A 486,835-nucleotide genomic window follows, 5' to 3' on the forward strand; every position below is an offset into this window, starting at 1 on the left:
TCTGCAGTGGGCTTTCAAGGCCTCCATTATGGTCTCGCCCTGGATCTGGGCTTTGTTCTCTCCTGCTCTGACTCACCTGATCTCTCAACTTTAGATTTTGGTAGAGCCCCAACCACCTTCAGCTCCCTCCACCCATCATGCTGCCTGTGCCCCAGATCTCCTATGGAGCCACCTTCAAGAAGCAGCCTCCCCCTTAATCGTCTCTGGCATCTTGCAGCAAATAAAGGCAATGATCTGGTTCAAGCCCCAGCCTGATTCACCAGGTTTGGTTCCCACTTGTGGAACCAGAACTCTACCAGAGCTGGGTGGGGCTGTCTCTGGGCCTTGTGGGAGCCATAAATCAGGATCTGGGGTGAAGTTGGGGGTCTTCCAACAGGGCTGGGCTGAGAGGTAGTTACTAAGCCAAAGAGGCCTGCCCCAGCTCGGGCCGCTTTCACATACAAAGGTTAGAGTATAGATGCCACAGTCCATAAGCCTCTGTGTTTGAAGGTGATAAATCAAGCTAACAAAAAGTGAAATTTTAAAAAAAGTGAAATAAAATATGACCTATCTGCCTATCTTGACAAATATACCTTTGTAACAAGATGGAGTGCCAGGCTCAGCTTTAGAATATTTACACTCCTCAAAGTTCTAAGTCCAAAAATGGGGCACGGCCCCTAACGCCCCGACCTGTATGTGGCCCTGCCCCATTTTCTTGTCAATCTTAGCTCTGTCTCACACCATGAGGGAGCCTTAAGGTGAACGCAGCTCCACACCCAAGCCCCACGTATGAGAAACCCCACCCCCCGCCGACACAAGGGGCTTCCTTCAGCCCTCTCTTAGCCAGAGGGAAGCACAGCAGCTATACCATCTGAAAAATTGCAGTTAGGCTTGGAGACCCTTGGGCAGGGAATGGGGGCTCCCTGGTACCCTGAGAGTGGTCTTACAGGGAGGCACAGGTGGCTGGGAGCACAGCCACTTGCCCCGGTGAACTTCTCACCCCATAGGGAAGGGCAGGGCTGGAGGAGGTCTAGAGTAAGCCCCATAAAGTGGAAGGCCCAGGGCGAGTGCCCTCTTCCCCTGGTCACAGGGCAGTCTCACCACAAGCCCACAGCTGAGTAAGCAGGCCTGGGAGGGTCTTAGAAAATGGAGCCTTGAGAGCTAGCCCCAGGCATGAAGAGGAATGTGAAAGTTTGCTTAGAGGGTGCTAGGGACAGAGCTGCTAAAGCTTCAGAGGCAAATCCAGCTCATTTCTGGCTGTTTCCGAAAACCTGCTCTTAAAAGATTTTGCTCTTATTGAGGATCTGAAAAAGAATTCCCTACAAGTAGTTTCAGAATTCTAGTATGTTGGTGGAAAATAAGTTTTGTTGCTTGATGGTTTCACCATTCATAAAATATTCTATCCCTTCCATTTAAAGATCAGAGCAGGGTATTTAAAACTCTTCCAATAAACACAGGAAAGAACAATGAAACTTGAATTGTTGTTAATATTGTTTTTTTTTTAACTGAAGTATAGTTGATTTACAGTGTTTCAGGTATATGTCAAAGTGATTCAGTTATGCATATATATGCACATACTCTTTTTCATATTTTTTCCATTATGGTTTGTTACAGGATATTGAATGTAGTTCCCTGTGCTATACAGTAGGTCCTTGTTTATCTATTCTATATAGAGTAGTGTGTATCTGTTAATCCCAAGCTCCCAGATTATCCCTCTCTCCTTCCCTTTTGGTAACCCTGTTTGTTTTCTATGTCTATGAGTCTATTTCTGCATTGTTGTTAATCTTATTTTTAAATTATGACCAGTTGAAGGGAGAACTATCAAGGGAAATGGGAATAAAAAAGTAATTAAAAAAAATAAGTGGGATAAATACAGCAAGAAACAGATGTATGCACAGACCATGAAAAAAAGAGCACAAAAGACCTGTATACACAGATGAATATTCTTATACTGGTGACTTTTAACACACTGTTGCTAAAAATTTCAAAACCATATAGCATTTTTATGACAAGAGGCACCAAGAGCCATATCATCTCTCATCTATAAGTATTGATACTTGCCCTGTGCGTTGTATGAGCTTATTGTGTGACGGGTTTCTCAACCCTTTTTAGAACTGTCTGGACATGATCCTGTAGCCCCAGATGGTGGAGGCGGCTCCTCTTATTTCATAGTCACATAAAAGCATTAAGCAATTGGTAGGAGTCAGGCATCTGAATCAGCAGGACTCTCCCCTAGAGTAATCTTTCATCCACAGTAACTAATTTTTAGGTAGGACGGTAACTAATTTAAATGTAATTAATTTATGTAGATATTTTTGGCTGCACTGGGTCTTCATTGCTACGCTCAGGCTTTCCCTACTTGTGGCAAGTGGGGGCTACTCTCTAGTTGCGTTGCGCAGGCTTCTCATTGCGGTGGCTTCTCTTGTCATGGAGCACAGGTTCTAGGTGTGCAGGCTTCCGTCTCAGAGTCGCAGCACGTGAACTTGGTGGTTGTGGCACATGGACTGAGTTTCTCTGTGGCATGCGGTATCTTCCCAGACCAGGGATCGAAACTATGTCTTCTGCATTGCAAGCTGGACTCTTAACCACTGGACCACCAGGGAAACCCTAAGACTGGAACCTTTTAACACATGAAATGCAACCTGCTCCAGCCTGGAGTTTTTCCAGTACTCTTTGTACTGGATCATTTTCCAGTACTCTTGCCTGGAAAATCTCATGGACGGAGGAGCCTGGTAGGCTACAGTCCATGGGGTCGCAGAGAGTCGGACACGACTGAGTGACTTCACTCATTCTGTTTCTAGTGGTCCGCCCTATAGCCCTGCAGATAAACTGAAGAGGAGAAAAGTGAAGCTGCTTGCCTGGGGTCTGAGAGCAAGTTAGTTACTGGCAGGGCGAGGACAGGACCAGGGAGCTCGTGTCTCCGGAGCTCTGTCTCCTAGTGCTGTGGGCTCACTGCTTTGCCTGACACACTCTTTCCGCATTCCCCACCTTCCCCTACCTGTCATCAGTGGAGAAGAGCTCAGGGCATCCTTGTTCCTAAGAGCCATGTGACTCGGGCGTGGCTGCCAGACAGTGACCACTGGGAGGCATCATTCTGGGCTCTTTTGGTGAGGAAGTGTGGGTGGAACCGTTTGTACGTGGCAGGGGAGGACCCAAGAGGTAGCTCTTCTGTTTCCAAGAAGCAGAGGTAAAAAAAATGGTTCCAATGATGCTTTGAAATTAAACACATGACATCCAGGTGGGCCAAATATGGAAACAAAATAATAGCCGTGCTTTAGGAAATCACCATCCTCACCATGTCTGAAGACACTGACCCAGATTAAAAGGGAAAGAGGGAGGGAAGGGACACACCAAGGAGGCCAAGCTATGGCTCTGAGTCAGGATTGCCCCTGAGGAGAGGCGCCAGGCTACTGTTCTTAGCTGTGGCCAACCATGCCTGCTCGATGAGCCACAAGTAACTCAAGAGGTGGCCTCAAGAGTCAGAGCTGAATGCATACATGTTGGAAGAATGACAGCTGGATGGCCCATTGGATCTAGGGCGGGACCAGAATGAAAGCATCAGTGCTGTGCATCCATGTTTCTGCAGGCAGAGGGCTCGGGCTGCATTTGCTCAACTATATTTCTGGAACTGCTTTTCAGGTTGCGATATTGGATTCTGCCTCTAACCATTTTTTTTTTTTAATTTTTATTTTTAAATTGAAATGGGAATTTAATAAGAGCAGCTGAAAATCCAGTGAAGAAAGTCCCTCACTACAGCTGGATGGAGGAATTCAGCTGCCCTTCTGAACTCTCCTACCTTAGGGCAACTCAGAAAGAGCTCAGACTGTTCCCATGAGTCTTCTTTGGGGAAATTTATCATCCCCCTGAAGTTATTTTTACAGAACCATTGTCACCTGGCAGGTCACGTCTGCCTTGGCAGCTCTGGAAAGCTACAAACATTGGGCTGGGGAACCACTCAAAAGCCACATTGAAACCTTTGCTTGATTTTATCTAGTCTTGACAAGAATTTACAATAACACTGACCTCTGATTTGAGTGTCATGACCCCCCCCCCCTTGTTGTTTAGTTTTAAGGTACTTTTGCCCATACGGCAGAGAAAGAGCACTGGTTTGGGGGGTCAGAAAACCTGGACTCTGTTCCAGGTGAGATAGTTCATCCATTTGAATCTGAATTTCCTTACTCATAAAATGATATGATTCTCTGCCTGTCCCAGCGTGTTTAGGAACCAAATGCAAATCAGATAACCCATCTGAGCATTCTCTTCAAATGTAAAACTGCTAGTTGTAAGAATATTTATTGAATGCTTTCTTGATGCCAGGCACTGTTCCAAGAGCTTTACATGAATCAGCTCATTTAATCTTTATAACCTCACTGTGAAGCAGAGGAGGGGCAAGGGAGGAACACTCATTATCCTCATTTCTTTTTCTTAAATTTTTATTTATTTATTTGACTGTGCTGGTTCTTCGTTGCTGCTTGGCCTTTTCTCTAGTTGTGGAGAGTGGGGGCTACTCTCTAGCTGTGTTGCTTGGGCTTCTCACTTCAGTGACTTCTCCTGTTGTGGAGCATGAGCTCTAGGGCTCCCGGGCTTCTGTAGTTGCAGTGCATGGACTCAGCAGTTGCAGTTTCTGGATTCTCTAGCGCAGGCTCCGTAACTGTGGTGCACAGGCTTTCAAAGTCTGGCATCTGAAATCCCAGACCAGGGATTGAACCCATGTCTCTTGCATTGGCCGGCAGATTCTTTACCACTAAGCCACCAAGGAAGCCCTGCCCTCATTTCTAGAAAAGGGAACTGGGATACCAGCCCAAGATCACTCAGCCAGGAATTGGAAGCCTTCAGGTACGAATCAAATAGTGGGGCTACAGAGCCTGCCCTGCACATACTACACGTGTGCATATGAGCATCACTGCCATCACTGTTTGACTATAACTTAGTCAAGTCTGTTGGTGTAGGAGGGCGTGCTTGGGTGACATTAGCACTGACATCACCACCAAAGGCTGATTCCAAAGCCCATCATTATTGCTTGTATTTGTATTTGCTGAAACCATTTATAGAGATGTTTCTGTAGGTTGATGGCCCATGAAGTTGTCACAGAAAAGGAAACTGAGGCCCAAAGAGGTGAAGAGCCTTAGACTACAATCACCTGGCCAGGAAACAGCATGGACAGGAATCAAACCAAGTCTCAGAACCCCTGCATTTGCCCTCGCACCAGGCCACCTCTTGTCTGTGCATCCCACTTAGATTCTGCACCCAGGAAGGCTGGACACTGGAACACTTTCCTCCTGTTACTGGGGTGCTACATGAATACAAAGCAATAGTTTGATGAGACAGCTATGGTGAGGCGAAGAGGTGTGCTCATTTGGGAGCACAGGGCATTGTCTGGGAGAGGAAGACACAGACAGACGGGACTCAACAGTGGGGCCAGGGTAGTAGGAGCTGTGCAATGATGAGAGGGAAGCACAGAACACCAGAGGCTAACCCTCCCTATTCTGCACGCTTCTTCAGGCCAGCCTGGTATTGAGAAGAGGTTTGAAATGGACATGTTTACCCCACCACGGCCCTGCCTTGTGGTTCCTCTCCCCAAAGGAGTATGTTCCTGGTACACACAGCACATGTGGTTCCTTAGGTAGGATCTGGTGAGCCTGGCCTCACCTTGGTATGTCGACACGTTCCATCTTCTCTGCTTTGAAAAGCTAGAAATGAACTTTTCTTTGAATGGGCAAGTCCCACCCACACAATTTAAAAATAAGAGAGGGCAAAAACAGCAAACTGGGATCCTAAACAGTGTTTTCCATCCTGGGCCCCAAATCCAGGGGGATGGTTTCCAAAAGCTCTTTCAGTTGCCTAAACACAGTGTCCACCTCAGACCAGCCAAAGATGTTGTTCATAATTGCCCCAGACAGGAGCCCAGGGTGGTTTGAGCAACTCAGGAGCTCAACTGAGTCACAGCTTTGACTTTTTTTAGGTCAAGACTGTTCACTTAAATAAGGCACAAGAGAAGCTGGTGTTTTAAGCCATTGGAACAAGCTGAAAATAGCTCCCCACCCTCCCTCTCCTTCACTCTTCTACCTCTGACACCTGACACACAAGTCCGCGGGCCCTAGGCCAGAGCTCTGTGATCCAACCTGTGGCAAAGGAAACGCCCGCCAAGGAGGCTGTCCTGTTGGCTTTGGAGCCGCAAGTGGGGACAGGCCCAGGGCGCCTGGGCTCTGTGTGGCCCACAGATTGCAAGCATCTGAGAGGTGAGAGATGGCAGGTGCCGAGCTCTGATTACCCTCATGTGAGGGCACCAGTTGGCCAAACTGAATGACATGCCATCAGCCAGGGGCTTGGAGGAGACCTGTGTTTGCCCGATGAGCAGAAGTAGCTGCCTTTTCTGGAGCTTATGCATAGACACATTGCTAAGGTGACATTGGAAAGCGCAGCCACCCTGAGCAGAGGAACAAATTGGAGATGGAGAGTGACTGTGCTCATCAGCTCCATTAACTGTGGGCTCCATGGGGACAACACCACGTCCACTGCATTCACTGTCCTTCCCAACACCCAGTGCCTGGCCTGTAGTAGTAAATAGTGAATAAACTGTACATAGTTTCTGAGTGGACTCAATCTCTCCTCTTTTAACTACGGAATCAGTGTGCTTTCTTGGAAATAGCAGAGATTTCAGACCTAGCTCTGTTGAGTACCTTTAGCCCACAGTTTCTTTATCTGTAAAATGGGTATAAGGCTCCCTTGCCTTTCTTCTAAGGTTACTGCATTGAATATGGGAAATGCTTTGAACACTAAAGCATATTATACATGTTAGGGTTATAACTATTGTTGATGGTGGGTCTCTTCCCCTGAGTTCTATTGTGCCTGACTTAAAAAAAAAAAGTTTGTTTATTTTCGGCTGTGCTGGGTCTTCACTGCTGAGCAGGCTTTCTTTCGTTGCAGCCAGGCTTCTCATTGCAGTGGCTTCTCTTGTTGTGGAGCTTGGGCTGTAGCGCACATAGTTGTGGTTCCCAAGCTCTAGAGCACAGGCTCAAAAGTTGTGGCTCTCAAAAAAAAAAAAAAAAAAAAAAGTTGTGGCTCTCGGGCTTAGTTGCTCCAAGGCTAGTGAGATCTTCCCAGATCAGGAATCAAGCCTGTGTCTCCTGCATTGGGAGGCAGGTTCTTTACCACGGAGCCCCCAGGGAAGCCCTGTGCCTGACTTTAAAAGCAGTCAGAACCTGAAAGTACATCAAACATGTGAATTCTTTCTTTCGATCATGAAAGATGGTGTCTTTAAAGATTTTTACAGTTTCCGATTTCTATTATAATACTGAAACGTTAGGCTTCCCAGGTGACACAGTGGTAAAGAACCTGACTGCCAAATGCAGAAGATGCAAGAGATGTGGGTTTGATCCCTAGGTAGGGAAGATACCCTGGAGTAGGAAATGGCAACCTTCTCCAGTATTCTTGCCTGGAAAATTCCACGGATAGAGAAGCCTGGCGGGCTAAGTGCATGGGGTCACAAAGAGTTGGACACCACTAAGCGACTGAGCACACATTCCCAACACACATTCACACACAAACATACACTCGCGCATGCACACACACACATTAAAATGTTAGGGTAATGTTGCATCAACATCCACCAGAGGATCATTACCATCATAAGTTACTGTGAGCTAAGTATTCCTGAAAGTGAAGACCTGGAAATTCTTCACCTTCCTTATGCACATTAAAATACAAGGTATAAATTATCATCTTTAAAAACAAACTTTTTTGAGTCTTTTTTCTTTATAATGAAGGGTCTGACCAGTCAGCAAATTCAAACATTAGCTACTATTTAGTGGGAGGGCACTGGGCCAGGAGTTTAACCAACATAATTTCATTCACTCCTTCCTCCAGTGCTGTGAGGTCAGTATTATTCCCATTTTACAGATAGGAGTAATGCCCATGAGTCTGGTAATCTTGGAAAAGTTATTTAGTGTTTCTGAGCTTCAAAGCCACTTTCTCAAGATCACCAACAACATCTGGATTTTTCCAGCAGCAACAAAGAAGAGACAGAGAGAGCAACCTTAGGACCAACCAGTGGAATGATGGCAAGACACTTTGTTTTGTTACAGGCTGTTTCTTTCTTCCTTTTCCACCTCAAATTTGTGTAACAGGCTGAAGCTGTCTGTAAGCTACCATCTAGGATATAAAGCGCAGTTCTTGGTCTGACTGCATCTAAATCAAGTCAGAGCAGTGAAATGAACTTAGGTATGCCCCACTGTCAGGGGTTAACTGGACCAACAAGGTGCTTAAGGATGTATGTTTATGTTAGTCCCTCAGTTGTGTCCAGCTCTTTGTGACCCCATGGACTGTAGCTCGCCAAGCCCCTCTGTCCATGGAATTCCCCAGGCAAGAATACTGGAGTGGGTAGCCTTTTCCTTCTCCAGGGAATTTTCGCGACCCAGGGATCGAACCTGAGTCTCCTGCATTACAGATGGATTCTTTACTGTCTGAGCCACCCGGGAAGCCTGTGCTTAAGGATTGTTTGGAGCAATCACGTGGGAGCTTAGCTATCCAGACCCCTGCTGTCCTTTCCAAACGTTGCCTGGGAGACTCTTCTAATTCCACCAGGGGGTCATAACCAGCCACATTGGAACTGGAACCACCTGGGGAGATTTAACTACTGATGTGGTTGACCTCCAGAGGTTCTGATTGAATTATGCAGGCGGGGCCAGAGCAAGGGGGAGGTTTTCAAATCTCACCAGGTCTAACAAGCAGGGGTTGAGAATCACTGTTCCAAGCCTTTGGGGAACTCTTCCTATAGAAATGCCTTCAAAGTCTATGACACTTCCCATGAATCTTGTCAATAAGATTCTTATTTTAAAGACAGACTGGATTTTAAAAAAAGAAATAGCTTTAAGTTGTTTAGAACTGAATCTGTCGAATAGAATTGAAATACTGGTCTTTGTCCTCAAGAGGAGGAGAAACCTCAGAAACACACCTGGGATCCTCATGAGGCTCCCCAGGTGGTTTCAAAAGTAACCGTTCACTGAGCACAAGCCGGAGCTCTGCTGGAGCCAAAGCTCTCAAGCAGATCAGAGCTGGTTCTCCAGGCGACTGGGGGCCAGCACCCAGGTCCTGAATTCTCCTGCCACTGGGACTTCCTCACACTGGCATCTATTTGAGGGGCTTTGCTAAATGCCCTGGCCCGCTCCTGCCACATGGAGTTGTGCCCTCAAAATGTTCCTGGTTTTCAAGGTAAAGGTGTTCTCTGTTGTTCTTGCTTTGTGACCAGCATCTCTCCAGGCTGCACTGAAGCCCAAGCTGTGGCCTGGGGTTGAGGGTAAGTGATCTCCTGTCCCCTCCTTCATGCCTGCCCACTTAGCCTCATCTCTTGATGAAGGGGATCCCAGAAGTAGGTTCTTGAAAAGCAATCAAAGTGTCAGACAGGAATGAGATTCTGGGGTAAACTGACAAGGGGAAAGGGATTGCGTGACTTAATTTCTTGTGATATTTTGTTCTGACCACTGATTTCACATTGTAACCTTAGTGGGTGTCTAAATAGCTCTAGACCTTGATTTCCCCAATTGTAAATAAAGGAGATTTAAATGGGTAATTTTTCTTTCTTTTTGGTTTTGTTTTGTTCCTTTTTTAAATTGAAATGTAGTTGATTTATAATGCTGTGTTCGTTTCAGGTGTTCCCTGCACTCTACAGTAGGCCCTTGTTTTTTATCTATGCTATACATAGTAATGTAGATTTGTTAATTCCATACTCCTAATTTTTTCCTCCCCTTCCCTTTTCCCTTTGGTAACCATAGTTTGTTTTCCATGTCTGTGTGTCTGTTTCTGTTTTCTAAATAAGTTCATTTGTATCATTTTTTTAGATTCTATTTAGAAGTGATATCATATGATATTTGTCTCTGACTTCACTTAGTACGATAATGTCTAGGTTCATCCATGTTGCTGTAAATGGCATTATTTCATTTTTATGGCTGAATAATATTCCATATATATATATGTATATGTATATATTAGGTTGCTTCCATGTCTTGACTATTTAAATAGTGCTGCAGTGAACACTGGGATGCATATATTCTTTCAAACCATGTTTTTCTGTAGATAAATGCTGGATCGTATGGTAGCTCTATTTTTGGTTTTTAAAGGAACCTTCATACTGTTGTTCATAGTAGCTGCACCAATTTACATTTCCACCAACAGTGTAGGAGGGTTTCATTTTCTCTACACCCTCCCCAGCCTTTGTTATTTGTAGACTTTAATGAAACCATTCTCACTGTGTGAGGTGATAACTTATTGTAGTTTTGATTTGCTTTTCTCTAATAGTAAGACATATTGAACATGTTTTCATGTGCCTAGTGGCCATATGTTTGTCTTCTTTGGAGAAATGTCTATTTAGGTCTTCTGCCCATTTTTTGATTGGGTTGTTTGTTTTACTGTGGGCTTTCGTGGTGGCTGAGACAGTGAAGAATCTGTGTGCAATGCAAGAGACCCAGGTTCGATCCCAGAGTCAGGAAGATCCCCTGGAAATGGAAATGGCAAGCACTCCAGTATTGTTTTATTGTTGAGTTGTATGAGCTGTTTGTATGTTTTGGGAATTAAGTCCTGTCAGTCGCATCGTTCACGAACATCTTCTCCCAGTCCATAAGTTGTCTTTTCATTTTGTTTATGATTTCCTTTGCTATGCATGAACTTTTAAGTTCAGTCAGGTCCCATTTGTTTATTTTTGCTTTTATTTCTTTTACCTTCTGAGATTGATCTAGGAAAGTGTTGCTGCAATTTATGTCAGAGAATGTTTTGCCTATGTTCTCTTCTAGGAGTTTTATGGTGTCATGTCTTATATTTAAGTCTTTAAGCCATTTTGAGTTTGTTTCTGTGTATGGTATGAAAGAGTATTCTAACTTCGTTGATTTACATGCAGCTGTCCAGCTTTCCCAACACCACTTGCTAAAGAGACTGTCTTTTTTCCATTGTATATTTTTGCCTCCTTTGTTGAAGACTGATTGATTGTGAGTGTGTGGGTTTATTTCTGGGTTCTCTATTCTGTTTAATTGGGTAATCTTTAGCATCCTTTCCAACTTTAAAATTCTGTGAATGTAAGATTCTATGAGCCAGAATTTTTAAAACCAAGACTAGATTTTAAGATAAACTCCTTACAACTTTGGCATCTGCTGACCAGGGGAACCAGGAATGGACGGAAACAAAAGTAGAGTGTGCATGCAGAGCGTGAAAGCCAGAGCCGGTCTTGATGGCCTGTGGTATGTTCTCAATGTATCCACACAATGAGTTTCCAAAGAAGGCTGTGAAGTGCCCTGAGGGCAGAGTGAGAGAAATGCTTTCCTTGCTGCCTGCTATGTAATTATTGTCACATCTGCATGGTGGTGGTCACAGAGGTAAGAGGAAATCTTCCTGAAAGGAGGGCAGGACTTCTACAAGCACAATCTCTCAGCTTGATGGTTTTGTGGAGAGGTAAGACTCGTTCATTGGAAGGACTGATGCTGAAGCTGAAACTCCAGTACTTTGGCCACTTCATGTGAAGAGTTGACTCATTGGAAAAGACCCTGATGCTGGGAGGGATTGGGGGCAGGAAGAGAAGAGGACAACAGAGGATGAGATGGCTGGATGGCCTCACCGACTCGATGGGCGTGAGTTTGAGTAGACTTCAGGAGTTGGTGATGGACAGGGAGGCCTGGCGTGCTGTGATTCATGGGGTCGCAAAGAGTTGGACACGACTGAGCAACTAAACTGAACTGAAGACTTGTTCATGGATCTTATCCTCCTCCAGCCAGAGGAGGTGGTAGAGCTGATAATTTGGGCCTCATGGAATGATATAGTTTAATGTTGAGAGTGGCATCTGTCAGTCAGCCCTGGTTTCCAGTCTTGCTGCTTACTAGCTGTGTAACTTTGGGGAACTTATTTCACTTCTCGGGGCCTTGCTCTTATTATTGGAGAATAAGTAGGGATGATGTCTATCCTGCAGGGTATAGAGCCAGTGAGACACAAGAGTGCACTCGAACCACCAGGCACATAGTAGGTAGTCAGCGCACAGTAACTGAAAGTGCCACAACCTCCAGATTTCTGTCACCTGGACAGTTTGAGAGCTACCTTCACCATTTATCCCATGATTTACCCAGCTGGCCTCACTGCAGGCAAAACCAGGCATTCACCTCCAGAAACCAAAGACATCTGCTCAAGGGAGAAGCGAGGAACTTTAATAACCAAGACTCTTGGATCTTGCTCTGGCTGTTTCCACCACCCTTTTGACAAAGTCATGGGACGCTGCCCCCTGTCTTTGAGGGCAGAGGCACTCAGTATAGCCACTCCAAAAAATGCACTACAAGAACATAAACCCAAAGCTTCATTGTAATTCCCAAACACAAATTATTCAAATGTGGGCCAGGCTCCAGCCCAGCATGGAAGGGCATGACTGGGGGGCACCCATGTGGTCTTCTAGAAGCCTCTGCCTGACAGCACAACATGTGGTCAAGATGACAAGTCTCTGGCTAACCCCAGATTACACGCATAATGTGCTTATTATACATATAAGTGTACTGTTGATGTTTTGAGCAGGCAATGTCAACATCATTTTGATATCACTATCATTACGGAGAGTTTTTAAAAGAAAGAGCCTTTGTACTTGGGGAGAGGGGGAAGTACATCAACACGGTGCTGCAAGCAGACGTTTCTAGCTTTCAAATAATGTCACTGAAGTTCAACTGAAATACACTTAGGAAAGAGGTAGCCCCCGTGCATGGGTGCTAGTGTTTGAGGAGATCTGAAAGGCTTGAAAATGCCTTCTTCACCACTTGCCCCAGACCTAGCATTGCCATCGTTAGCTACCCTTTTCGGCCATGGTCCCAAAGGAAGAGAAGGGACAGCAAGAGTTATATTTATTAGCTCACTTAACATTGGAGTCACAGGGGGAGCTTTAAAAATTAGTGATGCCTAGACTGACCACCTAAAGATTCTATTATAATTGGCCTCTGGTGCATCCTGGGAGCTGGGAGTTTTTAAAAGTTCTCCATGTTATTCTAATGTACAGCCATGATTGAGAATCACTTTCTCATGCCCTCTTGCCCCAATGTTCAACCCTCACTCCCTTCTACCTCCCATGGCAGCCCTGGTTAATCCAGGAAGCCCTGTGGCTCAGCAGACACCCAGAAACAAACTACAAAGTAAGGTATTGTTATCCCATTTTACAGATGAAGAAACTGAGACCCAGAGAGGCTAAGTGACTTTGCCCAAGGCCACACAAACAATTAATGGTAGATTGGATCTCTCTGGCTTCAAAGTGATTCCCATTTCTTCAGGCTGCCTTGTTAACTTGGGAACATTAACTCATGGAGCTATTAACACACCAAAGGATTTCGTTTACAGTAATAACAGCTCCTCACATCTTTATGGAGGTTTTAGGGTTTGCAAAACATTTCCATTTTAGTTTATGATATTATAGATGACTCCTGCCTTTTTTTTTTTTTTTTTTTTTTAGTCCCTCCCCGACTCCTGCCTTTTAAGGATAAGGAAACTGAGGCCCAAAATCATTAACTTGCTCATGGACACACAGGTAGAGGAACCAGAGTTTGAGTCCAAACCCTTTTCTTCTATTTCCAAAGAATGGAATATGTTGGAAAATGGTAGGAGCGGGGTAAATTTTGGGGGTATAGGGAAGGTTGGAAAGTTCCAGAGCAGGACAAGCTCTCAAGTTCACCAAAGATGGGAACCCAGGAGGCAGCAAAAGAAGGTAGGAGGCCACAAAGAATATTCCATCACTTCTGTGTTTGGGCCTCTCTCATCCAGCTTGTCTCAGGGAAGCAAGTGTGGTGAGTGAAAGATGTTCATGTCGGAGGTCCTGCCAGGTAGAGACAAGAAAGACAGGAGAAGGCTTTTGTCCCTCTGCAGCTGCCCCTACACGACCTGCCTTTCATTTGGTTTTCCTATTGATAAAATACATTCTCTACCAGACCCAGCACCTAAAATCTTGGTTTCTAAAAACCATTCTCCTCTAAAAGGAGCAAGCATTCCTTGGGAAAATGGTTGATTCCAGGACTAGGACAAGGAAATACCAGGTGAGGCTGGAACATCTTGTGGGGCCAGAAAATAAGGGAGTTAAAGTTTTTAAGTCATAGAAAATACCCTAGTCAATTAAAAAAAAAAAGCAACCCACAGACGCCACTGTGAAAAAGTTATTATTGGAAAAACCAGGGACATTTTGGGTATCAGCATAAATAATAAATGTAAAAGATTATAATATATCCTATTCAAAGAATCTATTAGCCCATACTGACACTTATAAATACGAACATATACACAGATAGGTAAGTAATTATGGGATAGGAAATGGTATGTGAACGGAGAGCTCATCATCACATCAGATAGTAAGTGTAGAAGAAATAAGTAAGAAAATCACTATTTTGAAACTATTATACTAATAGAGGATTAGTATAATTAGTATAGAGGGCAAAAAAAATAAATCCTCAATGGATGCTAAAATTCAGTTCAGTTCAGTTGCTCAGGCATCTCCAACTCTTTGCAACCCCATGGACTGCAGCATGCCAGGATTCCGTTGTCCTTCACCATCTCCTGAAGCTTGCTGAAACTCATGTCCATTGAGCTGGTGATGCCATCCAACCATCTCATCCTCTGTCATCCCCTTCTCCTCCTGCCTTCAATCTTTCCCAGCATCAGGGTCTTTTCCAGTCAGTCAGCTCTTCACATCAGGGGGCCAGAGTATTGGAGCTTCAGCCTCAGTCCTTGCAATGACTATTCAGGACTGATTTCCTTTAGGATGGACTGGTTGATCTCCTGGCAATTCAATGCTAAAATTATTGGGTGAGAATTTATTGGGAAGCAAGATATTTACACAGTCTTAAATCTTTCCCCAAATTATTTATTAGTTGCAAAGAGGAAAGTGTTTCTTGTCAGTGGAGAGATGTGGAAATACAACCTTAACCAAAAGATCAAAGTTAACAACACCAATAATGAGACGACCAACTCACATGCCTCCTGTACATGCACTGCACGGGGCACAGTGTTTCTGTAGTATTTCTGCCCAGAGTCATTCAGTTCAGTTCAGTTCAGTCGCTCAGTCATGTCCGACTCTTTGCAACCCCATGAATCGCAGCACGCCAGGCCTCCCTGTGCATCACCAACTCCCGGAGTTTACTCAAACTCATGTCCATCGAGTTGGTGATGCCATCCAGCCATCTCATCCTCTGTCGTCCCCTTCTCCTCTTGCCCCCAATCCCTCCCAGCATCAGGGTCTTTTCCAGTGAGTCAGCTCTTTGCATGAGGTGGTCAAAGTATTGGAGTTTCAGCTTCAGCGTCAGTCCTTCCAGTAAACACCCAGGACTGATCTCCTTTAGGATGGACTGGTTGGATCTCCTTGCAGTCCAACAGACTCTCCAACACTACAGTTCAAAAGTATCAATTTTTTGGCGCTCAGCTTTCTTCACAGTCCAACTCTCACATCCATACATGACCACTGGAAAAACCATAGCCTTGACTTGACAGACATTTGTTGGCAAAGTAATGTCTCTGATTTTTAATATGCTATCTAGGTTGGTCATAACTTTCCTTCCAAGGAGTAAGCGTCTTTTAATTTCATGGCTGCAGTCACCATCTGCAGTGATTTTGGAGCCCCCCAAAATAAAGTCTGATACTGTTTCCACTGTTTCCCCATCTATTTCCCATGAAGTGATGGGACCAGATGCCATGATCTTAGTTTTCTGAATGTTAAGCTTTAAGCCAACTTTTTCACTCTCCTCTTTCACTTTCATCAAGAAGCTCTTTAGTTCCTCTTCCCTCTCTGCCATAAGGGTGGTGTCATCTGCATATCTGAGGTTATTGATATTTCTCCTGGCAATCTTGATTCCAGCTTGTGCTTCTTCCAGCCCAATGTTTCTCATGATGTATTCTGCATATAAGTTAAATAAGAAGGGTGACAATATACAGCCTTGACATACTCCTTTTCCTATTTAGAACTAGTCTTTTGTTCCATGTCCAGTTCTTTTTTTTTTTTGCATTTTTTTTCCCATTTATTTTTATTAGTTGGAGGCTAATTACTTTACAATATTGTAGTGGTTTTTGCCATACATTGACATGAATCAGCCATGGATTTACATGTGTTCCCCTTCCCGATCCCCCCTCCTGCCTCCCTCTCCATCCCATCCCTCTGGGTCTTCCCAGTGCACCAGCCCTGAGCACTTGTCTCATGCATCCAACCTGGGCTGGTGATCTGTTTCATCCTTGATAGTATACTTGTTTCAATGCTGTTCTCTCAGAACATCCCACCCTTGCCTTCTCCCACAGAGTCCCAAAGTCTGTTCTGTACATCTGTGTCTCTTTTTCTGTTTTGCATATAGGGTTATTGTTACCATCTTTTAAAATTCCATATATATGCGTTAGTGTAATGTATTGGTCTTTATCTTTCTGGCTTACTTCACTCTGTATAATGGGCTCCAGTTTCATCCATCTCAGTAGAACTGATTCAAATGAATTCTTTTTAATGGCTGAGTAATATTCCATTCCATGTCCAGTTCTAACTGTTGCTTCCTGACCTGCATACAAGTTTCTCAAGAAACAGGTCAGATGGTCTGGTATTCCCATGTCTTTAAGAATTTTCCACAGTTTATTGTGATCCACACAGTCAAAGGCTTTGGCATAGTCAATAAAGCAGAAATAGATGTTTTTCTGGAACTCTCTTGCTTTTTCGATGATCCAGCAGATGTTGGCAATTTGACCTCTGGTTCCTCTGACTTTTCTAAAACCAGCTTGAACATCTGGAAGTTCACGGTTCACATATTGCTGAAGTCATTAAGTGTCCGGAGTCATTAAGTGGGTCTAATCATGAGAAAAATCAGACACATCCAAGTCGAGGAACATGTGACAGAACATCTGGCCCCATAAACTTAAAACATGTCAATGTCATGAAAAACACAAAAGCGTAAGGAACACTTCCAGATTAAAGTGGATCAAAGAGAATGAAAAGTACATAAGATGAGTGATCTTGAATTGGATACTGGATTGGGGAAAAAACATGCTTTAAAGGATATTATTGGGAATAATTGAAGTTTGATTAAAGAATGTGCATGACTGTATTGAGGTTGAATTTCCCAAATTTGATTATTGTGATTATATAAAAGAATCTCCTTGTGCTTATAAGTTACTTGCTAAAGTATTTAGGGTGAAAAGTTATGGTATCTGCAGCTTACTCTCAAGTGGCTCAGAAGCAAAAAGGGAAATGCTAGGTGAGGCTGGACTGTGTGTGTGTGTGTGTGTGTGTATGTGTGTGTGCTTTTGAATATGTGTAGAGGTAAAATGTTAACACCCAGTGAATCGCATTGAAGGGTATATAGGCATTTGTTGTAATATCTTCACAACTTTTCTGCAGATTTGAGGGTTTTTTTAATTTGATTTTTTTAAAAATCAAAAGTGAAAATAAAGGGATGGAAGTATAGGTAGTTTTAGAAATACTCAAACAATATTCAAGGTGAATTTGAACTGGGAACGATCAGGGAAAGTATTTTGATTCTGAAACTTGGCTACTGTTTCTAAGAGCATAAAATTTACTGAATGATTTGCCTGTGTCACTGCAGAAGTAGGAAAATATTGTATGCCCAGAAAGCACAGGTACATGTCAGTAGTTGCTGGGTCAAGTTCTTCCCACCAAAAGTTTTTTTTTTTAATTGAAAATGAAAAGAAAGGAAAAGGGAGAAATGAAAATAAAAATAGTAAGCATTAGTCTATAGTCTTGGTAGGTTTGCTCAAACTTAACAATTATTTAGCAGGGCTTATAATTCAAGAGAAATGAAAATATATACTATGTTGCTATATGAAAATAGCTACCCATAGAATGGATCTACTTTTAATTATTGGTTATATAAATAAAACCCCACAGAAATTTTTGTTCTGGGATATTGATGTGCACCCTGTGACTTTAAAAACATGTTAGAAGTGGAAACTTTTATAAAACATATAATTCATTGTAAGAGTCCTGATCATAATGAGACAATATACAAAAAAGTTAAACACATCCTGTGATGTTACTCTCCTACTTAAAGACTCTCAGAGTGTCCCATTAAGCCAACAGAAGCCCGTGCTCCTTACCTAGGCACTCAAGCCCTCACAGCTGGCTGCAACCCATTTTCCAGAATCATCTCCCTCCCCCAGCCCCAGCCACTCCACAGTCCAGCCAGGCAGGCACTCCCGACTCTTTCCCAGACAGGCCCTGCCTTTCAGGGCAGACTCTCCCTAACATTCTTCCCCAATTGGGAAGCCCCTCCCCTCTCTCCAGACATGACTTCCTTCTTCAAGTCCCAGCCCAACCTCAGCCCTACCCCACTTCACCTCTGCCAAGGAGAGGTGCCCTGCCCCCTTCCTGCTGTAAACGTCGCTGGTATAGCAGCTGCCTCACTGGATTTTAGTAATACATCATGATAGGAGGATCTTCCCTTTATTCCAGTTTGCCTCTGAGAGCCCACAGCTGGAAACTTCTTGCATTTTTAGAGCAACTCTACCTGTGGGCCCACCTAGCCCCTGTAAAACCTTTCTGAAAGGCAAAACATGTCTACAGAAACTGCACCCCATTTCTCCCGCCGAACACCATCACTCCACCCCCCATCTCTGCAAGATGCATTGGGGTGGGGTTGATGATGAACCTTTATGTAAAGTAAGATCATTTTTTGCAATCTCCCCATTGTGAGGGGGCCACTTGATGGGTCCCATGCCTTAAAACCAACAGTGAGAACCAAGATAATGACCCCAAGACAATCTCGTGTTGAGCCACAAAGCTTGCTTGCCTGATCAGAATTTGGAGGAAGGGGAGAGGGGGCTTGGGCCTTAGGATGAGATGAAGAGAAGGATCAAGGCCACCTCCTTTTCTTTTTTTTTTATTGGAGAATAATTGCTTTCCAATGTTATGTTGGTTCCCACTGTACAGCAATGTGAATCAGCTGTAAGTATAGATATATCCAGGGCTTCCCTGATGGCTCAGTGGTAAAGAATCTGCCTGCCAATGCAGGTTCAATCCCTGGGTTGGGAAGATCCCCTGGAGAGAGAAATGGCAACCCACTCCAGTATTCTTGCCTGGGAAATCCCATGGACAGAGGAGCCTGGTGGGCTACAGTCCATGGGGTCACAAAATAGTCCAACACGACTTAGCAACTCAGCAACAATGACAACAACATACATATGTCCCCTCCCTCTTAAGCCTCCCTCCCATGCCATCCCACCCCTCTAGGTCATCACAGAGCACCAGGCTCCCTGTGTAAGGCCACCTCCTTTAATCATAGTTCTTGAAAATTACAGCTGGGCTGGGGGCCCTAGAATTAGGGACCTTAAGGTTAAAGACACTGGGATAGCATGGTAGAGGTGGGGTGCTACCCATTAGGGATGGAATAAGGCAGCTGAAAAGATGAGGTCAGATCCCTCATGGGCCAGCCAATGTCAAGGGGGCTGCTGGAGTCCTGCACCACTGGGGCCTCCGTCCACCTGTTCAGAACCTCCTGACAGTTGAGACAGCTCAGGGTGCCAGTCCCCGGATCATCCTGGAGATCAGCAAACTAGAGTGACAAGGAGGAACAGCTGCAGTCAGTCATGGGACAGGACCATTTCTTCTCAAGCCCAGAAGAGCAGGACCAGGAAGTGTAGGGGGGACTGGGAAAGGGCACAGCCCCGGGAATCAACAGAGGGCGCTGTGGAGCTGGGGGAGGGTGACCGCAGCCTGTGAGAGAGAAAATGTGAGTTTGCTGCAAAACTGCACATTTCTAGATATTTACATTGAATAGTTTAAAAGCAATTTAAAGCCTACATGTATTTCCAAAGTATGCCCGTGTATATTTTGGTTGGCTTTATTGTGAGAAAATGTTGAACACATAACTTCAATGCACAAATTCTTTCTTTTGACGGGTGCATCAGCTCCAGATGAAGGTATCTAAATTTATTTTTTTAATTTATCAAAGTGTAGTTGGTACACAATGTCATGTGGATTTCTGCTATATAGCAAAATGATTCAGATATATTCCTTTTCATTATGGTTTATTGCAGAATATTGAATATAGTTCTCTGTGCTATATGGTAGAAACTTACAGTTTATACATTCTATATATACTAGTTTGTCTCTGCTAATCCTGAACTCCGAATTCATCCCTCCCCCACCCCTCTCCCCCTTGGTAACCGCAAGTCTATTTTCTATGTCTGTGAGTCTGTTTCTGTTTTGTAGGTAAGTTCATTTGTGCCATATTTTAGATTCCACATGTAAGTGATATCATATGGTATTTGTCTTTCTCCTTCTGACTTACTTCACTTAGTATGATAATCTTAGGTCTGTCCATTTTGCTGAAAATGGCATGATTTCATTCTTTTTATGGCTAAGTAGTATTCCATTGTGTATGTATACCACATCTTTACTCATTCATCTGTCAGTGGATATTCAGCTTGTTTCCACATCTTGGCTATTGTAAATAGTGCTGCTCTGAACATAAGGGTGAATGTATTTCTTGAATCATGGTTTTGTCCAGATATATGTCCAGGAGTGGGATTATGGGCTTCCTTGGTGGCACTAGTGGTAAAGAATCTGCCTGCCAATGCAGGATACGCAAGAGTTGCACATTTGATCCCTGGGTTAGGAAGATCCCCTGGAGTAGGAAATGGCAACCCACTCCAGTATTCTTGCCTATGGAAAATTCCATGGACAGAGAAGCCTGGTGGATTCCAGTCTATGTGGCCGCAAAGAGTCAGACACGACTGAGTGAGCACACAGTTTTTTAAGGAAACTCCATATAGTTCTCCATAGTAACTGCATCAATTTACATTCCCATTTACCAACAGGGTAGGAAGGCTCCCTTTTCTCCACAACCTCTTCAGCATTTGTTATTTGTAGGGTTTTTAATGATGGTCATTCTGACTGATTGAGGTGTTACCTCATTGTAGTTTTGATTTGCATTTTGACTTGCATTTCTGTAATAATTAGTGCACAAATTCTTTACCTATTAGGTGCTCATGCATTTTTATAGGAACTTCTGTTTTATGACTGGTCATGAAACAGCTATATGCTGAATTGCAGTGGTATTAAAATTGTTATAGTTATTTCAAAGTTGCATTTATTTTATACAATGGGTTTTCTCCTGATGTCATAATACTTACTTTAGAGTATGTGAATTTCCCCTATTCATGTGTCTGTGTTGTCATATATTATTTAAACAATGTGTAAAATGCTCACAACTTTGCTCTAAGTTTGAATTATGTAAAAATAAAACATTACCCCCAAAAAGTCATTATAAAGGCCATGGTAACTATTGTTAGTGTTTGGAAGTGGCTGATCATACATGGATCCCTTTTATTAATGCATTTGAAATTATTTAGCTATCAGATCACCTTTTCAAAAACTTAAATGGAAATGGACAAAGACAATTTGTTAATGGAAATAATAGCTGGTTCTATTTTTTTAACAACTTTATTGAGATATAATTCACATACCATATAATTCATCCATTTAAAGTATGTAACTTAAGGCTTTCAGATATTAATTTTTTAAATTGCAGCAAAATATATATGTAACATAAAATTTGCCATTTTAACCATTTTAAGTGTACAATTCAGGGCATTACATTAATACTCCCTGTCATCACTCTATTTTTCTTAATAGAAAAAATTGATTTTTCAAGTTAAATGCCTTTAATTCTCAGCAAAGGGAATGAAATCTTTGTATTTTGATAGATATATAGTTTATGTGAAAGATGAGGAACAAATTAGGAGAGGCCTGAAAGCAAATTTAAAAGCATTCAGATCTCTTTCTCACTAGCCCTATGGCTTATGACTGTTTTTTAGAAAATCAATTATTCATAGTTTCTACTTAATATGAAAATACGTACTTTGAAAATATTTCCTTCCTCGAGAAAAAAATGTACTTTTTAAAGGAGAAAAATCCCTTTTACTGTAAGAAAAGTCAACTGTGTTAGCAGATATGTCCATGTAGTAACGTGCTGATACAGTATAAATTGATAAATTTTCACCTCCCAAGGGAAAAAAAGGTGATCCACACCACACTGCATACACACACACATTCAGAAAGTGAAAGTGAAAGTCGCTCAGTCGTGTCAGACTCTTTGTGACCCCATGGTCTATACAGTCCAGGGAATTCTCCAGGCCAGAATACTGGAGTGGGTAGCTGTTCCCTTCTCCAAGGGATCTTCCCAACCCAGGGATTGAACCCAGGTCTCCCGCATTGCAGGCGGATTCTTTACCAGCTGAGCCGCCAGGTAAGCCCATTTATACATTCAGAAGTAAAATGCGAATGTAGTTGCGTTTTTATAAAGGTCCTCAATATCTTAACCCAAAGAGACAGCTAAGCAGTGGGAATCTGAGTTACGGCGGCAGACCGGAAGGAGGACACGGTTAACAAGGGAGCATGAAGCATAGACAACCTGAACCTGAATCCAGATGCAACTGGACCTGGGAGCCTTTCTGGAGTCTACCAGCTCTGCAAGCCTGGTAGCTCATCTGCCACCTTAGGCTTCAATATGCTCTTGTTTATAAGAGGGAGTGTGTCAATGAAGATGCTTTTGGCTGCAGAAAACCCAACTGGAAACAGCTGATACAATAAGGAGTCTTATTATAACATAATGAGAAGGGGGAGGGAGGGCAGACAGACTTGGCTTTATTGGCTCAGTGCTGTTGCCCAAGGCCCAGGTTCCTTCCATCTTTGTGCTCTGCGGGTCTCTGCTCCACCTCCAGACTGCGTCCTCAGACACAACATAGTTCAGCAGGAAAAGAACAGGACAGCAGCTCTGCAAAGAGCCAGGAAACCATACCTCCAAGTCTCTCAACAGCTCTGCTCCAGCATGCCATTAGTTAGAATCATGTCGGGGAGTTAATGTGGAGATTAGCAAGGAAGGGTCCCGCCACAATCGTCTCCTGGAGCTGGGAATGGGGCTGCCCTCTTCTGAGTCTCAGAAATGGCGGAGAGGAGCAGAGTAGCGTTGTCATCGTCACCAGCAAGAAGAGGCAGACCGGGACCTGCTGGAGTAACTGGTGAGTGGGCGTCCAACTGTGTCTGCTGCCCGTGGTTAAAAATAACACTTCTAAAGTCTCAAGAAACAAAGATGAAATGATATACACGTAAACCATGTGTAACATTTAAGACACTGGACCCATGTTAATTACTAAAAAGACAAAGCGTTAAGTAAGCACATGAAAGAGTAATTTTTGCTTTTCATGTGATAAATTAGATTATTAGCTGAAAACCAGAACTTTCCTTTCTCCACCCCCACCCCACCCCCATTCTTCCTTCTTTCCTTCCTCTCTTCTTTCCTCCCTCTCTCACTTCCTTCCCATCTTCAACAAACAGTACCGGGAACTCTGCTAAGTAAGTGAAATAAAGTAAGGTTCGTTAAGCTCACATCTCCTCATTGCTCCCAGTCTTCTGGGAAGAGTTTAGAATCTGTCTTATCACATAAGAACTATAAGGTGGGAAAGAAAAAGCACCAGAGGGCGCAGTGCCCAACTGTGCTTGAGTGGTAACGAGTGAGTGGGGTTGCCAGATGAAACACAGTGTGCTTACGTTTGAATTTTTATTTTAAAACACTGCAAACTTATTTCAAATTTCAATTTGAATATAGCATGGATCATATACTAAAACTTTGGCTCAATGATCTAAAATTCAAATTTAACTGGACGTCGTGAATTTTTATTGTTATTAAATGTCAACTCTGTGGATGGAGACATGTTAGAATTGAACTATAGCAAATTAAGTTGCTTTGACCAGTTTGAAAAACTTCGAGGATTGGGGGAGGGTGAACTAGGGAGATTGAATTGGGTTAACTTAAATAGAAAGGAATGGAATTTTTAATTAAAGAAAAAATTATTGATGTATAGTTGATTTACAATGTTGTGTTAATTTCTGCTGTACGGTAAAGTGATTTAGTTATATGTATACACACACACACATATTCTTTTTCATTATGGTTTATCACAGGATATTCCCTGTGCTATAGTGTAGGACCTTGTTTATCCATTAATAGTCTGCATCTGTTAATCCCAAACTCCCGACCCTTCCCTCCACCACTCTCCTCCCCTTTGGCAACCACAACTGTGTTCTCTATGGGAAAGAACTGGAGCTTAATTGGTTGGGAGGGGAATAAAATACAGTGAAGTTGGCTGAGTTAAAAGTTGGGTTGTAGGCCCAATTCTTGCTCCTAGTAAACGTTTATTGAGCTCCTGAAGTGTTCCGGGCACTGGGAACACTTTATCTCCTCGCACCTCCTCAGAGCAAGGACAAAGGTGGGCCAGCGAGGTGCTCAGGATGCAAAACTTAAGGAGACACTTGTGCTCAGGGTCATGCAAGTGTGTGCTCTTCCCAGCCCACGTCCCTTCACTAGCCCACAGGCCCATTTCACAGATAAGGAAGCTGAGGCTTAGGATGGCTTAGCAGTCCATTCTGCTCCACTGAATGACTTAGCAGTGGAGTCGGGTTGCAAGGCCAGAAGGTCTGTGTCCATAGCCTTCCTTTATATACTGCCTCTCTTGACAGCGAGTGGTAGGGCCAAGAAATTCACCAGCCTTCTTCCAGCCCACATCTCCTACCTGTGACTCGATTTATGTGGAAAGGCATTCACACGACGTTTTAAATTCAGAGTGAGCAAAACCTCTAGGACGGAGTGGCTAGAACTCACCAATGGAAGTAGGGTAGGGGGATCTATTCAAATTCTTGAACTTAGTATGGCAGTTTGCCACCCTGGCCATTCATGAGAATGCCTGGGAAACTTTAAAAGTCCTAGCTCACCTCAGGTCTCTAGGGATGAGGCCCCAGCATCACTATTTTAAAATCTCCCCAACTTGAAACCTTCTAGGTTTGAAAGTCACACTCACTGTTATGTTCTTGAACACCTAACTGATGAATTAAAGGACATATGTTCCAAACCAGAAGGGATGGTTTCTGCCTTCCCACCACACCCTGTCCCCCACCCCCCACCCCTGCACGCCTCCAAAGGCCTGAGAAATTTCAGGGGACAAATCAGGCCAAGAGATGTTGGGTGAAGGGAGCCTGGTTACCAGCTAAAACTGGCAACCTGCAGCCTTTCTGCTGTCCTGTAAACAGCCGGGGCAAGAAGATAGCGTGATGGGTGTTTGGATCCCAAACACGCTTGCTTTAGTGTCGGCAAGACTGTGACATTTTTCAGTCCTCAACTGTGGGATGGTGCCAAAGAGAAGAGTGTGACTAGAACGGGCTCTGTTAGCTTGCACGTCTGAGGGTAACTTTGCTTGGGGTTCTCTAGCTTGCCTCCTTATCCCCAGAGCTTCTGTGTTTCTACACCCAGGACCGAAGGAAGATCTGAAGTTGCAGAGAATCCTCTGTCATGTCATGATTAGCAGGAGGGCACAGGACCCAGCTGCAGAGAGGAGCAGTCTTTCATGTGCCAGACTCAGCCAGGGACTGTCTGAGTGGCCTTAACAGATTACTTAACCTGCTTGAGCCTCGTGTGTGTGTGTGTGAGTGTGAGTGACAGAGGACGGTTATTCTGCTCTGCCTTCCTCCTAGATTTGGTCTGAGTAGATTAAAGGAGTATTAGATGCAAGTTGTACTTGGACAATGCTAAAACACTTGATGAAACTCTTAATTTTTATGGTTCAAATTAAAATATCATGTGTCAACCCTGGTCCCTCATGGAAAGCTGTAAATATGTCTGTGAGGACCTAAAAGTCTTTGTAAAAATCTTTGGTGTATTTCAGTAAAGAAACCCCGTATCCATTAGCAGTTACTTTCCGTTCTCCTCACTCCAACGCCTCTTGAAACCATTAATTTACTCTCTGCTTCTGTGGAATTGCCTGTTCTGGACATCTCATGTAAATGGAATTATACAACATGTGGTCTTTGATGACTGTCTTCTTTCACTTAGCATATATTTTAAAGTATTCATTTCTTTATTTTTGGCTGTGCTGGTTACTCGTTGCTGCGCTCAGGATTTCTCTATTTGCAGTGTGCGTGCTTCTCATTACAGTGGCTTCTTTTGTTGCAGAGCACAGGCTCCAGGGTGCCTGACTTTCAATAGTCGTGGCCTTCAGTCTCAATAGTTGCGGTGCATAGGCTTAGTTGTGCCATGGTACATGGAATCTTCCCAGACCAGGGATTGAACCAATGTCCCCTGCATTAGCAGGCAGATTCTTAACCACTGGACCACCATGGAATTCCAGCATATATTTTAAAGGTTCATCCATGTTTAGCACTTAACAGCCCTTCATTCCTTTTTATTTCCATGTAACATGCCATTGTATGTATATAGCTCCTTAAAAATTTTTTTGTTGAAGTATAGCTGCTATACAATGTGAGTTACAGGTGTACAATATATTTGATTCACAATTTTTAAAGGTTATACTCCATTTATAGTTATTAAGAAATGTTGGCTGTATTTCCCACGTTGTACAATGTATCCTTGTAGCTTATTTTATACCTAACAGTTTGTGCCTCTTACTCCCCTACCCCTCTCTCACCCCTTCCCACTTCCCTCTCCTCACTGGTAACCGCTGGTTTGTTCTCCACATCTGTAGCACATTTTGTTTATCCACTCACAGGCTGATGATGGATGTTTCGGTTGTTTCTACTTTTTGGTCATATGGATATTGCTGCCATGAACAATGGTTTACAAGTTTTGTGTGGACACAGGCATTCAGTTCCCTTGGGTTCATACCTTGGAAGGGAATTTGCTGGGTAACACTACGTTTAACTTTTTGAGAAACTTCCTGGCTGTTCTCAAAGAATATTTTCACCATTTTCATACTGCATTAGACTTAAACAAGATCAGAATTTAGTTGAAGAAACCTGTACTATATATATATATATTATGCATGAGTGCGTGCATGCATGCTCACTCAGTCATGTCTGACTCTCTGCAAACCCCATAAACTAAAGCCCACCAGGTTCCTCTGTCCATGGGATTTCCCAGGCAAGAATATTAGATTGGGTTGCCATTTACTTCTCCAGGGGCTCTTCCCAACCCAGGGATGGAACCCATGTCTCTTGAGTCTCCTGCCTTGGCAGGCGGGTTCTTTACTGCCATACCACCAGGGAGCCATGAAAACTAAACATACAAGAATAGACACCATTCCATGAACTGTAACCCAAAATACATCTGACTGTGTAGGTATGAGTAGACAAAAAACAAATCTGACCAAAACCCAGGAAAGACAGTTGTCCAAGAGCCTGTGACTTGATAACAGAGCCCAGGACCTTGAATCCATGGGCCCGAGTCCCTACTTGCCCTAATTCACTGTGTGACCTTGGGCAAGAGTCTTCTTTCTGGCCTCAGTTTTCTCAATGATAAAGTGAGAATTTGCATCTGAATGTGCTCTCGATGGCTACAGCTCTGTGTTGGTCCTTGGCATTCCCAGGACGCTGTAGCATGTGCTCAGGGAGATCACATGCGTTTTCTGGGCCCCTGATGCCTCAGGGAATTGCTGGAATTACAAGTACACCCGAGGACCTTTCAGCAATGATGACAATATGATGCTTTCCCAGTCCTGTGCTCAGTGCAGGCAGAGTCAAACACCACAGAGGCAGAGGGTGGTCTGCCACCGTGACCTGCATCACGTGGGCAGCCAGGTCCTGGATCCTGTGAAACAGGACCGAGTTCGCCTGCTTGGGAACCACAGTGGGCAACCACTGTGCCAAACTCCACATTTAAGCTTTGCTTTTGGAAAAGAGCATTTATTACATATTCAGTATGAAGCAAAATGTGCTCATTATAGAAAAAAGTAACGAGGAAAACAAGAAATCAAGTATAATACTACCATCCAGAAATAACCACAGTTTACAGTTTGATGTTGGTTCTTCATATTTGCAGTTATTAACTTGGTATTATACTCTATATACAATTTTTTTCACTTATTCCATGTCGTTAATGAGTATTCAGAAACTTGATTTTAATGATTACGGGCTTTTCCATTATATAGATACACTGGTTTATTTAATCATTCATTATTAGATATTTATAGGGGGAGGGGTTCCCTGAGCTTTAACTCTAAAAATAAGTGATGTTTATCTTTGTTTTGGGAATCCCAAACACCCTGGCATTCAAAGCCCTTCACAATTTAACTCTAGTCTGTCTGTCTTTCCATCCTCAGCTGCCTCTCTTCAATATGAGGCAGATGTTTAGCCTTTGTGCTCAGATGGAGCTGTCCTGTTGTTAAAATTCTAAAATACCTCAGCAGGGGGGTTAAACTTCTAGGAAGCACCTCTGGCTGCTGTCCTGAGCACCCCCACCTCAACCTCCTCCTCTCAAGTCGGACTACTGAGACTCACGTGACCAGGAACCATTAGGACTGGTCAGGGCCTGGTCTTATCTGTGTTAGCTCTGGGCTTTCACACCTTCTCTGTGCGACCCTTTGTTTACTGTGCTTCCTGTTTTCCTGGGAAACAGTTCTCCTTCCTCAGAATCTTGCCACTCCTTCAAAACCTAATTTAGATCCCACCTTGTCCTTGAAATTTTATCCAGCAACTCCAGCTCAGTCTGATCTCTTGGTCCTGTGAACTCCTATATCTTGATTATATTTTAGTTATTGCTGTCTTCAGAATACCGTTGACATAGCATTTGCAGTTGAATTTCTTAATCAACTCTTCCTACAGGCCCCTCTTTACACCCATGCTGCAGTCCATGGGGTCACAAAGAGTCGGACACAACTGAGCGACTGAACTGAACTGAACTGACATGCCCCTCTTTCTCCCCAGCTACATCCTAAAGGCTGCTGAGACAGGAGCATCTTAAACTTTTTGTCTGTGGTAGAAACCATACTGGGCTTCACCAGTTTGCTGCCTCTTTCCTAACACGCAGGCAAACAACTTGCTGTTAGGTTGGGGCCATCTGAGTTCTAACCACGACAGTGTACACCGAAGGGATGTGGCCCTTAAAAGACCTCATTCAAGCCTACAACCCTCTCTTCTTTCACAGTTAACGGGGGTGGCATAGATGGTGGCCTCATAGAGGGAGGTGGTCTGGGTCCTGAGTCACTGCATAAAGGACAGTAGGAAACTCACCAACCTGCTCTGGATGGTGAAGTGACCCAGAACAAACCTTTAACGTGACAACTTAGACTGGGAGTTTGTCAGTGCAATGTAGATTAACACACAGACCCCCAACCTGGTTTTATATGGGCTACAAGCTGAGAAAGGCTTTGAAAGGCATACAAATAAACAAACAGCATGCAACAGAGAGATATGTAGCCCACAAAGCCTGAAATACTATCTGGTCCTTTACAGAAAATGTTTTAGTGATGCTTAAACTAACCTATAACTCTAGCCTGACTCTGCCCAATTGCTGCATAGTCCAAGACCCTGGAACACCTCATCCTTCAGTATTCGTTTAGTACATGTGTCACGTGCTTGCATGCTTCCTTCATCACTGTGCCCTTTGTGGTATTCAGGAAATACTTGTAGAATTAGTGGATGAATAAGGATGTGCCTACATATACACAGATGTGCTCAGTGCTAGCTGTCCTGGGAAGCAGAGCTCGCATAAACACAGGAAAAGTGAAAAGTGTACCAGATTCAGCTTATATACCCCGTGATCCATGTGGCCCACCTACCTTCCACATCCCAGGCCGCAGGCCTCACCCTGCTTCTTGGCCAGAGCGGTCCTGGTGGTAGCTTACACTCTCCTGAAGTCATGAAGCCAGCGATCAGATGGTGGAGGTGAAAAGGCAAGGCAAAATTGAATACAAACAGGCAAAGTTATGAGGCCTTAAACTTATGTTTTATACCTTTTGTGGCCCCTAAGTGTTTTTATCCTTTGGGAAGCCTGCAGTTAACAGCAGTTACAATGCTGCAGAGGTTTGGGGTACATCTAAGTTTATTTTTTGCTGCACTGGATCTTCATTGTGGCGCATGGGCTTTCTCTAGTTTAGGTGAGTGGGGAGCTACTCTCTCGTTGTGGTGTGCAGGCTTCTCATTGCAGTGGCTTCCCTTGTCGCAGAGCACAGGCTCTAGAGCACATGGGCTTCAGTAGTTGCAGCACGCAAGCTCAAGTACTTGTGGTACACAATCTTAGTTGCCCCGCAGCATGTGGGGTCTTCCCAGAGCAGGGATTAAAAATATGTCTTCTGCATTGGCAAGTGGATTCTTAACTCCTAGACCACCATGGAAGTCCTGGGGTAAGCTTAAACCATAGCAGCATCTGCCCTGGTAAGAGATTATTGCCAAGGGGCCCCAAGAAGACAATATGGAGTCAAGAAGATTCCAAGGAAGGAAGAGAGCAGGAGGAGGGGAGGGCAGATTTGAGAGCAGGACTAGCTAGGAAGCTTCTGTGTGGTTCCTTCAAAAACGAGAAGTCTGGCCTTGTCAGCTCAGTGTGAGGCTGGGTGAGGGCTGGGGGCAGCTACCCAGAGAGAGGTCAGAGCATCCTTGGCAGAAGCTGGGCACCATCTCTGAGGCAGGGCAGGCTGCAGGGAGCTGGATGCCTGGTGTGAAGGCGCCCCCTAGAGGTCTGAGGCTGTTGGAGAGGGAAGGACACATGGGGCCTTTGAGAGCTGAGCTTGGCAGCGCCAACCAGCCCGCTCTGTGAATGGAGTCTTTCTCTTGGCATTTGTCAGAACTCAATGCCCTCTGTGCTGAGAGGAGGCCCAGTGGACTGGAAATAACCTCAGGCTTCCAGAAACATTTTATGGAAATATTCAGGAGCTTGAAAGAGAGAACAGTCCCAAGAAAGACATTTGGAATTTTTAGAGAAGACAATACAGATTATCTTTCTTACTTCAGGTTAAAAATAATAATAATAATAATAATAATAATAATTTTTTAACAAGACAATACATAAAGTGAAAGGAAAAGACAAAAGAAAAGATTGCAGTTGACTTCACTAAAACTAAGAACTTCTATTCACCAAAAGAAAAAGAAAAAAAAGGTACAGAGCATAAGATAAGCTGAAGGCTGGGAGAAAATAACACATTTAACTGTCAAAGAATTAGCATCCAGCATCTATAAAGAGCTACTAAAAATCAATAAGATGAGTAAACAACTTCTTTTTTTTAAATGGGCAGAAGACATGAACAGGCACTTCAGAGATAAATACTAAAAGGACCATAGGCATGTGAAAAGCTGCTCAGCCTCCTTAGTAATAAGGGAAAAACAAGCTAAAACCAAATTGAGATACAATTCCACAGCTATTAGGTTAGCAAAAATTTAGAAGACCATATCAAGCAGTGGCAAGGATGTAGAACAGTGTGAATTCTCATATACTGTTCATGAGGATGTTAATTGGTACAGCCACTGGGAACAGTTTGGCTTTATATTACAAAATTAAAGATATATGTACTTCCCAGGGTTATAGTATATGGCATAAGCAATATAGTCAATAATATTGTAATAGCTTTGTATGGGAACAGATGGTTACTAGACATTGTGGTGATCATTTTGTAACGTATACTAATATCAAATCATTATGTAGTAACCTGAAACATAACATTGTACATCAACTGTACTTCATTGAAAATTTTTCAATAAAAAAATTGAAAGACATACATTCCATACAACCCAGCACTTCTGGATGTATATAAATTCTTTCTTTGATAGTTTTTTTAGGTTTAAATACAGTTGATTTACAATATTGTGTTAGTTTCAGATGAACAGCATGGCGATTCAGTTGTACATACATACACACACACACACACACACACACACACACACATATACTTATATTCAGTCCTTTTCAGATTCTTTTTCCTTATAGATAATTATAAAATATTGAGTATAGTTCCCTGTGCTATATAAAGTAGATCCTCGTTGGTTATCTGTTTTATATATAGTAGTGTGATATGTATATGTTAATCTTAACCTCTTAATTTATCCCTCCTCCCACCCCCATATTTCCCCTTTGGTAGCCAGAGGTTTGTTTTCTATGTTTGTGAGCTTATATCTGTTTTGTAAATAAGTTATTTGTATAAGTTTTTTAGATTACACATATAAGTGATATCATATGACATTTGTTTTTCTCTGACTGGCTTATTTCACTTAGTATGATAATGTCTAGCTGCAACTTGTCTACCCATGTTGCTGCAAATGGCATTATTTCATTCTTTTCTATGGTGAGTAGTATTCAATTGTATATACGTACCACATCTTCTTTATCCATTCATCTGTTGATGGATGTTAAGGTTGTTTTCATGTCTTGGCTATTGTGAATAGTGCTGCAGTGAACATTTGGGGGCATGCACCTTTTCAAATTATGGTTTTCTCTGGATATATGTGCATGAGTGGGATTGCAGGATCATATGGTAGCTCTATTTTTAGCTTTCTTTCTTTTTTTTTTTTTTTTGCAGTCAATAAGAAATTTACTTGTTTTAAAAAAATCCAAATGCTGGAATTGTCCAGAAAAATTTAACAGGTTTATTTATAATTGTTTTAAAGTTGAACTGCTGAAACTTGTTCCCTGAAACATTTTGACTTTCATTAATGCTTTATGTCCCTGCATTTATATTAAAAATTCACACACAAATGAAAATGGAAAAACTGCCAATACCTGATTTCTGTCCCCTATTTTTTACTTGCAATCATATACTTAGGTACCTTTTGACCCCATGGGAAAAAAATATCTAACGTTCAGAACTACCAATAACAGGAAGAAGAGAATTTTTTTTTTTTTTTTAAAGAATGAAATGTCTCCCATCATAGTGGATTCTTAAGCACGTTCTCCACGTATGCGGCGTGCTAGCTGGATGTCTTTTGGCATAATTGTTACACGTTTGGCGTGGCTAGCACACAGGTTGGTGTCTTCAAAAAGCCCAACCAGATAGGCCTCACTTGCCTCCTGCAAAGCACCAATAGCTGCGCTCTGGAAGCGCAGATCTGTTTTGAAGTCCTGAGAAATTTCCCACACCAGACGCTGGAAGGGAAGTTTGCGAATCAGAAATTCAGTGGACTTCTGATAACGTCTAATTTCACGGAGTGCCACAGTACCAGGCCTGTAGCGATGAGGTTGCTTCACCCCTCCAGTAGAGGGCGCACTCTTGTGAGCGGCTTTTGTAGCGAGTTGCTTCCTCGGTGCTTTACCACTGGTCAATTTGCAGGCAGTCTGCCTTGTACGAGCCACGGTATAGAGACCTCCTTACTTACCCCCCTTCTCCTTCGGCTGGAGCTCGGCGAGCTAGAGGCAGCGCTGGCACTGGAGAGCGACGGCTGCGCGGCGGCGGCTGCGAACACCTATTTTTAGCTTTCTAAGGAACTGCCATATGATTCTCCATAGTGGTTGTACAAATTTACATTCCTACCAACAGTAGAGGGTTCCTTTATCTTTACATCTTCCCCAACATTTATTATTTGGTCATTCTGCCTGGTGTGAGGTGATGTCTCATGGTAGGTTTGATTTACATTTCTTTAATAATTAGTGATGTTGAGCCCCGTTTCATGTGCTTTTTGGCCATCTATATGTTTTCTTTGGAGAAATGTATATGTGGATCTTCTGCCCATTTTTGGTTGGGTTGTTTGTGGGGTTTTTTTATGTTGAGTTGTATGAGCTATTTGTGTATTTTGGAGATTAATCCCTTGTCTGTTGCATCATTTGCAAATATTTCCCCCCATTCTGTAAGTTGTCTATTGATTTTGTTTATGGTTTCCTTTTCTGTGCAAAAGCTTTTAAGTTCCCACTTGTTTATTTTTGCTCTTGTTTCCATTACTCTAGGAGATGAATCCACAAAGATATTGCTATGATTTATGTGAAAGAGTGTCCTTTTCATATTTTCCTCTAGGAGTTTTATACTATCAAGTCTTACATTTAGGTCTTTGGTTAATCTTTAGTTTATTTCTGCATGGTATTGGAAATGTTCTAATTTAATTTTTTTATATGTAGCTGTCCAGTTCCCAGCACCACTTATTGAAGAGTATCTTTTCTTCATTGTATATTCTTGCCTCTTCTGTCATAGATTAATTGGCCATAGGTATGTGAATTTATTTCTGGGCTTCCTATCCTGTTCCATTGATCTATATTTTTGTTTTTAATGCTAGTACCATACTGTTTGATTACTGTGGCTTTGTAGTATAGTCAGCTTCAGCTCCATTCCTCCAACTCCACTTTTCTTTCTCAAGATTGCTTGGGTATTAGGTTCTTTGTGTTTCCATACAAATTAAATTGTTTCGTTGTTGTTCTAGTTCTGTGGAAAATGCCACTGGTAATTTAATAGGAATTACATTGAATCTGTAGTTGCCTTCAGTAAGGAGTCATTTTGACAATATTGATTATTCCAATCCAAGAACACAGTATGTCTTCCCATTTACTTGTGTCATCTGACCTCTTTTATTAGCATTTTGCAGTTTTCAGAGTACTGGTCTTTTACCTCTTTAGCTAGATTTATTCCTATGTATTTTATTCTTTTTGATATGGCAAGTGGGATTTATATAAACTCTTATACATATGAAGCAGGAGATATATACAAGTATTGTTTATAATATCTCCAAACTGGAAGAAACTCAACTGTCTATTCACTTTGGGACAGATATATAAATTATGGTATATTCCCACAGTGGAGTGCTATACAGTAATGAAAATGAATGGACTACACCTGCATCTGTCCACACAGGGAAATCACTGATGTGAAAAGCAAGTTATAGAAGAATACTTATAATATGATCACCTTTATAAAAAGTTCAGAGACATGAAAAACTAAATGATACTGCTTAGGGATAGTATGTATGTGATACAAGTATTTTTTAAAAGCAAAAGAAAGATGAACACAAATGAGGAAATGAATGTGCAGTGAAGAGAATATGTCAGGGAAGGATGGTGGGAGCATCACACTTACTATGCAGTTTGTTTTATTATTCTTTAAATTGTACTTTCATGTTATATATACTTTTATATAAATGAACTTTTCACACACAAAAAAACACCCAAACCTCTTTTTTTAAGAACAATAGCTGGGTTTTTTAAAGGCCAATCAGACTGTTATCAGAGTATCTTCTACATAGTAGAAAGTCATGCTAGTTGGGCTAAAGGTCCAACAAGATCAGGAGACAGTAACGTAGGAAGCCTTCCCTGTGCCAGACTTTACTACAGAGGATCTCAACAAACATCAAATGCTGCCAATAAAATAGAGCTGAGAACAAATTAAGGGGCTGAAATTCTGAGTGACAATGAATTAGAACTCTTTTGTACAGCGTTTCATAATTTATAAAACACTTTGATACAAGTTAACTCCTTCAGTTTCCATAATCCCCTGAGAGGTAGCCAGAGAAGGTTATTTTTATGCCTATTGTGAAGAAAAAGACACAGAGAGGTGATGTGACTTGCCTGAAGTCACACAGCCAGGACTAGGTCTTAGAATTCTTGGTCAAGTGCTTCCCTCCCCTCAGCTGCTGCCTCTCTGTTCTGAGTGTGCTAGACAGAGATTCTGCCACAAGGAGCTCCCAAGTCTTGTGCCAAACCCCCTTCCCCCACCACATATTTCCTGGAAACTGGTCAGCCTGCCCTGGGCCCTGTCCTCTTGCACCCTTCTTCCAAGACTGCTCTCTTCTCTGGTCTCGAGTTATATTCCCCTGTGTCCCAATCATTAGGGTTCTTCTACTCATCTCTAAGGGATTTTTCCAGATGCTTATTTTCCTTGTCTTTGTTAAAGCCCCTCTACATGGATTTCTATATCCTGCCTATTACAGTTGACCCTCAGTATCTTCAGGGGATTGGTTCTAGAACCACCCCGCGCCCCCCGCCAGAATACCAAAATCTGTGGATGCTCAAGTCCCTCATAGAAAATTGCAAAGCAGTCAGCTGTCTATATCAGTGGATGTGGGACCCGCCAGTACAGTGAGCCGACTACAGTACGTCACCAGTTTGCTGACACCTGTCTAGAGTAGAACATCCATGGAATGGCACCCTGGGCAGACAAATCCTACACATGGCCCTGTAGGGTGCAGTGATTCTCAATGGGAAGCATACATGCGTAGTTTGAAAAAGCTCCCATGTGGTTCTGATTCCTTTCCTCAGTGAGGATCAGTTAGATAGTGACATCTTAGCTCTGGGAGCTGGTCAACTTAGTAACCTAACCTCTCTGAGCCTCCATTTCTGAATCTCTTACTCCATAGTTGTTTTTAAGAAATGAAATGAGATAGTGCCTACTATAGGTATGTGTTAATCAAATGTCATTTCCCATCATCTAATCAGGCCAGAAAAAAAGCAGTGAGGTGTTAAACCAAAAAACCTTACTGATTTAGTCAGAACCCCTCACCCTCACACAGGTCCCATTTCTAACATTTGTCATCTTTCAGAAGAAGGACTTGTGCTTGGAAAAGTATTTTAGTTACTGCTCAGAACCATGTATGGTGCAAGACTTTGAGTTCCCAGAGAGGAAAGGCCCGGGGTTCTTGTTGGAAGCTATGTGGGAAAGGAAACCAACTCCCATCTCAGAACGTGTTCCCAGAGCTGTGTTCCAGAGATCATCCAGGCTAGGAGGAGGCCACGCTGCGTGAGGGGAGGGCGGCCCCAAGAAGGAGACAATCACAGGTTCGTTCACATTCACATTCAGGACACTGGAAAGATGCAAAGGAGGTTCAGAGCTGGGGGTCTAGTTTGCTGTGTGAGTTTAGGTGAGTCACTTCACTTCTCTGGGCCAGGGGGTTAAACCATGGACCCTTACAACACTCAAGGGCACTCTATTTCTTCAGTCACTAGGAAGCAAATTAACTCTCCAGTCACGTAATTTTCATTTGCATTATTGTAACTTAGGCTGATGTCCAGCTCTTTTTCATGAACAGGGGGAACTTATGTCATTTCCACTCTTGACTTCAGCACAGCCAAGGGTGTTACAGAATCACTTTTCTCACTTAGTATTAATAGCTCTGGGTAGCAGAAGAGACTTGCACTTAAGATTCTGCAACAGCTGAGCTTTCTTAGGAAGATTCCAGAAGGAGTTATTAACCCAATTATTAAAGCCCTAAGTGCCATTCTCACATCCTGGGCTGCAGTGCTGCAGTCCTCTATTGCTTTTCTCTAGTCTAAGAGAAGACCTCAAACTAGGCACTCATTCAAAATTTTAATCACAATACAAAGGCATTTCACACAAGCAGTTATAGTCATGCGCAAAAAAGAGCCTGCCTACTGGCATTAGAGAAATGCAGATTAAAGCAGATTTAGGACCTCATTTAAAAATGTTAATTGTCAAAATGTGTAAAAGCAACTATGTGCCTGATGTTGCAGCAAAAGTAACTCATAGATATAATATTGGTGGCACTGTAAGTTAGTAACAGTTCTCTAGAGAAGCAATATGGCAACACACAGGATGAATCATCTTCATGATCATTGAGAAGTAATGCAGTAAAAATCTGCATGAAGAAGTTAACATCAGCAATATCTACTCTAGCTAGAAAATAAAAGGAAAAAAACAATTATGAGTCTAAGCTTAGGGGTCTTCTTACATAGATTTTGATACAGCCACATGTTTGCCTCTTCTAGAGCTATAAGGATAATTATGAAGATTAAGTAGTAACATAGAGAAGTGTTTATTGTGAGTGAAATGTACCTAACTTCAGAATACCATACTTTATGATTATCAGTTATGTTCAGTCACTCAGTCATGTCCAACTCTTTGTGACCCCATGGGCTGCAGCACACCAGGCTTCCCTGTCCATCACCAACTCCCAGAGTTTACTCAAGCTCATGTCCATTGAGTCAGTGATGCCATCCAATCATCTCATCTTCTGTTGTCCCCTTCTCCTGCTTTCAATCTTTCCCAGCATCAGGGTCTTTTCAAATAAGTCAGTTCTTCACATCAGGTGACCAAAGTATTGGAGTTTCAGCTTCAGCATCAGTCCTTCCAATGAATATTCAGGACTGATTTCCTTTAGGATGGACTGGCTTGATCTCCTTGCCGTCCAAGGGACTCTCAAGAGTCTTCTCCAACACCTCAGTTCAAAAGCGTCAATTTTTTGGCACTCAGGTTTCTTTATAGTCCAACTTTCACATCCATGCCTGACTATTGGGAAAACCATAGCTTTGACTAGACAGACCTTTGTCGGCAAAGTAATGTCTCTGCTTTTTAATATGCTATCTAGGTTTGTCATAGCTTTTCTTCCATGGAGCAAGTATCTTTTAATTTCACGGTTGCAGTCACTATCTGCAGTGATTTTGGAGCCTAAGAAAATAAAGTCTGTCACTGTTTCCATTGTTTCCCCATCTATTTGCCATGAAGTGATAGGACTGGATGCCATGATCTTAGTTTTTTGAATGTTGGATTTTATTATTATAGCTCTGTAAAAATGTGCACACAAGTGTACAAGAACTGGAAGGTGTTGAAATAAAAATAACTACTGTGTTTAGAAGGTGAAATACTGTGTTTTAAATTTTTCTCCTTAGATCTCACTTAGTCTTCAATTAAATAAATGGAAGAAAGTATATCAGTTAAAAAAGAATCTTGTCCCTAAACTTCCCTACTAGACAAGGAGTCCAGGGACCCTGCCGGTCTTATTCAAGACTGTTTATCAAAGCATGTGTCTGGCAGGTGATAAGTGCTCTGTAAATATTTGTGGACTGATTGATTGACCACTGCTGTCAGCCTCTCGAAACAAGGTTTAATAAACCACTGATGAAAAACTTCGTGCTTTTGCAAAGATGCCTTTACCTGCCCCTTCACAGTCTCCAAAAGCAAAAACAACTTCCTTTATAGGCAACTTTAAAAACCCTGCATTATCTGTCCCCCAGAGTTGCACTGGCAGAAGGAGGACATTATCTTAAAGCCACACCTCAAATACTAGGGCCATTCTAGGCAGAAAGACTTCCCGCAACTTGCTTTAGCAACTTGACCCTTGGGGCAGATCCTCACAGGGACACAAGGGGGAGCAGTTTGATCCCCAAAGTCATCTGGACACTAACTCTTTACACCAGAAGGTGGCAATCTATGCGCTTCCTTAAGGTGCAGAACTGGCACTTTCCAGGGCACTTTGATAGTTTATCATTCAAAGAAGGACCATGGTGGGAGTGTGACAAAGGTGACCAGGCCTCAGGACAGGGTCAGAAACAGATGGAGGCCATCAGTGCCCGCTGCTGTGAGAGATGGTATTTCCTCCCCCATCTTACACTTAGGTAAACCAGGGTCCCGACAGGCTAAGAGACTGCCAAGACCCCGGCCTCTAGTGGAGTAACATTGCCCAGATCTGAACCCAGCTCTCCTTATACCAGTGCTCACCCTCTTTCCAGTTCCCAAGCAACAGTAGTCTGTGAAAAAGCACGCAAGGATGTTTCTAAATATTTGGTTAGGGATTCTCTGGGTGGCTCAGTGGTAAAGAATCCACTTGTCAGTGGAGGAAACACAACTTGGACCCCTGGTCTGAGAAGATCCCACATTCCACAGAACAGCGAAGCCTGTGCACCACAATTATTGAGGCTGTGCTCTGGACCCTGGGAGCTACAGCTTCTGAGCCCACATGCTGCAACTACTGAAGTCTGCGCGCCCTAGAGCCCGTGCTCTGCAACAAAAGAAGCAATCGCGGTGAGAAGCCCAAACACTGCAATGAAGAGTAGTCCCTGCTCGCCACAATTCAAGAAAGCCTTTAGAGCACAGAAGACCCAGCGCGGCCAAAAATAAAATATGTAAAAAATATTATATGTCCCTCATCTCCCTCATTTGCCCAGGTTCATGTCCTCTGCATCAGTGATGCCATCCAGCCATCTCACCCTCTGATCCTCTCTTCTCCTCCTGCCTTCAGTCTTTCCCAGCATCAGGGACGTTTCCAGTAGGTTGGCTCTTTGCATCAGATGACCAAAATACTGGGGCTTCAGCTTCAGCATCAGTCCTTCCAATGAGTATTCAGGATTGATATCCCTTCCCTTGAGATTGACTGGTTTGATCTCCTTGCTGTCCAAGGGACTTTCAGAATCTTCTCCAGCACCACAGTTCAAAAGCATCAATTCTTTGGCACTATGCCTTCTTTACAGCTCTCACAACCATACGTGATCACTGGGAATACCATAGCCTTGACTACATGGACCTTTGTCGGCAGAGTAATGTCTCTGCTTTTCAACACACTGTCTAGGTTTGTTATAGCTTTCCTGCCAAGAAGCAGTCGTCTTCTGATTTCATGGCTGCAGTCACCATCTGCAGTGATTTTAGAGCTCAAGTAGAGGAAATCTGTTACTACTTCCACCTTTTCCCCTTCTATTTGCCATGAAGTAATGGGAAGTAATGCCATTTTGTTAGTTTTTTTTTTTTTAAATATTTAGTTTTAAGCTGACTCTTTCACTCTCCTCCCCCACCCTCATCAAGAAGCTCTTTAGTTCCTCTTTGCTTTCTGCCATTGGAGTGGTATCATCTGCATATCTGAAATTGTTGATGTTTCTCCCACCTATTCTGATCCCAGCTTGTAACTCATCCAGCCCGGCGTTTCTCATGATGTGCTCAGCGTGTAGGTTAAACAAACAGGGTGACAGCAGACAGCCCTGTTGTACTCCTTTCTCTGTCTTGAACCAATGAGTTGTTCCATACAGGGTTCTAACTGTTGCTTCTTGACCTGCATACAGGTTTCTTAGGAGAAAAGTAAAATGGTCTGGTATTCCCATCTTTTTAAGAGCTTTCCACAGTTTGTTATGATCCACACAAAGGCTTTAGGGTACTCAATGAAACAGAGGTAGATGTTTTTCTGGAATTCCCCAGTTTTCTGTATGATCCAGTGAATGTTGGCAATTTGATCTCTGGTTCCTCTTCCTTTTCTAAACCCAGCTTGGACATCTGGAAGTTGTTGGTTTGCACAGTGATGAAGCCTAGCAGGCAAGATTTTAAGCATGACCTTAGTAGCATGAGAGATGAGTGCAATTGTCCGATGATTAGCACATTCTTTAGTACTACCCTTCTTGGGAAATGGAATGAGGATTGACCATTTCCAGTCCTGTGACCACTGCTGGATCTTCCAGATTTGCTGACATATTGAATGCAAAGCCTTGATGGCATCATCCTTTAGGGTTCTGAATAGTTCTACTGGAATTCTTTCACATCCACTAGTTTTATTAACAGCAATGCTTCCTAAGGCCCACCTGACTTCACAATCCAGACTGTCTGGCTCTGGGTGACTGACCACGCCACTGTAGTAATCCAGTTCATAAAGATTTTTTTTTTCAGTTCCTCCGTGTATTCTTTCCATCTCATCTTGATCTCTTTAGCATCTACTAGATCTCTACTGTTTCTGTCCTTTATTGTGCCCATCTTTGGGTAAAATATTCCCCTGATATTTCCAGTTTTCCTGAAGAGATCTCTAGCCTTTCCCCTTCTGTTGTTTTCTTCTAGTTTTATGCACTGTTCATTGAAGAAGGCCTTCTTGTCTCTCCATGCTATTCTTTGGGACTCTGCACTTAGTTGGGTGTACTTTTCCCTTTCTCCCTTCCTTTTCACTTTTCTTCTTTCTTCAGCTATTTGTAAAGCCTCCTCAGATAACCATTTTGCCTTCTTGCATTTCCTTTTCTCTGGGATAGTTTTGTTAGCTGCCTCCTGTACAATATTACGGACCTCCATCCATGGTTCTTTCTCAAGGTACACTGTTAACTAGGTCTAATCCCTTGAATCTATTTGTTACCTCCACTACATATTCATAGGGGATGTGATTTAATTTGTTCCTGGCTGGCCTAGTGGTTTTCCCTGCTTTCTTTAGTTTAAGCCTGAATTTTGCTATGAGAAGCTGATGATCTGAGCCACAGTCAGCTCCAGGTTTTGTTTTTGCTGACTGTATACAGCTCTTTTGTTGATTATGAGGGCTACTCCATTTCTTCTATGGGGTTCTTGCCCACAATAGTAGATATAATGGTCATCTCAATTAAATTCGCCCACTCCCATCCATTTTAGTTCACTGATTCCTAAGATGTTGATGTTTATTCTTACCATCTCCTGCTTGACCATGTCCAATGTACCTTGATGCCTGGACCTAACATTTGAGGTTCCTATGCAATATTGTTCTTTGCAGCATGGAATTTTCATCACCAAATATGTCCACAACTGAGCATCATTTCCACTTTGGCCCAGCCATTTCATTCTTTTTGGGGCTATTGTTAGTTCTCCTCCACTCTTCCCTAGTAGCATACTGGACACCTTCCAACCTGGGAGACTCATCTTTCGATGTCATATCTTTTTGTCCTTTTATATAACTCATGAGGTTCTCATGTAAAGTATACTGAGGTGGTTTGGCATTCCCTCCTCCAGCAGAGCATGTTTTGTCAGAACTCCCCACTGTGACCCGCCCATCTTGGATGGCCCTATGCATGACTCATCACTTCATTGAGTTACACAAGCCCCTTCGCCATGACAAGGCAGTGATCCAAGGAGATGATGATGTCTAATGATTATTAATTTCCACCAGTTATAGTTGTAAGGAGTAACCAACAAATAGGCTTTAGTTTTTTGAAGTTTTGTGAACAAATCTACAATGTAATTTCTTCCAGCTTAAGTGGTTTTTAAATCACTAAGTCGAATGACCAAATTGATCATACCATTTGACCTTGAAACACCACTTTGGGAAATGGGTTCCAAGGAAACAAAAATATGAGATACATATTTATAAATATATACATTTTATGTATTGTGAAATATAAAAAATAAAATTGCATATGCAGATGTTTAGAACTGAGCTTCATATTGTAGTTAAAACTGGAAGCAGCCCAAATGCCTGACCGTGGGCGAACACTGGGAGGATCATGCTGTAGTCACAGCACCGACAATGGGAATGGCCACTGTGAAGATTGGAGCTGATGTCCAGTTCCTCACAAGGGCACCATCATGCTAGTTGTTAAAATGCTGAAATAGCAAAAGCAATAAAAGCCAAAATAAATAAGTGGGACTATATAAAACTGAAATGCTTCTATGCAGCAAAGGAAACCATCAAGAAAGTGAAAGGCAACCTACTGAATGGCAGAAAATATTTGCAAATCACATATCTGATAGAGCGTTAGTATCCAAAATATTTAAAGAACTCATACAGCTCAATGGCAAAAAGGCAAACAATTTGATTTTAAAATGGGCCTATCTGAAAAGACATTTTTCCAAAGAAGGCATATGGATGGCCAATGAAAGGATGTTCCACATCAGTCATCATCAGGGAAATGCAAATCAAAATCACAATGAGATCACGTCATACCTACTAGAATGGCTGTTATTGGAAAGACAAGAAATAAGTCTTGGCAAGGATGTGGAGAAAAGGGAGCCATGTACACTGTTGGTGGGAATTAAATTGGTGCAACCTCTGTGGAAAAGAGTATGGTGGTTCCTCAAAAAATTAAAAATAGAACTTCCATATGATCCAACAATTTCACTTCTGGGTATATATCCAAAGAAAATGAAAATACTAACTTGATATCTGCACCCCATGTTTATTGTATTACTTATGATAGTCAGGACATGGAAATAAGACAAATATCCATTGATGGGTAAGTGAATAAAGAAGATATAAGATGTATATACATATATATATGTGTGTGTGTGTGTATCTCAAATATATAACAGAATGTTAGTCATAACAATTAATGAAATCTTGGCATTTAGGACAACACAGATGGACCTTGAGGACATTATGTGAAATCAGAGACAGAGAAAGACAAATATGACATGGTCTCATATGTGGAATCTAAAAAACAATAAAACACCCAAGCTCATAGACACAACTTTTTCTCATAGAAGAAGTTGGTAGTTATCAGCGATGAGAGTTGGGGCAGGGTGGTGGTGGGGAATAAGCAAAATGAGTGAAGGGGGTCAAAAGGTACAAGCTTTCAGCTGTAAAATAAGTCCCCAGGATGTGATATTCAGCATGATGACTGTAGTTGATAATACTGTATTGCATTCTTGAAAGTTGCCAAGAGAGTAAATCTTAAAACTTCTCATCACAAGAGAAAAAAAAAAAATACTAGTAACTAAGGGGACGTGTGTTAACTAGACTTATTATGGTGATCATTTCACAGTGTATACAAATATTGAAACATTATATTGTACACCTGAAACTAATATTAATGGATCAATTAGACCTCAATAAAAATAAGTTTTAAAAAATACTTAAGTAATTCCATATCATTGGAAATAGTAGGGGCTGAGTGTCCCCCTGGATCCTCCCTGACCCCTCCACTAGGATCTTCCCGGATCTCCTATCTAGCAACTAAATGTGAGTGCCTGGTCCAGCAGGACTCTCCAGGATCCCACCATGTACTAACCAGGCTGTGCTGTGGTCAGTACACATCCTAGAACCAGTTATTATTAATAAATATTTTTAAACCTCCCCTGGCTAAGATTCTGTACCTTTACAAAATTTGCCTTATTTTGGAATGAGACAAGAGATACAGGGACAAAGAGAGAGACATTTTATGACTTAGTAAGAAAAACGGAGTAGAACTTGATGTAATGAATGCAGTTGACCCTCCCTATCTGTGGGTTCTGAATTCATTTTATTTAAGAGACTTGAGCATCCTCAGATTTCGATATCCATGGGGATCTTGGAACCAATAACCTCTGGATCATGAGAGAGGATTCTTTGGGAATAGCAATGACACAAACTTATATTTGCATAACCAAGAGTCTATAAATATTCAGTAAATTAGGGAATAGGAGATTTGAAAATATTGTCAGGTGTGCACTCAACATTCTTTCCCCCTCTTTGCTGCTTTTTTTTTTTTTTTAGACTTCCTTTACCTGGACCATTTTTAAAGTCTTTATTGAATTTGTTACAATATCGCTTCTGTTTCATGGTTTGGTTTTTTGGACCCAAGGCATGTAGGGTCTTAGCTCCCTGACTAGGGATCAAACCCACACCCCTGGCTTGGAAGGCAAACTCTTAACCACTGGACCACCAGGGAAGTCCAGTCCTCTCGGCTTCTTTAAAGCAAAGTCCTCTTTGTTTCTTTAAAGAAAACTGTAATTTTTATTCACTCCCTTCTTACTCTTCTGGTAACAAAGTGGTTTGGGGAAGGCTGAGCCTGGAGACGGTGTGGTAGGGGTGCAATCTAGAATTCCTGAGCCTGGAGTGGCAGCCCATTACTCTGGCCATATGGTGAATTGGTATAGGCTAGTGACATAGTTTCAGAGAAGGCAATGGCACCCATTCCAGTACTCTTGCCTGGAAAATCCCATGGGCGGAGGAGCCTGGTAGGCTGCAATCCATGGGGTCACGAAGAGTTGGACACGACTGAGCGACTTCACTTTCACTTTTCACTTTCATGCATTGGAGAAGGAAATTGCAACCCACTCCAATGTTCTTGCCTGGAGAATCCCAGGGACGGCAGAGCCTGGTCGGCTGCCGTCTATGGGGTCACACAGAGTTGGACACGACTGAAGCGACTTAGCAGCAGCAGCGGTGACAGAGTCTGGCTAGGGAGGTGGAAAGAAAGTTGGCTAGGAAAATTCTAACAAGACTTTCTTTTCCCATCTAAAAAGAGACCATGACAGGAATATCCCCTTTATTTCCTTTGAGGATATATTGCTCAAACCTAAGGCAAACATCTTGCATCCCCAAAGGGAAAGCTAAGAGAATTTCAGAGAACACAGATCTGAGCCAGGACGTCTTTGAGCTGCTAAATTAATCAACCCTGGATCAGCTCTATTATTAGCCTTTGTGTTACTCTTTAAGCACTTTAGCTGGATTTGCTGGTATTTGCAGAGTCCCACTAGAATGTATGTTATTTGTTCACTACTGTATCTCTGTGATCTGTGACACTGCCTGGTACACAGCAGACTCATCATAAATATTTGTTGAAGGGATGAATGAATAAAAAACATCCTCACTGATGTAGGAGGGTGTTAAGTTTTTCAGTGGTCCTGGCGTTAGATTTGTTTGTTTTAAGCATCCAGTCATCGTTGTTGGCTGTCCATTTTCTCCAGTGCTTCAGTGTTATGAAAAGTGACAGGCCTGGATTTGAATCTGGATCTGCTACTTACCGGTCAAGTATCCTTAGGCAGATTATTCGTCTGCACTGAGAACACCTGTAAAATGAGCACAACCACCGCTAAATTATAAGGTTGCTGTGAGGCTTGGATGAGAAGTGGCCACAGAGAGACCATGGGAGAGGATCATCAGTTGGTTTTGTCCCTCACTTCCCTGTATCTCTGTATCGCAGGTACCAGATCCCAGGAAGGCCAAGAGTCGCTTAACATCCCCAGGAATGAGACAGAGTGACATTATATACCTCCCGATATGATACCCTGAGATGAACCCAGCATCGCCTTTGGGGTACCCCAGCCAAGACTGTACAGCATAAATCATCATGAGGAAACATCAGACAAACCTGAAATGGGGTACATTTTACACAATACCTGGCCTACATACTTAAAAAATGCCCATTGTTAGGAAAGACAAGGGGAAAAAAAAAAAAGACCAGAGAAGTGTTATAGATTAAAGAATACTAAAGGGACATAGCAACTAAATGCAATGATGATCTGGGAATTTTCCTTGCTATAAAGGGCTTTATTGGATAATTTTAAAGGATAATTTGTAAAATCTGAATAAGGTCTGTATATTAGATAATAATTGGTATAAAAATTAATTTCATAACTTTGATAATTAGTCTCTAGTTATGTAAGAGAATGTCCTTGGTTTTAGAAAACATACACATTGAAGGAACAGAGGAGTATAATGTCTGCAAGTAACTCATAAGCTATTCAGAAAAAAATAAAATCACACAAACACATAGCGAGGAAGAGATCTAGAAGGTTAAATAAAGCAAATGTAGGAAAACGTTAATATTTTCCTTCACCCGGGGATCCGGGGATCCCGGTGAAAAATGTGCTAGAATTCTTTGTCCTAGGTTTGCAACTTTGTTTTAAGTTTGAAACTATGTAAAAAAAGTTAACAAAAATTTTAAAGCAATACTAGAGCCATGTCCTGAAGAATATTAGGAATTTGTGGTTGGAAAAGGAGACTTCTAGGCTGAGTGAAAACTTGGGAAAGTATTCAGGAAGATGCTTGGGTGCTAGCAGGCCCATTTCACAGAAAGCTACATTTGAGCAGGTTTCAGAAAGAGGTATCCGAGTCCTCCAGGTGGGCCACAGGAGGAAAGGCCTTCTAGTCAGCAGCCAGTGATATGAAAGAGCAGGGTGCTGGCAGGCAGGAGTTAGATGTGGATGAGGCCTGGCTGTGAGCAGCAAAGCTGGACATTTAGGTTGGGGACAAATTGCAAAGTATGAATAACCTGCTAAGACACTGGGACTTTATTCTGTGAGCAGGGAGTGGATGAAAAGATCCATGTTGGACGCAGTTGGGGAGGATACATGGAGCAGTGGGTGGGGGGAGCCAGGCCACAGACGAAAATTGTACCCTGTCTGCGGAGTGAAACAAGATGCCAAGGGCCCAATGGATAGCATCTTGGCCAGAACGAGGAGGATAAAGTATACATCCTCCTACCTCCAACCCATAGGGAAGCAGATGGGCTCACCAGTCTTGGTGCTCTGATTCCAGTTCACTCTGCCTTGCAGAGGCCACAGGACACTGGACCTTCCAGCAGGCTTAGTGGGTGGACCAGACGCTGACATGGAGTGCTAGGGGTGGAGGACCATGAGCCATCTCACGGTGAAAGGCCTTCGTTAAATTAAAAAACGCCACCTCCATTCCCGGTCCTGGCCAGAGTGGTCTCTTCCTGTCCTCTTAGTGTCTGCCTTCCCAGGATCCCACCGTGCTATCCACCTGGCTGCTCTGGCCAGCGCTGCCCTAGCTCCACCCCAGGAGGCTAAAGGCCTCGCCACAAATGGTTCCTTTTATTGCATAACAGTTGGGCATTTTCAAATCCAATTGAGCCAGCCTATTCAGTCACCATTTGACAAATATTTGCCTGGTGCTACTGTGTGCTTAAGAGACTTATCTGAGAGGAAAGGGGAAGTAGGTGGGGCAGGAACATGGCTGGGTTGTATTGTAGCAAAAGTGGTTTTTCTCCTTGGCGTTTCGTTTGCTATATCTAAATTAGATATTTGTTTGTCATCAAATGTGAAAGGAATTGTTATCTTTTTTAAGTCGTTCCTGGCTTAATGAGGGTGCAGCCAGGCAACCAGTGGCATCAAGAGGCATTCTGAGCAGCTTATTAAACACTCATAGATCCAGATGATCCCCACATGGTCTGGTGATAATCCTTAATGTATCTCCACTTCTTACTCATCCAGGGGCCTCTTCACAGTCAGGGTGGTCATGATAGTGATGATGAGGATGTGCAGTTACTATGTGTTAAGCACTCAGCTAAATGCTTTCTGCACATTCTCTCCAACCTTAACCAGTTAATCCTGCAAGGCAGATATTTTATGCTTGAGGAAATCAGGGTTCAGAGAGGTTGATGGGTTTGCCAAAGGCCACACAGCCATTTAGAAGCAGAGTCTATGTCTGAACTCAGGTCTTCTGGTCTCGAAAGGTTATGACCATTCCAGTGTCATGCCACCTCCTACCACTTCAAAGTGGGAAGGAAATTTTGGGTAAGTGAATCAAAACTTTCTGCAAGATGATGGTTCTCAAAACGAGCAAGAATCAGCATTACCCAGAGGGTTTATTAGAATACAGATGGCTGGGTCTGTATATTGATGTGGGCTTCCCAGGTGGCTCAGTGGTAAAGACCTCACCTGCCAATGCAGGAGATGTGGGTTTGATCCCTGAGTTGGGAAGATCCCCTGGAGAAGGAAATGGCAACCCACTCCAGTGTTCTTGCCTGGGAAATCCCATGGACAGAGGAGTCTGTTGGGCTACAGTCCATGAGGTTGCAAAGAGTTGGAGATGACTTAGCAACTAGACAACAGCAAATATATTGAAGTGTCTGAGGCAGGTGCTGCTGATCAGCATTTCTGACAAACCCAGGTGATGCTGAGGCCACCCTGGTCCAGGGACCACTCTCAGGACCACTGCCCTGTGGGAGAACAGTGAGTTGACTCTGGCTCACCCAACCCTGACCCTGCTGTTCTGTTCAGTTAGGAATCTCCCAAATCTCCCCATTTCCTGGATCTGAAAAGGAAACCGAAGCAAGTGCCTCCTCCCTTCTTCCCTCTGTCTTCTTGGGAGTCTGTGTGAGGCTGCAGGGGCACAGAGGGTCCCTGGCTGAGCTCTTTGCTCTCAGTGGTGTAGTCTCGTCCACTCTCGGGTCACTGCCCTCTCTTTCTCTCTGACCCCATGGTCATTCCCAGGTCTCCCCAGCTTTTGCTCACTTGTTGATTCTCTGTGGACTGACCCTGCCTTCATCTCCGTGCTCAGGTGTGATGTGTGAGGTCTATCACCTTCAGCACCCTCTCCTGATCTGCGGGGACCCAGAGCTTGTCTCTGTCGCCTGAGATCCTTGTTCCTCTGGGAAGATCCACTTTCTAGCAGTTTGGTAACCTTCCCAAGTTATAGTTTAACATGGGGACGTGTGTTTCGAAGGCTCGTAGGCTTTTGGACTTGGAAGAGACTTAGCTGGAAGGAGGAAAGGAAGGAAGTGAGCCGTTTTTGAGAATCTGCCATGTGTCTACACACAGCCAGGAGCTTAGTATGTGTCAGTGTTTACTCTTCACAGTAACCCTATGAGTTCAGGCCTGAGTGTGTGTGTTTTATAATCTCCATGAACAGTGGAGAAAACAGATATTCTAGGAAGATATGATCAGACAGCTAGGCGCTGAGCCACAATATGACCCCAGGTCTGTCCCTGCTCTTTCCACCACCGCTGACCCATCAGTTCACATCACTGATGTTCTCTCTAACTCAGAGATGAATTTATTGAGCTGGGCCCACACACGAGGCCCAAAGGCTGACCTTCTAAGACAAGCCCTGGGTCAGTCATGCAGTGGTCAGTACTGGGGAGCTGCCAGGCAGTGGCGGGAGGAGCTGGGGAGCAAGGCCGTTGTCAAGTGCTGAGTGAGCAGGGGAAAGGTGCCAGGACTCTGGAAGGGTTGGCAGAAGAGCTGCTGGGAGCAGGTGAAGGCAAACAGGATCTCAGGGGTTTCTGAGGAAGAAGCCGCCGCCAGCCGGGCCCTCAGCTTAGGCCCAGCTAGTTGCTGTGCTGCTTTGAAGAGCAAGGTGCCAGCCTTCCTGGCCAGGTTGTGGGCTTGGGGAAAGGCAGCTTTGGCCTGGCACATCAAGTGCCTACTGTTATGCCCAGCATTATGAGGTATTGAGGCTACGCTTTAAAAGAAAAAAATTGTCTCAAAATTTATTATCTCAAATTTTATTAATACAATTTATTATCTCAAAGAGCTAACAGTTCAGGGGTAGGTACAAGCTTCTAACAAAACCCAGCCAGATAAATATGGTTTTTTGAATAATTAATTTGGCCACACTGGGTCTTAGTTAGGGCATGCGGAGACTTTTAGTTGAGGCATGTGGGATCTAGTTCCCTGACCAGGGATCCAACCTGGGCCCCCTGCATTGAGAGAGTGACGTCTTAGCCACTGGGCCACCAGGGATGTCCCTATATGATTTTTAATATGGTGGCTTAGAACATATGCAATATGACATCCAGGGATCCTCCAAGGGGCACAGCCGCAGGGGAGTGAGGAGGGGCCCTCTCTTGATGGTTCTACCCTTCCACACCCAGTGCTTCATGGATCCTTGGTGCACCCCCTGGGGTGCACAGAGGAGGGAATCCTGACTGCCCCTTGGTGGGTGGGTGAGGCTCCCCAGAAGTGTGGTAGTTAGTTGGACTTGGGGGAATAGATAGGAGTTCTTTATGCAGAAAAGAGGAAGAGGAGATTACTGCATTGCGTATCTTGTACCTTGATTTTGGTGTCATAAGCGCTTTTAGCCTTAGCTGCCAGGAGCAGGGCGTGGGACGGGCCTCTCGGCCTCTTCCATTCCAATCTGAAAAGCCCCTGCTCTTTGTATATGTGTCTTCCTGTGACAGTTTCCTTCAGAAGAGCCAGAAGGTCTGAAGTGCTGGCATCTCAGGGTCTGGTGGGTGTGCTCTACAGTTGACTCAGGCTGTCTTGGGGACAACAGTTAAGATCGATTTCCTTTTTTCCCCTCTCAGCCATTTTTCTTCAGTGGCTATCTTCCTAGAGTCCACCATGTAATGACTGGCAGACCAGGGACAAATGAGGAAGGGGCCATCAACCATGCCTGTCATCTGTCCTTGTTAAATCACTGAAAGAAAATGTTAGCTGTGAGTCAGTGAAAAATGGAACATGAAGCCAGAGGGGGAGGACATTTAAATGCGCCTCTTAATGAGTGGCGAGTGAAAAAGCGAGTTCTGGACTGGAATTCAGCAGGGTGACTTCACCCTAGGTAGCTGGGGTGAACAGGAGCTAGGAAGACACAGGGAAGGACTCTCAGAAGGATGTTAGACATCAGTTGGGTGATGGTGGCAGGGAAGCGGAGAGCCTCAGGCTGCCAGGTGGTCATCCAGCCGAGCTAGCACTGAGAAGAGCTTTGGAGTGAGGGACAACTAGTCCTCCACCCCCAACGGCCCCTCTCTGGGGTCCTCCGTGTCTGAACGCTGCTGGAGGAAAGCTTAGTACAGCACCCATGGGGAGACCGCCTCTTTTGGTACAGTCCTGACTGAAGCAGGTGAAGAACCTGGCCCTCCTGCTCTCAGCCACACCCAGATGAGGCCATGGCCAGGAGCCAGACGGTGATGACTCAGGCGAGGGAAGCCCCAGCACAGTTACTGCAAACCAGTTATGCAACCTCCTACTGTGATCAACCACCCAGCCCGCCTTCCTCGCCCTCACCCAGTGGAGCATAGGCGTACTCTGTGTGGGGGAGGAATGATACTGAAATCATAAACTGCACAGTGACTGAGCTTTTAATAACCAGGTTGAACTGCAAGCCTGGACAACGTTAAGGGGACCCAGATAAGTTGCTGGCTCTGAGGCAATGGAGAGATCCCGGGCCAAGAAGGGCTAATGCAAGTATGGGAAGAAAGCTAGTTTCGTGTTGGCCCACATAAGGGTGATTATGAAAACAAACCCACCAGACTCTTGGGTTATTTTCTTTTTTTGTCTTTTAATTGAGGTGAAATTCACATAACATGGGATTAAGTATTATAATTGTGTACACTTCAGTGGCATTTAGTACATTCACTAGGTTGTGCAACCATCACCTTTAGCAGGTTCCAAAGCACAAAGAATTTTCATCACTCCTTGGGGTTTTGTTTTCTAATTGGCTGCAGTGGGTCTTTGTTGCTGCATTTGGGCTTTCTCTAGTTGTGGCAAGCAGGGGCTTCTCTCTAGTTTCCGTGCGTGGACTTCTCATTGTGGTGGCTTCTCTTGTTTCAGAGCACATGGTGCGTGGGCTTAGTTGCCCCACAGTACACGGAATCTTCCTAGACCAGGGATTGAACCCACATCCCCTGCATTGGCAGGTGGATTCTTTATCATTGGTCAACTAGGGAAGTCCTTTGGGGTTGTTTTTATGCCCTTGTTATAGAAGTGATGTTAAGGCTCAGGAAAGTGAAGTGAGTGATCTAAGTTCATCAAGGCTGGTAGAGACCAGACTTGAACCCAGTCCTCTAATTCCCCTGGAAGGAGAGAACCTTGTTTTCAGACTTTGGTTAATAGCCTCTTAACTGACTCCCTGTCCTCTAGTCTCCCCTGCCTCCTGTAGTCTTATACATAATTAGTAGATTCATCTCTTACAGCCAGGTTTCCCATCTCAACCTCCCAGTGGGTCCTCATTAGCATCGAAATAAAGTTTGAACTCCTTTATCCACTGTAACCTTTATGTTGATGCAATCACCAAGCAACTTGTTTCTCTGCAGTGTGTGGTTGGTCCATGGGAAATGCTCTTGCATCCTCACCTGGCAACCCTGGGACTAGAGGCCGATCTGAGCACAGCCCCTCTCCTTTATCCTGTCCATCAACTGCCAACCACCTTGCATTTGCCCTTTAGACTTCTTAGGCAAGATCTGACACCAATGCCTGCTCCAAAAACTGTAAGAAATATGTATCGGGTTCTCTGAGTATTGCTCCTGGAGCCCCCTCTCACTTGACTCAAGGGGAAGGACAGGAACCACCCCCCATCTATTTACCTTATTATTATTAACTAAATTATTTTATAGTCAAATAGTGGATGCAATGCAGATATTAAAATGATTGATGCCAGTGTATACATGTTAATTGAAAAGATATTCATGGTGTGTTGAGAGATGCCAAAAGGTAAAATCCTATATATAGTGTATAATTCTGTCTCAGAAAAGTATCTATAAATAGAGCATATATATGTTTTGAACCCATGCATATATTTGTATAAGAAAAAGTCTGAAAAGATAAACTCCAAAATGTTAATGACAATCCTCTCTAGGTGGTATAATATAGAGTGGCCTTAATTTTTTCCTTTTGCTTATTATTTGCTCAGGTTTTTGTTTTTTTTTTTCCTATAAAAACATGGCCTGTATAAGGAAGAGAATACTGAAGAGGAAAGGGTTCCTGAAGTCGTTGGCTCACACTCCTCGATGTGGCTTATGTTACAGCTAATTGTGTGTATGCATCTGCTTTTCCTTCACCCTGGGGATATGGATGTCGTCCTGTTCGTTTTGTCTTCTCCATGACATCTCCATGACAAGCTTGAGTTATTAGCCAGCTAATGAGTAGACCTCGGCCCTTCTGTCTCTAACCCCTCTTGAATGATCAGGCTGATGTAGGTCCTGATCCCAGCCCCTCAGGCACCCTCCAGGAGGTTGCCCTCTGGATCTGTGCCAGTCCTGGGTTTCCAAAGTTTCCTCCCAGGCAGTGGTGCCAATGAGTAAAAGCCGTACACAGCTACCTTACCTGTTTCCCGCCTTCCCTAGGCCAAAGTCAGAGGGAGAAACAGCAAGTCTGTAGACCTGGAAACGCTCCTGTGCTTGTGGGTTTCTTCTCAATATTACTTCATTCTTGTAAGGTGATGTTCCATTGCCAGGGCAACCAGGAGGGCTCTGCACATAGCAGCCGCTGCCTCGACCTTAACTCTATTTTCTTCAACTCCCACTGGCTTCTGAGCTGACTTCACACTTGTGGTCACAAGAATGTAAACATTCTTCGGTTCTGCTGGGATTTTTCCTTCATCTTGTTTTGTTTCCCTTCCTAAGGTCTGGCTGCCAGGTATAGTTTCTCCTGCAAAGTACTAGCTGAAATAATTTTATTTTTACCAGCTAAACTTGGTATCTTTTACTCTTCCCATACTGTCTTGAGGCTCAGTCAAATTAGATGAGTATGTATTTTCCATGTATGAGCCAAAATGTCAGAACTGGACATATACAGTTGGGAGAATGCTGGTTGGAACAGCTTTAACTGTTTGTTTTTCCCCCTTGCTTTATATTTTTCCCCTTGGTTTTCCTTTTCCAGCTCCATCATGGCAGAAACACACGTTTCTAAACTACTTTGTAGGAGCAACTCTCTGTGATGCTGAAACTGGGCAGGACCCTGCGGGGCCCTCCTGGGAACAAAAGCGCCTCGGCGTGCCCTGTTTCTTGCTTGTAGGAAAGGTTTTAGTCTCCCAGGCCTTGCCTGAGCTTCAGAGAGCAAACTCATGCAGTTGCTAAGTAGGAAAGAGAGGGAATGCAGAAACAAACAAAAAAAGCAGTTGAAGGAGGAAAGCAACGATAATAGCTCAATAATAGAACAGAGTCCTGATTCCTCCTCAAGGGATATACATCATCTGATACACATCTTTGATTTGTTCTGTAGGAACTAAGACATTCATCCCCCAACCCAGGTGGAAGGTGGCAACTACATACCGAGGAAAAGCACTTAGATCCCAGACTAGTTGGAACCACAAGGCTGATGATTGAGACTCCTGAAATATCCTCCTCACCACCAACCAATCAGAAGAAAATCATGCACCCTACAGCCATCACCCCAAACATTGCATTTAAAAAGCCTTCCCTGAAGGGACACATAGTTTTTGAGAGGCAGGAGCCTGCTTTATCCTCCTTTGCCTGCCACAGCAATAAAGATATTCAAATACTTCACCAAAAACTCTGAGGGGAAAAAAAAACCTTTACCTGAAAGCTATGGCAGAGTTTAGGTCTTTTGAGCATGCGATGCCTGTTCTCTTTGCTTGGTGCCTGCAATTAACAATGTACTTTTCCTTCACCACAACCTAGTCTGGGTAAATTGGATTTGCCGCATGAGGGATGAGCAGACCCAAGTTGGGTTCTACAGCAGCACAGCCTATTTGGGGTAAGACATGAGTGAATTCTGCCTCTCCCTGGTGAGGCTCAATGGTCTTATTATAGAACTGAACTTAGTTAGGTCCAAGCAAAGGAGTGTGAGCCGCTCATGATCAAATGACCTAACTCCCCCATAGATTTCAGGGAAGGGTTTTCAAAGGCAAAATTTAGGGTGAGGGATACAGGGTGTGTGACTCTTTTCTGATGAGTTGGTGATAAAGTAGCAGGGCAATGTTTCAGGAATTTCCATCATCAGCCTTCTGGTTCCAACCAGTCTGGGGCCTATGTGATTGTGTTCACTGTGTAGTAGTCAACATCCATGTGGGTTGGTGACTTGGTGGGGAGCGGGGGAGGAGTCTTAGTTCCTGCAGAACTGCTCAGAGATGCATATCAGATTGCTCTGTGTATCCCTTGTGGAGGAACTGGGACTAGGTATAATAGTTTTATTGCTGAACTATTATCATTACTTTCCTTGTTTAACTGCTTTCCTTTGTTTCTGCATTCCCTCTCTTTTCTACTTAGTAACTGCCTGAGTCTGCTCTTTGGACCTCAGGGAAGGCCTAGGAGACAAACTCTTTTCTCTGAACAATAAAGGGGAGCCTGAAGGGGCTGTTGTACCCAGGAGTGTCCCACAGGGTTCTACTCAGATTCAGTCCCCTCTTTTCATTGATACTCCTCAACCCCAAGGGGAACAGATGTGGGACAAGACAGGGACCAAGGTTTTGGATAGAGAAGTTAACCATAAACTCAACAGAGGAACTCGATTTCAGGGGGACTCAGTGTGACAGGCAAGAGAACTAGACCCCTCAATAATAATAAAACTCACAGAGCCTCCAATTCCCTCTCATTCCATCTCTTGTCTTTAAAATATCTGTGAATCAAACTCCATTTCTGAAATTAATTCTGTAATGAAGTTGTTTTCTAAGGAGCCAAGTTTCAGCAGGCTAAACACACTAGCCTTGCCCAGCATCTGGCACTTAACTGTTGAAAGGAATTAAATCTAATTAAATAGAATCAAAGCAAATGGAATTGGCAGATGACTAACCAGCCTTGCAAATAAGGGCCACTGGCCCTTTAAATGCAACCCTGATGAAGCGTGTCTAAGAGGAGGCAAGCACAGGGCTGGGGCCCCTTCCATAGTCTGTGGGGCGGGGATTCGCTTTGCTCTGTGAGCCCACTGTGGTTTCTCATAGTCGCTGCCTGTGGTCAGTAACTGGCTTTGAATCAAGTCAAAAGTGAAAGTCTCTGATGACAGCTGGATATGAGTTGGGCCTGGGTGTGAAAGAGGGTGAATAGAGGGAGCTGAGGGAAAGAGGGAGGTGGGCTCCCCTAAAGTCAGTGAAGCAAACACTGTAACTATCAGAAACACCCCTGGTGGCTCAGTCAGTACAGAATTCACCTGCAATGCAATGCAGGAGACCCAGGGTTCGATTCCTGGGTCAGGAAGATCCCCTGGAGAAGGGAACCATAAACTCCACTCCAACCTGCTCCAGTGTTCTTGCCTGGGAAATTCCATAAACAGAGAAGCCTGGTGGGCTACAGTCTATGGGGTCACAAAGAATCAGTCACAACTTAGTGACTAAATCAGGAACCACCTTCAGAAACATGAGGTCATTAATGATATAAAATGAGCAGTGGAACTCATGTTCCAGCCCTCTCTGGACAGATCCCTGTCTTGATAGTAGCTGAGCATAGCCAGACCCAGAGAGGTATAGACAGGCAACCTCAGGGTGTGGCCTGACCCTGCACCTGGGGCTGGAAGGGAAGCGAAGGAGGAGAGTCAGTCACTGTGCTAGGTTATGCAATTAGTTTCCATGATGAATCTGAGACATAGACATTATTCCCATTTTATAGAAGGGGAAACTGAGGCCCAGAAGGATAAAGCAATGTAATAGAAGGGATACCACCTTGAGAGGCATACAGAACTGGGCTCTAGTATCTTGGGTGCCATCCCCTACCACCTGCATGACTTTGGGTAACTCCTTACCTGCCCTGCCCCATCAGACTCCTCATCTGTGAACAGGAGATATTAGCGTCTACCTCGCAGAGTTGTCATGAGGATGAAACACAAAAAAATGATGCACAGAAATGACCCTGACACGTGGGAGGCAGATTTTCTTGCCCAAACTCAAGAAGCTGGCAGGCTACCAGGTCATAGACTCAGGTCACCTGGTAGGTCACTCAGACTCACCCTCTGGGGGGGGGGGCGGTGAAGTGGGGACTCGGCTTTAGGGCACAACCCCTGTGCCTCCTCCTGGGTCTCCCTGTGCCTGCCCAGGAAGCAGCAGCTAGAAGGATTCTCCTTCACCTGGGGAGGAGACAGAGTGGGAGGGGTCCCACACACATACCCCTCTTTCCCAACCCTGCCTACTCGCCCAGCCTTGTGACCCCTCCCTGTTAAACTCACCTTCAGGTAACGTATCCATAGTGTCCGGAGAAGCCAGTCGTGTCCTGTGAGGATCACAGAAGCCCAGCTCCGCCCTCAGCCTGCTGACCAGTCTTGCTACTTCAACCTCTGTGTTAGTGCTCACCATTTCCCCACTGCTGGCCCAGACCCCACCCCATTTCTTGTGGAGGCAAAATGTTTGTGGCCTCCTCTGGGAAGCTTTCCATCACGTTGTTAGCTGCAAAAAACAAACAAAGAAAAACCTCTGCCTTGCCCGGCTCACCTGCTCTTGGCCCTCTCACAGCATCTGTCACCTCCTGCTCAGCATCCTGGTGGTTTGGGTGCGCCTTGTCCAGGGGACTCCGCTCCGCTCTCCGGGAAGGGGGCCCCCCTTCTCCTGTTCCCTTCAGTGGTTTCTCCTGCCTCGTCCTCTACCAAGAAGGTCCTGCCACTCCGGAAGGGCTCAGCAAGTTACCTCCAGTCTGCATGTGACCACCTGGATCAAGTGAGAAGGGAGGAGAAACCATTTGGTCTCTACTTTCTCAGATCTAGCTTTACCAACAATAGAGCTGATGCTTTTAGCCCTGGATCAGCTTCTCAGTTGGTTGAAACCCCACAGGGGTGAGGAGTTTGACCTAAGGAGCAGAGTAGAAGCCCTGTGAGGACAGAAACTGATTCTTATTTTTATTTTTAGTAAATAAAAAAATTATATAAATCTTTAATATATATAAAAGACAAATGCAGAATATTTGTAAGTTATAAACCACAATAATAGACCTTGAGCCTAAGAACTAATCAGTGGGGGGGAGGAGCGAGGCAGGAGGAGATAAATTAGGGGTTTGGGATTAGCAGATACAAAATACTATATATAAAATAGATAAACAACAAAGTACTACTGTTTAGCACAAGGAACTATATATAATATTTTGCAATAAACTATAATGAAAAAGAATTTTTAAAAAGAACAAATCCAATCAGCTTCCTCCCAGCTATCCACTTGCCTTCTCACAAAAGGTAGTCTAGCATTTTGAGCCTAACATTGGCCTCCCTTGTTTGTTTTCAGTTTTAGCAAAGATGCATGCATTTCTGAGCTATAGATGCTTTAATTTTCTTGATTTTGGGGGAGTCAGGTTCTATATAAATAATATCAAGCAAAATTTAATGTTTGGTGATTATGAGTTTTATCATTTTAAGCTGGATATGTACCTACCCTGCAACTCTTCAGTTCCATTCTTAGGTGTGTACCCTAGGGCACTGGCTCTCAAGCTTTTTTTATCCTCCTAAAAAGTATTGGAGATCCCATGCCAAAGAACTTTTGTTTATGTGGGTGACATCTCTCATATTTACTATTTTAGAAATTGGAACATTTAAAAATATTAATTTAAAAATAAGCACAGTATGTTTTTTTTAATTGAAATATGGTTGATTTATAATGTCTTGCTATCTGCTGTACAGCAAAGCAATTCAGTTTTATATATATACATTTTAATATTATTTTCCATTATGATTTATCATAGAATTTTGAATATAGTTCTCTGTGCTATGCAGTAGGATTTTGTTGTTTATCCATTCTAATAGCTCACAGTTGCCAATCCCGACCTCCCAATCCATCCTTCCCCCAACCTACCCCTTCTTGGCAGCCACAAGTCTGTCCTTTATGTCTGTGAGTCTGTTTCTGTTTCATATTTAGGTTTATTTGTGTCATATTTTAGATTCCACATATGAGTAATATCATATGGTATTTGTCTTTCTCATTCTGACTAACTTCACTTAGTATGATAATCTCTAGTTGCATTCATGTTGCTGCAAATGGCATTTTTCCTTCTTTCTTATGGCTGAGTAGTATTCCATTGTATATATGTACCTCATCTTCTTTATCCATTTATCTGTTGATGGATATTAAGGTTGTTTCTATGTCTTGGCTATTGTGAACAGTGCTGCTGTGAACACTGAGGTGCGTGTATCTTTTTGCATTAGAGTTTTGTCTGGATATAGGCCCAGGAGTGGGATTGCTGAATTATATGGTAATTCTATTTTTAACTTTCTGAGGAGCCTCCATACTGTCTTCCACAGTGGCTGCACCAAATTACATTCCCACCAACAGTGTAGGAGAGTTCCCTTTACTCCACAACCTCTCCAGCATTTGCTATTTGTAGAGTTTTTAATGATGGCCATTCTGACCAGTGTGAGGTGGTACCTCACTGTAGTTTTGATTTACATTTCTCTAATAATTAGCGATGTTGAGCATCTTTTCATGTGTCTATTGGTCATTTGTATTTCTTCTCTAGAGAAATGTCTATTTAGGTCTTTTGCCCATTTTTCAATTGAAACCCAGTACATGTTAATACATTTTATGAAAAAGAATTATGTATACTTTATTTGGTTTTTTTGTTTGTTGGTAGGCAATGCTGTGTGGCATGTAGGATCTTAATTCCCTGACCAGAGGATGAACCTGTGCCCCCGAAATGGAAGCATGGAGTTTTAACCACTGGCAAGGGAAGTCCCTATGTATACTTTAAAATTTAAGGAGATGAGTAGCATTGTTTACATTTTGCAAATCTCTTTATTGACTGGCTTTAACAGAAGACTGCATCATACAAATCTATAATCGGAAATGGTAGGAACATTTCAATAGACTTTTTGGATAATTGTGTATTTAACACACAGCCTCTGAAAAACTCATCAGTGTGTGCCTAACAGAATGAAAGTGAAAATTATTATGAAAATAGTCTTGACCTCATGGACCCCCTAAAAGGGCTTCAGGGACCCCTACGGGTTCTTGGACCACACTTTGAGAACTGTTGCCTTTGTGAAACTTGTACATGTGCACCAGGAAGGATGTGCCAGGTTATTCATTACAGCATTGCTTGTAAAACAACAACAACACTGGAAACAACCCAGATATTATCCATCAGCAAGAGAATTAGTAAATGAATTATGGTTCATTCACACAATGGTCTATTTTATAGCAGTTAGAATAGGGCCTTTTTTCCTATCTTTGTACATGGGAAGTTCATGTATTAATGGAGTTCTTGCATTTTGACTGAGTAGTTCATTTGACTGGTATAGACCAGAGTGTTAAATGAGGCCATGTGCAAAACAGGGATGTGAGAGATGGGCAAACAATGAACAAACCCAAAGACTGAACAAGAGGCAAAACCAGAGTCACCTACCTTCCTGTTGTGACTTTTGTCATGTTAAATTCTCAGGCTGAAGCCTTTCTATTTTCTGAAACACTTGACTTCAGCCTAATGATTTAAAAGCTAACTTCCTGTTTTAAAATGATGTGTAGATCATGGCAAAATAGTTTGCAAACAGTGGGAGTTAATAAACACAAACTCACGGAATTCAGCAAATTTAGAAAAGACCTTCCTTTTGGAAGTTTGAGAGCACAGGTCTAATACAAGTACATTCTGTGTTTAAAACTGAGCCTTCTTGCTAGAATAGAAACATTTCAAAGCAAAATCTTCCCACACATCTGATCCTGTTAAAAGGGAAGGAGAAACAACTGAGAGCTTTATAGCGGCCACACAGCCCACTGAAACGATCCTCAACAACACAAAATCCTAAAGGTTGTAAGGAAGTAGACTGGGATTCCTGGAATGGAATTGTTTGCCAAAGAGCTCCCCACTCCCCCACCATCCCATCCCCTCAACACACACACACACACACACACACACACACACACACACACACACACACACACACACACACACACACACACACACACACACACACACACACACACACACACACACACACACACACACACACACAGTCTCAGTAGTGTGTACTCTTTCAGATAAGTGGTAACATTACAGTGGCCAGAGGCGAATGAACTTAGTGTAGTAAAGGATACATGCTGTATTTGAGCTTCCAATGCACGCTTGTGTTAGCGGTTCTTAGTACAGGGACACCCCATGTTTTCAGAGGCCCTCACCCAGCACACTTACTGGTCTTGAACATGAATTTTTCACATAGTAGTACTTTTTATTTTTTTTGAGATATCAAACATCAGATTTTCCCCACCAGATTTTCCCAGTTTGTAGTGTTCCTATGTTGCCCACCAGTTTCTTCCCTAGCTTGACTCGCAAGGAGCAGGCAGCCAGATATGGACCCACCGCAGGAGACTGGAGGTTTCTTCCCGGGTGAAGCTTGTCCAAGGGAAAGGGTTTGAGAGATGGACAGCTGAAGGTTACCTCAATATACAAGGAGTTCTCTGCCTAGTTATCCTGCCTGAAGCCTTTTAATCAATAACTCTATTATCTCTCTCTCACACACACACACACTCACACACACAGATTTTCCAATCAATTTTCTCATGCTTCACTCTTCAGTTCAGTTCCATTCAGTCGCTCAGTCGTGTCCAACTCTTTGCGACCCCATGAACCACAGCACACCAGTCTTAAATAAGGCCAAAAATCATACAATTGAGGGAAAAGTCTCTAAAGGCTAGCAGCTAACATAGACAGAACAATGAACTCAAAGAAAATAGAGACATACAGAAAAGAGGAGGAAAAAAGATGTATTTATGGTTAATCCTCAGGAAGAGAAAATAAGTATCCATGAAAAGACTTTTTTTTTAAAAAAGAGTCATTTGGAATACAATAAAAGCCCATGGAATTAAAAATATGATAGCAGAGATGACAGCTCAGTAAAAGTATTGGAAGATAAAATTTAGGAACTCTCTAAGAAAGTAAACAAACAAAAACCCCCTAATTTTTTATTAAAATCTGGCATTTAAATGCACTTGCTTTATCAATTAAAAAATATTCAAGAAGCCTTGGTTTAGAAAATCAGTTTTCAGTATTTCCTCCTCCATCAACATCTGGCTTCTCTGACATGAAGGGACTAGACCCTACCTTTTCTGTGTCTCAACTTCTAAGAGTTACTTGAAAGGTAGAGATACTTACATGGATGAGTCCATAATATCAAATACTAGTTTCTGGCTAATAAGTAAAGTATTACTGACTGAGAAATAGATAAGCCAATTTTAAAAGGCCAGAAGTAGACTGTGAATGTAATACTTGATAAAATTGGCATTTCAAATCAAAGGAGAAAGGAAGGGCTATTCAATAAATGATATTGAGACAGTTAAGTAAAAAAACATTTTCCACTTGGGAAAGCCATTTAAATTATATTGCCACCTCACTCCTTAGTCCAAAATAAGTTCAGGATGAATGAAAAAACTCAATGTAAAACATGAAATAATAGTAGAGGAAGGAAATTTAGGTGAATATGTTTATCATCTTAGAATGAAGGCCTAAGTATGCCATGAAATCCAGACACTGTAAAGGGAAATACTGATAAGTCTAAGTGCATAAAATTTTTAAATTTCTGTACAAGAACAAGCATACTTAAAAGGTAAAACAAACTGATGAATAATTTCAACATGAATGGTAGATGATTGGTTAGCTGTACAAAGTTGCTAGATAGATGTTAGATAGATGTACAAAGAGTTCTCACAAATTAATAAGGAGAAAAAACCACCCAAATGTATTAGTCAAGATCCAGTCAGAAAAACAGAAACCATGCGAGGTAATTCAAACAGGGAAAATTAATTCTTCTGGTTATATGAATGTTGGAGGGTCAAAAGACAATTGGGTAATAGATTCATAATTCATACCATAGAGAGCAAATACTGTTAATTTATAAAGAGCATCTACAAACCAAAAGGAAAAAGATGACAGCTTCACAAAAAAATGGGCAAAGTATATGAAAAGAAAATTCAAAGTTAAGGAAAATGAGTGGATCTCGACACATGAAAAGATGCTTAATCTCATTCATAAGAAAATAAATAAAAATCAAAATTGTCATGAGATAGTATGCTTCACTTACCATTTTGGAAAGATCAAAAGCCATTAAAAAGAACAAGTACTGACTTAGAACCATCCAAAATAACTGAAGTGGAAAAAGCAAGCTGCAGAATGGTGTAAGACTCTGTGTCCTAAAAAAAGGGAGAAAAAGAATGCATACTTACAGCATATATAATATAAGCACATGTATAATAATATGAACACTACGGATAGAAGCACACATACATACATACAATAATCATCTCTGGAAGAGTAAAGAAGGGAGAGTGCTGACTGTTGTTTTTGTCTCCAGGAAGGGGACCTGGAGAAAGGGGAACTTCCTTTTTATAGAATGCTCTTTATTTGTATTGTGGTAAAATATATAATACACAATTTAACATTTTAAATATTTTAGAGTGTACAGTTCAGCGACATTTAGTCCATTGCACAGCTACCACCATTTCTAGCTACAGAACATTTCCATCACCCCAACAAGGAGACCCCATACTCATTAGCAGTCTCTTCCCATTTGCCCTTTCCCCCAGACCCTGGCAACTACTACCCTGCAGGTAAGAGCATCTCTATAGATTTACCTCTTCTGGATATTTCATATAAATGGAATAAAATGACACGTGGCCTTTTGTATCTGGCTTCTTTCAGTTAGCATAACATTTCAACATCCATCCAAATAGTAGCACATTTCAGTACTCTGTTCCTTTTTATCACTGAATGATATTCCATTGTATAGATATATTAATACTGCATTTCGTTAATCTAGTGTCAGTTGATGACATTTCGATTGTTTCCGATTTTTGGCTATTGTGAAAAGTGCTGCTATGAATATTTGCATGTAAGTTTTTGTTTGAATGTCTGTTTTCAATTTTGGGGGATATAGACCAGGGAGTAGAATTTCTGGGTCATGTAATTACTGAAAACTCTATAGTGACTTTTGAATGTTGTACCCCATGCATATATTGCCTAATGAAAAGTTGACTATTACAATAAAAATAACTAAGTAGAGACAAATACATTGTTTTATTATCACAGTTTGGCAGCTCTGCAAAATCACCACTGGAACAGTAAGTGGCCTCAAAAGGCCTAAAAGAAACTGAGGAGTAGAAAGTAAAATATTGGGCTGGCCAAAAAGTTCATTCAGGCTTTTCCATAAACTCTGATGGAAAAATCCAAATGAACTTTTTGGACAACCCAATAGAATCTAATTTTAAAATATGACTCATAGAACCAGTAGGTCTTCAGGCTACAAATGCTCCCCATCATTAAATGTTCCAGTAGCATTGCCCTGGTGAGCGTGGGAAGGGCTGTGAGAATGTTTTCTAAATCCATTTTTTAAAAAGGTAAAGCAGTAATTAAACTTGACTTGGACCATGTGATTGTACTCTGAGTGGGAGCCCTGGCTCCCGCAACACCACCGATGTCCTCTAGGGGGCAGTCCCCAGAGACCCGTGTCCCTGGTATTGCTCTGCGCTGGTGACCAGGGAATATTCATCCTGCAGAGCTTTCACAATGGTGGGAGAGGGAGCACTGTGACAAAGAACTCAGCGCTGGAAGGACACTTGAAAACATACTTCTCAAGCCCTTTATTTCTAAGCAAGCAAACTGAGACCCAGAGTGCTTGCAAATGATCATACAGACTTGAAACACCAAGTCTCTGCTATGTTGTGAAGTGTGGATAGCATGGCTTTCCAAGTCTAATAGAGCTGAGTTCGGATCCCTTCTTCCTGCTTTGGTCTTCTCCCCACTCCCCCCAGTTCCCAAAGCTTATCTATGTAACGTAGGCCCAGTTAACTTTTCTGAGTCTGTGTTGTTACCTGTATGATGGGGATAATAATGTGAAGAAAGAAACGATGAAGGAAGGGAGAAATGATGTCATGTATGTATGTTGTTGTTATTGTTGTTTAGTGGCTAAGTCGTGTCCGACTCCTTTGCAACCCCATGAATTGCAGCCCTCCAGGCTCCTCTGTCCATGGGATTTCCCAGGCGAGAATACCAGAGTAGGTTGCCATTTCCTTCTCCAGGGGACCTTCCTGACCCAGGGATCAAACCCGGTGTCTCCTACATGGGCAGGCAGATTCTTTACCACTTAGTCGCTAGGGAAGCCCCATCATGTATGTATGCTGCTGCTGCTGCTGTGGTCGCTCAGTCATGTCCCACTTTGTGACCCGTGGACTGTAGCCCACCAGGCACCTCTGTCCATGGAGATTCCCCAGGCAAGAATACTGCGGTGGGTTGCCATGCCCTCCTCCAGGGATCTTCCCAACCCAGGCATTGAATCCAGGTCTCCCTCATTGCAGGCGGATTCCTTACTGTCTGAACCACCAGGGAAGCCTATGAATACTGAAGTGGGTAGCCTATCCCTTCTCCAGGGGATCTTCCCAACCCAGGAATTGAACCGTGGGTCTCCTGCATTGCAGGCAGCTTCTTTACCAGCTGAGTTACAAGGGAAGCCCTCATATATGTATAGGACCTTGCTTATGCTTAGTACATAGTAGGTCCTCAATAAATATCTGTATGTGAATAAACATGTCCCCCCTCTAGCCCTCTAAAGGCACTAGTTCTGCTGCCCAAATAAATTTTTATTGATGACATTTTAGGCATTATCCTTATGGGCTTTCTCACATCTGGAAAGCTGACCCTGGGAGGAAGAGGAGAGTTTGGGGTGGTAGCACCACTCCTGTCAGTGTGAAAAGCTCCTCTGTGAAGCCTGAGAGGCCCCAGTTACTGCTATACTCTGCTGCCAGCTCTTGGAGGCCTGCACATCTGCCAGCCAGAGGCCCTGACAGTCTCTGCAGAAAAGTGAGGTCCCCATTGAGGACAAGAGAGTCACATCCCCCTGGCCTGGTTTCTGCCTCCTCTTCCCTGGCACTCTGACAGAAAGCCCAGTTTGGCCTTTTCAAGTAATGCTAATCAAAATGTTTTATGGGAGCTGTTGTTTATGTCTGGCTATAAATGATCATGCCTATCAGCAAACACATCAGAATAATGTGATAAATTTTGTTTGGTCGCATTATATAATTCAGGTCATGTTTTCAGAGCCTTCATAATTTATATGGCACAAAAACATTTTTTTAAAATTAGGTAATAAGTTATAATTCTCACAGATTTGTAGGGGGAGGGAGCAGGGTAGAGATCAGCTAAAAGTTTTCTTCATTATAAAAAAATGTTGCTGCCATATACAAAATGAGGGAAATAGGGAAAAGAAAGTCTCCCATAATTCCATCATTCAACCACTTCTTGTGTTTTTCAGTAGATTTTTTAAACATTTTAAAATGCACTTTTTACTGAGTTGTAACCTAGCTAATACTTCTTTCCCTTGGCAGTGAAAGAGTGGAGTCCTACCCACTGGACCACCAGGGAACTCCCCAGGCTAATATTTCTGATTCGAAAAAGTAGTCTTCCTCAGTGCCTAGCAGTGATATTCATTCATTCATCAAACATTTCCCAAGTACCTACTATGTGCCCAGCACTGGGGTACAGAGATCAATTAGACCTGGTCCTTACTAGGATAGTGTTCCTTCTCCTATGACAGCTTCTTTAGTTTGTTTACATATCTGCTAAAAGATGTCCTTTATTGGGGGGAATCCCTCAAAAGAAGAGGACACTGATGTATTAGAGGCAGAGTTGGGGATGTGTCTGGTGGAGGCAAGGAACAGTGAAGAGCCTGGCATGGTAAGAGAACTTTGTGCTCAGCAAGTCCTTGATGCGTGAATGAATTATCCCAGCATGCAGTGCAGACAGTTTGGTTTAGTCCTTAGAGTTCCAAAGAAGTTCTCAAATTGCATCCTCTCTCTGTCTCCTTTCTTTCAGTTTTTTAAAAATGTTACCTGTGCCGATGTTATCTCTTGAAATCTCTGGCCAGCTTTTAAAGATCTCATTCCTTTCATGGTCCTCCTCTAACCTCACTTTCCATTTAACTGAGGAACTGTCCATGACTGAATTTGAGTGACCCTCTTCTGGGTCACATGCATGGGTCTCTGCATCCTTCTTGATTTGATTTGCCCAGTGCATAGAACTATACCTGATTTAATTAAGTGATCAGTGAAAGAGTTCTTGAATGAGTGACTGTGTTTCCCCTTGTGGTTTCATCAGTCCTTTTGACGTCCCCCTTTAGGCTTCATTTACTTGTGCTTTTCTTGAATTCACATGAGTTACTGTCCATTTTTCACTCAGTCTGTTTCTTTGCCTGCAAGAGGGGCCATGTACTACCTCCCCAGAGTGTCTCCTTGCCTACAAGCCTCATTTGGACTGAAAGAGGATGGAGATCTTTTAAGGAAGGGAGGAGAGAATGCCTACCTGCCACCCAGCACTCAAGAGTGGGCTGATCAAGACCTAACTATCACGCCATGGACCTTCCCCATCTCCACCCCAAAAGTCCCTCAGAGTGTGAATCTAGAAACTATTTACACAAGTTCCCCATGAGAATAAGAAACTCAAGAAGCCAGGCAAGGAGTAGGTTGGGGCTCTAATTTAAGATTAGAATACATAAGATTCACATGTTGTAGTCAAATCCAGATTTATATTTAAAAAATCCAGATTTATCATTTTCAACCATGCGGTGACGCCTGCATCACACCATACCACACCAAAATGTCTCTGTGGGGCTATCATAGAGAGACAAGATAGAAACCCCGGACTGGGAGGAGGAGACCTTGTTCTCTTTCTGGCTTAGCTTCTTTTTTGTTAATTGTCATTTATTTTTCAAGTTTCTTAAGGTGTAATTAACAATTATGTAAGGTAGTTAAAGTGTCCCTGGTGGCGATTTGATAGCATATACATTGAGATCAGTCCTGGGTGTTCACTGGAAGGACTGATGCTGAAGCTGAAACTCCAATACTTTGGCCACCTCATGCAAAAAGTTGACTTATTGGAAAAGACCCTGATGCTGGGAGGGATTGGGGGCAGGAGGAGAAGGGAACGACAGAGGATGAGATGGCTGGATGGCATCACTGACTCGATGGACATGGGTTTGAGTAAACTCCGGGAGTTGGTGATGGACAGGGAGGCCTGGCATGCTGTGATTCTTGGGGTCGCAAAGAGTCAGACACGACTGAGCGACTGAACTGAACTGAACTGACGTTGTGAACTGGTGTGTCCTCCAGGTGCTGGTTTCCTCACAGGTAACAGGGTGACTGGGCTCCATGATTTCCAGAAGTTCATTCAAGTGCCAAGGTCCTAGTCCAGGACCCCATCTCCAAGGGAAAGGTTGCTACATGGCAACGCTGGAATCTAGTGTCACCCCCACCCCTGGTCACACAACACTGCCCCATCACAGGGAACTCGAGTTTGAACAGGTTACTGGTGCACAGAAGGAAGTAGCAGATTGGTTTATTCAGGGAACTCAGTTCCTGTGAAGAGTTGATGGTCCCACCCAGTCTCAGGAGACTAAAATGTATCAAAGCCCCCTTTTAATAATGTGTACTGAGAAACACAGTTGCCACCACACAGAGGACCCTGCTCTGTTCCCACCCCACCCCTCTCTGCCCCACACTGTACCCTGTCCCCTTCATCTTTTCCAGGATGGCTGCTCCTGGAAACCAAGGTGTGATCAGGAGGCTGTTTGGCAAGTATGCGTGTCTCCATGACAGGCAGGGCTCCCTGGTCCTCTAGAGTCCTGCCCTCTGAGCCTCTGTTCCCCCCGCCCACCCTCGCAGCCAGACACGCACTGGTCAAGTTCCTTTGGAAATTCCCTTTCTTCGTGCTCCTAGCTGCCTCTCCTATCTCTGATTACTCAGGTTCCTGTTAGAGTCTGGCCATGGCTTTGGGGAAGTTCTCTAGTAGATGCTAAATGAGATTGGAGGAGCTGATTTCCTGGAAAGTGTCTGACTAGGTTAGTTGGGAAGGGTGTGGCCCATCTCCTAGGGTGCCTAGGGCTGCCAGCTTTTGCCAACCCCGTCCCCACGCCTCAGAATCCTTTCAGTCTTTGCCATCCCCTCTGGCCTCCTTGCAAGGAGGCCCAGGTTGTAAGGAGGTCATTTTTGTCTTCCAGTGGGAATATTCTAGCAGCCTTCTCCCCAGATATCCATTCTAGGGGGTCCAAGGCAAAACTAAGAGCTTCAAAAGCATGTATCAGGTGAAGCTGGTGACCTGTGTTTATTAGGAACCTGCTTTATGAATGGCAAGAGTTGTATGCTCTACCCACATTATCTCAACCTTTCTTTACTGCTCTATGGGATAGGCACTGTTATAACCCCCATTTTACAGCTTTTGGACCTAAGAGGTTCAGAGAGAGTGTATTGCTTGTCTAAGATCACAAAGTTGTTTTGTTGTTGTTGTTGTTTTAACTTATTTTTGGCTGCACCACTTGGCATTTGGGATTTTTGTTACCTGACCAAGGATCAAACCTGCAGCCCCTGCAGTGGAACACAGAATCTTAACCACTGGACAGCCAGGGAAATCTTCACGCAGTTATTAACGGGTAGAAGGACACTCAGACTCAGTTCCATCCATTGCCAAAGCCAAGACTCTATCCATCAGGTCACTGTCTTCAAGGACACAACATATCTTGAGAACCTACTAAATGTAAAACCCTGGGACCAGTACTTTGATAAATATCCAGTTGAATGAAGGTGGGTAGCTTTTGCATTCTAGGCAGACAGTTTCTTACTGAGAGGTGGTATAAACATGAGGGATTCTATTCCAAAGCAGACTGAAATAAGTGCTATCTGTAAGGACAAGCAGAGTCCCACAGGAACACAGATGAAGAAGGGAGATCAATCCATGCTGTGTGTGAGAGAGAGGGAGAGAGAGGGGAGGAAAGAAGAGGGGAAGAGGAGAAGGAGGGAGACAGAAAATGTGAATGAGATGGGTGCTGTGCAGAATTTTTCTCTTTTTTTTTAATGTTATTAGTTTACCACATTTGCTTAATCTATATGGGTGTGTGCATCTTTTTCCTTTTGGCTGCGCTGCACAATTTGTGGGATCTTAGTTCCCTGATGAGGAATCAAACCTGGGCCCTGAGCAGTGAAAGCTCAGAGTTCTAACCACTGGACTGCCAGAGAATTCTGCAGAATTTTTCTAAAGATGGGCTTCCCTGGTGGCTCAGATGGTAAAGAATCTACCTGCAGGGCAGGAGACCCAGGTTCCATCTCTGGGTCGGGACGATCCCCTGGGGAAGGGAATGGCTACCCACTCCAGCGTTCTTGCCTGGCAAATTCCATAGACAGAGGAGCCTGGCCGGCTACAGTCCATGGGGTTGCAGAGAGTCAGCTATCCCTTTCACTTACACAGTTTTCTAAAGATGGGCTTTGTCTTGTACCTCAGTAGGTGGGAGGACTTTCACAGGCTGGAGTGAAAGAGGCAGAGGAGAGCTTGTGCAAGAAGCCAGGGTGAGAGCATTGAGGATCTGCCCAGCAGTCAGGCCTGTGTGGGGGTGTGGAGAGAAACAAGGCTGGCAGGTGGGTCAAGAGCCTTAAGGTCATGGAAGGGTCTAGGCTTGCTCCTGGGAGCAGTGGGCAGCTGCCGACAGCTTCCAGTGGAGCATAGGCAGGAAGCGGTGATGCAAGTTTGCAGTGAGATCTGGCAGTGGGAGGTGGGGATGTGGCCTTTGTGTGGTTCCTCCCTTCTTTGGCCAAGACCAACTGCAGGCTGGCCACTCAGCAGGGGACATTTAGAGGACCGGCTCCAGCCATGGAAGCTCCAAGTCTTAGCACAGGCTGAGCGTGAGGCCCCTTCAAGGCTTGTGGCAAGGGTTCAGAGAAGGGAGTATCCTGATTTTGTGTGTTTCTGGCTGGATGCCGGGGAGGTATGGTCCAGTAGGAAACACTGAGGGTCCTGGGATGGGAGGGGGTAGCGGGCACGGGCAGGGGAAATGGAAAGGAAATGTACTCTTAGATATGGGAAGGAAGAGTCTTTGCATCTCAACCAAGGCACAGTAAGTGCCCCCTGCCTGTTACAGACTCAGGCTCATTTCTGACTTTGAAAGTCTTGTTTAAGGAAGTACAGATGAAGTTGTCTTTCAAGTGCTGTAAAAACTCAATGAAACTGAGAACCCGATTGCCTGGGCATTCAATTCACCATAGTTGGTTTTTTGATTCAGTGATAAGAAAAAGAGGTAAATGACTATAACCAAGTTAATATCAGGATGTCAACAATAAAAATACCCACTATGGACAACCACAGGCAGAATTAGCTATGCATGTAGAAGGTGAGCACCTGGGACAATTTGGGGGGTGTGGGGGAAGCAAGTCTGCCTCTGCGCGTGTGTGCATGTTAAGTCACTTCAGTTGTGTCTGACTCTGTGTCCCCATGGACTATAGCCCACCAAGCTCCTGAGTCTGTGGGATTCTCCAGGCAAGAATACTAGAGTGGGTTGCCATGCCCTCATCCAGGAGATCTTCCCGACCCAGGGATCGAACCTGCGTTTCTGTGTCTCCTTCATTGACAGGCAGATTCTTTACTGCTACCACCACCCGAAAAGCCCAAGCCTGCCTCTGTAGTCATCTCTTTCTCCATTGGAATCAGCTTGTGCATCCTACACACACAGGAAAAGTCAAATGAGATGCATGAAAAATCTCTTTTTCAACTTTGCTTTGCACAGACTCTGGCAAGCAAAGAGCGCTCTGGTGTCTGGAGTTGCCCAGAGGAGACTCTTACTGGACAAGTGTGTCACCTCTCTAGGACCAGTCTCTTCCTCTGTGAAACTTCTGGCCCTTCCAGTTCTCTAATCATTCTGTCGTAAGGCTCTCAGGGTAGTTTTCCATGAAGTCTTGTTGCTTCTGATCTCCATTTCCAGCCTGAAAGCACCAGCAGCTACACAGGGAACTGAGAAAGGCTGAATGGGCTCTAAGGCCCTTTCTTTTCCATCATTGTTCTCTGGATGAAAAAAAGATGAAATACTTTTTTTTTTTTCCTCTGTTGCTGCCAATTTATAACTGGGTCAACCACAGCAGAGCTTTCTAGATGACAGAATAATAAAATATGCTTATAACCTTTGGTGTGACTACATAAATGCATAAATTATGGGTATTGGTGACCTCAGAAAATGGTTCTGACCATGATACATGGACCCCTGCTCTCTGTCTCCAAACATTAAGTATTTGGCTAAGGGAGGGATTTCCCTGGTGGTCCAGTGGCTGAGACTCTGTGCTCTTGATGCAGGGGGCATGGGTTCAATCCCTGGTCAGGGAACTAGATCCCACGTGCCGCAACTAAAGATCCCGCCTGCCACAACAAAGATTGAAGATCCCATGTGCTGCAACTAAGACATGGCACAGCCAGATAAATAAATAAATGAATGAATATATTTTTTAAAGTATTTGGCTAAGGGAGACAGAGCAGGAAAATCACCATTTTGCGAGCAGGTATTATTGTTCCCATTTTATAGATGGAGGCTCCAGAGAGGTCAGGGCGCTGGCCCAAGGTCACACAGCAGGCTAGTGGTAGAAGCAGGACCCCAACCTGAGCAGACCCAAAGCCCCACATCTTTACAGTGCCTCAGGCACCTCATGGGAGGGTCTGGGACTATGAAAACGGATGATCTGGATATGTGAGAGTTTCATTTTCTGGTTAGCAGGTTACTCCAGATAGCTGAATTGTCAGATTAGATAAGGTTCAGATAGAGGTTCAGGTTAGATTAGGCAGAGGTAGAGGTTCTCTAAGTCTAGGATTCTTCTCTCCACCCAAATCCTACTTCTTAAAGCGTATGAGCCTCTCCCTCCCAGGGGTTTGTAGGCTCCCAGAGGACACAGTGTCAGGGATCAAATCGTGATTACTGTGGGGGGGGAGTCACATCTGCATTCTAATCTATCCTATTTGGCTCTACCTAGGTGTGCGCTGTGGTTTTCATTTGCATTTCTCGGATGACTAATGCAGGTGAACATCTTACAGGTTGTTAGTGGTTCTTTTCTTTCCTCTGTCTCATCACTGCATCTCGGCACCCTTATACCCTCTCCCAAGACCTGGCAAAGTGCAACCTCTGACAGATTCCTGAATCCTGGGGACCTAGATTTCTCTACCATGGCAATTCTCTGCTACAGAGAGTCAGTAGCCCTTTACCGTCTTTCCGTCTTCCTTGCTGACCTCACCTCCCAGCTTTCTACCTCCTTGCGCACAACTCTCCAGCCAGACTGGCAGTCTCAGACTCTCTCTGAGTCTCTGAACCTTTGCAGGTACAGTTCCCTCTGCATGCGATGCTATGTCCCCCTCCCCCACCCTACCTGGTTAACATCCGTGTATCATTCACGGCTCAGGTCATATGTTACTTCCCCCAGGAAGTCTTGCCTGATGCTTCCCCCACCCCCACCCACCCGCCTGGGTGGGTTGCCCCTTGTTTGTGGCTAGGCAACATCCTGTAGTTCCCGTCATAGCATTTACCATGCTGGGTTGCAATTACCTCTTTGCTTGTTTGTTTCTCTTGCTCCTTTCCTTGTCCCTTTGAGGATGAGACTTAGTGTTGTTTCAGTTTTATATTCTGTGAATCTTGAGCATCAGTGATATTTATTGAATAAATAATCTGACCTGGGTTCCTTTAAAAAGGATAAAAATCTACCCTTCTGGGCTAACATCCAGTGATTTCAGGCTAACATCCTCCATCTCCCACATCAACCCTCCTACTAGACAAGGTCTCAAGGAAATGGACATTCACTGAGGGTCTACTGTATACCAAGCACCAAGCCAGGCCCTTTAAGTGTGAAGTCGTTTTCACAGTTTTAAGGCTTAAGACTCCATGTCTAGACAGCACTTTAAAATTCAGAGGATCTGATGTCCAGTCAGTCAATGAAGAAGCAAGGGGAAAGGAGTGATATTACACTTTTCATCTTGATAGTGGCAAAGAGATGTCAACGAGGAGGCCCCCACATAGCTCAGAGCTCTAAGTGTTTGTACTTTCAGTGCCCGGCGTGTGGTGGGAGTACAGACAGTATTTGTTGAATAAATGAACAAATGGTTGAAGAGAAACAGAAAGAGCAGACTTTCTTTCTTCTGAAGCCTAGAAGACCCAACATTTCTTCCTGGACCTGACCTAATATATTTCCTCCACGTATTGATATGCAAAACTCGACACTGAAGTATTTTTGTCATGGGCAGCTGTCCACAGTGTCAGCCAGTGATTTTTGCTCAGTCTATTGAATAAAAATGACTACCCCCAGCTATAAGGGAAGCTGATAAATGTCTTTTCCGAACCTAGGAGGAAAAAACAAACAAACAGATTTGAGGAACTTCCCTGGTGGGCCAGTGGCTAAGAATCCATCTGCCAATGCAGGGGACACAGGTTCGATTCCTGGTCCAAGAGGTTTCCACATGCCCTGGGGCAACTGAGTCCGTGCACCACAGCTACGGAGCTTGCGCTCTAGAGCCTGAGAGCTGCAACTACTAAAGGCCGTGTGCTCTAGAACCCGTGCTCCAACCAAGAGAAGCTACCGCAATGAGAAGCTCACAGACTGCAACTAGCGAGTAGCCCCTGCTCGCCACCACTAGAGAAAGCCCTTGCGCAGCAATGAAGACACAGCAGAGCTAAATAAGTAAATAATTAATTTTAAAAAGAGTCAATCTTAAAAAGATTTAGGGTGAACAGTTAGCAGTCACTGCCGAAGGATACAAGGATGGTCTTACTTCTGCCAATGTCACTGGCTGGCCATGAGCTATCACAGGATCAATGGATGTCCACTCTAGAATGGTCTTTGGGGATCATCAAGGCCCAGGGGGTTCAACTCCCTGATTTTACAAATGGGAGACTGGGGCCCAGAGAGAAAAGTGATTGCTTCACTTATTAGAGTTATTTGGTGCTGGAGCCATTTGGTTTTGCATAGTTGGTTGGTGCTTTAGCTGCAAAGTGGGTCTTTAAACAAGAAAACCTCATCTCCTTCATAAAACTGCCTTGAAGTTCACATTTCAATGACAAAGAGGAAAAGCATTAAAAGGAATACAAATTTAGATGCTGATTATACAATGATTATGAACATAAATTCTTTAGTTACTCAGGCTTTTTTTGTGCCCTGTGGTCCCTAAGAATCTTCTTCATTGTTAGGAACTTCAGCTATGCCCAGAAAACACTGCAAAATTATTTATCTGACCATGTGTGTGAGGGGTGAAAACCACTTTTGATGAAAGAGCAATTACTTATTGTGTGTACTTGTGCAATTATTTAAACCTTCTTTGAGCTTTAGGTCTTTCATTAGTAAAAAGGAAAGGATTATACCTGTATCTAAGATATTTGCTATAGGGATTTAAGAAGAAATGAAAATCACTTGATAGAGTATCTGGCAGTACTTGGGACCAGAAATGAGTTGAAGACCTTTCAGTGAATCCCTAGGGGAATATTACACACAATGATTGATATAATCACTCTTGAAGGGGGCACTTCCAACATTTAATCAATAATCTTTTTCTTATATCTTCAGTTGCAGAACTCGTTGCCTAGGCTCCACAATTGAAAAGAAAAGCATCTGCTCCCAAAGGAGATTGAAACATAAACAGAAAAACCTAGCACCATGTGCAGGCCGCAGGAATGGAATGAGTGATGGTGTGAGGGGGAAGACTTAGTCTTGAGTGAATGATGGAGGGCTTCTCTGAGGAGGCTATATGCTTCATGGGAGAGGAGTCAGCTGGCCAAGCAGAAGGGAAAGTGGGGGAGGACACAAAGTGTGAGGAAGCACATTTTCTATAATAAGGGAGCTATTTTAGATATTGGGGCTTCCTTGGTGGCTCACTGGTGAAGAATCTGCCTGCCAATGCAAGAGACTCAGGGAAGATCCCTGTGCGGGGCAGGGGGAGAGGGGGAGATCCCCTGGAGAAGAAAGTGGCAGCCCATTCCAGTATTCTTGCCTGGGAAATCCCACGAACAGAGGAGCCTGGAGGGCTACAGTCCATGGGGTCACAAAGAGTTGGACCTGACTTAGTGACTAAACAACAACGTTTTAAATATTGCTGGCATAGTTTTGTTTTGTTTTTTTAAAGCTTTAACAAAAGAGAAGGGATGAGTGACTGTGATGGCAGTGGGTTTCCAATTTTATCTTGCCACACATGGGGAGTCACTGAAGAATCTGGGGCAGGGAGATAATAGAGAGGGGTAAATGAAAAGAACTGAGAGAATGGCAGCCAGTGATGGCTAGCTGGCTGAAGCTCACACCCAGCCCCATCATTGATTTAATCATTCAAGAAATAGTTACTGAGGACCTGCCTGCCATGCACCAGGCTGAATTCCAGGAGCTGGAAATCAGGCATTGAACAGGATTAGCAAGGTCTCTGTTCTCCTCGAGGAGACTGACAATAGATAAACAAGTAAACAAGCAAGGAAGTATCAGATAAGTGCCTCTTGGAAAATTAAACAAGCTAATAAAAGTGTCTCTGAGTGGCTGCTCCTCACCCTCTTCCCCTCCTTCCGAATACCCGCCAAAACTCCTCATGAGTTTTCTAAGGAGATTTTTGCTCCTAGGAAAATCTCTAAGGTAAATCATTAACCTAGCTCTCTCGGTGTTTTCAATAAGGCATCTTCCCCAGGGCCCGGTCAGCTTGTTATCCTTGCTTCGGGACCACCGACTCTGCCAGAAGCTTGAAGTCTAAAAATTAGATGAGGATGGTCTTGACAACCTTGAGAAGGGGCCTGATCGTGGTTCCCTCGGCAACGTATACCCCGCTCCCCAGCCGCCCCCTTCCCGCTCCAGGCTCAGCCCCTTCTCCTCCCACCCCGTTTATATAGATATCACCTCTAAAAGAAAGACATTTGATAATACGGTTGAAATTGTTCATTCCTCTCCTCTGAAAAATGCAGACTTTTAAAACCCGTCCGCTTCTGCTGGTAAGAGCTGTCCTCTCCTCCTATTTCTAACCCCTCTCCCTGACCGCCCCCGTGGGGACTCCCGGAGGCTGCGCGTTCTGGGCACCGGTCATGGAGGCTGGCTCAGCACCACCGGGCTCACCCTCCTGTAAGTCAGAGTTCCCCAGCGCCAGAAGAATGCAGGCCAAGAATCAAAAAGCGAACATTGGAATAAACGCAACTGAAGAAACGAGAGACTAAAAAGGCAGATTCCCCAGTATGCCCCGTTGTCTTCTCCCTTTGACACATTTATTCACCACGAGGATTAAAAAAAAAATTTTTTTTTAACAGTATGAAAACTTTCAGAGACACAGTAAAGTTTTAGGTAAACCAGGCAAACGTCCCAGGAAGGCCTTCTGATTTTTCGCAGCTTTTCTGAACTGCCTGATAGTCATAGTTCGCCTTCTGTGGTCCATAGAAGTCAGGGATGATTAAGTTAGGACCCCTGCTTGGAGAGGTTTCTATTCTAGTTAGAGACAGAAGACTAATAAAACTTTTCCTTTCCCCCTGGCCACCCCCCTCCCCCCCCAGTTTGCACCTTACAAGGTATATTCACATTCTTGATACTGTTAAAATCATAAACTCAAAGCTGAAGGGAAATTTAGAGATTAAGAGAGGTTAAGCAGGACAATTACGTGGCATATACTGGGCCACTTCCTAACCATCTGCCCATGGTAGACATTGCTAATCGATCACTCATTCATGATCTAACTCTCACTGGATACCCTCCATGTTCCACTCCTAGGAGTACAGCAGGAAACCAGACGGACTTGTTTGCTACCCTTATGGACCTTCAAGGGGAAGACAGACATTAAATAAATACACACCTGAAGAGCGTTTTAAAAGGAGGAATATGGGGGCAGACAAGGGCATCGCACACCTGGAGGGAACCAGGATGTGGAGTAGGGTCAGGAAAGGCCCCCTTGAGGAAGTGATGTTTAAGCTGAGATCTAGATGACAAGGAAACTGAGTCTTTGTGAGGGTGAAAAAGGAAACATTACATGCTAGATGAAAGACCAGCATGAGTTCAGGGCATGTTTCAGGGTTAAATGAGGGGGCATGAATGACAAATGGGGGTAGGTGTCCAGAGGGAAATAGAGCTTGATCCAGCCAGTCCTTGAATAAGAATCGGTTGATAGGAGGAGAAGGTTGGGACAGCCTGAGCTGAGGTCACATTTATTGTTTATTCTCCCCCTTCTTATGAATTATTTTCTCACCTGCTGCCATTTTTAAAACTATAATTTTAAAACATTTTCAATGTAAAAAGTTTTAATTTCGTTATTGGTTTAGCTGAGTTTATTCAAGCATTATTTGCAGCATTGGAAAGCTATAAATTATTGACTACAAACTATAGGGGTGGCAATTCTCATGACTTCTCACATCTTTCTTGTGAGACAAGTATTATCTTCCCAGTTTTAGAGATGGAAGAAAAAAAAGGCTTGGGAGGACTAGAGATACTTGCTAAAGTTGGTCATCAAGTAGGCAGCTCAGCTAGGATTTGAGCAGCTGCAATTTCCACAGCTCTGTCACTGTCATAAAACCTCCAAATGGTTTGCTCTAAAGCAGTCAAGTAAAACTTGGGAAGCAACCAAAGAGCGTTGACTGAGGAGTTGGAAATACTAGGGGGATATGGGGTGGGGGAGGAGGGGGAAAGTGTCCGTAGAGATGCTGCAGGTGAGTGTACACCTAGGCAGAGGAGCGCGCGGCAGAAGCAGAGTGGCGGCGGGTGGTGCGGGGGATGGCGAGGCGTGAGAGGTGACTCAGGGCATCCCTCGACTGCTCCAGGACTGACTACGGGGAGGTGCCCCGCTCTAACCTCTACCCGGCCCGGCCCGGTTAATCATTTCCTGACCCTCCTTCCTCCTCTCTCCCAGCCCGCAGGATTGCCACATCAACCTCCCCCCTCCCCGCCTCCTGGCCTGTTGCTCCTTCGCCGGGTTTTACAAGGAGCCCCAACTTTGAGGCAAAGTTTGTAACAGCCCCGGACGCCCTCAAGGCTGTTCCCCGGAGAGGTCGCAGGCTCGCTTGGGTGTAGCGCTTGCCCTAGCGGCCTCTTGAGCCTTGCCCTTTGCTTTTTTTTTGGACTGAGAGGTCAGAGAGGCGGGGATCCAATCCCGGCGCGGATTAACTAATTAAAGGCTCGGTTTCCCCTGCGGTAAAAAGGGAGGATGGTAACAGTAGCTGGCGGGGTGGTGCGCGGTTGAAATAAGGTGTGTTAAGTGCCTGGCTAGGAGACAGCAGTGGGTGTTTAACAAACGTTAGATCCCTTCCGTTTTTATCACCTGATCACCGGGACCGCCCGCGCAGCAAACCTAGGTTACAGCTATCTCGCTTAAACTTAAACTGGACGTTGGGCTCTGAATGTCCGATCATATGCTCGAGGTAATGCCAACGGTGATTCATAGTGACAGGGTTTGAACCCAGGTTCACGATCGCCCCCGCCATCTCGCACCTAAGTGGCTGGCTAAGGCCACATGTCCAGAACCTAGTCCAGAACTAGAACCCGGTCAATATGGTACCTACCGCAGGGAGCAGACCACTAAACCAGTACTGCTCTGGGACCCATGCAGCCCACTGGGCCACCGGGGGCCAGGCCTTTAACCTCTCTGAATCTGAGCCACAGTGTGTAAAATGGGGGCTCTCTGTCTGCCCGTGTGGTTTTTCTTTTCTTCTTCACACTTTCTTATGTGACCAGATTTTCTACCCCGGTGTAGTCAGACCATCTCATAACGCAGGATCAGTGTTTTCTGACTGCGAGAGCTCGCCCAGGCCGGGGTAAAAGCAGCGGACCGGCCTGGCGAGCCCCGGCTTGGCGCCCCACCCTTCTCGGGGCCGGGGGAAGCCGCGGCTGCTCGGGGCAGCGGAGTTGGGAAAGTCACTTCCGAGCGCAGTCTGACTCTGGGCCACCCGCCTGCGAGCGCGCGGACCCCACCCAGCTGGAGAAGACGGGGGCGGGGCCAGGCCTGAAGGCGGGGCCTGCCCAGGGGCGGGGCGGGGCCGGCCTGGGAAGACGGAAGCCCCCAACCTAGGGGTGGCTGCAGAACCCGGATCCCGGAGCACCACGTTTTCCGGAGCCGGACATCTGGAGACGGCGGGCGAGAAAACCCGGCGCCCGGAAGCTTTTGCTTTCTTTGACGCAAGGGCTCGGGACGCAGCCGCCGTCGGCCGAGCGCCCGGCGAGGAGCGACCCCAGACGGAGTCTTCGGAGTTCCTCCGCCCCCGCCTCGCCGGGTCCCGGAGCCTCAGTCCTCTTCGCAGCTCTCCTGGTGGCCATGGAGTGTCCGCACCTGAGCTCCAGCGTCTGCATCGCTCCGGACTCAGCCAAGTTCCCCAACGGCTCCCCGTCGTCCTGGTGCTGCAGTGGTGAGTGCGGCCCCAGGCGGCCCTGCAGCGCACCCGAGGCCCCGGCTCCGCCGGGCCTGCCGTCTAGGGGCCGCGGGCGGCGGACGCGCGGACTCGGGAAGCGGTGCGGGCGAGCCGGGCCCGGTGGCTGGGGAGGGTACGCGGTGAGGCGGGCGGAGCGGCGGCTGGCGGAGCGGCGGCGGCGGCTCCTTTGTTTCCCGTGGCCCGACGGTCCGGCCGGCGAAGCAGAGGCCCGCGAGGGATGCGAGCCCGCGGGGGCCACTAGCGCGTGGGGACGGCGGCGACCCGGGACCCTGGCCTGCGGCTCGCGCCCCCGCGCCGCCCGGCAATGCCCGGGGGCTGTGCTGGCCGGTGTCGCCTGGTCGGGGGGCTGCGGGAGTGGGTGTCCGGCCCCCACAAGGCGGTCGCACGTGTGGCGGGGCCCGAGTTGTGTCCCCTCCTCGACCGGACGGGAAAAGCGCCACTCTCGGGGGCAGCTTTGTCTGAACTGCTGGGCGCCCTGGGGCCCTTCGCTACCTGTTCCGGCGCCGCTTCCTTTCGCTTCCCCCTGTGTTCCAGCGACCCGATCCACGCCCGGTGGGCGGGAGCCGCGACCCCGAGAGGTGCTCAGAACTCGGGAGGCCGAGGTCAGAGGCTTTCATCAGCCCGGGAGGGGGGAGTTTGGAAACAGGCTGCGGGCTAAAAAGCTCAGAAGGCTGATGGAGCAGCTGCTTTGGAGGGGCGGCTCTTGTTGGCTTTCAGGTCTTCTTGGTGGGTTAAAACCGCTTTGGGATTTCCGAGTCCATGTGCTGGAGGACAGTTATTAGGTTTATGTAATGCTTTTGCATTGCTTAAGCATCTTAACTCCTCTGCCGGGCCCCTTGGAAGCCCCAGTGCCCTCTTATTGTCTGCTCTAGCGACTTAGGATCGCACCGGCCACACTGCTTTGATTACTTCCTGGTAGGGCCCTGGTGCAGCCGATAGAGTCTTTGTTTATTAGCTTTGAGATAATCGGTGGCAGCTTGGGTTGGAGTGTAGAATGTAAATTGTGCATTTCAGAAATCTTAAGTTCATTTGAAGAAATAAAGAGAAGAAAAGAGCAGTGGTACGGTTTAGCTCTGTGACGTTTCTCATTATGGGCCGGAGCTAGGAAGATAGTTTAGAGAATGCCTTAACACTTTTGACAGGTTACTTCTTAAATGGTGATTATTATGTCCTTGGAGAAAAACACAGGCAACAGCCACAAAGAAAAATGTACCCTGGGATAAAGAGTCGAGATAACGGTGGCTTCCTTGAGCTCTGAGAGGTTTGATGCTTTGATTGCCTTTGGAAAGTCAGATTGTCTTTTTCTGCACGAAGACCATAAAGATTATAACAGGTTAATTGATTTTGCAGTGCAGTGTTGCAGTTCTTTTATGAGTATGCAGAAAACTTACCTAGGAATGTTTCTTCCACAGTGAATGTTGAGTATGAAACAACAAGTAAGGTGTGTCAAGTTGCTTTACAAATTAGTTGATGTTGCATTAGCTATAATTGTAGCTGTGGTGCTGCGATTGTGGTAAGTTATTTCTTTCTTTTTTTATTTTTTTCAAGAGATTTGGAGGAAGAAATGACCAAAGTAAACACTAGGAAAAGCATACCTCATGAGGAATGATGAAATTCCTTTCTCTGTGGTAAACTACAGGGATACAAAGCAGACAGCTCCCTTACGGCTTTTTCTAGGTAAACTCACATCAAATTTTAAAATGGCCTCACTGGGCACATGCGTCTAGAAAAAGGAAAAGAGTTTATGCAAGAGACAGATATCCTGTTATGAGTCAGCCTTGCCTTTGTCAGTCAGGGCGTCCACTTGACTGTGGGAAAGAGGTGCAGAAGATCGAACATCTCTTGAGGAACTTCAGTTAAAATGGAACGTAACTTAGAGGCTTGTGCTGATACAAAGAACAAATTAGTATGGCTAGCTCTAAGGGAGGGGTTATATCTGTCCAAGGGCTAGGATGGCATCTTTGCATCTTGCAGCAAAGTTTGTCTCTGACATTGCTTTGGGAGGGTGATTTTAGTCATATGCTTTCATTTGTAGAACCGATAAAGCTAGTTTCGCAACTTTATGTGGATTTTTTCCTTCTGCTCAAGTTCTGTGAATTGAACCTATTTCACGCGGGCCTCCCACTAACCTATTGGCATCCATTCATTGATATAATCTCATATTTTTTTATTGAGCTTGATCTTGTTCTTGCCTGCCTGTTGTTTCAGTGATTAAATGATTATTAACTATGAGTCTTTGGCTAATTCATCATCTTGGAGGGTTATCTTTTCTGGTATTTATTCTCCAACACTCTTGAATTTCTTCTTTCCTTTCATTCTTTCCTTTTCTTTTTGGTAGGGCACCAAAAGAGTAGCCAGCGTGTGGAATAATGCGGTGACCGAGTGTTGAGTCTGATTACGTTCTTTTTAGGGAGGGGAAAATCCCTGTCTTGGCACTGGGACAGTAAAAGTAATGCCCTTGCCCTGTTTTCTTTGGGAGCTTGCAGTTACATCACAGTGAAACAGCCTTAAGGCAGCCAAGCATATTGCAAAAGACCAGCATCCTAGGCTCTTCTGGGTAGCAACACATCCTTGGAAAGTAGTTCTGTTTCCTTTGAGCATAAGTCTTATGGTATCATTTGTAAAAAATGGGTAATACTTCACATTTACTTCACAGGTGGTGGTTAGTATGCACAAGGTAATTTTTGTGCAAACTTTGAGAGATTCCAAACACTATTCAAGTAATAGGTGGTTTTATAGGTCAGAACATCTTTATAAAAAGGACTCTGAATACTTAAGTACCTAAAGCCCCTTAAATAGGGACTTGGACAGACTGGCTTTATGCTGAATTATGCTTTGCAAGGAGATCTATTACTCAACAAGATTAGGGGGTGTAAGAAGTAATTATACTTTGGAATTAACTTGAGCTTCTTATCTGTGGAAAGCCCTTGGTACATATTATTGTATATGTTATGTAATTGTGTACCACAGCGGTTCTCAAACTTTTTGTTTTCAGGCCTCTTTTACCCTCTTAAAATTATTGAGAACCCAAAGAGCCTTTGTTCGTATGACTTATAGCTATTGATATTTGTTGTACTGAAAATTATATTTATTTATATATAAGATAATATATATTTATTATATCCTTTACAATTAATAATTAATAAATCCATTACCTGTTAACAGATAGTAATTTACATAAATTTTCAAAACAAAAATTTGGTGAGAAGATTGGCATTATTTTAATTTTTGTAACTGTCTTTGTTGTTTGGTTTAATAGAAGACAGCTGGAGTTTTACATCTGCCTTTGCCCTCGGTCTCTTGAGATATCACACATTGGGAAGCCTCTGGAAAACTCCACTGCATGTTTGTGAGAGAGTAAGGGTAGAGGATAAATAGTTTGACCTCATGTACCCCTGAGGGGTGTTGGAAACCCTCAGGGGCTCAGGATCACACTCTGAGAACCCACTTGTATACAACAATAGTAACAGTTAAGGACACCTTCTCTTATCAAAAGAGCTTTCAAATATTAAGGAATTCCTTAAGGTCTTAAAACTAGCAGCATTTATGTCTGTGTGGAGATTCACAGAATTTAAAATATATAAGCTGGGACGATGGAGTCCAGTAGTCAGTCCCTTGCTCTCAAAAAAGTTGCAGTCTAATCTAGTTGGGGAGAGACAGGAAACTAACTGGTTAGAAGTTAAATCCATGTTGTGGCTTAAGGTAAGTGTTGAAAATAGTAATCTCCTAATAAGGTAAAAGTTGATTTATGTCTAATTTTGTTAAATTCATTCTTGTTTTTAAATGAAAATGTTTTAAATAAAAATGAGGTCATTCTTTCAAGGTTTTTGTTAAGTGCACATACCAGATGTTATTTTCAGAAGCTAGAGACTTGGGCATTTCACTTGTGTATGTGTGTGTGGGTAAAAGGGTTGAACCAGTGGCAAAATACTGGGGAGAAAACCCAGATTGGTTAAAAAGATGCCCTAAACACAACTGTTTTCATAACTAAGGTGAGTCAAAGACTTTAAGGGTTTGGGTTAAATAGCCAGTTAAATTGTAGATATTTTAATAGCATAGGCATGAAAATTTTTTCCCTGATTAATTCTTTAAAGAGTTGAGAAGTCCTTTTATAGTTTCTAGTACACACTTGCCCTCACATTACCTAAGAAAAGTAAGTGTAGATTAAGTAAATATTTTGCAGTTTGGGATGGTTATTGGAGATTAATCTTTTTTTGAAGATACATTTAGTTGGATAGAGTTCTGATTATTGATCCCATCTCAGTGGTAATAAACTTGTCATTTGTGATAAAGCTTGAGCTAAAAATTAGATATCACTTTGATGGGGTGATGGGTTATTTTGTACCAGATTTCTCTCACAACCTACATCTAAAGAAGACTCTTATATGCCCAGTAGACTAAATTTTCTAGGTGGGATCAGTCATTTGTTCATTTGTAAGGTCAAATGCATTTACTGCTCTCTAGTAGTAACCCTGTGTGAAATTAAGTGCCTAGCATGTAATAAGACCCTCAGTAAATATTGGCTTAATGAATGAAGGAACTTTCTTCCTTTTGATGGTGGCTGGATTGGCCTTAAACTTATTTAAAATAAATGGAAAGCATAGTAAGTGAGCTTCTCCCCAGAATGCTTTCACCAGTCCCCACTCCTGGCTTTTAGTCTGTAAAGTAAACTTTGGATTGTGAGGAACTGATCATCTGCAGTCTTGTTACCATGATGAATTTGTATTCTTTTGACATTCTGTGTTTATAGGTGGGCAGATATGACATTTTAGTAGTAAATGTGGATGGGACAGTTAAAAATCAGTGGGCTTGTGATACTTTTGAAGATTAATATTTAAATTTCATACACTTTTCTGAAGAATTTTAACATTTTCGATAAGCTTTGTAAGCTTAAGTCAAACGCAGTTGTCTTTCTAGTTTTTCTGGCAGTGTCCCACCTGGAATCCCAGCCCCTAGAACTTTAAAGCAGCCTAAGCTTATTTCCAAAGTCTCTGAATAATTGGTAGTAGATGTGAAGAAGCTGGGATTTAGAATGTGCTCCATGTGTTCGTTTGAAGAGACTGCAGTCTAGGGACTGAGCCTAACAATTTGCTGTTGTGAAGAAGTTTTGACACACGGATCCATAGTTATTCTCTGAATAGTATTCTTAGCAGTGTACAAAGAGTATCCTTCATGGCCTAAAAGCAGGGGAAAGGATGGGGTTGAGGGGTGAATTTGAACTGTTTGTTTCAGTTTCTTGTTATTCATTTATTCTCAAAATAACTCATTCTCATCATTCTTTGCTTTTATAGCATTAGCCTTAGGCTCTTATAACATCCTACTTTTTCCACTTTGAAATGTAAGCGATTTCCTTCTTTACTGGAATATGATAGATTAATTTTGAATCCTTTAAACCTAATTTAGAAATATTTATGTTTTTCTACTGTTTGTCGCTCAGTGGGCAGAACAGTGAGTAACTTAGTTTGTAGCTCATTGAGTAATTTAAATTCCTGTTTTAAAATTTAATTGAGTCCCTCTTCCATCAGGGAGTAATTTACAAGGGCATTTTCCCTAACCTGTGTTGTTTTCTTCTTTTGCAGTTTTTTCCCACTTCTTGAGCTATATTAGGTACTTTCCTTCTTTGAAAGAAAATGCTAGTGTCCTTTGATTGTGTGCAGACCGTGGGTTTTGTGTTTAACCTAAGCATCCACGTAGAGTTGGATAGTAGCTTGTCAGTGTTTGAAGTGGGAACTATATATTGCTAATGTATGTTAGTGTTTTATGTTTATTCATAGCTCATTTAAACGAAAGGGCCACTTCATTCTAGGTGTTTTAGTAGAGCTTTCCTGGACAGATGGCTTAGAAGGAAGTACTTAGATTCTCAGCAGGGGCTGGTACTTTTTGGAGGGTTTATTTGTGATGAAGCTTACCTTGATTGACAGCTTAGAATGCTGAGAATACCATTAGCAGCAGCAACAGCTTGTTCATCTTACCTAGAATTGTTTCGCCCCAATACCTCTCAAGATGCCCTGTGATTTCTAATAGTCTGTTTTGAGAATGTAGGTAAGAGAAGGTATCTCACAATGAAAGGAAATTTACCTAAAAATTGTTTATTGCAATTGTATCTTAAAATCTTTCTGGGTTGTTGAATGATCTTTGGCTTAGAAACTTGTAAACAGAGGTCATCTTTTAACTGCTGTGAGTCTGCAGATGTTAGTGTATATAGTAATTCCAGATGTTTTCTCATCTACTAGTTTTACTGAGTAGGAGGAGAACTGAGAACAACATAAAGGAACTTCAAAGCAGTTGGCCAGCATTTAATCCTGACTAATTTAATTAACTACCCATCCTTGTAGTTTTTCCTGTTTTCCTAGATTGTGAAACTGAGACAAAGATTAACAGAGTTGCTCAAGATGCTTGGGAATATTAGAGATAGCCCAGAGCTTAAATTCAAATACCATTCAAACCATACTTTTGGCTTGCCTTTTTAAAGCAGGGTCTTTATTTTGTCATCTAGTCACTTACTGCTTGATAATTTAAAGGATTATAAGTGTTTGGAGACATACTTGAAGTAATTCCTCTGAAGATTTTTGATGTGAAAGTGTATTTTAAAGTCTACATTTTGGAAATAATTTATTTTAAATTTCTGTATTTAATTAGCCCTTCCTCCCTCTGCTTATTGATTAAAATGCCAGCAAGGTGGAACAAGGTTGTTAATACAGTTGGAAGAACACTGTTTTTGAATGTCCAAATGTTGGTTCAGATTAAATTTTTTTTGTAGGCTGAAATGAGCTTTACTTTAGTTTAGATATCATGAACCAGCCTTCTTACCGTAGCTGTGGATAAGGATGAAATGCAGTGAGCTCTTTGTCATTTTATAAACGTGGCCCCCTCCCATTTGTTCATTTTGTTTCTGCTGGAGGAGAGTCTTCTTGGAAGTTGTTTGTTATGGGGTGGGGGAGGGAGAGAATTCTTAAGATAGGGAATTTTGCTTTTGCTGCTGGTAGCTCAGGGGTTATTTGAATCTTTGCTTTTAGGCAGTACCCTTTGTTGATTCCATTTTGTTATATTTTAAGATTTTCCAATCATATTTCTTGTAGAAGTTACTTATAGTCTTTAGGCTGCAGTGCTTAAAAGATTTCCCTCCCCCCCGCCCCCCACTTCTTAAGACATACTGAAAAACAGGTATATGTTTGCTCTTTACAGATATATAATATACAGGTAAGCTTAAGAAGGCAACTTCAGATTTTGAAAACTTTTGTTGAAACAAAACCTGCGCATTGAAAAGTGAAGTTTGTAGTTGTCTTAGTATTTGTGTTAGCTAAATGCGTCACCATTAATCACCACTAGCTAATTAAATTTTCTAAGACCCTTTTGAGGAGGGAATTGAGAGTTTGTTTTGAATATGAACCAGCTTGTGTCTTTGAAAAGATATTATAACTGACTGGATTTTATCTGGAAACTTTGTACTCTGCTTTAGGATTGAATAACTCTATCAGCGGGCTGTTTTCCATTTTGAGGAGATGTTCTTTCCTGATATTTTTTCTCTGCTCTAGCTGGGTTTAAGGCAGCCTTTGGAAATCTACTTGCCTATTTATCCATGACCTGTCCTGAAGACTCTTAATTTCATGGACTGTTCTTGAACTATCTCATCACCAGGCGGAGCAGGCTGGTGATTAGCTGTCATGTTCCTGCAGGTTTAATTTAACCAATTGTAAGATAGTACACTTGTTGATTTAACTTCTTTAAATCTTTGTTCTTACTGACCATGCTCAGGTTTTCCTTTTTAGATAACAGATCATTGTCCATTCCTTTGTTTTGGTCAGAGTTTGTGGAGATCATGCTGAAAGTTCTAGGCAGCAAATTTTCTTTTCTTTTTTTTTTTTGGTGACAGAATGTTTCCCTGGGATAATGGATAGACAAATGTTGAAAAATAGTCTATTTTTTTTTTTTTTTAAGGAACTTCTATTTAACTTAGTCTGGGGCTGAAATTTATATTATTGATTGAGTGGTTTTTAAATTTTAGTGTCACACAGTAAAACTGAGATTAACTCTAGTTTCCATCTGAATTATTTTGAATGTTAATTGTGAGCTCTTTTGGCATTAGAGAAACTGTTTGCAGCAACAGACTCAAGCTTCACCTTACATGTATGAAGTAGCTGCCAGAGCTCAACATTCATGCTGTGAGAATTTAATTCTAATTTAATTTAACTGCTTCGGTTTCATTTCAGTTATTTCAAGTGTTTTGTTTGTGTGTAGTCTTTTTAGAACCTCATTAAAAAAATATTTTTTGAGACTTTTTTTCCTTTGAATGATTAATATAGATTTTTGGGAGAATGTGGGTCAGATTTTTTTTTTTAATGTACCTATTGGTTGTAAAAAAAAAAAAAATTCCAGCTCTTGCTTTGCATCAAATAATTGATGCAAATTATTGAACAGCTTGAACAGCTAATGGAGTTTACAGGTACCTATTTTCTGTAATACTGGGTTCCTAGCCCTTTAAGCAGAATATAAGCATATGCCCAGTTTATGTTTTTTCTTTCCATTTCTTCATAAATAGTCCCATTGATTTTTAAAAGGATAGTTTCCCAGCACACCAGTAAATACAACTGTGGTAATTTCACACCCCCACCCCCAGATTTGTACTTTAGTGCTAACCTATACTGTAGAACCACAAAAAGCTAGAAAAAGGATTGTACAACATAGATATTAAACCTATCTCTGAGTAAAGTCTTTGATAATGAGGTCCCTTAACGCCTTAAATGTTTTATTGATTTATGGGCGGTAGTGCTTCCTATAAAATATGTGTGTGCATCTTTTCTTGTCTTGCATACACTTGCTTTTGTTTTGAAATAATAGTTGTGTGGTGTTTACATTTATGACTTGATTTATTTCTTTTGAAAATCCTTTTACTGTTTAACCATGGATTTGCTTACTCAGGTTGTTGGCAAAGTGTGGAATTGCATCAGATCTTGCTATATTAAATAAATGGAAATATTGGATGCCAGAATTTTTCTTAAATGATTCATGGCTTTTGTGTTCATCCTCTGTATAATCAGCTTCATAAGGAGAGTTATTTTTGAAACAATATAAGCTCCTGATAATTTTTCTGTGGTTATTTGTGTCTGGCCTTCCAAAGGCAGAAGTGGCCATTTTGACTCTGATGTAGTAATCTGCTTTGACTTGAATTGTTTTAATCCTTCTCTCCACTACCCTTTCCTCTCATTTGTAGGTAGGGGCACAGTTCCAGCATTTAGCTGAAGACTGTAGAACAGATAAAAGCATAATAGCTTCATAGGTGTCTTTTTTTTTTTTAACCAAAGTGGGTTTGAACAAGTCTGAGTCTGTGATAGAATGAATAATAAAAGATGTTTAGTACATTACAATTGAGCATATGTAGTTTCACATACATTATCTCCATATGTTGTTTTCAATTACTTGTGACGACAGATTTCAGAAATGCATTTCAAAATAGAGTAAAATGCTCGAGCGAATGAGGGGACCAGTCTTAGGGATCAGAATTTGCCTCTGTGTAGGAAATCAGCAGGACCAGATGCCCTCTCTTCTGGCTTTGTAGGTATCTGGCTCTGTTAACATACAGATGATAAATTTTGGCCAGCTTTGAAATTACATTCTCTAGTAGAGGACACATACCATTAGCTCTGGAAATTAGCCTTATAGTATACAGGGAGTTCAATAGGTGCCTGGCCCCAAATGATAAACAGCTTTTGTAATTTTTATTTCATGCAATAGGTGATAGGCAATTTTTAAGATGAAAAAAAATGGTTTAGGCAACTTCATGAATTGATATGATTGTTATATCAGTTTACCTTTTAAAGATTAGTGTTTTTGAAAAGTAGCACATTGTACAGTTATGTCATACAGTTTAGTGTCAGAAGGTTTAAAATAGAGCAGCAGGCTCCCTGCCCTCCACCGTCAGTCCTGCTGTCCACAGACGACCACTTTCAGCTCTGTTAGCTTTCTTTCTCATGTTTACCCACATACTTCAAAGTAATACACTGTTATTTTTCAGTTTATCCATTTTAGGTAGCATCTCTTGACATTTTGTGGTGGTAAATGAGGACATTAGTATTTACATTACCCTTTCCTCTGCCCCCTCTCCATTTCTCAATATGACCAGACCACAAATTTTTATTAATATTGTGAATACTTTTTTTTTTCCTGGCATTTTATTTTTCCTTTAGTTAGTAATTGCTTTTTTTTTTTAATTGCTTACTTTACTTTCTTTACATTTTCTTCCAAATGTAACCTATACTTTTGTCAAATGTCTATGAATATTATTTTCCAAGCATTTAAACACATAATCTCTTAGTAGTATTTTTCCTGAGGCTCTCCTTCCTAGAGTGCCCTCACTCCCATCTGAGCTGACTGTTCTCTAGGCCAACTGGGCAGTTTTTACCCTGTGATTCCCTTGCTGTCCTCTTGTATTAGGTCTCCCGTTCCCTGGATCCCAGGTCTTTCTCTTCCTTGGTTTATTAGACCATTGTATGCTGGAGTACCTCATCTAGCTCCCTTCTCAGGGGAGCCAAATTTTTGATCCCATCCAAGTCTGATACCTTTATTCTACCTTTATACTGGACTGCTTGGTTGACTATAGACTGTTAGTTAGAAAAGATTTTTCTCTTAGAATTTTTTTTTTGGGTGATGCAGCACAGCTTGTGGGATCTTCGTTCCCCTACTAGGGATCAAACCCATGCCCCTCCCATTGGAAGCACAGTCTTAACCTCTGGACCGCCAGGGAAGTCCCTCTCTTAGAATTTTGAAAGCAGTGTTCCTTTGTTTTTAGGCTTTCAGTGTTTTTTTAGGAAACATGATGCCTTTTTGATGACTGGTTTTTTTCATATATAGCCTTTTATTCTTTCTCCTGGAAGCTTTTAGGATATTCCTTTTATCCTTGGTGTTCTGGAATTTCAGAGTGATGTGTCTTGGCATGGCTTAGTTTTTCTTTTCTTGTGATGGGTTCTCAAGGGACTTTTCAATCTGTGCATTTGAGAGTACACTCATCTTCCCATACTTAAATCTCCTAGTTTGTACATTTTTCTTTGTACAACTCTTATTAATTGAATGTTGAGCACCGTGGGTAGAACCTGTAATTTTCTTATCTTTTTATTTCTTTGCCTTTTGGTTCTAGTTCCTGGGATATTTCCTTGTTTTTATTTTCCCTTCTACCCTTCTATTGAATTTTGATAATAATATTTCTTGTTTTCAAGAGCTTTTTGTCCTTTTTCTGATCACTGTTTTTCCATACATCCTATTGCTGTTGTTTCGCAGTATCTCCTCTCATTACTCCTGGGTTTTAGAGTTTGTTCTGAGGCTTTTCTGTGCTGTCTGCATTGTTTCTCTTGTGTCTGGGTTCCTCTTTTTCTTTTCAAAATGATTCTTTCAAACTAGAGGTTTTCTTCACAGGATCTGATTTTACCTGTCTTATTTTTTCATGAAAGGGTGGGGCACTAAAAAGCTCTGTGAGTCTTGTATACATTGGGCTTCACCGTAAAGTTGGGGCAGGCCACCTTCTTCATGGAGGAAGACAGTCAGAACGTCTGTGTGGATATTTACTTTTTTAGCACCGTTTTTTCAGTACTCCCTCTGGGAGCTGTCTGCTTGGCCGCTGATGCTCTGACATGAGGAAGCAGGAAGTTCACGCGTTCACCTTTACTTTGCTGTCTGCTGGGCCCTGTGTCCCTAAGCCCAGGACTGCCTCCCGGCTGCACTCTCCTCCACTGGCGCTTGGGCTGTAGCTTTCTTCACACTATGATGGTTGTTATGCTCCTTTGACTTCTTCCTGACTGCCAAAAGCATGCTGACGTTTGCTTGTCTCACGTGTTCTCTTTGTGAGTCACTATCAATTTAAGTTTTTATTGTCATTTTAGTGGAATGGGATGGAGAGAAGATAAGAGAGAAATTGGTCTGCCATGCTTAATTTGGTGTTTGTTTTTATTTAATTAATTAAAATTATTTGGCCACGCTCTGTAGCATGTGGGATCTTAGTTCCCTGGCCAGGGATGGAACCTGCATCTCCTGCATTGGAAGTGCAGCGTCTTAACCACTGAACCATCAGGGAATCCCAATTGGTGTTTATTTTTAAATGAAATAGTTTTAAATGCAGTTTTTAGGGCAAAAACATGCTTTGCCTTATCAGAGATGGATTTTATTAGTAATCATCCAGAGAGTTAAATCACTAAAACTGAAATTTTGCAGTACTATTTTTGAGTAAAAGTTTAAACTCCGATTTACCTTCCTTGATAAGCAGAGCAAAATACTGTTGCTATTACCAGAGTCAGCAGAGAGAGTAGATAAGCCTCTAGGTTTGGCTCTGCTTGGGAAATTGGGAGCCAGAGTTTGGATATATAAAAGAAACATAGTTGTAAGGTCATTTGGACTACTGCAATTAATCTATTATAATATTTTTACTGGATTAGTTTGTCATCCATTAATAAAGGGAAGTTACTGCCAGGTTTATAGTACTATTTGGCTCTGTACAATGGTAATTTAACCTTTTCCTTTGTGTTATAGTAATTTTCAAAAAGTATGTTTTTAGTAAGAAGCAAAGAATAAAAATTTAAAAATCTCAAAACCCTTTTTATTTTGATACACTTTCACACTTAAAGGAACATTATTAAGAATAATACAAAGAACTCCCTTGTACTCTTTACCTATTCATGAGTTAGCATTTGCCACCTTTGTGTTACATGTGTATCTTCTTTCTATATATCCCCCCCACTCCCATCACTGAATAATTTGCAGACCTAATGTTCCTTCATCCCTAAATGCTTTATTCCCCCCTTCAAGAACAAGGACTTTCTTTTCATTAAGCATGGGATATTGGTTAAAATGAAGACATTTAATAACTGATATAGTAGTAGTATTGAATGCACATTCCATTCTCAGATTTCTCCAGTTGTCTCAATAATGTCCTTTATAGCTATTTCCCAGTTGTGGCACCCCACCCATGTCCCCTACATCTCGCCCACGATCATGTGTTTCATTTTGTTGTGATAACTCTTTTAGTCTCCTTCAGTCTCTAACGGTTCCTTATGCCTTTCTTTGTCTTTCACATCTTGAGTATTTCTGTAGAGTGTACTTCAATTTGAGTTTTCCTGTTGTTTCTTTATGATTAGATTCAAGTCGTGCAGGGTTTTGATAGGAAATACAGAAGCAATCTGTCTTCTCAGGGCATTATATCAAGAGGTATATGAAATTGGTTTGTCTCATTTTGGTAATATTTATTTTATTAAGGTGATATTTGCAAGGTTCTTTGTTGTAAAGTTACTTTTTCCCCCTCTGTTATTGTAGCAGATGCTTTGAGATTTTATGTACAATTGTCTTATTCCTCATCAAACATTAATCTAGTAATTTGTCATCCACTGGTGATTCTTGATTGAATCAGTTGTTACCAGGATGGTTGCAGGATGTTGATTTTCTAACTTATTTCTTCTAAGTATATATGGGGATGCACTTTCCTTTCTCACTCACTTGTTTATTCATTTATTTTATTAACATGAACTCAGGTTTTCATTTTATTTTTTGACATCCTGTTGCTATTTATTTTGAAGATCAAGTTGTCCTAAATTTGGCTAGTGGAGACCTTCTTAGGCCATAATTTTGACATGTCCCTATTGTTCTTGGAGCCCTTACTTTTCTGGCATGGCAAGGTGCTCCCGGCTCATCTTCTACTCAGCCTGCCCCAGTCTTGGAATCAGCTATTTCCCCAAGTAGCCATCATTCCTTTTAGTGAGGAATAATGTTTATAACCTAAGATCTCTCAGCAAATAGGAATTAAGAAATATGAAAATGTATATGTGTGTATATATATATATTTGTTTATATTTATGTGTTTGTGTAACCATGAATTCATTTTGATACCTTTAATTCCAGTTCAGCACTGCAGGTCTCATCTTGCGCCTTTCTGCATTTGTAATGCCCTTCTCTAACAGTGAGAATCTGGTTCCCATTATCCTCAACACATGTACTTGTTTGCTCCATGCCATAATCAGAGAAAGTAGTTCTGAACTGCTGACCTACACCATTGCAAAGAAAACTGCTTATAACTAGAGCTTAATATTTTTAATGGTGTTTTTTGTCTGTATACTCACAAAATATAAAGTATTATGTTAAAAAATTGTTTGTGTTAGTTTTCCTTCCCTTTCCTTCTCTCTTTTAACACAGTTACTTATTTGGCATACAGTCTGCTTCATTTGTTTTTGTTTGATTTCCATTTAAAATTTTTTCGCCTTATCCTTGCTGATTTTATTTTACTTTTTTAAGTATGTAAAATGTGAGTATAGGCTTCCCTGGTAGCTCAGATAGTAAAGAATCCACCTACCAATGCAGGAGACCCAGGTTCGATCCCTGGGTTGGGAAGATCCCCTGGAGAAGGGAATGGCTACCCAGTCCAGTATTCTTGCCTATGAAATCCCATGGACAGGGGAGCCTGGTTGGCTACAGCCCATGGGATCACAAAGCGTTGGGCACGACTGAGTGACTCTCTCACACACACACACAGTTCCAAAAGTTAAAACCGTACCAAGAAGTGTTACTACCTCACTCTTCTCATTCCTATACACCCTCTATAAACAATTATTTTGATCTATCCTTGTTTCTTTCTTGTAAAACAAAAAAAATGCATGAGTGTTTTCTTTCTCTCACAAAAAGTAGCAAACTAAGTATACTCTTTTGGAATTTCTTTCATTTAATAGTATATTCTGAATGTCATTACATGTTTGTAGAAATTTTCCTTATTTTTAAACCATTCATAGTACTCTGTCGTGGTTCACAGTGAATTCGAACGTTCTCCTGTATTTAGGGTATTTAGGTTGTTTCCAGTATTTTGCAATTTCAGATAATGCTGCAGCTAAAAGCCTTGTACAAATATGTTTTTTTTTTTTTTTTGTATTATTGGATATCTTCAGAGAAGATGGAAGGTTTTAACTTTTCAATTGTGTGAGCAATATTGTGTAAGTGATTTTATAATGTTTCAAGTTACTTGTCTGCCTGCTCTTATCTTCACATCTGTGGTGACCTTACAAATGTATTCAAGGCTGTGGAAGTGAAGTACTTTATTGTAATTATATTTTTGCCTTGGAAACCTTGACATCAGAGCGCTAGAAGTGGCCTTGGAAACATTTTTAGCCTACATCCATGTTCATCTTAATCAGTTGACTTTTCCTTTCCTTTTACATACTTGTCAGTGCTGTTTTACTGCCTGAGTGCTCAGACCCAAGGGTTTCTAGTAGTTTTCTCTTTTAATTTAATTTGTGTTAGATTCCCTCATGTCATACTGTTAACTGGTTGCTCCCTTAGGTTATAGAATGGTGGTAGGATAGGACGGTTATACCTAGGACAGAAATAAGGATTTGGGCATCCATTTTCTCCAGTGGGTCTCAGCGCACTAGTGAGTAGGATAAACTCAGAGGAGCACTTTGGATTCCTAGATAATGCTGCTGGTCCTCTCAGCTTGTTGATGACTTTGTTCCAACAAGTGGGCATTGGAGTAGAAGGGGGACTTCTTCCTGCATTACTAGAAAACCTGGTTAAAAGATTGGGAAACATAGCTTTCCGTCAGAAGGGCCATAAAAAGATTACCTATGTGTTGAGATAACAGTCCCCTCAGCCTAAGGGTGGCTGGAGCCTCCAAGCAGATTACTTCTGGCCCCCACGATGACTTTTCAATTTACGTTTGTGCACCATACAGATGTTATCATTTTCCATGCATGTCCTGACATGAAAAAGGTTTGAAAAATTGGCTTGAGAACAGTCTCAAAATTAGCCTCTGAGAGCCAAGGACAGAGTCCCTTAAAGAGAACCAGGTAATCCTATTTATCCTGGATAAAAAAGAAATGAATTATTTAGAGTAGAAGTTTAAACCTACTGTCTGTAAAAATAAGCTGATCACCATATCTTTTTTTTTTAATATTTATTTTTATTTATTTATTTGGCTGTGCCAAGTCATGGCACGTGGGATCTAGTTCTCCGACTGGGGATCGAGCCAGAGCCCCTGCGTTGGGAGCACAGAGCCCTAGCCACTGGACCACCAGGAATGTCCCTGATCCCCAGATCTTAAATCTGGTGTGATTCGAAATCATTTTTATTTGCTTATTTGTTAAAACAGAAGTTAGAAATTTAAAAAATATTTTTGAAGACTTGGCCTGTAACCCCACATATTGGATATTAGAATGACCAAGGTACAATGTATTTTGATTGTTTATATTGGTGCACCATGATTTAATCTCTATTCTGAATACCTCAGAATTTAGTGTATCTCAGTATGGTTTTGACACCCAAGTTGCTCATGTACTTAAGTGTTTTATCTGAGTAGCATCTTATTCAGTTGTCTAAACCTCCTTGAAATGTTCTTCTAAAGTACCTTTGCTTCTGAAGTATTTTACATTAACTGTGTAAAGTTTAATGATTCTGACATTAAGGTATATAGTCGTTATATGAATTTTGAGATCAGCTTATTAGAATATTTTAATCTCATTCATTTGATGTTTTAAAAATAATTTAATTTCAAGTCAGATACTGGAGGAGTTTCTGAAGGATTTTTGCTGACTTATTTATTTGGAATTTTTCTGTGAAAAGGAATTGTCAGCTCCCATCCTTTTAATGCGTGTAAACTAAGGGAAAAATTTCTGAAAAATTAGCAGTCATGCTATATGTGGACATATGTTAGCTGCCTTGTGTAGAATTAACCCCAGATAGCTACGTTTTTTATTTTAATATATTCTTAAGGGAAGGGAACTGAGAGTCACTGGGGCTTTCTGTTTGTGAGGCCCCTCGTGCCCTTCATGCGCGTCGTCTCATGAAACCCTTACCATAGCCATTTGAGGCAGAGGTGGTGTTTGTCCTCTGTTACAGACGAGGAGGCAGGCTCTGAAACCAACTCCTTAAGGTCATAGAATAAAATAATGGGAGAGCTAGAAGGTGAACAGAAGACTTACGTGGGTTCTGGAGCCCATGCTTGCCTCTGACATGTTCCTTCTGAGTCTACAGAGTAATAGTCGCATTCCTAAGGGTAACCAAGTCACTTTGGTACATTTTTGTATTAAAGCAGGAAGGAATTCTTTTGGTGGGGTTAAAGGTCAAAGCCAGGGGATCAAGGCCTCTGCCTCGTTCAACCAAAATGATGTGGAGCAGAGTCCTTCCCCTACTCCCTTCCGCTGGGCTGATGGGGCAAGAGGAGGATGGGACAACTTAGGAGATGGGGATTGACACGTTTACACTACCAAGTGTGAGGTAGGCAGCGGGAAGCTGCTGTTCTGGAGCACAGGGGGCTCAGCTCGGGCTCTGTGATGACCTCGGTGGGTGGTTGGGGTGTGGGAGGGAGGAAGTGTGTATGTACATGTTCATATAGCTGATGCGCTTGGTAGTACAGCGAAAGCCAAGATGACGTTGTGAAGCAGTTGTACTGAAAACAAACCAAAACCCAAAAATCCCATACACTTTGTTGAGATCTTTAAGAGAAAAGTCGAAGTACTTCCTCAGAAATCTTGGGAGTCTGGTTAGGATGTGGACCCTCGACCCTAGCTACAAAGGCTGAGATCAGACATTGCTGATGGGTGTGATGGGAATCAGGTCAGGCTGGCTGAGGAATGTGTCAGCACTCTTAGGGTGAAGAGAGAATTGGAAACAGAAATGGAGGAGGATATTCTTGACTCATAATTATTCAATTAGGTTTTCAAATCCAACCTTAAATAAAATGTGAGTTTTCCCACAATGCTTATTAGGGAACATAATCCAGAGAGGCAAAAGGAATGAAGGATAAGGCGCTGTAGCTTTTAATGAAGAGAAAAGGAATTCCTGCAAGTGCCAATGACATTTTCTTGAGAATCTTCCTCAAGAATTTGGGGTTGCTATGGGAATAGCGGTTTTGAGATTTTTGAAGGTCATTTTTTACTATGTGATATTTCTGCTCAACAATTAGGTTGTCTTATGCTCAAGACAGCACATCTAGATTTAAAATACTGACAGGATACAGAGAGAGCCAGTCCTAAGTGATGATGGCAGCTCAGTTGATGATGGACTACAGCGTTTTACTGTCTTACCACCTCTGTTGCAGAGGGTATCATCTAGTCTTTGGATGGTTTTGATTCCTATGGCATAGAGCCTCTTGAAGGGTCTCATCCTCACCTCTACTAAACAGCAGTGTCACTCATTCCTGTAAGTCACTTGGCAGGGGTGAATGGTGGATGCTGTCATCTTAGTAGCTTAAAACAATCATTTCATTTTGCTTATGATCTTGTAGGTCAGGAATTCAAGAAGAACCTAGCTGGGGCTCCCTCAGCTGGAGTTCCTGAAGCTGGAGCATCCACTTCCGTGGTGGCTTCTTAACTCACCTGTCACAAGCCTCTGTGCTCCTGTTTCTGCACCCCTGTCCCTAACACTATGACACTAAGGTGTCATATTTTGCAAGGTCTCTCTGTGGTGTTTGGCTTTCTCATATTGTGTTTCTCACAGGGTGCTTAGGCTTCTTCCATGGTGGCCGGGCCACCCCAAGAGCAAGCATTCCAAGCAATAAAAAGGAAACTGTCAGTTTCTTAAAACTGAGACCTGCAAACTGACACCCAGTCCCTTCTGCCATATTCAGTTGGTCAGGGCACTGAAAGAGCCTGCGCAGATTCAAGGAAAGAGGACGTAGACCTGCCTCTCAGTGGGAGGAGTGTTCAAGAATTTGTGGTTATCGTCTATCATAGAGCCATTAAACAGAAGGGAAAGAATGGCTATAAGAAATACTGAACTATGACTTTACCAGAAAGCAATTTACTTATCTAATGATTGAGGAGAGATTAACTGATTGCCAGCCTTGAATAAGAATGGGACTGAGGCAAGAGAGAGCTGCAAGAGGGGGAAGGTGGAAAGGCAACCGAGATAAACTTTACTTCTTAACTGCCGTCACTGCCTTGGCCCTGAACCCGCCTCCCGTCTTCTGTGAATCTGCTCCTCTGAGCACTTTGGATTGGGTGCTCCTGCTTGCTCTCCTCCTCGTCCAGTGTTGGCTCGCTTCTTTAGCCCTGGGCGCTGCCTGTTGCTTTATCGGGGAATTCTCCTGTTCCCTGGGAACCCCGTGCCCACTCTCAGCATGGGCAGCAGTATCAGGGTGGGCGTGAGAACACAGTGATTTGGGCTGCACTCTGGCTGCTCTGGCACTTGCTTGGTGTAGCCGGATTTCTTCTTGAGGGGAATACCTTACGGCCCATTTCCTGCTTTATCCATGTGACTTTACCACTCACCTCTTCCCCCAGTAATTTCAGAGGATTCAAGTTGAAGATAGACTTCAGAAATTTTAGCAGAGAATAGGCTTGTGAGTATATGGTTCAGAGAGTGTTTATGGTATAAAGAAGATTATATGCCTTGCTCTCTGAGTGACCGAACAACAACAAAGCATCTAAAAATATATCAGTTGGAGGGTAAACTGGGTTAGTCCTGGAGTATATTTCTACTTGTATATATACTGGAATATTTATAGAACTTTTTATGATAATTCTGCCCTATCCTTCAATTTCAAGAGGAGTAACACTACTGTTGATACTTTTATGGAGTATTTGTGTGTATGTGTGTGTGTTCTGAGTAACAGCTGCAAGTGTTTTTTCATTGGTATGTTTTCAGACCCATAGAGTTGTAATATTGGGTTTTGTTTTCACTTACCACTCATGCTTAATAATTTAGAGTAAGTCTGTTTCATTAGGACAGCTTTAAAATACCAGTATATTTAAATTTAAGACATTTAAATGTAATTTTTGTTGTAAAAGAAGTAATGCTTTATGACAAAATTGAGACAGCATAGTTGAAAGTAGGGCTGTGTGGCTCCAGCCCCCCATCCCATTCTTTTTACATGACTGTTAACAGTTACTATATATCCTTCTAGATGTCAGTTTATATACAGGTATATAACACTTACAGGAGCACATAGTATGGAATCTTTTTAAAGCAAAAATAACAACCTGCTGGACTTCTGCTTTGCAGCAGTCCATGCCTTCAAACGTTGAGTTTGAGTTCCAGTTCTGCCCCTTACTAATGTAGCAAGGTATATAACTTCTTAGTTACATGCCACCGCTTCCTTATCTATAAAACAGGCCAAAGCATGGTACACACCTCTTTGGACTATAGAGGATTAAATGAAGGAATATTTATAAAGTGGCACAGTAAAGTGCAGTAATGCTTGGCACATAGTATGTGCCAGATGAATATTAAATAGGTAAAAATGAACTTGACTCTTTAAAAAAAAATAAGTAGTGAATATTTTCTTCTGAGTTGCTAATTTTTTAGAGGGGTGCACTTAAAAACTCTGTGTGTTGTTGGGTGGAGGGGGTGGTGTTCTGAGCTTTACTGTTGGAGCAGCACTTTTGTCTCCAGCGGTTTTGAACAGTGACTCCACAACAGTGACTCCGCTGTTTCTGACAGGCAATGTGCTGAGAATGTTTGCCTCTCAGGGATTGTGGAGCAGGGGGGAAAAAAAAAAAAAGCTGAAGAGCATTGATTTAGAAAATTATACTACATTAGCAGTTAATCTTTTTGTTAAGCCTTTTAAGAAAATTAGGAGAGTGGAAGAATTTTGTCTATAGGGAATGATATGATTATTTCGTCTATTTTTGGCTTTATCTTCTCTGAATAATTTTATACTTAGAGGGGACATGTTTATCACCCAGTCTTCATTTTACAGTGAAGAAACAGACCCAGCACAGTCGTGATGTTCTCAGTTCTTTAAGTAGAAATGATAGGGCCAGGACTAGAACCCTGGTCATCCTCACATTTGTGAATTCTTGAGAAGCTTAACAGCCTCTCTGCCAGTTGAAGCAACTGCTGAATAGTGGATGCACTGTAAATTGCTTGCCCGTCAGTGCTGTGTGCTTGAACTATTTTTGCATGTAGAGTCGGTGACTAAGTTGTGTCATAAGCACTAGTGCATGATGTTTTATAAAAAAAATTAGGATTCCAGGAGAATTGTTGATGGGGCTTGACTATCACATGTACTCTATCTTATTAGATTCCATGTAGTGAATACTGAGGATATTGAAAATCAGTGGGAAGAAATTTATATTCAGTGTGGATGCCATTTTGTCTTCTGATACAACCTAAAAGTATTCGTGTGTAAATAGGCCTCCTTGAGCACAGAACTCCGTAGTTTTCTGTTTTTCTTTGTCCCTTTTAAAGGAGCAGATCAGTCTTCCCTTCATAGGAACGTTGTTGTTTAGTTTCTAAGTCATGTCTGAGTCTTTTACAACCCCATAGACTGTAGCCCGCCATTCTCCTCTGTCCATGGGATTTCCCAGGCAAGAATACCAGAGTAGGTTGCCATTTCCTCTTCCAGGGGATCTTCCCAACCAGGGGTTGAACTCATGTCTCCTGCACTGGCAGGTGGAGTCTTTACTGCTGAGCCACCAGGGAAGCCCCCTTCATAGGAATAGTAGGGAGTAAAACCACTTTGGTTTGTAGATCACTTGGATGCCTTCCCACCATCAGTTGTCACTTCTGGATTTCCAGAGAGTTAAAGCTTTTGGGGGCTTTAGCAGGAATCCATGAAGATGAGCATGTTTTAGAGTCGGGGGCTCCTCTGCCTCTCTGCCTGCCCAGCCTGTGTCACAGCTTCTACCTTGTGCAGAATGGCCCTAGCTCCGGAGAGGATCCAGAGTCTCTACCCCCTTCAAAGGGGTGCTTCTGCCAACTTGCAGAGCTTGTGGCTGAGGGTGAGAACAGGACAGGGTCTTGAGGCCACAGCAACAGGAAGAGAGTGAGGGGAACTAGACAGTGTCTGTCCCCTAGGCTGAGATGCCCAGGAGCTGAGAGAGGAGACCTCGGCTCAGGGCCGCGAGAGTCTCAGCATACGGGACAGATTGCTGGAGGAGAGTAACTCTGAGGACATTTCATAACCTGAGTGAAAGAAGACCAGACTGTGTTTATGAGATCCAGTGACCCTCCTGTGGCCACGTGTAACAGTGTGAGAAATACACTGCATGGCTTCCTTGCCCTGACATCACCTTGAAGTATAATGAGGCTTAGTAAAAAGAGCCTGTATGAGTTCGCAGTTATGGCTTATCATTTTGAACTTCTATAAGTTTCCATCCTTACCACCCTGTTTCTCTCAAGTACCAGCATTTACCGTTTAAAAAATAAAAACCTTTGTTTAGTATTTTTATGTTTTGCTGAATAGTTTATAGCTTAAAAATGTTTTTATAGACTGTGTATGGTTTTATTTTATACACACACACAGTATAGTATTTCAGGCTTGTAATGGTTCTTATAGAGTTTTATAGAATAGCCTGCAAACCTCTAATGCAGTTTCCACAGGAAATGTGTTCATCCTACAGATAAATCTGAAACCCATCTGTCTGTAAACTGAGACTACCTTTTATAATAAGATATGTCCCCTTAAGATGATTAGAATGATTTTAAGATTATTTGTAGTAGTCTTTTACTCATGGTATGATCTGTTCTATTTGTAGCAATAATTGAGCGTTTAACTTAAAGCCAGCATTTTTTCTTCTATTTTATAATTTTCCTGGGCACATTAAAGGTTTCATAATTTGGATAAGGGATATATAAGCAGAGTGAATATTAACCAAAGCAGTGTAATAAATGGCTTCATAATAACCCTATTCTCTGTAGTTTCCTAGCCTTCAGATGTTCTTCTGTTGTGAAAGTATTACGCACTCAGAGAGTACTGTCCTTTAAATAGCCAAGACCGAGTGTCCTATCACACATTAAATCTTAACTTTCTTATTGTAAATATTCGTGATAGAAGAAATTTGGTTTCTTAATTTAGAAAGTGAGGTCTTTTTTTTGAGATTTAGTAATAGACACACTCACTTGTTTCTAGTGTTTTGGAATGTCAATGCTGTTTTACTTCCTTTTATTCTTTCTCCTTATCCCTGTCTTAAGCACCTATTTATTTATTTAACTGAGGTATAATTCATATAACATAAAATTAACCTTTAAAAAGATTTTTTTTTTTTTAAATTTACTTACTGCCAAGCTGTGCAGCTTGTGGGATCTTTGTTCTCCAGCCAGGGGTCAAACCTGTGCGCCTGACAGTGAAAGTGCCGAGTCCCAGCCTTTGGACCCCCGGGGAGCTCCCCAAGTGAACCATTTTGAAATGAACAACTAAATTCAGTGCATTTAGTACATCTACGGCTCTCATCTCCATCTTGTTCCAAGACTTTCCTCACCCCCAAAATAAGCCCTACACCTGTTAGGCAGTTTCTTCCCTATTCTTCCTTCCCTCAGCCTTAGGGCATATTTTCTAAAATTTAAAACTAAGGAATTAAAACTCTATGAGGTAACTGAGATTTTATAAGACCAGAGTACACTCTTCTAATTTAGTGGGCATCCCTGGTGGCTAAAGAATCTGCCTGCCAATGCAGGAGATGTGGGTTCAATCCCTGAGTTGGGAAGATCCCCTGAAGTAGGAAATGGCAACCCACTTCAGTATTCTTGCCTGGAACATTGCATGGACAGAGGAGCCTAGCAGGCTACAGTCCATGGGATCGCCAAAGAGTCAGATATGACTTAGTGACTGAGCATGCACGCATGTTCTAATTTAGTAACATGAAGAAATGCATTTACTGTACTGAGTAGAAAACTTAGATCACAATATTGTATGTATTTTTTGTCCATACACACACTGTACAACCATCGGGGTAAGGGAAGGGGATGAACACTTGGTAGGAAACACAGCAGTGATTTTGTTCTAGGTTTTCTTTTCCTCATTCAAAGGAGGGGCACAAATAATCTTCCCATAGTTACACAAAAAGTAAAACCCTCTAATGGTTAAAAACTTGGGGCCTAAGGACTTCCCTGGAGGTCCAGTGGTTACACTTTGCCTTCTAATGCAGCAAGCATGGGTTCAGTCCCTGGCTGGGGAGCTAAGATCCTACATGCCTAGTGGCCAAAAACCCCCAAAAAACATAAAACAGAAACATTGTAACAAATACAACAAAGACTTTAAAAATGGTCCATCTAAATCAAATCTTAAAAAACAGAACAACTTACTAATTACTTATTTCAGGATCATATTAAACTTTTTTTCCAGACTGAATACAATATTTCTTAGTCTTTACTAAAAGAAAAAGATTTGTGAAGGAATAAAACTAGATAATATTTGTAGTTTTTTAATCCTTCAAATTGTATCTCAGATCAGGATTATCTGTTTCAAGTAAACTGTATTCTAATTTATTTTTCTTTTTAAAAATATACTTTATAGGTGTTTCTTTTCAAACTATAAGACTGTCATGTTTTTATTGATATAAATCAGATACCACAGGGGTGTGTACACATAAAAAGCCAATAACCAAGAGTACCTCACAGTAGTCTTCTCATGTACCTGTGTTAAATAACTGTTAGCAGTTTGGCATTCTTCTTATTAGTCTTTGTCATGTGACTTATATGCACATATAACAAACTTGGACCCAACTGAGTAAAATACTAAAATGCCGTCAGGATGGCCCTTAGCAGTTGATACAATGTAATAAGGAAAGGTAAAGGTAAGGTAAAGCCCTTGGTTAACTGGAACCGGATTTTTACCACTGAAAGCTTTCTTATGGGCTTCCCAGCTGGTGTAGAGTTGAAGAATCCACTTCCCAATGCAGGAGACCCTAGTTTGATCCCTGGGTAGGAAAGACCCCCTGGAGTAGGAAATGGCAACCTACTTCAGTATTCTTGCCTAGAAAATTCCACAGACAGAGAAGCCTGGTGGGGTACAGTCCATGGGCTATGGGTGGACATTACTGAGCATGCATGCATGCACAAACTTTCTTATGCACAAATAGAACCCTGTGCTGGGCAGACAGGCAGAGCCCCTTGGGTAGTGTATGACTGTACTTCCCTATTCCTCCTTGCCCTCTCCTCCCCTCCTACACAAATATAAAATGAATGTATGTCAAAGGCTTGTTTAACTCATTAATGAAGAAACCAGTGGGATGGTGAAGCTGATTCCAAGAGCATTTGTGGGATTGTGTGAATGCAGACATTGAAGAATGAATGTTGAAGTAAATTGCTAGGTTAGATATAAAATCAATTAATGTCCTGCAGGGTAGTAAAACCATAACCCTTGGAGTATGCGGGACAGATATTATCTCTACCAAATAAAATCCTACAATTTTACCTGTAACTTCATGGAATTTGAGTCCTAATCAGTAGTAAACAGTGTTTCATTATACATTGAAAGGGCTTATAGTTCTTGAGTCACTTTATTTCCAGTGTTGGCTAATTTTTCTTAGCAATAAGAAAGGCTGATTGTGACATATTGATTAGGCAAAACCAATATAGTAGGGATCAGATCTTGGAAGAGCTTAGTATCTTGAACTAAGACATTTGAATTTCACTTCAACAAGTGTTTATTGAGCATATACTGTGTGCCAGGCTGTCGGTTTATTATAATCCTAAGTGTTGGTTGTGCTGTCCCTCTCATGCCCCTAGGAGACTGCCTAGTGGTTCTCAGGGAGTCACCGGGGAATTTACGTTTCTCAAAATAGACGTGTTCTTTTGTCCTTCTGTCCGCACCTCGATGTAGATGTCTCTGCCCAGAGAACGTGTGTATTTTGAAAAAGCTGTTTTCAGGTGATCCCTTCTCTTTTAAAATCACTGTTATGTTTATAGGGCTTAAAAAATTGAATAAGTAAACAGCAAGCAAAATTGTAATCAATATTTTAAAAGTTTTCATACCCTGTTTGCCTACCTCATCCCTGTAATAAATAGTCAAAGTAAGTAATATCCTGATTATACCCTCAGCAAGAATTACATGCAGTTATAATTATATTTATAATTATATTTAATGCAACTGAGGCATTAATTTGGGAAGAATTGGTCTTAGTCTTCCGAATCGTATCCTTAGGCCATGCCTCTCACTAAAGAAACTGAAAGAGTTGTCATTTATAGTAGCTTATGATCTGTGTGGTAAAGACATGTGATTTAAAGAATTAGACTTAAAAAATGTTTTTAATGAGACAATAGATTGTCCCTCAGTTGTCAGAGACGCTGGTAGAAAGGAGTGAGTGATGAACGAGAAGTGTGTTTAACTTGTGGTTAGGCTGTCTGAGTTGAGTCAGCGGAGCCAGCGAGCAGCCGCTGTGGACGTGTGTTCGGATTCCTCCCCGCCTAACTTTGGTTAGGCAGCCATCTTGTGTCAATGCGCTCGCAAAGCGGGCACTTGTGATCCCAGTGCACCTCAGCAGCCGTGGAATTTATAGCTTAATCACGGGACGTGGTGTTACAGATGAGGGGAGAAACTGGGGACTAACGTGATACAATTGGTATACTGTGTGTTTTTCTTTTTATTAGTGTGCCGGTCCAACAAAAGCCCCTGGGTCTGTCTGACTTGTTCAAGTGTCCACTGTGGAAGGTAGGTGACATGCTTATCATTACTTAACTACCCAACTGGCTTGTTTTCAGTTTACCTTTAAGCTTTGGTCAAAGTTCTGTTGATTTGGATTTGTTTAGCACCATTGTTTAATTACAGTGTGTACATACATCTCTGTAGGGCTTCCCTCGCCTGGTGGAACTGAGGAAAATCTAGTGGTGGGGTGGGGGGGGGAACCCCTTCCTGTCGATACTCAGAAGAATTAATTTGATGATCAAGACAATCTATTTGTAATATTTGATTGACATGTGGCCAGTTTTGTTTCACCTGTTACCTACTCATCCCTACCTTTACTGACCTTTGAATCAAATCCAAGATACCATCTCATTCTTCTGAAAACAAAACAGATAAAGGAATTCCCTTGAAAATGGTCTCACTGTGAAGTTTGTTATTAATGGTGTCTAAGACTTTCCAAATATTTCACTGTTCCATTAAAACATTTTTGCCTTCTAGGGGCTTAACACTCCCAAATCCAGTTCAAGCCTAAGCATTTCCTCCTAGTTCTTGGCTTCAAAATGATGTTACTTAAATATCAAATACTTTAGTAACTCTTTCTTCTAACACAAACTCAAATAAGTAGCAGACTTGGTGTGCCGGGTAGTAGCACATTTATTTCTGTGGCTCTTTTAGCTTAGAAAATTTGCTTTGAATTTACTTCAGAAGTTAGTAGCTTAGCAGCAAGGGGATGGGAAATCATACTAAATCCTTCAGTCTGAAATTTATATTGTATTTATTTGGGTGGCTTCCCCATTGTTATTTGTAAACACTCAATGCATGAAGAGAGCATCTTCATTCAGTTAACGTTTGATTTTTCATATTTTCAGTCCTGGAATTGAGTGTTTTTTTTCCATGTACACTTAAGAGTGCTTTTGGAAAATGTTAACTGCATATCTTAATTGTGGTTGTTGTGGTTTTGAAATCTCTAGGATTTGGGGAACCTGAAAATACTTTGTACAGATAACATTTAAAAAAAAAAAAAGAAGAAAATTAGAAGCACTTAAATTCTGCACTTGAAGAGACAGATTCCTCTCCTAGATTTTGAGAGGTGAGAATTATAATGCAATAAAATTTATATAGTTCTGTCCTCCAGTTGTCTCCTAGTGCTCTACAACCAAAATCTGGAAGGTCATATGTCAACAAAAAGACCTGACAAACTCTCAAAAATTGGAGAGATTAAGGTTCTTAATAGCAAGCAACACATAGTTCTCTAAGTAAGTATTAGAAGAATAAATGGAAAATTTTCTAGGCTCTGTAGGTAGTATGTTTCCAATTTCAATCAATCTTAGGTTTAGAAATTTGACATAGTTTCAGAGAAATATGATTAAGTAGATTACATAGATAATGAGAGTACCCTGCATTTGAATCTTCATTTTATACAGTTGACTGACTATTTTTATTTTATCATGTAATCCTGGGATTTGACTGCCAAGAATTCTGAATTTTTTAGTAATTTAGATCACTTGTCTATAGGGGAGTCTTAAATTGAATATTCTTTCAACTAGGAAACATAGTTTATCAGTAGCATATTTGGGTTATATATCTTATTGGCCATTATGGCACCATACCATTTAAGTTATTTTTCCAGTTTTCGTATTGTTAAAAACTCTGTGATGTTGTATAATGACACTCTTCCTTTTTTTGACCTAATTATCTGGTTAAAATCTAAAACTGAATGAGGGAAATGTTTATTTTTATGTTAGTTTATACATGACTGTTAACTTCTGATATGTATTTGAATATTAGCCAAGACATTGCTAATCTTAATGTCATCTTTAATACACTTCTTACTTTATCACTGAAATTTATTATAGTAACCATGAAAACATCTAGTACATTTGGAGACTGCAGTATGGTTAGTAAAGGAACTATATACTCTGTCCAGATTATCAGTTTTCAAAGACTTGAAAGTGGTAATGCCTTTATTATTGTTCCATATTGACTTTTATGGGATTCTGAGGGTACTCATAAATATTACTGTTGTTTTTCATGACACAGTACAAAAACATGTAAGCATAGGCTATTGAGCTGATTAGATAGTGAACCTATAGGGTTCCTTGGAAGTTATCTTTTAGTTAAATATTGAATGTTTTCTGATCTGTCCAGTGTGTTATCTTGAAGTATGTTTAATGTGATGACTTTCTAAGCAGTTACATTATTGAGATTCTGAATGGATAGTGATTAAGCATATAAAGGAAAATACAAGTAAAATAAAACTGACATTCATTCATTTGTTCATTCATTCATGCATGCATGCATTCTGAGCCATGGATTATAATAATAATCACCTAACAGCCCATAGGGTATAAGTACTATTATCTCAGTTTGATAGATGAGAAACAGAAGTAGAGAAGTCAAGTAACTCACCCAAACGTACCAGACCAGCATGTGACAAAGCCTATTTTTAAACCTAGGCTGTCTAATTTTTAAATTTATGCTCTTAATCATTATTTATATAAAAATTCATTTCAGTCCACTTTTGTGAACAGAAGACCCTACACACAAGTCTTCATTATGTTTATTACAGTGAAAAAAATAGGAGGAAACATGATCACATCCTGACGTTAGTAGTGCCTCTGATGCCTCTAGTTTTCCTCGGGTGGAGAGGCTGGGCTTGGAAGTCGATCCTCCCGGTGCTGTACTTAGTCACTCAGTCATGTCCGTCTCTTTGTAACCCCATGAACTATAGCCCATCAGGCTCCCCTATCCATGGGATTCTCCAAGAAGGAATACTGGAGTGGGTTGCCATGCCCTCCTCTAGGGGATCTTCCCAATCCAGAAATCAAACCCAGGTCTCCCGCACTGTAGGCAGATTGTTTACTGCCTGAGCCGCCAGGGAAGCCCGTGATCCTCCCTACTTACCAAAAACTACCCTACTTTCTCTACGGTAAGTGTTGCTCCTGTACAGTTAAGGCACCTTATGAGAAAAATGTCACCTCAACTCTCTGAGCAGATTTTGGTACTATGTAAGCAACATTTGTTTTGACTCTTCTTAGTTTACAGTTAGGCCTTACCTTCTATAAACTGGTTGTTTGCTAGGAACTGGAAAGTTTTTGCTTTATGAAGGTCTTTAAGTAGTAGCAGTTATGGCATTATATTGTACAGTGTTTAGGTGAAGGTATAGATGAAACTTTATTTAAATTTCATTTTGCTTTTTGTGATAAAATGATTTATTAAATCTGAGTTGGAAAGTGTTAGAAAATTTTTATGAGTATAGTCAACCTTTGATTATCTTTGTCCATGTAGTAAGAAATAACAGTTTATATAAGCTTAAGATGATTTGTGTTTTGTTAGGATTTCTTTTAAACAAGCCCTATTTCCATGTTAGTGGAATGATTATTCAGGCATTCAAATAAAAGATCTGAAGCCATATTGATGAGAAAGAGATGGGAGATTATCCTGTTTCCATGTCTCACTCTCATGTTTTATATTAAGCAGAAACCCAAGCAGAGCCTGTGGCCCTGTGGGCTGTGATTGAGTAATTCAGTTTACAAAGCTTGTCTTTGATAATAGCCTGAGTTGGGGGCTGGCAGCCTGAGAAAAGCTTAAAAAAGGAACAGGCTAGCAAAAGAATCAGCAAAGGAGTTGATAAGGTTTTAAAACTGATTTAAATAGATAGCGCCTTTCCTTTCCTGGCCGTAGTCTTGTGTATAATTAAAAGTTGATTGTATGTTTTCAAAAAAGGAGTATGTTTTAAGAACTCAGATTAATAAATCACCAAGTGATGAATGCTCTTATAGGACTGAATGCACTTTATTAGGAGGAATTCTTTCTCATTCTTATTTGATTACCATCTAATTTTATTATCATCTCCTGCTACTTTAACCTCCAAAGCAGTATTTAGATTAAAATATATTTTCATTTGACTTTTGGAAGGTATGTGAATGGCCATGCAAAAAAACATTATGAAGATGCACAAATACCCTTAACCAACCATAAGAAATCAGAAAAGCAAGAAAAAGCACAGCACACGGTGTGTATGGATTGCAGTAGCTACAGTACATACTGGTAAGTATTAACATTTTCTGAAAATGATATTCCTTTACTATGTGTGTACAAGTGTTTGCTTGTCTTCCTGGCTCTCTGCCCTCTAGTCTCTAAGCCAGTGGGGGGCCGCCGTCACTGCTCTCTAGACCTGTGGGCATGCACAGAGGACTGGGGCTGTCAGGAGTGCCTGTCCTTAATCATTCAGATGTAAGCTTGCATGGCCCTTTCCACTTCTTGGCTGCCTCTTCTTCCCATCCCACTAAGCTTTAGGGAAATGAAAGGTAACTGTTGTTGTTCATTATGATTTCTTTTCTTTTTCTTGTTTTGTTTTTAATTAAAGAATAACATGATAGAAATCCATGTTCCTACTATTTCAGTTTACATCTTGTTACATAATCTTAAAATTTTCACTTCTTTGTTTAAAAAATTATTTTGACAGTCTCTCCTGTTCATACACAGTTCCACTCTCCTCCACTTCTCTGTAGGTAAATGTTAAGAATTTTGCGTGTGGTCTTTCAGGCTAATTCCTTTTAAAATTATTTTTTCTTTTTATGTATTTGGCTGCATAGTTGCCCTGCAGCATGTGGAATCTTGGTTCTCCAACCAGGGATCGAACCCAAGTCCCAGCATAGGTAGGCAGATTCTTAACCCCTGGACCACCAGGGAAGTCCTTCAGGCTAATTTTTTCTTTTTTTTAAGTATCACATCCTATAAAAGGATATTGGAGGCCTTATTCTGTCTTTGTGATACACTATACATGTCTGTTTCATATAAATGACAAGAAATTGAGAATTTTTCTGACTACTTAGAACAGGTTATTTAGGTTACAAGTGATATTTTAACAATCCACATCCATTTGGTATGCTCAGAGAGTCAGTGTATTTTACAGTTTTACTTTGGTGTGAAGCAAATCTCTTTCCTTGACTTTAAGTTGTGCATAAATCTTTATTGTTTTTAATAATTTTACTGAATTTGAAAGGTTTTTGACATTGAAAGGGGCCCTTTGGTTTTTGTTTTTGCTATACAGCCGTTGAATGCTGTGTGGCAAAAACAATACATGAAGGCAATACTGGGCAGGAATGGGGATTTAAGGTCCAAATACTGCTTTTGATTCACACTTTCTACTGAAGTTGTGTGCTTTCTGTATCATTGGTTGACTATTGTATTATAGACAGGTGTCCACCAAAAGGCAGGGGAAAAGGTCAATGGCTTCCCAAGTTTACATTTTTACAAGTTTACAGTTACAATGCTGTTGCTACTGAATAAACTGTGGTAAGATTTAGTCCTCCAGATCACTACTGTTCAGTGATCCTTTGTGTGGATGATGTCCAGACCTGAGAGACAAGCTAGAGGCAGGCGAAGACATCAGTAAAAGTGAAAATCTTCTGAAGATTTTCTGAACCTAGTGCTCAGTTTATTGTTCTGTAATCTCATGAAACACTCCTTCCTACAAAAATTAAGCATTAGATAAGGTGTTAAAGTATTTTCATTAGATTTCCCCCCTTTCCCTCAGGACACTTATGTACTAGAATGACACAACTATCTAATTGACAGAACTGTGTGTTTCTATAAAGTTGTAACTATTTCTCTTTCAACAGCAGGAATTAAGATCATTCTTGAGGTATCTGTCTCATAGTCATCGTTGTAGGTTGTGTTAGTCTGTATGCACCAGATGTTGAGAACATTCATTCTTCTTGATATTTAGTTAGCAATGTGCATGAGATGCTTAATGGGGAAGTTTGGAAATACAATTGGATCTCTGTGTGCAGTGGGTTTTGTTGCTGTTGGTAAGATTATGAAGGAATAGTAACTCTTGAAGAAATTTAAAGAATTATCTTAGAATTTTCTTAATGGAGTAGAATTATATTTGTAGGTCTCTTTAAAAATAATAGACTGTGTACTTTAACATCTTTGCATATTGCATTTTGGAGGAATACCTTTATAACTTCGACTGGAATTTAATTTGCTTTCATTTGGTATAGGGTACTAAAGTACAAGTCATTTCATGGCTGAATTGGAATTAAGTGGTAGATCTTGAACCTTGGGGAATATACACCATGGCAGGGGCTTCTTGGCCAACTGCCAGTCTTTTGTGTGAGGTAATACAGAGCCGCAAGTGTGTGGACACCCAGAGCTTCTGAAATGCAGGAAGGGAGCTGCAGCTGGTCACATAACCGTCTCGTTTTTGGGTTTAGAACAAAATGCTAGGGGATCATCCTGCGGTTTTATACTGACAGCCTAAAAGGAATCTATGATAGTGGTAAGCTGGCAGAGCTGTAGTTCAACATTTCTCCCACACCTCTCAATGATTAAGAAACAAAAAAGGATTTCTTTTCCGGTATGGGGGTGTGTGTGTGTACGTGTGTGTATTTTCCAGTGTACCTTAATAATTTTGCTTCAGTTTGTAGATTTTCCTTGTATATACATTTCTTGTGGTTAGACCGATTGGTTTGCTTCAGAAATAAAATATTGGTGTATTAGATTTAACCTATTTGATTATTAGTTATTATAGTCAAAATAGCTGTAGACTGTAGCTAATGTTAAGGCTCCTTCTCCATGTGCTCTGTCCTCTGAAGAAGTTGAAACCTGCTCTGAGGTCTGCAGTTCTTCTCTCGTTTTTTTCCCCCTTTCCATGAGTCCCTGCCCTGTCCTGTTTTTGCATATCCTTTATGAACTTATCACTGAACTGGCTGCATGCCCCTCCCCCACTCCCAGGCTCCAATTGTAGCTGGATATAATCTCTCCTAAGCTCACAGTCCCTGGGATACTTGTAATTTCCTGCTGCATGTTAGTTATTTGTAAATGTCCTTGGGGACTTCAGGAACCATATGTCAGATCTTTGTATCGTCCACAGTACTCAGTGTCTGGTGCTGAGTAGGCAGTAGATGTTTGAAAGATTTGAATTTTGTTAACTATTTTCCAAAAGTGGTGAAGGTTATATCAAAACTATACTGCTGTACCCTCTCGATCCTCTTGAAGGACTGAGGAGCTGCAGGACATTTTTCCTGAAAAAGAGCCAAATCACAGTATACGTGAACTATTCCACTGACTTCCCAAGAGGGACGGTCTTGGAGAGCAGGTCCCTTCACTTCCTATGTAAACAGCACATCAAGAAGACGCACACATCAAGCAAGCAGAACAACATAAAGTGGGTCATGATTTCAAAAGAGGGAAACCAATGCCAGAAGGAGTCATTTTGGTTTGACACAAACCCATTCTTTTAGGAGACACATGAAGATTTTAATAAAAATGAAAATCTCAAGATTTTCACACAAGGGCAGGTGTTCAGATTATTGTGTGTTATATTTCCTCTCCTCTCACTCCAAATTCTCTCCCCTAGTCACTACAAATGGAACTGTATGTGGTACATATTATTGTTTCAAAAAGAAACAGAAGTTAAATTTAGGAACTTTTATTTGACTTTTTTTCCCCTTGTATTTTAGATAGAATTCATTAAGAAACCTTGTGAAATCTCCAAAATATACAAGCAGCTCGTGTAGCTCAATATCAGAAAAACAACCCAATCAAAAAATGGACAGACGACCCAAACAGACACCTCTCCAAAGAAGACATACAGATAGCCAACAAACATATGAAAAGATGCTCAACATCACTCATAACCAGCTACAGTTAATAGATTTAAAATATTGAACAAGTCATTGTTGATATCTGACTTAGTCTTGTCAACTTATCAACAAAACTGAATTTCTGAGGATTCAGAAGTATAAACGGAATAGTAAAACTAAATTACTGGAATTTTTCCTTCCTGGCAAAGTAATTAATGTTTTAAAGCACTCTTTCAAACAAAGAAATATTATGAAATGTGAGTCGATTCACTTGTCTAGAAAAAAGACTTGTATTTTAGATTTTAAACAGCCATAACAAATAGCAGGTTTAATGAAAACTTATAAAAGTAAAGCTTTTATTTATGGGCTTAAGTGGATGCTGAATCATTTTTCAAAGGCAGTTGTGATTAAAAAGATCTTTTGTTGACTATCCTTATAAACTTTTTGGACACAGGTTTTCAGTGTTGTAAAGATTAGAGAACAGGAAGAATTTTGTTTATTTAAAAACAGTATTTCGAAGTTTTATTAAAAAGAAACTTGAACACACGGTCTGAAAACAAAAGGCTCTTAATAAGCAAGTGCTTGTCTGCTTTTAACAAAGGAAATGGGTTTTCCCTGTAGGTATTCTAGCTTTCCAAAATTGGTTTAGTTGATGGCAGTACATTAGAATCGAATAAAAGAGAATTTAAAAATAAGCTTGTTTTCTGAAAGAGTTCTTTGGATTTAACTTTTCTTGGTTTGAAATACATGAAGTCATTGAAATATCAGCTTTGCTTGTTTTGTGGTTTGCTCTCTAACTATATCTGTCATTTTTAATAAAGCTGGAGGTCAAAGTTTGCTCTAGACATCACATTATGGTATCTGTTACACCAGGGATGAAAAATAATTTAAAACTTAATGATCGATTTGTCATTGCTCTTTCTTGAGGGGTACTTTTTGCATAAAAGTTTTTTATTTTCTTTGTATTAGTATTATATACAATTTACTATATAAAGATTGCTGTATAGCCACTAGATTAAAGGACTTGTTTCTTTACTGTTGCTTTAAAAAAAAAAAATCAGGTTCATTTGTATGATGACTGCCTCTTGTTTCACGAGAGTGAAGATTGGTTTGGTCTGGGAAGTTTGTTAGTATTTCAAGAATATGCTGTGGAAAAGAAAAAAAAATTAAAGAATATGCTGTGGAGCCTTGTGACTTGGGTAGCTTCAATAGCACTAACAACAGGAATGGAAAAAGCTGTAAAATTTTAAAGCTGAGAGAGAGATTTTTCTTTGTTTTGGGTGTGACATCTTTGTCGTATTATATGGTAGCAGTTGAACAATTAAAAGTGGCTGGTGGGACTGAGTTGGATGTTCTGTTTTATTTTAATGATGTTTTAATTGCAACATGTATCTGGTAGCTACTGTATCAGATAGTGCAGCCTAAAACTATTAAAATTTAACATTGAGTTTACTAATATCATGAAACTTTTAAAACCGTAAGACAGAAATCTGATAGAAAATCCAAAAAGAAAATGTCGGTTGTAAATAAGTGTAACTTAAAGCCAGTCTAACCCAGGAAGATGTGTCAAAAAGAAAAACATGTAATTACTGAGTCAATTTCACAAGTCTGCCAACACATTCATTTTTAAAGGAAATCCCAGATTATTGTACCATTAGAAGCAAAAGTACATTTATAAATAAACAATTTCTGATTCTTAAAAACTAATAACATTGAAATAAAAGGAAACTATTAAAATAGAATGGTACCCCCAAAAGAAAGCAAGCATCAAATGCAAATTGTTGAAATACTAAAGCTGTTTCCATTAACATCAGAAACAAGACAAATACTTCCAGTCATCACTTACATCATCACCACTGTTATTAAACATTGCTTTTGCAGTTCTAGTCATTGAAATAAGACAGAATAAGTAAATAATTGGTATAAATTTGGAAAAGAAGAACAGATTATTCCTGCTTTCAAATTGTTTAATGCCCAGAGAACTCAGGGAGACTTTAGTAGAAAACAAGTGGAATTAATAATTAATTTTGAAATGGTCAGTTCAGTTCAGTTCAGTCACTCAGTCATGTCCGACCCTTTGTGAACCCATGAACTGCAGCACGCCAGGCCTCCCTGTCCATCAGCAATTCCCGGAGTCCACCCACATCCATGTCCATTGAGTTGGTGATGCCATCCAACCATCTCATCCTCTGTCATCCCCTTCTCCTCCTGCCCTCAATCTTCCCAGGGTCTTTTCAAATGAGTCAGCTCTTTGCATCAGGGGGCCAAAGTATTGGAGTTTCAGCTTCAACATCAGGCCTTCCAGTGAACACCCAGGACTGATCTCCTTTGTGATACATGATAAATATACAAAAACTAACAGGTTTCTCTTCATTAGTTAAAAATGGAAATGACCAAACAAAAAAACGTTCAACATAGGACAAAAATTACAAACTAAATCTAGGAATAAGTGTATTAAAGAAAGATACCAAAGCAAAGCTATAGATCCTTTTTGAAGATTTGTCATTACAAGTAGTTCCTTTCCCCCTTAAGTTTTTGCCTTCAAAAATTTTCCCTGGGCACAGGAACTGATGAACATGATGATCCTCGAACATAATGTGAACAATATCCCGAAAAATCAGAATAGCAGATATGTTGCTTTTATTCAATAAGTAATTATTCATTGAGAACTAACCAGCTCTATGTTAGGAGTCTAGTTTTTAGTGCAGTGGTCTCTAAAACAATGTACTGAAACATATGGGAAGAAAATGTCAGAACTTCTGAAAAAATCTTTGGCAAATATTTTAATATACCTACTGCCAGAGGTCTGTGGACTAGATGGTTCTGTCATGAACTACACACAGAGTGTCCTGAATCAGCTGCATGTGTGGTGGCCTCACCCTTGTTCACTTGTATTAGCCTTTTGTAGTATGCTGCTGTGTTTTTTGTCTGCCCAGTTACATGGATTTACTTTATTTTACCAAAAATCAACCCTCATTAAGTGGATAAACATTTCAAAAGATTTTTATGAGGAAAAATCCTTCAAGATGAAAACAGTAATGATAATAACACAAATACTGGTGAAAAAGGAAAAGGCAAGTTGCCATACTATACTCCGACTTTGATCTCATCAAACACATTACAAAATAAAAATGTTGGCTACCTAAAATAAAAACACAGACTAATCAGATTTGATTAGGACTTCCCCTGTGGCTCAGTGGTTAAGAATCTGCCTGCAATGCAGGAGACTCGGGTTGATCCCTGGGTTGGGAAGATCTCCTGGAGAAGGAAATGGCAACCCACTCCAATATTCTTGCCTGGAGAATTCCATGGACAGAAGAGCCTTTCAGGCTACTGTCCATGAAGTCACAAAGAGTCGGACACAGCTGAGAGAGTTAACACTTTTCCCCTTCACTTTCAATCAGATCTGATAAATCGGACAAAAAGTTTACGAGACTCTGTGAGATACGAATTTATATCCATTATCATTAATGTCAAACCTCATCCTATGTATATATACATACAATATATACACAATATATACAATATATACACAATATATACAATATATACACAATATATATACTATATATACAATATATGCAATATATACAATATATATACGTAGGATGTATATATACATATTGTATGTATATATACATCCTATGTATATATTGTACTTTGAGATACTGGTTTAACAAAAGTATTAAAGATATGAATAGCAAGACATCTTAAAAGTTTCTTTCATCTCTAGCTCATTCTTCTAAAATTTTTGTATACTATGCATATATTAATTTAGATTTCCTTACATTTCTAATTAGGACAGCCATGTATAAGTGTGTTGTGTGTGGTAGATGCCCAGTTTTGTGGCTCATTTTTAAATCTCATTAGAAGTCATTGAAAATAATTTGGAAGATTTTGCCTTAATGGACCTGTGTTTTGCCTTTATAATTAGAGGGTGCATGAGGTGCAGGGTGAAAATAGGAAGGAAACAAGTGTTTCTAAAATTAGAATTTTTAAAAGGAGGTAAACCCATATTAAATTTTAGGATGAGAAAATGATTGAGCCATGCTGCATGTTTTAGTTTTTGGAGATTGGGGAAATAAAGTACAGATGGGGATGACCAAGTAAGGAATACTTTTTGCCATTAAACAGTGCATGGTGTGCTACATGGAAATGAGGGAGGATAAGGGGGTTGATGATGTGTGGAATGAAAGCTGAAATCTAAGCGTAAAGAAGGTAACACTGAAGTGAAAGGGAAGATTGAGAGGGAAACTTGAGAGAGAAGAAAATTTAGGTGAGGTCGACATTGCAGGACCATCAAATACTGCAGCTTAATTCAGCTACAGCTATTTATGGATTTGACTGTAATTGTACTTAGATAGGACAGGGACAAATATTATATGAAAGGCTATATATATATATATATATATATATATATATATATATATATATAGCCAAAGTATAGGATAAACTATTAGTTGAGATGGAGGAGGAAAAAGGTGGGTTTGGGAGATGTTATAGAAATAAAAATAGACAAGAATTAGGCATGATTAAATGCTAGAAATTAGAAAAAAGTAAAAATCTGAAAATGTATGCATAAGAAAGCAGTGTAATGAAGAAATTGGACAATTTTGCTATTGAGTCGTGTCCAACTCTTTGCGACCCCATGGACTGCAGCACGCCAGCCCTCCCTGTCCATCACCAACTCCCGGAGTTTACTCAAACTCATGTCCATTGAGTTGGTGATGCCATCCAACCATCTTATGCTCTGTCGTCCCCTTCTCCTCCTACCTTCAATCTTTCCCAGCATCAGGGTCTTTTCCAGTGAGTCAGTTCTTCACATCAGGTGGCCAAAGTATTGGAGTTTAAGCTTTAGCATCAGTCCTTCCAGTGAATGTTTAGGACTGATTTCCTTTAGGATGGACTTGTTGGATCTTCTTGCAATCCAAGGGACTCTCAAGAATCTTCTCCAACACCACAGCTCAAAAGCATCAATTCTTCAGTGCTCAGCTTTCTTTATAGTCCAACTCTCACATCCATACTTGGCTACTGGAAAAATCGTGGCTTTGACTAGACAGACCTTTGTTGGCAAAGTAATGTCTCTGCTTTTTAATATGCTGTTTAGGTTGGTCATAACTTTTCTTCCAAGGAGCAAGCGTCTTTTAATTTCATGGCTGCAATCACCATCTGCAGTGATTTTGGAGCCCCCAAAAATAGTCTATCACTATTTCCATTGCTTTCCCATCTATTTGCCATGAAGTGATTTTTTTTTTTTTCCGCTATTAGAGTAGCAGAATTTGAAATTAGTTATGCTATTATCCATTTTTTTAACCAAATTATTTAATAGTGTAAATAATTGGTACTTTCTATGAAAATTTACCTGCTACCTGGTGCAAGATAGTAAAATTATTTGTATATCTTCTGCTTTGAACAACAGTATGTATATAATACCCTACTCTACATTTAATCAGTTTATTAACTATTGGTTTAAAATACTTTAAAACTAGTATCATGTTTGGTTCAAGGAATTTGGGTTGAGACTAATTTTTACATAGCTGAGATGATAGTATACTTTGTCTCAAGGTGTTATAAGTAGAGAAAGATAAGAATCCTCCTTCCTTGCCTTTTTATATCTCATTTTCTTATCTAACATCTCTAACATGATTTCTTAAGTATTATTTTTTGTCTTTAGTGTCCAGTTTACTTCAATTTTCTTAAGCATTTCTTTCTTTTCAGTAAATATAGAAGTAAATGTTCTCTGTATCAGACAAATAGTCTAGTAGAGGTGTAGCCCATCTTTACTTGAAGAATCGCCTAAAATCACGAAATTTAAACTTGCTTCAGTATTGATTCAATACCCTAAAAGTTGGCTGTGTAATATAGATAGTTCCTGACTGTTGTTTGTTAGACACATAAAGTCCTATTTATATGAATGAAGAGAAGCCAAAACCTGCACCTCAGCTCCAGTTTCTCAGTAGAAAGAAGAAAAAGAGAACAACTTTTTATATTATTTCTGGGACCCAGGTGTATTTTTACCTTAAGACATTTAGCCGTATTTTTTTCCCATTTATTTTTATCATTTAGCTGTATTTTATAACAATATTTATTCAAAATGGAACATGCCTTCAAGTTTCTGATGCCCAGTCTAGAAGCTCTGGAACACAGCCTACAAGTTATGTACTCCTTTGTACTTCTTATTCTGGTGTAATCTCCTTGGAGGGAAAACCAAGAATGGTGGCTCATTTTTTTCAGGTGTTAGAGGCAAGCATAATTCTGACCTAATATCTTCAACATAATTGCAGACCAGGAAGAGATTCTTATAACTTGTTTACTTTAAATTCTTCTGTTTGTCTTGGGACTTTTTAATACCAGTATTAATGAGAGAGTTTCCAGTTGGAAAGCAGTGTCTCATCTCAAGGCTAAGGCACCAGACAGCATTTAAATTTTTATTTATTTCCTACTTTTGTTCCTTATTTTCTTTTGACCTCTGGGCCAGGGAGGAAGAAGAAATCAAAACAGAGGGGATGGGGGCAGCTAGAGAAGGGTGTGTTACAAGGCAGTCCTGGTTACACAATGGAAGGAAGCCGGCATCTACTGACCCTGTACCACATGCCAGGTGCCCCTGGAAGTTTCGACCTGTGGAAGCAGGTGCTTTCCTTTCATCATCGTCAGATAATGCTTGTATAGTGTGATGAATTCAGACAGGACGAAAGTTAGAAGCCTAGAAATAAATGTCCTTCTTAGTGACTGTAAGAATTTCTAAAATCTACTCTTGGAAATAAGGACAATTGTGAAAACCTAAAGTTTTTTAAGACAATGAGACCAAATTCAGCCAAAATCAGATTGATTTCTTCTAGTCCATTGAAGTTATACTTCTTACCTCTTTATGACAATGGTAGTATCATAGAATAGTAGAGCAGCCAGTATCTTAGATATTTTCTAGGCCAGCAGTCCTGTCCAAGAGAAATAATTCATCACGTATGTAATACAAAATTTTTTGGTAGAAAAAAGCAAAGACAAACAGGTTAATTCATTTAAATTGTATATTTTATTTAACTTGGTTATCCAAAATATTGGGTGGCCAGAAAGTTTGTCCCAGTTTTGTCATAAGGTCTTGCATATATTGACCTTCTAAGATCTTACAGAAAAACCTGAATGAAATTTTTGGCCAAACCAGTATTACCATGTCAACATGGTAATCCATGTAGAATTATTAGAGATAGTTTGTGTCTTTTTTTGAAATATGAAACCTTCAGAATCCAGTGTGATATTTTACACATACAGTGCATTTCCATTCAGATGCTAACTTTTCATCAGAAATGCTTGATCTGTATTTAGTCATAAGAGTTGCTTTGAAAATGTAGATTCCAAACACTATTAAAATTTTTTCCAATAAAGTACCCCCAAACCCCCCCATTTTCTTTAATACTTGACATGTGTATTGACAGGACTGACATCTTTTTTTTAGAATAATTGACTCTGAAGCAAAAGCATATCAGTTTCAAAACTGTATCTAAGTTAGGTAAATCCACTCACTCTTGTAACAACTCAGTATTATCAATATCAAATTCAAAGGGCCATTACATAGACTGAAAATCAGCTCTAAATTTATTCATGTCAACAAAGCATTCTTCAATTTTTCTTGTAGCTATTAGAGCCAACTTACATAGTGCTATTGCATTTAAAATCTCTTGCATATTTGTTCATGTTGAAACGTGTAAAACCATTATTAATTTATAGTATGAATAGTTTAAGTTTTAACATAAATTCTCATACCTGTCCAGCTATGTCACAAACAGGCCTTTTCTCTCTCCTTGGATCTTTACATTTAGCTCCTTCATGTGCACTGTGCTATAGGTAAAATGTAAGTCGTGGGGTGATGTTTTCTGTTATGTTGAATATTGGCAGGTGTCCTTTTGATTCAAGAAAATCTTGAATTAGAGTTAACAGTAAACCTTTGTAAAATCTGCCATGACTCAAGCAGTGAAAGTTGGCAAAGAGCATGTAGTCATTAAATTATCTTCTGTCTCTTATAACAGTTCCACTGGTGATGAGTCAGAGCATTTGTACATGTATACTGAACAATTTTAGTAACTGCATCATTTTAATAACTGCACCCATGATACAGTCCACTTCAGAGCACAAATATTTTCAGTATGTTAATGTGAAGTGGATCAAATAAGGGAATTAATTACAGTAAATCTGGGGTTTTGATCCCACATAACTGGTTCTTGTTTGTGTTGATAGAAAGTAGCTTTTTCCTATCTAGCTGAAAGTGACAAATGTAAAAGATTAAAAAATATTTGCAGCATGAGTTTGATTGCTTTTAAGGTTGCAAGTAGACAAGGACATTTCAATTTGGAAGTCATTTGAGACAAAACATACCCTAAGTATTCATTGGCCACTGAATCTTGTAAAGCTTATCTAAAGCTAAAAATAAAAGTATTTATAGTTTTCAAATGTTGAATCAGTTCTTGGTGAATCAACTGAAGATCTTTCACTTTTTGTAAAATATCCTTTGTGATCTTTCTCTCAAATTTTAAAACATAATTCCCTTAACTGAAATAATAAATTAATGTTTCATCTCTCCATCTAAAAATGGTTTTCTTTCTTGAGCAAGAATTCAGGCTGTTTTGTAGCTTGCCAGAATTATAAGCTCAAATCCCTAAAGTCAGTGAGAAATCATTTTGTTACACATTTCATTCTGATTTCATTGTGACAGAGTTCATTGATTATATTTTGACTGTAGAGAGGCAGCTTCTTGTTAAATCACTATGCATTTGCTGAAAATGACTCAACATTGTCTATTATCTTAAAACTTTTTTATATGCAGCTTATTAATTTGGCTCTGCTGTGTTAAATCATAATTGCCATTCTTAGTAGAATTACACTCGATTCTACCTCATTAGCGTGCCTTAATTTGGAAGTTAAAAAAATTTTTTCATTCTTAGTTTTTGAGCCAGAAAAATAATTTGATTGTATTATAATTAAAATAAATATTTCAATTTAACTACCAATGATGTATGTAGGTATTTATTTATGTAGGTATCACTGTAACTGCTGCTTTCTGCATAAAATATTGAAATAAGTACTTTACAGTGCTTCATTAGTGCATAGAAAAGTAACAGAAAAATAGCTGTGCCACGTTAGAACAGCTCTAGAGCCTAGAGCAACTTACTCACTTTAATGATGAACACTCAAAGAGATGAAGTAAATAGACCCAGTTAAGGCAGATTAGTTCAGAATGGAGCAAGGTCATAAATAAACTGTATTTCAATGTATGAAAATGTTCCTTTAACAAATGCTAAAGGCTGAATTCATGTCACACCAAAAAGAATTACTTTAATATGAAAAAAATCAGTTACTTCATATAATTTAAAGCAATTTGTTTCTTTAAACAAAGCAGCCATTTTTTTCCTGTGTGTGTGAAAGTTAAGGGTTCACTTTTCAATTAGGTAGACTAGCAGCATGGAAATATGTGAAAGGCCATCTAAATTTGCTCTTAGACTCATTCCCCAGATGAACAGTAGCGTTTGGAGTTGTTTTTGTTTCGAACACTGGATCATTCTTTTAGTCAAAGTGCATGTATATGTTTATGCCAATCTAAAATGAAAATGTAAGCAAGAATTAGGGTAACAATACAATTTCATGCTCTAGTGCATGCCTGGGATTCACAGAGGAACGAAGTGCCCTAATCCCAGATTTATAGAGTAGACCTTACCCTCTTAACATTTATGCTGAGAAGAAGCAAGGAACTGAAACTTTCCACGAATTTAATTGCTTTATGTATTTGTTATAAAACCAATAAAGAATTATTTTCCTCCCATTGCTGATGGTTTTGATCATAGAGAAACAGTCTGGGATGTGAATGGTAGCTTTTGCTATTAGTAGAAATGTTAAGGATTAACCATGGGAGCTTGGAGAATATTAGAGACTCTTGATTGACAGCATTAAATAGTCAGATTTTGGGGGAGGGACTTGTTAAATAATTACAAGTGTAAATTGTGGCTAAGAGACACAAGCCATGTTTTTGTGTGTGATCTTTTTTTAAACAAATTACTTTCCCCCATCCTCTTTACAATTTTTGAATAGCCTGGTTTCAGGTATTTAAGAAATAGTTTTTGGATTGTGCTAGATTTGACCTAATAATTACTAATTGCTGCCAAGTTGCTTCAATCGCGTCCGACTCTGTGCGACCCCACAGACGGCAGCCCACCAGGCTTTGCTGTCCCTGGGTTTCTCCAGGCAAGAACACTGGAGTGGGTTGCCATTTCCTTCTCCAATGCATGAAAGTGAAAAGGGAAAGTGAAGTCGCTCAGTCGTGTCCGACTCCTAGCGACCGCATGGGCTGCAGCCCACCAGGCTCCTCCGTCCATGGGATTCTCTAGGCAAGAGAACTGGAGTGGGTCGCCATTGCCTTCTCCATGCTAATTGCTAGGCATTCAAAATTTTGCTCAGAAGAATGGCATTGTTATTGTCATTATTCTTTGGTAGTTTTAATAAGTGGTTTTGTACAAAGCTGCAGTTCAAAAGAATATTTTGGTACTAGCCTGTAAGTTGTTTCAGTTAAAATTGGCCATATTCCAGGAAAAAAAATTGAATGCTAATGTACAAGTTAGAGTTTATTATGTCTGATTCCTTATATTATTTGCTTATTGGCTTGCTAACACACACACACACACACACACACACACACACACACACACACACACACACACACACACACACACACACACACACACACACAATATCAGTTCTAAAGAACACCTTAAACATCTTTCCTCAAAGTGTTTGTTTCCTGCAAGACGTAGTCACTGTTTTATACTTTTGTTTTCTAACATTGCAGAATGAAAAGATTCATTCTTCTCAGTTTAGTTTATTTAAATTAAATTATGTGTAAAAGGGGCTTTCCTGGTGGCTCAAACGGTAAAGAATCTGCCTGCAGTTCTTTAGGCAGATTGCCTGGGTAGGAGACCCAGGTTCTATCCCTGGGTCAGGAAGATCTCCTGGAGAAGGGAATGGCAACTCACTCCAGTATTCTTGGCTGAAAAATTTCATGGACAGAGGAGCTTGGCTGGCGTGTAAAATGTATAGCTTTTAGTTTTTTATTCAAATATCCCTACAGGTTAATTATCTTTTTCCTGCTTTTTTCTTACATCTCTTCTCCCCATTAATTTGAGTTGGGAGGGATCACATTAAAGCTTTAGGCTTCATGCTACATGAATAGAATTGGTGCTTTGTATTTCGTTTTCCATGTATTATGTACCACTAAAAGGAATATAACACATGTCGCAGCCTATTTCATTTTCGAAGAGGAATTGAAGAGCTTTTGAATAAAAATGTGAAAAGAAACTAGTGTTCATTGCCTACGTGGCTTTTTAAAAGGGTTCTTTAAAAACATTCCAGTGTGGATTCTAAGTCCTCTTTGAACTCACCGCTGACTGTAACTGCTTGCAGAGCCACGTGACCATCTTGGCAGCATGGTTTTAGTGATTTCATTACTGTGGTTTCCTCAAGCTCTTTACACACACTGATTAATATTTTCCTTGCAGTTATCGCTGTGATGATTTTGTGGTTAATGACACCAAGCTGGGACTGGTACAGAAAGTCAGAGAACACTTACAGAACTTGGAAAAGTAAGTAATAGACCTTGGGAAAGAAGGGATGGAATGGGGTTGAGGGGTCTTTCAGAATTTCTGAGTGGGATTTTTGTTGATGAGTTCCATAACCTCATCACACTCAATGTTTTTAGTGTGATTGAAATGTGAGCAAAATAAACTTTGGAGTTAGGTATATGAAAATTGTCAGTGATCATAACTCAGCATTTATTTCATTTAGTATCTGTCATAACTGTATCCAGGGTGTCCAGAGCCTGTTTTTTAGTTACTACCCACCATCCTATAAGTTCCTCAGTTTATTTGCAAGGGGAGTTTTGCTAGTGCAAGGGAAGGGCAGAAAATGATCCAAAATCATTATAGGGTTACCTGAAATATTAGAAAACCCTTATCAAATGTATTAATGAGGTCTTCTTAGAAGCTCTGAAATTTATGTATAAATTTTAAGGGAAAATAGGTTTAACTATATTATTGTTTACTTTGCATCTATATGACAGCAGAAGATCCTAGTTTCTTCTTTTTCTTTTTTGTTAGGACCAGTATTTATCACTTGAAAGTATAGGAAGCTGTGAAATGCTTTGTCATCATAAAGAAATTAAACTACTGTGAATAGTTCTTTTTCTTTTTTTTTTTGCTGAAGCCAAATAGGTTAGTCAGATACAATTCACTGGACCCAAAATTCAAGCAGTAAACAGAAGCCCCAGTGGCAATGTCTGGTGCTGCAGTGGATGGAAGCATGGTCCTGGAGTGATTGCTGACTCAGGTGAAATCCGTGTAAATCTCCCGATCATCAGGTGCCATCTGATTCATTTTGACAGTTGATGTATAAATGGCATTGTGAGAACATGCCAGAAGTTGGAGTCCTTTAGCAAACTTACACATAAAGCCAGCAGGGTATTTTTAAATTGTGTGGTGATAGAGAATGACCTGAGTTCTCTAAGTTAAACACTGTCTAGCTTTGGTTAACCAAAGTCTCTCTGCATGTTTCTGACTAAATATGGATTGTAAGCTGAAAAGGGAGGAAATGATTTCCTTAAAATCTAAACTAATTAGAACACTTTGGATTTAAGTACGTTTTGGCTTGTCCTGTTGGGGCACCTCACTTTTTCAAAGTGCTTCCCCGCTTCTCTTAATTTGAACAGAGCAGCAGGAGCCCTGTCTAGGATTAGAGACAGCTGTAGACACACAGATCTAGACTATTGAGTTTGGTCTGAAATTGTCACAATTAACTGTGACGTAGGAGATTCTTGCAGTAGTTTTTGTAACATCACTCTCTGGTGTGATGACATCATTGTAAAGATCTTAGTAACCTGATTCTTTGTTACAGAAGGAGGTAGCTACCAAATTATTTCTCCCTGTCACCTAGAGTTTTCTCTTAAGAAAAGACTATCATCTCAATGACAAATTCATCAGAACTAAGTCAGAGGGAGAACAGGACTTTCAAGAACCTGCATGCTTTTATATAAGCAGCTTTCAAATCTTTTATTTCCAATGACCACTTCATTAGGTAAAAGGTGTCACAGACTACCTTGTCTCCACTGAAAAACTTACCTTGCAACCCTTCTTCTGTGTTGAGAAACATTATCTAAGTTTATTTCGATGTTCTCAAACACAGCCTTTAATCTGTGCTGGAAGCTACAATGGAAGATCCATGACTGCATTTGACTTTTACTGCCAACTGTCCAGCCTATCTCTAGAGCAGCACTGTATACCAGAAACCTTGTATAATCACACTGTGTAGCCACTGGCCATGTGTGCCTGTGGAGCACTTGAAAATGAGCCAACATGACGAGGAACTGGATTCTATGTTTTATTTAAGTTGAATTAATTTAAATTTACTAGCCACATGTAGTGAGCGGCTACAGGAGTTGGTGATGGACAGGGAGGCCTGGCGTGCTGCGATTCATGGGGTTGCAAAGAGTTGGACACAAATGAGTGACTGAACTGAACTGAACCTTGTTAAATAGCATGGATCTAAAGGGTTCTGCCATTTTGAGAATCACCAATGGTAAAATTTAATAACATATTTTAGAAAGCTAAAGGCTTTATTTGTATAGGTTGAATAAAAGTTAGCTATTAGGCATTGTCACTGTGCTTGTGACTCAGCTTCTTTCCTCACAGAATTTATGAAGGAATAACTTGACATTATACTATATGTGGGCTTCCCTTATGGCTCAGCTGGTGAAGAATCCGCCTGCAACACAGGAGACCTGGGTTTGATCTCTGGGTTGGGAAGATCCCCTGGAGAAAGGAAAGGCTACCCACTCCAGTATTTTGGCCTGTAGAATTCCACAGACTGTATAGTCCATGGGGTTGCAAAGAGTCTGACATGACTGAGCTACTTTCACTTTCAAGGCACTTTCTCTTTCATACTACATAGGGGGTTGATCACTTCTTACCTTGTCATCAGTGTATGAGAGGCACATACAGTTCTGAAGACATTTTTCCTAAGAATATTTTTAGATTTGAAGCAGCTGACTGTCACTAGATCTACTGCTCTCAAGGCAGTTCATGTGGAAATTCTGGAAAGAAAAATAATTACATATTTTCTTTGGATTAGCCTGATAATTTTGGAAGATGGAAAAGGGTTGGTAGACTTAAAAGTCTGTGTTGTTTAATAATAGTAGCTTTTACTTCCTTTGGATTAGTTCCCTGATACATCATTTTAAAGTGACCCTTTGAAGATAGGAATTACTTTCTGATAAATTTCAAACAAGATCTGTCTTTCATTGTGAAAAATTTAAATAATTTTGATTCAGAATTTATGTGCTGTTCAAGATCTGTTTTACAACATGCTTTGTAGTATAGCTGAATCAAAGGAGTTGGTGTATGCCTGTGTGCCTCTAATGTATTTTCATTCCACAGACTCAGATTATGTGATCATCTGTTACAACATACAAACAAAAGAGGATACCTTTACCAAAATTAAGAAAGAAATAGAATATTTGAGAGTTGATGTTAAATGTCAGAATAACCATGTCAGACCAGGGTTTCCCTCTTTTATGTGGTGTGTATATTCTCTCGTTTGGAGATTCACCATTGGTAGACAGAGTTGGAGAGGAGAGGGACTGTCTCAGAGACCACATCTACCTGGCCAGCTTCTCTGGGAAGTGCCCGGAGGTGGCAGATTCTAGTCCCACCCTCCTGGAGGAGCAGTGGGGATTTCCAGGGGAAGTGGAACTCCTCAGTACTAGAAGGACTGGTAGGCCACAGCGGCCTCCTGGGTCCCTCCCTGGCCTGGCTACTCAGTCAGCCAGGGCTGTACCCTCAAAGCTTAGCACGGCACCTTTGCTCTCTATCCTGCTGGGTGGTATGTATGTAGGCATGTCTTTCTGACTGACTGTCTGTTTGTGTTTTAATAGCTCATCTTTCACAGCTGACAGGCATAGGAAAAGAAAACTTTTGGAAAACTCATCACTGAACAGCAAGTTACTAAAAGTAAATGTAAGTAATTAAAATTTATTCAAATACAAGAATTGGTTGAGGTCTAGTCACTGATTACAACTCTAACATTAATGTTACCCCCTTATGAAATTTTATAAACGTATGTCTTGTATTTGGAATATTTTACAAAGTGTTTGCCACTGGTACTCACGACTCTTGATGTGACTAAATACCCCGGCGAGCCTGTCAGTGCCTGTCAGGATTACTACCATGCTCCAGTACCTTAGCGAGCATTTGTTCTTAAGGCCTCCTCGTGTACCTTGTTACCCTTTTGCATAGGGTCCCAGAGATCCTTGCTTCCTTGTGCTAAAGGTCCCTACTGCAGATTCTGTGGGTCTGAAGTTATGGTACGTTTTGTTCCTTAGTTATATTTTTTCCACTTTGTAGTAGCTTTAGTAGTCTTATGAAGGTGTCAGGGCTTCCCAGGTGGCTCAGTGGTAAAGAATCCACCTGCTAATACAGGAGATTTGGGTTTGATTCCTGGGTCAGGAACATTCCCTGAAGAAGGAAATGGCAACCCACTCCATATTCTTGCCTGGAGAATCCCATGGATAGAAGAGTCTGGCAGGCTGCAGTCCATGGGTTCACAAAAGAGTCAGACATGACTTAGTGACTAAATAACAACAATAATAAAGGCATGACGTCTTAAACTTATTTCTTTTAAGGACCTTCCTGGTTTTTACATCATGTACTTCATAGTACTTATTAAAGCTGATTTCCTATTAAGTTTCCATTTAGAACAGTCCTAGGATCAGAAGCAGCCTTCTAAAAATATTCAGACACTTATACAGAGAGTAGAAAGAGAATTTGAAATATTCATTGGACTGAAAAGGATTGATTGCAACCTGGCTTGATGCTAAGAGTTTCAAATACAGGCCTTGGCTCTGTGATGTCTGAAGCAGTTGGCCTTCTCTTGGTGTTACTGAGGCCGCCTCTTGTTCCGTTTTATAGGGCAGCACCACTGCTATTTGTGCCACGGGCCTTCGGAATTTGGGGAATACGTGTTTCATGAACGCCATCCTTCAGTCACTCAGGTAATGTTACAGTCAGACCTCAACTATCTAATGTTAGTTTCTGGTGGAATGGTTAAGAGCAAAGGGTCCACGTTCAGGTTCTGTCTCTGGCCCTGACTCTAGCCTGGTAACTCAGGGCAAGTTACCTCAGTTCCCTGTGCCTTAGTGTTCTCATCAGTGAAATGGGGATAATAGTCTGCCTCATGGAGTAGCTGGGAAGATAGTGTATAATTTACATAAAGTGCTTAGAGCAGTGCCTGGCAGTAAATAACTGTTAGCAGTTATTATTTAGTTCCTGTCACTTCTTAAATAGGCTTGAGCATGGGCCAACAAACTTCTGAAAAAGGCCAGATTAAATAAATATTTTTAATCTTTGCATGCCACATCCAGGCCCTCTCACATATTTTCCTCCTCCCTTCAATACTTCCCTCCCTTTTAAACAACTCTTTAAAAATACAAAACTCACTTTAAAAATGGAAAAGCTCACTGGCGCAGGGCCAGATTTGCCCTGTGGGCCATAGTTCACAGACCCCTGGGCTGTAAAGAACCTTGTTCAGAGAACTCAGTTCAGCCATTAGTTGAGTCTTAAGTATGGTCATTAGATCAGGATCCTCAACGTGTAGGATGAGCAGTGAAAAATACAACAGGCAACACGGCTGACCTAAGTTATCTAAAAGAGATTATTTAGAAAGTTGTGTACTTTCAGATTCTAATGTGGTGTCAAAGACCAGAATAAATTATTTTCCCAGGGCCAGAAGCCACATGTGCTCTCTCCTTAAAGGGGCTGGCTCTCAGCTTTTCTTGCTTGCAGAAGAAATTCTAGTTGCTACTGAATTCTCCTTGTTACTTGTATAGTGTATTCAAACAATATGGTTGCTCTCATAGTTTGCTTCTGCTGGAGGAAATTATTGAACACCTGGAAACAAACACCCTGAAAAGAAAGAAATGGTGACAATCTCTGAATGGGAAGGGGGATTGAGGATCTTGGGAACAGAGAACTTGCTTTAAGGTCTTTCTTTATTTCTGCAAAGTCATCTACTTGTATTGTTTTCTGGGAACAAAAGAGGAATCTTAATGAAGAAACATGATGTAAGAGATTGCATTGAATACCACTTTAATGAGAAACTGACAGATCACATTTTCAAAATCCATATGTGGGTCTCATAATACTTTCTTTACAGGCCCTAGGACAGTTAAAAAATAATTTTCTTTCCTTCCTTTTAAAATAGTAACATTGAGCAGTTTTGCTGTTATTTCAAAGAGCTGCCTGCTGTGGAATTACGGAATGGGAAGACAGCAGGACGGCGAACGTACCACACCAGGAGCCAGGGGGATAACAACGTGTGAGTCTCAGAATATGTCCTTTCTGGCTTTGAGCTACAGAACAAATGACTCTTACTGGTGATTTCCATTGTGTTATGTGAGTAAATAGGCACGTGCACTTAAAAAGAAACTCTTGACAGTTGTGTTTCACTATTTAGCTGGCAATCTTAATAATTGTCGGAATTCTTTTATCTCTATTTACCTAGCAGACAGGATAAATTCAGCACTCTACTTGTGGAGTCTATGGCTTGGGGCATTCTAAAATTGACGTCTATGAATGAAGCACAGTTCTAGGTATAGAGCAGCATGAATGTCATTAGTCTTTGTGAATTAACTTGTGTGATCGGGTTAGGTAAACCTGTCTTGAATAATTAATTTGCAGTTATCAAATTCATTATGGGGCAGTACAGTCAATTATTAGTTGATGTGGGAGGAGGAAGTGACAAGTGATTATTGAGAACCAAAACAATATGTATTCAAATTCAAACCATGTTCTATTGGGGTTCAGAAGTTGTGTCATCTTATCATGCTTGTAAGAGGCATCTTAACATTATTGAAATGAGGCTATAACAATGTAATGTTTTCCCTGTCTGCCCATCCCTGCTCTCACACGCCCCATCCCCACACATTCTGAAAAGCCACACATAATCTAATACTTAACAGTCTGACACTGTTCTTCTTGCCTGGCTGAGGGAGAATAGCATAGACCGTGTTAGAATAGTGTGCAGTGTGGAATATGCAGTGTAGCCAGACATTGGTGCAGGGAGGGCATGATACCATGAGGAGTGGAGTTGTAAGAGTCTGCTTTGGCAGCAGCGTGCAGGATGAGCTAGAACATGCCTGTGTTCAAGGAGGCTTCTTCACACTTCATAGTAATTGGTTAGAGGGAATAGCAGTGAAATGAAGAGGAAAAAATACATGTGCACAAAAGGGAAGAATTAGTAGTACTTGATGCATTAGTGTGATTTAGGGTTTAGTTACAAATTACAGAAATTGCCTCTGGCCATCTTATGCAGAAAAGGAATTCACTGAAGGTCTTTGGTGAATTTACCATTAGCAGATGGGTGGAAAATCAGGTTAATGAGTCCAGGCATCCATAAAGGTGTCCTTATTAGGACCACTGTCCATGCCCTGCCTAAGTTTTCCCACTGCCAGCACTGCTGGAGTTGGTGCTGGGGGGAAGCTGCTGTTATTGCTCCTCCCATCTGCCACCCCACCGCCCCCCCACACTCAAGATGCTCGTTGCCACCTGAAATGATTTGGCACTGTCACAGCCTCGTTTCTAATTCCTGCTTCAAATAGGCATACCAAGGCCATGTACCTGAATCCTGGCTGCAAGGAGGGAGTGTGGCAAGGGCTGAGGAGCAAGTATTTAGCGTTTTCAGCTTCCATAGTGGGAGGCAGGCTTTGACTCTCACAAGACTCTTAAGATGGAGTTCCTCAAACACAGGATGAGGATTGAGGTACTAGGAAGTAAAAAACATAATTTCTATCTCAGGAACCTGTTGGATAACAGGGGTTGAGAAAGAAGGTGGTGAGAATCTCTCCGGTGTCTATGAGGATGGTAGCTGTATTGACACATATAGTCATTGCAGTTGAGGAGGTGTTTAAGTTTACCTTTGTGCATAGAAAACCAAAACTAATGATGACTTAAGCATCCCCTGGTTTATTTTCTTATGTAAAAGTTGGAGGTTATCCATCTAGCTTTGTTTCGTACAATCACTGGGCTCACCTGACGTTCTGTCCACCATCCCTGCCTGTGGCTCTCATCTACGCTGTCCACAGTGCTGCTGGGGAGTCCCTGTTTCAACCTCACTCTAGCCGGAAGGCAGAAAGGAGGAGTGAAGAAGGACCACTCTTTCTCTTTAAGGGGATTTGTCAGAAGTTGGACACGCTAGAATTTTTTATTCCATGAACTCAAATGCCAAGAAAAAAGTGGAAGCTGTATTCCTGTGGGGGGAGTGAGTGGCGACCAGGCGGTCGTAGGAGCAGGGAGCAGGTTTAGGACACACTGCGTGGGAAGAGACAAGAGGACGCCCAGGAGGAAATTCCTGCTGGACCTGGAGACACCTGAATAAAAGCAGTCATGAGAAAAATGTGGGTTTCAGATTTGGATTTGAGTGTTCTTGCCTGGAGAATCCCAGGGATGGGGTCGCACAGAGTCGGACACGACTGCAGTGACTTAGCAGCAGCAGCACAGAGGTGAATTCTGAAGCTCTGCAGTCATTACCTCTCTGCAGCAGAGATGAGCAGACAGTCCCGAACAAGTCTGAGAGGTCCTCCTAGTGAGGGGCAAGAAGGAAAGAGCCAGGAGGTGGACAAGGGATTCTGTTACTTGTTTTACATGCTTTAAAATACGCATCAGTAAGTACTTTGGTTTGTGACTTATCCATTGCTTTATCTTACAAGTATGATGGTACTTTGGCATACTCAAGAGTTCACCATACAGTTAAAAAACTAGTTTTGTCAAGTAATTACCGATTTTTGTATGGGTTTTTGAGATGCTGTTACTTAACTGTCAGATTTAGTTCAGAAGAGACCAAATTTTTTATGTTTTCATATTTTATTTGTGAATTTTAGACAATTTGGCATTGTGTACTAAAACACTAGCCTCTTGCAAATGCGGCGGGGTCTCATCATCTCTTCCTCTCTTCTAGGTCTTTGGTGGAAGAATTTAGAAAGACACTCTGTGCTTTATGGCAAGGTAGCCAGACTGCATTTAGCCCAGAGTCCTTATTTTATGTTGTTTGGAAGATTATGCCCAATTTTAGGTAAGTAATATTTAATGAAGGATATTTAAAACATTAATAGTAGTCCTTACATTGTTCCTGAAACAATTTCCAACAAGTGGTATTCTTGGTAACGAAGACTGTTTTGTTTTTTAAGGAGAGTAAGTTGGATATATCCTACTAGACAATGTATTTAAATAATAGACCTCAGAAATGTCTTTAACAAAAAGCAGGGCATTTTGTTGTTATAAAAGCAAAGACCTTATAAATAACTTATGTGCTCTAGGAAAACATACTGGGCAAAATTTCCTTGGTTCTTTTAAAATCTTATAAACAGTAATTATCATTATACACTGTCTTATTTCAGCTAAAAAAAAAAATCCAAATATAATCAGTAGAAAACCATGGTACTGTATTCCAGACTGTAGTTAAGTCCATAAGATTAATTTTTCAGACAGTAACAAAATGAACAGATCATCTCCTTACATGGCTGCAGAGTCACTGAGTTTTCCATGTTGTTTATCTAGTCTCACTTGAGAGGGAAACGCCCTGCTGTCAGAAAAGCCCCTCTTCTCCTAGGCTCATCAGCCCTGTAGCGAGCAGCAGATTTGAAGCACTGCGGGTGTTTGACAACAGTCTTTGCCACCTTCTGCTGATTTTATCTTTCTGAAGCACATCATGGTTCTTACTAGTCATGATTCTGGCATCTAATATATGCTCCTCTCCTTTTTTAAAGCCAGCACGGTGTAGTAAACCTTAGCAGTGTATCTTGCTTGATTGTCTCAGAGTGATTCAGATCTATGGGTAGTGTGGAGAAATGTCTGAAGGGTAACAGGACTGTAATTTGTTGCCTTCCTGAAGAGTGTGGCCTTGAGGGTCAGATGTAATTGACTATTGTTAACCCTGGTCTTTGTTTTGAAGGATATTTCTTTTCTATTTCATGTTATTTAAATCTCTTCTCAGGAAAGAATATCTTGTAAGAATTTTAGAATTATCTGACTCTAAATAGGAAAGGTAGAAATGATTGTTAAGTTATTGTTAATCACTGGTAGAAATTTCTATCAATCACCTAGTTAGACAACTTTATTTTCTTGGGCTCCAAAATCACTGCCAGTGGTGACTGCAGCCATGAAATTAAAAGACGCTTGTTGGAAGAAAAGCAATGATTAACCTAGATAGCATTTTAAAAAGCAGAGATGTTACTTTGCCAACAAAGGTCTGTCTAGTCAAAGCTATGGTTTTTCCAGTAGTCATGTATGGATGTGAGAGTTGGACCATAAAGAAAGCTGAGTGCTGAAGAATTGATGCTTTTGAACTTTGGTGTTGGAGAAGACTCAAGAGCCCCTTGGACTGCAAGGTGATCCAACCAGTCCATCCTAAAGGAAATAAGTCCCAAATTCATTGGAAGGACTGATGCCGAAGCTGAAGCTCCACTACTTTGGCCACCTGATGTGAAGAACTGAATCACTGGAAAAAACCCTGATGCTGGGAAAGATTAATGGCAGGAGGAGAAGGGGACGACAGGATGAGATGATTGGATGGCATCACTGACTCAATGGACATGAGTTTGAGTAAGCTCTAGGAGCTGGTGATGGACAGGGAAACCTGGCATGCTGCAGTCCACGGGGTTGCAAAGAGTCAGACATGACTGAGCGACTGAACTGATCTAGTTAGACTCTTGATAGGGATTTAATCCTTGTGTTTTGTTACCAGATAAAAAGTGCTTTTATTTGTTGAATATCTGTTATGTGCCAAGCACTTTGGGTATTTTATATCTGATCTTCGTTAAGAAACACAACAGAATTCCCATCAAGGTAGGAAGCATTGCTGTTGTTCAGTTGCTAAGTCATGTCTAACTCTCTGCAACCCCATAGACTGCAACACGCCAGGCCTCCCTGCCCTTCGTTATCTCCCATGAACTTTGCCCAAGTTCATGTTCTTTGAATCGGTAATGGACTTGATTCAGTGGACTATCCATGATTCAGTGGACTATCCATGGTTCAATCAGCTATCCAACCATCTCCTCCTCTGCCACTCTTTTCTCCTTTTTGCCTTCAATCTTTCCCAGCATCTGAGTATTTTTCCAGTGAGTTGGCTGTTCACATCAGGTGGCCAAAGTATTGAAGCTTCAGCATCAGCCCTTCCAATGAGTGAGTATTCAGGGTTGATTTCCTTTAAGATTTACTGGTTTGATCTTGTTGCTGTCCAAGGGACTCTCAAGAGCCTTCTCCAACACCACAGTTCAAAAGCATCAATTCTTTAGCACTCAGCCTTCTTTGTGGGCCAACTCACATCCATCCATGACTACTGAAAAAATCATAGCTTTGACTATTTGGACCTTTGTCGGCAAAGTGATATCTTTGCTTTTTAATACTCTGTCTAGGTTTGTCATAACTTTCTTTTCAAGGAGTAAGCATCTTCTGATTTCATGGCTGCAATTATTATCCACAGGAAGTGTTAGCCTCATTTTAAAGATGCAACTTCGACAGACGAGAGCAGTTCAGTGTTATGCATCTAGTAGGTGTTAGGACCAGAATGAGAACCCAGGTCTTTATGGCGCTGGTCACTGATAGATGTGTTCACAGTAAACTTGTAGTAACTTGTCCGCATGCCCAAGTGAGGCCCACCAGCTGTCTCTGTACTCTTCTACTTGGATTGCATGGTGACTCAGTTCCCTCTTCATTTAATAGAATTCTGCTTTTCATCTAAATCTTCCCATTACCTCTACCAGTTTGTTTATTCTAGCCGTGAGCATGAGTTAGTTTTTAGCTACCTAATTTTACACATTCTGTTATTCCTACCGATGAAAGAAAAGAACTGGAAAAGCTGACCAGGTTGAGAAATTTGGATGGCGTTGCTAAAGTGATTCCTGTAAAACATGGCCTCTTAGATCTCGCTAATGACTGAGCGAGTAAGCAGAATAACATGTCTCTGTTCTCAGCAGGGCTTTCTCTTTGTTCTGTAATAATTCATATTGTTCCCCACTTCCATGTTGTTCAGTCACCAAGTCGTGTCCTACTCTCTGTGACCTCAAGGATTGTAGCCCACCAGGCTCCTCTGTCCATGGGATTTTTCAGGCAAGAATACTGGAGTGGGTTTCTCAAAGAATAATTTTCTCTTGGTTAGACCTAGATCTTGCGACTGTATCATGGATAAAGTTTTAGTGCAGAGTCACTGCCTAACACCCAGGCGTAAGGCTGTGAGGTAGGGTTTTCTTCTTATAATTGTTACTCCTATTATATATATTGGGCTTCCCTGGTGGCTCAGTTGGTAAAGAATCCTCCTGCAGTGTAGGAGACCTGGGTTTGATCCCTGGGTCGGGAAGATCCCCTGGAGGAGGAAATGGCAACCCTCTCCAGGATGTTTGCCTGGAAAATTCCATGGAGAAGCTTGGCGGGCTGCAATCTATGGGGTCACAAAAGAGTTGAATATGACTTAGTGGCTAAACCACCACTACCTATTATGTATACAGGGTAAAGTTCTTATAACATGCCAAAGTGGAATTGAACTGAGTCTTGAATTATGTTTTTATTGTAGTTATAATCCCAAAGTAAAATTTTTTACAGTTTAGAAAGCCCATTTTCCTTGGTTAACAGATGTCAGTATCCACGGAGTTTGGTCTCTGAAAACAACTTTCATCTCATTGTATGTCTCCATCAGAGCTCATGGACAACACGTCACAGGTGTGTTGTCCTTGAGCAGTAATATTTTGAAAGAAATCTGAGAGTGTCAACAGTGTGCTTAAAATATTCAGTAAATCATGTTGTAAACAGATGTTCTACATCCAGGCCTTGTGGCTCCATTTATAGAGCATAGGCAGAGTGGATTGAGCATTATTCTTATGCCCTTAGGATTTTCAGAATGGTAAATGAGCACTGGCTTCAACTTCAAGTCTCCAGCTGCATTAGCCCCTAACAGGAGAGTCACTCTGTCCTTTGAAGCCAGACGTTGACTTCTCCTCTCTAGTCGTGAAAGTCCTAGATGACCTCTTCTTCCAGTATAAAGCTGTTTTGTCAACGTTGAAAATCTGTTAGTTAGTGTAGCCACCTTCATTGTTGATCTTAGCAGGATCTGGATATCTTGCTGCAGGTTCTACATCAGCGCTTGCCGCTTCACCTTGCACATTTATGTTAGGGAGACAGAGTCTTTCTTTAAACCTCGCTTACCAACCTCTGCTAGCTTCAAGCTTTTCTCCTGCACTTCCTCACCTCTCTCAGCCTTCCTGGAATGGAGGCGAGTTATTAAGGCCTGGCTCTAAATTAGGCTTTGGCTGAAGGAAATGTTGTGGCTGGTTTGATCTTCTGTCCAGACTGATAAATCTTTCTCCCTATCAGCAATAGGGTCTCATTTTTTAATCAATGGTGTCTTCCCTGGGGCAGCACTTTTAAGTTCCTTCAAGAACTTTTCCTTTGCTTTCACAACCTGTCTAACTGTTTGGTGCAAGAGGCCTGGCTTTTGGCCTCTGTCGGCTTTTGACATATCTTCCTCACTAAGCTTAATCCTTTCAGCTTTTGATTTAAAATGAGAGACTTGCGACTCTTCCTGTCAGTTAAACACTTAGAGGCCATCAAGAGTTGTTATTTGGCCTAGTTTGAATATCATTGTGTCTCAAGGAATACAGAGGCCCAAAGGGAGGGAGAAAGGCAGGAACAGCCTGTCGGTGGAGCCATCAGAACACACACAACATTTACTAAGCTTGCTGCCTTACATGGTTGTGGCACCCTAAAACAGTTACCAGAGTAACATCAAAGGTCACTGACCATTGATCACAGTAACAAACATAATAATAATAATAATGGAAAAATTTAAAGTATTACAGGAATTACCAAAATGTGATAAGAGACAGTGAACAAATGTTGGAAAATGGCCCCAACAGCCTTGCCTAAAACAGGGTTGCCACAGACCTTCGACTTGTAAAAACCGCAGCACCTGCAAAGCACAATAAAGCAAGGTGCAGTAAAACGAGATACACCTGTATTAATTCTAATTAGGAATTTATCTATTGTATGGGTTTTTTGTGTGTTTGTAAACAAAAACATTATTATTTTCATTTTCTTTTTTCTTTTTTTTAATTTTTATTTTCATTTTCTAGTATTTTTGTCTCAAAGAAACTCATCCTTGATTAATGTCTTACACTGGGTAGGAATAGCTAAATGTAACTGCTTTTGGTTTTGCAGATAATTTGGGCAAAATTGTAACTTATTTTAAATATGAACAGAACCTAAAACTCTTATGTGTCCTAGATATTTCAGAAGAAGCTTGTTTTAGAGTGATAAAATCTGATTCCGTAGAGGCATATCCTGTTACATGTTGGTCTTTGCCATTTTACACGTAATGCAGTGGTCCTTACTAAACAGCAAATGGTCAGTAATGCATAGGCATGTGTCACAGTTGTGCATGTTGGAGCCTTGCACAAGTGCTTGTGTGTGCCTGTATTATGTGGTGTCTTGTTTCATTTGGAATATCTGCTTTCCACTTAAACAGGCACAAAGTAACATTTTCTTCATTGGAACCTTCTTTGTTCTTAAGATGAAGAGACAGTTGCTCTGTGTTCCTGTGTGTTTCACCTCAGCAGTGTCCCTCATTCAGAACGGAGGCCTTATGATCGTCCAGGCTTTTTGTGTTTGCAGTGTGCTTTCTAAGATGATTTATCTTTGATACAGATTTTCTATAGACATTAAAGAGAAAGAGGTGATCTTTATGTAAGGTCACAAACAAGTGAGGATAAGGAACAGTGGTAAAACTGGAGCTGCCATTCTTCAGATAAGTCAATGAAAGACTTTATTTAAATGTTTAGAAATGGAATTGTAAATATCTCTTTAGTCAGAATTAAAAAAAAAAAGTCCTAGTCCTAGAAGAAACACAGACTTTTCCTTCTCTGGGTAAAGATCACAAATTGTAACAGATGCCTATAACTTAGCTTTATGAAACAGTGAGTGTTCCATGATCTCATATAGGTCACCAAATGTATTTCTAATGGTAAAGGAAACAGTAGAAAATAATGTATTTTGATATAAGGAAAGTGAATCATGGTGTGGTTGGAAATGTTCATTAATGTACATTAGATTATTTTAAGGGATGGATATGTGTTTGATGAAAATGCGAATTGACATAACTACAAGATACAGGTTTTAATGATCCATTTTAGAAAATGATGATTAGATATTAGGTTATTTTGGTCAGAGAATAAAACTTTTTTATATAGGATAGAATTTCAGATATGACCTGAGATACTGATCTTATCTTTGAGTCATGAAAAAGATGTATATTGAAAGGGTTTAAAGCATCTCCTTAGGTATATATAAAGGAACTACCAAGTTTGAATAGTTTTACTTTTAACTTAAGTTTGACATTTTATTCATAAGAGTCTTAAATACTTAAACAACATATGTATTACTATTTAGTTGCTAAATAGTTTAGAAAAAGTTACAGTGAAATACTTGCGATGTAAATTCCATTTCCATTGATTAGGCAGATCATTTCCATAATTTATTTCCAGGAAAAATTTTAGGAAAAGGGGGAAAATCTGGCTAAAAGAAATTTTGTTTGTGGAACCACTGCCTAGAAGGGCGATGAAGGTTTTGACTCCAGACCAGGTCAGAAAACTTGCCACTTAGGGCAGAGATTAAAGAGAACCTTCCATGCTGGTAAAAAATGTAGGCAGAAGTCTTTCTTATCCATAATTTTATAAATGTACTTTAGACATCACTGCTGATTTATCAACATAAACCTCTAACCCTTCTAGCTGTACCAGCTTAATTTTGTCAGATTTCATTATTCTGCACTTGTCATTGATCTGTATTAGCACAAGAATTCCATAGAATTTCCTAACTGAATAGAGTATAAGAAATAACCTCAGAATATGTGGCTATATATATTCAAGTTTTAGGCTACAGCATAACTGTATATGAGTCAATGCATTTTGAAAATTTTGTTTAAAAAAATGTCCTTTGAATCAGAGATTAGGATGATAGAATGTTACACATCTTTAGCTCTTTAGATAAAATTTTTCTTCCTTTCAGCCAGTGTTTGAAAATTATCTTCTAATCTAAAGGTTTTATTTCTTAAAACAAACTTTAATAAAACTTTAGACCTAGTTTTCTGGTGCAGGTATGATGTGGAGTTTTAACATGTGAGCGTCTCCTAGAGAGGCTACGTGGGAAATGAGGAAATTCACAGTCCATCCAGGAGACAGGGTTGTGGTCCCATCTCTGTTACTCTCCTGTTGTAGGACTTGAGGCAGGTCACACAACCCCCTTTTTGCCTCTCAGTGTTCCTCTTGGGTGAAGTCAGTTGAGGTTACTGTAAGTCCAATTAGCTCTACTAGTCCGTGTTTCCAAACTGATTTTTAAGAAGTGGAATTCTGTCTTGAAGGGAATTTTATGTGTAAGACAAGAAGGAAGTGAGGGTGAAGGACAAGGGAGCCCCCCTGTGTTCTGAGTGCAGCGTCGCGGCCCTCCCAACACCACCCTCCAGCGTGCTGGGCCGGGTAGGCAGAGCCCCTCAGTGACTGACTGCGTTTGCTTCTAGGGGCTACCAGCAGCAGGATGCCCATGAGTTCATGCGCTACCTGTTAGACCACCTGCACTTGGAACTCCAGGGTGGTTTCAACGGTATTTCCCGCTCATCAATTCTGCAAGAGAATTCTACTCTGTCTGCAAGTAACAAATGTTGCATGTAAGATTTCATTTCCATTTGTTCACTAATCACAAAGGCTTAAAATATTTTGAATGTGTATTTTCCTACAGCTTCATTTTGGACTTAACTTTTCCAAAAATAATTTTATTTTTTTAACCTGTTCTTTAATCATACCGAGGCACTGATAACTTTTCTGAATTTTGGGTTGCTTTTCCAAGTACTAATACTTGGGATCAGAATGTTTATTTTGCTAAGGGAGACATAATCGACTTTTATTTCAGCTTGGATTTTGGTTATTTGTCTCCTTGTGTTCAAATTTTGGGAAAAACTTTATACTTATCTATGCAGGAAAGGGACTTTATAAGATGAATTCCCCAAAGAATGAAAGAAAATAATATATAGGGTTGCTGTAGTATTATTGCCTGGCAGTCCATAAATCTGTAGTCTCATAGTTAATCTGATTGTATCAGAGAAGGGCAATTAATATGAATGGCCATACTTCTTAAAATGTTTGATCTTCAAGGTCCTAGGAGCTGTGTTCAAGTTAGAAATGAGGATAGAGGGGGAAGGAACTGTGACGTGGTAGAAGTGTCCCTGCTGCTAGCATCAGTTCAAACATAGGATTAGATAACAAATTCTGCTTTGTATTTTATGTGGTGGTATAGTCATACACAAAGGATGCTGAGCTGGGCTCTAAGGAGGCGAGTCCATGTGAAGTGAGGGGGCATCACATTTTGTGATAGTCACAGGTGATTCTTTTAGTAACTCCTGAGTTTTCAGTATTAATCCATATCTTTTAATGATATTTTAAATAATAGTAAATTTTAAGTTTCATTAGTGAATTAGGAACATAAAAGTGAAAGTCGCTCAGTTGTGTCCTACTCTTTGTAACCCCATAGACTATACAGTCTATGGAATTCTCCAGGCTAGAATACTGGAGTGGGTAGCTGTTCCCTTCTCAGATATTAAAAACTCAGGCTTCTTTATATTTCCTTAAATTCACTGGAGGATGCATTTCAGGATCTAAGGATGAGACTTGCTAAAACTGCAAAAAAAAAAAAAAAAATCAACAAAAAAGGTCTCCTGTATTTGTATTTATTCGTATAAACACATAAAACCCTACTGAAGATGGGGGTGAGGATTGCAGAAATAAATAGCAGGTGGGTTCTTTTTAATATACAGAAAATCGTTAGTGCAAGTATAAATCTTCTCAGCATAACAGCCTGTCCAAATAGCTAATATTTACACTTTCTTGGTGTGCAGTTATAATAAGTAGAATAGTGATTTTGAAATAATTTGTGAATCTTGTTTTAAAATAGCCAAGACTTGATTGGTATCTTTTTTTCAGAGGAAGAAATTGTAAAGGAAGAAGTACATTGTGTTTAAATGTACTGCTTTTTAATAAAGCAGTTTCCACTTTAAGGCAGCAGAATATGTGAATATCAGTATGAAAGGATCAGTCATAAACCCTTTATTTTCAGTAGATTTTTTGGGGGTATATCCTTTGTAATACTAAAGTCATGTATCTTATGAACAACTTAAAAAGTTACAGTGTATTTCTTTTACCAGTACAGAAGGAAGCCCTTTCAAAGAAAAGGAAGCACAACTTTTAAAATAATAGGTTTGCTTGGGTAGGTTTTTTCTGTCTCATCATTGCAGTAGGTTTCATTTGGAGCACTCAAAGTGTGGTTCAGTGTGTTAGGAATACTATTGACTGCAAGTGACAGAAACCACCTCAAATTACTATTAGTAAAAAAGAGCAATATACTGGCTCAGATAACTGCATAAGTGCACAAAAGTTCACATTGTTCACATTTGTGTTCACTATAGTCCTATTAATGAAAACACAATAAAATAACCTCAGTACCATTAATAATTTATTTATATTCTGATTTATCTTTATTTGTTGACAGTTTTATGTGGGTTCCTGTGGTTGCAGTGAAACCTGGAGTCATTTGGGATTTTAAATATTTTTTACCAAAGTATATATCCATCAATACTATATTGTTAAGAGAAGAAGCATAGTGTTCAGAGAAGGTGCTTAGGTCAGGCCAGCTGTGTGAACTTGGGCCAAGTTATTTAACCTTTGAACCTCAGCTTCCTTGTCTGTAAGATGGGGATAATCTTCTCTACCTCAGAGTTGTTGTGAGCATTAGTTTAGCACACGGAAAGTACTTAGAATGGAGCCTGGCATGTAAGTACATAAGTGCTTGTCAGCTGTTATTGTCCAAACTGTGGCACGCCGTGCACCTGTCAGAGCGAAGTGTACATCCAGGATACATCCTTAGGGAAGAGAAGACAAGCAGAAGGCAGGTATGACCCTGATTATTCAGATCAAAGATGCTTACAGTAGTCAACGGGCTTTCTTTTCAGCAAGCACTTGTCTAAAAAGCATTGTATGTATATTCTAATATCATCATCACCAGGCTTCTAAGGTAGATAGATGTTATTCCTGTTTTACATTTGATGAACCTGAGGCACACATAGGTTAAGTAACATTAGGACAGTTAGTGTCTTATTGTTCTTACAGTGCTGTACATATTTTTGATCTCTACAAGGGAAATATTGTTTAAGTGTTTAATTGTGAAATCATCTCTCTACCAGTGATGACTAAGTATATGTTAAATTTGTTTACCTCATTTTCCTCAAATGTGAACATCTAAAAAAAATCTTAAACTATCTTTGATGAAGGTTGTTGTTCAAAGTAACGTAATTTAGAGAGATCCCCATATGATGAGAAATCTTGCAAAGGATCTAATATAAAGGGGTTTCCTGTTTCCTGAGGGGTATATTTGAGGGAAAAGGGGTCCTCTTCCTCCGAATGCAGATATGTATGTGATCTATTAGTAATGGCAAATGTTCAGTGTTAGTAACTTTTGTATTATAGAAAGTAGTGAGATTGGGAGAGGGGTCAGAGGAAGGCCAGTGGCTTAAACCTTTTATTTGGTATACATCTATGTAGCTTTTAAGCTTTTGTGTTATTCTATAATTTAATATATATATGTCTCCCAAAGGGAGTGGGGAGTGACCTAGAGGAGCTTTTACATATATTTTACTGAGATATTTTCCTATGTGATTTTCTTTAGAAATGGAGCATCTACAGTTGTCACGGCTATATTCGGAGGCATTCTCCAAAATGAGGTTAACTGTCTCATATGTGGGACAGAATCTAGAAAGTTTGATCCATTCCTAGGTAAGACATATTTGGTATGTGATGATATGATACTGTATGAAAATAATAACTGCAATGTTTCCTTTGAAAGCTAAGACAGTAAAGAGATAAATCCATAAAAATACATCATTTTTGGAAATTATTTTTTGCATGGTTATATATTCCTTTAACAGTTCTGTTTTCCTATTTCCTTTTAAGACCTTTCATTAGATATTCCAAGTCAGTTCAGAAATAAGCGCTCTAAGAATCAAGAAAATGGACCAACTTGTTCATTACGAGGTAAAGATACTTTAATATTCTGGAGTTTTTTCCCCCACCCTGAAATAGCTGAATAGTACATTTATAAACTTCATCGGTAAGTGCTGTGTTGTTGATTGTTTTAATGAATTTGTGCTATAACTTAAGTCAACCTGAATGTCTCTTCCTGTCCAAAAAAATTGTTTAGCAAGAATACCTGCCAGAGGTATTGACCTGCTGTCAACTGTAAAGTATTTCTTACCTTTCTCTTTTTATTTTTGAACTTTTTATTTTGTATTGGTGTGAGGTCGACTAATAATGTTGTGATAGTTTCAGGTGGACAGCAGAGGGACTCAGCCATGTCTATATACATATGCATCCGTTCTGCCCCAGACTCTTCTGTCTTCTTTTTAATAATTGTAACTCTGTCACAGAACTTTCTTCTGATCTAATGAAATAGAATTTATTCTATGGCTATTCCCCTAGTACCAGAGGGAGAAAGAACCTCAGAAAAGCTTTATAAATTGTGGTGTCATTTACTCTTTTGTATGATAATTTGAAAGCTCTTGATGATAACAACTGTTGGTTAAGCCTGAGGCCTTGCTTTTAATTCGAAGATTAAAATTCACATTTGAGAGATTTTTGAATAATTTTTTCCTTCGTGTTTTAGTCAAGGCAAAAGACCTGTCCTTGATCAACCACTAAAATGACTATTCTTTTCAGTCAGAGAAAGAAGAACCTAGGATAGGGGGAAAAGAAAAAAAGAGGATCTAGTATGTATCCTGGCATTAAGGACCGCTACAGTGAAGGCAAATAACAAAATTTCTACCCTGAAGGGCATGTTCACAAAAAACAGTTTTAGATAATGTTGTCATAATGATTTATATACATATTATGTAATCTTTTCTTACAGAACAGAAGATTCTGTTGGTCTAAACATGCAACCACAAAGTCACATGTGCCTATTAAAATTTAATCGAAATTTAAAACTCAGGTGCTCAGTAGCCATATATGGCCAGTGGTCAGCACAGATGCAGAATATTTCCACTATTGCAGAAAGTGCCATCATGGACAGTGCTGCTCTAGAATCAAATTATTCAGCAAAATGTATATGAAAATACTTCGTAGATGCTTTTAGTTTGTTCTCCATCTGTCTGACAGTGTTGTCTGTCTTTTCTGAACAAGAGTATGGAATAAATTTAAGGAAGCCCCATTCATGCTGCTGCTAAGTCACATCAGTCATATCCGACTCTGTGCGACCCCATAGACCACAGCCCACCAGGCTCCCGTCCCTGGGATTCTCCAGGCAAGAGTACTTCTCCCCATGCTACTTCCCCCTAAAATATGTGGCTACAGTATGTTTCTCTAAAACTGTTTCTGGCCTGTTTGAGATTAAGAAAATATTACAGTTTACTTAATAGCAAATGTCAGCTCATCTTCCCTGTATATATATAGCATGTGAATTCAGGCTAATTTAAGCATAAAACAAACATTATTTGATCATTTAGAGAGGAAATCAATGAAAATTTTAAAGGAATTAGCCTTAAGCTATATAATCTAAATTAGACTGAATTCATCTTAAAATTTCAATAAGAACACTAATATTAATGCTATTCCTCAGTGTGTGTGTATATATTTATATACATATATATGGGTATATATCTGAATATTTCCTCATGTTAACAACACTGATTTAGTCCAGATGATTTTTGACTGCAAGACACAGAGACACTCATTTGTTCATGTTTCTTTCCTTCTCTTCCTCAGTGCTGATTCCTCCCACCCCTCCTGAATTGGTCACATACCTGGTTCTTATTGCTTTCTATAACATTTCACTTAAACTTATCCCAGAATGCTCTAATACTGAGAGATTTTTTTTCTGGAGACCATCCAGGAGACTGTATGACACACCTTACACCGGTGGTTATAAGCCGTACTTAACTACAAACAAGAAAAGTGACAAGTCGCATTTGCCTCACATCCCAAATGGTATTTTTCTTGGCATAGACTCACTGAAATCTGATGCAGGTTGGTATTAGCATCAGGGGGCCCAGAAACATGTTTCCTGTATTCTCAACTGACTTCCCTTTGAATCCTCAGACTTTTGATTTTTATTTTATTAAAAGAGCTTACTGTCAGCTTCAGAATTCCTAAATCATGCAGTATCTGTGAAACACAACAAAACGAGATTTTCAGATGATGCTGGTAATTTTTAAGAAGGTGTAAAGGATCCAGAATGCTAGAAAAATTTCAAGATGAAAAAGCACCTTATTTTAGAAACTTTCCTAAGGTAACGGAATTGCACAGTAGAGACACAGCAGCAGACAGTGGCATTATCTTTTATGAAGAACTATCAGAGACATCTGCCTGTGAGTCAGGGCTCAACTTCTGCTTAAGAATGAGAAAGAGGCAGGAGACGAGATGGTGGAGTAGGACATGAACTCACCTCCTCTCACAAAAACACCAAAATCACAACTAATTGCTGAATAGCCATTGACCAAAAAAAGACTCAAACCTACCAAAAAAGCTATTCTACACCCAAAGACAAAGAAGTCACAGTGAGATTGTAGGAATGCTTCTGTTTTATAATCAACTCCCAAATTTAGTGGGAGGGTGACCTGCAAACTGGAAAATAATCATATCACAGAGACTCTCCCATAGAAGTGAGAGTTCTGAGCCCCACATTAGGCTCCCCAGCCTGGGGGTCTGGAATCAGGAGAAAGAGCCTCCAGAGCATTTGGCTTTGAAAACCCACAGGACTGGGGGGAACAAGAGACTGCACTCTTGGAGGGTGCACACGAGGTTTCACATGCACTGGGACCCAGGGCAAAGCAGTGATTCCATAGGCACATGGGCTAGACCTACCTTTGGTTCTTAAGCAGGGGTCCTGGGGAGGCGGGGTCAGCTGTGGCTCACTGTAGGGGCAAGGACAGGGGTAGTGAACACCCCAGGGAAGGCTCATCATTGTGAGCTCTCACAGAGATGGCCATTTTGGCACCTGGCTTCACCCAACAGCCACCTATAAACACATCACTTGAGACAGCCCTGCCTATCAGAGGGACAACACCCAGCGCTACCCACCAGTGGGCAAGTACCAGTCCCTGGACGAAACTCACCCGCCAGGGGGAAGGCACCAGAACCAAGGAGAATTATAGTCCTGCAGCTTGGAAAATAGAGACCACAGAGGCACAAAATTAGATACAATGAGATGGCAGAAAAATATGTTCTAGATGAAGGAATAAGATAAAACCCAAGAAGAACAACTAAGCGAAATGAAGATAGGCAATCTCTTTGAAGAAAAATTCAGAGTAATAATAGTAAAGAAGATCCAAGATCTCAGGAAAAGAATGGAGGCATAGACTGAGGGGATACAATAAAGAGCTAGATGCTTTAAAGAACAGAGATGGACAATAACTGAATTGAAAAATACAGTAGATGGAATCAATAGTAGAATAAATGAGGCAGATGAAAAAGTGAGCTGGACACCAGATTGCTGGAAATCACTGTTTGGAACAGAATTAAGAAAAAAGAATGAAAAGAAATGTTGACAGTCCAAGAGACTTCTGGGACAACATTAAATGTACCAATGTTTGCATTAAAGGGGTCCCAGAAGGAGAAGAATGGGCCTGAGAAATATTTGAAGAGATAATAGCCAAAAAATTCCCTAAGGAAAGGAAACACACACTCAAGTTCAAGAAGTGCAGAGAGTTCCATACAGGATAAACCCAATGAGGAACACATTAAGACACACATTAATCAAATTGACAAAAATTAAAGAGAAAATATTAAAAGCAACTAGGGAATTCCTGTCTGGTTATCAGCTGATGTTTTTTAAGCAGAAACTCTGCAGGCCAGAAGGGAGTGGCATGATATATTTAATGTGATGAAAGGGAAAAACATACAAACAAGAATATCCAGCAAGGCTCTTGCTTAGCTTTTACAGAGAAATCAAAAGCTTTACAGACAAGCAAAAGCTAAAAGAACTCAGCACACCCAAATCATCTTTACAATAAGAAAGGAACTTTTCTAGACAGAAAAGTAAGGCCACAGCTAAAAATGAGAAAATTACTAATGGGAAAGTTCACTGGTAAAGGCAACCAAACAGTAAAAGTAGGAAATCAGTCACACCAAATACAATATCAAGACCAGCAATGGTGAGGAGAGTACAAATGCATTTGAAATTAAGAGACCAGCAACTTAATCTTTGTGTGTGTGTGTGTGTGTGTGTGTGTGTATATATATAGACTACTATATCAAAACCTCATGGTAATTGCAAGCCAAAAACCTATGAGAGATACATGCTCACAAAAAGAAAAAGTAATCCAAACCCAACACTAAAGATATTCATCAGATCACAAGGGAAGGGAAGAAAAAAGACCTACAAAAACAAATCCAAAACAACTGACAAAATGGCCTTAAGAACATATATATTGATAATTACCTTAAATGTAAGCAGATTAAATGCTTCATTCAGAAGACACAGATTGGTTGAATGGATATAGAAACAAGACACACACATATATATGCTGTCCTCAAGAGACCCACTTCAGATCTAAGGACACATACAAACTGAAAGGGGATGGAGAAAGGTAATCCATACAAATGAAAATCAAAGAAAGCTGGAATAGCAATACTCATATCAGGCAAAATTGACTTTAAAATAAAAAGTGTTACAAGAGACAAAAAAGGACAGTACGAAATAATCAAGTTAATCCAAGCAGATACGATGATTGTAAGTATGCACCCAGTATAGCATTTGTCTTATACATTGGGGAACTCCTAACAGTCATAAAAGGAGAAATCGACAGTAACACAGCAATAGTGGGGGACTTTAACACCCCACTTACATCGATGGATGGATGCAGACAGAAAATCAATAAAGAAACACAGGCCTTAAATGACACATTAGACCAAATGGACACCACAATACAAAACCTAGGGGACACAGAAAAAGCAATTTTAAGAAGGAAGTTTAGTAAGACAATCTTACTTCAGAAAACAAGAAAAATCTCAAGTAAACAGCCTAATCTTACAGCTAAAGCAACTAGAGAAAGAAAAACAAAACTCAGAGTTAGTAGAAGAAATCATAAAGATTGGAGCAGAAATAAATGGAGACAATGAAAACAATAGAAAAGATCAGTGAAGCTAAAAGCTGGTTCTTTGATTAACCTTTACCAGATGCACTAAGGAAAAGAAAGGGAGAGGGCTCAAATCAATAAAATTAGAAATGAAAAACTAAGTTACAGTGGACATCACAGAATATAAAGGATCATAAGAGACTACTATAAGCAACTATATGCCAATGAAATAGCTTGGGAGAAATGGACATATTCTTAGAAATGTACAACCTTCCAAGACTGAACCAGAAGAAATGTGAACAGACCTATCCTTAGTACTAAAAGTGACACTGTGATTTAAAAACTTCCAACAGACAAAAGTCTAGGATCAGATGGCCTCACAGGTGAATTCTATCAAACACTTAGAGAAGACTTAATATCTGTTCTTCTGAAACTATTACAAAATATTAAAGAGTAAGGAACCACTGCTAAACTCAATAAAAAAAGCCACAATCACTCTGATGCCAAAACCAGATAAAGATACCACAAAAAAAGAAAATTACAGGCCACTATAACTAATGAACACAGATGCAAAAATTCTCAACAGAATACTAGCAGACTGAATCCAATAATACATTAAAAGGATCACAAACCATGATCAGGTGGGATTTAGCCAGGGATACAAGGATTTTTCATTATCTGCAAATCAGTGTGATATGCCACATTAATGCACTGAAGAATAAAAACCCTATGGTCATCTCAATAGATTCAGAAAAAGCTTTTGATAAAATTTAACATCCATTTATGATTAGAAAAATAAAGCTCTCCAGAAGGTGGGCATAGAGGGAACCTACATTAACATAATAAAGGCTACATACAACAAACCCACAGCTAACATTAATTACACTCAACAGTGAAAAGCTGAAAGGATTTCCTCTAAGATCAGGAACAAGACAAGGATGTCCACTCTCACCCCTTTTATTCAACATAGTTTTGGAAGTCTTAAGCCACAGCAATCAGAAGAAAAAAAAATAAAGGGTTCCAAAAGAAGTGTCTGTTCTGAGATGATATGATATAACACCATACATAGGAAATCCTAAAGATATTACCAGAAAACTACTAGAGCTAATCAGTGAATCTGGTAAAGTTGTAAGATACAAAATTAATATGCAGAAATTTCTGGCATTTCTGTATACTAACAATGAAAGGTCAGAAAGAGAAATTAAGGAAACAATCCCATGTACCGTCACATCAAAAAGAACAAAATACCTAGGAATAAACCTGCCTAAGGAGGCCAAAGATCTGTACTCAGAAAACTATAAGATACTGATGAAAGAAATCAAAGATGACACAAAGAGATACACCATGTTCTTGTATTGTAAGAATCAATATAAAAATGACTCTACTACCCAAAGAAATGAACAGATTCAGTGCAATCCATATCAAATAACCAATAGCATTTTTCACAGAACTAGGACCAAAAAAGTTTACAGTTTGTATGCAAACAGAAAAGACTCCGGATAGCCAAAGCAGTCTTGAGAAAGGAAAAAGAGCTGGAGCAATCAGGCTCCCTGACTTTAGACTGCACCTGAACTACAGTAATCAAAATAGTATGGTACTGGCACAAAAACAGAAATATAGATCAATTGGAACAAGATAGGAAGTCCAGAGATAAACCCACAGATGTATGGTCAACTAATCGTGACAAAGTAGGCAAGACTGTACAGTGGAGCAAAGACAGTCTGTTCAATAAGTGATGCTGAGAAAACAACAGCGAGCTACATGTAAAAGAATGAAACCAGAACATTTTCTAACGTTATACACAAAAATAAAATGGATTAACGACCTAAATGTAGGATTAGATATTTAAAACTCTTAAGAGGAAAACACAGAACACTCTCTGGCATAAACTGAAACAGTATCTTTTTGGTTCCACCTCCTAGAATAATGAAAATAAAAACAAATGAGACCTAATTAAACTTAAAAGCTTTTGCATAGCAAAGGAAACCATAAACAAAACAAAACAAAAAAAACAACCCACAGAATGGGAGAAAATATTTGCAAATAAAGCCACCGACAAGGGACTAATCTCCAAAGTATATAAATAGCTCATGTAGCTCAATAACAAAACACCAAACAGCCCAATCGAAAACTTGGCAGTAAATCGAAACAGACATTTCTCCAAAACAGACATACAGATGGCCAAAATGCACATGAAAATATGCTCAACATCACTAATTATTAGAGAAATGCCAACCAAAACAATGAAGAGGTGTTACTTCACACCAGTCAGAATGGCCATCATCAAAAAAGTCTACAAACAATAAATGTTAGAGAGAGGGTGTGGAGATAAGGGGTCCCTCTTACACTGTTGGTGAGAAAGTAAATTGGTGCAGCCACTGTGGAGAAAGGTGTGGAGGGTCCTTAGACTAAAAATAGAACTGCCATATATATGAGCTAGCAGTCCCACTTCTGTACATATATCCAGAAAACCATAATTTGAAAATATATGTGCACCCCAGTGTTCACTGCAGCACTGTTTACAATAGTTAAGACATGGAAGCAACCTATATGTCCACTGATAGAAGAATGGATAAAGAAGATACACACAATGGAATACTATTAAGCCATAAAAAAGAAGGAAATAATGCTGTTTGCAGGAACATAGACGGGCCTAGAGATCATTATACTAGGTGATGTAAGTCAGAGAAAGACAGATACCATGTATCACTTATATATGGAATAAAAAAAAAATCCTAAATACAAAACAGAAGTAGAATCAAATACATAGAAGACAAACTTATGTTTACTAAAGGGGAAGGTAGGGAGAGGCATAAATGAGGAGTTTGGGATTAACAGATACACAGTATTATAGATAAAACAGATCACCACCAAGGACCTACTGTGTAGCACACTATACTCAGTATTTTGTAATAACCTATAAGGGAAAAGAATCTGAAAAAATATATATTTGTATGTATAACTGAACCACTTTGCTGTACACCTGAAACTAAGAATAATCAGCTATACTTCAATAATAAATAAATAATAACCTTACTGTTAGCTTTAAAAAATATATGATAGGGTGTGGTTCTCTTTTGGTTTGCTGTTAATATCAATTAAGGGCACTATTTTTTCTTGGATGGTTCATAGTGTGATTAGTTTTAGTTCAGTGATACACACTTGTTTATTAAATGGGAATGGAGATGTGTAAAACTATTGCTTTTACATGCTTAAAAGTCTACTTGGCTAGTATTTTGCTTTTGTGCTTTTTGGATTTGTAATTGTTGATGTTAGTCAGGCTCAGTGGTGTCCCACTCTTTGCAACCCCATGGACTGTAGCCTGCCAGACTCCTCTGTCCATGGAATTCTCCAGGCAAGAATACTGGAGTGGGTTGTCAGGTTAGTTTTCATTTAAAAAGGAACAGTGATGGTGAGAAACACGACTGACATTTGAAATCACGTAATTGAAAGGGTCTATATTATGAGAGGCTAAAATAACCTCAGATCTAAATCGTAACAAAAATATCATCCAAAAGGAAAGAAAATGTAGTTTAATATTACTAATACTGTAAATCAAAGAATCCTAAATAAAATGTTAGCAAGTAGAATCCAGGACTGTCCTAAAACAATATATATAGAGATCAAGTAGGATTTAGTCCAATAATGCAAAACTGACTTAACAGTAGAAAGTATAATTTATTGGGAGAAGAAAAAGCAAAATGCCCAAATAGGTTTTGGTAAAATTCCAGATTCATTACTGATTAAAAGCAGAAAAAGCCCTTTTATTATAGGAATAAACATGTTCTCAACCTGTTGAAGATTATCCATTGAAAGCTATCAGTGATCATCCAGTTAACAGTGAAGCACTAATGACTTTCCATTACAGTCAGGAATCAGCCAGAACTACTGCTGTGGGACAAGGCAGTAGATAAGGAAGAGAAATAAGAATAAGTAATGAAGAGGAAAGACTAAATTCTTACATACCTAGAATATTTCAAAAGAATCAGTTGGAAATTATGAAAGAATGTTTAACACTAGCTATCTCTGGAATACGGGACTGGGCAGGAGACCTGCTTTTTCTAGCACTCAACTTAGAAAAATAAGTACAAGTATTAATTAGATAAATAAGTTCTTAATCTGGAGCCAAAAAGTTTAGTAAGATGGCCAAATAGAAACAGGCAAAAAAAAATAATAATAATTAACCTTCTTATGCATAGTAAAAGATCCTATTCACAGTTGTATTAAAAAACTCTAAAGTACTTAAAGATAAATTTATTGAGAAATGTGCAAGATGAAAAAATTGTAAAACTTCATAGAAGGACAGAAAAGGCCAGAATAAACAGCTGTGTCATATTCTTGGATGGGAAGACCCAATGTGGTAGAGATGTCAGTTTCCCCCAAATTACTCACAAAATTCTGATTAGTTCAGAATTTCTTCTACAAGCAGATATTCTTAAGAAGAACTAAAAAGTTTTAAAATAAAAATAATGGAGCAGGACAGAGATAATGGAAGTAGTGTCCTAGAGGCACTAATTTAACAGATACAGGTTTAGAAAATATGTATATGGGAATTTACTATATGGCAAAGAAGACACTTCAAATTAGTGGAGAAAATAAGAAATTAGTCAATAAATTGTATAAGTGAAAATTTATTGGGAAACATTAATTTCATTCCTAACGTACATGTTTTCCCAAATTAACTTGAGGCTTAAAGATTTAGTGTGAAAAATAAAAAAGGACATCATTGGAAAATATCTCTATGATTGTATTGTAGGAAGAGAGCTTTCTAAGTATATCACCAAGGCTAGAAATTAATAAATTTAGCCGTATAATGGTAAAAGATGGCATAAGCAAAGTGGAAAAGGAGTTAATAAACTTGAAACTAATATTTGTAACATATATATGTGTATATATATATGTTTATATATATATATAAGTACTTGGGCAAATACATGAATAAGAAAGAAATGCAAGACTTTCCTGATGGTCCAGTAGTTAAAAACCTTCCTGCCAATACTTGGGACACGGGTTGGATCCCTGGTCTGGGAAGATACCACATCCCGCAGGGCAACTAAGCCTGTGTACCACAGCTACTAAGCCTGCACTCCGGAGCTTGTACCCCGCAACAAGAGAAGCCGCCACAATGAGAGGCCGGCGTGCCGCAGCTAGACAAAGCCCACACAGCAACAAAGACCCAGTGCAGTCAAAAATAAATTTCAAAAAAGAGAGAAAGAAATGCACATGGTCAGTTTAACATCTGAAAAAATACTAAGTCTCAGTTATATTCAAGAAAGCGTCAGTAAAGCAAAATTGGTCAAGATGATAAAGACTGATTACATGCATTATTAGTGAATGCTTCCTAAAGAGGGCACTCATATATTGGTGTTAGGATCAACAGCTCATCATACAGCTCGATCCTACAGTTGTGGATCCTACAACTGATCAATAGCTAGGCCACAGAAAGAAAGCTACAAAATACTGGAGAGTCAAACACTATCTATGGAAGTATGTATATAGAATTATCCCATGAATTCTTCCATTTGTAGAAGATTTTTAAAATATGTGCACTAAAATTCTAGAGCAGCATACACCTGTTCACAGTGATTATCTTAGTGGGTAGTGGGATTCAGAAAGAAATGGAACTATTTCTCATCTCTTTTATATTGTTTTTTTTAACTTATTGCATCACTTTCATATATTTGCTTTGGGGGAGTAAAAGAAAATGTGGATTATTTATGCGTACTTCCAAATTACTGCCCTGTTAGATTTATGTAGTACATAAAGTGATTCAGTAACTTTAACAAACTACTTTTATTTTTTGCTCTCTATAGGATACTATTTAACAGGTCTTTTTTTAAACATTTCTTTTTTTTTTACAAGTCTTATATTTAAATTTTTGGCTGTACCCTGCAGCATGTCAGATCTCGGTTCCTCAGCCAGGGATCAAACCTGCAGCCCCTGCATTGGACGGCAGAGTCTTAACCACTGGACCACCAGGAAAGTCCCTTTAAACAGTTTATATAATTCGTTAGACTGACACTTGTGAAATATTATGCCCTGAAACCTTTAAGAATCTTAGGAGTTTCAGAAGCCACCATGGCATACACACACACACACACACTTTTCCTCATGAAATGCAATGAAGTACAAATGAAAAGGTTAACCAGTTTCCTCAGATCCTTAGTGAAGGTAAGTAGAGAACAACAAAACTTGGCTGAGGTGTGAGGGCTGGATGCCTCGTAGACTGATCACCGACCATATGACTCACATCTATATCTGAGCTCTGAGGTGAAATTCACACTCACGCTGCTGCAAAATATTAAAATGGAGTACATTTCAGGGTCATTCAGACTTTTCATATAGTTAAGACATCAAAGCAACTGTCAAATCTGTGAATGTCAAGGAGATGTTTCAAACAAAGAAGTCTTTGTATGTTTATTGTAAAATTGGGGGGAAATTCAAAAGAGCACAAAAAAGGAAAGCAGACTTCCCTTATAAGCCTATTTCCAGAAATACCATGGTTATGAATATTTTAATTTAAAATCTCATTCAAAAACCTTTATAAAAAGGCAGCAGTTGAAACTTTAGAATGATTGTGAGTTGTCACTTTTTAACCCATAGAAACCTTGACAAACAGGCCTTAATTTTCCAGGCGCGCTAAAGAAGCTTTCTAAAATTCATAGGAAGATGACTATGGTAGTGCGGGTAGTTCTCCACAAACCCAGCGAGGATTTGTAATGGCATTTATTGAAACTCCCTGGAGGCTTCCCCCGGCACAGCAGTCTACTGACCATGGCCTGGGTTCAGCCGCAGGTGTGGGCTTCCTGTGGCGGCTCCAGGGAGAGTTGAGAGAATACGAGGAGGGCTCCTAGAAGCAGCTGGGTCACCCTTTAAAGCTGAGGGCTCCTAGAAGCAGCTGGGTCACCCTTTAAAGCTGAGGGCTCCTAAAAGCAGCTGGGTCACCCTTTAAAGCTGAGCGCAGTGCACGCCAGCCTCAGCCTGTGCTGAGTCGTCTAATGGGCGTTTCATGTCTTCTGTTCCGTTTTGGAGTGTCATGTGTGGCCTCACTGGAAATGGAGGGAACTCTGTACTATTTTATGCAGAAGTTGGCCATGAGACCACTTCCTTGTTGGTTACCCCGTAAGTTTAAGCCTCTCAAAAATTCAGGAGGAATAAAAACACAAAGGAAGAAAATGTTGGAAAGCAAAAAGATGCTGGGGGAGGTTGCAATTATGTCAGGCAGAAGGTAAGGACTGGAAGGTTGCTGGAGGGAGGGGCTCTTTTCAGAAAAGGAGCAGGTGATGAGGGCCGAGGCCAGGTGAGGTGCAGAGGAGGCTCGAGGGTGTGCGAGTGGGAAGCGGGCTCGGCCTCCCCGCGGAGGGAGGGCTGCACTGTGGCTGCGGAGGCACCCAGCAGTGCGGCAAGGAGGAAAAACCAGAGGGCAGTCCAGAAAACCAATGCATTTTACATTCTGGTCTCAAAAATGCAAATGAGTTGCTGCGAAATACTGATACATGCTTTCACTAATCTCAACATTTATAAGGGTATCAAGTTCCTGAAATTAGAGGTTCTAAATAATTATCATAAGGAGACTTTTACAGTGCCTACCTACGAAGTCACTAGTATGTCCCTCTGAACAACTGCATGCTTCTATACAGGAAAGTGGTTCAGTGCAGGTTAAATATAGGGGACAAATGCTTCCCCACCATCAAGTTGTTTTCTTTTTCAGTGTTGTGTGGTTGGGGAGACCTAGAGAATGGTGTCTTGCTAGCAAATCATAAAAGCACCTGGTTAATATGGGATAGAGAAGCTGAGTGACCAGGCATCTCAGCATCATCATTCTTGCCTAATCTCTTATTTGTTCATGAAAGTTTTAGGCAGATACTGATTTTCATTTATTTTTTTAAAAAGACTTTTTTTTTAATGCTGGTAAAATGTACATAAAATTTACCACGTTAATACTTTTTAGGTGTACAATTCAGCAGCAGCCAGTAAATTCACATTATGCAACCATCACCACTGTTTCCAGAACTTTTAAAATCACCCCAAACAGAAAATGTACCAATTAAACAATAACTCCCCATTTCTCTCTCCCAAGGCCTGGTACCTCTATTCTACTTTCCATGAATCGTACTATTATCCTTCTGTGACTGGTGTATTTCACTTGTTTTCAAGGTTGATCTTTAATGTGGCACGTATCAGAATTGCCCTCCTTTTTAAGGCTAATACTCCACTGTACATATATACGACATTTTGTTTATCCATTAATCTATTGATGTAAACTTGGGTTGCTTTTACCTTTTGGCTATTATGAAAAATGTTGCTGCAAACATAAGTGTACAAATATCTGTTTGAGTCCCTGCTTTCAGTTCTTCTGAGAGTATACCTAGGAGTAGAACGGCTAGATCATATGGTAATTCTTTAATTTTTTGAGGTACTGTCAGACTGTTTTCCACAGTGGCTGTATTATTTTACATTCCCGCCAGCAATGCATGAGGATTCTAATTCTACTAATCTTCCAAGATAATAGAAATGAAAACAAAAATAAACAAATGGGACCCAATCAAACTTACAAACTTTTGCAGAGCAAAATAAACCAGAAACAAAATGAAAAGACAGTCTACAGAATGGGAGAGGGTATTTCCAAACAGTGTGACTGACAAGGGATTAATCTCCAAAATATGCAGACAGTTTATACAACTCAACAACAAAAAACAATTCAACAGAAAAATGGGCGGACAGCGTAAACAGACATTTCTCCAAAGAAGAAATACAGATGGCCAACAGGCACATGAAAAGATACTCAACATCACTAATTATTAGAGAAATGCAAATCAAAACTACAGTGAGGTACACCACCTCACACTGGTGGTCAGAAGGGCCATTACTAGAAACTTTACAAATAATGCTGGAGAGGGTATAGAGAAGAGAGAATAACCCTCCTATACTATTGGTGGGAATTTGGTGTAGCCACTATGGAAAATAGTATGGAGTATCCTCAGAAAACTAAAAATAGAATTGCCATATGGTCCAGCAGTCCCACTCATGGACATATATCCAGACAAACCTCTAATCCAAAAAGATACATGCACCCCTATTCATAGCAGCACTGTTCACAATAGCCAAGATGTGGAAATAACCTAAATGGTTATTGAGAGATGAATGGAGAAGGAAGATGTGATACATATACACAATGGGATACCACCCAGACAGAAAAATGAATGAAATAATGCCATTTGCAGTGACATAGCTGAGATCATTTTAAGTGAAGTAAGCCAGAAAGAGAAAGACAAATGCCATATGATATTACTCATGTGGAATCTAAAATATGACACAAACAAACCTATCTATGAAATAGAAACAGACTCACAGAGAACAGACTTGGGGCTGCCAAGGGGGAGAAAGCTGTGAGAAGGATGGAGTGGGAGGTGGGGGTTATCAGATATAAAGCTATTATATACAGAATGGGTAAACAATAGGGTCCTTATGTATAGCACAGAGAACTATATATTCAATATCCTATGATAAACCATAATGGAAAAGTATTTTTTAAAAGAATATATATATATATATATATATATATATATATATATATATATAAAACTGAATCACTTTTTTATACAGCAGAAATTAATACAACATTGCAAATCAACTATACTTCAATTTAAAAGAAAAAAGAATGTATGGGGGAGGGTTCCAACTCAAGATGGTGACACAGGAAGATCCTGAGCTTACCTCCTTCCATGGATGCACAGATCTCCAGCTATGTATGGAACAATTTGCTTTGAAAAAACTCTAAAAACTAACAGAGAGACTCCTGCACGTTGGGCAAGTAAGAAAGAAACCAGATTGTAGTGGGTAGGAGAGGCTGAGACATCATCTCACCATAAGCCCTCACCCAGAGCTTCTCTCTAAGGAGGGAAGGGTTTGAAACCCACACCAGGCACCCCAACTTTTAAGACCCGCACCTGAGAGGTGAGGCCTCAAAATATCCAGCTTTGAACACTAGCAGGGTTTGTATCCACCAGACCCACGAGACTTGGAAGTGGCTCTTAAAGGGCCCGTGCACAGGCTCTCATCTCAGGGCTCCACACTGAAGCAGCCATTGGAAATGCACCAAGACTTGACTCAGGCTTATCTGCTGATCTTAAAGCATCAGCCTAAGAGGCCGGGGCCCGCTGCAATACCCGCTCGGGATGGAGGCTGGGAGCACCACCTTCATGCTCTCTGCCCTGGTAAAACCTGCAGATGCCATGTTGTGTGTGGGTTTTTTGTTTTGTTTTGGTGGGTGCCATCTTTATACTCCTTTTCTGTTTTGCTCCGGCCAGCAGGCACCATCTTCAGGCTGTTCTCTGCCACACTCCAGAGCATCACCATCTCCTGGAGGGGAACTTTTACATGTGTCAGCTCCCACCCAGGGATGCCCCCTTGATCACCTGGCATGCATTCCTGGGCCCCGTGAGACTATTAACAGTGGAGAGACAGTTCTTGGCCGACTGCCATCCCCACAGCATTGCACAGAAACAGAAACACAGGCTGAAATACACCCAGTCTTGAGACTGCTTGTGCAGGAGCCTTGGCCTGAGGGGCAGGCTTCCAATCTGGCACAGTCCTAGGGGCCAACAGAGTTGCTCTCAGGGAATGGAGGCCAGTGGACATCTCCTTTCTGCTCCCCTTCGGCCTTGCCCTAGCTCACCAGTGTCTTCCAGCCAGAGGCTTACACCCTTGTCTGGCCCTTGGATTTTTGTAGCCCCTTTCAGGGGACACCTTTATATCACCTGACTCTGGTGGCCAGCAGGGTCATGCCCACAGGTCCCACAGGACTGTAACCAATGGAGCAACAGCTCTTAAGCAGCCACCCCCCTCTAGGCACAACAAGAAGCAACAGACTGGGAGCTCAGCCTTTCTTTGAAAGAGGCCTGTTAGCACATCATCATAGCTGCAGCCTGAAGGGTAGGCTTCTAATTAAACACACATCTAAGGCTCACGATATCCTTTCCAGAAATTCTGGACAATGAGTGAGGTCTTCTCCTGCCGTGCTCCACGGCTCCAGTATCTCCTGGAGGGGAGCTTTTACACACGTCTGCTGTTCCTTTTTTTGTGGCTGCAGCCTAAGGGATGCCCCTTGACTGCCTGTCTCCAGAGGCCAGGGGAGAGGGGTTGGGTTCCTCGGTCACACAGGACTGTAACAATGTAGGCCACCAACCCCAGGGCACTGCTCAGACAGCTGACTAAAACACACCCAAGTGTTCCTGTGAAAGAGGCCAATCTCCCTCTCCTAGAGCTTTGGCCTGAGGGGCAGGGTTCTGGTTTGACATACGTCTAGGGGCTTACAGAGGCCCTCTCAGAAAACATAGGCCAGGGAGGCCATCTCATAGATCACTGGTATCTTCCAGAAAAGAAGTTTATACCCTCATATGGACCCCAGTTTTTTGGATTCTGGTGGGAGGGACACCTCCAGATCTCATAGGACTGTATACATTTGCATACTTTAAAATCTGCTGCCTGAGATTCTTCCCTTTGGGAAAATGACAGGTCTTGGCATACCTTCAACTACTAAGAGCTCTTAACAATAAAATAGGCAGCTGTTTAGACAATCAGAAAGCTTTGAGAGACAGCCAACAGCTAGAGCAAGGTTAAGCAGTAAGGTTCATCTCCTACACAAAATCCACTCCTTCAAGACTGGGGAGTTGACTCTTATATCTAATGTGCAGAGTCAAGCAAAAGGACTATGGGCCAAATGAAAGAACAAGATAAAGCCCCATTTAAAAAAAACTTAATTAGATAAATAATTGACCTGGTAGAGTTCAAAATAATTGTCATAAAGATGCTCACCTGTCTCAGGGGAAGAATGGGTGAACAAACAGTGAGGACTTCAACAAAGAGATAGAAAATATAAGTACCAAGTATCGAAGTCACAGAATATTTGCATTACAGAAGTGCCAGAAGGAGTAGAGAGAGGAAGGAGCAGAAAACTTAAATTTGAAGACAATTGCTGAAAATACCCCTAATCCGGGGAAGAAAACTGACATCCAGATCCAGGAAGCCCGGGGAGTTCCAAAAATACTGAGCCCAAAGTAATTCACCAAGACACATTATAATTAAAATGTCAAAAGTTAAAAACAAGGAGAGAATCTTAATTTTTCAGCAGACTCTTTGCAGGCCAGAAGGGAGTAACACGACATATTCAAAGTGCTGAAAGAAAAGAAATTCTATCAAAAATATTCTACCTGGCATATTTATCACTCAGAATTGAAACAAGATAGAGTTTTCCAGACAGGCAAAAGCTAAAGGAGTTCATCATCACTAAACTGACTTTATAAGAAGTGTTAAAGAAACTTCTTTAAGATGAAAATAAGGGGCACTAATTATAAAAACATACAAAAGTGTAAATCTGTCAAAGGTAAATATTTAGTAAAAGCAGTGGATTAATCACTTATAAACTAGTATGAAGGTTAAAAGACAGAAGTAGTAAAAATAACTATAATTGCAATAATTAGTTAAGGGATACACAATATAAAAGGATGTGACTTAAATAAAATGTGGGCAGGAAGAAATTTAGAATGTGTTTTAACTTACTATCAACTTAAAATAGATTGTTATAAAGTTGTAACTCTTTCCACTTTCAACAGGAGGGTATTTGTAAGCTTCCTGGTACCCACAAAGTAAAACCTATAGCAAATACACAAAAGATGAGAAAGAAATTTAAGCCTAAAGAAAGTCATCGAACCACAAAAGAAGAGAGCAAAAGGAGAACAGAGGGGAATTATAAAACAGCCAGAAAACAATTAAGAAAATAGTAATCGGCACATACCCATCAATAATTATGGTTAATTATGTTAATAATTAAATGTAAATGTACTAAGTTCTCCAGTCAAGAGACAGAGCAGCTGAGTGGGTTAAAAAAAACAGGACCCATTTATATGCTGTCTAGAAGAGACTCACTACAGATAGTAAGGACACAGAGTGAAAGGAGGAGGACAGAAAAATATATCGCATGCAAAGGAGAGCAAAGGAAAGTTAGGGCAGGCCTAACAGACAGATGGATTTTAAAACAGACTGTAAAAAGAGACAAAGATGGGTGTTACATAATGATAAAGGGGTCAACCCAAGAAGAGGATGTGACATTTGTAAATTTTAACAGACTTAATGTGAGAAATAGCAATACAATAAATAGTGGGGACTTTAATGCCCCAATTATATCAGTGCATTGACCACCCAGACAAAAAATCCATACGGAAACCCTGGCTTTAGATGATATGTTAGATCACATAAATGTAACAGACATACACACAACATTCCATACAAAAGCAGTAGAATACACATTCTTAAGTGCACAAGGAATATTCCCGAGGTAAATCACATTTTTGGTCACAAAACAAATTGGTTTTTTTTTTTTTTTTGTGCCACATCACATGGCTCGTGGGATCTTAGTTCTGGACCAGGGATCAAACCCGGGTCCTCAGAAGTGAAAGTGTGGCTTCCTAACCACTGGACCACTAGGAAGTTCACCAAACAAGTCTTAATAAATTTAATATGGCTGAAATGCTATCAAACATCTTTCACATCCATGATGGAATGAAAATAGAAGTCAACTACAAGAAGAAAATTGGAAAAGTGACAAATGTGAAGATGAAAACCACTTGCTACTGAACAACTGGTAGGTCAAAAGAGAAATCAAACAATACCTTCAGACAAATGAAAAAGGAAATATACCAAATTCATAGGATGCAGCAAAGGCAGTTATAAGAGGGACTGTGCATGTATGCTTACCCATGTCTGACTCTTTGTGACCCTGTGGACTGTACCCTGCCAGGCTTCTCTGTCCATGGGATTTCCCAGGCAAGAATACTGGAGTGGGTTGCTGTTTTCTTCTCCAGGGGATTTTCCCAACCCAGGGATTGAACCCATGTCTCCTGCATTGGTAGGCAGATTCTCTACCACTGCTCCATCTGAGAAGCTTGTTAAGGGGGAAGCTCATAGCAATAAACGCCTATCCTCAAGAAACAAGAAAAAATTTGAATAACATAGGTTTATACCTCAAGGGACTAGAAAAAGAACAAAAAATGAAGTCCAGAGTTATTAGAAGGAAGGAAATAACAAAGATCAGAGCAAAAATAAATAGAGACAAAAAAGACAATAGAAAAGATCAGTAAAACTAAATGCTGATTCTTTGAAAAGGTAAACTAAACTGCCAAACCTTTAGCTGTGATTTACCGAGCAAAAAAGACAGGACTGGGAATTCCCTGGCAGTCCAGTGGTTAGGACTCTGTGCTTCCACTACAGGGGGCATGGGCTCAATATCTAGCCAGGGAACTAAGATCCTGCATGCCATGTGGTATGATCAAGTAAATAAATAAAAGGCATTATTAAAAACAATTTAAAAAAGAGGACTCAAATAGATAAAAATCAGAAATGAAAGAGGAGACATTACAACCAATACCACAGCTATGCAAAGGATGATAAGAGACCACGATGAACAATTATATGATGACAAATTGGACAATACAGATGAAATGGATAAATTCCTAGAAACATGAAACCTACCAAGACTGAATTATGAAGAAACAGAAATCTCAACAGATCAGTTACTAGTAAGGAAACTGAATCAGTAAGCAAAACCTCCCAACAAACAGCATCCAGGATCAGACAGCTTCACTGGTGAATTCAACTAAACATTCAAAGAAGAATACACTCCTTCTCAAACTCTTCCAATAAACAGAAGAGAAGGGAACATTTCCAAACCCATTTTACAAAGCCAGCTTTACCTGATAGCCAAATCACACAAGGACATAAGAAAAGAACATTAGAGGCCAATATCCCTGATGACAAAAACACAGAAACCTCACAAAATACTAGGATACATGATTCAACAATACATTGAAAATATCATATACCATAATCATGTAGGATTTATGTCAGGGATGCAAAGATGGTTCAACATCTGCAAAGTTGATCAAAGTGATACACCACATTTACAAAATGAAGGATAAAAATGACATGATCATTTCTATAGATGAAAGAAAATTTGAGAAAATTGAACATCCATTTTTGGTAAAAACTCTTAAAGTGGGTGTAGAGGGAATATACCTCAACATAATCAAGGTCATATATATCAGGTCTGGTTTTCCCAGGTGGCGCTAGTGGTAAAGAACCTTCCTGCCCCCTCCCCTCCAAAAAAGAATCCTCCTGCCAATGCAGGAGATAGAAGATGTGGGTTCGATCCCTGGGTTGGGATGACCCCCTGGAGGAGGGCATGGCAACCCGCCCCAGTATTCTTGCCTGGAGAATCCCCACAGACAGAGGAGCCTGGCGGGCTGTAGTTCACAGGGTCGCAGAGAGTCGGACACGACTGAAGTAGCATAGCATGCATGCACACGTGCCAGGTCTACAGCTAACATACTCAGTGGTGCAAAACTGAAATCTCTTCTTCTAAGATGAGGGACAAGATAAGAATGTTCCCTTACACCACTTTTGCTCAATACAGTATTGGGAGACCTAGCCATAGCAGTTGGGCAAGAAAGAAAGGGCATTCAGATAAGAAAGGAAGATGTAAAACTGCCACTGTTTGCAGATGACATGTTATATCTACAGAAAATCCCAAAGACTCCATTAAAAAAAAAAAACAAAACCTGTTAGAATAAAGCAAATTCAGTAAAGTTGCAGGACACAAAATCAATATACAAAAATCTGTTGTAATTCCATAATATGTTAATATTGAACTCTCAGAAAGAGAAGTTAAGAAAACAATCCCGGGGCGTCCCTGGTGGCTCACTGGTAAAGACTCCATCTGCCAATGCAGGAGACCCGGGTTCCATCCCTGGTCTGGGAAGATCCCACATGCAACTAAACCTGTGGGCCACAACTATTAAGCCTATGCCCTAGAGCCCAGGAGCCAGAACTGCTGAAGCCTGTGTGCCTTAGAGTGCCTGCTCCACAAGAGAAGCCACCACAAATGAGAAGCCCATGCACTGCAACTGGAGAGTAGTCCCTGCTCGCTGCAACTAGAGAAAGTCCATGTATGGCAATGAAGACCCGGCACAGCCAAAAATATATAAATAAAATCTCTTTTTAAAAAAGAAAGCAGTCCCATTTACAGTTGGATCAAATGGAATAAAATACTTAGAAATAAATCCAACCAAAGATGTAAAAGACATGTACTTAGAAAACTATAAGACATTAACAAAAGAAAGTGAAGATGACAAAAACAAATGGAAAGATATACTGTGCTCACAGATAGGAAGAATCAATGGTTAAAATGACCGTACTACCCAAGGCAATCTATAGATTCAATGCAATTCCTGTAAAAATACCAGTAGCATCATTCACAGAACTAGAGCAAATAATTCTAAGACTTATATGGGACCACAAACAACCCCAAATAGCCAAAGCACTCTTGAGAGAAAAGAAAAAGCTGGAAGTATTATGCTTCCTGACTTCAAACTATAATTCAAAGCTACAGTCATCAAAACAGTATAGTATTCACACAAAAACAGACATATAGATCAATGGAACAGAATAGAGAACCCAGAAATAAATCATGTATACATGGGTCAGTTAATATATGACAACAGAGCCAAGAACACACAATGGAGAAAGGACGGTCTCTTCAATAAATGGTGTTTGGAAAACTGGACAGCCATATGTAAAATAATGAAACTGGACCACTAATGTACACACCAGTTAACTCAAAATGGATTAAAGAATTGAACGTTAATACCTGAACCCTAAAATCCCTGGAAGAAAACACATGCAGTCAATTCCTTGACATCAGTCCTGGTGATGATATTTTGGATCTGACTTCAAAAGCAAAGGCAACAAAATGAAAAATAAACAAGTGGGACCACATTAATATAAAAACCTTCTGTAAAGCAAAGGAAATCATCAACAAAATGAAAAGGCAACCTACTGAATTTGCATCATATATCTGATAAGGAGTTAATATCTAAAATATATTTTGAAAATTTTGCACAACTCTGTAGCAGAAAAAAACCTGATTATAGTCAACCCTTGAACAATGAGGAGGTTAGTTCATGTGTAATTTATAGTCAGCCCGTCATATACACAGTTCTGCTTTATGGGTTCAACCAACCACAGACCATATAGTATTGTAGCATTTGCTACTAAAAAGTATCTGCGTATAAGTGGAGTCAGCTGTAAGAAATGAGCAGATATAAGTAGACATTTTCCCAAAGACATACAGAGGGCCAACAGGTATATGAAAAGATGTTCAACATCATTAATGACCAGGGAAATAAAAATCAAGACCACAATGAAATACCACCTCACACCTATAAAAATGGCAGTCATCAAGAAGACAACAACTAACAAGTGTTGAGGAGGATGTGGAGAAAAGGGAACCCTCATTGTTAGTGGGATTATAAATTGGTGTAGCCACTACAGAAAACAGTATGGAGGTTCCTCAAAAAATTACAAATAGAACTACCATATGATCTAGCAACTCCACTTCTGGGTATTTGTCCAAAGAAAACAAAAGCACTAATTTCAAAAGATACATGCACCTTCATGTTCATTGCAGCAGCATTTACAATAGCCAAGATACAGTGTCCAGTGATGGACGAATGGGTAAAGAAAATGTGATAACATGCACACACACTCTCATACTCACTCACATGCACAATGGAATATAATTCAGTCATGAGAAAGAAATCTTGCCATTTGGGACAACACGGATGGATCTTGAGGGTACTATCCTACGTAAAGTAAGTCGGAGAAAAACAAATGCCATATGACCTCACTTAATGAAATTTAAAAAACAAAAATAAGTTCATAAATAAGGATAACAGATTGGTTGGTGCCAGGGTTGGGGGTGGGGTCGGTAAAATGGGTAAAGGGAGTCAAAAAGTACAATTTTGCACTTGTAAGTCATAGGGATGTAATGAATAGCATGCTAACTACAGTTAATTCTTTATTGCATATTTGGAAGTCACTAAGAATAAATCTTATAAGCTCTCATCAGAAGAAACAAATTTGTAACTTATCGTGACTAATGGTAACTAGATTTATTGTGATAATTTCACAATATATACAAATCCTGAAACATTATATTATACACTCAAAACTGATGTTATGTTATGGTTTTAAAAAGTATGCTGAAAAAAAAAAAAAGCACATGGGGCCTCTGGACATGTGTTGGTTTGTGTAGAATCTGGCCCACTCATAAACCCTGCTAGACCTTGCCCCACCAACTTCCCTGACGGGGCTCTTCCTTACACTGTCTCTAATGCCTAGGTTGACTATGACCTGAAGACTCTCGAGTACAAGGTTGCCTTTCCTTATATGCTGTTTGTGCTTGTGACCCAACCAACTTCTCAAACCAAGCATTATATTGTTGAAAGATGCATAAGGGCATTATATATGATCTAGAAAGACAAGCCAAGAAATGACTGAACAAAAGTCAGGATAGTGAGTTCTTCTAGGGTGCAGGGAGGGCTGCTTGGGAAGAGGCACCTAGGAAGCTCTGAACAGGCCTGGCCACCCTCTCCACAACTCTAGGGGATGCCATTCACATAAACTCTGGTTCCTCAAGTACTAGACAGTTCATATCCTTACCAGAGTGGTGGATACAAAAGCATTCATATTTTTCTCTAAAAAAAATAGTAAAAATAGTATATTAATTCTCACAGAACAATGCATTCATTTCATATGGACTTCTGAATACATTACTAATTGTGCCAGGATTCAGCAAACTTTTTCTTTAAAGGGCCAGATGGTAATTATTTTAGGCTTTTCAGTAAATAAAGTCTGTGCCACAGCTGCTCGGGTCTGCTGCTGTAGTGTAAAAGCAGCCAGGGAGTATATAAATGAGTAGGTGTGATTATGTTCCAGGCTTTATTTACAAAATCAGGTGGCTGGATTTGGCTTGGGGCCAAAGTTTACTAAACCCCAGGTCACACAGTTAAATCTTTGAAAGGAAAAAATATACCTATGGTTCATCTCACAGGATTTTGAGTAGAGTGTGAAACACAGGATTCACTGGAGATATTGAAGGAAGGTCCAGTGATGCAGCCTTTTGTAATTTATGTTTATTTTTGAATAAGTTCTGACTGTGAAACATTTGATCTAAATTTGACTTTTTTATGAACTTGGGTTCTGTCCTTTGTTATATAAGACATTGAGAGAAAACTGCTGTTTGAACCTTGATTTCATTAGGGAACCACTTTTGTCAGAATTATTCAGATTAATTCTTTTACTAATTATAGTAAACCCAACTACAATAATATCATCTGTCATGAACTGATCATCACCAGATGTTAGACATGATGCCAGGCACATTATTACATGCTACTTCTCTTTCTCACAACAGTTCTTCAATGTAGACTTTTTCAGGGTCTCCATTTTGCAAGAGAAAAGCTGACTCGTCTAAGGTCACACAGCTAATAAAGCTGAGATCTGAACCCGAATTGTTCACTTTCAGAGTTCATAGTTTTTTTTTTCCCTACAGTACACTTCCTCTATAAAAGGCATCCTCTTTTAATGCTGCCAAAATCAATTTGGTTTTAGATTGTCTTCGCAGTTTTACTGACTTAGAAGAACTTGATGAGACAGAGTTATATATGTGCCACAAGTGCAAGAAGAAACAAAAGTCCACTAAAAAGTTTTGGATTCAAAAACTACCCAAGGTAAGCATTGCATTTCAAATTATAATGCAGTTTTGAGGGGGAAATGCTTGATTGGTTGGAAGACAAATTATTTTTCTAACTTTATACGTATATAATCTGTTCTGCGTTTGTCTCTAGGGTTTTCAGTAAAGCTAAGCCCTTTATGAATTCATAAGTAAATATTTCCTCATCACTATTTACAGAGTGTGACGGGTGGGGTTTCCCCACCACACCACCAACATGCAGTTCTCTGACACCATGGGCGTCCTACATACAATTCAACTCCATTCTGACACTGTATACTCAGAGAGAGCATCAGATTCCACAGGGTAAAGGGGCTCAGTCCCACAAAATCGCCCTCCACATCAGACACCATCACAAGCCCAGGCTGTTACTTTGGGCTTAGGCTTCTGAAGGGACAACTACAAATTGAGGGTTCCTATGACTCCTTCCTTGGACTTCAGACACCAGTCACATGTCCCCATTGTTACTCCTACTTGTGACCGACTAGGTAGACATCCGAGGTCCCCATGACCCTTGTCCCTTCTTGGGTTCCATTAATTTGCTATAGCAGCTCACAGAACCCAGGAAACCTGTCTGCTCACCAGATTATCAATTCACAACAAAGGATGTTAAAGGATACAAATCAACAACCAGATGAAGAGATACAAAGGGCAAAGTTCTGAACAAAGGAGTTTCTGTCCTCATGGAGTTTGGGGCCTTGCATGGTGGCATGTGGAAGAGCTCTGGTTCCCCAACTGGAAGTGCGCCAAACCTTGTCCTTTGGGCTTCATTACACAGACATGACTGATTAAATCAGTGCCCATTGCTGATCGTTCAACCTCCAATCCCTCTCCCCTCTTGGGGGTCAGGGAGGTAGGACTGAAAGTTTTAACTCAATTTCTTGATTGGTTCTCTTGGCAACAAGCCCCCATACCTCACTAACATAACAAAAGATCACTCTGTGTGGCTGTCTTAGGAAATTTCAAGGCTTTTAGGATCTTGTGTCAGGAAAGGAGACAAAACTAAACACATGATTATAAATCACAGTACCATAAAAAGGTATTCATGGAAGAAACCAATATCAAGAATCAAAAGAAAAACTGATAGACTGCCTAAAATATTATCTAAGAGACATTAGTACCATCAAGTAGTTAATTTTGATTGAAAGGTAAATTAAGTGCTTGTTTATAATTTTTGTCTTTATCTCTCATCCAGGTGCTATGCTTACATTTGAAAAGATTTCATTGGACAGCATATTTAAGAAACAAAGTTGATACATATGTAGAATTTCCCCTGAGAGGCCTAGACATGAAATGCTACTTACTAGAGGTAACGTAATTACATTTGTTAGTAAAATTAAGTCTTCACAGAGAGAGGGTGGAGGTCATTGAGGTAGGGAGATGCTGATGTCATTGACCACTGCTCCTAACTCAGTCCTGGGATGCCTTCTCCCCTGATCTGTAGCCCGAGAACAGTGGCCCAGAGAACTGCCTGTACGACCTCGCTGCTGTGGTGGTGCACCATGGCTCTGGGTGAGTATGCCAGCGGGCTCTCTTGGGTTGGGAATAGGGCAGTAAAGACCTGCAATTTTGTACCACTCTCAGTAACTCTCTCCCAGCTCCCTCTACAGCAGTTCAGGTTCGTTCACTAAAATGGACAGGAATGGACAAATTTAATTCAGAGGACCATTATATCTATTACTGTGGGCAAGAATCCCGCAGAAGAAATGGAATAGCTCTCATAGTCAACAAAGAGTCCAAGATGCAGTACTTGGGTGAATCTCAAAAATGACAGAATGATCTCGGTTTGTTTCCAAGGCAAACCATTCAAATCACAGTAATCCAAGTCTATGTCCCAACCACTAATGCTGGAAAAGATGAAGTTGAACGGTTCTACGAAGACGTATAAGACCTTCTAGAACTAACACCAAAAGAAGATGTCCTTTTTATCATAGGGGACTGGAATGCAAAAGTAGAAAGTCAAGGAATACCAGGAGTAACAGGTTTGGCTCTGGAGTTCAAAATGAACCAGAACAAAGGCTAACAGTTTTGTCAAGAGAACGTTCTGGTCATAGCAAACATCCTCTTCCAACAACACAAGAGAAGACTCTACACATGGACATCACCAGATGGTCAGTCCTGAAATCAGATTGATAATATTTTTTGGAGCTGAAGACAGAGAAGCTCTAAACAGTCAGCAAAAACAAGATTGAGAGCTGACTGTGGCTCAGATCATGAGCTTCTTATTGCATAATTCAGAGTTAAACTGAAATAAGTAGGGAGAACTACTAGGCCATTCAGGTATGACCTAAATCAAATCCCTTGCAGTGGAAGTGACAAATAGATTCAAGGGATTAGATCCGGATGACAGAGTGCCTGAAGAACTGTCATTGTACAGGAGGCAGTGATCAAAACCTTCCGCAAGAAAAAGAAACGCAACAGGGCAGAATGGCTGTCTGAGGAGGCCTTACAAACAGCTGAGAAAAGGAGAGAGGCAAAGGCAAAGGAGGAAGAGAAGGATATACCTATCTGAATGTAGAATTCCAAAGAACAGCAAGGAGACAGAAGAAAGCCTTCACATGTGAGCAATGCAAAGAAATAGAGGAGAACAATAGAATGGGAAAGACTAGAGATTTCTTCAAGAAAATTAGAAATACCAAGGGAATATTTCATGCAAAGAAGGGCATAATAAAGGACAGAAATGGTATAGACCTAACAGAAGCAGAAGATTGTAAGAAGAGGTGGCAAGAATACCCAAAAGAACTGTACAAAAAAGGTATTAATGACCCGGACAACCACAATGGTGTGATGACTTACCTAGAGCCAGGCATCCTAGAGTGTGAAGTCAAGTGGGCCTTAGAAAGCATTACTAAGAACAAAGCTCGTGGAGATGATGGAATTCCAGCTGAGCTATTTCAAATCCTAAAAGATGATTCTCTGAAAGTGCTGCACTCAGTATGGCAGCAAATTTGGAAAACTCAGCAGTGGCCACAGGACTGGAAAAGGTCAGTTTTCATTCCAATCCCTAAGAAAGGCAATGCCAAAGAAGCACAAACTACCACACAGTTGTGCTCATTTCACATGGTAGGATAATGCTCAAAATCCTTCAAGCTAAGCTTCAACAATACGTGAACCAAGACTATCCAGATGTACACGCTGGATTTGGAAAAGGCAGGGGAACCAAAGATCAAATTGACATCTGTTGGATCATAGAGAAAGCAAGAGAATTCCAGAAAAACATCTCCTGCTGCTTCATTAACTACATTAAAGCCTTTGACTGTGTGGATCACAACAAACTGCGGAGAATTCTTAAAGAGATGGGAATACTAGACCACCTTACCTGCCTCCTGAGAAACCTGTATGCAGGTCAAGAAGCAACAGAACTGTATATGGAACAACTGACTGGTTCAGAATTGGGAAAGGAGGACATCAAGGCTGGTATGTTATCACCCTGTTTATTTAACTTGTATGCAGAGTACATCATGCAAAATGTCAGGCTGGATGAAGCTCAGCCTGGAATCAAGATTGCCTGGAGAAATAACAACAACCTAGGTATGCAAATGATACCACCATTATGGCAGAAAATGAAAAGGAACTAAAGCGCCTCTTGAAGGTGAAAGAGGAGAGGGAAAAAGCTGGCTTAAAACTCAACATTCAAAAAACGAAGATCATGGCATCCTGTCCCATCACTTTATGGCAGGTAGATGGGGAAAAAATGGAAACAGTGACAGACTTTATTTTCTTGGGCTCCAGAATCATTGTAGATGGTGACTGCAGCAATGAAATTTAAAGATGCTTGCTCCTTGGAAGAAAAGCTGTGATCAACCTAGACAGTGTATTAAAAAGCAGAGACGTCGCTTTGCCAACAAAGGTCTGTATAGTCAAAGCTATGGTTTTCCCAGTAGTCATGTACAGATGTGAAAGCTAGACCATAGATAAGGCTGAGCACCAAAGAATTGATGCTTTTGAACTGTGGTGCTAGAGAAGACTCTTGGGAGTCCCTTGGACAGCAGGGAAATCAAAGCAGTCAATCTTAAAGGAAATAAACCCCAAATATTCACAGGAATGACTGATGGCTGAAGCTGAAACTCCCAATATTTTGGCCACCTGATGCAAAGAACTGCCTCACTGGAAAAGACTCTGATGCTGGGAAAGATTGAGGACAAGAGGAGAAGGGGGCAACAGAGGATGAGATGGTCAGATGGCATCACTGACTTAATGGACATGAGTTTGAGCAAACTCCAGGAGATAGTGAAGGATAGGGAAGCCTGGCGTGCTGCAGTTGTTGGGGTTGCAAAGAGTTGGACATGACTGAGTGACTGGTAGAACTTTCCTTCAGTCTTGGTGGGAAAGAGTATTCCTGAAATATGTTGCAAAGCATGAAGAGAAGGCACACGAAAGCAAAATGGAGAAAGGTTCATTTGAGTCCAGCATTCACAACTAGTCTGTTGTCCACAAAATCCTGAGTAGTCATTACTCCAAAAGACTGCTGATTTCCTTGGCCAATTGATATTTAAATGGAGGGGAAACAGGTATTATTTAGAATAAACTTCATGTTCTCTACTTTACAGATACATTTCTTATTTTGTTACATAACATTCTTGATTACTTTTTTCCCTTGAAAACCTGTAATAGGGGTATATTCCTTCCTTTTTCTGGTCTGCTTGAGGATATTAGTTTTACCTTCAGACCTGTCAAGCAACTATCCATGTTGAAAATCCTCTTCCCTCTGAACTTTGTAGACATTGCTCTTTTGATTTCACCATTCATAGTTATAAATGATAAGTCCACTACACATCTGATTCTCATTTGCTTGTTTTTTCTTTGGACTTAAGAAATTACTTGAGATATATTTGTTTGGTAGTTAACAGGGATACTCTTAGTCTAGTGTCTTCAGCTCATGAAATGTTGTAAGTGTTTTTCTAGCAGTTTGTGAAGGTCTTTGTTCTGTCTACAGGCTTTCTCCTACCCAGGAGGACTGAGTCTGGGGCTCCATGTGTGAGTGGGTGGGTCATGATGAGAAAGAAAAGCCTTTGATGGTCAAACTAGGAGAGAAAGTGCTTCCCTGGAGGCAGATTTCTGTCCTGTGCTCAGGTTTCTTCTAAGACTGATGGGAAATCTGGTCCTAAGTTTTCCCTGTTTCCACAGGCTGTGACCTCTGCTTGTTAGGCTCCTTTGATGTTTAGTTTCTCTGTTAATCCAGTGCCATGTAAAGCTCTGTGTTCCTGAAAATCTTCCGTTTCTGCTCAGTCCATGGCACGCTTCCCTGTTCTCCAGTGTGACTATATTCCTTGTCATTTCGATGGGTTTCAAGAAGATAAACGTGAGCTTAATCACCTGTCTTAAATTACAAATCTCTAGAATTTATTCCATACAGTAATTATTAAAATGTATTGTCCTTCTAATAATTTATATGGTTGCACAGATTCTTGTGTGACTTCTGTAGTCTTTATCTTTGCTCATTTGACCTTTCTTCACAGGGTCGGTTCTGGACATTACACAGCATACGCAACTCACGAAGGTCGCTGGTTCCATTTCAATGACAGCACTGTAACTCTGACTGAGGAAGACACCGTGGTGAAGGCCAAGGCCTACATCCTTTTTTATGTGGAGCGCCAGGCCAAAGCTGGATCGGATAAACTTTAATACCTCCTCCAAATCATTATTCTTCAACTATACCGGACAGACATTTCCAATTTTCCATAAATACTTGATCCAAGATTTAATTTCATTATGCACTTTTCAGTTTCCTATTTTGGGTTTAGTTTTATTTTGTCAATGGTAGTGACTTATTGAACATGGGCACCAACTAATTTTTTTTTTTTTTTTTTTTAGTTCTACCAGAAAACCTCAGCAGATATTTTGATTTGCTGCTTTAGTTGTAATAATTCAGTTTTTATATGTAGTTTCAAGAACTTAGTTCTATTTGACTTTTTTATATTAATGTTCAGTTCTCACTTTGAGGCACATTTACATCAATGCTTTGTTACTCTCGTATGCTGAAAGCGAGAGGTGTTCCCCATTGTGAAGAGCGATGTAACCACCTGCTGCCTTCTCACTGATCCAACAGAGATCAGGTTGGCTCTAAAGCAAGTATCATGTGTGCACGTAAATTTGTGGCTCACGAGAGTTCAGTGACTGCTCAGTAATCATTCTTCCTGCTTGTAAAAGAGGACAGGAAGGGCGTCATTAAACAGACCAGGTGACTGCTGCTCTTAGCATCTCTCAAAGGTGCTGTTTATCAGCACTACTAAATAAATCGGTTGATTCAGTTGTACCTACATTGCAAATTCAAGAATTACTTTTAATTTTTTTTGGTTTTGGGGCACTTTCATAGATGAGATAGGGGTACTGAACAGTCCAAATAAGACCAAATACACTTAAAAGTGTTTCAAAAGTTCTGTGACTCAGCCACATGCTATCCACGTGTTATTTATCCAGTGTGCAGAAACTGTAGTGTCATGATTGCCTTTTTGAGTCAGCACCTAATTCCCCCATTGGTTGTAGCACTGGGATTAACTGCATGTCCACTCTAGTCTGTCTTACTTGGCCACCAGAGGTTGAGATGCTACCTCCCAAAGTTGATTCTGACCATCACCTAAACTTGGGGTAACACTGTGGAGTCCACAAGAGGAAACTAAAGTCTTTAAGTTTTAACAGCTCTCACTGGCCTATCCTCATAGCAGAGCAATTGAAAATACTTTCACTTTGAGTAAATAGAGTTTTTGTTGTTTAGGTTAGCAGTCTTTTAAAATTGTTTTCAAGAAAAGTAGGCACCAGCACTGCTTAGCTTTAATTAAAATTGAAATCTGGAACCAGAATCCCATCTAATGACGCTTCCTGTGCTTTCCAGAAGTGTTTTCAAGCCAGCCTGCTGATCTTGGGGTGCTGGTGCCCAACGTCCAAATTAGTGAGAGGAGGAGGGAGCTCCAGCTGGGCCTGTGGGATAGGACCATGCACATTTTCATGTTCACTCCTTGTTCCAGTTGGTATTTTCCTCCAGTCCCAATTCTTTACAAGTTGTTACAAGGGGGCAGAATGTAGTTAGTTTATGTTAAGCCAGCCAATCAGACGTTCTATTATTTTTTTCTGTTTAAAAAAAAAAAAAAAGGTCCAGATTTTAAGTGTATGGACGTAAAAGAAAGTTGGGTGGCCCTCCTCCTGGCCTGGATGTTGGAAGCTGCAGGAAAAGAGCTGCTCCATCCCCACTTCAATATTAGCTGGAAAAATTCCACATTTTCTCAGAGCAGAACACACCTGCTCAACAGTTTAGAATAACTAGGAGCAAATTATGTCTGAACGTCTACTGTCCAATACCATGGTCATTGGCCATGTATAGTTAGTTAAGTGTTGATTTTCATTAAAAACATATTGAAAACTCAGTTCTTCAGTCACGCTGGTCATGGTTCAAGTTCTCAGCAGCCACTCATGGCCCAGGACCAGCTAGGGCTGGACAGTTCCACCTGTATGCAGCGCTCTCCCAGACTGTGCTGATCTACAGTTTCACTCCAGAGAAGAAAGCTTTGCCATCAGGTATAGATCTTACAGCTTAGAAACAGAGCGCCCAGAAGATAAAATTAAGAGGAAAACATGTATTTAAAAGTTTACAATGTTAAATTACACACGCCGAGCCACAACTTTTTGAACTACAAAAATGACAGTTTCACATAATTTGATCTACTGTATCAGTACATTAACATCACATGACATTGAACTAGAAATGTGCATCTCCTCTGACCTCGCTCCTATGAATCCAGTCTCTTTTGCTTAGAAGATACACAGCTGTAACTTCTAACATTTGCACTTAGATCACTAGTCTCTGCGTGGGCAGCACTTGTAACTCCAACAAGAAAGCCTCGGGCAGTGTTGATGGAGGAAAATGGCCTTTCTACCAAATGGAACTTACAACAGACTAGACTACTTTGTTGGGGAAAGTGGTCCTCACACAGGCAACACTGTTGGCTTAAGAGATGAACACACCTCCTCTCTTGAATTTTGCAGTGTTTTTCTCTCTTCATTTTACTAAAGCAGACATGCCTGAAGGATACCATGAAGGTTCTCTGGAAAAGCGACTGGACCCATGTGAACTGTGCACTTGAACACCAGTGATGTAAATGTGCCTATTTGTATTTTGAAAATTTAACTGTGCAGCCTTACCACGCCTCTTTCGAAAGCTGACCTTCGTGCTCTTCAGGGCTGTTCCCTGGTGCCGTGTCGCCTCGAGCACGCGTGTGGCTTCCCATTCAGAGAGCAGTGCTGAGGCAGGGCCTCACGCTGAGGCACAGGGCTCCTCGGAACAAAACTCTCAGAAGTCCTCCCACACAGGTGGGTGACAGAAACAGTTTGTGGCAACACAAATCTCTCTCCATGGTGGAGAAAACCTTTGCTTATCCACTGTATTCTACTCAGTGTCTAGTGATGACAAATGTAATAGAATTAAACCAGTAAAGTGTATGGGCCCTGGTTAAGTGTTAAATGTGTATCTCACCTGTGGAACCTACTCAGCAGCTTGGTTTCTAGGGTTGGGGACATATTTATTTCTTAAAGCCAAACCTCTCCTTCATTGGTTTAGTGTGTGTACATATGTCTATTTAGATACACTTATCCCACTTCCACCTCTACCGTCCCCTGAACTCTCTCATGTTCCCTTTGTAGCTGAAGTGGCCTCTTCCTGTGAGCCCTGGAGAAGCTCCTGAGCAAAGTCTGTTTCTGCAGCCAGGAACAGATAAGAGGGGACCAGAGCGTGGCCGCAGGAGGGTGCCCACAGGGCAGGAGGGAGTGGGAGTGGGTGGCGGTGTGCTGTAGTCCAAGGTCTGTGCGTCACCTCGCTGGGTGAGGACCTTCCCCCTCAGGTCTGACTGCGACGGACTTCAGACTGCCCTCTGCGAGTGTTGGTTGTGTGAGAGGTAATCATTTCCACTGAAACCTAATCTGTATGATGCTGAGAGGATTACTTGTGCAAGTGACTGATTTAAGTTGTAATCACAGCCTTTTGCTGCTTCACCAACCTGAACTGTTTTATGGAAAGTATCATTAAAGATCTGGTCTCTTCCCTTTTGACTATTATTTCCGAACCTCTTTCAGTGGAGCAAAGTTAGTGATGATGTACTTGCTCAAGCCAAGGGCCTTTGGAATGAGTCACCAGGTAGTAGGTTTCTACGAACCCGTCACCACCTGGGGCTGCTGTGCACTTGGGCCCAGACAGAGGGACCTGGAGGGCAGGGTTGGTGGCAGGCCAGGCCGTCCAGTGCCGCATCAGGTCCCAAGGGAGCTCACCCGCACTGTGTGACTTCATCCTGTCCTTTTTTATAAGAATGAGGTCCGCTTGCCTCCGTCAGAGCCAGACTACCCTGAGGAACCAGGTTTGGGGCTCTGACCAAAGGATCAAACAGGGAAACAAGTGCCACTGTTAAAGAGTAAATACCTGCTTTACAGTAAGCTCCTGTAAGAACCACCCTGTGTCCACACCCATTGTTTTTCTGTGTTACTCATTTGCCTGTTTCTATCAGTTTTCTAAAACTGAAGATAGAGACGCCTGCGGCCCAAATGGTTTTGCCTCCAGTTCTCGAATCACACGTTTCCTTCTGGCAGCCATGCTGGTCAGAGGCTGTGAAGGAGCCGAGCTCCATGGGGCAGAAAGGGAGGAGCTTGGAGGAACAGCTGTCAGAACACCCAGCTGAGAGCCACATTCCTCCCTGCAGGCAGGCATGCCTGTGGACCCACCCTATATCCCGGGGTGCCTCCTACCACCCCACGTGAGGAGCAGCCAAGTGGCCCGGCTCTGCCCATATTTGCTGCTCAAGCAGAGCTGTGGACGTGCAGCTTGGGAGACAAGGAACAAAATGACTCTCCCCTGTGGCTGGCAGGCTTACACTACTCTGCCTTTAAGAAGGTGAAAGAACCAACTACTTCCAGGGATCAGCCTTCTAAAAACTGTTGGTTTGGAAAGGATTCAGGAGGGAAATCCTAAAGGCTTTCCAGTAAACCCACCTGTGGTGCAGCAGTACCTTTTGAATAAGTTTAACTAGAGCCCAAAGAGGGACTCTGGCTGTCAGCTGTCATTTGAACAATTGAAATGATTAGTGTGAAATATGAGCAGTTCTTAGTAACCCTTTCCTTGAGAAATACATCTTGCTTTTGGCTGTTTCTTGATGTATGCTGTTTTTAAGAAAAGTCATGCTTTCCATTTGACCTTGGCAGTGGTGGGGTAACCCAGGCACAGGGGACCCACTGACTCCTCAAAGCAAGGGAGCTGGCCACAATGGCTACTTTCTCCCTTAGGCTGCATTCTGCTTTTACAGGCAAAGCTGCACCAGGTCTGACCCAGCCGCAGTTCCAGAAGAGGGTCCTGGCATATGTGCTTCATCCACACAAGTGGAAACAGTATTCCCATTCCTTCCAATTCTAATTATGTGGGAAAAAGAACAATAGTAACCACTGAGGTGGTGTTTCCTGGTCTAGCAGAGAAAAAAATGGTTCTCATCTCACTACTGCAGCCCCCAAACCAAGCAAGACATAGGAGACACAGACCTAGGAGCTCACAGGAGGAGGAATACAGCAGGGCTGGTGAAGGACTGGGAGTGAGGCGGTACTAGAAAATGAGCCCACAAATTAAGGAATCTCAGTTTTGTGTTAGGAAGGGAGAACTCATGAATAAAACCTCCAGCAATTTACTGAGCAGCTTAACTGCCAGGAACTAAATTACACACATTCACAAGGAGGATGTGAGGCTGGTTTACAGGGCAAGAGTAAAATACTTCAACTTATAATTGCTTCAAGTAGTTTTGTGTTAAGAGTTACTTCATCCATCCTGGCACTTGGGGAAATATAGATTAGATACAGCAGGACACATAATTGGAAAAATGTAAAGCCAAGTAAATGAGTTTACACACATACACACAGAAGAACCTTGGAGAGACAGAAGCTACTTAACACAAATCTTTTATGAAAAAGCTCAGGGTAAAAACAAGGCAACTGGGAAATCCCTCTGCCTGGAGGGGAGCAGCAGGATTTGATGGTAGTTCAGCTTAGGCTGGAAACCATCACTATGGAACAAAGTAACACAGAAAAGGGGCATCGACCATGGCTTCTGCTTACACCTCCAAGCATAAAACCACAAGCTTTAGCTTTTTATAGACAGCAGGCTTCTTCCTATTGAAAGTAGAGCCAAAGACTCATATTGATGTCCCAGGAAATAAAACCAGATACTATTAACAATTAAAGTCCCTCCCAGTGAGTAGAGATTGCAAGCCTGGACAAAGATAGTCTAGCCAGTACCCCGAATGAAAATGCCAAAAGAGCTCTCTGCCTAACACCATTGTCAGCTAAAAGGAAAGAAATCCCCTTTAAGTAGGCTATTGAACTTCAACATGCTGATTTTCTGCCAGGGTTTTCAATTCCTCTAAACATAAGCCGAGCCACAGACTACCGCACGTATGTCTGGGTCTGGGCTTCCCTCCTCCTCAGAGCGCCAGCACCAGTTGTTGGCCAAAAATAAACACCATTCTTCAACCATATATGTCCACCAGCCCAGAGCTGGGGAGGAGCAGCTGGAGGTAGGTCAGGTCCCTGGGCTCCAGCCACACTCGGTGTGGCCACTGCGGACCATGCACATCACCCAGCTCAATCGGGAGTGCCTGCTGCACCTCTTCTCCTTCCTGGACAAGGACAGCAGGAAGAACCTTGCCAGGACCTGCCCCCAGCTCCAGGACGTGTTTGAGGACCCTGCACTCTGGCCCCTGCTGCACTTCCGTTCCCTCGCAGAACTCAAGAAGGACAACTTCCTCCTGAGCCCGGCGCTCCGGAGCCTCTCCATCTGCTGGCACTCCAGCCGCGTGCAGGTGTGCAGCATCGAGGACTGGCTCAAGAGCGCCCTCCAGCGGAGCATCTGCAGCCGGCACGAGAGCCTGGTCAACGACTTCCTCCTCCGCGTGTGCGACAGGTAGGCCGCCTCCTGAGGCGCGCCGGCCTCCAGGGCTCTGGGAGGCCCCTGGGTGTCTGGGAAGAGCAAATGACGAGACCAAGACGGCTCTGCTTCGGGGAGCCTCAGACTAGGCCCAAGGCAGACCCCCCCAGGCCCACCCACCGCGCAGTCTCCACAGGATGGAGAGAATTCTGGGGGGAAAGGGCGCCAATCCTTCTCTTAGCCTCACAGGTCCTGGAGCTGCTTCAGCAGAGAGGAAGGACTAGGCTTCAGCCTGTCCCTCTGCTTCTGGCAGCTGTCCTCCCTGGCAGCCATGAAGGGCTGGGTGGGTCCAGCTGGGCCTTCATTTTCAGTGTCAGGTCCCAGGAAAAGGTTTCAAGATTCAGCAATCAGCTCACGCCCCCTTGATTCTGCTCCTGACAAGCAAACCCCAAGACCTGTGGAGTGCAGCTGAAGGAGGGTTAGGCTCCTCGGCTCTGGGTTAGATGAACCAATCCAGACTCCAGCAGGGGTGCAGACAGTGGTTTCCTTATGAGAAACTTACTAATCTTCAGAGTACCTGAAGTTACTGCGAGGATCAGTACACTGAAGGGAACAGTGCTTTAGCCCAAGTTTTCAAATGAGCAAACCCAAAAGTCTGACAGGTTGTGATTTGTGCCACAGTCTAGGATTCCCAGATTTTAGCAAATAAAGATTCAAGAGGCCCAGATAAATCTGAACTTCAGATAGACGGAATAATTTTTGGCACAAGTATGTCCTAAATACATCCTGTATTTGACCTGTCGACCCCATGGTGGCTGAGCCACGGGCAAGACTCCCTTCACTGTCACAGCCTCCTGCCCAGAGCAGTCCACAAAGAACAGTCTTCCTCAGCCAGGCTCTCACTGAGGCTTTACCAGTCCTGTCCTGCCTTTGAGGAAATGATCCCCTCGTCCACTAACAAACTAGGTTCAGTCCGCTTGTTGCCACCCAGGTTTAACAGCTGCTGTATTCTGGCAGCCTAACAAGGAACAGAAGCAAACAGTGTAGTGGCCCCTCCTTTTCTTTTTTTTTTTTTTAAGGCCATAGAAGAAAATAGAAGATGGATTTGGGGTTGTCCCTAATGAGACCATGCCATTTTGATGGGTTTAACAAGACCCAGTAAACAGACAGGGAAGTGATATGTACAGGGTAAAAAGCCTGCCCTAAATTTCTTCCATTCTTAGAAGCGGGTATAACCCCCCAAACCAGCAAGGTGTGGACTGTACCTGTCCAGGCACGAGTGTCAGAAAAAAGCAAAGGGCCTGGGGCTGAGTCCCCCAGTACTGCTACTGTCTGACCATGTGACCCCCAGCCCAAATATTTAAATTAACTCAACTTCATTTCTTCCCCTGTGGACTGGGATACACTGCCTTATCTCACAGGCTAATTTCAGATTAAATGACACAGTAGCACTGGCACACAGTAGGTATTGATGCCTGTGCACCAAACCTAGATCTGGCAATCACCTGGGGACAGCTGAGGATGGCTGGTAGGGAGTCCATGGTTTCTTTTGCTGGTTTCTTCCTGCCTCAGGATTATTCTAAAGGTTCTCAAGAGGAAGGAATCATGTTAACAGCCTTGGGGCTTAAATGCCTACCTAATCCTCACCACCACCCTGAAGGTAACAGTTTCTCTCCCACTTGACAGATGAAGAGGTGGTGCAGCAAGGTTCAGATATTTGTCCTGGGTTAGACAGCAAATAAGTCACAGGCAAATCACTTGAGCTCCCCGAGCCAGTTTCCTCATTCAAGAAACTGGGGGTGGAAGGCAGATATAAAGTCTAAGGAAGATGTGCAAACTTGGAAAGATGGGGTGTTCTTGGTTTGTGGATGCAGCCATGTCCAGTCTACTTTAGTTCCTTCCTTCCTTCCTAAAGCAAATGGAGCTGAGCTGGCTCAGTCAGGTGCAGCCCAGGGGCATTGAGGGAGGCGGATGGGGAAAGGGAAACCCTTTGTGGCCTGACTCCAGCTTCCTCTGGCTATAGGAAGCCAAGGCCTGCACCCATGAGACAGGTTCTTGACTGGAAGCAGTGTGGTCCTGCCTGCTCCCAGGAAACATGGCTTAGAAGCACCTACAGAAGGCCCTGCACAGGCTCCAGACACTTCTAATCATTTAGTTCTCAGGACAACCCCACTGGTGGGCATTATTCTCTCCCAGCCAACCTCAAACATACATACCAGGTAATGAATGACAATCAAGGTCACGGCACAAAGAAACCACGTCCAACTGTGCTCAAGATCTTTTTCCCAAGCAGTTGCTGGCAAGGTTGGTGCAGAGAGACACCTCCCTCCCCCCATACTTTCTGGACAAGCTACCTTTGTCCCTGACTGTACCCACAACAGGCCTGGGTCTAGCTACTTGTGGATCTTGACTTCTGGCAGGCTGGCATCCCAGTGGAGTTGCAGCAGCTGCCTCCGTCAACTCAGCTGAAACCAGGGCTCTAGAACTTGGAACCAATACTCAGAGGGGGCCCCGATGGCCAAGAGTTGGAATGGGCCTGATTCTAAGACACTTTACAGAAAACCCTCTCTGCACTGTCCTGCCACGATCACCAGGGCCTCAGCTTGAAGCTAGACTTGAGCTGTCACCATGCACTGCTTTTCTCACCCTCCTAGAAACCAGCATCGCACAGCAGGACGGGGGTTTGGGCTCCTGAGCTAAAAGCCCACTCACAGCCAAGTATGGTGAGGTGGAGTAGCAGAAGAGCAAGGGAAGCGGGCCCCAGTTCAGATCCGGGCCATGTCACAGCAGGCAGCTTCCCAAAGAGAAACTCACTAGGTCCGATGAAAGTGAAGGTGGCTCAACAGGATCCAACTCTTTGAAACCCCATGGACTATACAGTCCATGGAATTCTCCAGGCCAGAATACTGGAGGGGGTAGTCTTTCCCTTCTCCAGGTGATCTTCCCAACCCAGGGATCGAACCCAGATCTCCCTCATTGCAGGCAGAATTCTTTACCAGCTAAGCCACAAGAGCTAGGCCCGGTACTCCTCTCTAAGATGCGGTCTCCCAGAGTTCGCACTGGGACCAACCAGCCAGGGAGCTAGGGGGCGTGACCGGGGGCGGCCGCAAGCTAGCACGCTAACCGCATCCTCCTCTCCGCAGGTGCCCCAACCTGGCAACCGTCACGCTGTCTGGCTGCGGCCACGTCACCGACGACTGCCTGGCGCGTCTGCTGGTTTCCTGCCCGCGCCTGCGCGCGCTGCACCTGGAGAACTGCGCGCGCGTCACCAACCGCACGCTGACAGCCGTGGCGGCGCACGGGCGCGCGCTGCAGACGCTGCACGTGGACTTCTGCCGCAACGTGAGCGCGGCCGGCCTCAGGCGTCTGCGCGCCGCGTGCCCGCGCTTGACGCTGCGCGCTGAACACAGCGCGGCCATGATCCCGGACCAGCTCCCGCGCGGCCCGCACGCGCCCGGCACCGCCCTCCGCAAGTTGCTTCTGCGCTAGGCGGGCAGGACGCCGGCCCCAGGTCTCCAGAGGAAGGAGCTACTTGTGTTGAACGCCAGCTCCTAGACAGCCGCAACATCCTCAGCCAAGACTCGGATACGAGCGCCTAACCCATATTACGATTTTATACATCGTCTGAGTGCGAGATTTGATGGCCGGATGCTTGGAAAACACTCGATTGTTTCTCGCTAAGCACCAGAACACTTTTCTGTTTCCCCTGCGCACCGGGTTCTCCACTTGGGGCTCTATCTCATCCTTCACGGCTGAGACTGCAGCTGCGGGGAGGGGAGGTGGTGGGGGTGTCCTAAATCACCCCCTGTGGGGAAGTGTGGCCTCCCGAGCTCCCCAGGGCTGTGTGAGGGACAGCCCTCTCCCCAACCCCTCCTTGCTGCGCCAGAGGGAGGAGGGGGTAGAACCCTGAGCCAGAGAGAGCCGTGGTTTCCACCGGGCCTTTGCTCCGTGCCAACCCCCAACTCGGCTTTGAGCGATTCTAGGAAATTCTCGTTAATGTGATTCTTTCATAAACTGCAGCTATGCTTGTTTTCTACCGTTTTCCCATCCATCATAAACGAAGAAAATCATTTGACAGTCCCAAAGTAAAGACAAACACAAAAGCAGCAGCCCTGGTTAAATCTTTGGTTGACGAAACCATTAAAAGCCAATGCAAAGTTAAATTTTTACCTGCTAGATTTGAACGTTGGGCCAACGCCTTGAGTTCAATTTCATAGCTTTAGTCACTGCTGTCCCACCTTCAGCCACCAAAGCAGAGGCTCTCAGTCAGCAGTCATCCTGCAGCCTCCTGGTTCCAGGTACATCGGGAAATTTTTGGGTAAGGGGGGAAGGCAGGGAGAATGGTGAAGTGGTGGGCGATGCTCACTCTGGCTACTCCCATCACCAGCTGAAATCAAGGCCCTTGACCCACCTGAGACCAGGTGTTTCTTTTTTGTGGAAGGGGCTCTTGATGCCTACTCACTGGTGTTGGGCTGCACCCCATAGGCCTACAAAGCCTACACTTGCCCAGCTTTAATTCTGAGAAAGAGCCCAGAGTCAGTAACAGACATCAGTGGTTTAATGGATGGAGGAAATTTACATGTCTGAAGCAAAGTCCTGGAGTGACACCCCACTCTGTGCAGCAGGCAGGACACTGGCAGTCTTTGCTTGGGAGAGGGGAGGGGAGACGACCAGTTACAGGGGAATTGATGTCAGGTGGGCTCATTCGTTACCAAGGAAACCAATGGGGGCATGCCCCTCAGGGACCCTTTGATGTGAACAATCATCAGCTGGGGCTTGGGGCAAGGATCTAGGAAGATCGGTCCTTGTGTGTGTAGGGTTTAGGTGAAACAGGCACTAGTCAGGCAGGGGACTTACAGAGAACAAGAGAATAGCTATCTTGAGGGGCCTGACCAAACATATGGGTTCCTTATTCATTGCCCAGATATTGGGGAAACAACAAGGAAAAAAAAGACATTCTGTTCTCATGGATCTTATGTTCTAGTGGGGGAAGAAACAGTGTACCAGTCAGCGTATAAGAAGATAAGTACTGGGGAAGAGGGGAAGGTATAGGGTAAAAGAAATTTGGGGACTGCTGGGACTGCTGACAGGGGCCAGGAAAGGAAAAGCAACTTAAAAGAGGTTGACAAATGTAAGCCCCCTTGAGAAGGAGGCATCTGAGAAATAAAGTGGAGGGGTGCAGCATCTGGAGGAAAATATTCCACAGAGGGAAGAGCCGCCAGCACAAAGGCTAGGAGCATGGCTGGATGTTGCAGCTGAACAGAGTGAGGTGAGAAAACAAGGTAAGCAGAAGAGATAATCAGAAAAATGAGGGATAAAGGAAGCCTCAGTGGTTATTATGAGGATGAAACGAGAGCTGGAGATCCCCACACTCAGGTTACCCCCAGCAGGCGCCAGGGCCCCAAGATGATGATGGTGAAGGCCCAGAGGTGCTGAAACTTCTAGGCAGAGTCTGTGGGCAGGCAGATAGCATTCCACCTTGCCTAAACCCCTCCAGGGACTGCTGAAGGCCTTAGTTGCTGCCCCTGGGCCCCTAGTTGGACCAGCACTTAGCCCAGAAATAAAATCCTGTTTCATTCCTCTATAGAAAAAGCCAGCCTTGCCAAGCCACCAGCTGCAGTGGAATGGGAGGCCCACCACTACGCAGGCTTCCTCCGGGTGATTTTCTAGTTTAACCACCATTGCTGTGAACACTGGAGAGAGGCTTTTTAAAGGAAATTAATTTTTCGGCCACTACTGAAAACAATGTTGAAAGCAAGTTCAGGCTTCCAGGGAGTTAAATGTTTGTTTACAATGAAGCCACTTAAACCCCATAGATTTGCTTTCATCATCTCTGATAAGCCCCAGTTCCCAGAGGTCCCATTTGCCCTGAGTTGGTGGTTTAGTCTGGGGAACAACAGGATCCTGGTTTGTAGCACTCCTCTGACCAAGCACAGGTCAGCCCTCTCCAGACCTCAGCGCTCTTACCCGTGTATTGGGACAGTGAGAAAATCTTGCTTTGCAAAGTTCTTTTCAGAATCATGGGACTGTATTTGTAAAGCAAACAAAGGTTATTGTAAGTTCAGTTGGAATGTCAGTAACCTGGAATGAAAAGTAACCATGAGGCTTCTTTTCCCACAGAAGCTCTTTTATAATGAGGGTTCGGTTCCCTTTGATGCCTACTAAACCCCCATATACCAAGACTAGTACACAGAACTGAAGCTGTGCTGACACTTGTGTCCAGCATTGTTCCTAGGGCCCCAGTTAGGCCCTGCCTCCTGCATGGGAGCTTTGGGTCTCTGAGCCCAGGCCCATCTGAGATGCTTCCAGAAGGCAGGCACTGACTGTCCACCCTGCCTTCTAACAGTCACTGTTCACAGCAAAGGCAGTGACAGAACACAGTGCCCTGCTTAATCTAAACACAGCTTTCACCGTCTTTCCTCAGATTTGCATATACTGGGGGGGGGGGGCACTGTATGCTTAATTAACCCACCAACTCATTCATCTCACAATCATTTACTGGGTACTGGCCCTGGGCTGGGCTAGGCCCTACTTCAAGGGAGTCAGTCTAGTCAGAAGACGTGCTGCTGGGTTGGGCGGGAGTTTTGAGTTCTCTCCCAGCTCTGCCATCTGTAACTTCTGACAAGTTATCCTTCTCTGAACTTCCATTTCTCTGTTTGTAAAATAGGACCAGTTCACTTTCGGTGACACTGTGACGAGATTATGTCTAACTGTGTAGTGCCTGGAAGGGGGAGGGTAGGGAGACGCAGCATCACATCCACGGTGGGGTTGTGCCTGGCAGAACCCACAAGGCCCAGGCACTGGGAAGCAGCAACACATGTTCAAAGACATGCCCTTTAAGCCAGACCTGGGACTGACTCCAGTTCCTATAAGGTTGATATCAGCAGGCACAGCTCAGAAAAGACAGGAAGCCCAGTGCATCTCCAGAGAAGGACGAGCTGGGGGAGATGTGAGCCTGACCCAGAGCCACCTGGAAATGGCCTGGGGGTTACCTGTGCCCTCAGAGCCTCCATTAGAACAGACCACAGGCTTTGCCCAGGTCCTGAACACTAACTCTTTTCACTCTCAGTTTTGGCCAAGGCAGCCAAAGTGAAAGCTGGGGGAGGGTGCAGAACCTCAGCACCAGGGCGGATGCTGCCTTCCAAGGCTTGGCTTAAGGGACACACTGGCCTGTTTCGGCACAGGCTCAGCACCTGCACGGGACTGACTGTGCTCCTTCAACTCCACCAGCAGTGTGCTGACAGGAAGCCAGGACTCCCAGCTCTCATCTCTTAAGTACCTGTGATCCAGCACTCTCCTTCTCCTGACCTCGAATTCCTGGTCTGTAAAGGGAGAGACCATCTGATGCCTTAGTTCTAGCATTCCTTCAACTCTGGGATTCAATGCCCAAGACTTGGTTTTTGCTAAAAATCGAGCTCAGCAAGTGTAGGTTTCATCTGGCTGGTAGTGCTGGGCAAAGGTCACAAAACTGGGAGAGGCCCCTTGAAAGGGCCTCTGAGGAAACCTTAAAGGTTGGGGGTAAAAGTCTCTTTAGACCATCTAAAGGTGACAAAAACTGCAAGGATTTGTTAACAAATCCAGCAAGGAGAGAAAAAGACCTAAAACTCTATGGGGGTTAAAAGTGAACTATGGAGGGAAAAACAGTTGCACTAGGCTCATTTCAGGTCCTCAGATCAGGGACTCCTGCCTTCCCCTCTCCTACAGCTTCCAAAAGTAGAGAGAATGAAACAAAATGATAAGTTTCCAGCAAAGAAATGGCATCTGTTATAAAACCAAGGTGTCTCTGTAAGCTTCCTCACAGAGTTAAGGCTCCGAAGAAGCCATCTGTTAGGCCTGACAGGTGGGAGCTGGAACCATGAGCATCAGCCTGCTGTGGGTGCCCTTTCCCCATGAGTCCAGAGCCTCATGAAGCTCAAGGCCTCATTTTGATTTAAAATAGTCTCTGAGACTACAGACGTAGCCATCAGCTCGCATACCTTCAGCCCAGCTCAGCAAGAGGGAAGAACCACTGGTTACCAGGAACCAGCCCAGAGGGCCTGGAGAGAACCCTGTGGTATGGTCCATGATCTCTGCACTCTCTTCTCTGCAGTTCCTTGTTGACCTAGAGGCCCTGACAGTGCATTCCCACTCACTGAGTGGATGCTGCAAGCACAAAGACCTTCACTGCTGCTTCTGACTGAGCTCTCAGGTCAAGTATTAAAGGCCCAGACCCTGGAAGCTATGGTCTCCTTCTGAGACACAATTCCAACTGAAGTCTCTTTTCCATAAAACTAAAATGTCATTATCCTAAATATTATTAGGCATACTCACTGGGAAACATCCATGCACCACATTATTTTGGCAAGCAAAACCACATTTTCCTTCCAATTTCTTTTTGGAACACATGCCTTTTACCTACGTTGTGGAAAACAAGTACTTGTAAAGCTCTCTGTCTGGCACCTCATTTGAGCAGGCTGTCAGCCTTGACCTTGTCCATGAAGTACACTGGAAGTATAGTGGGGCATGAACTTCTAATGGATGAGAGAGACAAGCCACCTGAAGGCTGTGCCTGCTCCCTGTCCCCACTCCCAGAGCCTTCACAGATGCTCTCCAGATGGCCCTTTCTCCCAGAACCACATGCTCATTCTGACATGCCTGAGCAAATGAGCATATAGCCCAGGGCCTTCAAGGGCTGCGTTTAAGTACCAAGGGTGTAATCCTTTCTCCAGTCCCCCGCACAACTCCCTACCGTCATTCAAGGACATAAAAACCACTCCTTAGTTCTCATGTTAACGCACAGATTCCCATGGTCACTCATTCACGTATGCGGGCGGTGGGGTGGGGGTGGTGGTGTCAGAACTGAGTAGAGCTGTCTCCTGTACCAGGTATCCTGGGCTGTTTAAGAAAGGCTCCTATGAGTGTGTCACACTTTAAGCCAGCTCTGGAGGAGGCAGCAGGGTGGTGCAAAAGTACGGGCCAAGTGGCTGACACAAGGGCCTGTGATGAGGGAACACAGTGAGAGACCGAGGATGACGGAACCAATGAATAGAAGCTTTCACCTCAGGGGCTGCTATACCCATGTGGACCTCTGCTCTGTCATTTCCAAGCAAAGTCCAGTGTGAAGGAATGTTTCTGATGAATCAAAAAGCTGTCAAAATGAAACTTGAAAGCTCACTCTCTCTTCATCAAAGCTCCAATAACAAAAGCAGCCCATGCACTGATTCCTGAATCAGCTTTATTTCTCTGCATAAGGAACCCTGCACAGGCAATTCAAATTAAAACAAAATAAATATATGAATATTCATGTAAAACTGTCCTTTCTAATGAACAATTATACACAATGTACAATTCCATGTTCACTGGGCGGGTTTACAAAAATGTACCATTCCCAACTAAAAATGCACCAAAATGGTTCCATGCAAACTTATCAAAAGTGACCAAAAGTATGGAGGGAAAAACCTGACTGAGAGCACTTTGCCTTTTTTTTTGTACAATCACAGAAAAATAAAAACATCTAATTTCTTTGTTACCTTTCGAGTAACTAAATGTGGCCACTGTTTATAACGTCGTCGCTTTATGTTCCTAAAACATCTATGTAGTTACCATAAAAGTGTATCAACATTAAACTGGAAGTGAACATTACTGAGAAGAAAGGGGTGATGGCACCCTCGGGAGTCAGTAGTCAGTGTCGGAGCCCTCAGCGTTGTCCACGTTTCGCGAGAGCATGTAGTTGTCCATGTCGATTGATCGGCAGTTGTTGATGGCGTAGCGCAGGCGCTCAGCCATGACCAGCTGGCTAGAGTAGGGGGGCAGTCTCAGCTGGAAGAAGCAGGTCTGTGAGGTAGGCAGACTGTCGTAAGGCTGTGGAGAGAGAGACCCAGAGCTGTGACTGCAGCATCAGGGTGTCATGGGGGGGTGGGGGGTGGGGAGCAGTGCTGCTCATAACCACCACCCCCCAAGTCAGGAGAGCATTTCTCCCTGCCTGCAGGTGGGCTCCGTGAACAGGACTGACTGCGTGGCCACCTGGAGAGCAAGCAGAGGCTTGGCCATGGTAGGGAGAGCGCAGGCCCTGGTGTCCTGTGGCCATCTAGCTTTTGGTAAAGACGCTTCTTTCCTCTCCTCACTCTTCGAAGGCCCTCCCGTGTGACATGAGAATGAGCCCTGACTGGTGGGGTTACTTGGGAGAACATGCTTCACACAGTGCCTGCTACAGGGCAACAGAGTTCACTCCCTTTCACCAGAGGGTGCAAACTTGAAGCTGCTATGGAGATGCGCCAACAGAGCCAGTGAAATGGAAGGAACAACTCTGAGGGAGTCACCACACTCCTCCTCCCCTCACTGTCCTCCTAGTGAGCCTTCTGCACCCTTTGCCTGCCATCCCATTACCGCTCCGATGAGGAAGGAATAGTTAATGAAATCCCATCCCACCTCTTTAACTGATGGTAATACAGTTGTTTAAAACAATAATTATGATGCTTAGTAGCATGACAGAAAAGTGCTGGGGATAGACTGTTAGGTGAATATGAATATAATTTATATAAAGTTCCAAACATGTCATGCAAAAATGTGTATGCCTAAAGAATTACACAAAAGTGAAAATGGATACCACTAGAGGGACAGGATTCCTGTCCCTCCCTGCAAACACTGTCCTGGCCTGCAAACACAACTGTTTTCCAAACTATCTATAATGATAGTAATGATATATATTGTTTTTGTAATTTAAAAAAAGTTTCAAAAAAAGATCCTGCCCTCTCTTTCTCACTGAACTCCTGGAAACCAGCCCTCCTTTTTGGAACTCAACATCAGGTGAGTGCATTTCTAAGAGGTGGGAGATGGAAGGCCCAGAAGTTTAGCTGTGCCAGAGCCAGTGACGAATGCAGAAAAACCACAACCCACAAAGATACTAAAGGGGAATGTCAACAGGTGACTCTGATCTGGAAACTGGAGAAATGGTTTAAAAGTCACAAAGGAGAGACCAATAGTGGTCAGTTTCCTGAGGCTAAAACTTTCCAGGCAGGGGTGTTTAGTGGATTAACTCCTGGGATGGCAGGGTAGCCCAGAACAGATATAAGGCAAGGCTTTTTTCCAGAACTGAATAGAAGCAAACCATTTCCTCCTCTCTGAAGCAACAAAATAGATTCACAGCTTTTAGTTTCTGGCAAGTCATGTAGAAAATTCATGGGGAGGCTCTTTTCATAGCCTTTCCTGTGTGAGGCCTCTCCAGCAAGCCCAGCCTAGGAGTGGAGCCCAGGCAGGCAGCCTCAGGAGGCAGCAGGAGAGGGCCAGCTTTGACTATAGCAACTTTCAAGGGGTGGTTACTGGAAAAACACCAGAAAGGAAAGGCCCTTGTAATGAGGTCCTATTTTCCTTGCTATTTCTGGAATAAACACTATGGGCCCAGCTCAGAGGACTGCCCAGCTTTTAGGGGGTTAAGAAGGAGAAAGAGGGGACATAGACACCTCTAACTTAATGTTGGGCTTGAGGGATGTACTAAGTGTCCAGGAGATGGACATAAGGAGATCTAAGTCTGCCCTAAGGAATAGTTAGGAGGCATAGGAAAGCATCCAGGAGGGCTTCCTGGAGGAGATGACATTGGGCTTAAAGGATGAGTAAGTGCTTGACAGGCATACATGGAAAAGGAAGAGGAAAAGAACTTTCTAAAAGCAGAGGCAAGAGCCTACACAAAGGCATGGACATTTAAAAACAGTATCCATGGGTGGTCTTGGAAGTTCTCTGGTGGCCTAGCAGTTAGGATCCTGGGCTTTCACTGTCACGGCCCAGGTTCAATCCCTGGTTGAAGAACTGACATCTCACAAGCCATGCGGCATGACCAATAACCACCCTCCCACCTCCCCAACCAACTAACCAAAAAACTGTGGGTCTATCAGGAGAAAGGCAAGCAGCCATAATAGCGAGAAATAGTTAAGTGTCAGGAGGTGATATCAGAAAGCAGGGCAGAGGCCAGACTGTGGAGGTGTTTACAGCTGCTAAGGTGGTCAGTGTTTGTCCTGGAATCAACACAAGGGGGCCCTGAACAGTGTAAAAGGAGAGTGACATGGTCAGATGGGTGCCTAAGAAAGAAAGATGACTGGCAGCAGCATGCATTTAAGGCTCTAAGCCCTTTTATTCCTGAGCCATCTGTCAAAACGGCAGCTGGGCTGGCTCTCTGCAGCAGGGGCCTTTCATGAGGCTGCAGAGAAGCTGCACTGCCTGTTCCGTGATGCACACCACACACGTAGCCGCAGAGCATGTCACTGCTGCTCCCCGTGTCGTCACGTCCCTCCTGGAGCACGTGCACCAGTTAATGGTTAGTATCTTGGTGAAAACAAATAAACAAGACCGTGTCCCAGTGCAGAAGTCACATGATGAAAAGGCATAGGAAATAGGACGCAGAGGTAACAATGATGGCCCTTCTGCCAAGCTTAGCTTTCATTCAGGAAGACACTGGGAGATTCAGAGAAGGTTGTTGTTGTTGTTTCTACATCCATGTAGGACATTTTTTTTTTAATTGAAGTTGTGAGATGTTTCTAAACAAGTTTTTCCTGCTTGATTAAAAAGAAAAAAAAAATCTGGAAATTCCAAGTATTAATCCTGAATTGGCAGGCCTACTTGAAGCCCAACATGCAAGCAACAAGGAAGCAACAAAGGCAGACATTACCAGAAAGAAAAAATACCTTACTTACCCTATCAACCTTCATGATCTGAAATCTCTGAGAAATATCAGCGGTGTTGGCTGGTAGTCGAGATCTTCCAGACACAAACCTCATGAAAAGCACACGCTCCTCGTTGGAGAACTCCTCCAGTGTGTGCCAGAACCACTGCACCAGCTGATGCTGCTCATCCACCTCCCGGTACCGTACCACTTTCTTCAAGACTTCTACGGAGATCTCGGGCATCCCACACACCATCTGCTCCAGCTGCTTTGCTGTGAGGAGGGACAACAGCGGCACAGGGACGATCCAGGACATTCCTTCTCGGACTGCAGCCACCTGCTCCCAGGAGAGGTTGTTCATTCAACATCTGTGTGCAGACTGGGCACCCATGGTGAACCCAATCGGGTCGGGCACCTCAGGTGTGCTCATCTGCTCCCAGGCCCTCTACTTGGCCCTCAGAACTGGCATGACTGCACACGGTCCAACCTTCTTGCCTCTGACCCTTTGTTAGAGTTTCTCCCTGCATGTGGGATTCATACATTCCTTCCTGTCCCAGGTCAAGTAGGTTCAGGGGCCCACCTTCCCAGCCCCACAAACTTTAGCCCACGGGGGCCCTTCTAATGCCAACCCCACTCACTCACACTCCTAACCACACATGGCCACAGGCTGTTAAAACTGCTCTGTGGAATACTTCATCTTCTCACCAGGGTAAGCAGCTTTTGGAGGATGTGTCTAGGGTTTCTACTGTCTTTGTAATTTATATTTTCTTTTGAAAATAGTTATATTCTTTTTGTAAAAATCACTTGTGCTGATTATTAAAAAAAAGTTAGAAAAGTACAAAGAAGAAAGTAAAACTGAGAAGTCCTTTCATAGGAAGGCAGTAAAAAGGATCGAGAATTTAATCAGGAGATGGGTTCTGAATCCCAGTCCCACCACTTCTTTTAAGTTTCTCATCTGAAAATATAAGGCAAATAATTGCTGCTCACATGATTATGACAGTTACTTTAAATGAGTCTGTATGATTGGGTAGTTAGCTTTTGTTAGCACAGTGCAAAGAACAGATCAGCTGAGGAGTGCCGAAGGGGTGCTGTCAGAGGCTGCCTACACAGTCTGTTTGGCGAAACCACTCCAAGGTTATACAGTAGAGCATACTCTACACGCAGACCTACCACTGTTCAAGGTTTGTTTCATAAATAACTTCTCCACTCTTGGTCAGTTTAGAATCTGCCAAACCAGAGAACCCGAAGAGAAGCCACATCTTGGGGAAGCCGTTATGATTGTGTGAGGCTGTCATGCCCAGGGCTAAGGAATGAACGGGCAATAAGGACAGTCTCTGCTGGCAGAAAACGGAATGCCCCAGCCAAAATGTGCCAAAACACAAGCTGAGGTACATGGATGGCTGCTTGAGTGGGAACAACTGGGACAGCTATAGGAAGAACACGGGGTTCTAAGAGACAAGGAAGAAGTGAAAGAGGAAGAAGGCCTTATTATCAAGAAAGGAACAGAGCCAGGGCAGAGCAGAGCACAGCTGCTGGAGAACAGGTCAATCTGGCCTTCACAGGAAAGGTCAGCACAAGAGCCTGGATACCACAGTGAAACCTGGTTTGTGATCATGGCTTTGCCTTGGGCACATTACTTCATTTCTCTGGACTCCATGCATTCATTTCTGAAATGGTGATAGTAATTTCTATCTCCCCATTGAGTAACTATGGGGAAAACTGCATATGCGGGGGGCCTGCTACCACATCTAGCATGTTGGAAGTGACCAGGGAATTTTTGGTCAGTTATTCCAGTCTATAAGGAGTAAGCATCTTTAAGCACTAGAGACAAATCCTAAGCCCTGACTGTGTAAACAACATTGCTGACAGGATCCACACTTACTAAGCTAAGGGGTATAGTTTTCTGACTAGACTTGGCCCAAAGCCAGAGTTGAAGAAGGAACCAGGAGTGAAGAGTATAGACTATATGTAATTCAAATTACTACACAGCCTCAGAGCCAGCATCCAACTCTTGAGAAAAACCCAAAATCTTCTGCAAATAAGGTATTACTGAATTGGCTATGAAGGACCATATAACCAAAATCACCACTCTGGGACACAGTATTCATTTCTAAGGTCATTTATCATACTCCCATCATTTACTAAATGCTTACTATGTATCAGCAAAGAACAGGATATATAAGTTATATATAAAAAATACACTCTTCATTCAATGTCTCACACGCTAATTGAAGAAAGACGACCTGAACTCTGCAGCCTAATCCTTAGTCTACAACTCAGAAGTATGTGATAGCGTGAGGAATTTCTAGGTGACCAAAAAGATCTGCACCGTTACAGACCTGGAGGAAAGAGGCCCTCATGTGGGATTACAAGGCCAGTCTTCAGGGATTCATTCACATGGACCCTGACTGACTGAGCTGGAGCAGGACACTGGGTTGGGGGGCAATAAGACATGAAGACAAATAAGACTGAGGAAGAGTGAGAGTGAGAAGGCAGGTTCTGAAGGACTGGCCTAGGGCTTGGCCTCCAAGCCAAACAGTGGCCAATTCAGGGCTCACCTAAGGCTTTGAGTAAAGGGCAGACCCTGAGATATGGCCTGAAAAGTCTCTGAATAGGGACTGAAATATAGATACAGATTAATCAACACTGTGAACTCATACACCAAAATTCAGTAAAAACCAGATCCTTTTGACCCCTGTTTGGAGTCAAAAGCAAACCTCTCAAACCTCTCATGTGAACCTCTCAAAATGTTTCCTCTCACCTGTCGGTCCATTTCATGAAGTCGATATTCAATGGCCCTCTCCACATATTCTTTCCTATTAGAAAACGTGAGTGGGATACTATTTCCACCAGGGATTATAGGAACCATTTTGCCATCAGCGCTTTGGCCAACAAAAGAATCAAGAGGAATCATCTATGAATAGAAGAAAAAATAATTTTTAATACATGGTAGAAATGACCACAAAGAGTATGTTACACACAAACACAGCAAAACATCAACAACATCAGAAATCTTATGAAGACAAGGCAACTGAGATAGCTGATTAGGCTACTTCAGGGGTTCCCAACTTTTAGGATCTAATGCCTGATGATCTGAGGTAAAGCTGATGTAATAATAATAGAAACAGAGTGCATAATAAATGTAATATGCTTAAATCATCCCCAAATCACCCCCTGTCTACCCCATTCATGGAAAAATTGTCTTCTATGAAATCAGTCCTTGGTGGGTAACAAAAAGGTCGGGGACTGCAGGGCTACTTGATGAGCAGGGAGTGCTGACTCATCTGGTTTTCATTAAAAATACAGTTGAATCTCTCTGTCTCCAAACCAGGTTTGATGAACTCTGGTTATCCCAGGCCTCCTGGGTTCTCTCTGTCCTTCACTCTAACAAGCAGAGAGAATGGATTAAAGGGGAAGGAACAGAAGCTGAGTGCTGGAGCTGACTCTGTTAGCAGCTATTGTAGCAATGGTATACAGTATGGGTCAGCTGGACAGCAAGGGGAAGGCTATATCTGAGTTTTACACAGGAAAATTCTCGTCAACACCAGCAGAAACATGGACCAGCCAGGATTTACCTCATGGAAACTCTCCTCAGTAATCCCACTGTCTTCAATGTGAAGAATGCTGTTGAGAGTCTGCACGTAGAGCAGATCTACCTCTTCCAGGTCTTCCAGGGTGAGTGGGACACAGCACAGCTGCTTCCACACCAGAGGGGCCAAGTGGAGGTCCAGAGGCTTCTTTGTGCGAATGGCAACCCCCATTAAGATTCCCAAGAACTTAAACTGCATTAAGTGTTCATCGAGGCAGGCAGAAGGATTAAAAAGGAACCTGCAGAATTAAAGGAAATACTTCAAACAAAGTTGTCCTCATTTCTATTAGAAACAAGTTATCAAACAGCTAAAGCATTAGTCTAGACCTGTGCTGTCCAATATGGCAGTCATTAGCCACATGCAGCTATTTAAGTTAATTAAATAAAATTTAAAATTCAGTTCTTCAGCTCCTGTAACCACATTTCAGGTGTTCAATAGTGACATATGGCCTACTGCTATTGTTCTAGACGGCACAGGGACCATGTTTTGAATTACTTTGAGGAATCATAAAAAGGGTGAGTGAATGCTCTATTAGTCCTTAAGCTACCTGCTCAAAGATGCCCTATTTCCTAAAATCATTTACAAGTCCACAAAGCAGGATCCAAAATTCAAAATTTGAAAAACATAGGAACAATAAATGATTGCAAATACTAATTGCTGCGACTGGATAGCATTTCAAAGGTTTTTAATGAATTTTAATTCACTGAGGGAAGGCCATGTGGACCTTCAGAAACACAAAAGAAGTCTGGTTTCATTTTCAAGTGACTTGTTACATCATAACAAGTCATGATGTAACTACCTCAGTTTCCTATCTGTGAAAGGAGAACAGTAACAGTTCCTACTCCTTAGAGCTATAATGAAGATTCAATGGGATAATCCATGTAAAACACTTAGAACAGTGCCTAGCATATAGTAAATGTACACTATTATTGCAGACATTCAGTAACACTTGCTGACTGCCCTTACCTGTCCCTATTGTAACCCACTTCTGCGGTAGCATTGGGAGATGGTATAAGAAGGTCCACAATACCAGTTTCAAGTTCCTGTAGAAGAATGAACAATTTTTTTAGAAATGCAGTTAAATATATCAAGAAAATGAACCAATTAACATTAAAGATCATGCTGAAAAGAGAATGTTGAGGAATTTATAATGCTATATGACAAACAGCAGTCTCTGTAATTATTTTCGTGGCTGTAACTTAAAATGAATTTAGGAATTCCCCCATGGAGAAAATGTCCTGCAGTACACAGAATAAAGATGAAAAAGCCAATCCAGGGCCTGAGCTGGGGTGTCTCTGAGCAGGGTATAGTGACATTCAAATAAACTTAATAAATGATAGCCAAGTATTATCTTAGATACAGATTTATTAGAAAAACCCTGATATGAGGCAAAGCTGGAAGGATCAGAGCTGATTTGGAAGCAAAACTGTGACTGTAGATTTTAAAATATGGACTTGTTCAAACTCTTAAGATTTGTTTTTCTAATTTCCTTGGAGCCTGGTTGTTCTTTGTTTTAAAAGCACCAGAATAAATGGGAGCACATGAGTGGTCCTGGATTTGACTGTTACAGAAGTGTACATATGTGTCATTGCTGTTTCCTCTCTCTGTTATACAGAACAACAGATGGTAAGTCATTGGTAGATGGCCAAGCACTGGCACTAACTCAGAAACATATCTTCATGAAGCACTTCACAAACCCTTGCAATAATTCACATATACATTACTAACAGCATGGCTTTATGTAAGTATCACAAATGAATTCTTGCTTAGATTTATAAAAACATGCCACAGTCATATCACTGGAAATAATAAACCGCCCACCACCTGAGTGGACAACTCAGCAGGGGACATTGCATGAATATACCTGGCACATCTCTGTGATTGTGTCATCAAACACTCCTCCGGCGTCATCCGCACCTTCGCCAACTAGCTTAACCTTCCAGGCTCGGGAGGGCAAACGGAGGTCTGAGGCATTCAGTTTAACTACTTGTCTCGCTATTTGAACAAAGATAGGCTTACACTTCCGTCCTCTTTAAAAGAAAGAGAAAACAGAATAAAATATAATACTCCCAAATCACCACAAATGTCACTTGAAGATATTCTCCCATCAGTGAAGGAACAGGCCAGCTTAACAACAGCCAGACACTGTGCTAGGCTCACTGTAATTACACTGGGTACTGACATAAAATACTATTAGCATTCCACTTTACAGACGAGGAAGCTAAGGTTCACAGAGATTAGTCAGTAGTAAGTCCATCTCAAAATATGCCAGTTAATGAAACATACATACATAATATGCTAACCTGGTTGATATCCTCTTTACAGTAATTTGAGGTCCATAGTTTTTGCCTTGAACCATGGTTTTTCCTATAGAGCGCACCATTGGGAGGGTGTAGACTCTTGGGGCTAACAAAGGCCGAAGCTGTCCCTGCACAATGCCCCATGTTCCAGCATTGTAATGAGATGTACTATTCTGTAACAGAAAGCAAGCTTAGCAGAAATGGTACAACCTAAGGCTTAAAAGAAGTAACATGTCACTTTTAGAAATGCACTTTAAAAGCATAAATCTGGGTATTAGCCCTTATTAGCAACTTTTTCAAAATATTTTTCTGATAAAGTATGATTATTAAAGTACAGAAAAGGACATACACATAAGCACACAAATAAAATCATCCCTAATATTACCATATGGAGATGGCCCCATTAACACTTTCCTCCACTTCCTTCCAGTTGCCTTCCTTTCCACATTTTCAAGATTGCACTATTTATATCCATTTTCTGTTTTTCTCACTTCACTTTATACCATAAACATTTCTCTCATTATCTGTAAACAGGATGCTAGCATTCTGTTAGTGCTGCACAGTATTCTGTTGCCAGGTTGATTATCTACTTCTAACAATGATTTCTCAAATCTCTCATACACCCGTGACTAGGTTACCAAAAGGATTTTTTTTTCCCCCATTAATTTTTATTCGTTGGAGGCTAATTACTTTACAATATTGTAGTGGTTTTTGCCATACATTGACATGAATCAGCCATGGATTTACATGTGTTCCCCATCCCGATCCCCCCTCCCGCCTCCCTCTCCATCCCATCCCTCTAGGTCTTCCCAGTGCACCAGCCCTGAGCACTTGTCTCATGCATCCAACCTGGGCTGGTGATCTGTTTCACCCTTGATAGTATACTTGTTTCAATGCTGTTCTCTCTGAATATCCCACCCCCAAAAGGATTTTTGACTAACAGTTTTACAAACTAATACACATTTTGGCAGGCATGCCTACACATTAACCAAACAAACATAGCCAGGTTGCTTTCTTTCTAAATTACTAGACTGTTCTATTAAGGACAATCAAATCAGCCAAATTTACTTTATCTCCCCACTGCCCCTCCACAGGGTATGTTCATTTGTAAGGACAGCAAGAAGTCTCCAAAGTTTCTCACACTCATTTATATAACCCCTTTGACTGAGGTATTAACACTTTTGTGTGCTTAAGTTTTAAAATCATACACTACAGTTTGTAGAAAATACATGCTTAGCCATTCATACTTCCTTGAACTTTCGACAAACCAAAACACTGAAGGAAGACCATTTTGTGTCCAGCAGCATGATAACCTGTATCTGGATCATCCTTAATCCAGCAATAAAATGAGAACAGAATTGGTGCCTTCTCTAGGCCTCCTGGGTGCTAAGAGTAAGAGCATTAGCCATGGAGGAAGTATCTGAAGGCTGAAAAAAAGGCCCAGGGACCTGGTGAGCACAGCACGGGCACCGCTTCCTAAGCCAGCGCGTTACCTGGTTGTTGGGGCTGAGGTTCAGTAGCCTCCAGGACGAGTACATGAGGTCAGAGAAATGGTAAAGCAGCCGGAGCCTGGCCCTCGCAGTGTGAATGCTCACCTCCCTCAGAGCCCCGTACTGGGGGGGCACTGTATCGGGCAGGCCCAGCTGCAGAGGCACTGACACACCTGCCCAGAACACAGATGCACACTTGTAAAGGAAAATGCATTGCTTTCATTTTTAGCATTTCGAAAATTTTCAAACACATACAGAAGTTGCAAGTATATAATGAATACCCATTCCCACCACTTATAATTAATATTTTGCTATGTACACTTTATCACTTATTTATCAATTCCTCTATCCATCAATTCATCTTAAATTTTTGATGCACTAGTGTTGGTTTGTAAAACATCTTTTTTATTTATCATTATGGAAACTTACTTTTTTCTCCTTTAATTTACTTTCCCATTTAACTATGGACTTAGTCTCTTCACACACACACACACACACACACACACACACACACACAAAACAAAACACCCAAATTTGTTCTTTCACATTCAATGACATTTCATTCCTGACATCTTCATAATAACACAAGGTGTGGACCAGGACCAGAGAGCAAGTTCTGGAAAATGGAAATGGGCAACTCGGCAGAACCCCCTCCCACACTTACTAGGGCTCTGACAGAAAGTTAACATGACAGAATGAAAGATATGAGTACATGATTCATGGAGGTTTTATACTAAAGAATAAGCTCTGTAGAAGCAAAGACTACAAGGACTGTATCCATGGGTATCCTCTTACAGAAATGCACAAAACTCTTAAGAATCAGACACTCAACTTATTTGAGTTTCCTGCAAATAAACATTTGTACAGCTCAATTCTCAGAGGTATTTTCCTATTAGTTAAAGCTAACATGGACCCCCTCTGTCCATGGGGTCGCAAAGACTCACATGACTCAGCAACTAAACAAACATTTACTGAGTACTTCTATGTGCCTGACACTGTTCTAAGAGCTTCATAAGAACTGATTCATTTACTCCTGCAGTTCTTTACAATAGGTGCTGTTATTATGCTCATTTTATAGACAAGGGAATGGAATCTCAGGGTCACTCAGCTCCTAAGTGGAGGATTCAACCCGGGCAATGTGGTTTTTGAGTCTGAACCTTTGGCCACCATGCTGTCTAGTCTCTGTCCTGAAGTGGAAGGGAAACCCTGCTGGAAGCTGAAGAAGCTCCTGAGAACCTGAAATTGTCAGTGGCCTGGCAGCACTGCTCATTCTATTAGAACATTCTTGTTTGGAATCTACTTGGCAGGCCTACCTTGCTCTCTAAGGGTATCTAAGAGAAAACAATTGGTATGGGGAGCTTTCCCCAAGGACCTGTGGCTAAGTAGGGGACTCCAAAAAGGAATGAGAAAGCAGCTCTCAGGCACAGGGTCACTTCAGGGACATTCTAGTGCTTCAGATACCAGAGAGGACTTGATAGTCTATGAAAGAGGTAGCCCAAATATGAAGAAATGCATAGGATGATAAATATCATACTTAAGGCAATGGTTACACTTGTGGAGAATGATATACATTTAATTTTCTTTTTATCTTTTGTAGATCTATAAGGTTTCATAATAAATTAAAAGCAAAACACACAAAACATAGAAATATCCTATCACTAGAGCAAAATGGTAATTTTTTCTGCTGTGCCAATGTATAGACAACACCATGTTTCAAACCACTGACTACGGTGGAGAATTCGACAAGTGGTCTCAGGGCTTTTCATCTTTATTAACAGCATGCCTTAGAAAGCTGTAATTCATCACTTTTACATATAAAAATATTTCATTACTGTTCTAAAATTATAAATTTGCTTGCCTAAGTAATATGTTTTCTTCTTTTGGGAAGCAGAGAGGGACTGCTATGTAATGAAGTCTGTAGGAGAACTGCCTGCTTTGAAAGTATCTGCAGTGCTGTAGCACAAAGAGTGCTTTGGTTGTGTGGGGGAAGGTCTGATGGCTTCAGAATGGTGCCTGGATGCAGTGTGAAGCTGGCAAGCAGACAGTGCAGCTGGGGTGAAACAGAGGTTGCCGGAGCACGGCTATTTCCTCCCTCACCTGGTGCTCTCGGCGGGACAGGTGGCGCTGTCCATGCAGCACTGTGGCAGCGGCCAGCTGAGATCTGCCGAATATTTTTCCCTTGCAGAACTGTTACCAGGGTTGGTTCTCGAACGTGGTTGGTATGACCTAAGCCAAGCTGGGAATAAATTACAAATACTCAGATATTCAATTAGAAAGAGGAAGAGAGGAAGCCAAGATGATAAAATTTTGTTTTGGATGGTAGCAGACATAAATAAGTTACTATCTGTATCAAGCAACAATATCAAAATAATGAAGTTAATTTTGATTTTCTCTATCAGAATGATCCTCATAGCTCATACTGTCTCCTATAAATTAAGCTGCAACAAGGCCATTCCAAATCTAGCAGAGGAGTCTCAATGACTGAAAACGTCTTAACTTCTAGACAGGAAATAAATTCTTGGAAAGTTAAAAAATACATATATAACAGAATGATCCCTAGAGGTTTTACTTAAAATACACTGATTTCTTGATTTTTAACATAGATTGCCTGTGTAACAGTAAATAAACAATTATAAAAATACACACAGAATAAAATTCTCATCTCCAGATCTCTGTTCTTAGGGCCTGACTAGGACAACCAGTGTTTTGGTGGCTGAGCACCTCAACATCACCAGGCAGGATAATGTCAAGGTCCACCAGGGACCTTCCAAAGGCATCCCCACATCAACTCTCTTCTCATTACGACAATGTGCAACCAGAGTGATGACCAGCTTCCCTACCTGTTAATATAATGATGAGGAGACCACAGAGCCAAAATGAGGCTACTATGAATAATACTGGACCTTGAACTTGAGGGCTGCTGGTTCTAGAGGCAGCCATAAGTAAAGCAGATTTACAGAGGAAGGGGATGTGGTTCTGCAGGTGGAGCTGAAAGCCACTGTAGCAGCAGGCATCTCAGACCTCCTCCACCAAAGTACGTCCCTCCTCCACATACAGGAAAGGCTGAACACGTCAACCTCTTGAGTCTTTTGTCAATCTCTTACAGGCTCGGTTTGTTGCTCTGCATAATGGGAGTGACAAGACCTCCTGAACAAACACAAATATACTTTGTACACTGTCATACCATAAAATATAAAAGTATTTTTGTTTTATTCTTTCCATTTTTCAGATCAACTGATGCTTCTAGTACGGAATCTCTCTTATTACTGTAGTGAAAATGATGATGATTAATGATGACAGTAGCAAATAATTATAAAATGCCGTTTACTATGTGCCAGGCACTTCTCAGTGTGTACACACACACATATATTGAGTTAATCCCCTTAACTACATTTGCTGTATTGCCAGATTTCTCTTTAAACAATGATACATTTACTAGGCCACAATCAAGAGAGATACGCACAACTGGACTCAAAGTAACCTGATGTAGAGCTCAGTGACGTGCTTGAGGCCTGGTGTAGATATTCTGAGTTTCTAGCTTATCTCTTTGCCAAATGAACAATTTTGTCAGATTTCTAGACATGAGAGAGCAGCAGAGAAGTAAATATTTACCTGCCCCTCTGAATTGCTCCCCCAGGCATACACATCTCCAGTTGAAGCCAAAGCAAGTGTGTGTTCAGCTCCAACAGCCACATCTTCGATGACCACTCCAGTCAGGACAGGGATTTGCTGTGGTCGATTGTGATTGCGAGCACGCCCTTCTGGCAAGCCTATCAAGCGATCTGAAAAAACAGCAAAAGGAAATTTATGGAGGGTACACCATAGTCCTTTTCTAATTTCTAATGAGTCATTTAATGTCTATGGTGGTATGGCAATGACATATATATCTCACTGGGGCAAAAACTGGTTTTCTGGTAAGGTATACTGGATTCTGAGTGGATAAAGTTTAAAACTGCTTCTTTGCAAAATGTCACAATCTCCTTGTCCATAAAAATAAATGAAGTTAAATTTAAAATGATTAGCTTACTTCAAACCAAGAGGTACCTCTAGCATCCTCATACTTGAGAGGACTTGTACATAAGTCATAAAGGCTCTAAAGTTCTTGCAGCCTAAGAAAACACAGCATGCAACCTTTTTTGTTCTCAAATTTCCAGCCAACTTCTCCCCTTATCTTTGCCACCAAACTTCTACAAAGTGCACACTAGTTCCTGTTGTTTCACATGCTGTTTGGCTTGGCCACCTTCTGCAGCCTAACTTCCATTCTCATCACTGCACTGAAACTACTCTCAAAAGCCATGAATAGCTCCTAACTGCCTACTGCAGTGGCCTCTTCTCCAGCTGCAGCCCACGGAGCTCTACTTTACCTTCTGATAATGTGGCCTCAGCTCCTCCTGCCCCTCAGAGACTGCACTGTCCTGGCTCACCGGCTACCTCTCTCTCTCTCTCCACTCCTTTCAAAGCCAACTCTCCTGAGTCCTCTTCCTGTGCTTACATGCCCTTTACTCACTTTCCAGAGTTTTATCCTCTTACTTTTCTATCCCATGTTCTCTCCCTGGGTTTCTTAGAGCCTATTTATATGGCTTTAACTACACCATTATCCATTAGGCAAACTAACATCTCTATAAGCAATCTCTCTGGAATTTCAGACCTAAATCCCCAGTAACTTGCCATACTTCTCCATACACGTAGCCTAGAGTACATGGCCCAAATTCAATATGACTAAAACTAAGCTCTTTGTCTCTTTCCCCAAAACCAACCCCTTGTCCTGTCAGTGGTGTCAACATTCTTCCAAGACTAGAAACTTCAATCACAGCTTACTTCTTCCTCTTCCTCACATCTGCCTCAAACACCCTTCAGTCACTACAACTTGCCAGGAAGCTCCCCTTACAAAAGTGAACATGTTTCCGGGGAATCCCACTGTGGATGCCTGGATTTGGATTTACTTAAGATTTGAATCCTGAATGCCTGTGAATTCCTAAGACCTGAACCCCCTAGTCCCTGCAAGGGCTGGGAAGTGAGGCAGGATCCAGAGGAGCTCTGGTGGTCAAGGCAGTGCTTGTGGCAGCAAGGCAAAAAGGCAGCAGAGATGAGGAAAGGAAGGCTTTGGCAGGAATTCTTCTAGCAAGAACAGAGGCTCTGGTAGGAGGGGTGATCAATGAGGAGGAGAGTTTGTCCTAACAGCAAACATCATGAAAGAGGAGCTGAAAAGTACCTGGGGAATGAGGGTAACTCATCACCCAGAATGAGAAGTGACTCAATTTAAGCATTTTCTATATAGCTGGAGGGAACATGTTTCTGTAATACATGTGTGCACAAAATAAGCAATATAATCAGTGCCTGGAAAATGCCTTACCTTGACCAAAGGTATACACATGACCATCTTTGGTTAATGCAACAGAAAACTGAGTTCCACAAGCAACCTTTTTGATTCCAATTCCACAAAGGACATCAACTTTCTGCAAAGTAAAAGGGTAAGGCACATACTTCAAAAAGAAAAGAAAAAAACTCAAATTTGCCTACTGGTATGTATAAACTGGACATGAGTTTGAGTAAACTCCGGGAGTTGGTGATGGACAGGGAGGCCTGGTGTGCTGTGATTAATGGGGTCGCAGTGTCGGACACGACCAAGTGACTGAACTGAACTGATGTATAAGCTCAAGGACTATCTTCCAGAAAAATATTAATAGTCACCCACCTATTTCCAGTCAAACCCACACTCCTAAATGTTATTTTCTCATACTGCTCTGCAGACTACCTGAATTTGGGCAAGTTCTACAGGGGGTACGGGATGTTTGACTAAAATCCCTGAGCACCCCATGTGAAGTGGAAACACTACTCTGCACAACAGAAACCAAAGAGAACTCAATAGCTGTTTAAAGAACACTAAAAGACCAGGTGAAGCCACAGGCTGCTCGCAGTCAGATTTTTTTCTGCTTTCAGAGGTAACAATAACTGCTTTATGTGTTCTTCAGAGAGGGTTTCCTTCCCTTCTGTACCTACTGCTGAATATTTACCAATCTAGCTATCAAGATGTCACAGACTACATATGATAGTGAAATCTGGAGTTGAACGTAAATTGAATACTTGTAAATCACGCTGCTTGTTAAACATATTAGAAAAATTCATATAAAAAGGACTGTATAAGAGTTCTAAAGAGTCGAAAAACCTTCTATAATGTGAATAAAGACTCTAAATTATTGTTTATGCACTCGGTTTTCCTATTACTTTTAAAAAGGCACACACCTGTATAATTCAGTGGTAAGAACAAGCTGAAATGGCAGCCAAAAGCAGAGTTACAAAAGATTGTTCACGCTTCTCTCCATAAGATATCCCGGGAATATATTTATACTTATTTCTTCTCTATATGGGAGGTAGTCCTACACTATTCAGTCCATGACAAACACAGATGCTTGTCCTTGCAGAATTTTTATATCCAGTTTAGTAATTAATGGCTTATTTAAAATAAGATCCAGAATGATGGAAATTTAAGAATAAGCATAGGAAGCTTCTATATTTCATTATGAACTACCAAAAATGTTACAAGTAAATTATTTCCAACTAAAAAGAGGTACTGACATAGAAGAAAACGATGATGTCTGCATCCCTAGATTAAAGACAATACTGACCTGTGGTGAAGATTTTGCAGTGGAATTTCCTAAACCTAGTTTTCCATAGTCCCCATCTCCAAAAGCCCACACCATGGAGCCATCTGCTGACACTGCCAACGTGTGGTTTAAGCCACAAGCCACCTGGAGAAAGAACAGGTGGTCAGTAAGGCAAATGACAACACCTAAAACACATACCCATTTCTGGGTCCCTTTCTCTTTCCTTCAGTGAAAAAGTTGGCTCTGTTTCCAGAAGATTTTTATTGGTTTCAGGGTTTTACATATGTTAACCAAAATTTGTCATGAAGAAAACATCCTGAACATTCACAAACAAAAGACAACCTTCTTTTCTTCAAAGAAAAATCTTTCAAATATCTATGGCTAACTCTGAATTAGACAGTACATAAGACAGGAAAAAAATACATATGATGAAAAAATATCCATTCACACCAGAGACAGTCTAAAGAATAACAAAAGATAGAGGAAGATAAATCTCCTCTTTTCTTATCTCCTCTTTTCATTAAGAGAGAGTCTCAACATGTATAGGTCATGGACAATTACTACTAAAGAGCAGCAGCTACCAATGTGCTACATTTCAGCCATCTACTTCCAGGATACCGAACAGGAGTTACTATATTGTATAAAGGTTTCATATTAAATTATATTATGAAGAGGAGTTTGAAATATTCACATTCTGAATTATGACTTTCATTTGTTAACCAATTACCAATTAGGCCAAACAAAATGTACATCAGGATAAGTACAACTGGTGATTCTAATCTTCCTGAAAGGACAGTATCTAAGTGCACACAGAGGAAACAAGAAACTATGATCAGATAGAACATGTTATTGACTTATTTCATGCCTGTCCAATCTGATATCCCTCCAGTGCAGTCACTCTCTCTGGAAGTTTTTTGTTAGAGGTGTTTCCCAGACCCAGACGACCATAGTCACCATTCCCAAAGGTAAACAGTTTGCCATCTGATGTTACTACTGCTGAGTGTTTGAAGCCACAAGACATCTACAAACAGAACCAACAAGAACAAAAATGTTAATAAGAGGGTATACTAAGAAAAAAATCAGTCATTTGCGTTTTTAATACAGTAATAATCTTTAAATAATCTTTAAAATAAACTTGACTGGCAACTCAGGATCTTCAATACCAGTATGTCCTATCCACCCAAGTGGCCCTCCTGCTCCTCATCATCTTCAGAAAGACCAGAATAAATAGCACACCTTGGAAGAACTGTTGCTGCTCTTCAGCTGCACAGAGATGACCTAGACTATATGAGTTAATGAATGGGGAAACTGTTTGTAAACTCTAAGGTACTATGCAATTTGACAACACTATTTTAGATCGCTAATTGATTTTCCAGAAAAAAAGTATACGAACTCAACCTCTGTAATAATAATGACAGGTTGGAAGCAAAGCTTTCCATTTAGCAGTAGATTAAGAACCGTGGGACAGGAGTTAAACCTCACCTCTTACAAAGACCTAAAGCACCCTGGCCTAGGTCAACCAGTTGATTTAGGAAAAACAGTCCATTCTAATACCAAAACCTATTTAAACCCCTGAGACACTCAAGAATGACTATGAACCACCAAAAACACTGGATCTTTTATGATGGGGTAATATGTTTTTCCTACTGTTTTTCATCACCTAATCTTGAGAACTAAACCTAGTATGTTTACATTCAAAGATAAACTTATCCATATCCTGCCCGACCTGCACCACTTCTTCTCCCTGTAAGGCCTCGATCTGCCTGGGTCGTCGCTGCCTGTCGCTGTTCCCATGGCCGAGTTTGCCATAATCACCATCTCCCCAGCTAAAGACCTCACCACTTTCAGTCAGGGCCATTGAGTGCCCATCAGAACCACAGGAAGTCACCAGCTGGGTCACCACAAAGCCTGCAACAGAGCAGAAACACAAGAGTCACTGCGTGGTAAACGTTCCCTCTTTAGTTGAAGCTGCTACAAAGTAGTCTCATAGAATAAAAAAATACCACAACAGTACTACAGAAATAAAAAAGAATATCTTTAATTATAAATCTAAATTGTAGCCATAACCTAGAAATTTGGGAGCAGTAACATAAAATGATGATCATGATAAGGAACAGAAGAAGGGTGATAGGAGCAATTCCAGTCACTAAGGACTATGTTCTAGTCACTCCTGTAAGTGTTTTACATGGATTGTTCATTTTCTATTTTCCCACAGAGCCTATGAGGCAGATATTATCATCACCACTTGTACAACTAGGGAAACTGAGTCACAAAGAGGTCTAGTAGCTGATGCAAGGCACCAGAGGCAGGATGTAATAAAACTGAACAGGAACCAAGCCCTCCCATCCCCAATGTTGTGCTCTTCACATTTAGATCTTGAAGGAAGAGAACTTAGAGCTATTCAAGAATTATGAACTTATGTTACTTAAATGCATTTACTTAAAAAACTCAATTTGCTTTGTCTATTGACTTTAGAGTCAGTAAAAGTTAACTTAAGAAACAAGCCAGAGGCCCCCTGCAGTGCTTTTTCCAGAGATATTCTTTCTCCAAGTCAGAGTACTCTGATGGAGATGCCCTTTTAAAGACTTTAGTAGGTATGCACATTTCTATGTAAATTAATGTTTAATGTTAATGAAGCACATGCCTGATTACTACTGCTATTGCATGTGTGCTCAGTTGCTCAGTCGTATCCGACTCTTTGCAACCCCATGGACTGTAGCCCGCCAGGCTCTTCTATCCATAGAATTTTCCAGGCAAGAATACTGGAGTGGGTTGCCATTTCTTCCTTCAGAGGATCTTCCTGACTCAGGGATGGAACCCATGTCTCCAGTGTCTCCTGCATTGGCAGGTGGATTCTTCACTACTGAGCCACCTGGGAAGCCCTACTACTGCTAGTAATAGTTACCAAATTACAATTTTGCAATCTTAAAGAATTTGTTTACAATCTTCAGTGAGTATTAACACAGAAATTCATATCATTGAATTCTAGCAATGATATGACAATTTGTAAAATAATACAACTTAAAATAGGAAAATTAAGGTTGTACATGCCTAAACCAGAATATAAATATAAGTGAAAACCCTACATGACTTTATTTAACAAAGGTTTGGGTGAGTTGCAATGTAATAAGCAAACATTCCTACAAACAGGCCATAGTTTCTGATCTGATTTTAACTGAGGATAATTTTACCTTGTAAGGCTGAAATGACTGTCAGCACATGAAGGTCATCTGAATTTCCTTGTCCTAATCTGCCATAACTTCCTTCCCCACAAGCCAATACCGTGCCATTGGCCTGGATGACAAAGGTACAATTTTGACCGCATATGACCTAGTATAAAAACATAAAATTAAATATAATATCTTCTATTACATAGCTTTAACATGCAAACATTTAAAATGATTCCATATATACCTAGGCTACCTTTATCAGTTCTTTCAGCCTTTCACTAAAGCGGAAGAGTTGACGTAACTATAGGATTCCTATAAGCCCTTGATTATTATAAAACTGCTTACTTAACTAAAAGATGTATGAGGCTCATCTGATGATTTAAGACAGTTTAGAAACATGTTATCTACAGACCTTTCAATCAATTGTGCAGAGTTTAAGAAGAAGATAGATAAAAAGAAGAAAAAGGAAACAGTGATGGGAAAATAGTAAAGACTGGCTGGAGGCCACCAAGAAACAGAAACTGGAGGGGATATCTGCAAGAAACAGTAGTGTATCTTGGGGCTTACTGAGGTAGAGAAGAACGGAAGTGAAAGCAGGAGCCTTAAGAAGAGTTTGGAGATTTAGTACCACAATTATTAGAAGAGGGGAGGGCTATCAGTGAGATCTGGCTGAAGATCCCAGCAAGCTTGTGACCCCAAAGAGAGAATTGATAATTAGTGATATTTTAACATCTATAAATATGTACTGGGCAGGCTTAAAGCATCATGAATGTTAATTCATTATACTTGAAAACAAGAAAAATTTGGGAATATTAACAAAACTTAAGTCTGATAAAAACTCTATAAAACTTTATTTAGAAGCTATATATCATGACTTTGTTGGGTCCCTCACAATAGATTATGCAGTGGACAAACCATCCCAAAGGAAGTTACTGAATGCAAGGGAATCAGAACTGTCAGTTCTCCAATTCTTTACCCTCCTAGTTACCTGTTGGGCCTGTGAGAATGAGGGAGCTGCTGCAGGTACCATTACGTTTCTTCCAGCTTCTGCCAGCTGTCCATGCCTGCCAGCACCCCACAAGTAGACATCACATTTACCTCCCAGGTGCCAGTCCTAGAAAACCACAAACAAATCAAAATCTGATTCGTTAATTTATTCAAACAAGCATCTGCTGGGTACTAAGTGTGTACAAGCCTCTGTGGGGGACATGAGGGTATAAACACATAAGCATTTAGAACCAGAAGATTCATTAAGAACCACCATAAAGTTATTGTCCTCTTTACTGACCTCAGGTCTGGAAGTTGCCCAAGACATAATTTGTTCATCCATGCCATTAATCCATTTACTGTTATCCTGCAAGACAGGACAAACATCAGGATTAACTTTGCTTAATCAATATTTATCTTTTTTCCTTCTTTAAAGAAGTCTTAAAAATGATCAAATTAATATTTTTCTTAAGAGATAAGGAGAAGCCCAAGATCACACGGTCGGTTACAAGCAGGAAGAAGACCAAAATGCAGGCTTCCTTTTTCCCCAGCCATTTTTTGAGAAAATCTTTTTGCAAAAGATTCATCTGTTCTTAAATAACAACTAAGTCTTCTTTCAAAAAAAAAAAAAAAGAATTTGGTAATATTATGAGAAATTGAGAGCAGTTTTACAATTGTGCTAAACTTGATTTTTACGCACTGTTAGTATTTCCCTAAAATGGACTGGAATGGGTGAATCTAACTCAGATGACCATTATACCTACTGCTGTAGGCAGGAATCCCTTAGAAGAAATGGAGTAGCCATCATAGTCAACAAGAGTCCGAAATGCAGTACTTGGATGCAATCTCAAAAATGACAGAATGATCTCTGTTCGTTTCCAAGGCAAACCATTCAATATCAAGGTAATCCAAGTCTATACCCCGACCAGTAATGCTGAAGAAGCTGAACAGTTCTATGAAGACCTACAAGACCTTTTAGAACTAACACCCAAAAAAGATGTCCTTTTCATTATAGGGGACTGGGATGCAAAAGTATTAAGTCAAGAAACACCTGGAGTAACAGGCAAATTTGGCCTTGGAGTACAGAATGAAGCAGGACAAAGGCTCACAGAGTTTTGCCAAGAGAACACACTGGTCATAGCAAACACCCTCTTCCAACAACACAAGAGAAGACTCTACACATGGACATCACCAGATGGCCAACACTGAAATCAGACTGATTATATTCTTTGTAGCCAAAGATGGAGAAGCTCTATGCAGTCGGCAAAAACAAGACTGGGAGCTGACTGTGGCTCAGGTCATGAACTTCTTATTGCCAAATTAAGACTTAAATTGAAGAAAGTGGGGAAAACCACTAGACCATTCAGGTATGACCTAATCAAATCCCTTATGACTATACAGTGGAAGTGAGAAATAGATTTAAGGGATTAGATCTGACAAACAGAGTCCCTGATGAACTATGGAGGGAGGTTTGTGACACTATATAGGAGACAGGGATCAAGATCATCCCCAAGAAAAAGAAATACAAAAAAGCTAAATGGCTGTCTGAGAAGGCCTTACAAATAGCTGTGAAAAGAAGAGAAGGGAAAAGCAAAGGAGAAAAGGAAAGATAAACCCATTTGAATGCAGAGTTCCAAAGAATAGTAAGAAGAGATAAGAAAGCCTTCCTCAGCAATCAATGCAAAGAAATAGAGGAAAACAATAGAATGGGAAAGACTAAAGATTTCTTTAAGAAAATCAGAGATACCAAGGGACATTTCATGCAAAGATGGGCTCAATAAAGGACAGAAATGGTATGGACCTAACAGAAGCAGAAGATATTAAGAAGAGGTGGCAAGAATACACAGAACTGCACAAAAAAGATATTCACGACCCAGATAATCACGATGATATGATCACTCACCAGGGCCAGACATCCTGGAATGTGAAGTCAAGTGGTCCTTAGGAAGTATCACTACCAACAAAGCTAGTGGAGGTGATGGAATCCCAGTTGAGCTATTTCAAATCCTAAAAGATGATGCTGTTAAAGTGCTGCACTTAATATGTCAACAAATTTGGAAAACTCAGCAGTGGCCACCGAACTGGAAAAGGTCAGTTTTCATTCCAATTTCAAAGAGAGGCAATGCCAAAGAATGCTCAAACTATTGCATAATTGCACTCATCTCACACGCTAGTAAAGTAATGCTCAAAATTCTCCAAGCCAGGCTTCAGCAATATGTGAACTGTGAACTTCCAGATGTTCAAGCTGGTTTTAGAAAAGACAGAGGAATCAGAGATCAAATTTCCAACATTTGCTGGATCATCAAAAAAGCAAGAGAGTTCCAGAAAAACATCTATTTCTGCTTTACTGAGTATGCCAAAGCCTTTGACTGTGTGGATCACAATAAACTGTGGAAAATTCTGAAAGAAATGGGAATACCAGACCACCTGACCTGCCTCCTGAGAAATCTGTATGCAGGTCAGGAAGCAACAGTTAGAACTGGACATAAACAACAGACTGGTTCCAAATAGGAAATGGAGTACGTCAAGGCTGTATATTGTCACCCTGCTTATTTAACTTATATGCAGAGTACATCATGAGAAACTCTGGGCTGGAGGAAGCACAAGATGGAATTAAGATTGCCAGGAGAAATAGCATAACCTCAGATAGGCAGATGACACCACCCTTATGGTAGAAAGTGAAGAAAAACTAAAGAGCCTCTTGATGAGAGTGAAAGAGGAGAGTAAAAAAGTTAGCTTAAAGCTCAACATTCAGAAAACTAAGATCATGGCATCTGGTCCCATCACTTCATGGCGAATAGATTGGGAACCAGTGTCAGACTTTATTTTTTGGGGTTCCAAAATCACTGCAGATGGTCATTGCAGCCATGAAATTAAAAGACCCTTGCTCCTTGGAAGGAAAGTTATGACCAACCTAGACAGCATATTTAAAAGCAGAGACATTACTTTGCCAACAGAGGTCCATCTAGTCAAGGCTATGGTTTTTCCAGTGGTCATGTATGGATGTGAGAGTTGGACTATAAAGTAAGCTGAGCGCCGAAGAATTGATGCTTTTGAATTGTGGTGTTGGAGAAAACTCTTGAGAGTCCCTTGGACTGCAAGGAGATCCAACCAGTCCATCCTAAAGGAGATCAGTCCTGGGTGTTCATTGGAAGGACTGATGTTGAAGCTGAAGCTCTAATACTTTGGCCACCTGATGTGAAGAGCTGACTCATTGGAAAAGACCCTGATGCTGGGAAAGATTGAGGGCAGGAGGAGAAGGGGACAACAGAGGATGAGATGGTTGGATGGCATCACCGACTCGATGGACATGGGTTTGGGTGGACTCTGGGAGTTGGTGATGGACAGAGAGGCCTGGCGTGCTGCGGTTCATGGGGTTGCAAAGAGTCGGACATGACTGAGTGACTGACCTGCACTGAACTGATAAACACTTTTACTATCAGCTATCACTAACACATTGGAGATTCAAAGCTAATCACTTCTGAGCACCCACAGGTACAAGGTCATTTGCAGGAGCCATCAGCCCTGTGAACTCAAACAGCTGTGGGCAGGTCACTTCATCTTTCCAGATTTCAGTTTCCTCATCTACATATGACATACTTGAGAGAAATGAGCTCAGAAGAATACTTCCTAACTAAAATAATCTATATTTAGATTGTTGTTGTTTAGTCACTTAGTTGTGTCCTACTCTTTGCAACCCCATGGACTGCAGCACGCCAGGCTTCCCTGTCCTTTACCATCTCCTGGAGTTTGCTCAAATTAATTTTCTTCAATTCATATATTTTTGAATATATGAATATATTCAATAAATGAACTGATAAATTCATTTATCAATGAATAAACATTCAATAAATATTCAATGAGTATATTCAAATATATTTATATATATATTTGAATATATGAACAACATACAATGTTTTACATTGTATATATATTTATATATTCAAATGCTTGTTTATATAAATCTTAATTAGGTAAGGGAGTTGTTAGATCAACTGCTGGCCCGCAATATCTACCCAGGCATTTTATCTCTATCATAGTTCAGTGTCTAGACACTCTCAAATACAATCACAAAGAAATGACAACTAAAATGCCTTCTCATATTCTATTAAACATGTTTGAAGAACTAAATAATTTAGAATCTATATGTGGAATAAAGCTAAAAAGATGGCCAGGAAAAGATGCTAAAATATATTTACAGATATATATATATACTAACAAGGTACCTAAGAACAAGAAAATGAGAAAATACGGGACGATGTTTCTGAAAACCAGCAAGTTTATACAAGCTCCACAATTCTCATTATCAATCCCTGTCACCATAGAAATCTTTTATCAGACTGAATGTGACTATCTGAAAGCAAAATATTTTGAGTTTATCTAAGGGTGTGCTTCTTGCTCTATTCAAGCCAGCAAATACTTACTGTTGGTCTACTATTTGTTAAACACCCATATAACACAATCTCAGTTACATATAATAGTAGCTCATACTACATTTACCATTAGGAGTACAAGTTCATCCTCTGGAACAGGCTCTAGATCGGGAACAGTAAAAGACTCTGGAAACTGTGCTCCATTGGTCAGGGCTTCTGCAGCTTTTATGGTGGTGGAGAAACACTCTAACCAGGCCCACTCATTTGGATTCCAGGATGCAGGGTCAGGGAGGCAGTGCTGGTGGTGTGGGGGCACTGGCGGATTACACAGCAGCTGATCCAGATGAAGTCCCACAGCAAGGGAAGCCAGACACTGCATATAGGGGCTGTGAACAAGCTGGTCTCCACAAACCACATGAGGCTAAGAGAAAAGGCAGGGATACGATGCTGAAGGGCCTCTGCCAAATATTATAAATCAGCCTACTGCATTCTGAAAGCCTGTAGTCATATTTTAACTTTACTGGTTCTTTTTTAAGCTTTTTACTTTGAAATAATTTTAGGCACATAGAGAGTTATAGAGATTAGTGCAGAGAATTACTGTAAAATCCCAATCACCTCTAATGTTAACATCTTATATAACCATGGTACATCAATTAAAACTAAAAAATTAACATTGGTTACAATAATAACTAAACCACAGAACTTCATGGTATTTCCCACTAATGTTCCTTTTCTGCTCTAAGATTCAATCCAAGATGCTACACTGCATTTAGCATATTTTCATTACAGTTTTACAGTTTTTTGTTGTTAGTTCACAATAACAAAAAAAGGGCAGAAAATTGAACCATGGAGACCTGCACCCTCTCACATTTCCTCCTTTACCAAAAGAACCCTGGTAGCCACCAAAGACAGTCTTCTTCCACGGTCCTCCCTAGATGTACTAGAGCAACTCTGAGTGACTGAGTGATTCAGAAAAGAAAACCTGGGCACACCTCACTGAAATTAACTGGGCATGGTAACAGCTGATCAGTGTAACACAGCAACAAACAAACAAACAAGCAGAAGGAAAAAACCCCAGAGAACTTTGCTTCAGAGCAGCATGCTGTGACTACTGAGGGCTGGAAGACAGGTTATACAGGATCATGACCTGGGCACCAACTCCAAACTCCGTACTTCCCACTCTAGTATTTAACAACCCTACTTATTTAGTTCAACCTTAGCTCTTCCACTAAACTTTCCACAAAGATTCACCTGGTAAGTGGACAGGATATTCACTCTGATGCCCATATCCACTCCACCTCCCAACTCTGGGATAGCAAAGCCTCACAAAAATAGATATTTGGGTTAGAAAAGGGAAGATGATGTACTCTGAAGTACAGGGGTTTAAATAGGTTTTGAATGAACAAATAATCTGAAAAAGAATGACAGAAGCACTATACAAATCTGAGGGTTATTTAAAAATTTTACTCACACTAAAATAAAGTAAAAGCAGGTTTAGGATTACGGAACAACAATTTTAGGCATGACTTTTTTTCATTTGCTTCTGCCCAAATAACCTCACTTATTTCACTCAGATCTCATATGCTTAAGGGATAAATTCAAAGCTACAGTTCAAATTCCAAAGCACCAGTCATCTGTATATCTGCAAGACTGACTGTAATCAGTTACCTTTTCATATGCATACTGCTCCTGAAGCATCACGGGTAGCCGCTCCAAAAATGCTCTCATGCAGGGAGCCATGTTTAATCCCAGAATACCTTGTTGTTTCAGTGCTGTCCTACAGGTTGCTAAAACATGATTGGCAGCAGTCCATTCTGTTGTACAATTCACGACCAAAACATCCTGATGAAAAAGAAACCATGCCACATGATATTTGTTTAAATAAAAGAGAGACAATTCCACCACCATTTATATATGAGAAATTCCTTCCAATAATTGCATTAAATACTTTTGCCTTTCAGACATTTTATGCTATACTTTTAATGCCTAGGAACTTCAAAATATCCTAAATTTTGTCTAAGGTAAAAACAAGTGAATAAGAAATAACTACAAAATTTGTGAACTACCTTGGTTAGCTGATTCTTCTTAAAGAGACATTAATTATTTGCTATTTCATAGGATTTATAGGAAAAGCATCCAGGATATTTAGCAGTCTGACACGATGAAAGGAATACTAGAGGAATCAGCACTCTGCTGACTGACACACATCTACAGGAGAAGCAGCACTGCCCTATGGCTCTATGGTTTATTCTATGCAGGCCACTACTATCTATGGTCCGATTCTGTATTTTACATCTAGTAGGACTGTTCATGCAGGTTTACAGCTCTATTTTAATAATACTTAACCACATAAAATGTAAACCAAAGCAGGATATTGGCACTACTCATTAGGGATATGAAAAGCAATATTGTAAGAGATAAAGTGGAAGTGAAGTCGCTCAGTTGTGTCTGACTCTTTGCAACCCCATGGACTGTAAGAGATAATGTCATCACAAAATTATTTCACAGAAGAGGGCTAGTATTTTTCACTAGAACATTAAATTTGAAAGCCAAGATCTATTCTGAATACTTGAATTAAAATTTATGAGGTGGTCCTTCTTTTTAAGGAAAAGTATTTTAAGATAATTTAGTCCTATCTCAAAAATCATGGCAGAAAGTAAAAAGTTCTCTGTAACTTCTAGTGGAAAGTCATTCAATAATTAAGCATTTTCCCCAAAAGAGTATAGAAGAGTACTAGGTTCTAGTTTTCCTTCTGCCACTAGATAGTTGCATTATCTTGGGCAAGTAATAATCCCTCTGTATGTCAGTTTTCTCCTCTGTAAAGTGGGATCCTTGGACTACGATTTCAAAGATACCTCAGAGGTTAACAACTTACAATTTGATTTAATTATAAAATTACCTTTGATCTATTTGAGCAAGCAGCCACCCCAACATCTGGAATCCATACTGTGGTCTGAATAGCTCCAGAGCCAATCACAACAGTTTGCAAGACAGAGCCATCCTAAAATGAGATGTATTCATCAATACACACTCCTTAACTGGTTAGCCATTATTTACATTTTAAATTTATACTTCACATTCACAAAAACTTATTCTAAAACCTACATTTAGCTAAATTCGGCAATGTCTAACTGCATACTACTATCCATTTTTCTAGGGCCTTTTCCAAAGAACTTTAAAAATACATCACTAAGAAAAATTAAAGGGCAGGGAATTCTGAAAAGGGTTTCTTCAATATTCAAGATATTACACAAAATATTCCTAAGATTGGTTGGGTTAATTTTTATTGTATGTAAGTTAATATAAAAACATTTCTGAAAATGAAAATAACATCTATACTCTTACCCTTAAAGACCAAATGTTCATAAGGCCACCTAATCCACCAGACACCAGGGCCAACCCATCAGAACTAAAGGCAACGGTCCGGACAGGGGTGATGTGTCCTCGCAACTGATAAACACACTTGGCTCCAACTGATTTCCTATATCCATCCTGCAATTAATTTTTATTTTTAACAAATATTGAAATTAAAACAATTTATAATTCATTCTTGGAAATTTTATATTTCAGTATAAAGTTGGGAAGAGGGAAGGACAACTTTCTCATAAGGGTTAGCCTGACAGAAAATAATAAGATACGAACCTGGTTCTCCTTCACTGATGCTAGTTCATCTTTTTTTTGTTGTACTTATAATCTAGTTCCCTACTCTTCAAACAGACTACATTTGTTTCAATTATCCCTCAGAAATAGGAAAAATTCTACCTTTTACCTTTTGCAGGGGAGGGGGAAGGGGTGTTGCCACGAAACATGTGGGATCTTAGTTCCCTGACCAAGGATCGAGCCCCATCCCCTGTAATGGAAGTGCAGTCTTAACCACTGGACCACCAGGGAAGTCCACTTCTACTTTTTAATGAGTGTTTTAATTTTAAAATTTCGCTTTATGTAATTTTCATTTTTTGCCTCTAACATTTGTGAATTGCACATGCTGGTGCTACACAAACAGGTTCTTTTATCTGTTATGGTTCTGTCTATCACATGGTATTTAATCTCAATGTAATCTCATGTTTGCTCTGCAGGTTTTAGCAATGAGATAGCTAAGGCTTGTCCAAAGGGCTACTTTATAGCAGAGAGGGCAAATCAGATTTATCTCAGGTGCTCCTACCTCTGCTTCTGTGGTATTTTTTCCTAGTAGTGAGCTATCCACTCCCTCCTCGCCCCTTTCTGTCTTCAAGCTCCCTTTTCCTTTTAGTTATGAGAGAGTATAATACCATATATACTCATTTACCCAAAAATGACATAATGTATTTCCTCTAGGAGTATTTGTATCATGAACAAAAAAGAAAGCAACAGAGGCTGCAAACTGGCAACTCAGGGATATAATTCAACTGGCCATCCAGGGTTTTAAGGAATTTTCAAGTCACATGCCAATATTTACTATTGGGAAATTTTACTTAAAACACTGAATTTTTGGTTTCTGTCAAAAAAAGTAGACAATCTGGTAACAATAGGATCTCATTTCTAGAGGGTGGTAATCAGCTTGTGGCAGTTATGCCCTTTATATGAAGCTGTGCACCTCTGGGTGTGTGTATGTATGAAGCATATGCACTCCTGGAGTGGGTAGGTGGGTGTTGTGTGTGTGTGTGAAGTGTTTTACATTCTCCGAGAGAGAAAGAGAGTGTATGTGTGTGTATGTGTGTCTGTGTGTGTGGTGGGGAGTGTTTTACCTTCTCCATACCTTCCAGTTCCCAGCTTTGTGAATTTACGTTACTTACCTAGATTGCTCTGTGAGCATCTACTGTAATTTTCATTTTCGGCCACATCATGCATTTTGGCATCTTAGTTCCCTGACCATGGACTGATCCTGGGGCTACAGCAGTGAAAGTGCCAAGTCCTAACCACTGGACCACCAGGAAATTTCCTTTCTACTCTAACCTTTAACCTCTGTTTAATGTAAAGGAATGGTTCTATAGATGGAATTCTGGTATCAGTAGGAGATACTTTGGATAGGAGTGCTCCTGTGGTGTTCCTACTTCACTGTACCAAAAACCTTTTACTTGGGACTCACCTATTGGTAGTGTCAATTATATACCATAAATGATCACCACTTGATATTTACTGAGTATCTCACCTTAACAAGTAATTATGGTATCTCTGACTTACAAAAAAAAAATAATAAAGCTAATTCAAAAAGCACACAAAGTATGACAATTATTCACATTTCCCTAACTATTCTTGACGTTTGAGATACCAAGTAGGAGGACTACTTGATAACATATACTATCTAAGGTTTCAAATAAAGTCTTGAAAAAACACCAGAACACTTGCCTGGCAACTTGATTCCTGGTCCCACCATCCTTCTGAACTAGTCACACTGGTCTGTGTGGCATCTTGGGGAATACGCCAAACACACACTAAGCCACTCTGACAGCCACTTGAAAAATTTGATCACATAAAACCAAAATATGTCAATATGTAGAAGTAAAAATATTCTCAAACAGCAATCAATTAAGACCTGACAGAAATACTACAATATATTAAAAAAAATTATTTGTGGTAGGTATGCTATAATTTCACAAGAAATACAAGTAGGACCCATGTTTTTACCAATATTACGTGGGGTTAAAGAGATGGCATATCTCTGGATTGCACAGCCAAAGCTTCACATTGGAAAGCTGTTCTTTATTTCTCTAAGGTGATCTTATGGTATTATACATTTTAAGAACAATAACTGGTAATAAAAAGTTTAAAATTCTTGAGAAACCACACTTAAAATGCAAGTAACAGCCTACACTAATATAAAGATTAAGACACACACACACAAATTTATAACATACGTGGCCATCAGTAAATGCAACTTGGATCCTTTCCCTGGAAGGCTGCACCAAGCAATGCCATTTACAATAGATGGATGGCAGAGTGAATGCAGACAGCGCCAGCACCCTGAAATTGGTCCCCAGAGTTTCACATTTTCTTCTTTGGCACATGTCATAAGAATATGACCTGTTGGGTCCCACTTCATACTAATAAGAGTATCCTTAAAATGGCAGAGGGAGAAAAATATAATAGTAATGCTTGCTTTACAAACACTTAAAACTTAGTAATTTATGACCTATACTTCTATCACTCAATTATTTTGAAACGGACATTTTATGCAACTCAGATACTATTACATTATTTTCAACCACTAACTAACTCATCGTTTAATATAGTCTGCATTATATATATTTGCTGCAGTCAAAGCCCAATAAATGTTACTTGAGGAATGAATTATGAAATTCTAATTCAGAAGGAATATGTTATTTTTCATCACCATTTTTAAAGTTATTTTTATTGACTACTGATTATCAAAATATGAAAAAGAAGAGACTTTTTTTTTTTTAAAAGAAGAATCTCTTACACTAAAAATAGCTAATACTGTGAGAATCTGGGACATGTTTTATGTTTATACGGTTGTCTTCACTGGGTTCTTCTGATTTTTTAAAATTTATTTTTAATTGAAGGATAATTGGTTTACAATATTGTATTGGTTTCTACCAAACATCAACATGAATTGGCCATAGGTTTACCCTTGTCTCCCCCAACTTGAACATCCCTCCCATCTCCCTTGCCATCCCAACCCTCTAGTTTGTTCCTGAGCCCCGTCTGAGTTCCCTGAGTCATATTAGCAAATTCCCATTGGCTATCTATTTTACATATGGTAATGTATGTTTCCATGTTACTCTCTCCACACATCCCACCCTCTCCTTCCTCTCCCACCAGCTGTGTCGATAAGTCTGTTCTCAATGTCTGGTGTCTCCACTACTGCTCTGCAAATAGGTTCATCAGTACCATCTTTCTAGATTCCATATATATGTGCTAGTACACAATATTTGTTTTTCTCTTCCTGACTTACTTCACTCTGTATAACAGGCTCTATTTTTCTGACATTTTTACCCTCCTTCACACATTCCAACCACTGGCTTCATGAATTTATGTCATTTAACTAGTGGCTCCATAAGCTTCTGAATTGGTAACTTCTGTTTAAGGTAACGGAATCATTCTTCATATATGGAATTTCTAGCATTACTGGGAGGTACTCTGACCAAGGTATCCTATATCACTGTTTTGGTTTTATCTCTTAGCTCAACGGCTTTTTTATACAGACTTCTCCATTTATATACATGGTCCAAAAACTTTGTATAACAACAGAATATTAAATCACAAGTGACTGAGGTAAAAACATTTTTTGAGAAACTAGTATCAAGCAATACTACAGTATAAAATAAAGAAAAAGTAATCATTTGGTAAAGATGCTTTACCTTATGTGCATCAATCAGAACAATGCCTCCTTTCTCAAGTGGTTCCTTTGTTCCCAATAACAATTTTCCATCAAAATATCCCACTGCAAATGGTCTGTCTTCACTGAACCAAGCAATGCAAGTTACAGACACTAACATGATAAAAAACAAAATAAAAATTTTAAAAAGAAAATGAGAGACTTATTTGTCATTGTCTCACTTTAAAAGAGACTTTGCAAAAAATATATACCACTAAAACTACTGAAAGTAAGTTTACAAATATCTCTTTAATGCATTTAGACAAAATGTAGGCTTAGAGCAGGGATTTCATGCAACCCACTTTAAAGGTGTTATTTTTAAGTGACAAGGAGTATCTCATTTTTAATCTTTCATTCTTTTCAAGTGGTTACTGAAAAAGAGAAACAAAAATTGAATTCCCTTGCAGATTTTAAGTCATTTTAGGTTCACTCCTTTTGGACCAGAATCCACCATGAAACTAACAAGTGAAATAATCCAACTCTTAGGTAAAAAATTACCTACCCTTTCTTTTGCTTAATATTGCCTATTCCGTGTGTTTGCATATTCTATCAAACATGTTATATTCTAACAATCTATATCCATATTTGTTTTAGTATAGGTAACACCAGAAGGCTACAAAAGAAGTAAAAAACAGTTTCTGTGGGAGTACAATGGGGACATGGGAGTTGAGTAAATGTGAGAAAGACTTTGCATTGTATACCTTTTTAGTTCTTTTTTTGCCATGCCATGTGGCATGTGGGATCTTAGTTCCCTGAACAGGGATCAAACCTGTGTACCCTGCAGTGGAAGTACAGAGTCCTAACCACTGGACTGCCAGAGAATTTCCTACTGTATCTTTTTAAACTAAAATTTTTGAACCATATGATGGTATTATCTATTTTAAAAATCTAAAAAAATGAACCAAAAAACCCCCCCAAAAACCTGTTCTATTCTGTTAAGAGTACCACAGAAGCTGGGACTAGGATCTTTGAGATATCCTACTCCCCCAAATCACCTAACAGAACTGTTCAGTATGATGCCGAGCCATCCAAAATGGAGAGAGTGAGAAAATAAGGGCTTCCTAGTATGACTCTCAAATCAGGAACATCCCTCCCCTCCTCCTCCTTCCTCATTTCCTTAATTTCACACATTTGTTAACAATTTCATCTCCATATATGGTTATTATCTTTTTTCCTCTTGGACATTCTCAACTTTCTAGGGAGACCTCAAGAGCACTGTAAGTGTTCAGACACTTACACAAAAGATAAACAGTAATTTAGGTCTTATTTTGGCAGTAATGTGTGGTAGGAGTTGATAGAGAACTATCTTTCAACCTAGCAGCTAACTAAAATGAAATACCAACTGGGCAATTTAGAAAACATAACCAAAAGTAATATTTACTCAGCATGTGCCAAAAGAGTATATCTATTTGATTAGAGGAAACACTTTCTCAACCAGATACAAGTCTAATCATTTACCATCCTTTCGATAGCAATGCTCCAGTTCTCGACGGTGCATGGTGGATACATCAACAACTTCAATCAGTCCTAGAGATCCATCCATCCGTCCCACCAACAACAATTCTGGAGACTCTCCTGACCAGGCTGTAGATGGACCCTCTTCTGGCCAAGCCAGAGCAGATACCCAGTGAGGCTGAATATCTACTAACCCTTTTCCTCCTAGAGAGGGAAAAAAATCTTAATTAGTCGTCACTTAATTCTTAACAGCAATAACAAAAACAAGTACTATTTAACAAGCTCAAAGCAGTTCCCAATGTCATAATAGCCTACTAATGAATAAGACAGCAAAGCTGGATCCTTCATTTCTATACTACATTTGATTGTCAAATTGAGTTTTTCTGTAACTATTAATAGCAAAAAGAGATAGTTTTTATACGAGAAAGAATAAAGGAAAATAATCAGTATACAAATGTCACTTAATTTTCCTAATAATTACTGAAAACCAAGTTAACATATGAAATTCATCTATAGTTAAGGCTAGCAATTCCTCAAATAAGCAAAAGCAAACAAAAATACTGGTAAGCCGAAGATTACAATAATAATTTTTATTTTCCAGAGATACATTAAAAATCAACAAGAGTTTGTACTTGTGAAAGAGACAAAATTAATAGAAGTATTTCAACTGATTCAAAAGAACACATATCTAGAAATGTAGTGATTGCTACTTCTCTAATCCTAGGCCGAATGCTGAGTGATACATAAAAGTAATTTTTAGTTTACAATTACCAGGTTAATTGAAACTCTTAGAAATAAAAGTCAGAAAATGAACACTCTTTAATTTAAATCATACTATGCATAGATTTCTACAGTTGGTAAATAGATTGTGAGATTCAAGGTGAAGGGAAGCCAATGTTTGAACTTAGAAGGCTAAGAGAAAGAGCACCTTCAGTAGTTTACTAGTATTTATGTGACTCTTACCATTAACTTGCCAGATATTCACCATCTTTTCCAAAGCCCCAGCTAGGTATTTGCCACTGATACTCCAGGAAACAGGTGAGAAACTTGGATCACTGGGTGATCCTAGGCTTTCTTCAGCATCACCTTCCCTAGAACACAAGAGATAATATGGAATTCTAATCCATCATCCAAAAGGAAACTAAATCCTAAATCTTAAAATAAGGGTTTTATATTGACCATAGTACATATAGAGAGACTTACATTTCAAAAGCTTGGCTAGTAGTATATGACAATCACATAATTGCTAGTGTTTGTCATAATGTGAAAATTGTAGAATTACCAGAGTTTTACTTAGACAATTCATCATTTAATGTACTACATAATTTGTCAACAAAGATATTCTGATTCTGCATGATTTATACATATGATTATTACTCAGGGAACACTGATTCTTGCTTGCCTAATAGCTAGGGAAGTTTTATATTTAGCTATAAAAATAGAAAAGATGCTACACTGTGCTACAGAAGAAATATCATTACTCTTAATTCCTAAATAATCCTTGAAGAATGGTAGAAAATAAACCTATTGTTTTGTAGAAATGAACATGTTAGCAGAGTAGACCTTGATTTAATTCTGAGTAAGTCCAGATACTGACAGTAATATTTTTATCTTCTAAATTACTATCTAGAAGGACTTGGTGGTCCAGTGGTTGAGAGACCATCTGCCAATGCAGGGGACAGGGATTCAATCCCTGGTCTGGGAAGATTCTACATGCTGAGAGGCAACTAAGTTTGTGCAATGCAACTACTGAAGCCCCTGTGCCTAGAGTCTGTGCTCCGCAATGAGAGAAGTCACCACAATGAGAAGCTCATGCACTGCAACTAGAGAGTACCCCCTACTCACCACAACTAGAGAAAGCCCACGCCCAGGAATGAAGACCCAGTGCAGCCAAAAGTTCATTAATTAATTAAATACTATCTTGCAAAAAACCAAAAACAACACACTGGAAACTATTCTGAAATAAAAAATTGTAAAAAACTTTAGTGACAATTTGAGTATACTAACACAACCAAGATGAAGCATGTTTAGGATTCTCCTATTTTTAAATGTTACCCAAAGGAGCAACATCAATACTCACAATCTGTTGAACACACAGGTCTGTTGCAGTGAATACTGCTTCTTGGTGACATTCCACACCCGGATGGTGCCATCATTGCCACTTGTAGCCAAGAGTCCTTTTTTATTACACCAAACACAAGTCATTACCTAGAAAAGATAAAAAGTCCAGCAATATGTGAGCAAGTTTTAATTCAAATGATTCTGTAATCTGAAGTTCTATCAAATTAAAAATAAATCTACCATGAAATTATAAAAGTATCCATGTTATAAAACAATATGCATGGTCTAATTCTTTCTAATTGGCTTGTAAATACACACCTATATGAGATATACCTTTAAAACACTATGCCCAAACTCATTTGAATTATCTTAGACTTGTTACAATCTTTACTAAACATGTTTGTTTAATTAAAAAATGTTTTTTAATCCAATAAAACAGAAGTATTCAATATGTTCTATAAAATAAATTACAAGACTAAAACATGACTTTTAAATTGAAAAAGTAGAGGTCAGTCTTCATTTCCTAAACTTCCCTTGTCACTGCTCAGGTGCCCAGTGGGTTAGATTAAAACAGTAGAGTCAATTTCTTCTCCTCCGCATATATAAGCTCTTATCTTTCGTGAGGTTATTCCTTTGGTTTTCTTCTCATTCCCCATCTGATATTCCCATTTGTATCAGGTTATATAGTATACAACATACACATGTAGAGAAAGGAGAGTCGGTAACTAGCAAATACTGATAATTTAGCACACACATGTGTGTGCGTATGAGAGAGACAGAGAAAGACAGACACACAGATACACGTCCCATGATCTAAACTTGAAGCTCTTGGAGAACAGCAGAAACTATTTTATCTTAGATAAGGTGATCAACACACTTGGGGCTTAAAATACATACTCTGTTCTGATGCGCCTCCAACTTGATAAAGGAGCATTTTCTGAGATCTCCTCCCATATCAGCAAGTGTTTGTGGAGTGGTTTGGTTGTCGCGGTCATGTGCAGCAAGAGTGCGCACAAGCTGTTGAGCAGCCCATTGCCTATGCTGTGAGGACAGCCTTGAGGAGAGGCAGCAGGCTGCCAGGGCATTAGCCAGCTCCAGAGGGCCTACAGCAGAAGGATCATAGGAAGGATGGGCATACAATTGGGCAGTTAAACCTGCTTAAACAAAACAATGAAATGATGCCCGGGTGAGAGCTGGTGGTGGTGAACAAACAAAAATGGGTTAACCCATCTTTTAAGAATTAGCACTTTTTCAAGCAATCATTTCACTAAGATATGCATACAAGTTATAAAGCACTTATCTCACATAAAATTCTATAATAAATCTGATTCACTGCAAATATACATTTATATACATTAATCAACAGTCTTTGCTCTAAGGATACATAGACTGAGAATACAGCAGACATCAGTTTAAGGCCAAGGCAGAGCGAGCATGTCCTAAAAAATAAGAGTTTGGCTTTTGCTGCTCAAAAGTGATCTTAATAGCCAATCAAGGGCTGCCTTGATAGATCCCAAAGCCCATTTCTCTTGGCCAAATGTGAAGAGAAGGGTACACAGTGTATCTAAGTAGTCCCTTCAAGTATATCGTCTTAAGACAAAGAGAAAAACAGCACTACTTTATATAAATTATATTACAGAAACCTACTGTGATTATTATCTATGGTGACTCAAACCATACTCGAATAAAATAATCTAATTAAAAAAGACAAATTTGGTATATTTTCTAGTATTTATTTCCATGCACAATGATAAGGTATCCATGCACTTTTCTTATGATCTAACTTAACTACACATTGCTCAGATACTCAGTCATGTCCAACTCTTGGCAACCCCATGGACTGCAGCACGCCAGGCTTCCCTGTCCTTCATCTCCCAGAGCTTGCTCAAACTCATGTCCATTAAGTCAGTGATGCCATCCAATCATCTCATCCTATGTCGTTCCCTTCTCCTCCTGCCTTCAATCTCTCCCAATATCAAGGTCTTTTCTAGTAAGTCAGCTCTTTGCATCAGGTGGCCAAAGTATTGGGAGTTTCAGCTTCAGCATCAGTCATTCCAATGAATATTCAGGACTGATATCCTTTACGATTGACTGGTTTGATCTCCTTGCTTTCCAAGGGACTCTCAAGAGTCTTCTCCAATGTCACAATTCAAAAGCATCAATTCTTCAGCCTTCTTTATGCTCCAACTCCAAAGAAGTGCTCAGCCTTCTTTATGGTTCAACTCTCACATCCATACATGACTAATGAAAAAACCATAGCTTTGACTAGACGGACCTTTGTTGGCAAAGTAATGTCTCCACTTTTTAACATGCTGTCTAGATTTGTCATAGCTTTTCTTTCAAGGAGAAAGCGTCTTTTAATTTCATGGCTGCAGTCACCATCTACAATGATTTTGGAGCCCAAGAAAATAAAAATCTGTCACTGTTTCCACTGTTTCCCCATCTATTTGCCATGCAATGATGGGACCAGACGCATGATCTTCATTTTTCGAATGTTGACCTTTAAGCCAGCTTTTTCACTATCCTCTTTCACCTTCCTCAAGAAGCTCTTTAGTTCCCCTTTGCTTTCTGCCATAAGTGTGGTATCATCTGCATATCTGAGGTTATTAATATTTCTCCCAGCAATCTTGATTCCAGCTTGTGCTTGCTTCATCCAGTCCAGTATTTCACATGATGTACTCTGCATATAGGTTAAATAAGCAGGGTGACAATATACAGCCTTGACGTACTCCTTTCCCAATTTGGAACCAGTCTGTTGTTCCATGTCCAGTTAACTGCTACTTCTTGATCCGCTTACAGGTTTCTCAGGTGACAGGTAAGGTGGTCTGGTATTCTCATCTCTTTAAGAATTTTACACAGTTTGTTGCGATCCACACAGTCAAAGGCTTTGGCATAGTCAACAAAGTAGATGTTTTTCTGGAGCTCTCTTGCTTTTTTGATGATCCAACAAATGCTGGCAATTTGATCTCTGGTTCCTCTGCCTTTTCTAAATCCATCTTGAACATCTGGAAGTTCATAGTTCATGTACTGTTGAAGCCTCGCTTAGAGAATTTTGGACATTACTTTGCTAGCATGTGACATGAATGCAACTGTGCAGTAGTTTCAATATTCTTTGGCATGGCCTTTCTTAGGGATTGGAATGAAAACTGACCTTTTCCAGTCTTGTGGTCCCTGCTGAGTTTTCCAAATTTGCTGGCATATTAAGTGCAGCACTTTCACAGCATCACGTCTTAGGAGTTGAAATAGCTCAACTGGAATTCCATCACCTCCATAGCTTTGTCATAGTGGTGCTTCCTAAGGCCCATTTGACTTCAAATTCCAGGATGTCTGGCTTTAGGTGAGTGACCACACCATCAAGGTTATCTGCGTCATGAAGACCTTTTTTGTATAGTTTTTCTGTGTATTCTTGCTACCTCTTAGTAGTATCTTCTGCTTCTGACAGGTCCATCCCACTTCTGTCCTTTATTGTTCCCATCTTTGTGTGAAATGTTCCCTTGGTACCTCTAATTTTCTTGAAGAGATCTAGTCTTTCCAATTCTATTGTTTTCCTCCATTTCTTTGCAATGATTACTGAGGAAGACTTTCTTATCTCTCCTTGCTGTTCGCTGGAACGCTGCATTCAGATGGGTATATCTTTCCTTTCCTCCTTTGCCTTTTGCTTCTCTTCTTTTCTCAGCTATTTGTAAGGCCTTCTCAGACAACCACTTTGTGCTTTTCCATTTCTTTTTCTTGGGGATGGCTTTGATCACCACCTCCTGTACAATGTTACGAACCTCCAACCACAGTTCTTCAGGCCCTCTATCAAATCTAATTCCTTGAATCTGTCACTTCCACCATATATGTTGTTATATAATTCATCACATATAACAATGCAGAAACATTTTAAAAAACATATATCGAACTGATTAAAAGACTATATTTAAATCATATGAAACTTACCTTTCTTTTCAACTTCTGACTTATCATAATTAGGTCTCAGTTTGGCCCCTTTGTCTGCTAGTAATGCCACAAGGGCCTGAGTTACAACAAAATTTGGGGAGGTTACAAGCTTATTCTCTTCAGCAATTCCTCGGAGAAAGCTAGGTAGAAACTTTCGCTGAATTGGATCATCAACTGTGGTTAGATTTACACCTGTTGCAGCAGAAATCAAGTTCTGAAGAGGCAATCAGAACAAACACATTTAATTTTTAATTTTGGAAAAGAAGCTTTTTACTTCACAAGTTTCTTTTAATAATTGGTTGGAAATAAGCAATACAATAAGAAAAGCACTGAAAACTATCCTACCTGTGTACACAACTGCACCAGGAGCTTTGCAGCACTAGGAGTGTTTGATGCTAGACATCCCACTGCTGTGCTCAGATAGGCCAGGCAAGAAATGGGCTTGTTGGCCTTGCTGTGCCCACCTCGTGAACGTTCTGAAGTGCTTGCCATGGCAGAAGGACTGGTGGAGAGGCCAGCTCTCCCTGCTGCAGCCAAGCACATTAGTCGAACCAAAGTCCGGATATCTGTAAGCCCTAGAGATTCAAGACCAGCAGCCAGGCTACAACTGGAACCACTGCCAGAAAAAGAACACACTTTAGATACATAAAGAAAATAGATTTAAGCGATCATTCGGAGCCCCACATACAATCCATAGCACCAACAACCAAAATAAAAGGCAAGTTGCACTATCCTAGTCATACATGCCCTACTGTATGCATGTATGTAAGAGATGTCCTAAAATAAAAACCTTGAAACTGTTATTAAAACTTTTATTTGTTTTAATAAATATCGACATACACTTGAAGTATACCTGGATTATCAAAGTATAATTTAGAGGAATGTTCATAAACCATGAATTTTCACAAACTGAACAAACCTATGTAACCACCTTCCAGATCAAGAAACAGAACACTCCAACACCCCAGAAGACTAGTTGGGCCCTTCTCAATCTCCAGGACCTCAAAAATAACTACAATCCTGATGTTTAAGGCCATAAATCAGTTTTGCCTGTTTTTGAACTTCATATAGATAGGATAATAAAGTGTGTACTCTCTTATGTCTGGCTTCTTTTATTCAACATTATGCTTGTAAGTTTCATCCATGCTGTTGCATTATTAGCAGCAGTTATTAATTTTCATTGACACACAGGCATAACCTGGAGATGTGGGTTCAGTTCCAGACCACGACAATAAAATGAATATTGCAATTAAGAAGGCCAAACTTTTTTGGTTTTCCAGTGCATATAAAAGTCATGCTTATACTATACTGTAGTCTGTTAAGGGTACAACAGCATTATGCCTAAAAGAACAATGTATTAATATATAGCTCAATTTAAAAATACTTTAATGCTAAAAAATGTTAATCATCTAAGCTTTCAGTAATCTTTTCGTAACAGTAACATCAAAGATCACCGATCACAGATCACCATAACAAATATGATAATAATGAAAAAGCCTGAAACAGTCCAAGAATTACCAAAATGTGGCACAGAGACATGAAATGAGCAAATGTTATTGGAAAAATGGTGCCAACACACTTGTTCAACTCAGGGCTGCCACAACCTTCAATTTGTTAAAAAAAGCAAAAACAAAAACTAATATCTGCAAAGTACAATAGAGTGCAATAAGAAAAGATATGGCTGCCTATACAAATGAAATTTACCACAATTCATTTCTCTATACAGATGAGAGCATGGGGCTATCATGAACAGCACTGCCATGAATGTTCTTTCCCACAACTTTGGGAACACATATGTAAGCACATCTGTTGGATATATACCCAGAAGTGTTTTTCTGGGTCATAAGTACATTAATACTCACTTTCAGCTGGTACTATCTAAGAGTTTTCCAAAGTAACTATCCTAATTTATTTTTGCACTAGCAGTGTATGAGTGGTCTAGATGTTTCACATCCTCATGAGCACTTTTCTCCCCTCAGTCTTTTAAATTTTAGCCATTTTGATGGGTGTGTAGTCATATCCTACTTTCATTTCTCTGAAGAGTAATGGGGCTGAACATTTTTTTGTTCATGTTTATTGACCATTTCAAGATCTTTTATATTATTTTGTATTGTGTCCATTTTTCTTTTTCTGTCTCTTATTGGTTTGTAAGAATACTTTATATATTTTGTTGGTCATATGCATTGCTAAGATCATCTCCCATTCCAGGGCTTTTTTTTTTTTTTTTTACTTTCTGACTTTTTACCTCCTAAATGACTTTTGCTGAACAAAAGTTCTTTTTTAATGTAGTCCAATTTATCAATTTTTTTTCTTTAAAGTGAATGCCTTTTGTGACTTAAGAAATCTCTGCTTGTTCCAAGATCAAGAATAAAATCTTCATTATCTTACAGAAACGTTACTGATTTATGTTTTACATTTAGACCAAAAAGTCACTTGAAAATACTGGCTTTATATAGTTTGAGGTTGGAGCCAAGACTCATTTTTTTGCTCAAGTGAATAAACTATCTGACCTAGCCCAAGTTATTGAAAAGATGATCCTTGCCTCATTGCTCTGCAATGTCATAAATCAAATTATAAATCAAATGTTAATCTACACGTATGAGTCAGTTTCTGAAGTTCATTTTCCATAGACCAAACTGTCTATTCTTGAGCCAGTATCATATAGTCTCATCTAAATTTTGAGTTTCTTCCAGGGTCCTTCTGTCTTCGTTGATTTACTGTTAAATATCCCTATTTAATCATTTCTTAAATGGATGTCTTTTAGGTATTCTTGGTTCTCTTCCCTTTTTTAACATTACACTCCACAGTATGAACACAACAGGAGCCTCCACAATACGCAGGCTGACTTAGCTATACAGTTGGTAAACTCTGCAGAAAAACTCACTCAACCTTCAAGTTTTACCCTACACCAAATGGATCAATGGTCTTAGTTTCCCATTTCAGATAATAAAATGTTTGCAGTTAACTCAGTTACTATAACGGCAATATTTTCTGCCTAAAAAGACCCAAACATTAACTGAATGACTGACTGACTGAATGAATAATAATGATGACTATTGGCTAATTTCTTTCATTCAACAGTAGTTATTCAAGTTTCTAAAACTTCTATTTCTTCTTCCCAAACAATACCAGACTCCTGTCCAATATGTACCAGAAGCTAACTTAGTATCTTTTGACACAAAATAACACTTACCTGACTGAGAGAAGAGACAGAGCTCTCATGACCATGGTTCTGGCCAGAAGAACCTGAGCAGCAGCCGTCACTCTCCTTAAAGCAACCACCCGGTCATGAGGATTTGCTAAGGCAGCTGCCTGTTCACCCAATGTTATTCTCCCAGAGGAACTCTTTTCTACAGAGCCATGGCAACCTGAAAAATGTAAGATTTTGCTCAGTTTTCAAGAAAGTAAGGAAAAAAATAGCCAAACTACTGAAAAATTTTCCCTGGGTAGCTAGGTTCTAGGCTACTAGGAAATAAAGCAAATCAATGTATTTTGCTCATCCATAAAACTTTGTTATATAGAAAATGGTTAGGGAGAAAGAGATATTTCTAAGTCAATAAATAATTATAGGAAAAATATGATTCTTTAATTTTTCTGGTTTTATTTATTTTTGCTCATGTATCTCTTCCACTAATATTAACAAATATAGAAAAAATATAGTTTTAAAAATATGCCTTGAGTACATATTTAGTATTTCATAAAGTAAAATGTCACCCAAATTAAAAAATACTACAAAATAGTTTTTGTTTCCAGGTTTCTCTTAACACAAAGTTAAAAAAAAAAAAAACTATTCATTTTATAAATTCTTTTTATCACTTGAATATTTTATAAAAACAAAAGAATCAGAAGTTAATATTGTATTATACCTTCAAAACATTAAAATACCTGGCTGAAGATAGTTGATGGGATAGAAAATATTGAACTCATTATTATTAACCTCTACCTTTATTATTTACTTTTCTAAGAAGTAAATTAATATAGACTCTATAAAATCCATGCCAATCAGCATTACAAGTTTACCTATTTGCATCAGAGTCTCTTCCATACTGTTGGTTGCTGTTACCATTGCTACTGATGCTCCTAATGGATCACTGTCAGGGAACTGAACTGGTTCTGGTACAATGCGGCGGTCGTTTAAACCAAGAGGGCCAGCAAGTAATTCAAACTCTTCTTCACCCGTTAGCTTTTCATCTTCATCAACATCCAACATGTCCCAGTCTTCTGGAGTTTAAATAAAGAAATGGATGGTATGTAAATATAAACACGACACAACCCTGCTGGCAATGGTTACTGTGAGATAGGTCTAAGATGCAGATGGATTGAAAGCCTAGTCAGTGCCTACAAAGTAAAATATAGCACCATCTCCTGGTGACACAACTAAACTGCACTCTGGAGTCACAGTGGGACTAAGGGAAAGGGAGTGAGGGCAAATCCATTTAAACCAACAGCACATGTTACAGTTGGTCATGGAGGTTTCAACTAAAAAAAAATACTGTTATGGGGCCAACAAGGAGTAATTGACCCTGTCCATGATCATTAGGAAATGAGTTATTCCAAATAAAGGAATGCTCCAGATAAACTGATGCTTACTTCTTTATTTTTTACTTTCCACAATTAGGATGAAAATTCAAAATGTATTAATACTTCATACTTTACCTACTTTGAAAAAATATACATGCCACACAGAAATTAACATTCTGTGGGAAAATATTAGAACCCAGGTCTTTTTCCCTTGACTTTTAAAACTAGGGCTATTGCTATCATACTATCTTGAACCTTTGGGGGGAAGTTTAAGTTGACGTGTATGTAAATACAGAGAAACATATGAAGATTAAGTTTTAGTAACAGATGTTAAGTAGAAGGTACATACAAAAATACATGTGACATAAAGAGGTTCTCAAAACAACTACCTTCATATACACTGTCCTGCTTGCCAATAAGATCTGGAGCTTGTCCTTTGTACCTGCACCAAACACAAAGAACATTGTGTTTTCTTTCATATAAAACAATTATTACTCCAAAGTGGAAATTATGTCATTAGGACATTCTAAAAGGTCATTAATAAAGCAACACAAAATAAAAAAGTATGTTTCATGTTATGGAAAGTCAAAGTGTTAGTCGCTCAGTCATGTCTGACTCCTTGCAACCCCATAGACTGTAGCTCGCCAGGCTCCTCTGTCCACGGGATTCTCCAGGCAAGAATACTGGAGTGGGTTGCCATTTCCTCCTCCAGGGGATTTTCCCAACCGAGGGATCGAAACTGGGTCTCCTGTGTCTCCTGCATTGGCAGGTGAGTTCTTTACCACCAGGCGCCACCTGGGAAGTCCCTTCATGTTATGGGCTAATGTAATAAAAACTACTGGTATGTAGGTGTTTACAAAATCAGTGATTATTTTATCAAATAACTGTGGAAGTTTCTGGGTGACCAACATAAATCTTTTTTTCCCCCCAATTTATTTATTTATTTTTGGTTGCACTGGGTCTTCACTGCTCCATGTGGGCTTTCTCCAGTTGCAGTGAGTGGGGGCTGCCCCTCACTGCAGTGCACGACCTTCTCACCGCAGCGGCTCCTCTTGTCGCAGAGCACAAGCCCTAGAGTGCTCACGGTCTAGCAGCTGTGGCACATGAGCTTCAGCTGCTCTGCAGCATGTGCAATCTTCCTGAACCAGGGATTGAACCCATGTTCCCTGCATTGGCAAGTGGACTCAACCACTGGATCAGCAGGGAAGTCCCCTACATAAATCTTTTAATCAAAGCCTATTCCAGAACACTTTAAGGGTTTTAATAGTTGACAGTAAGGGCAAAAACCTACTCATTAGCAAATTAATTGCTATTTAGGAATATAAAGAAGTAATATTTTCATGGAAGCTTGTTTAATCTAAATAGTCTATTTTTTAAATCAAGAAACAAGATCTTAATCAAGATGTCAAAAATATGGTGAAAAACACCAAAGGAAAAAAAGGAACATAAGCCTCCTAAAGGTTAAAGCAAGGTTAACACAATTTGTTAACAAATTTAAGATTAATACAGTCAAACTCCAGTGAAGGACCTGAGGCCATACCACTGTTCCCAGACTATAGACTGCCACCTCTGGCAGGAACTTGAATTCTTCCACCTCCCTCATCCCTGTATCTAATTCAGCAATCATAGGACTTTATAAAGGAAATAAATAAAGTGAAAGTGAAGTCGCTCAGCCGTGTCCGACTCTGTGCGACCCCGTGGACTGTAGCCCACCAGGCTCCTCCATCCATGGGATTCTCCAGGCAAGAGTACTGGAGTGGGTTGCCATTTCAGGTAATTCCTCACATAAAGAAAACTACAATCCCCATGTCTTAATGAGAGATACTTTTAAATACGTCAGCCAGAGGGTCTTGATATCTACACAATTTCAAGGTACCTTTCAGAACTTGTCGCCTTGGATTTGGTCTTCAGGGCTAAGTACTTTTCCCTGCAGCTGCCGCACAGCAGGTAGTATGGATTTCCACTTCCACATTCACCACCGAACCAGCCATCCACATAGGAGCCGTTGCTGCGATAGCCCTGGCGGTTTGCGCTGCGCCCGCAGCCTGGGTGATTCCTCTTCATGTGCTGATTGAAGTTGATGACACTGCATTCACACAGCTCACACACCACCACTTCTTCCCTGTCTTCAGACTCACAAACATGCTGCACAAAATGATTTCATATTACATGATTAGTCAAGTTAACATAAAATTAAGAAGAGGTAAACAGATCATTTATATTAAACTACTTGTTTACATATGCTGGAATATTTGCAAGATGTTCATCAAAGCTATAACAAATCAAAATTCAGATCACACAGTCTGAAGGTGTTCTCTGCCCCTTCCTCACACTAAGTGACAATAAAAGTAACTGACTATACTACTGAGAAAAAAACTATTAATAAAAACAATCTGCCTCATCTCAATTATTTAAAATCCCTCCAATGAAAACTTTTATCTGATCATAACATGCATATCTATTTTCTGAATTTCTAAGAAGTCATTAGATTAATTTATCTTATTAAGTGAATATGGTATATGATCTTCCCTATAAAACTTACACTTGTGAACTTCTCAGTTTCCCTGCTACAAAAAGTGCAATGCTAAACAATGTAAACATACAAACCCACCATGTACCCTGCCCTTTGATGGACGTATTTACAAGATCTAGGTGGCACTGGCTCCTAGAATGAGGCACTACAGTGATTAAACAGAACCTATGAAGGAGAAGAGCATGCATTCAATAGCAAGATAAGCACAGCAGCCATGTTGAATACCCGGCAGAGTTGATTGGGATCTGATGCTTATTTTGTAATCTATCTTTGATATTAGAATTAAATGATCACAATATGGCTCTATTCATCTAGTCTGGGGAGAGAAGCAATAAAATCGCACAGAGAAAGCAACAAGCGAGACTTTTTCTTATTAGATTGTAGGTATCAAGGTAACCTCAAGTGTTAGAGCCCCAAACTTCAGGATGAGATGTCAGACTTTTCAGAGTGTTATAACTCTAGGCAAGGCTGTTATTAGTAAGCTGTATGAACAGGAGGGCAGGAAAATAAGTCAGAGCAGCCCCCGCTGCAGTCACACACACCCAGGTAGGCCAATCCAGTACCTCTGGGATCCACATTCCCAGAATATCATTGTCACTGGTCAGGTCTTGTCCAAACATAGCTTCCATCGCTTCATCATCAAGATCAATTTCCAATTCCTCATCTAAATTAAAGTCATACAACGCCCCTGGGTCTTGTTGCAAAGATATTCCTTCTCTCCGACTTTGATTCCTGTGGGCCTGCACAGAGCGGTATAACCCCGCTCAGAACAAAACAAGAAAGGCATTTTATTTGCATGTATAAAATAATTCTAAATATTTCGCCAGTTCTTAACTGCCGTACAACGCAGGTTAAGAGCCTATCTCAGCTGACTTACTGGACTCCAAATCATAAACATAAAATTTTACCTATCGTATGTGCTTCTTCTTCTGTGAAATGGGGATAACAGCATTCATACCTTGCATAGTTGCTGATAGGTTTAAATAAGATAGTCCATGTAAAATATTTCATAAAGTTTGTTATACAGACGAACACTAAATAAATGTGGGCTGTTATTATCCTTTCAGTTTTTTAAAATTAGTCCCTTTCACTATATATTAAATATACATCCTATATGTTCTAGGACAGTCTCAATGTCTCTGTTCCTATAAACTACTGAATCATTATTTATGTTTTAAGAATTCAAGGATTAAACTCTGCTTTGACAAAAAATATATTCTAGATTTCAGTTTGGAAAATATATTCCCTATAACTTATATTTCATAGGCCAAGAATATAATTTTCAAAATATTTGCTAATGTAACGAAAAAATACATTTTTGCTTATCCAGGGCCTTACCTAGTAGTGAAGCCCTGAAGTCCACAAAGTACATCAGAAAAGCCAGTGCCTACTTGGCACAGAACTCTTTCTAGTTCCTTCTCACCTGTGATGTCTTTTTTTTTTTTTTTTTATTAGTTGGAGGCTAATTACTTCACAACATTTCGGTGGGTTTTGTCATACATTGACATGAATCAGCCATGGAGTTACATGTATTCCCCACCCTGATCCCCCCTCCTACCTCCCTCTCCACCCGACCTGTGATGTCTTAAACATGTATTTTCACTTCCTAAATTATGTTTCTTGAGGGCAGAGAGAGCATTTATGAAATTTCTCAGTATCTACAAGTGACTACTAAAGCCTTCTGCATCCAGAGGGAACTTAAAAACAAATTTATGAACGTATGCTGTGATTTAAATTAAATAAAATTATATAAATGCATAGAAAGTAATATGCAAATAGTTGCTCTTTGAATGTGGAAGTACTGATTATTTAGTATTATTAATCTACATCTTCTTTAATGTTTCTTTTACATTGACTTTAAAATATAAACAAACTATATAATACTTTCACCAAGAGAAGGATGTGAAATATATACTTACCTGCTCTTGCTAGCAGTGTTCGAGCAGCTAAATCAAACTTGTGCCTTCTTGTTACTGCTGAGCGACCCCTAGCTGGCGGTCCACTTCCAGAAGCTGTATTCTCTGCATGATCCAGATTATCAGCACTAAAAGTGCAAGTGTGAAAGCAATGCACATTTTAGAAAATCATCATGAACAGAAAACACAGATACTAACTTGGTTGCAATATGTTTTCCTCCATGTATTATCAAGAACAATATGTTTATGATAAAATTTTGAAATATATCTTTCATGCTTGGCAAAGTTCCTAAGTTATAAATGTCATATTGCTGAGTAGTAATATTATCTGATTTTGAAATATACCAACCATGAAATTATGCTTAATACAAGTTTAAATTCAAATGAGGTCAATAGCCTTAACTAAATCTTAAATGATTATATACTTAAAATCTGAAATGACTGGGAATCCTTGCCTTGGAGCAACAGATATTTCAAAATAAGCTATGGAAATATTCAGTGAGCTTGTCAGAAAAAGCCTGCAGATTAATATAAGACACAAGCCCCAATATGACATCATGAACTAAAATGAAATGAAGATTTAAAGTCATAAGAAGAGCTGAATAAGGAGCATTTTAGAAAGAATTACAGAATATTTTTTACATTTTATTTTTAATTGCATGATAATTGCTTTACAATGTTATGTTGGTGTCTACATTTCTTTTTAGGCTAGGCACTATTACAGAATTTGTTTTGCAACTTTAAAAAAGGGTGTATTGCATTGGATATTAAAAACTAAAGATGAGATGAAAATATAAACCTATATTAAGAGACACAAAGATTTCTACTGAATCCATTTCTATTGAATGCATCAAATCAATTATATAAAAATGAACATTCTAGTTATTTAACATATAATAATATTTTATCAACATGTTCATTTTATTTCAGAATAGACAGTTTTTAGTTTGTTCTTTTCAGCAATTTTATATTAAAATTATTTCCTTATTTTCATAAAAATATCATTCAAGTCAAAATCTGTCATGTCATTTTTACCCTTCACATAAACATAAACTTGTAACTGAAATGTCCATCTTTTCATATATCTCTAGTTATCAACTTTATACATTGGAGGCACCATTTATAACACATAGAGCAGAAATATGGAAATTGGAATTTCACCTTTCACTAAAGCCTTCCTCCATTTCAGCAGCATCAGCTGACGGTATGTCTCCTGGTGACTGCAAATAACAGGGATCATTTGACTTCCCACCACTGCCTGCAACTGCTGCTCCGTGCCTTGAGTCAGCTGTGCTGCCTGACTGGGGCTCCTCCTCATCTTCGTGCCCAGGGTGCTCTATCATCCACATGGCAAGGACGGTGATGTTCTGGGCATCAGCCTCGCCTCGAGCACCTGAACGGGTAGAAAAAAGGTCTAATATTGACTTTGGGCAAAATAATTATTTCTGCTATCAGTTTAAGAGTGCCTGCTATGATGCAACTATAATTAAATCTTGTATTAAAAATCTTATCAAGCTTTATGGCCTCTTAAAAAACATATCGCCCTTAATAAAGATAATGTTTCTCATATCTGCATACACTGATACTTAAAAAGTTACAGTACCTGTGGCTTCCATGGCTTTTGCAATCTGCCGGAGAGAGAACCCCATTTCTAACAAGGGTACTGCAATCGCTGGAGGAGGAGGAGAAGTTGAAAGTCTACTGCTTGGGTCTGACAAGGCTGAAACAAAAGAAAGAGAGGTAAAGTCCTAAATATCACTATATACCACGAGTAAAAAGTGTTCCTTTAGTGACCATAATTCCCAATTTTCTTAATACAGTCCGAATTTAATGAAATGTTAAAGAATTCACTAATTGAATGTGATTAAATTTGATAGAGCTTCTCAAGGTTTTTCTTAAAGATAAACCAGCTATTATGAAATAAACCTGCTGAAAACAATAGTTAATATTTTCTTTTTTAAAAGTTTCCTATTTACAAAAAATTTTTAATTTTACAGAAATTTTAAAGAATAGTACAAAAAATTCTTTTACCCCTGAACAACTGGAGAATAAGTAAAAGACATAATGTTCCATCTTCCCTGAATATACTAATACATCACTCCTACAAATAACAACATTCTCCTGCATAACCACAATGCAACTATCATAGTCAGGAAATTCACAATTATCTTCTAATCCAGATTCTAGTTTCAAGGAAAGTCCTGATTATGTTTTTTACAGCAAAGGATCCTATCCAGGATAATCTTTACATTTAATTTTTCATGTCTCTTCAGCCTCTTTTAATCACTTTGATATTTAGAAGATTCCAGGCCAGTTACAGGGTAGAAAGTCCCTCAATCTGGTATCTGCTATTTCCTCATGACTAGATTCAGGTTGTGCTTTTTGGCAGGAGTATCACAGAACTGATGTTGCCTTCTTACTGCATTCTATTAGATGGTCCATGATTTTATTTTGTCTCATTACTGATGATGTTAACTTTGATTACTTGAGTTAACCTGGTACCTGCCAGGTTTCTCCACTGTAAAGTTAACTCTTTCTTTTCCTTTGTAATTAATAAGTATTTGTGGGGAAGAAACTCTGAGAATATGTAAATATCTTATTCTTCATCAAAGTTTCACTCAGCATTTATTATATTGGGGTTTCCCTGGTGGCTCAGACAGTAAAGAATCCACCTGCAATGGTAGAGACCCAGGTTTGATCCCTGGGTCAGGAAGGTCCCCGGGAGAAGGGAATGACTATCCACTCCAGTATTCTTGCCTGGAAAATCTCATGGACAGAGGAGCCTGGTGGGCTCAGTCCCTGGGGTTGCAAAGAGTTGGACGAGACTGAGTGACTAACACTTCCCCTTTCATTTGTTTACTGGCTGAATTAATTATCATTATGATAGCTGACAAATGATGGTATTTTAAAGTCCACCAGTGCTTTCAGATTCATCAGTTGGTATTCCACTCTAAAGCAAAGCTCCTCCTTTTTCATATGGTTATGGATTCTTATTGCATTCACAACTTATTATCTGTTAGTATAATTATTGTTTTTTATGTCCCAAATCTCCCAGATTTGGCCAGTGGATGCCGTTCCATTCTAATTTCTATGTCCTTCAGGCCTGTGTCCATCATTCTCTGAGTATTTCACCACTTTGTGGCACAAGCCCTTCTACACTCATCTCATACTCAGACCTGAAGTGCCACTTCTCTCAGAAGATCAAGGTTCCTTCTTATAGAGAATAGTATTTAGAAGATAGGATTTTGGCACTAGGTGTGTGTACTGCTATTGAAGCATCACTGCTCCAAGGCTCTCTCAGTGGACAGCTGCCAGTGGAGGCCCTCTTCAACCTACATGGCTCTGACACCTAGTGCCAGACCGTGAGGACACTTCCTCACCCCAGCTGGACTCAAAAGCTCTATGCCAGGCCACTCCACGCACACAAGTTTTTTTCACCCAAATCTGGCTCTGACAACCCACTCTGGTCTACCAAGCTACACACCTCCCTTACCCTGCTGGCATGAATGCCTGCCTAGACTGGTCTCACTTAACCGCTTTTGAATTGGATTAGTAAGGAAGAAGGGAAGGAGGGAAGACTATAATTCTTATTTTTGCTTAGAAAAAAAGTCATTACTGCTACCGTGGTGATAGCCCTGATGTATCTGTTGAAGTTCACCCTCTTGCCATGAAAGATAATAAAGGCTAGATTTACCCTCACCTTAAGCAACTAAAAAAAAAAGACAAAAATTATCAAACAGTCTGCAGATGAATAGGCAGTGTGGGACAGTAATTCCTGAAAGAAGGGAATCAAATGAGGCAAGGTGTAAAACTGCCTTAGCTTACGGCCTGGAAAAAATTTCCAAACCTGCAGATCAGGGAAGGCAAATTCAAGCTAAACTTAGGAGTCTCTCTGAATGGTGGCGACAAAGTACAGATTCAAAGGTGGCTAGAATGAACAGGGTAGGATACCAGATACCAGGGTAGGATACTCTTTTCATCTGTGTGAAAAGAAGAGAGCTACACAGAGAACTCCAGAAATGTGCAGAGGGTCCTCGTCACCTCAAGCCTTCCAGCTAATGCTAATACAACAACTATCCAAAGTCAGGGAAAGAATCACCCAGAAGCAGCAGGCAGAACAAACCTTAGAGCTCACATGAGGTTGAGAAGCATTTGTGTTACAACAAGCCAGAATGAAAAAAAACTTTGTAATAATGAGGCATAAAGCACTGGATAGAATACTAAACAAACTGAAGGTTGTCCTGGTCCCACCTAACAAAGCTTAAAAGGAAGTCTTGAAAGACTCCAATTGTTTTCAAGTTACTTAACTGTATTCTAGAACAAAGTTAAAGTACAATTACCGAAGTACAAAATATCTAGCATTCAACTAGGTAAAATTCACAATGTCTGGTATCCAATAAAAAGTTACCAAACATGCAAAGAATCAAGAAAGCACAATTGAATATGAAGAGACAAATTAGTTACTAGAAACAGACCTATAAATGAGAGAATTGATAAATTAAGTACAACAGATATTAAAACAGATACCATAAACACAGTTGACTCTCATTTGTGGATTCCATTATCTGCCAATAATTTACTCATTAAAATTGATTTATAACTCCAAAATCAATACTCATGGCACTTTCACAGTCATTCACATGCACAGGATGACCAAAAGATTCAGTCTCCTGAGGCATTTACTTCCAGCTAAGGTCACACAAGGTGATGCTGTGTATTCTTGTTTCAGTTTTTCAGACTATAACAAGTATCCTTTTCATGTCATTTAGTGTAACTTTTTTTTTTTTTGCATGTTTTGTGCTTTTTGTTGGCGATTTCATTGTTTAAAATAGCCTCCAAGTATAGTATTGAAATGCTGTCTAGTGTTCCTAAGTGCAAGAAGGCTACAATGTGCCTTATGGAGAAAACACATGTTAAGCTTCACACATGCATGAGTTAATAGTGCTCCTGGCCATGAGTTCAATGCTAACGAATCAACAATACATTATATTAAATATGGTGTCTTTAAATTGAAACACACATAAAATAAGGCTGTATTTTGATCCCTTGACAAGAGTGTGATCAGAAGCTTGCAAAAAACTAGCCCTGTATTTTCACCAGAAATAGTGGTTCCGTTTTTGCTAATTCTGTGTTCACAGAACATAACTGTTCTAATAATGAGAACTGTTATTCCATGTATTCCATAAGGTAGAGGAAAGACAGAGTATGTTAAACAGACATGGAAAATTAAAAAAAATATATATACAAAAACTTCTAGAAATCTACAATATGAAGGGAAAAACACACTGAATTTCCCAAGACCTCTGGGTGCTTCCCTGGTGGCTCTTACGGTAAAGAATCTGCCTGCAATGCAGGAGACCTGGGTTCAATCCCTGGGTCAGAAAGATACCCCGGAGAAGGGAATGGCTAATCACTCAAGGATTCTTGCCTGGAGAATTCCACGGACAGAAGAGCCTGGTGGGCTACAGTCCACAGGGCTGCAAAGAGTCAACATGACTGAGCAACTAACACTTACAATTTCTCTATAAAAAAGGCATAATTCAATCTACGGCTTCAAATCAGAGAAGACAACTCAGTTTGATGAGGAAGATTCCCTTTAATTAAAAGCACTGTTTTACCAGAAAGAAACTCAAAGACTTAGAAAATGAACTTACAGTTGCCAAGAGGAAGGGACAAGTTAAAGAGTTTGGGATGTCACGTACACACTGCTATATTTAAAATGGATAACTAACTTGGAGAACAAGATGGCAGAGGAGTAGGTGGACGTGGAGTGTATCTCTCTACACAGATACATCAGGAATATACCTTCAGACATAGAAGAGCACACAGAACACCAGCTGAAAAGAGATGGGAGTACCTGATCAGCTGAAAAGAATATATAGAACCACGCAAAACTCAGTAGGTTGAAGGAACTAGGGGGGAAAACAGGAGAGTTAGTAGGACTGGATCTGCCCTCAGCGGGTTGGGAAACTGAAGCAGGGGTCCCATACCCACATCAGGGCAATTGTCTGAGTCAGAGAAGAAACATCTAAGGCTGAGAGTGAAACAGCTCATCTGTGGCAGCCTAAATGGAATGAGAATCAGACAGTCCTTGCCTCAGCCATACATAACCAGGACAGGGACGCAGTCCCCTGGAAGGCGTGGAGGCTGGGAGCTGGAGTTTAGGGACTGTGGAGGAATGCCAGGGTGAGGGCTGCTACTGACTGCGGAGAGACGGATTGAGGGGAGGTGAGGGAGGAGACTGTGGTGGGAATTGCCTGTGGAGCAAAGGTGGGCAGGTATGGAAGCAAGGCAATACTGCTGAGTCACGTGTAGGGGATGGAGCCATCACCATAGCCTCTTTCCCCCCTCACGCCAGCAAGGGCAGCTGAGCAACAGAAAAGTTGGCCCATTAAACACCTGACACACTGAACAACAGAGTAGGACCCACCCAGCATGCCCCTTTAAGTGCCTGATGCCCGGAACTAGAGGAGGACCCCACCCAGCATGCCCCTTTAAGTGCCTGATGCCCGGAACTAGAGGAGGACCCCACCCAGCAGGCCCCTTTAAGTGACTGATGCACGCACGGGACTAGAGGAGGACCCCACCCAGCAGGCCCCTTTAAGTGCCTGATGCACGGAACTAGAGGAGGACCCCACCCAGCAGGCCCCTTTAAGTGACTGATGCACGGAACTAGAGGAGGACCCCACCCAGCATGCCCCTTTAAGTGACTGATGCACGGAACTAGAGTAGGACCCACCCAGCATGCCCCTTTAAGTGACTGATGCACGGAACGAGAGTAGGACCCCACCCAGCATGCCCCTTTAAGTGACTGATGCACGGAACTAGAGTAGGACCCACCCAGCAGACCCCTTTAAGTGACTGATGCACGGAACTAGAGTAGGACCCACCCAGCAGACCCCTTTAAGTGACTGATGCACGGAACTAGAGTAGGACCCACCCAGCATGCCCCTTTAAGTGCCTGACATGCCGAACTACAGAGTAGGACCCCAGTCAGAAAGAGAAAGATAAATATCATATTCTGACGCATATATTCAGAATCTAGAAAAATGGTACTGAAGAATTTATTTACAGGGCAGCAGTGGAGAAACAGACATAGAGAATAGACTTATGGACATGGGGAAAGGGGAGGAGAGGGTGAGAAGTATGGAAAGAGTACCATGTAAACTTACATTACCATATGTAAAATAGACAGCCAATGGGAATTTGCTGCATGACTCAGGGAACTCAAACTGGGGCTCTGTAACAACCTAGAGCGGTAGGATGGGGAGGGAGATGGGAGAGGGAGGTTCAAAAAGGAGGGGATATAGGTATACCTATGGCTGCTTCATGTTGAGGTTTGCAGAAAACAACAAAATTCTGTAAAGCAATTATCCTTCAATAAAAAAATAAAGGATAACCAACAAGAATCTATTGTATAGTATATGGAACTCTGCTCAATGCTATGTGGCAGTCTTGATGAGAGAGGGGTTTGGGGGAGAATGGAAACATGTATATGTATGGCTGAGTCCCTTCATTGTTCACCTGAAACTACCACAACATTGTTAATCAGCTATATGCCAATACAAAACAAAAAGTTAAAAAAAAAAATCACTGTTTTAGTGAAGACAAAACACAATGCCCACATAATCAAGTCCCACACATATGGAATGCCAAGGTCTGGGTTTCAAAGTGCATGACAGCACACGCACCTGTGCGGTTGGCTGGCCTTGCTGACTGGGAATCAGGAGAAGTTAAGCTTTGCCTTCTTCCTACTTCATCAGAAGGAGAGGTTGGTAAGGATGATATTGGAGGAGTCTGTGCTCGACGTGTGGGAAGCACAGTGGTAGTTGGGTAACTAGAGAACATTTGCCTTTAAGGAAACAATAAAGGTTAGCATAAAAATCCAATTAGAAAATAATATATACATAACAATCTCCTTATAGAAATATGCAACCTGGAAAAACTACACAAGTTGGCTACAGTTTAACTGGGGAGAGGGAAGATAGACTCTGCAGTTTTAAAAATCATTATCTCATAGGATGCTTTTACCATAAAAGTAGTAATACCTTTTCATTTGTTCAAGCAAAATGAAAGCGACATGACAAGTAGGGAGAATATAGAAATCAGGAAAATAGATTTTTAAAAAATCTCTGCCTTCGTGGCGCTTTCCTTCAATTACAATACTAAGATGACAGGAGTATTTTGGTAGGCATATTGTAGTTAGACAATAAAGAAGACTTTTAAAGATAGATAACTTATAGTTACTTCAGATATATACATTTACTAGCTAGCCATGAAAGTATTCAAATGGATTCAAAGTAATAGTCTATAGGTAAGTTATGGAAACAAAAGATAAGTGCCTAGTCACACAACACAAATGAAAAACAGTATATGAATGTCAACAGTGTGGACGGGTAAAAGCACAGGAGAAGTAACCCCTTTCAGGCTGAGAAGGCAGACACCAGCTAAAGAATAAAGTTCAGGAAGATCCTCACTGACTGACTGCTCTTTAGATTTGCCCAACAGAACTAATGACAACTTTTTAAGCATCAAAAAAGCACTGTCAACCCAGTTAAGTAACTATGATATGATGAGGGCAGCTGTTCCCTGATTTTTCTCATGTTAAATGATGGTAAGCCAGGGGAGACAACTGCAACTCTACTAACACAGTCCCACCCAATATGAGGTAAATGCAGACTAAAAGGAAAGAAGGAGTCACAGGGCTGGTGAATGCCTCTAGGGGCAAGGGAGCATTATTTTACCACTGAATCCCATGCCTATGGAGTTTCAGGGCAACAAAGAGTTACAGTGCTACTGATCCTCTGTTGATGCCTTGAATTCTTAATTGCCAGAAGGATTAAAACACATATTAAAATATCCTATCAATATTCTTTTCCTCCTTTCTCAAACAGAAGTAACTCCTGGAGCTGTGTTACTTAAGAGAGACTAAGAGATAGGCAATGTGTGGGGACTGGCCACTGGTATAGCTACTAGGATTAACACTCCTTCTGCCTAAAAAAACAAGAACAATAATTTTTATTCTGTGGGCTGAAGCTCACTGCATCAGAATCACAGAGACTTAATTCAAACGCAAACTAGGCACCACACTGGACCTACTGAATGTGACTTGCTGGAAGATACAGCCCCAGAGCTTTAGAAAGCCTCCCAGATGGCTCTTGAATACAACAAAATTTTACCATCATTACAATAACAACCACTCTCCTACTCTCTTAAGATGTCAGTCTACACACTGGAAATAATGAGCTGTCAATTAAGGGAAGGGGGGAAAGAAATAAGAAAAGGGAAAATAATCATTCTGCTTCCCTTAATTTCACTTAAGCCCTAGTTAAAAGAGGTCACAAAACAGTCTGTCTCCAAGGATGTTCACGTAAAGGTTTTCATTTGGAAAAGCAAAAAAAAAAAAGAAAGGTTTTCATTTTGTCTAAATCTCTGGCAAACTGAAGCAAAAAAAGAAACAAACATTCTTTGGAATTTACAAGTCCACAAAATAGGTTTGGCTGAAGAAGCATCATCAGACATGCTCTTTCATGTGAAGAGCATATTTGTTTGATCTTTTCAGAAAGAATAAAAGTACACTTAAAGAATTATGCTTAAAAAGAAAATATCTGAGAAAAGAAAATTATTTTCCTGGAGTTATGCTGTTTCTTGAGGCTCTAATATTCAAAACACAGTATATACTTTTAAAGGAAAAAAAAAAAACGATAACCCTATATGCAAAACGGAAAAAGAGACACAGAAATACAGAACAGACTTTTGAACTCTGTGGGAGAATGTGAGGGTGGGATATTTCAAAAGAACAGCATGTATACTATCTATGGTGAAACAGATCACCAGCCCAGGTGGGATGCATGAGACAAGTGCTCGGGCCTGGTGCACTGGGAAGACCCAGAGGAATCGGGTGGAGAGGGAGGTGGGAGGGGGGATCGGGATGGGGAATACGTGTAAATCTATGGCTGATTCATATCAATGTATGACAAAAAAAATAAATAAATAAATAAAAAAAAGAAAGGAAAAAAAAAATTCAAAAGCCTAGCCAAACAAGCAAGCAAACAAACAAACAAACCATTATAAGGAGATAGAGTACTACAGTACCTGATTCTCAGTGGCACTGTTGATTAGATCTGGGACCACCACTAACTGGCGGTGAGGCTTCGGGCAAGTTATTAAACTTCTGAGGGGACATTTTCAACCTCAGTAAAATGAATTTGACTATATGATCTTAGGTTCCCTCTAGCTCTACAATGCCTTGCCATAGTTGGGCACATTCTTCATAAGAAAACAGTCATGTGTCTAGAATCACAGGCATCAATATAGCAGACATTAAAGGTCAACTTCCCTACCTGAGAAGACTAAGGGGCATCACTCCTGGGGACTCAGATGCAGGCACCGTTTCTGTGTCAGTGACTGGAGTCGTGGCAGTTGTGGTGTCCTCCAGTGAGCTGCTCATAAAGGAAGTTGTACTTGAGGCTGATGGGCTGGTGGTAACTGGGGTCTGTGCCTGTTGGGCTTGGTCACTTTCTTCAGCTTGTTGATCAATCTCTATAAACCAAGGTTATAGTTAAGACAGTCGTAAGGATTTTTTTTTTTTAAGTGATAAGGAAATGGGAAACTTTTAATTTGGAAAGTTTCTGATTTATTTCATAAGTATCAATTTCTGTGAAGGATTTACAGAAAAAAATGTTCTTCTATATATACATCCTTATATTCACTATTGTGGGGATTTCCAGGTAGCTCAGTGGTAAAGAATCTGCCTGTCAATGCAGGAGATGCAAGAGACCCAGGTTCGATCCCTGGGTCAGGAAGAGCCCCTGGAGTAGGAAGTGGCAACACACTCCAGTATTCATGCCTGGAAAATTTCATGGACAGAGGAGCCTGACAGGCAACAGTCCATGGTGCCACAAAGAATCAGATACGACTGAACATACATTCATTATTGTCTCGTTATCATAGCCTCTTTGCTGACATTACTTTGCCGAAAAAGGTCCGTCTAGTCAAAGCTATGGCCAGTAGTCATGGATGGATGTGAGAGCTGGACTATAAAGAAAGCTGAGCACCAAAGAACTGATGCTTTTGAAATGTGGTGTTGGAGAAGACTCTTTAGAGTCCCTTGGACTGCAAGGAGATCAAACCAGTTCATCCTAAAGGAAATCAGTCCTGAATAGTCATTGTAAGCAAGCGCTGATGCTGAAGCTGAAGCTCCAATACTTTGGCCACCTGATGCGAAGAGCTGACTCATTGGAAAAGATCCTGATGCTGGGAAAGATTGAAGGCAGGACGAGAAGGGGACAACAGAGGATGAGATGGTTGGATGGCATCACCGACTCAATGGACATGAGTTTGAGCAAGCTCCAGGAGTTGGTGATGGACAGAGAGGCCTGGAATGCTGCAGTCCATGGGGTCACAAAGAGTCAGATACGACTAAGCAACTGAACTGAACTGACTATAGCCTCTACAGACAATAATGTAACAAGCTCTTGTAATTATTCATTTCTTACTTGAGAGAAGGTACTCTTTCACTTATTCTTGCAAGATTTAACCAGAGGTTCTCTAAGAATCATTAAAACTGTGTTTCCTTAGCACTTTGATTTTGATGTCTATCTTTAGTCTTCAAACAACAAAGATGAAGATATGTAAATACAAGAATAAAAACATCGACAGAAACTCCCAAGTTCTAAAAAAGGACAATGCCTCACAAAATAAACTACTCTTAAGGGTTTTTTTTGTTTTGTTTTTGTTTTCTTACATTAAAATGTCTAAGGGCTTACAAAGTATTTGCAATTTTTTCTTATCTGGTAAGGGAACTTACAAATAAACATAATCAAGATAGCAGTTGTTACAAATAGCTAGCTAATTCTATTTGGTTTGTGAAGTGACCAGCTACTTTTCATAATCATGATCTTAACAACTCCTGTTTATATGCACCATACACCTCTCTCTGCCTATTTACTATCTAAGCTAAAGAAGGAAGAAGGGGAATAAGGGAAAATGAAAAAGAAGAGGAAGTGGGAGGGAAGGAGGTAAAAAATAAGGAAGCACCATGAAGGTAGGTGACTTTGTTTTGTTCACTGTTGACTCCCCAAAATCTAGAAGGGTACCTAGCACACTGTAGGTACTCAATAAATATTTACTGAATGAATTTCATTTTTATTCTCAGAACTCTTATTACCACCAAAGGTGAGGATAAAAGATAAACAAGGATTTTTACACATAATATATAGCCTATGAAAGTAGAACTTTTAGAAAGTCCTTTAAAATATCTTTTTAAGTTATCAGAATAATAAATATATATATATATATACTGAATCAGATCAATAAATACATGAGTACCTTTTGTGGCATGAGCTAAATTTCAGTTTTACAAAATGTAATAATTATTAAGTTCCAATACTTCCATAAGTTAAAAATAAAAAAATTACAGGTATAGGCACACCTCGCAGATACTGGGGGTTTGGTTCCAGATCACTGCAATAAAGCAAATATTGCAATAAAGCGACTTTTTGACTTCCCAGTGCAGAAAAAATTATGTTTACACTATAGTCTATTGAGTGTGCAACAGCATTATGTCTAAAAAACAAAAACCAATGTACATATCTTAACTAAAAGAATACTTCATTGTTAAAAAATGCTAACCATCATCTAAGCCTTCAGCAAGTTACAGTAGCAACATCAAATATCACTGATCACAGATCACCATAAGAAATACAATAATGACGAAAAAGTCTGAAATGCTGTGAAAATTACCAAAATGTGACAGAGACACAAAGCAAGCAAATGCTGTTGGAAAATGGCACTGAAAGACTTGCATAACCCAGAGTTGTCACAAATCTTCAATGTGTAAAAATGCAGCATCTGCAAAGTGCAATAAAAAGAGGTATGCCTGTAGACAGACAGTTATTAATATAAAGAAACAGAAAGGAACTGTCTGCCTTGCAAAGGAAAAAACACTGTGAAAACTTTTTTAGGCAAAAAAATTTATAAATCACTTACAGAATATATCACTTCTGACAATTATGAGTAACGTCAACAGCACAAAGCAAAAATTTTTTAAAAATCAGATAACTTACCTTGCTTAATTTTGCCCCCAAATTGGTCTTCCAAAAGCCCATGGACCACTAATTTATAGATCATGGCTTGAGCTCGTTCCAGATCTGCTAATCCCAGTGCTCTCTTTATGGGTGACCGCATGACTGCGCGCTTCACCATGTGGCGCATCAGAAACTGCAGTGCTGCGCGCATCTCCACGTCTTCATGAACAACTGGAGAGCTCGCACAGTCTGAGTTGTGGCCATTTTCAGCCAGAACTTTTGGTATCAGCAACAGCTCAGCATATTTACTGCAGCCAAGAAGAGCGCTGAGTGACTTCATAGCACCGAGGTAGAGATAGGACAGCTGGACCGCTCTGATTTCTGACTGGGCTATGTCATGGTTTTTGGACACATGCTCGTGATTTTTTCTTTTTCCTTCTGTTATCTGATGTTGGGATTCCGCACCTGGCACTGCTGAATCTAAAGAAAATGAAGCTATTTCGTTTTCTGATTTGGAGCTTGTGGTAGCCTTAACATCATCAGATGTTAAGCCTGTTCGTGTATCTAAAGCAGATTCACTCTCAATTTTCTGTTCAACATCCCCTTTCTCCTCAGATTCATGTCGGTGTTTCTTTTCATGTCGCTTGGTGCTCTGTTTGCCCATGTCTTCATGAATGCCAGTCAGATATGTGAGGTCCAGCAACACAGAAGCTGTCAGGCCTCGAAATCGTGCCACGTCAAAAGGAAGTGGTTCACAGGGTTCCAGATTATACAATGGAGTATCACTAGGCGACCAAAAAGTTGGGAAGCTTTAATAAAGATCAGAATGACACAGGAAGAAGCAAGTGAGGGATAGACAAGAGGAAGGTATAGAAAATAATGTAGACAAAATAAGATGTATCAAAATAGAGAACAAATTACACAAACTAGAGAACTCATTACAAACAGAAAAATGAATCTATTATGAGAAAAATGGGAAGATGTGATGTTAAACGCAAAAGCAATGAGATTTTCCTGCGCCTTCAAATATGAATATTCATTATTATATGACATAAGCCAGGGACTAGCAAAATTTCTATAAAGAGCCAAATAGTAAATATTTTAGGACTTGGAGGCCACATGGTCTCTGTTACAACTTTTCAACCCTGACATCATTGTGCGAAAGCAGTCACTGATGTACCTGAATGAATGCTTGTGGCTAGTTAACTTTAACAGAAGCTGGGCCAGGTGTGGTTTGCCAATCCCTAATGTAAGCTGTTCAGAAAGTTTGTACAATAAATCTAGCTTATTATATGGGTAATGGCCATTTATAACCTATTCCAGATTAAGACTTTGATTCATTCAGAGAAATTACCTTGTAGTCTTCAATAAGTGCTTTCAATTTTAAGCGAAAAGATGACTACATATTTCCTAATATCCAGCAAGAATTTCCAAACGTTTCAACATGCTATAACCATTAATAAAGAACTGGAATAGAAAGCTTTAGCAAGTATACAAAGTCTGGTGGCATACATTTGTTCTATTAACCTAAGTTTTGGTTCCAGCTTAACCTACTCTTATTTTCTCTTTGGGTCATTTTTCTTATTAATATTTGTTTTAATTTAATCATTTTGCTTTATTGTATGCATCTTAGTAAGGCATCATAAATCCTTTCCAAAACAAGGCAAAGAATTAAAGAAAAGGTAGATACTTTCACAAATAAAATTTTCATTGTTTTCTTAGCTTGGAGTCCATTAATTCCTGAAATTGTGTGTAAACTCACATGTGTTTATTTTTCAGCTGAGAGGGTCCATAGCTATCATTATATAACAGTACCACCTCCAAAAAATAGTGAAGAACCATTGTTTTTGATATTGTCCCATGTCATATTAACAATGGAATCACTTTAAGCAGTATAATGAACAGTTACATAATATCATCAATAAATCTGTGTTTTCAAATGATACAGTTACGTAATCATTAGTTAAGTGAGTCCCCTTATTGACTGAAATACTTAACATACTTCCCTTTAAACATATGAAGCTTCTATTTCACACAAATTCTACCTGATTCCAAACGCATCTAAATGCTTTTAATAAGCACACAGTTTGTGCCAAATAAACATAATTTTCATACCTATCAAAAATGTTGCACACTGAAGGTATAGAAATATATGCTTTAAAAAAAAGCAAGAGTATTTTAAAATAACAGATAATATAAAACCTAATTTTAGTCACTCAAATGTTCCCATCCTACATTCAAAGCCTTCCTATATAAAATGGAACTAAGAGATCTGCTGTCTGGCTTTTTTTCTGCCCCAATGTGTAATGGAAATGATTAGCAGGAAGTTAAATGAAAAATAGACAGAAGGATCCTACTTAATCTAAACTACTGAGCTTACCATTTTTTTTTCCACAAAACAAAGTAAAAACTATATATTTTACAAACTACTAGTATTCCAAGGAACACAAGTTTGGGAAATACCCCTTTAGGAAATCAATAGTACTCATACCCAGACGTACGAAAAATATTATTTTAAAAAGTTAATTGGCAGCTCACCTAAAATACATAATTACTCACTGTCCATAGGCAATAGCACATTTCACCAATAAATACTCATTTGCTAACAGTGTAACTCAACAAATCATACCTGATGGTAATTTCTGCTTCATCCCATTGGACTTTGGCAGACGTGCTGCCCTCTTTGACCACTCCCAGCAGCGTGGCATGGCGCCCAGTTTGCTTGTGAACACACCGACCTCCAACTCTAAGACCAGCATCAACTCCTCCTATCACCGCCAGCACAGGCCACACCTCTATGCAAAGGGTCCTCAGCTGCGGCTCTGACAGGTCAGCAAGGCCATGCCTACTGTGTTTACTTTTCTCTTCCTCTTTGTTCTCCTTTTCTTCTCTCATTTCATTTTCCTCTCGGCTTTGAACTGAACGGCTTTTCTTTAGCTTCTGACCTGATTCTTTAATACATATCTTAATTTTGTGTAGCCTTTCCATCATTTTTTTGTTAATGCAGTAAGTCCAACGGTCTGTTCGATGAAGGATACGAATAAGCTGAATAGTGGCCTCTGCCAGCACTGCAGCTACTGGACTACAAATAGGATCTCCTGGAAGGAGGTCTCGTGGTGTGCCACGCATCTGCATATCACAAATTTTCACCTATAAAAGAAAAGAGGGTGGCAAATGTGTGGTTATTAATCGTTATCCTCAACTATTAATTCTGTAAATCACAAAACTATAAATCTAGCACATGTAATCCCATGTGGAACTAGTATTTGGTCTCCTGATATATGTGTGCTGTACTACTGGCCCTCAATAAGGAGTGAGCAAGTACTACAGCTCTACTAAAGTGAGGAGCAGTACGGTCCTGAGAAATAAGCTACCCTGTCATTTAAACCTTCTGCAGCCCGTGAGCAGGAGTGCTGTTGTGGTCACTCAAAAGACAGGTACAGACCAAGGTGTATGTGATTCTATTTGCTGTGCTGTGCTTATTCGCTCAGGCATGTCCAACTCTTTGTGACCCCATGGACTGTAGCCCACAAGGCTCCTCTGTCCGTGGGGATTCTTCAGGCAAGAATACTGGGGTGGGTTGCCATGCCCTCCTCCAGGTGATCTTCTTAACCCAGGGATCGAACCCAGGTCTCCCGCATTGCAGGCGGATTCTTTACTGTCTGAGCTATCAGGGAAGCCTTAGTCCCTACTCCAAAAGTCATGACTTCACTCTAATCCTTAAGACTCCAGAATAATAATGAGTCCTGGGACCATCTCATATTGTTTCAGAGGCACAAAGATCAACTCACAAGGCTATAAAATTGGTCACACATTTCTAATAAGACATAGAGGTTAAAAGAAGAGAAAGACTTGGGTTCAAATCTTAACTTTGTGTAATCTGCAGAAATTATTTAATCTCTCTAAACCTCAGCTTTTTCATCTGGAAAAAAAAAAAAAACCCTGACACTAATACCTATATCTATCTCAAAGATTAAATTAGACTATGCACATCAAGTGCTTATCAGCACTTTGCTGCGTGCCGGACACACAGTAAATATTAAAAAAAAAGTAACTATTATTAGTATTGTTTCTATCAGATTCTGAAGTCACACAACGCTTCTGGGTAGAATAAACTGATTGATATAAAACATACCTAAGGTTAAATTAATTCCTTCAAGCTTCATGGATGTTAGGGAGCAATAAGCCATCATTCTAACCAAAACATACTAAGAACCTACTCTGGGCTGCAAGAATATCACCAGGGAAATGGATAAAAAGCAGGTACTGGGGTGCCTGTTTATTTCATTTCTAATTCAGTTATGTTGGCCACCTGGTTCAAGAAGCAGTTCCACTATCTCATGAGTAGCTAGCTTGAAATTATACCTCCTTGAAAATTTTTAAAAATATATTTAAAAGGCCAGAATAAATGATAACTTTCATGGTTAGAATTTACCAAATCTACCATTTTCATCACAGATGTATGATATGTGAGATAGCTTGACAACTTCCTACTAAAAAATAACTAAAATTCTGGAGACCAGACCTAGGCTATACTACATCCTCAAGTAAAAGGATAGGGTAGAAAACAAATCAATCCTCACAGCGAGACCATGAAGAAGTTTCTCTCTGCGTGGGTTTTAGATTAGGAGGAAAAAAAGTTTTAGTGAGAGGGTATCACTTTAATACTGTTCTAAGGACTTAGGGTTCAAATTTCCGCCATCTACAGGGTATGAAAACCCTCAGTGGAATGAATGAAAAGCAGCTTCCCCATCATAACTGAAACTTCCATTATTCACAGAATAGTATCTGTCTATACTGAGGTTATTTTTAGATTCCTCTCTCATAGGTACAACTGCCAATGAGCCAGATTATCCCTAAACTATTTCCTGTAATTCCTGTAATTCCATATATGTTTGAAAGTTGACTCACTATATTCAAATTATCAGAATATCAAAAGAATCCCTTAAAAAAGAGTAAAGGTAATTTTAAAAAATAATCTAACCTTCTTCTGGAAGCGTAAATTTACCTGAGAAGGTACTTCTAATGGTAGAAATAGCTTCTTGAACCTATAAACTCTGTATGATGTTAACAAATATTAATAAAAAATAACAAATATTCTTCATGCTTAATATGAAGGTCTGAGGTTTCATTACCTTTTCCCCTGGGTTGCTACTATAGAACATTACACATGGGTACAACTCTGCTGCATCCACGTCTTCAAAAGCTAATTTGGGTTCCTATAGTGTGACACGGGTGATAGGAAAAAAAGGAAACAAAAATATGTTTTAAAATTGATAATATCCAATACATATTAAGATTCAAAGATCTTACGAGACATAGTAAGTTACTAGATTCAAATCTCAATTATCCTTGCTAACCAAGGAAATTCCACATATAATAAATGATCTTAATTTGATCCTGTTACAACTGTCTTATTTAGATTTTACTATTGTCTTTTTCCTTTTTTTTGGTGCTGATAAATATTATAAGAACCAAAAGGATTAGAGAAAAAGCAGAGAAGAGCAAATAACCTGTAAACTGAATAGCTAGCACTGAGTCAAGTAAAAAGAAAAACTCTACAACATAAATCACAGCAAGATCTTTTTTGGTCCAATTCCTAGATTAATGAAAATAAAATAAACAAATGGGACCTAATTAAACTTAAAAGTTTTTCCACAGTAAAGGAAACCATAAACAAGACAAAAAGACAGCCCTGAGAAGGGGAGAAAATATTTGCAAATGAAGCAACTGACAAAGGATTAGTCTCCGAAATATATAAACAGTGCATGCAGCTCAATATCAAAAATAAATAAATAAATAAATGGGCAGAAGCAATCTGGCATTCTGTGATGACCTGGAGGGATAGGGTGGGGAGAGAGAAGGGAGGGGATGTATGTATAATTATGACTCATTCACATTGTATGTCAGAAACCAACACAACATTGTAAAAATTAAAAAAAAAAAAAAAAAAAAGAGTTCGGGGGGGGGGGGGGGAGGAAAATGGGCAGAAGACCTAAATAGACATTTCTCCAAGGAAGACATACAGATAACCAACAAACACATGAAAAGATGCCCAACATCACTAACTATTAAAGAAACACAAATCAAAACTACTATGAGGTATCACCTCACACTGGTCAGAATAGCCATCATCAAAAATCTACAAACAACAAATCCTGGAACCTGAGGGACAGGACGGGGTGGGAGACGGAAGGGAGGTTCAAGAAGAAGAGGACATACATATACTTATGGCTGATTCATGTTGATATCTGACAAAAACCAACACAACATTGTAAAGCAATTATCCTCCAATTAAAAATAAGAAAAAAGAATACATGAGAAAGCTGAGACCCTGGGGGAAAAAAAAATGCTAGAGAGGGTATAGAGAAAAGGGAACCTCTTACACTGCTAGTGTGAATATAAACTGATACAGCCACTGTAGAGAACAGTGTGGAGGTTCCTTGAAAAACTAAACCTGGAACTACTATATGACCCAGCAATCCCACTATCAGGCATATACCCAGTGTTATGGGGGTTCCTCTATGGGTTACTTTCCTTCAAATTTATGGCTTTGTTATTCTTTCTGCTTATGATCTTAAAAGTAAACATTTTAAACAAACAAAAAGACACATGAACCCCAATGTTCACTGCAGCACTATGTCCAATAGCCAGGACACGGCAGTAACTTAAATGTCCATCAACAGAAGAATGGATAAAGAAGATGTGGTACATACATATGAAATATTACTTGGCCATTAAAAAAAAAGCATGAAATAAGGTAATTTGCAGAGATATCGATGGACCTAGAGACTGTCATAAAGAATGAAGTCAGAAAGAGAAAAGTAGATATCATACATTAATGCATATATATGTAATCTAGAAAGTGGTATAGATGCAAAGCAGAAATGGGAACACAGATGTAGAGAATAAACGTATGGATACCAAGGAGGAAAGGGTAGAGGTGGGAAGAATTATGAGTTTGGCATTGACATATTTACACCTCTGATAACATGTATAAAACAGATAACTAATTTAAAAAAGAAAACAAAACAAGCAACGCCTCTGAATAAGTTTCAGTACCTCTCCATTCTTCCCAAAGGAAATGGTCCTGGCTTCCATGTCTAACACACAGGTAATGAAATCTCCTTGAGTAAAGCTGGATAACGTCAGAGTCTGTTCTCCATTGTGATAGAGGTTACCACTGTAGGCCCGATAGAGCCACATATCCGAGGTAGTACGGTGGTTAAAGTCGTGCACTGGCCAACGAGAAACTCCAACACACGTGCCTTCATTACCTCTGTTTTCCTTCACAATGTAAAACTAAAATCAAGTAGTAATGTTCACTAATATGCAAAAAAACTTTTTTATATACCATTAACCATATAAAGCAATACTGAGGAATATGTTTATAAAGAACTAAGCATTTATGAGAATGTAAGTTTATTTTTAGCTTAAGTGAAAATAACACACAAATGAAACAATTTCATCATTTTTTAAAAATTTTAAGGCAAAGTTAACATTTACCACGTAGTACATGTAGAATAACCTTTGAATATAACCTCTGAGTATTTATCTGAAATAAACAATTTTAACTTACATCTTAATTATGAAGTTGAGAAAGTACATCAAGTCCAGAAAAATTTTAATGGACAGCTTCAATTCTTTATATACAGAATTTCTAATTACTCTCTTACGTATACTTCTGTTCAGAAAAGAGTTAATATAGCAGGCTTGAGACTGCTCTCTTTAAAAAGGCATGCTTATAACAGTGGCCCCTTAGCAAGTACCTGGTAACTCAACTGGTAAACAGTTTCCTACACTGTTACAGAACTTTCCCTAAAGGATTTAAGCAGCTTACCAGGACAAGAATGTTTGAACAAACAATGTGGTCTACAATGAACATGAACTTTCCTTTTAGGAGTCTGGACTTTTAGCACATGCCAGGCAGAGGGTACCTTCATTACCAATCTCCAGTAAAAATCTTGGGAACCAAGTCTCTAATGGGCTTCCCTAAAATATCACACACATGTTGCTGTATTTTGTTGGTGGGACAAGTGTGTGGTCCATGTGACCCTTCATGGCATGGAGAAAACATAAGGAAGCCTAAACATGTATTCCTCTAGATGCTTCCTGTGTCTTTTCCGCTTATTATCTGGCTATATATCCTCACCACCTGTTACAGAAAACCCCAGTCATCACAAATACAATGATACACTGAGTCCTATGAGTCCTTCTACCAAATCTTTGAACATAGGGGTAATATTCAGGATCTCCAACACAGTAGTGACAACATGAGCTTCACTAGAACAACTCTAAATCATTAAAATATAAGTACATATTTGGGAACAAGAGAGAACTAGGGAAAGACAAAACTCTAATGCCTATGGGGTTACACTTTATGAAACAGCAGGTGAGTGGCTATCTATTGTGAGAGACAAAAGTTACCCATGGAATTAAAAAGTAATAGAGTCAACCACAGGAGGGTTGGCTCACTGGATCCCCTGGCTGCTTTTGGCCCTGTTAGTTAAGTGAGGGGAAAAGAGCAGAAAAGTGTTTTCCTCTCTAGGTAGGAAGTGAAAGGGCCTAAACATTCCCACACATGGGCTTTGGATGGGCCAAAGAATAAAAAAAGCTTGCAGTTGCTCTCTCCTCCAGGGGGCAAGAGAAAAAGTTCAAAAATCCCTGAGGTGAATTTTCGGTAGACCAAAAATATTAGACGTTTATGTTGTTCTTTCCTCCAAACAAGAAGAGATAAGGTATTTAAGTCAGTTCCCAGGGTGGAGCAAAGATTTAAAAAGAAGAAAGGAAGGAATGGGAGGGAAGGGAAAAAGACCTTAGTCACTTAGACTTGAAATGCAGCAGTCTGATCCTACAGCATTTAGGCTTTACTGCTACCCTCAAAAGTTGCTAATTTTATTATAGATTCACAGCTCAATTCACAGCTTCCAGTCACTTCGAGCAGCCTCTAAGTTAAAACGTGATACTCTCTGCTATGGGTTGTTTCAATTCAACATGAGCTGTGTTCAACTAAAAGTAGGTACCAGCCCAACGAACAAAAATCAAATGCTGGGACTGTTGGAAGATTTAGTTGGTGTAGCCATAAACTGAAAACATCATGGATTCTAGCTGGACTGTCCAGGATTCTTATATATGCCCCTGGGAAAGGGCTTGTTCTTTTGACATCTAACTTGAGCTGCTGATTGACTTTCTATTTCTGACATAGAAACTGAGTATATTCTTAACTTCTGTTCTTCCTGAAACCTGAAAGCTGGAGGAAGGCATACTATAGGGCACATGATCCCTCTCGTCCACTCTTATAACAGATGGACCCTTGACCTCTTCTTGTGGATGTCCTATTGCTACTGGCCTTTTCTTCAGCTTTTTGAACTAGTCACAGTTTCAACAACAGACTGATAACTTGGTTCTATGTCTGCTAATAGGCCCTAGTAAGACAGATTATTAAATGAAGCTCTCCCCAGAAAAAAGATGGATCTTTCCTAGGCTGCTCACTGGATAAATGGTTAGGATAGAAGAGGTAGATGGTGTGAAAAACAATTTTTTAATTGGGATTTTGTCCTGACAATTCCTAACCTTTCTGGTTAGTAATAAAAATGTTTTCATTTAAAAAAAATTTTGTGTGTGTGAAAATTCTTTTGTCCCTATTGTTTCTAAGCCTTCTCGACAAAAGGGCTAGATGATGATAAAAAATGATTTTTTAAAATGTGATGTTATAATTACTAAATGAGAGATACTGATTTTAGAATAATGTAGGTGGGGAGGGAACCCAGGCCCCAGGATGTGTGGAAGAATAGAGATGGCATAAATGATCACCATTTTTCACAACTGTTCCTCCTGGGGGAGGGGGGAATGGGGGAAAGCCATGCTGTTGAGAAGGTGGTTTTGCGCACTTTCTATTCAAATTGGCTTCTGAGCCTCCCATTATACATAACAGGCTATACGAAGCAGGGGGTGACTCCAGGACCTGGAATTTCCACAGAACACCCCCAGATGTCATCCACACTCTTGAGGCAGATAAAACGATGTCACAGACAAACAGAACTATTTAACCAACTGGCTTCAGAGATAGTCCCTCTGAAACCAAGAACTCAGCTAAATTATTTAGACTGCAATGAGAAAATAAGGTGGGAGGCCCCCGGATAGGAGAGCACGTCAGGGTTCTGTTAACTTGTTCTGCCTGACTACTGTACATTTTATAAACTCTTCATCTCCAAGGATACCACATACAACCTCTGTAATTACATTTTTCTGTGTACGTGCCCTATCCTGAGTCCTGGACTGGCCAGAGTTGTGCTGTGCTAAATTTATGGAAAAAGCCATATGACTTTTTAAGATAGATATTTTTTTGTTTGTTTTTTGTTTTTTCTCGAGATAGATATTTTTAAATAAGATTTATTTTAACTGGCTAAGTCTAAGACCCCTGAAGTCAATACTATAAGCTGGTCTCACCCTGCTGTCTGAGGTCCTACCAGATAATAATATTAATTTTATAGTAAAAACACTGTGGCCAAGAGCCAAGGAGGTAGACTGTGCAATCAAAAGAAGTAACACAACAGGACTGCTATCCTTAGAAACGTCTGCTTGCAATGTTGGTCCTTGGCTGGTACCTGGGGACTAGACTGATAAAAACTTTACCACATTGATACAAAGTTTCCCTAACTGATAAAGGTGGCTCCTTGTGCTTAGACTGTATGATAATATGGTTTACGCTAAAAAGCTACTTTCCCTCTGGGAATCTAACATTTTAGTATATGCCAGGCAGAGAGTATGTGACTAGCATCCAGTAAAAATCTCGGCCATGCAGTCTCTAATGTGCTCTCCCAGGAAGAAACATCACACATGTGTTATCAAATTTTCATTGCTGGGGGTGTACTGTGTGACCTCTCATGGAAGAGATGATCATGATTTTTCAACTATACATTAAAAACATTTTTGAAAGAGTTACAAAAATAATACAGGGTTCTTGTATATCCTTCATTGAGCTTCCATTTATGTTAAAAATTGCAGAGTACTAGAACTTTTACATAAGATGATTTTTTAATAGTCTTTCCAATTTTTAAAAAATAATAATCTAGGAGAAAAGACTAAAAGACAAAATGTCTTTAGTAACTACTTAGAATTCTACGTACCTTCCACTGATAGCACCCAGAAGTTACTCCAGTTGACGCCAATCCATATCCTTTTCCTCCACTGCCATGAGTTAAAATCTGTCCATTTTCCACTATGCAACACTGAGCCTTCTCTGGGTCAAAGGATACTTCTTGTATAGGAAGATTCTCATCTTCTTCCTCCAACTCTCCCTGCTTCTACCAGAAAAGAAACTGGGTCAGTATTTTGAAGTAACTCAGATCTCAGTTAATAGATATTCTAAGACTCCTTGGTTTGATTCCACAAATATTTATTATCTACTATATACCAGTTACTGTGCAGGCGAAGGGAACACAAGCATAAATGCAGCATGGTCCCTGCCCACAAAGAGTTTATAGCTCAGTAAGGCCAAAGAGAGACAAATAGCACAGTACTGCAGTGAGAGAATAAAAGAAGTTACATGACAGGTATAGCAGAAACATAAAAGTGTAAGTTTCTAACCACGCTTGGGAAGGATAAGGTAAGCATTCAAAAGAAGATGACTTCTGACCTCAATCCTAAATGATAAGAAGGCATTAAGCAGCTGATCAAAGAAAAAGAAATTTAAGGCAGTATGTACGGCATGTGTCAAGGCACAGAAGTGAAACAGAATACACTGATCAGCATTCACTGATTTAACATAATTGCAAGCAGTATTGAAGATCTGGAGGATGAGACTGCAAGAGAATAAGGAACTAGGAACAAAATCATGGAAGGCATTCTAAGTTTGATCTTTAGATAACAGAATTTCTACACAGAATGATTTATATAGAGGAACTCTGATCAGATCTATGTTTCATAAACATTGTTGTACCAGGAGTATGCAGAATGAAAACAGAGAGAACAATCAGGAGTTTATTGCAAGAGTTCGGGTAAGAAACACTAACAACATAAAAATCCTTCATTTACTCAATGAGTATTTATTAAGCATCTACTATGTACTAGACACTATACCAGGTCCTATATATTCAGCAATATATTGGACAGATAAGGTCTCTGCTCGCATAGAGCTTGTATTTTAGAAGGTGGGGACAGAAAAGAAACAAGAAAATATTAGGTGATAAATGCTATGCTGAAATTAAAACAGATGATATCTGTGGCATCAAAGAGTATGTGGCAACTGACTCTAGACTGTGGATTAGGAAAGGAATCTGAAGAAGTGATAATTAAGTCAAGACATGAATAATGAGTTGTCTTCTGAGAAACATATCTGAGGGAAGTATTCTAGGTAGAAAGAAAGCCAGATCAAAGCCCAAAGGAAGGAACAAGCTCAGTGTGATCAAGAAACAAGAAGAAGGCAAGTTGTTCACAGTGTAGTAAGCAAAGAGGAGATAAAGGATGGAAAACCATTCACTGGAAGGTTTTAAGCAGAGGATCAACATGTTCCAAGTTACCAAGTTAAAAGCTCACACTAGACCCTGTGTAGAGAATAAATTACAGGGAATTAACATGGAATATTGCATAATCCAGGCCAGGCGTAAGAGTGGCCTGGAGTAGGGTGATGGCAGAGGAATGAGGAGGTGGAAAAATTCAAGTTAAGTATTAAAAGAGAAGTTAGCAGGACTTGGAGATTATATAGATAGAGAAAATGGGGTGTGTGTGATAGACAGGAATCAAGGATGACTGATTGGTTTTTTGGTTGAGTCACTTACTGGGAAATATGGGAAAGCCTGGGGAAGGAACAGACTATTAACAGAACTAAGGATGCTGCTAAGTATGAGATGCCTATTAAACTATCTTTCAAGTGGCAAGGCAAGTAGAAGATGGGTATATAAGTCCGGGATTTAGAAAAAAAAAATGTCAAAAATGGGATTAAAGATTTGGTGACCAATGGCAAATGGGTCTGAATAAGGTTTGATGCTAGAGCAAATGAAATGGAAGTAACAGCTGAAGAAAATAAGGGGTCTTAGGACCAAACCTTGGGATATTCCAGCAGTTAGATTAAATAGAAGTGAAAGTCAAAGTGGTAGTCACTCAGTCATGAGCAACACTTTGCGAATCCATGCACTGTAGCCCAGGCTCCTCTGTCCATAGAATTCTCCAGGAAAGAATACTGGAGTGGGTTGCCATTCCATTCTCCAGGAGATCTTCCCCACCCAGGGATTGAACCCGTGTCTTCTATATTGCAGGCAGATTCTTTACCTGAATCTGCCTCAGACCAGGCTTTCCCTGGTCTGAGCCACCAGGGAAGCCCTAAAATAGAAGAGGAAGTACAAATAAAAAAGGATAAGAAGAAAAGGCCATTGTACTGGGATAGAAGGAAAACCAGAAAAAGCATGGAATCATGAAAACTAACAGAAAGACTAAGATAGCTAGATGGATGGATTCAAGCAAGAACGATTTAAGAGGTGAAATCAGTGAGGTCTAGGGACCACACGGATTGAGGATATTAGCAAAGTCTAGAATTCCCAGGAATTCAGGTTTGAAAAGCTAGCTGAATGTTAGTGCCACCAATAAAAATGGGGTAGGAGGAAAAGAAGAAAGGTTTGAAGCAAAGACACCTGGTCTATCTATCAGTCAAGCTTGGAAGGCAATGAATGTAGTAAAAATGGTCATGATTATGACTGAGACTTCTAGAAAAGCTAAACACAGAAGAACTCTTAGGAACACCAGAATTTGGGATGGAGGCAAGGAGAAAGTCACACCAAAGAAGAGATGCCTCCAGAAGGAATCAAGGATTGGCAGAGGGAATCTGGAGAAAGTGATGGTTTGAAAACAATGGAAGGCTAGAGTTTCCAGAGGTCGAGTAGGTTGTGAGCAAAAAGCCATACAATGTATTACCAATAACACCTCTGTCATTATTTCAGAGCTTGGTGGAAGAGAAACGATTGGGCTGAAGAGATGAGAAGTAAGGAAGTGATTTAAACATATGCAAGATTACTCTTCCCAGGGGCTTAGCAATGACGCACAAAAGAATATATAGAAAGGCTTCATTGATAAAAAATGCTACTTAGGAGAGTGGGAATAAGAGATGTTTACAAACTGAGGAGAAGGAAATTCCTCCAGTGGAGAGGGAGAGAGAGTGCAGAGAGGAGACTGTAAGTGATAGAACAATGTCCCTCAAAGGAGAAAGGATCCAGAGACAGGTGGCAAGATATTCACCTGTGCTGTCTAAAAACACCTTTTTGGAAGAATCAGGTACCTGTAATTTTATTTCTTGTTCTTTTTCCTTTATCTGAATAGCATGTTTGGCCTGAGCAATGGGTGTCTCCCACATACAATCAGACAGGAGGGAAAAAAGGCGTTCCACAACCTGTGTATTGAAGGAAAAAGAATGATAAAATCTGTAAAGGATTATTTAAACTATTTTTAGAAAAGATAAATCATAAGATTAAGTCACCCGTGAGATTTAGTTATACCAATGTCTGACAGCTACTTTGGGTGGATGCAAGCTAAAATGTCATTTTTTAGAAAGATCATTAACCCACTACAGAGTGGGTGCAACTGCCCTCATGTTGCCTTGCTATATGGACCTCTGATGAGGCCATACAGCCCCACATCCTTCTCTCTCTAGATGCCCAAACGTAGTAAAAAAATTCTATAAATTTTCCTTTCATTCTGACCTTGAAAATATTCACTATGCCACCACTCCTCACATCTCATAACTAATTTCTCTTTCTCTTTGCTTGGAGATGAAAAAATTTAAAAAACAATCTCAGAAGTAGAAGTTGTAGATGCTACTGAATAAATGACATATTTGCAACTGAAGAGACTGTAAGTTTCAAGTTTGGGTGAATCATGTTGCAGATGTAAAGAATATCTTCTAATAATTTTAAAAATAGAAACCTGGGCCATCTGATCATCTTCTACACCAGATTCACAAGCTGGCAGCACAGCCTCAAGGACGTGAAGTGCAAGGAGCCTCGTTCTTAAGTTACCAACTAGAGGAATTCCTGGAGGGGGGAAAGAACATTGTCTTATTATAAATGTGACTTAAATTCAAAGTTTAAATAAACTTCTTGAAAAAAATCCTTGAGGCTGTTAAGTATTTAGGATGGAATGGACTTCACTTCAGCACATTATCACAAGAATTCTGGATTCATCCCATATCCATCAATGTATATGAATATTCATGTTCGTGTTCCAGTTTTTATGTATATATAAGGGAACAGTACTATAATAAACACCTGTGCCAAGTACCATGCTATGCATTTCATATACATTAATAACTGTTGATCCTCACAAATCCTACATTATATCCTTATTTTACTGATGAGGAAACTGAGGCTCAGAGAAGTAACTTGAGCAAAGCCACATAGCTCAGTAGAGACAGAAGTAGAATTTTAAATGACACATCTGTTAACCTCTAAAGCTCAGGCTTATCATACCCTTTAATTGCCTCTGACTCCATCTATGCCCTGACAGACCTACAGGGTTAACGGAGAGAAAGCAGTTTGTATTTTTCTAAAACAAAGACAGAGGCAGGATACTGATGCTCTTTTTTCTATCCATTACTATTACTGGGTTGGCCAAAAAGCTCTTTTGGGTTTTTTGCACTGTCTTACAGAAAAATCCGAAAGAACTCTCTTGGCCAACCCAATACAACACAACCAGTAGAAATAAATTAATATCTGATTCTTCTTCATGCTCTAAGAACTTACTCAGTATTATCATAAGCCTTATTTTATTATTAAGGAGGGAAAAAAAGCTACTGTAAGTTATACTAGTAAAGAAAAACTAACAGGAAAATGAGTATAAACTTACTATATATAAGGCTAAGAGGCACAGTTACAGGAAGAATCCTGACTTGAACTACTGATCTGCCAATAGTAGTAACTTGTAAATTGCAGAGATTTCAAGAAAATAAGAGAAAGGTAAGGCCTCTTTTAAATAAAATGATGTTTTATTTGCAGCACAGCTGATCAATTTTGGAAATTCTTTAAACACTTTTAACAACAAATCGGGGGAGGGAGCTAAGATGGCGGAGGAACAGGATGGGGAAACCACTTTCTCCCCCACAAATTCATCGAAAGATCATTTGAACACTGAGCAAACTCCACAAAACAACTTGGGATCGCTAGCAGAGGACATCAGACACCCAGAAAAGCAGCCCATTGTCTTTGAAAGGAGGTAGGACAAAATATAAAAGATTAACAACAAATCAATTTCTTGCCAGAATTTGCTACCACAATGACTAGGATAATTCTGTTGCAAGAACATTAACATGTAGTATGACTCCATTTTACTGTATTTTTGCAGTTAATAACTGCAGCTATTATGTTAATAATAAGCTGCCTGTATTCTTTTTGTTTATATATCAACCTTAAAACATATATAGAATCTGAATTTTTAAAAAATTGAATGCAAACAAAAATGTAAAAAGAAACACTAATAAACTATATTAAAATGTACACATATAAAATAACATGTACCATAGAAGACTCTGTTACATTTTAGGACACTTAAGAAGGATGATGAAGACGTTCTAGAAATGGACAGCAGTGATGGTTGAGCAACACTGTGAATGTACTCAATGTCACTGAATTGTACACTTAAGTGGTTAAAATGGTAAATTCTATTTTATGTACATTTGTTTTAAAAACAATAAAAAGCAAACAGATTAGGAAAAGACTGACAGTAATCTATGTACACAGACCAGAGTTTTAGGCTAAGCAGCAAGAATTAAGCTTATTTTATAGAACTCTCATAGATAGCACACAACTAGAAATTAAATCAAGGCAACAGAAATCATCATGATGAGAAAGAACAGACAAATTCAGATCTGCATTCTGATAATCCAACAGTTTCAAATTCTGTGCTTAATGATCACATTAAACTGGATGTTCTCCACTTATTATTGTAATCTGAACAACTAGAGATGTTTCCAATATTAAATCTATGATCTTCTCCAGTGCTATCTTCTATTATTGATTCCTTTCCATTTTTACTCCTGAAATTACTTTTCTTTCAATCAAATAAGTACACACAAAACAGGAAAGAAAAGTCTTAAAATCAAGGTCAAGTATCCAATGTTGTTAAAGTCTGGCATTACCTGAATAAAACACATGTGATATGCAAAATACGCCAAAATAAGACAAAGGTCACATACCTGAAGAACATTTCTGAGACGCTATATTTAAAAGCACCTCTGTCCACTTTGGGGAAGCCATTTTTGATTGAATTGCTTTTGAAGATACAACTCTGCGAAGAAAAACTAGAAAATCCCCCAGATGCAGTTCGGCTGCGTGCTGTTTCCTAAGAGCAGCTAAAGAGTAAACAGACAGGTTTACATTATAAGCAAACAGTTTTTTATCAAATAACTTACACTGAGAATGCAGTTAAGTACCACTTAATTCACAACCTAGGCCGTCAATTAGCTGCCTAGGGCCTGGGTTCAATTGCTGGTTGGGGAACTAATATCCTACAAGCCACGCTGCATGGACAAAAAATAAATAAATGTTATGAACTGAAACATATTCTTAAAAACCAAAACAAAACCATGTCTGTGTGTGCATTAGACTAGTAAAAGAGCTGACAACTGTGATCACATTTTCAAAAAGTCCATGATCCACTCACCACTTCCCCCATCCTCTGGCCCAATTAAATTAAGAATTACATCTCTAGAAAAGACTTAACTGTTTTTATATTTTACAAGAAGCAAATTTCTATGCCTGGGTATGGTTTGTCTGAACTCTACATATAAGAAATCTTTCCACCAACCTGCTCTAAACAACCATTCCAATTTTCCCACAAGCATCAATACCTCTCGTCACCCCTCTAGTTTCCCTCCAGGACTGATGCTAAAGCTGAAGCTCCAATACTTTGGCCATCCAATGTGAACAATGATTCATTGGAAAAGACCCTGATGCTGGGAAAGACTGAGGGCAGGAGGAGAAGAGGGTGGCAGAGGATAAGACGGTTGGATAGCATCACCCACTCAATGGACCTAAGTCTGAGCAAACTGTGGGAGATATTAAAGAACAGGGAAGCCCGGTATGCTACAGTCCATGGAGTTGCAAATAGTTGGACACGATTTAGCAACTAAACAACAACAACCCTGTGCATTTTGAAGCCAAAGAACTTTCTGCTCTTCCTCTAATAGACCATATCATCCAACACCTTAGAGGTATGACCCACTCAGAGCCAGGGCAAAGAAGTTTGCCAGTGGGGCAGATACCCAGTATGTCAGTCTGTAAGGTGCATTAAAACATGGAAAACTGTAACAATTTGAAAACAGGCATTTCTTTCAGGGAGATCCTGGCATATCAAATTAAGAAATACACAGATAAGTCACTGGTGATGGAGGGGAGGCCAACTCCCAGCCAAAGGACAGGTCTGGCTAGTCAGTAATTTATAATATTTTCATGGATATCTTGTTAACTGGAGGGCTTCTGTTTTCCTGATGGGTGTACACGTTTATGATAGAACTAACCTGTTAGGGACAATTAGAGAAGAAGCTAAGAGTTCCTTTTCTACATTTCCTTCTCACAGTACTCTAATCTTTACCCTTCTTCAGTATGTGCTAATATGCAAACCTTTTTAATAGTATTAATTTGAAGAATATAAAATTATTAGCCTGCCCTGGGTATCTACATCTCACTCTAACCTTGTTCCTGTTCTAGTGAAATACAACCTTGTTCCTTGTTCCTGTTGCATTTCTTCAAAATCCAGTTCATCCTTGTGCAGGGGCCATGCTAATCTTCTCTGTATCATTCCAATTTTAGTATATGTGCTGCCGAAGCGAGCACCAAAATCCAGTTCAAAAGTAACCTCTTCCATGAAGCTTTCTCTCTTGGTAGAGACCCCTGGGAAAATTTCTTTTAGGAGGCCTCCATCCAAACCCACTCTCATTCCCAGCAAGTATTTTATTTCCCAGGAAGTATTTTTTAAGTAAGATACTCAATTAATTTAAGTAATTAAAGCCTAGAGACCTTAACCATAAAGCTGGTGGATACAGCTTGATGATACAGTTTGTTTCCAGTATCAGTACTATGTTTGAAATGAAGAGTACACCTTACTTTTAGTTAAGTATTATAGAGAGTATGTGGAGTTATTAATACCTGATCTACCTATCGAAATGCCTGGTCACTGCTGACTAGAATCCGTCTCACTCCCAGCCACGCCCATAAACAGAAAAGGTACAACCTGAGGGGAACGGGTGTGGACTCAGTGTGTTGTTATACCTGCTAAGATTCATCCCAGTTTAATTTTTTATTGGATATGGGAGGATGCTGAGAAGTAACTCTTCTGTTTCTTCCATGCTGTCCATATGTGCAGTGCTCAACAGAGAGTGGTAAGAAACTATTACCTTAACAACCCTGTATCCCCAGTTGGATCTCAGGAAAAAGGGAGGAGGCACTGAAAGCCTGTTTTTACGTTATCATGCCTTGTGAGTCTCCCCACACTCTGTATAAGCAACATGTTCTTTATAAAAAAGAAGTAAAGTGCCAAAGATTCAGCCTCTGAAACCAAAAGTTAGCCCTCAGTGAGACTCATACATCCTTCTAGATTCTGACCTAAGAGATTTAGCTATTTCTTCTGAGCTTATTGTATTACACTGTAAATATTTGTTTAAATATCTGCCTTCCTCATTACCCTAGAAAGTGCTAGAGGGCAGAGATAATGTTTTGTCGTTTTTGTATCCCCAGCATGTTCCTTTATCCACCCACTTACCTATACAGTATTATTTAAATACTACCTTATTTATTTAAATATTATTCATTATACTATTCCAATATTAACATTCATCAAGCTCTTATGTGCCAGATACTGCTCTAAGTCCTTTACAAGTATTAAATTATTTAATCCTCATAACGGTCTTGAAAGACTGGGTCTATTACCTTCGTTTTATCTATCTATCTATCTGGTCCAGAAAGGATTTAACAGCTCCCAGAGCTCATTATGGTAATAAGACATTGGTAGTTACACAAAATTTTTTCAACAAATGATCAGTTTTAGACCTTTATTCCTTTATTATATAACTGACATATGCAGTAGTTCAACTGGGTTTACATTCTACTGAAATACAACGTCCACTATATTTTTTGTGGGGTTTTTTTGGCTGTGCTGTGCAACCTGTGGGATCTTAGTTCCCTGACCAGGGCTTGAACCCACATTCTCAGCAGTAAAAGCCAAGTCGTAACCACTGAATCATGAGGGAATTCCCACAATGTTAATAGTTTTTTAAAGCTATAAGCAGATGACCACATTACAGCAACCAAAATTTATTACAGCTAAGTATAATGAAGAATTTTTTTTTAGTGACTAGAGAACAGAACAGCCTAGCAAGAAGTTCAGCTCCCCTAATTCTAATCCAATTCCAAAATACTAAAAACCTTGATCCTGGAGGAACACTTAAACCAAGACTACAACTCAAGAGATGAGCTGTCAGGATTAAGTGCTACAAAAACATAATCTGGGGAAATCGGTCACTGAGAACCTCTAGGTTCTAGATACAATAGAGAGCCTGAATCTAGACTTTGGGTGGTATAGTTACTACATCAGGGTTAACTGACTGTAAAGAGAGGACGTTCAATCAGACGTACATCTACATCATACATATTTGGAGAGAAATGGGGTTTCTAAGTAAACAAAAATCCTTTCATGCCTCACAACAGCAAGAAGTCTACATTCTAAAGATATTCACACAATGTGGACTCAATAAATGTTTATAAATAATGACAGAAAAAAAGGTTTATGATACCTCTGAAATCTCTCTTCTCAGTTTCTCCACTGGAGTCAGTTTTTTTTTCTTCTTCATCCTCTCCTTCTCCAAAAGAGGCCATAAGCAATACACCAGCCTGGGACAACAAATTCTTCAACTGACTACAGAGTAGATCCAACAAAGACTGAACTACCTTGGGGCTCAGTTTATCAGCATAGGTCCTAAGTGAAACAATGGGGAAAAAATAAACTGTGATTATACAAAAGGGCAAGCACACTTAAATACATAAAGAAGATTAGCAGAAAAAGGAAATTACTAAAATGTGATAGACCAACCCCCACAAAGTTCCATCAAGACATCTACAATGCTCACCCTGTAGTGATGGCTAGAATCTGCAGCAACCTTGTACTTGCCACTTTTAAAGCTGTGCTAAGCTGGGAAACACCTGTTTTTGGCAACAACTGAAGAGGCTGTCCTAGCATGGTGTCTGTGCCACATAACTGCGACAATACATTTAGCAGACCAGTGGAAATTGCCAAAGAAACATCTACTGGCTGATAGTGAACACTCAGGGCAAAAACTGTAACCAAAAGGAGACGCTGCTGGGCTTCTAGAAGAAAAAGAGAAAGACAACTGAGAATCTTCTTTGAAGTTAACAAAGCATTTACTAAAATAAGTCATATTCCAAAACATAAATGGCAGTATAGAACACTATTACACTTTCAAATATTTATTCTTTACAGATAAGCTGACGTACTACTGTTATTAAACACAGAACATTAGCCACCAACTATAACCCCAGGTGAAAATGCAACTTGCATCTCATATTTGCATGTGCAGTTACTCACCAATGTGGTGCTTGTTGGCTTGCAGGGCTCTCTCCAGTGTAGCAGACAATTGTTGATAAATCTTATGCACAGCCACCTGGATTTCAATCTGAATATTTCTCTTAGCTGCTCTGATCCCATCCTAAATTACACATAAGGATTTACCTTTTCTATTAACAACAAGAATACTTCCTACTTTTGAAAGTAACAGAATTTTATCCCTAGTCTATACTAGAGCCTTCTGGTAGTTTTTAATCATTTTGTATATTTCAGTATATAAAAGTTAAAACTTATTTTTCAATGCTTGAAAATTCTTGATTCTATATAATCTTTCTCCTTTCCCACAAAGCATTTTTGCTCTCTAAACATGGAAGACAAGAAGAGAACACTTAAAAAAAACAGTTCAAACAACCAGAGAAACTAAGTAAAACTAATCAAGTCTAAAATGTAAATTTTTGAAACCCATTCTCCCAAATACCAACCCTGTCCCAACTTAAATCTACCTCTATGCGATTTGGCTAAGGGGTAATAAAACTGAGCCAGCAAAGAATGTAAAAGTACAACAGTACCATAGCTTACCTACTGGTTTATCTAATTGCAGCTATACTACTATTTATCACTCAAGAAATGAAACCAATGATATCACTAAGTCATTTAGGTCTTTATATTTTTAAACCTCAATTCTAAACACCAAAAACTTTAGCATTATTAAACTGATGTTGTAAAAATACAGCTAAAATCTGCATATACTGCAAGGTGCCATCCTCACAGGACAAGTCTTTCACCTACCTGATAGTGATGCAATCGGCCACTCTCTCCTTTGGCTCCTGCATGTCCAACAGTGCCTAAACCGAAACACCCTGCTAGAAACTGCAGCCTCACAGATGTGAGCAAAGTGGATGACTGGAAACCTGAGCTTGATCTGCTTCCTGTCAGAGAGATGCTACCTTTTTCTTCCATTCCAGACAACAGAACAAGTATCTGATGAAGTGCCTCTAAACGGAGCTTGCGAAAAGGTAAAATAAACATATTTTAGAATTCTTCACTGAACTGAGACACAAATAACTCTCTACGTCATAGACAATATATTTCTTAGTGTACAGAAAATTCTGATATTTCTTAGGAATCTGTTCTATTGACATAAATAATTATTTTACTATCATGACTTTAAAAATTAAAATATCTCTCAGGTCTCTGCAGCATACTTCAGTATAAAAGAAGTTACACGGTACAATGGAAAAAGTAGTAAATCTGGATGCAGGAGACCTAGTTTAAAGGCCAGAGTAGCCCAATTACTATACAGTCTTGGGAAACTCACTTAATTTCCTGAGTCTCTGTTTCTTCATGAAATAAGGCTATTAGTACTTTAATCTACTCACAGAACTATTATGATGTTCATGAGGAGATACATGTGAAGGTTTCAAAAGTGTCAGGCAGTAAGGATACTGCTTCCTTTTCTTATAATACTGTTATATAGAATGAATACTCTTTAGTTCAACGATTAGAAGAAGTATTCCCAAAAGGTCTCAATGTGGTTCTCTTGAACTTTGGGCTCTATCTTCCCTAGGAGGACAAATATCCACCACAGCAGTCAACTGGCCTATACCTCTTTTTTTTTTTAATAAACTTTTTATTTAGAAATACTTTTGTATCTATAGAAGAGTTCCTGTATACTTTCCCCAAGTTTCCCCTACTGTTAACATCTTACATAATTATGGTACATTTATCAAAAACAAATTAACACTGGCACAACACTATTAACCAAACCACAGAATTTATTTGGATTTCACCAGTTTCCCCATAATGCCCCCTTTATGTTCCAGGATCCAATCCAGAATATCACACAGCATTTAGTTGTCTTGTCTCCTTTAGTCTGTGACAGTTTCTGTCTTTGTTTTCCAAGGCCCTGACACTTACAAAAGGCTGTTCCTATATTTTATAGCATGTCCCTTGATTTGAGTTTGCCTGATGTTTTCTCATGTTTGGACTACAGATATGGATTTGGGGAAAGAATATTACAAAGTCTCCCTCTCATATTATTATTATCACTGTGCATGATATTAGCATAACCTATTATTATGGTGATATTAATCTTGATCACTTGGTTAAGGTGATGTCTGCCAGGTCTCTGCAAAGTAAAATTACTTCCCCGCCCCCCTCATTTTCACACTCTGTTAGCTCTAAATCACTAAGTCCAGCTTACTCTTAAGAGGAGGAAAAGTAAGCTCAACTTCCTGGCAGGAAGAGTATCAAAGAATTTGAGGACATGTTAAAATCACAATCATTAATAAATATTTTGAGGGAGATATTTAAGAGGCTTTGTTCACTAACTTTAGCATTCATCATTATTACCATGATGTTCTAATCTAGCCCTTTTTAAATAGAGACGAATGTGTCAAAAATGGAGACTCTTAAGAGCAGATCTGTATGATCACCCACCAATCTTATTATAGTTTCCAGGAGACAAGGAAACACTTAGTGATTAGAGTATCTTGTTCTAAAAGACAGCAATTAAAAATACACTATTGTTCACTGCAAAGAAAATATCAAGTTGCTCCAGTTAAGACAGCAATACCAAAAAGCTCAGGTGAAGGAAAGAGGGAGGCAAGGAGTAGAAGAAAAGGAAAAAATTTTCCTATTAATTGTATATTCAGTGGTTCATAGTCCCTCACAAGGAGTAAATATCAAAAACTTACTTCGGCCCTTAACTGTTGCTGCTCCATTGCAATGATGGAGGCCTGGGGACTTGTAGACATACTTTCCTCTGGCTCTTTAAAACCTGGAGCATTCCCCACATCTCCACTCACAAAGCTCACAACATTTTCAATCAAAGTGTGAACTCCCAAAGACTTGGTAAGATCAAAATCAGACTCAAATGAGTAAGAGGAATTGCACAACCAGTCTCTGTTATGTTTCAGGCGAGTCCACGAGTCACTCAGGGATTCCAATTGACTGTGCATAGGACCTACATACAAACAGAACAAACATGCATCAGTGATGACCAAGTAGAACATACATTCTGAAACTAGATGAAGGCTGAGTGCTGCTACCATACCAACTGGTGAGGAATGGATACTCATGTTTGAATACATGCATGCATTAAGTGAATCTGAGCAAAATGCTTTGCTAAAAAACAACAAACAAACAAAAACTAGAGCAATGTAAGAAAAGAAAGGGAAAGCCCTGTTTAATGTACCAGTGTCTCTGTAAGCGCTTTAGCAACACGCTGCCACAAGAAAAAGAAAGGCAGAAGCTGTTTTCAAAATGCTTAGCTTAAAAGGCTCTGCAGTATTAAACCAGACCATCATTTATGACCACAACAGAACTAGGCACTTAGGACACTGCTGGTAAGATCAACTAGCAATAGAACGTCATCTGATTTAACATTATCATTGCAAAGAGTGAATTAAGGTTGCGCAAAGTGTCTACATATCTGCAATGAAATATTACCAAAAAAATGAATATAGAAGGGCAAGTAAACTTACACAAAAAGGAGACATAAACATCATCCTTTGGGTTTCATTAATGTAAGAAACATTTTCACTGTGTTATATGCATATTTATTGCAGGCTGTGAAACTCCTTTATAGAAGAAGCAAAGTTTCACAGATAAGAATATATAAATAAGATTTACTATAAAATTATATCTACATAAAATTACTAAATGGTGTAACAATAGTGGCTAATACCATTAGTTTTGCCAAAGGGCATTTTATAGCTTAGAATCTTTACATTAGACAGCAAAAATGTTAGTATGTGTGATCACAACATTATCCAAGTCATATGCCAGCAGGGGCTTTCAATAAATATATCAATGTCTAATTCTTACAAGCTTTGTCTTTTTTGGTTTAACTGATCTCAGGTACGTGAGTTAGATTAATCATATTCTGGCTCATGATATACTCTCATCATTGGTCCATGCATGGTTTGCTTTTGTATTTATATTTATAATAAATGTGAACACAAGAAATAGAAAATTTGGCAGAGTACTATCTATCTGTTCCTCCCCACAACCCATCTCTCTCCTGTGTCCTCCCACCTAACGCTTTCATTATTGCTATTAAATACTGTTTTATATGTAATCCCAAGACAAGTAATGTTTAGTGTTAGTTGCTTGTGACCTTATAAAAAAGCACCATTTTATGTAATCTTTTTGTATATTATGTTTTCAGTATAATATTGCTAATACTCATTCACATTATTCCATGCAGCCACAGTTCATTTCTTTGAGTGCTATGGAACATCTTACTGTGTGACCCACCAAATTTTTCTATTAGGAATGAATTAAGAATGAGCTATCTAATAAAATATGTATTAAAAAAATTACGTTTGTTACATACTAGATGGAAAAGATTTGGCAAGAGGACTACTAATGCCCGCAGAGAAAATGAACTAACACAATATTGACTGTATAACTTATTTCTGAATTATTACACTGATGTCAGGAAAACCTTAGGACTTCAAAATGAGACACAGGAATTCACAACAGGCAGTTAATATTATAAAGCAGCTTATGAACTAATTTATATGAATTCTACTAAAATAATTTAGAATGACAAAGAATATATGGTTTATCTGCCTTCCATATTTTAGCAAAAATTCTTAAGATTAAAAAATGTTAGATTTTCAGTTCTATTTAAATTGAAATAACCAATCTGAAAATTTCCCCTAACTGTATAGCTGATTATTTTCACAAGTAGAATAGAAAAGAGTAAAAATCCAAAGAAAAATGTCATGGATGCATAATGTATTTAATTAAAAATGATATTTAAAAAATAAAGCAGGTGAGTGTGGAATGTAGAAAAAAAGAAAGAATCATTTTTCATTTCCTTAAGCATTCCAAAATCAGAATCTGGATTTAACCTTAACTTAAAAATAGTATTTTTCAGCTCTTAGCATTGAGCTTATTATTGGTTCAATAAAAAAATTTCAGAATAAAAAGTTCTTCTACCTTATAATACTTATAATTGTTTTTCAAAATGAAAATAAAATGTGCAAAGAGTTAATGTTAGAACCACGTAAGTAAAAGCTACCTTAAAGATTATCTAGTCCAGTTTCCTCACTTGAGGAAACAGAGGCTAAAAGAAAATGATCTTCTAAATTAATAAGAGTAATTCCTTAAGTTTATGGGAGGTGATCTTACAAATACTTGTTAAGCAACTCACAAAACATTGATCCATGGGAATTCTACTGCCTGCCTACACAAAGGTTCAATTGTGAAGAATCTACAGGAAGTGAATTGCCTTAATATACTCCAAAATATCCTGTGGAATAGGTAGCCAATCCCCAAATTAAGTCCTTTTTGCAATTTAAAGCAGGGGTCAGCAAGCTTTATCTATAAAGAGTCAGTTAGTAAATATTTTAGATTTTGTGGATTATTCACAGTTCATGCAACTACTCAACTCTTCTGTTGTAATGTGAAAGGAGCCATAGATAATACATGAGTGTGGTTGTGTTCCAACAGAACTTTAAAACAAAGACAGCAATCTACATTTAGCCCACTATTCATAGTTTTCTGACCCCTAATTTAAAGCATGCAACTTATTAAGTGTATAGACCAAACAAAACTTTGTATGAACAAAAGAACAAGAAAGACACTACCTGAAAGCATCAGAATAAATAAATAAGCTTTTATAACAAAAATGTTTAGGCTGATATCAAAAATACTTTGAAACACAAAATCTCATATTATGGAAATGAGAAATGAAAAACTATAATTGTTAAAAAATTATAATAACCTAATAATTTGTTCTGTACTGTTTTGTCTGAATATAGGAAATACTATGTCTGAAAAACATATCAAAAGCCTCTATAGAGTAACTATGACTGACCCAATTCTTACTTAATATTAATTCAGACTCTCCTACTATAAAAAGAAAATATGAAATCCAACAAGAAATTTGAGATTGTTTACTTGTCCTTATAACTTTGGTTCTTATGTGGAATTTTCAAAATGAACATGGCAGAGCTGCAATACATACTTTATAAACCATAAAATATGTAGGCAAGCTAAAAGGGGAAAAAAATTAAACATGCCATCGTGTACTTGCTTGAAGCTCTTCTTTTTTCTGGGGCTCAACTGGCCAAAAAGGAGTAAATACACTACCACAACAAGAATCAGAAGACAAAAGGAGAAATTTCACACAGGAGACAACATTCACATTTGTTCTTCTTTATACAATCTAATTTGAAATGCATAGATAAAACAGCATTTCACGCATACAAGTCATACCATGAAACACACAAGTTGATAAATGTTTCTGATATTATTTAGCAATAATACACTAACACTGTATTTAAAGACCTGGGGCAGGTTGGTGAAATCAAACCATGATGTTCCTTCTTAAATTTTTGCTTTGGTATCTCCATCATTTTTCACTGATTATATCAGCTTCAGCTTAAATACAAAAACTAAAGTATCTGCAAAAAGGTATTGTCCTTCAGTAAGAAGGTGCTCAGTTCCGCACAACTACAGCAAATCTTTTATGTATTTATCAAAGTACCCAAATACTAACAAGTTAAACAGGTTTTGTCAAGAATTTTGACACGCTATTATGAGACTTAAATGGGTTAATATGTTTGAAGTGATTAGCCCAATATCTGGCATATAGTAATTTTTATGTGTTTAATGAATACAAATTTGATATTACTTCTGAGGTGCTAAGCAGAAATATGGATCACCTGTCTCTTTTTGAAGTAATTTATGATAGTTTTTTGATTTAGAATTTAGCTCTGATGAGCAAGTTGGCTGAGCTCAATTTATTTGCTCACTTCACTCTTTCCTACCATATTCACTTTCTTGGACTAAGAGCTTGTACTAATTGTGAAACATTAACTGGAATGAGGGGAAAAGAAGCAATCATGGTTCAACAGCATGAATTCCAGTATCCCCAATGCCAAATACTGAAATTATAGGCACTAGGCCCTCTCAAGGAGTAGTCTTTGGAGGAGTAGTCTTTGAAATTTATATATTTCATAATATACATTTTATGAAAATACTTATATTTTCATAAGCATAATAAAGATCTGAGAGAAAAGTAATTTTAGCCAATGGAATAACACACATTTAAAAGCAGCTAAAATGTGTATACAACTATTAATTGTCATTAATCTATCCATTTAGTTTCAATAACAGATACAATTAAATATTGCTATCTCTAATTTCTCTTATTAAACTTTTAATAACTCAGGACTACTAGACTAATAAATGAAAAACAAAAGTGAGAGAAAAAAGTTTACATTTTCTCCTCAAAATACTGTAAAGGGATAAATAAGCACATAGAAGAATTCTCACTTGGCTGGACATCTGCTTGTCCTTCATAGCTCAAGTCAGAATCAGAACACCTGAATTGCTCCAAAAAGTTCTCACACTTGGTAGGTTCATCTGCCCAACTGAAGACAGGCATGTTATAGTTTATGACATCTGGTCCATTTTGACAATAAATAAGGAAAAAACAGAGTGGCTTATTTTACCATCATTTAAGAACAAAATAAAACAAAATAAAACCCCACTGTGGTCAGAGGGTAGTCTCTAAGTATACGTGATTTTAAAAAATTCTTTTCAAAATATAACGTTCCAAGTGTATTTTCAATGTTAATTTCTTTTAAAGAAATTCATTATAATTAAATAAATGAAAACTATTAAGTATACATTTTCATTGTTTAATCCACAAACACTAGGATTCATGAGATTGAAAACTATTTTTGCTGCTCTTCCTAGAACAGTAATTCTTCTATTTTCTAGTCACCTACTCTTAGGAACAAAGCTATCAGCAAAATTTTTGCCTGAGTACATTAAGATGTAATGATTACTAGAATAAATTGGTACCACATTAAGTGATATCATCATAATTAACATCATAACAAGTTTGACTCCCTATTATAACCTCCTAAATGGGTAATTTAAACAAACTTTCCCCAAGAGGTCCTATTTATTTGCCTGTTTCCAATAAAAGAAAGTTTCAAAAAGTTGATACGTCTTGGTACTACTTTGAACTTTTGTAAAAGTTGGTTTTACCCATAAACTGAACTTGGATAATTAACTCATTTGCATCTACTTAGCTCTAAAACCACATGAAATCTACTTACAGGGCAACTGATTAAAATTATGAACAGGAAGCAAATCTAGGATAGTTAAAGTGTCATATTAATTTCTAAGTAATTTATACTTGAATTCTAGGTTATTCTTAATTCAAAGCTAAAAATACCACTTTTTGTTTTATTCCAAAGATTACTCTGCTACATGCTGACATAGTTATCATAAACTGAATCTCAAATTTATATTTTCATAAGCATAATAAAGATCTGAGAGAAAAGTAATTTTAGCCAATGGAATAACACTCATGAGTATATCAGTATAGTAGGAAGCTCTTAATATGACAGGTTGGATCCTTTATGCTACTCAATGAGTTTGAAGCCATCTTTTCATTAATATAACATAGAAATTAAAGCAACAACTTTCACCTGAGCTAACCAAAATTAGGACGGTAAAAATGTTCTAAAAATTTAATTATTAACTCAAGTGGTTAAAGAAAACGATACTTCTGCCTAATTATGGCACATGAATTGCTAATTTTCAAAGAATTAGAAAACAATAAAATATACATTGCATATGACATTAAACAACACTAATTTCTTTGATATCACATATACTCTATAATATTTTTGGAACCCAGCACCTTGATATGTTATAGTACTAAAAGACTTTTCAATAAACAAAGTACCAGCTTTAGTCCTTGTAACTCAAAAAAAATCATTCTTAGTATTCTAAGTATAAATACCAACATTTCTTCTAAGCTACAAACACAAAAATGAAAAATCTGTGTTTGCATTGCTTCCTCTAATTTCTCAGTTTTCCCTTCTCACTTTTTTTCCCTGTAGGTAAACCTAACATCCTGCCAAGGAAGCTATCAAGAGAAGGGTTCAATTCTGAAATATAAAAGATTTAATATCATGAGGAAAAAAGTTTTCCCACCAGCTCTTAGGAAATTACCACTAGCAGCAACTTCTAACACTTCACATTTTCACAAGCACAGAATAAATAAGTTTAATAAAAAATGCAAATTAATAAAGAATAATACCTGGTGAGTTTTTAGTTACCTTGGATTTTTATTATTTAAAACTGCTGTTCCTTCCATCTATTGGCACATATAAACAAGAGTTAACTATATTATTCATTAAGATACAGCTTTTAACAAATAAATTTAACTCTTGATAACACTAAAATTGCTCCTCATGGGAAAATTTCATTCTTAGAAATCACCTGTTTATTTCTTACATGTTTTATCTTGAGAGGTAAAGAGGAAAAAAAATTAGAAACTCTCAGTTTAAAACTGTATATATGTGTATGAAAGGGCGGTGGAGGGGGGTGGTAAAAGAGCTCTCCCTGTAATACCACCTGAACAACAGCAGCTATCCCTGTGAGCTACAGTATAGAAAATTATGTCCATAACTCCTCCACAATGTAAAGTACCACTGCCAGAATCCGCAAAATTTTAAAAAAGTCAAAACACAACAACCGAGAAACAGAACCGATTTTTAACTCCTATACATTCCCAGATTTAAGAGTATTATTTTCAAGAAAATGATCTCCCTCTTAACTTTTCTGACAAAATGTTTCTAATTTTTTTACAATAATGCTTCAATGACATTCAGATCTAAATACATCAGATATAAAAACAGCTACTTAATTTAATCAGATATTTAATATTTAATCCTCACCTCTCTTTCTATGAGATGATGCCAAATCCAAATCAACATTTCGTCTTCCACTCTGTTAGGTTAAAAATAAATAATAAAACTTAATTGTGAAAATAATTTCAAGATTAAGATTTAAGAGAGTACTAGAATAAAAAATAATCTATATAATTATAGCAATATGCTACTTATTCACCAGTCAAGTCAGGCTAAGAAAAAAAGTCTCTAAAAACCCAATGAAAACAGCTCTAAGAAAGCTCAGGCAGATGACTCTGAGAAACTAATCACAAAGTCAATGTGCACATTAATTAACAGTGTAAAGTAGCAGAACTTTTTCTTTGTTGTCACCATTTCCTCTTCAAAATCGTTGTCTTTTATATTCCAAACACAGCATGATCTCTTATTAATACCCTCAAGATGCCTAAAGCCCCTGTAGCAAAGTCTCATTTTCCAAAATTACTACTTGTTCTACCTTCACTTTCTATTGGTTCTAAAACTATTAGTCTTGGCTAGGTGTACAGAAGAGAATCTTACAAATTCACACTAACAGAAGACTAAGACAGTCCTAAGCCTTCTAGTTGAAATCTCAAATTGGTGAAACTGTAGTCAGCTTAATAAAACAGTGCAAGCTTTTAGGAAGAACAGAAGTATATTTCTGTGTGCCTGTGGTGGGGAGGCACTGGTGACAACTATCGACTCTCTCTTATGTAAGACAACCATATACTGGTTGTCTGTACAAACCCATAACTAGATTTATGTACAGATATGACATTAGGATCTCAGCAATTTCAACCGCACTCTATCACACAATAAAAAAGTTGGTAGCAAAGAAGAAAGCCTGTAGAAGTGACAAAACAGATCTATTTAGGAAACCTTATTTGGAAAATCTTTTCCTGGTAACCCACACTGTGGATAGGTACATTTTGTTTTACATACACACACACACCAGTAATAAGCATGCTACCAGGCCATTTGGGGCTGGAAAAAACACCAAAGAGTCGTCATGATACTTCCTGAAGATATTACCATGTCATGCAATGTAATATTTTTATCAAACAGTACCTTTTCCATTAGGGATTAATGAAGAAATTTATCTCAGGCCTCAGAACCAGAAATATTTCAGTTTTTCTCAAAAATAAAAATTTTACTTTTTGTTTGTCTTTATCTGTTAGTCACTATGAATCATGCAACTCATATTTTTCCTATTCAGTGGCCCATCTCTAGGAGAACATCACAGGCTACATGAGGAGGTATGCAAATCTTACTCAGGACTGTATTTTCCTCTCTCAGCTTCTTCTAGTCCTAATTCATTCTCTTATACTTTTATAAACAGTATTTACTTGTGTATGCTAAATCAATTTTTTTGTGAAAGAAGCGGGTAGGGAAATGAGGTGGGTAGACTAGGAGTAAAGTAAGAAATGATGATAAGCATAACATCTGTCAATCAAACAGTTAAACTTAGGTTTAACTGTGTAACTTGCTTTAGGTTTCTCTGTTTACTAAAACAAGAGAAGCAGATAATGTATCACATAATACTCTTTATAAAAGAAGATTAACACATAGGTTTAGCATTAAGCAGGTTAACTTCAGTTATTTTAAGAAAGCATTTCATTGAGTAACAATTCAGGATAAATAAGTACTACTAGATATTAAAGATATGAATGATAATCCTAAATAAACTCAGACAGAAGGGTAACATATTTCAGCTGGAAAATCTCACATTGCCCCCATGGCTTGGTCCTCTTTGTCTATGTGAAGCTCAAAACTGAAGGGTCAGCCTAGGTCTCCTCATCAGGAAAATCTGCTCTCTCTAGTTCTTGACTTTTCCACTTTTTATGACACTATCTCTCCAAATATTCCATAAGAAAAGATGATCAGGAGCCCATCTTTTTTAAAATTATGTTTATTAATGTTTTTAAAACTATAGAAACCAGACTTTGCAGTTAGATCTAAGTTCAACCCACCTCCATTTATTTGTCTTCCGATTATGTTTTGAAAACATAACTTTCAGCATTTTCAGTTTAAATTGTATTCCTAAACTTGTTTTTCACAACCACCCAGGGAGGCAAGTATAACAGGAAGAGATATTCCCCATTTCAAAGATTAAAATGCTGGAGCTCAGAAAGCTAAAAGTGTCAGGCCCCAGATCAAAATAAACAGTTTTGTGATTAAATCAGATTTCATTTTTTATTTCCAAAAGGTATGCCACTTTAACTCTCATTTTTTATCTTTTCATATCAGTTGAAATGAATTATCAATTATTTACAATGTGTAAAGCACAATGTTGGAAATGTCAGGGGCACTAAAAAAGGAACTTTAGAACTTTGAAGAGGTCTACTGGAAAGAAATACTAATAATATATAAGTAAATCCAACAACTAGAGAAAGTCCACAAGCAGCAACAGAATTCCAGTGCAGCCAAAAATTTAAAAATTAATAAATAAAATTTTTATTTATTTTTTTCCATTTATTTTTATTAGTTGGAGGTTAATTACTTTACAATATTGTAGTGGGTTTTGCCATACATTGACATGAATCAGCCATGGATTTACATGTGTTCCCCATCCCGATCCCCCTTCCTACCTCCCTCTCCACCCGATCCCTCTGGGTCTTCCCAGTGCACCAGCTCCAAGCACTTGTGTCATGCATCCAACCTGGGCTGGTGATCTGTTTCACCCTTGATAACATACATGTTTTGATGCTGTTCTCTCGAAACATCCCACCCTCGCCTTCTCCCACAGAGTCCAAAAGTCTGTTCTGTATTTCTGTGTCTCTTTTTCTGTTTTGCATATAGGGTTATCATTACCATCTTTCTAAATTCCATATATATGTGTTAGTATGCTGTAATGTTCTTTATCTTTCTGGCTTATTACTTCACTCTGTATAATGGGCTCCAGTTTCATCCATCTCATTAGAACTGATTCAAATGAATTCTTTTTAATGGCTGAGTAATATTCCATGGTGTATATGTCCCACAGCTTCCTTATCCATTCATCTGCTGATGGACATCTAGGTTGCTTCCATGTCCTGGCTATTATAAACAGTGCTGCGATGAACACTGGGGTGCACGTGTCTTTTTCAGATCTGGTTTCCTTGGTGTGTATGCCCAGAAGTGGGATTGCTGGGTCATATGGCAGTTCTATTTCCAGTTTTTTAAGAAATCTCCACACTGTTTTCCATAGCGGCTGTACTAGATTGCATTCCCACCAACAGTGTAAGAGGGTTCCCTTTTCTCCACACCCTCTCCAGCATTTATTGCTTGTAGACTTTTGGATAGCAGCCATCCTGACTGGCGTGTAATGCAATGTATAGATTCAATGCAATCCCTATCAAGCTACCAACAGTATTCTTCACAGAACTAGAACAAATAATTTCACAATTTGTACGGAAATACAAAAAACCTTGAATAGCCAAAGTAATCTTGAGAAAGAAGAATGGAACTGGAGGAGTCAACCTGCCTGACTTCAGACTCTACTACAAAGCCACAGTCATCAAGACAGTGTGGTACTGGCACAAAGACAGAAATATAGACCAATGGAACAGAATACAAAGCCCAGAGATAAATCCACGAACCTATAGACACCTTATCTTTGACAAAGGAGGCAAGGATATACAATGGAAAAAAGACAACCTCTTTAACAAGTGGTGCTGGGAAAACTGGTCAACCACTTGTAAAAGAATGAAACTAGAACACTTTCTAACACCATACACAAAAATAAACTCAAAATGGATTAAAGATCTAAATGTAAGACCAGAAACTATAAAACTCCTAGAGGAGAACATAGGCAAAACACTCTCCGACATAAATCACAGCAGGATCCTCTATGACCCACCTCCCAGAATATTGGAAATAAAAGCAAAAATAAACAAATGGGACCTAATTAAAAATTAATAAATAAAATTTTTAAAAAATTAAGTAAGTCCAACATGAGACAAATCATTAGTGGTTTATTAGAAGTACTAACAAACTGCCAGGAAAACAACAAAGTCACTGTTGAGTAATCTTAGGTAAACTTTTGGAAGAGGTGACATTTTAACGAGTCCTTAGGAGTGAGGCAAGACTTCATCAACAAAGGAAAAAGACATTTAAGGCAAACAATCATTGAGCAGAAGCTCAAAAGGTATGTTTGGGGTCTGGGCAGATGGACTACTATGCTATGGCAAAACTGCAGATTACTGCAGGGAAAAGGGCTTCAAAAGCAGGTAGGCAACATTTTCAAGAATCTTTGATTTCTGGGCAGTCACTGAGTTTTTTGGTTTTTTTAATAAGAAGGAAGCATGAATAAAAAGGTAGCATGACCAGCAGGTGTTCTGTTGTTGAAGTGTGTTCTTGTTTTGGGTGTTTTTAAGAGCTCCAGCTCTGGCAGCAGTACCAAAGGAGAGGGACTGGAAAAGACAGGGAGATCAGTTTGAAAACTACCCATTCAGGCAAAGGTAACAAGGGCCTAAATTAAAGAGCTGAAAGAACAAGTAGGCACAGAAATTTTACCAAAATAGATCAAACATTCATTAGAAAAAAAATATTTAATGACTACTGTGTGCCAAGCACTACAGGTACGTGGGATACAGCTGTGAATAAAACAGTAAAAATTTCTGTCCTCAGGGAACTTATATTCTAGTGTAGGCTAAGAGAAACTGATAAATACAGCAAGTAAATAATGCTAGGTACTGGGCGGGGGGTGGGAGTGGGAATGGGGGCGGGGGGGGTGGGGTGGGTATCAGCTTCCCTGATAGCTCAGTTGGTGAAGAATCCACCTGCAATGCAGGAGACCTTGGGTCAATTCCTGGGTTAGGAAGAACTGCTGGAGAAGGGAGAGGCTACCCATTCCAGTATTCTTGGGCTTCCCTTGTGGCTCAGCTAATAAAGAATCTGCCTGCAGTGCAGAAAATGTAGGAGACCTGGGTATCAGCTTCCCTGATAGCTCAGTTGTAAAGAATCCACCTTCAACACAGGAGACCCTGGGTCAATGCCTGGTATGGGAAGATCCCCTGGAGAAGGGAAAAGCTACCCACTACAGTATTCTGGCCTGGAGAATTCCATAGACTGTATGGTCCATGGGGTCGCAAAGAGTTGGACACAACTGAGTGACTTTCACTTTCACTGTGGGGGTGGAGTGGAAGGGGAAGAGCAAGGCAAAGTGGACAGGGAGTGAACATCTGAAGAGGGCAAACTGGAGTTTCAAATAGAGTGGTTAGGGTAGGCATCACCAAAAAAGTAACATTGGAACAAAGGCTTGAAATGAGGGGATTTGCCTGCAGACAACAGTATTCCGATTAGAAAAAACAGCCATGTAAAGGTCCTATGGGGGAGTTGTGTGGTATGTTCACGGAAAAGCCAAGAGGTCAGTGTGGCAAGAAGGAGGGTCATCAAGGAGGAGAGGAGCAGCAGAGGAGACCAGAGAGGAGTGAGGCCAGGATATGCAGAATGGTATAGACCCCTATAAGTCACTGGAAGTTCTGAGGAGAAAAGTGACATGGTCTGTTATAAAACTGTCACGGAGTTAGGAGAATAAATAAAGAGACTGATCAACCTGGAAAATCAAAAGGACAGAAAGGAATTCTCAGTAGATGGTAAGACTGGAAATGTGAATCGGGACACAGAGATACTAATGGGAATGAAGAAAAGGAGGAAGAACAGACAAAAACATACAATGAAACTTGCTTGAAGACACTGTTCAACTTTCCTACAGGAGGAATCTTTCACACTTAGAAGTTTCTTTTAAACAATAGCATCATATTTATGTAGCATTCCATACTTCTCAAAAACACTTTCACATCTATTTTCTCAGTTCACACAAGAGAGGAATTTCAGAATTCAGGAATTTCAGCTAAAAATGGATTGTATCAATCAATTCAAAAACTACAAGCTAGAAACTATAAAACTCTTGACGGAAAACACAGGCAGAACACTCTTTGACATAAATCACAGCAAGAGCCTCTTTGACCCACCTCCTAGAGTAAATGGAAATAAAAACAAAAATAAACAAATGGGACCTAATTAAACTTAAAAGCTTTTGCACAGCAAAGGAAGCTATAAATAAGATGAAAAGACAACCTTCATAATAAGAGAAAATAACTGCAAACAAAGCAACTGACAAAGGATTAATCTCCAAAATATTCAAGCAGCTCATGCAGTTCAACATAAGAAAGCAAATAACCCAATAAAAAACAGGGAGAAGATCTAAACAGACATTTCTCCAAAGGAGATATACAAATGGTCAACAAACACTTCAAAAGATGCTCAACATCACTCCTTATTAAAGAAATGCAAACCAAAACTACAGTGAGGTATCACCTCACACTGGTCAGAATGGCCATCATCAAAAAATAAATGTTGGAGAGCATGTGGAGAAAATGGAACCCTTAGTACTGTTGGTGGGAATGTAAACCGATATAGCCACTATGGAGACTAGCACGGAGATTCCTTTAAAAACTAGGGATAAATCTACCATATGACCCAGCAAACCCACTACCGGGCATATACCCTGAGAAAACCACAATTCAAAAAGACACATGTACCCCAATGTTCACTGCAGCACTATTCACAATGGCCAGGACATGGAAGCAACCTAGATGTCCATCAACAGATGAACAGATAAGAGACATGGTACATATATACAGTGGAATATTACTCAGCCACAGAAAGGAACAAATCTGAGTCGGTTGAACTGAGGTGGATGAACCTAGAGCCTGTTATACAGAGTGAAGTAAATCAGATAGTGAAAAATAAATATTGTATATTAATGCATATATATGGTTCTAGAAAAATGGTACTGATGTACCTATTTTCAGGGCAGGAATAGAGATGCAGACCTAAAGAATGAACTTGTAGGCACAGTGGGGGGAAACAGAGGGTGGGATGAATTGAGAGAGTAGCAATGAAATACATACATCACCAAGTATAAAAGAGATAGCTAGTGGGAAGTTACTGCATAACACAGGGAACTTAGCCTGGTGCTCTGTGAAGACCTAGAGGGATAGGATAAAAGGGTGGGGAGGGAAGGAAGCTCGAGAGAGAGGGATGTATATATACACACACTTATGGCTAATTTACATTGTTGTAAGGCAGAAACCAACACAACATTGTTAAGCAATTATCCTCCAAAAATATATAAATTAAAAAAAAAAAAAGCTCTTCAGCAGTGGAATCAGGGTCAGTAGCCAAGTCTAAAACAGTAGTCAAGTCTAACACATTACCACATACACAACAGGCACTGCTATCCTCATATCACACAATAGGACACTAAGGCCCAGAGAGGTAAAGTAGCACATACTGATTCACATAAAAGGCAGAGGAACAGTCAAAACAAAAATCTAGCTATCAACTCCAAGTCCAAAGCTACTCAAATAGAAACTATCAGACTGTTCTCATTCTATAATTTATTTAACCCATCACACTACAGCACACATTACTTCCTACTTCTTATATAGATCAGCATCTCATTTCTTTGATTTTTACCTTAAATGCCTGCAATCCAGATCCTGAGGCTTTTTTTGATAGGTAACTGAGAGCTACTGAAAGATTTTGAGTAGAGGAGATATAAATAGATTTGTATTTCAGGAATATTCTTCTGATGAAATGTTGAACATGGGCATAAGACAAGAGAGAGGGAAACCAGTTTGAAGGTTTTGTACTAGGCCATGAAAAGAGAAGAAAAATTTGAGACAGAACAGTGGCAGGAGGGATGGACAGGACATATTAGAACAGTATTAGGAGTAAAATTTTCAAGGTTGGACTAACTGGACTGTAGGGGAGTGAGAAGGACCAGGAACTAAGAAAAAATAGAGGCAAGGATCAACTTACGTTTCCAGTCTGGGGAGTTAATACTAAGACAGTGGATGGGAAAGAACAGGTTTGGGAGAAAAACGAGTTTATTTTTGGATAGGTTAAGATTGTGGTCACCTGACATGTTCAGGTAGAATGTCCATCAAGGAGTTAGATACATGAACTTGGAGGTTAGGAAGAAGTCAGGGCTAAAGAAAGTAAGCTGAGAGTCACTAACATACAGGTGATAAATACCTATGCAATAAAGTTATCTCATTTCTCTTAAAAGTTCTTTTTAAAAAAACTTTTTTGTCTAAAGCAAATGTATAGTACTTACTCTAACCAAAGTCTTATGTATTTATACAAAAATCCTTTACTGAATCTAGGTATACCTACCAGTGCGTAACCCTCTTCATCTGATTCAGGCTGAGACAAATCAGATTCACTCCTCGATTTGATCAGTCTATAATTTGGACTTGCGTGGACTAGCCGGCTCTCTGCAGTAAGACTTTCACTCCTGTCTCACATGCACAAAGAAAAGTTTTTCGATTTGGGACTGTTAGTGAACATAAAATTGAATGGAACTAACAGCATAGAGATAAAACACACACACAGTGAGGAGTAATTATGACTGCTGATGGAAAATCCTGGCTCTCAGTTAGGTCTAAGCACAAAGTCTTCTTCAACAATTACAGAGATATGCAAATATTTTCATGTTTCTCAACTACTGTTGCTTATATGTATGAAAAACTGCACTGTCTCATTTAATCAGAAATTTATCCTCCAGGTTGAACTAGGATCACTCTATACATTAAATTCATCCATCAATTTGTATTTCCTCCTCCATGTCTGTTTTAACTTCAGAATAAATCATTTCAATGCGTACAGAAACAAAGGGAGAAGAAATGTTTTAAGTTTCTACTCAGTCCCACCTGGTCATAAGTCCACCCCCTTCAGAGGTACTTGTGGAAGGCTGCTGCAACTGTCCTTCTTCCCTTCGCTTCTGAAGCTCCTCAATCACAGGACTTACTCCTAATATTAACAGGGCACATCGATGGATCACGGAGTTGCAGGCAGCAGTGTACACATCCTGACCCTCAGGAAGGTCTGTGCTCACCCTTCGCTCTTGCTGAGCCTGAGGAGGTGGATCATCAGCTCGAGCCCCAGACCCTGCCCCACTGTTCATTCTATCTCGATCTCGGCTACGAGCTACTTCACGGGCTGAGAGGAAACACTGAAAGATTTCTGTAACATGCAACACAAAAACAAGGTCTTAACACATGGGGAGAGAAGAGCAAAGAAAATAACAATAAAAATAGTCAAAAAGTTTGGACCAAAAACTTACTGAAAGAGGGAAAATTATTTTTTAGACATTAAATACAGCATCTAAGTAAAAATTTTATCGAAAATATATGTATAATATTAAACTTCTTATAAAAATTACAATAGGAAATACTCATGCCTTTATAGAATTTAGATTTGGTTGATTCTATTTCTACTCTTTTGAGTTTGATCAGTAGTTTACAAAGTGTGGTTCCAGAAGAGCAGCATCAACATCATTCAGGCATTTGTTAGAAATGAAAAATACTGTGCTTCTCTCAGACTGTCTAAATCAGAAGCTCTGGGCATGGAGCTAGCAATCTGTGTTTGAACAAGTCCTCCAGCTGACTTTGAAGGCCATTATAGTTTGAGAACCACTGGGTTAGATAAAAATAACTGCCCATTTCTGAAATGTTCACAACCTTGGTTTGGAAATTGTCAGGTTACAAGAGAAAAAGTTTAAGTTGCATTAGTTAAAATGAAAAGCCCTTTTTCCCCTTCCAAAGTCCATATAATTCCTAACATCTACATGTTGTTGTATTTTGAACATATTAAATAAGCACAACCATTAAAGGTCTTTGCTAAAACAGAATCAGATTCTACTAAATCACAGTCAAATGGCATCATTAGGAATGTCCATCTAATGAGAGCCCTTCCCAATTTACAAGTGTAAAAATTCACTGGGTTTAACAAGGTTCTGATGCAGTGGTAGATATTTCACAAGAGGAAAAGAATATTTTGCTCAAATTTGAGTGAAGGTGGTATTTTTAACAGAGAAACTAGGCCAAAAGTTAGTAAAATACTAGCTTTGTCTATTAATATGGAAGTGGTGGTAGTGGCAGTTTGGTCACTAAGTAATGTCTGACTCTTGCAACCCAATGGACTGTAGCCCGTCAGGCTCCTCTGTCCATGGGTTTTCCAGGCAAAGAGGTTTGCTATTTCCTTCTCCAAATATGGAAATACAAACTTTAAAATAGATCTGTATATTTTAAGGTATTATGATAATATATTCATTATGCTATTGAAAGTCCCTTATTTCTAAGATAAACAAACCAATGAACTAACAGTCCAGAGCTGGAAACCAGTTAAAGTAATTAAGACAACTGTCACTGGAATTCTGGGCAGACTTGGTTCTAATTCCAGCTGCTACTACTTGTGGCCCAAGGCACATAATTTTCCTTCCTTAAACCTGAGTTTGTCCATCTTTAGAACAAGGTAATACTAGAAATCATAAGACTGAGAGGATTATGAGTTAATCTATGTGAAGCATTTGACCCAAAGGGCAGCATATAACTGATGCTCAAAAATGGTATTTAGTTTAAAAAATTATTACTCCCTGGTTAACTATAATGCTTTATTATACACTAATTGAGGGTTACATTTTGTTACTGTGCTTCTCCCCTTTGGTCTTAGCTTTCAGGAATTTGTAAACGAAACCTTAAATTCATCCAAAAATGTTCCCTCAGCCTAGGTTTTAAAATTATAACCATTCTCTGGGAATTCCCTGGTGGTCCAGTGGTTAGGACTCAGCATTCTCACTGCCGGGACCCAAGTTCAATCCCTGGCCACGTGGTAAGGCACCCCTCAAAACTATATTGTATATAATTATAATTATCCTCCTACTCTTCATCTCTAATGCTCTCTTCTCCATTTGGACCTTATATTTTTTCTTGTTTTAATGGGCTTTGGCCTTGTTTTGAGTCATCTCAAAATCATTTTTAGAAATATGCAAAACACAAATAAACTGGTAACAAATTAAGTGTCAAAATGAAGAATATAGACAATCTCAATACCAAATGTGTAGATGGCCATAATGTTTCAGGCTACAAAACTGAAAATATACTTTAACTTGACGTAGCCAAATCACTCAAAAGATACTAACAAATATTTAAAAGCTTTGGTATTTCACTTTAAACATTTAAATGATTACATTTTAAAACTATCTGTAGCCTTATAATATAAAAGCATGAAAAATGTCATTCACCAGCCAATAATATTCTCATGTAACATTCTCAACCAATAATATTCTCTCTTGCTTTCTACTGAAAACAGCAGTATAGTCAGCTGTTTAAATTTTATAATTTAAAAAGTTCTGCATACGGTCTCTCTCCTCCTCACCACTTAGAAGTCAGCCAGGCAAATGGACAATTTGGGACCCCTAGAGAACATACTTTAAATGACCCTATTCAATGACTCATGGGCATCACTTCATGAATGAAACTCAGTGGAACAGGTACTATTTCCAAAAGCCTGCATATAGAGCTTTTCAACCCAAAACACCCAGTTCAATAGCTTAAATGGAACTAACACAGCTTTAAGAGCTGAAATGTTTGTCTCTCTCCTCTGTAGTCAGTTTCCCTACCAAAAAGAATGCCACAGTGTGTATCTGCAAAGCAAGAAGGGTGTACTCACTGCCAGCTGTCATCACTTCGTGTTCTCGTTCTTCCTCCTCATCCTCTGGCTCTGCATGTCCCTCTTCCCGATCTCGCTCAGCCTGTTCTTCTATTTCAGCTTCTTCATCAATGGTCCGGGTAAATGAATGCTCCTGAGGATCAACATCTGCGGAGTCTTGGTTTTCTGAGATCTTAAAGAAATAATCAGAGCTACACTAAATATATATATTTTAATTTTGAAAAATGTCATTAAAACCTTGACTTTTTTATCATGGAAAATAATGTTAACAGCACTAACAACTCATGAACTTTACCACAAAAACACAAACAATATACTGGATAAATCTGAAGAGATTAAAAAGAATGTATAGAGACATCTCATTAAGCTCTCTTCCTCACCATTTTGATTGTTCTGCTGTAAACTGCTAAATTAAAATGACTTGAGTATGACAATAAGCATAAAAGGTAATTAAAGAACATGGAATTTAATTCTATTCAGTCTCCCTCAAGTTGTATATGTTATTGCTACTCTGTATAAATGTTTAATAATTCTAACTTAAAACAAAACAGTGCTTTTTAACCTTTAATTGGTGAAAATATTTAAATTATATTCTCTTAGCAAATTTAAGTTATATAAACATATTATTTTTTAATTATTTTCTCACTTGGCCCTTGAAGAAACCAAAAGTTAGAAATCTGATAAGGACAATATTATTCCCCATGGTGGTTATGATACCTAGTAGTCATCTAAAGAAAAGAGTTCTTATTATAGGTGTAATTCATGGTTAGATGGGAATACTGAGCAGTCAGTCAGACTCGCACAAAACAGAAGTCATGTATCCTCACAATATGTAAATTTCAAATGTGAGCTTCAACAAAATGGCTAATTAAAATATTTCATGGGTCACTCACAAATAACCAGATCCACAAATATTAAATCAGTGCATGCTAAAAGAATACTATAATACAAATGCAGAGATAAAGTTTGGTTTTTAAAATCTAAGATCTATATAATGGAGTGCAAAGCATCTTATGTATGAAGCTTCAAAGAAAGTTTCAAAGAAATTTATATGTATAATTATAATATAATTATGTATCAGGCTATACTCATAATTATAGGATCATGTTATCAGAATCATCAAGCACTTCAGAAATCATTTCAATTCTGTTGTAAGAATTACTTCTAGAACATCCTTAATAAAAGTTTTTAATCTTTACCTCCAGTGGTAGGCAACTCTAATCATTAGAAGGTTTTTTTCCTTACATTCATTCTTCACTCAGTTGTTACCCTTTGGTCCTACCTGTGTCCTCTGGAACAACAGGGAACATGTTTATTTCCTCTCCTACATGAAGCCCTTTAAGTATCTTTAAGGCAGCTAACATGAGATTCCCCTTTGTTTTCATTTTCTAATCTAAATATTTTTGACATTTTCCAGTTCTTGTATAAGATGATTAACCAATCCAAGGTAGTTTAATATCTCTCATAAGTTATGGCACCCCAAATCAAATAGGATAATTCAAATGTGGTCTGATCAATGTAAAATAAAGGAATAATATTTCATATGATTTGGACAATTCAATTTGTTACTACCTATATGGCCTAAAGAATATATAAACTCTCTCAGGAGCCATATACACTTGATAAATAAGTCATTAAATAAACCCCAATTTTTTACTTATCCAATTTGTTTCACTAGAAAAAGAACTACTGAACATTTATTGAACATCTGCAATAACTAAGGCACATTTTTTTTTCCCCTCACATAAACCAACATGGAGATATCTCTTACAGCTTGCAGAAAAATAAGAGAAATTAACTGATTTCCAACTTTACCCATCTGTCTCTTGACGATGACCTGGTCTGAATAAGTTCAAGGTTCTTGCAAGCAAGTAAACGACTTCGAACTTTGTACACACAACGGTATACTTCTGATAAGCTTTTACCAGGTTGATATCTAAATAAAGAACCAAAATAGAAAAGTTAATTTCTAATATCATGAGAGCAAATATTTGTCTGAGGATAGTTTTAAGTTACTTGCCGGCTTTCTCCACATGCTTGACTGAGTAAATTTGTATGTTTCAGAAGAGCTGCAAGAACAAATCTAGACACAGTGTCCAAGAGTGACTCATTACTCAAAGTTGCACTGTCCCAATCTGAAAAAAAAAGATACACTGACATTTCAGAGAAAACAGTTCAGAGGTCTTTTAATAGCTTTAGTAACCCAACACCTGCATTTTATCATTTTTCTAAGCAATTATTTAGCAAATGAACCTACTATATCCCACATACTGTGCTAGGAGTACAGTAGTAAATAAAACTAAATCCTGGATCTCACAGAGCATATATTCCAGTTGCGGAGCATGTGTGTGCTTAGTCGCTCAGTCGTGTCCAATTCTTTGCGATGCTATGGACTGTAGCCCGTCAGGCTCCTCTGTCCATGGGGATCCTCCAGGCAAGAATACTAGAGTGGGCTGCCATGCCCTCCTCCAGGGGATTTTCCCAACCCAGGGATTGAAGCCAAGTCTCCCACAATGCAGGAGTATTCTTTACTGTCTGAGCCACCAAGGAAGCCAAGAGGGGCATAAGGAGACAGTAAATAAAAACATTAATGTGACAGATAAATGCGATGGAGAAAATCAAAGCATGGTAAGAAGAACAGGGACTTCTGTACTGTATAAGTTTACTATTTTTTATAGACTGGTTTGGGAAGGTCTCGGATACAGCTACAATCAAGCAGAGAGATCTAGACGACATAGAGAAGAAGGCATACAGAAACAGCGTCCTTTCAAAAAAACTGTGTCAAGGCTCTGAAGCGAGTGCAAGGAGGCCAATGCAGTTAGAGTAAAACATGGGTGCACAAGAATCGTAGGAGACATCAGAAAGCTGTCTGAGACCAGATCACATAGGGCCTTGCCACCCATTTCAAGTCCTCTTCATTTTACTCTGAGGAAAATTGGAAGGATCATCAGAAAACTTTGAAGAGATAGAGATGATATGATCTGTGTTTTAAAAGGCTCACTCTAACTGCTGAGTACAGAATTTACTATAGGAACAGCAACAGCAGAAGCAATTATTACAGTAATTCAGGTAAGAAATTATAGTGGCTCAGACCAAAGTAGTAGCAGTGGGGGTAGTAAGAAATGGTCAGATTTCTTAAGTATTTTGAAGACAGAGTTGAAAGAATTTGTTGATGGATCAGATGTGAACATAAGAGAAGTCAATGATGACTATAATATATTTAGAATGCAGTTGGCTTTTACCGAGAGAAGAACAGCCCTCTGGGAGGATGGGTATCTGTAATTAGGTGTCTATTTCTGAATAGTACCTTTTAGTTATCCTAGTAGAGATATTGAGTAAACTAGTCAAGTGTGTATATATCTGGTATTTGAAGTTATTGAAGTATCAATAGACATTATGAGTACATGTACATTTAGGTGGTTAAGAAATAAAACAACATTTGGACAGAAATGAGTACATGCAATTGAAAACCCAAATCACAGCATTAGATGATGAGAACTAGTGAGCAACTTTCTTTAATTTCATGTTAGCACACTGGTACTGTAAAAATGCAATACATTCAGTAGATTCCAAATGGGGATATGGGAGGTTTACTGTCTACTCCACTCCCAGAATGTCTGCTAGACTCTGTTAACTTGACAGATTTACCATGCTACTTAAAAACAAAACCAAGCAAAAAACACCCTTGGAAAATATTAAGCCCCAAGTTATCTTCACTTGTTCTCAATTCCTTTTTAAAACTCCTATCTTAAGAGAAAAATTTTAAAGATTGACTTTCCAGTCCTTTCTGGATGCTTAGGTACAAATTTAAGTTCAGACTTACCTATTTTACAGGTGAAAAAATGAATATAAACATGTCAGATTTTAAGAAAGTCTTATAGCTAGAGAATCTTAAAATAACAATTTGTATTACATACAAAATTTTCCACATTAGGTTTTCGAGAGATCATCTGTTCCAAGGGATTGCTTGCTATTCTGAAAATTGCTATGACTTAAAACCAAACAAGATCTCATTTCAAGTAGGCTAATATTAAATTTAAAAGCAAACTAAAGTGACATCCTTTGCAGTGTTTCAAATTTAACAGGGACCATCCTCCTTTGCAATGTTTAAAAGGTTCTTTTACAACACCTTCACTAAAGTTACAGTCATTTCATACCAAGCTCTACAAAATGTTTCCACTATTATAGGTATAAAGTCTAGGCTATATACCTAGACTTTGTATAGGTATACAGTGTACAAGCAAATGAACAATGAGCCATACAGTTTTTATTCCTCTTATGTTTATATCCGGTTTTTAAAAGTGCTCACTGCAAAGTAACAAGTGACAACATAATACAAAAGAATACCTAACTGCACATTCCAAGAAAATGATGAAATAAGAGAGTATTGGAAAATATAACTTAGAAACAAGCTTTTTCTCCTCCACTATCATACTTTTCTACCACTGATGAAAGTCAACAAAATAGAATGAGTAAATAAATAAATGACAGACTGTACTGCATGAGATTCAACTTTCAAACATATCATCTCACTGATATTTTAAAGATCTGAATGATATGTATCTCATTTTTATTATATAAAGTATTATAAAATGTGAACATGTATTTACTTTTACCATTTTTATCACAGAAGGAAGAAAATCCAAAGAAATAGGGAATTGCAGATCAAAGAAACAACATCATGGAGGAAGACAACTAGGGGTATGTATTCTGAAAAATCCAAGACATTGATAAAGGGGGAAAGCATGGGGGACTTCTCTGGTGGTCCAGTGGTAAAGACTCCGTGCTTCCAATGCAAGTGGCTCAGGTCTGATCCCTGGTTGGGTAACTAAGATCCCACATGCTACGTGGTACAGCCAAGAAAATTTTTAAAATATATATATATTTTTTAAAGGGGAGGGGAAGCAAAGGAGCCGAAAGGAAATCAGGTATATCCTTTAAAAACTTGTACATAAAACCACCATATTAATCAATTAATCAATAGAAACTGAAATACCACTATACACTTTCATTACACTTTACTGCTGTACTTAATAATATATCTCATTTCAAACTGTTATCTTCAACAGCACTCTAAAAGAGGAAAGTGGTTTATAGAAGAGGAAAATGACCAGACCCAGAGCTCAAGACATTTACATACACATCATTTCACTTCTTGACCAGGGCTTGCACAGGGAGGAGATTCATTAAACAAACTCTTATATTAGATCCATTTACACTGCATGGAATCCTTCAGTAAAATGCTGCCTCTGGATGTATTATTCTTTATAAAAATCTCAATTTTCCCACACTGGATTTTCTGCAAACAGGATATATGTACATAAAAATACACAGGGTAGTTTCCACAAAGAGGAATAAGAAACTGTTTTTATTTATTTTTTTTTAATTTATTTTTTTCATTTATTTTTATTAGTTGGAGCCTAATTACTTTACAATATTGTAGTGGGTTTTGTCATACATTGACATGAATCAGCCATGGAGTTACATGTGTTCCCCTTCCCGATCCCCCCCTCCCACCTCCCTCTCTACCCAATTCCTCTGGGTCTTCCCAGTGCACCAGCCCCGAACACTTGTCTCTTGCATCCAACCTGGGCTGGTGATCTGTTTCACTATAGATAATATACATGCTGTTCTCTCGAAACATCCCATCCTCGCCTTCTCCCACAGAGTCCAAAAGTCTGTTCTGTATATCTGTGTCTCTTTTTCTGTTTTGCATATAGGGTTATCATTACCATCTTTCTAAATTCCATATATATGTGTTAGTATGCTGTAATGTTCTTTAATCTTTCTGGCTTATTACTTCACTCTGTATAATGGGCTCCAGTTTCATCCATCTCATTAGAACTGATTCAAATGAATTCTTTTTTTTTTTTTTTTTTTAATTTTTTTATTAGTTGGAGGCTAATTACTTCACAACATTTCAGTGGGTTTTGTCATACATTGATATGAATCAGCCATAGATTTACACTTATTCCCCATCCCGATCCCCCCTCCCACCTCCCTCTTCACCCGACTCCTCTGGGTCTTCCCAGTGCACCAGGCCCGAGCACTTGTCTCATGCATCCCACCTGGGCTGGTGATCTGTTTCACCATAGATAGTATACATGATGTTCTTTTGAAACATCCCACCCTCACATTCTCCCACAGAGTTCAAAAGTCTGTTCTGTATTTCTGTGTCTCTTTTTCTGTTTTGCATATAGGGTTATCATTACCATCTTTCTAAATTCCATATATATGTGTTAGTATGCTGTAATGTTCTTTATCTTTCTGGCTTACTTCACTCTGTATAATGGGCTCCAGTTTCATCCATCTCATTAGGACTGATTCAAATGAATTCTTTTTGACAGCTGAGTAATATTCCATGGTGTATATGTACCACAGCTTCCTTATCCATTCATCTGCTGATGGACATCTAGGTTGCTTCCATGTCCTGGCTATTATAAACAGTGCTGCAATGAACATTGGGGTGCACGTGTCTCTTTCAGATCTGGTTTCCTCAGTGTGTATGCCCAAAAGTGGGATTGCTGGGTCATATGGCAGTTCTATTTCCAGTTTTTTAAGGAATCTCCACACTGTTTTCCATAGTGGCTGTACTAGTTTGCATTCCCACCAACAATGTAAGAGGGTTCCCTCTTCTCCACACCCTCTCCAGCATTTATTGCTTGTAGACTTTTGGATAGCAGCCATCCTGACTGGTGTGTAATGGTACCTCATTGTGGTTTTGATTTGCATTTCTCTGATAATGACTGATGTTGAGCATCTTTTCATGTGTTTGTTAGCCATCTGTATGTCTTCTTTGGAGAAATGTCTGTTTAGTTCTTTGGCCCATTTTTTGATTGGGTCATTTATTTTTATGGAATTGAGCTTCAGGAGTTGCTTGTGTATTTTTGAGATTAACCCTTTGTCTGTTGCTTCATTTGCTATTATTTTCTCCCAATCTGAGGGCTGTCTTTTCACCTTGCTTATAGTTTCCTTTGTTGTGCAAAAGCTTTTAAGTTTCATTAGGTCCCATTTGTTTATTTTTGCTTTTATTTCCAATATTCTGGGAGGTGGGTCATACACAGCACACATCTGGGTGCTGTGATTTATGTCGGAGAGTGTTTTGCCTATGTTCTCCTCTAGGAGTTTTATAGTTTCTGGTCTTACATTTAGATCTTTAATCCATTTTGAGTTTATTTTTGTGTATGGTGTTAGAAAGTGTTCTAGTTTCATTCTTTTACAAGTGGTTGACCAGTTTTCCCAGCACCACTTGTTAAAGAGGTTGTCTTTTTTCCATTGTATATCCTTGCCTCCTTTGTCAAAGATAAGGTGTCCATAGGTTCGTGGATTTATCTCTGGGCTTTCTATTCTGTTCCATTGATCTATATTTCTGTCTTTGTGCCAGTACCATACTGTCTTGATGACTGTGGCTTTGTAGTAGAGTCTGAAGTCAGGCAGGTTGACTCCTCCAGTTCCATTCTTCTTTCTCAAGATTACTTTGGCTATTCAAGGTTTTTTGTATTTCCATACAAATTGTGAAATTATTTGTTCTAGTTCTGTGAAAAATACCATTGGTAGCTTAATAGGGATTGCAGTGAATCTATAGATTGCTTTGGGTAGTACAGCCATTTTGACAATATTTATTCTTCCAATCCATGAACACGGTAAAAAAGAAAACTACAGGCCAATGTCACTGATTAACATAGATGCAAAAATCCTTAACAAAATTCTAGCAAACAGAATCCAACAACATATTAAAAAAGTCATACATCATGACCAAGTGGGCTTTATCCCAGGAATGCAAGGATTCTTTAATATCTGCAAATCAATCAATATAATACACCACATTAACAAATTGAAAGATAAAAACCATATGATTATCTCAATAGAGGCAGAGAAAGCCTTTGACAAAATTCAACACCCATTTATGATTAAAACTCTCCAGAAAGCAGGAATAGAAGGAACATACCTCAACATAATAAAAGCTATATATGACAAACCCACAGCAAGCATTACCCTCAATGGTGAAAAATTGAAAGCATTTCCCCTGAAATCAGGAACAAGACAAGGGTGCCCACTCTCACCACTACTATTCAACATAGTTTGGAAGTTTTGGCTACAGCAATCAGAGCAGAAAAAGAAGTAAAAGGAATCCAGATAGGAAAAGAAGAAGTGAAACTCTCACTGTTTGCAGATGACATGATCCTCTACATAGAAAACCCTAAAGACTCTACCAGAAAATTACTAGAGCTAATCAACAAATACAGTAAAGTTGCTGGATATAAAATTAACACACAGAAATCCCTTGCATTCCTATACACTAACAATGAGAAAACAGAAAGAGAAATTAAGGAAACAATACCATTCACCATCGTGACAGAAGGAATAAAATACTTAGGAGTATATCTACCTAAAGAAACAAAAGACCTATACATAGAAAACTATAAAACACTGATGGAAGAAACTGTTTTTAAAATGCTAACTGCAAAATTCCTTTTTCTATAAGAAAATAATAGTGTTATGACTTTCCATTTATATATTATACATATATTAGTTGTATTATGAGCTATCTACATATTTACCCCCTTTATCCTCTTTACTTTACCTTTACTAATAGCATAATCCTGCATGCTGATCCAAAGGCTTCGAGCAGGCTCTTTTGAACAACCCAAGGCCAAATCTACGAAGACAGCAATTTCAGGCCGCAATTTATAATCAAAAGGCTTCTGTTCCTCATTTCCCGAAAGAGCTACTTCTAATAAGCAACTCATACATTTATCTAAAAAAAAAAAAAAAAAATTACACAAGTTATCAATTCCAAGCCTCATAAATTTTGGTGCTACAGAAAAAATCTTACCATATTTACTTAATGAGTGTGAAATGATATATTTCAAACCATTTTAAGTAGATGCTATAAAGGTAAAGTTTTTTAATGCTTCTCAATTTGGGGTAGTATCACCCCTTTCTTGGTGTGACTACATGTAACAACATTCCAAGAGGGAGTTGTGGCATTTTGGCAAGCAGGGCCCTACATGTGCAGCACAGTCTTACGTGACAAAGAACTTTCTTGTTCAAAAGGGGTTGATATTCTTACTGAGAAACATGGAATCATTGGGAAAGAGACTAGCCAAGATTTTTTTTTCTTTTTGTAGACTTAAGGGAAAATAGTCACTTAAGGAAAGTTAAGGGAGATCAAACATACTGATACTTTTATAAATAATTTCTCAACTGACATTTATATTTGTTCAGGTGGTTCCTAACTTTTCAATGAGACATTTGGCATTAAAAATTCATTTTCCATTTGAAAAACAAAAGATTTCACTAAATGATGGGTTCCCGGGCTAATATCCAAAGTCAATTTAATTTAACCCATGATGTAAATGAATTATCATTCATTTTTATAAAGACAAGGCCCATTTCCTCATATAAAGACTTTCCCAGCGGCTCAGTGGTAAAGAATCTGCCTGTGATGCAGGAGATCTGGGTTTGATCCCTGGGTCAGGAAGATCCCCTAGAGAAGGGAATGGCAACCCATTCCAGTATTCTTGCCTGGAGAATTAAATTGACAGAAGAGCCTGGTGGGCTACAGACTATGGGGTTGCAAAGAGTTGGACATGACTGAATGATTAACACTGTTATATTTCCTAATATAACAAGTATTTAAACATAAAATGTAACATTTTAATAGTTATATAACCTTATAATTTACAAACTGAAAAGTAACATTAAAACTGAAATTGATTTTATTCATATCAAAGGCCAGTTAAGTGAGTAAAGCAGACAGAAATATGAGGACGATAGAGATAATGATACTTTTGCCCTCAGGAGGACATTTGGGACTATCACAGAGTTAGACATTGATAGCATTGGAACCATCTTTATGATGTTAAATGCCCCTTGGAAAAAAAACATGATTTTACTTTTCTTTCATACAAATGTTCCTAAGTACCAATGGAATCAGTTTCTGGTTCATAAATGAAACAATGAATATATACTCCTAGCTGGAAGAGAAGGAAAGTCTTCAAAATCCCTCACTCCCACTCTTCAATCCCAAAGCAGAATCTCTGCAATTTTTGTCTTGGTTTCTACTTTTTGTTTCTCCTCTTGAAATTCTCTTAGATTGAGACTTCTTTTAGATTTTGCTTCTTGGACATTCTCTGAGTCTCCTTCTCTTACCAGAGAAATAATAAATTTAAAATCTAACAAGACCATATAGGCTATCTAATCTAACTCATTATTTCAAGGATTGAAATTAGAGGTCCAGAGAGACTGAAGGACCAATCCTAGATGAAACAACTACACCATCTGTTCAGGACCTGGACAAACCTTCATGTTCAGACAGTCTGAAAGCTAGCCTACTAGCAAAGTAGACAAATGGGAGATGAGGCAGGAAAGGAAACTCCAAGGCTAACATAAATGAGGAGGAAAAAAATACAGAATCACACAAGGTAATATCAGCATGAAAGCAGGACAGGCTGGGAGAAGAAGGGATTGGTCCTCAAAACTGAAAGGTGTTTCTGACCTGAGCCCTGGTAAGTCATGGTCATTACCTGTCTATGAAGCAGTTTCATAAGCTCCAAGCCCAAGAACACAAGTAATCAAGCATTTACTCATTTTTATGAGTTAGATGATTTGCTTAAAATGAGCGATAAACAATAACAGAGTAGAACCAGACCTGAGCTTCTCTAATTCAGGGGGCACTTTTCACCATACAATGCCGTAGGATTTAACTTTTTTTTTTTTTAATGGTTTTAACTTTTTCTGAGGGCTCCAAGTTACAGTCTTGGATCCCTTGCCCTGCAAATGTTGCATTTGTTATCTATTGGTTCTCTATTCAGCAAACCCATAATAAGAGAAATCTCAAAGGAGGTATAAACACAAATGTATTTTATTCATAAATGTTGCAGAGAAGCACATTACCTAACTGAGGGGTGTCCATTTCTACACCATCACTAAAAAGTGGTGTTTTCATCCAATATGCAGTGTCCTGTTCCTCTGGAGACACAGGCGAACCCTGAAGCATGCCACCAAGACATCGCCCAATAAGAAGAGCAATTGTTCTTTCCAGATCCACAAGCCATACCCAGGACTGGGCTGGCTGAGGTAATGGCACGCCAGCAGGGTCGATCAGTTCTGGCCCTCCTGAAAACAAAATCATTAGTAATGTATCTGGTATTCAAGATTCTCAAACTTTTTCATTTCTATTTCTATTGCACTGCAAGAAGATACGGAAGCAAAATAATTTTATAATGAAAACAAAAATTGTAACACTTTCTGTATATATACTCTTTACCAAGCTAACTTAAAATACATTCATATAAGTCTGCTATCATGTAAAAATTGGCTTTGTAAAGTTACCAATTTTAAGATAAACACTGAAACAGTACATGGCAGAATTATCCCCCACTGGTTCTATCCAGATCAAATTTCAACCTTAAAATTGAGTAACTGAGGTAGCTTATCCCTCCAAAATCAAAACAAGAGTTGATCTAGGGGACTTCTCTGGTGGTCCAGTGATTAAAACTCTGTGCTTCCAAAGCCCACGTATGATCCCTGGTCAGGGAACTAAGATTCCACGTGCCGCATGACACGGCCTAAAACAAAACAAAAAGAACTGATCTAGTAAAATGACACTTAGTATTACTTAATGCTTTTAAGGCCTGAATTCAGAATTGTCCTGTACTAAGATCCAGATCCGTGCTTTCTTATTGTACTTTTGTTTTTAAAAGTTCTTCACTTAAAAAATAAAACTAGTTAGCCATAAAGATAAGAACAGATATCAATGAAATCATAAACAAAAAACACAAGAGATCAACAAATTAAAATAACTGGTTATCTGAAAACACTAAAAAAATGGATAAACCTCTAATAAAATTAATCAATAAAAAAAGATGGCATAAATTTTCAAATTAAAAATAAAAAAGAGGATATAACCACAAACACACAAGAGATTTTTTAAAACCATGAGTGAATATTATGAACAACTTCATACTGATAAATTTGAAAACCAACAAAATGATATTTTCTGAAAAAATATCAATGTCTGAAATGAATTTGAAAAGAAACAAAAAGCTATAAAAGAACAACCACTAAAAAGGGAAAATTAATCGCCAAAAATCTATCTATAAAAAAAATACTAGGGCCAGATAGTTTTTACAGTCTTTCAAACCTTCAAGAAGAGATAACTCCTAAATTAGACAAATTTTAAAGAAAAGAGGGAAAAAAGGAAGATTCCAAACTGATGTTATGTAGTTAGTATAACTGTGGTAGTAAAAAATGACACAAAGGATAGCATGAAAAAGGAAAATTATGGAAAAAAATCAGTTATGAACACTGATGCAAAATCCAAACTAAAATGACACTTACCTCACCTAAGACAAATAGAGTAATCAGTCTTAGAAAATTCTGAGATGCTTCAGAAAAACAAGACTAAACCTGGAATGGCTCCATATAAAGTCTAATCAATATCCTGAAACAGCTGTAACCTTAACATTTGACTTCATCTAAACCCAACTGACACAAAACAATGGGGTGTAAGACGGGCCCTCAAAGTATTCTGTTCAAAGTAGTCTTTCCAGGAGAAGAAACCAAAGTTTAAAGAAGCTATACACCCAAGTTCAAACAGTGCCAATACTAAAATCGAAATCTTTTAATGCCTTAGTCCAGGATTCTTCCCACTAAACATGTAATCTCACTTAAACTTGAAAAGTTTTTAAGATTTCAGTAATGAAACTCCTTTGATAAACTTAGGATAGACAGACTTCAACAGAAAAATACATTGCTGTTTTCTAGACATAATATTTTACGTTATCTTCAATGGAATAAAATAACCAGAATTTTATAAATTAAGAGTGAATTCACACATTATGCCTAAAATCAAAATGCTATTTTCTGGGCTTCCCTGGTGGTCCAGTGGTTAAGAATTCGCCTTAAAATGCAGGAGACACTGGTTTGATCCCTGGTTCAGGAAGATCCCCCATTTGCGCGCCACAACTACTGAGCCTGTGCTCTGGAGCCCAGGGCCACCAGGGCCACAGCTACTGAGCCCACATGCCTGAGCTACTGAAGCCTGCATGCCACAGGGCCCACACTCCACAACACGAGAAGCCACTGCAACGAGAAGACTAAGCACCACAACTGAAGAGTGGCCCCCACTCTCTGCAAATAGAAAAGGCGTTGTGTGCAGCAACTAAGACCCGGCGCAGCCCAAATTTTTTTTTTTTTTTTTAATTTTAAATGCTATTTTCTATAAAGAATCTGAAAAGAAAGATGGGTTCTCAATTTCTCTCTTTTACAATCAATCAGTTATCTACGTATCAAGCCAAAATACAAAATATTTTACTGTCAAATAGAGATTTAAAACTAAAAATCTTTGCATTTAAGAAACAAAACTTAAATCAATCCATTGATTGTAAAATGTATCATTATGCTGCCAACCAGTTTATGAAACCAATGCTTTCCTATAATCCACTGCAAGATGTATCCAAATTAAGCCATGTCAAAATGTGAAAAAAAGCATGTCTTGAAATCAATGAAATATACTATTCAAGCCTAATAATCAGATAAAGACTCGATTTGTGTCACTTTATGTACAAGCAACTTTCTTAAATTTTCTCATCTCAGGTACCCACTTTACACTATAAGCTCTTAGACAGCAGTGACTTTATCTTTTGATCACATTATATCCCAAAGTGTCAGATATAATTTGTCTGATGTGGGAAAGAGGAATAACTTTTCTCAAATGCATTATTTACTCCGTTATTAACTGTACTTACCATGAAGAGGCCACTGTAACTCCTGGTCTTCCAAAAGAGCAGCAGCTGGCAAGAGTCTATTAAGGCAATCAAGAGGTGGCAACAAGTCGAGGAGGTAACTCAACAAAGGCCGAGCCACCGACACTGGGAGTAACAGGAGGGAGTTAACAATCTGGCAGAGCATACTGCCTGCAGCTGAGACGTATATCACATCTATGAAGGGTAAGAAATTTAACACGGATCAACTTTCAAACAAAGAAAAAAAACCTAATAAATAAGTTATTTTTGCCTAGAACTGGAGTGCACTAATTCAATAACTCTTTGTTGAATTATTATATAACTCTCTGGTAGCTAGGTTGGGGTTAGTATTTATTTACTTTCTGAAAGCAACACAACAGACACTTTATGGGAAAGCACACATATCCTTGTGCCAACAAATTCAAATGATTATAGCATCTTCACTTAAAATGTATTAAGAATTTCTCATTCACAGATTTATTCTCATTTTCAGATTCACTTAAGAAGTATTTATTGAAGACTTACAACTATATACCGGGCATATTATAGGTGAAAGGTGTATGACTGTGAATAAAGAACTAAAAATTCCTGCCCTCACAGTGCTTACATTTTAGTGAGGAAAGTCTTTATGTTTTTTAAACCAAATGTAATTTTTTAAATTAAAAAATTGTGCTCCAAAATCACTGCAGATGGTGACTGGAGCCATGAAATTAAAAGACACTTGCTCCTTGGAAGAAAAGTTATGACCAACCTAGACAGCTTATTAAAAAGCAGAGACAATGCTTTGCTGACAAAGGTCCATCTAGTCAAAGCTATGGTTTTTCCAGTAGTCATGTATGGATGTGAGAGTTGGACTATAAAGAAAGCTGAGCGCAGAATTGATGTTCTTGAACTGTGGTGTTGGAGAAGACTCTTGAGAGTCCCTTGGACTGCAAGGAGATCCAACCAGTCCATCCTAAAGGAAATCAGTCCTGAATACTCATTGGAAGGACTGATGTTGAAGCTGAAACGCCAGTACTTTGACCCCCTGATGCAAAGAACTGACTCACTGGAAAAGACCCTGATGCTGGGAAAGACTGAAGGCGGGAGGAGAAGGGGACAACAGAGGATGAAATGGTTGGATGGCATCACCAACTCAATGGATGTGAGTTTGAGTCAACTCCGGGAATTGGTGATGGACAAGGAGGCCTGGGGTGCTGCAGTCCATGGGGTCACAAAGAGTTGGACACAACTGAGTACCTGAACTGAACCCTGTCATCTTAAAATGTAAATTGTGGGAGTGGGTCTGGTAAAATTTTTACAATCTTGAGACATTCTTTTGATTTACTGTAATAACCAGTTGAAAAAGTATATAATTTCCTTGCTAAGGCTAGCGAGAGGGCACTCTCTGTCCCCCTTCTGATGCCTATGTCAGAAGCTTTCTCTGTCCCTTTTTATACTTTAATAAAACTCTGCTACACACACACACACACACAAAAGAAAGTATTTCAAGAAGGAAAGAGGATGGCAAATGCTAAAGAAAGGTAAAGAAATGGATGAAAATCTCACTTTATGCCATTTAATATTAATCTTTTTGAGTATATGTCATCTAATTCCTTTAAATTAGACCTCTATCACAACAATGGGCATCTTTTAAGATTAACCAGATCAATCACTGTTGCCATCATGCAAAACCCAGCTCAGAAGATTCAAAGTCATTCCTACTCCATTCAGAGGTTTCAGGCCCTCTTTGGCTTTAGAAAGGCTAAAAATTCCTGCTTTACAACCACTGATTAAATATGAAACCCAGTACCAAATATACCTCTTAATTTTTCTCCAACGCTGCCATTCCAAGGACTTTCTTTCAGCAAATTTGCAGAACGTGAATAAATATCTGTGGCATGAGGCAACAAGAGCTGAAGATGTTTATGAAGCAATGCCACACTGCTTGAGTTCTGAAGGAAAAAGTTTCTAAATTACTACACTGGAAGATTCAAGGTACAAAAATTTCATAGTTTGCCCAAATATCTGAGCTTCAAGGTCCCTGAGAAATTACCATAAAAAGCAAAGAATCACATACCTCACTAATGTTATTGATATGGCAAAATGCCAGCAGCTGTTTCTGCAGTGAACACAGCAGTTCATGAAGATGAGCAGGCTGACTGTTCTCTGAAGATGATGTTCCAAGTAGAAATTTATCACTGTTCTTTTCTAGCTCCCCAAATGCTTGATCCTAAAATGATACATAAATGAAGATCATATCTGAAGTACTTGAAAGTGAAATTAATGTTCTACCATAAATAATTCTGATTTAAGAAGCCACGGTCTCCTTTCTCTCATTATTAATCCTTACATCTTTGCTACTGCTATGAAGTCATTAGCTATAAGATGGTAAGATTTATCATGCAATTTCAACTTACTTTTCCATTAAAAAAAGAGGTAATAATGTTTCACCACAAAAACTTTGAAAATGCAGAAAACAAGAAAAAGGAAAACAACAATACCCAAAGACAAAACATATCAACATTTTAATACTACTGTTTTCCCAACCTCTTATGTAAAGGTTTTATTTTCACACACTTGAATTTCTAACAACACAATTCTCAGAAATTAAATTTATTTCTGATTATAAATGCAGTAGGTGGACTACAGAAACATAAAAACTAAATACAAAGTATGATCCTGAATTTGAGGGACAGGGGGAGGGTGCCATAAAGGACATTACTGGGATAACTGTATAAATTTGAGCATGGACTATATATTATACAATAGCTCTATGTCAATGTTAAATTTGCTGAATTCAGTACCTGCTCTGTTGTTATATAAGAAAGAGAATGTCCTTCTTAAGAAATGTATGCTTAAATGCTTAGTAATAGCCAGTATGATTTCTACAATTTACTTTCAAATAATGGATGGAAGAAAGGCAAATTTGGCTGAAGGGTATGGGATGTTTCTTTGAACGGTTCTTGTAATTCATGCATAAATTTTAAGTTATTTCAAGTTAAAAATATTTTTTAAAAAGAAATAGTGTAAAAAATTTAGAAAATACTAAAACTGTATTTTTTTTAAAGAAAGTTTAAATCACCATTTAGCCAACCACTGTATCTAATTTTTTTCTGTTCTTTTCTGATTTTCTTTGTGTCTTTTTCCATAAAACTACATGTTCTATTTTTAGTCTTCTCTTTTCTAACAGATCTATAAATATTTTTTGTATTTTCATAAACCACGTGTACGTAAAATCTGAGACAAAATAGTCCACTGAGCATATATAATTTACATAACCATTCCCCAATTTTTAGATATTTCTGTTGTTTCCAATTTCTATTTCTTATAAATAATGATGTGATAAACATCCTTATGCATAAACTATGATCCTTGTTTATAATATGCAAGAGAAAGTCTCAGAATATTTTAAGGCTGTCACTGTATCAGTTCAGTCCAGTTCAGTCGCTTAGTCTTGTCCGACTCTTTGCGGCCCCATGAATCGCAGCACGCCAGGCCTCCCTGTCCATCACCCACTCCCACTATATAAGCACCATTTTAAGTGGGCAAATAAGCACTGCTAGAGACCGAATGTGTTCCTTCAAAATTCTATGTTGAACCTAATCCCCAATGCAGTGGTATTTGAAGGTGGGGCCTCTGAGAGGTGATAAAGTCATGAGGGCAGAGTGAACTTATAAGAAATCCCAGAGATTTCCCTTGTGTGAAGACAGCAAGAAGACAGCTGTTTACGAACCAAGAAACAGGTACCACCAATCTGTTGCCTCCTTAATCTTGGACCTTCCACCTCCATAACTGTGAGAAATAAATTGTGTTGTATATAAGCTGTCCACTAAGTAGTATTCTATTATAGCAGCACAAACATACCAAGACAAGCACTCTTATTCTAAAATCTTAGAACAAGACAAATTGGTTTAAATTATATCAGAAAGAAACAGTAATTTACGATTTTCAGCCTAAAAGCAGTTATTACAGTTAGTATTTTATTTCCATTTCCATGTATTATACACATCTACTTCAGCCCTAATGGCATAAGAAAGGCAATATTTTAATAGAACTTTGGGAAAAAATTTCAGTTAATACCAAATGGATATACTTATAACACAGTTCCCATTCCATCTGCAGCCAAACATCAGATCAAATTTATATTCTTAAATCTGAAAGAAAATAATTCTACAGGAACAACTGTTACTCTGACTTAATCAACAACCTTTTAAGTTGGGCAGAATACAACACTAAGTCAAAGTCACTCAGTTATATCTGGCTCTTTGTGACCCCATGGACTACACAGTCCATGGAAATTCTCCAGGCCAGAATACTGGAGTGGGTAGTGGCTCCCTTCTTCAGGGGCTCTTCCCAACCCAAGGATCGAACCCAGATCTCCTGCATTACAGGCAGATTCTTACCAGCTGAGCCACCAGGGAAGCCCAAGAATATCAGAGTGGGTAGCTTATCCCTTCTCCAGCGGATCTTTCTGACCAAGAAATTGAACCGGGGTCACCTGCATTGCAGGAGGATTCTTTACCAACTGAGATACTAGGGAAGACTTGTACCAAAAAAAGGAATATACAGACCTGACTCTGAAGAGTAGGAGACAATGTGAAATGATACACAAGCACTTTGAAGTTTAGTTACACAGTACACTTTGTCTCTAAAAACTGATAAGAGGTATTAAGTTATATAGTTACATGGCTAGAAAAGGTTATTTCACCAAGGCTTCCAAGAAGCCTTTCTGGGCTCCCCAGGTGGTTTAGAAGGTAAAGAATCCATCTGCAATGCAGGAGACCCAGGTGTGATCCCTGGGTTGGGAAGATTCCCTGGAGAAGGGAATGGCTACCAAGTCCAGTATTCTTGCAAGGACACAGGAGCCTGGCAGGTTGCAGTCCATGGGTTTGCAAAGGGTCAGATACAACTGAGTGACTACTATACTTTTCATGAGGTTATAATTACACAGTTAGAAAATGTTGTTTAAGCAAAGCCTTCCTAGAATAGTCAAGTGTTAAAGAAGTCACAGACTGGCAGACAAGAAGAGAAGAGATAGATGTGCTACACACAAGCTCAGGTGAGTGTAGTGTGTAAGCCAAATGATGAAGAGTCTGAAAAAGTTTTGATTTAATAAAACGAGGTTATTTAATACAACAAGGTTATTCCAGCAGTAAGATGCTGAGAGGAGACCAGTGACAGTGACAACAGTTATAACACCGTTATTACCATTAGGTCATGATGATATGGATTAGAACCCACAGAAATGGAAAGGAAAAAAAAAGAAAAATCTATGAAACACCAGAGAGTAAGAATTAAGGGCATTCTAATAAGAAAAAGCAATACTACTGTCCATTGTCTTTTCTCCTACTGACCAGCCTATTTTTAGTCAGTATCAACCATACTGTTTAATTATAAGATCATATCTGGTAAGATTTATTCTTACACATTAATATCAGAAAAAATTTGGTAAAATTCCAAAATAAATCTCTTTGGAATTCTCAACTATAAGTCACTTGGCACCCACAATATTTCGGAATATCTGACACATTTCCCCCCTTTGGGAGAAAAACTTTATTTCATAAGTGTTTAAATGTCAAAATACTTTGACCTGAAATGATCCCTACACCCTTCAAAAAGAACCAACCGAAGTATTTTTTTCTCTTTTTTTTGGCCACACTATGCAGAATGTGGGATCTTAATTCCTTGATCAGGGATCAAACCTGTGTCTCCTGCACTGGAAGTGCAGGGTCTTGACCACTGGACTGGACTACCAGGGAAGCCCCCAACCCAAGTTTTCTTCTTCTTTTTTCTTTTACTACAAAAAAACGGCAACTTACTGTATAAAATCCTAAATTTCTTAAGAGAGTCTTCATCAAAATTTCAGCCAGATGGGTGTCTGGATGACAGCTCTGAGTGCCATAAGGTTGATCGGACAGGTTTCCATAGCCAGTGCATACAGAAGAGAGGTCAGCAGCATCAGAGGGTGAGCTATACCCAAGTAAGGAGGCTACATGGGTATGATCTTGCAAACTTGTCAGAATAATATCCAGTTGCATTCTCTAAAGAAAAATATTCCCATGGATGAAATAGGAACAAATAATTAGCTTAAAATGCACTAGAAAAGTAAATTTTAAAAAAAATCCCAGAAAAAAACAAAAACCTATAATGATGCTAAAATGTGCTTTATATCCTAATAGACGGTAATCTTTTAGAAAATGTGTAGTTTTTTAAAAAAGCTATCCCACTAATACCATTTCAGAAACTGCAACTTAAAGTGTTGTATTACATCCTTACTACCTGAAACTCTAAGCTAAAATGGCACACTATACATAATAATTTTAGCGCTATAAGTAGGAGGAGGAAATGTCAACAGATAAATTACAGTACACATTCTTCTACAAAATTACCAATGAAATTATCTATTCTAATGTTTAAAATAAATCACTTGAAATCTAAACTAATGCAAAATACTCATTGGAAAGCATCTGTGGCTATTATACTGCCAGTAACACTTTTTCCCTCAAATATGTAACTCTACAATTGATTGTTCTATTTGATTGAGCAAAGCATACTTATTTTAATGCACATATGACAATAAAAATGGAAAGAAGAAGCATACTCAAATCATCAAGTACTTTTTCACAACAGTCATCTTCCTTTACTTTTTATATAACTATTTCAAACAAAGTTCTGGGCAGGGAACCAACAGTAGCTCATGCCCTTGATTTCAACTCCACACACTACAAATAAATTAAGTTCTCTGGCTTGACGGTGTAAACAACATTGGAAAAATTAGACATAATTTTAATAATGAGCCCCAAATCACTTAAGTTATCACTTGCTTCACTTTCATTAGAAGCCTGGGAATTCCTTCAACACAAAGCATTAAATACTAGAATGTACCAGTCTCATAAAGTGAAGTATTATTCCATGAACATTGGCAACTGATTAGTTTTATTTCCCTCTCAGTCTTTTTTTGATAATATAGTACTGGTTTACTTAGATACCAGACAAAGGCTCACCTGTCCTTTAGATAAGCTTTCCCATCTATCAGGTCCTTGGGGTAAAAGAGAATGAAGTAATTCCATACGTTCTCGTAATGGAGGTAACAGCATGGTTGCTCCCACTGACAGAGTTTCAATTACAACCTTATATTAAAAAAAAAAAGTAGATTTATTTGGCTTCGTTCTTACATTTTTAATAGGAACACATAAAAAATAAATCCACGGACTACTAAGATCAAAGAAGTCTAAAGAAGGTGGATCATAGAAGTCTAAAGAAGGTGGCATATGAATAAAAGAAAGCATGACAAATCCCTCTTTAGACGTCTTTAAGAAAACTAGAATTCTGGATTTGCCACTACATAGCTAATATTATGTAATAAATATTCAGTGTTGAGTCTAATAGTGTCAAGCCTGATAAAGCTCTTTGAAAAGTGCTGGGAATGTAGCAACCAACGAGACACATAAAAGCCGTGCTTACATAAGCATATAGTCTAATAAGAAAAAGAGACCCTGAGTAAGCAATTTTAAGTGTGAAAAGAGTCACACAGAAAAAGTAAAATGAAGTGCAAACTTGAGTGAGCACCCATACATAAAGGCAATTAACACAGTCTATGGGCTTCTCAGGTAGCATTAGCGGTAAATAACCTGACTGCCAATGCAGGAAACATAAGAGATGCAGGTTCAAGCCCTTGGTCTGGAAGACTTATTGGAGGAGGGCATGGCAACCCGCTCCAGTATTCTTGCCTGGAGAATCCCTTGGACAGAGGAGCCTGGTGGGCTATAGTCCATAGGGTCGCACAGAACTGGACTTGACTGGAGTGACTTAAGCATACATGCATGGGCTCATCGTGGAGGGTCTCCCTGAGGATTAAGCATTTAGTTCAAAAACAGAGCAGGACTTAGCCAAACAAATGTCCAGGTAGCAGGAAAAGCTTAAAAAATAGCTCTATTATCTTAAGCCTCAAACTTCTCTGGGTCATAGCTTCTTTATCACTAAAATAACGGTGCTGAATAAGAAAAGTAGAAGCACTCGATGATTAAGAAAAGAGCTCTTATAAATTAAAAACATAAGAAAATAAAACCTCAATAGCAGGGTTAGAATATAAAAATTAAATTTCTCATAAAGTAGAGGAGAGAAAAGATGGAAAACAGGAAAGAAAACCTAAGAAAATTAAGAGGAATGATCCAGGAGGTCTATTACCCAATAATGAGTTTCAGAGAGAGAGAGAAAGAACATAGAAAACAGTGAAGAGGAAATCATCACACACTTCAAGGTATTTCTTAATACTGAAGGCTATAAGTTTCCAAATTAAGAGTCTAACCAAATATACATGACTGGATAAAACTGGACCCACAACAGTTCACATCATTTTAAAATGTGAGAACAGAGAAGCAGAACTTGTTATAGAATCCAGAGAGGAAAAGATATCCATAAAAGGATTTAAAATTTGAATAGCATAGATTTTCTGACTAACAATCTGAAAGCTAGAAGAATTTTTCTACAATTCTTATGGGAAAATCACTGTATCCATTTTGCTTTTTTTTTAATTGACATATAATTCACATTATAAAATTTAACTTTTGAAAGTATAAAATTCAGTAGGTTTAGTTTATTCAGAGTTGTGTAACCATCACCACTATCTAATTTAGGACATTTTCATCACCCCCATAAAAACCTTGCCCATGAGCAGCCATTTCCCATCTCTTCCTCACCCAAAACTTCTGACAACAAATTAACCTACCTTGTGTCTCAATGGATTTGCTTACTCTGCACATTTCACATAGTATGTGACCTTCTGTGACTTGTTTTTTTCATTTAGCATGTTTAGAAGATTCACCCATGCTGTAGCCTGTATAAGTACTTCATTCCCTTCTATAGCTGAATAACATTACATTGTATGGACATACATTTTGTTCATCCCTTCTCCAGCTGACAGACATTTGTTTGTTTCCACTTTTTGGCTATAATGAATAATACTGAACATTATAATAATGAACATTCACACACAAGTTTTTAATAAATTCTCTTAGATATAGACCCAGGTGGAATTGCTACTTTATATGCTAACTATATGTTTAACTATTTACAGAACTACCTGTTTTCCAAAGTGGATGTATCATTGTATATTCCCATTAGCCATATATGAAGGTTCCAATTTCTCTACATCTTCACCAATGCTCGTTATTATAAGTTTTTTGTTGTTGTTGCTGCCACCCTGGGTCTTTGTTGTTGTGTGCAGCCTTCTCATTGTGGTGGATTATCTTATTGCAGAGCACAGGCTTCAGCAGCTGCAGCTCGCAGGCTCTAGAGCACTGGTTCAGTAGTTGTGGTGCATAGGCTTAGTAGCCCTGTGGCATGTGGAATCCTCCTGGACCAGGTTTCAAACCCCTATACCCCTCAATGGCAGGCGGATTCTTAACCACTGGACCACCAGGGAAATCCTATTATCAGTCTTTTTTGATTACAACCATTCAGTGGGTATGAAGTAGTATCTCACTGTGATTTTAATTTGCATTTCCCTTATGCCTAATGATGAACATTTTTTTTCAAGTACATACTGGCCTTAGGTATTTCTTCTTTGAAGACATGTCTATTCAGATTTTTGACTCATTTTTTGATTGGGCTGTTTACTGTTGAGTTGTAAGAATCTTTTATATATTCTGGAAACTAGAATCTTATGAGACACGACACATGATTTACAAATATCTCTCCCATTCTGTGAGTTTTATTTTCATTTTCTTGATACTGTCATTTTAAGCCAAATGTTTGTTAATTTTTTAAAAAACAAAGACTACTAGCAGCATTGGTAAGTGCTCTTTCAAAGCTGTTGAGCAGGCACAAATTTCTTGTTTCAGATCAAGTGTTACATCTTCAACTTAAGTGTACTCTTCTTTGGTCCTAATGGTTGTTGCAGAGTTTGTTCCTTCAACTGATCTGTACTTGAAGCAACAGTTTCAAGTGATAAATAAAGTCTAATTTGTCACTCTTCATAACCAACAGCTCAGCCCTCCCTCTCCAGCACCAGCATAAAAATAAATGCATTTTAATTTTTATGAAGTCTAATTTATCTTTTTTCTTGGCTGCTTGTGTTTGGACATCATATCTAAGAAACCACTGCTCAATTCAAGGTCATAAAGATGACAGATGAGCAAAAATTTAATATATATAAATAGCAAAAGATAATTCAGCCTTAAGAAGGAAATTCTGACACATGCTACTTAACACAGATAAATCATGACAACGTTATGCTAAGTGAAAAAACCACTGACAGAAAGACAATGTATGATTACACTTTTATGACATACAAGTTGTCAAAATCATAAAGAAAGTAGATTGGTAGTTGCTAGTGGCTGAAGGGAGGGAGAGAATGGTATGTTATTGCTTAATGGGTACAGAATTTCAATTTGTAAGATGAAAAGAGAGAGATAAACAGTGGTGATGGTTGTACAACATTATAAATTTATTTAATACCACTGAACTATATACTTAAAAATGGTTAAGATGGCAAATTTTATGTTATGTGCATTCTACAACAATAAAATTGGGTACTTGTGCTCAGAAATTCATCTTCTGGTGGAAAAGAGAAACACAGTTGTAAGCACACAACCACAAAACAATGTGATGTGATGACAACATACACGGAGAAATCAAACCTGGCAGCAGAGCAGGAAACGAAAGGTTTCTCAGAAGTGACATTTGACCTTTAGGATAGACAAGCTAACAAAAAGGACAAGTTAACAAAAAATTTACGCCCACCAAGAAAACAGAAGTAACAGAAAGAACATCCAATTGAAATTTACCAATACAAAGCTGAATTTACAAGCCACAATCTTAAGGAGAAATGTGACTGAGACATAGATGTACAAGTCTTATACTCTTACCTCTTGGATTTCATCTGGGACAGTTGAGTCCATCAGTCTGAAGAGCAAATTTCGAAGTGGACCTGCCTGTCTCCCAAGGATGCTAGTAGCTACCCCTCCCGCAAGTGCAAGAGCAAGGTGATTTGAAAGCAGCTTCAGGCACAGTTTGAGGAAATTGTGGTGTTCCCTGAAACCAAATAAACTGCTATAAACTTCTGGAATATAAAAGAGCACATGCTATCTACTTTGGGTAATATCTTTTCTCTCTTTAAAATTTTTTTCAAATTATGACTAACAGTAATTTTAAAAACATGGTTCATGAATTTATGGATAATTTTTCCTAAAGCTTATTATCAGTACATATGCATGCTGAGCTCTTTTTTTGATTATAAAATTTCATATAATTGAGGGAGAAATTGAGTAAGAAAGAATAACTCAAAATTCAAAATGAGTAATAGACTGTGTGCATGTGTGCACATACACACAGACACATACAAATACACACACATATATAACATACCTTGACGAAGGGAAAGGGAGTGGGGGAATCTCACTGTTTATTTTATCACAGTATCTCTCAAGAAATGAACGAAGGTGTGAGAAGGTACTCTCTTCAAGATCTACACAATAAGGTCGGTGCCAGGCAACAACTTGTCTAGAAGGAAGCATAAGAAAATCATGAAATACCCTTAACGTGAAATTTTCACACACAATCAAAAACAAAAATTAAGGGTACTAAAGTTGAAAGATGTCAATAAGATATACAAAGACCTTTCTGATTATAAAGGTGATAAAAACCCTTCATTTTAGCAACTGAAGAAGACTAAGAATCTGCCATTTCTAGAATTCTTCAAGAAGAAAATATATAGCCACTACTTATTTTAGGAGGTCTGGATATTCATTCACCTTAAGTCAAAGTGCTGAACTGCATGAATTACTATAGCCCCTTCTGGTTCTTAGGATCCATAAGATGTACAGTTCATATTAAGAAAAATAGCCTGACTCTGTACAGTGATATCTTGAAATGTAGTGGGTGGGCCAAAAAGTTTGTTCGGGTTTTTCCATAGGATTTACGGAAAAGCCTGAAAGAACTTCTGGCAAACTCAATACTAAAAGAAAACCTGTTCAAAACTCTTGTGAAAATTTTCAAGATCTTGGGAATCATTTTCTACATATAAGGTGGAAAGCTGCAGATTTAACACTGACACTAAGTTATTTATATTCAATTTATTGTATTTTCAGCTTTTGTTTTAGAGAGTAATTATCTATAGATGTTTAAAATTGGTCAGAATGCTATGATAAACCATATCTGAACCAAGGGTTTAGAATACAAATACAATATATTCCAAATTACTAATTAGCCCATATACATCTGAACATAGCTGAAATAACTCCCAAATTTCTTAAAATTCAATCTTCAAATATTGGCTAAAAATTACCTGATTATCTAAAAAGATAGGGTTATCATTAGGAAAAAGTTAAATTTCTGCAAAAAGTAACTTCCTTCATCTAAAAGTATGGCCACTGCTTAAAAAAACAATGACACAGATAAAGGGCATGGAAGCTAATTAACTATTATTAAAAAGCAATGACACCTAGTTCTGATTTTGATTATTTTAATTTAGTTTCCTCCTGTTAAGTGGACACAATTTTTAAGATCAGTATCTGGAGAGAGAGAGAAGGAATTCAAAATGTTTAAAAGACACTTAAATTAAGATAGCACTTTAATGTACAATCTTGCTTATGAAATACATCTAACCTCAACTTTCAAACTGAAAGATATCTAGATGGCATGTCTATGACAGTAAAAAAGCCATTATCAGAAATATTCAGAAGAGTATTTTAAGAACAATGTTCGATTATTTCTGCTTCTATGAGTGTTTTTGTTAATCAGACACAGGACATTGTAAACAGGGGCACACTCACCTGTCCCTAGGAAGAGCAGTCCACGCCAGACTGTGTGACGTTCCGGCAGAGATCTGCTGAATGGCGATGCCATCTAAGCCGCTTACTTTCTTTGGTTTAGTAATGGGACCTGTGGAGTTTCCTTGTCCACACTGTCCCATTGAGTTATTTCCCCAGGCATAAACTTCATTGTCTGAAAACAAAACATAAAGAACAAAAGAAAACTCAAATTTAAATGCACAACACTGGAATTCCCCAGTGGTCCAGTGATTTAAGAATCCACCTGCCAATGCAGAGGACACAGCTTCAATTCCTGGTCTGGGAAGACCCCACATGCCACACAGCAACTAAGCCCGTGCCCCACAAATACTAAGCCCACATGTCACAACTACTGAAGCCTGCGACCCTAGAACCCACAATTCACATGCAACAAGAGAAGCCACCACAATGAGAAGCCCATACACTGCAACAAAGATCCAGCACAGCCAAAAATAAGAGAAATAAATAAATGTAAAACACTTAAGAAAGGTAGTATTTAACACTATCTCTTTAAAAACAAATGATCTTACCATGAGAAAGAGCCAAACAATGACTGTCTCCAATAGAAATATCAACTATTCTTGTGGCAGCCAGTTCTTCAATAAGCTTTGGTCTCAGTGCAGTAGCTTCTGATGAACCACAACCTAGACAAGCTCCACAGCCCCAAGCATAGACCTGAAACAAACAAAAATACACTATACGTTAGGGTTTCCTTGGTGGCTCAGTAATAAACAATCTGCCTGCCAATGCAGGAGACACAGATTCGATTATTGTCAGTCTATCACCATAGCTTTCACTTTATGGCAGAAAGCGAAGAGGAACTGAAGAGTCTCTTGATGAAAGTGAAAGAGGAGAGTGAAAAAGCTGGCTTAAAACTCAACATTCAAATAACTAAGATCATGGCATCCGGTCCCATCACTTCATGGCAAACAGATGGGGAAACAATGGAAACAGTGACAGACTTTACTTCTGGGGGCTCCAAAAGCACTGCAGATGGTGATTGCAGCCATGAAATTAAAAGACTCCTGCTCCTTGGAAGAAAAGTTATGACCAACCTAGACAGCTCATTAAAAAGCAGAGACTCTGAATGTCTAGTCAAAGCTATGATTTTTCCAGCAGTCATGTATGCATGTGAGAGTTGGACTATAAAGAAACCTGAACACTGAAGAATTGATACTTTTGAACTGTGGTGTTAGAGAAGACTCTTGAGAGTCCCTTGGACTGCAAGGAGATCCAACCAGTCCATCCTAAAGGAAATCAGTCCTGAATATTCATTGGAAGGACTGATGCTGAAGGACTGATGGTGGCCAATACTTTGGCCACCAGATGCAAAGAGCCATCTTATTAGAAAAGACCCTGATGTTGGGGAAGATTGAAGGCAAAAAGAGAAGGGGACAACAGAGGATGAGATGGTTGGATGGTAGCACTGATTCAATAGACATGAGTTTGAGCAAGCTCCACGAGTTGGTGATGGACAGGGAAGCCTGGCATGCTGCAGGCTGCAGTCCGTGGGGTCACAAAGAGTTAGACACGACTGAACAACTGAACTGAACCAATCGCCATAGCTAGACCCTTTCCACCACCAACGAACAGAAGGAAGTTAACACATGCATGGAGAAAATCAAAAGTTTAAAGGGATTACACAATTCTGACTATCTTAAGCCTGAGTAACCCTTTTCCAGAAACACCTAACCCTCTCATTATTTTCCATCTGGAAATATTCCCCTTGATCTCTCTCTTGATCACCTTCTTGCCTTCTTAGTTTATATCACTGATTCCAGCAAGATCTAGTCTCACTTTCCCCCACTATTTATGAGTTCTAGGAAAAGGTTTAAAGGGTGCTTAGTGCTAGAAGGCTTTTTAAAATTATCTTAATACAAAGAACATGGAGTTAACAAGTCTATCTAGCTTACGAAGGTCAAGTCAGAAAACTTCATTCCTTCTCAGACACTCAACATCTTCAATCAGGAGAAAATATTTCCTTTCAGTAGATTAACTTTAAAATTTAAATACACTTATTACTTTTAAGTCACCTGGCCCTCTGAAATACTCTCAACCTTTTATGTTCATCCCTTAGTCCTACCTGCCCTGTTGATGTCAAAGCAAGTGAAGACTGACTTCCAGCACAAACTTTACGAATGAACATTCCTTGTAAAGCTTCAATAACTTTAGGTTTATACACTCTGTTGGTATCACCATGGCCAAGTTTGCCTATAAAAACAAACATATTCAAGTTAAACAACTTATTTGTTTCAAAGAAACTTTACTCTTTTTCTAACTATTAATGTTGATAAACATCACTAACCTTTCCATGACTAACCTGACAAATTGTTCACATCTTAGAAAGCTCATCTTAGAAAACTTAGAAACATCTTAGAAAACAAAATTTCTGATAGCAGAGGATATTAACAAATGAATTGTTTCATTGCAAGAAAAAAAAAACAATAAACAATAGGTTTCTTTAATTTGAAGCAATAAAAAACACTTTAAGAGAGATACAGAAAATTCATTTACTGTCTTTCTCGTCTTTAATGGTCATATTTCTAACTTTAAATTTGCTGATAAAATAAACAGGTCCTATACAAGAATGTGTGGCCTTCTCAGATGGCACTAGTGGTAAAGAACCCGCCTATCAAATCCAGAGATATAAGAATGCAGGTTTGATTCCTGGGTTGGGAGGATTCCCCTGCAGGAGAGCAGAGCAATCCACTCCCAATATTCTTGCCTGGAGAATCCCATGGACAGAGGAGACGGACGGACGGCTACAGTCCACAGGGTCGCAAAGAGTCAGAAAGGGCTGAAGCGACTTAGCACACACATTCAAGAATGTGTATTCATATGATTATTTTTTATTTTTTTAAAAAGACTCAATAATTCACCAAACAGAAAACTTGGCAAATCACCAAAGGGAGGGGGAAAAATAAAAGGCCAAGAAACTCCCTAAGAAGTAAATACAAGCTAAATACCATTTCACTATTGAAACTATTTTTTAAACATCTTAATTTTAATTGCCAGTATTTATGAGGGATATGGGGAAGTGAGCATTCTCATATTGCTGGTGGGAGTGACTAAGAAAAGTAGGAAGACTGTCATTCACTATTCTGTTTTTGATACTGAAAAAAACTGGAAACAGTCTAGATATTCAACAATAATAAACTGCTTTGTAAATTTTGCTACAATCACATGAAAGAATACTTTGAGCCATTGAAAAGAAAAATGTACAGCCATATTTGTTGACACACAAAGATATTCATAAGATACTATTAGACAAAAACCAACAGGTTGCAAGATAGTATCTATGGTATAGATAGGTCTGCCTTCTTTTTTTAATATATCTATATAGAAATATATGCACATATTTACATAAGTACATATGTATAACATTTAGATGTCTATCTCCCAAAATTTTAACAATGTTTATGAGCAACATTTGTAGAAACAGTTCATTTAAATTTTTTCAATGTCAGAAAAAACATTTGCTCATCTGTATCTGAGTTCTCTACAATACGCTTGTACAACTGAAAAATAAAATTTTTAAAACTCAAGGGAAAAAAAGGCCAAAGTTATCAATAAATAATTTTTTACATACCATTGTCTCCTCCTCCAAAAGACCATACAGTTCTCCCATCTTTAGATAAAGCAATAGTATGTGAACTGCCACAAGAAACCTCTCCTACATTGCTAATGTCTTTTACTAATGTTGGAATGTTACGGCTATTACTGTCACCATGACCTTGGATAAAACACAACAAGAAAGAAATAATGTTAACTCTTTTTCTTTAAGTCATTATTTCACAGGTAGGATAAACATTACAAGTTACTTACAGAATTGAGGAATTTTTAAAGTGCAACTTAATATGAAAAACAGAATCATTTCTAATATCTTCGCATCTCATCTTCTAGGCTGCTCCCAATATGAGGTACCCAGTTCCTTCAGGGATTCAGCAGAACATTCTATCATGCTCCTCTCATAGCACGTATCTATAGCTATCTAGTATCATGTTAATGTTAACTTGTTTTCACTACCTCTATGTTACACATTTCAGGATCACTTCAGGATGGTTCTTTCTTACCCCTGAAATCCTATAACGCCTACAGTAAATACCTGCTAGACTTAATTACATCTTAAAAGCTCCAGAATCTAGGTACTCTCTCTATAAAATTATCTTTCTCTGAGCTTAAAACTAAAAAAATAAACAACAGTCTTTGGCCTATCAGTCTCACTGCTTCTCAATAACCACTGTCATCTCTATTTTTCTGTGAAAATAACTTCAATTATTAAAAAATCTTACCTAATCTTCCAAAATCTCCTTCACCCCACGTGTATAATTCACCATCCTCTGTGACAGCAGCACTATGTCTGTATCCAGCCGACACACAAACCACCACCTGCATTGCACACAAAGGGAATCTGATGAATACAAAGATGACAAAACACAGAGCTCGCATTTGACTCTACGCACAGACTTCAGAGATACTGATGTTCACAGCTCATCCAGGAAGGGCCAGGTACAGTTTAGAAGCATTTGCTCCAGAAAGGGTGCCTAGCTAAAGGGTCAAGGAAGTGCTGAAATACAGACAGAGCTCTGCTGGCCAAGCCACAAGCTCTGCTTCTACCAAGAAAGAACTTTTCTTAATTCCCACAAAGAGATTGTAAAGGTTAGCAGCACCCTCTCACCCCTTGCCTCCCCGCCCCAAATACATCAATCTAATCACTTGCAACAATACTACATCACCAATCAACTCTTTACTCAAAGAGCTGGATGGGGCTGAACACTCATGACACAATGAAAAATTTTTAAATAGAACATTTAAACTTTTAAATATAATCCAGTCCTGGTTAATCAAGAAAAATTCATTACATAATAGGGCTAACTCTCAAAAGCACACTGACTGTTACCAAGGAGAGAAGATCTAAGGAGTATATACGTTTATATCAATTAAACTCCTAACAGTATCTCTTTACCCTCAAATAGCTACAGAGCTGATAAGCAGAATCAGGGAAATAAGGGTATATGGCAGCACAATTTGGGGGATCACTTATACCTTTTAACAATGATCAAATTCACTAACTTCTGAAAAGTAAACAGAAAAATAACTGTACTAATAACCACATTTTTTAATCTGCAAAAGTCAGAACTCACTTTAGAAAATCTAAGATTAAATTAAAAATACTGAGTACCTAATACATTTTAGATAATCTATTAAGAATTTTGAAAATTTTACCTGTAAATTATTAATTCATTTTGGGGGACTTTTTCCTTCATGATATTCATACTAAGTTATTTTTAACTAGTAATGTTTCCACTGTAAAATGGAACATTAAAAGAACATAAGTAGGGAATTCCTTGGAGGTCCAGTGGTTAGGACTAAGCACTTTCACGGTGGTGGCCTGGGTTCAATCACTGGGTTTAAAGTCATGAAACAGGGCCAAAAACTTAAAAACAATGGGAAGTGAGAAAAAAGGTACTAGAAAAACTAAAAACAATATAATTTTACAGAGTATTTATCTGAAGTTTCTTAGAGTCCCATATTCAACACTTTTTCAAAAGATCTCTTGACGTTAAGTGGAATGTTCTCAGGCTCATTGCTTTAAGGCTGATGTCTTAAACTTAAACATTTAGAGTTATAATAAAGTAAAATTCATTTGCTCCAGCAAATACCAGACCACCTGACCTGCCTCTTGAGAAAGCTGTATGCAGGTCAGGAAGCAACAGTTAGAACTGGACATGCAACAACAGACTGGTTCCAAATAGGAAAAGGAGTACGTCAAGGCTGTATATTGTCACCCTGCTTATTTAACTTATATGCAGAGTACATCATGAGAAACGCTGGGCTGGATGAAGCACAAGCTGGAATCAAGATTGCCGGGAGAAATATCAATATCAATAACCTCAGATATGCAGAGGACACCACCCTTACGGCAGAAAGTGAAGAAGAATTAAAGAGCTACTACTTGATGAAAGTAAAAGAGGAGAGTGAAAAAGTTGGCTTAAAGCTCAACATTCAGAAAACTAAGATCATGGCATCCAGTCCCATGACTTCATGGCAAATAGATGTGGAAACAGTGGCTGACTTTATTTTTCTGGGCTCCAAAATCACTGCAGATGGTGATTGTAGCCATGAAATTAAAAGACGCTTACTCCTTGGAAGGAAAGTTATGACCAACCTAGATAGCATATTAAAAAGCAGAGACATTACTTTGTCAACAAAGGTCTGTCCAGCCAAGGCTGTGGTTTTCCCAGTGGTCATGTATGGATGTGAGAGTTGGACTATAAAGAAAGCTGAGCACTGAAGAATTGATGCTTTTGACCTGTGGTGTTGGAGAAGACTCTTGAGAGTCCCTTGGACTGCAAGGAGATCCAACCAGTCCATCCTAAAGGAGATCAGTCCTGGGTGTTCATTGGTAGGACTGATTTTGATGCTGCGACTCTAATACTTTGGCCACCTGATGCGAAGAGCTGACTCATTTGAAAAGACCCTGATGCTGGGAAAGATTGAGGGCAGGAGGAGAAGAGGACGACAGAGGATGAGATGGTTGGATGGCATCACCAACTCAATGGACATGGGTTTGGGTGGATTCCAGGAGTTGGTGATGGACAGGGAGGTCTGGTGTGTTGTGTTTCATGGGGTCGCAAAGAGTTGGACACAACTGAGCGACTGAACTGAACTAAAATTCATTTGATGGCCAACCTTGTCAGACAAATTCCCATGAAAGAAAAGTATCCCACTTTTAATTCTGGTATAAAATAAAATTTAAATTTTAAAGGTTTTTATAAAAGAAAACATTCATAGAAAGAATGCAAACTTAAAATGGAGGAACTTACAAAATTGCATATAATTTTAAGTTAGGAAAATGACTTCATTTCTTTAAGGAAAGGTAAAAGAGAAACAAAAATAGGAGTTGTAGATTCAATTTCTAATGGTGCTGATTATTTGTGTGTGACCTCGGGCAACTTACTTAACCACTTTTAATGCCTCATTTAAGTTTTTGTTAAAATGCCATTTACTCCGAGAGAACCTTCTGATCTCATTATCTAGTATCACACCCCATCAAACTTAGTATCTGTTATATTACTCAAATTTTTCCTTTACTATTATTTGAAATTACTTTATACGTTTGCCTACTTATTATCTCCAGACCACAGATTAAAGATCCACGAGAGTAAGGATCTTGTCTCTTTTGTTCACTGTGCTGTGCTTAGTCACTCAGTTGTGTCTGACTCTTTGCAACCCCATGGACTGTAGCCTGCCAAGTACCTCTGTCCACGGGGCTTCTCTAGGCAAGAACACTGGAGTGGGTTGTCATGCCCTCCTCCAGGGGATCTTCCCAACCCAGGGATCAAACCCAGACCTCCCGCATTGCAAGCAGATTCTGTACCATCTGAGCCTCCAGTGAAGCCCAAGAACACCGGAGTGGGTAGCCAATCCTTTCTCCAGAGGATCTTCCCGACACAGGAATTGAACTGGGGTTTCCTGCACTGCAGGCAGATTCTTTACCAGCTGAGCTACCAGGGAAGCCCCTTTTGTTCACTATTCTATGTCAAATGCCTAAAACATTGCCTGGCACTTGGAAAAGAAAGTGAAGTTGCTCAGTCGTGTCCGATTCTTTGCAACCCCATGGACTGTAGCCCACCAGGCTCCTCCATCCATTGAATTTTCTAGGCAAGAGTACTGGAGTGGGTTGCCATTTCCTTCTCCAGGGGATCTTCCCGGCCCAGGGATCAAACCCAGGTCTCCCGCATTGCGGGCAGAGCCCCCAGGGAATCCCATATAAGGTACTAGATAAATATTTGTAAAATGGATGATTCTCAGTTTCCTATCTGTAAAATGAAAATAATAACTGCTTTAACAAAGCTGTTAGAAGAATTAAAATTTAAAACTACACGTGAAAGTGTGCTGTAAACCATCAAGCAGACATACAAAAGATAAGCCAAAGGGTTAGGAGGAGGGCTACCTCAGAATACACCAAAATCTGAAAGGTATTGTCAATTATAGCAACCATAAGTACCAGTGCAACTAATTATTTTTAAATCCAAAAAGAAGGCACATACCTTTCCCTGCAGAGGGCCCTGAATAAGCTTGGGATATTTCTGTGTTGAACTATTTCCATGTCCCAGTTTCCCATAATCACCATCTCCCCAACTGAAGACTTCTCCTTCTGTAGTGAAAGCTAAAGTATGACCATCAGATCCTTTAGAAGATGAGACCTTTTTAATGGACCTGTGAGGCTCAAATGTTAACTTTTTTAAAGTAGATTGATTATTAGAGTCTCCAAGGCCTAGTCTTCCATAGCTGCCTTTACCACAAGCTCTGACAGAGCCATCTGTAGAAATGACAAAAGTGCAGTATTGTCCAGCTTCAATCTATAAACAAACAGAACGAGATATAACATGCTTCTGTAAGAATCAAAGTATAATATTAAAGTTTATCTTACCAAAGAAGCTCAAAGGAAATCTTTTAAAGTGGAAATGCATCTCCACAGAGATTAAGAAGTAAACAGAAAAATAAAGAAAATTATTAATGGCCTATTCACATTGACTTCATTGTTAATATATATTTTATCTTTTCAGGTTATCTGTCCAGTTTTGGTTCAATGAAACAACAAAGTAAAATGTTTCATTCTCCTTTAATATTACTGGTGAAGGGAAAGCAGTAAAATTTTCCTGTAATTCCTTAAGGTCCATTATAACAAGAACCATGTAATATTTATTCTAAATTCATTTGAGAGAAGCATATATTTTAATGAAAATAATAAAATAGAAAGTTCCAATTTGCCTAAAAGGTAGCTACAAAGGTAAAAAAGTGATCACAATAAGAAAATGGAATGCCAATATGGCAAAAGGAAAATTCTAATTTTTACCTAGTCTAAAATTTACTATTTCTGTTGAATATATGGTATGTCTGTTGACATTCATAATTTTTTTTAAAACTCCTGATGCAAATTTGATTTTTTAAAACTTGGAAATACTGTTAGGAAAATGAGGGACTTAAAATAAGTTTTTCTATAAAAACGCAAAAACTGACGCAGTATAGTACAGGAACAATATAGTTAAGAAAACAAGCAAGAACATTCACTAATAAAAACAAAACCCAAAAAAATCCCACCATAACATTATTTAAAGCAAACTGTGTCATCCCAATTTGTAAAGTATGCAGAGAACTCACAGTCTGAGCATCAGAGAAACTAGGAGCCAGTTTGGGTTGTAGTATTTTCTCCTGTGTGCCTTCTACCAACTGATGGCTGCTATTGCTCCCCCAAACATAAACCTCACAGGTTTCTGAAACAATGGGAGTATCACCAGTCTGAATGCTATCAGGGCTAGCACATGTTCTTGAGTAATCAGAAGCCATTCTGCAAACCTATTAAAATAAGAAACAGGCAATGAACACTTAAGACATTTTTAGTATAGATATTTTTATAGATATTCTCTGAAATTGTTGACTTTCTTTCTTCTAAAACTATCTCAACTGCTCAAATAACCTAAGAACAACACATTCAATCTTAAGCACAGATAGCTAGATTACGTACTCCTACAGAAAAAATCACTAAAAGATACTAACAAACGTGGCAAAAATGGGGAGGAGAAGACACAATCAAGCTTTTTATACCTAAATATTTTATTAATGTATAAAACAGCATTATAGAAAAACAAGTAGAAAAACTCCACCTTTAATAATCCCATCACCTTAATATATGTTACCTTTTTTTTATATATGTCCTTCCAGAGTTCTGCATATACATGTTTTTTAACAGTTATCACAGGGGATATACAAGTGATGACACAAAAGGACCATACAGAATTTTCTTTGTCTACCTAGTCTTCATAACTGAACCAACAATATTTCATCTGATGTAAAAATCACAATTTACTCAAGCATTTTCCTTTAAAAGGACATTCAGATTCTTTCTACTTATTAGTTATATAAGCCATTTTTAACAATATAGCTGCTGCTACATGTTTAATTACTTCCCTTAGTAGAGAAACTCAGAAATGGGACTATTGTATGCAAAAAATGCCAATAATCATACGATTCCTGAAAGATACCATACCAAATTGCCTTTGAAACTGGTGTTATGATATTATAAACAAAATGAGGGCTTCCCTAAAAACAATAGTGGCCCAGAGCAATTCAATACTTACACACGTATCTACACATATCTATACATGTATATATGTATATACATATACATATATATATGTACATCTCAATATATGTATATATGTACATTATCTATATAAGCTACCTACATTATCTATACATTATATACAATTGTATATACATTATCTATACATACATTATATGCATTGTATGTACATTATATACCATCTATATATACATTATCTATATATGTATATATGTATATCTATATGTATATATAGATATAGCTATATAAAAAATCATGGCTTATTTACCATTTGTGTTGAATATAATGGTAAAGTCTATTGCCATTCATAATGCTTTATAAAAATTCAGGCTTCTCCTCTCCCCTCCTCTCTCCTCAAAACCCTGCCAAAAGCACAGAACCAGGGTTGTCATCACAGTTTTCCTAACCAATGAATAGGCCTATGTGAGAGTACCAGTCTCACTGCATTCACACCAATAATTATTATGCTTTAAATTTTTTTTTGAAAACTTCATTGGGGAAAAAGAGGATGCATTCTTTTAACTTCACAGTTCCTTATCATCAACAGAACTCCCAACTATTTGCTTACCACTAACTTGCAACCATTTATTTATTAGAGCTCAGTGGATTTTTTATTGACCTGTATGAATCCCATACAATAAAGATATTATCTCTGACAACAGCAGTTGTCAATTTGTTGACTGCTTTTTAAAGCTTTTTATTTATTTTTGGTTTTGTTTTTTTCTGAATCAAGCAAAATAAAAGAGGAATCTTTAAAAACCAATGTATTATATCACCAGACCATTAAATGGGAAGGTATAATTTCAGTCAGAACCTTTAAATAGTACCCAAAAACAAGAGAATACGTGTGTCAAATAATTTTCAGTGAACATCAGGAGAGTTCTGAGAACACACAAAATGTGCATAAATAAAGGTTGCTAGTCCCTAATAAAAGATCTGAAATTCTGCTGCCAATAAAAGGATGATGGGCTCAAGCAAATTAGAACTGATCTCAAGACCTATCACAGTAGTCTCCCTTTTTCCAGTTTCACTTTTTGTGGCTTTAGTTACTGGCAGTCAGCTGCTGTCTGAAAATATTAAATGGAAAATTCCAGAAATGAATAATTCATAGATGCTAGACTGCACACTGTTCTGAGTATCATCCCATTGTCCAGCACTGCCACGCTGCATAAACTACTCACCCATCAGTCACTGCACAGCCATCTGGTAACCAGCATTCCGGTGCCTATGTTCAAGTAACCCTTGTTTTACTTAATCATGGCCCCAAAGTACAAGGGAGCTATGCTGGCAATTTGGATGTCCTCTTACTGTATCTAATTTATAAATTAAGTTTTAACATAGGTATGTATATATATAGGAAATAACATGGTATTTATAGTGTTTGGTACTATTTACAATTTCAGGCATCCACTGGGGGTCTTGGAATATATACTGCAGTGAAGTGACAGTCGCTCAGTTGTATCCAATTCTTTGCAATCCCATAGACTGTAACCAGCCAGGCTTCTCTGTCCATGGAATTCTCCAGGAAAGAATACTGGGGTGGGTTGCCATTCTCTTCTGCAGAGGATCTTCCTGACCCAGGGATCAAACCTGGGTCTCCTGCATTGCAGGCAGATTCCTCACCATCTGAGCCACAGGGGAGGCCCATTATATACTGGGTGGATTACCATTCTATAACAAGGCTTAAAAAATCATAGCCCTCCTTCTCTGACTCCCACAAAAAAGAAAGACAAGGAGAAGTTGAGGGGACAGGGAAAGAGAAGGGGAAGGGAAGGGGAGAGGGGAAGAGAGAGAGAAGGAGAGGGAAGGGGGGAAGAAAGGAAGAAGTGGAGGGAATGGGGAAAGAAGTAAAAACATTTATTCAAAAGACTTAAGAAATGTTTTTTAAAAACAACTACGGGGTGGGAAGAATTCTAGGAAGATGACAATAGCAGCAGCAATGTAGTTTTCCAAACACGGAATCACTGCACAGAACAAAAAGAAGGCAAAACTCCAAACTTATGCTTAACATTCACAATAAAACTAGACAAACATAGTTCCAGTAACTCCAAAATATGAGCAGGTGCAGACAAACCACAACCAAACACAGAATGCGCACAGTAATATATCTGTATAGGAAGAAGTCAGAGACTATCCAACAGATCTAAGAGTAAGAAAAAGGCCCAAAACAACCAACCCAGTGCTCACCAGAAAGAACAGTGAGTCAATCTAAGCAGTTGCAACTGGGAAGAAGAGCTTTGCCCTCTCTAAAAAGCAGGTAAGTAAAAAGGACCCACGAGGAGAAGTTTGAAAGAAGCTAGAGCAATCTAACTTGGTGACCTCTTGAAACCAAACGGACAAGCCAGTAGTACTCCCTTCCAGAATAGAGCCCTCATGTGAAGCAGAAACTACTGGGAGTGGAATAAAAGTTTAGCAGAATGGGAACAACAGAGAGGAAAGAGACAAGCTTAAGATAAAAGGTGGGGAGGGGAATATGCTGGAAACCACCTTATTTCTTTTTTTTATAACATTACATAAAAATAATAGAGGAAGGGAGTCTATGGATTTAGAAAAGCTACCTTGAATCTCATCCTATTCTAAAAATTTAGGAAAATAAAACAAAATTTTCATAAAAATAAGCAACAAAAAAGTACAAAGGTCAAATTCCATATGAAGCTATTATTGGGGGGAGCGGGGGAGGGAAGAGACAGAATAACATCACTACTTTTAAATAAAAGCAAGCCAGAAGAGAACTGCCCACAAGACATATCAAACTGTAACCTATTTCAAAGCCAGCTAAAGGGATTGAGAAAATGAAAAGTGAAAGAAATGCACAACTCTGAAATAGACATGTTCAAGAATAACGTGGCAGACTCAAAAAAGAATCAGACATAAAAGAAAAAACATCATTTTGGAAATTAAGAGTAAACTACAGGGAATCCAAGAGTAAATAAATACAAAAGATAATATCATAAGAGCAACAAAAGATTAAAAGGATAAAAGTTGTTTAGAAATAAAAAAGAAATGAAAAGCATATAAAAAGTATTAAAGAAAACGTTGAGAATTACTAGTTAAGCAAAGATCCAACAAATAAGCAATAGGAGTCCTAGAAGAGAATCAAATAAAAAAAGAGTAAAAATAATAGTAAAAACAATAATTTATGGAAACTTCCCTGAAATAAAAAAGGTTTCAGACTACATATTGAAATCTTCCCATCTCTGAGAATATCAACCCTGAATGGATAACATCAAGATGTATTCTAGTAAAATTACTGATCTCTAAAGAAGAGATCCTTTGGGCTTCTCAGCAAAACAAGCATGTGACTCATAAATATATGAAAGAAAATCAGATTATCTTCAGACCTCAGCAGCAAAGGTTTATGCCAGAAGAAAATGGATAAATACGTTTAACAAGTAGAAGGAAAGAAAATGTGAGCCAAAGATTTTAAGTTCTTTCTTCTGGAAAGTGACTTTTAAGTATAAAAAGCATAGCAATTAACATGTAAGAACTAAGAGAATCTTTTCCATAATTCTTTACTGAGGATTCTACTTGAGAATAAGCTTCAGACAACTAAAAAGAATAGAGAGACACTAAGAGAAACTGGCAGTGAGCATTAAAGATGTAGTTATTTATAGAACTCATACTAAGTGAGGGTTATAACGTAGAGTTATGCATGCTATAAGTATGTACGTATAATACAACTACAAAAAATGGGGAAATCATATGTAAACAGCATGTTTTAGTAAACATACGATGGTAGTATTTGTCTTATTTTAGGATTACTCTGTGTGTCGCACTATGTGACCAAAATAAATAATTACAGAATATTCTAATTCTACATCCCTGTACCTTGAAAACCGATGTTCTTACTTTGAAAGAAAGGAGATATAACTGTAATATAGAAAAGGGTAAGTATAAATTCTATAGCCCCAAAATTAAAAATATCAACTAAAGAGGTATACTATTAGCTTTAAATACTCGCACACATGTACACACACAGACACACACACACACGCAAACTTCCTGGCTCTACTGTAAGGGCCTAGAAAAATAACACTGACACAGTAGTGATGACCATGATTGTGATCCTGAAATACTATTTTCCACCAAAAGAAACCAGGGCTTATGGAGAAATAGCTAACGAGCTGCAAATCCAGATCAAGAAATGTGTAAGATGAGTCCATCTTGAGTTCAGGACAATTTGAAGGGTCAGTTAGCAAGGAAGCTATCAAAGATTATTAGGTCCATGTCAAAAGAACTTGGGAACCACCCTGAAGAGACTATTACCCTGAAAGACTGCTGGCCAAAGATAAAATAGTACGAGCTTCACTACAGATGATAATTCAATGAAGTAAAACTTGAATAGGTTTAAATCTGAGTTTGTAATAGTATTTTGCAAGTGAAATCAACTGGTCAAGCTTGAAGGATGACAGAAGACCAGTTCATTAAAGTGAAAACCAGTAAATAAAAATTGGTGTTAAAAATTTTTTTTAAAAAGCAAATGGGAGAATCAAACATTTATTCTGCTTTTCCTATTTGAATTGTCGCAAGGTAACCAAATAGTCAATAAGGGAATCATCTCTTCATGAAAACCCAGATGACATGATCCTCTACATAGAAAACCCTAAAGACTCTACCAGAAAATTACTAGAGCTAATCAATGAATATAGTAAAGTTGCAGGATATAAAATTAACGCACAGAAATCCCTTGCATTCCTATATACTAACAATGAAAAAACAGAAAGAGAAATTAAAGAAACAATACCATTCACCATTGCAACAAAAAGAATAAAATACTTAGGAGTATATCTACCTAAAGAAACAAAAGACCTATACATAGAAAACTATAAAACACTGATGAAAGAAATCAAAGAGGACACAAACAGATGGAGAAACATACCGTGTTCATGGATTGGAAGAATCAATATTGTCAAAATGGCTATTCTACCTAAAGCAATCTATAGATTCAATGCAATCCCTATCAAGTTACCAACGGTATTTTTCACAGAACTAGAACAAATAATTTCACAATTTGTATGGAAATACAAAAAACCTCGAATAGCCAAAGTAATCTTGAGAAAGAAGAATGGAACTGGAGGAATCAACCTGCCTGACTTCAGACTCTACTACAAAGCCACAGTCATCAAGACAGTATGGTACTGGCACAAAGACAGAAATATAGATCAATGGAACAGAATAGAAAGCCCAGAGATAAATCCACGAACCTATGGACACCTTATCTTTGACAAAGGAGGCAAGGATATACAATGGAAAAAAGACAACCTCTTTAACAAGTGGTGCTGGGAAAACTGGTCAACCACTTGTAAAAGAATGAAACTAGAACACTTTCTAACACCATACACAAAAATAAACTCAAAATGGGTTAAAGATCTAAATTTAAGACCAGAAACTATAAAACTCCTAGAGGAGAACATAGGCAAAACACTCTCCGACATAAATCACAGCAAGATCCTCTATGACCCACCTCCCAGAATATTGGAAATAAAAGCAAAACTAAACAAATGGGACCTAATGAAACTTAAAAGCTTTTGCACAACAAAGGAAACTATAAGTAAGGTGAAAAGACAGCCCTCAGATTGGGAGAAAATAATAGCAAATGAAGCAACAGACAAAGGATTAATCTCAAAAATATACAAGCAACTCCTGCAGCTCAATTCCAGAAAAATAAATGACCCAATCAAAAAATGGGCCAAAGAACTAAACAGACATTTCTCCAAAGAAGACATACAGATGGCTAACAAACACATGAAAAGATGCTCCACATCAGTCATTATCAGAGAAATGCAAATCAAAACCACAATGAGGTACCATTACACGCCAGTCAGGATGGCTGCTATCCAAAAGTCTACAAGCAATAAATGCTGGAGAGGGTGTGGAGAAAAGGGAACCCTCTTACACTGTTGGTGGGAATGCAAACTAGTACAGCCGCTATGGAAAACAGTGTGGAGATTTCTTAAAAAACTGGAAATAGAACTGCCATATGACCCAGCAATACCACTTCTGGGCATACACACCAAGGAAACCAGATCTGAAAGAGACACATGCACCCCAATGTTCATCGCAGCACTGTTTATAATAGCCAGGACATGGAAGCAACCTAGATGCCCATCAGCAGATGAATGGATAAGGAAGCTGTGGTACATATACACCATGGAATATTACTCAGCCATTAAAAAGAATTCATTTGAATCAGTCCTAATGAGATGGATGAAACTGGAGCCCCTTATACAGAGTGAAGTAAGCCAGAAAGATAAAGAACATTACAGCATACTAACACATATATATGGAATTTAGAAAGATGGTAACGATAACCCTATATGCAAAACAGAAAAAGAGACACAGAGATACAGAACAGACTCTTGAACTCTGTGGGAGAATGTGAGGGTGGGATATTTCAAAAGAACAGCATGTATACTATCTATGGTGAAACAGATCACCAGCCCAGGTGGGATGCATGAGACAAGTGCTCGGGCCTGGTGCACTGGGAAGACCCAGAGGAATCGGGTGGAGAGGGAGGTGGGAGGGGGGATCGGGATGGGGAATACGTGTAAATCTATGGCTGATTCATATCAATGTATGACAAAAAAAAAAAAAAGCAAATGGGAGAATCAAACATTTATTCTGCTTTTCCTATTTGAATTGTCACAAGGTAACCAAATAGTCAATAAGGGAATCATCTCTTCATGAAAACATTCCAACTAACAACTGAAAGATGAAAGATATAATTAGAATACTACCATTTTGCAACCAAGCACCAACAAATTAATAGATCTGATTATTAAGAATTCAGGGTTGCTAGTACTACAAAAAGAGACAACCAAATGAAAGATCACAACACCATGTATGGTCCTGCCAAAGGGATCAAACCTGAAACAGATCAAATCTCTAGATTCACCTGTCAAAATACAGGAAATACATAGGAACTGTATTTTGAGTAATCAATTAACAAAATCCAGATGGTAGGAAATCCTACAACCTAAAAAGTCCAGGTTCCTGAACAAATACATTGAAGAAAAAGATATACATACGATTTTTTTTTTTAAGTAGACAAGACTGAACTATAGTGTCTAGATTTTTTTTTTAAGTAGACAAGACTGAACTATAGTGTCTAGGGATGCACACAACTATAAAGAAATGCAAGGAAGTGACTACTCTTATACTCTTAGAGTCAGGATAGTGGTTCTTTAGAGGAGGAGGAAAGGGATAATGACCAGGACATGAAAGGGTTTCAAGAGTTGCTGGTAAAGTTTTATTTCTTTCCTGAGCACAGATTAAAAGGCTATTTGTTTCATAATAATTCCATTAAGGCATTTATGTTTCTTATCTGTTTTAATAATAAATTTTTAAATTAAAAAAATGCACATTATACGAAGTCCAAAATGAATAAAAGGGTATGCATTGACAAATATGTCTCCCTCCCACCCCTTATACAACACCTCAGCTCCACTTTCTAGAAGCAACCAATCATTGACACCACTTTTTTTTGCATCCTTTCCAGAGACGGAATTGAATTACTTTTAAGGGATAAACAGAAGCGTTTTAAGACAAACTAACTTTTCTTTTTTCTTCTTTAATTTTTATTGGAGTATAGTTGATTTCCAATGCTGTGTTAGTTTCAGATGTACAGCAAAGTGAATCTGTGATACATATACATCTATCCACTCCTTTTTGGACTCTTTTCCCACATAGGCCGTTAGAGTACTGAGTAGAGTTCCCTGAGCTATATAGTCAGTCCTTATAAGTTATTTATTTTATATCTAGTAGTGTGTATATGTCAATCACAACCTTCCAGTTTATCCTTGACAAGGCAACTTTTAATTTATGATTATTTAAAGCCATGATTTTTACATACCTCTTCAAAGAGACACAAAGCTGCCTCATAGAGGGAGCACAAGCCATCGGATGTTCTGGTTGGTTCCCTCCACTGACTCCGATCAGCAGATGAACCCTGTAATTAAGACATTGTGGAATACAGTTTGGTAAGGAGAGAGACATATATTAAAATCACTTAAACTGTCCACAAAACATTTAAAGAACTGTTTATATAATTATGTGCTTTAAGATAAAATCCTAACATTACATCATGAAACCAACTTTTAAGTGTTGTAAGAGAGGTGGCTATAGAGTGAAGCAGTAAATTAAGTACCAATCCCTCACTGATTATCTTATTAAACAGTGATTTGTTCTAAGGGTCACAGGTTTAACACAGAAACAGTCGAAGAGGCAGAATTTTGCCAATTACACACTCTCTGGGTGACCAATATTTAATAAATGAAGTGAAGTGAAAGTCGCTTGGTCATGTCTGACTCTTTGCATCCCCATGGACTGTAGCCCTCCATGCTCCTCTATCCATGGGATTTCCCAGGCAAGAATACTGGACTTCCCTGGGGCTGCCTTGTTCACTTGCTCCACGAATAAAGCAGCATACAGCCATAACTGATGATCCTGACCAGAACAGCAGTTAAGTCTGTTCCTCCTTAGTGTTGGCATAACAAAGGTCCCACAAGTCAGTTCATAGCTGAGGAATCACAGCTCCTCTCTGGGACTAACAGCCTAATGTAATTGTTCACTTGAGTCTCCATATATAAACACCTTACAGGCATCTCAAATAAACATATTCAAAACTAAATTGCCTATCTAACATTTCCCCCACATTCACCCAAACCAGTTCCTCCTATGCAACTCCTCCACAAAATGACCCAATGGTTATGACCAGAAATCACTCTTTTACTGAAAACTCATAAATCAGAGTGAACTTTACCTCCACTGTTCCCTTAAATTCCTATATTCTTAAATCTTTACATCACAAATATCAAGTTCCTTCTCTGATTTATTAATCCTATAATTGTAAAATTTTCATTGGTGTCTTTATTTCAAAAGCTGTTGTTTATAAAAATACATTCTACATGATCACCTGGTAAATATACCATAGAAAAGTATATCCTCTACTGTAGAAGGGCTTTGGGCCTACGTGCTCTGTAAGATCCCATTCAACTCCAGGATTATATGATTTTATCAATTCAAGGTATTTTAATTAACATGATTCCTAGGTAATGAAAGAAATGATACTGGCTATTTAATTTACTGCCAGGTCATCAGGTGCTAAGCTACTGCTACCAATTTTTCCTCTTAATCTTAAGGTGGTACTTCTGGAATTTTAATGTAAACATGAATTATCTGGAAATTGTTAAAATGCAGATTCCAATTCAGTAAATATAGGTGGGGGCCTTAGATTCCGCATTTCTAACAAGCTTCCAGTGACACCAATGCTGCTGTCTGAGGCTCACACTTCAAATAGTAAGGCTTTAGAGAGCCACTTGCAGGTCTCAGAGTCATATCAGAAGTTGACTGTTCAAAATTACCTACACATAAGGTGTGGCTATACCAGAAAATACTATGAGGTACAGCCTCTCCAAATTCCAAAATTAGCAGTGTAGAACCTCTGGGAAAAACACAATTGAAATCTGTGACTCCATTCTTTAAAGGTCATCTCTACTGATCACCAAACCAAAAGCAGATGAGAAACAACAGCTTACTATACATTCTTGGGAGCTGGTACCAGGACTATAATAATTGATTTTCTTATGCCTGTTTACAGTATAAAGGAAAACACTGAAAACAGCATTAGGTTTTCAGTAACAGACCTGTGTTTAAATCCATGCTTCATCACTTATGGGCAATGTGACTTAAGGATTAGTTTCCTTATCCTTTAACAGGAATAACGCCTCTTTTATTTAGGGCTGTTGGGGATAACAACTGAAATTATGCATAGAACATCTTTAGCACAGTTCTTAATACATAGAAAGAACTCAAAACTAGAAGCAGTAATTGTCATTATTTTGTATGACGTACACAGAGAAAGAATAGAAAACACAGGAAGTCTTTAATATATTTTTGCACCAAACCAATTTTTTTAAAAAATTCTTCAAAATCTGTCTGCAGTGACTGTCGTTGATTTCTGTTCTCCCCAAAAAATCAGTATTAAGTGTGAGACTAATCCCTCCCCAGTCAATTAGGATTAAAGACATCTCTAAAACCCATTTTGTATAGAATTCTTAATGTGTTTTGTAAATATACTACATAACAGAAAAAGAGGGCTACATCTAGGCATTTTTCATTTTGGAAAATAAAGCATGTTAAGTGTGTAACAATTTACACACTGCTAACAGGAAGTTCAAAGGTCTAAAGATACAGGGGAAATTAAAATAACAAAAATATGTGGTTTTACAGGTCTTCATTAAATTCCCTTTCTCTTATTTACCTGCCATCATAGTATCTTTTCGTTTTTTTCCCACCTGTCTTTTTATTAATAAGATAATCAGACAAGAACATTAAGACTTGATGGACTATATTTCCTTATGTTCTTGCTATCTGGTTTTATTCTTCTTCCAATTGTTTCAGTGACTCCCCACTGCCTACAGAATTAAGCTCAAAACCCCACAGCCTGGGATACATGGCCCCACCCAGCTTGTCAGCCTTAGCTCATCCCATTCCACCTTGAACATTCAGAAACCTGCTCTCCCACACCTCCATCACTCTGTGAACACTAAACCTCTCACCTGAAGACTTTTTCAGCTCTCCCACTCACAAACCTCATGTTTGCAAGCAAACTCTTACTTTTCAACTAAACTGAGGCACCCTTCATTTTCAGCCTCTTCCCCTCTAGCCTTCCTCCTATGTCCCATGACCTTGTCCCTATGCAGACTTCTACTACAGTCCAGTACCATTAACATTAAATGTCTATGCATCTCTCTTTCCTTAAACTGTAAGCTAGATAAAGGCATGGCTGCTACAAAGCTTATTCATCTTTTTTTTTTTTTTCTTATTCATCTTTTTAACCCAGAGCCTAGCAATATCTGGCACACAGTAAATACCTAGTGGTGTCAAATGCCAAAGATGTCTTTATTGCTGTTTATATTTTTAGTTTATTTTTTTAGGATGTGGGGATATACAGTGACATTATTTCCCTACTCTTTATTTTAAATATAAGTTAATGATTATCTTGCACGTTTGCACTCAAACCTCTGAATTACTGCATGTGTGGGTAGTGGAGGTTAAGTAAGAATCACACATGTAAATACAATTTAAGGATGAACTCTTTTTTTTTTTTTCTTTAAGGCCTTATACCAGTTTCCCAATGACTCAGCAAGTAAACAATTCGCCAGCAAAGCAGAAGACACAAGAGATGCTGGTTTGATCCCTGGGTGGGGAAGGTACCCTGGAGAATCCATTCCAGTATTCTTGCCTGAAAAATCCCATGGACAGAAGAAACTGGTGGGCTACAGTCCAAAGGGTTGCAAAGAGCTGGACACAACTGAGTGACTAAGCATACCAGGCACTCAATTGATGGTTATGTGTCTCTCCCTCTAACTTCTATTAATAGCTTGGGGATAAGTTTTATCTCAGCTGCTCATGAAGAGAGAATCTTAACATAGTGAGAATCAGGTCAGGATGGGGTCCAGTGTACCATGAGAGGCTCTAGATACTTTATGAGTTCTCAACCAACAACAACTGATAACACTGTAAAGTGTAAGAAATATGAATTCTGGAGACCAAGAGCATCAGATCCTATCACTCACTGTGCAAGAAAGAATAATAAATACAAAGTTCAAGTTAATAACCATCTCTTTTCCCTAAAATCTATCTGAAATTTAATTAAATTCAATCTAACATAGGCCTGTGGTGACTCCCGGAGGGCCAAACTAAATCACACAAACATATAAGATTCTTCCCCAGAATATACCCAGAATTCTGACGAAAGCTATCTGGAGTATCCTAGCCCCAACAGAAAGTTATAACATAAGGGTATAGCCTAGGAGGGGAAGAAAGGAGGCCCTTTCTGCCTAGGTGAATACAACATTCTGTCCAGAAATGAAAGAAGTCAAGTGGAGAGAAAATTGGAAATCCAGCAATAAAATAAGTTTATTGTATTTTATATCTGCTTTAAGGTAGGCCTTCAGGGGGGAAAAAGTCAATCAATTTAACATAAATAGTATAAAAGCTGCACACAGTGGTCAGAGAAAAACACGGGCTTTGCCGACAGACTAGGGGTTGTAAGAACTGGTTAACACAGTGCCTGGTCCATCCGTGCTTAATTAGGAGTACACGCTGTACTTTCAGCTCTTTTGACAAATAGGTGTGTAACTTTGGATAACCGCCACAATTTCTTCATCCTTAAGATAACAGTAAATAGTATCTTCTTTACAGATTAACAAGATAATTGAATGAGACACTGCTTGTAAAAAGCACCTGGTAGGTAGCAGGCACTCAACAAAGGTTAGAGCTCTTTTTCCCTTATGCCAGGTACTGGGAAGTAGTAAGTAAAAATCCCAAAAAAATGAATGGAATAGTATACTATATGTTAATTAAATGAATATTAAAGCTCATTATATAGGTAGTAAGTATATTTAGTATGAAGATTTCTTAAGCTTATAGAGCCAATTTAAACTCACAACCAAATATGCATACAAACATTTCCAACATGCTAAAAGACAACGAAGCTAAACAGATACAGAGAAAAGCAATTTACTTTCTTTGGGCATCCTCTTCCCACTAAGGAGCAATATTGCAGGATAAGGTTTAGAGGGTAAGGTGGGGAAAACGCATCTGACTCAGGGTATTTAGAATTTTGGTTAAAAAGGAAATCCCCCAGGGGCAAGTATACAATCATATAAGTTGATTGTGCAATAATTAACATCTTTTCTTTATGACAAAGGCAATGGAAAATAAATGGGACTGTAAAATGAAGAATTAAGTAACTCCTCACAGAAATATTAACACGTGACCAAGAACAGATACATTATTTTAGGTCATCAAATGGCATCACATATTTGAAAATGGTGTAAATTTAGAGAACATTACCAGAAAGTATTAAGAATTGCAAAATAAAATGAGAAACAAAGATATGCAATACATGTTTAAATATTCAATAAGAAACCACAAGAGGCCTAAATGCCTTTCACTGCTGTTACCTCAAATCTTTCTTACTCAGATCACTGCATCTCTGGCTTTAAGTCTCTACCTTGGATAAAGATCATAGGGCCTTTCCAATATTCCAGATTCGGAGCAAAGCACCACATGCTTTCCTGTCTACATTTTATTTAACATTAAGAAATTCAAATTTTCATAGATATAATCTAGAGTCTCCAAGTACTTACTTCCAATAAAATTATTTGTAAAAAAAATGACCCAATATTTACTATTCAATTCAAACACAAACATAAGTCAGGTGAAAATATAAATACCCTGGTTTAAAAGTAAATTCAATGTAATTGTTTTTTATGAAACATTCCTGTTAATCCAAGAGCTCTCCACTTTTGGCAGGAGGGAAGACATGAAATATACACACATAATTTATAAATCATATTTTTATAAACTAAATTTGTTAAATGATATATGATAGCTGGTGATAAAGGACACCAAAAATACTGATCAATGTCACCCAACTGAAATTAAGTCAATTTATGAGTGTTTTGATCTTTATATTCCAAATTCGTATTCTTATTTCAAACTTTTATTCTGTTTTCAAAAAGCATTAAATTTCAATTTCAGAAATTCTTGAAATTGATCATATTGCACTGCATTTTACTCTTTATTCTTTAATATGGTATCCAAAGTTAGTTCCTTTATGATAATCAAGTAATTAAATTCCTTCAAGAACAAGAACATATTCATTACAGATCTAGGACGCTCAGTTCATCACTCCCCTCCATTCAGGTCTCTGCTCAAATGTCACAATTCAGCGACATTCTTGACCACATTAACTAAAATATCACACCTATCCCCTCCCCAATCTCTGCTTGAGTCCATCATTTTGCATTCCCTTTCCCTCCCTTATTTTAATTCTTAGAACTTCACACTACCTGAAATTTATATGTATTGTCTGATTCCCCCACCAGGCTGTGAGATCCAAGAAACTACATTTTTCTCTGCTGTATCCCTGGGGCCTAGAATAATACTTAGCATATTGTAAATATTTAATAAAAATTGAAAAGCTTGAAATTAGCAATTTTTTGGTCAAAAAAAGATCTCCATACTCACCAGCCAAGGCCCCTCATTTTACATTTGAGTTTGCTAAAACACAGCGAAGTTAGATGAATTTCTCAAGTTTGCAAAGGAAGCCATAAAACTTAAACTACAATCCTGACTCCTGATTCAGAAGTCTTAACATAATACCAACTAGTTTGTCCTTAAATTACATATTCACGTCAACACATATAAAGTTCTTCACTCCAAGTATGTAAAATATTTAACTAGCCTAACATCACCAGTAGAATTCTCAAATCATTCACTGTTACCACCAATTCATTAAAAGCTGAGTTGACCTTTTCCAAAATTGTTAGATAAGAATTTTAAAGCTGAGATTTATAATACATACCAAAGAACGCCTCATCTGCATTAATATAGTCATAAAGCAGTCAAAGCTGATCATTCCTTCTTGGCTTGACAGTAGTTTGCTTTTCTCCATGGAATTTACAACTGCTGAAGCCCCCAATGCCATTTCTATCCATTCAAGGAGATACCGCAAAGAACCTCGCTGAGCTGCTAAACCAAGCAGCAACTCAGAAGCTAATCTACGACCTAAAGTGTCTGCTCCAGAATTGGGAATAGTTACTCCTTTAAGAAAGGTTGTTACTTGTGATAAGCAATCCAAGCCCATAGGTGGAATCTTGCTTTCATTTGCTAAAGATAATGGTGGCAAAGAGCTCACAACTTCAATTGCAGTATGAATAACGTCATTGCAAAGACTGAGACCAGGTCCCGACACAGGCATCATCCAACTTTGTCTCAGAAGTGCAAATAATAAACTTAGACCAGTTCGAACACCCATTTCTATAAGTGCATCAGTGCTTGACCGAGGACGTTCACTAACAGAATGGACATCTGCTGAACCAGAGCTGCTCTCCGGAGAATGCTGCTGCTGTTTCACTTTGCCTTTGTCGTGGTATTTATTAGAAAGTGCATAGAAGACACGCTGGAGTACAAGCAATCGTTTTCGAAGTGCCCCAGCAAATGGGGAATCTGAACATACCATCTTTGCAAGTGCTAGCTGACTGCTAAGAAGGGCATCCAAATAGTGGTCCTGTTCATCGCTTGAAAGAGACTCCCGTTCAAAGTCTGGCAGCTGAGGTCCTTTGAGGCACAAAACTTGTTGAGGCAAAGGTACTACTTCCTTATTGCTGACCAGTTTAGAATATAAAACAGCAACCCCCTCTCTTGTAGCAATAGATTCACTGTCCTCTGTAATCCAGGAGCTGTTGAGGTGTTCAAGCCATTTCAGTTTCACTGGTGGAACCATAGTTGCCATATTGATTTACTCTTCAGCCATTAGTTCTATAAAGAGAGAAGAAAAAGCAATCAAAAACCTATGAAGATACTTCAGAAAATGCTTCTTAACTTTCATCACATATTACAATTAGTAATCTCAAACTGATGAAACACAAAGTTTGGACTTTAGTTAACAGTTATGTACCAATGTTAGTATTTTAGCTTCAATAAATGTACCATGGTTATTTAAGATGTCAATATTAGGGAGAAATGGGTGAAGGGCATATGAGAACTCTGTACTATCTCTGCAACTTTAATGTAAATCTAAAATTATCACAAAATAAAAGGTTTATTTTAAAAATCAGTGATTTATGTACCTTTTCTCTTTGGGTTCTGGTCCCACTATCAGTATAACAGTGGCTTCTACATGAAGATGGGCCCCATATTTGTATCTCCTGGCCTCTCCTCTGAATTCCAAACTTATAAATGTAACTGTCCATTTGACCTCTCCATACATAGACACCTAACAGGCATTTCAAATTAAACAAATTCAAAACTGAATTCCCAATCCAACATTTCCCCCACACCCACCCAAACCTATTCCTCTTGTGGAATTCCTCACTTCAATAAATGGCAACCCTATCCTTCCATTTCCTCTGGCTAAAAAACTTTGGGAGCCATCATTGACTGCTCCCTCTCTTATACTCCAAATTCAATTAGTCAACTCTACTCTCAAAATATAGCAACAATCGAAATAGTTCTCACACCCTTCCATTGCTAAAACTCCAGTCTAAGTCATCAACTCTTGGATCACCGAAGAAGCCTTCTTACTGGTCTCCCTGACTATATTGAGAAACCAGAGTGACTCCAAAACAGCAAGAATTTTATATATTTTGTTTACTGTTGTATTCTGGCATATGGTAAGTGCTCAGTAAGTATTTGTTGACAAAAAACACTTAAAAACTAAGTTTGCTTGGATAAAATATTCACAAGACATATATCTTGTAAAGGACTATCATCCAAGACACAATTAAGGACTCCTATAATTCAATAATAAAAAGACAACCTAATTTTTAAAATTGTCAAAGAGGATGTGAACAAAACTTCAGCAAAGATATGTGAATGGCCAAAATGCACAAGTGCTCAACATCATTATTCATCAGAAAAATGCCAGTTAAAAACATAGAGATACTAACACACATCCACAAGGATTAAAATTAATAAGGCTGACAAAATCAAAGGTTAGCACGGATGCAGAACAATCAGAACTCTCACAAACCATTTGTGGAAATGTAAAATCTGAACAGCTGCCTTAGAAAGACGTCTAGTAATTTCTTATAAAACTAATCATGCATGAGTATGTGCTAAGCTGCTTTAGTCATATCTCTTTGCAACCCCATGGACTGTAGCCTACCAGGCTCCTCTGTCCATGGAATTCTCCAGGCAAGAATACTGGAGTGGGCTGCCATGCTCTCCTCCATGGGATCTTCCAACCCAGGGATCAAACCCACGTCTCCTAAGTCTCCTGCATTGGGAGGTGGGTTGTTTACCATTAGTGCCATCTGGGAAGCCTCCAAAACTAAACATGTATTATTAGTTTGTTGATGACCCAACAATTTCTCTCCTACAAATTGACCCAGAAGAAAACACAACCATAAGAAGATTCAATGCTAAATGACAGCTGCCTCTAGAAGGTGAGGGCATGAATAAACTGGGAATGGCATGAGGTAACTTCCTAAGGTGATGGCAATATTGGATTACAAAGCTTTATGCATTTGTAAAAACATATATTTAAGATTTTACATTTCACTGCATGTAAATTTTACCTTAATAAATACTGAACTCCAGTTGATATAAATATATTATGGAGTTGATATACACATATTAAAAAAGCATATATTTGGAGGAAATATACTGATGTGAGTAATCTTGAAATACATCAAATTATAAGATGCATTGATGGGTATGTGTAAATATATGTATATATATATACACATACACACATACATATGGATAAGCTATATGACAAAACAAGTATAATAAAGTATTAATGAAAGAACCTCAGTGTTGAGTATATATGCCTATTCATTTTTAAGTCTTTCAACTTTGCTGTATGTTTGAAAATTTTCATCATAAAACGTTGCAAGGGAGTGGAGACTAACTCCCGCCTTTCAAGCAAGTCCCCAGGACGGTAGTCATGACAGTGATAGAGAAAGATCCTCATATACTGAGGGGCATTTTATTTTCAAGATAAAGATAATAATAAAAAAAAAAAAGATAAAGATAGATCTTAAAGAGCGAGCTCCAGTGATAGATAAGCCAGGCTAATTAAAAGGAGTTTCCTGTTTCTAAACACATCCTGTCAAATTCTAAATATAAAATCTAATGGTACTTCCCTTTTCAAGCTTATAATTACTATGCTTTATTTATCTTCACTAGATACTTGGAAAGTATATACTTAGGAGAGGGAAAATAAAACCATAAGCCTCCTTACACTTTATTCAGCAAAGTATTAACCTAAACATTGTGCAGAGGATATAAAAGTACCTTACTTACCTCCATCCCTGTGAGCCACAGGTAATTTTTCTCTTTTTAATTTTGCTAGTTTGATTGCTATAAAGGACTATGTCACTGCTCTAATTTGAATCTCCCAGATTACTAACATCTGGGAAATGCTTATTTGCGTCCTTCTAGTCACATATTTTTCTACTGGGTTATTTTTCCTGTCAATTTGTAAAAAGTTTTTGCATTTTATCATTGTTTTCAACACTGCAAATATTTCTTCTAAATCCACCTTTTGCATATACACACATCTTTTCTTTTATAGCTCCTGCTTTCCATTCTTGGTTAAAGGAGCATCCCAACATCACCATGCTCTTACACATGACTTATAGATTATCCAGATATTCACCTGGATTTTCTTGAGGTCTATTTTTATGTTTTTACACATGAGTCTTTACATGAATTTTACATTCATCTTGCATTTTAATAAGCTCTATATGGTATAAAATTGGATTCCAATTTTATTGTTTCCATGTAGATGGCTAATTATGCCACTACCATTTATGAAGTAATCCAGGACTTACAAAACAGCTGAGGACAGTGGCATTACATAATTATCTCCCCAAATTTCTTCCCAAACAGTAAGGAAAAATTAAATTCTACACAAAACTACACCTACAGCATAATTTGAAGATACATTATGACAAAATTGCAAATTAACTGTAAAAAAAAAGAAACAGTGTCAATCCCAACGCACAAACTCTCACCTCAAAACAGCCACAAGGCTTTGGACAAGCAAAAGCAGACTACGAAAATCTGTAGAAGACAGAGAAGAGCAAGGATAGCGAAGGAGCCTAAAAAATGATCTGGAATGACTGCCAGAAAGGTTAAATCCACACTAAATCTGAAAACACAGAACAAGTGTCCAGAACACAAACTACAAGAAAGAAATTTCAAAGTACATTTAAAGGGTCAGGAATGATTTAAAGGAGCAGGTACAATTTTAAATGACAGGTATGATTTATGTGAGTAATCCTTGAAATGCAGAGAGGAGAAAAAGCAAAAAAGACGAAAGAAGATTTCTTTGGCAACTGGATGGTAAAGGGTAAAAGAAAAAAAGTAGGAGTGAATATTTAGGGTTCTGCAAGACAAAAGAGAACCATAAAACTGGAGATATAACAAAGCTTCCTCTCAAACAAAAGAAACAAATGACACACACACACACACACACACACACACACACACAAATTCTTCAAAGTACTTGGACTTTGCTGTATAGACAGAAGGGGGTTCCATTCAGCAATAGTGTTGCAGACATAGAGAACAGGCTTGTGGACACGGTGGGAGGAGGAGATGGCGGGATAAATGAGAGTAGCTCTGAAACACAAACATTACCATATGTAAGAAACAGATAAGCGAGTGGGAAGCTGCTGTGTAACACAGGGAGCTCAATCCCGTGCTCTGCGACAACCTAGAGGGTGGGATGGGGTGGGGGGCAGGACGGAGGTATTATGTATAAGAGGGAGGGGACATATGTATACTTACGGCTAATTCATGTTCTATGGCAGAAGCTAACACAACATTGCAAAGCAGTTATTCTCTAATTAAAAATTTAAAAAGAGCGTGCCATTAAATTAGGAATATTATTTTCTTAAAAGCCCAATACTGTAAAAATAACAAGAAAAAAGTCCACAAAGAACTACTACAGAAAATCAGGAAAGTTCATATACATCAACTAAGGGAAATCTTCCTGATAAAAAGAAAGCATAAAACAATAAAAGTTAACAATTCAAACAAAACTAAACACATTTAAACATTTGAGGATATAAAAAATCTTGATTCAGAAATTAGAAAAATAAAATAAAAAAAGACCACATAAATAAAAGTTTTTGAAAAGGTAAGGGACAAGGAGAGAAGGCTGAGTGCTGAAGAATTGATGCTTTCGAACTGCAGTGCTGGAGAAGACTCTTGACAGTCCCTTGGACAGCAAGGAGATCAAACCAGTCAATCCTAAAGGAAATCAATCGTGAATATTCATTGAAAGGACTGATGCTGTAGCTCCAATACCTTGGCCACTTAATACGAGTGAGCCGACTCATTCGAAGACACTAAAGCTGGGAAAGATAGAAGGCAGGAGGAGAAGGGGACAACAGAGGATTAGAGGGTTGGATGGCATCACCAACTCAATGGACATGAGTTTGACTGAATTCCGGGAGATGATGAAGGGCAGGGAGGCCTGGCGTGCTGCAGTTTATGGTGTCACAAAGAGTCGGACACAACTTAGCAACTGAACAACAAGAAAGAAACGGAAGAAAAAGACAAAATTCTTGGAAATGAAGAATGAATTATAAAGTGTCCAAGGAAGAGTAGACACAAATAATAAGTTAGCAAGGGCAAAGACAACTAAGGGGTGCGGGTGGGGGAAACAACTATGAGAATTAAAATCTCTCTCTCACACACACACAAATTAGTGAAAGCAGTGGAAACAGAAGAGAAGCAAATAAGGGCAACTATTTGTACTACTGGACTACCTAAAAAAGCAAAACAAAACAAACAAAAAAACAGCTGATTTTAAAGCTACCAGCCAAGAAAACTTGCCAGAAATAGAAAAATATCTGAATCAACACAATAAGGGCTCACAGATACCTAGGAAATTAACCAAGAACAATCAACTCTAATACTTTGGCCTTGTAAAATTGAAAGATGTAGGTAAAATCCTCAAGACCTCCAGGCAAAAAGATCAAATTAAAACTTAAGGCGAAAGAGTCAGACTGGCATTGGACATTTTTAAACCAATCAAATAAATAGCATTTCAACAGCTTTTATAAAGCAAAAACCATGGGGGTTACAAGGAAACAGAAACACAAATAATGGGAGACTTGAATATATCAATACCATTCCCTGTACAAGATGGATCAAGTGGACAAAATTATTTAAGGAAATAGAAAACCTAAACCAACAAAATAATTTACTCTTTTGCCATTAACAGGATCTACTTCTGAATTCTCTATTTTGGTCTACTTGCCATTCTTACGCCAACAGTGACTTGATTACAATAGCTTTATAAATGTTCTGATGGGGTAAAGCATGTCCCTAACCTCTAAGATTATTGTATTCAATTACATGCTACCTCTCTCAACAGAGCACATTCTAATTTGAACTTCATTAAATATATTTTCATGATAATTTGTCCACTCAAAAACATAATATGCCTTTCTATTTGATCCAATCTTATTTTACATTTTCTCCATATAGGTCCTATGCCTTTCTTGATAAAGTGTTTAAGTATTTTTGATTTTGTGCTAGTATGAATGGAATTTTCCAATTTCCTTCTCTGGATTATTACTGCTATCCAGTGATATTCTTATACTTTTCCAAATTATGCAAGGACAGAGATGAATCAAAGAAATGCAAAACATATAACAAAGGGACAAAAAATGAAAAAAGCAAAGAAGTATTAAAAGATAAAACAGAAAAAAAAGTCTGCAGTAAGACTAAGCATATCTACTACATCACTATCAGCAAAACCCATCTATTTAAACGAAAGACATGGGACTTTTCAACATGGCGGAGGAGTAAGATGGAAAGACCATATTCCTCCCCAGAAACACATCAAATTTACATCTGCATGTGAAACAGCTCCTACAGAATGCTGGCAGCAGACCACTGGTTTCCAAAAAGGCAAGCCAATCTCCTCAGAATGAGGCAGGGCAAAAAATAAAGATAAGGAAGAGACAAAGGATTTTGAGACAGGGACCTGCACCCTAGGGACAGAGTTGTGAAGGAGAAAAAGTCTCCACACTCTCAGGAACCCTCTCATGGGTCTCCACACTCTCAGGAACCCTCTCATGGGCGGGGGGGGGGGGGGGGGGGGGGGCGGTGAGTTTCAGAATCTCAGAGAGGAGCACAGCAACAAGTGCTTGGGAGGCAAAATGGAAAGAATTCATCACAGAGGTCGATGTAAAACAGTACTTCCCAGCACGCCCGCGGAAGTGAATGGGGACTGGGTGCTGAGGTTCAGGCTTCAGGGGTTGGACCCCAGGGAGAGGACCCAGGTTGACTGCCATGAACATACACTGAGGGAGCTAATACAACACAGCTGAGGGAGTCCAGGGAAAAGCCTGTGCCTCCCAGAGGCAAGAGATCATTGTCACAGGGACCCTCTGACTCCATGAGCTTAGAGACCACAGTAACCCGCCTTGTGAATGCCACAAGTGGGATAAGTAGCGGCTGTGAACCACACAACCCCAGAGGTAGATACAGTTACTTCCCAGGTGGTGCAGCAGTAAAGAATCCACCTGCCAATGAAGCAGGCACAAGAGAGGCAGGTTCAGTCCCTGGGTGAAGAACACCTACAGCAGGATATGGCAACCCGCTCCAGTATTCTTGCCTGGAAATTCCATGGACAGAGGAGCCTGACAGGGTACAGTCCATGGGGTCACAAAGAGTCAGACATGACTGAACAACTAAGCGCACACACACACAGGTATATATTCCCAGCCACCACCAAAGCTGGTACGAGTGCCAAAGGCAGAACTAGAGACAACAGCAATGTACGATCCCAGAGGGGGCAACCCGAGCCAACTGGTCACCACCAAAGCCAAGGCAAGTGCCTGAGCCAGGGGACAAAATACTGTCCACCGCAGTCCAGACCACAAAGATAGCATCTGCCACCAAGCTGTGAGAAAATACAGGTTACTTACTGCCCACACCATTGCAGGAGCCTATACAGCTCAGCTCTGTGGAGGGACGCGTGACCCAGGGCCAATTCCCACAGGAGAGCACACAGAAACGCCTGACTGTAGCAACTCCCCACAGGCCTCGGGTGCAGAGATAAACCCACACACCCATGGGCACCTTATCTTTGACAAAGGAAGCAAGAACATACAATGGAGAAAAGACAGCCTCTTTAATAAGTGGTGCTGGGAAACTGGATAGCTATGTGTAAAAGAACTGAACTACCACCATACACAAAAAAATAAACTCAAAATGGATTAAACACTTAAATGTAAGGCCACAAACTATAAAGCTCTTAAAGGAAAACATAGGCAGTACACTCTGTGACATAAATCACAGCAAGATCCTCTTTGACTCATCTCCTAGAAGAATGGAAATAAAAACAAAAATAAACAAATGGAACCTAATTAAACTTAAAAGTTTTTCAGAGCAAAGGAAACAATAAACAAGATTAAGAGACAACTCTCAGGAGAAAATAATTGCAATAGAAACAACTGACAAAGAATTAACCTCTAAAAAATTATACATATAAACAGTTCATACAGCTCATATTAGAAAAACAAACATTCCAATCAAAAAAGGGGCAGAAGACCTAATGGACATTTCTCCGAAGACATACAGATGGCCAACAAACATGTGAAAAGATGCTCAACATCGCCCATTATTAAAGAAATGCAAATCAAAACTAAAATGAGGTATCACCTCACACCAGTCAGAATGGCCATCATCAAAAAATCTATAAACAATAAATGCTGGAGAGGATGTGGAGAAAACGAAACCCTCCTACACTTGTTGGTAGGAATGTAAACTGATGCATCCATTAGGGACAACAGTATGGAAATTCTTCAAAAAACTAGAAATAAATCTACCATATGACCCAGCAATCCCACTACTGGACATATACCCTGAGAAAGCCACAATTCTAAAGGACATGTGTATCCCAATGTTCACTGCAGCACTATTTACAACAACCAAGAAATGGAAGCAACCTACATGTCCAGATGTCTACAGATGAATGGATAAAGATATGGTACATAATACAATGGAATACTACTCAGCCACAAAAAAAGAAGGAATTTGAGTCAGTTCCCATGAGCTGGATGAACCTAGAGCTGGTTATACAGAGTGAAGTAAGTCAAAGAGAAAAACAAATATTGTATGTTAATGCATACATATGGAATCTAGAAAAATGGTGCTGGTGAACCTCTCTGCAGGGCAAGAATGGAGACGCAGATGCAGAGAACAGTCTTGTGGACACAGCAGGGGAAGGAGAGAGTGGGACAAATGGAGAAAGTAGCATCGACATATATACACTATCATGTGTAAAATACATAGCTAGTGATAAGTTGCTACATAAGACAGGGGGCCCCGCCACCAGGTAATCTGTGAGGACCTGGGGAGTGGGCTTGGGGGACGGGAGTGGGGAGGCTCAGGAGGGAAGGGACACACGTATGGTTGACTCACACTGTTGTAGAGCAGAAGCCAACACAACATTGTGCAATTTTCCTTCAATAAAAAATAAATTTAAAAAGTACTTTAAAAAGACAAAGACTGATACCCCCCAAAAAAAATCTATATGCTATCTAAACAAAATACAGGCACATTATTTATAATCTCTGTTATAAATTAAGCATACATAACAATAAGATCTAATAAGTAAAACTTATTTAAAATATATATGCTATCCATAAGAGAGAGATGTAAAACAAAACAAAGTATAAAGCTTAAAGATAAAATGTAAGGTAATAATTTAACAAGCAAATTCAATACCCTCCCCCAAGAAAGTATTACCTATTTAATGATAAGTAACAATTGGGACAAAAAGTTTCTTGGTAATAAACAGTATAACCAATATCAAGATACAACTGTTGCAAACCTTTATGTATGAGCACAGTAATGAAACACATGAAGCAGAAATGAAAGAAATACAGAGTGGCAACCATAGTAACTGTCAGACTTAATTCCTTGACAAATACAACAGTATGTAAACCACTGGTTATGAATCTACTGTCAGACCATGAATCCCCATAAGAATGTGATGAAAGCTAAGGTCTATACCAAGAAAACTGAAAACATACATTCACAGGAAAACTTGTATGGAAAATTCACAACATATTTACTCATAATAGTCAAAAAGTGGAAACTCAAGTGCCATCGACAGATGAATGAGTAAACAAAAAGTATTATCTATGCAATGGAATGGAATATTATCCAGTCATACAAAGGAATGAGGTAATGATACCTACTGCAACATGACTGAGCCTTGTAAACATTATGCTAAGTGAAAGCTAGACATTAAAAAGTCACACATTGTATGATTCTTTTTACATGAGATATCCCAAAACTGGAAAATGCACAGAGATAAAAAGAAAGTCATTTCTTGCCAGAAGCTAGTGGGAGGAGAGAATAAGGAAAAACTGTGTAACGGCTAAGAGGTTTTACTATGGAGTAATGAAAATGTTTTGGAACTAGACAGAGATGGTGGTAGCACAACGTGGTGAAGTACAACTGAATTATTCACTTTAAAATGGTTAATTGTGTGTTACATGAATTTCAAGTCAATAAACTACTGGGGAAAAAGAAAACAAAACAGTATGGCAGGAAGTGCTTCCCCAAACCGAACTTAGGATACATTATCAAAAGAAGGCAGAAGGGCCCCTTATCAGGTACTGTTGACTAGCCACTGAATGCCACTGAATATCAGGGAGTAGATTCCTGGATCCATGTCACATCTAAAAGTGGCACCAAACCCCAACCAGACCTGCATAACATCCGCCAACCTGAAGGTAAAGTTCAGAATCTGAAGGAGATGACATCTGAGGCTGTCTGTCCATGGGATTCTCCAGGCAAGAATATTGGAATGGGCTGCCATTCCCTTTTCCAGGGGATCTTCCCGACCCAGAGATCAAACCCGGGTCTCCTGCACTGCAGGCAGATTCTTTACCATCTGAGCTACCAGGGAAGCCCCAAAGAAAACTCAGTCTATCCAAAATCACAAAGATTCATTGGTACACCTTATACGTATTTTCACAGAATTTCACAGAGGTTCCACATGCTGCTGCCAGTTCAGACTGTTCCATGAGCCCATTTTAGAGTCAGAGTGCCAAGCCTGCCTAAACTTATTCCTTGCTTCAATCTGACCCAGCCCTGGGAGGGGAAAACAAGATATTTTGAATACTTGCAAGAAAGGTTCTGTGGAGTTGCCAATCCAAGTACAGTCATTTATAAACTTATTGACATATCTATGTACCCACGTAACCTCTCAGTGTGTAACAACGTAACATCTGAGCCTTGGTTGAGTAATGCTAACACCTCTATGTCAATAAATGAATCCACAGATACTAACACTTCTGCAGGTGCCTTAAGTACACCCCTAGTTACACCTTCTTACATGGAAATTTGGGGATTGACCTTTATCCTTAGGGACTCTGTTGCCTTGATATCTGAGAATACAAGGACAGTATGCCCTTGCTGTATTCACTGTCCTATTCTCCCTACATAACCAAACAGAAGTCTCTCACTGGTTTGTCCCATAAAGCCTTTGTAACCACCTTAGACAAGAACCTCCAGGAAGCAAAAATGATTCTGGCTTTGCCTCCATAAGAAGCACTTTCTTCCCATGGATCAGAGTGAGCACCAATGAACAAATAATCTGTAACCTCACCCTGAAAGTAGAAGAGCTAGCTAACTTCACAGCCAACACAGTTTCCCTCAACAATGGTCGCTTAACCCACTGTTCAAGTTTTAGATAACTGCTTGATTACCTACATGCTGAGTAAGGAGGTATCTGTACAATAGCAAACATCCCTTGTGGCACAGGGCTAAATGCCTCTGGGGAAGTAGAACAATTACATAAAATTAAAAAGCAAGCACATTGGTTAGAAGCAATTTCACCTAATAACCTGATTATCTTTTGATTTATTGAGCTGACTACCTTCAGGTCTGGGCTCCTGGTTTAGAACTACCTTGCAAACTGGGATTATTACGTTGTTTTTAATTCTTTTCTGTAGTGTGTCTCAAATACTGTGCTCTGCCACAAGTTATATAAAGGAAGCAATGATCCAGAAGATGCCTGGAAGAAAGTTCGGATCTCCATTGATAGTAGTGGAGGTCAGTTATTGAGGGACTAGGTGCTTTGAAGGCAAAGGAAACTATAGAATTTGAGGGAAGAGAGAAGATGGAAGCTACTGGAACAATAAAATACTACAAAGAACGGTAAGTACTTAAATTAACAAGGATAACTGTAAACAAGACTAAAAGTGGTGGGTAGGTGGGTGTGTGCCCAGTCATGACCAATTTTTTGTAACCCTGTGGACAGTAGCCCTGCCAGGCTCCTCTGTCCATTGGCTTCTCCAGGCAAGAATACTGGAATGGGTTGCCATTTCCTCCTCCAGGGGATCTTCCTGACCCAAGAACTGAACCAGTGTCTCCTGCATCTCCTGCACTGGCAGACATATTCTTTACCACTGTGCCACTTGGGAAGCCCCACTAAAAATGCAGAGGAGCAAAAAGAAGTCAAATATCTTGTGAGCAGGTGTTAGGAGCCAGTCTGGCTCAAGATGCTGTGAAACCAAATGACGGGAAAACAAACCACATGATCATCTCAATAAACTCAGAAAAAGCATTTGATAAAATTCAACATCTTTTCATGGGAAAAACACCTAACAAACTAAGAATAGAAGGAAACTATCTCAAAAAGTTAGGTAGGTAAAGGCCACATACGAAAACCCACTATGACCATCATACTTCAATATTGAAAGCTTTTCCTCTAAGATCAGGAACGAAGCAAGAATGTTCACTTTTGCTACTTCTATTCAACACATTCTTAGAAGTCCTAGTCAGATTAATTAGGCAAGAAAAATAAATTAAAGGGAACCAAATTATCTGTTACCAAATAATACCTTATACACAGAAAATCCTAGAGTCCACACACACACTGTTAGAACTAACAGATGAATTCAGCAAAGTAGCAGGACACAAAGTCAATACACACAAAAATCAATTGCATTTCTATAACTAACCACAATCTGAAATTATGGAAATGATTCCATTTATAATAGCATCAAAAAGAATAAAATACTGAGGAATTAACTTAATCAGGGAATGAAAACTATAAAACATTGCTTAAAGAAATTAAAGAAGACATAAATAGAAACACTTCAAATGTACCTGGATTAGAAGATTTAACACTGTGAAGATGTCAATGCTATGCAAAGTGATCTACAGATTTAATGCAACTCCTATCAAAATCCTAAGGACATTTTTTGGGCAAAAATAGACAAACTGAATACTAAAATTCATGCAGAATCTCAAGGGCCAAAACAATCCTGAGAAAGAATAAAGCTGGAGGACTTATACTTCTTGATTTCAAAGGCTGCTACAAAGAACAAAGAACAGAATAAAAGGGCCTCAAAGAGCCCAAAAAACAGACTAGAGATCAGAAATAAACCCTCACATATATGGTCAAATGATTTTTGACAAGGGTGCCAAGACATTCAATGGGAAAAGGACAGTCTTTTCAACAAATGGTGCTCAGAAAATTGATTATCCACACGCAAAGAATGAAACTGAACCCTTATCTCACACCATATATAAAAATTAACTCAAATGGATCAAAGACCTATTGTAAGACCTACAACTCTTAGAAGAAAACATACGGCAAAAGCTTCAGGACACTGCATTTAGCACTGAAGTCCTAGATATGACACCAAAGGCACAAGCAACAACAACAACAAAAGACAAAGTTGACTTCATGAAAATTTTTAAATTTTGTTCACCAAAAGACAGTATCAATGGAGTAAAAAGGCAACCCACAGAATGGAAGAAAATATTTACAAATCATGTATCTGATAAGAGATTAAAAGCCAAGGTATACAGAGAACTTCTTAAAAGCAGTAACAAAACAAAATAAGCCAACCCCAATTCAAAATGGGGAAAGAACTTGAATAGATCTCTCTTCAAAGAAAATATACAAATGGCCAATCAGCAAATGAAAAGGTCAATATCACTAATCATTAAGTAAGGCAAATCGAAACTACTAATACAATGAGATACCACCTCACTGTGGAGAAACTGGCGCCCCTGTGCACGGCTGGCATGAGTGTGAGACAGTACAGGGGCTGTGGGAACAGTTCTGTTCTTGTGTCCAACCCTCTGCAACCCGGCGGACTATAGCCCACCAGGTTCCTCTGTTCATGGGGTTTTCCAGGTAGTAATACTGGAGTCATATCATTTAAAAGTGGATATTTAATTTCCAAATGCATGGGGTTCTAAAAATATCCTTGATATTATGTTCTCATTTTCATATTCTTCTCTGCAATCACCCTCTGTGTTTTTTTCAATCTTGAACTTCACTGAAGCTTTCAATGGCTGTCAAAGATCTCTCTTGGTAAATGTCACATTGCACTTGAAAATATGTGATTTATTTTCAAATATCTTTTGATATTGATTTCCAACATAATTTCACAGTGATAAGAGAACAGACCCTATATGATTTCAATACTTTGAGACCATGAAATTTTCGCACCTTGTTTTATGTCCCTAGATATGCTGTAGTGTCTCCTGGTGTAGAGTCTATGGGAACTTGAATAGAATTTGTGTCCTGCTGTTATGTGAAAATTTTATACATCTTAATTATGTTGAATTGGTTCATGGTGCTTTTCAGGTCCTACATCTTTCTACTTTTATGTCTATTCATTTTATTAATTTTTGAGATTTGATATTGAAATTCCAACTAAAAATCTTAATTTATCTACTGAAAAAATAATTATAATATATAGTGGAACTATATGTAACTTTGTGCTACATTTTCCAAGTCTCCTGTAAACGTGTTATCATACTTTCATAATTTAAAAAATAAAAAAAAATTATAGCCATCTTTAAAAAAAAAAAAAGAATATGGAGTGGGTTGCCATTTCCTCCTCCAAGGGATCTTCCCAACCCAGGGAGTGAGCCCACATCTCCCTTGTCTCCTGCACTGGCAGGTGGATTCTTTACCACTGAGCCACCTGCAAAACCCAGAAAACCGTACAGCGTCCTCAAAAAATTACAAACAGAATTATCATATGATTCAGCAATTCCATTTCTAGGTTATACCCAAAAGAACTGAAAGCAGGGTCTTGAACAGATACTTGTAAACACATGTTCATGGCAGCATTACTCACAAAAGCTAAAAGACAGAAGCAACCTAGCGGCCATCAACAGATGAATGGATAAACAAAACATGGTATTATCCATACAATAGGATATTATTCAGCCTTAAAAAGGAAAGAAATTCTAACACATACTACAACATGAATGAACCTTGAAGATGTTATGGTAAGTGAAATAATCCAGTCACAAGATGACAAATACTGTATGATTCCATTCATATGATGTACTTAAGAGTATACTGTCAAAATCATAGAGACAGAAAACAGAATGGTGGTTGTCAGGGGCTTGGAGGAAGGGGGATAAATAGTTATTGCTTAATGGGAATAGTTTTCAGTTTTCACAAAATAAAAATAGCTATGGAGATGGACAATGATGAGAGTCATCATCATTACAAATATATTTAATACCACTGAACTGTACACTTAAAAGTCGTTAAGATGGTAAATTTGATGTTTTACACATAAATAGACCCTGATGCTGGGAGGGATTGGGGGCAGGAGGAAAAAGGGACGACAGAGGATGAGATGGCTGGATGGCATCACCGACTCGATGGGCATGAGTTTGAGTAAACTCCGGGAGTTTGTGATGGACAGGGAGGCCTGGCGTGCTGCCGATTCATGGGGTCACAAAGAGTCAGACTGAGCGACTGAACTGAACTGATACATAAATATATACATATATATATATATATCTTAACAAATACATATATATTTTTTTAAAGTAGATGTTACATTGCATGGGGGAGGAGCAGAGAGGATGCTGTGAAACCAAGGCCCAGACCCGTAGCTCAGAAAAGTAAAAAGCCTGCTTCACTGTAACTAAGAGAACACAGAAATTGGTCATCATTGGCCTGGAAGTATGGCCTTAAGAATAAAGCTATGCAAGTAATGCAAAGAAGCAGGAGGTTCCAGGATGAACTGGCCACCCACAGTTTAGGAACCAGAATGTATCAACTGTAACTACTAATGCAGTACTGAAGTCAACAAAGTTTGTAGAGTTGAAAAAAACTCATCAAAGAAATACATTATGAATGCCCTACCCTCTCCACAACACCAACTAATTCATGCTACTTAGCGGCTGCTTTGTTTCTCGATTGTAGGCAAGATTTACCCTTTTTCATCTTGGAATTTTCACATACCCTAGGGTGCATACTTTGGCACTTACTATCATCCCCTAAAAGGCTCTCAAATCTATCCATATATCTCCATTTTCACTGTCACAACCCTCATCCAAACTATAACTATCTCTCATCTGGACCAGCAAAATAATCTCTTAACCCTTCTTTGCCTCCTAGCCAGAGTGGTGCTTTAAAAAAAAATAAAAATAAAAAACAAACCTGATTGTGTCCCTCCTCTGCTTTAAAATCCTTTGGAATATGATATCTGAAATTTGTTTCAAAATAATACAAGACGCAAGGAAAGTGGACAGGAGCATGAGGTATGATACAAAAGAAGATACTCGATCTTTGTCCCGTTCAAGCACAAAGCTCCTAAAACCCTTGGAATTAATCACTGGAGCGGTATCTTTTGTATGCTAACAAGATGACTGGTGGCTTGGGGCCCCTAGATAGTTTCAGAATGGGGGCAGGTCCTCAGAAACCCAAGCCATAATTAGAGTTGAGACTTTCAGCCCCCAACCCCCACCTTCCAGGAGGGGAGAAGGGTGGAGATCGACTTAAATCACAAATGGGCCAATGCTTTAATCAATGATGATGAAATAATGAAACCTCTATTAAAACCCCTAAATGACCAGGTATGGAGAGCTTCCAGTATGCTCAAGGAAGGCTTGGAAGCTCTTCAGCCACACTTCCACCCCCTGTCCCCCACAAATACCTTGCCCAAATCATCTCTTCCATTTGGTTGTTCCTGAGTTGTATCCTTTATAATAAGTCAGTAAACGCAAGGAAAGTGTTTTATTGAGCGTTGTGAGCCATTCTAGCAAACTATCAAACCTGACAAGGTACTGGGAACACCCAAGTTACAGCCAGTTGCTAAAAAGTATAGCTTGCAAAGTATACTTCGGAGTATACTTTGTATACAAAATAAACCTGGGACTTGCCACCGGCATCTGGGGCAAATGGGGACAGATCTGGGGACTAAGCCGTTAATCTATGGGGTCTGTGCTAATTCCAGATAGTATCAGCACTGAGTTAAATTGGAGGACTAGAGTTACAGGACTGGTTGGTGTGAGGAAAAAACCCACACATTTGGTGTCCAAAGTGTTACTGAATGAAAACACTGAAATAAAGTGGCCACAAACTGTTGAAGACGAATGTTGGGAAATATTCTCTCCACTTTTGTATATATTTAATATTTTTCTGTAACAGAGCTAAAAATCTTTTTTTGTTTTTAATTTTTTTGGCTGCACTGTGTGGCACGTGGGACACAGGGATCCCACATGGATTCCCCGACCAGGTATCGAACTCTCAACCCCTGCAGTAGAAGCTCAGAGTCTTAACCACTGGACCACCAGGAGAGTCCCAATAAAGTCTATTTTCAAAGTTAGATGTTTTTCAGAAGCTGAACTGACCTCTCCCCCTCGCTCGCCCTTCTCTAGCCACACCAGAGCTGTTCAATTCCTAAAAGGCAGCGTGCTTCTTTCTATTGCAGAACCTTTGTACATGCTCCCTCTACTTAGAGCCTGTCCTCCCCATCCCAGCCCCTCTCACCCAGTTACTGTCTAGTCACAAACTCTCAATTTTAACAGCCCAGCACCAGGCACTGGTACTCAGTAACTATTAATATGAATTAAATGTCACTTCCACAGGGAAGTTGTCGCTGACTGTGCCCGGATAGGATCGGGTCCCTCTTTTACAATGCTCACACAACAACCAGTACTTTACCTCCACAGCACTCTGCAGAGTTTGCAATTACATACTACTTATGTGACAATTTGTTTAGTGTCCTCTCGTGTTAGTCTATTAAGTCCATGAGGGCAAAAACTGTGTCAATTTTGCTTATATTCTTAATGTTCAGAAATAAAGGTAAAGCACATAAAGGGACCTCAATAAACATTTGCTTAAGCAGTCTGGGTCTGTGGTTTCTTATTTACACAGAATCTAATTTAAACCCAGGTATTACCCTACTCTTAACTGACATAAAGAGTTGATTCCAAGTATGGTGGTACCACAGGAGATGGACACTGGATTCTGTCTTCCATCCACTTGTCTCCTCCTCTCACTGTACAAACATTTCTGTTTGTTTGTACAGTTCTAGCTACCTTCCTCTCATATACTGAGTTAGTCTAAATGTCTCTCTCCTGAACTCCAGACTTGAACATCCACTGCTAACATGATATAACCACTCAGATCTTAAATCTTAGATTGAAAGAAATCTTAAAGGAAGATCTCTTAAACTTATCATGTTTAAAACTGAACTTGTCGGGAATTCCCTGGCAGTCTAATGGTCAGGACTCCACACTTTCACTACCAAGGGCCTCAGTTCAGGTTCGATACCTGGTCGTGGAACTAAGATCCCACAAACCATGAAACACAACATACATAAATAAATACATAAATAAGTAAAACTGAACCTGTCATACCCCATCTCCCCTCTGCCACATGCACAGCTACAAATGAATGTATGAAGCTCTGAATTTATGAATTTAGAGAGTCACATAAGAAAGACCAATAAAGGTACTTAATCAATAAAGGTACTTAACAAGGGCACTTTTGGAAATGCAAGAGGGACAGCCCATTTTCAAAGTTCTGCAGTTAAAAATGAAGTGTATACTGTGAGCTCACTCTCCCCACCCTGCCCCCAAGTATGTCCCTTCTCCAGGACTTCAATAAGCTGACACTGATTTTGGCATTCTAACTCAATAAGCCACACAAATTATCAATGTTTAGCTGCACAAAAGTAAACAGTTGATAAAAAAGGAAAATGCTTTTCTTGTTATTATCCCTACTTAGAAAGTGAGTACACTTAGAAAACGAAAGGACTTGCTGAGTTTGCTGACAAACTGTTTTGCTACATCAATAAAGACTAGTCAAATAAACCAGGAAGCAGACATGCTTATTCAGCAAGTAAAGAACTATAGACAAAACTGAATCAAACCAATGGGTGTTTGCTTGTATTCAAGAACAACCAATTCACAATCCTGATGAACCAGCTAAATACTGGCAAAGAGGAAAAAAAACAAAAAACAAAAAACTGCTGTTGCCTTGTTTTGTTTTAATTTACAGTAATGATTTATACCGCTAAAGGCCAATTGTTCTTTTTTCTATTCACGGTCCAATGCACAAATCCAAATTTAATTATATATACAAACTACTAAAGCCATGAATGAAAATTGTGGTTTAAAAAACTATCAAAGGACTGAAAAAGAAACCAAATAGCACTACCTTTCTTTCTAAAACATAAATTAGTGAGGGAAGTTGATGGATTTGAGCACAGAAGTAGACGTAATCGTTCCTACAAATGAATTTACCAAATTCTGTGGCTTTCTAACATTCTCTTTGTAAACAGAGCAATAATAGCCACTAACATTCACTGAGTATTTTCTATTTGGCAGGCACTGTACTAAACCCTTTCCATCTATTACCTTATTTAATCCCAGAACTTTATGAAATAGGTACTCTTATTATTCCCATTTGCAAAGGAAAGGAAACTGGAGGCACAGAGAGGCTAAACAGTGACCCAACACCACACTGACAAGTAAGTGGCAGAGTAAGGATTCAAACCAGAGCGGTGTGACATCCACCCTCAACCACTAAACCATGCTGCTTATAACTATCGTGACCGTTTCACATTCTGCATCATTTAATTTCTAAAAACTAAAAATCTCAGACTGTTTCAGTGAATTGTTTGCCAATTCAGTTATTATTTGTTGCTGTGATAAAATCTGTTCCTCCAAGCCACTCTCTCAAGATCCTTAAATGATTTCATACCATTTACAAAAAAAATCAACTCAAATTGGCCCATAGACCTAAATGTAAGAGCTAAAACTAAAAATCTCTAGAAGGAAAAAAATCTTAGCAACCTTATATTAGGCAAAAATGTCTTAAACAGGACTCAAAAACTTGATACACTGAACTTAATCATAATTCAAAAACTTTTCTGTCCAAAAAGCACTGTTAAGAAAATGAAAAGGCCAGCCTCAAATTTAACCTATTTGCAAAACATGTATCCAACAAAGGACCAGTATCAAGAATATATAAAAAGAACCCTTCCAACTGAGTAATAAGAAAACACAATTTTTTTAATGGACAAAATATGTGAACAGACATTTCACCAAAGATACGTAAATGGCCAAACAGGCATATAAAAAGATGCTCAACATTAGTCATTAGAGAGATGCAAATTAAAACTACAATGAAATACTATTACAAACCCACAAAAATGGCTAACAGACAATACCAAGTATTTGTGAGGATGTGGAGCAACTAAAACTCTCATGAACTTCTACTGAGAATATAGAGTGGAAAACTGGTAGATAAAACTAAACATATACTATATTTACTATACATGCAGCAATTCCACTCCATAGGTATTTGTCCAGAAAAAAGAAAACATATGACCACATAGAAATCTGTAAGTAAATGTTCATAGCAGCTTTATTCATAATAGCTTAAAATTAGAAACCCAAATATCCATCAGCTGATGAATGGATAACCAAATTACAGTGTATCAATACAATGGCATGTCACTCGGTAATAAAAAGGAATGAACTACTGATGTAAGCAACAGTGCAAATGAATCGCAAACAAACTACACTAGTTAAAGAAGCCAGACATAAAAGACTATGTAACTATGCTTCCATATATATCGGAGAAGGCAATGGCAACGCACTCCAGCATACTCTTGCCTGGAAAATCCCATGGATAGAGGAGCCTGGTGGGCTGCAGTCCATTGGGTTGCTATGAGTCGGACACGACTGAGCGACTGCACTTTCACTTTTCACTCCAATGCACTGGAGAAGTAAATGGCAACCCACTCCAGTGTTCTTGCCTGGACAATCTCAGGGACGGGGGAGCCCGGTGGGCTGCCGTCTATGGGGTACACAGAGTCGGACATGACTGAAGTGACTTAGCAGCAGCAGCATATATATATATATATATATATATACACATATAAAGTCGCTCAGTCGTGTCCAACTCTTTGCAACCCCATGGACTATACAGTCCATGGAATTCTCCAGGCCAGAACACTGGAGTGGGTAGCTTTTCCCTTCTCCAGGGGATCTTCCCAACCCAGGGATCGAACCCAGGTCTCCCACATTGCAGGCAGATTCTTTACCAGCTGAGCCACAAGAGAAGCCCATATATATATATATATGTAATTCCAGAAGAAGCAACACTATAATGATAGAAAGCAGATCACTGGTTGCCAGTGACTAGGAAATACAGAGAGTGAATTAACTACTCCAAGGAGGTATGGTGGAAATTTCTGGGGATGATGAACATGGCCTATATCATGATTGTGGTAGTAGTTTCATGACCATATATTGGTCAAAATTTGTCAAATTTTCACTTAGTGGTAAATTTTATTGTATGTTAATTATATTTCATTGTTGTTGTTTAATTGCTAAGTGGTGTCCAACTCTTTTGCGACACCCACAGACTTTAACCCGCAAGGCTCCTCTGTCCATGGGATTTTCCAGGCAAGAATACTGGTTTGGGTTGCCATTTTCTTCTTGAGGGGATGTTCCCCACCCAGGGATTAAACCTGCATCTCCTGCATCAACAGGCAGATTCTTTACCACTGAGCCAACTGGGAAGCCCTATTCATTAAAGTTGACCAAAAAAAAAAAAATTTAAACCCAACAACTGGGAGACTTCTTACCTCCTCTTGTCCACCTAATGCCCAAAGGTTCTGAGATGTCCTCTTTTTTTCCCTCAGTACTTTTCTTTTTTACACCAACCATATATCTTCATTGCTAAAGGTGAACCATCACTACACAGGTACCTCACAAATCCACATCTCTGGACAGCATCTCTGCAGAGCACCAGTGCTGTTTCCAGAAGCCTCATGGACATCACCATGTCAATGCTGCCAACCCTCAACTCACCATTCCAAAATTAACTTCAATCTCTTCTAGCTTCTCTACTTCCTAATGCTCTTCTATCCTACCCTCCTACATCCTTAAAAAACCAGGTCCTCTGATACCTCAACTCAAGTACCCTAAGTCAAAACCATGTAACAGTCTGACTCAGGTCTTTCCTTTACACCCCAGCCTCTTTTCGGAGAAGGCAGTGGCACCCCACTCCAGTACTCTTGCCTGGAAAATCCCATGGACGGAGGAGCCTGGTGGGCTGCAGTCCACGGGGTCACTAAGAGTCGGACCCGACTGAGAGACTTCACTTTCACTTTTCATTTCCATGCACTGGAGAAGTAGATGGCAACCCACTCCAGTGTTCTTGCCTGGAGAATCCCAGGGACAGGGGAGCCTGGTGGGCTGCCGTCTATGGGGTCAAACAGAGTTGGACACGACTGAAGCGACTTAGCAGCAGCAGCAGCCAGCCTCTTTTAACATTTCCACTGGCTCCACCCAGCTTCAGCTGTCATAACCTACCTTGGGAAACTGCAATGGGCTCCCAAAGAGTCTACCCATTCCAGTGCATACTACCTACTTCTGCTAATGTTCTACAAGCTCAGTTTTACCAGTTATTTCATTACCCACCCATAAAGAAGTCAATGGCTCTCCATTTCCTATGAAACTGAAAACAAGACATTGTTGTGGGTTTAAGTCCATCCAGAGGGAGCCAAGTTTGCCTTTCAATTTCATCTTCCACAATTCCCCTGGTACATCCTAATTCTAACAAACCAAACACGCTGACCTTGATGCCTTTGTTCCCGCTATTCCCAAAACTGATGGCCCTCACCTCTCTAATCTTCACCTGTCAAAATCCATATTTCTCCTTCAAAGGCCGATCTCAAAGGTCACCTTTCTCCATGAAGCCTTTTAATCACTCTGCACTCACCAACACGGATTTGACCACTTCCTCCTCTAAACTCTAATAACACTTTCCATTACACATCTTATAACATTTGTCATACTCTGCCTGATTTATTATTATTTCTGTACTTGTCGTCATCACCACTGTCCCATCTACTCTACCACCAGGCAAGCTTTGCAAGGCTGGTTCTCTGTACTGATCCCTCTTCTGTCCCTTTAAGCTACTTGAATTCTATCTTTTTTGCTGCAAGATCTCAGGAACTCTCTGTAGTAGATGAATTAATTCTGGTCTAAGAAGTTCTACAGCAAAATTAAAAAAAAAATTTATATTGTCCATAGAGTCTATTGGAGAAGGCAATGGCACCCCACTCCAGTACTCTTGCCTGGGAAATCCAATGGACGGAGGAGCCTGGTAGGCTACAGTCCACAGGGTCGCGAAGAGTTGGACACGACTGAGCGACTTCACTTTCACTTTTCACTTTCATGCATTGGAGAAGGAAATGGCAACCCACTCCAGTACTCTTGCCTGGAGAATCCCAGGGACAGAGGAGCCTGGTAGGCTGCCGTCTATGGGGCCGCACAGAGTCGGACAGGACTGAAGCGACTTACCAGCAATAGCAGCAGCGTAGAGTCTATAAGAATAAATCAGATAATAGACAACCTTCTGCCTTTTTTGTTACAAGTTGGAATTCTCCTGAAGAGAGATTTTTCTTAAAATGATCCTCAAAATTCATTAAACCAAGTCTTCCTACAGGAGCATTTTCAGTATAACATTCCTCTGCTTATAAATTTACAGTAATTTAAAACGGATCCTGGGCTAGGCACTCTCTATTTGACCACAGTCTCCCAAACAAACAACTTCTACCCTTCTATACTCTGTTTTTGTGCCCTTTAAGGCTTATCTTTTCATACTGTTCATGGAGTTCTCAAGGCAAGAATACTGAAGTGGTTTGCCATTTCCCTCTCCAGTGGACCACGTCTTGTCAGAACTCTCCACAATGACCCATCCGTCTTGGGTGGCCCTACACAGCATGGCTCATAGTTTCATTGAGTTAGACAAGGCTGCAGTTCATGTGATCAGTTTGAAGAAATAGAGGAAAACAATAGAATGGGAAAGACTAGAGATCTCTTCAAGAAAATCAGAGATACCAAGGGAACATTTCATGCAAAGATGGGCACGAGGAAGGACAGAAATGGTATGGACCTAAGAGAAGCAGAAGATATTAAGAGGTGGCAAGAATACACCGAAGAAGCATTAAAAAGGTCTTCATGACCCAGATAATCACGATGGTGTGATCACTCACCCAGAGTAAGACATCCTGGAATGAGAAGTCAAGCGAGCCTTAGGAAGCATCACTACGAACAAAGCAAGTGGAGGTGACGGAATTCCAGTTGAGCTATTTCAAATCCTCAAAGATGATGCTGTCAAAGTGCTGCACTCAATATGCCAGCAAATTTGGAAAACTCAGCAGTGGCTGCAGGACTAGAAAAGGTCAGTTTTCATTCTAATCCCAAAGGCAATGCCAAAGAATGTTCAAACTACTGCACAATTGCACTCATCTCACACGCTGACAAAGTAATGCTCAAAATTCTTCAAGCGAGGGCTTCAACAGTACGTGAACCATGGACTTCCAGATGTTCAAGCTGGATTTAGAAAAGGCAGAGGAACCAGAGATCAAATTGCCAACATCTGCTGGATCATCAACAAAGCAAGAGAGTTCAAGAAAAACATCTACTTCTGCTTTACTGACTACGCCAAAGACTCTGACTATGTGAATCACAATAAACTGTGGAAAATTATGAAAGAGATGGAAATACCAGACCACCTTACCTGCCTCCTGAGTAATTTGTATTCAGGTCAAGAAGCAGTAGTTAGAATCCAACATGGAACAACAGAGTGGTTCCAAATAGGGAAAGGAGTATGTCAAGGCTATATATTGTCACCCTGCTTATTTAACTTATATGCAGAGTACATCATGCAAAATCCCAGGCTGGATAAAGCGCAAGCTGGAATCAAGATTGCTGGGAGAAATATCAATAACCTCAGATATGCAGATAATACCACCCTTATGGCAGAAAGTGAGGAAGAACTAAAGAGCCTCTTGATGAAAGTGAAAGAAGAGAGTAAAAGCTGGCTTAAAACTCAACATTCAGAAAACTAAGATCATGGCATCCAGTCCCATCACTCCATGGCAAATAGATGGGCAAACAATGGAAACAGTGACAGACCTTATTTTCCTAGGCTCCAAAATCACTGCAGATAGTGACTGTAGCCATGAAATCAAAAGACACTTTCTCCTTAGAAGAAAAGCTATGACCAACCCAGACAGCATACTAAAAAGCAGAGACATTACTTTGCTGACAAAGGTCCGTCTAATCAAGGCTATGGTTTTTCCAGTAGTCATGTATAGATATGAGAGTTGGGACTATAAAGAAAGCTGAGCACTGAATAACTGATGCTTCTGAACTGTGGTGTTGGAGAAGACTCTTGAGAATCCCCTGGACTGCAAGGAGATCCAACCAGTCAATTCTAAAGGAAATCAGTCCTGAATATTCATTGAAAGGACTGATGCTGAAGCTGAAACTCCAATACTTTGGCCACCTGATGCGAAGAACTGACTCCTTGGAAAAGACCCTGATGCTGGTAATAACTGAAGGTGGGAGGAGAAGGAGACAACAGAGGATGAGGTGGTTGGATGGCATCACCGACTCGATGGACATGAGCTTGAGCAAGTTCCAGGAGTTGGTGATGGATAAGGAAGCCTGGTATGCTGCAGTCCATGGGGTTACAAAGAGTCGGACATAACTGAGTGACTGAGCTGAACTGAATGCTTACCTTGAGGACTATACTGCCAAGCTCCCCTAGTTTCCATTTGGGTCAGACAAATGACAGGCACTAGAGGATGAAAAGAAAAAGAAACCGAGGTCCTTATTTCCCTGGCTTTCTCCCCACCTAAAAACCCTTCCCCTGTGGCTATAGGTCCTTGGCTTCCACTGCTCCCGCTCTCATCAGGCTTCAGTATTCCTTTTCCTGTCCCTGCTGGCTTAAAAGTACCAATGGCTTCTGGACACTACAAGGCCTTGGGAACTTCACTATCCCTTGCTGCTTTCCTTAACTCTACCCAAATCTCTGTAACTAGTCCGTTTGTTCGCTGCCAGGACCCTCGGTAATACAGCTCCCTAGGCTTAGAATTCCTCACTCTGCTTCCCAAGGCTCACAATCAATTGTTCACTCTAACTTATCAGATCTTAACTGCCCCATGCTCCTCAGTAGCCCTCTGTTTTGGTCAGGCAGGCTCCCTACCAATCCCTGCATGCATGCTGCATGCCAAGTCGCTTCAGTCATGTCCGACTCTGTGTGATGCTATGGACAGCGGCCCACCAGGCTCCTCTGTCCATGAGATTCTCTAGGCAAGAATACTGGAATGGGTTGCCGTTTCCTTCTCCTACCAATCCCTACCATCACTCATCTGGGATGCATTCACTTCTACTCTGTACCCTTACTCATGTTGCTGCCTACCCCCCAAGAATGCCTACCCCTTCCTCTCTACCTAACAAGTCCTATAACCCCTTCAGCACAAATTCAGAACCTACATCCTCACCCGCCAACCCCTCCACCCCATTCCATTAAACCTGTTCTAATAACTTTTACTCACAGTTATCTTTCTTATCTTGGAATTTCCATTTCTCTTACACAGAAGTACTCTGAAAACTATAAAAGTAAATGTTAGGTATGGCACTGTATGCTCTTTAATTGTTCACCACATGTATCCTAAAGGAAAGCAATCTGAACTACTTTAATTTCCTTCTTTTACATTCCATCAAGAATATACACTAACATTAGAAATACAGTCATTTTTTCGACAACGAGTGATATATAAAAATAAATGTTCTAGTACAGAAAGTTTGATAACTAGCTGTGAGCAAATATACTACACTTTTAGTTATTCTGTTTTCAATGTAACCGTTATAACAATGGATGCTATCAATCTTGGGGTTTTTAGAACATCAACGCACTTCCTAATGAAAGAACCCTGGAGAACAAAAGAATAAAACAAATTATCAATTTGTCAAGTTCAACAATCTGTTATGCAAATAGATGCAATTATTCCAGAAATGCAAACAGTAATGTCAGCAAATGCAGGATGCCTTAATTTGTAGCTCACCAGTGGCCATGAATCAGACAATAGACTTCAACAAAAGTAGATTATCTAGAAGCTTGAAGAGGCCAATGCTCCTCATCATATGCTGTTTGTATAGAAAAATCTCCTCCCCCTTCCTTAGAACCATCTATTTGCAAGTATTTAAAGCCTAACTCATGGCAATCAAAACATTTTTGGTAAATTTATCCTCACTAAACTCCCAATGATATATCCAACTTACATTTCCTGAACTCATTTTTATGAGGCTCCCTAAAATAAAGAATGGAGAAACAGCAAACTCAGTGGTAAAGAACCTGCCTGCCAATGAAGCAGACTCGGGTTCGAGCTCTGGGTCGGGGAGATCCTTTGGAGAAGGAAATGGCAACCCCACTCTAGTATTCATGCGTGGGAAACCCCATGGACAGAGGAGCCTGGCAGGCTACAGTCCATGGGGTCACACAGAGTCAGATACAGCTTAGCTACTAAGCACACACGCAGGAAGCAGGTACTATGGCTAGATCCTCACACAATCTCAGAATACCAGGATGCAAATATGATTCTGAGATGAAAAAATAAAACTTAAGAGAGTATTAGAAAGAACTAATGGTATATCAAAAGAAACAGGGGACAGGCAAGGAGACATTACAGTACCAAATACTAATGGCTTCAAAGTAACAAAACTGCTGAGCCTGCACACACCTAGAGCTTGGGCTCCACAACAGAAGCCACCACCATGAGAAGCCTGTGCACCACAATGAAGAGCAGACCCCACACGATGCAACTAGAGAAAGCCTGCACACAGCAACGAAGACCCAGTGCAACCAAAAATAAATAAATGTTTAAAAAGAAAAAAGGTACAAATGCATCTACACTAGGAAAATCTATTACACACAAAGCACAGTATGCCTACAGGACTCAGAACCCAGATGAGAAGGATGTGCAAGCAACTGGAATACAGTTATGGTAACACTACATAACAAAAGTTACCCAGAAGGAGCTGTGGATAATACTGAGAAAGAAGAAAAGAATAGAATGCCCAGGACACAAGAAATATCCCAAAAGTTAAGAGACGAGGGCCTAAAATAAAACAGTCATAATGTATTGGGTTTGTGAGAAGATAAATTTTAAGGATATTTAGAAGGTATGCTCAATAAGACTAGGCTCAATCAACATTTGCATTATGCAATTTTAATTAAGAATAAGGTAATGCTTAAACTAAGAAATATCCTATTCATCGCAGTCTTTTAGAGTAGCAGAAAATAATAAAAGGTATAAAGAACAAAAAGAAGAAACAGTCTTAAATCCACCAATAAGAAAACTGGTTAAATAAATAATACACAGGGCTTCCCTGGTGGTACAGTGGATAAGAATCCGCCTGCCAATGCAAGGGACATGGGTTCGATCCCTGGTCGGTGAAGATTCCACATGCCAACTAAGCCCTTACACCACAACTGAGCCCATGCTCTAGAGACCTCAAGCCACAACTACGGAGGTCACGTGCTGCAGCTGCTGAAGCCCGTGCACCTACAGCCTGTGCTCCACAAGAGAAGCCACCGCAATGAGAAGCCCAGGCACCGCAGCAAGGAGCAGCCCCAACTCGCCACAACTAAAGAAAGCCCACGTGCAACAACAAAGAGGATTTTCACATAATCTCAAAATACCACTCCCTAGATTAATTATCATTTACAAAGGGAGTGGGAGAATGTGCGCTTAAGAGTAAAGTGATCTGTAACAGCTGCCACTTTAATGATCAAATTTAGCATCACTTATAATGGAAAAAAATGGCATTAGGGCCTTGTGAGGTGATGCAAAAAGCACATATCACCTATATAGCAATCATGGAATTCATACATAATCTTAAACAATCAGCAAATTCAGATTGCAGTATATTATGTAAGACAAATGGCCTAGATTAATTCTTCAATAAAGTTTTGGCATCATTGAAAAAGAGGGGAGCGAGGTAAGGGACTGCTCTATACTAAAAGAAACTAAAGTGACATAGAAACCAAAAGTAATATGTGAATATGACTGAATTGTGAATCAGAAAAAAACAAAAAAAAGGTATAAAAGATAAGTGGAAGAGAAAAAATTTAAATATAGACACTGCATATTAGATAATGAATTCATGTTATTTTCCTTAGGTATGATATAGGTGTCATACCTATATGATATGGAAAAATGAGGAAAATGTCCTCATTTTTCAGAGATGCATACCTGAAATTTTTTCTTTTTTTTTTTGAGGTTGAGGGGGTGAGGGAATATCTTAGTGACTACAACTTCTCTCACATAAAGCAAATTGTGGGGGTGGGAGGAGGGGGTGTATGTTTGGAGAAAAGAAAAAAAAGCACCCACAACAAAGTGTTACAATCTATGAAGCTAAGTGAAAAACACATAGGAGTTTGTTGGACTATTCTTCAACTTTTCTATAGATTTAAAATTTTTTCAAAATAAAAGTTTGTGGAAGTGGGCAGAAATAGCTAAATCAAGCATAGCTGAGCTCCACTAATAAAAATGGGGGGGGGGGGGATTATCTTGTTTTAAAAAAAGAAAAAGATTATCTTTTACAATAAAAATATACAGAGGAGTTAAATGATACATATGGTTTTTCTATTATTAACCATGTCCTTCCTGATAAAGCATATGTAACAAACTCATTTATTCCTGGAGTATCTGTATTAATCAAATACCACTTTAAATTTCCCTGAAACATGGTTATTTAAAGTAATTATGACATCATCTTTATAAATTCAGAATTAGAATAATGAATCTTACTCAAAATGGACCAGGGCAGTCCCACAAACATAGACCCTAAGTTGCCTACCCTTCTTAGAAGGAAGATAAAAACCAGACAGCAAGATGACAAGTTTACTTAAGCTTGTGCTCTGCAGGAAGCTAACAGGCAAGGGAATAACCGGTTCAACAAAAATGAGAAGGCAGACCTTTCCATCTCTTAAATCTTTAACCTGCGTCTTCATTGTTTTGAAATAGTTATGAATTTCTTATATTAGAAAACATCAAAGCTAATCTATTGTAACATGACTGGAGGTAAATTACAATAGAAAAATCTAAATGGCAAAGTTAATTTGGAAATGAGCTTAACTATCTATGACTATGTTCCTTGAGAATTCACCTTTAAACAAAACAATGAAGTCACACTATGAAGATCTGACAAAGGAGAAATGGAAAGCTTTTCTTTCTTCCTTCATCTTGAATCCTACCTCCCTCCTGAAAATCTCTTAAGTTAACAGAAAATAGCAAAATTTGAAAATAATTCCATCTCCATGAAACTAATCAAGCTGTATATTTACTTTACATACACTTCTATGAAGATATGTGATACTCTGATTAAAAGGTTTTAAACTTTTTAAAAAATAAAACACGTAGATGCAAGACTAACAAAACATATACAGGATCAATAGGCTAAAACTTGCAAGTCACAGATGAAAGAAATCAAAGGAGTTCTAAATAAATGAAGAGATACGCCATGTTCCTAGAGTGGAGGACTAAATATAAAAATGCCAGTTCTCCCTCAAAATGATCTAGAGATTTAGTACAATATCTATCAAAATCACAGCAAGATTTTTTTGCATCTATAGATGAACTTTAAAATTTATATGGAAATGCAAAAAAACTAGCATACCTAAAATCATAAGCTTTACTATCAATTTAAAACTAACAAGGAAATATTAAGAGATGTAAATACAATATAATCTAATCCTAAAAAAGAGAACATTTTGAAAATAAGATCATGCCAAAAATTTGCTTGGGCAAAGAGAATGATTAACAAAGCAAAAAAAAAAAACAAAAAACAAAGCAAACTACTAGATGTAATCATGAAAACAGAAAGCGAGAGTTGCTAAAGAACCAACTTCAAGTATAAAAAACCCTTCCACAACCCAACACAATAGGCTCCTTTCCCCTCCCACCACTGCAACAGTATATTGATAATTAGAGACGGTAACATACCCCCCACACAACACACAAACTCACTAAAAAAGCCCATATTTAGACTGTTTCAAAAAGCTTATACTTTATTCTTTTTAATGCTTACTTAAGAATCTCAGTTACTTGTCTTTTAATCCAGTATAGTGTGAAAAGTTTTTTCCACATCAAACAACAAAACAATCAATGACCCCAAATTCTACAGAGAAAAAACACTAAAATAAAGCTTTATATTACAGTGCAGTACCCCCTCTTGATCTGCAAGGAATATGTTCCAAGACCCCTAGTGGATACCTGAAACCAAGGCCAGTACCAAATCCAAATATATTATGTTTTCCCTACACATACATTGGGCTTCCTTGATAGCTCAGTTGGTAAAGAATCCGCCTGCAATGCAGGAGACCCCAGTTTGATTCCTGGGTCAGGAAGATCTGCTGGGGAAGGGATAGGCTACCCACTCCAGTATTCTTGGGCTTCCCTTGTGGCTCAGCTGGTAAAGCATCTGCCTGCAATGTGGGAGATCTGGGTCCGATTCCCGGGTTGGAAAGATCCCCTGGAGAAGGGTAAGGCTACCCACTCCAATATTCTGGCCTGGAGAATTCCATGGACTGTAGAGACCATGGACTTATACATTATACATTATATATATACTTATACATTATGTACATTATATATATATGTATACATATATAACACATATATACATTATACAGCTTAATGTATAAATTAGGATAGTAAAAGATTAACAATAATAAAATAGAATATAACAATATACTATAAAACAGTATATATAACAATATACCATAATAAAAGTTACGTGAATATGGTCCTTCTCTCAAAACATCTTATGGTACAAATATAATGCCCTTCCCACCTTAACCAAGCACTTATCATGCACTGTAGCCATAACTTAAGCAATTTGAGGTGCATCAGCAAAACTATTACAAATTTTCTATTTCCTTCCTCACAATTTCACAGGTAGAAAATTCATTCTTATCACAGAGTTTAGCAACCTCAGCATACGATTTTCTTTACGAAGTGGAGAAGTTTCACTTTTCCCTTAAAGGAAGCACCTGACTGTTTCTTTGGCATATCCGAATTACCGGCATCACTGCTTTTGTTGTATTTTAAGTAAAATAAGGGTCCCTTGAACTCAAGCACTGTACAAAGGGATGATTTATGGAGCAGAACCACCAAAGATTTAATCAAGTTACTCAGAATGGCAAGCAATTTAAAAATTATGAATTATTTCTGGAATTTTCCATTTAATATTTTCAGACCATGGTTGACAGTGGTTAACTGAAACTACAGAAAGTGAAACCATGGATAAGGGGTGACTACCATACTCACTGCCTCCTTAAGTTAATCTAACCCCAAACAGGTTTTTTAATCTATTCACCCTGTTACTAACAGGTCAGCTATTAAAACTGTGTGTACTGGGGAAGGGACTGAACATCTCAGTTGGCCCAGGATGCTATCATTTTATGCCTATTGTCCCTGCATGTACCTTTTTTACTATGCTAGAGGCAAAAGACCAAATGCCTATGAATATTCTCTTTTAAGAACACAACATGTTAGGTTATGAAGCTTGCTCTCTCTCCCTCTCTCTCTCTCTCTCTATATATATATATATATATATATATATATATAAAATTTTTAAACAATTCTCTGAGTATATAAAAATCTAGAAAAAAATCTCAAGAACTACACATTAGAATTTAACAGTAGTTACTCTGTGTAATGAGGTAGTTTTTACTTTTTTCTTTATAGTCCTCTAAACCATCTAAAAATTACTGTTTCCAATTAGCACATACTATCTTTTACACTTAGGAGGGAGTCACTTCCATTTGTCAAAATGCAGTTTTTCCTTCTGACCCAAGTGATCTCATTCCAAAAGCGTACACTACTCTTACATGTTATTCATTAAGGACCAAGGCAATGTGATTTAGTATACGAAATTTTAGCCTTTAGGATGTACCATATTTAAATTCAAGAACCAGATTTGGACTCCCCTGGTGGTCTAGCTGTTAAGATTCTGTGCTTCCAATGCAAGAGGCACAGGTTTGACCCCTGATCAAGGAAGTTCTGCATGCCACATGGTATGCACCCCCACCAAAAAAAAAAAAAAATTCAAAACCCAGCTTTGTTGTAGAAAATATAGGACCTACCTGCCTTTCAGGATTGTTTAGAGGATCAAACAAGAGTCTACATGAAAGTAGAATGAAGTACAAATGCAAAATGAAGTACACTTATGTGAGCTATGATTACAACTACAAGCACATGAACAAACTATGGAACCTCAGATCTCATATGTAAAATGAAGGGGTCTTATAAAGTAAGCTCCAATTCCCTTCTACATCTGAAATTCTGGTATAACAGTGTCCTCTTAACTCAGCATTCTACTTACCTCCATCTAATCTATATCTTTGAAAGGTGTACCTTTTTTATGGATAACAGTTTCCAGGTTTCCATGTTTTCTATCTTCACTTGGGACACAGTCAGCTCTCCACATTCTTCTCTCAGACCCTGATTGCCTGAAAGTTAAAGAAAATATGTATGGTCCTTCCAAGCAGAGTTTATATCCCCTCTTAATCTAATTTGTATTTCATGATCTCCATCTGCCACATCTTGCAGTGCAGAGCAGTGGCTTTGCACAAGGACTCCGGAGCCAGGTGCCTAGGTTTAGATTCTGGTTCTGCTGTATCAACAACTCTGCAGTGTAACCTTGAACTACTTGCTTAATCTCTCTGTGCCTCAATTTCCTTATCTGTAAAACTGGGATAACAACAGTGCACCTACTGGATAAGTTTGTTGTAAAGATTAACAAATTACAAATTATATATAAAGGACTGAAAAGAGTGCCTAGCATGTAATGTTATATATGACTGAAGTTCTTTCCTAACATGGTTTCTCCAAAAGTATAATGCTTACAGGCTAAGATAAAACAACCAACCAACATTTGCCTCTTTCTTTTATTCTCATTGGAAAAAAAAGTCTTACTTTTTAGATTGTTATTTATTTATTTTTAATTGGAGGATAATTGCTTTATAGTATTGTTTCTGCCATATATCAACATGAATCACCCACACATATACATATATACCTTCCGTCTTATTATTTGTCTATCAAAAACTTCCCCACATCACTATAGTGAAGTAACATACACTCATCATCATTAGACATTTTTCTTTATTCTCTGTTCAAACCCTCCAATCCAATATTTCCCAAAATCTGTTTCCTTTGGAAAATTTGTTGCACTAGTTCTTCTAGATGCTATGGGGGAAAAAAAAAAAAAAAAAAGATGCTATGGGGGAACAGAGGGAAGCCTCAGTTATCAAATAAATTTGGAAAATGTTGAGCTAATATTAAACAGGTTCCTTACTGTAGGAAGGAACCTTTTACATGTTAACATGTACTATATTATGTATCAAGAGAGAAAAAAGTACACATAGTGTATCAGTTTACTTGACCTCAAAACCTTTGTGTCAAGGATCTACACTGGGAAGTACTGCTGCTCTAGTTCTTTGACAACTTTTAATACAAAATATGCTATATTACATTAACTCAAAATTTCTTAAATCTGATTCACACCAAAGCCTATTCTCAAATTCATGCCAAGAAATCAGACTCAAAAAACTAATAACTGCTGCTTTGAACAAATTACTTTTGAAATGTCTGAAAATGAACATTGACTGCAAAAGAACAAACCCCAGTGACCAGCTACACATGCTACGAGACAAGCTGTTATCTCATGATGGGGTGTTCAGCTATTTATTGGCCAAATGTAAAACTCTAGTTATTCAAGGTTCCCAAGTGTTTTCTGGATTTTCAATAATAAAGATCTGCACTCTTTCCTTTTTAAAAGAATTCAGTAGAGAACCTTGTCAAATCATCCCAGAACCCATTCAGATAAAAATACAAGGCCCAAAATGTACAATTTACACTGTTGAAGGACTATCCTAAAAAACAGCATCTTAAAAAAAAAAACCAAAACATCTAATACATGAACAACAGAATTTCACTATTTTGCAATCCCTGATGAATCATCATCAATAACTGCCAATATCACAAAAAGAGAACAAGACCTGATGGAAACACAAATTACTCCTATGAAGTATACCTACGAAAAGAAAAAAAAAAAATCTGACAAATATATCAATTTACTACAAGAAATTCAGGGGACAGAATGTGTTAAATGACTTTTACAGTACATAGATGCAATCAGCAAAATGAAACTATGGGAAATTTCTCAAAAACGTGGTTTTTTAAATTAACAAAAAGAAAAAAAAAAAAAAGGAAGGAGAGTCTAAAGATTAAAAGTGATTTAATATACAAGATAATTGTAAAGTATAGACCTTATTTGGAATCCACTTCAAGCAAACTGTGTATGTATATAAAACAATCAGAAAAATACGAAACCTGACTACATGTTGGTGATATTTACACCTTGTTATAAAATTTTTAAGATAATGGCATTATGCTTACTTAATAAAAAGAGAAAATGACGATCTTTTAGAGGTCATATTGAAATATCGAAAATTTACAAATTAAATATGTCCAGGATATGGTTCAAAAAAGTCCAGAACTGGGAGTGTGCAGTGGTAGACAGAAATATAAAGAAAATAAGATTGTCTATAATAATTCATGAAGGTTCAATGATAAGTACAAGGGAGCTCTTTATACTTTTCTTTCTACTTTTAGTATATGTTTAAAAGACTTTGTAATAAAAATATTTTTTAAAATAAACACTGTCTTGGAATTGAATTATCTATCTAGGACTGCAAATAGCCTCTATGTATTCCCATAAAAGATTAAAGCACAGTCATGCATAAGTGAATTTAAGTTTACCATGAACAAATCATGTTTATAAAGTATGAAATCATTTGACAAGAATTTCACTAACACTCAATATGCTAAACTCTCCTATGTAATTAATTCTTATTTACAAGCCTGTTAATAATATCTAGCCAGTTTATGGCTTTTCATGAAAATAATAGTCTAATTATGATTTTTTAAAATTTTTATTTAAGTTGTAGACAGTATTGCAGAGTCATTGCTACTATTCCCGAGAGCTCACGGTATCATCAGAAGACATATTGTATAAATGCTCCAGCTCACCAAGCTCCAAACAAGACTAGTTTTATCTTGTGTACAAGAACTCTTTCCTGCCTTCCTATACTGAAATAAAGAGCCAAGCCAACAGATGGCAGACCAAGAGGGAGGGGGTGGTAATAAGGAGGCAATTACAAGAGAGAACCATGGAAAAGGAGAATAACACTGAGAACTGAAAGATGCAACTTAAAAACACAAAACATTCAGCAATCATATAGATTTCTGAAAACCAATGTCACATTTTTATGAATCATCATTAAAGTGAAGTGATTCTGTAAATCTGCACCTGATTTTACTCCCTTATACAGCATATCTTTAAGAGTTTTGAAAATTTCCTCTTAATATCTCAGACCAATTTAATCAGTGCAATTCAGAATAGCTTCAAAATGAACAGGAGGAACAGGTGACATACTAAATTTTTACCAGCATTTCCCTACTGTCACACATTACATGAGTCTTTTCAGAAGCTATCACAATTCCCTTTTAGATTTCAAAGAAGCAAAGTGCCCTACCCCTATGCTAATCTACAATATAAACAAAACAGCATCAATATTACTATAGCCTAACTGGAAAAGATCTTAACGAAAAATATCAGTTTAAAAAAGATTACAACTGTGTTGCTACTACAATTATATTTTTAATCTAAGCTGTATCTCTTAAAAATGTCTAGGCTTTAAGTATAACAAACACTAAGAACATACCAATTACAATAGGCCATCTTTGCCCAAATTCATCATGCCAAGTATATTCTGCCTCCAGATGAAGAACTTCTCAATCACTAATGTAAGAGATCAAGTTCATAACACCATACAAAGCAGAAGACCACCACTCAACACTCTGGCAGTTTGCAAAGCAACGGCGATGTCCTTTATGAATAGACTCTTCATAAACGAGGATCAAGCAACTAGCTGTTATTCAAGGGCTTGTTCCTTAGGTAAGCACCTTTCTCCTCTGTGGAAACGTATCAAATGGCAAAATATCTATCCTTCCTTTTCCACAGAGGTGTTACGAAGATAAATTGAGATGTTTCCCAAACTACTTGGGAAAGTGAAAAGCTATATACAAATGTAAGGCATTATTATTTTATTACTTGTCTGCACTCCAGACAGTTTTCAGACTAAACTTGATTGTTTCAAGGTCTACCAAGAAAAACTTATTTCAGGGTATAAAAATTCACTAACATTCACCTTTTTAAAATAGCAAAGTTCAATCCTTATTCCAACTGTTGTTCTCTTCTAACATCTATTACCTTCTTTGGTACAAGAAAACTACTGATAGAAACATTCTTTAAGAAGTCAAAGCAGGGCATCCTTAGTGGCTCAGTGGTAAAGAATTTGCCCGCCAACACAGAAGACACTGGTTCAATCCCTGATCCAGAAAGATCCCACATGCCAAGAAGCAATGAAGTCCATGCACCCCAACTACTGAGCCAGTGCTCTAGAGCCTGGGAGCAGCAACCACTGAAGCCGGGGCGCCCTAGAGTCAAGCTCCACAAGAAAAACACCCTATGAAGAGAGCTTCCCTTAAAGCTCAGTCGGTAAAGAATTGGCCTGCAATGCAGGAGACCGGAGTTCAATTTCTGGGTCGGAAATGGAAACTCACCCCAGTATTCTTGCCTGGAGAATCCCATGGACAGAGGAGCCTGGCAAGCTATAGTCTATGGGGCCGCAAGATTCAGACATGACTGAGCAATTAAGCACACACATGAGAAGAGAAGCCCAAGCACCACAACTAGAGAGTAGCCCCAGCTCACTGCAACTAGAAAAAAGGCCCCACAGCAACAGACCCAGCAAGCCAAAATAAAAAAATAAAATTATTTTTTAACAAGTCAAAGCAACACACAACACTTAAAAGTCTGCCTCTTTGACAACATGAGCTTCTGAACACCTATGTAAAACAGTCCTGCTCAAATGACATTATTTGGATGGGATTTTAAATCAGATAAAACCATCACACTGAGGCTGGCTGTTTCCATGCCCTGCCCTGCACAGTTTCTACCCACATCTGCCTTTGTTTCTGAATTCAGATCCAGGCGCCACCATTTACCAGCTACAAGATCTTTGGCAAGCACCTTTCTGTGTGTGCTTCAATCTCCTATCTACAAAATAAACAAGTTAAATTGGTTTAAATAATAAACAATTCAACCAGATTTAATATGATTTATACAACAGAGCAAAGTTCTTAAATTAGTGCCTGGTGTACAATAAATACTCAATAAGTGTTACCTAACATTAATTCTTTATATGTGCATCTGTCCATTATGCCGTACCACCTTCACTAAATTATATAAATCTCTCCATCATTCTTCATCATTCCTTCTTTTCAGAAGAATAAGCAATTTTGAAAAGTCAGAAACTATGACTATACTACTGACAAAATTTAAGTATACATCACTGAATGTTCAGATGTATAAGAAAGTTCAGTGATACCTTATATAAAAGATACTGGCCCTCCACATGCTTTTAAATATATTAACACATAAATAATATAATATTCCTAAGTTATCCTAGATTTCTAATACTATCAGTTAGCAAATTTGCTTATTTGAATTTTATCATTTACAACTTTCCAGGAACAGTTTTACTGTAGAGTGACTAACAGGAAAGGTCTTTAAAAATGGCAAAAGTTGGCCTCCCTGGTGGCGCAGTAGTAAAGAATCCACTTGCCAAAGCGGGAGACATGGGTTCAATCCCTGATCCAGGAAGATCCCACATGTCAGGCTTGAGCAACTAAAGCCTGTGTGCCACAGCTATCAAGCCTGTGCTCTAGAAGGCGGGAACCACATCTACTGAGCCCATGTGCAACTACTGAAGACTGAGCGCCCTGCCAATTTACTAAGGGTACATTCAAAGAAAATGGTGAGGCCAGGAATCACAACTTCTATGTTTGAGAAGTCTTTTAGACAGCCAAATGAGATATGGAATAAGCTGATGAACTATGACCCTGTACCTCAAGGGAGGGGTCTGAGCTGAAGATATAAATGTGGAAGTCAATTAACACTTAGTTTTTAAAGTCACAGAAATGGATAAATGTAGATGGAAAAAAGTATTTTATTTAATCTTTACACAAGCCCTGTTGTTCAGTCACTATGTCGTGTTCAACTCTGTGACCCAATGAACTACAGAACGCCAGGCTCTTCTGTCCTCCATTATCTCCCAGAGTTTGCTCAAATTCTCAACCATTGAGTCAGTGATGCTATCTAACCATCTGCCACCCCCTTCTCCTTTTACCTTCAACCTTTCCTAGTAACAGGATCTTTTCCAATGAGTCGGCTCTTCTCATTGGGTGGCCAAAACATTGAGCTTCACATGAGCCCTATGAGGTAGCAACTATTGAACATTTTATAGATCAGGGAACAGCCTAAGAAATTAAAATTTATCCAACAACACTCTGCTAATAAGTCAGGGGAAAAAAAACACCTAATTAACTATTACATAACAACCATGACCTCCCTCAACTAGGTTCATCATTTGAACCATAAAACTTGAAATGAATACTGGAGTAAATCTTTTCTCAGTTCTCCCAAGGACAGTATATAACCAGTGACATTCTGGATGCACTGGTGAGAAGTTAATTTTTCACATACAATTAATGCTCAAATGTCCTAGAACATTAAAGTTTAGTTCTCTCATGGAACCACAATTGAGGAAAAAAGTATAGTATACTATTATTCTACTATTATTATTCTGTTGGGCTTCCTTGGTGGCTCAGATGGTAAAGAATCTGCCTGCAATGAAGGAGACCAGCGTTCAGTCCCTGGGTCAAGAAGATCCCCTGGAGAAGGAAATGGCAACTCACTCCAGTATTCTTGGCTAGAGAATTCTATGGACAGATGAGCCTGACAGGCTACAGTCCATGGCATTGCAAAGAGTTGGGCATGACTGAGTGACTACCACACACACTAGTAGTAGTAGCAATAGTAGAAATCACTTAAAATGAGAGAAAAAAAATTGGTGAACATAAGTTACCATTCGGCGGTAAACTTTTCATGGCTTCTCTATGTAATCAGTAAAATAAAGTGTTATTTGAGGTTTTTATACCACCAAAGGTATTTTTTAAGACTACACCAGACCTCTACTGATTCTATCAGAACTCACTATTTTCCTGAGAACATGAGTTCATCAAAAAACCACTAGAATGTAAGCTCCTCTAGTACAAGAATCTTTTTTTCATTAATCTGCTCCAAGCACCTGGAACAATGTCCTTTTTGGGGAAAGAACCTAAATCCCCAGCCTCACTGGGCAGAACAAGTTTGCTTGTAAGACGGGAATGTTTTTGACGTTGTCTTGGTTACTGGCACCACTAAAATCTGACAGGATTATCCTAACCCAGAACTTCAAACTCTAGATTTCACCATCCTTAAGACTGGCCTTCTTTCATATGGAAATAAAACAGGTTCCAGATAAAGCCATTACTGGTCAAATAACTATCAAACCTTGGTGTCAACAGGTCCTGTATGTCCTGTTCAAAATAACTAGCAGACAGTGTGAAACAATAATTAGTATCTCATACACACTCTAGAGGTAACAAAATTCTCCTCACAATTTCAGTTATCCTTTGTTAAACTCCACAAGTATTTCAGAACAAGGTATTATGAATCAATGCAGCAACTCCATTAAATACAAAAAGTCTCAAATGAGCAATCCTAGCTAGACCAGGAAACTGCATTCTAGTCAATTTCCCCTACACAAAATAACCTACATGTATCAGTACAATATTAGTGGACAATATATTTCATTTTCAAGCTATACGAATCTGCCAATGGGAGGCAATTAAGTGTCCTTTCACAACAGATTCAGGTCACTGAAATAACTGCAGGGCACTTTTCAAAATCAGTCATCTCTGGCCCAAAAAAAAAAAAAAAATTAGAAAGCACAGTGACACATTCTGTTGGTTAAGGCTGTGGTGAAAACAGGTGCTCTCATACATTACTGATGGGAATACAAATTAGTACAATCCTTCTGGAGAAAAATCTAGCAGTATCTAGCAAAATTACATATGTACAGAACTTTTGACCCAGCAATCCCATTTATAAAAATCTACCCTGAAGATATTAATGTATCTTTTATACTACAAAAATACACATACACAGGTCATGTACTACAAAATTGTTTATAAATGCAAAATATAAGCAGCAACCTAAATGTTCAAAGAAGAATGACTGAATAACTGAGGACACATCTACACAGAAGAGTACCATACAGCTATTAAAAAAAAAAAAAGAACGGAAAATATCTGAAAATCCCCTGGTGGTCCAGTGGTTAGGACTCCGCCTCAGCACTCTCACTGCTGGAGCCCCAGGTTCAATCCCTGCTCAGGGAATTAACATCCCATAAGCCACACAGTGCAGTCAAAAAATAAATTTTAAAAATTTTAATTAAAAAAAAATAAGAATGCAGAATATCAAAAGACTGATTGCTTCAAAAGGATGAACTGTTGCAGTGATTTCCAGGACACACTCTCACACTGAAAAAAGGTGCACAGAATATCTATACCCTGCCATTCTTCATATAAGAAAGGAAGGAAGGAAAAAAAAAGAAAGGAACTGGAAAACAGTTTGGCAGTTCCTCAGAAAGTTATCTTATGAGCCAGTAATTCCACTCCCAAATATATACCCAAAGGAACTGAAAACATGTCCACATAAAAACTTGTATCTGAATGTTCATAATAGCTAAAAAAAAAAAAAAATGAAAATCAAATGTCCAATAAGTGTGCATGGATGAGCAAAGTATGGTATATTCATATAATGGAATATTATTCAGTCATAGAAAGGAATGAAGTACTGACACATCCTACAACACAGATGAACCAGAAAAGATTACGTTAAGTGAAAGAAGCTAGGCACAAAAGTCCACAAATTATATAATCCCACATTTACATGAAATGTACAGAATAGACAAATTCATACAAACAGAAAGTAGATGAGTGGTTACTAGTGGCTGGGGAAAGGGGAACAGGAAGTGACTACTAATGAATACAGGGTTTCGTTTCAGGGTAATGAAAATATTCTAAACTAGGTAGTGGTAATGGCTGCAAAGCCTTATGAATAGACTGAAAAACAATGATTTTGTACACTTCAAAAAAGGAGGCTTTGTGTTGTGTGAACTGTACCTCAATTCAAAAACCTGCACGCAAGGGGAAAAAGAAATGTAAAACACACACACACAATCTGTTCATTTGTGCAAAAGAGATAATGGAAGGATAAACCAGAAACTAAAAAAACTAGTTACCTAAAGTCATGAAAAACAGGCAAGGGAAAAGGTGAGGGGAAGAGAATGGGAATAGGGTAGTAGGAATAAGAAGTGACAATTCTCTAAGTATATTTTAGTAATAGTAAAGCCTCATATACCAAAATAAATAAAAATCAATCAGAATTGGGAGAACCCAAAACAGAATACAAAGAGTAAGAACCTAACTGCATTACAGATGAATAATATAACCACACTAAAGGAAATGAGGAAGAAAAGAATTAACCTAAGTAACTTTGAAAAACAGTATGTTGACTGGATACTAGAAAGTTAAAGACAAGAAAAAACTTGTATACAAATAGTGCATTCTAATTGACAAATGTTCCTCAGAAGGGTGAGCAATTGGTCACTACTTGATGTGCATTATAAAATTGAACAAATAAATTGGTATACAGTATTACAGATAATGAAGCCAGGTTTCTCACCATTAGAAAAAAAAGTTACAAATAAGAAAAGGTTGGGGAAAAAAAGAAAAAAAAAAAAGAAAAGGTTGGTATGAACCTTGTGGTGTTGGGACTGGAATAGAACATATAACTATGAACTCAAATATGGTTTTAATACATAGAGAAAGACAAATATAGAGATAAACATGTGTATATCTGTTTGCATATGTGAGCAGGTTAGTATATACATATATTTCTTTGCTCTGTCCTCTGAGGGCCTAGGAGCAATGACACCCTAGTGAGCATACGCAGCATTCAGGTCTTGATTTAAATTCTGGTCTCCAAAAAAAGGAGTTGATTTCAGGACAGATACAAGGAAAATTACAAGATTAGCACAGACTATAGCCTGTGGTGCCAGAGTATAAGGAAGTGCTAAAACAAGTGTGGAGGCCAACTGGAATGAGTTCCTAATGGCCAAAACTGGAAGAATCTGAGCAACAAAATAATGACACTATTGGATGAGAATCTTTAGAATATATATCCATGAAGTCACATTCATCAAAATAGATAATTTAACAAACAAATGAGGAAGGAACATCTCTTTCAGGAATGAGGGAAGTAAAAAATCACCAGCAGGAAAAAATATCACAATAATAACTGCTGCAGACAATATATACCAATGGCTGCTAAAATCAGTGGGAGAAAATTTGAGGAGAAACAGTGTATCACCATAGTCTCAAACTATCTCCCCTAAGATTATGTATCAACTACAAAAAGAAGAAAAGTAATTTTATAGTGGAGAATACAGCAGAGTTCACCTTGAGCAATCAAGGTTAAAATATCACTAGCAATAAGACACATCAACACCATGTACCCTCTAACATCATGCACTGAAGACACATCCCCTCTGTAGTTTTCTTGCAAACATACAGAACCCCAATCTCATCATATGAAAAACATGACAAACCCAAAATGAGAAAAATTATACAAAATAATGGACCAGTACTCATCACAAGTGTCAAGGTCATGAAAGAAAAGGAAAAACAGAGGAACTGTCACAGATTGGAGGAGAGGAGACAAGAAAGATGTAACAACTAAATGAAATGTGGGATCCTGGATTAGATCCTGGAAGAGGGGGGGGGAAATACACTGGGGAAAAAACAGGTGACATTCAAATAAAGTCTGTAGTTTAATTAATAATATTTCACCAATGCGAATTTCCTGGGTTTGATCACTGTTATGTAAGTCCTCAACAGTCAAGGATGCTATGTGAAGGGAATCTGGAACCTTTTGTACTATCTTTGCAACATTTCTGTAAGTCTAACATTATTTCAAAATAGTTAAAAATAAATGTGTGTGTGTGTGTGTGTGTTCAGTCATGTCTGACTCTTTGCAATCCCACTGACTACAGAGCCCACAGACTGTAGCCCACTAGGCTCCTCTGTCCATGGGATTTTCCAGGCAAGAATACTGGACTGGAGTGCCATTTCCTCCTCCACATCTTCCTGACCCAGGGATCAAACCAGTGTCTCCTTTGTCTCCTGCAATGGCAGGCAGGTTCTTTATCACTGAGCCACCTGGGAATCTCAAAAGCTAAAAATAAATAAAGTCCATCAATTGATCATTTTATGCAACTTTCTTAATTCCTTGCTCAGGGATCTCATCTGGAATTTAACATTCCCATTAATTTAAAGGGTTCAGTAAGTGACAGCAGAACAAACTAAAATCATAAAAATCAGATCTAGCATCTAAAAAGTAAATTACCTACTTTATGTTTTTTTACACCTTCTACATTTTCTAGTCAAAAAAATCTGCTGCTGTTGCAACTTTACTGGCTTTGCAAACTCCTTTTAAAATGAACAATTTTTACATTTTTAGTATCATGATAATCTGCTGTGTGTACCCATAATAACACATTCGTCTGTTAAGCCAAAGTTTTATTTACAAAAAAATTATCAATAGATTATAGTAAGTTTGTTACTTATTATTACACAGTTGTCCAACCACAAAATACAAGCTTTTTTTCACAAGTTAATTTGCTTTTATCCTAATACAAACTTCTCTCCACACCCTAAACCACAAAGTCATCATTTTTGTTAAGTTCTGAAAATCTGTATTTTAAAAAATAAATAAAAAATAAAAAATCAGCTGTTCAATGTATGTAGTCTTTTTTTAAAAATTTCAAATATTGAGTAATTTAGTCTTTTTCTAGGAAAAAATGCTTGGGACATTAGAATTCTATTTTATTATTTGCATCCTCTACTAACCAAACCAGCCTAATCAAGTCTTCTGAAATTGCTTCAATTAAATAAGATTTTCATATGTTTATATAATATTAACAAAGAGATTAAGTGACGTGTTCACATTTGCTTTCTCCTCCACACACCACCAGGATGGCTGCATTGGGAATGGAATACATGACCAGCAAATGAATGGGTAAGTGTCACATGCAAACAGCATGACTAGAAATTTAAGAAGCAAAGTGATAAGAACCTTATGGAAAGCAAAATTCATAAAAAGTTTAGAATTATAAGAGGCCTTAATAGGTCACTTAATCCATTCCAATGACAACCCCAAAAAGATGACAATCTATCCTACTTTTAAAAGCATCCAGAGTTTCAACATCCCTAGATGTCTCATTCTGCCATATACAACCATCACCCGACTTGAGGAAATTATTAAAGACTATTCTTTGCTCCACCTAATGCTTTCTTTCCTCAAATAATATAACAATACATTTTAATTCACTTCCAAGATTTATGAACTGTGTACAGGTGCTTAATGCACATGTGTGTATATACATACACATATATGCGTAGACACCTAGGACACTCAATTCTGCTTCCATAAACACTAACTAAAATCTACATAGTCAAAGGCACATGTCCATCCCATTCCAATCACAAAAGCACTAAGAAACAAACAATGTCACCTAATGCTTTTGGTCTAAAAATAACCACTGGAAGTCAATTTTATAAAATCTTATGGTAAATAGGTTTCTTCCCACCACGAATAATCTAAGTTTATTTGCTTTTCACAAACACCTTTACAGCACTGTCACCACAGGCAGAATTGTAAAAACACATATGTACTAGACCAAGTTGATGATAATTTTTAATGTTTTATTTTTCAAGAGCATTTAGCAAACAATCATTTTGGAAGAGGGCCCAATGAAAGAGATAGTGATGATAGAGTACAGCCAGTGCTAATGAAGAAGTAGCCAGTTTTAATCAAGCAAGCCTAAGAAGTGACTCAAATAAAACAAAACAGTTTCGCAAGTCCCAATCAAGGATGAACCAAACACTATTTGAAAAAATTAAAGTGTCTGTTAGGAAACAAATCAAAATGTTAAGCTTGACATGCTACCTCTGGAAATGGAATTACAAGGATAGGTTAGTTTGCTCAGATTTGGTATTCCCTATTATTCTGAGTATCCTTATTTTCTACAGTATTGCACAAATCGTTTTTAAATTAAGGCAAAGTCCGTCCCTGTGTTTTACAGCTCTCTACGATGCATAGCATGTCTTTTACATAACCTACTGGGAGAGGTGGGAGGTGTTATCAGCTCTGGTCCTCCTCGTGTCTCCCATGAACCTGCTACCCATCACAAAAAAGGTTTCACCATGTTCTTTGAGACAGCTCCTGTCATCATCCTCCTCGTCTCACCCCAGGGACTTAACAATGCATCTCTTCTCCTCTCCCGGTAGCAGAAGCTTTATAAATTATGAGGCGGAAGATTCGGAGAAAGGTTTACCAGATGATGAGCCTTCCCCACCCAAAAGGCATAGAAAAGGGTTGAAAGGCACGTCGTCCCAACCTCCACCCCTCAAAAGGGAGAGGATAACGGTGGGGCACCGGGGTCGCGGCTCTCCTCGGATCCCGAAAAAGAGTCAGGCCGCCACTGCACCCCACCCCACCCCACCGCCCGCCCCAGTCCAAGCCCTGGCCGGGGGCGGGGCTCTCGTTAGCGGATAAAGGGGTGGGGAAGAAGGTCAGCGATGCGACCACCGAGGGCCGAGGGACAGGTAGCAAGCCTCTGGAGGGGCGGGTCCCTCCGCCCTCTGGGGCCGGCAGCTCGGCTTCTAACACGGCTCTGCAGGCGCCTGGGCGGCAAGAGGCCTCAGGGGGCAAGGGAGCCGCACCGCGCCAGGAGAGTTTCCTCAGGCCTCCGCTTGCCGGCCACCCGGGACCCCTGCGGCCCCTCTCCGCGGTGGCTCCCGAACGGCTCCGGCCGGCCATGCCGGGCCGGCGGTACGCACGCACAGGCGGCCAGGAGGGCAGAGAGGAGGCGTTACCATACGCGGCTCCAGAGCTGACGGGGCTGGGACAGGGCTCCGGCGACCCGCGGCAGCGGCTGCGGTGGCCGCGTCCTTTATTTTTGCTGCAGCAGCGGCGACTTGTCAAAGGGAAAGACGTAAGAGGCGGCGGCAGCGGCGGCAGGCGAGTCTCGCGGGACTTGAGCGGAACTCTCGCGCAGTTTGGAGCCCTAGCCCCGCCCACCAGGCCCAGCGCGGGAGGCGAGAGCGACTGGGGGAGGAGCGCATGGGCGAGGTTGCTGGAGGACGGCAGAAGGGAGGGGGATTTAATAGATGGGGTTGGGGAGCCGAGCTTCTGGGAAGACCCCGCCGCAGCGCAGCCCTCACCTTTCAGCCCTCGCGGAATCTGCACTGCTCGGATTCCGCCTTTGAACACAGTTAGGGGCCTTTCATAAGGGGCAGTGAGGAGTAGGGGGGCGGCCAGCGCGCCCCCTTTTCCTCGTGGTGGGCGTGGAAGACCCACCGCCCCGCCACCTGGTGCTGCGGGATGGAGGGACGCCGGGAAAAACTGGCTGCAGGGGCTGGGCAGCCACACCCCTTTATCTCGGACGCGCGCGACGCGCTCAGTGTGCATTATCTCCCACGACAACCAGCTCAAGACTTCTGGCCGGTCAGGTTCAGTCACGTGAAAGCGTTTCACTTGACTGAGTTCTAGCTTATTATTCGTGTCTTTGCGCTTCAGGAATGCCAAAACCCCGCAGACGCTGGGGCCTGCGACGACTCAATTTTTTTTTTTTCTCCTGAGCAACACGGGTAAATTATGACCTTGATTTTGACCTCTACAATGAAGTCTGAGTGAAGAGACCGTGACTGGCTTAGTCATCACTGTGTCCCCCAGCACCTAACACCGGTCCAGGTGCTCATTAGATTGTCGAATGACCATACCTGGCCGCTTCTTCCTTCTGTACCTGTTCTTACTCCAAGACTGCATTTTTAGCCTAATCCTGGTATCCTTCATTGAAAATTTTCTAACAAGCACCAATATGTGTCATTGAGATCATGGAGCAGATCTTTGCCCTCACAGTCTAACTGGAGACATGAGGAATGTGCAACATACAGGCCATGTAGATGTCACTAATGTAAAAAAATTGTGGTATAGGCAGAAAAGGGAGTGCTTGCCCCATGGATATATAGGAAGCAGTTTAGCCCAAGAGTTACTTGACTGACCATCATATAATTTATCTCACTGTCAGACATAGGTGAGAGAGAATTCTGGAGTCCCACTCACCAGGTGTGTGACTTTGGACAAGTTGCTTGACCTCTCTGAACCTCAGAGGGCCTTTATCTGTTAACTCATAATGTTAGTTCTTATTATCACAGGGAGTCTGTGAAGAATAAAATATATATAAGTCTCTTGACACATTAATTAGTCATTAAAGGCTAAGCCTTATTGTGTGTGTAACTTTGTAAGTTTCTACCTGTGAAATGTATGACTATTTCTGGTAAACTAGATGTGAGGGAGTGGGTATCTGTGAAGTGATGTCATTTTTGCCAGTGCTTTATGATCTGGGTATTGTGTGTAAAGCTGAAATAAGGTTAACAAGCTCCCTTGCCAGCCTCATTTTAGCTTGTTGATGATGTAGGCATCAGTTTGCCACTCGAAGCATCCCATGACAGTCCATTTTTCTTGGATTTGTAAAACTTCACTGGAACTCCACTTTTTTTAAAGGTCACTTGAGACATTCCCTCCTTTGCCCTCTCCGTAGCTTCCCCCCTCAGGATAGTGTGGAAAAGAGAAAGGGATACAATTGACTCCAATTGCATACAATTATGAAATACAAATAATATCAGCAAGTAAGCCCTGAATTCCTTTCACCCTCACCTTCATCACTCCCCCGCTTTCCTGGCCACTCTTTAATACTCAAATCAAATCAACATCTGCTGGGGACTTCGCCGGTGATCCAGTGGCGGGGGGCCCGGGTTCAATCCCTGGTCAAGGAACTAGACTAAAAACTTTTCATGCCAAAACTAAAAGATGCCATATTCCACAGTGAAGATCAAAGATCCAATGTGTCACAACTAAGACCCGGTGCAGTCAAATAAATATTTTTTAGAAACAACAACAAAGAAAAACATCTACTGAAGTCTCATAATGAGCATCACACTCCAAATTCTACCAGTTGATTTTATTCAAATTTCCCCTGGAGAAAAATGTTGGAGATGAGGGGGTGGGGTCATGGGGAGCTGGTGAAAATAAAGGGAACTAAAAGCCAAGGCCTCATCTTTATAGGCTCCTGCCCTGATCTTGGAGCTACTCTGACCACCACAATCAGCTACATCTTTTCTCACACACACATCATCCCCATCTCATACCAGATACTCCACAACCGTACAACTCAACCAGAAGGTCCCAGATAGAGGAAGTGGAAAACCAACAGAAAAATACATTTTTTTCGTCTTTCATCTGCGTATGGGGAATATGATTCGAAGAGCTGACTCATTTGAAAAGACCCTGATGTTGGGAAAGATTGAGGGCAGGAGGAGAAGGGGACAACAGAGGATGAGATGGTTGGATGGCATCACCGACTCGATGGACATGAGTTTGGGTAAACTCTGGGAGTTGGTGATGGACAGGGAGGCCTGGCGTGCTATGGTTCATGGGGTCGCAAAGAGTCGGACAGGACAGAGCGACTGAACTGAACTGAAATAAAAAGTGGGGCTAAGTCAGAGGTGAAAGGAACCAACAGAGGAGTGAAGGGTGGAGGCAAAACAGGAAGAAAGTTGAAAAGGTTCAGGGGGTAAGTTTGTTTTGGGCTCCAGAGCAGAAATCCATAATCATGAGTCCTGGTGTCTCTTAAAATTGCAGCTTATCTGCCCTCACTTTACACAGCCTTTCTGGATCTCCTCTGACATCTGTAAATGGGGCCAATAATGGATATCTTGCCTGCCTTGGGGTATCATGGGAGTTGAATAACACAGGAAAGTACTTGTAAGCCTAAAACTCTGCAGATATGATGCATTATTTTCATTCATTCATTTAACAGATCTTTGTTGAATGCCTATCATAAATCAGGCACTTGTGCAAGACACAGAATATATTAAGTTGAGCAAGATTTAATACCTACCTTCAATGAGCTTATGGCTTATGATGAGGGGGAAGGGAAGAAAATTGATTAGTATAATACAGTGTGAGGAGACTGGAAGTGACAAGGGTACGGGGGGGGGGGGGGGGAGGGAATTGAGTGAGAGGAAGGCTGAACAGGGCTGAAACACTTCTTGGAGAAGGTTTAGAAGGCTAGCACCCATGAGGATCCAGCCCATTTCCTAAAGAGTGATTCATAAATCAACTCCAAAATAACTTCAAGAAATTGCTCTGTTGTGGGTTGTGAATTTTGCTTTGTTCTAATAAAACTCACATCTCCTAAACAATTAGAAAAGAGCCTTTGATGTGGAGTCATTGTATATACCCATTAGCTTTGAAGAAAGATGGAATTAATGGAGGGAAAAATCAGTGGTATCTTCATTAGAAACATTTTGTTCTTACAGCTTCTGTTTAAACACCAGGGAAGGAGAATACATTCCGCTTCAAGTACTTGGTCTCCAGGAGTTTCCTTCAGCCAGTCTTTCTGATCCAAGTAATACTGCCCATCAGAGAAGCTTTTCCAAAATGTGAAAACAATACCTTATTTGTATGTTTCTTTATATCCCACTTTTTTTTTTCACAAAAAGACTTTTAGATAGATATCAGCACTATCCTTAAGCATGTTCCAAGAGAGTGTATATATTATTCAATTACTTCTCACATTTATTGGTGCCTGCTGTGTATAAGACTTCATGCTGAAACTACAGGCCGTACGAAGCAGGTCCACGCCATTTGGGTCCTGAAAAGTGAAGATGGAGATAAATGTCCATGAAAAGATGGCTAAATTACCAACAATGTGGATTCCATTCCCCTGTAATTTTTGTTGGTGGAATGAGCAAAATTGTAAAGTTAGACACCCAACTTCTGAAACTCATTTACTTTACCACTCTACAAGAGAAGCAGGATCCAAAGGAAGGGTGAGATATTTATTGTAACTTGATATTTATAGATGTATGATAGATATTTTAGTAGGTCCTCTGGAATACATCATTCTTTAAACAGAGTATAACCCATTGCAATTTTCTCTGGGTACTCGTAAAATTGGAAACTGACCAAACCCAAGGACTAATTAAAATTATTCTGGAAGACAAAGACTTGCATGGAACAAACAAAACCAGCCATCAATAAAAAGCAGTATGATATAAGCTAAAAGATTGTGCAGAAAACAAATAGTCTCAAAAAAGAGATTTTTAGACAGAACTTCACCCTGGAGCTGATAGCTAAATAGAAAAAGTTACATATTCTGATAATAATGTATTCTCAAAATACCAACTTCCAGGTCACAAAAGTTGCCTAGAATTTTTGTTAAGTGCATCTACATATGAGAACACACTCCATACCTATTTTCTCCCACTCGGTACATCTTTTCTCCCTAACGAATCATTGATCTGCCAAAGAAATTTCAAGGGAAGCAGGGATACTAAAAATAGGAACACAAGTTTGACAAGTAGTTCTTTTGGAAATGGATTCCCTTGTCATTGAATGCAAACTTTACAGAGTTCCCACTAGAAATTCACATTCTAAGTGAAATATCGCCTATAGCAGGACCACTCATTATCTCAGGAGTATTCACTGCCCTCATTAGTTCCTTAAGGCTGTAATTCAATTACCATTTTTAGGTAAATTAGCTTATTTTCACAACAGCTTGTGAGTGTTGTATCATCAAAACACAACTGCCTGAGGCACAGTTTTTCTCACTCAGCAGCAGGCAATGGAACATTCATCCTGAGGAAAGAAAATGAAGCTACAGTGGGGAAAAGGGTGACTCCATTGAGAAGGGAAGAAGGGAACATGTATATAGTTCTGCCCATACCAGACACTATTGTAGCACAGTGGGAATAAGATGAACAAGGCATATCTTTGTTCTAGAAAGAAAGTAGTAGAGCAGAAGTATATACGAATAATTGTAACACAAGTTATTAATAGAAAGTTCTGAATACCATAAAAGAAAGTGACAGAAACTTGCTGCCTGAACTTGCTTGGCAAAGAAAAGGAGAAGAATTAGCTTAACGAATCCAAAAAAATGTCAACAGTCAAAATCAGGTGGTGGGGGACAGTAAACTGAGGCTTCAGGAACTTGTAGAACCAAGAACTTCAGCACCATCAGAATTCCCTTGCTGCATCTTTGCTTCCCTTGTTGCACCGGCTTCAGTTTCTTTCAAGACTGACTTTCTTCATATATCAGAAAATACAGCACCCCCAAGTTTTCCATCTTACTATTTCCACCATTAGAAAGGGACTATCATTCTTAATTCAAGTTTGAAATTAAGAGGGAAAACGTGCTGACTGGCCAGGCTAGGATCAGTGCCCTTCCCTAGGACAGTCCCAGGGGGCCAAGAGGAAGTGCAGGGTACAACATAGATATACATCTTAGTATTCGCTAATGGTTTGAGAAGTGGGAGATGTGTGTGGAAAAGCAGCTGAGTCTTGTAAGGCTGTGCTCTGGGAGCTGGAAGGACTGAAGTTAGCATCTATACAAGGAGCAGATCAGGAGATCAGGAAGGGAGGAACTGTTTTGGCCCAAAATTATGGTGAACATTCACTGGACTGTTAGGCTAAAACAGGGTTGAAACTTTGGTACTTGTTGCAATTGATTAGTGCTTTGTTATTTCAATCAAGATGTTGTAAAACAGAGTGGGTCTCTCACATTGACTTGGTATATTGCACAGCAAGATCTAGGATCGTTCTTCAGCCTTTTAGCTGGGTGACTTTAGGTGAATATCTTAACCAACCTGAGCCTGAATTTCTTCACTGAAAATAATAGTATAAGGACAGCTAACATCTATTGAGGGAAGGCCCTGGTGGCTCAGTGGTAAAAAATCCAAGTGCCAATGCAGGAGATGTGGGTTCGATCCCTGGGTTGGGAAGATCCTCTGGAGAAGGAAAAGGCAACCCACTTCAGTATTTTCGCCTGGGAAATTCTCATGGATGAGTTGCCTGGCAGGCTATATATAGTCCATGGGGTCACAAGAGTCTGACTCGACTTAGGAACTAAACCAACACCAGCATCATTTATTGAATCTAAGTGTTCTAAGCACCTTTCAAACACTATTTTATCTAGTCCTCAAAACAACCCTATAGGGCTCTATAAATATGTGATAGAAATCCCCACTCACAGGATTATTGTAAAGATTAAAGAAACCATGGAAGTTGCAGAGCCTGTTTGCCTGGCACACAGCCAGTACTCAATAAATCATTATTTTTAACTATCTGTTTCCCAGAAAAGGAAACTCCCCTCATTTCCTGATTGCCTTGGGCACCAAAAGCTGATATTTTGAGAAAACAGAAAACAAACTAAGGGAAGAACTCTATGACCCCTTATCTCTGACATAGAGTGGGTTAGTTAGGCTTGACTTAATGGGGCTAAAACAGGCCAGGAAGAGAAATACTATAGAATACTAGAAAGTAGGATATTGAGAAATGTGGTTGTGGAATACCAACTGAATGAAACTGGGCTAATTTTCTCTTTCTTTCTATTTAAAAGGATAAAATTTCCCCTCAAAAGTTTCATCTGTATTGCTGATCTAAAGAGTCATTTGAAGTTTCTCTTCTCTTTGACCTGAATGTTGTCAAATGACTGGGATTACTCAACTAAGCGAAGGAACTAACATTCACTGAGAAAAACCAATGTGCTTGGGCTCTTTACTGAGCTCTTTAGATACATTAATATCTTTTACTTACACCACCATCCAGTAAGGCGAGCATTTTCTCTGCATTATATAGATAAGGAAACTGAGGCTGAGAATTTAGAAGTGACTTGGTGCAGGTCACCAGCTGGAATTCAAACACAGTTCTGTCTGACATCAAAGCCTAGAATACAAAATAGTAAGTCCCAGGACTTCCCTGGTGATCCAGTGGCTAAAACTCCATACTCCCAATGCAGGGCATCCAGGTTCAATCCCTGATCAGGGACCTAGATTACACATGCTGCAATTAAATCCCAGTGCAGCCAAATATAAATAAACAAATAAAATAGTAGGTCCCACTTTCTTGCCAGAAAGAGATATTCTAGGCATGGATACTGCCAAAACCTGAGAAAAATGGTGACATAATAGATGCTCCTCAACTTCTCCTTCCCCTACCCTTTCTCCCATGGCCATCCTCCTCTTATTTTTGACAACACCTGGGCTCCAGGCTGTCTCCTCATCAAAATGTATTGTGTCTGTCCTTTCCTGCACTTTACCATAGCAGTATTGTGTCCTAAAGTATGCTCATCTCTCTAGTTAACACATCTGCATTCTAAATTGGGCTTTCTGGGAGTATGGCACTAATATTAAGAAATAAATTTTTTTTAAAAAGAGAGAAATCAAATGATGGAAATTTCAGAAACTGGAAGAGGGGACTGGATCAGACCAGAGACAAGTAGGCCTTTGAGAGCTCCCCAGGTTGCGCCACATAACTCTTCACCCCACCTCACACCCCAGCTGTGAGTCCCCTGAAAGCTGAGCCTGGGGCTGTCCTGTGCAGTGCCTGAAAATCAGTAAATATGGAATAAATGAGTAAATGAAAGATACTTGAAACACATGACTTCCCCTTACTTCAGACCAACCCAATGAATGTGCCGACTGTTCAGGTGACAGGATCCTTATCCTCCTTTGGCAGAAGATTCCTTCCCATCCCCTCCCTCAGTGAGCTTTGCCAACTTCAGATGAGATTACAATGAAACATGTCTTAGTGAATGACAATGGGCCCCACCTTTAGGAAATATGGAATAAAGCTTTCAAAAGCACAAAGAGAATGAAGAACAGGTTTGCCTGTGTGTGGCAGTGAATGTGAGTTACTGCAGACAGTTGAAACCAACACCAAAAATCCAACAGGACCATCAGTTTCTTGAGAAATATTCAACAAAGACTAGTCATGATCCTTTTGACTTGTGGATGGACTCCTGATTGCAAACCAAAGCAGTAGAAATAAAAAGGGACTTTACTGATTCGTATAACTGAAGATTTCATGGATATATCAATCTTCAGGAATGGCTGGACGCAGGTTATCAAACAAGATGATTATGGAATTTAGTCTCACGTTCGGTCTCTAGACCCTGCATTCTTCCAGGGTGGCTTCATTCCTAAAGTAGCTCTCTGCATATGGAAAGAATCATGACACCTAACAGCTCCAGACTTCTATGTTGTGCTTAGAACTCTTTAAAAAATATACTACTGAAAAATAAATGAAACCCCAAAATGCATAGCACAATCTAAGGTGAACATTCTTATCACCACCATTGGATCAAGAAATAGAATCTTGCCATCTACTTCAGAAGCCCCATTCTAATCACAGCCCTCCCCAGATCCTGATTTTTATAATGACCACCCAAATGTATATCCCTAAACTGAACTTTAGTCTTGCCCATTCCAAGTTGATATATCTCTAAATCTCTTTCAACCCTTATCTCTCCCTCTATCCCTTTACTCAATCTGTTGAAGAATGCTTTTGACTTGCACAAACGCCCAGTCTAAATTTTACTGATTGCATATTCTCAATGCAGTTTGACATATTTTTCTGCCCCCTAAGTTTCCTGCAAATATGTAGCTGCATTCAGAGACTGGATTAGACTCAGGTTTGATCCCTTTTAGCAAAACTATAAGCAATGTTTGGCAAGACCACAGGAAGCACACCATGCCTTTTTAAGATGTTAATATCTACTGATGTCTAATATCCAAATTTACTAATTCACTGAGGGTTCCTGAATGGTGATGTTCTAATTCAAGGATTAGCAAACTATGGCCTGTAGGCCAAATCTGTCAAACTTCCCCTGTTTTTATAAATAAAATATTATTGTCAGGAAGTGACAGTCAGGCCTGAAATGGCAAACCCCATCTCTTTGTATGCACCAGGCCTGCAGTTCCCTCTGAGGTCCTGGAATCTGCCTGGGACTAGATCAAGGTACAGTTTCCCAAAAGTCACAGACTTTTGAATATACAGATTTTCATCCTTCTCCTTGAGATAGCAAGGACTCTCCTTTCACTCTCTCTGCTTCCAGCTATCCCACCCTGTAACACTTAACCTCTCTCTGTACCTTCAGAATAATCCCCTCAAGACACTCAATCTTCTGGAAACCAAACCTCAGACAGCAGGCTGCCTTAGGTAACTTCTTCTACCTTCTACCTTCTTCTACCTTCTAACTATGGGGCTTCTAGAAGCCCCATAGTTCAAGCTTCTTCTGAGGTGGGAAACCCAAAGTCTGTCCACCTGCTTAGCACAAGGAAGGAAAATCCCAAGAATAAACAACAGCAGCAATAAAAGACTGTCATTCTTTCTAATCCTCCCGCAACAGCAGAAGCAAAATACAGCATCTCAATAAATTTTCTTTCCACAACTTCTCTGCTACCATATACAAAAGAATGGGTTATCTTGACTTCTCTGGTAGTTCAGTGGATAAGAATCTGCCTGCCAATGCAGGGGACACAGGTTTGGTCCGTGACTGGCAGGAGTCCACACACTGCTAAGCAACTAAGGTCGTGTGCCACAACTACTGAGCCCATGCGCTAGAGCCCATAAGCTGCAACTACTGAAGCCCGTACACCCAGAGCTTGTGCTCTGCAACTGAAGAAGGAATTCATAGGGCCTGGACTCCATCTCAGGCCTGTCTGTGCTGATCCTGCGCGGCCACCTCTCCAGTGGACTCTGAACTCTGTGCTTAGCGCCTGTGGGAATGACAATGGAAGGATAAGACCCCCCTGTGGGCAGGGGAATCTTGAAGAAGAGAAAACAGACACTAATCACCCCTGCCTCTGCACACTATCTATCAGAATGTAAGCACAGGCTTATCGGTTATTAACTATTTGGAATGTAACTGCGGGCTTATTGATTATTGACTGTTTGACCACATAACACGTGAATGATGGGGTTATTGTAGTTGCATTTACCCTTCCTTTGTTTATGTAAGTCTCAAGGGAATTGGGGTAGTGGGTTTAGACACGTACACATGGGGTATAAAAGATTTTCACAAATGCTGGTCGGGGTCCTTGGCTAAGAGGAGACTCTGCCTTGGGCCCGCCAGTGTAATAAACTGCACTCCACTATCTGCATTGTCCTTCTGAGTGAGTTTGTTTCCTGGAAAGCGTGGCTATAACACAACTAGAGAAGCCACTGCAGTGGGAAGACGGCACATCACGATGATGAGCAGCCCCTGCTCACTGCAACTAGAGAAAGCCCGCGCAGTGACGGAGACCCAGCCCAACCAAAAAGCAATCAATTAATTAATTTTAAAAATAAAAAAAAAAAGGGTTATCTGGTTATTCCATATCTTTATGAATCCCCTTTTCTTGCAAATAATGGAAAACTCACTCAAATTCATTGAAGGAAAATAGGGAGTCTATTAAAAGGACCCAAGGGCAGGAGTAGAATGTCCTCATGAGGAATGAGAGCCAGGACCAGGAGAGCTGCCTCTGAGCATCCTCAACCCTCACAGTATCCCCATCCTGCCTCTTGTTTTGCATCTGCTCTATTCTCCTTCCTTTGCAAACCACCTTTCCTTGTTTCTTGTCCCCATGACAGAAAGCACCCATCCTGTGGCTCCCAGTTTATATCTTCTCAATACAAGAACCCAGCAGATATTCACTGGTATCTCTTAAAGGTCAAAGTTACTAGATGAACAAATCTGCTGGCTCCACCTCTGGAGTTTGCAGACATTCCTTCTACTCAGTCCTATCAGCCAAAACTTATTCAAATGACCACACCTAGCTATAAGGGAGGCTAGATTATGTGGTCTCTAACTGGATGATCATAGGCTCGGGGTGGGATCTACTACTAAAAGGAGAAGCGGGCAGGGGTGGGGGGTGGCAGGCAGGGGAATAGCTCCTAGAGATAGTTAGCTGCTTCTCCACACAGTCCATATCAAATGTTCAGTTGTTTAAGACAAAGATGGGTAAGGCACTTCCTGAAGATAAGGCCAAAGAAATAGGATAGATCTCACTCATGCAGGGAGCTATAATGAAAGAGAAAGTGACACCAACAGGAAATACTGTGTGATCTCTCTTATACATGGAATTGTGGATGAAGAATGTCACGTGCCATTTCAGTAAACAAAGGATGCTGCAAACATGAAGCCATCAGGCACTGCAGTCGCCCCTGCTGGTGTACCCTGAGGCAAGTTCAGGATGGAGAAAAACAGGGTACTGGTCCTAAATAGTTAAGGTACATATCAAAGGAATCATTTCAATAAGCCCAGACTCTTGCATCTTCTATTTCTTTGGACTGATCACTGAGGAAGGCTTTCTTATCTCTCCTTGCTATTCTTTGGAACTCTGCATTCAAATGGGTATATCTTTCCTTTTCTCCTTTGCCTTTAGCTTCTCTTCTTTTCTCAGCTATTTGTAAGACCTCCTCAGACAACCATTTTGCCTTTTTGCATTTCTTTTTCTTGGGGATGATCTTGATCACTGCCTCCTATACAATGTCATGAACCTCTGTCCATAGTTCTTCAGGTACTTTGTCTATCAGATCTATTGAATCCTTGAATCTATTTGTCACTTCCACTGTATAATCACAAGGGATTTGATTTAGGTCATACCTGGATGGTCTAGTGGTTTTCTGAATTTCACAATCAGGAGTTCATGATCTGAGCCAACACCAGCTCCAGATCTTGGTTTTGCTGACTGTAGAAAGCTTCTCCATATTTGGCTGCAAAGAATATAATCAATCTGATTTTGGTATTGACTGTCTGGTGATATCCATGTGTAGAGTTTTCTAAGTCTTCTCTTGTCTTGTGTTGTTCTCTTGTATATTGTCTCTTGTGTGGTGTTCTGCTTTATTGACTATGCCAAAGCCTTTGACTGTGTTGATCACAACAAACTGTGGAAAATTCTTCAAGAGATGGGAATACCAGACCACCTGACCTGCCTCCTGAGAAATCTGTATGCTAGTCAAAAAGGAACAGTTAGAACCCGACATGAAGCAACAGACTGGTTCCAAATTGGGAAAGGAGTACGTCAAGGCTGCATATTGTCACCCTGTTTATTTAACTTAAATGCAGAGTACATCATGCGAAATGCCGGGCTGGATGAAGCACAAGCTGGAATCAAGATTGTCGGGAGAAATATCAATAATCTCAGATAATCAAATGACACCATGCTTGTGGCAGAAAGTGAAGAGGAACTAAAGAGCCTCCTGATGAAACTGAAAGAGGAGAGTGAAAAAGTTGGCCTAAAACTCAACATTCAGAAAACTAAGATCATGACATCCGGTCCCATCATTCCATGGCAAATAGATGGGGAAAAAATGGAAATAGTGACAGACTTTATTTTCTTGGGGTCCCAAATCACTGCAGATGGTGACTGCAGCCATGAAATTAAAATTTGCTTGCTCCTTGGAAGAAAAGTTATGACCAACTTAGAAATTGTATTAGAAAACAGAGACATTACTTTGCTGACAAAGTTCCATCTAGTTAAAGCTATGGTTTTTCCAGTAATCATGTATGGATATGAGAGTTGGCCTATAAAGAAAGCCAAGTGCCAAAGAATTGATGCTTTTGAACTGTGGTGTTGGAGAAGACTCTTGAGAGTCCTTTGGACTGCAAGGAGATCCAACCAGTCAGTCCTAAAGGAAATCAGTCCTGAATATTCATCGGAAGAACTGATGCTGAGGCTGAAACTGCAATCCTTTGGCCACTTAATGTGGAGAACTGACTCATTGGAAAAGACCCTGATGCTGGGAAAGATTGAAGGCAGGAAGAGGATGAGATGGTTGGATGGCATTGCCAACTCGATGGACATGAGTTTGAGCAAGCTCCGGGTGTTGATGATGGACAGGGAGGCTTGGTGTGCTGCAGTCCGTGGGGTCACAAAGAGTTGGACACGACTGAGCAACTGAACTGACTGACTTGCATCTTCTCATACAAAGAAAAACACTAAAATCTTTAACTTTAGATGTCTGTTTTTGTGACCAGCAGTAATCTTTTGATGTTTGACTGCATGAGTTTTTTTTTTCCTCCCAGTGAAAATGCCTCTATATCCTGGCTGCTCCTTCACCTCCTTGGAACAGTTCCTCAGAGCCAGCTGAAAAGCTGATTCCCAGGTTATAGTCCTCAGTAGTGCCTCAAATAAAGCATAATTCTCAACTATTAGGATGCACATTGTTTTTCACATTAGATTTTAGATTTAAAAGAATCCTAAAAAACCTAACTCATGAAAAAAAACAAAAACCCTAACTCATGGAAACAGAGCATAGAATAAAGCCTATGAGAGGGTGGCGGTGAGGGGGAAGAGTTAATGTTTGTCAAAGGGCACAAACTTCCAGTTAGAAGATGAATAAATTCTGGGGATGTAGAATTGTCAAAGCCCTTCTGAGGAAAAAGAACAAGCAGGAAGCATAATCCTTTAGGCTTCAGACAACAGTACAAAGCTACAGTAATTAAGACAGCATGGTATTGGCACAAAAACAAACACATGGATTGATGGAACAGAATAAGGAGCCCAGAAATAAACCCACACACCTATGGTCAATTGATCTTTGACAAAGAAGGCAAGAATGAGAAAATTGAGAAAAGACAGTCTCTTAAGCAAGTAGTGTTAGAAAAGCTTGGCAGCCACATATAAATCAGTAAAGTTATAACACACACTCACACTATACACAAAAATAAACTCAAAATGACTTCAAGATTTAAATATAAGACTTGATCCCATAAAACTCCTAGAAGAGAACATAGGCAAAATATTCTCTGTCATAAATCATACCAACATTTTCTTAGGTCAGTCTCCCAAAGCAATAGAAATAAAAGCAAAGAGAAACAAATGGAACCTAATCAAGCTTATAAGCTTTTGTATAGCAAAAGAAACTATAAACAAAACTAAAAGACAATCTATGGGCTGAGAGAAAGTATTTGCAAATGATGTGACCAACAAGGGCTTAATTTTCAAAGTATACAAACAGCTCACACACTCAACAACAAAACAGACAACACAGTCCAAAAAATGGGCAGAAGACCAAAAGAGACATTTCTCCAAAGAAGGCATACAGATGACCAACAGTTACATGAAAGATACTCAACATCCCTAATTATTGCTGCTGCTGCTGCTAAGTCACTTCAGTTGTGTCTGACTCTGTGCGACCCCCTAGACGGCAGCCCACCAGGCTCCCCCATCCCTGGGATTCTCCAGGCAAGAATACTGGAGTGGGTTGCCATTTCCTTCTCCAATGTATGAAAAGTCAAAAGTGAAAGTGAAGTCGCTCAGTTGTGTCCAACTCTTCGCGACACCATGGACTGCAGCCTACCAGGCTCCTCCGTCCATGGGATTTTCCAGGCAAGAGTGCTGGAGTGGGGTGCCATTGCCTTCTCCCCCTAATTATTAGAGAAATGCAAATCAAAACTACAGTGAGGTACCACCTCACATAGGCAATTTCAGAATGGCCATCATTAAAATGTCTACAAATAACAAATGCTAGAGAGGGTGTGAAGAAAAGAGAACCCCCCCACACTGTTGGTGGGAATGTAAGTTGGTGTAGCCACTATACAAAACACTACGGAGGTTCCTCAAGACACTGAAGAGCTGTCATATGATCTAGCAATTCCACTCTTTGACATATATCCAAACAAAAGTGTAATTCAAAAAGATTCGTGCACACCTATGTTCATAGTAGCACTATTTACAATAGCCAAGATGTGGAAACAACCTGAATGTCCATCAGCAAATGAATGGATAAAGAAGATGTGGTGTATATATAGATATCACTCTGTCAGCACAGGAGGAAGTCACAAACCTGGTGACGCACACCAGAGCGAGTGCACAGGAGACATCTGACTCCGGTATTTAGCAGCATGAGGAAGACAAGTAAGTGCTAAATCTAGTTGCCTATCCATGGTATTAGATTTATCGGAGATTTTTCAAAAAGTAGCTTTGTTGCAGGAATTCCCTGGCAGTCCAATGGTAAGAACTAGATGCTTTCACTGCCAGGGGCCTGAGTTTGATCCCTTGTCAGGGAAGGGATCTTAGTTAAGATCCCACAAGCTATGTGCCACCTCCCCCACCCACGGCCCCCACAAATTTAGGTTTTTTGAAGGGCTTCTGGTGTAATTTCTAAAAGAGGAGAAACACTCATTGAAATTTTGCAAACCTGTGTTTTGTACCAACATCCCCAGTATTTGGGGCTTCCCAGGTGGCACAGTGGTAAAGAATCTGCCTGCCAATGCAGCAGACAAGAGAGACTCGGATTTGATCCCTGGATTGGGAAGATCCCTTGGAGTAGGAAAATGGCAATCCACTCCAGTATTCTTGCCTGGAAAATTTCATGGACAGAGAAGCCTGGTGGGCTACAGTCCATGGGGTCGCAAAGAGTCAGACACAACTGAGCACACACACAAAGTACACACATCACTTACGTGTGGAATCTAAAAATGACACAAATTAATTTATGACAAAACAGAAACAGATTTACAGACATAGAAAGCAAACTTATGGTTATCAAAGGGAAAGGAGAGGAGTGATAAATTAGGAGTTTGGGATTAGCAGATATAAACTGCTTTTCATAAACGATAAACAACAAGGTCCTACTGTATAGCACAGGGACCTATATCCAATATCCTGTGATAAACCATAATGGAAAAGAATATGAAAAAGAATACATAGGTATAACTGAATCACTTTGCTGTATATTGTAAATCAACTATATTTCAATTAAATAAAAAACTTCTCTCCACAAAAGAAATGGTAATTATGTGATATAATGAGGATGTTCTCAAGTCAATTTTAATCCATATGGCTAGGTTATTTTCTCAAAATGTGGTAATAATTCCTATTTCTACTAGCTGACTATCAGGCTGTTTCTGTCCCCAAACTGACAAGTGCTGCATGTTATCAGTGTTTTCAAGTTTTACCAATCAAACCACTGTTCTAATACACATCTCCCTAACTACAAGTGAGTTTGCGTTTCATCTCAGGTTGAAGCAGGTTAAGTATATCGCCTGTTTGTTGCTTTGGCCATGGTCTCAGCACACAGTGGTTTGTGGAGTCTTTCAACCCACTTCACTGTGGAAGGCCTGAGAATGAGTGCAATTCTACCTCTCATGCTCAGCAGCTGCACCACTCCCTGTATATTTGTGCAGCCCTTCTGGAAAACAATTTGTCAAAGTGAGATGCTCTCACCTTTAACCCAGCAACCCCTCCTCTGGGAGTCTTGTCTTATAGAAATAATCTAACTGATAGAGAAAATTATTTGCACAAAAAGTGTTCATTTCAGCATTATTTATAATGAGGAATTTAAATAGCAACCTAAGTAGCCAACAGTATTTAACTAGGGTTGGGCTTCCCAGATGGCACATTGGTAAAGGATCTACCTGCCAAAGTGGGAGATGCAGGGGACAAGTGTTCGATCCTGGGTCGGGAAGATCCCCTAGAGGAAGGCATGGCTACCCACTCCAGTATTCTTACCTGGAAAATTCCACGGACAGAGGAGCCTGTTGGGCTATAGTCTATGGGGTTGCAAAGAGTTGGACATGACTGTGAGCATGCACACAGACAGACAGGTAAACCATAGTATGCTGAAATCATAAATATATTAAATTGATCATTATGAAGACTATGGAATGATGTACAAATTACTCATGATATAAAATATGGATGGAGGATGGCTCCTGTTTTTGCATGTCCAACACCTCATGTTTGCTAAAGGAACTGCCCCTCCCCCTGGTTGTAGGGGGGAAACACAGTTTCTCCCAATCCCATCTTTTAGGAGTGAGCAAGTAACACCAGTCCAGACAGTCATGATACCCATTTCCCCTTCCCACAATGATTTGTCCAGGGGAAAGTCATGTGGCCCATGGAAGGCCAATCAGAGATTTAGAATAATATTTGGCACATGGATACTTTGCCTTCCTCTCTGATCAAGGGCTGTTAAGGACCACAGAAGATCACTGTGCTGTTAGCAGTTCTTCCCACAACATAAAGAGAGCTCCCTTGATATTGAAGCCACACAGAAGAGAGCAGAGCTGGGGCATGGAGAGACACAGGACCCTAACAACAACACTTGAGCACATAAATCTAGCCATATTTCTTTAAAAATATATATTTACTTTTATTTATTTATTTAACTGTGCCAGATCTTAGCTGTGTTGTGCAAACTCTTAGTTGCAGGATGTGGGATCCAGTACGCAATGAGGTATTGAACCTGGACCCCTGATTGGGAGTGTAGAGTCTTAGCCACTAGGCCACCAGGGAAGTCCCTGAATCTACCTATATTCCAAAAGCCCTTCCCCATTATTGAACCAACAGATTTCCTTTTTGTCTGTCTTTTGCCTAAGCTACTTTGAGTTGGGCTTTGGTTACTTCCAAGCAAGGTTCTTGGCTATCACAATGTATATATGAAGAAAAAGACTGGAAGGAAATGCACAAGAGAATTGTTGTGTCTGGTTAAAGGAATTTTACCCAATAAATAAAGAGTTTTCCTCTATACTTTTGACTCTCTTTGTAATGTTATATTATTTTTTAAATTAAAAAAAATATTTAAGGAAAAAAAAAGCAGTCTACCTTTTTGGGGCCCACTGCAGCTGCAAATGATCATATTTCATGGCCCACATATATGTAGATTAGGAAATCAAAAACTTTTTTTTTAGAAATTTGCCCAAGGTCACACAGCTGAGGGGCTGAGATGCAAATTCAGATCCTCCAAAGCCAATGCTACAAATCAATCTTCTTCCTCATTCAAAGAGAAAACCTCATGGGCATAAGGGTAAAGAAAATGTATAATCATCCCACTGTGTTTGGTAACACTCTTGTAGTAGCTGACACTTTAGATAATTAATTTTTATTATATAGTATTCATTTTAGTTTTATCATATGTATTATAATCATTTCCTATTGTTGCATAACAAATTACCACAAATTTAATGGCTTGAAACAACACATTTATTGACAGAGAAAGACAAATAAGGTATGTTACCATTTATACATGGATCTAAAAACTGAACCAGGAAATTCCCTGGTGATCCAGTGGTTAGGGCTCCATGCTTCCACTGCAGGGGGCATTGGTTCAGTCCCTGGCTGGGGAACTAAGATCCCACATGCCCTGTGGCACAGTCAAAAATAAAAATAAAACAGACTGGTGGATACAACAAAAAAGAAACAGACTCACAGACATAGAAAACAAATTAGTGGTTACCAGTAGGGAGAGAGAAGTGGGGAGGGGCAAGTTTGAGGCAGTGGATTAAGAGTTACAAACTATTATATATAAAATAAGCTTCAAGGATATATTGTACAGCACAGAGATATAACCAATATTTTATAACTACAAATGCAGTATTATCTTTAAAAATTGTGAATCACTATATTGTACACCTGAAACTTAATAGCATTATTAATCAACTATACCTCAATAAAAAAATAAAACATTCCCACACTTATTATCTCATAATTCTGGAGGTCAGAAGTGTGAAATGGGTCTCTCTGGGCTAAAATCAAGATGTTGGCAGGACTGTTCCTTCTGAAGTCTCTGGAAAAGAATCTTTCTCTTGCCTTTTCCAATTTCTAGAGGTCACCTGAATTTCTTAGCTCATGGTGACTTTCCTCCCTTTTCAAAGCCAGCAATCTAATATAGTGTAATATTTCTCTGACCATGATATTCCTGTCTCCTTTTTTAAAAGGACTTTGTGAATACTTTGAGACCCCTTGGATTATTTAGGATACTCTCCCCATTTCAAAATCGTTAATTTACATTTGCATTTGTAAAATCCCTTTTGCCATGTAAGATAACACATTCCCAGGTTCCAGGGGTTAGGATGTGGAGCTATTTAGGGGTCATTATTCTGCCTACCACAAATTTATATAACTACAAAATTTACTTGGAGCATGTACCAAAAAAAGTTACCCACAATTCTCTGTTATCCTAACACGATCACTAATGATATCTTTCTGCAACTCTTTTCAATCTATTTTTATTTTTAAATACTTATTTATCTTAATTGGAGGATAATTACTTTACAATATTGTGATGGTATCTGCCATACATCAGTATGAATCTGCTATAGGTATACATCTGTCCCCTCCATCCTAAACACCCCTCCCACCTCCCTCCCCACCCTATCCCTTCAGGTTATCACAGATCCAATCTATCTGGGCTTTCCATAGTTAGAGTTATACCATGTTGTGTCTGACTTTTTCACCTGATATATATACCACAAGCCTTTTCCTAAGCTGCTGCATGGTCTTTGTGATACCCATCAGCAATGGCAGCAAACATTCCACAGAATGGATATGCTGTTGTTTACTTAACCAGCGCCCTATTGTTAGACATTTAGGTTGACATTTAGGATGCTTCCATCTTTTCACTCTTATACACAATAAGGAGATGAACATATGCATACAGATCTTTCTAAATTTGTGAATTATTTCTTTAGGATAGACTCTCAGAGATGGAATTACCAAGCCTAGGGAAATAAACAGTTTGACACCAACAGTCAAATTGAAACCAATGTCTCTTCTTTCGATTTTAGTATTTCTGGTTTTGGTTTATTAGCATCTTAGAAGAACATAATGGTCTAATATATTGAAGCCTAATTATGTTGGACTGTTTTGATATGGTTTAACTGTTATGAGAATCATTTCTGAATGTTGAAGGGGAGTTGAATAGTCTGTTCCTGAAATGGCACTATGTAATTTCCACTTTGGAGAATACTCAATTCTAAGTTGAGATTCCTAATAGAATAAACAATTTTTCCACAACTCCAGTGCCTATTTAAATTTTTGGTGTGATTTTTCTTTTTAAAAACTCCTAATTGTTTTTGGAAAATTGGATGTATAGGTAGCACATTATAGATTATTTGCACATAAAATTGTTTCTAAAGTAACTGCCTACATATTTATTTAAAAATACTAAACAAAAGGTAGGGATTCCTAGGTGACTCAGCAGTAAAGAATCCACCTGCCAGTACAGGAGACATGGGTTTGATTCCTGGGTCGGGAAGATCCCCTGGAGAAGGAAATGGCAACCCATTCCAGTATTCTTGCCTGGAAATCCCATGGACAGAGGAGCCTGGCGGGCTACAGTCCATGGTGTCACAAGGAGTCTGACATGACTGAGCACAGCACAGCAGCCCAGTAAAACCCAGTTTCTTTGCTGAGTTTATGATTAATGCGTCCATCTAAAACTTTATTTCCTTTCTTGTCCTGCCCTATTCCCCTCAAGATTGAGGAGTTATCACAGAAAAGTGGGGATTGAAACTGAGCAGTACCCTGCAGGACCCTCCAGATACAAACACCCCTCTGTGGCCCCTGTTTTTTGTTTGTAGGGGAGAGACAAAGAAAAAAGTGTTAATATCCTGGGCCTTCCCCAAGTTCCAAAGGGCAGGCTCAAGCAGTTAACAGGATAGCGGAATTACAGGATGACTAGTTGCTCTTGAAAGAACACAGATAACAATCTGATGCCTAACCCTGAGTTCTTCTACAGAAACTAAGACCCCCCACCCAGGTGGAGAATGGTGACTATAAGCTGATCACAAGCACATAGACTCCAGACTGATTGGAACCAGAAGGTTGAGATTCCCAAGACATCACCCTGTCAACTTATCCCCAGCCAATCAAAAGAAAGTCACACACAATCTGCAGCCCTTGCCCCTAATTTTTTTTCCCCCAAATTTTACCTTTAAAAATTCTTCCCCTGAAATGATTGGAGAGGTCCAGTCTTTTGAGAATGAGCTGCCTGTTCTCCTTGCAATAGACCCTCCTCTGCTCCAAACTCCAACATTTCAGATTGTTTGGCCTCAGTGTACATTGGGCTCATGAAATTGGATTGGACAACAAAAATACATTCCCAAAGGTTACAGTGATTTCAGAGCTACCAGTGGTGAAGGCAAAGACTCATTTCACTGCAGCCCATCAATTGCTGTCACTCCAGGGACTTGAATTCCAAACTGCTGACAAATGTCATTTGACTCAATCTCTGTATCTTGTTTGCCCTCGGGAAATTTGCTCTTAGTTACCACATTTGAAATAAACTGGAAGTGTCATGATTTCTCAGGTACGTTTTTATCGGCCGTAACCAAATCAGCCTATCAACTAATTCAACTCTTTCATCCAAAGACACATGAAGTTAGAAACCATCTTCTCAGTAACAAAGCTTTTTAACAGTTTGATAGAAGAGATAGCACCAACCCCCAGTACAGCAGCTATGGAGCACATCTGGACCGTGTTAACAGTCCTCTTTATCTCTTTTAGCTGTGCCTGGCTGAACCCACCTGGGGGGCTTCAAGCTGCCAGTCCCTGAGAAGCAAGCCATCTCAGGCAGTTGGGACAACACGCAGAAGGAAAGCCAGGTTGGTACCTAGGCTTGTGGCGGCCTGTGCTCCCGAGTTAAAGCTTTTTCTGAAAATGATAACAACATGATGTTATTATCATATAAATTACCAAATACCATGAAAGCCAAAATCTTGGCTTTCTCTGCCCACCAAAGCTGAATGAAAAATACGGAGACAGAGTTTGGAGGAAATAGAAAGGTGGCTTTAATTCTCATACGGCGGAGAGGGGAACTCAGTAGGCTTATGCCTCAAGAACTGTGCCTGGTCCACCCATGAGGGGTCTAGGGGCTTCTATAAGATGAGGATCAAAGATGTTAGGGCATTATTTCAAAGCCAGTCATAGGCTGGTGTCAGTAACTCAGTATTTGAGTCTGGCAGTTCGGTGGCTCTGTGGCCTTCTTTCTGATATGTAACTACAAAGGGAAGGGTGTTGTAAGGATAAACACCAGACATAGGATGTATTTAGCATAGAGTCAAAAGAAAATAGATATGAAGTGTAGCTCCTGCAGCGTTAAGGGGCAGAAAAGCAAACTTAGTCACAGACCTACAGAGTTAGGAGCAGTTAAAGTGGAAAAAAAAAAAAAAAACTAGGAATGTCCAGGCCTGCTCATAGTTCTCTTTATCTTCTTTGTTCTTACGAAAGGGAAAGAAAAGAACCTCATTTTTCTTTTTTCCTTTTCACTACAGTAATGACTGTGATACTAACAACAACAGTAATCAACATCCCCTTTGCAAGTGCTAAGGTTCTGGCAGTGTACTGAGTACCATATAGGCATCATCTCATTTCTCCTTACAAGAACCCTAAAAGCTATCTGCTATCACAACCATTTTAAAGATAAAGAAGTCGAGGCTCAGAGAAGGTAAGGAACTTTTCCCAGGTCACACAGCTAAAAATTGGCAAAGCCAGGGTGTGGAGCCAGATTTTGTCAGACTCCAGAGAAAGATTCTTGACTACCCTATTAGGTGGTGGTGGTGTTCAGTCACTCAGTTGTGTCTGACTCTTTGCGACCCCATGACTGCAGCAAGTTAGATGGTGTTACGTGCTGAAAATATCCACAACACATTGTCTTAGTGTGCTATTCATCAGAACGCATTAGGGAAAAGCCGCCTGGTGCCTTTCTGTAATCAAAGAAAAGGGAGTGCCCACTGAACAATAGCAGGGCCTTGGGTGAGAACCACAGAAATGAGGAGGCGTTTGTACCTTGCTCACAAATTCTTTTGCTGTCTGACCTTTCTCATCTGGAAAATAACACAAGGAGATGGATGTGTACTTGGGTTCAGGGTTCTGGTTTGTCTCCCAGCACAGAGGACCACCTCCTGAACTTCTGGACTCTGTCATGTCTTGGCATTCCTCCAGCATTCCCCTAGCCTGAGTGAGGCCTGGGCTGGGAGGCCCTGGGCCCTGGGCCAGACAGACGCTCAGAGGGAAGGCCTTGGCTGATGGCTCTGAGTGCAGGTCTCTGAGCCCAGACACATACACCCTAGCACAGATCTGGGGTAGGCAGAGGCAGATGTTAACCTCTTCTGCTTCCAGGGCCCTCAGGCCAGTCTTCAGGTTCTGAAGTCCATCTCAGATAGCAGTTTGTGACTTCCATCCTTTGACCCTTTCTAATCACATCCTCCCTCCTTGTGGCTGCTACCTCTGTTAATTCTTCCGCAGCACCTGCTCTGTCCTTCAGTCATAGAGAGTGTTCTCGTTGCTATTGTTGGCTGTATTAGTAGTGGTGGCAACAGTAGCAGTAATAACAGTGATATTGGATGGAATGATGATAACTATTGTGGGACTTCCCTGGTGGTCCAGTGGTCGGCCTTCCAATGCAGGGGTCATGGGTTCGACCCCTGGTCAGAGAACTAAGATCCCACATGCTGTGGGGCAACTAAACCCACATGCCACAACTAAAGAGCCCATGAGAGCTTGTGTGCCGCAACTAGAGAGGCGCCCTTGTGTCCCAGCAAAGATCCCACATGCCACAGGTAGGATCCAATGCAGCCAAAAGTAAATAAGTAAAAAGAAAACAGACAAGTCATACCATAGGAGGAAATCTCATACCTTATATATGAACTAAAAACTTGTGTCCAGAATACATAAAATCTAAAACAAAAGAATAACTGCCACCACTCTTTATTGAGCCCTTGCTATGTTCCCACATTAGTTTATTTCTCCTGCACAATGGCCTTGGGCAAGGTTACTTAATTCTCCCATTTTACAGAGGAGGAAATGAGCCTCTGAGATATTGCAGAATGTAGCAGAGCTGAACTTTGAATCCAGGGCTGATTGTCTCCAAGGCCCACGCTCTTAACTGCCTGTCTACTCCCTCTTTATGGGAAGTGGTTTTTCTCCTGTCTACCAGGATGTGTGCTAGTTGTCTTTGAACTTGATCATAAGTTCTCTGTATTAGTTTCCTACTTGGATAACTAATTTCCACAATTTGGTGGCTTAAAACAGCAATTTATTATTTTAAAGTTCTAGAGGTCAGAAGCCTGAAATAGGTCTTATGGAGCTAAAATCAAGGGCATCAGCTGGGCTGCATTCTCTCTGGAGACTTTGGGGAGAATCCACTTCCTTGCCTTTCCAGCTTCTGTATGAAAGTGTTAGTGGCTCAGTTGTGTCTGACTCTTTGTGACCCTATGGACTACAGCCCACTAGGCTCCTCTGTCCATGGGATTCTCCAGGCAAGAATACTGGAGTGGGTAGCCATTTCCTTCTCCAGGGGATCTTCTTGACCCAGGGATCAAACCTGGGTCTCCTGTATTGCAGACAGATTCTTCCCTGTCTGAGCCACCAGGGCAGACCCGAGAAACTAGAAGCTGCATTCTTTGGCTCATGACCCCTTCCTCCATCTTCAAAGAACATCATTTCAATCTCTGCTTTTGCCATCGCATCTACTTTTTTCTCTAACCTTTGATTACTTTGGGCTTATCTGGATAACCCAGGATTATTTTCCCATTTTAAGATCCTTCATCATATCTGTTTATGGTGCCTCTTGCCATATAGGGGCTTCCCTGGTAGCTCAGAGGATAAAGTGTCTGCCTGCAATACAGGAGACCTGGGTTTGATCCCTGGGTTGGGAAGATCCCCTAGAGAAGGAAATGGCACCCCACTCCAGTATACTTGCCTGGAGAATCCCATGGACAGAGGAGCCTGGTAAGCTATGTCCATGGGGTTGCAAAGAGTTGGATACGACTGAGCAACTTCACTTTCTTTTCTTGCCATATAAAGTAACAAATTTACAGGCTTAGAGATTAGGATATGAACATCTATAGGGCACCCTTATTCTATCACATCCATCAAGAGCCAATTTCCTTAATTCAAACCCAGACAAGAAGAGAATAGCCTGTTGAATGGGTAGCACCTGCCTAATCTCCCCTCAGATGCTCCCTTGCCAGGGTCAGGGAACTTGGATATGGGCTTGGTCTGCAGAAAGATGTGTCTAGAACAGAGGGACAGAATGAAAGGAGCTAGTTGGTCACCAGAGAATAATACAGAGTTGGGCAGAGTTAGAAGAGCGATAGGGGTGCTTCCCAGGTAACTCAGTGGTAAATAATCCTCCTGCCAACACAGGAGATGTGATGCCATGGATTTGATCCCTGGGTTTGGAAGATTCCCTGGAGAAGGGAATGGCAACCCACTCCAGTATACTTGCCTGGAGAATCCCATGGACAGAGGAGCCTGACAGGCTATAGTCTGTGGGGTGGCAAAGAGTTGGACACTACTTCACAACTGAACAACAGCAATGGAGGCAATAGAGAAGACATTCAGTCCATTTTGCCACTGCAGGCTTCCCCTCCACAATATTTTTGACAGACCCTTGCTAGAACATCTTCGGGAACAGAAACCTCACTCCTTTACAAGACAGCCAGTCCCCCAGCTGGCAGCTCCAGTTGTTAAAACTTCTTCCTTAATGTAAGCCTTCCTCCCCAGAAACATCCGCATTGGCCCTGGCTCTACTGAAGCTGAACAAGCCCTCCCCTTCTTCTGGAGGTGACAGCCTCAAGTGCAATGAAGACTTTGAAGGGTGTTTCTGTGAAATGAAAGGCACCAGAGGCACCTGGGTTGTCTCTATGACATCATTGGCTATACTCTGATGCCATCAGAGTCCTATTTGCCTATGGACAATACCCAGTCTGGTGCCTGCCACATAATAATGGGCTCTTAAAAGCAGTGCCCTGAACTGGTATCAAACCGCAGAGCTGGTTCCACCTTGAAAGAGGAGAACAGAAGCAAGTTTGGAAGCCCAGCCAAGAAATGCAAATTCCTCTCTTTAAAGCAGCTGCCACAATTGAGATTCTGGAAACAAGTGGCAACAATCATATACAGGGTTTGGGAAGCTAATACTCCAGCTTAAATCCAAACTGAAAGTACTGTTTGGGTCTGATTTTCCTTCATGCTCAGACTAATGGTCTCTGCTGCTGCCTCTGCCTCTCCCCTAGGTCTCTCTTCCTCTTCTGTCTGTTGACACCACTGATTACTTCAGTGCCTATCCTAGTTCTGTGCTGTTGGTCCTCTATACCCTTCTTCCTTTTCCCAGCTCTGGTCTGTATTACAGGAGGTGACCCCTACAGGCTGTGTTTCCCAGGCATCTAGATAAGCTAGCTCCTGACATATTCAGCCTATGGAAAGCCCTGGAGGGAGATGGAAAAAATCCAGGCTATTTCTCCCCAACACACACACACACACACACACACCCCACCACCACCACCCTCCCCCTCCCCTCATCTCTGCTTTCTCTCTGTGGTTTCAGCTTCTCTATTGGTGTCTCTGTTTCCTGTGCCCTGACAGTCCGCTCCCACTGACCTTCTGACCTGGAGATAGAAATGGCTTCCTGCTGTTGCTCATCTCTGAGTTGCATCACGTTCCCCAGTGGGTTCTTGGTTCTTCCACCACTTGTGTAACCAGTTCTCCTTTAAAATATCTATCTGTTTTAACTACTGAAAGTAGTATTTTTTTCCAGACCAGATATAGTTCTGTTACCCTTTCAGCTGTCATGCTAAAAGAGCCCTATACTGTTTGAGAAGTCCTGAACTCTCTCCCTCAGACTAAGGATTTATATTCCCATGTAACAGTCTTTTTTTTTTTTTTCTCATGTAACAGTCTTGATAACTGCTTTTGTTTTGTTTTTTGTTTTTGTTTTGGCTGAGCTGGGTCTTAGTTGCTCTCCACAGGCTTTATCTAGTTGTGGCATTGAGGTGCATGGGCTTCTCACTGCAGTGGCTTCTCTTATTTCGGAGCTCAGGTTCTAGAGCACAGGCTTAGCTGTCCCATGGCGGATGGGATCTTCCTGGACCAGGGACTGAACCCATGTTCCCTGCATTGGGAGGTTGATTCTTCATCACTGGACCACCAGGGAAGTCCCTTGATAGCTGATTTAGAAAATTTCTTTTTTGTTTGCTAAAAATCTCTGAAAAGAAAGATATAGGTCCGTGAAGCCCACAAAGTGCAAGAGTGGATTCAGTTCCACTCAGTTCAACAAATTTTTCCTTAGTTTTCAACATACATTCACTCATTCACCAAATATTCAACGAGCAGCCATTACAGTGTTTTCCAGACATTGTTGTAGGACCTGGGGATGCTACTGTGAGCAAGACAAAAGTCTTTGCCTTCATGGAATCTGCATTCTAGTGGAAGGGGGAGACAATGAACAAATGAGCAAACGAATCTATAGTACATCAGATGGTAATAAGAGCTACAAAGAAAATATAAAACTGGGTAAAGGGGTGGGGAGTACCTAGGAGGACATTGCCCTTTTATCCAGGTGAACAAAAGGCTCCCTCCAAGGGGTAACATTTGAGCAGAGATCTGACTACATTGAGGGGGTGAGCCTGGTAGATATCTGAGAGAGGAGTATTGCAGGTAGAGAAAGGAGAAAATACAAAGTCAATCCCAAGATGGAGTGGCCTTAACATGTTCAAACAACAGCAAGGAGACCAGGATGGTGGGAGTGGAGTGAACATGAGTGAGAGTGACAGAAAATGAAGAAAGAGAGAAAGGAGTGGGGAGGAAGAATCACCTGGAGCATTGGAAGTCAAGGTAAGAACTTTGCTTTCACTCTGGCAGGTTTTGAACAAATAAGCGCTTAGATCTGGCTTACATTTTTGAGAAACCACTCTGGCTGCAGCATTGTGATAGACTAGGGCTGGGTAAGAATTGAAGCAACCTGACTATTTAGATAACCAAGAGCCTAGGGAGAGTTCATGATGGCATGGCCCAGGTTGAAGTGCTGGACATGGTCAAATAACGTTCGATTCTGAATATACCTTATAGGTAGAGTCAACAGGATTTGCTGATATACCATATAAAAGAAGCGATCACAGATGACTTTTTTTTCAACATGGGAAATTGAGAGAGTACAGTTACCCTTTGTTAAGACGGGGAAGACTCTGGGAGGAAGGAGCTCAGGAGAGAATGTCAGAAGTCTGGTTTTGGACATGAGATGCCTGTCAGCCAACCAGGATGTGTCAAGCAGGCGGTTGGATGTGACTGAGTCTGAAATTGATGGGAAAGGGCTGGGTTGAAGATGTGAAGTTGAGCACTGTCAGGGAATAAATGGTATTTAGTGTCATTAGACTAAATGTGATCACCTAGCGAGACAGTGCAAACAAGAGGAGCGATCTGAGGAATGAGCCCTATGAAATCCTGCATTTAGAGGTCAGGAAAATGTGGAAGAACCAAGAGAGGGGGCTGAGAAATGTGTGTGTGTGTATGTGTGTGTGTGTGCGCGCACATATGCATGTGTGTGTGTATGAGTGAGGTGGTCATGACCATGACCTTGGGGGTAACTGCAGTCTGTGTCCGTGCTTGTCTGAAGGTCCTGTAACTGTGGGTTTGTGTGGCAGAGGGAAGTCACATGGACTTGGATCTGCAGGCAAAATTCAAGGCTTACAGTGTGAGTGAGTTTGGTGAACTCATAAGAAGCAATTATAAGCTGAGGACATTGACCCCTCCAAGAAGGCCCCATAGCCTGAGTTCAAGAACGTCCTCTTGGACCTGAGACCAGTAGCCTCTCCTGGACATCCTCACAGTCAGAGTCAGCGTGTCTCCCAAGAAGTCCCTGGCCTGAATTTGAGTTCCTGAGGAGCCTTGCAGCCTGAATTTAATGCATTTCCCCCCAAAAGTCCCACAGCCTCAGTTTACCAGCCACTTCACGAGGATGTCCTTGGAGCTTAGGTTCTGAGCTGTTCTCAAAAGTTCCTGCAGCTGGAGTTCAAAGCATTCCAGAAGAATCCCTGGCAGCCTGGATCCCTCAGTGTCCTACTCCCAGATGTGGTCGCACATGAGGCTGTCCAGGGCAAACAAGAGCAGTAGAAGAAGGCTTGGGACTGACCTCTGAGGAAAGCCAGCATTTAAGGGAGGGCTGGGTGAGGGAGGTGGAGGAGTGGTCAGAGTTGGGAGAACCATGAGAGCGGGATGCACGGGAGAGGGGCAAGACAGACAAGAGAGGGGGCCATTGGATCCGGTCACTTAGTCATACTGATGGGGGAAGGGGTCGAATCAGAGGAGTGAGAGGGCTGCACCTCAGTGGGTTGAGGAATAACAAGAAATGAGGAAGCAGAGAAAGAGTTGTGTGCCCTTTCACAAAGCTTGGCCACGAGGGTAGCCTATTTGTCCTCAAAGGAGAGCAGTGACAGGGCTCCAAGGAGATCACAAGTAACTATGCACCAGAGTGGAGTCGGGAGGACAAGCGGGGAGCTACAAAGCGTAGTTTCTGTAGTTTCCCCTGCCTTGTTTAGGCACCAACAAGCCCACCTTCTAGCTGCTCTGGGCTATTTACCTTCGAGGAACCTCTCTGCCTCAGTAGAAAGTGACACAACATGCCAGGAAACCCTCAACTTTTAGAGTTAGCAGCTTTAGGTTTGAGGGTCTGCCCAGCTACTTCCTCATTGAGCAACTAAGAGATGTGTTAACCTTGCTCAGTTTCAGTTTTCTCATCTGTGTTTTTGTTGTTGTTGCTTAGTCATGGTGTATTTACAGGAATTAAATGAAACAACACTGTGAATGTAGTAAATGCACAGAACTGTACCTTTAAAAATGGTTAAATTGGCAAATCTTCTGTTATACACATTTTATCATAATCTTTAAAAATTAATAATGGAATATACCAAAAAAGCATGAAATAGCACACTTTAAATGTGTGTATTGTATGGTATGTGATTTACATCTCAATAAGGCTGTTAAGAAAGGGAGAAAAGTGGAAGCAGTGACAGATTTTATTTTCTTGGGCTCCAAAATCACTGCTGATGGTGACCGCAGCCTTGAAATTAAGAGACACTGGCTTCCTTGGAAGGAAAGCTATGACACTTCCTTCCTTGGAAGGAAAGCTATGACAAACGTAGACAACATATTAAAAAGCAGAGGCAAAGGTCCATGTAGTCAAAGCTATGGTTATTACAGTAGTCATGTGTGGATGTGAGAGTTGGACCATAAAGAAGGCTGAGAAGCTGAGTGCTGGAGAACTGATGCCTTGAATTGTGGTGCTGGAGAAGACTCCGGAGAGTTCCTTGGACTACAAGGAGATCAAACCAGTCAATCCTAAAGGAAAGCAACCCTAACTATTCATTGCAAGGATTGATGCTGAAGCTCCAATACTCTGTCCACCTGATGTAAAGAGTAGACTCATTGGAAAAGATCCTGATGCTGGGAAAGATTGAAGGCAAAAAGAGAAGAGGGTGGCAGGGGATGAATTGGTTACATAGCTTCACGGACTCAATGGACATGAATTTGCGCAAACTCTGGGAGAGAGTGGAGGACAGAGGAGCCTGGCATGCTACAGTCCATGGGGTCATAATGAGTCAGACACGACTTAGCGACTGAACAACAAGAGGCTGTTAAAACACATTAATGGCATATTGAGTTATTGTCTGGTGTGGTTTAGAAATTGTGCCACCTTACTGCTAAAGTGAACTTTGAATTGGTGGTATATATGAACCTCCATGTACACAGTTTAGCATTTAATTTTCATGCCAAGTGTCGTAATTAAAGAGGCCAAGATCTCCAGGCTGCTTTAGGAAGAGCTTCAAAGAGCACCTTGTTGGGATGCTTGGATAGTTGTGAAGGTCATCAGACTCTATTTGTAAAGCTCACTTGTGGGAAGCAAGCTCTGGAGAATCCAGGCGCTGGCTCCAGACTCTTGAGAACCAATTTGATAAACAAGCAGGCCTATTGATTCCTTTACCAATGGGGACACCCCAAGAATCCTGGGGCAGGGCCCTCCCTCTCTGAGGCCTGGCTAGCAGAGAGGAAGATCACCAGGTGGGGGCACAGTGTTATTTAGCTCCTTCTCTTGACCATAACACTCAGGCCCTTCCTTGGCCTGGCTCGTTTTATTATGGAATGGGAGTCAATGACTCAGAACAGATAGTAAATGAAAAGCATTATAGAATAATGAATTGGAAATACTTGATAACTTTTCTCTAATTTGGCCTCTGATAAGGCCAAAGTTATGTTTATTTTTGTGAAACATGTATATGCTTATCGTTTAAAGGGTTCAGTTGTTCTAGCATATTAGGAAGAACAGCAACCCTGCCACTCTTGTTTTTCACTTCCTAGAGGAACTCTCAACTTTTAGCAGATGATACTTTGTCTTTGTATCGTCCTCTTCTTGATGGTTTACAGATTGGAAAAGAGATGTAGAAGTCCTAAATGGGAACCCCAATTTTGATGGTTGCTCTAACACAAGTGTAAATATGGCAGCCTAACTCACCAGAACTAATTGGTTCATGTTGCTCTACAGACTGCAAAACACTTTCCTCTACATTATACTACCTCTTTCTTAAAACAAACAAACAAACAAACAAAAAAAACCCCATACTTTTTTTTCTATTGTGGTAAAATACATATAACATGAAATTTAGCACCTGAGACACTTTTGAGTATACAGTTTAGTAGCATTAATGGCATTAGGTACATTCACATTGTTGTGCAACCATTACCACCATCCATATTCAACGTTTTCCTCATCCTATCCTGGAACTCTGTACCCATTAAACAATAACTCTCCATTCCCCTCCCCCAGCCACTGGTAACTGCTCTTGTTTTTTCTTTATGAATTTAACTATTCTAGGTACCTCATCTAAGTGAATTCATACAGTATTTGTTCTTTCGTGTCTGGCTGGTTTCACCTAGGGTTTCTCTGGTAGCTCAGATGGTAAAGAGTCTGCCTGCAACGCAGGAGAACTGGGTTTGATCCCTGGGTCAGGAAGATTGCCTGGAGAAGGGAATGACAACCCACTTCAGTATTCTTGCCTGGAGAACTCCATGTACAGACCATGGGGTTGCAAAGAGTCGGACAAGACTGAGAAACTAATACTTTCACTTTATTTCACCTAGCATACTGTTTTCAAGGCTCATCAATGTTATAGCATGTATCATAATTTAATTCATTTCTTAGACTGAATAATATTCCATTGTATGTATGTACAAAATTTGTTTAATCGTTTATCTGTTGATGGACATCTAGGTTGTTTCCACCTTTGGGTTATTGTAAATAATGATGCTCCTGGAGAAGGGCATAGCAACCTACTCCAGTACTCTTTCCTGGAGAATCCCATGAACAGGGGAGCCTGGTGGGCTACAGTCCATGGGGTCATAGGGAATCAGATACAACTAAAGCGATTTAGCATGCACACACACATATAATGATGCTATGAACATGGTTGTACAAATATCCATTCAATTATTTTGAATATACACCTAGGATTGGAATCACTGGATCATATGGTAACTCTTGGTTTAGTTTTTTTAAGAGCCTACCTCTTTGTTCTGACAACAATTCTATAACTAAGACAACTGTCTGCATAAAGAAGACAGGACAGTTGGTGACTTGCCTAGGTATCAAAGCTTGTTGGAGCTGAGATTTGAACCTGAGTCCTCTTGCTCCAAGTCCAGGCTTCTCTCCATCATACTGTCTCCCATGGTACTGGCCTTCCTCAGCCTAAAATATCCAACCGGAAGTCTCATATAATGTTTCTTTTCCTCCAGAACATGTAAAGGACCCTTCATTAATGCAGGCCACTCTCTTTTTTGCAATCATCTTTAGCATTTGCCATTGGCACATGAATAATCTATTATACTTCTCAAATAAGAGCTCATCTCACTTCTATTTATATCACCTTCATGATGGGATGTGGACATCTCATCAGCACATTAGAAAAAAGAGTGTATCTATAGCCAGGACATGGAAGCAACCTAGATATTCATTGACAGATGAATGGATAAAGAAGTAGTGGTACATATATACAACAGAATATTACTCAGCCATAAAAAAGAATGAATTTGAGTTAGTTGTAGGGAGGTGGATGAACCTACAGCCTGTTATACAGAGTAAAGTAAGTTAGAAACAGAAAAACAAGTATCATATATTAACATGTATATATGGAATCTAGCATAATGGTACTGATGAACCGATTTGCAGGAGAGGAATAGAGAACAGAGAACATAGAGAACAGACTTGTGGACACAGTGGAAGAAGGAGATGGTGGGATGAATTGAGAGAGTAGCACGTAACATATACATTATCATATGTAAAACAGATAGCAAGTGGGAAGTCGCTGTGTAACACAGGGAGCTCAACCTAGTGCTCTGTAACAACCTAGAGGGGTGGGATGTGTGTGGGATGTGGGAGGGAGGTTCAAGAAGGAGGGGACATATGTATACCTATGGCTGATTCATGTTGGTGTATGGCAGAAGCCAACACAACATTGTAAAGCAATTATCCTTCAATTAAAAATAATTTTTTTAAAAAACAATAAAAAAAATAGAGTGTGTCTTTGCAAAGGTTCATGCCTATGTTACATTAACCCTGAAGTACCAAGGGGCCTTCTTTTGATCCAAATTTTGGGTCCTCTCTGCTCCAGACCAACTATTCCAACATAACTCATAGAATTGAAATAACAATTTTCAAGCAGCTGCCATATGCCAGGAACTGCCCCAAGGGCTTTGCACGTACTCTCCCATGTCCTCTATTTACAATGTCCTAACATTGTAAATACATCCCTTCTCCAGATTAAAGAAACAAAGGCCAAAGACATCAAGCTCCTTGCCTGAAAGAATGCCCAGGATTTGATGGATGCCAACACCAGTGCCTCTGTTTCCTTATCCACCTACCTCCTTTCCAAGTGTATAGTTTTATATCCTATCTTGTCACATATAAAACATCTTAAACTAAAGTTTATGAGATTAGTGGAAACAGAGTTGTTTTGTTTTTTAAATCAGTGACCCTTTTTTCTCTTTTGCTACCTCAAGTTCAGACTTGATTTCTCTCTGGTAGAATTTTTCTCTCATTCCCTTAGGCCTTCTTCTACAGGACCAACTGTCCCCTGTTTGAATCCTACTTATTTGTGCCTGTTTTTAGTCCCCTTTCTTATTCAGGGTGGGAGTGAGATTCTATTGAGCCTCTATGTGTCCTGGCATTTCATAGGTGACCAAGAACTTTAGGTTTCTGGGCTAAGATCAAGTCTCTGTCTTTAGCTAGCTCTCATTGATCTGTGTTGAAAGAACGAACAGATACATGGAAAATGAAGTCAACAATATCCTTTTGTGTCTCATCTAGCAAGTCATGCCTCTCCTCATTATTCTCCACTTCAAAGTAGGAGGGGGCAGGCTATGGGAACTATCAGAGGGGAGGGAGTTAAGGAGTTGAAAAGAGGCTGATAAGATACAGTTAGAAGTTCAAGGTCAAAGTTGAAATCCTCATTCATTCACTTACTCTGTGAAAGTGTTAGTCACTCAGCTGTGTCCAATTCTTTGCGACGGCATGGACTGTAACCCGCAAGACTCCTGTGTCCATGGGATTCTCCAGGCAAGAATACTGGTGTGGATTGCCGTGGCCTCCTCTAGGGGATCTTCCTGGCCCAGGGATTGAATCCACATCTCTTACGTCTCCTGCACTGGCAGGCAGATTCTATACCATTAGTGCCACCTGGGAAGCCCATAGTAAGTATGAGTGAGTGATAGTTATTCAGTCGTGTTCGACTCTTTGAAATTCCATGGACTGTAGCCTGCCAGGCTCCCTTGTGCATGGATTTCTCCAGACAAGAATACTGGAGTGGGTAGCCATTCCCTTCTCCAGGGGATCTTCCTGACCCAGGGATCAAACCCGAGTCTCCTGCATTGTAGGCAGATGTGCCCTTGGGCAAATCACTTAACCTTTCTGAGTTGCATTTTCCTCATTTGTGAAAAAAGAATAGCAATCTTTGCCTCATGGGGTGATTATGAGGATTAAATGAAACCATAAGTGTGAAAAAGAGAACACCAGCCAGCATGCAGGGGACACTAGATGAACTCTTGAAAAGCAAATGAACGAAAGACCTGGGGGGAAGTATACAGTATAGAATCTGTTTAAAAGAGTGCAGTTTTTAAAAATTTCATCTTTTGGGTCTATAAATGGCATTATGCAGTAAATGAGGTATGTCAGTGAACAATTATGACTCACAGTGGAAATGCCAGACGTTTAAAACCTAAGAGCCAATTACTGGATCTAGCATCAAAGACACACCAAAGGACTTAAAAAAAAAATTCCTATCATCTAGGATACGCCAGAGTTGCTGTGTGTGGGATAGAGCCCTTGATTGCTAATTAGATTCTGAACAATCAGAGCAGAAAAATGTTCTTTTCCATAGCATCAAATGAGATTCCTATATCTTGTATCTGGATTGGGGCCAGTCAAGATACCACACTCTGATTTTGGTGATCTTGGCCCTCAAAGACTGTAGGCAAATCCCCCAAATTTTTGGTCTCTTAGTTCTTCCACTCAGGGGCTATGGTGTGTGCAGATCCCTCCCGCCTGTCCTCTAAGGCCTTGGCACTCCTCACTGCTGCTGGTGCCTACCCTCTTCCTCTGGAAGGGGGCTCCCCATTCTCCTCAACCCCACCTGGAAGCTCATGGCCTGAGGTCCACCAGGGCCTTCATCCTCCCAGCTGAGGTGCTGTCCAGATGCTGAGAACTGGGAGCCTCTGCCCTCCTGAAATACCATGGGAGCTGTCCAGCCTGGGAGCTGGGCAGCATCTTGGAGCTCAGGCAACATCTGCAGAGGGCAGGAGACTCTGAGCCAAGCTAGGGGAGCCAGGAGGGCCCCTGAAGGCCACATCTATGTACAGAGGAGGAAATGGAGGCTCAGAGGGGAAGGAGTGCGGGACTTAGGTACAGAAGACCTGTTTTCTGTCTTTGCTGCCGGGCTGCACGTCCCTGAGCTAATCCCACTTATCGTTAGCAACGAGGCTCACTTATACAGCTCTTTATGAAGTGTGTTTATCATTACCTCATTTAATTTTTACTACGACACTGTAATTAGCTGGAGTGGTGCTGACACCATTACTCCTGGTTTCAGAGACAGAAAGTGAGACACAGAGCTACATGCCTGGGGGACTGGAGCTGGTAGCCAAAGGAGGGCTCATAAGGCTGCCTGGAAGAAAATACAACTGAATAGGACTGGGATGAAGTCTTTCATTAGGAGGGTGAGGCAAGGGGAAGGACCCCACGGGAAGAGGGGCCAACAGGGACAAAGGCCTGGAATTTTTCATAACAGGGCATGGGGGAGACAAACAGAGACAGAGACTACCATGGCGGGATCATGAGGGTGAGGTGGCAGCTGTGGGCAAGGCAGGGGCTGGGGGTTGCCTTACAGCCACCCCCAACATCTCCCTTTGAGGGGAGGCACCCAGTAGTCCTGGGGAGGCAGATAGTCTGGACCTCAGCCCAGTGTACTTGATAGCATAGCTGGTCCGAGAGTCTTCCCTGAGGGTGTTCCTGAGGGGTGTGACTCATGGCTCCAACTCCGCTGTAAGCTCCCCTAAGTAGAAATGCCATTTGGCTTTCAGAGTCTCCCTCCTCCCTACTCCAGGGCCTGATCAGGGCTGTAGCCCCATGTTAGCTATGAGAAAGGCTCAAGGGCCTGGTTGCTCAAACACAAGCCTTCAGGCCCTGGCTTTGGGACACACACATCTGCCTTCCTGTGTGTAGGCTGAGGGGAGGGGATGAAGGATGGTTGATGGAAGGGCTGTGGGAAGACAGGTCTTGTCACTGTGCTGAACTTGCCTCTGGGTGGGGTATGACAAGGGAGTGGAGGGAGTTGATGTTCATTGAACATTTACTGGGCACCTGATTCCATCCCACTTTAAATATGTTGTTTTATTTAAATCTCTCAACAACTCTCCTTTTGCGGTTGAGGAATCCTAGGCCCAGATGTTTGCTCTGAGACCACACACTTCCCACAAGCCACTCCCTGTGGGGATACCAAGACAGAGCCGCAAGTTGGGAGACTCCTCTGAAGTGGGGCTTTGACTTGAGGACCCCAATCAGCCTTGTTGACCTTCCTTAGACCTGCACTGCAGCCTAAACTCTCCCACCATGGGACTTCCCTGGTGGTTCAGTGGCTAAGACACCATGCTCCCAATGCAGGGGGCCTGAATCTGATCCCTGGTCTGGGAACTAGATCCCACATGCTGCAACTAAGAGCTTGCATGCTGCAACTGAAGATCCTGTGCGCTGCAATGGAGATCAAAGACCCCTCATGCCACAACCAAGACTTGACACAGCCAAATAAATAAATATGTCAGTCAGTTCAGTCACTCAGTTGTGTCTGACTGTTTGTGACCCCATGGACTGCAGCATACCAGGCTTCCTTGTCCATTACCAACCCCCGGAACTTGCTCAAACTCATGTCCATCGAGTTGGTGATGCCATTCAACATCTCATCCTCTGTCATCCCCTTCTCCTCCTGCCTTCAATTTTTCACAGCATCAGGGTCTTTTCCAATGAGTCAGTTCTTTGTATCAGGTGGCCAAAGTATTGGAGGTTCAACTTCAGCATCAGTCCTTCCAATGAATATTCAGGACTGATTTCCTTTAGGATGGACTGGTTGGATCTCCTTGCAATCCAAGGGACTCTCAAGAGTCTTCTCCAATATCACAGTTCAAAAGCATCAGTTCTTCGGTGCTCAGCTTTCTTTATAGGCCAACTCTCATATCCATATATGACTACTGGAAAAACCACAGGTTTGACTAGATGGACCTTTGTTGGCAAAGGAATTATCTCTGCTTTTTAATACGCTAAGTTGGTCATAGCTTTGCTTCCAAGGAGCAAGCATCTTTTAATTTCATGGCTGCGGTCACCATTTGCAGTAATTTGGGACCCCAAGAAAATAAAGTCTGTAACTATTTCCATTGTTTCCCCATCTATTTGCCATGAAGTGATGGGACTGGATGCCATGATCTTCATTTTTTGAATGTTGAGTTTTAAGCCAACTTTTTCACTCTCCTCTTTCACTTTCATCAGGAGGCTCTTCAGTTCCTCTTCACTTTCTGCCATAAGGGCAATGTCATCTGTATATCTGTGGTTATTGATATTTCTCCCGGCAATCTTGATTCCAGCTTGTGCTTCATCCAGCCCAGTGTTTCTCATGATGTACTCTGCATATAAGTTAAATAAGCAGGGTAAGAGTATACAGCTTTGACATACTCCTTTCCCAATTTGGAACCAGACTGTTGTTCCATGTTCCAAATATTAATATAAATTAATATATATATTTAAATAAAAATAAACTCTGCCACCAGGCCTGCCTTCCTTCCCTCAGAGGTCAGATCTGCTTTGAAGTCTGATGGCTCTCCCAGCCTCCCTAGCTCCTCCCCATTTTGCACACAGGGGTTGGCCTAATAAACCTCTACACATATAAATAAGCCTCGAAAGGGCTAGGTCGGCACAGCCCCACAGCTGCTGAGCGGTGAGTGGCTGGCTGGATTCAGGCCAGCTCATACTCATTCCTCTGCCACCTGCTAGGACACACTTACAAGTGTCCAGGATGAACCCAGAGCCGGCTGCCTGGATTTCTTTAACCATGCACACGACAGGGCTCCTCAGCCCTCCTTCTGCTGCCTCTCACTTCCTTCTAGGGGGGCTGATTCTGCAGTTGCAGGAAATTCTGAGAGCCTGCCTGCTGCTTCTCACTTTTCCCAGGGCCTCCAGTGGAGGAGAAAGCCTGTGCGAGTTTATTTCCTCCTCAGAAGGAATCTTCCAGTCTGCTTTACATCTGCTCCTCAGTTTCTGTTCTTATTTTGCCCAAGGTCTAAATAATTCTCTCTATAATGACAATGTTCAAAGGCTTTTGAGCTTTACATAGTCCCTGTAACCTGCAAATAAATGAAATATGAAGTAATTCTGCAGATGGAATAAACACCCTGTGTAGAAAGAAGAGCAAGTTTCCTGAGCAGCTGTATAAATAGACTATTTCATAAACTGAGTCAAGTCTTATAGTCAAGAGATGGAGGGGCTCCTTATCTACAGGGATCCTGAATCTGTGGCTGATTCTCCCTTTTCCCCCAGTCCCAGTCTATTCAGAGTGGATGCCATAAAAATACTTTTAGTGTGAAAAAAAAAGTGATTATCTTTAGTGGGGTCATTTTATAAGTTCAGATTTTCTCCTGACTGGTTTTTGGAAAGTAGACTACGTTATTAGTCATCACAGTAATAAAAATGATAAGAGGCCATTCTTCCTGCTTCCAGAAACCTAGTAAAAGATCATTGAGCCCATGCCTCAAATCTAATCAATTCTACATGGCCCTGGCTGCTGTCTCAAGGCTCCAGGCCAAGGACAGAAATGTGATCATGTTTAAAGACATTGGTGTTAGGAGCTGGGAGGACATCTAGACTAGAACTGCATTGTACGTGGACATCCTGAGCCCAGCCTTTTTGGGCTTAAGCTCTTATCTACCCTGAGTATCACAAATACTTTTCTGCAGATAAAGTATACACAAATACCATTCTGACAGATGACATCAGCCCTTGATCACCCAGGCAAATTATTATCTATTCTAAGGAATCCAGCTGTGACCTAGAGGAAACAGGGGACATGGAGGAGCTGGCTGTTACCACAATGCTGACAAACCAGAAAGGAGAGGGCACCAGACCCACATAATCAATGCCCAGAATCATATTCCACGGTTCCCAAGCATGGACTCCCCAGAAGCCATGCTGCCCAGGCCCAGTCCCCACCTGTCTTTTCTATCTCAGTCCTATCTATCCTTTAAAGCCCACCTCCTCTGTGAAGCCTTCTGTGGCTGCCTCATTCCATGCTGATCTCTAGGTCTACCTCTTGGGTCCCAAAGGGCTTTGAGCTTGTTCTATGCAAAACATCCTCACCACTGGACCACCAGGGAATTCCCGTGCAGCAGAGTACTTATTCTATGAAGCCCTGCCTTTTACAGCTACATTTGTGTAACATTTGCCTCTATAACTCAACTGCAGCTTCTTAGAAATAGCTAGAACCTTTGTGTTCTCCTCAGTTCCAGGCATACAGTAAATAAATACATGTTGGCTTGGTTATGTGGTAAGAACTTAGTAAATGACTTGATTTGGCATACAATAGGTGCTCCATAAATGTCTTTTGGTTTAGTTTATAGAAAATATTCAACAAATGCCTATTAGTTTGGTGCACAATAGCCAACAGTAGTTGGCTTGATCTAATAGGATTTTGTGGGTCTCCTCTTTATTGAGGACTAGTTAAGCTGACTGGGATACCAGCCAACTCTGGGAAACTGGGTTGGGTTTTGAAATTCAGCTAGGACAAGAGAGCTCCTCGAGGTAGGCCAAAGTGAGGAGTGAGCTAGTGGGAAGAAGCCAAGCTAAGTTTTTGAGTGGGACTCAGAGTCAAGGCCTAAAGAGCCCAGGTAAAAAGGTCAGGTCCCAAAAGGCATCTTCTAATAACTTCCAACAGCACCTCCCCAAGGAAGACTTCCCTGACCACACCATCTGAAACAGCCATCCCCTGTCCTATCCATTTCTAGTGCACTGCCCTATTTCTTTACTGCTGAGCATTCAACTACTTGGTATTGTCAACCTCACTAGCCTTCCCCCACCACACTTGGTATCTGTCCCACCTCCCCACTAGAAAGGAAACCCTAGAGAGATTTCCTTGTTTATCAACACTTGCCTTGTTCACCAACCCCATGGGGGAGAATGGATACTTGTATATGCATGGCTGAGTCCCTTTGCTGGCCACCTGAAACTATCACAATATTCTTAATCAGCTATACACTCCATTATGAAATAAAGAGTTAAAAAAAACAACAACCCCATTGCTAGAGGAGTGCCAGCACATAGTAGGTACTCAATGAACATACCTTGAATGAATGACTGAGCGACTGAACTGAACTGAACTGAATAATTGACTAAATGAACTGAGAGAAACCAAAAGAAAGGAATTCAACTAGAAGTGGATTCAGGCAGATCTGGGTGGGAACAATCAAAGATGGCCTTTGGCTATAAACGCCCATGAATCTGTGTTGCCACCTTCTTGTGTGGCACTGTAGAAGCCCAAAATGGTAGTGGCCACTTATCTTAAAGGATCAGAGAGGGTGAGGGCAGAGAAGGTCAGCCTATCCGTTTAACTTTTGTTCTTGTCTTGTTCAGTCTCTCTGCTGTGTCCAGCTCTTTGTGACCCCATGGACTGCAGCACACCAGGCTCCTCTGTCCCTCACCATCTCCCAGAGCTTGTCCAAACTCATGTCCTTTGAGTCAATGATGCCAACCAACCTCATCTTCTCTTGTCTCCTTCTCCTCCTGCCTTCAATCTTTCCCAGCATCAGGGTCTTTTCCAATGCGTCAGCTCTTCGCAAAAGGTGGCCAAAGTATTGGAGCTTTAGCGTTAGCATCAATCCTTCTAATGAATGTTTAGGATTGATTTCCTTTAGGATTGTTAGAGGATAGAACATTTCTTCTACCTTCCAACAATAAGATTCCCTGGTCTTATTCTTGGTAAGCTCCTTAGGATTCTTTCCAGTGGATAATATGACTACATCTCACAAAGCACATCATTCTTGTTTTATTATATAAGTATTATATTTAGATTACTGTTCAGCTGGATGAAGCACAAGCTGGAATCAAGATTGCTGGGAGAAATATCAGTAACCTCAGATATGCAGATGACACCACCCTTATGGCAGAAAGCGAAGAGGAACTAAAGAGCCTCTTGATGAAGGTGAAAGAGGAGAGTGATAAAGTTGGCTTAAAACTCAACATTCAAAAAATGAGGGTCTTGGAATCTGGGCCTATCACTTCATGGCAAATAGATGGGGAAATAATGGAAATGGTGACAGATTTTATTTTCTTGGGCTCCAAAATCACTGCAGACAGTGACTGTAGCCATGGAATTAAAAGACGCCTGCTCCTTGGGAAAAAAGCTATGATCAACCTAGACAGCATATTAAAAAGCAGAGATATCACTTTGCTGACAAAGGTCTGTAGAGTCAAAACTATGATTTTTCCAGTAGTCATGTATGGATGTGAGAGTTGGACGATAAAGAAGGCTGAGCACCGAAGAATTGATGCTTTTGAACTGTGGTGTTGGAGAAGACTCTTGAAAGTCCCTTGGACTGCAAGGAGATCCAGCCGGTCCATCCTAAAGGAGATCAGTCCTGAGTGTTCATTGGAAGGACTGATGCTGAAGCTGAAGCTTTAAAACTTTGGCCACCTGATGCAGAGAGTCAACTCATTGGAAAAGACCCTGATGCTGAGAAAGATTGAGAGCAGGAGGAGAAGAGGATGACAGAGGATGAGGAAGTTGGATGGCATCATTGACTTAATGGTCTTGAGTTCTAACAAGTTCTGGGAGATGGTGAAGGACAGAGAATCCTGGTGTGCTACAGTCCATGGGGTCACAAAGAGGCAGACACCACTGAGCAACTGAACAAAAACAGAATTCAGCATATGCTCATTCCCTTCCCATTCCTGCTGTGGTGGCATATACTCTCCTTCCCCACTGATGTTGGGCTTTGCTGTGTGGCCTGCTTTAGCCAGTGACGTGTTGTTGACATTATGTAAGCAGAGGCTTTGTATATGCTCTATGGTTTGGCTTGTATCGTAGGCGCTGGTGATCTGGAGGGAGATGCAAGTCCAGAATAACTGCTGTCCCTTAAGCCAGAGTCCCAAAGTGAGGACAGGTGGAGCAGCCCTCAATCCAAGCTGCAGTGAGAAGCAGGCCCAGGTGACCTGCAGCCTGAGACAGAGCAGCCCTGTCAAACCCCGTCTCCACTGGTCAAATTGCAGTCGGCCTGCTGACCCGTGAGTGTGAGAATGAATCCTTGTGTTATAAGCCCACTGATCTCTTTTGCAGTATTATCGTGGCAATAGCTGGTAGATATATAACACATGCCCACTCTAGGAAAAGACTGAAAACACATAGATAGGGAAAATTATAAAACATTCATGGTCCCATCACCCAGAACAAGCACCATCAGCATTGTATACAGCACTCCACTGTTTTTCTGTGTTTCACAGTAATGGGGGCCTACTGCACACATCTTTTGGTAACCTGCTATTTCATACCAGTATGTCATGAGCATCTTTGTAAGGCCATATGTACTACAGTGTTGCCTCATCACTCCTTCCAAACAATCCTCTAAGGCAGGCTTAGGGAGGCAACTTGATTTGCCCAAAGTCACACCTCTGGGAATCAGCCAAGCCCTGTGCAACTCCAGGTTCAGTGCCCTTTCCTCCAGGCAGGCTCTCTCTTGGGATCTCATTAGCATTTTTGGCACCTGGCAAGATCAGCTCCCTTCTCAACGAGAACAAAACGAACCTTCTATCTTATCTGGAAGGAGAACACAAGTGTTTGGTTCCCCTGATTCACACGATCCCGGGGCTGCTGCAGAGTCCTGCTGCCAGCCTCCCATGTCTGATCCTGGGTGGTAGTGGGTTGTCATTTCTGCTTTTGGGTGGACAGAGACCAGGGCAGGTGGTCGGGAAGTATTTTCCAATGGAGACTTTAGCAGGCCAGCAGGTTTCCAGTTTCTTCTGGGGATAAACAAAGCTCTTGAGGTGTTCTTGTCAGCAGGAATGGAGCAGAGGATAAGTCCAACTCCTGTAGAAGGGCCAGCCTGGGAGCTATTGGTACAAACCTAGGAAAACCAGGGAGACAGCCTGTGTTCCAGACTCTGCACTCCAGCTTCATCAAAAAACTCCATAGGGAAAAAAAAACAAACAAAAAACTCCATAGAAGGTGGAGAAAGGAGCACAGAATGACTGAATCAGGAATGAAGAGCCGGAACTCGGGGATGAAAAGCCTGCCTCCTTGTATGGTCTCAGTTTTCTCATCTGTCAAATGGCCATGGAATTATGTGCCTACTGACCCCTTTCTCCTGCCCCCATGAAGCAGGGCTGTGGGTGAAGTCACGAATAGGAAAGGGCTGTGGAAGCAGAGTGGGGAGCTCGGGCTCAGAATCCTAAGGGGCAGCATCCACCAGCCAAGCAGAGGAGACAGGGCACTGGGGTCTTTACTCCACAAAGGGCATCAGGGAGAGAAGGAGCCTGGATTTGGGGAGCTTCAGATGGAGAAAGGTAGATCCTACAGTGCCCCTGAAAGTTTGCAGAAAGTAGGCCCCAGCCTTAGCTTCTCCTGAGATCAGGGTCTTCTCTGGAGAAATATCTCTATTTGTATTTTCTTCAATTTGATTTTCAGGCCTCAGCTGTGCAAAGAGAAGGAAATAAGGAAGGGAAAAGAAAAGGAAAGGAAAGAAAAGGAAAGCAGCTTCCATTGTGTGGACTGGGGCCACTGTGGGGGGATGGGAAGGGGTATCTGAGGTCACCAGATGGGGCTGAGGCAGGATATAGATGGGCTCCAGGTTGGACAGTTACAATCCGCCAGCCTCCTGTTTGCATTTCCTGAGGCAAGAGATAGGTGGGCTCTAGCTAAGGAATTTACAACCAGGGAGGGTTTGCTCTTGGAAATGGAAGTAACAACAGAATCAGGGTAAATAGCCTGTGTTTGTCTCTTGTAAACACCTCAAGGGAATAATCTTGGCAAGGACAAAGAGAGGATAAGGGAGACACTACACAAGTGCAGAAAAGCTCCTTGGAGTAAAAAGAAGGTGATGCGAGGCCATAATGAGTCTTGCTCCTCCCAGAAGCCTTCACTTTAAGATCCATCTTGGCTGAGGGGTGTGTGCACACCTCATGGGAGAGTCCCAGGGCAAGTCAAGTGTGGAAAAAGAAACCAGATAATGGGCTTCAAGGAAGACAAAGACCTGGAAGAACTGACCTATGTAAATGACTTAGCCCCCTCTTTACTGTGCTCCTCCTCACTAGGGGGACACCCATAGCCTTTCCCTTAGGTGTGCATCTCTGCCTTGCTTCTATCTCAACTAAACGAACTATTTTCTCTATGTGCTGTCCCGCTTGTCGCTGTGCTGTCTCTAATGATAAACCTTGTACCTGCATTTACAGTTTCTGCACCTGTGAGAAATGCATTTTTCACTGAGGACAAAGAGCCAGGGAAAATTAGCTTCTAGCCTCTAGCCCTTGCTGGTTCGGTGGCTAGGATTCCTAGTTTTCATGCAGGCTACACAGGTTCAGTTCCTGGGTAGGGAATTATGATCTCGCTTCATGCAACCATTCTCTGCTACCTCACCAAGATCAGGGCCGCTCTGGATGCAGACCCCAGAGATCTTGGGGTACAACCCCCAAGATGCAACCCAATCTTGGTGGGAACCCCCTGGGCACAGTGGCTCTGATGGCAATGACAGTAAGCCCCTAGGTGGGTGAGGGGCACAGATCGGCTTGTTTAGTGAATGGCCCCCTTCCTGGCCCCTCCCTTCATCAAGACCAGCCTCTTTATAGGATAAGGAAGAGATGGGGAGTTCAGAGGCAGACGCAGTGCAGGAGGAAAAGCACCAGCTTTGGAGCCAGAGAGAACTGGAGAGAAATTCCACCTGTGTGACTTTGAGTGATTTATGGAGCCTCTCTGGGTCTCAATTTCTTCAGTAGTAAAAGAATGAAAATACTTTTAAAAAATATGCATAAAATATCTCACACAGTATCTGGCATGTACTAAGTAACAAGGCTTGCCCAGAGAATTAGTGGCAGAGTCAGGCCTAGAGCCCAATCCCTGAACCCACTCCACACCCTAGCCTTGCCTCTTTGATCTCCTCGCCAGTAGCTAGGAGCAGCGAGGACTGCTGCAGCCTGAGTCCACAGGGGAACTGCCAGGAACACTCCACCTCGGGGAATCAGCTTACCAAGGCTGCCTCTCTCTCTCTGAGGTCTGAAGACAGTGACTTCACTCTTCCTCTGGGCTGGGAGCAGCTCTCAACCAACCGGGGAGGGCTCCCCAGGGGCAGTGCTCCCGCTAGGCCCCAGGAATCTGTGGGGAATATGCCAACAGGAGCCTGTCCTAGTGGCTGCTCCCCAGAACAACTGTCCCACAGACCCAGCTCTCAACAGCTCTGCCCTCAGAATCAGCAGGGAAGACAGCCCCTTTCAGAGAGCTCCACAGAACACCTGGGGACCCCAAGCCTCAGCCAAGCTTGAGAGGACCCTGCAAGGGCCCAAGTTACAGCTGGGGGTGATCCCACTGCCTGCTGGGAAGCCTCCTTCTACCTCTCCCACCTGTGTAGAATTCTTTCATCTCTGAATGCAAGCCACTGAAAGGCATTTATCTCCTTCCTTCATTTGCCCAACCACTAGAGGATGGAGATCATCCATCTTTAGTGTGATCCCCCAGCCCCTGACACAGAGCTAGGACTCACAGAACTCTGAACATGGTATTGAGTTGAGGGGAAGATGTTGAGTTGAATTCTTTGGGGGTTCTAGCCTGTGCATGCTCGGTTGTATCTGTTCTGTCTGACTCTCTGTGACCCTATTGCCTGTAGCCCACTAGGCTCCTCTGTCCATGAGAGTCTCCAGATAAGAATACTGGTGTGGGTTGCCATACCCTCCTCCAGGGGATCTTCCTTACTCAGGGACTAGGGATTCTCAAGGGTGCCCAAATGAGTAAGGATCAAAATGAATAAGGAGAGAGCGCAGGACATTTGAACTGTTCAAGCTATACTTTGATCCACCTGCCCATATAGATTTCAGTACTGTAAAGAAAAAGCAACATGGATACAATTATTCAAGGAAAAGTGTATTGTTCAATGGGATTTTGTTTCTCATAATAAATATAATAAATGTTCAATGTGAAATACATTAATGTACAAAAAGGAAATGAAGTTCTGCTTCATTCATATAAGTTCTACTTATGTATAAATGTATTTAATGAACACATACAGTGTTTATTTAGGCAAAATATGCATATAATGTCACCGTTAATATTTCAGCATGTAGACTTGCAGTCATTTGCTAAGTAGAGAGTTGGTTTTTTTTTCAAAATTGTACATTTAGACACATTTCCCAATCTGAAGTCAGCCCCCCGAGGCTCTGAGTTATGCGCCTCCTGGAGCAAAAACAGGAGGGAGATTTCTGCAAGTAGGAATCCAGCCTCCTTTGGGTTTCGAACTGCAGACCTACAGTGGCTCCATGGGTTTGTGGCTGGGGTCAGAGGACAGGGGACATCCAGGCACTTATAGGTAAGGGAGCCACAAGTAGGGAAGATGGCCTCCCAGAAAGAAGGAAAGGGAGTTCTTAGTTATTTATTTAACACCATATATGTGACAGCCCTGTCCCCCATCCCCTTTCCTCACATCTCACCTCGTGCAGACTCTGTTGGTTGGTTCCAGCACCTTTCTTACTGACACTGTCAACACAGCTCTCTGAGCAGACATTGCCGGTTATTACAGTTGACACCTGAGTTGCCAGACTCTTTCAGTGTATTGCCTCTTTCAGTGCTCACAGCAGCCCATTATTAAAGTGGTGTTACCATTTTACCATGAGGAAGTCAAGGCTCAGAGTGATTAGGTCACTTCCCCCAAAGCATTTGGGGTAAAAGTGCAGAGCCAAGATTCAAATACGGTCTGTCAGAATCCAAGCCAGAAACCCCCCATCTCTTATCAGGTCTGGAGACCTCCAGTGGCACAGTTTCCTGGGAGCTCCACCGTGCTTTGGCAAGACCCCTTTCCTTCTATTCTTATGTGGCTGTGGTCTAGTTGCTAAGTCGTGTCTGACTCTTGCAATCCCATGGACTGTAACCTGCCAGGCTCCTCTGCCCATGGGAATTCTCAGGCAAGAGTACCGAAGTGGGTTGCCATTTCCTTCTCCAGAGGATCTTCCTGACCCAGGGATCCGAACCCAGGTCTCCTGCATTTCAGACGGATCCTTTACCAACTGAGCTACCAGAGAAACCCCATTCCTGGTATCCTTTCCTATACTCCTCGATTAACCCCAGGACTAGCCCTGGGGAGTCAGGCATCTATAAGTCATGCTCCTCACACTGAAGCTGCCAAGGAGTCTCCCCAATGCCCATCACCACTGTCTGTCCTCCTCCTACCCTGAAGGATCAGGAAGCTGTGCAGCAACCACAGACAAGCTGGGGATGGGAGGGGCAGACCTATTCCAGAGCTGCCGCATCTTTTTCTTGACCTCTTGCCTGGCCTGGAGCCAATCAGCCTGAGAAGGTAGGGGAGGAGGTCCTTGGGTACTTTCCAGTGATACCTAGAAGAAAATGTCTCAGCTTTAAAGGAAATTTCCCAAAGAAAGAGTTCAATCAAACCAACTTTATTTAGGAAAATCCATTTCCTTGCCTTTCCAGCTTCTGTGTGAAAGTGTTAGCTGATCAGTTGTGTCTGACTCTTTGCTACCCCATGAACTATAGCCTGCCAGGCTCCTCTGTCCCTGGGGATTTTCCAGGCAAGCATACTGGAGTGGGTTGCCATGCCCTCTTTAGGGAATCTTCCCAACCCAGGGATTGAACCCACATCTCCTGCGTCTCCTGCATTGGAGGCAGATTTTTTACCCGCTGAGCCATTAGGGAAGCCCAAAAGGCAAATGAGATATCAGGGAAAGATATTTGCAGTGTATGTGACAGTTGAGAAGGTAATATCCTTTTTACTGACTGTTTTTTCAAACCAGTTAGAAGGTGAGTATCCAAGTAGATAAGAGACAGAGTTGAATAGGCAATTCACACAAGAAGTTACAAATTACCAATAAATACATGAATATACACTCAATCTCATAATCAATTAAACAATTTAAACTAAAGAGAGATACTATTTTTTGAATTCTCTTATTAGCTAGATGAAAAAGTTTTTAAATGCCCAGGGTGGGCATGGATGTGCAGAAGTGACATGCATGTACTCCTGGATAGGAATATAAATTAGAATAAACTTTAGAAGAGCAGATGGGCAGTTTATTGCAAAATTCTTTCTTCACCTTGACTCAGAACTGCTATCCAAGAATTTATCCAGGGAAGCAATTGAAAAAGAAATCTAAGATGTAAAAGAATTTTCACAATGGTGCCAGCTGTAAGAGCTAAAAACTTGGATGTTTTAATTTTATTGTTAAATATTGATAGAGTATGATAAATAACATTATGTTATTTCCAAACAATGAAGCGTTTTTTAGGCATCAAAGGTTATGTCAGGAGCTCCCCTGGTGGTCCAGTGGCTAGGACTCTGTGCTGCCAAGTCAGGAGACCCAAGTTCAATCCCTGGTCAGGCAATTAGATCCCACACGCTGCAACTAAAAGATTCTGTGTGCCACAACTAAGGCCTGGAGTAGCCAAATAAGTTTTTTTAAAGTTACAACAGCAAAGAGTGTTTGTTGATATGGAAAAGTATGTGTATTATTGAATTTTACAAATATAATAAAACATTATGACAGTGTGAGCTTATTTTTGTTATTTGTTGAAAATTCTAAAATATTCTTAGTGGCTAGATCTGAGTATAGCTATTGTGAGGAGTTGGGGGGATTTTGTTTGCTTTTCTGTTTTCCAAATTTTCTTTCTTGAGTATTCTGACTTTTAAAATAAGAAAAAATCTTCCCAATAAAAAAAATTAACCTGAAGCTATAAAACTCTTAGAGGAAAACATAGGCAAAACACTCTCTGACATAAATCTCAGCAGGATCCTCTATAACCCAGCACCCAGAGTAATGGAAATAAAAGCAAAAATAAACAAATGGGACCTAATTAAACATAAAAGCTTTTGCACAATGAAGGAAGCTATAAGCAAGGTGAAAAGAGAGCCCTTAGAATGGTAGGAAATAACAGCAAATGAAGCAACTGACAAAGAATTAATCTCGAAAATATACAAGCAGCTCATGTAGCTCAATTCCAGAAAAATAAATGAACCAATCAAAAAATAGGTCAAAGAACTAAACAGATATTTCTCCAAAGATGTACAGATGGCTAACAAACAAATGAAAAGATACTCAACATCACTCATTATCAGAGAAAAGCAAATCAAAACCACAATGAGGTACCATCTCATGCCAGTCAGAATGGCTGCTATCAAAAAGTCTACAAACAATAAATGCTGGAGGGGGTGCTTAGAAAAGGGTCCTCTTACACTGTTGGTGGGAATGCAAATTAGTACAGCCACTATGGAGAACAGTGTGGCGATTCCTTAAAAATCTGGGAAAGAACTGCCATACGACTCAACAACCCACTGCTAGGCATACACACCGAGGAAACCAGACCTGAAAGAGACACGTGTATCCCAGTGTTCATCGCAGCACTGTTTACAATAGCCAGGACATGGAAGCAACCTAGATGTCCATCGGTAGACGAATGGAATAGGAAGGTGTGGTGCGTACACACAACAGAATATTACTCGGCTATTAAAAAGATGCATTTGAATCAGTTCTAATGAGATGGATGAAACTGGAGCCTATTATACAGAGTGAAGTCAGTCAGAAAGAAAAACACTAATACAGTATATTAACGCACATATATGGAATTTTAAAAGATTGTAACGATGATCCTATATGCGAGACAGCAAAAGAGACAGATGCAAAGAATAGACTTTTGGACTCTGTGGGAGAAGGTGAGGGTGGGATGATTTGAGAGAATGGCATTGAAACATGTATATTACCTTATGTGAAATAGAGCAGCAGTCCAGGTTCGATGCATGAGACTGGGATGACCCTGAGGGATGGGGTGGGGAGGGAGGTGGGAGGGGGGTTCAGGATGGGGGACACATGTACACCCATGGCTGATTCATGTCATATATGGCAATGTATGGCAATGTATGGCAAAAACCACTACAATATTGTAAATTAATTAGCCTTCAATTAAAATAATTAGTTAAAAAAATTAATAGAACAACTTTAAGAAAAAGTCCTATTCCAGCCTCTCACACTCTTACCCTTCATGATGAATTAGCACATGGCTTCTCAACAGTGGTCAGAGTCCTGGGCTGGAAACTGGGGTCAGCCCAAGACTGGTCAAGGCCCTTTGTGTCCCAGAGGGTCTTCAAGCCCAGGTTCTTGGGGATGTAGCAAGAGCTTAGAGAGCTGGAGAAGACAAGCTTTCAGGAAGAGCTGGTACCAGCTCCGCTGCACACCCTGAATGGGAACCAGCCCTGTGGCCTGAACCTGCTGACAGGAGAGGGGCTGACTGCTGACTCATCCTGTGTCTCTATAAGCCCAGGAAATTCTTTCACTGGATCTGTGGGTGGAAATTGGGATTTGAATTTCAATGAGATTTTTAAAAATTACATCTTAATTATCACTAACCTCTGTCTGAAATCTAACATCTCATTTGATTATGAGGGCAGGCAATAAACTTCAGCAATACTAACAAGATCTGTGACTTTGTCATTAATACAGACCATAGATATTTTGTTAGTACACTGCTATTCCTTGCAAGTGTCTCAAGACACAATTTATATTCATCATTCATTTCAAAATTCTTGCAGTTATTATGCTAGATTTTGTTATTAAAAGTTTGAATAAGGAAACATTGATTATATTACATACATTAAAATAAATTTTATAACCACATATTGGTATAATTGATTTCCTTTATAACCCTCTATATCTTAGTTTACCTCTTTAAAAACATCATTCTGAGAAGGGGCCATAATCTTCATACGACTACCAAAGGGGGTGTTTCACAAGAAAGGTGATGATCCCCTGCTATAAGCCCAGGGCTTTGAGACAGAAGGAAGGGAGACTCTTCTAGTTAGACTGATTCTTCCTACTCCCCCACACTGGCTCACAAGGGCAGCCAGGCTTCTGATAGTTCCAACAGAACACTGTGATCTGCTACTTATTGACCTTGAACCCCTACAAAACACTTTTCCAAATAGCCCAGTCTGAAGGTGAGTATCCCTTTTTCCCGGGTGACATTCTCAACAGTAAGCAAAATCAGCAATAATGATATAATTCAAGATGCTGCAAATGCAGGTCAGGTTCCAGAGAGAGAGAGAATGTGTGTGTGTGTGTGTGTGTGTGTGTGTGTGTGTTACAAATAACAAACCTTCACCACTACTCCCACTGTGCTGGGTACAGTTTCAAAAGCACATTTTACTTTACACACATTTTCATTTAAGCCTTGTGCTTGTGAGGATCAGTCCCATTTTGTAGAGGAAAAGAGTGAGGTCCAAAGAGGTAAAGTGACATGCCCAATTCTCATTTAGGAAGTAGCAGAGCTGGGATTTGAACCTAAACTTTTTGACTCCATATCCAGCAGCACTCCAGTTCTTTTGCCCTCTTTTCACTCTACCCATGCCTCAGGATCCATGACTACAGCAAATGTAAGCTCTGGTTTTTTCTTGGCCTTTCCAAGGTTGAAGCCCTGCCTCTACTTTAAATTCAAAGAGCATTCTAGAGTTGGTCTTCCAGAAATTTCTTGTCAGAAACTCCATCTATGGGCTCTAATATCTGCTGTTTTTCCCAGCCAGCCTCTCCTCTCTTTTCTTTGGGGAACTGCTTCTTCCCACTCCACATGTCCAGGAGAAATTGTCCATCCAGTGCCCTACAGCCAAGGATGGGCGTCTGACCCAAGCTTGGCCAATCAGATGCTCTCTCTGGGGAATCTTGTGCAGGGGGGCTAACTGATGGGAAGCTGATGACCATTCCGAGCCCAGCACCCCAAACCACTGAGCTCCAGATCACCCCTGGGCTCTCTGGTTTCAAGCCTTCTCAAGACTGATTTCATTGTTTTCTTTTGCTTTATTTACACAGTAAATTCCCAAAGCCTTTTCCCCTTTAAGTTAGCCCCAGTCAACTTCTGGTGTTTTCAACCAAAGAATCATCTTGTTTACCATCCAAACAGGTTGGGGAACAGGGAAAAGGGAAGGAAGAACACAGCCTGCTTTTAGTGTGGACCTATTGTGTGCAGGCAACTGGCTCTGAAACATTTTTTTAAAATACAGATATAGATATATCTTTTTCGATATAGACCATTTCTAAAGTCCATATTGAATTCATTACAATATTGCTTCTGTTTTATGTTTTGGTGTTTTGGCTGCGAGATATATGGGTTCTTAGCTCCCCAAAGGATTGAACCCACACCCCGCACATTGGAAGACAAAGTCTTAACCACTGGACCACCAGGGGAGTCCACATTCTTTCATTTGACTCTGATTACAGCCCTTGGGGGCTTCCCTCATAGCTCAGTCGGTAAAGAATCTGCCTGCAAAGCAGGAGACTTGGATTTGACTCCTGGATTTGGAAGATCCCCTGGAGAAGGAAATGGCAACCCACTCTAGTATTATTGCCTGGAGAATCCCATGGACAGAGGAGCCTGGTGGGTTACAGTCCATGGGGTCACAAGAGTAGGACATGACTGAGTGACATTCACTACTATTACTACTATAGCCTTTGGAGGTGGGTGTTTTAGGCCCATTCTAACAGAGGGGGAAACTGAGGCTTAGTTGAGCATCAGTTGTGAGGCTTGCCAGCATCACACATTGAGTTGGTAACAGAATTAGGGTCAGACCGGAGTGTGTCTCATCACAAAGTCCGTGTGAGGCACCTTCCTGTGGCACACCACTCATTCTTTCAGATGACAAAGGAAAAGAATTCCAGTGTAAGTTCTCTTTCTCAAAGTCTGAAGAGCTCACACCGTGAGGCAGAAGGGGCCTGGGAAGCCCTTCCTGGGCCCTTTGTTCCTTCTGAGCCCCATTCCCACTTGCTCTGGGCACTTCTTGGTACAGACCCTTCCCCTTCCCTCCCCCCCTCAACCTCAGAAGCTTGCTCTTGGGAAAGGGCCTTCCTGAATCTATCCCCATCTTACCCCCTGGGACTGAGAAGACAAAGCATTTTTCTACACAGGGAAGTATCAAAGTGAAGAGTTCCTAAGTCTAGATGGTAGCTGTCCATAAGCAGGCCAGGAGCTGGTTAGAGGATAGGGGTCCTCTTAAGTCAACCTGCATAGACTTCCTCACAGCACTCAGCCATGAGGGGTCAAGACAAGGACTGTGACCGTGCAGTGAATCAAGAGGTATGAGGCCTGATCCTGTGAGGAGAGGCTTGTGCTCTGCCCAAGTCAAGGAGAGGGCCGGGCAGGGTGGAATAGAAGACAGCCAGGGGTCTGGAATCTGGGGACTTTGCCCCAGCTTTGCTACCCTTGGATAAGTTACTCCCCTCTGGGATTACTACATACCTTTTTGGGGACCCCTGGGAATGAAGAAAGGGCAGTAGTGACCAGAGCCCTGAGGCCTCCAGAAAGCAGCCCAACATTCAGGGAAATTCCCACCAGGAACAGGAGGGTGGGTAGGATGGTCACAATAACTGCTACTCTCTACTGAGTCCTGTTGTGGGCCAGCCTCACTCAGCACTACCCGGCATGTTCTGTGGGTCCCCAGAGGCAGATGCACCTCCAGTGTCAGAGTCATCTGGCCTGGGATTATGAGAGAAAATTTCAGGTGGAACTCCCCATCACCCAGGACAACCCAGAGCCTGAGGGTGGAGGAGGAAGGTGGGGGAATAGGGACTGTTGTCAGAGAGAGAGACAGGGGCTGGGTTTTGCTTCCCTCCATTTGTTATTAAGGAAAACATCACAGGACTTTTTTGGTTGTCCAGTGGTTAAAATTTAGCACTTACAAGGCAGGGTGCATGGGTTCGATCCCTGGTCAGGGATCTAAGATTCCACATGCCACATGATGTGGCCAAAACAAAGAAAAACCAAGAAAACATTACAGAATAATCTGACTTTGAACAAACAAATGCAGTGTGCCAGCTGTAGGCCAGACTGTCAAAGTGGAAAACCAAAAATAAACCTCGAGATTCTTCTTCTAAAAGAAACAGAGGCTTGCAGGGGTGACAGGGCAGGCTTAACTTACCAGACCAGGGTTTAAATCCAGGTGTCCTCACTCCCCATACATTGTAGTTTCCACTCCAGGGAAGAAGGGGGGTCAGATTTAGGTGACAGGGCCCAGCCTTCCCCCTCCTCACAGCCAGGGGCCACCTCCACGGGCCACCTCCTGACCACACTCCTCGTTACAACAAGTCACCCCAGCATTGATACCAAACGTATCTATTGCCTCTGGGTGTTAGGATGACCAACTTTCCCTCATTTCAAAAACTTTTAGAGGAAAACACAGGTAGAATACTTTCTGACATAAATCACAGCTAGATCCTCTATGACCCACCTCCCAGAGTAATGGAAATAAAACAAAAATAAACAAATGGGACCTAATTAAACTTCAAAGCTTTTGCACAATGAAGGAAACTATAAGCAAGGTAAAAAGACAGCCCTCAGAATGGAAGAAAATAACAGCAAACAAAACAGCTAACAAATATTTAATCTCCAAAATATACAAACAGCTCACACACTCAATACCAGAAAAATGAACAACCCAATCAAAAAGTGGGCAAAAGACCTAAACAGACATTACTCCAAAGAAGACATATAGATGGCTAATAAACACATGAAAAGATGCTCAGCGTCACTCATTATTATTATTGTTGTTCACTTGTCAAGTCATGTCTGACTCTTTACAACCCCATGGACTGTAGCATGCCAGGCTTCCCTGTCCTTTACCATCTCCTGGAATCTGTCCAAGTTTATGTCCATTCACTCATTATTAGAGAAATGCAAGTCAGAACCACAATAAGGTATCATTTCACACTGATCAGAGTGACCATGGTCAAAAAGTCTACAAACAATAAATGCTGGAGGGTGTGTGGAAAAGAGAGAACACTCTTACATTGTTGGTGGGAATGCAAACTAGTACAGCCACTATGGAGAGCAGTGTGGAGATTCCTTAAAAAACTGGGACTAGAACTGCCATATGACCCAGCAATACCACTATTGGGCATATACCCCAAGAAAACCAGAATTGAAAAAGATAGATGTACCCCAATATCCTAAAAGATGATGCTGTTAAAGTGCTGCACTCAATATGCCAGCAAATTTGGAAAACTCAGCAGTGGTCACAGTATTGGAAAAGGTCAGTTTTCATTCCAATCCCAAAGAAAGGTAATGCCAAAGAATGTTCAAACTACTGCACAATTGTACTCATCTCACAGTACACATGTACTGGAGAAGGGAATGGCAAATCACTTCTGTATTTTTGCCTTGAGAACCCCATGAACAGTATGAAAAATGCAAAAAGATAGGACACTGAAAGATGAACTCCCCAGGTTGGTAGGTACCCAATACTGGAGAAGAGTGGAGAAATGAAAGAATGAAGAGACGGAGCCAGAGCAAAAACAACACTCAGTTGTGGATGTGACTGGTGATGGAAGTAAAGTGCGATGCTGTAAAGAACAATATTGCATAGGAACCTGGAATGTTAGTCCATGAATCAAGGTAAATTGGAAGTGGTCAAACAGGAGATGGCAAGCGTCAACATTGACATTTTCAGAATCAGTGAACTAAAATGGACTGGAATGGGAGAATTTATTTCAGATGACCATTTTATCTACTACTGTGGGCAAGAATCTCTTAGAAGAAATGGAATAGCCACCATAGTCAACAGGAGTCTGAAATGCAGTACTTGGGTGCAATCTCAAAAATGACAGAATGATCTCTGTTCATTTCCAAGGCAAGCCATTCAATATCACAGTAATCCAAGTCTATGCCCCAATCAGTTATACTGAAGTAGCTGAAGTTGAACAGTTCTATGAAGACCTACAAGACCTTCCAGAACTAACACCCAATAAAGAGGTCCTTTTTATCAGAGAGGACTGGAATGCAAAAGTAAGAAGTCAAGAAATACCTGGAGTAACAGGCAAATTTGGCCTTGGAATACAGAATGAAGCAGGGCAAAGGCTAATAGAGTTTTGCCAGGAGAACTCACTGGTCATAGCAAACACCCTCTTCCAATAACACAAGAGAAGACTCTACACATGGATATCACCAAATGGTCAATGCTGAAATCAGACTGATTATATTCTTTGCAACCAAAGATGGAGAAGCTCTATACAGTCAGCAAAAACAAGACTGGGAGCTAACTGTGGCTCAGATCCTGAACTCCTTATTCAAAATTCAGGCTTAAATTGAAGAAAAGTAGGGAAAACCACTAGACCATTCAGGTATGACCTAAATCAAATCCCTTATGATTATATAGTGGAAGTGACAAGTAGATTCAAGGGATTAGATCTGATAGAGTGCCTGAAGAACTATGGATGGAGGTTTGTGATATTGTATAGGAGGCAGCGATCAAAATCACCCTCAAGAAAATGAAATGTAAGAAGGTGAAATGGTTGTCTGAGGAGGCCTTACAAATATTTGAGAAAAGAAGAGAAGCTAAAGGCAAAGGAGAAAAGGAAAGATATACCCATTTGAATGCAGATTTCCAAAGAATAGCAAGGAGCGATAAGAAAGCCTTCCTCTGTGATCAATACAAAGAAAGAGAGAAAACCCATAGAATGGACAAGACTAGAGATCTCTTCAAGAAAATCAGAGATACAAAGGGAACATTTCATGCAAAGATAAGCAAAATAAAGGACAGAAATGGTATGGACCTAACAGAAGCTGAAGATATTAAGAAGAGGTGGCAAGAATATACAGAAAAACTATACAAAAAAGATCTTCATGACCCAGATAATCAGATGGTGTGAGCACTAGACACCTAGAGCCTAGAATGCAAAGTTAAGTGGGCCTTAGGAAGCATCAATAAGAACAAAGCTAGTGGAGGTGATGGAATTTCAGTTGAGCTATTTCAAATCCTCAAAGATGATGCTGCGAAAGTGCTACACTCAATATGCCAGCAAATTTGGAAAACTCAGCAGTGGCCACAGGACTGGAAAAGGTCAGTTTTCATTCTAATCCCAAAGGCAATGCCAAAGAATGTTCAAACTACTGCACAATTGCACTCATCTCACACGCTGACAAAGTAATGCTCAAAATTCTTCAAGCGAGGGCTTCAACAGTACGTGAACCATGAACTTCCAGATGTTCAAGCTGGATTTAGAAAAGGCAGAGGAACCAGAGATCAAATTGCCAACATCTGTTGGATCACTGAAAAAGGAAGAGAGTTCAAGAAAAACATCTACTTCTGCTTTTTTTTTTTTTTTTTAATTTTTTTTTTTTTAATTTTTTTATTAGTTGGAGGCTAATTACTTCACAACATTTCAGTGGGTTTTGTCATACATTGATATGAATCAGCCATAGATTTACACTTATTCCCCATCCCGATCCCCCCTCCCACCTCCCTCTCCACCCGATTCCTCTGGGTCTTCCCAGTGCACCAGGCCCGAGCACTTGTCTCATGCATCCCACCTGGGCTGGTGATCTGTTTCACCATAGATAGTATACATGCTGTTCTTTTGAAACATCCCACCCTCACCTTCTCCCACAGAGTTCAAAAGTCTGTTCTGTATTTCTGTGTCTCTTTTTCTGTTTTGCATATAGGGTTATCGTTATCACCTTTCTAAATTCCATATATATGTGTTAGTATGCTGTAATGTTCTTTATCTTTCTGGCTTACTTCACTCTGTATAAGGGGCTCCAGTTTCATCCATCTCATTAGGACTGGTTCAAATGAATTCCTTTTGACGGCTGAGTAAAATTCCATGGTGTATATGTACCACAGCTTCCTTATCCATTCATCTGCTGATGGGCATCTAGGTTGCTTCCATGTCCTGGCTATTATAAACAGTGCTGCGATGAACATTGGGGTGCATGTGTCTCTTTCAGATCTGGTTTCCTCAGTGTGTATGCCCAGAAGTGGTATTGCTGGGTCATATGGCAGTTCTATGTCCAGTTTTTTAAGGAATCTCCACACTGTTTTCCATAGTGGCTGTACTAGTTTGCATTCCCACCAACAGTGTAAGAGGGTTCCCTTTTCTCCACAGCCTCTCCAGCATTTATTGCTTGTAGACTTTTGGATAGCAGCCATCCTGACTGGTGTGTAATGGTACCTCATTGTGGTTTTGATTTGCATTTCTCTAATAATGAGTGATGTTGAGCACCTTTTCATGTGTTTGTTAGCCATCTGTATGTCTTCTTTGGAGCTACTTCTGCTTTATTGACTACACCAAATCCTTTGACTGTGTGGGTCACAATAAACTGTGGAAAATTATGAAAGAGATGGGAATACCAGACCACCTTATTTGCCTCCTGAGAAATCTGTATGCAGGTCATCAAAGCCTTTGACTGTGTGGATCACAAAAAAATGGAAAATTATGAAAGAGATGGGAATACCAGACCACCTTACTTGCCTCCTGAGGAATCTGTATGCAGGTCAAGAAGCAACAGTTAGAACCAGACTTGGAACAACAGACTGGTTCCAAATTGGGAAAGGAGTACATCAAGGCTGTAAATTGTCATTCTACTTATTTAAATTATATGCAGAGTACATCATGCGAAATGCCGGGCTGTATGAAGCACAAGCTGGGATCAGGATTGCTGGGAGACACATACCAAATCCTAGTCTGCTTTTGTTCAGATTATGAGCTAGGAAGATTTATTTGTGTATTTAATATAAGCTTCTTTCACCAAAATGTTAAAGGTAGTGAGTGCATATTTCTTCTTCCTGTGTCTTTCATCTAAGTTATAGTAAGCACTTAAAAAATGCTTCTTTAGTAAGCGATGACTATCTATCTATTTAATAGATATTGAGAGAGTCATTTCCTAGGCAAGTTGATAAGAAGTCTAGGGGTCCCCAAGGAGAGAGAGGTCTGGGATATTCAAGGAGGAAGAAAGGACAAACTTTTTTACTTTTTTTCCTCTACATTCCTTAGGATTATATAACAATAATGTATCCTGCCTGAGGACAGTCTTTGGATTAAACCCTCTGGCTAATTCTGTTATCTTAAAACATAAATTATGGGAGTAGGTCTGGTCTTTACAAGGATGTATCCTGCCTGAGGCCAATCTTTGGATTAAACCTTCTGGCCAACTCTGTTATCTTAAAATGTAAATTATGGGAGTGGGTCTGGTGAGGTCTTTACAACCTCCAGATATTCTTTGGATGGAGTATATAACTCCATTGCTAACACTAGCAAAGGGGGTACTCTTTTGCCCCCTTCTGATGCCTATGTCAGAAGCTTTCTCTATCTCCTTTATACTTTAATAAAACTTTATTACACAAAAGCTCTGAGCTATCCAGCCTCGTCTCTGGCCCCGGATTGAATTTGTCTCCTCCGGAGGCCAAGAATCCCGCGTCTTATCTTATCGTTTCAGCAACAACCTTTCAATATCAATAACCTCAGATATGCAGATGACCCCACCCTTGTGGCAGAAAGCGAAGAAGAACTAAAGAGCCTCTTGATGGATGTAAAGAACAGACATTTGGACTTGGTAGGAGAAGGTACGGAGAAGGCAAAGATAACCCACTCCAGTACTCTTGCCTGGAACATCCCATGGATGGAGGAGCCTGGTAGGCTGCAGTCCATGGGGTCGCTAAGAGTTGGACACGACTGAGTGACTTCACTTTCACTTTTCCTTTCTTGCATTAGGAGAAGGAAATGGCAACCCACTCCAATGTTCTTGCCTGGAGAATCCCGGGGATGGGGGAACCTGGTGGGCTGCCGTCTATGGGGTTGCACAGAGTCGGATACGACTGAAGTGACTTAGCAGCAGCAGCAGCAGCAGGAAAAGGTGAGAGTGGGATGATTTGAGAGAACAGCATTGAAACGTGTATATTATCATATGTGAAATAGATAGCCAGTCCAAGTTTGATGCATGAGACAGGGTGCTCAGGGCTGGTGCACTGGGATGCTCCTGAGGAATGGGATGGGGAGGGAAGTCTATACTCTTGTACATGTACACATGTACACCCATGGCTGATTCATGTGAATGTATGGCAAAAACCACCACAATATTGTAAAGTAACTAGCCTCCAATTAAAATAAATAAATTAATTTTAAAAATTAAAAACATAAAATAAAAATTTTAAATGTTTTTAAAAAAGAGCTTCTTGATGAAAGTGAAAGAGGAGAGTGAAAAAGCTGGCTTAAAACTCAACATTCAAAAAACTAAGATCATGGCATCCTGTCCCATCACTTCATGGCAAATAGATGGAGAAACAATGGAAACAGTGGCAGATTTTATTTTGGGGGGCTCCAAAATCACTGCAGATGGTAACTGCAGCCATGAAATTAAAAGACGCTTGCTCCTTGGAAGAAAAGCTATGACCAACCTAGACTGTATATTAAAAAGCAGAGACGTTATTTTGCTAACAAAGGTCCATCTGGTCAAAGATACGGTTTTTCCAGTGGTCATGTATGGATGTGAGACTTGGACTGTAAAGAAAGTTGAGTGACAAAGAATTGATGCTTTTGAACTGTGGTGTTGGAGAAGACTCTTGAGAGTCCATTGGACTGCAAGGAGATCCAACCAGTCCATCCTAAAGGAGATCAGTCCTGGGTGTTCGTTGGAAGGACTGATGCTGAAACTCCAGTACTTTGGCCACCTGATGCAAAGATCTGATTCATTGGAAAAAGCCCTGATACTGGGAAAGATTGAAGGTGGGAGGAGAAGGGGATGACAGAGGATGAGATGGTTAGATGGCATCACCAACTCGATGGACATGAGTTTGAGCACACTCCAGGAACTGGTGATGGACAGGGAAGCCTGGCATGCTGCAGTCCATGGGGTCACAAAGAGTTGGACACGACTGAGCAACTGAACTGAATGGAACCCCAATATTCATCGCAGCACTATTTTCAGTAGCTAGGACATGGAAGCAACCTAGACATCCATTGGCAGATGAATGGACAAGGAAGTTATGGTACATACACACAATGGAATATTTCTCAGCAATAAAAAGGAATGCATTTGAGTCAGTTCTAATGAGGTAGATGAACCTAGAGCCTATTATACAGAGTGAAGTAAGAAAGAGAAAGGCAAATACTATATATTAACGCATATATATGGAATCTAGAAAGATGATACTGATGATTCTACATACATGGGAGCAAGAAGACACAGATGTAAGGAACAGACTTTTGGACTCAGTGGGAGAAGGAGAGGATGGGATGATTTGAGAGAATAGCATTGATATATATACATTACTATATGTAAAGTAGATAACCAGTGTGAGTTCAATGCATGAAGTAGAGCAGGGCACCCAAAGCCGGTGCTCTGGGACAACCTAAAGGGATGGGATGGAGGGAGGTGGGAGTGGGGTTCAGGATGGAGGGGACACAAGTAAACCTCAGGCCGATTCATGGTTGATGTATGGCAAAAACCATCACAATATTGTAATTATACTTCAATTGAAATAAAAAAAAATTTAAAGACTCAACTTTTACAATCAAAACAAAAATCTTCATTTACAAGAAAATACTCATTTCCACTATGAAGCACCCATAGAACCTTGTCTGTTACTCGGGGATGATTTCACAACATTCAGATCAGATAAGGGTTTACATACTTGGATCTCTCTTGCTCACTAGACTGTAATCCCCTTGAGGATCAGAAGTGAAATCTTTTTTGGCATTGAGTTCTTCCAGTGCTTGCTCACAGCAGGCACCTGATAAATGTTTGCTGAATTAAAATGGAAAGTGGAGGACTTCCCTGGCAGTCTAGCAGTAAACAGTCTGTGCTTCCAATGCAGGGGACACAGGTTCAATCCCTGGTTGGGGAACTAAGATTCCCACATGCCTTGTGGAGGGATCAAAAAAAATAATAAAATGGAAAATGGGAATGAAGGGCTACTGGGCTGCTGTTTTGCTCTCGGTGTGATAGGGAGGGCATGGAATGTGCCGCCTTGCCAAGATCCCCAGTGCATGGCTCTCCTGGCCCACAAAATGCTACAGGACAAAAGCATTTTAGAGTCAATTAAAATTGCTCAGCTCCCAGCTGACAAGAAAGGAAAGTGACTTAATGTACTAATTCACAGAAGGGTGTTAGTGGCATGCTCAGGACTGCTTGGTATGAGCTTAAGTGGACGACCTGGCTGGGAGAGCAATGCAGCAATGTCTAGGAAGTTGAAGATATTCACATCCTTGGGCCTACAAATTCCATGTCTGAGAAAATACACTAGAGACACATCCATACATGAGTACAGGGAGACAACATAACCCGGAATGTACAGTGTAGCAGTATCTGTAAAAATAAAAAGCATCCATCAACAGGAGAAGAGTTGAACTGTGGTTAAGTGCAGGTACTGGAACACTCTAAAGAAACTGATATCAATGAACGAAAGCCATATGTATCCATATGAGTTAACCCCAAAATATAAGATTGAAGTAAAAAAAAAAAAAAACAAATTGCAAAAGGAAATATACGATAATACACCAAAAAGTTGAGAAATCTGCAAGACAATATAATGTTTATGGATACATAAATATGTTAGCAAAAGCATACAGCCATGTATGGATTGATATACACTATATTCATGACAGTGGTTCCTATGGGGAAGGTTAGAGGGTGAGGAGGGGGCTTGGGAGGGTCCACAAGAGGACTTAACTGCAACTGCAATTTTTTTTAATGGAAGAGGAAAGCATATGAGGTAAATATGATAATAGTAAGATGTAATTGAACTGGGTGGTCAGTATATAACTCTTCATTTTATTTTCCTTTTTTATGTGAGTGTTTACCATACTTAATAATAAAAAATAAATTTAATTTATAAAAAAGGAAGAAAATGAGTCCTCATTGAGAGATGCAGAATTAACCCACTACATACTGTGCTGCGTGGGACTGAACCCAGGCTCTTGAAAGTGAAAGCACCCAGTCCTAACCACTGGATCACCAGGAATGCTATGCTCCGTTTTAACTTAAGACAGAAGACAGATAACAAGTCTTCTCATTGTTTTGAATTAAATCTTCTCTTACTTGCTGTCTAAAGCGTATGGACATTTAAACTTGCTGAGCTTCAGTTTAATCATTTGAAAAGTGGGAATAATAATGAAGCCTTTGTAGGTTTCAGTTCAGTTCAGTTGCCCAGTCGTGTCCGACTCTTTGTGACCCCATGAACCGCAGCATGCCAGGCCTCCCTGTCCATCACCAACTCCCGGAGTCCACCCAAACCCATGTCCATTGAGTCAGTGATGCCATCCAACCATCTCATCCTCTGTCGTCCCCTCCTCCTCCTGCCCTCAATCTTTCCCAGCATCAGGGTCTTTTCCAATGAGTCAGCTCTTTGCATCAGGGGGCCGAAGGATTGGAGTTTCAGCTTCAATATCAGTCCTTCCAATGAACACCCAGGACTGATCTCCTTTAGGATGACTGGTTAGATCTCTTTGCAGTCCAAGGAATTCTCAAGAGTTTTCTCCAACACCACAGTTCAAAAACATTAATTCTTCTGCGCTCAGCTTTCTTTATAGTCCAACTCTCACAACCATACATGACTACTGGAAAAACCATAGTCTTGACTAGATGGACCTTTGTTGGCAAAGTAATGTCTCTCCTTTTTAATATGCTGTCTAGGTTGGTCATAACTTTCCTTCCAAGGAGTAAACATCTTTTAATTTCATGGCTACAGTCACCATCTGCAGTGATTTTGGAGCCCCCCAAAATAAAGTCTGCCACTGTTTCCACTGTTTCCCCATCTATTTACCATGAAGTGATGGAACCGGATGCCATGATCTTAGTTTTCTGAATGTAGGTTTATTGGGGATTAAATGAAATAACAATGCAAAATGCATAGCACACAGTATGGATGAATAACATTTACTATTTTTCTTCTGATCCTACCCAGGCCACAAGCTAGGATATATCATCCTAATCTCTTTGAGGTCTTAGCTCATTATTTTTTTTAATTGTGGTAAAATATACATAATATTTGAGCTTCCATGGTAGCTCAGCAGGTAAAGAATCCGCCTGCAAAGCAGGAGACCCCAGTTCGATTCCTGGGTCGGGAAGATCCGCTGGAGAAGGGATAGGCTGCCCACTCCAGTTTTCTTGGGCTTCCCTTGCGACTCAGCTGGTAAAGAATCTGCCTGTAATGCGGGAGACCTGGGTTGGATCCCTTCTCGGTTGGGAGGATCCCCTGGAGAAGGGAACGGCTACCCACTCCAATATTCTGGCCAGGAGAATTCTGGCCTGTACAGTCCATGGGGTCACAAAGAGTTGGACATGACTGAGCGATTTTTACTTTCACACATAATATTTACCATTTTAACCATTTTAAAGTGTATTTCAGTGGCATTAAGTACATTCACATTGTTATGCAACCATTACCACCATCCATCTCCACAACTTTTCCATCATTTTAATTGAAATAAAAAGTGGGAATGAAGACCCACTAGCCTGCTGTTTTGCTCCTGGTGTGGTGGTAGGGAGGGGAGGCGGACTGGTCAGCAGTGCCAAGGTCTCCTGTCTGAAACCCTGTACCCATTAAACAGTATCCCCTTTCCCCCAGTAACCACTATTGTACTTTGTCTCTATGAATTTGACTATTCTAGGAACCTCATATAGGTGGAATCATACCTTTGTCTTTCTGTTTCTGGCCTATTGCACTTAGCATAACATTTTCAAGGTTCATTTATGCATCAGAATTCCATTCCTTTTTTAGGCTGAATCATATTTCATTGTATGTATTTATTACATTTTGTTTACCCATTTGGGTTGTTTCCACTATTTGGCTATTGTGAATAAGGCTGTGCCTTCATTAGCTTTATAACCAAAATGTGCATAGCACTTTCGAAGTTACAAATCATATCAATTTACATGGGATAATTTGATGCAGGCAGAGTAGATTTCCTTATCACATTTTATTGAGAGTCAGACAGGTCATATGACCGGCTCAAGGTTGAACAGGTCGTAGAACTTGAACTTAATTCTCATAAAATAGAGGCTGTGCTCAACATCTAAGATTCTATGATTCTGTTAGGGACCTTGACCTCTCTAAAAGAAGTGGTTGGTGGTAAATTTCAGGTCTTATGGCTGGCTTAACTTCGAAGTTCCTTATGACTATGGCCTGTGTCTTCCTGTGTCTTGTGTTTGACAGGCAGAGGAGGGTGGATGTTTGGTAAACATTTGATAAGAGTCTGTTGTCAACCACTTGGGCTTGTAAGGACCTGCCTTTGAGGCCGCCAGCCAGAGAGCTGCCAGTCACACCCAGATCCATGTGGCCACAGGAAGTGTTGCCCCTCCACCCCTGCCAGAGTCAGATCCCTGGGCTCCTACCACCCTCTGAAATGGGCTCCTGGATTTTTCTCTAAAATCTCGGATTTATGGCTCTGCTGGCAGTGTATCCATTGACTGAGAACCTGGGGAAAGAAGAAGGCTTCTGCTTCCTCTTGAGAAAGCATTGGAAATCCTGCCCATCCTCTAGACCTAATTCAAGTCCCCTTCCTTCCTTCAGCCTTCCCTGCCGCCCACTAGACTTTCTCTACCTCTCCCCCTTTCCCCCAATAAATCCTGCTGAAGCTGCTCCTGATGACCTACACTCCCCACCGAAATCTCTCTCTTAACAGCTTTATGAAATGCAATTTATATAAATTCACTCATTTTACATGTACAATTCAATGGGTTTTAGTGTATTCAAAGATATATGTAATCACGACCATAGTCGTGATTTTACATTTTTGCCACAGCAAAGAGAAACACTGTACACTTTAGCTATCACTCCCCCCATCCCATTCACTCCCCACAGGCCATAAGCCATCACTTTTTTGTCTCTACAGATTTGTCTATCCTGAATATTTCATATAAGCAGAATCATATAACATGTGGTCTTCTGTGCCTGACTTTCTTTACTTATCATCACTTTTCCAAGTTCACCCATGTTGTGAGAATCTCTTTTACGCATGTGAATGTGTCTTCTTTCTTGGGCTACACTGTAACACCTTGAGGTCAGGGCTACCTTTCACATTGCTTTTCTCCTACTCCCAAACCAGTACCCAGGACAGTGCTAAACACTCAAACCCAGTCTCTTCTGGGACTTTGGGGGAATTGCTTTAGGGGGTCTGATTTTGTTGTCCTCTGTGGGCCATGACAGTGAGTGGGCAAGGGAACAGTTCAAATCTACACCGGGTTTGCCAGAAATAGGGTCTTCAGCATCCAAGATGCTAGTTACCTCCTGCCCCACAACCTTTAATGGCTCATTGTGGCTTCAATGACTTCAATAAAGCCCCAAGCAGGGTTGACCTAAAATTCTTGTTGTTGTTCAGTCGCTAAGTCATGTCTGACTCTTTGCAACCCCATGGATTGCAGCACGCCAGTCTTCCCGGGCCATCACCAACTCCTGGAGTTTGCTCAAACTCATGTCCAATGAGTCAGTGATGCCATCCAACCATCTCATCCTCTGTCATCCCCTTCTCCTGCCTTCAATCTTTCCCAGCATCAGGGTCTTTCCAGTGAGTCAGTTCTTTGCATCAGGTGGCCAAAGTATTGGAGTTTCAGCTTCAGCATCAGTTCTTGCAAAGAATGTTCAGGACTGATCTCCTTTAGGATGGACTGGTTTGATCTCCTTGCAGTCCAAGGGACTCTCAAGAGTCTTTTCCAGCACCACAGTTTGAAAGCATCAATTCTTGGCCTGGCTTTAAAACTTTCTGGGAGGGTGAGGGTCCTAGTTTTATATCAGGTCAAACCACCTTTCAGTCATGGGAGATTTTCCCCTTGGCTCAAGGAGCCTCTGCTCAGCCTGCTCCTCCCTGTAGAATACCCTTCCCCCTCTCTCCCTGTGTCTGGTTGAAGACCTACCAGATGGCAAGAAAACTTGGCCCAGCAGAAAGCATGGAGGCCTGGGTTTGATTCCTGACTCAGTCGTTTAGTAGCTGAAACCTTAGACAAGTTTTTAAATTTCTTTGTATCTCAGCGTCCTTCTCTATAAAGCGGAGCTACCAGTAGCTATATCACATGGCTTTTACCAAGCCCTGGAGCTGACATATGTGAAGTGCTCAAACTGGTAGGTACTCGATGGTTTTAAGTCTTCCCCTGTCAGATGTGAGCTCCTCCATGGAAACATCTAAGCTGCACTTATTTAAAAAAAAAAAAATTTTTTTTAAATGTGTCTAAAAAATACCAAAGTCATAAGTATATGGTTTGATTTAATCTTCAAAATCAGAACACATCTGTGTAATCAGCCCAGATCAAGCCCCCAAAGTCCTCTCAAGTTCCTTCTGGTCACCACCATCCCCTCCCTGACCTCTGACACCCCAGATGAGGGTGGTCTGTTTGGGGCTTTATACGAATGGGATCCTACATCATGTTTACCCTCACTTTTCAGGAGCCTCCCCCACCTCCAGCTCTCAGAAAACGTTTCTAAGCCTCGGCCTGAAGGGTGACACAGTCTGTCCGTGGGCTCCCAGAGGCAGGGGTGGAACCTTATTTCTCTTCTGACTCTCAGGGCCGCTCATAGGGTTAATCGGACAGAGAAGGCAGGAGGTCCAAGTTTTTTGGTGGATTTTTCTGGGTCCCACCCGTGTTGAGAAAAACAAGTCTTTACTCAGTGGTAATGCAACCCCCGCCACCCAACCCAGCTGCTGTGGTTTCCCAAAGGATGCATTCCCCCTTTTCTCTCTTTTTTTGATCCCTGCTCCACTTCCTTCCCTTGGAGGACTTCCTCCCTCTTGGGCCAGGCCTCGTTAACCCTTGTTAACCTCCTCTGAGGGCCAGGCCCTGGGCAGGGGGCCCTGGGAAAGCTGCCCCCAGCTGTTTTCCATGACACCGGGGCCAGCCTGGGCATTCTGCTCTGAGGTTGGTTCGAGTATCGTGTTGAGGGGAGAAGGCCTCCAGGAAGGGGCACGGTCAGGTCCTGTACTTGCCAGCTCTCGGGTCAGTTCTTGTCATCTAGAAAGCCACAGAACCAGGGGCAGATCCCTTCAGGGCTTCCTCTGACCTTTTACCTGTCCACACGAGGCCCCAGGAAGTGGAGCCTCCCCCTCCCCAACAGAACCTGGGATTAATGCCAATAGCAGAGACCTTCTAAACCTACTGGAGACTCCGGAATGTTAGGTTGTATTTATAGATATCATCTTAATTTGTTATCATGTTTGTTTTAAATTTTAACTTTGAAAGTTCATTAAACCATTGCTTTTTTCCTTCTCTTTTTTTCTCTCTCCCTTTCCCTCCCTTCCCCAACGCCCCTTCCTCCCTCCCCCACTCCTCCTTCCTTCTCATTCTGTCTTTTCTGTCCCATTCCATAGTGCATCCCCACATTTTACTCCTACCCTCCTCCTCCACCATCCCCATCACACAAAGAAGTCTAGAGCTAGCAAAGCCCTTAAAAATCCAGCTACTTTATAGACAGGAAGACTAAGGTGGAGAGAAGAGAGACCTGCTCGAGAACTAGGTGTAGGGGCCAAACCAAAGCAGAGCTCAGATCTCCACGGGGTTCAAGCAGTTGTGAGTGGTAGAGAAACAACACCTCATCTCCTCACCAGCTGAGTGATCTTGGGCAGCTCTCTTAACCTCTCTGAGCCTAGAGTCTTCATCTGTGAAATGATAATATCCATTTCAGTGGGATTTTTGTGTTTTTTTTTTTGAGGAGTAATGTGGAGAAGGCAATGGCAACCCACTCTAGTATTTTTTTTTTTTTTTTTATTAGTTGGAGGCTAATTACTTCACAACATTTCAGTGGGTTTTGTCATACATTGATATGAATCAGCCATAGATTTACACGTATTCCCCATCCCGATCCCCCCTCCCACCTCCCTCTCCACCCGATTCCTCTGGGTCTTCCCAGTGCACCAGGCCCGAGCACTTGTCTCATGCATCCAACGTGGGCTGGTGATCTGTTTCACCATAGATAATATACATGCTGTTCTCTCGAAATATCCCACCCTCACCTTCTCCCACAGAGTTCAAAAGTCTGTTCTGTACTTCTGTGTCTCTTTTTCTGTTTTGCATATAGGGTTATCGTTACCATCTTTCTAAATTCCATACATATGTGTTAGTATGCTGTAATGTTCTTTATCTTTCTGGCTTACTTCACTCTGTATGATGGGCTCCAGTTTCATCCATCTCATTAGAACTGATTCAAATGAATTCTTTTTAACGGCTGAGTAATATTCCATGGTGTATATGTACCACAGCTTCCTTTTCCATTCATCTGCTGATGGACATCTAGGTTGCTTCCATGTCCTGGCTATTATAAACAGTGCTGTGATGAACATTGGGGTGCACCTGTCTCTTTCAGATCTGGTTTCCTCAGTGTGTATGCCCAGGAGTGGGATTGCTGGGTCATATGGCAGTTCTATTTCCAGTTTTTTAAGAAATCTCCACACTGTTCTCCATAGTGGCTGTACTAGTTTGCATTCCCACCAACAGTGTAAGAGGGTTCCCTTTTCTCCACACCCTCTCCAGCATTTATTGCTTGTAGACTTTTGGATAGCAGCCATCCTGACTGGCGTGTAATGGTACCTCATTGTGGTTTTGATTTGCATTTCTCTAATAATGAGTGATGTTGCCACTCCAGTATTCTTTCCTGGAGAAACCTGTGGACGGAGGAGCCTGATGGGCTGCTGTCCATGGGGTCGCACAGAGTCGGACACGACTGAAGCTACTTAGCAGCAGCAGCAGCAACAATGTGGTATGAGCATTTCCTTCAAAAACTATAAAGATGGTGAGGGGTGGTGGCCAGGCAGAACTCTGGCCTTTTCCTCTTCTTTGAAATTTCATCTGCAAGTTATATTGGGAACACTGTGAATATTTTTTCCTCTTATATCTTTTAACTTTTATTAATGGCCTTGATTATTACAGAGAAGTTTATAATTTGAATGTAGTTAACTGTGTCAAACCTTTTGTGTTTTGCCTAAGGTTAATATTGAGAAATATGTAATAAATGACAGATTCCCCAGACAAATCACAGTAAAGGAAGGATAAATAGACCTTAAAATAGAGGGAAAAGAACCCCATAAATTCTCTCAGAATAAAAGAAATGCTGAGATGCCATTTTTTACATTGTCAGATTAGCAAAAATCCTAAAGCTTGGTAACACATTGTATTGGGTAAGCAAGTACTCTTATACTTTCCTGAGTGATAGTTGCTCAGTCGTGTTTGACTCTTTGCAACCCCATGGCCTATATAGTCCATACAATTCTCCAGAATACTGGAGTGGGTAACCATCCCCTTCTCCAGGGGATCTTCCCAACCCAGGGATTGAACCCATGTCTTCCACATTGCAGGCAGATTCTTTATCCTCTAAACCACCAGGGAAGCCCAAGAATACTGGAGTGGGTAGCCTATCCCTTCTCCAGGGGATCTTCCAGACCCAGGAATCAAACCAGGGTCTCCTCCATTGCAGGCAGATTCTTTACCAGCTGAGTGACCAGGTAAGCCCAAACACTGTTGACAGTGGTGAGGTTTGAACCTACGCCCCCAAAGAGACTGGAGCCTAAATCCACTGCCTTAGACTGCTTGGCCACACTGCCACAAACTTTAATGGGAGAAATATAAATTGGTACAACCCTTACAGAGGGCAATTTTGCAGTATTTCTAAAAATTAAAAATACACATACCATTTGATCTAGCAATTCTACTTCTAGTAACTTATCCTCAGATATTACACATGTTTGAAATGACCTATGCTCAAGGTTATTCATTACAGCCTTGGTTGTAACAGCAAAGGAAACAACCTAAATATGATCATTGTTGTTCAGATACTAAGTCATGTCCAACTCTTTTGTGGCCCCATGGATTGTAGCCTGCTAGGCTCCTCTGTCCATGAGATTTCTCTGGCAAGAATACTGAAGTAGGTTGTCATTTCCTACTCCAGGGGATCTTCCCAATCCAGGTCTCCAACCCGTGTCTCCTGCATTTTAGCATCTGTTACTTAATCTCAAATAACTGTAGTGAAGCTGGAATTCAACAGCTCCACTTAGGGAACTGATAAAAATCTGTTTAATTCATATAGCAGACTATTATACAACCTTTCCAACAACACAAGAGAAGACTCTACACATGGACATCACCAGATGGTCAACACTGAAATCAGATTGATTGTATTCTTTGCAGCCAAAAATGGAGAAGCTCTATACAGTCAGCAAAAACAAGACCGGGGGCTGACTGTGCCTCAGATCATGAACTCTTTATTGCCAAATTCAAACAAATTGAAGAAAGTAGGGAAAACCACTAGACCATTCAGGTATGACCTAAATCAAATCCCTTACGATTATACAGTGGAAGTGGGAAATAGATTTAAGGGACTAGATCTGATAGACAGAGTGCCTGATGAACTATGGATGGAGATTCCTGACATTGTACAGGAGACAGGGATTAAGACCATCCCCAAGAGAAAGAAATGCAGAAAAGCAAAATGGCTGTCTGAGGAGGCCTTACAAATAGCTGTGAAAAGAAATGTGAAAAGCAAAAGAGAAAAGGAAAGATATACCCACTTGAATGCAGAGTTCCAAAGAATAGCAAGGAAAGATAAGAAAGCCTTTTTCAGTGATCAGTGCAAAGAAATAGAGGAAAACAATAGAATGGGAAAGACTAGAGATCTCTTCTAGAAAATTAGAGATACCAAGGGAACATTTCATGCAAAGATGGGCTCAATAAAGGACAGAAATTGTATGGGCCTAATAGAGGCAGAAGATAGTAAGAAGAGGTGACAAGAATACACACACAGAAGAAATGTACAAAAAAATCTTCATCACACAGATAACCACAATGGTGTGATCACTGGACATCTAGAGTCAAACATCCTGGAATGTGAAGTCAAGCAGGCCATAGGAAGCATCAATATGAACAAAGCTAGTGGAGGTGATGGAATTTCAGTTGAGCTATTTCAAATCCTGAAAGATGATGCTGTGAAAGTTCTGCACTCAATATGCCAGCAAATTTGGAAAAGTCAGCAGTGGCCACAGGACTGGAAAAGGTCAGTTTTCATTCCAATCCCTAAGAAAGGCAATCCCAAAGGATGTTTAAACTACCACACAATTGCACTTATCTCACATGCTATTAAAATAATGCTCAAAATTCTCCAAGCCAGGCTTCAACAGTACGTGAACCATGAACTTCCAGATGTTCAAGCTGGATTTAGAAAAGGCAGAGGAACCAGAGATCAGATTGCCAACATCTGCCAGATCATCAAAACAGAAAGACTTCAAGAAAAACATCTATTTCTGCTTTATTGACTATGTCAAAACCTTTGAATGTGTGGATCATGACAAACTGTGGAAAATGATGGGAATACAAGATCACCTGACCTGCCTCTTGAGAAATCTGTATGCAGGTCAGGAAGCAACAGTTAGAACTAGACATGGAACAATAGACTGATTCCAAATAGGAAAAGGAGTATGTCAAGGCTGTATACTGTCAGCCTGCTTATTTAACTTATATGCAGAGTACATCATGAGAAACGTTGGGAAGAACCTCTGGAAAGTGAAAGAGGAGAGTGAAAAAGTTGGCTTAAAGCTCAATATTCAGAAAACTAAGATCATGGCATCCGGTCCCATCACTCCATGGGAAATAGATGGGGAAACAGTGGAAACAGTGGCTGACTTTATTTTGGGGGGCTTCAAAATCACTGCAGATGGTGACTGCAGCCATGAAATTAAAAGACGCTTACTCCTTGGAAGGAAAGTTATGAACAACCTAGACAGCATATTAAAAACCAGAGACATTACTTTGCCAACAAAGGTCCATTTAGTCAAGACTATGGTTTTTCCAGTGGTCATGTATGGATGTGAGAGTTGGACTATAGAAAAAGCTGAGCACTGAAGAATTAATGCTTTTGAACTGTGGTGTTGGAGAAAACTCTTGAGAGTCCCTTGGACTTCAAGGAGATCCAACCAGTCCATCCTAAAGGAAATCAGTCCTGATGTTGAAGCTGAAACTCCAATACTTTGGCCACCTGATGCAAAGAACTGACTCATTGGAAAAGACCCTGAAGCTGGGAAAGATTGAAGGTGGGAGGAGAAGTGGACGACAGGGGATGAGATGGTTGGATGGCATCACCGACTCAATGGACATGAGTTTGGGTAAACTCCGGGAGTTGGTGATGGACAGGGAGGCCTGGCGTGCTGCAGTCCATGGGGTCGCAAAGAGTCGGACATGACTGAGTGACTGAACTGAACTGATACAACTATAATGAAGAATAAGGAAGTTTTTTATGAACTGGTATGGAAAAAAAAAATCTCTATATTGTTATGTGAAAAAAAGCAAGATGCCAAATAGTATATATTATAAGCAATACTTTCACCTCTAAAGGCAACCAGACTTCCATGTCACAGGAGAAGGTTACTGTGGCTGGGAAACTCGGCACCCGCCACCCCATCCCAAGAGTACTTGAAAGTGTACGGCCAGTGGTTTGGCATCATCATACATTGGGAGGTTAAGAACACAACTTTTAAAGCAGAGATTACAAGAGCCACACCTCCCCAAAGCTAAGAGGCTGAGCAACATTTGGAAAGAACCCAACACAGCCATCAGAAGCATCATGTTATTTTAGCTTCTGTTAAGTCAAATGAGCAAGATTACTTGAAAGTCAAGTAGGACCAGCATAATACCTGCAAAGAAATTTTTTGACAAACTTGTACAAATTAAGGATGCCATGAAAGTGTTCATCATTAACACTGATAAAAGACAAAATAAGTGACATTCACAAACCTGGTGACCTAGACTATGAGACAGTTGTGAAACGACAATTTGAAACTGGCCATTAAAAATCAAATGAAGTTTTACAGTAAGGATTGTGGCTGAGATATTCATATTCCTATTAAATCAACAGCGATTTCTTGTTAATATTTTTACTTGTGATTTACTTGTCTAGCATTTGCTAGACAACAAGGAATATATAATTTACTTTGTTACTTTAATTAAAATCTATTCACTCTGCTTCTTCTATTGCACGTATACATGGCATATCTTATCTGTATGTTAGCAAATAAAATATGGCTTAGATCAGTCACTTTATTGCTTTAAATGGCGATAAGTCTTATTTAATAGAAAACTGCAAATACCTTTTTTCCTTGTAAAATTTATGATTAGATATATGTGTATGCTTAGCAGTTCAGTCATATCTGACTCTTTTCAACCCTTTGAACTGTAGCCCACCAGGCTCCTCTGTCCATGGGATTTTTCAGGCAAGAATATTGGAGTGGGTTGCCATTTCCTCTTCCTGAGCCAGAGACTGAACCTGTGTCTCCTGCATTGCAGGTGGATTCTTTACCTGCTGGGCCATTAGCCATAAAATTTTGAAATTGTATATGACAAAATAAAAATCACTTAGTAAAAAGATAATGCAACCATTGTGGTAAAAGGGAAAAAGACTATATATCCTTATTTCTTATGATATATGTGTGCTGTTACACATGATCTTATATAGAGTTGTTACATACATAACATTATATACACATGTATAATCTCTAGATAGATTCACAAGTTACTAATAATAGTGAATACTTGCTGGGGAGTAGAGGATTTTTCTCTATATATCCTTCCATATTTTAAAATTTTTGAACCATGAGAATTCAAATTTACCAATTCAAAAAACCAAAAAACATAACTTTCAAGTAATGGAAGATTCTAGGAACTCAATCAAGAGTATCAAACCAGACTCTCAGGGATTGGACCTGTATTTTTAGAGGTCCCCAGGAACCTCTTAGGGGAATCCTGGTCTATCAGGGATCCCCAAGAACTGAGCCTTAGAGCCAAGAATCAAGGGCCTGCAGCCTACACTGCGCCACCTGGTGGTCTTAGTCAGACACGATTCCAAGCATCCTTTGGAAAAAATCTATGGGAATGCTCAGCAGATGCGGATGAGGATACAGGGTAACAGCACTCTGTGCCCACAGGTTGGATGAGGGTGGCTCCAGTGGGCATAGAGTCAGCCTCCAGGACTGGTTGTCTGGGTCCTGGTTTGGAATGAGGTACAGCTTTCAGAGTTCCATGGCCTCTGCGTCCCAAGGAACCACCCAGAGGCAGCCTGCAGGAACACAGAGCACGTGGACTTTAAAGTTAGACCTGGGTTCAAACCCTGGCTCCACCACCTGCTAGCCTTGCTAGCTCTCCCTCTTTTTTGGTTGCACTGCGGCATGCAGGATCCTAGTTCCCAAACCAGCTATGGAACCTTCTATCCTGCAGTAGAAGTGCGGAGTCTAAACCACTGGACTGCCAGGGAATCCTACTAGCTTTGTTATCTCATATGGATTAACCTCTCAGGTCCTCAGTTTTCTCATCCATCAAATGGGTACTGGTACAAGTCAGGTAGCATCTGCACGCACATCTAGAACAATGCCTGCACATAGCAAGAACTTGATACTAATAAATGTTAATTATCTTCCCTTCAGTTACTTCTTGATAAATTTACTCTCCTACCCAAAAGAGAGTAGCCTGGCTCCTAGGAGCTTTCTGTGGCCACAGAACTGGAAGCGTTCAACACTGCAATGACTGAGAAATCTGTATGCTTCTAGTATTTCTAAACACTCTCCCTCCATCCTCTGACCTTCCTGCTTCTTTTACTGTTGTTGTTCAGTCACTAAGTTGTGTCCAACTCTTTTGTGAGCTCACGGACTGTAGCCCACCAGGCTCTTCTGCCCATGGAATTCTCCAGGCAAGAATACTGGAGTGAGTTGCCATTTCCTTTGACAGGAGATCTTTTCAGCCCAGGGACTGAATCTAAGTCTCCTGCATTGGTAGGTAGATACTTTACCCCCAAGCCACCAGGGAAGCCCTCTTCTTTAGCTACTAAGGAATAAATTCCAGGCTTGGCTGAGGCAGTGACGGAGCTCAGAAAGTGGTTGCTGCTTCCACAGGCAGAGTCAGATCCAGGTCCAGTCACCCCCTGGGGTATGGTGGCCTTGGCGCTCCATCCAGCACTTCTAGCCAGGGAGCAAAGCCCAGCCCCTGCCCTCAGGAAATGCATAGGCCTGGAGGAGAGCTAAATACAGCCAAAGTCACAGTGAACGTGCAGGGCCTTAAGGGAACTCAGAGAGGCACTGATGAAGTTACTAAGTTGACCACTTGCTCTTTGGGGTTATGACACTATTTCCAGAAGCTTCTGATTAAATGCAACTAAAGAGCCCATTAACTTTTCAACCTCTAATTCAGACATGCATCTCAGCTTCCCTGCGCAGTCTTCTCAAAGAGGGCAGAACCCAGCAAAGAGAAGACACCAGGCTGAAAATGTCCTATTTGAGGCTGTGAGCAGCAATGTCCAGAGAGCAGGGTAAAGCAGCCTGAATGGGTGACAACTGGGTTCAAGGCTGTCTGGCAGTTGAAAGACACCACCCTGGCCAGAGGGCGAGCCTCACAAGAGAAAAAGGGACGTACTGAGGTCACCTGTGTCACAGCTCTGCCTCAGCTGTGCTCTGTACCCATGGCATTAATGGACCTCCAAGAAGTCAGAGGCCAGGAGAACAAAATCCTGATCGTAAGTACCACATGACTCACAGGTGAGGAAACTGAGGACCAGCAAGCAGAGGTACTTGGCCCATCCCACGGGAATTAATGACCTGTAGCTTTTGAGCCATCTTCTCCTCACTCTGGGGTCCAAAGCACTAGAACTTCAGATCCAGATAGAACTGGATTGGAACCTAAACTCTCCTGTTAGTCTATGCCTAGCTATGCAGTCTTAGAAAAGTCATTTGCCTCTCTGAGCCTCGGTTTTCCTCATCTGTAAAATGGAACCAATAGCTCTTTTTCAGGATTGTTGTGAAGATTGAACATAATATATGCAAGTCATCTGGCACATCGCAGGCACATGACAAACGGGACCACTATTATCATCACTACTCTAATTCAAACTGCCCCCAGCACAGACAGGTAGGAAGAGGCTGGGCTGGCTTTGTGCTTGCTGATGGTCATGTGATGGTGTGGGGTTCTGGTTGAGTGGAAATCAGATTGTACCCTGTGGCCAGGCAGTGAGGTTTCCTAACTAACCCCAGCTTGTGGAGTGTACCTGCCACAGTGCTGAGAGGCCTCAGAGGCATGGCCTCTCATTCGCTTTAAGGCACCTGCCAATTGCAGATATTATGAGTAGGTGCCAGGGGCAGATACACTCCAAAGAGACTCCACCTTTCTCTTTCGCTCCAGTTTCCTCATTTATGTATTTGTATATTCTTTTACTGTATGACATCAAGAAAAGGCATGACTATTATAGCAGCAACCACTTTTTGAGCACAATATACTGGGCGCCTACCCCATTAGCTCTTCTTTTTGTAAGCAGGTGACTCTTTTATATATTTTTCAAAATATTTATTTACTTATTTGGCTGTGCCGGGTCTTAGTTAAGCACTTGGAATCTTTTAGTTTAGCATGTGAACTCTTAGTTGTGGCATGTGGGGTCTATCTCCCTGACCAGGGATCAAACCTGGGCTCTCTGCATTGACAGCACAGTCTTAGCCACTGGACCACCAGGGAAGTTCCTACCCTATTAGCTTTCACACATTTGTTCACTCAATTTCATCCTCATAGCAGCGCTTCAAGGAATATAGCATTATTCCCATTTTATAAGAGGCAAAACTGAGGTTCAATTTCTTGCTGAAAGTCACTCGACCAAGAAGGTGCCTGAGCTGGGATTCAAACCTGGAGGCCTGGCCTGATTCCCAATCCAGTATTTTCACACCTGAGACTCGCGAACCTGCCCAGATTTGAAGTTCTTTTCAGGGAAGAGGGGTAGATATGAGAAGGGACTGCAGATTTTGGAGGCCGCATCTGGCCTGGCTCCTGGGCAGGTGTGGGTGCATGTTGGGGGTGCGAGACCCATTCAAACCCCAGAGTTTGCTCAGGAGGCAACCCTGAATGTGTGGAGGGCATCCTAGCAGTGGAACTAGGTGAAGGGCGCCATCCAGCAGGAAAGGGGAAGAGATTGAGGGAGACATTGGGTCCCTCCCAATATCTGTTCGCCTTCTCTTGGCAAAGGCCTCAGTTTCCCCTACCAGTTTTGCGGGAAGCTATCTCTGCCCCAAGCTCTGAGGCCCTGGGTTTCAGGTCAAAACAAATGCCCTAATCACTCCCAGTCTGCATTACCGGTCCATGGATGAACACGAGGACCAGCAAGACACATGGAGAGGTTCCTTGAGATCTTCAGAAAAAACTGACCCACTTTTCTGAACCATGGGTAACCTTTCTTTCTGATGTTTCCACCTCAGGTCCCTGTTTTTAAAAACTCAGCTGTAGGGATTTAATGTGATCCCTGTCAAATTACCCATGACATTTTTCACAGAACTAGAACAAATCCTAAAATTTATATGGAACCATAAAAAAGACTCAGAGTTGCCTCAGAAAAGCAATTCGGAGGGAAAAGAACAAAGCAGGGGGCATAACCCTCCTAGACTACAAAGCTACAGTCATCAAAACAGCATGGTTTTGGCACAAAAGACAGACATATGGATCATTGGAACAGAACAGAATCCAGAAATAGACCCACACACCTACTGTCAATTAATCTTCGACAAATGAGGCAAGAATATATAATGGGTAAAAGTCTCATCGGCAAGCTGTACTGGGAAAATTGGACAGCTGCATATAAGTCAGTGAAATTAGAACACATCCTCACACCATGCACAAAAATAAACTCAAAATGGCTTGAAGGCTTAAATGCAAGATGTGACACCATAAAACTCCTAGACGAGAACATAGGCAAAGCACTCTGACATAAATCATAGTAATGTTTTCTTAGGTCAGTCTCCCAAGGCAATAGAAATAAAAGCAAAAATAAACAAATGGGGCTGAATCAAACTTATAAGCTTTTGTCAGCAAAAGAAACCATCAACACGAAATGAAAAGACAACCTACAGAGTAGGAGAAAATGTTTGCAAATAATGCAGCTGTCAAAGGCTTAATTTCCAAGATACATAAACAGCTCATACAACTCAACAACCAAAAACAAACAACCCAACTGAAAAATGGGCAGAAGACCTACATACATATTTCTCCAAAGAAGACATACAGATGACCAACAGGCACATGAAAGACGCTTAACACCACTAATTATTAGAGAAATGCAAATCAAAACTATAATGAGGTGCCACCTCACAACAGTCAGGATGGTCATCATTAATAAGTTTACAAATACAAATGCTGGAAAGGGTGTGGAGAAAAGGAAACCCTCTTACACTATTGGTAGAAATATAAGTTGGTACAATGACTATGAAAAACAGTGTAGAGGTTCCTCAAAAATCTGAAAATAGAGTTGCCATATTATCCACTCCTGGGTATCTATCCAGAAAAAACTGATTCAAAAAGACACATGCACCCCAATGTTCATAGCAGCACAATTTACAATAGCCAAGACACGGAAACAACCTAAGTATCTGTCAACAGATGAATGGATTAAAAAAAATGTGGTGTGTATACACAATGGGATACAACTCAGCCATAAAAAAGAACGAAGTGATGCCATTTTGCAGCAACATGGATGCAACTAGAGATTATCATATGAAGTGAAATAAGTCCAAAAGAGAAAGACAAATACCATATGATTTCCCTCACATGTGGAATCTAAAATATGACACCAGTGACCCTATCTAGGTAACAGAAACAGAACATGGACATAGAGAACAGTCTTGTGGTTGCCAAGGAGGAAGGGGGATGGGAGTAGGGGAGGGATAGATTGGGAGTTTGGGACTAGCAAGTGGAAACTATTATACAGAGAATGGGTAAACAACAAGGTCCTACTATATAGCACAGGAAACTATATTCACTGTGATAAGCCATAACGGGAAAGAATATAAAAAAGAATGTATATATATATATGTACATGTATGTGAATCACTTTACTGTACAACAGATATTAATACCACATTGTAAATCTACCATACTTTGACTAAAAAAAAAATCCAACTGTGGGAAAAGAGGCCTGCAATTCCTCACCCCCACCCCCAGAGGCCCCTGGCCAAAGTGGTGAGAACCGAGTTGAGACCAGACTAGTGAAGTAACAGACACCACAGCCGCTCCCCCGACTCCTGACCCAGAAGAGTCAGCCAGGCGCCCAGGCCAGGGCACTGGGTATTTTCAGCGTCCAGCAGAATCAGCAGTGGCCGGGAGGCCTCAGCCATATTGTATTTCCTGTGACCGAGGCACCAGGCCAGCAACATGGCCTAGGGGAGCCAGCCTTGTGCCCTTGTCGGACCTGAGCCCTGTCTCCCTTTCTGCTGGCCTCTGGAGCCAGAGGCCTGGGAGACAGGCTCCTGGAACTTGGGCACCAAACGGTAGAAGAGGAACTGGCAACTTCAGCTACTACCAAAGTGCTCAAGAATGGGCTTTGGGCCCCTCAGCAACCCCACCCTCAGCATTCACTCTGGAAGCATCCTGAGCAGTGCTTCCTTCTGGGCACTGTTTAGGGGGTGGGGGTGGTGGATAAACCATCCCCATTTGCCCTGGAAGCCCCTGGTTTTAGCACTGAAAGCCCTGAGTCCCATGGTGGTCGATGGTCTCCTACCTTCCTTCAGCTGGAACTCCTCTCTGAAGATACAGAAACGGAAGTCCAGGAAAGGGGAGTCCCTGGCCCTGGTTCATGAAAAGCTAGAGATGAGGGGCTGGCACTGGAACCCAAATCTGCCTACCTCTTCCTGCCTCCTTCCTAGGGCAGGTGGCTTCCTGGCCCCCACTCAGGTGGTTCAAATAGCTCTTCAATGCTCTCCCTCTTCCAGACTCTGTCCACCTCACCTGGCTCTCAGGGTTGTTTTCCTAAGCAGTGCATCAGAATCACCTGGAGGCCCTGGGCAAGCAGTCAGTGAGGCCCCACCCTCAGAGTTTCTGATTCAGCAGGTCTGGGCGGGGCTTGATAATCTGCATTTCTAACAAGATGATGCCCATGCTGCTGGCCAGGGAACACCTTTTGAGAATCACTGATGTAAATAAACCTCAGCTTTGATAAAGTCTAACAAAACCTCTGAGCCTCTCCATGGCCCACTGAATAAAGACCAGGCCTGGATTCAAACCCCTCTGTGATTCAGTCCCTATCTCCCCCACCTCTCCCTGCCACACCAGGCTGCTACCCTGCCAGGCTACCCCATATCCTCAGGAGATGCTCTGTTCTCTCCTGCCTCTGTGTCTTCTCTCAAGCTTCTCCTGGCCTGGACTCCAGAGCCCCTCCACATGCACCAGCCCCCTTATCCTTTAAGCCTATTTCCAGTGTCACCTCCTCTGGATGCCTCCTAGGCCCCCCATCAGTCAGAACGAAGGACTCCTCCCTCAGCTTGCAGCTTAGCCTCTGTTTCATCCTGCCCTGTGTAACAGCTGTTCTTGTCACCGGTCTGTGGATACCTTGAGGACACAGACTGCCTTTTTCATCTTTATCTACATGTTTGTTAAATGGATGGGACCCCAGAAGATAGAACCAGGACAACACCTGGAACTTCAGAGAGGCAGATTTGTACTCACCCTGAGAAAATCTTGCAACAATGTGAACAGTCTGACACCAGTTCTTAAGGGTCCTGCCTGGAGATTATGAACTCCCTGGCTTGTGGTCATCGTCAATGATCTTGGATGGGCATTTACAGTCGCCGAAGTCCCTGATTAGGCAGTACTGACCACTCAACCTCCTTCTCAGGCCCCTCTTGCCACAGGAGAAGCAGATCCCCACTAAACCCACTGCTCTGAAGTCCAGACCCACAAAGTATCAGGGGTCCGCTGGACCTTGCCAGAAGTGAGGGATGGTAGAGAGACATGATGATTGTCAGTGGCCTTCACAGTCTAAATACAAGAAGTGACCAGCGGTGAGGGCCCTGCTTCGAGCCGGTCCCCCTCCTGCCTTTGAATACCACCTTCTCAGAAGGACCAGGGCTTCCCTGGTGGCTCGGCGGTAAAGAATCTGCCTGCAATGCAGGAGACTTGGGTTCAATCCCTGGGTTGGGAAGATCCGGGAGTAGGAGATGGCAATCTGCTCCAGTATACTTGCCTGGAGGATCCCATGAACAGCAGAGCCTGGCGGGCTACAGTCCACGGGGTGAGGGACTTAGCACGTACACACATACAGAAGAACCAGCCCCTCCTTGATGCACCCATACCCCCTTGCCTCACCTCACCCACACCTGTGCCTGCAGCCTTCCTGACAGAAGGCACCCTATCTCTGGATAAGCTGGATATCCACAGGTTCTCCCCCAGTCTGTGTTCCCAGGAAACAGTGCCCAGCTCCATGCCAGGCATGTGTCAATTCTCAGAAGGTGTGTTTACTTCCCATGCCCTGCCAGGTACACACCACAAAGGCCTTTTTGCCCTTCTTCATCTGCTCTTGGAAAAGAACCTATGAAATCATTTCCAGTCAAGGAGTCAGTGATGGAGGCTTCCCGTCCCTGCCAACCCTGGGGAAATAGTACTGTTTATATCAGATAGGCTTGAAAGACTCACTTGATTGCATTGTGGCTAGGCATACTATTGCGGTGTTCTTTGTTTATTTGTTGGTTGGGTGGACTGGGGAGGGAAGAGAAGGATTTCCCAGAGTCCAGACTCGTGGCCTGAGGGGACCTTCCAGGGTTAGCACTAGGAGTTTGGTGAGGTCTGGAGTTTGTATCGGTCAGGACCATCTGCCCTGGCTTCCTCGTCCATCAGGAAGTGGTCATCAATCAGTTGCAAAGCTGGCAGGTTGGTTATTGGAAGAGCCTGAGAAAGCCATGACCCAGGGTACCCGGTTGGGGAACAGCCAAGTCTCAGCTCACCTCCTGCCAACCTCTAGGTCTTCTGAGCATTCTCATTTCCGCTCCTTCCTGGGGCTAACTGAGGTCAGGACCTTCTGAGAGAATGCAGGGTCAGCCAACCCGTCTGAAATTTCCCCTCCGTGTGTGTGAAAGGAGATACGTCCAACTGTGGACACACAGAGCCCACATCCTTATGACTCAGCAGATGTGGCTGTCCTCAACTCTGTCCCCTGGAACGCCACACAGACCAGCCCTGGAGGTCTGACAGCATTAGGACAGATGCTACAAAGCCTGCGGCAGAGGTACTTCATCATGAGTCCTTTCTGACAACACCCCAGACACCCAGATCCACCCACACAAAGACAGGTGCACACCCAGACACCCGGTCAGACACACACACACACACACACACACACACAGAAACAAAGAGAAAACTCAGATACACCCAGTGATGCACACACATACATCCAAATATCCCAGACAGATGTACACATGCAGATACCTTGAAACACCCAGAACACACACACACACTCAGTCTTCCCAAACACTCAGCCAGAGTTCGATATGTTGTCTACGCCTGACCTTGAACACCTCCTCCAATCCCAACAGGTGGCCACTGGCTCTCCAGCAGGGCCCTCTGGGTCTCTGACCTGGAATCAGGGTTACGATGTCTAGAGGTGGGGGAAAATGGTAAACTCTTAATTCATCATACGACTAATTCAATACCCAGAGAAGTTTTACTCCTTGATTTGGTGACTTACCAAAATTCACCCATGGGAAGGCATTATTGCTGCTGTTGTTTAATCACTAAGTTGTGTCTGACTCCCTGTGACCCCACGGATTGCAGCATGCCAGCTCCTCTGTCCTCCACCATCTCCCGGAGTTTGCTCACATTCTTGTCTGTTGAGTCGGTGATGCTGTCTGACCATCTCATCCTCTGCTGCCCTCTTCTCCTTTTGCCTTCAGTCTTTCCCATCATCGGGGGAAGACATAAGGATGAACAAACAGAATGCTAACCACTGCTTTCTTTCCCCTCATCTTAGCAGAAGCTTACTCATCCTTACGGCCAGATGAACATCTGACCCATAGTAGGCCTATTCGGCACCAATTTGTATTAAACCAGTATGCTCTGCGGGACAGAATGTGGGGAGAGGGTGGCTGCTGGGTGCCTGGTTCTCAGGGCTCTGTTTGGGCTTCTTGCCAATGTGAGGTCCTGCAGCTTTCCTTGCCATCTTGAATCAACCAAGGAAAAACAAGCCATTCACTAATTTAGTCCATAAATACTTACGAACACCCCACTATACACAGAACAACAGACAGACCATACAGCTGTCATAGAGCTTACGGCCCACAGGAGGCGGCAGACATCAAAAACGCAAATAATTCTTAAAGAATATACTTGTTGTAGGCTGAATTGTGTCTTCCACCTCCCCTACAAACTCGTGTGTCCTAACCCCCAGGACCTCAGAATGGGACTGTATTTGGATATAGGGCCTTCAGGTGGCGTTAGTGGTAAAGAACCTGTTTGCCAATGCCAAGAGACTTGCCATGCAGGTGGGGAAGATCCCCTAGAGAAGGAAATGGCAACCCACTCCAGTATTCTTCCCTGGAGAATCCCATGGACAGAGGAGCCTGGTAGACCTCAGTCCATGGGGTTGCAAAGAGTCAGACACAACTGAAGCGACCGAGCACACACACATGCCTTCAAAGAGGTGATCAAGTTAAACTGATCCAGGAGGGTGGGCCCTAGCCCAGCACAACTGGTGACCTTATGAGAAGGGGAAATACCGACACACGGAGGCCAGGGACGCTTGTGCCCAGAGGAACAACTGTGTTAAGAGACAGTAAGGGCAGCTGTCTACGAGCTGAGGACAGAGACCCCAGAGGAAGCCAATCCTACTGGCACCTTGATGTTGGACTTGTAGCCTCTCAAGCTGTGAGAAAATAGACTTCTCTTGTTTAAGCCACCCAGGCTACTATCTTGCAATGGCCGCCCTAGCAAATTAAAACAGCATCAAAAAGAACAAAACAAGGAAACAAAGAGGGGGCCAAATAGTCTGAGTCCCGTATTTACTTCTTCAAAGAGTTGTCACGCCCTCTGAGGTGAGCTACACAAGCTTTGAATGAAAAGGCAAAGCAGCAGTAAGCCTCGCTTTCAGCACCCTGCCTCCAGCAGGGCTCTGTTCCTACCTCCGGCCCCCCTAGCAGGCACCCTCTGGCGGGGTGGGCAGAAGGTGGCCAGCTGAGAGCCTTGGGCCCACACGCGGGAGCCCTTCCTGCTTCCTCCTCTGTTTAATAAACCACGGCCGAGTGTCTGTGCAGGATCAGGCATCACACAGGGGCGTCGGGGCAGAAGAGGTGAGTGGGAGGTGAGCTAGGACCCCAGGACCCACCACCCAGAGTCCAGGGCACCAGTGTTGAGTGCCATTGTTACCATGGGTGTTCTGCTTTTACTTTTCTCAGAGCTGCTCCTTATGCCTACGGTCTCAGAGTGCATCAAAGTTATGTAGATAACAAGTCCCTATGTTTACCAAGTTCTTCAAAACCTCCCTTCGAAAATGGGTCTCAATGAGGCACTCATGACAAATAACATTGATATAATTATCACCAGTGCACAGATGAGAAAACTGAGGCCCAGAAATGGTGAAAGACAAGGCCAAGATCCAAAAGCTGAAAAGTGTCAGGGAATTAACCCAGGCCTTTTGGTTAAGGGGGTCTTCCCTGGAGGCTCAGAGGCTAAAGAATCTGCCTGTAACGCAGGGGACCTGGTTTCAATCCCTGGGTCAGGAAGATCCCTTGTGGAAGGCAATGGCTACTCACTCCAGTTTTCTTGCCTGGGGAATTCCATGGACAGAGAAGCCTGGCGAGCTACAGTCCACAGGGTCACAAAGAGTTGGGCATGACTGAGCGACTAACACTTTTGGTTGAGAATTAAGAAAGGAAATTGAGGGAAGACTCAGAACTGGATTGCCTCTTCTCATTTCAAAATGAGCAGGGGAATGACCCAGATGGCTTTTCAAACCCTGTCCAGCCTCTGGGATTAAGCTCAGAGAGACGGGAAGGCACCAGAGCGTGAGTTGGCCAACAATGTAGCTGGGCTCAGAAGATGTCCTCAGACCACCATCTTTAGGCATACTCCAAGGGGAGGGATTGGCTGGGGAGGTGACCTGGGACACAGGAGGGATATTCTACTTCTTCTCTTTAAAATGGGACTATAATAATTCAGTCAAAGCATTCACACAGGGTGGCACAATGACCTTGGATCAAGGTAAAAGGACACATGGCAACGCCCAGCATCAAGTCTTGAGGGCAAAGGCACATACAGGGATCATTGCTACACAGCCTCCATGTCCTGCCCACTATGGCATCTCATGACTGTTGTTCAGTTGTTAAGTCCAACTCTTTGTGAACCCATGGACTGCAGCATGTCATGCTTCCCCATCCCTCACTATCTCCCAGAGTTTACCCAAGTTCATGTCCATTGAATTGGTGATGCCATCCAACCAACTCATCCTCTGCAGCCTTCTTTGCCTTTTGCTGTCAGTCTTTCCCAGCATCAGTCTTTTCCAATAAGTTGGCTGTTAGCATCAGGTGGCCAAAATATTGGAGGTTCAGGTTCATGACCATTTGGGCTCATTTTTTTCACCTCACTTTCTCCCTTTATTATTATCATTAAAGTACCGACCATTTTATTTAATTTTTAAGAATTTTTTGGCCATACTGTGAGGCATGTGGGATCTTGGTTCCCCAACCAGGGATCAAATCCACATCCCCTGCATTGGAAGGACAGGGTCTTTACCACTGGACGACCAGGGAAATTCCTCTCCCTTTATTATTTTAATATAATATATAATGAAAAAATGTAGATAATTCCTGTGTAATTGAGAAAGTTCAGTTCAGTCGCTCAGTCATGTCTGGCTCTTTGCGACCCCATGAATCGCAGCATACCAGGCGTCCCTGTCCATCACCAACTCCCGGAGTTTACTCAAACTCATTCCCATCGAGTTGGTGATGCCATCCAGCCATCTCATCCTCTGTTGTCCCCTTCTCCTCCTGCCCCCAATCCCTCCAAGCATCAGGGTCTTTTCCAATGAGTCAACTCTTCGCATGAGGTGGCCAAAGTATTGGAGTTTCATCTTCAGCATCAGTCCTTCCAATGAACACCCAGGACTGATCTCCTTTAGGATGGACTGGTTGGATCTCCTTGCAGTCCAAGGGACTCACAGAGTCTTCTCCAACACCACAGTTCAAAAGCATCAATTTTTCAGCACTCAGCTTTCTTCACAGTCCAACTCTTACATCCATACATGACCACTGGAAAAACCATAGCCTTGACCAGATGGACCTTTGTTGGCAAAGTAATGTCTCTGCTTTTTAATATGCTATCTAGGTTGGTCATAACTTTCCTTCCAAGGAGTAAGCATCTTTTATTTATTTATTTTTTTTTATTAGTTGGAGGCTAATTACTTCACAACATTTCAGTGGGTTTTGTCATACATTGATATGAATCGAGTAAGCATCTTTTAATTTCATGGCTGCAGTCACCATCTGCAGTGATTTTGGAGCCCCCAAAAATAAAGTCTGACACCGTTTCCACTGTCTCCCCATCTATTTCCCATGAGGTGATGGGACCAGATGCCATGATCTTAGTTTTCTGAATGTTAAGCTTAAATCCAACTTTTTCACTCTCCTCCTTCACTTTCATCAAGAGGCTTTTTAGTTCCTCTTCACTTTCTGCCATAAGGGTGGTGTCATCTGCATATCTGAGGTTATTGATACTTCTCCCGGCAATCTTAATTCCAGCTTGTGCTTCTTCTAGCCCAGGTTTCTCATGATGTACCCTGCATATAAGTTAAATAAGCAGGGTGACAATATACAGCCTTGACATACTCCTTTTCCTATTTGGAACCAGTCTGTTGTTCATGTCCAGTTCTAACTGTTGCTTCCTGACCTGCATACAGGTTTCTCAAGAGGCAGGTCAGGTGATCTGGTATTCCCATCTCCTTCAGAATTTTCCACAGTTTATTGTGATCCACACAGTCGAAGGCTTTGGCGTAGTCAATAAAGCAGAAATAGATGTTTTTCTGGAACTCTCTTGCTTTTTCGATGATCCAGTGGATAGTGGCAGTTTGATCTCTGGTTCCTCTGCCTTTTCTAAATCCAGCTTGAACATCTGGAAGTTCACGGTTCACGTATTGCTGAAGCCTGGCTTGGAGAATTTTGAGCATTACTTTACTAGCGTGTGAGATGAGTGTAATTGTGCAGTAGTTTGAGCATTCTTTGGGATTGCCTTTCTTAGGGATTGGAATGAAAACTGACCTTTTCCAGTCCTGTGGCCACTGCTGACTTTTCCAAATTTGCTGGCATATTGAGTGCAGAACTTTCACAGCATCATCTTTCAGGATTTGAAATAGCTCAACTGGAATTCCATCACCTCCACTAGCTTTATTCGTAGTGATGCTTTCTAAGGCCCATTTGACTTCACATTTCAGGATGTCTGGGTCTAGGTGAGTGATCACACCATCGTGATTATCTGGGTCATGAAGATCTTTTTTGTACAGCTCTTCTGTGTATTCTTGCCACCTCTTCTTAATATCTTCTGCTTCTGTTAGATCCATACTATTTCTGTCTTTTATTGTGCCTATCTTTGCATGAAATGTTTCCTTGGTATCTCTAATTTTCTTGAAGAGATCTCTAGTCTTCCCATTCTGTTGTTTTCCTCTATTTCTTTGCATTGATCATTGAGGAAGACTTATCTCTCCTGGCTATTCTTTGGAACTCTGCATTCAAACAGGAGTATCTTTCCTTTTCTCCTTTGCTTTTTGCTTCTCTTCTTTTCACAGCTATTTGGAAGGACTCCTCAGACAACCATTTTGCCTTTTTGTATTTCTTCTCCATGGGGATGATCTTGAAAGCGAAGTAATAAAATGAATTCCTGTGAGCCCATCATGAATTTCTCCAGAACTCTGCCAATAGCTTAGCACCCACTGCTGACCTCTTCCCCATCTCGGCCATCAGGAGGTAAGCCTCATCTTGAATTTTGTGTGTAATTATTGCCTTGTCTTTAAAATACTGTTTTATACATTGGCATATACCCCCAAACAAAGTATAGTACAGATTTTGAGCTTTATAAAAACAGTATCATGCTGTCTCTGGTTCTCAGGGATGTTTTGTTCACTCAACACTGCCTCCCTAGGAAAAGTAGAGAAGGATGTAGAATTGGAGGTAGGCGAAACTGGGCTGGAATCCAGATTCTGAGCGCTGCAGCTGTTTCATCGCATGCAAATTTCTTAACTCCATTGAGTCTCAGCTTCCTCATCTTTAGAAATGGAGCTCTCCTTTATTTTACAAGGTTACAAAGATTAAATAAAATGTTAAAATGTTGTATATAAGTGCTCCTACTGCAGAACAGGTTTTTAAAAAATTATTGTGAGCTTTAAATTTTTTTTTGTGTTTAGCTCAGTGGTAGAGGATCATTTCAGTGTGGGAGGAAATGCTTAAAAAATTATTTCTCCCCAGATAATATAACCAACTATTTTTTTTTTAGATTAAGAACTGGAAACACAAAGTTTATTCAAAAAGTAAAGACATTACTAAAACATATACTTCAGCTATATATTTATGACTTGCTAATGGATGGAGGGGAAGAGAAAAAGGGAACTAGTAGGAAAAAGGTGGAAAACAGAAACTATTAATGAGAGGTCACAAACTGTGTTTCTGATTTTTGAAATGTGAATTAACCATTGCTTATAGTTCTTCAACTGTTCCAATACCAAAGCCTATTAAGGTCTCCTTAGAATGGGACCCTCTTAGCAGAACACCAAGGGACAATTATTCTTTGGGGTGCAGCAACAGTGAACCGAACAATGTCAGGATGACATCAGTTTGGGCACCAGATGAAAAGTTCTAAAAGCCTGTGCCAGATGAAATTTCTTACACTGTCCCAGTCCTCGGTTTAGCTCTTTTCGTACGTACCTACCTACTTTCCTTGCAAAGAGATTTTGTGGTTCATTTCTTCTGATATGGCCTTCATCTCCTTCCAAAATAAGGTTATCGGCAAATGAAAAGGCTAGTGGAAAAGGCAAATGAGATCTAAGATCTGGAGTCAGGAAAACCAGTGAGATTGACATTAAAATGCAGAGCACTGAAATATTTATAAGTGCTTTTGTGAAATATTAATACAGCATCTTGCAAACACAGGGACAGGGTACCCTCAGACTCTTTGAAGACTGCCTTTCAACTGAGCACAGCTCTCATCACTAAAAATGTTCCATCTGCCTCAGGGCACGCTGTGGCCTCTTGAGGTATCAACTGGTCAGCGAAGCCTTCTTCAGAACGAACCCAGCACACCCGATCCCCCTGGGCCAGCTGCCCCACCCTCCTCACACCTGGAGGGCACCAGCAATCTGCCGGCCCAGAGGCCACAGGGACCAGGCCCCTGGATGGGGGGCACAGGTGCTTGCCTTCGGACTACTGGGTATCAAAGTCATCCTCAAAGGATGTGCATATTCTCAAAGGTCCCCCTCTGCCCACTGCTTGCCCCTGTGCTTCCTGAGGGATTCAGGAAACCCAGCGAGTGCCACTGAACCCCAGAGAGCTGGCGTGGGCGGAGGGGGTGGGGGAGGACTCAGGCAACAGGGCTTTATATAACCTGGATGGGAAGGAGGTGGGAGGAGCAGCCTATGGGCAGGATGGAGTCCTAGATTCCCAGGACTTACAGAATGTCGACCCCTGTAGGGGAGGTGTCACCTCCGTGTTATTAATTGTTCTAACCCCCCATCTAGAACAGTCCCAGGCATACAGAGCGAGTCCAAAAACAACAGTTCCCTGACTGACTTGCAGCCCATGGAGGCTGGCTACCAAGCTGTCCCTGCTCAGGGGCTTCTTTGAAAAGAAGCAAGTGTGACCATTTCGTCTATTTCAAAGAAATGAACAAGACAGGCAACAGTAAAGAACAGATGAGAGCATGTTTAAGATGACGCAAAGCAAACGGTCCATCCATTTCCTGAAAAGTCTCCCGCAGTTCATCAGGTTGTAGAAATGAGCACTGTACTAGGAATCAGGAAGTCTGGGCTTTCATCAGGCACTTTCACAAATTTGCTGTGTGAAGCAGAACTAGTCACTTCCTCTCTCTCAGCTTCAGTGTCCTCTTCAGTACAATGCAGTAGTTGGGCCAGACAAGTTCCAAAAGGCTTGCCCTTTGGTCGTGATTGGAAACTCCAGACTGGGTTTGTAAAAGCCACTCACTCCTCTTCTTCCTAGCAGCTGGGCAGTCCCCTCCCCGCTACCACATTATTACTTCTTGGGAGCTCCCGGGAGCCCCTGTTCTAGAGCATTCCCTGATGACTTGTGTGTCCAGCCACAGCCAGGACCAAGGGGCCCTGAACACAGTGGTTCTTGGCCTTGGCTATCCTCCAGAGGCTAGAGGGAGGCAGAGCTGGATCCTCCTGAGAACTGGGATGTCTAGGAACCACTGGGCAACAGCAGAGCTTTCTTCAACAAGCTTGCAGGTCACTCCATTTCTGGCTGGAAGCTTTTCTGAAACTGGACTGACTTTCTGATCCTGTGGGGCCATTTTGCCCCGGATCCATCCACTGGATGAAGGCTGCTCTATCCATGCTCTCATTCAATGGTCTTGAAACCTGTTGCTGACAACGGGAAAGGATTGCCTCCCCTTTCCCCGTGCCCTTCCCTTTCCGCCTCTATTTTCTTTCCCTCTCTGCTTCCTGGCACACTTCCCCTCACTCACCTTCCGGAACCCCTCTCCTTTTCTTTCCACCTCTTCCCATGTACTTTCTCAGTCTTGGGGCCTCACCTGGGCCCCTTTTACTTCTGGTTTGGGTTTCTGGTCAGCACCACCATTCTTCTGGCCTAGAAAGCGGGGTCCAAACTCCTAGTGGTTAAGGTTCTCAGCCATATTCACGCAAGGGTCCAGGTAATCCATCTCTTTCTCCTCTCTTTTCTCCCTGTAGGTCCTTCTTTGACCTTCTTCAACCATATCCTCAAAAAGCCCCCTGCCCCTATCTTGGCCATCACTGGGCAGGTGTATTAGTTCTCTAGAGCTGCCTTCACAAAGCAGCACAATCTAGGTGGCTTAAAAACAGAAATTGACATCCTCACCGTTTCAGAGGC

General features: G+C 40.3%; 4 protein-coding genes and 1 non-coding gene across 19 annotated transcripts; 2 read left to right on the plus strand and 3 right to left on the minus strand.

The window, feature by feature from the left end:
- Positions 1–32,486: 32,486 nt before the first annotated feature.
- LOC122705645 (histone H3.3A-like) lies at positions 32,487–47,464 on the minus strand. Its single transcript, XM_043921071.1, has 2 exons — positions 47,425–47,464; positions 32,487–33,028 (listed from the first exon to the last, which is right to left on the minus strand). The coding sequence occupies exons 1-2, from the start codon at positions 47,462–47,464 to the stop codon at positions 32,604–32,606; spliced, it is 465 nt and encodes a 154-aa protein (XP_043777006.1). The 3' UTR covers positions 32,487–32,603.
- A 32,431-nt stretch (positions 47,465–79,895) lies between these two features.
- Positions 79,896–179,066, plus strand: USP3 (ubiquitin specific peptidase 3). Of its 3 annotated transcripts, none has more exons than XM_043918899.1 (15): positions 79,896–80,256; positions 106,549–106,609; positions 110,501–110,632; positions 125,712–125,795; positions 129,137–129,218; positions 130,170–130,252; positions 131,461–131,574; positions 134,212–134,325; positions 141,814–141,960; positions 145,008–145,114; positions 145,292–145,372; positions 169,915–170,033; positions 171,231–171,344; positions 171,480–171,547; positions 175,495–179,066. In XM_043918899.1, exons 1-15 carry the CDS (start codon positions 80,166–80,168, stop codon positions 175,658–175,660), a joined length of 1,563 nt encoding a protein of 520 aa, XP_043774834.1. In that variant the 5' UTR covers positions 79,896–80,165; the 3' UTR covers positions 175,661–179,066. The 3 variants fall into 3 exon arrangements, with proteins under 3 accessions (XP_043774834.1, XP_043774833.1, XP_043774835.1); XM_043918898.1 differs by lacking the exon at positions 79,896–80,256 and adding an exon at positions 80,427–80,882; XM_043918900.1 differs by lacking the exon at positions 79,896–80,256 and adding an exon at positions 107,554–107,672 and having other exon boundaries at positions 106,543–106,609.
- Positions 179,067–181,378: 2,312 nt separating this feature from the next.
- FBXL22 (F-box and leucine rich repeat protein 22) lies at positions 181,379–186,082 on the plus strand. The gene is made up of 2 exons (XM_043918903.1): positions 181,379–181,955; positions 185,063–186,082. The coding sequence occupies exons 1-2, from the start codon at positions 181,450–181,452 to the stop codon at positions 185,406–185,408; spliced, it is 852 nt and encodes a 283-aa protein (XP_043774838.1). The 5' UTR covers positions 181,379–181,449; the 3' UTR covers positions 185,409–186,082.
- A 5,037-nt stretch (positions 186,083–191,119) lies between these two features.
- Positions 191,120–395,072, minus strand: HERC1 (HECT and RLD domain containing E3 ubiquitin protein ligase family member 1). 13 transcript variants are annotated; one of them, XM_043918884.1, is made up of 79 exons: positions 394,933–395,065; positions 381,334–381,428; positions 347,634–348,589; positions 341,109–341,204; positions 332,275–332,469; positions 331,161–331,472; positions 327,399–327,495; positions 326,696–326,839; positions 325,190–325,317; positions 323,637–323,781; positions 323,089–323,260; positions 321,683–321,817; positions 321,184–321,349; positions 317,320–317,445; positions 316,135–316,356; positions 312,393–312,545; positions 312,135–312,267; positions 310,337–310,528; positions 307,482–307,703; positions 305,167–305,340; positions 298,603–298,717; positions 298,398–298,518; positions 296,583–296,754; positions 293,783–294,095; positions 293,247–293,367; positions 285,111–285,162; positions 278,088–278,356; positions 276,181–276,396; positions 275,413–275,533; positions 274,937–275,174; positions 274,604–274,785; positions 271,010–271,165; positions 268,747–268,853; positions 268,103–268,213; positions 264,963–265,139; positions 260,896–261,135; positions 258,969–259,052; positions 256,463–256,983; positions 253,873–254,642; positions 251,149–251,347; positions 248,497–248,657; positions 242,409–242,525; positions 241,967–242,198; positions 240,809–240,933; positions 239,432–239,652; positions 238,233–238,501; positions 236,746–236,798; positions 235,856–236,056; positions 235,029–235,203; positions 232,181–232,451; positions 231,836–232,049; positions 228,794–229,053; positions 227,916–228,043; positions 226,799–226,926; positions 225,839–226,039; positions 224,364–224,494; positions 222,900–223,099; positions 222,391–222,496; positions 220,411–220,557; positions 219,965–220,066; positions 218,734–218,907; positions 217,193–217,486; positions 212,994–213,059; positions 212,694–212,819; positions 211,727–211,865; positions 210,262–210,443; positions 209,401–209,556; positions 208,557–208,679; positions 207,284–207,386; positions 205,543–205,712; positions 204,028–204,166; positions 201,934–202,103; positions 200,444–200,613; positions 200,005–200,170; positions 199,107–199,183; positions 198,126–198,378; positions 197,312–197,464; positions 194,582–194,887; positions 191,120–191,759 (listed from the first exon to the last, which is right to left on the minus strand). In XM_043918884.1, exons 3-79 carry the CDS (start codon positions 348,561–348,563, stop codon positions 191,574–191,576), a joined length of 14,622 nt encoding a protein of 4,873 aa, XP_043774819.1. In that variant the 5' UTR covers positions 348,564–348,589; positions 381,334–381,428; positions 394,933–395,065; the 3' UTR covers positions 191,120–191,573. The 13 variants fall into 13 exon arrangements, with proteins under 13 accessions (XP_043774819.1, XP_043774820.1, XP_043774826.1 ...); XM_043918885.1 differs by having other exon boundaries at positions 381,302–381,428; XM_043918891.1 differs by lacking the exon at positions 381,334–381,428 and having other exon boundaries at positions 264,963–265,136; positions 394,933–395,072.
- Positions 272,542–272,648, minus strand: LOC122705984. The gene has a single exon (XR_006344252.1). It is a non-coding gene; the product is annotated as a U6 spliceosomal RNA (small nuclear RNA).
- Positions 395,073–486,835: the final 91,763 nt, after the last annotated feature.

Source organism: Cervus elaphus, chromosome 12 (assembly GCF_910594005.1).
Source record: "Cervus elaphus chromosome 12, mCerEla1.1, whole genome shotgun sequence".
Taxonomy (NCBI): domain Eukaryota; kingdom Metazoa; phylum Chordata; class Mammalia; order Artiodactyla; family Cervidae; genus Cervus; species Cervus elaphus.

Coding starts and splice junctions, on each gene's coding strand:
- LOC122705645 (XM_043921071.1), bottom strand. CDS start 47,464: ATGGAGGTGGCGTTTTTTAATTTAACGAAGGCCTTTCACC. Junction 33,029..47,424: donor TTTAACGAAGGCCTTTCACC/GTGAGATGGCTC, acceptor GGGGTAAGTAAG/GAGGTCTCTATACCGTGGCT.
- HERC1 (XM_043918883.1), bottom strand. CDS start 348,563: ATGGCAACTATGGTTCCACCAGTGAAACTGAAATGGCTTGAACACCTC. Junction 228,044..228,793: donor TGGAGGCGCATCAGAACAGA/GTATGTATTTTA, acceptor TATCTTTTCTAG/GTAATGACTTGTGTTTGGTG. Junction 220,558..222,390: donor ACCAGGAATCAAGTTGCCAG/GCAAGTGTTCTG, acceptor AATTAATTGCAG/GATGGATATAGGAAATCAGT.
- FBXL22 (XM_043918903.1), top strand. CDS start 181,450: ATGTCTGGGTCTGGGCTTCCCTCCTCCTCAGAGCGCCAGCACCAGTTG. Junction 181,956..185,062: donor CTCCTCCGCGTGTGCGACAG/GTAGGCCGCCTC, acceptor TCCTCTCCGCAG/GTGCCCCAACCTGGCAACCG.
- USP3 (XM_043918898.1), top strand. CDS start 80,585: ATGCCCGGGGGCTGTGCTGGCCGGTGTCGCCTGGTCGGGGGGCTGCGG. Junction 134,326..141,813: donor AAGATTATGCCCAATTTTAG/GTAAGTAATATT, acceptor GTTTGCTTCTAG/GGGCTACCAGCAGCAGGATG. Junction 171,548..175,494: donor GTGGTGCACCATGGCTCTGG/GTGAGTATGCCA, acceptor CTTTCTTCACAG/GGTCGGTTCTGGACATTACA.